The sequence below is a fragment of the Acanthaster planci genome, linkage group LG09 (assembly GCF_054643075.1).
Source record: "Acanthaster planci isolate LZ-2023a linkage group LG09, COTS_SCS, whole genome shotgun sequence".
NCBI lineage: Eukaryota > Metazoa > Echinodermata > Asteroidea > Valvatida > Acanthasteridae > Acanthaster > Acanthaster planci.
Window position 1 is genome coordinate 4,690,373 of NC_141785.1, and position 470,194 is coordinate 5,160,566.

Sequence of the window (470,194 nt, forward strand, 5' to 3'; positions counted from 1 at the left end):
TCTAGAAAGCTATCTTAATGAAATACATGTTTACGGCAGCATATTTGCAACAGAAACTTTGAAGTGGATTTTAAGCATACGGAAGATTCTCGGATTACAATAAAGCTCTGATTAAAAACAAAGTACCTGTCAGCACTGAACTGGATTGTAAATAAATCCTTATTGATTTCCAAAATGTTGAGGGCGTTCTTTAATATCCATAGCAGACGCACATCAATTGAAAAACCTAACAGAAGCATGGCCAATAGTGGGCAAAATTCTTTAATAAAATGATGCAGACATCTGTTTTTAGTCTTCCTATAAAATCTTTGCCTATTGAAAAACTTTTAAAAGAAATATCTCTTGATGCATTCTGCACTTATTCCACAACTTGAGCCCAAAATGTATCTTTGAGATTATACAGTCACAATTTTTTTTAAATATTCAATTTTATAACTTCATAGACTCTCCTTTCCAATAACATGATGTAAACATACCATGACGAAATATAACAATTTAAAATACTCTTTTTATGCAGAAATAAAAATTAACTTCAGAGTCATTACACCTTTTTACACGTGCATATTGCAACTAACAAAAATTGGTGAAGGTTGACGACATAGTCTACTCACATCTGCTGTGTATGTACTGGCCTGACATTGTCAAAGTGGAACGGCAAAAACTTTTGGTCTACGAACTTCAATTGGCGCGGGTCTACTTTGGAAGGGAGGCAGACAGCGGGTTTTTGTTTCTGAGGGAACGAGAGAAAAATAACATTGCCTTCACTTTCTCAAGTTTCAGTTCCAGAACCATTTTTGAAACCTCAGATGGGTCTCAGTTTTCATAAATGTGACCCGCTCCAGGAAAACGTGATGTAAGTCGCACCATGCAACTATGAGCAATGACCCGCTCGACGTTGGATTCAAAAATTCCTTTTTTCCCAGACAAAATCATTGAAAATACTAATTCCTTAGTCCTTGTGCGAATTTTGAAGGTGGTTGTAACACAAGAGCATGTTGGTTGCTAAGTAAGATTTAAATGCCTACAACCCACATCGGAGCCAGATATTTCAAAGCCTGTTTTCTCAGTTTTGCAATTTCAATTGCCTGGAACTGATTAATATGTAAATGTGTCATAACTCTGGAAGGGGAAAGGCTACGGAGCTGTATCATATACCAAATGAAAGCTTACAATGTGGTCTTTCCAGTCATGTATATAACTGGATTTTTTTTTGGGGGGGGGGCAACTTATGTCACCTTTTCCTGGAGCGGGTCACAAACGGTCCGTAATTTTAGAAACTGTGACACAAATGGGTAATTTTCCTCAAAAGAGTCATCTAACCAAACATAAAAACCAAAGACTGGAGCCGTTCCATCAGATCCATACATTTAAGGACTGCAAGTGATTTCGGGAACAAAAATCAATGCCAAACTTGAAGAGACAACCATGATTGGAGAAAGGAGCCGAGTGATGTGCAACTATAGTTTATAAGCTCTGGGCAGGACCAAGAGAGGGCACAATTTTCCCAGCAATGGAGCCTCCTTGGCTGGGAACTGCACGTTGCTGGTTAACAAACGACTATAAAATGCACGTGTTACGGTCACGTCGCTACCGGAAAAATTAACACTCCCCACCAACATGGCTCTTTCCAACAGATGAGGGGGTGCTTCTGCTCATGGCGGATAGACTGGTCCCCGTAGTGTTTTACTGTACTAACCTGGAAAGGTAACCCTGGCCTCCACACCCGGCATACTTCGTCTTAGTACGGTATCTGGTTCTGGTAGTACTGAATCATGTCATAAGTCCGTGTCCTGCAGGCAAAGAAAATTTCGCCAAAGACTATGTAATGTTTTTTTACAAACAAGTGACATGACGTCCACACTCTCATTATCCTGTCTGTTTATCCATTTCTTTCTAATCGATTATCTTAAATTTATTTTCCAGGCCTTTAACTAGTAGGACTGCACTGTGATTGACTCCATCGCAAGTCCCCATAAGTCCTCCACATACCGTACAGTCTTAAGCAAAGTCACAAGCTATTCCAATCAACTCCGCCGCGGGCATTCTTTGTGACTGGACTCGGGGAGACCTAATTTACAGCTTTTAAGACTCACCTTGGACTCAGAGAGGGACCATGAGCAGTGGTGTAGCTAGGATTTTACTAAAGGGGGGGCCACAAGGGGGCACCAGCATCTTATGGGGGGCACCAGCTTTCAGAAATGAGGTTTTTTGGGGCACGTTTTTTGTAAGTTTGTTCAGTATTCATTCGTCCGTGTTTTTTTAAGCGTGGGGGGCACCAGGAATTTGTGGGGGGGGGACGTGTCCCCCAGGCCCCCCTCGATGGCTATGCCCCTGGTCCTGAGGACTTAACACAATGTGAACAGGAGTCTTACTGATGCATCTGGGACAAGACTCAAGACTTACTTCGGGTTAAGACAGAATTCTTAAGGACTAACCTTAGGTTGTGATAGAAGACTTAACGACTTACTAGCATTGGGGAAGAAGTCTCAAACACTTACCAAAGGATATGAGAGATATCTCAAGGACTTAGTAGAGATACGATGGAAGTCTAGGGACCTAATGGGGTTGCGACTGAAGTCTTGAGGATTTACCGGGGACGGTGACCAAGGTCTTTAGGTTTTGGCTAAGGTTGAGGCAGAAATCTTCAGGGCTTACGCAGGGTTTCTCTGAAAGTCTTATGGACATACCTTGTGCTCAGACAGGAGTCTCTGATAACTTTCAGCATGTAGTTGGCTGCTTCCCGCTCTGTTTGGGTTGGACAAAACCGACTCCTGAAACCGACACCAAAGATATTCGCATCAATGGAAAACCAGGGAACAGCAATTCTAAGACTTGTTACAACACAGTGCACACACGTGAACAAAATAAATTTTAAAGGGAACCAGTGAAAATTCTCGAGGCTCACCGGAGCAGCTTGATTGTCTGTCCTCTGAAGCATGGCAAACCGGTATCCAGCATCAGAGCGACCAGTGAAACAATGGCTTCCTGGTAGGGCCGGACGGCGAGGTACGCCTGGACGCACAGCTCCATGAACCACTTAAAGGGCGGGGCGTCCATTCGGCCACCCATAATCATGACCATCTCTTCTGTTAGCTTAATGTCGGGCTCCCAGCCCATGTTGCCGCCGGGCGAGCTCTCGAACATGAAGCCAAAATCTGATGGGAAGAGAAAAAATTTTGGAGTGAGCGGTCCTGGCCTAAAGAGAGATCTTTTAAGACTTTTGAATCTTGCTTATTTATTCACTCGGTTAGACTTTTCATCCCCCCACCGGCAACAGAGAAAATCAGACAAAGAAAAGTAACACCTCACTGCTAATAGAGGTTTTCTTTTTTATGACCTGCAAATACGGGTTCTAAATAAATCTTGTCACTTAATTAGTAGATAGGTCATTTTCCAATACTCGACTTGGGCTCTATCGCAGGCTTCAACTGTTTTTTTTTACTTCCTGACTTTGAGGTTGTAAGTGCAATAGTAAGTCTGCTAGTGGCACAGAACATCAAGTAAGATGCAAAAGAGACATTACAGTACTTCAATTTAAGTTAAACGCTTCAGGCCCACAATCGGGGATTGCTTTCCTACATGAAGCCTGAGACGGAGATGAAGTTGAGTATTGGAAAACGGTCATAGAATGATAGATTCATAATGAAAAGGCCTAATTCCTTGAATGCAAACTGTGAAGAGTAACAAAAAATTTACATCCCAAAATGGTGAGTAGCCATTTCTCAATGCACAGCAAATACTTCGGCTTCTAATTAAAATGTTTTCCAGGCCAGTTATGAAGCCAAAAGCACAGACGACTGCCCAGTTTTCAGAAATGGTCTGGTTCCCCGTCTTCAGAAATGGTCCGGTCCCCCATCTACTCACCTATGTGGACAATGTGGCCGACGCTGTCCAGCATGATGTTGCCGTTGTGTCGGTCCTTGATCTGCAGCAGGAACCCGACCAGGCTGTAGGCAGCCATGCTCTGGATGAAGTTCCGCCGCGCCTTCTGGAAGGCCGGGGTGGTCGTGTCACCGTACTTTGTAAGGAAGTACTCATACATGCCGATGTCTGTCTGCCGGCCCAGCTGGTCGCGCGACTTTGTGTCAGGCACGCACTGGATCACGCCGCACTGAAACACAGGCAGACAAACATCTCATCAACCCAAAAGACTAACAGACAACGTGGAGGAAATCCTAGGTTGTGTGCCTAATGCCCATTACACCCCAGGCTTGGCATATATCAAGATTTTGTATTTTAGTCTCCGGTCTTTTTTTTTTACTGAGGCTTCCATATGAAGCAAGGTATGAGACGGAGAGAACCCCCCCTGCTTTGTGTTGGTCATTGTCTCGCAGGAATCTGGGGAATTCCTTTCAGACATCTTGGGGGGATGTGTTAAGTAACAATAGTCTGGAATGTGTATAGGGATTGGACATGTTGGGGGGGTACCCCTCTGTCTCATTTCTTGCTGGGTATAGAGGTTTCTTACGGTGACAGTTTTATCCACGTTTATTCAAAACCAGTACCTGACCGAGGAAGGCAAGGGGAGTCAAATTTGAGGATGATGCAAAATCCAAAATCTATCCAGCAGGGCGGTTGTGACAAGGACAAAACCATGGGCTTTTCAGCACTTTTAACAGTTAACAAAGAATGAGTTTCTGGCTACAATTTGTCAATCTTGCACTCGGTTTGTTTCATTTTTAAACTTTTTTTTACAAAGTGCATAAAAGTAGAGAGACCTCAATGATTCAACCTCTAAAAATCCACCGATTCAGGGTTGAGAATCCTGAAATCTGGAAAATGACCCTGAGAAATCACTTCCCTATAGCATTTCAGCTAAAAAAAAACCAATCCATGCATTAAAAAAATAAACAAGTAAATTACAAGTTAACCCTAACCCTCCTCGATCCTTAAATCCTTTGGGCAGTTTTGGAGGATGGAGGGTAAACGGCAAAAGTGCACGGTTGATTGCAAAGGATGCCATGAGTGAAGGTCGTGGGTTAGACCTTGTGTTGTTCTTGCTCAGTCACGCATGAATTCAACCCGATATTACTTTTGAATCAACCGCACTGCTCAAGAATGCCATTCGCAATGCCTCAACAAAAAGACAGGAATTGCCGGAAGATTTTGAAGGACTGAGGCAGTAGGCACACCTCCAAGTATAACATTTCAAGAAATTTGGGAGGATTGAAGAGGGTCCCTTGCAAAAAGGGCCTAGGGGGTTAGGGTTAAACCTGAGGGCTTGTTCTAGTGATGTGAGTTTGCCCTCACCCCTGGTGACGTCGCCACTACCCTGTAGGGAAACAAGTAGAGATCCAAGCCAACTTGACGGAAGATGTTCTTGAATAGACCGATGACCTGCAGCGCCAACATGTCCTGAAGAGGGGAAATGCCAAATATACAGCTTTTACATACTTCAATAGTCCACCTGCTATGACTAATTCTAATGGTGCACACCTAAAACTAGTACAATAGCTTGGGCTTCAGCATCGTATAGACCAAACAAGGTAAATTTGTCTAGAAAATAGTATGATTGAGGTATTCTTTTATCAACGCAGCCACTTCAATATGGGCGATTCACAATAGCACGCCATCAAGAGTGTGCAGCACGTTGGCCAATCACAACGCCCGAAATTTGTCGACCCTTTCCGAACGCGCACTGGGTCGACAAATTTTGCACACTGTGATTGGCTAACGCATTGCAAACTCTTGGTGGCGCACTTTTGTGACACAGCCGTATTCTGTATTCCCCTCTCCATAGCGTCACCTTCAATCCCTCCCCGACCCTGTCTGTAATTATGTACGACATCTTTCACTTTGAGGACACAAACTTCAGCCATTGAGATGGCTGGAGTCGCCTGACCAGTTCGAGTCTCATAAAACTATCTCCCGCTTTGGCAGAGCACACTTTGTGGCCCCGTGGTGAGGTCATCGCCGTCCCATCCCTTTCTGACCCTGAAGCCAAATCCTCCCCCACCCCATCTGCTCACCTGTCTGACGTCGTCCCCCACTTTGAAGATGCAGGCTTCCCAGCTGAGCGGCTTCCTGGCGTGGTGCTCTTCCTCCGGATCTCCCCCTCTCAGTCCAATGCCTTCCAGGTCATGCACGCCGCACTTCTTGACTTTGAACTTGGCAAGGAATGGCGCTTTGGCGGCACTGAAGCAAAAACGAAAAACCAGAAACAAACAAGACCATTCAGAAATATCTCCAAATGGAAAATAATTTCAAGGAAAAGCGTGCTCAACTGAGGGGATATCCATAGACACCATGTACTCCGAGACATTGTCTCAACACGTAATCCAAGTAATTTTTCTTCTGCACACTATTTGGTTAAATATAAGAAGTATTACATCAGAACTTTTTAATCATTCCTTTTTCAAGAAACATGTTTCTGCAGTGCAGACGGGAACCTTTTGCTAAAAGTTAGCACGAACGACCTTAAAATTCAATGCTTCAAATGACAGCCACAAGGTTCGCCTCAATTTTCTTACCACTGGTAGTTTGTTGGAGTTTTTTGGAGAGATTCAAAAGTATTTCTCCAGAATCTTCTACTTGAATTCTATCATGTCTAACCACTTGCTGCAGGGGTTTCCGGAACCGGACTCCTTGGGTTTATACACATAGCCGGGCTGCCCGAAATCGGACAAAGAGCTGGGCCTTGTAACAAAAGACTGTACTCCGAACGAAAGACCGCGCTGCTGGGAATTGCCAACATTTTTTCAGTTGTCAATAGCGGAGGAAATCCATCATTGTTTTGAATGGTTATACCACTGTTTGTGGCATTTAGCACACGCAGATTACCACCAGGGGCAAAAGTGCTCCAGTACTCCAGGGATGAGCGATACAATACCGCTGCATGCTAATCTGGTCCGCATTTGAAAAGACGCCAGCAGCGCACTGGGCCAGTTTCAGGAACAAAAGAAAATTACCTAACACCGCACAATCTGGGCTCTCTTTACAAGGGGGCAGGCCTGGCTGAAATAAAGTCAGATTGGAGTAACCACCAGACAGTCCTTCGTGTGGGTATAAACGACCAGTAAAATGAAGTGATGAATTTTGAAGAATTTTGATAATGGAAAATCTCCGGGGTAAACGTCATACAACTTCAAATTAAACCTGGCAGCATATGCTTAAACCAAGAATAACCAAATTTCCCATTTATGACATTTTGGGAGGCCATTCTACCACAAGTTTTAAAAAGATTAAAAAACTGAGATAAAACGGTTTTTTTAAACGTGGTTGCCCAAAAAATTGGACCATACTTGAGAGTGTCTTGTAACTTGAGAGCTCGTTCAATCAAAGAGATTTGTTAGGAGTTGATTCAAACAGAAAAGGAGTTTTCCTAGATACTTGATGCTGGTGCTGTTTTTACCTCTGCATGGGCGTGCCTGATTTGTAGTCTATCTCCATGACGATAGCCTCGGGACTGCTGGGCAGGTAGCAACCAGGCTGGAGTTGGATTTGGCTCAGGGCCTTCAGGCAAGCAGCCTTGCGTTCCTCACCCTTGGGAAATGGTCTGAAAAGAAAAAACTGCACTGTTAACGGCTTTAAGCTGGAAGATGTGCAAACTTGCTGGGATTTTCTGTGTCGTAGCACCAAGGATGCTTGTACTCATTCTGGTGAAATTCTGCGTGCCGATGCAATACCCAGTGACCTCTATACTCGTCCCAAGGTTTGAGTGAATTTCCATTGTGTTTGTATACACACAGAGACTCCAACTCGTCCATTGAGGTAGAGTGTGTGTGGAGCCCTCAAGCGGCCGTGGGTCACGGCCAGTGTCTCAGAGCTTAAAGAAACACGAACATCCGGTAAGGAATGTCAGACAAATCTTGAAAAAAAAATGACCTCAAGTGTCAGCATTTGTAAATCCAACTATGTAATGCACAGTGGTTCTGGCATCTTGTTTTAAAAAGTCAGTATTTTTAGCTGAAAATATTATCATGTCCGGGACAAATTCATAATGGAATAATACCATCGGCAAGTGGTTATAAGGTTAAATTTCTTGGAAAAGAAAAACAGAACTGACGGAGTAGGGAACTGAGTTTTGAGGCGTTTTACCGGATTTCACCCGAGATTGCTGTGATCTTGCCAAAGAAGTCAAATTCCCTCTCGTAGAAGGCCTTAGCTGGTCCTGAGAGATTGCTGAAGATGGTTTCCATGATCGCTTCCAGGTGGTCGGCGATTTCGGCTGCAAGGAGAATGATAAACAACGACCTGTGAGCCAGATTGGTCATGATGAGATGACAGCTACCAAACTTCGCCTTGCCCCTAATTCAGTAGTTTGCTACCTTAAAAAGAAAAGACTGGTTGCTTGCCTACGGTTTTGAGACTCTGCATGTGCCATGTCATTTTCTTCCCATCTGCACAATGTCAGAATTGACATTTGGGCCATTCTATGAATTTGACATCCAAACTTGTGACATTTTATGTCCCTGTTACACCTGACCTGTTTAACTTGACAGGGAAATATCACTGGAATTGATTTCAAGCAATTTCTGTTTATTTTTATCAATTCATCACTCTCGGAAAACTGAGAATGTGTTCTGAATTTACAAAATCTTAAGTCAGACGTGACAGGGACAGAAAACAATTGGACTCCTAATTTATAGAATAACCCATTTGTATTTGAGTATGAACTGGTAAGAGTTAGTGTCACGTCAGTGTTATCTTGCAAAGTTCACCAGAAAAAATGCATCGGCCGTCCACTGAATGTCTGATTAAACAGTGCCGTGGTAGGCGTATAGTGACCATTGACTTCGAAACACAAAAAGCGAAAACGCACAGAACCAACGAAAAAGTTCCAAGACTAAATCCAACGAAATTCCTGAATCAAGGAACTAGCAACAGTGCAAGAAATATTTTCTCGTTTGATGAATTGGCTGATATTGCACGAACTCTAAAAAAAAAAACCATCAAGGTTAACTGTGAAAGAAAATGCACTTTGCGGAGGCAGTTTTAAATTGTCAGTCCCAAGCCTTACCATCTCGGTTCTTTCCGTCTTCATCCGTGAAGATGTTAGTTTTCATGTTCCAAATGAGTTGGTGGGACAGCAGCTGTGATTTCTGGGCCAGGATAGTGATAAGCTCCGTCACATAGCCAAACTGAGGGAACCATACGAGAGTGGAATGTTGGCATGTTAATTGGTTGAAAGAATGCCGGAAACTAATTGGTCAGGGATGGTCACATGGGCATGCTCATATCAGGACAGTCATGCAATTGGAACAGAAGTGCAAGAGATTGAACAGTACAGAAGAGATGGCAAACCCAATAAAAAAATTGGCCCAAGTTCGAATGGAACCCAAGTTAGCATACTTAAAGTAACAGTGAGGCAGGCCTGACACGTGGCAGCTCTCTAGGACAACTGTTTGGTTTTCCAGTGAATTACAAATTGTTTGCTCATTTCAGCACAGGCAGTGCACTGCCCTCTAAGATGGCTACCATGCAACTGGACCATTACCAGAGCAGCAACCAATCATTTTAGTTCCAAAGGTAAGAATCTACAGTTTAACACCAGAAAACATAACTATGACACATCTTGCATCTTGGAAACAAAATGGCCTCATTTGAACCCAAAATCTTTAAAAACCCGAATAATAGTCAACTAACCGTGTCGTATCTGATCGCCTGGACTAGCTGAGGGACGTAGAACAGCAATGCCTCCGGCGGGTAGAACTGCAGCACCTTGGTGGCGTACTGCGCCGTGATTGGGTGCGGCGCGTACTGGTTGGAGAAATACGAGAGCGCCACCACGGGTGCCACCGGTGCCCAGCACAATGCGTAGCTCAGCTGGAGGACAATTGAAAGAGGAGTCGGTAACTGACTGCCTTATTTCTCTTGTATTCAATACTGCAATTCATCTTTGCGTCAGGCCCATCCGTCAAGAATTTGTATGGATTTCTTGCGAGTCATTTGATCCCAATACTACGAATATACTGCTCTTGTCCGACACCAATTTTTCTGAGACAGGGACCAACAAACCTTAACCCTCAACGCATGGGGGTGACTTGAGTGACAGGGGATATAAAACTCTTCAAATATATATTCATGACAAGGTTTTCACACACAACGTTTCACTGAACCGCTGAGATCTGTAAGGAGCGAGGACTGTGAGAACGTCCAAACAACCTGGCACTTTTAAGGCCAAGGGTTCGGTGCAGCACACAAGTGTGATGTGAGAATCACTGTGATAAAGCACACCAGTCAAGAACAACTTGTGTCGATGTTCACGTTGTCAAGGTCACTTTGAAAGTGTATGTGGGTAAAGTGTGAAGCACTCTTTCACCTGCGTTTTAAGTACGCCAAACAAGGGCGAGTTGGAGCGACAACTATAGTTAACCATCGCTCAACTAACACCGCCCAAATGATGGACGGTTCGTGTCTACCTAGTCGACCATTTTGGACCAGGCCGAGGGGTATGGTTGCACCGCTGGTTATCAATAGCTGATTTGACTTATCATTACAGGGGGAACCATTCACATGAAAATAACTGTACAAGATTTCAGCGACCATGTATAAGCTGCAAGATTCTCAGCCAACTGTGAAATGTGAGTACTAAAAACAATAAGATTTTACAAAATAGGCCAACTAGGGTCGTTTGAGTGCATTAAACTCCATTGCACGTGCACACTGTTGAAAAAGCAACTGGCTACTGATCAAAGTCTACATGTGTAGTTAGAGCCTCAAGTTTTTTTTTAAACGGGGTCCTAGTCGTTGATGCCTTGTTTAGAGACTTAGTTACCTCTGGTACATCAGCCTCCACGCTGTGCTCTGTCACCAGGTAGTGTAATGCGTAGGCTTGGTTGTACATGGTGGTCGGTTCCAGGCGAACCAGTCTTGTCACCTCTCGAACCAGGGCTTCCGAATTCTTGAATCTAACGGTTAAAAATCAAACTTCGGTCAAAATGTGCTCATCACATGTTCTTCTGTTGGCGTACCTCTTTGATGTATTTTTGTTTTCGTAAGTTTTTACCAATAAGCATGGATTCTAATGAAATGTACAGGATTGTCATTTGAAACTCTGGACCGGACGGACCCTTCCTGAAAAACTTCTCACAATTTTCCCCTTCCTTACTGTCTTCTAAGACTAATTTTGAGATCTTTACCAAAGTTAATGGTTAAAGATTTCCAAATCTTCATTTCTGGCTACTTTTGAGTGAAGCTGGCATGTACTTAACCACTTCCTGCTGGGGACTCTGGAATCAGAGACGTATGGTTTATATTTTTGTGGCCAAGGTCTCCAAACTCGGACAAAAGATATAGGCCCTGTAACAAAAGACCGTACTCTGAACAAAAGGCCAGGCTGCTGGGCATTATCAACATTTTTCACTCTCAAAAGTAGTGATAATCCAGCCCTGTTTTGAACGGTATACCAGGGTTTGGGGCATTTCGAGCGAGCGGATTACCACCGGGGACAAAAGCACTCCACCACCACAGCGATAAGCCACACAGCACCGCTGCACGCTAATCTGGCCCCTATTGAAAAGAGGTCAGCAGTGCAATGAGCCAGGTTCGTGAACAAAAGAAAGTTACATAACACCGCACAATCTGGGCTCTTTTTACAAGGCTGCAAGCCTGGCTGAAATACTTGGGCTTCAATGAAGATCACCTGTCAACTTAGAGTAGCGCCTAAAGATTACTTCGTGCAGCTATAAATGACCGTTAAATGAAATGATGAATTTTTGAAGGATTTGAAAACGGAAAAAATGATAGTCATGCCAGCCCAGCATCATCAACATTGAAAAATGCCCCGGCATGAAGTGGTTAAATTCCAATCTGTTTTATGAAGGCATTGGATTTGACAATCTTCTATAAGCACTGTCTAGAGCCAGACAAAAAGGACCCAGTTTTCCATTATGTGAATGACGAGAATTGAGAAAAAATTCGGAGACCCCAGCCGCGCATATAAACCATTCAGCTCCTATCCTGGAGTTCCCGGCAGGAAGTGGTTAGAGACTTTCATCCAGTGACTCCAGATATTATTCCATGGGAAAATCTTTCAATTTAGAAATAACCAAAATTTAATAGAGTGTTGCAGTAGCAGTCCTTACAAGACTAGACACAAGACCAGTCACAAGTAACAGGGTGAACACTGACAAAGGAATGCTTTTGGTTTTCATTTATATTGATTGTGACTTGAATTCGGTGAATTCAGACTGGAGGTTTTCTGATGGTCTTATGAGATCTCGACTAGAGCATTTCAGAGGAAGTACTTGAGAATACATGAGTTTTCTTTTCTCGGCCCAGTTTTCTGGTCAGTCTTGTGTTTATATTTTCTGAAAAACAAAACAGACACGAAAGTGACTTTTATCAGATCAAGGAGTGTGGATTTTTTTTACAATACCCATGTTAAACTTTAACAAAGTCACTGAGTGCAGACCAGATTATGAAAGTCATTTTGCCTACCTGCTTGGCAGACAGGAGGCCAGGTTCGGTGACAGGTCCCAGGCCAGCCGCACAAACTCCCGCCAGCTGCGTTCGTTGATCTGCTGCCCTCTCCAGCCTGCCAAGATCTCCTCCGATTGGATCTTCTGCTCGGCGGCGTCCATAGGGTTGTACCAGGTGCACAGTCTCTCAATCTCATTGGACTACAACAGAAAAATTTGATTTTTAAAAGGTTAGACCCAATAATGAGACCAAGTACCAAAAAAGTAAGCACCAAAACCATAATGAGATGATAAGTACGGCTTGCAGTGAATTATGTGGGACCAATCTCTTTGGAGAAGAAATGTGGTTTTGATTAGAACCGGTTCTTTGCCAGAACCACACTTCTTCAAAAAGAAATTCTTTCAACCCGATAGCATTACAAGCCTTTTGTCAATCACACTTCCACCAAGCAAACCCAAAGATTTTGGAGGATTCTCTAGGATTGAGGAAGGTAGAGCTTGATGCCCCTTGAAAGTTAGAGTACAGAGAAGGTGCTGTAGTTTCCACCACAATAGCGTATTTTGAAGAAACTAAAAGTATTTGGCTATAAATTTCTGGGAGATATCCAAAGGTTAGCAATGCCAAATTTATAACTGCTTCAAATCTAACCTTAACCTATACTTTCTTGGATGTAAGGAGAATAATACTAAATATCTGAAGATTTCCGTAAACAAAAAGGTACAGGTTCACTTCGATTGAGTGTTAGGAGTGAGCTAAGCTGACTCACGAGTAATGACAAGATGAGATGTCGCCTCCTCATGTACACCTTGGTGTACTTCAGGCCCATGTCGCCTCCTTTCCGGGCCGCTGATGATCTCTTGGAGATGACGGACATGCTGGTGCCCAGCGGCGTGGTGTTCATCCAGCCCTGGAGCTGCAGACCCTGCCGGCTGGGGATGTCCACGCTGGCGCGTATGTCTGTTGGCAGGACCGACAGGGTCCCGGAATCTGGAGAATCTGGGAAATATTAAGAAAAAAATATTCATGTGCTTATAAACACATGATTTCAACTCTCAGAATAAGGAGGGTAGTGTTGGGATCTAATCCATCAAAATGTGGACAAGTATTATCAGTGGAGAAAGAAGGAATGCCTTTGTCACTGCTCATTAGAATGGCTGGCAACTCGAGTTGAGGATGGGTGACTTTGATTGACATGTGAGGACTTGTGGGGACTTGGGAGGACTTGTGGGAGAATTGGGAGGACATGTGGAGACTTGAGAGGACTTGTGGGAGACTTGGGACAACTTGTGGGGACTTGTGAGGACTTGTGGGGACTTGTGAGGACTTGTGGGGACTTAAGTTGGACTGTGAGAGAGCTTGTGATGGACTTATGAAATTGTTTAAACTATTTTGTCTCAGTCTATCGACTTTACACATGGTCCACTGAGGGCGGTGTAGTCTTCTTTCCACACCCAAGAAGAAGCTCAGGAGCACTTATCGGTTGTTAATGTACACACCTTGGGGCAAGAGGTTGGGCGTCTTCAGGTATTTCTTCTCAGCGAGGACCATGTGGAAGAACTTGAGCAATGTCGAGATGTCATCCTTTAGCAACGGCAAAGCCTGAGTTGGGACCATGGGTAGCATGCTAGGAGGACCAAAAAAGTAATCAACTCAACGAGATGAAGCACTTGACATTTCTGAATTTTTACTTTTCAATTAAAGTCTTGCTGAAGTTGTTACAAAGGCAACGCTAAGATACCTACATCTTTCTCTCCATTTTTAGTCTTTTTTGTTCTAATGTGAGCAAGATTGTGTGAGATCCACTTTCACTTGTGTTCCCAGATGCTGAACTCAATTTGTTCTTGTTAATGCCTACTGAAACAAATTGACTAAAATATGACCTGAAGTCTCATTTTGTGGGATCCACTCAAATATTTCAAGTACCCACAGGTATTGCCAACGGCTGGATTTCAATGCACGTTGATGACTTACCTGAAATAGTCAAAGACGGCAGCGTAGAGCCTCTCCCTGAGTACGTTCTTGGCGGTGCCATTGGACAGCGTGTCCCCTTGCAGCAGTGACAGCCCGATGGAGAGCAGACGGAATCGTGGCCCGATGGCCCCGATGTGACGACACAGGACGCTGTGCTGGGAGCCGGCACGCATGGACAGGGACCGATGCAGCATGGTAGTGAAGATCTCAACCACGCCAATCTGGCTGTACTTGACGCTTTCAATACGCTGAGCAAGGAACTAAGAGATTGATAACATGACCAAAAAAGCTTAGGAAGAACCAATCAGGTGTGAAATTAGTGTCTGAAGACAACAGTTTTGCTGATAAACCAGATATGACCCATTCTCCAGATCTTTCAAGGTCCTCAAACTCCACTGGGATATAATGAAGGATTTTACAGGGTTATAGAAGGCAAATGTTCAGGAAGATAGCGTTAAGATCCTAATGGTACGTAATGTACATCAGAGCTCACATCAGTAGACCTTTCGACTCTTCACCATTACCAAATTTTAAAACGACAAAATATCAAGATGGCAACTCTATATTAGCCACTTCCTGCCGGGGATTCCGGATCCAGACGCGTATGCTTTATATGGGTGGCTGGGGTCTCCGTACTCGGACAAAGGAAACAGGGCCTTGTAACAAAAGACCGTACCCGGAACAAAAGACCAGGCTGCTGGGAATTACTGACATTTTTTCACTCTCAAAAGTGGAGATAATCCTGCCTTGTTTTGAAACAGTATACCACGGTTTGGGGCATTTCGAGCGAGCGGATTACCACCAGGGACAAAAGCGCTCTACCACCACAGCAATGAGCCACACAGCACCACTGCATGCTAATCTGGCCCCGATTGAAAAGAGGTCAGCAGCACACTGTGGCAGGTTCATGAACAAAAGAAAGTTATATAACAATGCACAATCTAGGCTCTTTTTACAAGGCTGCAGGCCTGGCTGAAACAGCTCGGGCGTCAATAGATTTTGTCTGTCAGGCTGAAGGGCCACCAGACAGTCCTTCACGTGATTGTAAGTGTCCAGTAAATGAAGATAGGAATTTTTAAAGAATTTTGAAAACAGAAAGAAGTGATAAATATCCCAGCAACCCATCATCAACATTGATAACTGCCCAGGTAGGAAGTAGTTAAGGATTTACCACTGCTTAACGGATGTAAGCGTATTCTGTCTCTGGAGTTTGGAGCCACTGACAATCTTTGTGAAACTGATGAAGGGCCTGTCAGTAAACTGTGCATTTACAGAAGCCTGGAAATGATCCCCTTTTATCCAATCTGACTGAGCTAGTGAGCAGTGCTGTTAGTCGAGTACTTTTTGAGTACCCAGTCAGGTGTGAACAGACTTGGAGAACACGGTGACTGGATGGTGAATGCACAAGGGTAAGCTTACTAACTAAAATGTGACCCATTCTGTGAAAATGAGTCTAAAGTCGCAAGGGCCACTTTTTGAGTTTTCATTTGTATTGGAAAGAGCAATTTGAGTTTAATATTTTGATGTATCACTCAGTTTGGTATCCTGATAAAAGTGGATACCCCATGGTGAGAAATGCTTTGGTTTCCTATTGATCTCAACTGTGCAAAATTACTCTGATGGACTTTTTACTTCAAAGTGGCTCTGGCGACTTAAGACTCATTTTCAGAGTGGGTCACAAATGATGACTTCCGACCATTGTTGTTTCATACAAATTTACAAACGCAATACTCAAAAAGTATCTGGCCAAGTATTTTTGGAGTAGTTTTCACCTCCAATTTAATTGGACAATCTGACTTTTATACATTTGCCGTCCAATGCCCATATTCTTCAGCGTTGTTCCCGCTTTATCGGACTCGGGCTGGACCAAGAGAGGGCGTTATTTTTCTTAGCAACGACGGCTCCTTTGGTCAGAAATGAACTTTGCCGGCTCACAAATGACTAGGAAATACAAACGTTACGGTTGCATCGCTACCAACAAAATGAGCACACCCAACCAACATAGCTCTTTTCAACCAATGAGGGAGTGCTTCTGCTCAAGGTGGATACAGTTCAATATTTGGCAGTGAACCTAGCACTCGAAAAGTGCTCAATTACAGCACTGCTACTAATAACCAGAATTTGCTAAACACAGAAAATAATGTGCTCAGCGAGAACAGATTACCAGCTAAGTAGTCAATCAATGTATACTGCGAGAGAGAGGTTCGCAGAAATTCACTAAGTAAGATTTTCCAGCCAAGAAACTCTCAGGACTGTGGTTTCTACGGTCCCTGGTTTTTACAAACCTTACAACACATCAAAGTTCTTACCAGTGTCCATATGTCGTGGGGCGTGGCATTGGGTGGGTTCGGGAGGGGCACATCCTCACCGCTGGCTGCGGCTAGGGGGCTGGGCTGGTCGGGATCCGGGGCAAACATGCCTAGCCGACGCTCCACCGTCATCTGCCAGGCAGCTGCCATCTCCCGCATGAACTGCGTTGACAAGAAAGACACGAACAGAAAAGCTTTAATTAACCCTGACCCTGTATGGTATTTTGGCTAGAAACCCTGCCAGACGCTCAGACTGCATCATTTGTCGAAGTGGCTTGCCTGCCCAGTGTAACCAGATCCAACTGGTCAAATGTCCCCGAGGCCAAACAGCCTGGGAGTATGTGGTTGCCAGTCACCATAAGATCCAACAGTGGCATCGTTCAATGGGACTAGCTCTCATTGTCTCCACATGACCAGTTTGTTCGGCTGCTGTTGATTGCCAAATACATCCAAGGGCATCAGTCTTTTTCACCTGATGGACTGCTGCGTAAGGGAGGGTTAGGGTTAAGAGTTGACATTTTGGAGAGTGAGTTTGTAGCAATTCTAGAAACTGCATCCCTGATTAAATTCAATTAACATAACCTTTTTAGAACCTTTGAAAGTCCACCAGATGTAACAGGATTTTGAAAGGCTGAGGAAGGTAGAGTCAGCCACTGTTACTTAAGCTTGATGAATCTCCACAGTTGAAGTAAAAAGAATGTGGCATTGATTTCCTGCACAGTGGAGGATTTTGCAGGATTGAGGAAGGCAGAAATGAACTACGTACATGCATTTCCAGGTCGGGTCGAGCAGCTAGCAGCCACTCCCAGCATGCAACAGCAGTCTCCATGGACTGCAGGGTGAAGACACAGCCAGCCGCCCAGCACAAGTTGTGCAGTAGGTGCCTCTCGAGACCTACAAGTGGATCCAATGTAGAGATCACTGATAAACACCATCCCCCAACACACAAAACACATGTTTACCCTCCCAGATCCTTCAAAATCCATCTACTAGGTTTTTAAGATTTTGCAGGATTGAGGAAGGCACAAGCCAGTCACTCTCACTTTTACATTGATACAGATACCCATAGAAAATCAAAGAACAAAGAATGCGCTGTTGGTTTTTCTATATGCAGCGGGGGACTCTGGATTACATGAGGGGGGTTCGCAGGCAAAGGAATGCCTAGATTTCTGGAGTTAAAGTTCCCTGCGTTAAAGAATGTCTTATTTCATGGGTGCTTTTGTGAACTCCAAGTAAAAACCACAGGCTCACTGAGCAGGAAATTGTCTGTTTCATAAAAAGAAATAAAGCCTAAGTCTTAGGTACTATGTATCACTTGTGCTAGTTCTCCACCCATAATTGTAGGCAAAAGTTTCAACGATGCGCCCTCACAATTTCATGCAGCTCTTTTGCAGAAAAACACTGCTCATCAAGGTTTCCTATTACGCAAAAGTCAACTGGGAACCAGCCATAAACAATAAACATCGCAGGCTGTTTTTTAGCCGTTTTGGTTGCACAAAGCAAAAAGGTTCAGCACCCAGCAATTTTTTTTTTTCATTTTGGAACTGTTTTCTTGAAAAATCTGACTCCGGTCGGAGAGAATTTTCAGCAAATTTTTGTAGCTGGGTTACAAAATACTAATAAAGATACTGGTTTTTCCTTGACTGACCTTCGGACGTTATGAGCAGAGCGCAGACCCGGTACATGCAGCTCGTTACAGATTCTTCCTTCCCCGTCTGACAAGCCTTAATCAGCTGGTCACAAAGGACTTTGGACAGGCTCAGCCCGCCAGGACCGGCATGCATGTAGATGGCTTGCATGCCCGACACCTGGTAGACAAAGGTCACAGGCCAAAGGTCAGAGAGATTCACAGACTGCTCTAACAAGTTCATGAATAATGATTACAAAGTACACAAATGGGGTCAAGAGATATGCAACTTACTTCTCCAGTAAATCTGCTGCGAAGTGTCATGGCGGAGACAAAGTTACTTGAATCTCCTTTCATGCTGTCAGACAACTGAGCACAGAACAACAGAAAAGATTAAGCACTACCTGATTCTCAGGGGATGAACTAATGCTTAATGGCCAGAGGGGTGTCCTGGCATCTTCTGTAGGCCCTACGGGCCATGTGAACACCTCACTTTGTCAAAAAAAGACCACATAAAAGCATAAACCTTGGCAACTTGGACACCCTTGGACAATACTACTATTCAGATCATTTGACAATCGGCAGCATGATGATTTGACGAGCAACACTTACCCCGCCGCCAATCGGCCCCTGGCTGAATCCGGCACACTGGAGGGCGCTCTCCGTGGCGGCTTCCAGCTTGACGCGCTGCGACAGCCCGTCGTTGATGTTCTCAAAGTTGATGAGGTACTGCTGGATGTGGGAGCGTGTGACGGAGGGCGCCCACTTGACGGCCTCCTGGAAGATGCCACCGCATCGCGCCGAGAAGTCGCGCATGATACTCTGGGGATGGACAGAACGGATTGCACTCATCGTGAAAAGGGAATCTTTCTATGAGGCAACTGGATAGGATCGCTGGGCGAATTTTTTCAAATGTTGTATTAATTCCACAAATTTTAAATTGTGGGGCAGAAATCGAGCCTCTGCTTATATCACTTCATGCCAGATGAAGTCAGGGATTTCTGGCCCAACTATCTAGCTGGGCGTCTGAACGCATTAAGCCAATTCTGTATGCAATGTTGGGTGGTATTTTTTTTCAAGGGTGAAAGTGGAGGGAAAGGAAATATCTACGAAATAGTCCCAAGAGATTTTGAGGGCCCCATCAGTGTAGGGTCTACGGCATGCATAAATTTGTGTTGGCCAAAAGGCATCCCTTAGTATTTCATGTGGTCTATAACTCTATATCAACTTTTATCCAAAAAAGCATACTAATGCGAAGCCAATGATATTCCATATTGTCAGAGAGATCGTTTGATGAAGAAATCCTGACAAATCTCATCGCTGCTGTACTCCTGTCTGTGCTTCAGTGACTCCCATTGAGTTTATATACACACACAGGGGCTCAGACTAATCCGGGGGAGTTTTAGCCAATACCAATCCGCGACACAGTCTCAGAGTTTCAACAAGTAACGACCTGGTAAGAAACGTCACCCAATCTTGAACAAATGACCATCAAGGGTCAGCCTTTTATAAAGTCCAAGTTTCTCAAGGAGTGCAGTTGTGGTATTACGTGGTTTTAAAGTGTGGATATTTTCAGCCAAAAATAACATCGCTATTCAATCAGACGTTGATCGTTGTGGATTGACACCATCTTCACGTGGTTGAAACCTACCTCCCTTGCGTCACTGGTGTCCATGACCGTCAGCTTGTAGTTGGTGTTGGGCACCGAGAAGATGTCGGCTTCCTGCTTGTTGTTGGTGACTACAGAGCGAGAGAGGAGCTGGAGAATGTCCAGCATGGTCCACAGGATGCTGCCGTTCCACAACAGGTGGGGAAACCTAGACGAGAAGGTAGGATTCCAGACAGCTGATGAAATGGGTAGGGAGGACTTGCAAAGAGCAAGTTTCACGGTTGTCTATAGAAGGTTTGCATGGGTGCTATCTTGAAGGCCGGTGTTTTTATTCCACAGGGTATGCACAAGGCAGTTTCCCTGTGGAACAAAAGAACTGCCCTGCAGGATGGCTCCCAAACAAAGCCTCTATATGGAAAAATTACACACGTTTTAAAAGTGTACAGCAGTACAATGTTTAACAAATTAGACATACAAAGGGTGTTTTATTTTGGGACAAATTTTTGTGCTGATTTTAAGCTATTTTGCTCAAATTTGACAAGCAGAGTTGAGCAAGACGAAGAGCTGTTGAATTAGACTCATCCGACACGTCAGTGGTCATTTTGGTGCCTATGTTTCCACACGATCTGGTCAGGTGTTTAAATTTCAATTGCCACTTTTCTGCAAAACTTTGACACAATAAACTACTCATGTTGACAGGAACCAAGCATGAAATTTTTACTCGAGAAGTTTTGACGGCAGCCAATTTTCCCCCACCTTAACAGACACTAACATTCAAGAAGTTAATCTACGCTAATCAACCTATTTTGAGAAGTGCTACCAGGTCAGTGGTTACTTTATTACTTACTTGTCCACGAGTTTCGACAGGTACTTGTCCGCTATCTTTCTGATCTGCTTGCGGATGTGGTTGAACTTGACTAGGAGAAACTGGGCGTGGCTGACAAGCTCAGACTCCCTCTCTGGCGTCCTCGGCTAAAGGGATTAAAATTGCAATAAAATTCACTGTCAACTGTACAATGGTTATAATTTGACACAATCTGATCCATTGAGGAGGTTTGGGTTATAGTCCCCTCCAAGTGAATTTGTTCTGTTTCTCACAAGATCTTGAATACATGACACTTGGTTTGGTTTTTGAAAGAACGGGTGCGGTAGGGGATAGGGTGGGATGGAGATGTAGGGGTGGGTAAGGTGGAGATGTAGGGGTGGGGTGGGGATGGTTTTGGGATGGAGATGTAGGCGTGGGTGAAGATGGGGATGGTGTGGAGATGTAGGGGTGGGGTGGGGTGGAGATGTAGGGGTGGCGATGGTGTGCGATGGAGATGTAAGGGTGGGGTGGAGATGGTTTGGGGTGGAGATGTAGGGGTAGGGTGAGGTGGAGATGGGTTGGGGATAGGGGTGGGTATGGTGTGGGGTGGAGATGTAGGGGTGGGGTGATGTGGAAATGTAGGGATCGGGTGGGGATGGTTTGGGATGGAGATGGAGGGGTGGGGATGGTTTGGGATGGAGATGTAGGGATGGGTGGGGATTGGGATGGTGTGGGGTGGAGATGTAGGAGTGGGGTGAGGTGGAGATGTAAGGATGGAGTGGAGATGGAGATGCAAGGGCAGGGGTGGGTTGGGGATGGGGTAGAGATGTAGAGGTGGGGTGAGGATATGTAGGGGTGGGGTGGAGATAGGTTGGGGATACGGGTGGATATGCTCTGGGGTGGATATGTTGGGTTGAGGTGAGGTGGAGATATAAGGGTGGGGATGGGGTGGGGATGGGGGAGGGGATGGTTTGGGGTGGAGATGTAGGGGTGGGGTGGGGGTGGTTTGGGATGGGGTGGAGATGTAGGGGTGGGGTGAAGTGGAGATGTAGGGTGGGGTGGAGATGGGTTGGGGATAGGGGGTGGATTGGTGTAGGGTGGAGACGTTGCATTGAGGTGAGGTGGAGATGTAAGAGTGGGGTGGGGGTGGGGGTGGGGATGAGGATGGTGTGGGGTGGAGATGTAGGGATGCAGTGATGTGGAGATGTAAAGATGGGGTGGAGGTGTAAGGGTGGGGTGGGGAGGGGGGTGGGGAGGGTGGTGGGAATGGTTTGGGGGTGGACATGTAAGGGTGGGGTGATATGGAGATGTAGGCGTGGGGTGGGGATGGTTTTGGGATGGAGATGTAGGGGTGGAGTGATGTGGAGATGTAGGGGTGGGGATAGTTTTGGGATGGAGATGTAGGTGTGGGTGGGTATGGTGTGGAGATGTAGGGGTGGGTGGGGATGTAAGGGTGGGGTGGAGATGTAGGGGTGGGGTGAGGTGGAGATACAGGGTGGGGTGGAGCTGTAAGGGTGGGGTGGGGATGGGTGTGGGAATGGTTTGGGTGTGGGACATGTAAGGGTGGGGTGATATGGAGATGTAGGGGTGGGGTGGGGATGGTTTTGGGATGGAGATGTAGGGGTGGGGTGATGTGGAAATGTAGGGGTCGGGTGGGGATAGTTTTGGGATAGAGATGTAGGTGTGGGTGGGTATGGTGTGGAGATGTAGGGGTGGGTGGGGATGTAAGGGTGGGGTGGAGATGTAGGGGTGGGGTGAGGTGGAGATATAAGGGTGGGGTGGAGATGTAAGGGTGGGGAGGGGATGGGGATGGTGTGGGGTACAGATGTAAAGGTGGGGTGAGGTGGAGATGTGGGGTGGGGTGCAGATGTAAGGGTGGGATAGAGATGTGAGGGGTGGGGATGGGGTGGGTAGGGTTTGGAGTGGAGATGTAAGGGTGGGGTGGGGATGAGGGTGAGATGGTTTGGGGTGGAGATGTAAGAGGGGTGGGGATGGGGGTGAGATGGTTTGGGGTGGAGATGTAAGGGTGGGGTGGGGATGGGGGTGAGATAGTTTGGGGTGGAGATGTGAAAGTGGAGTGATGTAGAGATGTAAGAAGGGATGGGGATGGAGATGTAAGGGTGGGGATTGGATGGGGTGGAGATTTAGGAGTACGGTGAAGTGGAGATGTAGGGGTGGGGTGGACATGGGTTGGGATGGGGTGGATATGGTGTGGGGTGGAGATGTTGGGTTGAGGTGAGGTGGAGATGTAAGGGTCGGGTGGGGGTGGGAATGGGGGTGGGATGGTGTGGGGTGGAGATGAAGGGGTGGGTGATGTGGAGATGTAAAGGTGGGGTGGAGATGTAAATGTGGGGTGCGGATGGGGTGGGGATGGTTTGGATTGGAGATGTAAGAGTGGGGTGGGAATGGGGTGAGATGGTTTGGGGTGGAGATGTAAGGGTGGGGTGGAGATGTAGGGTTGGGGTGAGGTGGAGATATAGAGTGGGGTGGAGATGTAAGGGTGAGGTGGAGATGTAGGGGTGGGGTAATATTGGTTGGGGATAGGGGGTGGATAGTGTTTTTGGAGATGTAAGGGTGAGGTGAGGTGGAGACGTAAAGATTGGTCAGGCATGGGGTGGGGATGGGGACGGTTTGGGGTGGAGATGTAGGAGTAGGGTGGGATGGGGTGAGGTGGAGATGTAGGGGTGGGGTGGAGATTGGGTTGGGACAGGGGGTAGGGTGGAGATGTAGGGGTAAGGTGAGGTAAAGATATAAATGTTGGGTGGGGGTGGTTTAGGTGGAGATGTAAGGGTGGGGGGGTGGGGATGGGGTGGGGATAGTCTGGGGTGGAGATATAGGGGTGGAGGTGGAGATGTAGGGGTGGGGATCAGTTTGGTATGGGGTGGGTAGGGTGTCGGGTGGAGATGTAGGGGTAGGGATGGGGTAGGGATGGTGTGGGGTTGGGGTGATGTAGGGGTGGGGTAAGGTGATGTAAAGGTGGGGATGGGTTGGGTATAGGGGTGGGTATGGTGTCGGGTGGGGATGTCGGGGTGGGGATGGGTTGGGTATAGGGGTGGGTTGGTGTCAGGTGGAGATGAAGGGGTGGGATGATGTGTAAATGTACGGGTGGGGTGGTGATATAGGTGTGGGGTGGGGCGAGTTGGAGATGTAAGGGTGGGGTGGAGATCGAGGTGGGGTGGGGTGGGGATGCGGTAGGGATAGTTTGGGGTGGAGATGTAGGGGTAGGTGAGGTGGAGATGTAGAGTTGGGTGGGGGAGATGTAGGGGTGAGGTTAGGTGGAGATGTAGGGGTGGGGTGATATTAGTTGGGGATAGGGGTGGATATGGTGTGGGGTGGAGATGTAAGGGTGAGGTGAGGTGGAGACATAAGGGTTGGTCAGGGATGGGGTGTGGATGGGGTGGGGATGGTTTGCGGTGGAGATGTAGGAGTGGGGTGAGGTGGAGAAGCTGGGGTGGGGATGGTGTGAGATGATGTAGGGGTGGCGTGAGGTGTAGATGATGTAGGGGTGGGGATGGGGATGTGTTGGGGATGTAGGGTTCGGGTGGAGTTGGGTTGCGGATGGGGGTGGATATGGTGTGGGGTGGAGATTTAGGGGTCAGGTGACGTGAAGTAAATGTTGGGTGGGGATGGTTGGGGTGGAGATGTAAGCATGGGTGGGGATGGGGATGGTGTGGAGATGTAGGGGTGGGGTGGGGATGGGGTGGGGATGGTTTGGGGTGGAGATGTAGGGGTAGGGTGGGGTGGAGATGTAGGAGTGAGGTGAGGTGGAGATGTAGGGGTGGGGTAATATTGGTTGGGGATAGGGGGTGGATATAGTGTTGGGTGGAGATGTAAGGGTGAGGTGGAGACGTAAGGATTGGTTGGGCATGGGGTGGGGATGGGGGGTGGTTTGGGGTGGAGATGTAGGGGTAGGGTGGGGTGAGGTGGAGATGTAGGGGTGGGGTGGAGATTGGGTGGGGACAGGGGGGTGGGTATGGTGCCGGGTGGAAATGTAGGGGTGGGGATAAGTTGGGGATGTAGGGTTGGGGACGAGTCGGGTTGCGGATGGGGGTGGATATGGTATGGCGTGGAGGTTTAGGGGTTAAGTGATGTGGATATGTAAATGTTGGGTGGGGATGGTTGGGGTGAAGATGTAAGCATGGGCGGGGATGGGGATGGTGTGGAGATGTAGGGGTGGGGTGGGGATGGGGATGGTTTGGGATGGAGATGTAGGGGTAGGGTAGGAGATGTAGGGGTGAGGTGAGGTGGAGATGTAGGGGTGGGGTGAAGATTGGTTGGGGATTGGGGGTGGATATGGTGTTGGGTGGAGATGTAAGTGTGAGGTGAGGTAGAGACGTAAGGGTTGGTCGGGGATGGAGTGCGGATGGAGTGGGGATGGGGTGGGGAATGGGATGGTTTGGGGTGGAGATGTAGGGGTTGGGTGGGGTGGAGATGTAGGGGTGGGGTGGAGATGTAGGCGTGGGGTGGAGAATGGTTGGGGACAGGGGTTGAGTATGGTGTCAGTTGGAGATGCAGGAGTGGGGTGAGGTGGAAATGTAGGGGTGGGGATGGTGTGAGATGATGTAGGGGTGGGGTGAGGTGGAGATGTAGGGGTGGGGATGGGTTGGGGTGGAGATGTAGGGGTGGGGATGGGTTGGGGTGGAGATGTAGGGGTGGGGTGGAGAATGGTTGGGGACAGGGGTTGGGTATGGTGTCGGTTGGAGATGCAGGAGTGGGGTGAGGTGGAGATGTAGGGGTGGGGATGGTGTGAGATGATATAGGGGTGGGGTGAGGTGGAGATGTAGGAGTGGGGATGGGTTGGGGTGGAGATGTAGGGGTGGGGTGGGGTGATGTAAGGGTGGGGTGGAAATTGGGTGGGGACAGGGGTTGGGTATGGTGCCGGGTGGAAATGCAGGGGTGGGGTGAGGTGAAGATGTAGGGGTGGGGATAGTTTGGGGATGTAGGGTTGGGGAGGAGTTGGGTTGCGGATGGGGGTGGATATGGTATGGGGTGGAGGTTTAGGGGTTAAGTGACATAGATATGTAAATGTTGGGTGGGGATGGTTGGAGTGGAGATGTAAGCATGGGCGGGGATGGGGATGGTGTGGAGATGTAGGGGTGGGGTGGGGATGGGGATGGTTTGGGATGGAGATGTAGGGGTAGGGTAGGAGATGTAGGGGTGAGGTGGAGATGTAGGGGTGGGGTGAAGATTGGTTGGGGATATGGGGTGGATATGGTGTTGGGTGGAGATGTAAGGGTGAGGTGAGGTGGAGACGTAAGGGTTGGTCAGGGATGGGGTGCGGATGGGGTGGGGAAGGGGTGGGGAATGGGATGGTTTGGGGTGGAGATGTAGGGGTTGGGTGGGGTGGAGATGTAGGGGTGGGGTGGAGATGTAGGCGTGGGTGGAGATGTAGGCGTGGGGTGGAGAATGGTTGGGGACAGGGGTTGGGTATAGTGTCGGTTGGAGATGCAGGAGTGGGGTGAGGTGGAGATGTAGGGGTGGGGATGGTGTGAGATGATATAGAGGTGGGGTGAGGTGGAGATGTAGGGGTGGGGATGGGTTGGGGTGGAGATGTAGGGGTGGGGTGGAGTTACGTTGCGGATGGGGGTGGATATGGTGTGGGGTGGAGATGTAGGGGTTAGGTGAGGTAAAGATGTAAATGTTGGGTGGGGGTGGTTTGGGTGGGGATGTAAGGGTGGGGTGGGGATGGGGTGGGGATGGTCTGGGGTGGAGATATAGGGGTGGAGTGAGGTGGAGATGTAAGGGTGGGGATCGGTTTGGTATGGGGTGGGGTAGGGTTTTGGGTGGAGATGTAGGGGTAGGGATGGTGTGGGGTGGGGTGATGTAGGGGTGGGGTAAGGTGGAGATGTAGGGGTGGGGATGGGTTGGGTATAGGGGTGGGTTGGTGTCGGGTGGAGATGTAGGGGTGGGATGATGTGTAAATGCAGGGGTGGGGTGGAGATATAGGTGTGGGGTGGGGCGAATTGGAGATGTAAGGGTGGGGTGGAGATCGAGGTGGGGTGGGGATGCGGTAGGGATAGTTTGGGGTGGAGATGTAGGGGTAGGGTGGGGTGGAGATGTAGGGGTAGGTGAGGTGGAGATGTAGGGTTGGGTGGGGGGAGATGTAGGGGTGCGGTTAGGTGGAGATGTAGGGGTGGGGTGATATTAGTTGGGGATAGGGGGTGGATATGGTGTGGGGTGGAGATGTAAGGGTGAGGTGAGGTGGAAACGTAAGGGTTGGTCAGGGATGGGGTGGGGATGGGGTGGGGATGGTTTGGGGTGGAGATGTAGGAGTGGGGTGAGGTGGAGAAGTAGGGGTGGGGATGGTGTGAGATGATGTAGGGGTGGCGTGAGGTGGAGATGTAGGGGTGGGGATGGGTTGGGGTGGAGATATAGGGGTGGGGTGGAGTTGGGTTGCGGATGGGGGTGGATATGGTGTGGGGTGGAGATGTAGGGGTTAGGTGAGATGGAGATGTAAATGTTGGGTGGGGATGGTTGGGTCGGAGATGCAAGGGTGGGGTGGGGATGGGGTGGGGATGGTGTGGGGTGGAGATATAGGGGTGGGGTGAGGTGGAGATGTAGGGGTGGGGATGGTGTGGGGTGGAGATGTAGGGGTGGGGTGAGGTGGAAATGAGGGGGTGGAGTTGGAATAGGGTGCATAAAACGATCACTGCAATCGTTTTTTAAACCAACGATTGCACCGCATTCTTTAATTGTTGTTTATCCCACAGTGAAAATATTAACTCTGCAATTTTCTTATTCAAAAGTAACAGCATGATTTTGCCTTTTCCGTTAACGAGTTCCATACTGCAATATACACGCGCTCAGTATGCATGGCCAGATGTGTCAGAGAAGCAAATGGCCAATCTACATTATGTTCATGTAGACTTTAAAATGACTGTTCAGAAAATCCCTGCACACATTTATGAATGTCGTTATCCCATATGCATACTGCACGAACTTTCGTACAAAGAAAATAAGGAAAATATTCCGCCCAAATTTGGCATGTTTGCCTTATTTTCAACACACAAAATGATTTGAATAGCAATGAAAAATTATGGGCATCATAGAGATAGAAATTAATTCAATATTTAAGGGATTTACAGAATAAAATCAATATTTATTTCTACTCTTTTTTTCTAATTCAATTGCCCATCTAAAATTATCAAGTCACCCTAGTTGACCAAAATTACAAATTTTCAATTTTTTCATTAAATTTCAGAAATTTCAGACATGAGACCGCTATTTCTAGGCTGTGTATACACAGCTGAAAACACCCAGAAAGTGCCGTTTCCGGCCATCTGGGGGCTTTTAGATTCCAAAAATTTTCTAGTACGCTCCGCGACAACCGATGGTGGTGCTCCGCTTAGATAGTCCTGCCGGCACTAAAACCATCCTGGGCAGAACCCTGTGGTGGGGATGGTGTGGGGTGGATATGTAGGGGCGGGGATGGTGTGGAGATGTAGGGGTAAGGTGGGGATGGGGTGGGGACTGTTTGGGGTGGAGATGTTGGGTTAAGGTGAGGTGAAGATGGGTTGGGGATAGGGGTTGGTATGGTGTGGGGTGGAGATGTAGAGGTGGGGTGATGTGGAGATGTAGGGGTGGGGTGGGGATGGTTTTGGGATGGAGATGTAGGGGTGGGGTGATGTGGAGATGTAGGGGTGGGGTGGGGATGGTTTTGGGATAGAGATGTAGGTTTGGGTGGGTATGATGTGGAGATGTAGGGGTGGGTGGGGATGTAAGGGTGGGGTGGAGATGTAGGGGTGGGGTGAGGTGGAGATATAAAAGTGGGGTGGAGATGTAAGGGCGGGGAGGGGATGGGGTGGCGATGGTGTGGGGTACAGATGTAGAGGTGGGGTGAAGTGGAGATGTGGGCTGGGGTGGACATGTAAGGATGGGGTGGAGGTGTAAGGGTGGGGTGGGGAGGGGGTGGGAGTGGTTTGGGGGTGGACATGTAAGGGTGGGGTGATATGGAGATGTAGGCGTGGGGTGGGGATGGTTTTGTGATGGATATGCAGGGGTGGGGTGATGTGGAGATGTAGGGGTGGGGATAGTTTTGGGATGGAGATGTAAGTGTGGGGTGGGTATGGTGTGGAGATGTAGGGGTGGGTGGGGATGTAAGGGTGGGGTGGAGATGTAGGAGTGGGGTGAGGTGGAGATATAGGGTGGGGTGGAGATGTAAGGGTGGGGTGGGGATGGGTATGGGAATGGCTTGGGGGTGGACATGTAAGGGTGGGGTGATATGGAGATGTAGGCGTGGGGTGGGGATGGTTTTGGGATGGAGATGTAGAGGTGGAGTGATGTGGATGTAAGAAGGGATGGATATGGCATGTAAAGATGGGGATGGGATGGGGTGGAGATGTAGGAGTAGGGTGAGGTGTAGATGTAGGAGTGGTGTGACATGGGTGGGGGATAGGGGTGGATATGGTGTGGGGTGGAGACGTTAGGTTGAGGTGAGGTCGAGATGTAGGGGTGGGGTGAGGATGGTGGGGATGGAGTGGGGTGGAGATGTAAGGGTAGGGTGGGGGTGGCAATGAGGATGGTGTGGGGTGGAGATGTAGGGATGGGGTGTAGGTGTAAGGGTGGGGTGGGGAGGGGGAATGGTTTGGGTGTGGACATGTAAGGGTGGGGTGATATGGAAATGTACGCGTGGGGTGGGGATGGTTTTGGGATGGAGATGTAGGGGTGGGGTGATGTGGAAATGTAGGGGTGGGGATAGTTTTGGGATGGAGATGTAGGTGTGGGTGGGTATGGTGTGGAGATGTAGGGGTGGGTGGGGATGTAAGGGTGGGGTGGAGATGTAGGGGTGGGGTGAGGTGGAGATACAGGGTGGGGTGGAGCTGTAAGGGTGGGGTGGGGATGGGTGTGGGAATGGTTTGGGGGTGGACATGTAAGGGTGGGGTGATATGGAGATGTAGGCGTGGGGTGGGGATGGTTTTGGGATGGAGATGTAGGGGTGGGGTGATGTGGAGATGTAGGGGTGGGGTGGGGATAGTTTTGGGATAGAGATGTAGGTGTGGGGTGAGGTGGAGATACAGGGTGGGGTGGAGCTGTAAGGGTGGGGTGGGGATGGGTGTGGGAATGGTTTGGGGGTGGACATGTAAGGGTGGGGTGAGGTGGAAATATAAGGGTGGGGTGGAGATGTAAGGGTGGGGAGGGGATAGGGTGGCGATGGTGTGGGGTACAGATGTAAAGGTGGGGTGAGGTGGAGATGTGGGGTGGGGTGCAGATGTAAGGGTGGGATAGAGATGTGAGGGGTGGGGATGGGGTGGGTATGGTTTGGAGTGGAGATGTAAGGGTGGGGTGGGGATGGGGGTGAGATGGTTTGGGGTGGAGATGTAAGAGTGGGGTGGGGATGGGGGTGAGATGGTTTGGGGTGGAGATGTAAGGGTGGGGTGGGGATGGGGGTGAGATGGTTTGGGGTGGAGATGTAAGAGTGGGGTGGGGATGGGGGTGAGATGGTTTGGGGTGGAGATGTAAGGGTGGGGTGGGGATGGGGGTGAGATGGTTTCGGGTGGAGATGTGAAAGTGGAGTGATGTAGAGATGTAAGAAGGGATGGGGATGGAGATGTAAGGGTGGGGATTGGATGGGGTGGAAATTTAGGAGTACGGTGAGGTGGAGATGTAGGGGTGGGGTAAGGATGGGGTGGGAATGGTTTGGGGGTAGACATGTAGGAGTGGGGTGATATGGAGATGTAGGGGTGGGGATGGTTTCAGGATGGAGATGTAGGGGTGGGGTGATGTGGAGATGTAGAGGTGGGGTGGGGATGGTTTTGGGATGGAGATGTAGGGGTGGGGTGATGTGGAGACGTAGAGGTGGGGTGGGGATGTAAGGGTGGGGTGAGATGTAGGGGTGGGGTGAGGTGGAGATATAGAGTGGGTGGAGATGTAAGGGTGAGGTGGAGATGTAGGGATGGGGTAATATTGGTTGGGGATAGGGGGTGGATAGAGTGTTGGTTGGAGATGTAAGGGTGAGGTGAGGTGGAGACGTAAAAATTGGTTAGGCATGGGGTGGGGATGGGGACGGTTTGGGGTGGAGATGTAGGGGTAGGGTGGGGTGAGGTGGAGATGTAGGGGTGGGGTGGAGATTGGGTGGGGACAAGGGGTAGGGTGGAGATGTAGGGTTAGGTGAGGTAAAGATATAAATGTTGGGTGGGGGTGGTTTGGGTGGAGATGTAAGGGTGGGGTGGGGATGGGGTGGGATGGTCTGGGGTGGAGATATAGGGGTGGAGGTGGAGATGTAGGGGTTGGGATCAGTTTGGTATGGGGTGGGTAGGGTGTCGGGTGGAGATGTAGGGGTAGGGATGGGGTAGGGATGGGGTAGGGATGGTGTGGGGTGGGGTGATGTAGGGGTGGGGTAAGGTGATGTAGGGGTGGGGATGGGTTGGGTATGGGGGTGGGTTGGTGTCGGGTGGAGATGAAGGGGTGGGATGATGTGTAAATGTAGGGGTGGGGTGGTGATACAGGTGTGGGGTGGGGCGAGTTGGAGATGTAAGGGTGGGGTGGAGATCGAGGTGGGGTGGGGTGGGGATGCGGTAGGGATAGTTTGGGGTGGAAATGTAGGGGTAGGGTGGGGTGGAGATGTAGGGGTAGGTGAGGTGGAGATGTAGGGTTGGGTGGGGGAGATGTAGGGGTGAGGTTAGGTGGAGATGTAGGGGTGGGGTGATATTAGTTGGGGATAGGGGTGGATATGGTGTGGGGTGGAGATGTAAGGGTGAGGTGAGGTGGAGACATAAGGGTTGGTCAGGGATGGGGTGTGGATGGGGTGGGGATGGTTTGGGGTGGAGATGTAGGAGTGGGGTGAGGTGGAGAAGTAGGGGTGGGGATGGTGTGAGATGATGTAGGGGTGGCGTGAGGTGGAGATGTAGGGGTGGGGATGGGGATGGGTTGGGGATGTAGGGTTCGGGTGGAGTTGGGTTGCGGATGGGGGTGGATATGGTGTGGGGTGGAGATTTAGGAGTCAGGTGACGTGGAAATGTAAATGTTGGGTGGAGATGGTTGGGGTGGAGATGTAAGCATGGGTGGGGATGAGGATGGTGTGGAGATGTAGGGGTGGGGTGGGGATGGGGTGGGGATGGTTTGGGGTGGAGATGTAGGGGTAGGGTGGGGTGGAGATGTAGGAGTGAGGTGAGGTGGAGATGTAGGGGTGGGGTAATATTGGTTGGGGATAGGGGGTGGATATAGTGTTGGGTGGAGATGTAAGGGTGAGGTGAGGTGGAGACATAAGGATTGGTCGGGCATGGGGTGGGGATGGGGGTGGGGACGGTTTGGGGTGATGTAGGGGTAGGGTGGGGTGAGGTGGAGATGTAGGGGTGGGGTGGAGATTGGGTGGGGACAGGGGGTGGGTATGGTGCCGGGTGGAAATGCAGGGGTGGGGTGAGGTGGAGATGTAGGGGTGGGGATAGGTTGGGGATGTAGGGTTGGGGAGGAGTTGGGTTGCGGATAGGGGTGGATATGGTATGGGGTGGAGGTTTAGGGGTTAAGTGACATGGATATGTAAATGTTGGGTGGGGATGGTTGGGGTGGAGATGTAAGCATGGGCGGGGATGGGGATGGTGTGGAGATGTAGGGGTGGGGTGGGGATGGGGATGGTTTGGGATGGAGATGTAGGGGTAGGGTAGGGTGGAGATGTAGGGGTGAGGTGAGGTGGAGATGTAGGGGTGGGGTGGAGATTTAGGCGTGGGGTGGAGAATGGTTGGGGACAGGGGTTGGGTATGGTGTCGGTTGGAGATGCAGGAGTGGGGTGAGGTGGAGATGTAGGGGTGGGGATGGTGTGAGATGATATAGGGGTGGGGTGAGGTGGAGATGTAGGGGTGGGGATGGGTTGGGGTGGAGATGTAGGGGTGGGGTGGAGTTACGTTGCGTATGGGGGTGGATATGGTGTGGGGTGGAGATGTAGGGGTTAGGTGAGGTAAAGATGTAAATGTTGGGTGGGGGTGGTTTGGGTGGAGATGTAAGGGTGGGGTGGGGATGGGGTGGGGATGGTCTGGGGTGGAGATATAGGGGTGGAGTGAGGTGGAGATGTAGGGGTGGGGATGGGTTGGGTATAGGGGTGGGTATGGTGTCGGGTGGAGATGTAGGGGTGGGGATGGGTTGGGTATTGGGGTGGGTTGGTGTCGGGTGGAGATGTAGGGGTGGGATGATGTGTAAATGTAGGGGTGGGGTGGAGATATAGGTGTGGGGTGGGGCGAATTGGAGATGTAAGGGTGGGGTGGAGATGGAGATGTAAGGGTGGGGTTGGGTTGGGGATGGGGTGGAGATGTAAGAGTGGGGTGAGGTGGAGATGTAGGGGTGGGGTGGAGATCGAGGTGGGGTGGGGTGGGGATGCGGTAGGAATAGTTTGGGGTGGAGATGTAGGGGTAGGGTGGGGTGGAGATGTAGGGATAGGTGAGGTGGAGATGTAGGGGTGGGGTGATATTAGTTGGGGATAGGGGGTGGATATGGTGTGGGGTGGAGATGTAAGGGTGAGGTGAGGTGGAAACGTAAGGGTTGGTCAGGGATGGGGTGGGGATGGGGTGGGGATGGGTTGGGGTGGAGATATAGGGGTGGGGTGGAGTTGGGTTGCGGATGGGGGTGGATATGGTGTGGGGTGGAGATGTAGGGGTTAGGTGAGATGGAGATGTAAATGTTGGGTGGGGATTGTTGGGTCGGAGATGCAAGGGTGGGGTGGGGATGGGGTGGGGATGGGGTGGGGTGGAGATATAGGGGTGGGGTGAGGTGGAGATGTAGGGGTGGGGATGGTGTGGGGTGGAGATGTAGGGGTGGGGTGAGGTGGAAATGAGGGGGTGGAGTTGGAAAAGGGTGCATAAAACGATCACTGCAATCGTTTTTTAAACCAACGATCGCACTGCATTCTTTAATTGTTGTTTATCCCACGGTAAAAATATTAACTGTGCAATTTTCTTATTCAAAAGTAACAGCATGATTTTGCCTTTTCCGTTAACGAGTTCCATACTGCAATATACACGCGCTCAGTATGCACGTGACACATGGCCAGATGTGTCAGAGAAGCAAATGGCCAATCTACATTATGTTCATGTAGACTTTAAAATGACTGTTCAGAAAATCCCTGCACACATTTATGAATGTCGTTATCCCATATGCATACTGCACGAACTTTCGTACAAAGAAAATAAGGAAAATATTCCGCCCAAATTTGGCATGTTTGCCTTATTTTCAACACACAAATGATTTGAATAGCAATGAAAAATTATGGGCATCATAGAGATAGAAATTAATTCAATATTTAAGGGATTTACAGAAAATCAATATTTATTTCTACTCTTTTTTCTAATTCAATTGCCCGTCTAAAATTATCACCTCACCCTAGTTGACCAAAATTACAAATTTTCAATTTTTTTATTAAATTTCAGAAATTTCAGACATGAGATCGCTAATTCTAGGCTGAAAACACCCAGAAAGTGCCGTTTCCGGCCATCTGGGGGCTTTTAGATTCCAAAAATTTTCTAGTACGCTCCGCGACAACCGATGGTGGTGCTCCGCTTAGATAGTCCTGCCGGCACTAAAACCATCCCGGGCAGAACCCTGTGGTGGGGATGGTGTGGGGTGGATATGTAGGGGTGGGGATGGTGTGGAGATGTAGGGGTGGGGTGGGGATGGGGTGGGGACTGTTTGGGGTGGAGATGTTGGGTTAAGGTGAGGTGAAGATGGGTTGGGGATAGGGGTTGGTATGGTGTGGGGTGGAGATGTAGGGGTGGGGTGATGTGGAGATGTAGGGGTGGGGTGGTGATGGCTTGGGGTGGAGATGTAGGGGTGAGTGGGGATGGGGATGGTGTGGGGTGGAGATGTAAGGGTGGGGTGATGTGGAGATGTAGGGGTGGGGTGGATGGTTTGGGATGGAGATGGAGGGGTGGGGTGGGGATGGTGTGGGGTGGAGATGTAGGATGGGGCGAGGTGGAAATGAGGGGGTGGGGATAGGGGTGGTTATGGTGTGGGGTGGAGATGGAGGGCTGGGGTGAGGTGGAGATGTAGGCGTGGAGTGGGGATAGATTGGGGATGGATTGAGGTGGAGATGTAAGGGTGGGGTGAGGTGGAGATGTAGGGGTGGGGTGGTGATGGCTTGGGGTGGAGATGTAGGGGTGAGTGGGGATGGGGATGGTGTGGGGTGGAGATGTAAGGGTGGGGTGAGGTGGAGATGTAAGGTTGGGGTGGAGATGGAGATGTAGGGGTGGGGTGGGGATGGGAAGGTTTGGGGTGGGGATGGGGTGGAGATGTGGGGTAGGGTGAGGTGGAGATGTAGGGGTGGGGTGAGGTGGAGATGTAGGGGTGGGGTGGAGATGGGTTGGGATAGGGGTGGATATGGTGTGGGGTGGAGATGTAGGGGTGAGGTGAGGTGGAGATGTAAGGGTGGGGTGGGGATGGGGGTGCGGTGGGGATGGTTTGGGGTGGAGATGTAAGGGTAGGGTGGAGGTGGACATGTAGGGGTGGGGGGATGGGTTGGGGATAGGGGTGGGTATGGTGTGGGGTGGAGATTAAGGGGTGGGGTGAGGTGGAGATGTACGAGTGGGGTGGGGATAGATTTGGGATGGATTGAGGTGGAGATATTGGGGTGGTGATGGTGTGGGGTGGAGATGTAGGGGTGGGGGAGGTGGAGAAATGTAGGGTGGAGTGGGGATAGGGTGGGGATTGGTTGGGGATACAGGGTGGGTATGGTGTGGAGATGTAAGAGTGAGGTGAGGTGGAGATTTAAGGGTGGGGTGGGGGTGGGGATGGGGTGGGGATGGGTTGGAGATAAGTGTGGGGTGGGGATGGGTTGGTGAGATGGGTGTGGATAGGTGTGGGCAACTAGTGAATTTTGGCAGTCGTGGTGACTATCAATAAATCTTCACGACTGTTTGCATTGTTTATTTATCCACTACATGTAAATACCCATGTCCGCGGTTGCATAAGAAAACATGGGGTTCATTTTGGATGATGTCACTGTGCGTTTCACTTTTTTCCATTTGGATGGTTGGACTTTTAGGCTTTTGTGAATGAAATATGATGCTTTATTTAAGATAAAAACTTTTGTCAGAAACGCTTGTGATATTCTTTCTTTGCTTCTCTGCTTTACAACCACTTTTTTGGAAGGAAACCTTTAATAATCATTCCACAATGCGATCAACAACTTTGCAGAGGTAAAAAGCACACAGTGCTTACGTCTGACTGGTGCCCGACCCGCGACACAGTGCTACGATTGCAACAGTGAAGGACAGGGACCTGTTTATGGCTGGACTGCATGCATTTGCGCACTGAATCAGGCTGCGGGCTCCCTTCGGCTGTCAAGTCTGATGTTCGTAAACATGTCCAATAAACATTGATGGAGAAGGGAATTAGAGACAGATTTGATCCACGAACATGATTTCATATTTTCTGTGTATGTATTCAATGTTTTAATGTCTTTATTTCTAGTTTGCACAGCTCTCTCAAGAGACGATACACTCATGTAGAGAAGCGAATTTTCAAGAAGTTTTATGTCCACGTGGTTTTGTGGTTCGTTGCCCGTGCAGACCCGACTCATGCCCAGTCCAGCCACGCTTCTTCTGAACGATACATGCCATCGGGACTTCAGTTTTTGTACAATTTTAAGAATCAACGGCTTCAGATATATTTTTACAAATGATCAACGCAAGTTTGGCACTTTTGAGAGTTTCCATTTCGACAGCTTACTTCCAAACTTCCAAACCACTTCTGTGTTGTTGGCAGTGAGACAAAAATTAAACTGCTTGAAATTTCATATTAAAGGAATTATTCCTACATGTTTCGGCAGACTAGTTTCATGCAGAACACGGATTTATCTTTCCCCAATGCATGCAACAGTACCATCACTTTCATGGTGTTTTACGTACAACACGTACAGTACATGTAAATGTACATTGCATGCTTAAGCAGTGCACATGATAGTTCACCTGAATGCTAATGAGTTTACAATCATGCATGATGCATGTCGACGGGAGAGGTGCGTCCTGGATGGTCAGTCACATTCACATGACTTGGATACTTCCATTTCTTCAAGGGGAGGGATGAAACCCTATTTTTATCTAAACAACATCGGGAAAGCTTATAACGAATAAAATATTTTTATATCACTTTGCACAGAAAGTAATTATTACCATATGCATACAAAACTTTTTTATTTCACAAATGTTTATACATTAAAAATTAAACAACAGAAACAACAAAGGATCACTATGTTGGTCAATGAACTCAACTGGGCACCGTATAGTTTACAAATCAGCCTTTCCATGGCAGAGGAATTATAGGAAAATTTGGAACCGCACATCACAAACATTAAACAGTGATTTGCAAAATAACATTTGTGACAAGTAAAAAAGACTCTATCACGGTGTGCACATTCATCGCCAATCCTTTTTTACTTCACAGACATGCATAAAAATGCAACGATTTTGAGGCTTAATGCACAGATGCATGGCCCCGCTCATGAATAATAATATCTTCAAGCAAGAAGGAATCATGTTTACGCCGTGTCTAGTGCAACCATGTCCAGAGCGGACTCTACTAGTCGCGGCTGTGATGCACTGGCACCAGGCCCACACGACTCAACTAGTTGCAGCTGCACAACTACTGCGACTAGTTGACAATACCATCGAGAAAGGAAACAAGGTATTGTTGGTCACTCACGTCTATCAGGTTATGTAGCGTGTGCGAATCGACTAGCCAAGCTCGGTGTACAAACTTTACATAGGTATGGGCAGCGTGTGGCTGCTCCATGAATACACATGGCGCAGGGCTGCATGCTCTGCACGCTGTGGGGCCTGGCCGGCACTCTATTGCGTAGTTACGGGCACGTACACATACATGTACAGTCGCGGGCGCCGCGGGCTATACGCTATGTATAAGTTCCAGCCACTAGTTGTGGCACAGTCCGACTAGTCGCCGCGTCACAACTAGTCGACTATCTGGAAATTGATAGTCGTGACCACAAACACCTTTTGGTATTGGTGACTAGTCGACTAGTCACACAGGCCCAGTGTGGGAGACGGGTGTGGTGTGGGGTAGAGATGTGGTGGAGGATGAGTGTGAGATGAGGTGGAAATGGGGAAGGGATGAATCTACTTTACAATCTCACCCTGTTGGACATGATGTCCAGGAAATTATTGAAGACCTGGTTGGTGACGGCCAGCAAGCAGTCCCACATCCCGGCCTTGTCCTGGATGATGGCCATATCCTCTAGGTACTCGAACATGGTGCAGAAGCTGGGGGCATCCTCATGGAGGACCCGCAGTGTCTCTAGCTGGTAGACAGAGAGCAGGTAGGTGCACTGGGCAAAGTCCAGCTTGTTGACATAGGGCACGATCTCGGCCGGCGAGCAGAGCAGGGTCAGGATGGTTTGTCGCAACTCGTTCAGATCATTCTGGGGGTGGGGAAAGATTCAGCGAAAACAATGTTTCATGAAAAATTTCTCAAAACTGGAGAGCTTCAATGGAACTTAGTGGTTTGTTCTGAACCAGAGGGTCTCCTAAATACATTGAAAAACAGTGGAGTCTTGGGGAAGGGAAGATTACATTAAACCGAGTGTAACACACAAGAGATGGGTGGACCTTGTACGAAAAAAAGCAAGACAGTATTACAGATATGAACATCTGTGTTGCTATGGAGTTTTCAAAGCAAAAAACAGTATTAGAACAAATTCTGGAGTTCTGGAACATCCTTGACAAGTTCTGAGACAAATTGGACACTGAGCACAGCAGCCTTGAAGTAAATTTACTGTTTTGAAACAAATCCCCAAAACTCATGTTTGATCTGGTCCAGGTAAGCATGGATCAACTTCTGTTCACAAACAACTTACATAAGACACGCTGTCATTCCTCAGAGCGGAGGTGTACTGCAGCTGAGACCGAAGATGCTCTCCTTGGAAGGAGGTGAGAAGTGGTGACTTGACGGCGATGATGCAGACTCCTTCGTACCACTCGCGAGGCCACAAACCTGTCAAGAGAGAACAGAATTTTAGTTAATAAGAATCGCAAACCAAATTAACCGAATGAGTCAAAAGTGGCCAAAGTCACTAATATGAGTTTAACAACCTTTAAAAGAAATTGTGCAGAATGTAAAATGACAGGAACCCCAATATCTTTCCCAACATAATATTCACTTTCACTGGAGCAAAAAATTTAGTGACAAATCAAAATAAAGAGCTCCTTTTGCTGTTTAAATGTCAGCTGACACACAATTACTGCAGAAAAGTGGCTTTAAAGACTCATTTCATGGGATCTGGCCACGATTATGCAACCACAGGCTCCAAAATGGCCAGACTAACACTCTGTGAGAAAAAACAGAGAACCCATTTTCCCCCTCATGAAATGTCACGTATACCCATCCGTGACTGTTTGCCTGTACCTGAGTCTTCAACAGCAAATCCCATTACTACGGTGTAAAGCCAAAAATCTCGGAAGAGCTTTAGAAGTCTTGGCTTCAGGACTCGGATTGGCGGAAGCCTCCTTATCAGCTAGAAAGACAGACAGTACAATATCATATGACTCAATATAATAAAAATGGAAACAACTTCGATGCCGAGTTTATTCAGTAAACTATTTATATTTATGTACATCTCTTCGTCCAACACTGCATTTCAATAGAGCCAATTAAAGGATGAAGTGACAGTTAAGAAGACAATGAAGAAATGTTCAGTTTAAGGGGTGGGAGGAAAACGCCGGATTAATATTCTGGGGAAAACCCACGGAATCCAGCAGGGACTGAAAACCCAATCCACACGCTGACCTACGTGGGAGTCGAACCCAGGTCGCAGAGGTGGAAGGTGAAGAAAGAGCCACTACGCCAAGCTGACTCCCTATTAATTGTTAAAGGTATAAGGAGTGACTTCAAAATGTGCAACATTCTGTAATCCAATGTATCGGTATGTCTGACTATACGTGCCAGAACACTTTACAATGCTGGTCATGTGAATGCAGGTTTTTTGGCAACAGTTTTTTGGGGCTGGTATTTTGTATCCCTGAAACCACCCAAGCTCCCTGGGAGTGTACCGTTCTGCCCATTTTGGGCACACACGGCTAAACACGGTAACCATCTCCGCCCTCAAAGACACCCCTTCATACCCCCTGGGTGGGGAGAGTCACATGGCATTGAGACCTATATCTATGAGACCCAGTCCAACATATTGATTAGAGTATACCTTAGGGAACTCTGGACAACATTCCATTAACCACTTCGTGCCGGGGCATTTTTCAACGTTGAGGATGCTGGGCCAGCATGACTATCATTTTTTCCGTTTTCAAAATCCTTCAACAATTCATCATTCCATTTAACAGTCATTTACAGCCGCACGGAGTAATCTTTAGGCAGTTGACAGGTGACCTTCATTGACGACCGAATATTTCAGCCAGGCCTGCAGCCTTGTAAACAGAGCCCAGATTGTGCGGTGTTATACAACTGTCTTTTGTTCACGAACCTGGCTCAGTGCACTGCTGACCTCTTTTCAATAGGGGCCAGATTAGCATGCAGCGCTGCTCTGTGGCTCATCGCTGCGGTGGTGGAGAGCTTTTGTCCCCGGTGGTAATCCGCTTGCTCTAAATATCCCAGACCCTGGTATACGGTTTCAAAATAATGCTGGATTATCACCACTTTTGAGAGTGAAAAATGCCGGTAATGCCCAGCAGCCTGGTCTTTTGTTCGGAGTACGGTCTTTTGTTACAGGGCCCTGTTTCCTTTGTCCGAGTTCGGAGACCCCGGCCACACATATAAACCATACGGCTCCGATTTCGGAGTCCCCGGCTGGTAGTGGTTAATGATCCAAACACTAATTGCTGAATTTTCATATTGTGCAATTCTCAGCGATTTATTGGTATTATTTTATCTTATGTGGTGTGTAAAATACTTTTCAAACGGGTCTTTTATCAATAATTTTGATTCCCTAATGTAATTCAAGTATTGTAATTAGTGGTTGTTTTTCCATTTCTTTTACTGTAAACCAAACTTTCACATCGTATGACTTCACGTCGGGTACAGTGTGAAAATTTAAATAAACCAGAATGAACGAATGCGCAACTTCCGTTATCAATAAGTGGACCAGAAAGGATTCAAAATTACCACCACAAAGTGATGAAGAGTAAAAGACCGTGACTTACCGTCGCCAACACGGGGATGAGAATGCCCAGGTTACCGGCGCTGCTGGAGGCCTTGATGGCAAAGGACGAGCGCTCGCTGGCCCGCCGGCCCTCCAGACCAAGCTGGACGAAGAGCTCCAATAGACGGACCAGCAGTTCCTGCTGCTCCTGGTCCCCTTGCAAAGAACCGGCTATGTTGGACAGGGCGTTCATGACTGCCAGCGAGCAATGCCTAGGAAGAGATGGGGCGGAGGGCTGGGATCAGAACATGTGAACATGACCCACAGTGTGGCACTGTTTTAGCTCATTCTCGATTGTTTTAATCACATGGTGCCGGGGTTTCTGGAACCAGACTCCTTAGATTTATACACATTGCAGGGCTGCCCAAAATTGGATAAAAGAGCTGGGCCTTGGAACAAAAGACCAAGCTGCTAGGAATTGCCAACATTTTTTTCAGTAGTTAACAGCCGAGGAAATCCATCATTGTTTTGAACGATTATACCACTGTTTGTGGCATTCAGCACGTGCAGATTACCATCGGGGACAAAAGTGCTCCAGCACTCCAGGGATGAGTGATACAATACCGCTGCACGCTAGTCTGGTCTGCATTTGAAAAGACACAAGCAGTGCACTGAGCCAGTTTCAGGAACAAAAGAAAATTACATAACACCACACAGTCTGGGCTCTCTTTGCAAGGCAGCAGGCCTGGCTGAAATAATCGGGCATCAATAGATGTTGTCTGTCGGATTAAAGTAGCCACAGTCATTCATGTGGGTGTAAACGACCAGTAAAGGAAGTTATGAATTTTTGAAGAATTTTGAAAATGGAAAAATCTTGAAAATCCCCCCCCGGGTATACATCATGCAACTTCAAATTAAACCCGGCAGCATATGGTTAATCTCTCTGACCTCTAAACTTGTGATGACAACTTGGAACTAGTTTGGTTTGGACTGAACCAGTCAAACTTGAACATCCCCCCATGAATTTGTTTTCTTCATCTGATGACAGAGCTTACCTGTATCTGTGGGAATTATTGGAGCTGTCTGGGGTATAGGCAGCAGACCCGGCCTCCACACTGATCTGAATAAACATGTTCATCACTTCCAGGTAGATACCGGACTAAAACCAGAAACATAACAACAAAAAAAAGTAAAAAAAACAAGCTTTTAGTACTCAAGTTGCTTTAACATAAAACACAATTAAAAAGAACCACAAAAAACAACATTTCTCTGCTTTTTCAAGATGAATTGGCCCAAAATTGTAATTCTTCCAACTGACATGATCGTTGTAAGACCTTGCTTTCTGTAAATGACCTTTAGTATTGTGTACTATATCATGAAATCAACTAAGCGTTCATCTGCGGTTTGTTGGCGTTCTCGCCGATCAGTCCGTCGTTGTCAAGGAGGGCGGGAATCCGCAGATTGGATGGCGGTGTGCGCTCTTGTATAGCTAAGTTAATGAGCAGGGCAGGCCGTGTGCCTGTCTTCGCAACAATGGATGCAATGAAACATGACCAACCTCATGAATACAGATGGCAGGACGCAGAATGTCCGTCCTTCAAATACAGTATGGCAAAAGTTCTGATACATTATTCGTGCATTTTATTGACAGGAATAGGCATTCTTCGATCAAAATGTATCAGTTTTTGTTCGTTTTGCAAAGTGTGCATGAAAACAAAAACCAGTCATATACAAATCGTCTCGGCCAGAGCTCTTATAAAATGACACAGAGGGCACGAACGCAGGTACCACGCTTCCTGCCGTGATAATATTTTGCTAGCCAAAGATAAAAATTCCTACTTGCAGTTTATCTCCTCTGTAGGTCTGTCCCTTGATTTTTGTTACCCCTTATTATAGTTGCCCTGTGGTTCACATCATTTTGCCATTATTGGATATAAATCAGTCTTTTTAAAGAAATCAGGAAATATTTGAAAGCCATTCACTGAGACACCCAATCGAACAAATGTTGACATGGTGGTACAGTTGCTAAGCGATGTGGCTCCAAAATCAGCACCTTGATTGGTCCACGAAAATGTTGGGGCGGTCCAGACATCGCAAATGACCAATCTACACCTGGAGCAAGACCCAAGACAATATCTCGTTGATCGCCTTTTGTAAATATTTTGTGGTTTCCTCGATCATCGTTTAGTCTTTCTCCAAGACCCCAGTGCTACATGTAAATGGCAAATCGTGCAGAATGGGTCCTCTTTATGGTTAGCACTCTGTTTAGCAAGTCCAAAACCCTGGAAGGGTGCTCAACAAAACTAATCACTGACGCCAGGAATTGAGACTGATATCCTGACAGCTGTGCGCCTGCATGACTTTCCCACGCTTTTTCCTTGACATTGGCCCAAATCTGCCATAAACAACTGTTTGCTGAGTATAGGTTGAACATGTAAAAGGCAAAATGGGGCTAGAAAACTGGTTTTAAAAGTGCTTGATTACGTAATCTTGTCGTGCTCCTCAGTAAAAACTGAACCAAAATAATCAGACATGGCACTTTCAAACCAAACTTGATAAAAAAAGCCTACACACCACGAAAAATAGATAACAAGTTTGACAAATTTGACACAGCAAACCTCGGCACGCGTGCGTGTTTGGACATACGATGGGCCACATCACATGATTATTGTAAAAAAACATGTGGTGAGAATTCACTAATAATTAACAGAGAAGATGCAATGTACGGCATTTCCGCGGCTCAACAATGATATATTCTCACTACATCCGATTATGCTTATGTATATTCAGATAATATCATGTGCGTCAATCTCCAAAAGCTCCGCCTTCATGTTCCACATAAGGCCAATGATGCTTAAATAGCTGTAAAAGAGGATGTTTGATCGGATGCATGTTGATCGTAGGAGGACTCGTGCTCAATCTTGAGGCAACCCCGGAGAGAAGCCGATTTTACCAGGCAGACCAGCGCACACGCAACCAGATTTTGTGAGCGAGGTGGCCTATAAACTTGTCTTTCATTGTACGTATACATTGTGATAGCATTTTCAAGATTCCTAACTAGTAGGTGTTCCAAAATCTCAAATAACAAAATGCCGTTATTCGTAAATCGCCCCTTTGGCAACTTGAATGTACATATGTGCCCATGTTTTTAATGTATGATGGAATTGTTTTATGGCAAAAGAACGAAACTACGAAAGCGTTCGAATCCGAACTAAAATTTAACCATAAACGTACTAATCCAGATGATCACACAATAAATCATATTTTGAAATGTCAGTAACAATTGTAAAACAAACTTCACAAAACTGGGATTGAATTCTGCGCCCGCGTCGTGCCTGCTGTTCGGGAAAAATTGGTGGTTTCGCTGTTGATGGGATACGCTCGCTGACTGTTTTCGGACGACTTTACTATCTGAGGCAATCTAGTGGCAGCGTGAACAAGAATTTTGCATGCTCGTACAAGTTTGCTGACGATCGAATTTTGTTTCGCTGCAGTGACGAGAAACATATTGCTGCTATTAGTTGTTTATGTTTGGTACAAAATTATTAAAGCCATTCCTTCCATGGTCTATTGCAGGCCGAAAGTAGCCTAGTAGCAATTTTTTTCCCGACCTGGGAATCTGCGGAATATAGGGCGTATTCATGAGACTGGTAATTTACTTAAACCTTGCATATTGCGTTCCGTCCGCGGGTGCGCCCAGTTGTCAAGGGGTCTTTTGTTTGGCAGGGACTGGCGTGCTCTCCGTTATCCCGCGGGATGTCCGCGGCGCGGAATAGTTAGTCAATTTCGCGATGCCGCCTAAATGACCCGATCTATTTAGGATGGATTCCCTTACATACATGTACGTACATACCAAGTTTCAACAAGTCGGGTTGGCAAGGTAGTCGGGTTGGCAAGGTAGTTCTTTCCTCGCCTTCCACCTCTGTGGTCCCGGGTTCAATTCCTGGCCCAGTCCACATGTGGATTGGGTTTTCAGTCCCTACCTGACTCCGTGGGTTTTACCCAGAATATTCCTCTGGGGTTTTCCTCCCACCTCTAAAACTGTAACTGCTTCTTACTGTCTCCTCTTTACTGATGTTGGTGAATGTGGGTCATTTGGCAGCTGCCCGAGGAGCCCTTGTATGCCATAGGCTCAACCATGTTTAAATGTATTCATTATTCTACGCTTAATGTCATCATTGTACAGTACATTTAAACATGTCTATATGAAATTTGGGCTTTATAAATGAATAAATTATTATTATTAAAACAAGATTGGTCATTGAACAGCCAAGAATCAACTCCTCTGGCTTTTTTAAATGTCATCACAGAGTTGAAAACTCACATGGTCCAGCTTGGACAAGTTAAAACACTCGCCTCGCCGAGGGATCAGAGGAGATTGACAGACTTACCTGTCCCGTCAGCAGCATGCACCCAAGCATGTCCACGATCACCTCATCCAGCTTGGAGGCCGGGTTGCAGAACTGTTGCTGGAAGATCTGCTGCACACTCTCCATGGTGGGTGGGATGTCCTTCAGCGCTACGGCCACGTGGCCCAGCGTCAGCACGGCGTTGTGGGACTTGAGGGCCAGCTTCTCCGCCCCGGCTTCCGTCAGGTACAGGGTGTTGGAGACCGAGGCCAGAAAGGCCTGCACGCAGTTGGGGTTCTCTTGGAGGCCAGCTTGCAATGACCTGGTGACATATGTTGAAAAATGGTGCAGTAGTTCACTACTTTTTCTTGCAAATGTGACCCAACTTTACAGAATGAGTCACAAGTCACCAGAGCCATTTAGCCATTTCAAGGTTAAAGACATTTAAAAGAATCTTGCAATAGGAACAGACAAATATTTTTTTCAAAATGTGTATTTCCTCAGAGCTCAATTTGCTCTTTCTAACGCAGACTAAAGCAAATTACTTATGACTCGGTTTGTAAGATTGTCACAGCTATCAAATACTGTGCACTGTAACTGCCACGGTGTAGTACTGTACAGAAGGAGGAATGGTTGAACATGTTTGCAAAGTTGAAAACTTAGCATTAAGGGCAAAATCTGGAAGTGGCTCTTCAACATCAAAAACAGCTAATCAAGAAGAACTGAATTTTTAACTTAACCGCTTGTTGCAGGGGACCCATTTTCGAGCACATAGGCTTTATACACAAAGCCGGGGAGCCCAAAACCAGAACAAAAGAGCTAGGCCTTGTGACAAAGACCGTGCATTACCGACATTTTTTCACTCTCAATAGTGGAGATGATCCAGCCTTGTTTTGAAACAGTATACCACGGCAGGCCTCAAATTTCACAACAGCCACGACGGCCATGGCTGTCGTGCCCTCCCATTTGGCCGTGGTGCCTCCCAAAAGTGATTGCGTTTCACTGCCAAGATGGCAGTGCCCTTTTTTTCTCTTGGCCGTCGTGCCCTAAACAAGCATACCGACTGGCCCTGTTCAGCGAGGCACACGGAAAGCGGCATACACATCGTTCCTTGATTGCTCACATTCGACTGGAACACCATGCCCGCCGTGCATGTATTCACTTGCACAAATCATCCCATAATTCTTTGCGAGCTGTCACAGTGGTGAAAACATGTGCGCAAAACTCTATGCATAAAACGAAGCTGCTCTGGTTCCCGCCGCGCCACACCCATGCAAAAGAATGCATCATGCAAATGTAGCAACCAGTACCAGTCTGTACTGTACATGTACTGCATGTACTCTACATAAACACTCTTCATTGGCCGTATGCGTTGTGAATGCAAAAGGCCGGCTGCAGGCCGGAAAGACACCGATGTTATGTTGCAGCATGGTTGCAGGATAGGAGGTTTTATTTATGTCTGTATTTTCTCCGTTCATGAGAAATTTGAGGGTGTTCTGCTCATTTTAGCGCCCGCTGGTGTAGATGAATCACGTCCGCTTACCACGCGATGGCCTACACCATTACCTAATTACTGCATTAGGTCATATACGGACATTGTTGGCTGGTTTGCCGTCGTGATTGTGTGAATTTTTCAAAATTTTCTTGTGTATTGCCATATGTAAAAATTTTTACTTAGATTAAGACAGGTGTTCATCACTTCTTGAGATACTTTTGGAAGCTTTCCTCCCCACTGATGCCATTCAATCAGCACAAAATTGCCCCCAAACAAAAAAATGTTCTAACCTACTGACCCAATTTTTGAGAGGCACATTGCATGCACAGCACAACTACATGTAGGCCTATCACAATGTATGTTCTTTGGCCTAATAAAATACTGCACGTATGCAGTAGGCCTTAGTTAAATCATGGAGGAAAAGAAGCAAATTTATGACACGGCCTGCCCGAAGGGGCAAACTAAAAAACAAAACAAAAAAATTCTCATGGCCTGCTCCCGAACAAGGATTGCTCAATGCGGCTGCGTGTGCGGTTCTGGTAGGACCAGGAAAAAGGTATATTTTGACATCAGACATTGCATGTTACAACTCTAGCTTTTATATAATATGGCAGATCAAAAGATGGTAATAGCAGAACAAAATTGATTGTGTTATTACATTTTGTCCGAGCATTTTTTTGGTCTAATGTGGCGTGCTCTGTCCGTATCCTACTTTTTCTTTACACCTGAAAAATTTTCATACTGATAAGAAAAAATTGGGATGGCATTAATGCCCTCATGTTTGGCATTAATTCCCTTTATTTCAGCCAGTCCAATGCCAAATGACAGTGCCCTAAAAAAAAATGAAATTTGAGGCCTGCCACTGTTTTGGGCATTTAGTGCGAGCCGATTACCACCGGGGACAAAAGCGCTCCACCACCGCAGCAATGAGCCACACAGCACCAATGCACGATAATCTGGCCCCTATTGAAAGAGGTCAGCAGCGCACTGAGCCAGATTCATGAACAAAAAAAAGTTATATACATGTAACACCGCACAATCTGGGCTCTTTTTACAAGGCTGCAGGCCTGGCTAAAATACTCGGGCGTCAATAGATTTTGTCTGGCTACAGTGGCGAACAGACAGTACTTCATGTGGGTGTAAATGTCCATTAACCCTAACCCTCCTCAATCCTTCACCTGTTGGAGGATTGAGGAGGGTTAGGGTTAATTGAAATGATGAATTTTTGAAGATTTTGAAAACTGAAAATCTTGAAATTTGCCCATATGTGTTCACTGCATTTTTCAAACCACCCGGCAGCATGTGTTTAACCCTTAGGTTTAATAGGAACCTTCCCGAATCCTGCAAAATCTTTCACTATATAGGAATCCATAGAACATTCCTTGTAATATTGTTACCAGGTTCGGAGCTGTGAGATGAAAAAGGAAGATTTTCTTTGGACCTTTATTGTTTCACAGAAACTTTGCTCATTGACCTTTAATGACATGTCAAATCAGATTATTAATAATGACTGGAAAATCATGAAAAGGTACAATTAATTTATTTGACCCAACACAGTAGCATCACTTGTACTGTACTTTAGTCCTTGAATAGCCTATAAGTACATGTATCCAATGCCTGCTCTCACAATACACAATTCTTTACTTGGTCATGACTATGAACTGGAATAAAGAATTTCCTCACGACACTTGAGTCTTTGACTTGACAATTGTCCGTCAATAACTGGTCAAATACTCGGAAACAACGATAACCCAATTTCCATGAACATGAACATGCATAACTCTTAAACTTCCATCTCGTGTCTGGTACACACATTATCTTGAACACGTACATGAACACATGTACATCCATTTAAAACAAGCAGTCCTTGTAATTCAAGAAAACTAAAAAAGCACGAGCACCTTCGTTCATCATAGATTCTCATGCATCACATTCTTATGTGGCAACTGAACTTATCTGCCAAATTCTGCATTTCTCACTAAGTGCATGTGCGTATTCAGTCCATTCATCTGGAATTTCCAGATTGTTTCCATACTCTAAACACTACACATTTACAAGTACATCATGCTGTCCAACCCTCAAGATCCATCTAAATAACCGTTCATCAATTCACACCTCTTGTAGGCCTGCACGTGGTTTATCAGTTCTACTTGGCCACAATCAGAGAGGGACACTGGTCTTAAATGAATAGAAATTACTAACATTATCTCTATAGAATCTAAGAAATATCTTATGTCACTCGAGGAATGTGCTTATTTGTCCCCAATGTCTAAGTGCAATACATACAATGTGCTTGTCACATGGTCTGAGAAACAACTTTCACTCCCTTTTCAATCCGTTTCAATCCTTAAATGTCAGACAATCCCCAACACAAATGATGAGCTCTAAATGAACTTGAATATATGAAGATCCCCTATTTGATAACAGAAAATGGAAAGTACATACCTGTGAGATGAAAAAGGAAGATTTTCTTTGGACCTTTATTGTTTCACAGAAACTTTGCTCATTGACTTTTAATGACATGTCAATGAGACAAGATGAAAAGCGCCCTCTATTTTCCAAAAATCACAAGTATACCTAAAAAAAGTTGGGGGGCCTCAATTCTGATATGATTTTGAGAGAATTTGATGTACATTGTTCAAATAAGGCAAAATACATAATTCATAGCACATTTTAGCAAAAAATACATTTACTCAGGAAATGAGAGGCTGGTAAAGGAAATGAGGGGCTGGTAACAATATGAATTTCAGGAGGCATAAAATCCCATGTAGAGTAACACCTTCCTTAGTCCTCCAAATCGTGTAACACTTCTTATTTGATTTTGAAAGATCTGGGAGGACTGTAATAACGTGCAACACCAGTTACACCTTGGGGATCAGTTAAAAGGTTTCAATCCACAAGAGTCGATCTCCATACTGGATCAAGCTTTGCGCTGATCGAAATTAAACCAGCCCTCCAGAATTGCCAGTCGAGGGTGCCGGGTTCACATCCCCGCAACGCCGGCGCTCACCTACACTCACCTGCACAGGTTGTATATCGCTGCGTCCCGGAGCTCGGCGAACGCTGCGCAGGTGGGCTCCGTTTTCCCCCCGCTGTGGTGCCGCTCTCTGCTCTGGCCTCCCCGCGAGGATCTGCTGCCCTCCTTCGGGTAGTACTTGTGCAGCTTGGTGAGAATGCGGGACGGGATGAGAAGGAAGTCGCGGAGGGAGCTGATGGACTGGTGGGCTAAGAGGGGGAACTTCTCTGACAACGTGCCATGTGCCTAGAGAAATAAAACAAAACAACGGCAGACAAATACACGAAACCTAACTCAAGGGTGACTGATCAATATTAGCAAATTTTTTCCAAGGCAAAGCTATGGAAACGAGCTTACCAGCTTCCAATACTAAGAAGAGCTCGTGTTGACTATCTAACCAAAATAAACCTACTGTTTTTCAGTTTACCATACCTCAGACATATGGCATCAACAATCAACAATGATTAACATTTACATACCTGTATGTTGCAATCTTTTCATGCGAATGTTAGTAGCCACATGCATAACGACCACTGGTATTTTGGTGAATATCTTATAAATTTACTGAGTATAGTGCATAACTTGTTATTCTTTTAAATGATTATTTTCAATATTTTAATAATCTGTCATTTCTAAACTTTTTTATTGTAAATATGGTATAAGGATTTTACATCACTTTTTTCCTTTGCCGAAGGAAGAAGAATTTCTATTTTATGGACTAACAGAGAATCAATCAATCAGTGTAGCTAGGGGGCATGGTCACGTATGCGCACTACCCTAAGCGACAATTCCCAAATTCCTTCGTGAAATGCATGCATCACAGAAGTTAAAAACAGAAATATTCTAGACTCTACTCAGAAATAAAAATCTGTCCTACTATAATCTCCAAACACCTTCCCCCCCCCCAACCAAGCCAACCCACCGAAGTGAGAGGAGCAAGATTTTTACCTCAAGACAACAGTGGAGCAGCGGGATGTGGGCCAGGAGGTGGAGGGTTCCTTCCGGGGCTTGCAGTTTTTCGTTCATCCGTCCTAGCAGACTATCGCCTCCTACCAAACAGACAGAAAAGTGAAGCATTTCTCAAAGAAGAGAGTTCACCCATAGACAATGCAATACACCTCTGAACAATCAGTACACTCCAAGATCGTAGAATCCTATGTGGGTGAACTCAAACTCCAAGTCCACACAAGTTGAAAGCGACCATCCCGTGTGGCAGAAATAGTATGTGAGAATAAAATCATACAAAACGGGACTGGGTCCAATTTCATAGAGCTGCTTAAGCACAAAATTTGCTTACGCACCAGAAAACCTTGCTTGACAAATCAGGTTACCAGCCAAAACTCCATGTGATGTATATTGTTTTGGGATCGTATTTAGCTGTCTGTTGGTTAGCAGAACAATCAGATAGAGTTTGAGCTGGTGGCGTTAGTTTTTTTTTATTCACGGTTTTTAAACATAACAGTATCTGCCTTCACAGGTTACCATTGTTTAAGAGAGGCACGTTGGGGTAAAGTGACTTGCCCAACATCGCAACATGCTGCCACCAGCTGGATTCGAACCCCTCCACCCTATGATCAGAAGCTACAAAGCCTGACCACTAGGCCACATGCCCCCTCAGGTTGTATCAAGAGATACCTTGCTCTTCTTTGACAGCCCAGACCAGCATGTCCACGCAGGTGGCATTGGCTTTGATGGCTAGCTCAAACGAGTTGAATCCGCAGCTGGACCTCACGGCCATCTCCAGGTTCCTGTCCTGAATTTTGGTCTGACCGGCCACGTACATCTCGTGGACGAAGGACTGGATGCCGTCAATTAGCACCTCTGGTAATTCTGGGATTGAAATGGAGAAAAATTGGGGGTCAGAGAACAAGCAGAAATCACTCGCGTGAATCAGCAAGGTGGGTGTCATGGAACTGCACCAATAACACAGGAGTCCATGGGATATGGCTGCTTACGGCTTCCACAGCTCCATGTTATTTATCAGCCGTAATCACAGAATAACAGACACTGCTTTTGTATGTGGCTTAGTATGTCATCAGTAGGCTCGTTAGGTTTATACATTTTTTGATTCCATGAGTTTGTAGGATTATTTGGTTGAGATGTACTAAACAATGATCATGAAGTCTTGGCAAGAACTGCAAATTGTATTTTGACCCTAACAGTACCGGGCATAGTTTGGCTTAGAGTACTCAGTACTACAAAATACTAAGTAACACTCTGAGCCTGAAGGACCTAGCGCTACAAATTACTATTTCTGGCTAGGTTTATTCCATTGTTACTCGTACAGAGAACAATGAAACCATGCATTCATAGTGCCACAGCACTGTATGGTACATTGTCTTCTCGATTGTATTTTATGGCTTCAGAGAATAATAATGTCATGTCCTCTTACAAGCGACAGGGCTGAGTGCTACATTTTACTCCTAAGTAGTACTTTGTAGCATTTGGGACTGTTAGGGTTAATTGACTGTACACAAAATTTTTGACTGAATGTGCACAAATTGAATTTCCAAATGAATGCACACGAATAGAATTTTCAATTGGATGTGCACAAATTGTAGCCTTGGATGAGAGGAATGCAGCTGAGCCTAGATGTGTAACATGTAACTCATGAGTCAGTGAACAATTATGCAATGCAGAACAGTAATGGGGTAGATGTGCACAGAATATTTGCTGTCCCTAAGTAGGATGCATTACAACAAGAAAGCTGAACCAACACTCAGTGTCAAAAAGTCAAATGAACGATTAGAAGCACAAAACCAAAACTGTGGCTTTGTTCAGAGACGTATCTGATGTCATCTGTAGCACTGCCGTCTTGTTACCTTCGCTGTACTGTACGAGATGTCTCAGCAGCAGCACCAGCACCAGGCTGATGGTCTCGCTGAAGGACTGATAAGGGAAGTCCCTAGCGCGAGGCAGGGAACAGTACATCTTGGCTGCCTTGTCCAGGTCCCCTAGTGTCTTGTTGTTGATCAAAATTTTAGCCTGTAGAAACAGGATACACAGGGGTCCAATTCACAGTCCAACATACGCATGGACAAGTAGATGTACAGTGTATGTGAGGTTGAATAAAAGACATTTGTGACTGGATCCCACAAAATGGGTCTTACAGCCTGAGCTCTCTGTTTTGGTACATTACTCATTTTCTGATTTGATTTCCTTTGTGCAAGACTCTTTGAAGACCTTTAACTTGAAAGTAGTTCTGATTGTTAGGTTGGGCCATTACAATTCATGCAAGATGCAGCAACAGCCTTATATCTTGAAGCCTTTGGAGATGAAAATTTACCGAGCTGCAAGATGTCAAATTTGGATATTAAAACTTAAAATTGAAAGGTTTTATTGCGATGAAGCAATCACTTTACGATTGCAAGTTGTGTGAAGGATAACCACATTTGATCAGCTTAACAGGTTTCATTACATAAAGGGTCAAGTACTTACCACTTTCAGGATAATCTGCAACTGTTCAGTCCTGAACTCCAATGGATTTTTCCGTCTGTCTGTCAACTGATCCCTCACAGCGGCCGGCAGGAGAAATGACGATGCCACAACGCAGAGCAGCTCCTGGCTGGGATCGAACCCGTACAGCTTCTCACTGTCCGACTCACCCGACCGTTGAACTCTCAGGTTGCTGGGGCCCGTGCCATCCGTCGTGTCCGACGCCCGATGGGACTGACCAGGGTCCCCTCCCACGGTGGGGAAGTAACGCCTCATGGTTGGCGAGATGATAGGACGGAAGGTGCTGTAGGTCGGGGGAGGCGGCTTCTTCTTGCGTTGGTGATCGGCCGCCGGTGTCTGCTTATGAGGCTTGCGAGTGGGCGGGGGGAACAGCTGGCACAGGAGGGGGACATCGGTGTAGCTTGAACGGCCAATGGCGCGGGCCATTCCAAAGAGAGCTGGTACGATAAGGTGGCATGTCGAACCTAAGGGTGCAGATAGTAAAGAAAGCCTAACCAACATTGCAATAAACAAGAGCTTCATTGAAGAAATAAGTGTGAGGGACAGATGTAGATGTTAAAATAAGCAAACTTTTGCCTCTGAACATTAAAGGTGTTAAGAAATGGAAGGAGCTCCCAATACAGAGCCAAGAAGCTGAAGTTGGTAGAGTGCTGTTCCAGACATCGCAGGTATTAATCATGCCTGAACTTTGTTCATCTTTGTACAACTCCTTTGTTTTCATTTGGGAAAAAGGTCCAGTGCCTCATGTTTGAATCCTTGCAAGATCAAAGACAACACAACGAATAATCGGAGCCAAACTGACAAGGACTCAACCCTTTTTATTTTCTTTTCCCTTTGGTTTTGTTTCTTTGTTATTTTTTGATTATTTTTTTGATTTGAACAGATACCATTTTGTGAACGGATCTTGAAAGGGAGGCATTCCGTGGCCAACCAAATGACACAACAGAACAAGTCTGTGCACCGTCTTTGCATGTTAACTACCTTGCGTTGGCTCTCCGAGTTGGTAACATTGTCGCGCTAGGGCTTGGAAGGTGTCCAGCTGGGCTGCAAGAATCTATAACATGGAGTGGAAAGTTTTGATTCAGTGCAGTGTGGCTGAGTGCTGCTCTTAGCCCTTAAATATTCCTAAAGCACTTCAAAAGAAACCTTCCCCAATCCTATAAAATCCTCCAGTGTGTAAGTAACCAATGGCACATTCTTTGTACATGTACTTCAACTTTCAAGGGCCATCAAACCCCATGTAAAGTAACAGTGGCTGGGCTCTACCTTCCCCAATCCTACAAAATCCTTTACTGTGCAGGAAACCAATGGCACATTCTTAGTACTTCAACTCTCAAGGGCCATCAAACCCCATGTAAAGTAACAGTGGCTGGGCTCTACCTTCCACAATCCTACAAAATCCTTTACTGTGCAGGAAGCCAGTGGCACATTCTTTGTACTTCAACCTTCCAGAGCCACCAAGCCCACATAAAGTAATAGTGACTGATGTGTACCTTCCCTAATCCTGCAAAATCCTCTTAAGCCTCCCAGTGGGTTTTGAAGGACCTGACACTGACAGGATTCCAGTTTCACTCTTTGCAGATTACAGCAAAGAGTATAATTTACAGTTAAACATGACAATTTCCACTAACATATATCATGATAGAAATTTACGCCAACAATCACCATGGTTAAACACACAGCGTTTAATAATATATGTGGCCAACTCTGCAAAAAAGGGTATAAAGTCACACGATGCCACAACACATAATATCCTGTTCTATTTGGAGAGGGCAGAATTTCTTCAAAAATGTCATTTTGTGTTTTTTCCTTTAATAACTTCTATAATATTTATATTTTCAGAATTTGTGACTACAAACACGGATACTAATGAATAAAGATGAAAAATTAATAATTCAGTAGGAAATCCTACATACTGTATCACTGTGTTTCCAAGTGCTACACTTTATGAGCTTTTTCTCCAAAAGTGATTTTACTGAATCTGAAAATGTGGATATACAAATGTCTACAGAACACAGTGCACTACAGGGGTCATTTACATTTATATATCAAACTGTAGCTTTTGATGTACAGAATCCAGCCATATCAAAACCTCATAACCTGAGTCTGGTGCCTAAGTACCCATTTTTCTAGAGCCAGTCACATATGTAATGTTCTTGCCTAGTTGTTGTGGAGGAAACAGGCATCATTTGTAGGAATTTTTTTATCGGGTGTGACAATGACTCTGCCGAGTTAACAAGAGATTTCTACGCTTTTGGTTTATGATACATAATTACAAGAAGACTTGCTTCAAAGTTGAAACTATTTTGCAGCATTTTACATATCGTATCTAACAAACAATGATTTATGATAATGCCACTTTGAAGACGCAATGCTATAATGACATGTGTTTGATATTCTTGTTCTATCCCTGATTATTTTTCCAATTCTTACCCGCAAACACTTTAAAAAATCTACACCATTCTTTTTTCAGTCTTGCAGGAAGACAACGCAATCGCTGGGTCCGAGATTTTTACTGATTTTATTTATATCTCTGTTCATCCAAGAGCACATTAATTGCCAATCGCACAATAGAGTGACGATTGTTAAGAGGACATTGAAGAAATGTTCAGTTTTAGAGGTGAGAGGAAAACCCCGGATAAATAATCCTGGGGAAAATGCCACGGAACATTAGAGTCTCTTTAGCCGTGGCTGTCGTGCACGAGCAATTTTATTTCATTAGGCTGTGTGCCGGTATGACCACAGCTGACTGCCTGGTAACTGGTCATGTTTGATTGCTAGAAAGACCATGAAGTGTGACTTAAAACCAGATCTAAACTAGCTGGGTTAATTCCTTTTTGGCCTCTTATATTGCTGAGCAATCTACTGGGGACAAGAATGCTTCCGGCGCAAAAGTCAAATTACCGGTAGAAAGTGCTTTGGTCAGGGACCAGGGATTCATAGGCGGCATTACCAAGTTGTTCAACAACTTAACAAAAAAGTATTTAAAGGACAACAGATTTTTGTAACTGGTAACGTTTGACTTTGACTTTTTAAAAAAAATGCAACAAAAAAAGGGAAAAATTTAAAAAACATCAATTAAATTGAGAGTAAATTAGCACATGTACAAATGACCACATTTCATCAAATATGAAACAATGGAGCAAATTAAATGAATGTTCAGAAAAACACTCTGAAGTTTACCACGCATAAAAATAATTCTACACCCAAAATACAAATTCACACCCATTTACATGTACATACATTTTTGGAAGCCCCTGCATCCTGCATCTTTTTATGTTCCCAAACAGGAAAGCAAGCCTCACATTTTTATCTCTCCCCAACCCCTGAAAAAAAAATTTTCATGGCACAAAATGATTATGTGTGGATCGCGGAATGCAACGTAAATATGTAACTGTATTGATTGGAGGAGCGATTGGCAACCTGGCATGGAGCCAACACAATAAGCCGAATAGTGGTGCACACTGTTCATGGATGCATCCAACCCACGGGCGACCAGACAGGTTAGAATGCACGGTAATAAATCGGCAATCACTCACGCAGGCTGCAATTTAAATCACACGGGCACTGGTTATGTACATGTCTACATGTATGTACAAATACACAGTCAGTCCATGACTCCTGTTTCAAATCAGACTCCTTTTAATCTGCGTTTCTGTAAATGTTTAAACAAACGTTCTGTTTTACAATGTTCCCACCTCAGATATCCATTTTATGCATTGTATAAGTACCACTACATGTACATTGGAATGCAAATTACCAGGCAGGAAATATTTACACATATTTTACAATACCAATACAGAAGCCACAAATATTTATACATTACGTTTCTCATTACACATCACAGTTATAAGTGTTGCTATATTGCATGATGCGAACATGTACATATACTTGCGGGTAAATTTCATATGTCGTTAAATGTACGAATTGTCTTATTCCAATTGGAAGGGATACACGCCAAACAAAAGAATATGAGATCAGATTTTTCACCCCTTGTTTGCCGATATTATGGCATGGAAGAAAAATTACAAGTATACACATATACCTATATTGGTATGGCAAAGATCACAGGGTTAATTTAAGCCATCGTGTCAATTCTATGTAAAACTTGTCCACTTCAAGCATGATGTCTAGGTTTGGTGGTTTAGTTTCAATTCTGTAGAAAAGTGTGCTTTGGATCAGTTGCTCTACCCATTCTGAGTGACAGACCTGCAGCCGATTTCACAAAACGTGGTGCAACTCTGACCAACGCGTAAGCCTTGCTCCACAAATTTATGCCGTGGCTACACAATATATTTACGTTTGATTTCATGAAAGGTTGTGTAGCTGCGCTACGTTTTAACAGGATTAAATTTCTTGGATGAGGAAATAAATGCTTTATACAATGGCTGTTCCTTTCCAATATAGCAACAGTCATCAAACAGTCGTTGAATCTCCTCTGCCTGCCATTTTGAAACAGTTTTCTTTTTTCTCTATGGCAGCTGGACGGAAAATCTCGCAGTCGTCTCGCAGCCAAACAAGTTTTTCATTACGTTCTACAATAAAGCATTGCGTTTTGTCGTACAAGCTTTGTTAAGTTCAGCAATGATGAGGCTTAACGGAACACAATAAGTTTGTCGAAACATTCATTTTCACTTCATTTGGCACAACTAATGCCACCTAAAAGGACTGCATAAGTTACACCACAATTTGTTGCTTAATTCAAAGACTTATGCAGTGCGTAAGTTTCGTGAAATAGGTTTTGTGAAATTTGTTGCCAAAATCACATAATGAAATGTTTTACATGTAAGAAGAATTACGCCACTGCTAAAAGTTTCATGAAATCGGCTGCTGGGGGTTAAGGACTCTTCCACATAAAGTTTTGCTGGAGAGGAGAGAAGTCAGGAGGTGTCTGAGGATTTTTACACGATCCTTGAAAAGGAGGTTCTTGAAAACCAAAATTTTTTTAGAGAGTTACAGTTGAAGTGTACCAGTGTTGCATTCAAGATGATTTTTCTCAAACATTTAAACGGAACCGCCCCTTTCAGAGGTTAGATGTTTTGATTGACGCAACCTGACGTTCATTTTTAGTGTAAATGATGCCTGTAAAACATACCGGTGATCTGATTCTCGGAGCAATTTTCCTTTCCGGCATCCTTTTTTTTTGGGGGGGGGAGGGAAGTGGATTATAAAATAATAAAACTTCTTGTTTTAAATGCCCCAACATCACATCACCATGTACAACAGGATATGAAATCATCAAGGCAGGCAACAGCTAAACGTTTAAATGTTTATTAATGGTATGGGAAAGTTTTCTCAACGTTTTTCAAATTAAACGTAAACAAACGTAAAAACGTAGGACAAGCACATTCCTTTGTCACTGTTTAGCATGCAACTTTGGACTAGTCTTGCGAGGGGATACCCCCAGAACTGGGGGGTCCAACGTCCACCCCGCTCCCACGAACAGAAGCGGGGCGGACGTCAGACCCCACAGTTCTGGGGGTAGCGAAAGGACTTGTTACTGGACTTGTGATGGAACTTGTGATGTACTCGTCCACAACACTGCACACTAAACGCACACAAACTGCTGTGTGTTGGTGTGCATGTTTATGATTTTCCGTTTCAAAAATGGGTGTTTTCTGTTTTGCCAAATCCCCAATTCCACTTAAGAAATTCAAATTCCGTGTCATACCTTAGCATGAAAAGGGGAGCAAGTTTTCAACTATGCATGGAAACCATTTGCCCAACCATACCCCCCCAAAAAAGGAAGAAAAAAGAAAAGAAACAAATATTGTTTGGAAATACTCTGCAACGTTCCCAACTTTTTTTTATATTTCTGTAGGCCAATAAATACGCCATCCCCCATCCCTTGATTTCCCACTGGAAGGATCGTCAAAAACTTACTACGATTAATCAACATACCATTCATATGTCACTCCGCATGTATAAAATCAAATTACATTTAAATACATGTACAGTGTACATGTACAGTGAAGTCATACAGTACATGTATGTCTCCCATGCAGTCCTTAATCACGATATGTTAATGTTGGACATCGATCTGCCATTTTTATTTGCCAATGGTGTGACAAAATTCAGAAAGTGAACAATAAAGCCTTAAACTGCATGTTTGTGACTGAAAACTTTGCTCTTCATCGAACACTTCCAAGGACCCATTTAGTAATTCATGAAAATATGTAATAAGTCTTTCCTTTTGCTGCCGCGGTTTCATCGTTTCGACGTGCAGTACTAGCCTTATCTCAAGGCATTTATGCAGATTCACTGACTGAATTCCCCATGTGTGCAATAAGCATATGTGTGAGTATAAACTTGTTTGTGCCTTGTGTATGTGTACCGTACCGCGCTCATGCCGGCTGCCACTGCACGCTTGAGGCTCATGCATGCCACAGTGCTTGCAAGTATCGGCACCGACGCGGAGCGGACGACCCAATCATGTGGTAGAGTGGTGCAATTTAGCATGTTTCCAGCATAAATCGTTCATTAAAAGCAAGCACTTTAAAAGGGTTTGGAAGGCATTTATTTATGGTTCTTTGCGGAATGTTTTCCTTACTTTAGAAGCCATTCTAAGTGGGAAATTTTGAAAGTTCCGTTTCCAGCAGTGATTTCCGTTGATTCCGCGAATTCCGTCCATTTTCCGCGGTGGCAGAAAATAGCTAGTAATAAACACCAACAAAACAGTTTTTCAATTTTGAACCCACTAACAATGATGGGTTCACCACATTTGCAAATACATAAATGCATGATTTAAAAAGATTCTCAAAGACAAACTTGAACATACAAGGGCAAAATTTCATCCGTGAATACATACCCATAAAATGCCATTTCTACCTACTGTAGCTACGAGAACGCAACCAGCCAAACTTAACTGTGAAATCATTTCATATAACCTGGGACTATTCAATGTCCACAAAACTACCCATGCACAGCTAGACGGACAGGCGGACAAACAAACACGCCTAAATTCTGACCTACCTGTTCTCTGAAAGCCAGTTCCCTGACAGCGATGTCCGACAGCAGCGTGGTCAGGCAGAAAGCGTAGTTCTCGCTCATGGGCAGACCTGTGGGAACAATTAATTTCCAAATTGAACAAAGGGCAAACACAACAGACGAAGCAGAAACAAAGCAGCAATCTGTCCATCAGGCACATATAACTAAGCGGCCAGATCAAATGAAGATGTTACAAAAGCTCTGTTAGATCTTCCACCATTTTTCTTCTCCACAGAGTGATCTAAAAACTGTGGCAAGTCCAGTCGATAAAAGCCCATCTTTTTTTCAGACTGCATCCCCGTTTCTGCAAACTAGGTTTTTCTAACTAACTGTAAAATCTTCTCATTAAAACAAGATTTCTTTTCAGTAAACAGTGCTTCTATTTAGGCCAAACAAAAATTAGTTGTGTTTCTTGTTACACTGAAAAATGAATTAGGGTGGTTGGATGGGTAAAATTCTTTTTTACTCTAAATATTTATAGCCCAAAAAATTAGGGTCAGACGATGGTCTGTATTTCTGGGGAGAGGGTGCGTACATGTACATGTATATTTGTAATAGGTACCGGTACTAAGTCAGTGTCAGATTCATACTGTGCATGTGCACGTCAATATTACATATCAGCACTGTGATTGAGTAGTAAAGCAGCTGGTTATTGAAATACAAACACACAAGAGCCGTCCATCTCATGCAAAAAAAATTAAAATAATTTACAATGTACAGGATGTTGTACACAAAATTAGGCTCGGGGCAAGGCACCATAAGTTTTTATATTGTATTGGTTTGTTGAATACAAAGATGTACCTTCCGCATGATTTTCTAAGTTGGGCCGAGTAACCAGAAACACAGCTATTTTTTTGTTTGGCCATATCTGAATGAGTTTTAAAGCACAGGCTAGTTTCTACATACTTAGACTTTTGCCAAAAAACTTTAACACCTGAAATCTTTCTGCAAGACCTCAAAAATACTTATACTTATATCAAACTCAATCAACAATTGAATTAAAAGGAACATTTAAATATAGCAAGAATAACAAGAATATAACAAGAATATTCAAGGGCTTTGAACTCAATGGTACGTCTGACTACCGACCCGACTTACTTTCTTTCGCTCTGTATCCAGCCTGTTCCTGCCACTGGGCTGATGACAGTCCTCTCATCAGTTCTATCAGATACGGGACAAGTTTGTCCTTGAACTGTGGGCAAAGTTGGAAAAAAAAGAACTGTCAGAACCATTCACAGAAATGACTAAATATACAAAATGGCTGTGTGACAAATAATGAGAAAACAACAAATAAATGAGACCAAGAGGTGAGAAAAGGAGGCAGACAGAGAAAATGGAAATGTGCAAGGAGAAAAAGAAAAATTGTTTTATTTTTTACCGGGGTCTAAAGTGGCTTCTGATCTCCTTTTTTTTTTGGACAAAGACTTTATTTTGCTGTTACACATTTAATGTTATCAATAATTGGCTCAATTCCCCAGTCAAAGTAGGTGACTGCCTGGCAAAAGGTGTTTGGCAAAATGTTTTTTCCTCCTCCCTGAAGTTGCCAAAGGGTTTGAATTATTAACATCTTCAGTTAACTTGCAGGATATCTCACTCTTCTTTTTGTGATCTGAAGGATTTTTCTTCGAGGGCAGAAAGTCCGAAATTGTGATACATGTAGGTCTGAATTCCATCTCCTGACTATGAACTTGCAAGTACAATTGAGCACGGAACCAGACAAAAAAATTTCGGTAACAATTTTTTGGGGGTAAAATTTCTAAGCCGCTAAACTGTTCACTGTGCATGTTCATTTGCTGTGCCAGAAAAAAACAAGCGAGCCTTGTACAATATGTAAATGTAGTTCAGGGTAATGTATCCACTGGTATTTCTTTCCTAAAAGCAAGATGCTGGAATTTTCTTTTTGGGGGGAGGGGGGAAGGAGTGGGGGTCTTGTGTGGCCATCGCATATACCCAGTCCTTGACAGATGCAGTTTGCATGTTGACAAGATTTATTTGGATGGGAAATCATACCTTCATGCCAGACTCCAGGAGAAAGATTCCAAGTGCAGCAACCGCATCTTGGCGTCGGGGGTCGATCCTGAACCCTTTGGTTCCCAAGAACCCAGGTTGAGGGCACATCTGTTGCAGCTGGTGGACCTAGCAGGTGGATGTTATAATAAGCACCAGAAGTTTTGAGGGCCACACAGCAGTGCAGGATCTATGGTTTACAGCTGTGTTTGACTAAATGCACCCTTTAAAATACCAACCTCTTGTTTTCTGATGAGAACTTTTTGAAAGAAATTGTTTGAAAAATCTTCAAAGGCAGGAAAACCCTGATTAAGAAAAATCCTGAAATCAGAACAAATTTCATACCTATCACTGACAGGAAATATACAGAGAAAATACAGCTTCCTGATGCCACTTTGATGGCAGCAAGGAAGTATAGAGGTTTGCGGTTGCACCGTGTAAGGATATCTCTTTCTGAGCATGTGTGGTTCTGAAAAGAGTATCCTCTGGTTCTTTTAAGAACCACACATGCTCAGAAAGAGATTCTTTCCAAGCATGTGTGGTTCTGAAAAGAGTATTCTCTGGTTCTTTTCAGAACCACACATGCTCAGAAAGAGACATCCTTGCGAGGATATCTCTTTGAGTATCCTCCTGTTCTTTTAAGAACCACACATGCTCAGAAAGAGATTCTTTCCGAACGTGTGTGGTTCCGAAAAAAGTATCCTCTGGTTCTTTTCAGAACCACACATGTTCAGAAAGATCCTTGCACTGTGCTACCGCAAACCTCTATACTCATTGACTTCACTCTGTTGGTAGTGTACAAAGTCTATGGAGAGCCAAGTGAATTTTTGAAGCATTTTGAAAGAACATTTGAACTACATGTATTATCCTGTCTGAGACTCGTGTCATGTCAACAACTTACAAACACTGACTGAACGTTCACTGAGATCATAACTGGCGGTGAAAAAAATGTGGATGCAGGACAAGACACTCTTTCTAAATGTACTGTAAGTAATAAATTAGCCTACATGTAGAATAGGGCCATAGCAAAGACAATGCAAATAAAGTCTATAATTGGCTGTGTAACGATTGTACATTTTACAGGCTACACGGCCAGCACTGCACCGATACCCTACAACATTCTGAATTCCACCATGGCATCGAGTGAGTAGGCCCTGTGTGGTTTAGTTTTTGTTGTTTATGCTGGATGGCACTGGCAGACGAGTCATTCATTTTTTTATTTGACTAATTACTAAAAAAACTTTTGGGGCAAAATTACAAATGCACAAGTGGCATTTAGTGCATTGTTGTATATATATGTGACGCTGAGCATTTTATATGCACAAACTTTTGTTTATGCTTTAAAGTGTGGCCTCTCAAGTCATGAACTGTACACCACCTAAAAATGTGAAGTCAGGAACTATTGTTGTGGGGCTGTTCTTTCTAGTTCTTCTGGAACCAGATTTGCTGGATTTGTTCTTCAAAATGTATGAAAAACTGCTCTGGAAACAAACGTGTGTGAAAATGGAAGATGGTGACAGAAAATTACCCTTTTAAAATTATCATTAATTTTGCCATTAGGTCTTAGCACCGTTGTAATTATCATTTTATAAGCTTTCAAATGATACCAAATTTGTCGGGGAATTCTTGAAAATTACAAAAAGTGTCACACTCACTAATTAGGGGGGCCTTGGGCCTACTTCTCCATTGATACTTGATTGGGCCTACTTGTACTTCTTGAAGTTCTAGTAAGCCCTAGGCAGGGTTCCCTCTGGGATTTTTCAAATCTGTGGGGGTTTTCCATTGTGTTTACCAACATTTTGTGAAGTCATGGCGTGGGGTTCCGGAAATTTTTGGACTTTAGATGCTCTCAGCTGCATTTCGGAGCATTTCCTGGGCGTTTCAAGTGTCTTTTCTCAGGAAACAACATAAGAGATTTATTTAGTTTTTTTTTTAATTTTGGATATTTCAAAAACAGGCAACAACATGTAATGGCCGTTTTAATCAACAATTTAAACACCTGTTTATTCAGTTTTAATTTTAATACACGCTTCAACCTCTGGTTTTTGCTGATCAGGCTTTCCTTCGCCAGCGCCTTCCGTGCATGTGCTGCAGGTGGCTGCTTCGTCAGCCTTTGGGTTTCCCTCAGCACAGACTGCTGATGTTATTGGCTTAAAAAGGAGCCTATCTCTGATCGAGTTTCTGCCATTGGGTGCGAGAGACAAAATGCGGTGATATGGCAATAAGAAATATCGTCCCCCTCGTAGATGCCATTAATACGGTTACACAGGGCTACGGCTGCCGCCATGAAAAAAAACGTGTGTGGGGTCGATGTTGTAAGTTCTGCGAATGGTGAAGTATAAAATGTCAACCTTCGTAAATGCAGCCCCACTAGCGTATTGAGCACATGGCACAGAGAAAACACGTGGGTGCATGTACGACGCCCATGACGGAAGTTCAGATTTCATGCGGCACCAGCCACGAGGCACGTTCGGTGCCGATGTACATGTTCGGTGTACAGTGTGGCCGCTGACGCGTGGTGCACAATGCATGTACCATGTAGGCTACCTATAGTATGTACATGTACACGGAAAAATGCAGGACTATTAACTGCTTTTTCGTCTAGATTTTCCGGACATGCAATCTGCATTATGTAAGATAATTCTGAGCCATACTATCATAATTATATTATGCATATCTGGGATGAAAAAATGGGCATTGGCCCGTTTTTACATATCGGGCAGAAATACGCAAGTTTGTGCGTGGGAAGAACCCTGCTACTTGCGAGGCCTACTTTATGCATTATTATGTAGCCTACTTGGCACAGTCACACAATGAAATTTGTCAAAAGTAAAGATGTCTGAATTCCCCCCAAACATACTCACTGCTCATGTTCACTCATGAAGTGGTAAACAAGAAAAAAAACTCACAATATCCACTGCCAAATAAAATAACTTTGCCGAACTTGGCCTATTAACAAGTTACACATGAAAAAGTTGCCCGCCCGCGTGCAGTTGTTGGAAATCTTGATTAGGCCTTCGTGACGCGATAGATGAAATAATATTTCCGCAGCATTAAACCATCGACAAATAACCAAATGGATATCAAGGAATACTCTGTTCATAACTTTTGATAACTGCTCACCTTTTCCCATGGTGGCTCGTCCAAATTTGACAGGGAACGTGCTAAATGTTGAAGAGTACTGGCAAAAACACTCCCACTATCGGGCGCCATGTTTATGCTTGACTATTTGATAAATAGCGCCCTCAATTGAAAGATCAAGCGATCAGCTGTTAAACCGAGGTACAGCACAGCACAAGCAAGCTGTGTCATCTTAGACCTTTCGTCCACAGGGTACATGGTTGTATTGGGAGCTATCGATGGCCAATTTGCTTGAAAATCATATTTGGAATCGATCCCCTACTACGGTTAATCAGTTTGCCGAGCTGCTTGTTTTTTCCCCTGCCCATCCAGAGAGACTTTCCCTCCTTTCTGCCACGTCCACTATGCCCAGTCTGGGGCGGGCCTGGTTAGTTGAATTATTTGAAATGTACCCAATCTACATACATTCCGAAAAGCCACAGTTCATTTTGCGTACTTCTAGTGCCCATGGAAAAAATGTGTTTTTAAAGGAAATTTACTCAGAAATGAAGTCCAGTTATAGCGCCACCGTGGCTGCGTTACCGGCACCATGCACTGTCTCTGACGAGCATTCGCTTCCGCATACGTCGCACTGAGTGATTTGTATAAATGAATTCATATCCCATAATCATGCATGTTGAAAAATGAAAATGGCAATTGCTACGTCGTAAACACCATTCATTCTGTAAATTCATAAGTCGAATGCGGACGTCGGAGCAAGTGAAGATATTATTAGTCATCAAAATAAAACTTAGTCTTAAAAAAAGTTTGTTCGATAAAGTGATGTAACACTGGATTAAAATTCAAGTAATTTATGTAAGTATCGGCCAAATTTTCATATTCATTTTCCCCGACGTATCCACACGGCTAGATTTTCTTGTTTCGAAGGTGGAGTTCCGCAAGGAAATCCTCACGGGCTGATCGGTGCGGCCTCGGCGATATTTAGTGGAGCCCTCTTGTGTCAGTAAAAGCCAGCCAAATCCTGGGAGCAGCTTTAATGGATTCAAATGTCAATTATTATTATTATTAAATCCAAGAGCAAACCTCAGGCATACAAAGTATCAGGCTGAGCATATTTTGACAGGTGTAGTTATGAAGAGTAATTTCCGATGTTTTTGTATTGCTGTGAGAAAAGGATAAAAGGAGAATCTTTCAAGGTTTACATTTCTATGAGTTATGATGAATTGAAAAAGCACCCATAATTATTTGAGTCGATATGCAAGCGTATCCTAGAAGTTATGGAAGGAATTTGGCGTCCTGCATAATTAACATTGACCATAATTCATCTTAAAAAGGAGGTAGCCACTTTTTGGGTCAACTCAGCATATTGCAATAATCTTTATGTTTACATATACTATATAGTTCACTAATGAGACAGAATTCCATTTTTGAAAGGTTTGCCAAGCGAAGAAAAGGCGCTTAAGATTAATGACCAGTGACATTATGCAGCTTACATTGCAGTAATTAAGCTATGTAAATTTGCATCCGCAAAGGGTGATGAAAAAACTTAGGAATTTCTCATTCACAACACGGACAGGTTCGTCCTGAACGCTGTGCGCAGCACGTGGCTTGAAAACTTCAACAGTTTTCGTGTCATGTCAAAAATACATGTCCGATTTTACGATGGCCTAATTTAGAGGAACTGAGCTCAATATTTGTTTGTTTGTTTGTTTGTTTGTTTGTTGGGTTGTTTGTTTGTTTGTTTTGTCTGTAGCTTTTAGGAACAACAAATACTTTCTCATTTCGTTTCATTCTCAGGTGTCGTACAGCAACTGGAGCGTGGCAGTTCTGGCATCTGTTCGAGATTCAGTTAAACCCACAACTCCCGCAAACCACTCTGTCTCAGTTACAAAAAAATAATAAATAAATAATACGCGCAAAATTTGAGTACTAACTGATACGATGACCTCCGGTATAATTTATGTTTTTTCCTACCAGTTTGTGAACAGTTTTCCCTTGGTAGTCGCATGGGACAGGGGCCGCAGACTGTAAATTATCATGAACACGCATTTTCCATCTTCGTGTTTAGTAATTTATTGCCGCCAGTTTGACCGAATGATTGTGCCTGACGTCCCCAAAGACTGAAAGGATCCAAATTGCTACAGTATTAAAATATTTGTCAATTCAGTATGGGTCCTACGAAGATGTGTTTACATAACTACATATCTATATCTAAGTTTATCACCATTGCATAGCTATAGAGGCGAATACATATTTATTCATATCATCATGGTGTGTCAAAGGATGTGTAAAGTAAAATGGAAAAGACAATCCTGTCTGGAAGCCCTCTGTTGACAGTCATGCTACGTTTCTAGTTCCAGGATTCACCGTGGTTCTTCACTTTGCTTACAGCAACCACTAACCAGAAACGTGTATGAGACGTTAAACCAATGAGAAAGTTCATCTTTAAGGTGGCCCACAAAAACGCACAGCCAAAGATGGTTACGTCATCCGACAGAGGCAGACGGCCTTGTTCATTTTCAGTCAATATTCGGCATGCCTCCATAGAGTGCCACTCTCAAGTTTTTAGTTTCATGTTCTCGAAGAAAGTCAGCCCTACCTAGCCTCTCTTGATTCGCTGCCTGAAATTTTGAAATGTAAGCCTACCTTTCGCTTATTTGAGAGTGACAGACTAAAATAGCTGCTTATTTTCCGCCTCTTTAACTGGGCCGGCGCTGGACCATCTCCAACTTTCGGTTCTAGTTTGGTCAGAAATAATGACGTCATACAGGCTCAACCGAAGTTGGGAGAACAGCCAATCAGTGGCCAAAGCTGAAACATAATTCCCAGTAAGAGTCCAGAAAACATGCCCCTGGCCCAACCTTTTAATTATCAGCTTCATTTCACATTTTCAGTTGTAGACTCGCTGCACCGTGATGCGTTCGATCATTAAAAAATACAAAAAGTCCGTAGTGAATTAAATAAGACAACTAGGCCTCGTTGGAGCTAGGGATACTGCTCTGAAGTTCGCTACCGGGTCGCCGCAGATGGCCTACATAAATGGCTGAAGGAATCTGTCATTTCGGCATAGATATTTGTATAGCATAAAAGTCCACTTTTATGAACAGACTGAAGTTAAACCGGAACGGAGTAAATCAGGAAACTTAGCCTATATGGCAGTATGAAAACAGAATTATATACGAAAGATAAAAATACTACATAAAGCATAAAAAGTCGCAATAATCGTGAAAAAATAGATTTAAACAAACATGTACACGAGTTCCATTTCTAATAATCTCTCCTATCGAACATTGCAAGACAACACTTTTCCTCATAATACGTAAGAGCCCTCAAAACTACACAATAATTGTAACTAGAAAAATGCAATCATGAAATAATTGTGTCCTATAGACTAACCCGATTAGACGCCATAACTGTGGTGGCACTGCACTCACACGCACATTTCCCAGCTTGACAAGCGCGTGCATGTGGCAAATCACGACATCCTATTGGTCGAAGAAGCATGTAACGCGCGCGTACCACCTGTCCACGAGCGTTGTGCCACCGCAGTCTAGTAATGGCTTCCAATTCCAGTGGTCGTATTACACTGTTCTTTGCATACAAACGCGACACTGCACTGACAGGGGTGAGATATTCGTATGACTATCTGAAGACGTTTCATTCATCTAATAAACAAACATTTATAGAGCTCTTCATCGACGGTGATATAAGCACATACGGCAAGACTGTTTATGTTGCTTGCCATGTACAAGAGGTTGTAAATGAGACACCAAACCATAAATTATTCACTAGGTTTGCCGAACAAAGAAAAGGGGATTGAGATTAATGACCAGCGACATAATGCATAATACATTGCGCCGTACTGCTGATTAAGCTGCGTAAATTTACGTCGGCAAAAGGGCAGTAAAATTAATCATTGGAAATTTTTCTTCACAGTGCGGACAATTTCCGCCCAAACACTACAGCAGACTGTGCTAACTTATTGAAAAGTTGTGCGCAGCACGTCGTTACTTGTAAGGCCTTGTTAAAAAAGAAAAACTTCTAAAGTTCCAAATTATAACAAATAGCAGGTAAATGTGTTTGGCCTGTATAATGATTTTTTTGGAACAAACAAAATTGTATGTCGATCTTTACAATTAATTAAAGATCGAATTCAGAGGAAGGAAGATATTTTAGGTGGCTCCTATATGGTTAAGGATATGTTTATATACGCACGCTAACGTTCCTTGTATTCTCGTGCATCAGGACACAGATGGAGCATAACTTTTTTTGGCATCTGTTAGGATTAAGTTATTTCAACACCTCTCGAACTGCAATATATTGATAAACTTTCTGTTGGGACAGAAAATACAACCTGTTCTGTAATTATGATGACCTGAGGTGTAACTTATGCTGCTGTTTTCATATCATTTTGGGCAGCGTTTTCCCGAATGTAATCGCTGGAGACACGCGCCATAGACAGTAGATTATCACTAACACGCATTTTCCATTAGCCACAGGATCCCTAGGGATCTTCGTGTCTTGTAATTTATTGCTCATAAACCGCCTCGATGCCCAGCTCGACTCACGTTACGTTGAATATCGTGTCTAGCCTGACGTCCCGAAATGCTGAAACGCTCCTCGTTGAAATTACCAACATTTTTGTGTCAGCATGAGTCGTACTGTGAAACAATTGGTATCTGGTTCTAATCAATCACCGTTGAATAACTATAGACGAGTATATATGTGTTCATCAACTTGTATTTCATTGATATTATTAATATTAAATTAATGTGTTGAGGATATGTCAAGTAAAATGAAAAAAAAAGTCAATGGGTATTGTCACGACGCCCTCTGTTGACAAACAAGCATTATGCGTTTACAGTCACTGATTGTGGTTCGCATTTGACTTGTCGGACCTCGTTTTCACTCGCTGTTTTTTCATTATCATCTAAAAGGTCACCGTGCCGTGAAGTTTTCAATCATTTTAGAAAATCCTATCTGAATTAGATGAGTGGACGAGGACTGCCCCTTTGGAATTATTGTCCTTCAACTATTCTGAAGTTCACCCCCATTAAGACTGAGGCCTACACAGAAATGGTTGAAAGCACAACAAAAATTCGACATAGTGAAGTGCAGGTATATTTTCCTTTCATTCAGGGCAGGTAAAAAACGCGTTGAGGAACACTTCATTAATTTCTTTGTGACTTTTTCGAGCTGGTTGACGATCGTCAATCGCGCGCGAGAGGAGGAATTATTCACCTTGCAGAGAGCCAACTAGTGTTTTTCCCTTCGTCGTTTGGTTAAACCTTCCTCGTCAGCGGCTCAGCAAATATTTACCGTCTGAATGTTCCTACCGGGACTCGACCAGAGATAAGTGCTTTGCCGGCGAGGTAAGCTCGTTCTTCTTAATGACTAATCAATTATGGACAGGCGGATTGTGTAGGATAAACACTGCTCTTGAATGTCGTCATATAATCAACTATACACTAGCTCATTCGATGCAAAACACAACCCTTACTAGCCTTCTGTACATGTCGTCCGCATGCAGTTGGACGTGCGCCGCTGGGATAAGGCTGCAAATTAATCTTTTCCAACTCGTAATTTAGAACTAGAATTTACTTTCACAGAGTTACCTGTATTCAAGAGGGGCTTCTTCAGTTGCACTTTACATTAGTGCGAGTACAACCATGTTTAAATTACTTCATGCTCGGTGGCGTGCATTTGTGCTGGGAACTGAAGATGGGGGGTTATGGGGGATGACCTGCCTGGCTGTGGAAATGTAAAACACAGGAGGCGGTTGTTGACACCGTCATGTAACTGGAGGGATGTTCAAGATACCAATGTACATCTGTAATGAGTATTACATGTACCTTCCTTTTAAATGATGACACTTTTAATTGTTCTCCTTTTTGAGTGCTATTGGGTGGGTTTCGGTTGTATTTGGAAGCCTCAAAAGTTCTTCATAATCCATTTTGGGTTTTTTTCTCACCACGGAAAATGGGGGATGATTTCGGCAGCCCATCCCTCCTTCAAAAAAGTGTAAGGGATATACATCCCCATCACGAGCGATTTACGCCCGGTGTTAATGCTCAAGTGCCGGGTGAAAGTCTTGATCCTTGCCAAGTCAGTCACGGTAGGCCTACCTCAGTAAATGCAATTTCCGACATTAAAAGGAAGAAAACCAGGCTAGAGGAATTTAGATTTAGGCACAGAGATTGCAAGTTTTCAATTTTCCATCAGTGCATCAAGGGTTCTTTTTTAGTGCACTTATTGGCAAAATCTGGGTCGGAACGGTGACCAAACCCCCCCCGGGCAATTTTTGTCTTTGTTTTGAAATGTAAAACATGTTTTTATTTCCGTTTCTTTCCAAAGCGTGTAAAAATCCCGAAAATATAAAAGTAGGGGCCTACTCGTTAGAAAACCCATAAACGGTAACGGCATATCAAGAAACTCCCAAAACTTTGCCCCCCCCCAAAAAAAATGCCTTCTCCATGATTTGGTTTCCGAATTCGCCCTTTCAGCCATACAAGCATCGCATTGCCCCCTGATACACCATGTTGAATGAAAAAATGCGCAGCATTTTTCAAAAAGTTGAAACATAGTCACGACGCAATGGATTATAGAGTGAAGAATCATGGTTAGGTGCGATAACTTTTGCATTCACACTTTTTTCCAAATAAGCATGAATTCCACTGACGTGTGACCCTTCAGCCTTTTCCACAAGACAATCCAAAAAGTGCTCCGAACCCAGTTGGAATTTGCTTGCAAAACAATATGCTGCATTGCAGGTTGTCGTGATTTTGGCAACTTTGTGACGAGAAGTTGTGTTTCCTTTAGTCTGCAAAAATCTTACTTGTTTGTCAACAGTTGTCACCCATTTATATGATACGACTTTTTGACGTTGGGACTAGCTCCTGTCCTCTTGGTTGCCTGTAGACTTGGTGCCAAAGTCTGTAATTAATTCGTATTTGTGCGGGGCCGTTGTTTGCCTCGTTCCCAGTTTGTAGATGATCGTGTAAATGGAAAACGTGGCCATGCAGTTACGTTTACTTACCTTATAATGGAGCCACACTGATGTTCACAGATTAAACACGACTATCTAAAGACTTGTCATCGATTCATGACTCTAGATTACCAATAACTGTTGCAGCTTTTGGATTATTTACAAAATATGGCTCCTTCGATGTTACTAATATATCACATCAATTATTTTAGCCCAAATCCCACACTTAAGTTGAACAAAAAATCTTCACATGTAAAGCAGCTAGGCCTCGACCTTGCGTTCACGCTATTGTGTGTAGGTAATGCACGAGCGTACACATACATTTAAGGGCCTGGGTCTCTTGTTTGTTTACACCAGGCAAGATATGGGACGGAGTTATACCCCCCTTACCTGTCCAATCCCTATACACACTCAAGACTATTGTTACGTAACACATTCCCCCAGAAGTCTGTAAAGAATTCCTAAGATTCCGATCAAACAATGGCCAACACAAAGGCGGGGGGGGGGTTCTCCCCGTCCCATATCTTGCTTCAAATGTGTTTGTTTTGGAATTTTTGTTCGTTTGTTTGTTTTTCATAATTCTTTACAAGTGGTAAACGATGGATGATGTAGCTCAATGTCTAGCTACAAGGTGGTTCTTGCAAGCAGCGATGTATGAGGTTGTGGAAGTAAACCGGCCTAGATGGATAGCGGAGCGCCACTGTACCCGGTCCTGTGCCAATGTCTCCCACGAGTTGGCTGGTATTTGGAAAGCTTGCAAGTCACGCTTAAGGACATCCCGGTAGCGGAGTCTTGGACGGCCGCGGGGGCGAGAAGTGTAAGCCGGCTCCCCATAGAAAATATCGTCAGGCAGGCGACCATCATCTTGTCTGCAGACGTGTCCAGACCAGCGGAGACTGCGAGCTGACAACAATGTGAATATATCGTTAAGCTCCAACATTGCCAGGTTGGAGACACGGTCTTGCCAAGAAATTTCAAGCAGTGAGCGTAGGCAGCGGAATGGAGGGCATTCAGGGGGCGCTCCTGGCGGCGATAGGTTGGCCATGTTTCGCTGCAGTAAAGCAGTAGCCAGTACACTCAGCACACATGACTCGTAGATACGGATCTTAAGCTTGGTAGAGAGTGGCCGGTTGTTCGAGACTCGAGCTTGAAGTTGGCCGAAGGTGGTCGGAGCCCTACCTATTCTTAAGTCTAGTTCTGCATCCACAGAGTTGGTGCTGGTAACCGCAGAGCCCAAATACTGGAATCTGTCGATAAAGCTCAGAACTTTGCCATTGACTGTGATTTCAGGCGGGGATTGAGTCCTTGTGTCCTGAAGCTGATTCTCATTCCGAAGTTCAGGCAAGCTCTGGTAAAGGAATTACAGTGATCTTGAAGTTCGAAGTTCAACCGCAGATTGAGCAACTATGGCTGCGTCAACCCGCATACCAGAGTTCTCGTACAAGGACTAGCCTAATGTCTTGGCACAAAGATGAGACAAACTGAGGAGGTTCCCAGAGCTGCGATTGTGTTTCAGGATATCAGATGGAACAGGAAATGCGCGATATGAACGGGCGGAGAGAAATATGCCCAGGAGCGAGCACACAGCCATGCTTGACGCCTCGACGGATTTCAAACTCAGCAGATCTTAAGCCATTGAACTGGACTGTGGCGTGCATGTCCTTGTGGAAGCTCACTCATCCAGACAGACGGCAATCTATCAGGGCAGCCCCAGTGCTTCAGGATGGCGATGTGAACAAGCCCGAGCGACTCGCATTGTCAAATGCATTTGTTAGATCGAAAAGACGAAAAGCAAAGGTTGGCGCTGTTCGACACACTTCTCCTGAAGTTGTCTCAGGGAGTAGACCATGTCAATAGTAGCCAGGGAAGGACGGAAGCCGCACTGGCTTGCGGGGAGAATCCTGTTGGCGATAACATAAAGCCGTGGTAACAGCACACGCGCAAAAACTCTCCTAGCTGAGCTCAGCAGTGAAATGCCCCTGTAGTTGTCACAACCTGTTGGCTGCCTTTGTTCTTATGAAGGGTAATAATATTGGTATCCTTCAGATCTTTTGGTATTGAGCTAGCATCCCAACAGGTGGAGCTCTGCAGCCAAGATGTTACCGCCCTTTTTAGCACTTCTGACGGAATGCCATCAATGCCAGGCGCTTTGTTGCTTTTTTAGGCACCTGATGGCACGTCTAATCTCTGACAAGGTGATAGGCTCGTCCAATTTGTTCAGGGGCAGGAGCTGAGGTAAGGATGATAATGAAGAGGGCCAGACATCAACACCACTGTTATATCGCATGCTACAGTGTTCAACTCAACGGTCAAGCTGTGCTGTTGGATCTGTGAGAATTGTACCAATGGATGACAGCGAATGAGATGACTTCTTCGGGTATAAGCCCAATTGCTTCCTTGGTGCCCGGATACAAGCCACGTAGATCACCAGACTCAACACAACGTTGGATGCGGTCACTTAAACGGGACCAGTAGGGCTGTCAGGCAACTCATGTTACCCGCTGGACAGTGCTCTTACTAACCTGGAAGGCAGCTTTGGATTACCGTGTTCAGCAGGCGAAACCTATGTCTGGCTGACCGTTAGTCTCAAGGGTTGGGAGAAGTAGATTGGCACTATCCCAAAACCAATCAGGTTGTCTTCGTGATCGGCGGCCGAAGGCAGTCACAGCACTATTATAGACCACTGAACGGAATCTGGACCATGCTTCGTCCGGGTGAGCAGAGAATGAGTGCTGAGCCAAGCTACCAGAAAGGAGCTCCTGGAATCGACCAGCACGGCTTGGGTTGTGAGTTGAAACCAAGTCAACATCAGTCAAAGGTCTGGGTGTTGCACGATGGAACGTCTGAAGTTGTAAGCGGAGCTTGTAGGGAATGAGAGCATGGTCCGTGTTACAATCGACAGAGTGCAAGCTGCGACAATGAATGACGTCACGTAGCTGTCAGTCTGACAATGACGTGGTCCAGTTAATACCACTGGTGTGAGAGGGATGTCTCCAGGTGACCTTGGAGTGAGAGGAGCCTGCAACGTAGGAGTTTGTGGTGCAAAGGTTGTGGGAAGCACACATTCATTCTCCCAACTCCATGTGGGCCAATGACATTCCTCCAGGCACTTGAATCAGATCCGATGCGAGCATTGATGATGCGAGGATGATGCCATGTCCAGGAGGAACAATGTTCAAGAACGCACTGAGCTGAAGACAGAAATCATCTTCACTAGGCTAGAGGCCAGGGTGGGTGCGTAAGCGGCGATTAAGGTGACATAACCAGGGCTGAGACACCATCGAGGAGACATAAGGCGAGGGGACTAGGCAACTGGTTGATGAATACCCGGCAGTAGAGAATTCCGCACTGCAAACCCTGTCCCGTGCATAGGTCTCATATCATCTGGGTAAACACTCCAGTAAAAGGTGAAGTTTTCCTCACGACTAGAGCCATAACCAGTTAGCCAGGTTTCGCTAAGCGCAGCAACACTTCTGCCAAGACGGGAAGGCTCGTAGTCAACAACTTCAGACTTTCTTGGTGAGGAGGAATGGTCATCTGTATAAACACCTAGAGATCGGACATTCCAGCAAGCAAAGGTTTTGTAGGCAGCAGTAGGATGACGACCCAGACGCGCCAGCCTAGAACGCGAACCTTGCCAGGCAGCGGAAGCACCCATGCACAAGGGGTAGCCCCCGCGATGCCGGTGACGGACGGGTTACTCTTGAGAACCATCATGATCTGTAGACACCAAGCGCTGGGGCAGTAGGATTAAGAGAAAGAATCCTTGCCTGGGACAGACACTGTCCTCTGGGCCTATCAGTCATCGAGTCCAAAGAGCATGACAGCGGGGACGAGTGAATTAGGCTGCTCCGCAGTGACAAACTATTAGTGTGTCTGTTGACCAACAGCCGTTGGCTCAAAAGAGTATATCTTCCAGTTAGTCGACTACACTGCACCAGTGTCCAAACAGAAAGATGTGCTGAAAGTGTGGCTGCCAGCCCCTGCTGCCGAGCTGACAGAAGTGGGCTACCTTTTGTCTGACCTCTACCCTTTGTCCTGTCTGGCTTGGGTGGCCCTGCTAGGAATAACAGAACACCTGAGGTGCGCAACTCCTCCACCACGCTAATATAGTACTCCAGAGAAGAGAATAACTACAATTCTGAAAATATTCAACGCAGGGGTACATACATTTACCCACACTGAAAATGGTAGCGTCCGGCAAGTCTGCTTTGCTAACGTCTTGGTCATACAACCGAGGCTAGAAACACCACTTTTCTTTTTATACAATCATGACAGCTCTTTCTTACTGTAATTTGTCATAAAATGCACATGATAAGAATGACAAATACCTTAGCTTTCTAATCATGTAATAATACTTTTTAATGACTTCTGAGTGGGCAAATTTGTCTGACAAATACCGCGGAGAAAAGCCACGTTCTGTTTAGCAAGGGAAAAGCGTCCACCATAGGTTTTAATGGAGAATCCAACAACATCACTGATTGAACCCTTTCCTTTATGGTCTTTTTGACGATGGTAAATTTCGTCCAACTGGCATCAGGTTTATAGAAGAATATTCCTTAGGGTTTACTCCTTAATTTAGCCTAAGAACAAAAAGAATAGCTGAGTTAGCTGTGGACTTATGAATATTCAAAGCCCCCACGAGCGGTTAACATCAAGAAAAAAACATGAGATTCGCACAATAAATTTCGCTGTGGTGTCAACATTCAAGTCAAGTTGAAAGACTCTATTTGGATTTGAACAATATAATTTTTAAAACGCATGAACCAGTCTTTAATATGCTGAAGAAACAAAATTAATACGATGAGCAGCTGAAAAGATGTGAATTAAATTACTGTATGAGAGCCGGGTTATTCGTTGGTTTTCAGACCGTTCTACGCAGTGACTGTGGTCGTTTCCCCCAGGGTTGTTCGAATGTTATGGCTACGAATTCAAATTATAATAACATGACTGTCCATTACCACTTTGCCCTTAATTAAAACCATAGGAAGATTCGTTGTTCTCTAGAGAATAGGCGATTTGTGCTAATTTGTTAATTAATTGTCAGTTTCCTTTGTTGTCATGGATTCTAAGTTGGTCAGTGACGAAACCTTTGTAGCAGATTATGCATCACTATTCCCTATGTATTATGTGCATTATGAATGCATACTCGCGCTGAAGTGAAGTGTTGAATTGAAGGCCATTAGTAATGACTGTATATACTGGACACCAGTTCAAATATGAGTGCAAGTTAAGAACATTAAAATTCCATTACTGTGAATGAAGGTACCAAGGGCTAAAACGTGTACACAGATAGTTTGCTACTTCACTTCAATAGTTCCGGCGGGGCGGGCTGAGCAAAGGCCTGCAATGGGCGCGCACAAAGGCATTCTGCGTTGCCTCGGCAACAGCCGTAATTATTAAAATACATGTAGTCTGATACCAAATTGCTTGGGCCTGGTGTCAACAGACAACTTCCTGGCAAAGACCTTCATAATGCTGGTGTAGCTATGCATACGTTAATTTCCATTTCTCCTCAATTTTTCTGGCCGTTCTTCCAATCTATCCAGAGGTAGTGGTGTAATTGCTCACTCTTGATAGCCATTTTCATATCTGTTACAGTGTTAGGTCTGCCTATTTACAACGTTGCATTCACAAGCTTTGCTCAACGTCGGAAAATCAACTGTCCATTTATCTTCTTCAGAGAGTTATTTACCCACCACGCGTGATGTGCTCTTACAATTCTACAAAGGGATGAGCTTTCATGAACTGGTCGTAGGTCGATCTTTTTCATCCGTGACATCCTTTGATATGCGGGTTTTTATTTTCATCCCGTGTGATATCCTTGGTGCCGCCGGCAGGGCTGTTACGGTACACCGCTGCCCACCGTTAACCCATCTGTTTCTCTGTCCAAAAGAATTGTCCAGATGCCAGCTTTACGGAAATTGATGGGAAAAGCCCTAAGGGATAAAAGGGCAAGAATTTTTCTGTCTCTTAAAGTAGTACACAGCACTCGAGCATGGCCAATCTCAACGGTGATTTTTGCAAGATATAAACGAGCAAAAATTCACCACAGCCTCGCTAATGATACACGCTGCATGTAATCGACGGAATTTGAGATGGAGTTCAAGTCGTCGAGAGTGCACAGAGTAATTTCCCTGAAGGAAAATGAAAGTCAGACAGGCTTTGCACGCACCCCAATCAACACTGTGTATGATCAGCTTCGTTTTGTAAACAAACACGAGGTTTATATTAAAAAAAATCTGAATGTATTCTTTTCTGTAAAGCACTGTTTTCTGAAATTACTGCTTGTAAGGAGAGCGTCAGCGCCCTTCCCATGTTTTGGGTCGGGGTAGGGCAAAATGGGATTCTTTTTCAAACAACGACGAAATCACCTCCAAGAGAATGAAGAGTACCATTTCTTAAGTGTTAGCGCTTTCAAGTTTGTTTCAAAAATTCCCCCCCCCCAAAAAAAAAGAAAATTGGTTCTGGACCCGCCCTTGATCAAGGAAGATCGACTTGCCGCTTTTATTTTGTAGCTTTTTTTCCCCTGATCACATCTATGCCCTGTTATGTGTGACAGCTCGAATAATCTTTAAAGGAATTGACCCGAGACGTATAAGCGAGGGTGCATTCTGGCGTTTCCAGAGTTTGTTGCTCGAAGTAATTAAATTTAAGGAGTTAAGAGGTCGATCATCAGCACATCAATAATAAAAACAGATCTGGAGTCCATTAGGGACGGTAAGAATAGCTGTCTGAAGTCGAGGCTGCAAGCCTATTGTGCTATTGCCTAAAAAGACTGAAGGTAGAATTCATCTTTGGTAGAATGGGGGATATCGACTTTTGGTCGCTGGTTGAACTGGGAGCATTCAACTGCAGTGCGGAAACTGCAAAGGTAAATTTCTGGTCATTAAAAAAAGTATTGTTTACGATGAGCTTACCCATATTTCAGCGGTTAGTGTGTGGCCTTGGGGTCGAAGCGTTGACCCTGTTCGGCCAGCTGGTTGCATTCCACAATTTAATATAGGTAAGACCATCCCTTGGTAAAACAAAAAGGAGCAATATTTTAAATTGGTTTTACTTCACTGACAGGCCTATTACTGTCGTACTTTTTTAATCCACCCTGGTTGCGTTAACTTGATTTGTAAGGTGAAATGAATTTTATATAATTATGTCTCCCTATTATTGGTTGGATGCGCATTTGTTCCTGTCGGTGGTAAACAGTGTCGCAAGTTATGCGTTTCTTTTGTGCCCCAAAATTGAAAAAAAAAACCCGGCCAGTGGCAAATGACCAGTGGCATAGCCACAGGGGGGCCTGGGGGCGTACCCCCTACAAATTCTTGATGCCCCCTAGGTGCCCACACTAGTTAAATCCTATCTATGCCACTGGTCGTGACTCTTACCAAAGGGCCAAGGACGTATGGAAACAAGACATTATGCAAAACAACATCACTCAGTTGGCGCGCTTGCGCGCTAGTTATCGTTCGAATAACCCAACATCATACTGTGGCCGTAAAAAGCAATACAATCATACTTAAAGCACTAAGAGCGGCAGCTACACAAAAGAAAAACCATTTGCTCTACTTTGCTGATTTATAATCGTCAGATTTGCCAAATGTTAGTGGGCAGAAAATCAATTCCGCTTCGTAAATAATTCATCTGCAGACCTGTGCCTTCATTTTGGACAGGTATTACCATAATGTATGCTGCAACTGTTTTTCGTCTGTCCCTTTTTTTCCTCATGTAAAAGGTAAATTGTTTGCCATGTTTTGAGCTACAATCGATTTCTTTGCCGTCTAAAAGCATTCCATCCTTTTGTCAAAATGTATGTCCAGATGTTTTTTCATTTTCCAAAGGTAATTTAATTGTCGGTGTAAAATGCATGAAAATATAATTTAATTAGATATACTTGCTATTCCATTCCCCATGTTAATTCAGCCAATGCAATAGAACCAATGACAGTTGTCCAGTTTTCCCTTGTAAACCACTATGTTAACAAGCCTACCCCTTCGGGCACCATCCAGAAATTTGGCTCCATCATGCCCCCGTGGATATGCATTCCATCTTGATATCTGCAAACCTATTTATTTATTTTTTTGGAACACAATTCCAATCCGCCTTGAGCAGAGGAACCCCATTAACGGTTGAAAAGAGCCATGTTGCTGGTGAGTGTTCATTTTGTTGGCAGCATTTCATATTCGTTTGTGAACCAGCGAAGTGCAGTTTCCACCAAAGAAGGCTCTGTTGCTAGGGAAATTGTGCCCTCTCTTGGTCCTGCTCAGGCAAGACAGTGTATTCGTGCACAATACAGAAAATATCCAATAGTGCGCCTCCAAGAGTTTCCAACGCATTGGCCAATCAGACAGGGCGAAATTTGTCGACCCTCTCCAAACGCACATTGGGTCGACAAATTTCGCGCACTGTGATTGGCCAACGCGTTGCAAACTCTTGGAGGCGCACTATTGTAAAACGCTCATATTGGAACGCTTAACTGCTTTACCGCTGGAGCATGAGGTATGGAACAACTTGGCAAAAATCTCTGCCCAAAAACATATCTGGACTTGATACATGGTGTTGTTGTCAGGACTGTTTTAGATCTTGCAAGAAAATTATTCCGTTTATGAAATGGAACTTTTTTTTCTAAACACAAATTGATTGTGAATGAAAAATTGTTTTCAATGAAATACCGCACCGAGGGAACGAAATGTTATTTCGAGGGGACGAATTTTTAAAACTAAATTTTTGAACTTTTTTTCTCCACTTGTGTTTTGGGGCCTCAGTTCAAATGCTATACAGCGTATTCATTTCAGTTTATCTGAAGTTTTTGTATACCCGAGGGCAATTTTATAATTGAACTGGAATTGTTGCTGAGGCTTGTCGCTTGAGAATTTTTTCTACCTTCGAAAATAATACTGCAATGAATAGTACATGAAAATTAGTGTTGGCCTGCGTGGAACAGATTAGAATGAGAGAATTTTTTCTACGCAAACTGATAAACAACATGTGTAGAGTGAAACCAGACGCCTCAGTCTTTGTGTAACTGGGGGATGTCTGTCACAAGCGCTGTATAGTTATTCAGAAACGGGAAGTGATGTAGTCTATTAAACATTGCAGCGCCTGTTACATTTTGACACACCAGTTGTGAATCTCCATCACTTTGATTAACTGACGAGGGAAGGGAATTGAAGAGAAGAATTTCTCCTGAATTTGTCATTATTTCTTTCTAGGTGATGAGAGGCAAAACAGTGAAAAAACAGATTGTCTCGTGGGGAAAGTAAAATGTGTAATTAGTGTCACGTCCTTCGGAGATTCATGGGAGAACTGTGTGTCGATGTGACTCAATCGTAGCCAGTGACGGGTGTGTAAACACCCAGGTCCATTAGTTTTTTTTTCTGTGGGGGGCGGGATAACGTCAAGATACGCGCGCCGGCTTATTAGCAGTCAGCCGGGAAAAACTACTCCATTTCTCCGTTCGGCCGCTTATTAATGAAACACGGCAGACTCAGAATGTTTGTCTGAATTACCTCCACGCGCGGCTTGGCACGGGGGCAACGAGACGGGCGGCACCTGCTTGCGACACGGCCCCGTGAAAGTGATTACTGCGGACCCCCATCTAAACCTCTCCTTCGATTTACCCCACCTGTGCATCTTGCGTGCTCTCTCATCGACTGGTAAGGAGTCAAGAGGGAATTATCTAACTGGACAGTGTCCGAAACCGATTGGTGATTAACGTATAGACAGGGACGAGATTTGCTTCAAACAGGCACTCAATCTGAAATCTGTCGTTTGGGATCTGCTGTCTGAAACGGGCATCGGTATCTTTATCCTGTACGAAAATTCTGATAAAATGTTGTGCAGTCAAGGGAAAAATGCTTACTCCTTGCAATCAAATTTGTTATATTTGGACCAAATATTTGGATAGGTCCAATCAACTTTGAGTTCTAAATTGATCGACTGAGAAGATACAGAGCTAGGTTTTATGAAGAAGTCTGTGTTTAGGCGAAGGGTAAAGCCCGCTAATATATACTCAGTGTTCTGGTATCTCATAACGCATGCACCTTGTACCTGTCAGGTTGCTGATTTGTTCCTCGCCCGACCGTACTATGCAGGAATCGAGGGCCGGGGGAGTATTTCACACATTGGCGCTCTTATGCGACGGTGTAATTTCACGCCAAACTTGTCGAATCTCGTTAATATACAGGAGTTATCGCGAGGGTTCCCGTTGACGGTTCCCATTCACGATGGCACAGCATCTCCACGGCCCTGCCTCGATATTCCCCCGTGTGGCGTCTGCGCTCCTCGTGGCTTGTCTGTTGCTGCTCAAGGAACCAGGTAGGCCTAAGGATTTTTCGTTTAAAACGTTTGGTTTTAACAATATTGGGAGTGTTTCTGTGCAGTCCTTGGACACAAAACCAGAACTTGTTTTATCCTGCATGGAGATTCATAAAACGAATGAATGAAAAGGTTTCTGATGATCTGTTGCATACTGCAAGTTTCTTTCCTGAAGATTAAGTCATTTCCAAAGCGTATATACATTTTGTGTTCGATAAACACCAGGGGTGGATTGGGGGAGGCCTATAGGACCCCCCCCCAAAAAAAGAGCCTCATTTCCCTTTTTCTTTGAAGAAGGGTGAGTTTTTGGTCTATTTCATTTTTTCTCATCCCAACGTGCAAAACCAACCAAAAAATCCCACCATCTATACCCCTCAGAAAAGCCATAAAAGGTTAATTTTTAAAATTTCCGAAAAGTCAGCCCCCCCCGAAAATTTGGATCTGGATTCGCCCTTACTGTATCACACGGGTGTTACCAGAGCCACAGCGGTGTCAACCTCCATTCATTTTTTGTAAATGAATTTTTTATGAGGTTCAGTCAAATCTTATTGCCGTTCAGTCTGATGTGGCAATATTCACGGGCAACTTGAAGGCGAAACTGACGCATTGCCAGCTTAAGGAACTACACATTTATCCGATAATTCGGGAAGTTCCTGAGAAGATCACACGACTTTAAAAGTTCCGCGTTTTTTGCCTGTAACAAGAGGCCTTTTTTATGGCCTTCGTTTTCTAATCGTCTTCAATCATCCAGCACTCGTTACGGTTGAAAACAACATTGCACACAAAGTACAATGGGTCACGTTTTAACCATTACAGGCAATGTTCCTAAAATAACCTTTTACCAGGAGATATATCATTTGATAGGCCTGACAGGCAGTGCCGGTCATTATTAGAAATAAATAAATTTTATCATTATGGCCTTCAGTATCAGACATGCAGACGCACAGGGGTGATGTTAATTTACAAGTCATGAGATGGAAAAAACATGTTTTCATAAAATCATGTCTTACAGTTAAGCCTTTCAGGCGGAGTACTTTCAGCCCGTTCTATGTTGTGAAACACTTTGAGAATTTTTTCATCAAATAAGGATATGCGTGGAGCTCTTGTGGGGGTTACGTATCTTACGTTCCAGTCGGATCAGCGCCTATCTTCCGGTGTTCAATTACTGAAGCCTGCTTTCACGTGAACAGTTGAAGGCTTAGCACAGACTCCACGCAAGGTTTAGGAATCGACTTCAGGAGAACTGTTCTTGTTGGTTGTCGGCACATGCAAATGAAATAGACTTATGCTTGTTTTCTGTAAAACAGGTCATGGATTTTGAGATAGTAAAGAGAATTGTCATGCAACCATAAAAGACTAATGTGACATTTTGCAGTGTTTAGCACGGGATGATGTGAGAAATTTGTTAACAGAATTTTGTTTGGCGGGAATGGGGTAGAAGATATCTGAAAGACCTGGAAAAATGTGGTGTCATAGTCCAATAGTTACGGCGTCGACAGTATGCGACACGTGCGACAGTATGTGGGGTCGAACCCAACACGGTATCGCAGTATTTACGTCCAAGCAACTCGACTGCAATTTCCTAATCCGGGTAATGTATAAACGGGTGAATTTGGAGTGGGAAAACTATTACAGTGGACCTGCGCTGCTCCCTTACAATTCATCTCGTGGCCCGGTGAACACAGGTGCAAAACACCGCACCGGCTCAGGGAGTCTTGCTCTATTCCCGCCAAGTTGTGCATGTAATTAGTATAAGTCAGGACTTCGATGGGGTTTACTGTTGGACAAGCATGGTAACGCACTTTTTTAATGAGCTGCAATGAACCGTCCTCGTAATTTGGAATCGATTCGTGGAAGGATTGAGAAACAAATCAATGATGTCACAAGGGGTTCCCAAGGGAACCATGCCTCTCACATTTTAGGCATGAATTAGGCACTAATCGATTCGGCAGTAACACAAGGACTCAATCAACTCTTTTCCTCCCTGCCAACCTGTTGGAATAGTCTTTGACATTTTCAAAGCGCCATTATCAGCTTCCGCACACGCCTCCCGTTCCCAGGGGCTTTGTGAGCTACACTCCTGCCAAATGAGATTGAACGAGCCAGCTGGAAAGAATTGCAATTAGTGAGTGTGCGAACGAGCCTGATGCAGAACGGTACCCCAGCCCCTCATCGTTTATGATAATTGTACTAATAATTTGAACACACTCAGACACACAGATTCAAAGGGAATTTTTTATAAAGAAAACGTAACCATTTGTACCTTTGTATCATTGGCAGACCCAGGGGCCAAGAGGGGCCGTGCCTCGGCTTTTGTAGGAAAAAGAGACGGTTCTGTTATGAAAGTTAATAAAAGAAATCTTTTTCCAACTTCATTTCTATCCCGCCATAAAGCATATCAAAAGTCCCCCTCCCAAATTTAACTTCACCCCTGAGACATGGCCAAAAGGTTAAAGAGACTGAAGACATTCGTCGTAATTTTCCCCCTCCTCGGAAAATGTTTGCCCCTCCTCTGAAGAAAATTTTTTCTGGGTCCACCTTCGTTTATTATCCGCATGATTTATATGTAGTGCACCATACTTTCAAAATGTAATGTCAGAGATAACACTGTTAGCATTGCATCTGTTTGTATTCTTCTGAATTCAGTATCGCCATGGCTTGTGGATCGTACAGTAGGAAATTAGCCGTCCTGGTAAAAACAGAATACATTCAGCCAAACTTCGAGGGAAGAACATCCTCTGTCCACAGGCCTTGCAATCTCTACTACCTTAATTTCATTCAAAATGTGATTTGACGGTTGAACGCGTCTTTCCAAGCCAAAGCATTCGCACAGTGCATTTTGTGTTTACAGAATTGCCATTGCATCTACCGTACATGAATAGCGTAGGGACTTGGTGCTTCTGTGGCGTTTTATAACCTCGGGTGCATCTTCGGCGTTTAACAACTCCATTTGGCTAAGAGCTTACTATTTTACACTACAAACACCAAAAGACAGTATTTCTCAAAGGCTCTTTAAGGGTCACAGGTTACACAGCTTGAAAAAGAAAACGAACTGGGCTGTGCTAGACGAATGACGTTGAAATCTTGATTCTGATTGGCTGATAGAGTACAGCTCATTTGCATGCACGTCATAGTCCAACATAAAAAACCCTGACGTTTATAGAAGGGAGTCCTCAAACCTTCTTCTGATAAGCTTTAAAGTTTGCTTCTTTAAGACCATAAGTGGAAACTGATCGCGGTGCACTTCTTTCATAGCTGCATAGATTTATTCATAGAGTGTATTTTTTGTTTGTCATCCAAGTTTCATGTATGATGGTGCAAACTGTGGTGAATTATTTGGGACAGTGTAAAAATGGTGACAATGTGTGCAATCTTTATCCCGCTCGAGTAGCAGAATGGAATCACCTCTATCGTCTTGGTGTATGTTTATAAACTGTGCTCGCTTTAAGGGTGCAATGAAAGACACAAAACTTCAACCATCCCCATGAGGAATTGCCAGTTTTCTTGAGGGAATTTTAGGTGCTGGGATTTTCAGTGTAACAAAAAGTGTCGCGAAAGGGGAATGTAAGAGTACATCGGGGCGGTTCAGATTGTTGCATTGAGATTTGTCTCTCGTCTTAACCATTTTTTTATCCACTAAATTGGTCCTGTGTACCAACAGACAGAACCAAAGAACGTTCCCATTTCTCTACCTGAAATGTGAAAATCAAGTCATAAATATTCCTTTCCTACGTCCATCCCAGGGCGAACCTAGAACAAAATTCTGAAATTTTTGTGGTCGTTTTGAGGGTTAATAATAATAATTGTTATTATTTTAATCTGTCCTTGAATGTGTCAAGTGATTTCAATAGTCTCACAGATTCCAGTAAAGAGTTCCAAAGTTTGGATGCTGCAATTTGAAAGCTTCTCTCCCCCAACAATAATGAGCCATAGTTTCCTTGAGTAGATTGCTTTTGGATGACCGCAAACGCCGATGACCTGGAGCATAGAACTAGAAAAGATCACCCAAATAAGCTGGAGCATCACCCTGTAGGATCTTATAAGATGATGAGACACGGGTTGTACTGGACTCGTTGTTGGATGGGAAGCCAGTGCAGGTCGGCGTGGGAGACGTTTTTGTGATTTTTTACACGTCTTCAGAAGGAATGGGGGAGTATTCCACAGAAATTGCCCGTCTCTCCTTATGTAATTTTCTTAGCTTGAGTCACTTGGCACGATGCCATAATCAGGAAAAAAAATCACATTTTCAATTTTAAACTGATGCTTCAGCATTTTCCGGAAAAATGTTTTGTAAATCATTTTCTGGAGCGACCAGGTTTATTTTGCGTCTTGGACGCATAATGTGATATCCTCCATTTAGAAAATTGTTTATTCTTTTCCCTGCCGGATTGATTAAAAAACGAAGATGGATAATCATGATACGTGATCAGAATGGCCACAAAAGCTAATGCATCGGCCAAGGTCAACATCAGCTGACGTCAAAAGTAATTGACTCAAAAATAATTAATAGGGTGCAACTACTCAGTCATTTCAAGTTGATTACCAAGCGCAAATTCATGTAAAATTTAGGAGAGTTTTTTCAAAGCCCTTTTTTTCCTCTTTGACGCAAGTTGCGCTCATTTCCGATGAGCCGAAATCGAAGGAAGTCAGAGCATGAGCGAAGCGTGTATATAGTGATGGAAAAGTGGACTGGTCGTGACAGCAAGTGGAAAACACATGGAGTAAAAAGGACTAATCAGACAGGTGCTCGAACATGAGTAAATAGACCCGACAGCGGTGAGAACTTCTGGGTCATGGATAAAGCCGGAATGGGAGGATCGATTGTCAAATAAATCACAGCAGGAGTGGTTGAACAAATGAGGCTAAAAAGACCTAAGGCCTCATCTACAATGAACTCGTTCAATTATCCTGCCAAATGTCCTTAAATCTTTCTTTTCAGGCTACTCAGCGGGCTCGTTTGATTTCAGAGACAGAACAGTAAATTTTATTTTATTTTGAAGGCAATTTCCTGTAGGAAAAAAAAACACACTTATACTTTCCTCTCCTGAACATCAGAAAGGAAATTAAAGAATAATAATGGATGCGTTCTTAAATTACAAAAATGCTGTAGATCAAAAATGATCCCAACAAGTTAGGCTTAATTTAGGCTACTGTGTGGTAAGAGGGGAATTCATAGAAAGTATGGCTCCCATTTTTTATAAAACAGTCACGCCCATACTGTGTGGGCTAGGAAAACACCTTCGTCAAGTCCTATCAAAATGTTTGTGAATTTAAGTGCCGGGGGAAAAGATTTCTTATGAAGTCATCCAAGGTTAAAATATTCAAGTCAGAATCCGGTGTCAGTGTCTGCCTACCTTAGAGCAGCTTGCTTGCCAGGTGTGAGGATGTTCAACATCAGCCACGTATGTTCACTCCCATGCCTTAGCTTTGAGCACGACAAGTTGAAAACAAAACCAGGCACCTGATTAGGAGTCGCGTGCGATGGTAGTTTAAGTACTTCCCGCTGTGCCTCAATTTGAAAGATTTCATCTCCTTTGAATGTACTTCAAATGCCCCTTCAAATGGCTTTCATATTTTTGAAGAGGATGCTCTTGACGTCTCATCGACAGCGGACTGTACAGTTTGAAGTGATAGTTTCACCACAGTCAATGAGCTAAAACGTCATTTTTGCCTCATATTTCCATGAATTCAACATCTGTCTGCCCCATCACAGGAGTTATCAAGACAGGGATAAGTAACACCATAAAAATACCCTTATTGTTGTGGGTGGATCAATGTTTGCCACCCACAAGTCTTTTTTGTATATAGACTTATCCGATTAGACGCCATAACTGCGGTGGCACCGCACTCACACGCACATTCCTCAGCTTGACGCGCGCGTACATGTGACATATCTAGACACCCTATTGGTCGAAGAGGCATGTAACGCGCGCGTACCACCTGTCCACGAGCGTTGTGCCACCACGATAATGGCTCCTATTTCTGGTGGTCAAATTACACTATAGATGTTGTAATCAGACAGATTGTACACGGTGTGGTGTAGCTTTGAATGCACTCTGTTCCTTTTTTGTGCTTAGGCTCTGTTCGAATCGCAATAGTTTTGTAACACATAACACTATGTGAATACATAAATACTTCGCTACGGGAGATGGTTTTACTGCCAGTCTGGACGAGGAGACAACCTCCCAATTAGATGATAATATCTTGATACTGGACCTTCCTGTTAGAGTAGTAAAAAACTTTAACGGTTGTAGCATTTATCGTGTCTGCAGTCGGGTTCGAGTTGAACAGCAAAGACCGGAAAAGCGGTTGTTTTCAGAGCTACGCATGAGCGCAAATGTGAGCTGTGGCCCAATTTCAAACTGGCACTTTTGGGCCAAATATCCGTATACGGACGATTCCACCGATCTGTCGTACTCGTATCCCATATGTTAATTTGTGATAAGTGCATGTGGGACGAACAGAGGTTCTAAAACTGGTCCGATTATAGTCCTGCCACCTTGGGTGAGCCTATTAATGACGTAATTGAACCGAATGGCATGGTGTCAAAACTCATTATAGACGGTATTACATCACTTTTCGAACTTTTGCAAGGACGAAATAAATTGGATTTCTGTCTCAGTCTCCCCTCGCTGATGAACCAATCGTTTGGGGGAAAATACTTCATTGAAGGTGACATAGCCTTTATTTCCTTCTTTTCTCCCTCGCGCACAGAAAGAGACATTGATAAAAATAAATGACTTGACACGTTTGAAGGGAAGGAAATGGCAATTGGTTCGTTACTTCTAGGCGTTTTTAATTGGATAATGGCGCGGACGGAGTGTCTCTAAGAAGGTCAAAGTCCGGCTCAAATTGCTAACGGTTACCGGACACTGCCGGACCTTGTACAGCAAAATACATTTTCCGGTCACAGACTGACGGCGGCTGAAGTCAAGTGATTTTGTCGCCGATGATCTGGTTGTTGAGTTTGATTGGTCGGGGAATTCAGACACGTGTCTTGGAGTGTTCATTCACTTGGCTGAAAGTCCAGATTCAGATGAGGCTTATGCATTTCTTCCTCCGTGCTGGAGATAACTTCTTGAGATACCCCTCGTGTTGCCAGGCCAAACTTCATTTCTTTCTTTTTCAGCGTATCTAGTATAAAGAGTGGAGATATCTAATGTTCCTCATGAGAAAAGTGCATTCATTCAGTCGCATTGTTTTTAATTAGTTGTGGCTACGGCGTCCGGTCTTTGCCATTATCATGCCACGGTTAATAAACCGCAACCTGCATCAACGTTGTTCGTATTGCTTGGCTACGGCATACGGTGCAGCTAGTGGTTTGATCCACTTCATAGACGACTGCTGCAAAAGTGTTTATACTTGTAGCTTAGTATAGACATGTTGGTAAATAAATGGTCACATCCTTGTCTGCTATAAATGAACACATTGAGGTGAGGTTAGGAGGTCTCATTGATTTAGTACATTCATTATGAATTAAAATTTATTTAAAATTTGTCATAGCTGTGCATAATTCAGATGTGTGAAGCAAAAGCAAAACTGGCAAAAAAGTACATAGAAACTTGGAAGAAATAAGGCTCAGTTCGGCTTTCAATTACGTGCTCCGTGCTTCTGCGTATTAAGGAGTTTCAGTCATTTTGTGTTTATGAGATGTACTGGCATATACATGTTGCTTGAAAGCTGCCAGGGACCAATTTCATGGAGCTGTTTAAGCACGGAATTTGTTTAAGCTCAATAACCTTGCTTAACAAACAAAGGTCACCAGCTCAAAATCTATGTGATTGTCATGCTAACCAAAAGACAGGTGAATACCAATCCAAACCAATATACATCACATGGAGTTTTGGCTGGAAACCTGATTTGTCAAGCAAGGTTTTCTCGCGCTTTAATAAGCAAATTTTGTGCTTAAGCAGCTCTATGAAATTGGCCCCAGGGTTACAGTGCTTGTGCTTGGCTTGCCAGGACAACTTACACATTTTCAGTTTCCCAAATTTGTTAGTTTCGTACGTGAACGCACGCGCACACAAGCGCAGTATTCGTTTGTTTAAGGTAACATGGGAAATGAGCCTCATGCAACCCCTTTTGTCTTTCTTGAAAACTTGAATTGGCAATGTCAGCACGTGACATTTTCTGCCTAGTGACGTGTATGGCACGCCCTAACTCGCCCGTCCTAAGCTGTCAGAAATGGTGCTTCTCACAAAAATTGTTGCGTGGTTTAAATAATCTATAGTCTAATCTAAACGCTCCGGTGAACAACATAAGATACTAATTAACGCGCCATCGCGATATACCGATTCTAAGGGGCTGTTCAAATCCAGCGCATTAGCTGCCATGCAGACCGCAGGCAATATACAAAGTTAGAGCTCGTAAAATAACCATCCTGATAAGTTTGCCTCACGTCATTGCCACTTCAATTAGTAAGGGCAGTGAGCCGTTATCGACCGTAAACTTTGGAGTAGATTTTATCACTTTTTTTTCAGAGCCACACCTGCCCACTTTGTGGTGCTGCTCCTCACAAGGTTTCCTGAGTAGGCCCACAGCTTAAAATAGAAGATTGAAAGCAATGTGCTTGTGTGAATTGTGCAACGTCCCCTGGATGGATCAAATGAACGAATTATATCAAATCAGTGACTCACCTTGTAACTGTACTGCCCAAGTTTGCCTACTTCGTTGAATACGGGCGGTTCACAATAGTGTGCCTCCCAGATTTTGAAACGTGTTGGCCAATCACAACGCGCGAAATTTGTCGACCCCGTTCCAAACGCGCATTGGGTCGACAGATTTCGCGCATGGTGATTGGCCCACGCGTTGCAAACTCTCGGAGGCGCACTATTTTGAAATGACCGTATTTACGCTAGTTATCAGTTGAAATACAGTGGTGTGCCTATAATTAATTGAAATTATATCCTCTAAATGCGCGGCATGGTCGAGCAAAAACACAAAATCATTAAAACCCACGGAATGTACTGGTATTGGGGCCCGGTAACTTGACTGAAGCTACTCTTTACAAGCAAAGCTACAGAATTCCTTTCCTCGTTTTGTGGTTTTTTTATTTGGCGCTTCCGAGATTGAAAAATTAGTTAGAGAATCGGTTTTCTCGAACGTTTGCAAATAGCACTAGAGAAAAATTAGAAAAGTGGAACCATGTACACCTACTGAAATATAGACATTGAATCTTTTTCCATCTTGATACTCCGGTCATACGAGAGTGGATGCTCTGAATGTGGTCGCAAACAAAATGGCCAAAAAACTCTTCCAAGCGTCGCTTTCGTCGCTGAACTTAAACTCTGTAGAGCGCATAAGCAAAACCGAATGTCACTTCTGTTCTCCCCAAATGTGTGTATCGCACGAGTGGCTACACCTGTGGTGTTCAAGTCTCCCAACATCGTGTGCACTTTTCTGATGTGCCTGACTGCCACCTGACATCTCCTCGCTTACCATTGGAATAGAAATTATGTGGTCACAGTGCTCTGTCTTTCTTCATTCACATTTTCTGGACCTTGAAAATAACGGAGTACTCATATAGTGCAGTGACTGAGATGTCTTAAAAAATTGATAATCAAGGTCAGTTTCTGTGGAGAGAATAATTCATTTCAAGTAATTTTTTTCCTTTCCCTTTGATGTCCTGTACATCATTTCTAATTTCCTCGTGGTTGCCTGGAATGCAGACAAAAAACCCCAAAGGTTGCCTGACTATGTCTCAAAATCATTCTGAGACAGCTTTGACATCTACATTAAGGGACTTAACCAAGCGTTAAATTGCATATTTTGAGAGGCCTAGAAGGCAAGACCATGCGGAGAGTTCGCTGAATGTTTCAAACTCTGGCAGTCTCACACACTGAGAGCATAAAGTTCTGGTTGGAATGATTCAGTGGCAAGTATATTTGAAGCGGGCATGCGCAGTGAGTGCATGTTACAGGCCGCATTGACAATGTTCGCAAGCAAGGGCCGTCTGCATTCGCCCTCGCAGTTCATGCCTGAGGGAAATCGCGGCTGGCGTATCAAACGGCAAAGAAAGCCAGAGCCGACGTTTATTGATTGAAATTGCACGAGAAAGTGGGCGAAATGGATCCGTCGTCTGCAAACGTCCACATGATTTGTGGAGTAGTTACGAAAATGGCGAAATGACATCTGAGCAGTATTGTGTCGGTTATAAAAAAAATTATTGATTCTCGTCGCGCAGTGTGTAAATCTATCAACTGCTCATGTGAATGACTTGGGCCGAGACGTATTGTACAGCATATTCATACTTGCGAGCGCAACCGGCAGCCCTGCACTTTCGGAATTTCTCAGAAATGATTGGGTTATTTGTTCTGATAAACCGAGACAAAGATTTGAATTTATTTCTTATGGAATGAAAAGGATTGTCTTGAGTCTTTGGCCCCATCCTTTTCTGTACTGGGGTGATTCTTCGGTGACCAAATTTAACAACCCACCGAGATTGATAAAGGAGGTTTTTACAGCAAATTGTCAGTAATACATTATCATATTGCACCGGAATTAGCTTAACGTAGGAGCAGTATTGAAGCGTCATGGGCACAGTGGGGGGGGGGGGGTTGTGGGTAACGAAATATTCTGGAAGTCCATGATTTGTGTCCTGGAGACATTTTCTCAATTGTTTTTTTCTCAGATTTGATTATTGGAAAATATGACCTTTTGAAAGATTAACTAATTTCCTGCCCAAAGTGTGAACTATAATGTTTGTTTTATTCGGGGGAAGCGGGCTCATTTCAACACTAGTTGTCGGCCTTGATAGGCCTAGCTTATTAACGTAGCACGTTGTATTACTTAATGCGATAATACAGGGGGAGGCCCTGGGATCCGTGGATATAACGGTGGCGATCGGGAAACATTCATGCTTCCTCCCCATTTGGAATCGCTCAGGTTTGAAGACATGGTTGTGGTTGGTTGGTTTTGGAGTCATTCGGTTCTCCATTCTGAGAAACGGCACGGTCGAGAAATCGACTCCAGTCGTCACACCCTCCCCTGCTGTGGTGATGTAGATTTCATAATTTTGCTTCATCCCGGGGAACTGGACATTGCCTTAGTAGAGTCTGGTTCATCAAATTGCGTCTGGCTACTCGCATTACAAAATAATGATTGTACCATGAATCATTACACGAAGTAGATGGGAGACTTGAAGGCTATTATTTCCACGTGACACTTCCATAAATCTTAATTTCGCCATGATCTGTCCTATACACTTCCGTGTGTTCATTTTGGTGTGCTGGTTGTTACACTGGTTCCCTGAACAATAACGTTCAGTTTGATATTGTATATTCATGTTTATCAATGGTTCCCCGAACGATAACGTACAGTTTGATATTGCTATATTCGTGTATATCAGTCACTTAATGAAACAGATATGTGGATGCTAAACGGAAGATCTGCAACTTGAATGATTGACCTCTTTATATCTAGCGTTAGATAAAAATATGAAAGTATGATTTCAAAGCGAAAATGCCTATTTATTTTGCTATTGTATGTACACTGAAAAACTAAACTGAGTGTAGTATTCTGATAACACCAAAGGTGCAAATATGACACTAATTTTGCGTAACCGCAGTGTTGTGCAGTGTAGCTTGTAAACTGGACTGAGTACTTCCTGATCCCTGCGGTATACTGCATTTTCCTGAAATACCAGTACAAACCCTCAGCGTCAATTTTGGCTATCACCGTTCTGTATTGTGCATCATACCGGCAGACAGGTCCTCTGCTGATGATATGATATATGTACTGAACAGCAACAACCATATGGATATTATTGTGACAAATAAGGAACCAGGCCATGAACCAGCATTTGCTTACTGTCGGGTTTCCGCCATTCATCATCTCTCATTTTAATTCTGTAATATCATTGTTTCTTTATGTTTTAATGGTTAGGTATGGAAGCAAACCAAACTGAACTAAAACCAAACCTGGTGATACGTCTTCTTGCAACTTTGCCGCACGACGAGCGGTAAATAAGTCTTGGCAGGGATGACAGTAGTAAGGATACCCAAACTCTAATAACTTGAATTTCATTCGATATGTGAACAAGCGCTGTCTAGTTAACCCCTACCCTAACTCCCCGCCCACATCCTAGCTGCTTTTCAAAATGCCCGGTCACCGGAAAGTGTCATTTTTTTCTAACCCCAAATAATTTCCCGCAAAGATTTATACAGTTGCATGTCGCCGGACAAGCCTGCCGCCTCGAAATTGATGGAAACCCTGACAAAGAACTATGGACCAGTCACGGTTCGACCGATCTACGACGCGAGCCAACCTACCGGGGTCGCCATTCGAATCTTCGTCACACAGATCATCGAACTGGTAAGGATTTCCTTCACTGTTGACCAATCAGCTTGCATATGGTCGGATCAAGAGCCTAATTTTAGGGGGGAGGCTAAAAATTAGGAAATATTTTTTATAAAACCTTTTATTTTCCTTTCTGAGGGGTGATAAGGTTGTCTGGCCCTTTTACATCTGCTGATGGAAAGGGGAGAAATTGAATAGACCAAACAATCAAATATCTCTCATTTTCCAAATTGTTTGCTCAATTTGGGGCAGTGTTGTATCCGAGTCCATCACAAGTCCCATCACAAGTTCAGTCACAAGTCCAGTCACAAGGCCAGTCATAAGTAACAGGGTTAACAATGACAAAAAAAATACTTTTGTTGCAGCTCATTTGAATTGCTCTGTGAATTGGCTCTGAATGGCTTGTGATGGACTTGCAGGGACTTGCAGGGATGATGGACTCAAATTCAACACTAACGGGGGAATGGCCCTGTTGTGCCACAACCACATCCGCCTTTGATTACAGATCCTCCTTCAGGACACGTAATAAAGCTCTTAGGAATGAATACCAAATCGTATGTTATTACAAATGCTGTGGGCATAATTCTTCTTAATCTTTAATAGCTTTCAAACCAAGATTGTTCCTCTCAGAAAGGCCTCATTTAAAGTTTCCTTCAAGGATGATGTTGCCGCTCAATTCTATTCCAAAGAGTTGAAAGTCATTCTGACTGAAGTAATTTCGAGGTACTAGACGGTGATTTACAACGAGTCTTTTGAACTAAAGATTACCGCGAAGTATAGTTTAATTGGTCGGGTAATCCTTTGCTTAATTTCTTTCAGAACGAGCGAGAACAGTTCGTCCAAATCAGCGGGTTCATGAGACTGGTAAAGTTCCTAAATAACTTTTGTTCGGATCCTTTGGCATTAAACTTTCCTTATATGTAAACCAAGTGTGTCTCTGATAATCAATTTTGGCGCGGTTAACAATGTGCTACCTCAATACGCTCCAGGGTATGCTTGCGTCATGACGAGTTTTGGTCTGCACAATGGAGCCCGCACCTCTCGAGGTGTTCAACATAGATGCCCTTCGGTGTCACTTTAATACCATAGTTTCTGTGTATATCTAGACATTCACATAGCGAAATTGGTATCTCAAGAGCACTGATGTAGTGCTGAATTTCAATGTAAGCAAGTTGAAGCGCCCGGCTGCCTGTCGTCTTAATTAGCTCATGTTCCTTGATGAATGTGTTGCAGTTCCACTGTCGATCGCTCGTGAATACCAAGATATTGCATTCGTTGTTTGATCTGGTTTAGGGCAACGAACACCAGCACGAATGATGAATCGCCGGTAAAAGGAAGTCTGATGTGGCAGACCTTATTTGGGTCACAGACTACTGGCGGCGGGCATGGAGCTAGTGTTGAAGTCATTTAGTCGGTCTAATTCCGACTTTATTTTGATATTGAGAGCTGATTAAGTTAAATGGTCCAAGACTCCCAGATTCTGTCCCAGAATCGGAAAATTGCCGATTCTGGGACATTTTTCTGTCCTTATAATTCCCTCGAAACGACTGCTTTTGATTTAAATTGTCATATACAGTATGTTGGCAACAAATACTCACCTTTATATTTCTGAAGTTATCCAACTAAAGCTCAAATTTTGTCACTTGTATGCCACTAGTACTTTTTTTTATAAGAGGAAAGAAAACGCCCTCCCTCGTTAATGCCTAATCTTGACTACCGGTTGGTATATAAACTGCTCTGTATACTAGTCAGTGATGTACGTGTACATTGTGGCTTGATGCTGAGCCTTGGCCTTAAGGCTTGATTTTAGGGCACTGGCCTTTGCCTTAAGGCTTGAGGTCGAAAGCGTTGGCCGTCACGGTGGCCTAAGCCTCGAGGGATCAATGTTTTGTAATTTAAGAGCCTTGCTCTTCAACTTGCCCTCTGATTTTTTTATTTCCCAGGTAAATTAGTTTGCAAAACTTTCTGCAAACACATATGTACACCCTAGGGTCAGCTTTGAGCTGTCTGTAAAGTCTTCAGTTTTTAAGATAATCATGTTTTGCAATGGAGAAGGGAAAACACGCTAAATACGTTCACGTTATGCCGTGTGTTAGTGTTAAATGGAGTAAACACAGCTGCGTGATTGCTGCGTGTCTTATAAAAGTAGTTGTCTTTTATAATCATCCATACGCATTGCGTCACCGCATTGAACGCTGTCTTCGGTTTTGAATGGACAACATTTTAAGTTTTAACTAGATACTGAAACGACGCTTTCCCCAGTAATTAGTTGGGGGCAAATAAATGTCACTTTGTGCTGCGTTTCTCTGAGGGCAAAGCTGTATAATATTATATTTAAGGACCTTGGCCTTAAGGCCAGAGGGTCCCAGCCTGTGCATTGACCTTTGCTTTGAGGGTCAGAGCCATGGCCTTTAATAGGCTTTGCCTGGAGGATCTAATCCTTTGCCCTAACGCTGATACAAGATCCCAACTCAAATGCTAGGTCAATGCGTTAGATTCACTTCCACATAATGTACGTCTAGTGGGCGTGAACATACAATGGAGAACCTATTTTGAAATGTTGGCTCACTTTGTAGAAGTGGCACGACGCCTTCCTGGCCTGGAACAGAACCAACTATCCCGGCGTGGAGAGGTTATATATCTCCACCAAAGACATCTGGACGCCAGACATCACCATGTACACCAAGTAAGATAGCGGCTTGCTCCTTGCTTTTCACCTTTGCTGTCTACCCATTGACACCATAGTCTGTCATCCCAGTGGTTGCAGACCAGTAAATATTATCCCATGGACAACAGTGCCAAATAGCCTCATTTAAAACAATCGGGAACAAAACTTACAACTTTCTCATATGTCTTGGGTACAAAAACTTGAAACTTTACTTCATCCATTATCTTGTTTTTCTAGTCACTTGTGTTTTATTGCCATCCCTGAAAGTAGTCATGGAAAGCCGGTTGCCATTATGAACAGTTGTGCTGAAACACTCCACTGCAATATTTCCAGACCCTACTCTCTAAAAACGTACGGGTCAGATTGACCCAGAATTGGATCCCATTCGGTATAACCCTTTTCCGGGTCAAATTATGACCCAGAAAGGGTTAAATTTGACCCCAAATGGGGTCATATTTTGACCCAGAAAAGGGTCATACCGAATGGGACCCAATTCTGGGTCAATCTTACCCGGAGGTTTTTAGAGTGTAACCGCAACCAAACTTCACCGGAGATGAGGGCTATTTCGGGCCTATTTACTAGCCTGCAGCCTCCACCTCACCCAACTTCCCCGCTCATTGTAGTCATCTTCTTTGTTTCTAGCGTGGCCAGGAGTAACGGGTATGTTCAGAACAGTCCGGATTTGATTGGACTGCGCACGTGTGAATGAATGAGTCAGTGTTTCTGGGTGATGTCTGTAGGTGTGTTTTTTCCATAATCCACCACTGTAGTCGTGTTACACCCCAGAGTGTTTGGGCGCATGAGTCTGTGTTTATTGTTGGCCTTACCTTCGCTAACTTCTTTTTCCCACATGCTTTCAAAACAGTGATGTGTTATCACGTTGGTTTAAAACTGTGTGATTGTATTACAGGACATGGTTTTTGGATCCAGGGGCCAAAATGGATATTTATATCCCTTAAAATGTTAGTGCTTTCGTGAATATTCTTCCTTGGGTGGTAGTGCTTCTTTCAATCTCTGCAATTTGTCTCCAGCAAGGACAACTTGTTCCCTCTCACTGGATACGTCACTGGGGCATTGCGAGATAGGTCAGACAAAATTTCAAAAAGTGGAGACGGAAATTTGGTCTTGGTTGAGCCGCACGAACTCGATAAGTTACGGCTAAAACAAAACAAAAATTGCAGTTTTGTAAGAAAGTTTTACTATGTCTGAAAGTGGTGGCCTTCGAAAAGAGCAGACAGCGAAATAATATAGGCTTATATATACCACCATAAGTTTCAGTCCCCCCCCCAGAAAAAAATCCTAAAAACTAATGATGTTTGTTTTATGACTGCCGGCTTTGCATACTCTTCATGAATGTGTGCGTCACGAAGTGCATGGTTATCAGGGAGCGCTGGTGATGATTTCCAAGTCGCCTTATTGACGTTGACTTGTTGGCTTGTGTAGTTCATTATGCCTATTGTCTTGATTTTCATTTCGATGATCAACCGAAGGACGATGCATGAATTATCAGTTGTAAGCGTACGGTTTTTGCTTTATACATCATAACCTGTATTAAGAAAGAATGAAATGATTGATTTACTAATTACGTTACTCGGTCAGCCGCTACTTTAGTTAGCGATACGCATGCGCACTGTAGTGATTTGGTCTAGAAGGGTACTGCACTTTTCTTTCCAGTGGAAACTCTCATTCAAAGACAACTTAGTATTTGGTACAAGTGGAGTTTGGGGCTTACGGGAAATTCATTGTGCATGATTACAGTCGCAAGAAAGGAATGGTAGATGATACGATTTCGGAATGTTGCTATACGTCAGTGCATGTTGTTGCTATGGCAAAGGTGAGACACGCTAGTGATGTTTGTGGACAAATTCGAAACAACAAAATCAACTGTTTTTTACCCTGCATCGGCACGTGGGACATGTTCACATTAAATTACACTCCGCAAAAAATTCAACGAGCAAATCAGATCCTTTTGTCAGCGAGTTAATGGTAAAGGGGGCACCTGAATAGGGCCTATCTACTGATGACGTCACACTTTATTTACACGTGCGCTTTCCTATGGAGCTCATTTACATTTCTTGATTTGCGGATGGTCCGTTTTCTGCTCAGTTTACAAAGTCCACTTGGTGGCCCCAGAGGACGAGTGACTTTTCAAACATCAGTTAAATTAGCTTTATCCTGGCTTAAAACAGCATGCACCGAGCCAGTTTCCGGTTACTTACTTGCATGTTACTGAAGATATCAAGACACCTTACCCCTGAGAAAGGCCATAAAAGATTACATGAAAAATTTCAAAGTTGGTTTTGGATCTGTTCTTGCACAGTATAAACAAATAAAAGTACAAACATTTTCTGTCTTTGATTTTGAACAAAGGCAAAAACTGCTCAACAATTGTATCTAAAATGCAAATGTGTAACAGAGCTTTGGACAACATATATAGGATGTTACCAAAATGGCGCACGTCAAAGGTGATAAATGTGAATGTGTCCCGCTCGCGTTGGGTACCAGACCGACGCAGGCCGCGTGACCAGGTCTTCTAACTTGCCCAGTCTCTCCCCGGGCCTCAGCGTTGATGAGTTCTTTGAGCGGACCAAGGACATACCGACCATCGTGACGCCGGACGGCATGGTCTCCTGGAATTTCCCCGCTATCCTCAAGTCCTCATGCCAGATCGACAGCCTGCTCTTCCCGTTCGACATCCAGCGCTGCGACCTGGTCTTCGCCTCATGGGTCTACACCATCTTGGATATTGATCTCTTCAGGGACAACGAGACGGACCAGAATTTCAGTGCCTACTTCGTGCCCAATGGAGTCTGGGAGCTAACGGACGTGGGTATTAATTTCTTGATGGTTATAAGCTAAGGAAGTGTTTAGAAATAGAACAAAACTTAGGATTCCATGCACGTACCACAAGAGTTGAGACAGATGCACGGAGCAAATTCACATACCTATCAAAGAAACTCTTTTGTAAGACTTTGAAGATTTTTTTTTCATTTTGACAAATTTAGAGGACGTCCAAAAGATAGTATTTCTTTTATTTCCAATCCCTATTATCTTGTCAGAGTCACAAATTTGTCAGGCTTGACCAGTTTAATACTCTGGAAACTCAAAACCTTATACATATGAAATGTTCTTGCCTTTGCTAACAATAATGCCCAATAATGTCATCAGAATTTGTATGTTCGTTGCGACTCAATTAAATAAGCAACAGCGTTGTATTGGTTGTTTTGCGATGTAGAACCTCTGAGGGAACAAAGTAGAAAAAACAATATCACGGGCTGGAAGTGTTGCAGCGTCCTTCGTCGCTGGCAAATTACGGCATCCTATAGCTATTGATGAAAGAGTCATAAACGCGCGTACCACCCGTTCACGAGCGCGGTGCCACCGCGGTCTTGGTTTCTCATCCTTGGCTCTGGCTTCAGTCTGTACGTTTTCATTATCCGCCTTAAGCAGAAGAACCCTCCATCTGCCAAAAAAAGCCATGTTGGTGGGCAGTATTTACTTTGTTAGTGGTGACACGATCGTTGTGTATGCACATGTATTTCATGGTCGTGTGGGAACCAGCGAAGTGCCGTTCCTACCAAAGGTAGTTGTTATAGAAAAATGGTGCCCTTTCTTGGTCCCACTCATGCCTCATAGGACTGCTTTATCTCTCTTCTCTCTCTGTATACCAGGTCCTAGTGACCCGGGAAGAGGTCATATATCCGTGCTGTCCCGATACTTTCCCCGTGGTCACCTTCTCTCTGCATCTCACCCGTCGTCCCCTCCACTACATTCTCAGCATCCTCCTTCCCGGCATCCTCCTGGCGATCATCAGTCTCTCCATCTATGTCTTGCCCCCCGATTCGGGGGAGAAGATCTCGCTGGGCGTGACAACCCTACTGGCGCTACTGCTGTTCCAGGAGCTGATCAGCGGGTCGCTGCCGCCTTCCTCCGACGCCACGCCCATCATCGGTAAGCACATTCAGGAGGCCTACGGGGTGTGTTTGTAGCTGCCGAGCAAAACAAGTTTTATAGGATTCGCCTCGCAGTGGGATGCAGTACCAGGCAAAACGCCGTGCTATGTGTTATCCTTAACTGGTTCCCAGCCTACCAGAAAGGTTTGCCATACAGGCAACAGACCAACTTAATAGAGTAGTTGCAGAAGCTTGGCCCTAGTGTGTGATGCGCGTCATAATGCTTGAAACTTTGATACCGCTGACGACAACAGGGTAACTTCATTTGTTACGTCGGTTGTCATTTCAATTCTCTTGATTCTGTAATTTTTTAAAGAATTTCGGGAAGCAAATGACTGGGCAGTCATATATTAATTTACTGTATTCTTTAACTTGCCCACCCAGTGATCATTTTTCTTAAATGGTCTGGGAAGAGCCGAAACTTCGTGTATTATGTTTTACTTGAATATTTTCATGGATTTTATTCTTTTTAGGTTATTTCTTCACTCCGATGGTTGTCATTGGCTGTACATCTGTGCTTAGTAGCGTGTTGATACTCAATATCCATCACCGCGTCATTTACCGACCCGTGCCCCGATGGCTTCGGTACTTGATCCTGAGAGTGCTCGCTCCAATTCTGTGCTACAGGCATGGTCAGGAGACCCTCTACTCCTTCGAGAACTCAGGCCCGACCAGGTCGGCGACCATCATCGAGTCGTGGCCCCGCGCGTCCACCAACAACGTGCGCGAGTCGTCCGCGGAGGGAGTGGGGTACGCCAACGGGCACGAGGGCGGCAGCGACGACCGTGGGCTCGGCGGCGATGCAGACGGTATCCCCATGAACAGCCTCGGCTGCGAGTTGGACCCCAGACGCTGCTGCCACCACCCTTGCTGCCGCGAGCTGCTGAAGACCGTGGAGAGAATGCTGGACACCAGACGGGAGGGTCACAGCGATCCGCCCATTCGCGAATGGCAGGAGGTGGCACTTGTCCTGGACCGCTTCATGTTGCTGGTGTCTGCTCTGACAATGGCTGCGTCGATCACTGTCACCACTGTTATGTTCGTAATTCACAGTCAGTCGCCCACTGTAAAACAGCTTTGAAAGTCTATACGTGGGACCCTCACTAGCTAACTTAAGCCACGCCCACGCCAGCCCTGAAAGCCCCATACCCACGTCAATGAGTACCCGTGCCTACCTGTATTACCTATCAAAGCCGTCCGTTTGCCTACGGACTAACCAATCCCATACACCGCTTATATACATGGAACATTATACAACATTGTGCCTGCACTTGACCTCCCAACCACACATTCGCTGACTATACAAATCTGCCTTACTTTGTCGCGTCAAATTCTGCTTACCATCGATTTTCTTTTGGAAAGAAATCGAAAATAAAGTATATATTCAGGCAAACTAGTAGACATCTAACAATTTTAACCCGCGACCTTCCAACCGTAAATTGGAAAACAATTCCTAGTGCCTATACCAAATATCCGTTTTTCTTTCCCTGAATTTTGCAATGTGGAATCTTGAGAAAAGGAAAGTGTGTGTAAAATGTATGGAGAGATAAGCTTAACTGTATATCCAACCTTCCACTAGAAATCGTAAAAAGGTGCAAAATTCTCTGCGACCTCCCTACCTATTTTGATTTCCTTCGTGTTTTAATGAAGAATTTTAAGAAGCGTTCTATGGAGGGGATGTGTGAATATGGATGGGAAATCATAACCTTCCAACTTTAATTGGTCCGAAATGGGCTTAGTAATCGCCTTATATTCAAGTTTTTAAAATGGCGGCTTTCCTGTATGGATGTCAACGCTGGTGTTTAAGGGCGTGTGGACAGTGGAATGTTAACTACACGTGTGTTTTTTTTATTATTGTCATGTGTATTTCGATCAATAGATTTTCACATTTTCAAAACAATTATTTAAAGGACGGAGTGAAGTTGTGAAAAAATGTCGACCTTCTAATGCAACTCTATAGGTTAGTCTGTCGTTAATCTTTGTGGTTTAACTGGTCCAGTCGTGAGTCGTGAGCACTCTGTAAATGACTGATCAGCCATTGCCTGGTTGATAGGTGCATTTTCAGCAGTGATTTTTAACAGCGGTTTATGTGTTGAGCAGTAGCATATAACTCAAGAGGGCAGGCCTGGGAGGCCCAAGGCCTGCAGTGGCGTGGCCACAGGGGGGGTGGGGCTTGGAGCACGTGCCCCCTACAAATTGCTGGTGCCCCCAGGTGCCCCCCTCAAAAAATGGAATAATGGATATTGAACAAGACTAACAAAAGCTTGCCCCCAAATAACCACACCAATGAAAGCTGGTGCCCCCATAAGATGCTGGTGTCCCACTTGTGTCCCCCTCCCCTTAGTAAAATCCTAGCTACGCCACTAGAGGCCTGACCGCCCCCGTTACTGGGTTTGGACTGAACAGTTTGACATGATCGCTGCCTGCATCGGATCGATTGTTTGGTGTCAATTGATTCTGAGAAACAGAACGTGCCAACGTTATGGAAACAGTGGCGATCCACCGCACTTGCTGTATTACTTTTAATAACGCGGGAACAGTAAACGCTACAGTGAAGTAAAGCTATAGCTTTGACTTATAGGCCTAATTTATTGCGTAAAATAGCAGTTTTGCCTTCTTCAGTTTTCGTTCCGTTTAGAAGCTAACTGCAATGAATCTGTGGTCAACTTGGCTTGTAGGTGCTATGCAAAATACAAAGGTCAACAACGACTTTCGTTGCTGATAAAATCGACGCGTTTTAATATCCTGGATATTTTTGACCGGAGGTCTCAAGCGCTTATGAGCTTCTTGTCGATGCATAAGTATAACTACCCACGGTGACTGAACTAAATTCTATATATTTACTTTGTTTTTCGTAATCTTTATACGATGTTTATCTTTATCGTTATACCTGTTTATCATGGAAAAAAGCTGACGCATTCCAAGGAAGTGGTAAAAGATATTTAATTTGTTTTAAGTTGTATGTATTTATGTATTCGTTATTTTTTGGCGCCATTAAGATCAATATGACGAACAAACCTTTAGCGCACAAGGGGTGTTATCTGCTATTCATTGGAGCCCCGACAAAACACAAATTTAAATGGCAAAATGACTTTTAACACACACATTGTAATTTCAGATTTGTTTCATCTGTGCTTCAAGTAATTGAACAATCAAGTCCTTTGCTTTGCCCGAGTAACGTAAAAGAAATTAACCAGCAAGGGTTTTCATATCTCGTAGACCTATGTCAATCTATTTTCGGCCCTTGTTCGATATCGAATTATTACCATTGTGACGGCCGTCTAGTTTGTGGCTCTGGAAGATTGTCTTCCAAAGGGAATCAGAAATGTCTAAAAATCATTCTATTGAGGACTGAAAAAAGGAACATAAAGAGCCTTTTTTACCTCAAGATTGAGACAGCGTATGCCTCTTCAGTGAGAGATTTCAAGTAAAGGGGCAACCTTTTGACCGCTGCAGGTGGACTTTTTTTCAACTGTACCGTAAAAAAAAGGCGCTCAGAGTTTTAACACGTTTTCCAAAACGCCTTTCATGTACCCAGATTATTTTTAAACATGTTGAGACATTTACGTTGAAATGCGTTCAGGAAAGTGTTTAATTACTAAGCTAAACGTGTCTCACTGAAAAGCGTTTAACATTTCAACACATTCCTAAACGCATTTCAGTAAACATTGCCGGGGGTTAATGCAGTGGCGTAAATCTTTGTTGGAAATTGAGGGGAGGGGTGGGGGATAGGGAAAGATGGGGGGCGATAACTTGCCCGGCCATGGAAATTTGAAAAGTGGGGGAGACACCATATATACTATATAGTGTCTTTATCATGAACATCACCCCCTGTGTTCATGATAAAGATTTACACCTGTAATGTGTATCAAATTCAAGCAGAATCTTACATCAGAATGGTTAATTAATTAATGGTTTTTTAAAATTGCTTTCCCGTTTTTGTGATATTGCAAACATTTTAGTCGGCGAGAAATCCTGTAAATTCTTCACAATCCTGTTGAATTTTTTGCTCATCACAAAAAGTGGGGGATGATTCAATAGCCAATTCCCCTCACCAAAAGTGTACAGGGGGATATACGTGTATACCCCGTCCCCCGGGTTTTAAGCCCATGGTTAAATGCGTTGAAAAAGGGTAGAAAAAGTGTTAGAACTCTAAACGCCGTTTGTAATGCTGTAATATTGGTTTTTACACTCCTTTCTGGATGTGTGTTGGATTTTTAAATGGTGTTTTGTGCATTGTACTTATAAGGAAAAGCATATACGCAGCCTTTAATGTGAGCAGGGAAAAATTAACGCTTAATAATACTTATAGCGGGTTGGGTTAACATTGTGTACATGGGCCAAAAGTTCATGATAGCCAGTACTGAGGGAATTACATGTTCATGAATTTACCGATAAAGCATTTCACGAAAAAATATTAAATCAAATTGTGCTACCAATGCTTAATATTTGTTGTCTACTGTCCCCCCCATGCATAGGTGCATACTGAACATGTGAAAACATGTCTTCTAGGCCAAAATGGCAGATTTTAGCGATATCAATTCCCATTGATATGACAAGACGAGGCATTTTCTGTCACTTCTCTCTCACCTCCATGATTGATTTTCGAAGGGCAGGCTAGCATTGGGCTTCGTCCTATCACACTGGACGCAGCATGTGCCGAGTGGTGACGCGTACTTACGGTCATTTTCAAGCTCTCGGGCACATCTTTTTCTCTCGCAAAAATTGAAATGAAAAAGTAAAACATTTTGAAAAACTCGTTTCCACCCCTTCCGCATCCTGTTCGGACCAAGGCATGAAATATTGCAAAGGTGGAAACTCGTCTCTGGTAACTGAAACGAAATAATTAAACACACCAATAACTAGGCAGAAAAAAAACGAACAAATAAAATAAATGGTCTATTGGTTTCTATCGTAGCAGCGATGTACATGCTTCGTACGATTGGGACCGTGTTGTGATTTGGAAGAACGATGTGTCTGACACGGGCTTACAGAGCCATTACCGCGCTCAAATTGTACCCACTAAAAAATAATGGCAGCCCTGGGGTGGAGGTGTCTTCAAAGTTGCAACTGGCTTCAAGTGTGAGTTATAACCAGGTCAGAGAGATTCTTAGGCTTTGTACAATGTGTGGTTTGCAACAGAGGTACCCTTGTGGAGAAAACTTACCATGGCAACCGTCGAAAAGCTTTTTTTCCTTAACCACACAAATTGCATTTGTTTAAAAGGAATGCGTCTAATTTTTCTTTGACTCACTTCTATGCACCTTTAGGCTTTTCCTTAATGTATGAAAACTGTTTGAAATCCTTTCCGAGTTTAGTGTATTTAAAGTGAACATTTTAAACAGTAAAACCTGTCCAAACGTTTGCGGAGAGTAAAGATTGCTGTTGCTGTGAGGTAAATCAGGGAAGTTTGAACTTATCTTCGCTCTTTGAAAACATTTATGAGAAAAAGTTACTCTCTGGCGTATTGCTATACATTGCCACAAAAATAAGTTTCCAAAGAAATGAAAAGGTACAATGGAAAACTATTTTGAAAAAGTCCAGCAGTTTCGTGCGCACAAATCATTGCAAAATTGGTTCAGTGCCTTCTTTAGTGACGACACAGATTTATCATGAATATTCAAATTACATTAGCATAAAAACCAAAAAGGCTCCGAAATACAGATTAAAATGGCAAAAGTAAAACTGAAACACAAACGTTACAAGTTCGAGAGTTGTGGTAAACCATCAACCGTCACGTTGCCGCATGTTCCCCGATGCGAACATTAAGGAGGAAATGACACTAACACTCTTCTCCAAGTTAGAGTGATGGGCTTGACAACACGCGAAGGTCGGCGCGTGCCTGCCGAAGGAACTTGAAGACGGAGAACAGTTTGCTCTTCGACCTGCGGGTCTTGTCCAACATAATACTGAAGGTCGGGCCCTGGTGCCGTCTGGCGCTCACCGTCCAACGGTGTTTTCGGAGCAGTTTTCGGAGAGATCGTTGCGTACATGCCTATCGCCTGCCAAAAGCAGGTCTTCAAGACGAAACTAATATAAGTTTGCCGGGTGGCAGACAGTGTATTGTCATTGATTAAACAAGATGCAGGTGGTTTTATGAGTGCGTGTGGTAATTATCTGTCGCTATTCTCGTACCTATTGATTGATTTTTCGAATGCCGGCTGGACATTTTGCCTTAGTATATATGCAGGCCGATATGTGCCACGAAAGGTCACTTTCGGGGTCAAAATATTTCTGTTGAAGCTCTGTTCATGGTAGGCCCTTTCTGAGTAGGCCCTTTCTGAATTGATCTGCAGTAGTCTCCATCGGCATAAACACCTTTCCTCTGGTCAGAATATATATAACATTTTCCATCACAAAGAAAAAGAAATGTATAGAAGTCTTCAATTGCCTCTTAAAAGTTTTAATTTCGCCATTTTGTCGTATCATGTGTGCTTTAGGGTGGGACGTTAAAATACTGTTGTGGTTAATTAATCATGACACATTTTCAGCCCCAGATAACAGGTAAACTGCATTTCTGATCGAGGTGCCGTGTAAATATTTCAACTTTTGCAGGTATTTAGTGTTTTCATTCTCATCGATAGTCCATCCACGCTGTCGCCCACATAACAACCAGAATGTAAGCAATACCCAACATGTACCATATAATAGAGCACGGCGATTTAGCCTGTCTACATTATGTCTTGGTACATAAGGCCTGAAAAAATATAAACTTTTTGTTTTTAATAATCCTAGAGAAAAGTTGGGCCAATATAAACAGATTTTGAAAGACAAGCAGAAATTGAGCAATTAGTGTTGACCTTTTTTCTACATTTGAAAATTCCACCTGAAAGAGCTGGTTCCAAGTATAGACATTTTTATTCACTACCAAAATCCGCGCACAATAATTTTGTACGGCTTCTGAATGTAACAAAAAAGAATATGAACACGCACACGTAGCCTATTCATACAGTAATAAAGGAGGAAAGTTTACTTATTAATTTGATCTCTTCGGTGAATTCATTTGCAAGCCCAAAAGGTATAGCATAACTGGATTTTCGAGAATGAAATAAATAAAGTAATTAAATAATCGTTATTTCATGATAAAACTAAACACAATCGTAAGGGTACTTTTCTGTAGCTTGAATTAACACAGACGTACCTGGGTCATTCTATAAAATTTAGGGTCCATTTGGTTTTCTCTCTGTAACATCTGGCGAATCATTTTGTAAGTTTAGAGCGCATTCTTTAATTTCCAAAAATGATTAATGCAAAATGCCTGTCGGACAGATAAAAATAGTTTGAAGTCAACTTCAATGGCACCCAATAGCTCTTGTCAAATTACACAGGTCAGGTGAAACAGGGACAGAAAAATGTCACAAGTCGGACCCCAAAGTTACAGAATGACCCATCTTCTGATCTGGTGAGCTGGGTTGTGAAGATTTTTTTCACCTATATTCGGCGGTTATATTTGACCATGGCTGAGTACATAATATGAACACTTGAGCAACTAGTCACATTTCTGCTGGTTATAATTACAAGCATTGCCTGTGAACTGTATCCATGAGGCAGTAATAACATAGTTTAATTTCCATGGACCATTGGCCATCTGCTGGTATTTTTGCACTTCGATCATGCAGTAATTTCAGCTGAACCGACACATTTGACGTAAATCGTTATGCTGATTGCCCGTCCAAGTGACAATTGAACCGTTTTCGTACCTCTTAGCCTTGATATTAACGGTACCGGCTCAGCGTATTCATCACATTCAAGATTGCACTGTGTTAATTTAAGTGGGTTATTTACTTAAAGTTAGAGGCCATTCTGAAAATGCCAACCTTGAGATGTAATGCGTTTAATTTGCCTGCACTTTTTGCTCTTTCAATGTAATCTTTGGTGGAAAGCTTGCGGTAGCACTATGCAAGGATACGATATCTTTTTTTTAATCTGTATGGTTCTGAAAAGAATTCTTTCCTGGACTGAGAATGGTGCAGATCATGGTAGATGGAATCCAATAATCTTACGGCGGTGCAAACGATCCGACTGACGTGCTTCCTCAACCGTCTTAACAAAACTAATCCTTGTTTATAGCTTCAAGTTATTGACAATCAAATTTTCAACTCTGCTGAAAATATTAACAGCAACAAATTTGAAAATGTTGTACCTGAGTCAACTTCTGAGCCATTTTGGACTGAGGTAAACAATGCTACGGTGGGGTTCTTACAAAAGTCTTCAATATCATCCTTCATGTTATTAGCATTCAATAGGGAGACATCTTACGACAATCGCCGAACGATTTTATTCCCCGCCCAGACATAAAGTCACAGTACACATTTTATTATTTGATTTTTCAAGGGCCAAAATTTTACATAGGCTACCGTAGGCACCTCTGGAAAACTTTGGCCACGCGAGGGCGCACTTTTTCACAACATTGAGAAAATTCTCCAAGATGGTTGTAGAGATCGAGAATTTCTTTGGCTGTTATTTGCTGCTAAATTTAAATCCAGAATTCAAGGGTAGGACCTACATCGGGTTCACGGTCGACCCAAGAAGGAGAATTACTCAGCATAACAAAGGAAGCAAATATGGTGGTGCTAAACGGACGAGCGGAAGAGGACCTTGGTAAGTTCGGTAGGCCCTGGGCCTACTTCGGAAGTTAAGACGACCATCCTGACCATGACATTGTTACGCCCCAGCTATAGCATCAGTCCCAACTATAGTTGGGCCCGTCCCAACTATAGTAGGGCCGTCCCAACTAGAGTGCTACAGTTGGGCCGGCCTAACTACAGCAGAGAGGAGCTGTGTGCATGATGTGCGCAGCATATGCCAAAGTCATATTGTTTACAAATGTCATGTCATTGGTCATAGGGCTAGATGAACAGATGAAGTGCCATATTTCAGATGAATTGTGTCAAGTGTAAGACACATTGACTTGGATAATGTTGAGACATTTTCCACAGACATTGTCTAACAATAGTTGGGCCAGCCCAACTGCAGCTAGCACTACAGTTGGGACTGTCCCAACTATAGTTGGGACTTACGCTATAGTTGGGGCATAACAACATCACCTGGTCATCATCTACCCCCAGAATAGCCCCACTAGTGTGGCACGGATCACGCCCACTCCTGATTTATCCTTATAAATCAGGAGTGGGCGTGATCCGTGCCACACTAGTGGGGCTACCCCCAGAACTGTGGGGTCCGACGTCATAATGCATGACATATGAACTAGCAAGACTAACCTCGGTTTTAGGCTTTCGCCCCAGAAATAACAAAATAAGATGAGTGTTTTTAGATGAACATTTCCAAACACTCCTCGAGACATTTCTCAGGAGAGGCAGGAAAAAGCACAAGATAGGCCTACCACAAGTTAACAAATTTCCTCCCTATAGGCCCAAGGAAAGTCGTTTCACACCATATTTCAACCTTGACATGCTTGAGGAATGTGGTGGGTGGACACAACCCTCCTGGGCCTCTCTGCACTAGCCTAGCCCCTATAGTGTGGCACAGACTATCGCTACTGCTCCATCCCTAGCCACACATCCGTATACGCAATTTGAGCGTCGGTGTAGTGAAAAATTATTGTGGGTGCAATTTCTTTTGCACACAGAAATGATCCTTGACCTCTTCGCTTTCTAAAAACCATTTATTGAATGATTTCACTTACGTTGATCAGGTATTTTCCAGTCTTTTTGCCTATGTAATACATAGACTGAGCGATAAGATACTACATAAATCAGTGGGCTCTTCCAAAACTTGGGCAGCAGTTGTAATATGTCTTGACATGGAACAGCCGTCGAGAAGATCAGGGGTCAATTGGCGTAATGTTCAACGACCTTATTTTAGAGATGGCAACTGTGAGCGCGAGCTTGTGAGATTGAACGGGTGAAGGCAAAAAGACTGGAAAATACCTTAATAACGTGAGTGAAATCATTCAATAAATGGTTTTTGGTAAGCGGAGAGGTCAAGGATCATTTCTGTGTGCAAAAGAAATTGCGCCCGCCCCACGATGATAAGTAGGTGCGCTGAAATTTTTCACTATGCCGACACGCAAATTGCGTGCATGTATACGGATGTGTGGTGAAGGATGGAGTGGTAGGGAGAGTCGGTAGGGTTACACTAGGCCCTACCTGAGTGCTGGTGGTTGGGGGCTCAGAGTTTTAAGAGTAGGGCTCAGTGTCTGGGCCCCATTCATGTTAGTAGTATTCATGTTGATAGTAATCCAAAAGAGCATCGACCTGATCAGCTGTGCAATGTATACTGCACAATTCACCTCGAGCAGAAGCACCCCCCCTATTGTTTGAAAAGAGCCATGTTGGTCAGGAGTGTTCATTTTTGTCAATAGCGAGTTTACTTCCAAAGGAGCCTCCGTTCCTAAGAAAATTGTGTCCTCTCTTGGTCCAGCTCGAGGCTCATAGAGTTACCATTTCTGTTCGAGTGCACAGGCTCAGTCTTACCACTTTGATTAATTCCATTTTTTTTTTCCAAAACTTTTCCAGGGAAATGGTTCTTATTGTGTACGGTTTCCCTAATAAGCCTTCCGCATTAATGGTGAGCATAATTATTTTTTAACAATGCGATTTGATGAGACTTTGCAAAAAATTGAAACAGTTTCTTTTTTGGGATTTCTCTAAAAAAGAGAAAATTGTCCTTTCGTTTTCTATTTTAAACAAGAAGGCAGATTTGTCTTAGATGACGAATAAGTTTTCTCACATCTTGCTGATATGTGTTTGTGTACAAAGGAATCATTAGCCATCATTTATTTTGTTAGAAACAAAGCCATAATATGTTGCATATTTGACAAAAAATTTAAAAATAGAAGCAACCAGGGATGAGAAGCTTGTTTATTTTTCTGGTCGGCCTAACTTTGATTTACTTGAATTTGCCTCAATATTTTTAGATGTTTTTAAAATCATCTGCTTTCCATCCCTTTCTGATAATCCTTCATGAGACTGTGATTTCCTCTAACCATAACAGTTCAGGAAAAAAATAAACTTAAAAGTTCTTTCCCCAGTTTGAGTGGGCTTGGCAACACCCGAGACTCTGCAAACGCCTGAAGCACGTGCCGGCCAAGCGGAAGACAGAGAAGAGATTCCTCTTTGACCTGCGGGTCCTGTCCAACATGCTGAAGGTCGGGCCCTGGTGCCGGCTGCCACTGACCGTCCAGTGGCTGAAGCAAGAGCATATGAGGGAGTTTGAGGATGGGCTGCAGCCGCCGGTCCACATGCCCATCGCCTTCGGTCCGGTCACGTCCATTAAGGTACGGATGCTTGGCATGATTGGTGGATACACGTCTGGTCATCTCAGTCAATTAAATCGTGCTGTCAGTTGACGCAGGACAAAAACTTGCATCCCCATTGCAAACATGTTCCATTAAAGAGCATACACAACCCAACAAAATCCAACAAGTTCATGTACTTGTCTCTGTACTTGTACATGAAGGTCACTACCAAACCTGATAAACTCCAACAGAATCAGCCCGTTGGAGTTAAAGTGATATGGTATGGATTGGTCTCTGCAGTATTGGATGACTTGCACCGAAGCAGGACCAAACCTGACAAAATCAAACATAGTCCAACGCTTGGTATAGCAAGCCAAACACTGCACACAGTGACCCCTGTGTGTCCCAACTCACACAAAATCCAACGTCATCACCCTAGGCCTCTGATACCAAGTCAGTTCGACAAGAAGTCAATCAGGTATGGTACAAAACCTGGCAGAACCTAGCAAAACCCACTGTTGGAGTTTGATGGATACTGGGCAGTTAGGGTTAGAAAAATTCTACAAGGTGATTGATCGATCGCATTAGGTATCATACAGGACCAACCGTAAGTACAACCCAAATGTGTAATGGCACAAATCTTCTGGTCATACCCAACATAGATTATCATATCAATTTTAGTACCTTCAGTTCACCCTCCTTTCTACCCATTCGCAAAGTCTTTCCAACTGAGAACTACCGTAGAAATTTTGTGTTAGTCCAAAGCTGTACCCTATCAGGTATGCATTTTGCTGTCCAACTTACCTGAACGTTGTCAAGAATTTTTTGAAGGCCTCCATGTGTCATGAAACATAACATGCATGTAACATTTTCCTCCCTAACTCAAGTCTCCCCACAGTGTCTCCCCCCACCCTGGGGTATATAGCCCTTCCTTCTTTGTTCCGTCTTCAGGTGCAGTGTCTATTCTAAGCAACATGGAAAACAGAGCACCGCATTTATAGTCGAGTCCTTCATAAGTCCCTCAAATGCCCCAAAATAAGTCAGTACACAGCTGAGCAATGCCAAGATGCCCTTGTGTTATGGTTCATTTGAAAAGCTTTCAGCTTTGACAAGAACCTGTGGATGGATCTGTGAGGACTTGTATTTGACTTGTACCGGACTTGTAAGGTCTTACAGTCGACTTGGAGAACTTGTACAGGAATTGGAATGGACTTGTGAGGACTTGTAATTGACTTATGAGGACTTGTAGTCAGCTCAGTGGACTTGAAATGGACTTGTGATGAATTGTAATGGACTTATGAGGACTTATAATTGACTCAGAGGACTTGCAAAGACTCGTAATAGACTTGTAAGGACTTGTGACTTTTGAGGACTTGCGATACACTTGAGAAAGTCTGGCCAGTTTGTTTGTCTGTACCTGTCGTGTCTTAGAGTGTGTAGGTTCTTTTCATTTGTGGCCACTTTACACCGTAGCTTTTCCATCACTCCACATTAGGGGTGTGATCAAATCTTGTCTCCTATCGTTCCAATCTCACGATCAGATGCACTCAAAGCAGAAAAAGAAACTCGGCACCAAGTCCACCCAGGATGAGGGAGGTAGCTCAGAGGGGACACAGGAGGAGGAAGAAATGGTTGAGATGACTCAGGCGGCCAAGAAACGATGTGCCGTCTGCTTGAAGAGATTGCAGGTATAGAGTCAAGGAGGAAGCCACAACATGGCCACTTGAAAATTATCTGAGCCCCCTTATGGGCGGAGCCAGGAAGGGTGCCTATATCTGTGTGGGGAGGGGTACACAGTACTTTCAGCTACGGGAGCAAACTAGTGTGGGGACCGGTGCCACAGCATTTCCGTAGAACGTAGCAGTTGTTTATATCCCCTTTCTTTATTTCTTTTTGCCTTTTTAAAAAAGGTTCCCCCCCCCGCCCTCTTTGAGATGCCCATTGACTCAGTAATGCAGTTGAGCAGCTGTGTAATTTCTCCAAAGTGCAACTTAGCCGTCTCCGGACCCCAAAACGCAAGACGTGATCCTAACCTCTGTGCAAAATCTTACTGAATCACTCAATATCCAACATTCTGAAGTTGACTAGTTTGTTTCTTTTCCACAGAAACCAGTGCAGAACCTCAGCTTTCATGAAATATGATGAGATTAAAAGGCATAAATAAAGTTGCCCAAAGTTCCATGAAATACATTAGGGGCACTATATCCCAGGTTTTTCCCTTGTGATCCTCAGTCTTTGCACTTTACTGGCACAATTTCGGATCAACACCTCAATTTGCAAATCAAGATGTAAATTTTACAAACTCTTGGCTTCCAGGCCGAATCGACCTTGTCCTGCGTCCATCCCACGTGTTCCATGGAGGCGCACATCCTGTGCTTGGCTGGCAAATTTCTCAGGCACGCCGGCGGAGACTACTTGCTGCCGGTTGACGGGAACTGTCCCGTCTGCAAACAGAACGTGCTGTGGGGAGATCTGATTCGGAAGATGCAAGGTTGTTACTCCAACCTCTCCGCGTCGGAGGTGAGTTTGTCCCCGGTTTTAACCCATGTGACAACTCACCGACTTTGCCCAAGGATTTAGCAGGGAAGAGAGTGGCCTTATGGTTGAGAATCCAGCTGCTGGACCAAGCACGGTCTTGGTCAAGTCACATCGCTTCTGCTTGCCTCCTCGCTCCACTTGGGAGTGTGATTTTAGCTGGGGAGCAACCTGCGATAGACTGGCATCCTATTCATAGGATGCCAGTGATGCGTCATGCCAAGAAAACATCGATAAACTAAATTAGTTTGGACAGAGTTTGCTTCGGCTGGCTAGGTTTTTGTTGTTTTGTGATGGTTTAGTTTTTAAAATTCATTTTGAATAGTCTTGAAGCTACATGTATTTCAGTTGCCTTGAAATTTTGAATGTTAACTCTTTCCTCATAAAAAGTGCAAAGCAGTTTAAGATACATCATGACCAGTGAAACCTTTCTGCCAGCAGCAATTTTATGTATCGTGAATGAAAACCATGGCTACACAGCGCCAACACATTCGGTCATTTTTGACAGTCCTTCCATTTTTGTGTTGATAACTTAAAAATGTTTTCGTCATGAGGCATTGTTGTAATTTGTAGCCTCCCCCACCCCGCAAAAAGAAATAATTTAGGCCTTGAAATTCATAGGAGAACATGTTGTCTGATTTGAGTTGTACCGGGACTTTTGTTCTATCATCCAGGATGACACGGAAGATCACTGGGCAGAGGAATTGCGACTCTGAGCACTTTAATGTCCGACGTCTCACCCCAAAACATCGTCATGTTCTTCGGAGGACATCAGATGATGGTGGTGACATCAAGGACTGCTATCATTACCTTGATTTTCAATCTCAGGTTTTTCCGTCTTGTATGAAGAAACTATATTGGTCAGCACACGAACATGCTATAAATGAATTTTTTTACCTAACTGAAGCATTGCCTGACTAAAACAATATTGCCGTGGTTGTGTGTAAAATCTAGGCACAGTCTGTAGGATAGTGTGCTGAATATTAGGAGCTGGTTTCTGAAATAAGGGAACCAGTGAGAGGTGATTATTTTGTATTGTAAAAATTTAACAATCTATTGAGGCAAACAAGTGCTAACAAGTGTAATAGTTTTTTAACTTTACCTGGACATTGTGTCATTGTTACCATATCAACACCTGAAAGAAATTGATTTTATTGATGTGTCTTCACTTTTCTGGTGTTAGCAGGTTGCATCTTTCTATGAAATGTGACGGCTGAATGTTTTATAAATTAAGTGAATGAAAGTTTGACGGATCGCCGGACAGACAATGTGGGGACAATACTCATTCAATTTGAAACGAACAGCACTATAAATCTTTTCAATTCAACATCCAATCTTATTCTAATTCTTCAAACCAAGCGCACAGAATTGAGCTGTGTGTTGACAAGCGCCAAAGAAAATCTCCGCACACAAATTCAGCTCAAACTGTCCAACGCACAAAAATAATATTTCTATTTTTCCACATGCTCTTCCATTTAAAAAACAAGTAACATGTCTACCAATAAACCTTATTTTGAGATCAGCATCAACCCTTAGTTCAAGTGTTACTTACACGTACCAAACGGTATACATACACATGCACTTGTTATCTTTGTGCAATAAACTTGGTAGGTATTGGTTACTGCTCAAGTGGTTTATATTTCATGAGACAAATTAAAGTGAGGTCAACTGAGGTCAATCGAATTGTAACAGTTCTAACTTCTTGAGTAACTTCAACTTGTACAGGAATTCTAGACTTGGGCAATGAACGAGACCTTACGTGATGGCACACGATGTCAAAAGGTTGATAACTTCGCAAACTTGTTGGTTGTCGTTGCTTTAAACAGCACTGATGCATTCTAAGAATTCTGAACTATTTGCACGCAAGGAAAATTAGGTGGATTCGGCACATGGACAAAAATGATTAAATTACAGGTTGTTGGAAGGAAGAACGACAAATATTTTGACTTTGTACACTCGGTAAAAACCACTTTGTAATAAAATCTGATAATACATGCTGCTGCCTCTGTATGTTTGTTCTGAAATTCCTGTTGAATCCAAAATAAAAAGGGCCTTGATTTTTCCAATTGTGGCCATGTCGAATGAAGTGCAAATGCGTGTCCATGCCGTTTGTGTTCAGCCTCGGAGGTTTTGGGGGTCAAAAGTCAAACGGGGTCACGACAGTGCCCCTCGATGTGTGACCAGACGGAAGTGACCACGTCCTCTTGAACAGTTCAAATTCCAGATTGGAATTGGAACCTTCGTGCTGCATTTGTAACGACGATGAGGGTAACCCTGTGATATCTGTCCATGGTTGAAGGCTGCTGTAACCAGCCCCGGGGAGACCACAGTCGGTGACCCACACGTGAAACTTAACGGGTTTGGAAGGCAGTGACGTCAGCTGACATCTTGAAGTGGAAGCTGCCAGGGTTGCCGAGTGTTGAGAGAGGACCGCGTTGTTGGGGAGGCAATGCAGCATGATTATCAGTTAATTATCGGTGTCGTCATTCATCGTCATCTCCGCCCTCTTGTGATCTCTTCAGGACGTCGCCTTTGATATCTTTCCATTGTTTCTGTCGGTGAAGACAAAAGTCATTCATTATACAAAGATATACTTCCTTCGGTGGACGCAAATCTAGAATTTTCATTTTCGTGGCCATAGACCGGGCCTACATATGATGTAGCCGATATCATGTTAACCTTTCACTAATTTCCAAACATGACCAGATGACAAAATCTTTCACATGCTGCACGTCCTGTTTCTTCTCAAGTTTGATTTAATTTTAATATGGTAAGGACAACTTAAAAACTTAAAAATAACAGCGCAAAAGACCAATATCGATTCGAAATCTCAAATAAATTGGGCGCTTTGGGCGCTTGTTTGGGCGCCGTATGCTTTCAATACTGCACCGTTTGTCTGTGTCGGCAGCTGAACTTGTGTTTGTACAGTTATCAAATGACTTACGCCTCTATTTATGTAGTCGTAGATTGCATCTCCTCCTACATCGAACAGCCGTTCGAAGAAAACGGCCCCTACGACTATGGAGAGAGCAAAAGTTGATGTTCTCCTGAACAACGTGTTATATACCGATCTTACGAGCGACATTTCGACCGGCGTTTCGAGAATTATGTGAGAGCGAATGCAGAAAAATGGACTTCGTGAACCTAATTCACAGGAAAAGACATTTAGGAGCCCGACTACTCCCCCCCCCGCATCTGCGGCAAGCAGCGCCCTCTTTTGACACAGTTTATAATAAATGTTGGGAGAGTGACCCGCTTCCTATTATCATCTGACATTTCTGCTAGAAAGCGGTGTGAAAATGGCCGAAAACATATTTCTGTTCGTTCCAAACCTAATAGGTAAGCAAACTGATTATTCAGTAACAAAAATTAGCCATACCTATTCGTTAAAAATTATTGAAACAGATTTTTGAGGTTGTTTACAATTTCAGTCACATCAGTCTATGTCATCCCCGTCTTGTTGATGATGTAGCCTCCCTTTTCATTGCATTCTACAGTTAAATAAGCCGGTTTTACGCTTTATATGCGCATGCTCAGAAGATTTAACACAGGGGAGAACAAAATCATGACAACAATGTTGTGTAACATTTGGCAAATGGATGCTCACAATTGTTATTTTTGTAGACAATTTGTTCCCCCCATCTGCCTACACTCGAAGAGAGGCGCTAAACTCAACGTGGCCACAGAATGGGAAATTGGCTTATTGTACATGATAACATCAATGTCGCGTCGTGTATGACTTTTAGGGCTGTTTTGTATTTTTATCTCATAGGCCCTAGTAATAAGTATGAGTAATTTTTTTTTGAGTAATTGCAAAATACCCCCCCCCACTCTAAAAAACGACCCCCGGAATGACTGGTTACGTGAATACAAGGTGAAAATCCCTTGAGAAGAGTGTGAAACCTTGACTTGTACCTGGCTATGAGGTTAATCTTGTGGGATGACGGGGTATTCTGCAGTTGGGCCTTTTTTTAATTAAATGGTGGTAGAATTTTTAGTTTAATCGAAGTCATATTTTGATGCAGTGTATTATCTCCTGCCTGTCAGTGTTTGTCCGTATGTGTATCATTGCCAAAAACATGTTCATATCTTGTATTGCCCTATGTTATAATATGTATGTCTGTCAATAGGTTAGGGTACAAAAGCAAATCTGTGCTTCACCCTTTACCTAAATGTTGTTCTTTAATGTGTTAATGTGTGTTAATAATATTCAGTTCAAACAGCACCACTCGGTTTTAGAAGAAATTTAGCTTCAGGGTCACCATGATCGCTGAGGGTGACTTTATGATACTGGTCAGCTTGTTATTTTTCACATGCTTTTGCAGTAAGCCAGTGCAGAATACCAATAGGGCTAACCCCAAATGAAGCATGTTTGATGTCATTTCAGAGCAGCAATGCACATGGCCAAGGTCTCAGCAGTCGTGCTATTCAGTGTCAGCAAGTGTCAACAAAGCATCAACAACTTTCAAATACCCTTTAAAGATTTGAAAGTGGTTTTATCATATTTTAGAGACTCTAACCTATGCCACTATGTAAGAGAAGCAGCAAGATTGCTTGCAGATTCTATCAGGAAAACGAAAATTTTCGCGATGAATGGGGCCGCCATATTTCTTTTCTCTGCTGTCCACGTAAAACAAGATGGCAGCCAGTGGGGCTGCACAAGCAGGCCCGACTCAAAACACCATTATTTGTAGATAATTTGATACGCTGAATATGTTATGTAGGAGCCTAATCAATATTGTAAATATAAAATATTTGCATAAATTTGCCTTGATAACTTGTTGATGCTCATTGACGCTTGTTGACGCTAAGTAGCATGACCCCCATCAGTGCTGTCATATGCCAACTCACGACATGCTTTGACCTTCATTGACTTTGCATTTTGAACATGCTGAAAATAGTGAGTTAGCTCATTGGCAACAATAAACCTACTATCAATGTGAATTGGGTGTAAGTTTTATGTCATTTCAAATTTTATAAAATAATTTCACAGGTAATTTGATTGTCTGCCTCAGGGTATGGCCGTATTGTGCTAGCATTGATTTCATTTTACTACATGCGGACTGACTACGTCACCACGACCTGGTGTTACCTGCTCAGTGGTTTATTGGACGCCTTTGATGGCCATGCAGCAAGGATGCTCAACCAAGGTAGATGCCTCATTTCTTTCTGTCTCTACTGTGTTCTTTCTTTTTTTCAAAGTTCTGTAGAATTTTAGCTTCAGGTTGATTCTGCTTGTTTTTGACAGGGACCAAGTTCGGCGCCATGCTAGACCAGTTGACCGACCGCTGTGCAACAATGTGCCTGCTGGTGGCCTTGTCAGTCTTGTACCCGGACTACATGTTTTGGTTCCAGCTCAGTATGTCAATCGACATTGCTAGCCACTGGCTCCATCTTCATAGGTAATTTGTAATTTTTTTTGTCACTTTGGACAACCAATTTACCAAATGTGCTCCTTGATGTATCCAGGAAGCACAAAGAAGAGATAATGGAACAGAAATATTCAACCCAAACATCAGGAAAATAACCCTAACCCTGTCAGATGCCAGAATTCACCGAGTCAGTGGGATTTCTCTGGATTTGTCCAGGAAGATTATCCTAAACCTGTCAGATGCCAGACGTCACTTAGGGAGTGGAATCTCTCTACTTGTTTGCTCTTCGTATAAAAATAAGCAAGTCTTGCATAATCGTAGGAATTTTTGAAAGGACTCGTGTCTTGCTAGACTTTAAAACCATGAAAAGTCTAAGTATTTTAAAAAATCTTGTTAAAATGTTACAACAACCCCACTGCTGAATTGTTTTAGAATTTCTCTTCATCTCCCAATCTCACCCCTGGCATTGAGGTTTAGGATGAAAGCATCTACAATTTCTCACAGCACAGAAGTGTGTGATGCACTCTAGTTTATGGAATCTAAAATGTCAAATGTGCAAAACAAATATGGCCGTAAAAAAGGTTTATTAAGCCTGAAGTTTTATCTGGACATTTATTTTGTTTTGCTTTTAATCATTTGTTTATTTTTGTTTTGTAGTTCCAGCATGAAAGGAATTGCAAATCACAAACTGATTGACATGTCAGGCAACCCCATCCTGCGTATCTACTACACCTCCAGGGTAAGCTCTACTCAAACTCTTCTCTCTCATCTTGAAAGCCACGTTCTTGCTTGCTTTGTGAAAAAAGACAAAACAGATTTCCTAAAAAGCTGTTTTGCATTCCATTCAAGCTATGTGTTGTAAAATGTCCCAAAGTGTCCAGATATAAATGATTATTAGGAAGCTAAAACAACGTTGGCCTCGTCATTCTTAAAGAGTTCTTCATCATACGCACATTGTTTGTGAAAAGCCAGCAAATAATTTCATATTTTTTGCCCTGTTCACTACGGTTGAACACCACGAAAAACTTTTGATGCGAAAGCCCATTTGATTTGAAAAAATTGAACTATATCTTACCTTGCTTGTATCCTAGCCGGTTCTCTTCACCATGTGTGCTGGAAACGAGCTGTTCTACAGTATGCTGTACCTTCTGTATTTCACTGAGGGACCCCTGAGTAAGTCCATCGACCTCTCCCTGTCCTGACCTGTCAGCCAAAGTGTCACTGTCTCTGTTATCTGATGAATAGTGACAGGCTCCATCATGTGGTATACTCTGTGACTGGCTTTGTCATTGGACACTGTCATGTGTCACACCGTCTCTGGACCTGTCATTCAACACAGTCACAACCAGTTGTCAAGTGCATTGTCACTAGGACTTTTCCAACATTAACGAGCTGTCATTGCATGCAGCATTGTCATCTGATGGATTGTGACTGTCATCGGTCATCAGGCCTACCGTGTCTCATCTGACACACTGTTTGTCATTAACACTATTATTTCACATGCCCTGTCAAATCACAATGCCACCTGACACAATGTTACTGTCACTCTCATCTGACGAACAGTCACTAACACTGAGGTCTGACACAATATCAGTGAATCCACCGCCTTAATGCCGATTCGTACTTTAAGTGAAAGTGAAACGAATTTGATGTCTTGAAGCATTTGCCGCAAACTTTGCTTGAACTAAAATGTGTTCAGTGTCAGTGAATTGGCAGCACAGATATCTGATGTCACAATTTAGCATTCAGATTTGCTTTCATGGCAAGTAGAAAACAGCATTTGGAAGATTAAGTTCTCCAAATTTCCAGAGCTTCAACTCCTCCTTCATCCATACTATTTGTGGCATAGTGCAGAGGGTTCCAAATTGATTTTAATCATGTCCTCATTTTCGCATGCAGTCCCCATTGTGTCTGTCAGCATCTTCCGTCTGATCCTCCTCATCTCGGCTCCGGTTGCCCTGGCAAAGACGGCCATCAGCCTCGTCCATCTCGTCACCGCCTCGCGGAACATGGCCATCATTGACGTCAATGAAAGAGAGCAGAAAGCCACGAGCCAGAAGGACTGAGACAAACGCGGTAAGAGGATTGAAAGGTCGAAGGTCATGAGGTAGTGTATCTCAGTCCCGCCTATGTGATGGATTGCTATTACATAGTCCACGGTCCCTCCCCTCATCTGATGATGAAGACACACCCCTTTTACATCTTATTCAAACAATAGTTGGCACTGGCACCGTAACGTACAACCAGATTCCAATCTTATTGAAGCTCCCATTTACAGTAAATGTCACGTGAAAATATCAGTGTAAATGCCAAGTGTAGAAGTGCATTATAATCTTCTTCAGCTGTCTTGGACAGCCCATTGTTTAAGCTCGTTATAAGCCTTGCCATATTTAACTGCAAGGCTTGAGGTGTTAACCCCTTCCCTACGGATGACTGCTATTACAGCGCCTTCGTGTGAGCATTAGTGCATACCACACATACAGTCTATTCACCATGCAGCTGCTGGTTCAATGGGGTCTGCTGCTGGACAAAGCCCTCCATTCAGGGCATACCACAGCCCAGCAGTTGCGGTCAAAAAAATCTGGCCGTGAAGGGGTTAATAAACATGCATTTAACATGCATTATATGAAAGGTTGTAGTTTCACAGATGGTTGCATCATAAACCCTATGTGGTCTTATGTGACATATGCTAGTTGGTATATTTTGTGTATTAAGTATATATGACACTGGTAGATATATTTTGTGTAATGTAAATCGTATTAATGGGTATAGTTTCTGTTCCGTACATTGCGCATGTAGCTATTTCATGTAATCTACACCCATGTGTCCCCTTGAGTTCAGCGCGTTAATACAGCAGTGCTGGTCGTCTGCGTAGTCGTCATTTTAAGAATGCCTAGTATCGGTACTGGGGTATGTAGGGGGAGGGGTCACCGGGGTAATGCCCATTCATCCCTCCCCCCCCCAAATAAAGAGAGGACACTCATTTCCCGTTAGGGATTAGCCAAGCACCGTGGTTCTTTTAGGATGGGTTTGGGACCATCCTAGCATGAGGATGTGCGGTCAGGTGGGAGAGTTCAGCCCTTTTAGCTGATTTCAGCTTTTTTGTACACCTGGTCTGCACAAAAGTATAGGAACTTTTTACATTTCAGCTTTTTGCTAGCTGTTTTTAGCTTTAATTTCAAGTGGCCACTCACACCCCTGGTGCGGTGGAAAACCTCCGTACTAACCTGACTGCTTCGTCATTGCAGGAGTTGGAAATGTTTATTGTTGCAATCGTTGGCTTTGTTAAAGAAAACAGCATCCTGCTTCATCTTGCTCTGTTTTAAATTATAATGAAAGAATGAATGCAGTCATTAATGGAGTGTTGAACACTCTTTTTTTACTTTAAAAACCTTGACTTAATTTGTGTGTGTGTGTGTATCAGTTTATTTTAAACGGTTTGGAAAATTATTTTACACACTCAGTGCTTTATTCAGTGAATATGCTTGTGTTGTGGTAGGATCACTATCATGTAACATCATTGATATTTGTGCTGCACCATAGCGAAGTAATGCTTGAAACTTCTTTTTTTTGAAAAATGATGTCAAATTGGTGATTATGGATTAATAAACTGATTGTTGATGTTTACTTCACTGAGAAGTGCAAGAAGTTGTCAAATATTGGTTATTTCCTCGATAAATATCAGTGGCATATCTTGCCTTTTTTTTTCAAGGAATTGAACATGCAACTCTTTAGAAGAAATATTTGAACATTTTTGTTTGGGAGGTTGACGATGCTTTTCCAAAAATCACTTGTTTTGCACCGTAGACTCTAAACCAGGAGACGTACCCCTGATACATATTCAGTGTCTGAGGGTGTTGATATTTAAATTTATTTATGTTGCATCACTCAAATGTTGTGAGGTTATATCAGATCAGTTTCGATTTGGTTTATTGATTTTTAACATAGATCGCCACTAAATCAAACTTGAAAACTCCAGAAAAATGCAGCAGTTCAAGTTAATATCTATATGTACCTGTCCTTTAAACTGCGGAGGTACTGTCTCGTTTGAGACTCAAAGGTTGGAAGACAGTTATGCATGTAAGAGAAACAGGACTTGTGTTATTAGTGAATTTGGTTAACTTTAAAAATGTAGTCAATAAATTGTATGTCCTCAGAGACATTGTAAAATTGCACAACACCTGCAAAATGTGACAGAAAAGTAAAATGAAAAGAAGGAAACTGAACATATCATTGCCAGTGTGTCACATGATTGTCATTTGGTGGAGTGAAGGTTTTTTCCGTTATTATTCCAACTGGAGCACTATTGTACGCTAAGACGGAGCCGTGTTCCCACGACGGTGAGAGTCGGCAGAGGGCGTCAGTCAAATTTTACCCTGCACACACGTACATGTACGTACGTGCACGTGATACGCGTATACGGCGCGGTGCGTGCACGCGAAGTAGAGAGGCGTGAACATCTAAACATGGAGAGTTTGTGCAACTTTTCCTGCTGTTTCGACGTGAAGACGGACATTTTGAGCTTTATAACATGTCTCCGACATGACCTGCAGGCGGAGGCTTCAGGCAAGGACAGCAGCGAAGAAAATACAAAGTGTAAGAACTCTCGTTCCAAAAGGGCAAACATTTGGGGGGGGGGCTAACGTAACGCAAGTTAGACCGTAGGCAGGTTAAGGTTGGACGTTGTCTTCATTTTATTACCCTCCGTAACGCGTAGTACGGTCAGGGAGTCCTCCTGGGCTAGTTGGACCATGGAGGAGGGACCGCTGCCTTTTTAATGCAGATTAAGCTAGGAGTGGGGCATGTCATTGAAATCTAAAAGGAACTTGACATGTTGGGGTTTTCGAAATGCTCAAAAACTAATTAAGTCTAGCTTTTATCACGTGCATTAATATTTTGTTCATTTTATTGCTGTTTTTTATTTATTGATGTGACTTTCCTGTGACTGACTGTCTTGTTTAAAATTGAGTTTAGCATTTTAAGCAGTTTTCAGCTAACTCACAGTGTGTAGCAGATGATAGATAATGTTTATAGATCGATTAGTACTGTTCAGCTCAATCTTGAAACTTGCACAAAGTTATTGCACGCCATCCTGAGTTGATTTGATTGAATGAAATCTGTTCATTAGGATAGGCCTGTAACACCTCAACTATGGCATCTGTTGCAACTTTAGTTGGTACAGTAGCGCTGCAGTTGGGCTGGCCCAACTATTGTTTGCCAATCTCTGTGGAAAATTTCTCAACCTTCTCCAAGTTCATGCACTTCACACCTGAAGTGACTTCACCTGAAGTGACTTCACACCTGACATAATTCATCTAAAAAGTTCATGCACTTCACACCTGACATAATTCATCTAAAATACATGAAATATGGCACTTCATCTACATGTATATGAAAATTTCTACAAGCATAAGTTGTTGATGAAAACAAAATGTCTTTGGCACATGCTATGGGACATGCGCACACTGTACCCCTGTGCTGTAGTTGGGTCGGTCCCAACTACAGTTGGGACTGATGCTGTAGATGGGGCGCAATAGGCACCAATCAACTCGGCCTCAGGTCAGGAGGGAGTATGATAAACTTGTGCAAGAGTCATGATTGCACTGAACAGTATCATCTAGACTGGTGGTGTCACTGGTCAGTTATGCTGCACTTTTGGTCCAGTTTTGTACCCTCAGAATTACATGTATGATGTATGAATTTCTTCAGGAGAACCCCAACATCGCATGACCTGCACACTGTCAAATGTCAGACTTCCCCTTCCCTTGTCAAAACAGCCTTTTTTAGTTTTCAGAGGTACAGTGGAATAAAAAAAGGAAAGGATGAATTTCATGTACGGATGCCACTAATTTTTCCCTACTGTTACCCATTAGCCATCTAAAAGCAATAACATGCTAACAAGTCAAAGTTAGCAGTGAAAAATATTGAGGTATTCACTTGGAAAACACTTCAAATTCTTCAGACCAATCTGATAGGGTTTGTGTACATTGTGTCAAGCAAGGTCCACACAAGGAAATCGTACGGAAGTAGAGGTGTCCAAAAGTACGGATTGCTATACCAAAGACCACCCTCACAGCAAGACTAACAATAATGATAATAACAAGCACTTGTAAAACACCCTCTATGTAGCAAACCATTCTGAGGCGCTGTATTATCATTATCCCCGCACATTGGGCTCACACATCGTTTGAACATTCCTGAAACCATCTCAGCTCCCTGGGGAGTATACTAGCCCGGTGCTGCCATTTCAGTGCAAACGGCTAAACATAACCGTGTCTGCCCTCAAAGGTACCCATTTACTCCTGGGTGGAGAGAGGCACATAGGAGTAAAGTGACTTGCCCAAGATCACAACATGCTGCCACCAGCTGGATTCGAACCCCCGACCCTATGATCAGAAGCTACAAACCCTAACCACCAGGCCACATGCCTCCGACAAACAAATTGAACAGCATGACTCATTCAGTCATTGACTCGCTCAGTCACTGACTCATAGTAATTCTTGCTGTTTGATCGCAGGGAAAGATGACAAGCCAAGCCCTGATGTCCGCATCGTTGGGCAAGAACGATTCAATGAAGTGTTGTATGTGTGGAACGACGTGTCCTCATTCTCCAATGAGGCAGTCACCCATGTCGGATTGTATGACCCGGCAAAGCAAAAAAACTCGGTGAGTTTTCAACTATTGTGAGTACTTTCCTTGACCCGGGTTGGAATTCCACCTCTGCCTAACGTTTTCATTTTTTTCTTTCAGTTTCAGCGTTTTTCCAATCCTTTTCTCTCCACAGGTTTCTTCAAGTAGCAAGTTCATTTTGCCTCATGAGCTTTGAGAAATTTTGATTTTTCTTCGATTTGTTTTCAAACCGTCAGTCTGAAGCTTTAAAATCAATTATACATAACTTTCAAAAGAAATTTTTAAGGAAAAGAACCCTAGCAGAAATGCCATAAATTCCCTTGCAATAAGAAAGGTAGCATCAAAGTGGAACTGTTTCTCTTTGTTGCTCAGGTTCTGTTTGTTCATGAGAAGACACTGAACATTGTGAGCTGCACGATGAACCAGGAACGGAGCATGATTGCATACGTGACACTAGAGGGCGCTACTACAGGTGACTCTACCAATGACTCTCAGAAACAGAAGAGTGCAAATGCAAAACTTTCACCGTTTGTAGGTGAGCTATAATTCAAAGTAAATCTTCCATTGTTGCCTCTGCAGATTACTGATTTAATCTTTTCTGATAAACCATTTGAGGGATGATTTTAAGCATCGCAACTCGTGGTGGATGCGAGTCCATCACAGTTCCTTTCACAAGTCCCTCAACAAGTCCCTTCACAAGGCCAGTCATAAGTAACAGGGTGAACAGTGACAGAAGAATGCTTTTGTCACAGCTCATTTAATAGCTTATGAATTGGCTTAAGACTGAATGACTTGTGATAGACTTGTGATGGATTTGCAGAGACTTGTGATGGACTTGAATACAACACTAATCATAACACCACCATAAAAGGGCAAGAACAGAAAACTTGGAGAAGTATCAAAATTATCTTCCATCCACGTTAAGATGTTTGAAGGGACCATGAAATTTTTTTTACCAACTTGTACTAAATCCCTTGAGTCTTGTCCTTTGTCAGTCTACAGAGCGTTTCTTGCTGAGATCTTCCCGCAACACCGCATCTTCGACCTCAACGTGGAGCGGCGGAACCTCCTGCGTGTTCAGTTCCTCTGGAACCGTCAGCCCAAGGACCGAGACGCCGCCTCAAGAGAGTCCAAGCTTCTCTTCCTGCTCCACAAAGAGTGTAAGGTGCTAACTGGCCTCGTGTACATGCACGAGGGCGCTATTGCATGCATGATTGCATGGTGGATTTAGACAGCCTTTCTTTGGATTAAATTGAGATCTTTCCGGGTGATGCTATTAAATGAATGTGCTTACTTGATGGCTTTCATAAAAGCTTAGTTTTGTAACGGAGACAAAAGATCGGATTATACTTCATTTTGAAATTCAATTTCTTTTTCAAACTTGCTTTTTGAAGTAGGATCCTACCGTTAGTTATCATTAAAAAATTTAGGACTTTTAACAAATTCGGGGGTTTGGAGGTTCGTAATCTGGAGTAACTCTTTGGAATTTTTACATGTACTTGAGTGGAAAGGTCACTATGGAATTTTCCAGCCCCACACAGAAATTGCTTCAGGAATTCTCAGCATTTTAGCTCCAACAATTCTGCATAAAATTTGGCTTGCAATACGCAGTTCTACAAAATACTAAGCAGTAGCCTGAGCCTGAAGGACCTAACGCTAGAAATTACTTCTGGCTAGGGCACCTGTATTGTTACTCGTACAGAGAACAATGAAGTCGTGCATTCATAGTGCCACAGCACTGTATGGCACATTGTCTTATCTATTGTATTTTATAGCTTCAGAGAACAATAAGGTCATGTCCTCTTACAAGCGACAGGACTGAATACTGCATGTATAGTTTACTACTAAGTAGTACTTTGTAGAATTCAGGGCTGTTAGGGCTAAAGAACTAACAGTTAAATTTATTTTATTGACACTCTTCAAACTTTTGTCCCTCTAGCGATTGGGCTTTATGTTCTTCCGCTCGCAAGAATGGGAAACAAGGGCGTGGTGAGTTATTCTAATTCGGTGCACATTTAGAAAGGATCAACTGATTTTGCGCGTTGTGATTGGCCAACGGGTTGCTGAGACATTCAGGAGAGCATGACTTGAAAACTTCTACATACGTCCAACCAGTGTGCTTGGTTTGGTTTGGATGCAGAGTAGACTAGAGCCAGGAACCGGTCAGAAGTAATGCACATTATATATTGGATGTTGGCTGGTAACCTGCGCTTTTGCTTAATAGCCAAATACTACTGCACGTGGAAATATGGCATTTCCCAGCCAGCTTCAAGAAGTTAATTTCTCTTTGACTCTGCCAGATGATGAGCGGCCCGCCGGAGACCTTGCAGGTATTGAAGCAATTCATCTGGGCACAGTGGGACGTCGTCAACCAACGGCTCTTTGTCGTCCTGATGAAGATGCGGCCGGGCGAGGAGAAACCGGTACCCATCATGCGGTGCCTTGAGTTCAACAGTAAAACATCCTCGATCACCAAAATAGTGAGCTTCTTGAAATTCATTCCCCAGTTTATTATTTTCTCCTTTCTAGTAGCTAATTCCTTTTTGGAATCCCTTGTGAAACACATTTTTGCTCAATTGATTAGACTTGAAATAGTGCCAAATGATATTTGATGCTTGTCAGGGTATTAGTATTAGTAAGAATTAATTGCCAATATTTTGTGACTTTTCCCTGACAATTATTGCATTTCAAGGAAAAGTTTGAAGAGTGAATTCAGTATTTGTTTATGTTCTTTCCTTTCCAATCCTCAGTTGGAGCTTGTTTTGCCTTTCCCAGTCAAATTGAGCACAGGACAGTAAGTAAAACGTTTAACCGAAGTTCCATTTTATCTGTTTTCAAATCGAGCTTTGTCTTGTACGAGCATCTTTCATGTTGTTGATCAACTCCGTACCTGATGTAGCTGATTTTATTTTCGAAAGCAAGCAGATTGAACCAAATTTGCCTTTCATTCCTTGTAGAATTAAGCAAGCCTCCGTACATATCTCCCTTTCAGCCATGTTGCTCCGAGCTGTTGATATTCAAACTTTATGATCTTTTTCAGGGAGAATTATTCTAATGTAACACCAAGCAGAACGATGTCTGGTAAGTCACATTTTCAAGGGTAAGGTATTTCGTCAGTATACATTACACTGCTGTTAATACAATTAAAAAACTTTGTCATTGTTTTATTTCTTCCATTTCTTCCATAGGAAGTTCTTTCAACATGGAGGTCATAGTTCAAGCCAGCGGCTCCTTTTGCGTCTGTTACCAGCACCCCACTAAGCCAAAGGTCCAGACCCCGCCCATGCACACCTCGCGCCTAAAGATACCCACAGGCCGCAGGACGGAGCCAGGCAGCACCGATAGCGAGACGGACTCCTTTGCAGACAGCACAGAGAAGCTTTCAAGTCCGTCCCCACGGCCAACCACGACAGATTCCCTCGACCCGCCCAACCCTGACCTGAGGCGAAGGGCGATCTCAGACATCTCCGGCGTCTCCAACTCGCCACTTTCTCAGTCCTACGTCCAGGTCTATCTCGGGGGAACCGGGGACCTGGAAATCTCCAGCGATCTGTCCTCACCCGATTCGTCCTCCACGGCTTCCCCCCACCCGTTGCGCCTGGACATCTACCGCACCTCCCATTATGGCACCCGGTCACCCATCCACAGCCCACAGATGCCTGCTACAGCCCTCTCCTCACCCCTGATGTGGGCGGAGAGGGAACTCCCCTCTCCCATCCCTGCTGTAGAGAAGCAAGATCTTGTAGATCTCAACTACTCGGTGCTTATTCTGCATCACATGACCGTCTTACACTGCAGCGTGCCCCAGATACCGCGACTCATGGCCGAAAGCACTAAGCTTTATTTCAGCTGTTTAGGTAAGTTAGCCTAAACTCTGGGTAGTTTAGCCTCCGTACCAAGACTATGTGAAATCCAAGAGGAGATCTCGGAAGATTTTGCAGGATTGGGAGAGGTAGATCCCATCCACTGCTACTCTACGTGGGGCTTGATGCCCCTTGAAAGTTGAAATACGCATGAATGTCCATTGGTTTCCTGCTGAGAGGAGGATTTGGGAGGATTCAGGAAGGCTCCTAGCAGAAATTTCTCATAAGTTAGGCTTAATTATTACATGACTTCTTTTGCTTCTACGATGAATTCCTCAGAGAGCTACATCCTAGTCTACTCACCCGGCCACTTGCTGCATCTCCTCAACGTCAGCCCCGAAGTGATTCCTTGCCTGCACGTGGCCTTCCACGGTCTCTCCGTCCCCATCAGCCCGGTCATAGAGTGCGATGAGGGTGGCCTCGCATTCTGGGACGGCGGCCAGGGGGGTCAGCTCCTGACGCACTTCAACCGTGAGAGAGCGGTCAGCATGAGTGGTGAGTCCATTTGAACTCGTGAGCTTTTTCACCAGGCCACTTCCAAATCTGGGCATCTGTCTCTTTCTTGTCTCTAGTCTTTCATTTCTTGATACCAACAGTCTTCAATTTCCCAACCGGCTGAATTCATACCCGGTCAGATGGGATGACATTCAGTCCCACCGTCATTATTTCCTCTTGGCTCACAGGTGACTGCATCTTCAATGCAGCGACAGGCAAGGCGTTCCGCGTCAGCATCAACAAGGATGCCATTCCCAGCCTCCTCGTCCAGGCCAACTGTCACTCCACCAAGCTAGCCCTGGTACACCTCATCACCGTGCACCTCAGGGACTCGGTGCTGATACAAAAGGTTTGATACTTTGCCCAACCCTCACAGAGGTGCTTAAGTGGAAAAATTTGCTAAGTGTAGAGATATTTTGCTAAGCATAAACAAGCAACCACCTAAAATACCACAGAGTGTATATCGATTGTGACTGGTTCCCTGCTCATTTTTGCTAAACATGTAAAATTGCCAAGCAGTGAGAGACTCTGTGAAATCTAGTTTTGTTGAGAGTGTAAACTTTTGGGGAGGGGGCCTAACAGCTGTTGTTCTCACGGGTTTCGTATTTGCACAAGAGAGAGTGGCATGCTGTCTTCTTACTGATTGAGATTGTGATTGTGGACTTATCTTGTGAATGTGGTGTTCGCCAGGTCATGAAGGAGTTGTCGATGGACGTCACCAACCTAGACCTCTCAGAATTGATGGCGGAACACCTGATAGGGGCCACGTTCAGCGCCATCCGGCGGCAGTTTGACCGCGACACACTGCGCCTGCTGCAGTTCACCAACACCGACATCGCCAGAGGGCAGTTGGTCGAGGTATATAGTCACGAAACCTCTCTCTCCATTTTCTGATCGGATGGTTGCTCCTGTCATTTCTAGTAAACTTTCTGTTTTTTTGTCATCCAGTGTTGCCAAGCATTTTCCAAATCCTCCAATGTTGTCGGCTTTCTGTGTAGGGACCCATTGGCGTATTCTTTGTTCTTCAACTTCCTTTCCTCAGTCCTGGGAAACCTCATAGTGACTCTTGAAGTATCTGGCAGAGTTAGGGTTAATCCCCTGGATGGGCTGGAATGTACTAGGATAACTGTGCCCTCACCCTGTTACTTTGTGATGTTGGAAGAACTGTCTCGGTCAGCACTCGGAACCATCCTAGAGGCAAATCCCTGGTAGAGACAGGCTCAAGATTACCTAGTCCACCACGGGTATACTACAGTTTCACACTTGTTGGTTGGTGTTTATCAAGTGCCGAGGTCTGTTTAGAATGCCGTCTGCAAAATTCAAGTCAGGTAATCCCCACTCTCGGATGTTATCTGTTCCTCTTGCAGACCACGGATGGAGAGAGATTGGTTAGTTTCAGGCACGCTAGCTACAGCATGCAGCCCCACATTAACATCCACAAGGTATGCCCGTGGTCCAGTTGAGCCGCAACATACGGACAAGTAATGAGTCATGACTTTTCATTTAGAGTGAAATAGCAAAACGTGTTTCTAAAACTGAACAACCGAATCTGGCCTCTTTTTTGGGTCACATGACCATTTTCCACCAATCAGAGGGACTGGATGGAACGTCGTCTGACCATGGAGGTCAGCTCCAGCACCCTGTGGGAGACGTTGGAGCAGCGGGTCCGAGCGCACAGCCTGTCTCCCTCCCCCTCCACCGTCGGTAAACCGCTCCAACGGTTCCACCCACGCACAATCGAGATGGATGCCCGCAAGCAGAGAGCCCAGTCGGTGATCGAGGTATGAGGTTGAGTCGGCCCCTCTTGATTCAAGACCGTAAATTTTAAAGCACACTCCCACGTTTGCAGCTGCCCAAGAAGTAACTGATTAAATCAGTGTTGAAAAGCATAGTTTGTTTAAAGATGGTTACCCTCAGTGGAATAATTTATTCAGGCACACTATCATTTTGAAGAAAGCAATGAACGAAGGCCATTGTCAATGCTGTGTCTAAAGATACATTTTTGGTAATTGCCGTTAATAGTTTGTTTTTGATTTGACGAAGTGTGCGGACGCATTCGCACAATGTTAACACGTGTGCAGTTGCTGTAATCCAGTGGTTCAGTGCTTAATTTTGCATTGCCGCAGTCGGCTAAGTGAGAGCGTGTCCCCGACTCTGAATTTGGGTGCATTTCAAAACATGTACAATGCTTTTTTTTCCCCGTCTCCATTGGTTTTCATTTCACCCCAGGGTGGTCTGATGAGGCAAGGTCCGTCCACCCAGCGTGCCTCCTTCCTCAAGAAGATGGCGGCCTCGGCCCGCCGGGTCATGACCCCGTCCAAGAAGCCGGTCATCACGATGCAGCCACAGCGAGACGCCTCCCTGGTGCTGATGGAAGAGGATGCCTTATCACGGCCCGACAGCAGTCAAGATGCCATCCTCAGCCTTGTAAGGCAGCGTCATCCAAGCCAATCTCATATCTTGAAGTTTCTTTCATTATGAATTGTTTTTCATCGTAAAGCTGATCAATAGCCATAAGGAAGCCATAGTTGGTCATATTCCCTGACTCTATCTCCAGTGTGTAATCTGTTGAATGGGATGATGCCAGGCTAGTTTGGGTTCCATGCCCCAGTATCGTTTTCTTCATAATGTTAAATTGTTTGTCACAGTTGATGAGCTAAAATAATAATGAACTGTTACGCTCTGCGAGTAATCATGTCATCAATTGTTAAATGTTGTTCAAATCAACAGAAATTGTTACTGTTTTTGTAATCTCAACCCGTGTATGGCCCCCAGACTTAAACCAGTTGATGGTCTAACTTGCTCTTCATTTGTAGCGCAGAGCAACCTGCCATGTAACCATGGTGACATTTTCTGTCATTTGATGAATTCCAGATTTGAGACCAGTTGATAGCCCAATTTACTTTGTTTTAAGAGCCAAGAGCTCTCTACAGCGTATCCACGGCGACATTTCTACCAATTTATTTGTTTGGGTCCCCCAGACTCAGGACCGGCTGATTGCCCACTTTGCCCGGCACCTGCCCAGCTCGGTCAGCCAGGAGAAGATCCTCAACATGGCGCAGGAGTACCTGACGTGCCAGCTGCAACAAGTGCGGCAGCTGGTCTTGCTGATGCTGCATGCCTGCGGGTACCCTGACCCTCGCACCATACCCCGCAGCACCGTCCGACTGTGAGTACGTAGGACGGACCGTAGTAAACGAGGAGAGATTCTCAATATGGCGCACTCCAACATTTTATCCAGCTTTGTAGGACACTATTGCTAACTTTTACACCTCTGTCTTGATCTCTGTGTTTTATTGGCCAAGAACGATCAAACGAGTGGGCAATAAAAACGCATATTACCCACATCCTTGTTTCTATCACATTGTGATATTGTAGACTAATCCCTGCCCCGCAGTCCTTACCATAATGCAGGGACCCCTAACCAGACTATTTTGTCTTCATCGGTACCTGTGCTACTTTTACCTGCACAGTTGATCAGAATAAACTCCCTTGGGAGCAGTGAGTTGGCATATGATATGGTCAGCTGTGGGAGGGATTACTTCAGACAAGGCGTAAATATCCATCAATTATCGCCGTTTCCTCCTAGTAACAAGAGACCTCCCCCAATGGGCTACCAGCTCTTCCACCTGATCGAGAGGTTCTACATGGCTGTGCAAATTATCTCCTTCCCACTGCCGCCTGGTAAGTTGGGGTTCGTGCAGTATCATAGAGGGCGCTGTGCAAATTAAGTATGACTGCCAAGCGAGAGCATAACATGAACTGATTTTACAGCTGGGGCCAATTCCACAGAGTTGCCCAGTGCAGAAATTTTGCTTAGCGTGGAAAATCTGTGCTTAAAAAAAAATTCAGGTTACCAGCCAAAGAGTTGCAGTAGGCATATTGCTTATGACTGGTACTCTGCTATATTTTGTTTAGCACGAAAGTTTGCTAAGTAAGGTTTTTAAGCCACTCTGTGGAATGGGTTCCTTGTTATTGCACCGCAGTTGGATTGGCAGCCAGATTAGGGGGTTTGCTCATGAAGTGCTCCTGCTTACCTCTTCAGGGCACAGTGAGCAAAAGTACATCTTTCATGATGACATCATCTGAGTTAATCTGCACTCAGTATAGAGTATGTGAAAGACTGAATAATTTACTGAGATGATCATTGTTTGTGTTAAGGGTTCCAGACGTTCTTCACGATACAAGGATTTTGCTGTCTGGAGCCTGCCATGTTCCTTCAGTACGTCGATCACGGCATCTTGCGGCTCACCGAGGAGTTCATGACGCGCCTCATGCAAGAAGTCCCCGATGACACTGAAGACCAAGTCAACATGAAGATCCAGAGTCTGGCCAGACTCCCCAAGGTTGGTGTGTTCCGTTGGGATGGAGGTCAGTCTAGGGACGAAACCAGCAGAAACCAAATGGCCCCCGTCATTGGCAGAAGGCACCGTGATAAGTATTGTTCCATGGCAGTCATTCCAAACAAGACCCAGCATAATGCCTGCCACCGTCGATGGGGGCCATCGGGAGGGGGGGGGGAGAGTTGATCTCCTTGTACAAAATAACAACAAATCTTAGAAGATTTGGTAAGTTGCAGACTCGATGAAAATCTGATCTGCAGGGCACTGTTGGAGTGCATTGGATCAGGTCAGAGTGGTGAGTGGTGAAGAGGTGTCATCTCACCATCCTGACCTAGGTACTGTTTGTCGTGCGTAGGGAACAGCGCAGGTGCTACAACACTGGAATCACCCAATCAGCATGCAGCATCTGGCCCAGCAGTACGTAGCCGACACCCTCAGAGAAGGTGAGTTAGTGAATATTCATGTTGACCCCTGCCCTCCCAATTTTGCCGGAGGGAGCGCACTCTTTGCTCAACAAGTACTTTGGTGTTTTTTGCTTTCTGCAAAGGCTGTACCATCACTCACAGATACAAATCGACACAAATTTTCATTCTTACCAAGAGCAATTTGTGTTTTTAATGAAACACTGAGATATGGTTCACATTACAGATGTAACAGGGGATACTTTTTGGTCCTTTTTTCATCGAAGTAATTGTATTTTGGTGGTTTCAAGTTATTTGTAATTGAATTTTAAATTATTGTACCGGGTAAAGGGGATTTTCATTTGACTTTTTAATTTCACTTTGATGTTGTGTCTATGTGTTTTAGTAGGTATTTAATTAATGAAGGTATTTCATTTTTTTTAACCTTTTTATGTGACTGTAACCCGGAAGTCAAACTTCATGTTTTTATCGATGTGACGAATACTGAATTGAAACAAACTATATAGGGAAACTGACTAGGTGCTTATTAATGATTAATTAGATGAACAAAGAAATTGACTGGAGCGGGATTTGAACCTGCGACCTTTGGAATACCGTACCAGTCCTTGACCAACTGAGCTGTACAGCCCTATGATGGTGGCTCTTGCCATTTGTCAATATCTCTGTTCAGGGGGTGCTAGCCAGAAGCCATTAACCACTTGCTGCCGGATGGATTCTTCTTGAGCAAAACAAGATGTCGGGTCCTTTTCAAGATTTTCCATTTTCAAAATTCTTCAAAAATTCATCATTTCATTTAATGGCTGTTTATAACGAAAGACTCTTTGGGCACTACTCTAAAGCTGACAGGTAAAATTCATTGACTCCTGAATATTTCAGCCAGGCCTGGAACCTTGGAAAAAGAGCCCAGATTGTAAGATTCTTTTGTTCCCGAAACCAGCACAGTGCACTGCTGACCTCTTTTCAACAGGGGCCAGATTAGCGTGCAGCGGTGCTGTGTGGCTCATCACTGCAGTGGTGGAGACCTTTTGTCCCTGGTGGTAATCCCCTTGCTGTTATTGCCTCAAAATGTGGTATACTGTTTCAAAACAAGGCTAGATTGTCTCCACTGTTGAGAGCGAAAAAATGTAGGTAATGCCCAGCAGCTCAGTCTTTTGTGCTGAGCACGGACATTTGTCATAAGGCCCAACTCTTTTGTCCCAGTTTTGGGCTCCCCAGCTCTGCATATAAAGCCTATGTACTCAAAAACGGGTCGCCCGGCAGGGAGTGGTTAAACCTGAAGCACCATATAGCCACGGATCACGCCCCAATAACATGATACAACCTGGGAAGTGGTGAACAGGGATCACTCGGAGAGAATACGGCTTTTTGAACATAAATCATGCAACAAATTATACAGCATCCATGGTGTTTGGCTGTATTTAACTAAACTTGGCCATTGTATCTCACTTTTTTCAAAAGTCAACTATTTCCAGCCCTAATAAAAACCGCTTACAAGGGCTTGAAATTTGAAACCTATGGCATTGAGTTCCTGCACATTGAAAGACTTGTGAAGATTCCACTTCAAAAGACCAGGGGCCAATTTTTTAGAGCTGCTTAAGCACAAAATTTGCTTAAGCGTGAAAAAACTTTGCTTGACAAATCAGGTCACCAGCCAAAACTCCATGTGATTTACATGTATATTGTTTTGGAAGGGTATTCACCCGTCTTTTGGTTAACATGACAATCACATAGATTTTGAGCTGGTAGCCTTTGTTTTTTAAGCAAGGGTTTTTTGCGCTTAAGCAAATTTTGTGCTTAAGCAGTTCTATGAAATTGGCCCCTGGCATTTGATTCAAAGATGGTGGTCACATTTCCTCAGATCTTCTTGCCGGAATTTTGTTTGACTCTCGTGTTCCCTATTTGCTTTGACAGAGGGCGTGCGAGTGAGCGATTATAGGACTCGGCAATCCAGAAGCGCTTCTCAGCTCTCCCAGAGCTCAAGTAAGAAAAGGGACTCTACTCCTCAAAAATCTTAAGACCATGATAATGGATTCAAGATTAATTTTGGACATTCTGATCAAATGTTTAAAGGCTCGTGTATCATACAGGAGCACATATATATTTTGTGTATTCCCCCCCTTGCCGGGAAAATTTTTTTAAATGTGGGGAGCGAAGAAACTGTTCGCCAGATTTGCCAGGGGGAAATTAAGAATGAGTAGCTGAAAGTGGTAAGAAATTTATGAAATACTTGTTTTTCTTAACCCCTTCCCTACGGATGACTGCTACTACCGCACCTTTGTGTGAGCATTAGTGCATACCACACGTACAGTCTATTCACCATGCAGCTGCTGGTTCAATGGGGCCTGCTGCTGGACAGAGCCCCCCATTCAGGGCATACCACAGCCCAGCAGTCGCGGTCAAAATAATCCCGCCGTGAAGGGGTTAATGCAACGTTATTGCTGTTTATCCCTATCAACACTCTTTTAGTATTCGAGTATCCAACGAGTCTATGCCTTTTGGGGTATTTGTGTTCTGCATTTGATATTTCCCCCAGCATGGAATTACATCTCCTGTTTTCTGCACTGTTTATGAATTCAGGCAACTCGGAGGGGAATTTTAGTGTGGCATCCACATTCCCACCACTGTCCACACTGCTGGGGCTCCTGGAAGCCAGAGGTAGGTTTCTTAAGAGTAGAGATGGCCAAAGGTGCCTCCGTTGGGACCGTTCAGACTGAGGGGTGAAAATACTCGTCATTTCTGCTGCTTCATCACCTCCTTGATCTTTGCCACCACTCTAGTGACCATGACCCCCCCCCAAAAGGTAATTTTTTTTAACAAGGTGGATTTTGGCACTGTTGTTTCCCTTTGTTCCCAAAGTGTGCTTTAAGATGTTTCAAAAGTAGCTTTACCCGTCAGAAGGTCTGTGAGGATTATAATTTTTGACCCCTCCCCCCAAAAAATTCGGTGACGGATTCACCCCTTTGAAAGAGGCACGTCCATCACAATTCACACCTGTTGATAAAAGGCTTATGGGAAGACAATTCTGTAATGTGTCATCTGAATGAATACCTGGCATTGCATCCGATGGCTAGCGAGTGATACTTCCAGAGTGCCAATCGCAGAGAGCGATTTTGAGCTAACGGAATCGACCGTTTGCCTTGCATCATTTCAGTTTTGCGTTTTTGAATTTTTTCAGATCCTAAAGTTGGTCCTACCGTCAAGAGTAGCGAGGATGTTGCTCCCAGCCTGCATCACCTCGACCCCAAGCTGGTGGAGAAGGTCGCCCTGAGGCACTCGGTGGAGCAGTATGGCACAGATTTGAGTGCCGTGTCCTTTTAGAAATGGCCGGGTGTCTTCTCCGAGATCGGCAGTGGAGCAGCGGAAAGTGAGCTTGGGCCATTTTCCAAATCGTGGCTTTGTCTCGGGGTGTGGCTCACATCAGGGCCCCAGAACCTTTTTCAAAATTACTGGCGCCATTAAACGAAAATGCTGCGCAGCCTCGATTTCCATAACTTTTCCTCTGACAACAGGATTCTGTGACACCCTATTTCTTTATTCCAAATTTTCCCCCGAGGCTTTTCCCATGACTTTCCCGGAAAAACTTTTTCCAGGATTTCTCCGGCTTTCGCATTACCATGGGAACCGCAATTGATAAATTTAAATCAAACAACACACTTTATTAATCAGAAATAAGAGGAGGTACATAATGTCATTTCAATTCCAGGATGACGTTTATTTTTCCAAGGAACACTTTGGCAGTGTGTCTGAATACAATGATATTGGAGTTATCGTTTTTTTAATGTGGTCAACTTGTGTTGACTTGTGTGAGCACGGTTTCATTCTAACTTGAAAACATTTCAAGTCCACAGAAAGCTAGCACTGTTGTCAAAGCCTTTCTTCATCTATAATTCTTCCATAACTGTTAAGAGATTCAGAAAAATAAAACAAGACTACTTTTTTTGTAACTTGCACAGCTAACTTGAACGAGACAAGATTGCAATATCGTTGAAATGGCTGAATTGTACATATGAAATGGTTTTTTTCATATTGGTCACTATAATATGTGACCCACCATCCCAAAACCAGGCTGAAGTCCGTATTTGTGGTGTTGGACAATTCCTTTCTTTCAGCTTTTTTTACACCTTAAAGTGATCCATGTTCAATCGTAATTCTGTCTGCAGAAAGCTTCTTACGGGTAGAGATAGCTGTAAAACGCCCATGAAAATCTGAAGAGTGGAAGTTCCACCATTTTAGGGTTATGAAGTTACCTACGTCAGCCTGGTTTTGGGGTGGCGGGTCACATATGTATAATGTCTACAGAGGTGTTTAACTTCGAATACAAAGTTTATAAATCTGGATGTCAAAATATATGAGACTACAAAATCTGTTCATGAAATATGTACACACAATTTTATTTTTGATATAAACTAATGCACTAATGGTGCAAAGTGAAATAAAAAGAATATGGTGAAGTTTAAACTATGACAGAATTTTCGGTCAAACAAATCTGTGATTATTTTTAAAAAAAAAATCAGATTTAGTCATTTTTGCAGTCTTTGGCCATTTCTGACGTCTTTGCCGTGGTGCCCACTTCACCCTTGATCTAGTATCATTTTCACTGCCTCAACAGATTAACATTCCAGCAAAGCAGTTACATGTAAAATAGAACCGAGATAAAGGGAATATACTTATACTCTAGGAAGAGGTGAGAAAAGGAATGTATTCTAAGCCTGTCTGTCCCTGAATATGATTCAGTAAGAACTAGTGTGCCCCCTCCAGGAGGGGAGGGCAAGGGGCAAACACTCTCCATTTGGGACACAGAAATGCCAGCTGGGGGTATTTAGAACCTACAAGGGCAGATGATGCTGGAAGATGCTTTTCTTTCATTTTGTTTGCTTTTGGCAATCTAGAGATTCGTCCCGGTAAAATGCAAGGACTTAAAATTTTGTTAAAGCCAGTCTGTAGTCTGCTTGCTGGACCTAATCGAAACAAGAAGACGTACATTTCACATTTACAGTCTGAGATTATCCTGACGGCACTGTGCACTGAAACATGCTGTGGAGTGTACTGAAAAGTGTCACCAACTCGGAATTGAGTGCTTATGCTTGCCGGGACATATCTCTGGATCGCCAAAAGAAAATCGGATGAAATAAAAGCACCATCAGAGAGGAGTGTCTTTTTTTTTAAACCCTGCTAAGTTTGCCAGTTGACATATAATTAAAAGGAACAGTATTTGCCCTCGCCTTTTTGGGGGATCACACTTTGTATTGCTTTTGAGATGACAGTCTGCCTAGTTCCCAGACTCCCCTCTGCTGTTTGGAGGCAGCTGCCCCAAGACTGTCTTCTGTTCTCGCTGCCGCCTCCTTTCTCGCAGTTCCCGCATCCAGGGTATGTCTTGAGGATTGTTTGTCGTCTCGCCTGATGGTTTGCTGGCTGAAAGCTGGAAAAAAACCAAATAACAATAATGGGCATGTATAAATATAGACTATAAATTAATGGAGTTGGTAACAGTCAATCTGTAAGGAAATGCTGGGATTTGAGCTTACAATGACCATTTCGTTATTTTGCTTTTATAAAAGTGACTTCTTGTCTCTGGCAGACTGATGGAAATCTCAAGACTGACAGAGATCACAAGAAGACAAAAAAAGGAATTTTCACAGTTTCATTTAGTGTTATACAACACTTGCACTATGGTAGTTCCTTTCAGAAAGAAGCAATTTATAACAATCGTGAGGCTCGACATTTATCCCCCAATCGATTTCCAATTTGCAGGTTGATGGATGATGGCAGATGTCAGTCACGTCAATTCCAGCCACCAAATGGACAAACAAGTTTGATCGAGGCATGACACTGCAAGACATGGTTTTGAAAGCGTGGACAAAGTATTCAGATGTAGAGCTGTGCATGAATGGAGTCATATGATGTCAACGTAATCCAACAATGCGGGGTGGACTCGCTTGGATTTGCCGCCTCTGCTGACAGTCTGTAAATTGCTTGAATCATAGCATTTAGTTGTTTCCGTTTCAGAATTTCACTCACCTGAAAGGTCACATTTGTCTTGTCAGCATCACAGCTGTTGCTACCGGTGCTTGAAAATCTTTCCCTGCCTTTCCGCCTACTGTCCAGGGTGGAGATGTTCCACTCGAAGGACCTATCAGAGTGCGGGGACTCCACAGGACTGGCACTGCCGCTGCTCTGGCTGTTGAACCTTGCGATCAGGCTCCGAACATTACCTGGTCCCTTCAGACGCTCGTCACTAGAGAGCTTGTCAGATTGGTCCAACGCACCGTCTCGAATGAGAGATGCTTGTAATTTTCTCACTTCTGGCTGCTGCCTGGGTGTGGTGAAATGTTTAACTGACCTCGAGTGGTCTTCCACAAGAACAACTTTGTGCGTGGCATCTTTATCACCAGTGACGTTGACCAATTTGTCTTCAGGAGGAACGTTTTTCCATGGTTGTTCAGAGCAGGTCTTTGATTTTTCAGCATGTTCACTTATCTCTGTGTAATGCTCCCCTGGGCTAGACTCCACAGTTTTTGAGATTTCTGCAACTGCATCTGAACAGGTTGAGTGAGTTGATTTTGAATTCACCGGCTGTTGCTCTGAAGTGCTGAATGGATGTTGGTTTTTGTAGAGTGTCGCTCCTGCCTCTGAATGCAAGGTGTCTTGGTTTGGATCTTGGGAGTCCTCAAATGTTGGTTCTTTGGTCACTGAGTTGCTTGGATCTGTAGAGCATGAAGAGTTGGACTGATGTAGGCAAATGTCTCCTAATTTCTCAGAGTTACCACTTTGCTGTTCTTTGAGATACGCCTGGTTACCTTCATCCAGGACTTCTAATTCCAACCCATCATTATTGGCACATCTGACCTCAACTTCCATCAAACTCTTCAAGTTTTCCTGCCTCGTTTTCTCTTCAATGACGACCTCACTGGTGTCTTCTCCAAGAGAAAATGTCAGAGCAATTTGACTACACGTAGTGTCAGCTGCAGGACCCTCATCATCAACTGTAAGTGAAGACAAGTGCTCGACTGATCCAACAGACTTCTGCTCCTTTGTCTCAACCCAAGCATCTCCAACCTTGCTCTTCACATCACAACCTGCCGCATCTTCAAGACGCTCCTCACTTCTAGCAATCTGCTCTACTGACTCTCTTGAAGCCACCTCGGCTTGAGATGGCGATTCCTGATTGACCCTGTCAATCAAATCATCATCATCCTGCCTCTTCTCTTCAGACCTCTCCACCTTTTTGGTGACCTGTTCTAATGATGCTGACTCTCTTGAAGCTGCTTCAACCAAGTGTTTCTCACTCCAAGATGACAATTCTTGACTGATGCTGTCCATTACATCCTCCTCCCTGCTTTCTTCTGACCTACCTGCCTCCTCGACCTCTTGACCTAGCATCTCGTCAAGGAATGAGGAAACTCGTTCCTGAACATCAGCTGGTACAGACGAAAAGTCAACTCTGTCGATTCTCCTATCCTCCTCAAGCTGCTCCTCTTCATCTTTGCCGTCTCCTTCATTTTCTTCATCATCAGCTTCTTCAACCCGATGACCATCAAGGAACGAGGAAACGCGCTCCTGAACATCAGCTGGTACGGACAAAAAGTCAACTCTGTTGATTCTCCTATCCTCCTCAAGCTGCTCCTCTTCATCTTTGCCGTCTCCTTCATTTTCTTCATCATCAGCTTCTTCAACCCAATGACCGATTTCTCCAGTATCTCCTTCAGCATCTTCCAAACCTCGAGCTGGACTTTCAGGCTGAAACTGCAAGTGCCGCTCCGGGCTTTCGTGTCCTAGAGTTTCTCTTTCTCCTTTCTCACCAATTGCATATGACGTGAAAACAAAATCTTCTGAAATATCTCCTGGTGGTACGACTGGTTCAGAATGTTTTAAATCGCTGGTTAACCTGGTCATATCTCCTTTCCCATCGATAACATCATTATCATCACTGTCACTGTCAATCAGTTCCTCACTAGTACTGTCACTGTCGTCACTGCCATCACTGTCATTGTCATCACAAGACTCTGTCGTAGACGTTCCCCAAGGCTCGATTTGAAGGCCTCTATAATAATCACTGGAAGTGTTTAGAGTGTCTTCATCTTCCACACCCCAGGGAGTGGAGTCAAGAGAAACGACCGGTTGGAGGAGGTCATCCGAGGAGTACGCCGCCAGATCATCATCAATCGGAGGTGCAGCAGCTTCAGTTTGGCTTTCATCGGAGATGTCGGTTCTCTTGATGACATCAACAAACAAGTCCTGCAAAGCAACAAATTGAATTAAAACTTGGAGATTAAAAAATTGCATAGCTTGGAATTAACCCAGTGGTTTGTCTTCATTTCAGCATTAAATCCATTCACTTATACACTGACAATCAGTGAACGTGCTCCATTTTTCGGTCCAACTAATACCAGGAAACACTTGTAATCACTGATGTACTGAGTTATAAAAGTTGATGGTAGAAGAGTGTGTGTTTGTTATACAGCAATGATGATTCTTTGATAGGGACTTGCTTAAGTGTACACAGGTTATATGCATTTTTTTGTGGGTCAACCCAACACACGCTAATTTCTATTTGGATGTATATGTACGCTCTTTAGGTGTGCGCCAGGTGCATGCCAGACTTCATTTGGAAAAATTCCTGCCAAGCTGTCTCTTCTTTTCCAGTGAGGGAGCACTTCAGCTTGGAACTGATGGAGAGATGAGAACACTCATACCACAAGTACTCACCACGGAGGGAGCTCCTCTGACTTTTTTAGCCGATTCGCCTTCAGCGTTGACAACATGCTGCAAGGCTGCCTGGCGAGTCTTTGCCGCATTACGACTCAAAATCTAACACAGTCAAAAGGAACGCATGAAAGCCTGTCAGTAAATAATTATGGATAATCTTCTTTTCAACTTACAGTCTGTTCTAAGTATTTCTTTAAACAGTTAGTCAAAACAGCAACATGTCATTTTAAGTTTCAGATGTCAGCATTTTCTAGCTTTTCCTCTATGGCAACATTTCTACTTAGCCTAGGCCAGGGGCCAAAGTAACATCACTGAATTTAGCTTTGGCCCCCAACCTGAAAACTCTCTAGTCCTGCCAACCAAAATCAAGCCTCTGTCCACTCACTTGAGCTCGTTCTCTGATTTCCCTCAAGAACTGACTGGAGTACTCTTCCCTGTTTCCCTGCTCTTCGTAGTCGTCCGTGGAGGATTCTCCTTGCTGGGCCAGATGGACTGATCCCTTGCTGCTGCCATACTTGCTCAGCAGAGTGTCTAGGGAAGACGTGTCCTCACTTATCCCATCAGACATTTCAGACATCGGGAGATTAGCTTCCTTAGAAGATGCAACATTTAACGCTGCAATCAAGACGGAGAAACACTTTAAAAAAATGGATGGAAACTAAAGGGGTGTGGTAGGACATGCATGTATGCCGCATAATAATTGCTGTCACAGTTGCCATGGTCACCCCACTAGACTTTACAATAACCATGACAAGAATGTAGGCCTAGTAGTAGGGCCTACGTAGAATTACCATGGAAATTGAAAACAGGTGCTTGCAGTTGCACCCCCACGTCCAGTTCCCCTACCTCCCCCAACTCCATTGTGCAAGAGGGCATGTGACCACATACCGTAAATCACACATCGTAACATCATACCTTTATGTTCAACCTCTATCATAGTCTATCATGCATGACCAGTACCATCATATCACCCCAGTCTAAATTACTTAAAGTAATAATATTTAAAATGAATAACAAATATGATGAGGTGTCCCAAAAGAAAGAGTTCCATATGTGGACGCTACTTCAGTGCTTGACACCGTGCACAAACCCTATGAGACAGGTCTGAAAAATTCGAAGAGACTTGGGCTAAGTGTTAAAGCATGCTTGCTACGTAACTTAGGTACACTGACATGACTGAAGTAGGACTAGTACTTAATAAAAGGCCTAGGCTACTAGTACTTAGTAGCCTACTCCCTCCAAATTGAACGTTTCTGGATCGAGACATGTGTTTGCTTTCTGACGGCTAATTCACTGCCGGAAAAAATTACTGGCGTCCGTATCTGGAAGTTGGAACTCTTTCTAAAACGATTTTAATCCATGTACCTTTTCAACGATGGAAAGGCCTGCTTTGTCAGTAAATTACTTAAGTCTTAGTTTTATTCTACGCATCATTTCGATCGCACAAAATATGAGCCCGATTCCCAGACTTCGTAACCTAATTCGCGCCACTTATACGTTGACTTCATGGTTACCAGACGGTTGTACTGCCTTGGGTGAGCCTCTTGGTGGCGTCTTTTACCTAGCATTGCACGTGTGGTGGAAATCAGTGACGTTAGCATTGGTAGGGTAGCAAATCAGTAAATGATCGAATTTATTTTCATATTTTGATCAGTTATAACCACAGTTATTCAATTAATATTTCATTAAGGTTTTTGTGATACCGTAATTCCCAAAATGGGACGAGAAAAAAAGAAGGTAAGTTGGTTTCTTAATCATGCTGTTACTAATACTATACTGTCCCCCAATACAAATATGATGAAATAGTACAATGACCACATGGAAATTGACAGTCTGTCATGTCTGTAGACTGTACAGTCACGGTAGTGAAGCGTACATGTAGGCATGTACATAATGACTAGTCCTTGTCTCTATAGCCTATGCAACTTCGCATGAAAATTGGAAAGGCTGTGTGGAATTTGTTCCTTCATGTCCTTATTTACTTGCAGTCGTGGTGTTGTGGTAATGGTGTCTACAACAAGACCTTCATTAGGCTTTGACTTAGTTTGAGGACGTAAATCCAATTTGTTCGTGTTTACTGATTACCCCCAGAACTGTGGAGTCCGACGTCCGCCCTGCTCCCAGGGCAGACGTCAGACCCCACAGTTCCGGGGGTAATCACTGATCATGTACTGAATGAAACATACACTTTTTAATTTAGTCATGTTACGCCCCAACTACAGCGTCAGTCCCAACTACAGTTGGGACCGGCCCAACTACAGCACAGGGGTACAGTGTGTGCATGTTCTATAGTATGTTCCAAAGTCATTTTGTTTTCATCAACAACTTGCGCTTGCAGAAATGAGTTTTCATGTACATGTAGATGAAGTGCCATATTTTAGATGAATGTCAGGTGTGAAGTGCATAGACTTGGACAAGGTTGAGAAATTTTCTGTATTATAGAGATTAACCAAGAATAGTTGGGCCAACCCGACTGCAGCAGTGTAGTTGGGACTGTCCCAACCGCAGTTGGTATGCTGTGGCTGGGGCGTAACATTCATGTTAATTGAGCGGTACAATTTACTTCAGAAGAATGCAACATGAGAATGGAAATTCTTGTATGATAGTGGTTAAACTTCAGTTGACAAATGAATTTGCTATTAGCTTCAGTATGCCTGTCTTAATTACAGTTTACCAGTGGTGCAGCCACAAATTTCATCACCAGAGCATCTGCAGTCAAGAAGCTACAGCTCTCATTGGTCGATTTCAGGTGAAGTTTTTAAAATTCAACAATGATAATTCATTGATAGTTGTTAGGCACAATAGGTGGGTCGCAGTGATCGGTCAATGGAGCTGAGCTGTCAATCAAATATCTGTGAAATCTCTGCCTCTACACAACTTTTTTCTGAGCTGTGAAAAGAGGATCATTTGATCCTGCTGTCAACAGATACCAACATGATCGACCATCGTGCCCCAAAAATCATGTAGAATATGAAGATAGCATTTATCATCCGAATATCAAAATGCACTGCGGTCATTTTTCAATTTCTTGTCTGCTGTAATTCTGAATCCTTTAATAATTTTGTCTAAACCCCTACAGGCGACTATGCATTCTCAAAGGGATTTACCCAGTCCAACCCAACAACCCGACTAAAGCCAACAAAGGCAAGAAGGCTCCGAGAACGTTCTATCGGAGCAAGGACATCCTTTTTCTCGCCCACGAACCAATCATACATAAATTCAGAGCACACAAGGTCAGTTCCCGATATCAGCTCTGATTTTATACCAGTGTAATTTTGAACTTTGTGGTTTACTGAACGTGTCTAAACTTGGAATGGTTTGAATGTTGCTTTGGAAGTATTGCCTGTCCTCATTTGGGACAAATGCATCATCCCAATCAGGAAACACACAGGCTAATGAGATGTTGCCAATTCGGAACAAGGTATTTTTACTGATTATTTTTAATAATTGAAAGAGGGAACATTGTAAATGTAGGAAGTTTTCAGAGACATAATTTCAAGGCATTTATTAGTCTGATTCAAAACTTTGAATGCTAACCCCAACACTCCTCAGTCCTCCAACAGGTGAAGGATTGAGGAGGGTTAGGGCTAATGTTGTTTATTCATGTCTTGAGATACACAGCAAAGCCCTGATAACATGTCAGAGAGGAAGGGAAATATTTATTTCTGGTGCTTATCTTTTCATAGTTATTTTTTTGGTTGGTTTTGCTTTTCTCCAGATTTTTGCCAGGAAAATCAAGACAGCCAGAAAGAAACGAGAGTGGGGTCGGTTGGACAGATTAGTGGACAATAAACCTGTCTATAACTTGGATCACGTTGTCAAAGAAAGGTGAGTGCCACCATCTGTCTGTCAGTGGAGCTGATTGGCTGTCTTAGCATTGCATATTCACATAGTCCCCAGTTGTCGTTGTTGGTACTTTGTCCCTCTTTACTCCTTGGATAGTGCGTAATCAGGCCATATAATCTCGCTTATCAGCCCTATTCCTTTCAGGTTTCTCAAAATCCACTTTGGCTTTTCGGAGGATTTGTAGGACTGAGGGAGGCAGAGCTGTGACACTGTTACTTTCCATGGAGCTTGATGCCCCTTGAAAGTTGAAGTCCATAGAATGTGCCATTGTTTCCAGGCACAGTGGAGGATTTTGGAGGATCAAGGAAAGTTTGCAGTAAAAGTAACCAGGAATAACAGCAAATAACACGGTTGAAGAGGTTTACAGAGTGAAGGTCGAAATTGTCCTGTCTTTGATTTAGATACCCCACATTTGTGGATGCCTTGCGGGATCTGGACGATCCGCTGACGATGTGCGCGACGTTCGCAGCCATGAAGAAGAACGCCAAGCTGGAGAGCAGACTGATTCCGCTGTGCAGTCGGCTGATGATGGAGTTCATGCATTTCATCATTGCTTCGAGGTCACTCAGGAAGGTATTGGCGCAATGGACACCAAGGAGGATAATCTCTAAATCTTGTTGACCACCTGCCAAAAGTGTTGGCTGAAAAACGGCCTTACTGGAAGACATTTCAAGTCCAGACAAATGCCACAAATACCGACTTGAGTCTTGAAAGTCCTTTGTCCCATATTTGTGTGATATTTCAACTTGAGGATTTGTGAAAACAGGGAGGCCTGTCTTTCAGGGTTGCGGTTGTATTGGCTGATGGACCAAATAAACTAAGGAGATAGGCCAACAGGGGCTGAGTGAATGACCAGTGTTTCAACTCACCAGGTGCCCCTTTGAATACAAATTGCCTAATCATCTTCATGCGACCTCCTGTGCGAACCGGTTGAATAAATTACTCGAGTTATAACTTCACGTTGGATTTGCCTTTGAATGCATAAATACCACAAGGGCTCAGTCCACGTTGACAGAGTCTTAAAACGTTGTGGTGTTTTGCTGTTTTATGATATAAACTGAAAGGGGTGGTGAAAACACTGGCAAAGTCTTGTTTGAAATTTTGTCGCAGGTATTCTTGTCAATCAAAGGCATCTACTACCAGGCTGAGATTCAGGGACAGACGATAACATGGATTGTACCGTACAGTTTCAACTACTCAGTAAGTACAGACATAGATCTGCAAGAAATTGGCTGATTTTTTGAAAAGGAATGTCCCAAGTTTGGTGCCAATCCTTATGTCTATCAAAAGCTAATTCCAAGTTTTGCAGCACTAAGATTTCAAACCATGGTGTGATTTTTTTTTTTCCAGCGTCCCAGAGACATTGATCTGAGAATCATGTCGACGTTTGTCGAGTTCTACAGCACTCTTCTTGGCTTCATCAACTTCAAACTTTATGCATCAATCAACCTCCACTATCCTCCAAAGGTATTTCCATCATTTCATACAAAAGTTTCGTGACAGTCCGTGTCAGAAATGTGTCATTTGATTCACTTTAGAGAAAGTTATGGCCTAGATAGGAATTTCTGTCTGTTATGAAAATTTGTGATTATTTTTTGTTGTTGCTATGACAGTTGTCGTTGATGGAAAAATCACGCTCAGCAAGCCAGCTGGAGAACGAGAGCAGCTTCTGCATGGACAAGGAAGAAGAGGAGGAAAGGGTCGCGGCCATGACCCATGACCTGGCCAAGGTCAGCAAGGAGTCAATTGCAGAGGAGGACGAAGAGGAGAATTTGCAGGATGAGGAGTTGATGGCCGGTGGGGTAAGTTGGAAAACAAACATCTGAAATATTCCCCGCTAAGTCTTAGATGAGGCATCCATGGCAAGATAAACCTGTAAAGGGGTCAACTATGTCATTATCAATAATACACGGTCTTAATCACTTGTGGGAGGGAGTTATTTCACTCTCCGTGGACGATATTGTTTTGGGCCAAAAGTGGCATGAATTTGTCTGAAGTTTTGTTACAACGCTGTTATTTTTACTCTCCGGTTTCCCAAATGTAAAGTCTTACCTTCCGTTCAATTCAAGATGGCCAACAAATGTTGTCTATTGTTCACAAAGTTTGTAAGTTGTTACTGTCTCTTACATCCTCCAGCACAATTAAAGTAATTTCAAGCTTGACGGCAGTCAAGTTTGGTTCTGTCAACTGTACAGTGATTTTGTGATGTGCATTTTGGTTCTTTATTTTTTTTCTCCTTAGAGCCTGGAGAGCGAGGCGATACGAGAAGCCAGAGCGGAGCAGGACAAGGAAGCCAAGTTCAAGAAACTGTTTGAAGGATGCAAGTTCTTCCTGTCTAGGGAGGTGCCGCGAGAGATGCTGACGTTTCTCATCCGGTAGGCCAAGATTTCAGAAACTTTTCAAGCATTGTGGAGTGAGCCTTATGTAGAGATGGCTAGTGCAAGAAACACTCCATAACTGTCGTCCTGGGTTGTTGGTTAATCCCCTCCCATGCCAAGGGCTTTGCTCTGGGTTTGCGGAGTTTCGTCCCTCTCTGAAAATCAGCACTTGCAATCTCTGGCTGTGCTTCGTGTTCAGATATGGGGTGTTTGGCTGCTGCCTTGGGTGCCTAGTATGCCATCAGCTTGACCATGTTGCTTCCACATCCTTTGTAGGTCAGCCTTGCAGACGTGAGCATGATAAGCGAACATTTTACTCTTGCCTTTTAGGTGTTTTGGTGGTCAGGTATCGTGGGACAAGACATTGTTCATCGGAGCCACATACGATGCCAGCGACGAGAGCATCACACACCAGATTGTGGACAGACCCCAACAACGCAAGGAATATCTCTCCAGGTGAGCTGGCGTCATCATCAGTTCACAATCCTTGCCCTGCTAGATCCCTCAAAGCGATTTGACGGTGTTTAGAATTTTGTAGGATTAATGGAGGTAGAGCCCAGTTACTGTTATTTTACGTATTACTTTAAGTACAAGGAATGTGGCATCGGTTTCCTGCTAAGTGGATGATTGTCGATAAGTTGGAAAGGGCCTTGTTGCTCAAGAAAATCTTTGTTGCCCCAAACCCACTAAAATTAAGTTCCTTATCAGACTTTGAAAAAGTTGGTAACCATGCTGACTGGATTTGCAGGATAGGCAAGTCGAAGCTGGTTTTCTTCCAGCTCAAAGTAGCCAGGTGTATTGAATCTAACTGGCATTTTTCAGACTTTCCACAGCACCATGTCCAGAGATTGGGGTTCTTTTTGCTGTTGGTAACATTCACTTGAGCAGCTGTGCTTGTACTTCAGTGGTGCACGGTTCAAACCCCACCATGGGAGCATTTATCATCAGTTCTCGCTGTTGGGTTCCCCCAGGTACTACGTGCAGCCACAGTGGGTGGTGGACAGTGTCAACGCTCGTCTCCTCCTCCCAGTCGAGGAGTACTTCCCAGGGGTGGTTCTACCCCCGCATCTGTCCCCCTTCGTCGAGGAGAAAGAGGGCGACTACATACCGCCGGAGAAGAGAACGTTGCTGGACCGACAAATGGGCATCAACACAGGTCAGTGGTAGAGCCACATGACTTGCATTTTGATGTGCAGCGGTTCGAATCCAGCCACAGGAACGCCATTGTCTGAGGTTGTCGGTAAAGCTGTTGGGCTGCTTTCTTGCTGTGAAGCAGCTTTACTTACATTATGGTATTTGTGGTTCATGCCCCACCTTGGAAATAATTATGCACAGAATTTTTTACTGGAGGGTTTTTCTTTACGTTTTTTTCTAATTTCCCATCATGGTTAAATTTCGTGGCTCTGGGTATTGGAACAGAACAGTATTCACCAATTGTAGAGAAAATTACAGGCAACCGCCTTAAAAAGCAACTTTGTGATCAGAATTTTCGTGGTTGGTACAGCTTTGAAATATTTCCCACTGTAAATTGCCACATGGTCCTTCTGTGTCACCTATTGGCACGAGCTAGGAAATGGATCAATCATTTACTAAATGGAAGAGTCATTTTTATGCAGAGACACCAAGTTTTTCCTCCCAAGAAAAGTGTAACTGGTCAGCATGATGCATGATTTCCTCTGCCCTCCACAGGGAGGAAGACGGAAGAGGACGAGGAGGAAATGGATGGGTCGGAGGATGAGGAAGATGAAGGGGAGGAGGCCAGCGAGGACGAAGAGGAATCTCATCTGGCAGAGGTTGAAGAGAAGCACCTGAGTCAGCTGGAGAGGAAACAAGATCGCAAGGAGCAGAAAGAGGACAAACAGCATAAGGTTTGTAGACATCGTGGTCACCTTCTAGCTGATCTAATGATTTGCATTTTAGGCCGTGTCCGAAACAAGCTTCCAGAGCTACGGCTAGGTCTATTGTCTCCGCGTCTCCGCACATTTCCAAGGGAGGGAAGCCCTAGACCTAGCTCTAGACAGCAGATTCGGATGCAGCCTATGCTTGGTGTAGGTCCAGGATTGTGCAGAAACAGGGAAAGTGTAGACTTGAAGTCTGGATGAGACCAAAACTTGAAAAAAGAGACCCAAAATAACACCACAAGGATGTGAAGACGAAAGTACTTGGTCTCCAACTCAAACTAGGCATTTAATCCATTCATTTACTGAGTACGTCCTCCATACAGTACAGTTGCACACCTTTTCTAACAAGGTTTGGGGGACAAATTTCGTTGTCACAACAGAGACCTTTGTTGTTAGTACTGGAAAACAAAGGATGCAAAGTCTTGATCAAATATTTCTCTTGTTATAAGCAGGATGTTGTGTTTGAATTGATTTCTCTGTCACGTCCAGGCGGCCGACTCGTCCAAGTTGTCCGTGGAGGCAGGCCAGGTGCAGTCCATCAATCCCGTCTACGAGGCGGAGAAGGAGGCGCGGATGGAGCGATCCTTGCAAGAAATGATGATGACCAAGAAACGCAAGCGGCTGTATCAGAAACTCATGAAGAAGCGCAAAATGAAACAGAAGCAGGTAGGTCAGGTCATTTACCTCCGGAGACACTGTTGGAGAAGATGTACTCTCAAAGCATATACCCTCAGCAAGTATCTTAGCAGCCTGCTGATTTTTGCCAGTAGTTTCCAGGCTTTCAACTCAGGCTGCCAAGTTTGAAATTTTACACTGGGTCATTTCACCTTGGCAGTATTGGCCTCAATAGTAAAAGCGGTCAATGAGTGTCTTAAACTCTTTCCAGTTTCCCCCCCCCCAAACAAATCTACCTGAAGATGAATCCGGCGATATTTCACTGATCATTTTGGATGGCCCCCGTTAATGGTGGAATGCATGGTGGTGGGTTTTTCCACAGTGCAGTAATTTCATACCATAGTTATCTCATTTTCAGCCATTGTTGGGGGCTACTACAAAGCTGGTGATAGTGTCACCGTGGTTGCTGGGTTTGTCTATAACCACTACCAGCCGGGGACTCCGAAATCGGAGCCGTATGGTTTATATGCGTGGCCGGGGTCTCCGAACTCGGACAAAGGAAACAGGGCCCTGTAACAAAAGACTGTACTCCGAATAAAAGACCAGGCTGCTGGGCATTACCGGCATTTTTCTTTCTCAAAAGTGGTGATAATCCAGCGTTATTTTGAAACCATATACCAGGGTTTGGGGCATTGAGAGCAAGCGGATTACCACCGGGGACAAAAGCTCTCCACCACCGCAGCGTTGAGCCACACAGCACTGCTGCACGCTAATCTGGCCCCTATTGAAAAGAGGTCAGCAGTGCACTGAGCCAGGTTCGTGAACAAAAGACATTTGTATAACACCGCACAATCTGGGCTCTGTTTACAAGACTGCAGGCCTGGCTGAAATATTCGGGCATCAATGAAGGTCACCAGTCAACTTAGAGTAGTGCCTAAAGATTGCTTTGTGCGGCTACAAACGACCGTTAAATGGAAGGATGAATTTTTGAAGGATTTTGAAAACGGAAAAAATGATAGTCATGCCGGCCCAGCATCATGAACATTGAAAAATGCCCTGGCACGAAGTGGTTAACATGCACAGAAACATGTGAAGAAAAAAACTTTTCCTTGTCAACTCCTCAAGTGATCCTTGAATTCTTCTCTCAGGCTTCCTCTTCCATCAATTTTTGCCAGTTCCCAATAAGTTTAAAATTTAGCATGTTGCGCACACTTCCAGAAGGAAAGAATTTTAAAATATGGAATAAAATGCAGCTGGAAACTTTTCACCAAGTGGAATATCTGTGTGTCCAAATCAACTGGCTATGGCTGAGTAATACAGGAATCTATGGGAAGTGTCTGCAGCCGCTAGACAGTGGCTCCCCATAGGTATACATGCTGCCCTTAGCCACAGCCACATAATATGGCCTGAGCCTTAAAAGTTCATCATTCATTGTGGTGGTCTCCTTGAAGGTTCGGAAGCTGACAAGCCGGAGAGAGCAGTATGAGCAGGAACAGGCGGCCAAGGGACCAAAGGCGAAGACGACTACGACCAAGAAGCAGAAATCGGCCGGGAAATGATCAGAGGAAAACTGGTAAACGTGACTTTGTAACCTGATCTGGATTCTTATCTGGCCAGTGCACTGTCGATTGAATTTGCACTTGTGACTAACACAGGTAATTGAAAGCCAGTATTTCCTCAAAAAATGTTCACATTTTGATGGAAAATTGGTGTAATTACAAAAGTTGACCTCATGACATTTTTTGTTCCTTTGCCACGTGGATTAACCAGCTATTCAGCTTATCTCAGATCAGTCTCCGATAAAAATGATGTAAACTTTGGGAGCTTTGGGACCGTCAACATTCAGCATTGAAATGCTTCAAATAATTAAAAAAAAAAAACAAAATAAAAAATGAAGATTTTAAATCAAGATTTTTTTATGAAACACCACAGCTGTGAGTTTAAAGCAAGAATCAGAAATGGAAACGTACTGCTTGATCATGAATATTAAACGCCTTTCCACCATGTCCGTTGAGAATAAACTTTGGCATCGTATTAATTAGCCAGTGGCAGTTGGTATTTTATCTTGAGAGCACTTGAGAGCCGGTGAACTTGGGGCAGGTCCAGATGTCTTTGGGAATCATCATTTATATTCTGTTTTGCCAATGCTTTCATCTGTTTTATTGCTACCGGGTCTCTGTTTCACGTTTACAATGGCTGACTTTTCTGTGGTCTAAATCCTTCCTTTTGGGCTTTGCTTTGTGACGCATTGCGGAGGGTGGCATTGTTTATAGAGACACAGGTCAACCCAACTTGTTCATTTTACGAGAAAATTATTCAGCTTTTCAAACGAGGAAGAAAGCAGTCAGTAGAGCTTATTTTTAGACGACCTTCAGGTGAATAACTGCAGGTCATAAATCAACCGACCAGGCCTATTTTCCTGAAGTACGGTAGTCATTGATTTGTGGCTAGTTAGGGTTGTGAACTTAAAAATTCAGCAGAAAAGAAGTTGTGCGTACCCCGTAACAGAAAATTGGGGAGGAAAACTGTCCAAATCGCCATGAAATCAACCCTTTCTTCTTAACGGTAAATAAAACCATTCATAGAAATAAACAGCAATACAAGAACAGATTGGATAAACTGCCCTTTATAAGTTCCTGTGAGCCTCAAAATGATATGCAATTTTCCTGACAATGGTTTTACAAATACACAGCAATTGAATCCAATGAACTGTTTAGTACCAAGCACACTGATGCACAAATGCAGGGGGGGAAAATGCAATCAATTACATTAACTTTAACCCTTAATGACACCATTACAAATCAATTAATTAATTTAAAGTGAATTCCAAGCATTCATGTATTTTTAGAATTAAGCATTAATAATTTAGTGACCAATGTCAGCTGCAGCATAACTCAAAAAACATTTAAGCAATGACGTAGCATTACAGAAAGCCTGTTCCAATCATTCTGTCGGCCCACACTGTTGAGCAGTTCTTGTGTAAGACTCGTTTCTCTTACTTTTAACTCTGCGTACAGTTTTCAGGACGTAAGTGTCATCCTGAAGATGCCGCCTTGTGAATGTGGAAACGTTTCTGACAGTTTGCTAACAAAAAAAGCATACTTTGCAATACAGGAAGAAAACTCAAATATATAATTGTGCAAATGAAATGACGAGGAAAGCTCCATACAGAACTGTGCAATGCTGTTTGAAGTTGACTGCCTGTTAGAATGTTTCTAGAGAAACAGTTTACAGAAATTGGACAACACCACCGGGTCTTAGTGAATTTGTTGGCAGGGTAAATCACGCCGGAATTAATCAGTTACTGATCTCCTAATCGGGAAGAGTTGTAGGAGTTTTGAGAAGTGTTGAAAAATGGCATCGCCACCTGCATGTGGTGTGTTTTCAACAGTTCTAAGTGGCACAATGTGCTCCATGCAGCAGACAGTTCTGTGGCAATTTTTGTTTTCTTTTCTAGTTTAACACTCCTTCTGCTGTAACAGTCCAATATTCCTTCCGCTTGATTTCCCCCGGTACACAGACACATAATGGGAAGTTTGACTGATTTTGACTGATATGACAACTGTGTCAAGAATGCATATTTGCATAGGAGGGTTAATATTTGTTTTAGAATGGAAATCCAATATAAGCCCATTTTTCGTTTCAGTCAGAGTACATCATGATTACCGTTGGATATTGGTATTCAAATCTGGCAGTCTCACTCCACCACCATGACCACACACAGACGACAAACAGACAGAATTACCACAAACATTCCCTCTAGACAGTTGCTGAATCATTACCAATTCTGTCATTGATACAGCCGGCAGATTTCCCAAACCTTAAAAAAAAATAAATAAAATTCAAAATACGCAAACTTCCTTACCTGAGAGTGGCATAACCTTAGCCCAAACTGCCTTCATACAAGTGCTTTTGTACAAAACAAAATTCCTAACAAGCCACTGGTAAAACAAAAAACTCTCTAAAAATTGCCTTTTTGAGTTTTGCAAGAAAAGAACTGTATTTAGGTTCAGGTATTGAAGTTAATTGTACAAAATACCACGGGTCTAATAGCATTAGAGTGTGGATAAACCAAAGACTCGTTGCCCAAATACGGGATTATCAGACCTCGCAAGAGCTATCAAATCATACGACGTGCTGGTCGTAGAAACTACAGGACCTCTTCAGGATTGACAGATTCAGTCTTGGTAGGCATTCTGAGTCCAGAGAGTTGTTCTTAAAAATTGAACTTGTGCTTGTGGCATTGCTGGGAAAAGTTTTTTGAGCCGACTCAAGAAGGAGGTTAATCAACTTATCAGCAGTTCATTCATTACACACATCAAGAGTTTCTTCTGGAGCGTAAAACTAGAACCATAAGGATTAAATACTTCTTTCCTGTGAACATGTACTGCACATCCCACAGTGATAGTTGTTGACTTAAAGTTAATGTGTTTAATGTATGTACACGTTTGTAAATAACAGAGTAATTACTGTGAACGAATTGCATAGAATAACATATTTTGTGCTACGTGAGAATACTATGTTCAATGCAGCCTTTATTTGGAACTTTTCCAGTAACCCTGACGGGGATGGGTGGAATACGGCGCAACAAATTCACAACTTTGAACAAAGAGTCCTGAAAACTCAGCATGGCATGTTGATGTCCGAACATTCCAGGCGCATTAGTACATGTAACAAGCTCTCAAAATTCTCTTCTAACCGGCTTGTCGAAGACGTGTTTTCGATTTGTAAAAAAATTACACCTTCCTCTTGACAGACTGGGGTCTGGTTATGGAAAATGGTTTCTCGTTGGCCGAACTTCACGTATGTCATTTTTTAGTCTGTGACAGCCTCAAATTGCATTTTGTAGGGGTGAAACTTCCACTCCAACCCTGCCTGGAAAGGTCTGGTTTGGACAGACCAAGTCACATTGCTGTTGACAACATGCAGTGCCCAGCTGTTGCCATGGAAACAAAATCCCATCCAGGGATCCAATTTCATGGCTCCACTACTTCTAACTAGAGAATTCTGCCAAAAAAGTCTCTCAACATGCAGTCCTTTAGTTGAGATGTACGCATGCACATATAAAGAAAGGCTGTAAGCAAACATTTTCTGCTATGCAGTAAAATGGGTCTTACTGCAACTGTGAGCAGAGATTTCTAGGCACAGTGAAAAAAGCATGCAGACTTCCTAACAGAATTCTCTCAGCTCTCCAAGCCAAAACTGAACTGAATTTCCCACATTTGACCCAACGTTCTGAAATCAGGACAATGTGAATGTTCGCTTAAAATTTCTTCCAAACTTCTTGCAGCTCCTCAAAACGTGACACTGCATGTCTGTCATGCGAGCCAGTGATGCGTGAACACAACCACATCTTCAGTGCTTCGGTGATAATAATAGATACGTACATCTGTTAATTGTGGATGCCACGGCAGTGCCAGTGGGCTATTTCTCTAAAACATTCTTGTCCTTTTTCAGTTTATCCCCTGGTGATAAAAAGTCGCTGACAAGCAAGCGTTTGAAAAGCACCAGGTTGATGACAATCATGATGACCAATCCCCCGGCAGCTATGGTGTAGAGCGTAAGAGGTACCTCGGTTCGATGCGATTGCAGCCAGTAGAACATCCAAAACAGCGTCCCGAACCGAAATATCAGATACGTCGCAATGTTGACCGCGCCGTTCACCCGGTAGATGGGGGCGCTCTTGGGCACGCCCATGATGAGCAAGATTTGTCTGAGATGGAGAAATATGCTGTTTGTTTCTGCCACTAGCGCGACCACGGCGTAACCAATGTAGGCTCGTAGATGGAGACTAATACCGAAGCAGAAACAAATCTAGAGGGGAAAGAAAAACGAGACATTCAGGAGGAACATTAATTGAAGTAATCCAGTGTCATTTTGATAAAGTTGCTTGTAAACTTGTACATGTATGCCAACATGTACAGTATCCACTTCGGCCTTTAACCTTAACCTTGTTCTGTAACAATTTTGGAAAAAAAGAGGAAATAAATTGGCATTTTTAAAAGAAGAGTAAAACAGTATGAGAGATGGGGACTCCAGAATTTGATCAACATTGAAATGGTTTCACATAACTGTGCTCTTTATGTTGAGCATTAACTGTAAAAGTTCAAATAAAAACATTTTGATCAATTTGTAATATAACAGAACTTTGTGATCACCAGGGCTTTAAATATGAGAATGTGAAAATTCCGTAGAAACTGGACACACAACCGATATTGGATCCCCCCTTAGGCCAAGTTTTGGGAGAGTCACAACATGCTCAAGGATCAAGTTCCTTTTTTACTTCTGCCAGTAAAATCAACCACTCCTTTCAAATATTGGATGGAATTATGCTCAAATATTGATTGATGTTGGACTGATGTTGGACATGTATTTTTCACATTTCAACAAGTACAATTTTGACAAAGTACAGTGTAATATTGACATGTTTTTGCAGTGACAGTTTTATTTATCTGTTCTTTGTTCTTTTCCCAAAGACAGATTTCTACTTCTTGGAGTTGTGAAATTCTTAAAAACATCTTTATTCCTCCCTCAACTGTACTGGTGCACAGCCATATCAATTGCCTCGCGCCCACAGTGAAATTTCCAACAGCGCCCCTTGATCAAAATGTTCTCTTCATCAGAACTTGCTGGTATTTTACTTAAAGGGGAGGGCAGAACCTCAATATCAGCTTTACCAGAAGGCAATTAAGGTCGTGACCTGCATGACCTTCTCGTCCCACCCCCACATTCCAGGCCTGTTGCCCACAGCACACACACACAAGGGGTCAAATCCAACTAACATTTCTATTGGGTGATGACGGGAGAGGAAATGGATTGTTGTGGCGAGCTCTAGTGTTGAGTCATGTGACCTTGAAACCACTACTGCACAGACACAAGAGAGGTAGAGTGTTTTTTATGTACAGGGGCAGTACATGATACAGGTAGACTGCAATCGTATCCCACTATTAACCCTAACCCTCCTCAATCCTTCACCTGTTGGAGGGTAACTGTCCTCTAGGTTACCATGGTTACGATGGCAAAAAAGCATACATGTGCGAGTATATGTATGTATAAAATGCACCCCTCTAGGGCTGTGCCGAATATCCAAATAACCGAATATTCAATCGGTTGTCGAATATTCGAATGTTACTTTTCGAATTTGAATATTCAAATGCAAAAGTCATGAAAGGATGGGAAAATTTCTTTTGTTTTAAATGAGGAAAAATTGCACTATGGAGACTTGTTTCAAGCAGATTCAAATGAAAAGCGTCCGAAATCTTACAATGATTTAAAAAACAGACGCAGAAGACGCTCAAATTTGGCACGGTTTAGTTGAAAATAGCGCAGACTTTTTGTGGTGTGTTCTGTGAGCGAATGACCCATCCTAGGGTTCTGAAATTATACTGTAGCATTTTTATGGGGCTCGTTTCGTTTTCAGAATTACGTACAGGAAAGAAAGTAGTGTTCAATTGATGTCTTGAAGTAACTTTCCTGTTCTTGGCTTGTGTTAAACATCCGAGGGGCTTTTTTCCTTGATTCCGTTAGTTTTAGTGGATGCAAAAAAATTCTTCTGAGAACAGGGGGATAAGTGGAAAGAACTAAAAAGGAATTGAGTCGTTGAGGCAAGGCACATGTACTTACGACTACATGGTGGATGGCTAAAGGCCAAGTAGTTCTGATTGGTCGACTGATTAAGATGTCGGCGAGGTCATACACAAAGTAACCTGTGGAAGAGATAAGGAAATTGGCAACTTGTCAAAAAGGGGGAAGGTTTTCAACCTTGGAAATAGCCTCAATGCCTCCATCTCAGCTGTGAGGCAAGTCATTCAAACTTCCTCACTGGTGCACATAAGCTAATGGGCTTTGCATTACGCACGCTCACAACTCAAGCACTCCTACAGAGGAGGTGGAACTGAAACGGTGTGCTTAGCACCATGGGTGCACCTCACAATACTAGTCCCGTTGTTAAAGGACTCAAATTGACGATATTGTGCACTGCATTGATGGAAAGAGTTGACATCGTGCCACTGTTTTTAATATACAAAGTGGTCACACACAGATCTGGATCACTGTGCCTCGTCTGTAGCAAATCTTGTGCGGTCTTCTTGTGAATACATAGGATGGCGCGACCATCCAAGAATTTCTTTGATCTCTCTGGATGCCTGCTATCTCCAAAATTCTGCAGTTTCTGTAGCCAACGTGTTTGGGGGAATATACATTGGGGGGGGGAGAACGATGAACGATGATGAGAGAGAGAACGATGGAGGCACACAACACACTGGTGATTTCATTTACAGCATTCACCTCCTTTGTAGAATCTTTGGAGGTAGAACGCCTGCCTTTGTATTCAATGTCAGGTCAGATTCTCAGTCCGATAAGTTAAATGGCAGGGCTCCAAGCTGTATTGATGAGCGATTGATTGAGTGATGAGGGGTTCAGTGGAGGGAGGACAATGGAAGGAGAAGGAAATTGTTGACTTCCTCAATTCTCTGGAATTATCAAAGCTTCTTGTAAATGTATATATGTAGCGCGAGAAAAGTTCAGCTTTGCCCTTCAGCAGACAACTGCACGATCCATGCACGACCTCTAGGGTGTGGGACATGTATGCGCACTTTGCACTGAGCATTTACATAAAAACAGGCCAAAAGCAAAAATCACATTTGAATTTCATGCGCTTGTTGCCACTGGAAGATATAAAAAAGGTCATAAAGTTGATCTCTTACCTACAGATAATGCCACAAGGACTATGCTGATTGTTGTGACGTGTTGTTTAATGTCTTCCAGTAGCTCTGGGGAAGAGTACAAACTGAAGACCAGGGGAAAAAAAGGGAAAGCAATTCAAAAAATAAACAACAAATAGAGTGTAAAAATGACAATCTTCAAAGTATGAGCCTGACAAATGAACATGGGCAGATCTGGAGAATAGATCTGTCTAAAATATCCAGTAATATATTACCACATACTTGTATAATACATGAACATGTACCGGTATCTTACAGTTTGTAATATTTAGTGTCTTGCACCAGGGTTTTTTTGGACACTGATCTCTTCATAAACCTTTTTGGAAAGGATGTCAGAGTGGTAGTACTGGTTGACACTTTCATGGATTTGGATTATTTGAGGGGTAAGTTCTCTGCCAGTACAAGCTACTGACTTGAACAAACATCAAGGATTTTATTTGCCTTTTATATAACATTGGAAGTTCTGACGAGGAACTAACATTCAATGCAATTGAAACATCCGCTCATAATACTCTAAACCTGTCCTAAAAATTGATTTTGCATAAGAACTTGGACGTGGGTAAAAAATTCCTAATAAGACCACAAATCACTACCGGCAGCATTTGACCTTCTGCACAGCTACATGTACAGCGCTCTCTAACATTGCAGATCACAGAAATCAACAAGGTTCATTAAAAATGAGGAAGCACTTTTATTAAAATGTTCAACAAACTTTTAAATACTTGCAGTTCATGACAACATACATGTACACGTACATGTCCATGTATTCACTTGCAAACTGGCACATGTATGCATGTATATGTACATGTGCTTATCCACTCAACCCATGTGAACAATTGGGGCAAAACGTTTACATACATACATGTACACTTGGTAGAAAAACAGTTTTCCTCTTTGTTTTGCTGGATAGTTTTGCCAACTTTTTCGCAATAAGGTCGGACAAACTGTGTCACAACTTAATGTTCATAGTGTGTACTTCAATTGAAAATATTCACTGACATTCACTATGGTTCAAAATGGTAATATTTCTGAAAAAAATCATTTGGAGAAAATTTACATCAACCCCCTTATTGTTGTTCCAAAAGACTTCAGAAAGGAGTCCACTGCGACTGTGAGATGTGACGAAAAGAAAGTGGCACTAAATATTAAGGTTGGAGTATGTGAAATTTCAATTTTTTTGTAAATATACGAATCATATATGTGTTGCTGGGTGTTTTTATTTGAGGTATACACCATGTACATTAAGTAGAGAGATCCATCTTGTCTGTCCTTATGAAAAGTTGGCAGGAATGAGTGAAGTTGTGAAATTCGAGGAAAACTGTTTTTGTTCTACCAGGTCTATGTAAACTTTTCGCCCCAACTAGGTACTTGTTCACTAAACCCACATGTGTTAAAATCAACCAGGTAACTTTTCCATGTTTACATTTCAATATCGATGCCTTTATGGTCTGGGGCCAATTTCATAGAGCTGCTTAAGCACAAAATTTGCTTAAGCGCAAAAAAACCTTGCTTAATAAACAAAGGTTACCAGCTCAAACTCAATGTGATTGTCATGCTAACCAAAAGACAGGTGAATACCATTCCAGAACAATATACATCACATGGAGTTTTGGCTGGTAACCTGATTTATCAAGCAAGGTTTTTCACGCTTAAGCAAATTTTGTGCTTAAGCAGCTCTATGAAATTGCCCCCCCCCCACTTCTAAGCAGTAAACCTGAACCACAGCAGGTAGTAACCATATCCACAAAGCCACAGTCGCTGAAGAATGACAGGCAGTCTATCGTCCCTGAATGACCCCTGCCCCAACCCTTTTCCACTAAAACGGTTACATTACACAAGCAGGGACGAATCTGACCAACTCCAATCCTTGACAATGAAAGACCCCACTCTAGTTATGGAAGAAACCTGGAACACTTGACATCCATTGAATACAATCGAACTGTGATAAGAGCACTGTGTAACCACTCAGCCTAGTCACTGACAACAATGGTCACAGCTTGTGTGAGCAGACAAGGTTATCTCGATATGTAACTCCATGCAGTACAAAGTACAGAATAACTCCAATGATTTTTTTTCCCCAATCAAGGCTTCTACTGACCTCAACATTAAGTAGAACGGAAACAGACAAAAAAGTTGGAAAAACCTTTCAGCTGTGATTACTGGAGACCGCATTGGTCGTCAAGACAGTGCTAGCCCACAGATAGAAATCATGCATTGAGCAACAGAAATGGTTCATGGGCAACACATGAACCATTTCTGTGACACATAGCTTGCATCCTGTCTGATTAATGTCTTCAGACATGTGTGCAACTGTGCATTATGGGAAGATTGTATCCCTAAGTGCATTCTCTGCAATGTTAGCATCCAAATAGAAGAAACAAGGGAGTAACTCTTTCGCCTCAAGACTGCCACAAGATAAACGTGACAAACGTGAATATTAAATATGATGTTTAAATAATAAAAGTCTATTGTGGGTGTAACTATCAACTGCTGTTGCCAGAATTGTAATAAAAGTTTCCATAACAAAAAACTAATCTAAGTTTCTCAAAAAGCAGTCAGCAAAATCTTTTTCCCACTCAAACTTTGCTTGAAATTGCCCTCTTAAAAAAAAAAAGTGAGTCTAAAGGCAGAGTTTAACGATTTAATTTGTGTTCCGACTTTTGAATGAGTCGTCTCTTGACAGATGGTGTGCCTAATGGGGAGAAGTGGATTATAACAGAATGGGGAAAAATGGAGCTTACGGAACCTCAGACGCGCTTCAGTTGACATACCCTCCCATGTTTGTAACCACCTAGAATTTACAATGAATAGGGGAATTACAGATCACAATGCATGTAGATGAAATGGTCTTTGCAAATAACATGCGGTTGTTCACAACAATGCAACTTTATGACATCCTGAACTGCCTGTTACGTGCTTCATTGTATGTTACTGCATGAACTTGGAGACTCGACCTTCCGTCTGCCCTTGGGGTTTTGGGCCTATGAGTATCTCGTTATAACTCTGCAGTCATGTGACCCCACGCACAATGTTCCTAGGGCTCACTGTTATGCCAGCAAGTAACATCATATACAATACCTGGTGAAACCACAGACTTTTCTCATGAATACGACTGTACATAAATTGTACCAACAAACCTATTCCTGCCTGTGGCCAAAGTGGGCTGACATACCATACATGTTTTCGTATCACCCTTGTTTGGTGCCTTTACATGTATGTCAGATTGTACATTTTGCATCATTAATTTCAAAGAGGATCGTACTTTCATTTATTTTGTAATAGTGTTTAATATTTGGGGCTTTGCTGAATGAGATTTTTTTAGGGAGGGACACTTTCGAAACCGTGTGGGGAATGATTCTTTTTCTTTAGTACTGATGGCAAGCCAACGATTTGCCATTGCCAGCCACTGGTGGGCAAAAATACGACATTCGACATTAAAAGTAGATTCTATTGGTGGCTAAATTTAATACATACGTGAATTCGAATATTCCAATCCAAAATTCATGAAAAGGAGAAACATTGCACTGTGGAGGCTTGTTTCAAGCAGATTCAAATGAAAAGCAACGGAAATCTTACGATTCAAAAAGTAAATTATTCATTAAAAAATTTTACAGGACAAGAAGTATTGTTCATCTCTTAAATCTTGCTAGACAGTGGCTGGAGATACTCCTAGACGTGAGAAGCTATTATAGTGATTATAATGTGCAATTGTGTGCATTACTGCAACTGATTTTGCCGGTCAGTGTGACAGAATATTCAGATATTCGATCAAATTGAAGGTCGAATATTCGAAGGGTGAGTTATTCTAATTGACTCAGCCCTACCGTGAATCTAAATAGAAAAAAAAAACCTGCATGTAGATCTGCAATTCTGTTATGGACGTATCCAAACTTTGTCAGTTTTGCATTTCTACGTCTGTGCAAGTGTGCATTCATGCGGTGTGCACTCATGCGGTATGCACCATGCTTTCAGTAAGCCTTTTGCGAGTTCAATATAAATAAAATATAATACACTGAGGTATCTGACTGCACATTATAAACATAACAATTGGAATTTCCCAGACTAGAGACACTGAACCTCATGATTTGGGGCAAGCTTTTGCATAGCGACTACCATCTCTGGAATGGACTGGTTCCTATGTGTACATGTATGTGCCCTTCTTATCCATTGAAAACGGTGTATTGTTGCAAGGCGTCTCCTATGTAACTTACCAAAAGCTTGCCTCGAATCATGAGGTATAGCAACAGTGTCTTTAGTATAGAGAATTCAAATTGTTATGTTCACAAGAACTCAGTGTACAAGATTTCATTCAAGTTTAACTTGCAAAAGGCTTATTAAGAATTCTGTAGCTTTGAAATGTAAAACTTTTCCAGACTCCAGGTCTATGGGTCTATTCAATACACTGTTTCACGTAATGGCCCAACATATATGTAAATAATAGGATCTGAAGTCACTATAAGTATATGTACACATTTGTAGTTTTATCCATTCTGATCACGAAGTAAGTAGATCCTACAAGTAATTGATTCTGCGGGTTGAAATTCTACAAGAAAAAAAAATTGCCGCAATGACAAACAGATGGTGGCACATTATCATAACACAGCAACGACCAAAGCTCAGTGACCATGATATTTATTTAATCCCTTCAGTCTGTACAATGGGTGCATAGCAAATTACGGGCTTGAATACAATGTACAACCATTCACAGTGTGAAAGAAGGTTTGCTGTGGGATATTATAATATCACACAGAGGGTGAAAATCATGATCAAACATTGGATATTTCTCAAATCTTTCTTTGTCCAAACAAAAGTGGACAGCGCACTGCACAATCACAAGATCTCATCTGATCCGGACAAACGGACAAAAAAACGCTGATAGTATTTTTGTGTTTAAATGACACTCAGGGTCATTGGTTTCTGCGATCCTTTTCTACGGTCAAAATTTAGTTTACTAAGGGTTTATTTGGTTCTGTTTTTGCTAGTTTGGTTTTCAGTGGGAATTTGAACTGTTGCACATTCAACCTCCCTAGCAGTCTAGGTATGCAGGGACTGAAGTTATGGGCAATTGTTTGAGTCTAATGTTTGAAGAGGGGTCATACCTACAATTGTGTACATATTGACTTTAAACATGGGGGCCATTCACAGTGCTGTAGTCTCCACACTCCGTAAGGTAAACACAACATGGAATTTGGAATTTGTGTGTGACACACAATGAAGGCACAAAGGTGACAATGGAAAGTTATGTAACAAGACCATCTAAATTCAGGGTTCGTCAGCTATGACTCACCTGAACAAAATATGAAAAGGATTCTTCTGCATGTGAAAGATTAAACGAGGAAATGTGGTTTGGGAAACGAGGAAAGTTAGACCTCCAACACCCACCAAAGAATCTGCCCGTTTTAAGGTGGGCGTGAAAATATTTCAGCTAAAATAAAGTTTTTCGAAAAGGCACTCTGACCACTGAATATTTTTGGTTTTCAAAGAATGTTCACTACATTTAATTACATGTATTAACAAGTCTTTTATTAATTGTTTATTTTATTCTTTGTTCTTAACATTGTAATGAACATAACACTTGAAATAACGTGAGTATTTCAATTAAAGAGTCATGTTAGGCATGATCGGTCAATCCAATCTGGATGCAGGATTTGTTAGTAATTCCACCATCAGCCAATCTCCTTTTCTGTTTAATTTACAGTTGTGAAAGATTGTTTCAAAAAAGGGGAGTAAACTTGGAGATTTCATCCAGGATAGTGAAATCACTGCAGAGCAAATCGGGTAACTGTGCAGATCGGATGATCACACCCAACATATACGGTATTCAGATTTACACCTCCCCATAGAACTGTCCAACATCCGCCCCACGACCACCAGATCTGTGGGATCCAACATCCGCCCCACGACCACCAGATCTGTGGGGTCCAACATCCGCCTTACGACCACCAGATCTGTGGGGTCCAACATCCGCCCCACGACCACCAGATCTGTGGGGTCCAACATCCGCCCCACGACCACCAGATCTGTGGGGTCTGATGTCCGCCCCGCTGCACATACCACATAGCAGGGTGGACATTGGACCCCACAATTCTGGGGGGTCTGAGGCGGACGTCGTACTGGGCAGATGTCGGACCCCACAGTTCTGGGATTAGACCAACACAGGCAAAGCTTACCCAAGATCTCCGCTTTAAAAAGTTAGTTCTACTGAGCAGAACGTTAATAATAGCAGGCCTACTCCTCGTGTCTGTTAAATAGAGCAAGGAATTACTATGACCGATCAAATACAAAATTAAAAAAGATGAGTATTAGCGCTCCACTCAGTCGGCTTGGAGCTACTTCAAATTAACCAAAATACAGAATACATGTAAGTCTGCATCTAATTTACAATGTAAATTACAAAAAGAAAGAAATAAAATAAAATAGGCCTATTGGTAATAATCTGATAATACAGGGCTGGGTTTTAGTGGATTTATAGAAGATTCAAGTCACTGGGTTAAGTAAGGGAGCATTGTGCCTGGGCCTACACATTGTAGCGTGTCCTGCCTATGGGCTCTGACGCTGACAAGAAACACTCGCCGTTCCGGGCAAAACTGCTCTGTTTATTTCCACGAAAGCCAAAGGGCTGTCTCACACACACAAGCTCCAGACACGAGGTGTCTACCGGGACGGCGCGAGGCGGGAAAGCCGCAGGCCGTTCGCATACCAGCGGGGGCAGCCAGCTAGCTCCATGCGGGTCCGAGCTGGCGCCCCTATCGGCCGAACCCGCCGGCGCTACAATATTACAAATTATTTCATGGCTTCATGAAAACAAAATGAAAAAGTATCAAATCGTACATGTGTTTTGAAGAAAAAAAACTCACCAATAGCATGCTGAAAATCCCGAAATTACAGCATGAATAAATGAAGTCACAATGTTTCTCCACCTAAATCTGATCTCCCTGTCCCGTTTCTCCAGCACCGGAGTAAAATTCAAAGCTACATTTAAACAATGGAAAGCAATGGCTGATCCCACGAGAACCACGATTACGGTAGCGTGCGGGACTAGTGACAGTTGACCGTCAGCATCGCTCAGCGAACCCACGACGAGTCTCGCCCCGTGCTCCATCATGTCCATGATCATGATGATATCTGGACAATAAAATAAAGTCCTAGCAACAACAAACACACGATGTGGCGGTACAACTGATTTGCAAAGCCTTTACAGTGGGTACGTTTTTAGTCTGCTGTCTGACTAGTGAAATTAATCACATTTCATTGGTCCAAAAAGTTCATTCACGAACTTGACCTAGTGAAAGATACGTAATGTATAAAGTTCGTTTACATCAAATTGCGACGAACATTCACCTAGTGGCCCAGTGCAGTAATATCAAATGGCGTGGACCAATACACGAGTCTATGTAAAGTGGCTGAAGCCACCAATCAGTGTTCCAATTGAGACAAGTGTTATTTCCAGCCGCAGCCACGACTTTTGGGTACGGCTGACAGATTGGCTAGAATGAATAGTCCTGTCTCGGGCGTGGTCCGCCTGCAGAAACTGCGTGGATGAAGCGGCCGGCCCCAGACTTCTGCATGTCACGAGAGGTCGCTGTTTCAAAAGCGTGGTCCATCTTTTTGCCTCGGGTTGCACTGCACCAAATACGCGCCCATATAAAACAGTGCAAAATCGGACCGAAATAGCGCCGCCTGTTGACTCTCGTGAAGAGGTCGGCCTTCGTTTTTTCACTGGAAATTCAAGATTATGGCCAGAAGATCACTTTTCGTTTCAATTTCATGGGGGTTAGCCACGAAAATATTTTTTTTTCGCCTTTCAAGGAAGATACCCCCAAAGCCAAAACAGCAGTAAAATTAAGTGCTCATTTCTGAATGTAGCCGCCCGCCTCTATCCAAAATAGGCTCGCAATTTGGGGCTTTTGTGAAACAGATATCCCGAACTGGAAACTATCAGTCCAAAATTCGGGATTTGTTGAAATATTTCTATGATCCCTCCTGATTATGGTCTGTCTTATTGTAAAAATCCCGTGGGATCACAACATTAATGAGCTCGCGCAGAACTACGATTTGGTGGAATGCATCCCGTTGGAGGGGTGGACACGTTGTTAGGGAGTGACGGTGCGCTAAGAAGATAATACAGGATGCATTTTGAATGTATTTTACGCAGTTTTGCATGAACTATATATTTACGAAAAAAGAACAAAAAATTGAGAAATTGCGTCGCTTAAGTTAGGAAAAAAGTGAAACCGAAAACAAGAACCACCTCTTAATTCATTCGCAATATCTGAGAAGTTAGCTTCGGGAGTCTGAGGCGGCACCCAACAAGAAATTTTCTCAACAAATTATGAGAGGTAACGTAAGTTCTCTGGCACAAAATTACATTGAAATTGTTAGCAGTGGTGTAAATACGTGGGAGGTGGAAGGCTGCATGTACCCCCAGCGGATGCCCGTGCCCCTCCCCCCATTTGAAACCTGCAACGTAGCGCCTGCGACTTATTTTCTTACGGTGCCCCTTGAACAAATTGTGTGCACCACACTGGGTGCCCCCAGGCATTTAGCCCCAGTTACTGATTGTTAATTGCTGTTAATCGAAGGTTTTTTCCCCGGTTCCTGACGTTTTTCTACTTTTTAAATTCCGAAGTCATCCATGTTCAGCCCTCATGTCACCGTTGTGTAGTTTTGAATCTGAACCTTAACTAAGTGCTGGTACATGTATAAATCTTTGGTCACAGTCACCTTGCTGGATTCGTTCTTTATCGAGAAGGTGGCATAATTGGTCATGTGGAGTCAGCTAGCCACCACGCACCTGCAACTTAAAATATCCCATAGTGGAGGTTGTTGCAGTACTTAGAATAAGAAGGCCCCTTTTAAAGGTTCAAAATAATTAAAACAACTATATAGGGCCTACAGGCTCCAGTGGCCCACCCAGGATTTGGGGAGGGGAGGCTCAGACCGGAATTTACCTCACATGATGCTCACCCTTCGGTTGCGCGCTAGATTGGGGACAGGCATCTAGGCACCCCCAACCATCGCTGATAGAGTACGCTTCATCACATGTTATTCCAGGCAAATGGTCTTAGCAGGGCAAAAGACAAATTGGCGAGTATGATTCAAACTGGTGACAAATGTTCCAAAACAATTAATTTTTCACAAAGTAACTATTTTTTTTTTTGTGAGATGGTGCAGGCCGGACTCGACAGAGGGCGCCCTATACATCGGCGCGCTAGTTTCGATATCGGATGATCTGCGCGTTGCGCGGTAGCGCGCACATGAAAACCGAGTTTCCGACCCAGATGCATGGCGGCGAACTTGTTGGAAATCGTGTAAAATCAATATTGATAATTTCACCAGCTGTTGATAGAGCATTGATGGAAAGGTCGGCACTGCTTCGTTCAGACGCTGTGCACTGCTCATTGCAGTTGGTTGTGGCGTGATTTATGTGGGGAAAAGTCAAAGGTTTCCTCTGGAGCACGCTACCTTGAGTTGGACAGTTTACCGCACATTGGCCGGAGTGTTTGCCCAGGAGACAGAGTGTGGTGGCAACCGTGGTTCGACACGGGCCGTGTCGTGGTCATGATCGTGTGACAGTTCAGACACAGTATGTTCGTATTTTGTGGCTTATCATTTCCCAAGTTCAGTGTTAGAATAACCATTGCTGTTTTTTGTCTATCAAATTGTAAAAACAGAGTTCTAACTACAAAGTCATAGAATGTTTGATGTGTTTTTACTGTTCTAAATTCATTCATTTAATTGTAAATTTAACTCTTGTTGGGGAATATACGGACAATACTTGATGTACCTGAGCACAAAGCTATGAAACCTGTCTAAAAAAAAGTGTTTTCTTAGTAAATGCTTCAGAATTTTCTTAGCCAAGTTTTTCATTTTAGAACATTTGATCATTTTCTGACAGCGTTGCTGTTGTAACATCTTAGGGAAAAATAGTGTTGTCCATATATTGAAACTCTTTCCCTTGTTGGTAGTCGGCCTGTTCAGATAGGCTAACTTTTGGTACATTGTCAGAGTATTTCAAGAAAGAAATATTTGGAATTAGTTCGCTTAACTTGCATAACTTTTAGTTGTTATGGAATTCCATATCTGCCGTCGTCCGTTGCATTTTGCTTTTTGTTGTGTCCCAATTCTGCCATTTACCAGTTCCAAACATGCCATTTTCCGTCGCTAGTTGTGCGTCGTGCGTCATCCATTGTGCATCGCCCATCAAATGGGTTGCATAGGACCTGCAAAATCCGGGGTTTAACAAATGACAATGTGATAATTCCATTCACTTCTAAGGATCTTTTCCGAATAAGGCAAGTACAAATCCCACCTGCAAAGCATATACATGTACTAGTCCCATAATTAATGCCAATAATGCTAGACTACCCCTCCCCCTTGACCAGAAAATATCGCCTCTCTGAGAATTCAACCAAGTGTTTTTTGGGGAAAAACGTTTTCAGCAAAAACGTTCCGGCCAACTTATCCACAGTGTTATTGTAATTTGCATACTGTAAAAATGTGCCGACTTGTTTTCATCAAATTCCAGAAAGAAATCTGCCAACCGATACAGATATTTCATTTTGTCCTCTCAATTTCACCTTGGAATCCAGAAATACTAGACATGCTGTTGATAACAAACTGTTTATTAAATGTATTGTTGGGGGCAATTACCACTTGGTTTAAGTTTCAGAAAATATGACGCGTTGGTTTTTGTGGGTGTGTATGCCATGGTGGATAGACCAATGAGAACAGGTTGTCCAGCACATCAGCATTATTTATGGGGCTAACAAGTAACGTTACTGTTTAAAAGACTTCTGTGAGCCAACCTGCAACTAAAGTCATGTCTAATTTGGAGTATACAGCAGATTTCATCATAGGTATACCCGCCCTCAAAAAAATGTTGAATCAGTTCGTCTGTTATGAAAACTATTAAGGAATCAAACATTGTAAATAATTTATAATTTACATTCCGTTCTGTGGGATATCGTGCAGGGACAGACAGAAATATCACATAGGCTATAGACCTAAAGTCAGGCTGTTAACTAGTAAAGTTACGTCTAGAGTAACTAAGTTATCGAGAAAAACAATCTACCCTAACAAAAGTCTATTTTGTTAATTAATTTATGTAACCTAAATGGTACTATTTCATATACACGTTACTTAACCAATGTCAGGATATTATTTCTTCTTTCAATTGGAGTTTGCCGCAACTGCAAAAACGAATACATGTACATCTTCTAGTTCTATTGCTAAAATGAGAGTCAGGCATGGTGGATCGATCGAACAAGGACATGTACATGTGAAACGATTAAGAGTCAAAGTTAAAAATACCACTGCGCAGTCGTGGCAAAAAAAAAACACGCATGACGGGCGACGCACGACGACAGATATGGAATTCCATAAGTTGTAGCCTATGTAGGCCAATCATGCCTATAGATGTTAATTTTAAAAATTATTTTCCATTTCAATTTTATTTTAATTCTTATTTACTCAGGAACCCATTTTTCTGATGTAGCTGAGCCTCATGTACATAATGAAGTTGTTGTCCAGTAAGAACTTGTAACATTGATCATTCTTTAAATTTGGAGTCAAAAGGGACTTTTTTCTGTCTCTGTTAACTCTGACATGTTTGACAAGGGAGGTATCACTGAAATTAATTTCAAACTATTTTTATTTGTTTGGAAGGTAATTTGCAATACTTATTCTGTCTTGGAAATTCAACAGTGAGTTCTAAACGTTAAAAATCATATGCCAGACGTAACAGGGACGGAAAAAAATTGGACCCCAAATTTATAGAATGATCCACATACTCTTAAATGCATTGATTGTAATATTTTTTATGATTATCGTTCCACGTACAGCTCATCACATCATCTTATCATTAAATGGATAGCAGTTGAAGAACTTCAAACTGGTTCACGAGCGTGTTTGAAAGTGACTTGAGATATCATCATGAATGGCTTAATCCCTCAGCTAACCACAGAACAACTTCACAAACTCCATCAGGTAAACATTGCTGAGATTTTGACCAAATTAATGTTTGAACTATTTCAGATTTTTGATGTCGTTGCCGAACAAAACATTGAATTCAGTCCCCCCAAAATGGTAGTTTCTTTTTTTTCTTTTTAAATGTATACTGGTATTTGTGGTGGGTGTGATGAGGCGATCTGCATTATAGGGCTGGGTCAATTCGAATAATTCACTTTTCGAATATTCAACTTTCAATTTGATTGAATATTTGAATACTCGGTCGCACCGACCAGCAGGTTGTTGATGAACAATACATGTACAAAATCAGTTGCAATAACACACATAATTGTACATTATGATCAATTTTATAGCTCCTCACATCTAGGAGTATCTCCAGTTATGATTTAGCAAGATTTAAGAGATGAACAAGACTTCTTGCCCTGTTGAAAATTTCAATTCCTTTTAAATTGTTTCATGAATAATTCACTTGTTAGAGATTTCTGATGCTTTTCATTTGAATCTGCTTGAAACAAGTCTCCATAGTACAATTCGTCTCATTTAAAACAAAAAAAGTTGTCCCTTTTCATGACTTTTGCATTTGAATATTCAAATTCAAAAAAGAATAATTGAATATTCGACAATCATCAGATATTCGGTTATTCAGATATTTGGCACAGTCCTCCTGCATTATCGCTCAATCTTTTGTGCAATCGCTCAATCTCATTGCTGGATAATTTGTGGATAATTCCCCCATCGGCAACTTGCCATTCCTTTCATTTTTGTGGGTGTGGAAGTTTGTCTCAAACAAGGAATCAAAGTTAGAGAAACAAGATCGACCAATTATGTATAGCGATCAGGCACGATGAATAATAAATACCAGATTAACTGAGTTATTTTGACTTGAGTGATTATTGCTGATTTCATTTCAGTTTCGTTCAGCCGTGTCTGATATCCTGAAGCCTGAACACGATGACCATTACTTGTTGCGATGGCTCAGAGGTGAGGCGCCAGTCTATTTCTGGGATTTGATCAGTGGGTGGAACTAGTATACCCAGCTAGAAATGAGACCGAGGGGTACCCCCCCAACAAGTCCAATCCCTATACACATTCCAGACTATTGTTACTTAACACATCCCTCCAAGATGTCTGAAAGGAATTCCCCAGATTCCTGCGAGACAATGACCAACACAAAGCAGGGGGGGTTCTCTCCGTCTCATACCTTGCTGCATATGGGAACTAAGGTGGAAAACAGGGGGCGGATACTGCCCAAAGCTCTCGGCTGTGGTCTGTGTCATAATAAGAGTGAAGTTCAAATGATTTTCAGTACCAAACATGACTTCATATCAGATTACAGTTACATGTATTTATTCATTATGTTTCGAGGCTATTGTGTCTATCAGCAGTGTGGGACATTTTTTCATTGACACATTTGGCAACAAACATTACGTTCCACTCCAGCATGATAAAACAGGCATGCAAATTTTCCTCGGATCAGCTGATTTCGTTGTTTTTCACTTCACACTCACGCCATCGAAAATTAAAAAAACACAGCGTCTTGTGAAGATTGGAATTTCCTCTTTTTTTGTCAGAGTCCAAGTTAGAAACAAGTAGGGGATTTTATGGACCAAACTCGGAAGTATTTGTATTCTGTTCCCCGTCGATAAATACAGGCATATGATAAATATTAATTTAAAAAACACAATGCAGTTTGGACAAACTGAGTGCCAAATTGGCAAGGTTTACAAAGGACCACAAAAGAAAGCCTACAAATTCCCCAGAAAAGTTTTCTGCAAATTCATCATTGAAAGGTCAACATTCTTTTTAAACGATCTATCTGAAAACTACCAGCATATTGATACAAACTTACATCACATGCTGGTCTTTATTACACGCATATTAATGCTTTCCTCAGCAATGTCTTTGGCAGTTTTGGCCCAGTACTGATATGTTGGAGAATGTATTATGTTGAAACTGAAGTTTTTTACACTGGTACCTGGTTTGTTGGGTTTTTTATGGCAGACCAAATGACATTAGTTCATCGAGAATTTATACTTGTCTGTTCTGAATGCATGTGTTTAAGGAGTTACTGTAATTTAACGGGAAGAAACAAAATATTGAAATGGAAAGCTTCAATCAGCAAAAACTAGTTTGACAAGAAATATTGCCTGAGAATTTTACTGAAATGCAAAGCAATCAAAGGATAAGCAAACAGATTGTGCATTTTTAATGAGGCAGTTTGTTAACTCAAGTCAGGTCATTTGGGAACAGAACACATGCACGATTACATGCACACTGATATAGGACAGACTAGACCTCGTGCTTCAGGATGGGCAAGTGTTGTTGGAATACTGAACAGGTTCATTATAAGAGGTTCTGATTGGCAACTGTGCACTTATTGTAAAGTTAAATTATTTCTAGATTTATTTATTGGTATCATGACTTTGGGGGAAATTAAGGTACGAGTAATGAATGAATACATGAGGATTTTTATATTGCATTCGAAGATTCTTCTTAAAACATTTCATAAAATGCACTAGTAAAACAACTTCATAAATTTATTCACATTATAAATAATGTGTACATCTTATATCTACAAATCTAAACAGATCTAACTGAAGTTAAGGGTAAACTACATGAATGTCCTTTTTCTGTATTTCTCAATATTTACAGACATTTATGGACATGTGCATTGCCGATATCTCTAATGTCAGTTTTTATTCCCTGCCTGTTATACAGCTCGGAAATTTGATCTCAAGAAATCAGAGAAGATGCTCCGTGATGTGAGTAACAATTGTACAGTACCACAACACCTTTCATCTTTTAGTCCATCGTTTCTCTTGCCTTGATTTCTAACTCATGTGACCTCTGAGCTGTAGATGTTGCATCCCTGTTCCGTTTCCTTCATTCCCCCCTTTTTTTTCTTTTCAAAGAAAAGTGCGGAAGTCACTCATATACCAAGTGTCTGACATTTATAGCGATTGATTTACGCCTTAATGTATGTTTAATTTGCCGTAAAGGTAGACACCCCCCCCTTTTCCAGCCTTAGAATGTGTCAAACTTTAATGACCTTTCCTCATGCTGTCTGGTTGCCGTAATTGCCTGGCGCTGCGAGTTAGTTCATAATTCTTCACCCTTTTGCCGTCTTGCCATTATCTCCAAGGCCGACAGGGGGGGTTGTTAATGTGATTAGCACCATTGATGAAAATTTGACTCGTCTGCCGTGGAAATGATTTGGTCCCAGAGCTTGGGTGCCAGGTTACATGTTCTGTCAAAACCAGACATCTCTTGGCAAAGCTCAAAACACAAATGAAATCAAAATATGACAGTGGGAGATTTTTCAAAAATATTTATTTCCATGTAAATATATCAATATTTTACTGTGTTTTTGCAAATAAATCTGTAATTCTAAATATCGCTGCCTTTAATTCAGTCATCTTTGATGAAATGGTTGCTGAAATTTCTCGAGATTTGACAGTTTTTCCCCGTAAAGATAAATTCTACAGTATCATCTTTTGCAGACCTTGTCAAATGAAAGCCTCAAACTTCAACAGGCAACAGAGATCTGTATTCACCTTTAAGATAAGAAGAATTTAAATGTGGAGAATTTTGCCACGAAAAGTCCATCATTGAAAGGCAAAGCAATCATATAACCTTGTTCCCCAAACTGTCTTTCCCCGAGCCCTGCCCCATTTTGCATTGCTGTGTTTTTTCCATGTTTTTAATTAATTTAGTTATTTTAATTTGTAACATTTATTCATTCTTTTCATGACAATAAATGCGTGTATATAGACTTGTATAAATTTAAGAATCTGCCATATGAGGGCAAAAATTGCAGTAAAAACAAAAATACGGAAAGAGTCAAGAAAGTCCACTTGCCACGTCTTGGAAAAATCTGACAGCTTAAGAAAAAAAAAGACTGCATTTTTAAGTCGGCCTATTAAAACCCTCCTATGCTGAAGTCACTCTTTGGGTCATTTGGTGAACACCTCAAAGAAGCACAGCTGTGTTGTGTCGCGCACTGCACCAACAGTCCCTCACAGGAATATCAGATTGCACTTTTGTGCTGCCCAACAACTGTGCTTCACTGTTTCATGTGCATCAATGTGTAGTAAACCAAATGCAGTGAAGAGGACTGCAAAAAAGACCCTGGGTCATTTTGTGCTGACAACCTACTGTGTACACACTGAACCTGTGTATGTTTGTGTTCCATAGAAACTACATGCTCACCAGTGACTGTGGGCATTTGTGCACATTTGTGCTGTAAAACCAAAGGAGGGTAAGATGTATGACTTCCATACAATGTAGGTGCCCAACACCCATTGCGTACATGCATACAGGGGTGTGTTTTGGCATTCATAACCAAGAACTGGGTCAGTGGTAATTCTTCACAGTTTTTCTGTGGTAATTTTAATTGGGTAAGAATTAACCATGATGATGTAGTACTCAAATCCTCAAAGCGATTAACCCAAGACAAACAACGAAATCAATTTTTGGTTAGGACAACCAAACCACGCCCCAGGTTGGTGGAAAGCTACATGTAATTCATTTTATCAAACCACCAAGGAAGGAAAACATGAATGTACATGTACATATAGCTACATGGCTACATGTAGAGTGGAGATTTTCCATTTCATAAATGAATCCGTTTCCCTGTTTTATTCGATTTGTGGCCTTTTCATGCCACTGAGGTCATGCGTACATGCAGTCTTTGTGAAGAAAGAGGAGGCTTAACATTCATGGTTAAGCTTTGACCTCGAAGTGCAGTGTGATTTGTCTAATACATGTAGGTCAGATTTCGGAAGGAAGATTTCCCTATTAATATGCCCCAGATAACATTGTACACTGTGTGTACCAAAATATGAAACAGGTGTGCAACACTTTTTTGGGGGATCAGATTTACATTTGTTTGTTTTTGCTTCATATGCAGTGCGATATAAAGACTGGATAGGACGTCGCTTCCAAAACGCGTCCTGTGTATGCATATTTTCAGGAGGGTAAATGATGAGCGTTGCGAATTTTGTTGCTTGCACTTTCAAACGGGGATTTTAAAAACTGGTCGAGGTCACTGTACTTCAGTCCTCAGATTTCGAAGAAAAATTGAATTCTCCGCCAGGAATGGATACATTTGGAAAGAAACAATAATGGTTGAGGTGTGCGCAGCAGTGAATTGCCGGAGCTTGATGGTAAACAAAGTTTGGAAGAAGGAGCAGCTTTTGACACGTGAGTCGCACTTTTTAGTTCCAGAAAGTTTCTTGTACTGTATGATGCTTTACTTCAGGTCTAGGCCTATATAGTAAGAAGTTTACGACAGTCTATCTAGCCCATCAGGCTTTGTATTTGAGACTTTACTACTGGTATATCAAAGTTGGGACCGTCTGAAATATTACTTATTGGCAAAAGTGGTTTAGAAAATAAAAGATTAATTTGTCGTTTATTTCCCCCAGATTTTACCGGAAATATCTCCAAGAAAGCCATGATTTGTGTGTTGTCAGATCTGCAGAGGCATTGAACCCATATCGTGTGACAGACGGTGTGATACGAGTGGCAGAATTCTTGTTCAGGGCAGAGATGATACCAAAGTGGGAGGCAGAGAGGCCTGACGCTTCTGTTGAATGAAGTAACAAACAAGGAAATTCAAAGTCAACACAATGACAGAATTTTTCTCTAAATTTTAAAAATTATTCGTTCTCAGTTAAAACTGACTGACTTTTTTCTTTCCGGAAAGTAGTAGTTAAATGTAAATCTTTGGTCAAGTTGTGAATGAACTCATGTAATCTGATTTACAAATGTCTACGGTAAAAACAGCAGTAACTTATAGTTCGGCTGTGCAGTTATAGCTGCGTTTATTTTTGGCTCACAGCTACACTTCTGTATGCCACATGTCGGTTTTCAATAAATGTTGTCAATATATGAATGAATTTCTGCACATTTTTCCTGTGAGTGTATGAAATTAAAAGTAAGACTTTATTTTATTGATGAAGTGTTTCAGTGTTGACCCATCGAAATCAGACGGAAAAATATGTGGACAGTTTGGACCACATGTTTACTGAGAAACCTATCGTCGGTCTTGGTGGAATTTTCAAATTTGTACACACTGAACAAATCACGATTGAACCGACCAAAAGTGAAAATGTTGTCAAAGCAAGACCAAGCCAGACAACAGGTGTGTAAAATGAATTAAAAAAAAACCCACTTACACAAAAACAGGTTACTGGTATTGATTTCAAGTCGGTCATTTAATAAGAAACTGGTCGGTTAATTTTGAAAATGATATTCTTGCATTTCCTGTTCATTTTTTTGCTTGTTTTTGGGAGAGGGGCCAAGGGCTTAGCCACCATCCCACAAGAAAAAGCTTTTGTCCATAAATACACAGCATACAGCATCACGTTACCCCCCCCAAAACGCAACGCGCCGCCATTGTTGGACTGTGCATTTTGTGCACAGACAATGGGTGATGTTGTATCCAGTCTTTATCATGGAGATCAAGGGATCTGAGCCCCATTCCACTTACCTTGTTTCCTGATTTGTATTTCATGCTTGTCCAAACAGTGTTGAGAAGTCAATATGTCAAATTTCCATTTTCCTGAGGAAAATTGTAGACAGGAAACAAAGTGTGATCCAACCTAAGCCATAACAGAATGAGCCGCGGGTCCCCAGAGCCACTTTTGAGTTTTAGGTCTTTAAAAGAATCTTATGCAATGAAAATCAACAAGAACCCTTCACATGTTTCCCACACCCACTTTTACATGTACAGGGGATGCTAAGGACTCTGAACTGAGCGATACATGTACATCGATGCAAAAGAGTTCAGTTCCTTTTTGTGATTCAAACTCAAATCAAATTACTCAAAGAAAATGGCAGTGAGACTCATTTTTTGGTGAGTTCCACTCACAGATGTTGCGGTATAAGATAAGCACTGTTAAATGAAGACAAATTTTCTAATTAGTCAAATTGAGAATGTGATATGTACATGTAGTAAGTATCAACGTTGAAACCCCCAAAATGTCACCAGACAATGCCCCACAGACATGACAGATCAGCCCTGGAATAACCTGCGTCAGACTTGATGAAGCAGTGGTTGTTTGTGCAATGTACCAGTTCATTTTATTTGCTGTAAACTTCCCCTAAATTAATTCCCTTCCTTTTTAAGCTGTGTGTGGCTGGACATAATTTTGGCACCTGTTATTTCATTTCTAGATTCGCTTACTCACTCCCTTCAGGGAAATGTTCATGATCATTTATTTATGAGCTCCCTCGCCAGGATGTTGGGCTATGAGCCATGTTTGGCTCCAGCCATCGTGGCAATAAAAGTCCAATGTTGATACTAATGGACATATTAATGGCAATGCATCAAATGTTCATTACGGGCAAAATGCAGATCGTGACTGTGAAATGGTGGAGCGTGTAATGTGGTACGGTCATGACGGTACGATGGAGGTCCTCAGCGTATAGTAAATGATATAGTGAGCGCGATGTTGCTTTACTACCCCAGAGGAGGGGTTATTGGCAGATGGGGGGAGGGTGGAGGGATCGAGGGCCACGCTCCACCTTCCCCTCCAAAAAACTGAAACAAAGATGGTTTCCAAGGACCAGTTTATTCCCCTTCTTTCCAAAAGCGTACATGTATCAAAGGACCAACATTTCAGCATCAACCCTCAGAAAAGGCAGTAAATTGTCGCATTGAATTTCTGCAAACTTGACTCCCCCCCAAAAAAACAATGGTTCCGGATCCACATTTTTGGAAGTGGGGGGGAGGGCATTTTTCACTAATTTCACCTGAGTACGTGTGAACATCTTCGGTAGAGTTCATTAAACATTCTCCAGTTTCTGAAAATGGGGCATACGTGCCTTTGGCAAGAAAGTCTCTCAAGCGCAATGTTACATGATACTGATCAAGTTTGCCATCGTAAACTCCGATTGCACATTTCAGATGTGTTTTTGTCCGATTGTCCATTTCAATCAAATCATCTCCAACTCTTTCCCGCATCCTTTTCTTCCCTCTGTGCCTGTGTGTTTCTTGCTTTTTATTCTGTCACTTTGCAAATTCTTTGGGGACGGGAGCATGAACCCGGCCGTACTAACTTTTACTATTGGATTTTAAGTAGACAAAAGGTCAAGACAATGATTGTCCAGTTTATTGCTTAAATTTCGATTTCGTCTATTTTGGACTAAAAAATATAAGTTTTTTTTTACTTCTTCCACTAATTTCCTCTCACAGCATTTTGAGTTCCGGAAACGTTGGGATGTGGATTATATCGCCAATCAATGGAAGCCACCTGAGGTAAGGAAGACAGTTGTTGGAATTTCACAGAGGAATTTCTGTCAGCTTTAGGCTGTGGCATAATTTTGCATGGGAAAACTTGCCAACGAAATAATTGAGAAACAAAGTTTCTTATTGTCTGTTTGGGGCTGTGATAACAGTGGGTATTTGAAAACCCAAGACCCGATTGAATACATGGTTCCTAGTTCAGTTTTTATGGTTTTTACAACCCGAAACTTACCTTTGGTCAGATGCTACCCTCACGAAAAGAAGGGATAACCATACGGGTCACCGTTCATCTGATGAATTTTTTACAACAGTAATCAACAATAAGGTGCATGCATTGCACAGAGGAGGCCATAGCGAATGGTGGGCAGTCGTGTAGAGCAGGGCAGGTGGTTGAAAGGAGATTGGTCATTGCAAATTAATGGATGAGAAAGCTTCACCTCCACGTTTGTCAGGTTTGACAAAAATGCTTGCTCTTCAGACGAGAGTAGACGTGCCTGTCTTGCTTACAATGAGAATGACCACAATGTTGGCATGCTTTGTGGCATATATGTGGGGATGTCAACATTTTATTTGCAAGTGGTGGTCCAAGGGCATTGAAGGGAATAGAGTGTTTGAAAGGGCTAGCAGTCTACAGACTTGTATGACTCACGACTAAGACTCAACCCAGGTGACTCGACTCGTACTCAAGAGATATGACTCGGACTTGGACTTGGGTTTGATGTTTCATTACTCAAATACAAGTCTGGCATTCCATAGATTCTGTCGAGCTTGGTAAAACTCATGTGACAAATTGGAAACATTTGCCTACTCAGGACTTTAAAACTGCTTACCTTGGTACAGCAAAATACTCAGGGGAGATTTGTTGGGGTGGGGGGAACTGGGACCATAGCCCCCCCCCAAAAAAAATCAATAGGGATTTTTTTTTAATCAATCAGAGTGAAGATATTAAGTTTCTTAACTGCTTGTAGTTTTGTATGGACAGAGCCAATTTTGTTCAGGAAATTGTTTCTGAGCAACTGCTTAATTATGACTGGCGCCATCAGTTTAATATTGCAAAAGCGCACTGGAGACGCTGCTAATGAAATGTAGGTCCCCCTCACCAACAAAAACAAAATTGGGGTCTCAATCCAGCCTTGTCAGTGTACATGTGTATTTGTTTAAAAAAAAAAGAATCTTGTGTAAATAAAGTGGACCTGTGATTGCTTAGAACAAATATTAACTTCGCGCATAATTAGAATGCATATATGCTAAGTACAGCCAGCAGAAATTTGGAGCATACAGACTGGTCAGTGTTGTATCACACGTTCTGTGCTGTGTGAAAATTAATGAGTTGGAGAACGGAGGAAGCATTCAACTACCCACACGCTGTTCAAAGATATCTACATGTACACTATGGTACCGTACTATGCATTACACACAGAGTACATGTACATGTTGTAAGGCCATGTTAGGCTCAAGGGAGTTGCTGCACACAAATGCGTACATGTACATGTGCTTGTCTACCAAAACATGTCCAATTTCAAGAAGAGGGTTGGTTTCTGCAGCAGGCATAATAGTCAAATGGGACAAGTTACATGTAGGTCAAATTGTAATTTCCTTGATATCAAATCCTCTTTTTTCGTATGTACATGTACACTGGCTACATTTTTATGTGCACCGCTTGACAGTACAGCATACATGTACTATGCAATTCCGTATCCTAAGCAATGATAGTTTCATGTCATTTAGTCGTGCGAAGAAACTGGGGAGTTTTATGTTTTTGAAAGATCTTTTTGTGATGTGCATGTATTCAAACGAGTATTCCACGTTCCTTTTTTTCATTTGAACAACCCTGCCTTTTAAAATTTTGCCATGGGACATTTGGAAATTATTTTATGTACATTGTCAGGTCAAAGGGACTTTAAAATGAAAAATTCAGACGTCTTATTTTTGGAAACAAATTTGAATGCCATACATGTATGTGTATAGTTAATGCTGATGTTGATCTTCCCTGACAACTGATCTTTGAACAGCTGAGGTAATTGACGCTGATGAAGTCCAACCAATCCCTCATCTTTTCCTTTTGTTGGGCTGTACGTTCAGGTCTTAGATAAGTTCTTTGTCGGTGGACTGTTCGGCGAGGACCGGGAGGGCTCCCCCGTTTGGTTTGACCCTTATGGCCACATTGACACCAAGGGCATCGTCATGTCGGTGGCCAGGCAAGACTTCTTGAGGTTCAAGATCTTGGCCTGCGAGAGAATACAGCAGGCACTGAGAGAACAATCCAAGAAGGTTGGTGGATGGAAGGGGCAGGGCATAGACACGGGCAAGGAGGAGACTTCTCAAGGTTCAAGTTCTTGGTGTCTTACGAGACATGATTGGCTCTAATGAGATTGCCCAGTGATTGACTAGGCCACTGAACAGAATAAATATGTTTCTGGCCCCCACTAATCTCTTTTTTGGGGACTTCTGCTCTTTTCCTAAATTTGCAACTTGTTTTTTGCCTTTGCTTCTACGAAAATATGTAGCCATAAATGCAGGCCTTAAAACCTCTTTGAAATGGTGAGAGCTCTTCACAAAATTTTCAGCAAAGGAATCAAGATAATCCATCTTCTAAAAGTCTGCTGCTGGTATCTAAAAAGGCATGCTACCTCCAATTAGAAAAAGCAAGAGAAACTAGTTTTTGTTTTGCTTGGCCATGATGGAGGGGCTTGGCCAGACTTGTAATGAGACAATGCCTAGAGATTAAGCCTAGCCCCCTGGGTTGACTTTGGAAAAAAATCACGAAATTTTGGATTTTGACGACTGTTTGGGTCTAAGATGATTGCCTGAGACAAACTTTCATAGAAGTCCAGGAAAAACTTGAAAATCGCTGATGATTCTCTCTGTCCATGAAAAAAAAATCACAGTGCTGAAGTATTGGACTTGGAACTGTCTTACTTGAATATTAAAGTCACTAGCCGTCTCAACATTCGTCATTTAATATATGGAATTAAACCTTTAAAAAAAATTGGGGAAAAAAAGGAGACAAATGTGGTTTGGTAGCCATTGAGTTGTCACCAAAACACAACCTTTTCAGGATACACTAAAAAAAGTGAGATAAATGCTGGTAGAGTTGAACATGTCTCGTCTGCACCACTTCAACCTGCATTTTTTTCCCGTCTGGAAATTTCTGTCCGCCATGATCATTACAAAATTCTCTCCATTTCACCAACTTCCAGAATGACTCCTTGGTGTTTGTTTGTTTGTTTTTTTTGCAGCATGGCCGGCGGATTGAGATGTATACATTGGTCTTCGATCTGGACAGAGTCAACTTCTCCCATCTGTGGCGGCCGTTTGTCAATCTCTACAACGAGGTGATCAAAATCTGGGAAGCGAACTACCCGGAAAGCTTGAAAGTTGTTCTGGTTATCAACAGTAAGTCAATGGTAGAGCCCAACCTTCAATTTCTGAAATCATTTGTACAGACCTTATCTATTCATATCGTCAGCGAAAAGTCGACAATTTTAACTTCTCTAATTCTCTTTTCTGCATTCAGTTGTTCAATGGTCTTTTCTCATCTTAACCACTCCCTGCCGGGCGACCCGTTTTCGAGTACATAGGCTTTATATGCAGAGCCGGGAGCCCAGAACTGGGACAAAAGAGTTGGGCCTTACAACAAAAGACTGTGCTCAGCACAAAAGACTGAGCTGCTGGGCATTACTGACAAATATTCGTTCGTACTGACCGGCAAATTGTTGATGAACAATCTGTATACAAAATCAGTTGCAATAATGCACAAAATTGTACATTTTAATCACTGTAATAGCTTCTCACATCTGGGAGTATCTCCAGACATGATTTAGCAAGATTTAGAGACTTCAGTCCTTTGACATTTTGTAATGTATAAATTAATTTTTGAATCGTAAGATTTCTGTCGCTTTTCATTTGAATCTGCTTGAAATAAGCCTCAACAGTGCAATTTTTTGCATTTAAATCAAAAGAAAATTCTCCCATTTCATGAATTTTTCATTGGAATATTCAAATTCGGAAAATAATATGCAATATTTGGATATTCAGATATTTGGCACAGCCCTATTTTAGACTGGCCCAGCGCATAGTTATTCCAATTCATAAATATCTTTTTGAGTCACAAAGTCCAAACAATTGAATGAACTTTTGACCAATGGGAAATGCTAAACTGTCGTTGGTATTTATGAATGAAAATTATTGGTGTCAAATGTTGGAATTTCATTTCTGCATTTGTCTTTAATCATGTTGAATTCTCAGTGTAGTCGCTGTAATGGAACTTGATGCACTGACATAAATATGCGCCAGTGTTCAGTGTTTATTTTGCTCCACATATTTTTCACACATTTTTGTAATGTTTCCATTTGGAGACAGATTTCATGGGGTGAGATACTTGAAAGTTAATCATTAATACAAAAGTAAACCAGACTGTTTGTTGTGCAGTTGTCTGCTGACAAACGAATACGTAATGCACAGTCATGTCATCTTATTACAGACTTCAAAGGTCAAAAGGGTTTCCTCTTTTAAATGAGAAATCTTTACTCCCATGGGCTGAGGATTAAAAATAAATCATAAAGTAAACAGAACAATGAGTCAGTTGAGATTTTAAAAAAGAGCTGGATATATTTTTATCCCTTCAAAGATAAATCTGCAGCTCAAATGTTTGAGACCAGGCACTTGGGTGAAAAAATTGAAAATCTGAGTTTTAGTGTGTATGCAAAATCGATAAAATATCAGCTTTTTTCAGATGACTTTTGAAGGAAGCCGTTGATGTGATTGTGATGAGTGCATTGCTTTGCAGAATTGCTAGATATTTCTTCAAGGCTTCAGCTTCATGTGTAAAACTTTCTGAAAAAATGATTACAGAAAAAAACGGAATAACAAAGTGCACTTGTTCAGCAAAAAAGACTTCAATTTTTCTCTAAATAAAGCACGACTGTGTTCACTACACAGTCACCTTACCCTCACCATAACAAAGTTACCGTACTTGGACTGGCCAATTTTATACGTTATGAAAGAAGGAATTCCATGGCCTTGCTGACCTCACAGTTCCCATCATAACAGGATTTTGCTATAATGAAGCGCTCTTTATATTGAGCGTCTGTAGTGTCCATATAGCACAATACATGTCCTTTTCCAGTTCGCTTTCAACCCTGTAGGTCCACAAGGTCAGTGTTTGACCTTTTGGCCAGCCAGAGCATGACCAAAAATGCTGAGGAGATTCAGTTTTTTATCCAGAGATCTCAGTTAGCATTGAAATGGATCCCTAAAAAGTCAACAAACTGCCCGTTGCATGAGCCTAATTAAGCGGAATTAAAATTTATCCTTTGGAATTAGCGCAAGATCTAGAATCTGTTAGGTGCATCTTAAAGTCGGTGTACTATTTCTTTTTTCCTTACAGCTCCGAAGATGTTTTCCGTAGGCTTCAATTTGATCAAACCATTTCTGAGCGAAGAGACAGCTGCCAAGGCTGTCATTGTCGATAGTGAGTAGGAATTTTGAAGATTGACAGTTTGCCAGGAAACATCATTAATGCCAGAACCAAGTGGTTCTATTTAGGAGACAATGAGTGATACTACTCTCGTTGAAAAAAATGTAAGATTCCAGCTTGAAACTGGAGAAAAAACTCACACTTTGAACGCTCCTTTGACTTGATTATGGGATCATGATTTCCTTGACTACTTCTCCTCATGTTGTGATAGAATGCCCAAGTTAAACCCCCAAACGTCTGTAAAAAGGTTTTTGGGGCTTTTGCTAGACCTTTGCAAGTCCACAGAATGTTTTGTTTCCTTGCCCTGCGTGGACTGCTTCTGTAGATGCCTCAAAATGGTAATTGCTCTAATCTTATCAAAGCAACATGGAAGAAAAAAGGTCATATTTCATGTATATGGGAAATGTAGACTAACTCCAATGTATGACACAAATAAAGCTGACCACATGTGCCAACATGTATGTTCCAATGTATTACTCTCGTAGAATTCTGTGGACTTTGTGCACATTCAATTGAAAAGTAATCCCATGCACAAAGCAGTGAACATACCCGATGTGTGGTTTCTTGACCCTCATAATACATGTACATGTATGTGAGCCGCACAGTTCCAGCCAAAGCAAGTCTGGTCCGAGCAAATGTGGCTCATCAGGCTGGTGTTTATTTCCGGTTTCCTGGGCATGAAACGACTGAGAATATTTCCCACCCCTTGGATGGGATGCCAGTCCATCGCAGGCCACATTCCCAGCTAATGCCGGTACGGATTTATACTCCTGGATGGAGAGAGGCAAGCAGGCGGTGTGAAGTGGCTTGCTAAGAGCCACAGCATACTGCTAGCAGCTGGATTCGAACCTCCAACCCTATGATTGGAAGCCACAGACCTGAACCACTTGGCCACATGCCTCCCCATTTCCAGCAACGAATCCATAAAATTATCAAGCAGAAATGTTGGCACATTAAAATTCATTCTTGAATGTTTATAAATCAAGTTGACCCCTCCTTTGCAGGCCATTACCACGAGGCTTTGTTCAACATGATTTCAAAGGAGAACGTTCCCATACATTACGGAGGGACGGCGGTTGACAGTGACAATGACCCAAAGTGTCGCTCTAAGGTAATGCAAAGGTTCGGCTTATTTTTCCCGAACAAGTTTGAGCCAGTCGTCCTAAACTTTTAACCAGTTTTCCAGAACCATTTTGACCCACTTTCCCTGTACCAGTTTGAACCAGTCGTCCTACGCTGGTATGAACCGTATTCCTGGTTCACACGTGATCAGGTTTGAGCCAGTTGTCCTAAACTTTGAATCATTTTTCCTGAATCAGTTTGAACCATTTGTCCTAAACTATTGTGAACCTGTTGGCCTGAACCAGTTTGAACCTGTTGTCGTAAACCATTGTGAACCTGTTGGCCTGAACCAGCTTGAACCAGTTGTCCTAGACTGGCATGAACCTGTTGGCCTGAACCAGTTTGAACCATTTACCCGTAAACCCAGGATCATCTCTAGTTCCTTGGCAGTATTTACCTATAGCCTCTGCTTTCTTGCTTGAATAGATTTGTTTTGGCGGTAAAGTTCCGAAGTCCTACTATCTCAACGATCAGTTCAACTTTGACAACATGAGCCAGGTGTGGGTTCCAAGTGGGACTGTGTGGGACCTGAAGTACCAAGTCACTGTGCCGGGCTCGGTGTTAAAGTAAGCCGACAAACAAGTTTGTGGAAAACAGTTGTGGATAATTTTACATCTTTGCTAAATAGCAAAATGCATTCAGTTGTTAGCACACATGGCTGATAACAGGCACCCACTTCCAATACACATTAAATGTAGATAATTATCACATTACACATTTGATTGGCTCACCTTTTTTTGTAGATTGCTTGACTTGAATGTATGATTGTCTCTTTTCATGCATTGAACACATTTCTACAAGCTTAGCTTGCAACAAGCGACTAAGGAGAGTCCCATTTCTGTACTTTCTCAAGCTTTCTTTGAATTAAAACCTCCCCCTCCATTTGTGCCACAGGTGGGAGTTTAAAACTGAAAAGTGCAATATTGGTTACGGAGTGTTCCTGCAAGTCGCTTCCCGTCCAAAGCAAGATGATCACAAGAGAGGGCATGGCAAAGCCAGGAACCATTCCTCGTCTTCGACATCGTCTGCCTCGTCGTCATCGTCGTCGTCGAGTAGGGATGGTTGCTACGACTTGATAGAGATGAGGCCGCTGGAGAAAGTGCATAGCGAGATGGTACCTGAGGCTGGGGGACTGAGATGTGAGGAACCTGGAACCTGTAAGTAGTAGTTTTTTTTTTAATCTTGAACTTGTTTGTATTAGGTTTGACAATTGAAAATCAAGATGTAAGGACATAAAGGAGCCTGTGACTTGTTGAAACAACTTATCTTGAACTTGATTTTGATAGAGGATCCAAATGCAAAGAATCTGGAACATTTTTGTAGCTTTCATAATGTGGAACTTGGTTATATTAGTCCTAATGGAGGATCAATATGTGAAGAACCTGCAACTTGTGAAGGGTACTCATTTTCTTGAGTTAGTTTTTATTAGTTTTGATGAAAGAGGATCAGTTTTCCACGTCAAGTCCTTCAGATAATCCTTTCATAGGCTTCAGTCTTTGATGCAAGGCCATATCTGAGGCTTGCACTGTAACCTCTGTTTTACTGTTCTCCCTTTGAACTGATTGATCTTTCAACGGCACAGATATTCTGAGGTTTGACAATACGTACAGCTGGCTGCGAGGCAAGCGGGTCTTCTACTCAGTGGAAGTCATGCTGCCTGCCGAGGAGTTAACCATCGACAAGAACCCGCCCTGATTCAGCCTGGAACCTTTTGGGGTCTGTACAAATCATGTCAACCTTGAATAAACAAATGTTGCACCCCCCCTTCCCATAAGTAGCACATTTTCATGGGCAGGTATTGGAAAATTCAGATCAAAAGTCCTGAATATATTGATCCATGAGTTTACACGAATCGTGTTTCTTGGAAACTCAGTGTTCCAATTTTTTCTGATTCTATACCGGAGTACAGGTCTCTGGAATTAACATTTTAGAATTTCCTTTTACATTTTGAAAGGAATCAAACGTTATTACCAATATGACTGATTTCTATTCTAGTCTTGTCACGGTACGCTCGGCGTTACCCAGAATCTGAATTCTCTGCCGAATTTCAACTCTACCGTAAACACAGCATGCCCTATTCCTCATGTACATGTATACTTTGTATCTGGAATACAAGTTTTCTGAGAATTTTTTGTTCTGGTCTTTCCGTTTTGCATTGTGAAAGGAAAAAGAGTTGTCAGTGCAAATTACTTTTAGGTATGCCATCAGGTTGTGGTCAGTCTTTGCCTCAAATTTTCAGTTTTCTGGAACTGTTGGAGTTCTTGTACTCCGTATGATTCACATTTGCAAATTTGGTTAAATTTCCAGCCCCTACGCGTTGCATACAATCACAGGCTGTCATTTGGTTCGGCCCAGAAAACCAAGTATCAAGTGACTAGGCCCTAATTATCTTGTCGGAAATGGAAGTCTTTTCCTGTGGATTTCAGATCTGAAAGTAAAATGTTTTCTTAATTTTTTTCAAACACGTTATTTCTAAAATACTCGCAGTGACTGCATGCTGGGATTAACAGCAGACCCTTGGCTTTGAAATCAAAACAGATTTTTAAAAACTGTAGCAAAGCAATAAACTTTAACCACTTGCTGCCGGGCGGTTTGAAAAATGCAGTGCACATAATCAGGACTTTTTCATGAATTTCAGTTTTCCAAATTCTTCAAAAATTCATTATTTCAATTAATGGATGTTTACACCCACACGAATGTGGTAATCCGCTCGCACTAAATGCCCCAATCCGTGGTATACTGTTTCAAAACAAGACTACGTTTTCTCCACTATTGAGAGTGAAAAAATGTCGGTAATGCCCAGCAGCCTGGTTGGTCTTTTGTGACAAGGCCCAGTGCCCTTTGTCCAATTTTAGAGACCCCAGCCACGCGTATAAACACACGGTGCCCGAGACCGGGTTCCTCGGCAGGAAATGGTTAAGTTAAAAAAAGATATGGAGGCTCAAATTTATAATTTGTAGGAATGACAAGACTGTGACCCTACAACAAGCAATATTTTCGGTGTGAGTGATTCCTCAGCAGTTCTGAGGTTAGAATAAGAGTTGTTGGCATTCCTGGTGGGTAAATTTTTTTCTCTTTTTGGCAGAAGTTATTGGCATTTGTTATCTTCTTGCCATAAAGGCATGAAGTTTGTCTGGTTGAACTTTAGTTCTGAAGGTCAAAAGGTCATCTTAAACCTCAGGGCCCTGGTTCCCCACTTTGCTTTGTTAATATGTGCATCTCTCGGCAACCAGTGATACAACTAACCTCATTTGGCTGGTACCGAATCGTTGACTAGTCTAGTCTAACCTTAAGCAGCTAGTGTGTCAGGCACGATTGTCAGTCAGACTTGTTTCAGATGTGATTGTGGGAGGAATCTAGTAGATGTACAAAGGTCAAACAAGGCCCCCCCCAAAAAAGAAAAAATTCACACAAAGCAAAATTTGGAATGGATCTGTTCTGGCCGTAGCAGTAAGGTACTGAGTACATGCATTTCAGTTTATAACAAAAGTTTTCACTGTTTTTTTCTCACTTTGGACCAGCTGCGGACAGGCAAACTTGCTCTTCCTTGGAAATCGATTCCAGTCGCTGCTACTTTGTAGTTGCGACGAATGCCATGCAATATCCACGAAAACTTCTTGTCGACTGGACTTTTGTACCAATCTATTTCTTGGTTTAAGATACAATAATTGTATACTGCACTATTTTCTAGAAATCTATGAAAAAGAATGTCTTTCACTCTTAAATTATTATGGAAAACTACATGTTGAAATATACAAAGTATTTTTCAGACAGCAGGTTATTTGAAAAGTTATAGCTCTATTGTAGATTTGGTCTATTGAAACAGGTATATATATGTATATGAACAATTTTATAATATATTATGATAAGGAAATGTTCCGAAGTTGAAATTATGAATTGAAACTGTTGCTTGGTTATATGAATCTCGGCTTAGATTTGGACAAGATCATAGTTCATGCCAGTTTCGGCCAGTCAACAGAGAGCGCATTCCAACTTATTAATATGCACACTGAACAGAAGTCAACCTATGTACATGTACACTAGCGTTGTGGTACCTGATTGTTTTTTTCGCTCACTGTCAATATTGCTTGTTACATGTACATTAGTTTATTAATTATATACATTTTTTTGCCACAAAAGGTGATGCTGATATGAAAGTTATATTAAGGCCAATGCTGGAATGATTCCTACATAATTATGTAGCAATCAAAAACATCATTCTTTGCTTTAGCATACACGGCATAATACAAGTAATTATACATTTAAAAAAGGGTTTTACTCCGACCAGATACCACATAAAGCATATTACTTCTACATTTAGAAATGCCAATTATCCTTCGTTTAATAGACCAATTGCACCTGCTGAGTCCCGTGACCTATAGTGGGTACATGTATATAAAATATAAAAAAAAATGGCATCCTCCCATAGCAATATGGTTTTAAGTGGTGTTTCCACCAAACAAAGCTGATTTCGTCAGTAGTCTGAGTACTGGACCGTCCGTCGGCTTTATTTTTTTTGTAAGTGACACTTATGATGACACACTTTGTTGTGGGGGACAGCCATGTTTGTTGACATTCAATATCCACTGTGGGTCACGTGACTTATTGGGCGCAAGCGGTCTATTCACTTGTAAGTTTTGTCTTTTGACTACTGTTACATTGCTTGTGTTCCTTGGATGCCACAGAAATTACACTTGAGTATTTGAAGCCAGTAAAATGACTGTGGATTTTTGGAAGACTGGTAGTATTTTGGACTGGACAAACGAATGTTTGAATAATATTTGGTGATCTTGGTTTTGCAACAAATGGCTCTGACAAACAGGTACACATGCCGGAAAAATAGGAATTGGAAATGAGTTAACCTTGGATTGTAAATTGAATTTGGTTAAAATATGAATTTTTCTTTAAAACCGTCAAATTGTTTAGAGGAGAAAATTTTCATCTTCTCTTGAGCTGAAAGCGGTTAGGCCTTCTATTTGTACTAAATTTAGGTGAAAAAGACATTTCTCCTAAACACTGGAGCAATAAGTGTTTTGCAAGTTAAATTTGAATAAAATCTGGTACACTGTGTTTTCTGATTGCGCATTAACATAACAATTTAAATTCCCCAGACTAGAGACACTGTTGCTATACCTCATGATTTGGGGCAACTTTTGCATAGCGACCACCATCTCTGGAATGGACTGGTCCCCTCTGTGCCTTTCTTATCCATTTCAAACAGTGTATTGGTGCAAGGCGTCTCTTATGTAACTAAGGAAAGGCTTGCCCCGAATCATGAGGTATAGCAACAGTGTCTATATTATGGAGAATTCAAATTGTTATGTTGACGTGAATTTTAAATGTTACTCACAAATGCCTTTTGTAAAGGGTTAACCTTACTATTTTGTTTAATTCCAATTTTCTCCAAATCATTCAGACAGCTTTATGTGGCAGATTTTTTTTATGTTTCTAGAAAGAAATACAGCAACATAGCTTTTGGAGAGAAATAAAACAGCGAGAGGTTAACCTCGTATTTCCTTTTAAGAAATGGATGATATTTGAGGTTAATCCCTGAGCCACTATGAGCTCCTAAGAACCTGCCATCTCAAACTCAGATTTTGGCCGAAAATATTCTAAGTCCAAACAGTGGAAGGTTTAACACTTGGAAACGAGCACACTTTTTTCAGGAAAGGGCCATGGCATAGTGGTTAGGGAGACTGACTGCTATGCACAAGGACCTGGGTTCAAATCCAGGTGGGCATGCACAATTTTGCTAAAAAACTTTTATATGTATCATTAAAAAAAAAAAACCTCCTTTTCCAGGGACGCCTGGCAGTCAGCAAGCTTGCCCACAAGGCCAAAGGTTTCTTAGAAAAATAGAGCTCGGAACTTATATTTAAAGGTTAGATTGCGCAATTTCAAACAGAGAACACTTCCTAGACCAAACTATTTACATGCATTTAAATAACAAAAGCAGACAAACTACTATGTAAACAGTAACAAGTGTACAAATAGACATTTCGAGAGACAAAAAAAAGGTTCAAGTTGCATACAAAAAATGGCCAATATTTGAGCTCGCAGAAATGCCATTTGAAAGAAATAAAATGGCAATAGGTTAACCTTGCATTTCTTCTCAATGCCAGTATTTTTGACATTTGTTTTTCAGAAAGACACACTAAGGGGTTAGCCTGGCTTTTCTTATAAATATGAATTTTGTCGAAACACAAACATCAACAGGAAAAAAATGAAGGGTTATTCTTCAATTTCATATTTACATGGAGATCTAAATATAAATATACAGGGTTTTCATCTCTCAGAAATGAGATTAAGTCTCTCAGAAATGATTTCTAAAGGTAAATACTCATCAGAAAATGGCAAGTTGTAGCCAACTATTTTGTTAAATTTGGTCAAAATTTGAAATTTTACCTTTGACTGTTTTATTCATCGATCTCCTTGGACTGACTTTTTAAAATAACAGTTGTAAAAAAAGTTTTGGGGCTAAACTATAGTTATCTGCTCAGAAAAAAACCCTAAAAAATAGCGCCAAAAATTTGGGATTTTGTTATAAAGCAGTCTGAAACCATGTTTGAAAAACAAAATTAGCTTGGGGGTAAACCTTTCATTTCTTTTCTAATAAAAAAAAATGGCCAAGCATCCCTTTCTACCAAAAATGCAAAACAAACGAGACAATTTAGACAATGTTTATACGTTTTAAGTAGTGTAACATCAAAGAAGGAAACTACGTGAGCGAGGCTTCTAGTTGCATCCAAAAACCATGCCTTGCCTAGCATTACAAACCAGTAATGCGCAATATCTAGAATGTAAATATATCTCTTTATTGTAACAAAAACTCTGATGCTTATCATGAAATGATATACTTCCACACCGGCAAATTGGCAATTTGGAAGCTGGCAAATGAGTCTGCCCGAGATTTACCCCGAACAGAGAAAAAAAGAAATTAATTGTGTGTGGCCAGAAGATTATGATATCAACGACAGATTGCAATGGAAAAAAGGAGGCATTTTGGAGAACTCAAAAGAAAGGCGCTGCGCAAAGATGAGTTAGTAAGTAATGTACTTCTGATTGTGTTTCGGCAAACAATTAATTTGCGTTATACTTAAAGCTTTGTGGAATTTTCATCTTCAGTTTTGCTTTTCTGCATTTTTTTTTACATGAGAACATAACGGTCTTCCACGCTGTTTGTCCCTTCAAAATATCCACAAAACACGCACAAAGTTAAACAGCGCGCATGTCCAAATATACACGCAAATAACCACAGCATAAACGGTGCAGAAAAGAGCTCATGCGATATAAATGAAAGCGAGGCGCATTCCAGAAAAGCAAATATCTCGGCTAGCGAACTTCAAGCACCAATAGTTTGAAGTAGAAAAATGGTACTTCCGTGTACATTCATATATTACTACAAATACCTGACATAATTATTACATATGATACAAAATATAGTGTCGATAAGATATTCCAAACTCCACCCAAAATTATTTTCTCCAAAGGAAAAGGTATAACCATGCAAATTGGATTGTTCTTGGAGGTTGCGCTCTGGAAATAGTTTCTGGTTTTGAATTCTGAATTCAGCAGAATGCCGTCAACACTCGAAGCCAAAGACTGCAATAATCCTCAATTATAGTGGGAAACCCACAAATCCTGTGTCACTGCTTTTTTGGGTTTTAACTTTATATCAACCAAACAAAACTGAGATGTGGCAAACATGAGGGTGCGTTTAAACTGTGGTTTGGGCTTGTGGTTTCACTGTGAAGTATCACGTTTCCGGGAAACCGACTATCCCTGCTCATATTTTTGGAACTTAAAACCTTGTGGTAAGCCATAATTAATGTTGTGGTAGGAACACACCCCCCACCCTTACCATGTGCAGGACTAAACAAAAAAAAAGATACTTCTCATGGAAATGGTTGTAGACATGATACACAATTGATCAGCATGATGACAATTTTAGGTACTGATTTTGGAAAATTACTTGACGGCATGCCGTTTGTTAATTTTGTTTTGGCAACAGGAAAGCTCAAAATCATTTCACCTAAGACACTGGGTACCTACAAACCTGATAAGAATTATAAATCAAGATGTGTATAGGTCCATGTACTTGGACGGGCAAACTTGTTATCACTTTGGCCCAAGAGGTAGGCACATCTTCTACACTCTCCAAAATCAGATTTGTTTTGGTTACAAGCGAAAGATCCTGAATGGCTTTTGTGTACGCTGGAATAAACATAGATGTACATGTACAAACTGGTCTAAACAGTTGGCAGATGAATGGCAAAATACTGAACTCAAGGAATTTTAGAGCTTGGAATTAGTAGATATAATTACGGAGAATAAAATGTTCTGTTGCAAGGTGTTCTGCTGGTTACGTGCTACTTCAAGACTTCAACACATTCTTTGGGATTATGCTGATTGCTTATCAAAGCTAGTTCTAGCAATATATCATTTATCAATACCCAAGAAATGAAAACTGGCCTGTAGTTTATATATAATCATAGATTACACTCTAATTGGCTGAATTAAAAAAACAAAATGATAAAGTACCTCCTGGAATCGGTTGGACTTGCATTTCTTGAGCATTATTGGCCAAGTTTGAACAGTAACCAAATACGATTGGCTGGAGTAAATCCTCGCAAGAAGTTTCATCCACTCTGATTGGCTGGTCTCCACTTTACTGGTCAGGGATTGGCAAATCCAAGAACCCCTCTGCATTGGGATCCTTGACGGAGGAAAATGTGTACGACAGAAAGTAAACTTATTGAAAAGATACAGTTAAGTGTACATTTGCGATAGGCCGATGTACTGATGACGTCACACTTTGTTACCATGCACACTTCCCTTTGGAGCTAACTAGGGAAGAACTATGCATTTGTGATATTTTCATAACAGTATGTGGACACAGACCTCCAAATATACAGACAAAAGAGAGACAAGCGTTCCATCGCACTGATTTCCCTGATATTCCAAACAATATGAAATTTTCTGACTAAAAACCCACTTTGTCACTTCCCAATGGATTCTAACAATAAATCCTGAACTAAATTTACTTTATTTATTTATTTGGGCTCAAGAGTCCATTTTTCCCCCCATGAACAAAATGACTTGAGGGTTATAGCACTGGTGAACTCTGTAAGCACATATAGGCAAGTTGTGGATGTAGCTCGTGTTTGAACATACATGAAATGGAAGGGCAGTTGGATCTGAAATGCAAAGCACTTCTCAAACCCTTGATTACTTATCCTACCGGGAAGCTTAGAAAAAATTCTTTGAAACACTGCCCATTTTCAACTTGGCATTGGTAGATTTTCAGAAATTGGAGACAGTTTGCTGACTTTCAGTTTGAACTTTCTGGAGTTACCACACAACTTGCAATATCCGAAACATCTATCAATTTTGTTTTTTTTTCTGGTAATATGTTGTACCTACCTGTGGTGTTAGGGACTAGCTATGTGCAATGTTCTATGCGGCAGGCATGGTCCGGAGAAAAAAAGAAGCAAGATATAAGCAAGCAATGGTTAGTCATCGTCAGTCAACAACGAAACAATAATCCAGTAACCAACACAACACAAGCTTTTCAAACGAATAAAACACAGGAAAATGCAAGTGACAAAAACACTGGACATGTTAAGCAGTCTGCTAGAGTTATGATAGAATTGAAATGATTGTCAGATTTCATTGGTATCCATGATTGATTGGATTCAGGTTCAGGAACTTTCCTGTTGCAATGTAAAATTCACATCCATTTTATTCTTGAATAACAATCAGAACTATCATTTCTAGTTTGCAGGTTGTTTTTAAAAGAAATCTTGTCATGCCAATAAAGGAGACTAGAGACTAACAATGACATGCAAACAGAAAAATCCAGGATCAGTCATGCATTTGTATTAAACTCGAACTCAAATGTTACAAACATGACGGACAGGAAAAGGCTACATTTTTGCAAACACTACCCATCTAACAAGAGCACAGGAATTTTTCTGTATTAAAACAATGAAGGCAAGCAGAGGGCTCTAGATATAAAATTTGAAAGTGTAGCATCCCAAAAGAGAGAAACCACGCTGCGAATCAAAGACATTTTCCTTTTGCAGAAGGAGCCAAACACTTCGATTCAATTTCCCAGAAAGTATGCTTTTTGCAGAATAACCAATAAAAGCAATCTAAGACTCAAGAACAACACCACTATTAAATGCAGTCAAAGAAAGCGATGGGTGCAATGTTCCTCTTCCAGAAAAGCGATGGAATCTTTCTCACTGAGGTGAGGGGGCACCAAATGGCATTGAAAGTTGCAGAGAATTTGCAGAAACGGGCTAATATTGCCGTGCAACTCAGAGCTTTTTTTTTTAATGAGATGACATGAACCAACTGAAAAGCTGATTGGAATGATTGCAGATGAAAATAACTCGGTGAGGAGCAGTTCAGGCAACTTTGTAAAAGTAAAGTATTTCCTATCATTGTGTAAAGTTAACGAAATAAAAGAGTCCAGTTTCTTTGAGCGCGGCCCATTACTTGTTTGGCCTGAGCAGAATAGGCACTTCACACTTTCTTTGTGGTTTCTCTCAAAGACAAGGAACTAAAACGGCTAGCTATGAACAACCTATTCTTGGTATATACAGAAGAATAAAGGCCACGTCTGTGGTCGAACTGCAAAGCCTTTTTGACACAGCTGTGCTGCTGTGACCCTAAAATTTGTTCAGGTGAATACTTCAACTGGTTGGATTCTATGCTTTCACTCATACTATTTCTACAATTCAAACTGCTCAGAGGCAAGGACTGTCAACCCATCTAGCTAGAGCTTGCTTGATTCTACAGCTCTGATCTAGACACCCTCCTACCTCCATCATCAACCTTCCAATGTCTACTCATCTAGCCACAGCTTGCTTGATTCTACAGCTCTGATCTAGACACCCTCCTACCTCCATCATCAACCTTCCAATGTCTACTCATCTAGCCACAGCTTGCTTGATTCTACAGCTCTGATCCAGACACCCTCCTACCTCCATCATCAACCTTCCAATGTCTACTCATCTAGCCACAGCTTGTTTGATTCTACAGCTCTGATCTAGACACCCTCCTACCTCCATCATCAACCTTCCAATGTCTACTCATCTAGCCACAGCTTGCTTGATTCTACAGCTCTGATCTAGACACCCTCCTACCTCCATCATCAACCTTCCAATGTCTACTCATCTAGCCACAGCTTGTTTGATTCTACAGCTCTAATCTAGACACCCTCCTACCTCCATCATCAACCTTCCAATGTCTACTCATCTAGCCACAGCTTGCTTGATTCTACAGCTCTGATCTAGACACCCTCCTACCTCCATCATCAACCTTCCAATGTCTACTCATCTAGCCACAGCTTGCTTGATTCTACAGCTCTGATCCAGACACCTCCTACCTCCATCATCAACCTTCCAATGTCTACTCATCTAGCCACAGCTTGTTTGATTCTACAGCTCTGATCCAGACACCCTCCTACCTCCATCATCAACCTTCCAATGTCTACTCATCTAGCCACAGCTTGCTTGATTCTACAGCTCTGATCTAGACACCCTCCTACCTCCATCATCAACCTTCCAATGTCTACTCATCTAGCCACAGCTTGCTTGATTCTACAGCTCTGATCTAGACACCCTCCTACCTCCATCATCAACCTTCCAATGTCTACTCATCTAGCCACAGCTTGTTTGATTCTACAGCTCTTTATCCAGACACCCTCCTACCTCCATCATCAACCTTCCAATGTCTACTCATCTAGCCACAGCTTGCTTGATTCTACAGCTCTGATCTAGACACCCTCCTACCTCCATCATCAACCTTCCAATGTCTACTCATCTAGCCACAGCTTGCTTGATTCTACAGCTCTGATCCAGACACCTCCTACCTCCATCATCAACCTTCCAATGTCTACTCATCTAGCCACAGCTTGCTTGATTCTACAGCTCTGATCTAGACACCCTCCTACCTCCATCATCAACCTTCCAATGTCTACTCATCTAGCCACAGCTTGTTTGATTCTACAGCTCTGATCTAGACACCCTCCTACCTCCATCATCAACCTTCCAATGTCTACTCATCTAGCCACAGCTTGTTTGATTCGACAGCTCTGATCTAGACACCCTCCTACCTCCATCATCAACCTTCCAATGTCTACTCATCTAGCCACAGCTTGTTTGATTCTACAGCTCTTTATCCAGACACCCTCCTACCTCCATCATCAACCTTCCAATGTCTACTCATCTAGCCACAGCTTGTTTGATTCGACAGCTCTGATCTAGACACCCTCCTACCTCCATCATCAACCTTCCAATGTCTACTCATCTAGCCACAGCTTGCTTGATTCTACAGCTCTGATCCAGACACCTCCTACCTCCATCATCAACCTTCCAATGTCTACTCATCTAGCCACAGCTTGCTTGATTCTACAGCTCTGATCTAGACACCCTCCTACCTCCATCATCAACCTTCCAATGTCTACTCATCTAGCCACAGCTTGCTTGATTCTACAGCTCTGATCTAGACACCCTCCTACCTCCATCATCAACCTTCCAATGTCTACTCATCTAGCCACAGCTTGTTTGATTCTACAGCTCTGATCCAGACACCCTCCTACCTCCATCATCAACCTTCCAATGTCTACTCATCTAGCCACAGCTTGCTTGATTCTACAGCTCTGATCTAGACACCTCCTACCTCCATCATCAACCTTCCAATGTCTACTCATCTAGCCACAGCTTGTTTGATTCTACAGCTCTGATCTAGACACCCTCCTACCTCCATCATCAACCTTCCAATGTCTACTCATCTAGCCACAGCTTGCTTGATTCTACAGCTCTGATCTAGACACCCTCCTACCTCCATCATCAACCTTCCAATGTCTACTCATCTAGCCACAGCTTGTTTGATTCTACAGCTCTTTATCCAGACACCCTCCTACCTCCATCATCAACCTTCCAATGTCTACTCATCTAGCCACAGCTTGCTTGATTCTACAGCTCTGATCTAGACACCCTCCTACCTCCATCATCAACCTTCCAATGTCTACTCATCTAGCCACAGCTTGCTTGATTCTACAGCTCTTATCTAGACACCCTCCTACCTCCATCATCAACCTTCCAATGTCTACTCATCTAGCCACAGCTTGCTTGATTCTACAGCTCTGATCCAGACACCTCCTACCTCCATCATCAACCTTCCAATGTCTACTCATCTAGCCACAGCTTGCTTGATTCTACAGCTCTGATCTAGACACCCTCCTACCTCCATCATCAACCTTCCAATGTCTACTCATCTAGCCACAGCTTGCTTGATTCTACAGCTCTGATCTAGACACCCTCCTACCTCCATCATCAACCTTCCAATGTCTACTCATCTAGCCACAGCTTGTTTGATTCTACAGCTCTGATCCAGACACCCTCCTACCTCCATCATCAACCTTCCAATGTCTACTCATCTAGCCACAGCTTGCTTGATTCTACAGCTCTGATCCAGACACCTCCTACCTCCATCATCAACCTTCCAATGTCTACTCATCTAGCCACAGCTTGTTTGATTCTACAGCTCTGATCTAGACACCCTCCTACCTCCATCATCAACCTTCCAATGTCTACTCATCTAGCCACAGCTTGCTTGATTCTACAGCTCTGATCTAGACACCCTCCTACCTCCATCATCAACCTTCCAATGTCTACTCATCTAGCCACAGCTTGTTTGATTCTACAGCTCTGATCTAGACACCCTCCTACCTCCATCATCAACCTTCCAATGTCTACTCATCTAGCCACAGCTTGTTTGATTCTACAGCTCTGATCTAGACACCCTCCTACCTCCATCATCAACCTTCCAATGTCTACTCATCTAGCCACAGCTTGCTTGATTCTACAGCTCTGATCTAGACACCCTCCTACCTCCATCATCAACCTTCCAATGTCTACTCATCTAGCCACAGCTTGCTTGATTCTACAGCTATGATCCAGACACCCTCCTACCTCCATCATCAACCTTCCAATGTCTACTCATCTAGCCACAGCTTGCTTGATTCTACAGCTCTGATCTAGACACCCTCCTACCTCCATCATCAACCTTCCAATGTCTACTCATCTAGCCACAGCTTGCTTGATTCTACAGCTCTGATCTAGACACCCTCCTACCTCCATCATCAACCTTCCAATGTCTACTCATCTAGCCACAGCTTGCTTGATTCTACAGCTCTTATCTAGACACCCTCCTACCTCCATCATCAACCTTCCAATGTCTACTCATCTAGCCACAGCTTGCTTGATTCTACAGCTCTGATCCAGACACCTCCTACCTCCATCATCAATCTCTTACCTCATCGTCCCATCCTTCTGAAGCTCCTGCCAGCTGGTAGTGCCGTTTCCTCAATTCAGCCAGCTTGACTCGTTCCTTCTCTAGTTTACTCTCCAGTTCCAAGACGGCGACCTGCGCATCCATCTCGTAGCGTTTCGTCTGAGTCAGCGACAGTTTGGTGAAATCATTGACGTCTGTACCAAAAGAAGAAAAAGCTTTTGCGAATTTCACCGGAAAGTATGCTTTAGAAAGCACTGTTGACAAAGAAATAGTTTCTTCAGGAAATGTGGTGGAAATATGAAGCCGAAAATCAGAACTGTCATTGGTTCCATGGAATCTTTATTAGCACAGAGACAGCAGCATTAAAAGATAGGCGGGTCATTCTAGGAATTTGGGGTCCAATTTTTCACTTTTGAATGAAGTACTTCAAATTGCCTGCCAAACAAATAGAAATAATTTGAAATCAGTTTAAGCGATATATCACTTGCCAAAGTATATACATGTCAGGTGCAACAGGGACAGAAATGTGTCACATGTTGGACGCCAAATTTACAGAATGACCCAGAAATGACTTCAAGACCCCAAATTTTCTGATTTGTGGTAATACTGCAGGAGTACATTTTACAGAAGACATAAACATTACTCCCGGAAAGACAGTTTTTTTAGAATGTTTCAGTGACATGCAAAATATGTAAACTCAAAACAGACTAAGTAACACAAACATAGAAAAAACTGTTCGGAGCTATTTAGTGGAAGACATTGCTAGTAAGTGGTAACAATGATTGAAGTGATCAATTCACCAACCTCCTTCTTCGATGAGCTGCGCTCCTGTCTTGGCCGATGCGACCACAGCGGCCGTCGACGACGCCACCTCCCGCGAGGCTCCCTGCAGTCCCTTCAGGTTCTCGCTCTCCCGGTTGGCCTTGACCTTGCTGGCTGCCACCAGCTGGGCCGTGCAGGCGGCTATCTCGTGGGAGCAGACCTCCAACTCCTCAAACTTGCCCTTGCCTTGCATCAACTTGTCTGAAGCATCCCTGGTGACAGAACAAAAGAATGTGTGGATGGTGACTGATACAAAGAAGGTATAGACAGACAGGTGGCTATGGTAGAGGCAGTAAATATGAATTCTTCACATTTACAATAAATGAAGAACTTCTGTTGAATTCTCTGAGGTTCTGATTTTTATTTCCAAAATGTAAGTCCTATTTTCTTTGTCGAGGTCATTTGCGACCACTCAAAAGAGCAGTCAAGAGACCAGTCGAGTGACCAGTTACAAGACCAGACTCACAACCAGTCAAAGAGACCAGTCAAGAGACCAATCACAAGACCACGGCCAGTCTCAAGACCAGTCAGAAGGTCAGTCACAAGACCTGTCACAAGACCATGACCAGTCTCAAGACCAGTCACAAAGCCAGTCACAAGACCAGTCTCAAGGCCAGTCACAAGATTAGTCTTAAGACCAGTCAAGAGACCAGTCTCAAGACCAATCAAGAGAAAAGTCAAGAGACCAGTCACAAGACCAATCACAAGACCACAACCAGTTTCAAAACCAGTCACAAGACCAGACTCAAAACCTGTCACAAGACCAGACTCAAGACCAGTCAAGAGACCAGTCACAAGACCATAACCAGTCCCAAGTCCAGTCATAAGACAAGTCTCAAGACTGGTCATAAGACAAGTCACAAGACCAGTCAAAAAAAAGGAAACTCAATGCCACAATTGGCTTCTATGTTGTTTTGAAAAGTTCAAAGCATACACAGAAATATTTTAACAAGTTGGTCTTCTAAAACTCTGCATTACAGTAAGTAGTACATGAGTAATTCCAACAAAGTGGCAATAAATGCGCAGGAAAAAGCATTCTTATTTTAGCGCATGACCTACCATAATAAATGGATGAAAGTGAATAATGAACATTGATTCCACTTACACCAGATGGGTGGCACCAACACCCACAAGCTTGGCAGCAGAGATTAAGCCTTCTGTCCACCTGTGATGTCTCTTGTAGAACTCCCCAGCAGAGGCCGTGCCCTGCAAGCCAACAACACAGATATCAATCCAAACACGCAAAGAACTTGCCGATTCTCAGACTTTGAAAAGCTTTAATTTCACAAGCGTTAGTGTGAGCAGAGCAACAAGTTTCGAGCTTACGGTTTTTGCAAGCTTGTCTTCACAAAATGCCCCAAGCCACAGCACACACTAACAACGGCACGTGCTCAGTGCATCAGCCCATACTGTTGCTAGGAAATAGAGCGCCCTCTTTCGCTCTGTACAAAGCCATTGGGAACGAACAACTACATATTTACATTTTTCCTCTGTCGTTTTTGGAATTCTTAATCAGCCCTTTTATATTTGGAGCTCTTTCATACAGTGACGAGGGAAAATCATAGAGGTGTATCACATATTCTCCTTCACTCAGCATGTATTTTCCTTGTGGTGACTTGCATTTTAGTAATTTTAACAACTGAGGTATTCTTTAGAGACCACAAAATAGCACAGGGGAATATTTTTGGGGAATACATTGTATATTCCCCTTCACTACTATTTCCCTCTGCAGTGACTTGCAATTCTTGTTTCTTAATAACCAAGAAATTCTCCATGGGGACTAGAGAATACAAGAGGGTATATCACACTCAAACTTTCTTCACCAACTATTTCCCTCTATTTTTTTCCTGACATTCTTTCCAGAGACCAGAGAATAGTAGAGGGGTATACTGTATACCCACCCTTCCTTTGGATACTATTTCCCCCTCCACTTTCTTGGCAAACTTTTTTTGAATTACAGGCAATAGTAGAGGGGTATAATGTATACTCACCCTCCCTTTGGCTACTATTTCCCTCTACTATTTCTTGGCACTCTTTTCAGACTACAGGCAACAGTAGAGGGGTATATTGTATATTCACCCTTCCTTCAGCTACTATTTCTCTTTGTAATGACTTGGACTTCTCAATCAACATCTTAATGCTGCTCATCAGATCGTTACAAGAATCCAGAATCTTCTCGTTCACTTCCAGCTTGATCCCGGTATCTGCCTGGCGAGATTTCTTCAGCATTTCCTACAAAGATAAAATTTTAGACATATGATCATCCTTTATATCCTTTATGTCGTTGTTTATTGGGCATAACTTGTGACATTGAATTTGATGACTTGTGAAGAGTTGTAATGGCTGGTGAGAACCTGTAATGGACTTTGAGGACCTGAGGGCATTTGAGAACTTGACCACAACACTGGCCAAAAGAAGCACCTGGCACTTACTGGAGTGTAAGCCCAGAAAATAAGTTGACGTTTCACACAAGTTGAAAAATTCACAGACGCTGAATGGGAATAAATAAAACAAATAAATAAAACATCCTCTTCAGCCATTTTGGTTTTGAAAACACGTAGAGCATCCAAGAGAGTTTGAAGAATTTTAGCAACAAAAGAAAAACACCGAAATTCAAAGAATGACAAACAGCAAAAAACACCAAAAGACTGACCAACAGACAGACAGCTTACCGCAATCCTGGCTGCTGCCTTGTCCACGGCATCTGTCGTTGCCTGCATCTCTTGGTCCACCAGATCACCAAATTCTTCCTGATTGTCGGATTCTTGAGGTAACAATTCCTGTTGGGACGGCAGAAATTGGACATGTTATTGTACAACACTCCAGCTCAGAGTTACAAATGAAGAAAATACACATCCTTGCCAACCTTTACGATGCATTTATACCAAATACCTTCCCATAAATCTTGAACGCAAGAGATACATATATATTGTGAGTCTGCAAATACATAAATGGTTTTGAAGTTTTCTGAAACTCTGAAGAAAAATGATAAGGTAAATATTTCTTGTGTTTGGTCGCTGACAGATTCTTGCCATGTTCTGTTTAAGGGCTAGAACACCTTTCCTGAGAGAATCTCGAGTAAAAAGTGTTCAACCCTCACCATCAAGGATTTGCTAGGAACCTTCTGCAATCCTCTAAAATCCTCCACTGTGCAGGCTACAAATGGAGCATTCTTTGTACCTCAACTTTCAAGGGGCATCAAGCCCCATGTTAAGTAACAGTTGTTGGGCTCTACTCTCCTCAATCCTACAAAATCCTACACAGACCTCGCAATGGATTTTGAATGACCTGGGAGTATTTGGGTTCTAAACACTTTTAAAATGACCAAACACTGAGAACAACCTGTGGTGATTAAGCTCAGAATTGGAGCCTCCTACCTTGGCAATTCTTATGATCTCCTTCAAGGCCTCCTCCAAGCTTTGTTTACTTTTGTTCATTCCATCAGTCTGTGAGTCGTCCTTCAACGTCTCGAGGAGAGCCAGTGATCTCTCACCGGCTGACTTGCAGGCACTCGAGAGCCCTAAAGAGTAAATGATGAAACGACAACACAAATGGCTGGTCATATGAAGGAATCATGACAAACTTACAAACTTATCGAAGAAGTTTATCAAATTTGCGCTACTTATAATTGATGTTTTTTATTTGCTTATTTTGCTAACTAGCTACAGGCTTTGTAAATAAATTAATGACAAAGATATTTGAAACATCAGACTACATGAGGAACTACATTATAGCGTTTCTTTCCTCGCCTTCCACCTCTGTGGTCTCGGGTTCGTATCCCGGCCCAGTCCACATGAAGATTGGGTTTTTCAGTCCCTACCAGATTCCGTGGGTTTTACCCAGAATCTTCCTCTGGGGTTTTCCTCCCACCTCTTAAACCTGTAACTGCTTCTCATTGTATCCTCTCAACAGGTTTCTCCAGGCTTGCAAGCTGCAGTGCCTGGGGTGCTTTTGAGGAATTCTTGGTGTCATTACCAGAAATGCTTAATAGTAATTACAACTACTACTATACATATGACAAGCAACCACGGCAAAGTAATTCTAGTACGGTTAGCGGCAAAATAAAAGAAGAAAACGAAGACAGTGAATCTCAAATAACGAAGAAAAAGAAGAGACTTACACAAAAGAGAATCAAAAGAAACCAAAAGAAAGTGGAAAGTTACCTTCGCTGAAATTGAGCGGAGCCATGTTGGATGTCGCTTTGCCTTGCAATATGTACTCTCCCAGGGTGTAGGAGAAAGATGAGATGTGACGAATTAACAGATTCAATTCTGGGCAAGACAAAAGTAACCGAAGGGTCTGAATCAATCTCTGCATGCCCTGTGGTCAGATTTCCAGTTAGACTTCAGTCTAAAGTCTGGTCCAAAGTCCTGTTCGACAAGTTCACATCATGCCAGTGAAGGGCACAAATCTGGGGTATTGTCTGTATTGACCGGAGGCTTTCCAATTTAGAGATCCAAACTAGACTACTTCGGGGCTCCAGCACTGCTAAGAAAGGAGATCCATTTGGAGATTACGAATTCACAGTTCAACGGCCCCTTCTCGTCAGTCAATACCAACAGATCTGCCACATTTGTACTATCTTCAGCAAGCCCTACACATGAAGGTCATCGGTTGTCCATCTCTTTATCATCATATAAGAGTGTGACAAGAATGCATGGGAGGCCTACACTTACCACTGTCTTTGTTCTGTATGTACCCTTGGAAGTTCTTCTGAAGCTTATTCAGAGACTGGTCCACGTTATCTGACCGTGTCAGCAAATATTCTGAGCAGAGAACGAGTCAAATCGTGGTTGGCAACAGACACAAACTATTCCATTCCAAGAAGGGGTTGGTACAAGATCATAAGGTGGCTTGACGAGACTGTGCATTATTCTCAAAGGAGTCAAGGGGGATCCAGAAATGTCTGCCAATCAGGGGTAGCCAATGTTATGCAAAGCACCTCCATCCTCCTCTATAACTGCAAACTCATTCATATTTTGTCACCACATGCATGATGATGCCATTCAATTACACAATATAATAATCTGTTGCTGAAAAATCATCTTACCTGCCGTACATGTAGCTGTGGAGTATGCTGGATCATCTATCTGTGTCAACACTTGTCTGATCATCTGCTCAGCTTCCTCAATAGCCCCCACTGAAAAACCAATCAATTAGCATTATGTAACAGGTGTTTACATAATGAGGGCAATTTACAACATTACAAGTAGAGGATTACGAAACCTGTGTACTTTGAATCAATTTTATGGCAGCAGAAACTGACTTTAGGGTTAGAAATTTTCAGGAAAAAGTTCAAGCCCTTTCATCCGTAACTCTGATAAACCTACTGACGAATTTTAGCTGATCTTCTGTCACGCTGTCCTGGCTCCATGCAATATGCTCTGTAACACACACAGTTACTGGTTACCAGGCATGTACACTGCTCGGTAGACTGGTACCTAAATTAGCGACAAAATTGGTCCAACCATCACAGGCTAGTGTGTTTACCAATAATTGCTCGAACTATCAACAACCATAGTTCTGGACTGAATTGCTCTGAGCACAAATGTTAACTTTTCTGGAGCTGGTTTACACAACTTCACACAAAGCAAAAAGCAAAAAAACAGGTTACCAGCTAAAAATGTCACACGATGCTTATTACCACTAACGTTCCCTGATTCTTCTCACTCGGTGTGTAAGTTAGATTAGAAGACTTGCAGCAGACGCTTCCTGTCACTTACCCAGTATCAACTTTTGCTTGGCGGCCATTTTGCCCTTGAGTCTGTCTTCTGCTGCCGACTTCTCTTCCACGGATTGTTGCAACTGCTCGACGAACTTCTCGGCGTTCAGCTTGGCTAGCTGTGACTCCTCCGTCGTCTTCATCACAGTGTTGAGCTGTTTAGTGACATCTGCATTCTGTAAAATTTCAAAACATGAAATTCAAATATCAAGAAATATATATCAAATGTAAAGAAATTACCCCTGCTCATCAGGCCTACAAAAATTTTTCAGCATATCTAAGCTCCTTTTAGAAACATACGGCTCAATGCTGTCGGCTGGAGCAGAGGTTCTATGTGCACACCACGAACTGTGCCATGCAGCTACCCAACACAAGCACCATGGTTCGGAATCCTCCCTGTAAACCATGTGAACTAGGTTTGTCGGCCCAGCTCTAACACATGGGCTTCTGTACTCCCTTCTCCGAGCCATTTCTCACACAAGCCTTCAATGAAATCTCTAACAGTATTTATCAGACTACAGAGAAGGAAATTTACGCTCAAGGGATTTTCGGTCATTACCGCCAGAAAATAAAAAAATCAAGACCCACTTTGGTAAAGGAAAGATCTCTAGGAAGGATCTCTACTCACCGATCTAAGTAACGTAACATGCTCTTCTCTGAGTTTGCCGTACACATCTTTCATCTTCCTGAATTTATCTTCATTCACTCTGGCTCTCTCTAACAAAACAAAAGCAAGGATTCCAAAGATTACTTGAATCAAAGAATTAATTGTTGCCCATTTCTAAAGAACAGTTTTGTAAAACACAAGTTCTAAAGAACTTTTGTTAAAAAATGATAGAACAATTAGAAATAGGAACTGGAAAGACATATCATACTTTCTGCTTCTTCAAGTTGATCCGTCAAAGCTGCCGAGGCGACAAGATTTTCTGCTTTCACCGATTCCTCCTTTAGCTTGGTCTGCAAGTCCTCGTTCTCCTAACGGGCACAGAAGAAAGGTCAACAAATGAAATTTCAACCTGGAGCGGTATCAACTCTCTTCATTTTACACCCTAAAGGGAAACTTCATGGGAGAGGAAGGGAACCTTCTGACTGTTTGGGGCAGGATTCATACCCTGTGATCTTGGCTCACCCCACATTTAATCTTGAAACTTGGCATGCATGAACCGGTGACAGCATCCACTACGAACATACCTGCGAGGTTGCAACCCATCTTGACAAAACATTTTTACATTTGCAGTTCACGCTTCCTGCGAATGACAGCCAGTGCATTGAGCACATCAGGAAGGAAAGTTCACATTTTAGCCAACCTGTCTTGGAGAAGTAGCCATTTCGTGATAATGGAAACCCCACTGACTGCAACACATCAGCTAAAATCTCCTGAATGCTCTTAGTAACTGCAATAAAACTCACAGATAAAAAAAATGTACAGCGTCCAATGCTCCCCCCCTTTAGGGTTGATACACAGAAGAACATTTTTGTTGACCACACCTGATAACTGTTCTCGATGAGCCGTCGGTGCTCGTGAAGTTCCTCTTCAAGATGCAGTATCCGTTTCTTGAGATCGTTGATGATCCGTTGATCCTCGCGCTGGATTCGGTCCAGCTCAAACTTCAGCTCCTCGATTTCTTGCTGCAACTGCTCAATCAGAAAATCCCTGCCAAAAAGAAAGAGACAAATCAAAGAATGAGGACCATTGACTCCCACAGAGACGGCAATTTCGCTGAACCAATTGTGCAGCCCTGTCAAAAACAGATTGCAGTACCAACAGTTATGAAACACTAACCAACTTTGCTTGAAATAAAGTTCTGTACTTACTTTAATTCTTTGGGGGCCTTTACCAAAGAACCGTTTTGCATAAACACTGCTCAACAATATTACTTACTTGGCAAAAAACTGGCTGGGAACCAGTGACCAGCACATATTGCAACGTTAGACATTTTGGTTGGTAACCCAATTTTACTAAGCAAAACAGTGATCTGCTTATCAAATTTACGTACTCAATAGTTTAAAACTGGCCAAGGTACGCATCTGCGTAGTTATTACTACTACTGCCATGTACTTAATAATTTAAAGCGTAGTTAGCACAAAAAAGGCAACTGTAAGCACGATTTGATGGTAAGCAAGGAAATGGTTAGGTAAGCGCATTTGAATCTTACCTCTCATCTCTCTGGGGTGTCGGGGGCTGGGGCGATGATGTCTGTCCGTTCTGCTGTGGTGAGGAGAAGTCCAGGAGCATGGCCGTGCTTGACAAGGGCTCCTCTTGTCGCGGGGGGAAATCCTCAAATATCGGCTCTGAGAAAACCTGCAAAATGAGAAGTTTGGGTTAAATAAAAACATGTGGTTTGATCAGAATCTGAACATGCATTACATCTGTGCAAGTGGTTTGAGGGGACAGGACTGACATTCTCGCTCTCTCCTCAAAAAACCAAAATTCCCAAGAGCTACGTATTGGCTTACACGTTGAGAAAGTGATACAAATTGCCAACAGCGACACCTTTCAATTATCAATAGTAGCGTGATTTTCGTGACCACTGTCTTTTTGGGGGGGGGACTTTTAGCTAAATTGTCCAACTAAGTAAACTATGATTAATTTTTCAGAGTGACCTACGCAACAATTTTTTTGGGGGTGCTAATCAGAAGCCATAACAACCATTCGCCGTTTTTTCAAACCTTAAAATGCAACAACTTGATGACTACAGCGACTTGAAATGTACAAATCTGTAAAGTGAGGGCACGTGACATTTTGATCCCAGCAGAAGCTTTCTAAAAGGCTTTGAGGCTTCTTTAAATTTTTTAGACTTTTTTTCTGAAATGGCAAAAAAAGCAAGTCTGTTGCGATCCTTTTGGCTCATCAAGTCAGTGTCTATCTCCGGTTTCCTCGGCATGACACGACTGAGAATATGTCTGTTCCTCCTTGGACAGGATGCCAGTCTATGCTCAGCCTGGGTGGAGAGAGGCAAACATGGGGTGCGACTAATTTGAGGAGTAGGGAATATCCAAAGAAGACACTGACGCTCGGTGGAGGGCTGTCTTTGATGGAACCGTCTGTTGATGATTCCATGGTCTGTAGGATGATCGCGGGATCGATGTACGTGTCGCTCTGCTTGGCTGCCAAGAAGAAATTTGGTGGTTCCTGCGGAAGGGAAATATTTGAAAAAGGACAAGATAAATTGCTAAGAGGAGTGCAAAAGTGTGAGACAAGATGATTAACCCTAACCCTGCCAGATGTAGCACAGTGCATCAGATGAAAAAGATGGATGCCCTTTGATGCACTTGGCAATCAACAGCAGCCGAGCAAAGTGGTCATGTGGAGACAATGAGAGCTAGTCTCATTGTACAATGCCACTGTTGGATCTTGCGGTGACTGGCAACCACAGACTCCCAGGCCGTTAGGCCTTGGGGAGAGTTGACCTGTTGGATCTTGCGGTGACTGGCAACCACAGACTCCCAGGCTGTTTGGCCTTGAAGAGAGTTGACCTGTTGGATCTTGTTACACTGGGCAGGCTACCCACTTTGACAAATGATGCAGTTTGATGCGTCTGGCAGGGTGTCCAGCTAAAATACGTTGGAAAGTTAGGATTAAACTACAAAACTGCAAAAACTGGACCAAAAAATGGGTGACCAAATTGAAGGCTGGAAGGATATGATACAATGGGTAGCTGATTAATATGCACAGAAATTGTAACTTGGATGGAATGAGAGGGAAGTTACCAGAACCACTATGGAAGGAAAACTTTGAACAGACTTCAAGAAGAATCTTCCACAATGTGAAATGAACAGAAATGCTCAACATTTTTCAACCGCACAAAGTCCATTTTTGTCTGGATGCCAAACTCAGCGATAAATCAAACCACAGAGCTCCTCATGCAAACTAACACATACTGAAAAGTATGGCCTTCAATCTCATTTTGATGGGTTTCTACAAGTTCACATGTGGAAGATTCCACAGAAAATGGAGAAATCGCTCACGTCAGGGAGGCTGGGCACTTGGATGAGGTTGCGGAAGTAGATGAGGTTGCTGGAGGTCTGAAAGAAAGTCTTGAGAGTTCGGAACTGCTTCAAGAATCGAGTCCTGTGACCCTCCAGCGTGTCGGCGGGCAGACCTGGAGAGAGAAATGGAAACTCGTACACTGCAATTTGGATTTCTCAACTGGTCAAATCCACCTTCAAATCCTCCAGAACTCTGTGCTGGATTTTGAAGCAGATGGGAAGGGTCGGTATGAAGGACTTACATGCATGGAGTTTGAAGAGTAGTCGGACGCTGTAGTCATACAAGAGTCCTGAGTCTAAGATGACTTGGATGAGTGGAGCCAGACGACACTGACCATTGGGGGCAACCGACAAGCTCCGGGCCAAGTTGAAGGTACTGAAAACTGGGAAAGAGATCTAAAGTCTCTGCAATTGGATTCTTCAAACAAAATTTTTTACACAGTTTTTTTTTTTTGGGCTCATGACATGTTCGAAACTAGGGTTTCTGAAATACGAGTACACCACCGAAATGAATGACCTGTCCAATTCTACACCGGCAGTCTTCTTATATGTCAGTGTCTTTATTTAACAGCATTTAGGCAGAGGGAATGAAACACGATACGTGCCATGGGCATGGAATCAGGTGCCTAAAGACTCTAGCGCCATTAGCAGCGCTGCGAACTCAATTAATGGCATTCCAATCTGCAGATTCCCGACAACTGGTGCATGTTAAACTAGGACGTCCAGGCTATTCGGAGAACTGATGTGCTCTGGTGAGCATGACTGGTTGTAATATGCATTGTGGAGGCTTTCGATGACAGACACTACGCACATTGCTCACCGTTTATATGGGTGACAAACGTTTGTAGAAAAATTCACCCTAGGTGGCAGATTTAGCCTCAAAATTCGCACTGTTCACCTTACGTTCAGGCTTCTTCAGCTGATTTTTATAGTATCTATCAGCTGGTGTATTCAGTGCAATTTTCTTCAATAAATAGTGAATAACTCTTTCTCTTTCGTACCAATGGCCAGCCACGGTTTGGTTACAGATAGCACTCAAAACTACCACTGTGCAAGGACAGAGAGGCCTTTCCAAGTTTTGACTTACCAGCTTCCTCCAGTGCTATCAGGGCATCCATGTGATCAAAGATCTCAACAGACATCTGAAAACTGCAGAGAGAGCGAAAAAACAAGAGCTTTGTGGGTGACTGAACCAAACACCTTTTGTTAACCATCCCTGATCTTTGCCCTCACGGACGCATACTTTTATCCCTGAAAAAAGGATTTACTCCTAGGCATGTTTCAGTGCACAGCGCTGTCTCCTCCTCTGAAATCAAATTGCGAAGGTGACATCAGGTCTCATGGTCAAACGAGAAAGTGGCATGAACTCAATTTTCATTGCTAGTGTTTTTACCGGGGTATATCTCTGGATTGCCGCAAGCAAGTTAGACGAAATAAAAAGCACCACCGAAATACCAGGGTCCTCTTTTGAACCGTGTTAGTTCTACGCACCGCCAGCTGACATTTCATGTCAAAAACGGAGGGTATTTTCTTGCGCCGTCTTGGGAAGGGGGAAGGGGACACACCCCACGCAAAAAGCCAGCTGGGTGTTCCTTGAAACCTGACCAAACTTTCAACATCATGGCTCCGAGTGCAGGGGCTGTGAATTTACTGAAGTGGGGTTTGGCAGAACTGGGGTAGGGGAGGGGGAACTGAAGACGAGGGGCTACACCGGAGAATTCACACCCAGAGCGTTCAATTCTTGAAAGGGGTTTGTTTTATTTGTTTAAGATTGGTGTATGGCTTACAATGCGTTGATGTCATTCTGTGCCATTTTTTCCAAGTCTGCCTCTGGAGAGGCTAGTTTCAGGTCGCCGGGGAACAGAGGGTGCTGAAAAAAAGAAGAAGCAGAAAACAATGTCAAGATTTGAACAGTATAAAAGGAACTGGAGAACTTGTGCAAAACATAAAGTATTGGTCCAGACCATTTAATTAAAAAAGAGGTTAGGAAATATCATATTAGGGAAAAATATCTATCAATTGTAAACTGTGAAAGTCAAATATTTAGTTCTAAATGGGACCAATATTCTAGACTCTTTCAAGAGTGAGGAAAATGCGACTTATTAATTTTGGCGATTTTTTGTCTCGTGAATGTGAACCGAGGAAAGAGAAATACAGAAGTTATTTGGGAAAAAAAGAAATAAAAAGGAATGGTCCAGACACAATAGGAGAGATCAAATCAAATTGGGCTAGAAAATTTACATCACTGGTATTTCAACTCACAAAACTGGTACATGTATTAATACACGTAAAGTTATCTCTGATCAAAATCTTATAAAAACAGATCAAGAATCCAAAATTCACTGGAGAGGAGAAGGGATCCATACTGGTACTTCCTTACGATGATACAAAATGGACTCAGTTTGTACGTATATGTGAATGTCACTTCAAATTTCCCAGATAGGAGTTCTGGGGAAACTGTCTGTTCACCGCTACCTTTTTGTGAAACTCCAGTCGATTGGTGAGCAGTTGACAATATTTCCCCACCAATCGTCCGTAGCCATCTGGGTGGTGACTCTGGAATGTGCAGACAAAATGTCAGAAGAATTAGAGCAAAATTGAACAGAAACAAACATGAAGCACAATTCAGAGAAGCAGCTCTGTAGTAGGTCACTGATCATGTAAAAGGTATGCTATATGACATTCAGAAGTTTTAAGAGGCCAAAGCAATAATTCTTGTGAATACTCCTCTGCGTCCTACGGTATTTAACTCGCTTTCCAAGTTTTGTTGTGCATGTTAGGGGCATTTTGGTACCTTTCTAATTTTTATGCTGATGCGAATTTGCTTATTAATGAGCTAGAGTGTTATCCCAGGCAGAAATAACCTCAGTGTGAGAGTTATGGCTGCCCAATTTTTGTTGTTGTTGTTGTTGTTGAATGTCCAACATTTTGTTTACTTTGGTGGTTTGTTGTTGTCTTGGTTTACAACATTGGGCCAGTGAGCAAAGTCTTTTCAAGTTGGTGATATCAAGTTAGCTTTGGACTGGACCAAACTGAGAATTCAGCGTGAAACTACACGTAGAATGACAAAACCTAGTATGAAATTCTGCATCCATAACTTGAACAGATATCCCCCAAAGTGAACATCATAGCAACAGCTCCCCCACTTGTTGGGATAAGCCTGACATTTTAAAGACTTATAAAGTGCACCTTTCATGGACATGACAGAGTTTTCTTACGCTCAATAGTAGAATGGAAGACTGGAAACTCTTCAATAACCAATTCTTTTTGGTTAAAATGATAGAAGTCATGGTGCAGAGGCAAGTCCTGGATCTTCATAAAAAACAATGCAATGTCCACCTCTTATCCTTGATGGGCCTTCAAAATCAACCGGTTTTGGGGAGACTTGAAAAGGGTACTAGACTCAAACTTTACATGGACAGGTGTCTACAGGTGGTAACTTCACACAAACAGGTGTCTATTGGAAAGGGGAATAGTAATTGTACTTGCAAAAAGTGTTGAGAGTGACAATTATGAGAGTGACAAAACTGATCTTTCGAAAATCTTGCTCAGTAATTCTTGTTTATACGGTTTCAAGAAAACAGACCCTTCATGAACTCCATCAGAAAATTACAAACAACATTATCATAAATTACAGACAATATCTGCAAATAACAAGTGACCATATACATGCGTGGCAAATATTTGTAAAGCAAAACCCTCACGTCTTGACGACCAGCAGAGCATGAATCACTCTAGAAATATCCAACATCGTCAACTGGACTTGAATGAATGCAAACAAGGTCATAAACAGGAACTTTAACTCTGTGAGCCTTGACCAAGATTTGTCAAAAGAGGGCAACCTCGAACTACCCGTGGGAAGTTCTAAATATAGCCAATTGGTTGCCGACAAAAGAAACGCAGCACTCTGGTCCGCTGGCTTTCAGGGAAACCCCACTGTGAACAAGTTGGACCCCCACACTGAAATATTTGGACAGCTTTGGCTAAAAAGTACATGTACGTACATGTATGCGAGGCCCACAAGTACACTTGGAAACTACTTTTCAAAGTAGAAATATGACAGCTATTTCCAAAACTAGATATTGTTCAGACTTTTTTTTTTTTTTGACATGACAAAAGTAAAAGAAAATAATGCATGTTTAGTTTTGGTTTTAATGTTGATTTAAGAGGTTTGGAATGGTCAGTGTGTGACTTTCTGATTACCAGGTAGAGTTAATCTCTACATGCTTTTCACAATCTTGGACAGGTCAAATTAAAGTGCAGATGAATAAAAGACATTTTTATATGAAAATTCTAAAATTCAGTCACACCTACAGTAATTGCACTGCATTTTTGACAACTTTAAAAGTTAGCAAGATGTCAGTAAACAAACATGTACCTAGTACATGTCCCCTGTATCATTACCTCTTCCGTCACGTGCTCACTTCAATAACTGAGATCCAGTCCATCAGGTGCCCGACAAACCGTCATTAGGGTGACAAATAGGTCAAAAGGTCAAATTTAGGTTGTTTGGGAAATTGATAGAGCACTGAAATACTGTATCTTTCATTTGGTATGTTTTTTTAATGTACCTGTTGACTCAAGGGGCGACGTCATTCTGACGTGATCACCAGAATGAAAAGAGCGACAGGTGGGTTTTCATTACTTTTGCCTGGAATAAGTAACCAAGTAATACTAATGTAGCAAAACATGCGCTTGCGTCCCACTGAAGTGTACATGTAGACGCAGTCAAAGACTATTCCAAGCAAAAGGTCGTTAGGATTGTTACATGCTGCTTTAGTGCACATTTTAGGCATAAGGAGTTCCTGGCAAAAGGTCGTTAGCATAAAATGTAAATTACAGTCCATGAAATGTTAGATCTTATTTCTATCATCAACAAACCTTCGTCTCTCTAAAATTCAGACTTGTGTGATTTGTATTTACAAATGGGAACCCCAAAACTTTAAAAATTGATTATCTGCTAACATCCTTTATCTTGGCACATGACAACTTGTACATGTACATTTCACGTACCGGTCCCCTGTATATATTTATGACTTATATTTACAACATACATACAACACATGTACAGTGCATGATGTACAGCATTTGCATGTGTACATGTATGTTCCTAGCTTATGATCAGATGTACATATACACCTGCTCAACTACATGTACATGTATGTGAACTTATACCAGGCTAGCCCAAATGACCAAATCGGTTGTGGAAATAAACTGAAGGGGCGGTTGAGCCATAAGTACATACATTGTAGTACATGTACCTGGATCCAAATTACTTGCGAATCATTCCAGAAATTAGGGGTCCAATTTTTCCGTGTCCCTGTCACATCTGACATATGATTTTGTAAGTTCAGAACACATTTTCTAATTTCCAAGAGTGATGAATTAATGCAAATTACCTGCAAAACAAATGGTAATAACTTGAAATCAATTCCGTTGATATTCCCATGTCAACTAACAAAGGCCAGATGTAACAGGGGCATAAAAAGTGACACTTTTGGACCCCTGATTACTGGAATGACCAGTGCACAGGTGCAACCCCAGGAATGATATTACAATGTACAATGTCTTTGTGTTTACTACAACCACCTGCTTTGTGAATTCAAACATCCTTTAATCACTCGGCCGGTGAATTATACAGTGCTAGCTGCAGTTTAGAGTATTGGATGTAACTATCATCCGACCTCAATACTGTACTTTTTTTATATTAGCAAAAACATACTGGCACCTAAAACGGCTTTTGCCCTAGTTTTTTTCGACATTGTGTAAGAAATGGTTAAGTTTTTGTTTGGCATTGCTCGGAGTAATCGATGCGCTAAAACATACACATCATGATAAATCATTGATCTATTGAAACAAGCCCACTGAGGGACTGATGCAAGTCTGATAGACCGACACACATCTATTCCGTTTTTGCAGATGAGTCACCGCATCACCGCAGTCCAGACCGGATCTCTAGTTGAGCACGACCTTTGAACCCTCACCTCTAGCATATTTGAGTGGAATATTAAACTGGGAGCCTGACGCCCTGTCAATGTTTCATTCACCCTCATGTGTACTGTATCAATCTCCATCACAGTGTGACAAAAATTCAATCATATCTGCACTTTTCAATGGAGTTAATATTTCTGGACACGTCATTTACCGATTAAACCTTTGTCAAAGAATACTTGTAACTGATGCTACCATCTGACCTTAGTACATGTGTCCAATTTATCACCGAAATGCTTACATATTTAAAACGAGAAGTAGGTTGTTACATATATTCCTTCCTGATAAGGGTGTCGCAAGACAAACTTGGCACTTTGCCAAGATCATGAAATCATTTATTGAGTTTGTTTTCAAGAGGGAGTTGAACAATGGTCATCGCTGTTGCTGTTTGTGACAGTAAACTGTGACCAAAGACGGAAAGGAAAGAAGGACACATTCCCACGGAGTAATTCCCAACAGAATAATTTATCTTCAATTTGTGAACTGCTCCACGGGAGGATGCTGATTGCACAATCCGAGTTCAACTTTTGGTCCTGGAAAATGAAATGAGGTTTGCTTGGCACGTTCTGCCTGAATTGTTGAAACTTTCAGCTTTCTGGTTCAACAAAACTGGTTGGCTTGACTTCATTTCCAGGCGGCTGCCACTGGGACTGGGTCATCACTGGCCCACAGATATGAGGGTGGCACATCACCATGCTTACCGCAGCGCCTCGTAGGACAGAATGGGTGTCATCGGTGCATACATATGACTCATTCCAGAAATTAGGGGTCTATTTGTTTTCGCGTCCCTGTCACATCTGACGTATGATTTTGTACATGTAAGTTCAGAACACATTTTCTAATTTCCAGGAGTGATGAATTAATGCAAATTACCTGCCAAGCAAATAGTAATATTTTGACTTCAGTTCCGGTGATATTTCCATGCCAAGTTACAAAGGTCAGATGTAGCAGGGACCCAAAAATGTCACACTTTTGGACCCCTGATTTCTGGAATGACCCATATATCACCATGCTCTGATAGATGATAAGCATATATGAAGGAAAACGATTGCCTTTGAGAAGACACTTGTTTGAATTCAACACCAGTAAAGTGTGTGAGTTTGTGGCATTGGGTACTGGTACATGTAGCTTACTATCTGGTGTTTAATTTTGTGTGATTGGGTACTGTGAGCCTGCACATACCCTTTTGAATTTGGACTGAATGGGTGCTGTGGCCCTCTCACTTTATCCCAGCCACTGGGGATGGATATGCAGCATGATGGCGTGTGAGTTTGTTTGAATAGGTACTGCCTGTCCATACTCTTTGTACTGTGCAATAGGCCTGCTGTACCCAATCAAACAAAATCACACTGGTAAAGCCCTGTTGGAATTTGTGGGATTAAGTACTCTTGCAACAGGAGTACTGTTGAAGTCTGTGGGATTGGGGAAGGTTAGGTCCAGCAACCCTTGGGCGGTTAGGGTTAACCATAGTTTTAAATCTTCTGGGAATTATCTCCTTCAACCAGAAATGGTAAGAGTTTAATACAGACTGTGCCTCTCACTTGCTTGGGATGGAATACAACTCACATGTACACATGTATTTAAGTCTGTAATTTTCCATAATCATGTAGACCGCATCAATGATCCCCCCATTCTATCCCAGCATGCACTGTGGTAAACACCTCCATGCGTCATCAGTGCTTCAGGGTATTGACAGATACATAGGGAAAGACGCTGAGAGTGATAGACACAAAGAAATGGAAGGAAATTGACCAAAAAATAGGGTTCTTGACAGGCCAAAAAGTATTTGAAAAATACTTTTAAGATGGACATTTTTCCTGTTTCACTGCAATGACTGTTGTAGATAAGTCTTGAAGGTTTGCATGGTGAGGAGGTATAATAGAAAGTAGGCTTGCGGTAGCACCATGGACGTATCTCTTCTGTGAGTATTTGCGGTTCTGAAAAGAACCAGTGGTACTCGACGTTTCGAGCAGTAACTCTGTTGGTTTGCCTTCTCAGACTTTGTTTAACCCTAACCCTCCCAAATCCTTTTCTGTAAAGTGGAGAAATTTGGAGGATTCAGGGTGTATGGTAAAAGTGCATGGCCGATTGCGAAGGATGCCATACATGAAGGTCATGGATTAGACCTTGTGTTGTTTTTGGTTAGTCAAGCACAAATTTAGCCCCATATTTATTTTGAATCAACTACACAGCTCAAGCAGGCCCTTCGCACAGCCTCAACATAATGACAGGAATTTACAGAGGATTTTGAAGGATTCAGGCAGTTAGGTACATGTACACCTCCAAATGACATTTTCAAAAAAATTTGGAGGTTTTGGGAGGATTTGGGCTAAATGCAATTTTTTCATGTTGGAAATCGGACTATCTCCGAGGATTCAGGATGGTTCTTAGTGAAATGGCCTGGGGGTTAGGGTTAAAAGTTCAGTGGAAGACGCCAGAAAGGGTCCATAATACAGTACATGTATCAAATGACAACTTATTTTGAGGCTGTTTTAGTCATTTCCTGTGGTAACTCATAAATCGGGAAGAGTTTGATATACGGACGCCAGTAATTATTCCCTACAGTGGCCTACATGTATAAGCGGTCAGAAGGCAAAAACATGTCAAGAAACGTATACATAGAAAACACATTTTTCAGACCAATCTCATGGCATTCGTGCACGGGGTGTCAAGTGGAATCCCTTTTGCACAAAGGCCGACTGCATACATGTATGATGTAACCTCCAATTGTCTGTCACTTAGAGGAATGGAAGTGTAAACTGGGTGGGGGTGTCAATATTTCTGCAAACCAGGCAAAAATTGAGAGAACTGACAAAACCATTCTATCTTTGAGATGCAGCACTTCAACCAGTCTGTCAATCTGCACTGTAGCTTGCTTTCTTCTCGATAAACTGGCTTACTGTCTCAACTTTGGAACACAAACAACACACATGTACATATATATTTTTCAACTGGTGGTGGCACATTTGGGGGGGGGATTTACGGTTGAAAAGGAAAACTGAATTGGGACCCAACGAGGACACAGATATTGGCCTCCAAATCCGAAATTGAACCAAGCACCACGTCACTTTAAGTAAAATGGACCAGTCATCAGAGCTAAAATCTTGACAATGACCGAAGGACGGCATCCAGAATAACACTCTACATGTTCCAGCAAGGCCAAAAATAACCCAAATGATTTTGTGCTTTTTTCACCGCCAGCTCTGATGACCGTAACAGAGATCCACATCAAAGAACTTGTGTGACCTTGTCATCACCCGGCACAGAATGAAAATCACTAGTTTCAATGGGTCAGTAGCAGTAGGCTATAGTTGGACATCCAACCAAATGGGACGGGACTGATGTATCACGAAACTACTTCGGTACTGGATATGAACATTTCCTGGAGCAATTAATGCGCTATGCTGTCAATATATGAATATTCATCATCTATGCAGATCCAGGTACAAGTTCAGACTTCCCCAATTAAGTATTTCCACCATCTCGCAGACTTGTATTTGAGTCCAAGTCTGAGTCACACCTTTTGAGTATAAGTTATTCAGGTCAAGTCCGAGTAATTTGTCAAAGTGACTTGAGTCCCAGTCTGTCATGAGTCATACAAGACAGTCTCTTCCTTGTCATGAATAGTAACTTTGTTCCAAAATCAGCAGCAAAAATCATGAGAAAATGAAGCCTCAAAAACAAGTTTGAAAAGGTGGTCTTTGAGGAGAATAGTAAATTAAATTACATGCTAGTCTTTTCTCAAGCTGCATGCATGCTATGCATGGATGGACTAAAATCCAACCACTGCAGCAAGTGCCTCGGATCAAGGATTAGCAGCCGCAAACAACTGGGTCCAAGAAATTTGGGTAGCTGACACAATGACAGGTGTCTATATAGACAACACTCCCTGACCCACAGTCCAAGCAGGTGCTAAGTGTAAATGCCTGCATGCAGGTCAATGTCTTGGTCGGATCCATCAACGGTACTCACCCAGCTGGTTCCTAGTCTCCCAATGTATTCCGCATGTGGCTGACAATCCTTCATAACCTAAAATGACAAGAATAGACAGAAATCTTCTTCTCAATTATTACTTGAAAAATGCTGCATAATCTTTTCCAACATTTTCTCACACTTTCCATTTAAGTTTTAGAACTTCAGAAATTTCAGTGTAGCAACTTCTAAAAGAATGAAATTCCACACAACATCCCTGGGTCTATGTCCTTCAGGTCTTCCAGACTCACAAAAAGGCAAACCAACCCAAACCATTTTTAGTGTGTGTAAAAGAAGTGGGTTATAACTTATGGCATGTCAATATGTGTAACCCGACTATGTTTCTTGAAAAAGGTGCCTTGGCATAAAACAGTGTGAACTCATCTTTATTTATGAGCTGAAGTGGGAGGAGCATAGTGCCTGCTCACTGCCTTTAGACTGGTTCATGAACAAGTAGCCACACTCCTCCTGGGTCATCAATATTCATTACTCAACAACTCCCTCTAATAAGGGTTAACAGAAAACACTTGTTATGCCAGGCTACACTTGGATAAGGTTAAGAAAATTCCCGGTTGACAGTTTGTATATGACTCATTCCCTCCCGCTGAAAAAAAGGTCTTGGAGCTAAATACCTACACCAACTCACCAGATATCAATTCTTAATCGGTCAGGCTCTTAAATTCAGACTGGATCTCACAAAATGAGTCTCAAGGACATTCATGTCACTGCTTAATTTTGTCCATACACAGCAGGATCCGTTCTCCATTTTGATGTAGCAAACAAAGTTATGACATCTTATGATCCTGTTAAATGTGGCTGTCACATACATGTATGTACAGCGGCATGTGGGTGGAATTTTAAGTGGTTACTGTATGGGCAGGGTAGTTCCCGCATATTTCCAGTCGGCAAGACTTGTTCAGAGGCATGTAACTCAACAGTGGCTCCGGAGACTACAGAAACTTAAAGTGCAATTTCGATGTCAAAATTCAAGTGAATATGCATGTAATACACGTACATACCAGTCGTTCCAACATATACATTGTACATTCTGCAAGTTCACATACAACTACCGTGCAACACAACGGGCCTTGATGTCACAATTTGGGGGAACGCAGAAAAAAAATTGGGTCTCAGGTTTGAACAACAATCTCATGGATTCACTGTTCGTGTTTGCACAATAAGCCTTTTGCAAGATAAATCTGAATAAATTCTGGTATCCCGGTACACTAAGTTATCTGATTGCACATTAACATAACATTTTGAATTCTCCAGACTAAAGACACTGTTGCTATACCTCATGATTCGGGGGGCAAGCTTTTGCATAGCAACCACCATCTTTGGAATGGACTGGTTCCTTTGTGCACTTCTTTTCCATTGAAAACAGCGTATTGAGGCAAGGCGTCTCTTATGTAACTAAGCAAAATCTTGCCCCAAATCACAAGGTATAGTAACAGTGTCTTTAGTATGGCGAATTCAAATTGTCATGTTCACGTGAATTTAAAGAACTCAGTGTACCAGGTTTTATTCAAATTATATTTTTCTACAAATTCACTTTATGATTTGATGTCTGCTCATAGGACAGCAGGTTTTACGTCCAGCACTGATTATGAAGTTGCTAGATTTTAAACACCTATAAGACATTAAGAGGCAATTCGAAAGGCACTGCAGGGTGTACATGGTTGGGGACACAGGTTAGAGAGCGCCCTCTAGCACACACTACATGTACTACTCATTCAAGCAGCAGGATGCCTACATACAGTGTACATGTAGGTAGGGTCAGGTCATCGGAGGTCAGCGGGACACACCCATGGCATTACCACTCCAGGCAGGAAAAGGGTCAAGGACTTTTAACAACATGATATTGTGGGGAAAATACCAGAAATTGGAAACAAAAACCTCCTACTGGCTCGGCGAAATTCCCTCCCCCCCCAAAAAAAAAAAAAATTAGCCAAGGTCAATACCTGTGGTTGTAAATTATTCTCATGGATATACATGTCGAGGACTTTGCTTGCCAGTAATTACATGTACATACATGGCCAAACAAAAAGTAACTTACGGGCTCTCCGATTGGCACCATCCTTTTGGGGGTTAATATTTTGGACTGAAAAAATTGTAGGTTGTGCATGATTTTCTAGGTTGGGACTCAGGCTGGCAATCAGAAACATAGTTCTAACCTTTTGCTTGGCTTCAGTGTACCATTGAGTGCAAGGGAAGTGCTTGATGCCACTGAGCTTGGCAAAAATGAACTTCAGTTTTTGGATGCTTCCAAGAAACCACTACCCTCAATCCTGCAAAATCCTTGGAGGATTAGAAATAAAGAGATTCAAAAATGCACGCGCCTCCACAGACATGGTACGCTTCCTGAAATGCCTTTGCCCATCGCGTTATGTCACGTGGAAAGCCTCTACAATGTGCAAACACATCTTTGGCAAATGAGGGAAAAATTGATGCAGTTTGCCCTAAAATCCTGATGAAACGTTTTACTTTTGTACAGTGCCAGGTGATACACGCTTAGAAACAGAAAGACCTGAAGTCTATGAAGGGTCCTACAAACACATGCATAGGTGCAGGGGAAAGTGAGTCTATTTATGCAGACGCTAACAGTCATGCTGGCCTAGCCTACACATGTACTTGTCTTCATCACGATCCAATATTGAGCCCGAGAACCCGCAGTCCACGGGGGAATCACCATGGAAAACACATACATGTAACAGCAAAGTGTGTTCACCCAGTTCGGGTCTTGTTTGCACGAGATTCCGGAGTGCGGCGGAGACGTGGTACGGAGTTAATTATTACACGCTGCCAGTTCTGGCATCTCTGAGGTTAGCACCTATACAGCACAGTCTGGAAACTGAAAGACTGCATCCCAACCACGGCTGATGTACATATAAACATTCCACAGTGCTTCAGTCAGACATCTTGCAGTTGTTATGGTACAAGCAATGAAATGGAAAATGATGAATGAAACAAGGATATTAATTCATTTGGCTTTAGTCTTTACTTGCAGGGGATGCTACATGTAGTTTTGATACTAGACTTTACCCTGACTGTTACATATTCCCACTGTACTCTCAGTGAGGCCCAAGAGTTCCATAAAATTACAAGCTGGCTAGGCAATGAGCCTTTTGCGAGTTAAATTTAAATAAAATCTGGTACACCGAGTTCTTTAAATTAACGTGAAGATAACAACTTGAATTCTCCATACTAAAACCACTGTTGCTATACCTCGTGATTTGGGGCAAGCTTTTGCTTAGTTACATAAGAGACCCCTTGCAACAATACACTCTTCTCAATGGATAAGAATGGCACATGGAAACTAGTCCATTCCAGGGATGGTGGTCGCTATGCAAAAGCTTGCCCCGGATCATGAGGTATAGCAACAGTGTCTTTAGTCTGGGGAATTCAAATTGTTACGTTTCTTTGCAATCAGATAACACAGTGTACCAGATTTTATTCAAATTTAACTCGCAAGTGCTTTATTGCTGGACATCTTCACTTGTAAGCAAGAAATTCTAGAATCGAATCCCATCTGGGCAAGCTTGTGTTTTTGTTTATTTTGCAATTCCCAGACCATGCTGAGAACATAGAGACTTAACATGTACATGTATGGTACACTATACACGTTTGAAGGCAAAAGGGCAAAACCAAGGACATATGCATGGATAAGGCATATTTGCATACATCTGCATACATTTAAATATTTTGATCTTTGTCCCAATTACACGTAGGCCCAGCATACACCGTAATCTGCACAGCAATTACACAAATCATCAGGAGTGTTCACGATTCACGATGCACTTTCCTTTATTATTACCAATCTAACGTGTACCGGTACTCGTACATGGACACATCATGGAGGAAGATGTACAGCCATTTTATCACCTATTATGTAAATGTGTATGTCACACATGTATGTAAATAAGTGGCATACATTCATGAAGTTTGAGAAGAAAATTGGGCTTTCTGAAGTCTATTTGAGAATACCCCAAAATCTGTAAGGGTAGACTGTCGCACTTTTAATGTTTTAATTCATTCTTTAGTTCAATTCTGACATAGCACAAGTTGGCCAACAGTGTACACTGACAAAAAGTCATTATGTTTTTGTTATTTGTTCTAAACAAATTATTTCCAAAGAACAACAATAGGACGTTAAATTAAAATCATCTGCCAATGACAGATGGCAAATGTCTCATCACAGAGCAAGGACACATGGGTATGTATGCAAACCTGGCACCATTCATTTCTGTGATGGTACATGTAAGTACATGTACGCGTAGCCTGCATCACAGCAGTGTTGAATTACCTTACTCAAGGTACAGTTTCCTGCCACAATGACATGGAGTTTGGCCAGGTCTGGAAAGCCACACAAAGGCTCTCTCTCTCTCTCTCTCTCTCTGAAATCTGAAGGATTGTACACGTACAGCTAAAACCCTTGTGCATTCACACCCCCCCCTTCCCCACTGACAAATTCTGCTGAACTGGACAAGGAAACACTCCGATATTTTAGAAGGTGACACTCTCTGGGGATCCCCACTGGTAGGAAGGAAAATTAAAAAAAAAAAAGCCTTTCTATTGGTTCCAGACTTTTCTATTCTCTTCGCTTGATATTAAAACGGTCTATAGAATAATTGGACTGGATTGCCAACCTGCAGTGCCGTGGGTCGCAACAGAATCCTAACATCTTTTGTGAAAATTAAAAGTGTGTTTCCCTCACTGCAATGCATGGACCACTGGTCCACTTCAGGCTTACTTCTCCGATAAAAATTCTCCACTAAAATTCTCAAAAAAGGTCAACCTGGTGCACGTTTGTTCGGTACCTTGGTAAAAAGCCTATTAACTTGTTCATCTTGTTTGTTCTTTGAGTTGCCTCTGCATGAAATCAAATAATTACAATTCATTATCAATGATATTAAAAAATTGTAAACTATTACTGGCAGGGACATCTAGGGTACATGTACATGTGTAATAAACCTAGATGTATGCATAAATATGTAATTAAGCAACAATGGAACAACATCCGCACACATGGAAATTTACAGATTAAAAAACTACATCAGAAATACTAAGGTGAACTTCACTTAACAATTCCAACCATCTGCATGTACATTGAGCACGGCAATGCCATTACCTTGACATGGGAGAAACTGTAGCGTGGGGACCACAGTTAGCGTGAGGACTGTGGAAATCAACAGGGCCTATACAAATACTGGTTTGTTGATATTCAAACCATACGGTGAATCATCTACCAGATCCACAAACAGTTGTTGTAGGGACACATTGTTTATATTTGCATTGTATCCCAATAGGGTTTGCAAACATACATGTATAGGGCAGCCTACAATCATGTACATGTTCATGTACAATGCATTTACAGGATGTATTGTACATGTAGACGTACTGCTTTCATCAATTTACACTTTTCAGTGGTTTTCCCAGATATATGCATACAGGTGTGAAACCACTTTGTGACCAAAATGACATATAAGTTGCTCAAGCCACTTTTGAGATTAAAGGCTCTTGGAAAAATCCTGCACCACGGACATCAATGGAAACTTTCACCATTTCTAACCTAGATGCCATCCATTTTGCATCCATCAGGATGCCAAACTGAGTGGCACATCAAAGCCAAGAGCTCAATATAACAAAACTACAAACAAGAATAGGCTTTCACATTTGTTTTGTGGGACCCTGGACACAATTGGAAAAACACGATCAAGCATCACGTCTGTTTATTTTACTACTACCAATTTTTTTTTTCGGCGACTGGAAAAAAATCAGAATTGCTCTGATGAGCATGAACGCTTTGAGAGTAAGAGTTCTGATTAACCCTAACTGCCCAAAACCTGCCATACTCCAACAGCAGGTTTTGTGAGGTTTTGGCAGTTTTGAGGAACTCAGTACCTGAGGAACTTCTTGTTGAATTTTGTGAGACTTGGGATGAAAGGCCCAGAGAGATGGTGTTGGATTCTGTGTGAGTTGGGACACACACGGGTCACCGTGTGCAGTGTCTGGCTTGCTGTACCAATTATTGGACTATGCTTGATTTTGTCAAGTTTGGTATGTTTGGTGCAAGTCATCCTATAGTGCATAGACCCATCCATACCATATCACTCAAACTCCAACGGGCTCATTCTGTTGGAGTTTATCAGGGTTTGGTACAGTAACCTGCATGTACCAGTACATTGACAAGTACATGAACCTGTTGGATTTTGTGAGGTTCAGTATGCTTTCTAGTGCAGTCCCACTGTGTTCATTTTCAATAGACTCTGGCAAAATTATGTGGGAAATCGGGATACAGCTGCTAGGCATAATCAGTCAATTAGCATATCAAGTGATCGCATTACACTAGCAGTTAATCCAGTAGAAAATCTGTGACTTATCTTCCCCTTAAAAATCTTTCACAAAACCCAACTAGAAATTGACTGATGGCTGAGGGACCAACAGATCTCAGCACAAGATCTACTGGCTGAGCGAATGATCAATCCAACAATTTACACCAAGCAGACCTCTTCCAAGTCTAAAATATCCCAGTGTTACATTTTTATAATTACAGCATGATGCATCCTTTGCTATTTCATTTCAGTTCAGGAAAGTTCCATATAGACCTTTATCATGACGCCGCCATGTTACTCTTGTTCCCTGAAGACCCACTGGAAAAAGGAATATGACTTCACATATTGTTAAAAGGAACCAGACTATTTGCCCTTCCAACCTCAGTTTGGTTACATTGCTTTGAATCTCGAGAAAAGCAAGATGGCTGCCTCGTGATAAAGGTCGGTTGCCTAGATTTCATATCCTGCAATGCTACTCACATTTTGATGGCCATCGCGAATCACTTTATGTAACGTATGGCAAAACTTCCAGCACATAATCGACGTCGTCTGAAGCGGGAGACGAAGAACGGCTGCCCAGAAGACTGTCAAGCCTTTGTCGGTAAACGATCCAATGATAATGCCTGGCGCAAACAGTTATGGAAAGATACCTCAAGGATTCCCCCACATTCACATATAAATGGATTCATTAATTCAGTTAATGGCATCGTTGCCATGTCAACAGTTGTTTTCTGCTTGAATGGGCAATTTAAAGGAATGAATTTTTAACATGATGGACTTCATTTTTATAATTAGTGCAATGTATTGTAAAGTAACTCAAAATTTTTTGAAATATCTTACTGAAATGTAAGGGGTATTCACTTAATCGTGGATGCATGAACATGTAACATTCTGCATGAAAAGTAAAATTAAGCGAAACCCATCACTCCAAATGACCAACGGAAAGGGTGCCATATCTTGACAACACTTGACACCCTGTTCACAAACACTGTGAGACTAGTTTTAACAATTATGAGTGTTTTCTAGGTAGATGTTTCAATACATTCCCTGCTGAATTTGAAACCACTGCAAGGGAAAATAAGTAACGTCCGTACACGGAACTCTTACCTGACCAACAATTACACAATAATTGTTTAGCAATTATGGTGTATGAATTACCAGACATGAAACTTGGACGGAAGAAAAAAAGATGAACTTCCAAATCTTGACAAGCCTTTCTTACAGCGTTGTTTGTTTTTTATGGCACGAGTGTGAAGTGAAACACGAGGAAATCAACTGATCCAAGGAAAAGTTGCAAGCCTTAATTACTAGAATAATCATGCCAATTGCGAACTTCAGGCTTCTATTTCAACATACAAAATCAAATTTGTGTTGATATAATTTGATTTGAAATAATGAGTAGGGATAAGCAGCCGTGAAATTTGAACTCAGCATGAAATGCAACAGATTTTAACCTCCCGATTATAAAAATACCCAAACATAAACAAAGTATTGATTGTAAAAGTAAACAAAAACTAGACAATGTTGAGCAACAAAGGATACTCCTGGCATGTTTCTCTTTGACCGGGACCTCCACGGCATTAATGGCCTTGGATACACTGATAGTCTGTAATTGGAAACAAAATGTATTGATTAATCAGTAACTGGGTGAACATGTCAGATATGGAGCAGGGTTGACGATCAGGAATTCAAACGGAAATGAAACATGGAATAAGAGAGAACTAACTGGATTCATCTGCAAACGGGATCTGATGACAATCCTTACTGGAGGGGGAATCTCTCCTTGCTTGTTTTACTAACAATTTCAGCTTCTTACACTTTCTGTAGTACTTAACGAGCTCAATTGCAGAATACCCCGCCAACCTGAATGATCCACCTCATAGCCAGGTACAGGTCAAAGTGTCACACTCTTCTCAAGGGATGTTCACCTTGTACCCACGTAACCCGTCATTCTAGCATACAGTGCTTATTAATATACGTTGGGTAAGGGCAAAACCTGTTATATATAATTAACATCTCCCCAACGCAAAAATACATCTTGAAAATAGTTCGCGATACCCGCTGCTTCATTTGATTCGGACCGGCCGGCCGACCCCGGCGGGCTCGGTGGTCGAGTGGTCATCTGCACTGGTGGGCAGGAGGTCGTGGGTTCGAGTCCCACTCAAGTAAGCTTGTGAGGTTTTTTTCACAAGCTCTCGGACAAGCACTGAGCATACAGTGCTTATTAATATACGTTGGGTAAGGGCAAAACCTGTTATATATAATTCTAGGGGTCGTTTTTTAGAGTGGCGGGGTATTTTGCAATTATTTCGTTTAACTAACACGTATTTCCAATCTAATTTGTGTATTATTGTGTGCAATCTTCGTTTCTCACATTGACATAGCCCCACTAGTGTGGCACGGACCGCTCCCGCTCCATCCTTAGCCACACATCCGTATGTGCAATTTAATGTCGGCATGGTCAAATCTTTGGCACATTATTTGAATGATTTCACTCACGTTGTTCTGGTACATGTATTTTCCAGTCTTTTTGCCTTTACCTATTTAATCTCATGGTCTCATTCTCACACGCCATCTTTAAATTAAAATGAGTCTGTTGAGTGAAATCATTCAAATAATGTGTCATTAGAAAGCGGAGAGACTAAGGAACATTTGTGTATGCAAAACAAATTGCGCCTATGATTATAAGAGGGTGCGCCAAAGATTTGACCACAACGACAACAAATGGCATACATGGATGTGTGGCTAAAGATGGAACGGGAGTGAGGGTCCATGCCACACTAGTGGGGCTAACATCAATTGGCGCTGTTCTTTGTTGAAGACAGTGAAAGAAAACATATAATTCTACCATTTGCCAACTGAAGAGCGCCACTTCTAGAACCTAATAATAGAAAGTGTGTCCTGAAAGAAAAGAATGCTGAGCCAACGATGTGTACATAGGTATATATCAGCCTTGAATAACGAAGTCTTAAGCCTGGCCCCAAAAAACAAACAAAAAACTGACAAAACAAAACTGTCCAATTTCACACAAATTTCAAACATGTCAAAAGAGCCACATCATGCACAACCTTGAATTTGATATCCTGCCCAAAACTGACATTATATAATTTGGACAATTCAATTTCAAAACACACTTTTAAATTCCCATGCATTACTGTACCCTTTCTTTCGGGTTTTTTGGACGTATTCGATACCCACAATGCATGCTCACTATATTATTGCACTGTGCGCGCAATGCATTGCAAACATGGTGAATCACTATCGAAAACTTATAACATGTATGAAAGGCCCGTAGAAAACAGTCGAATTTACCTGCTGTTTGATAAAGTTCTGGCGCTCAGCCTCCAAACTATCTCCACTCCGTCTTGTGGACAATCTTCCAGCCATGTTCGTTTAGAGTTAGTCCACTCTTAAATGTCAAAAAAATGCAGCGAACTCGGAGAATTCTCGCGCCGGGAATCCACGGTTGTGGCACACACCGGAACTACTTACCCTTGAGCAACAGAGGGCAGTATAATATATAACGGGGCGCATTATTTTGTGCATTATCCTCTCTCGAAACTCCCGTTCGAAATTCTTTTAGGAACGCCAAAGGGGGATTTCAAAGAAATGTCGCAAAGTATTGGTGAAAAAGGATGAAGATGTATTTATGATATGTCTGACACTGAAAAATGTACATAGGCCTATGTGACAATAATTGGATCCAGCACATGTTCCTGATTTTCCTCTGAGCCCAGTTAGAAATAAATCATCTCAAGAGCGACCAGCAAGAAATAGTCCAACTGATTTTTTTTTCTCTCACTTGGTCACATTTATTTTACTATACATCGGCTGTCATGTTGCTAAGGAAAAATAAACTTGTTTAATGTACAGAAATTTACATTCAGTTGTTAAATTATGTGCTGATTTTATCCATATTCTGTAGTCTTTTTTAAGGTTTATCAGGTGACCTGTAAGTCTCATGTACACATTTCTCATTTGGTCACATCCTACTAAAGGGATCAGGTCAACTCGGACCCAAACCAACTCGGACCCATTCCAACTCGGACCCATGCCAACTCGGATCCAGGACCAACTCGGACCCACGCCAACTCGGACCCAATACTAACTCGGACCCACGACCATCTCGGACCCACAACCAACTCGGACCCACGCCAACTCGGACCCACGCCGTTTCGGACCCACCACGAGTCAACTCGGACCCACTGAATCTTACGCGCCCGTAGACCGAAATAGCGCTGACTCTTGAACCTCGCGAAGAGGTTAGCCTTCATTTTTTCGTTGGAAATTCAAGATTATGGACAGATCGATCACTTTTCATTTCAATTTTATGAACTTTTTTATTCGTCTTTTCCCGAAGATACCCCCTAATAGTAGTAAAACTATGCGCTCATATGAATGTAGCCGCCTTCCTCTATCCAAAATAGGCCCGCGTTGTGGGGCTTTTTGTGAAAGAAATACTCTGAACCGGAAACTATCAATCCCAAATTCGGGATTTATATAAATAATTCTATGATCCCTCGTGATTATGGCACGTCTTATTGTAGAAAATAACAAACCGTGGGATCACAAAATATTAATAATGAGCTCGCGAGCAGACATACGACGCTTCAAAACCGTCTCCAAGTTTAAGCCAATAGGAAATATTCCACATTTTTATTTTAAAATGATTTGATTTGTGTTGTTCGAAATTACCAACCTATTTGCGTTATTTGGACAGTCAGTTAAGGCCTGTATGGATGAATTCCTCCATCTTGCCGGTATTGGGGGTGGGGAGAGAATGGGGCAAGGTGGAGGTGTAAGACTTGCCAGGCCAAAAAAAAATTGAAAAGTGGGGTGGAGGATAACACCATTAGACACTGTAAAGGTCCAATGTTCGTGACATTGATGTGTATCTGCAGTATCTGTTGTACGTATGCAGCATCTCTTATGTACATCAGAAGGGCCTATCTGTGGCATTTTATTGCAACAAAAACTTTGGGGGTTGTTTGGTGAAAGTTCATTCGATTTCTGCTAGTGATCTGGATCTGGAAAACGGAGAGATTCTGGGAAGCCTGTGCCACTGTCTCCCTGCATAACGTGTAGAGAGGACGTTACAGCTTGGCAGCATGCAGTGCAAAAGTGTCATTTACCAAATGCTAAAATGTAAAAGTGGACAAAATAAAAATTTTCAACCAGTTAATCACGCTCCTGGGGTTGGGTCCGAGTTGACTCAGGGTGGGTCCGAGTTGGTCGTGGGTCCGAGTTAGTTTTGGGTCCGAGTTGGTTGTGGGTCCGAGTTGGTCGTGGGTCCGGGTTAGTATTGTGGCCGACTTGACATGGGTCCGAGTTGGTCGTGGGTCCGAGTTGGCATGGGTCCGAGTTGGCATGGGTCCGAGTTGGTTTGGGTCCGAGTTGACTCGAAACCCTACTAAATCACTGGAGTACTCATCAAAGTGACAAAAATTAACTGGAAAGAGCCACAAATGTTACATTTTTAACAGGATGGACAAACCACACTTCAACCTGTTGACAAAGAAATACAAGGAAGTCTGTAAACCAGTCCTGCAACACACACATCAACTAACAATCAATAATTGGCCATAAAAAAGAATACCAATGGGAAGTCCCCCCCCTCTCTTTTTTGATATTTCAGGTCACTCTGAGGTCTAATCTCATGGCGATAAGAATAGCAAACGCAGACAATTATTTACTTGGCCAAAATTAGGTTAGCAACCGAAAAACCACATGACCAGTACTGCCCTGATTAGTTTCAAGCTTAATTTTGCTTAGCTTAGAAACTCTTTTTAAGCAATTATTTTTTTTTTTCCTGCAAAGCACTGTCTATGAAATTGGGTCCCTTTGGCAAACAGTTCACAGCAACCTATAACAGCTTCCATTTCTAATCTTTAAACTGGGTAACCAACAAAGTTGTTCTCCAAAAAAAATCTGCAAGACAAAATTTACACATTCCCATTGTATGTAACCCTTCCTCAACATCACAGAATCTCTCAGCAATCCTGCCTTCACATTCTTACACTTTACAGAAAACGATTTCTACAGTGTACACATTCGTACATGTATATGCCTGTTTAAATCACAACTTTACCAGTGTTCTGTAGGCCCTGCACACCAGTGTTCCCCAGACCTTAAGCACGAGTGTTCCTTAGGCCACACTCCAGCCAAGGCACTGGTACCAATCTCAGAGTGCTGGTAAGTGCTGGAGGTTCACATTTCATATTGATGCCAAGTTGGACTTGCACGTATGATGTACTTTCTAGCTTTTGCAACACTGAAAATTCTCAGAGAAAGCACACTATGGTTTCTTTACAGGCCCACCCATTTTAGTAGGCCATCAAATTTTTTGTAGGCCTTAGGAACTGTACTTGCTGTACATATTGGACAATACCGCCCTATGCAGCAAGGCACTTGCAAATGGAGTGCACAGCAGGACATGAGAACAGTTGGCCATATAGTGCAGCCATTTGGACTTCGATAATTTGGCATCGATCGTTGTCATGCCAACGGCGTGTAGCGGCCCATGACTTCCTGGTGACCCTCCTCCAGGTCAAAGATGGTGTCAAAGTCCTGCAGGTGGAACTTCATGATCTGGTGCTGGGTCATGACCCGGAGGGCCAAGAAGCCGAAGACCAGTTCCAGGACGATGAAGGTTAGCTGGACCAGGTGGACGGCCCGCTCAACAGGGACGGGCATGGCCCGCTCAACGGCCAGGAGGAAGATGATGAGGGGGAACTGGAGGATGAGGGTCAGGAGCCAGGACCCAGCCAGCTCGGGAACCTGAGGGGGGTGTGTGTCAAAATTTGGGTGCCTGGACACTAAATCGGGAACTACACACGGGTGCTCATCATCTTAGCAAAGCAGTTCAGACACGGCCTTCATGAAGGTCATTCCTAAAATTTCCGCTTAAATATTTAAACCAAACGAAAGGACTCCAAACTCTAGATAACTGTCTTGAATTGAGCAAGTCACTTGAATGAAAAGGGGTTTAAATTCACTAAACTGGAGCCTCAAGCCAAATAGGGTTAGGGTGTTGACTGGTCTACCACTCACCACTCACCACAGGTGAGACTGCTTAATAGGAAAGGTAACAGTTTTCTAAAAGCCACATCTAAATTGTCTGCTTGTGGCTACCACTTTGCATTTTGCGACTAACATGCTACAGTAAACATCCACAGCCACAAATGTCCATTTTAAGTAAGGTCTGACAATAAGGATATGTTTCAGTGATGATAATGTCTAGACCACCAATCCATTGTCCCCGGTAACCTATGCACACAGTACATCCTGAATACCAGGTACAACGGAAGAGCAGTTTACAAGTGGTGCCTGCTCAAACTTGCCCCTGACTGAAGTAGGCTAGCTTAGCTCCTATTTCCTCTGCTTTACTATGGATGGAATGGGCGGAAACCAGTCTGGAAGTGAGAGCCACGTATGGTCGCTTGTTTTTCTTACCCTTTCTTGTAAATTTCCCAGATATCCAAGATACAATCTCATGATCTCTGTGCCTCCCATCACGACATAGATGGTCACACACACAAACCGAAATATCTCATCCAAGTGGTAAAACTGAAAGCACAAAAACGATATTAAATGACTCACAGATATCCAGATATTATATCTTGCTTCTTTTCAACTGTGACAGACATTGAATGGTACTGCGATGCCTGTTTAACGTAAAGATTCACATTGGAGTTCTTCTGCGCATAAAGTGCATTTTTTCTTCATTGAAACCTGATAACCTGATCTCAAAGTTTGGTAGTTTAGGAAAGGTCATTTATAATCCTGCCCTACAACTGTTGCTATGATAAAAAGAGCAAACAGGCTTTTCTTCGGGATTTGATGTGTGATACTGCTTTGATTGAATGCAGCAAAGAATACCTTTAGTTCCAAGAGTACAATGGAGCAGACAAGCCAAAATGGGAAGAAGAAAACGTTGAAGTACAAAGCCATCTGGAGAGGCAAGTTGGAAACCAGCTCATTCCCTGAAACAAAGGAGAAAACTTAATAAGTGAAGCTGTGGTATTCAGAATCGACAGTTTTAAACTATCAGAAGCCATTTTTAACACACAAGTTTTATACATTTGAGATTTTCTCCATCTTCCTATTAGCTTTTGTGAGGCCAAATGTGTAGGCATACTGCTTAAGCATAAATCACTCCTGAATAAAAACCTTGTAATTTTCAATGAAGACATTTCTGCAACAACAATGCAACATGCAGTACACTCTGAATTTTGACAACCCAAAACTAACATAAAATGATTGAAAAAAAAAATAGAAATAGTTTAGTGAGTTCACAGGAGAGAGTCCTCTTCATCAGCACACATATAGACTAGACAGTTTCTGTTCGCTTGAGAAATTAGGGCTTGCAACTACGACCACGCGAAATATTGTGGGGCAAAGTAGTGCGTGGGCAAAGTGGCAAATGGGGAAGAGTTCCATACCCAGATGCCAGTAATTATTCCCCACTGTGACCCATTAGCCATCAGAAAGCAAAAACTGTCCAGAAAAGTTCAATTTAGGAGAGAAAAAACAGGTCATATACTTAGAAAACACTTAGAATTTTTCAGACTAGCCTCATAGCGTTTGTGCACAGGGTGTCAAGTGGAATCCGTATACTATATGGAACTTCTTCCTGGCAGATGGTTGAAGAGACAAATGGGCAAAGTGGTAAATGGGCAAAGTGACTGTAGGCCTAAAATGTTCTGCCAACAATTCTTGGCATTTGTTGGTTTTTAACCACTTCGGACCGGGGCATTTTTCAACGTTGAGGATGCTGGGCCGGCATGACTATCATTTTTTCCGTTTTCAAAATCCTTCAACAATTCATCATTCCATTTAACAGTCGTTTATAGCCGCACGGAGTAATATTCAGGTACTACTCTAAGTTGACAGGTGACCTTCATTGACGCCCGAATATTTCAGCCAGGCCTGCAGCCTTTGTAAACAGAGCCCAGATTGTGCGATGTTATACAGCTGTCTTTTGTTCACGAACCTGGCTCAGTGCACTACTGACCTCTTTTCAATAGGGGCCAGATTAGCATGCAGCGGTGCTGTGTGGCTCATCGCTGCAGTGGTGGAAAGCTTTTGTCCCCGGTGGTAATCCGCTTGCTCTAAATACCCCAAACCCTGGTATACGGTTTCAAAATAACGCTGGATTATCACCACTTTTGAGAGCGAAAAATGCCGGTCATGCCCAGCAGCCTGGTCTTTTGTTCGGAGTACGGTCTTTTGTTACAGGGCCCTGTTTCCTTTGTCCGAGTTCGGAGACCCCGGCCACACATATAAACCATACGGCTCCGATCCCGGAGTCCCCGGCTGGTAGTGGTTAAAACAATCACACGCCCTTTACTATCAGGGTTACTAAACATTGAAAGACTGGGGTGACACTCTTCAAACATGTCAGATAATGAGAATTTTAGGCATGTAACCTTGCACAATCGTGACAATAAACCTTTTCGGCGTTTGCAATGCATTATGGGTTTGGATGACAAACAAGCGATGCATTTTTATGCACAACGCTACGGGAGAAGTGAATCAGTCAGAAGTCAATTTGCAGTTTTCCACCAAATATTTATATATCTGCTCATCAACTCTCTTTGAAGTTTTCAAATATTTGTAAGAAGAAGAAATCACCCTTAATTTGTCTTTTTTAAGGGCACCAGTCACTCTACAGGCTGAAAATGAATGTGACTGGTCAACACGGGATGAATGAGCTGCAAGTCATGATTTTGATTGGACAATACTAGAACATTAATATTCACAAATTAGTCAAAGCACGGTCCGTGACAGAAAGTGGTGTTGTTGGAAAGAATTCTCGAATTTTCCTTCTCTGCTAAGCTTTAAACTTTGAAGTTTGTGAAGATCTTCGTCCCAAATCAATAATCCAACACTTTGTCAGAAGGGGGTGGCTTGAATTGGAGTATGAAATAAAATAGAAAGAGATTAACATTTTGCAGGTACACTGCTCTCATAGGGTTGTGCATACAATGCATTGCATGTATGTCATCCAAACACATAATGCATTGTGAACTTCGAAAAGGTTTATTTGAGTAGGTAGGCCCTATTAAATAAAATGGAAACAGATAAACGTTTTGCAGGTATACTGCAAATAGGGTTGTGCACAATGCATTGCATTTGCATGTACTGTATGTCATCCGAACGCATAATGCACTGCGAACGTCGAAAAAGTTTATTGGAGTAGGTAGGCCCTGTGAAATAAAATGGAAACAGATTAACGTTTTGCAGGTACACTTCTTCCTAATATCTACGTTACGTATCCCCTCTGTGAAGGATACAAACACACAAAAAATGTTCAGAAATAACTACAAGAGTTACCCGGTCTTATGGCGTGATGTTGGCGGTTGTCTCGCAACGCCCTACCGGGAAAAACTGCCTCCGAAAATGAAGTCAGTTTCTGCCGCATGTAATCTGCCGCCATGTTGTTTATAATTACCAATGGAAAGGGCGCCCTCTTCAGGTTAACAAAAAGCAGGGGCCGCGGAAGGACACAGGTTGCACTACTATGGTGTACTATTTACGACAAACATTTTTCTCTCTCGTGCCTCCCTCCAGGCGATGCAACCAGACGACGCGACGGCACGACGGCTCCCTTGCGTCTCAGATATTTTCCATGTTTCATTTTTTTCCTGCCTTAATGTCGCCCCTTCCGTCGCCCGTCGCGTCGTACGTCGTGTCGTGCATCGCATCGCGTCGCGTCGCCTATTACGTCGCCTGAAGCACGACGCGACGCACGACACGACGCACGACGCGACGCGTCGTGTGCTGTCGCCCTTTACTTCATGGTGTTTATAGAGGGCGCTTTTACTGTTTTCTTTCATTTCTGTCCCCCGAGCTGGCAAAGTACATGCTATTTACTCTTTGGTGTTGATTTGTTCTTGTTTTTATCTCATCCATCCCTCGATTAAGATAAATTTCTGTCATATTTTATTTAAAAAGAAAAAAAGAGCAAGAAGACAATAGGCATATGTAGGAACTGCTCTCTCATAATATGCGGAAGCCCAGAATTCGTCACTCTTTAAACCCAGCCAATGATTTCTTTTTAATACCGTCGATGCACTTCCCATTTGTGGTAGATTTGTAATCCTATAGATACCGGTATTTCTCCGTGGTCCATCCCGGTAATTTCTAAGTAGTACTCCCAATTCCCCAGGAAATTTGTCTACAATTGTATCACCGCAAATTTGACCACGGGTTTAGGAAGTTGCCACCGAGCCTGCTCTATAAAACCCTCAGAATATTCCGTCTTAGTCTTCCTTCAGGTCAGTCTTCCTCGTTACCTTCATCAGCACCACATTTTCAATGATAGTAGTCCGTGTTTCTGAATAAAACATTAAACAGACGCTAATATCATTGTGGCCGTGTCTTTTTTTCCGACTCTGTTTGGCCGCACACATGTATAATTTCTCCTCTGATCCGCATCTTACATTAGGAAGCACAATATAATGATTGATGTATTGTATCTCAGAATAAATTTAGAAATATTGTAGCGGACATAATATGAGAATTATGACACCTGCTTACATTATTTATTTGCTTACGAGTTTACGCCTTTTAATATCAGCTAACTAGTGAGAATAAATTCGTTTCCGGCTAATATAGTGAAAGGTTTTCGCACGATTTACGAAAATACAAATACCCTCACGTTAGAGAAAGCATCTTTTTAATAATGAGAAAAAACAGGGATTCTATTTAACAAAAAACCTTATGAATTAGCAAAGAAAATAAATAAAGGGCCTAGATTGAAGACGATCTATTGCTGAAGTTGGGGATGACTTGGCTTGTCTTGACTTGGCAAGTAGCTGTAGAGTTTGCAGTGGAAAGAGCAAAGACCAAAAAAAAAATGTCTAGGGTGCATGCATTTCACTATTCAAGTAAGAATTTCTGCTCAGCTCATTAGCATTAAAGTAGAAGCCCAGCATTTTTCTGAAAAAAGGAGATTTTTTGGCCCCCGAAACGGTGAGGTTGTGTAAATCGTTGCCAGAATCAACTGCGTGGGTCTTTGAGCTATCCTATGAAAAATAGGATAGTGAAAAATGGTCCTAAGTGCCCAAGAAGGTTGAGGGTTGCCACTTGAAAAATGGCTGCAATCAGACTTTATAAAAATAACTTTTTGGGGAGTTATTTTGTTTTGTGGGAATAATTTAAAATGTAATTGGTTAGCCCACAATATATAAATTGAACCAGACCGGACAATAATTTTATTTGTGTTTCAGCAATCTCAAGGATGTTTGTAAGCATGTTATTGGCCCTGAACAGTGCCGATTTTACACTGTTTTCAATGGGGCTTGAATTAGTGGACCGGGGCGGAAATGAAAAAAATCAGTAAAGGCGCCCTCTATCAACACCAAGAAACAAGTGCGACAGCACGCGACGCGTCGCGTCGAGCGTCGTGTCGTGCGTCGCGTCGTGCTTCAGGCGACGTAATAGGCGACGCGACGCACAACACGACGTACGACGCGACGGGCGACGCCGGGCACGACGCGACGCGTCGTGTGTGTACAAATGTAATGGCAAGAAGGCAACGGTTCGATCCGATGGCACGACGCAAGGGAGCCGTTGTGCCGTCGCGTCGTCTGGTTGCGTCGCCTGGAAGGAGGCAAGAGAGAGAGAGAGAGAGAGAAATGTTTGTCGTAAATACTACACTATACTACACCAATTTCGCGCCCATAGAAAGCAGTGCAAAATCGGACCGAAATAGTGCCGCCTGTTGACGCTCGTGAAGAGGTTGGCCTCCGTTTTTTTACTTGAAATTCAAGATAATGGATTACTTTTCGTTTCAATTTCATGGGGGTTAGCCGCAAAAATCTTTTTTATTCGCCTTTCAGGGAAGATACTCCCAAAATAGCAGTAAAACTAAGCGCTCATCTCTGAATGTAGCCGCCCGCCTCTATCTAAAATAGGCCCGCAATTTGGGGTTTTTTGTGAAAGAAATACACCGAACTGGAAACTATAAGTCGCAAATTCGGGATTTATAGAAATATTTCTATGATGCCTCCTGATTATGGCATGTCTTGTTGTGAAAACCTCGTGGGATCACAAAATATTTATGTGCTCGAGTGCAGAAATAAATTCATTTGGTGGAATGCACCCTTAAATATCACCTCGGGGGCCGGTTTTGCAGTAAAAATGGATCAAATCGAAGAAAATCCATCCTATCTAAACCAATCTGAAAAACTGAATACGTTTCCTTGTTTTTCTGAAGAAGGATAATACAGTTTGTATGTTGCCACAGAATGCAGCACTGTTTTGTGCGCAATGACAATCTTGAACAAACGGAGAAATCGAACATCTTTTGCAAAACTGCGGGACACAGAAAAGAAAAACTAACAGAAAGAGGACGAGCAGACGGAATTGTTGATTGAATTACCTTCCTAATTTCTGTTTCCCCGGAGTCCGGGACAGTTTTTTCGGGGAAGAAAAAACTGGGGGAATTTCAGGCCCTTTTCCAGTTATTATAGGACATTATAGTCAATAAGCCCCTCTGAGAGACACGGTGTACATTCCTCCGATCATTGGCTATAATCGTAACTGTTTTGACAACATCCAAAGACAAAACTGCTCATTTCTCCGCCCGTCAATAAAAAAGCACGAAAAAAAGAACAGGGCGCCCCCTTTTGGTCTGTAGCCAAGGGCGCCGCCATCTTGTCTTTACTGGTTGCATGCACTACAGCAAATACGTGCCCATAGAAAACAGTGCAAAATCTGAATGTAGCCGCTCGCCTCTATCCAAAATAGGCCTAGGATTTTTGTGGAAGAGAACTGGAAACTATCAGTCCCAAATTCGGGATTTATAGAAATAGTTCTATGATGCCTCCTGATTATGGCATGTCTTATTGTAAAAACTTCGTGGGATCACAAAATATTAATGAGCTCGCGCGCAGAAATACAACCATTTGGTGGAGTGCTCCCATAGGGGCGTGGTCATTGCCGGAAGATTGAAAAGTTTGTGATGGAGGTACAGGGAGGGGGTCCCCCGTTTCGACACCAAGTCTAATCAAAATTAAATAAAAACTCTCCATCCATAATACTTTTTGCCCGCTGATGTACAACCGGGGGAGGGGTAATGAAAAGTCTACTTTTTGTCACGCTTATGAAAATGTCCGGCCCTTTGCCCAATCCAGTTCAGAAGTGACTTCGTCACAAAGGCAGACGCACTCCCATTAGACAATCGCTGAAATTGCATGGTTCCATGTAAAGGGTGATCAATGCACGTAACTCTTTGTGCAGCGCATGCGCAATAGGCGTGGTTTAAGTGAAATGACGTCACACTTACGAACCGGAAGCCCTGCCCCATTGTGTTATTTATGACCAATCACAGCCGCGATTTGTGCCCGACAAGCGTGCCCAGAAGTCGGACATGTGTGCACGCGCGTATGATGCGCGCAGCTGGACCAAGCAGTGCGGCACTGGTGGAGCGGCTGCCCACGTGCGCAGTGGTCGGGTCTTACTGGATCAGCCATTAGGGTAACAATATTCCACAGCTAATTTGACCAACTATCCTTGCAGAAAACATTTTTTAAAAAATGCTTACGCTGGATGTCCGAAAATTTCTTGGCTACATCTTTAATATAAATTCAGTCGTCAAAAAACAAAAAGAATTCCAAGTTAATCGTGATGAGCCTCCGCTGGAAACTTTTCATATCGGATCATTAACGGAGAAGTAGCCAATTCAAACAAACGTCAAGAAAGCAAAGAGAACTCATCAATCCAAGTTTATTGTACTGCAAATTTATTATCAATATAGTTCACTTTGATATTAATTTTTCAATTAATTTTATTTAAATACATGTTTAAATACACAAACTAATTGATATACACAAAGCTGTTTCTGAGTGCAATGAAAACTTCGGTGACTCTGCATATATACAAATCAAATATTGGTTAAGAAAAGAAAAATCTATGCCAAATTTAAAATTGTGAAATCAAAGATGCGGCAATTTTATATGACCTTTCCGTTATTTCTTAAGCTTTAAGTGTCGACCCATTATTAATTAACTGGGTTTTAATCTAATCATATTTATGTATGTTTCGGTGTTTGGTTAAGTCTTTTCTATTGTATGGACATATTGTCAAGCAGCTTTACCCTGCATGTGGTTTCAATTCCAGTTTTAAAAATAATTTTAGAAGTCTTTCTCTGTCATACAAATGTTAATTTATTATTATTAGCCAGCTTTCAATATAATCATTGACTGTTGAACACCAGTTTATTAAAAACCTGTCTCGGGCTCAATTTAAACTACTTTTTTTCGCTGAGCAAGAACTAGACGGTACCACTTATGAGCAACAAACAATGCATAAAAGTTTAACGGGGGACCCTTTTCTGCTAAGAGAGTATTTTTTTTGGTGGTACATTATTTTTATTTTTGGTATGGTGTTAGTGCGTAGAAGGGTGCTTTGGACAAGTTTTTTCCCGACAGTTGCAATCAGCTAATTTTATTATTAATTTTATTGGCACCATGGTTATTGCAAGGTATTTAAACTAAATGCATCAAGTAAACAGTTTGACAAGAAACAGTGTTTAAAAGTTAGATCTTTTCAAGACTGTTTCAGTCTACTACAAGGGGCCCATCTGGTCCACAGTACGTTTTCTTGGCTGGGACTTGTATCAGCTGTTTCTCTCCTGTCAGGAAGATACCTGTTAGCCGTCGGCCATAGACGCAGCCGGTATCCAGGCCTGTTGCATATTCATAACGCTGCAGTCCCCTGACTGCGTCGTGGCCGAAGTACACATGGTCTGGTCCCGGCCACAGACTGGCCCAGGGTTCGCCCCGGATCGGCAACTTAAACGGTATGTACCGCGGAGGATTACCCCCACTACTAGATGTCCCCCCCACATTTTGCTTGATGAGATTCCGCATGACCATTAAGTGGGCAACATCTTGAGACACAAGTGGGATTCCGGGAACCAGACAAGCGTGTACCACTATTGACTGCAGCGATGGTAAACTGATTGTATACGGCAGCTCCACTAAGTGTCTGTAGTCCTCGTCAGTCAGGGTACCTAACCATTTATATTTGTCTTCAACCCTTCCGCCTTGTCGCATGAACATCATCTTACTAACGCATTTCTGGTCATGATTTCCACGGACTGAATAAGCTCCCAAGCGACGCACCAGAGCCAGGACCTCTCCATTCTTAGGCCCCTTATTGATGAGGTCTCCAACGAAGACGACGATGACGTTAGGATTGACGGTTCCAATTCCTGCCTTATCCAGCAGTTCTTGGAGTTCGTCGTAGCAACCGTGGACATCTCCAATAACAAAGACTTGTTTGCTGCCAATCATCTCCTTATTGAGCACTACATGGGGAACTGTGGGGCAAGGGTCTCGTAGAGCACTGTTCGGACCAAGCATTGGTGGGACGTCGTCATTCTTGCAACTGTTTGCCATTGCAGGTGAAACAACCTGCGTAAGAAAGGCAAAAACAGTCTGTCCTTTGAGCAGACGGGTACGAGAGATAGTTTATCAAATACATCCCTCCCCCAGTTCACTGTTTGGGTACAACATTCATGTTGGTGAACAAACCTTTGACCTTTTTTACAGATATGATATCAAAAGACAACCGTAGTCCGACTGGCGCCACTCCTAGCCTTTTGATCCTGATGTAAGTGTACAATTATAGGCCGTAAGGACCAAGTATCATTTATTTGGAAAGATTTCCACATACCAACAACAATAATTTTCCCTTCAATGTTATGACAGCCATCAGAAAGTGATAACATGTAACAAAAAAGAAATTTAGCTGAAAAAAGTCCCAAACATTTACTATGAAAATTCTTGGCTTTTTCAGGTAAGTCTAAGAGCTTTGTACACAGAGGTATCAAGCATTGTCCATATATGGAACTCTTTCCATTTATTTTATTCTGTAGACCTTAAACTGTAATGAACAAACCTTCAATGAAACTATTGGAGTCGATGAAAAGGGTAGACTAGGCCTACGTCGACAAACAGATTTGATAGTTTGTACTGGAGTAAACCGGAAGCGATCTTTTATTTCCAGGTAGCAATACTTTTTCATTGAGCGACTGTCTGGGGAAACACCCTGTACGTTCCAATGGGAAAGTGGTTTTAGGAAGCCTACTGCTCGTCTTGAGAGGAGACTAACGTTAATCATTGTGCCAGGTACAAGGTCAAAGTTCCCCCAATCATGCCTATCGAAATGTCCGACTCTCCTTTCAAGAAACCCTCTCGCAGCTGCGATTCTAGCTTCTATTCAAGCCTGTTCAAACGAATTCGTTGCCCCCTTCCGGCTGCGATGTTGCCTACCTGCATAGTGACGCCTAGGCCTAGCCTGATCATATCGTATATGTACATCACACAACGAACTCGCAATCAATCAGAAGTTATAGTTTCTGACCGTGCTGACAGCAGGAACCAGTCTATATCCATAAATAGGTGAAGGCGCCCTCTCTTGGCATTGGAGAAACGTGGGACGAATTTTTTTCCCCCAAAAGCACTACACTATGCACTTCCGAGTTTTTATCAAGAATTCTTTACAGAATTTGTAACTGCATAAAGATGTTCAATCAAGATCAAAATTTGTGCGAAACAAAGAAAAAAAAAATGCTGAAACTCTTATCGGTACACAAAACTCATAATTATTTGCTTTTCCTTCACATTCAATTTATTTGAGATCACGAAACATAAAAATTCATTAATATTTTGGATTTCATTTTACATAATTTGACAGTCCATAAATACAGCACCCATTATCATACAATTACCTCTGAAGTAAAATTTTTATATCGTGCACAAGCAGAAAGGTAAAACAGTAGACACATATTAAAAACTCATATACCCGGAAGAGTCAATAGAAATACATGTCAACATTGACGTTGATGCAGTCAACTTTCTCTATCGAGAAACTGAGACAGGGATTTTTTTACTGGTCACATTGTTGTCACTCTCCACTTTTTTACACTTTTCATCAAAACTTTTAAAAACAATTAATTAAAAAAAAAAATTGTTGCGAGTTGGCACTGAAAGGTGTCTTGTGCAAACTTTGTACTTCTGTTTGTCTGTGCTGAAACCTCGTTTGGTATCGACAAATAAAAGAAAAAGAGCTAGGGAAAGAAAAGGTTTCAGAAAATTGGCAGTGTAAACCAATTGCTCCTTGATAACTAACATCCCCCCAAAATAAATGCATAGTATTTCCAGACTGTATCGCTGCATGTGCCGGAATCTACCATTAGGGGTTGGGTAGGGTGGAATGGTGGTGTTGAGTGGGTGGGAGAAACGGTACATATGAAGAGGTGTCACCAATGGCTAGCTTCAGTGAATGATCTTTCTCTTGTCCTCTTTCTGACTTGCTTGCAAAGCTTCTCTCCTTCAGCAAACATTTGTAACTCATAATTCAGAATTTGAACTATTTATTTAGTCAACAGCTTATTCACAACTTTAGTTCTGGAGTAGGAGAGGCATTGTGTGGGGGCGGGGCTTAGGACGAGGGGTGGGAGTGGGGCCGCAACTTGCTTGGTATATCAAAATAGCCTGTTTCCTTAAACACAATCAAGGCATTAGTGACAAATCAGATGTACACGTACTTATAAACCTTGACCACACATGGAAGAAATTAATTAAAAAGTGATTGCAAAATTACAAAATTTATAAAATACTTTTACTTCGAATTTACAAAATGCTGTTTTAAAGAAGTGATCATTGCTCTCACAAGTGTGGTTAACTTGTCAAAAATGACTGAGGTGGAAGAGAGAAAAACCCTTTTTAAGTCTTTAAGATCAGTGCTGTAGTTGAGACCTCTTAAGACCATCACATGACCCAAAAAGACCATCACAAGACCAGCACAAGACCAACACAAGACCAATGCAAGACCATCACAAGACCAACACAAGACCAACACAAGACCACCACAAGTCCAACACAAGACCAACACAAAATCAACACAAGTCCAACACAAGACCGTCACAAGACCAATACATCACCAACATAAGATCTTCAGTCTGAATTCAGGTCACAAGCTATTCAAATGAACTGCAACAAAAGCATTCCTTTCAACAAAAGCATTCCTTTGTCACTGTGCACCCTGTCAATTGTGACTGGTCTTGTGGATGGTCTTGTGATGGTCTCAACTACAACACTGTCCAAGATACGTCACATGTACATGCTAGATTTAGTGAGCAATTGATCAAGAATAATCACGGGATATTCTGAGGTCAATGTCTGATTAAAAAAAGGCAGAGAAAGTGGCTGTCAAATACAATGAAGGAGGGGAAATCATACAGAGGCTTTGCGTGGGCACCATCTTGCAGGGCAGCTGTTGTGTTCCACAGGGACACCTCCTGTGCGCATACCCTGAGGAATAAAAACACTGACCTGCAAGATGGCCACCATGCAAACCCTCTATTGTAGAGCTCTGCACTATTCCATGTTAACAGTTACTGCATTTGACACTCGACTCCAAAAATGCACCGTGATTCAGAGTAATACCCTGTACGTTCTAACAAAAGAGACAGTTGTATACCCTGTTCATATTATGTCTCTAAAACTGTTCATTAATACGCCACAAATATGTAACACTGGCATTTGAAGGATTAAACAACAATAAGCATGCCCCTATTACATCTCAGTTGACAGGAGGATAATTCAAACTAGCATGTCAAATATTTTATTTGTCTGCACGTACAAGTAGCTTGTAAAAAAGAGAACGTACACTTGTCTAAAATGAACTATGGACTTTCGAGAATGGATTGTAAAAGTGGAACACATCACTTCAATTTTTAATTCTTCAGGAGAGACTTCAAAGTGTGAAATATTTTGGGACTGTTTGAGCCAAAAAAATAAAATTGTAATCGTCCATAATTTTGGAGGACTGGGCGTGACTGAAATAAAGAACGACATGTATTTGGAGTTTGGGCATTTTACAGGCCTTGTCATTGTATATCCAGATAAATGTTTGTTGGTTTATTTACTCCACAAATAAATATGTCTGACACTAAAACATTGACTTTTTATACTTCACAGTGTTATGCTAGTTAAATTTAATGCCTCACGCAACATTATTTAAATAGTATAGTACTTTATAAAATATGCATAAAAATAAAATGCAATATATATTTTCTTTCGTTTTAATGAGTACAGAACAATCAGTGATTACATGTTTACTTCAGTTAAATTAATATAAAACAATTGAATTTTAGGTAATTTTGGCACAGCAGGGCCACAGAAGTGCACTGTAAATAACTTATTCGCATAGATTTACAAGAGAATTTCAGAATTTGTCAGGGGTGTCACATGGTCAGGGTCATACACTACCATCCACAGTACAATAAAGTTTTGAAGAGAGTGAAGAGTCACTGATCTTCACACAAAGCATCCGGACAAATTTCAACTCTTTCAAACAAATTTGGAGAAAGCAATGTGCAACCAGCCAGACACATGTATAACGAGCACTCTTTCTGGTAATAAAACGATGGAATTTTCATGCCAGCATGATGCTAAAATCCGGCCAAAATCTGCCTCGGTGACAAGGTTTTACTATCCAACAGACTTTGTGGCCAAAAAAAAACCAAAACACACTTTGTGGGATACAACAATGCCGTAAACAACTGTACATGTGCGTTTAATGAATCCAGTTCTGACAGGTATTGAAGTTCTCGTTTCTCCCCTGGATTCATACATATCAAAGTGCACTTTACGAAGGTGTACTAAAACACAAGGACAATAGGGAAAATATCTCATGGACAGTGCTAACAGAGTATAAAAGATGACACCAAAGACTAAGTCAGCAACCAAACTTGAAGCCATGGCTGCAGCAATACGCACTCACGAAGAGGGCCTAATTTAACGGTGCTGCTAAGCACACAATCTTAATATGATAACAGAGGCTCTGGTTATTTAATGGAGACCATACGCAGTACACACAGCAAATCGCACAACCACTTCAGAGGAACAATTTGCTTAACATTGTGACAAAACAAGGGAAATCTCTGTGCTGGCAACGGCAAGCACAATCTGGCCAAGCCCTGCCATGGAATAGTGCTTACGGTAAGCAAATTTTTCTGTTATAGTGAGCATGACTTTTGTGCTAACTGTTGAACAGCTATGTGAAACTGGGCCTACATGTTGGTCATTACGCACCTGAAATGCTTTAACAAAAAAGGTGTTCACAATTTACAGAAGTACGCACATGCAATACGCCCATAATTGTGGTGCCAACGGCAGTTATGGCGTCTTCTTGGATAACGCAACTGATGAGCAAATACATGTACTCTGTAATTGCTATTTTGATCAGTATCGTAAAATGCGTAAAAAAAGGCATCGATGGAGGCAATGTGTCCGCTTTGAACATCTGGCGGCCGCTTCCAACATTGATCAGCTCTGGAGAGAAGCAGCTCTGATGAAAATAGAAAATATATTACAGAGTGTTCGGTGTCGTCTGCCATCTAAACTATCTCCTCCAGAACTTGCTGGTTGCCATGGTGAACTGGAATTGTAACCACGGCTCCTGTTGATGGGACAAGACAAGAGCAGGACAGGAACTAATTAGAGTAATGATGCTGCGCGGATAACATTTCGCTCACGTAGTCAAACAATACCTCCGTCACCATGACAACTGATCTTTTTCAATTACGGATTTCATGACAGTTGACGGTGTATGCTGCAAAATTAAAATGAGGAAATCCATCAGAAATTTCTAAGCACAATCTGCCCAACACTTGAGTATGCCACTGCCATCGGCACCTTGCCCGACCTATGCTGATGAAAAAGATTTTACTTCATAATTTTGAATTTTCATATTTGTAAATTTTGTGATAATATTGTTGCTAGTTTCTTTTGATTCAGTAACACCTTTCAAGCCCATGAAAATGCTGATTCAGAATGTAAAGACATATTTTTCTTTTCTTGAATGCAGCATATGCAGTAGCGAGATACCAAGACACAACAGCTCTCTCTCTCATAGGACAACATCTTTGTCGGAAAATTACAACTGGGCATTCGAAATCCAAACGTGTATGAGCATGCAGTGTGAACAAATGGTCTGTATTAGTGCATGTTGATCCAAACATTTTCGAAACAAGGCATGGCCAAAATTTGATTGTCCAAAACTGCCGATGCATGTGGTAATTTGTAGGAAGTGATGTCATATGACAGAGATGCATAAAATGCACAGGACAAGTACTAGTACATAAACGTTGTGTGTGAATCAGTGGCTATGGCTTAGTGTAAGGCGCACACCTGTGGGAAGCCGTGGCCTACCTTGTCCGTTCTTGAGAGCTGCTAGCGACTGTAGTGGTAACCTTAGATGACCTCTGTACATCTGTAACGACCCCCGACCCTGTCTCCTGCTGTGCCTTGCTCCTCTCTCGGGAGACCTCGACCTTTCTGGTGACCTTGACCTCTCAGTCGACCTCGCTGGCCTCTCAGAGTTCTTTGCGGGATTTTCTAAGTTCCTTACGCAGCTTTCCCACACTATTTTTCCTGAGCAACATGGACAAGGCGATTTCCGTTTGGATGGTGGTTGCGTCGGCCATATTGGCCTTGCCTTAGCAACGGCTTTCTTGGAGTCCTTCATTTTGTTAGACTGGTGTCCTTTATGGTGACTATGCGAATGGGAACATCTTCCATTGGTAGAAGTTCTGTTTGATGTTTTTGAATGATGATGTATACTTTTGTGTCTTGTTGCATTGGAATTTGATGGAACTGAGGATTTCTGGGATACATTCACCTGCATAGAGAAGTTGGTCGTTTCGCTTGTTGTCGTGTCACTGTTGTTCTTGGCCTCGTCAGTGTCTGAGATGCTGATTGGTCGTATCCCTTGGTTCATCCTGTGAACACACGTTGGAGTTAGCTGGGTTGCCTCTGTCGAGTCAAAGAGCTGCTCGACTTGTCCCGGATGCGCGTAAGCATAGGCGTCGGTCGTGCTGGGCTCACTCCGGAACGTTGATGAGCTGCCGAAGACGCTCTGATTGCTGTCAAAATTGCCATGGCTGCTGACCGTGCTGTCGCTGCACTCGCAGTCCGCATGGAAAGCCGACAGGCTGAGACTGCTCCCTGACGACAACTCCCTGAGATTGCTGGCATTGCAGTTAGACGCTGCCGAGACTGGCGGCGGTAGATTCTCGAGGTGGACACGGACGGGCACCAGATGACCGCAGTAATGTCTTGTGTCATGTGCCACGAGTTTCCCTGGGTATTTCAAGCTGCATAAATTGTCGTAGTTCCCAGCTTCCCGACCCTGAACAGGCGACAGATTCACAATGTAGTGATTCTCGAATGATGTCAGGCCGAGACGCCTTCTCTCATCTCTACGGCAACGACCAGCTCGGGAGCTGTTTCCCGCCAGCTGCCGTTGGCAGTGGGAGCAGATGTTCCCACACTGCTCGCACCCACGCGGGAACATTATAACACCCTGTCCACTACTCTCCGTCCGGGAACCACAACTCGTCCGCCTCAGGTCTCGGGCGTCCCCTAAAACGTGGACGTTACCAACCTGGGCACCGTCAACCGAGTTGCGGTGGAAACGGCGGCCGGTCCTCTTGCAGTGATTGGCTCCGCGGGGGCAGCCACGCAACCCAAAGGAGTGAGTTCTCAGGCCTGTGTAAGGGATGCTGTAGGTCGTAGGTGGAAAGGACCAGCTCTCGGGCATGAAGTCGGGTGATGCGGGAGTCCCTGGCAGGCTAACTCTGAGAGGGGTGGGGGGATTGGCTGTGGCAGGAGGTAACGCTGGCCTTGATTGTTGCTCAGGTCCACAACCTGTACAGCCAAAAATTGGAAGGTTTCTCATTTTACTGTTTGTCAGTTTCAAGTTGGAAGGCAAGATTGGTTTAAAGCAAAATGCCAGATATTTCCCTGGCCTGTGAATGTTTCATTTAAACACAAACAAAATGCAAATGAATGTTTGTTCAACTGATAAATTGAGGAGCAATCTGGCGGGAATATGTTGTTAAATTCCTGCAATTTCATCATCAAAATGGGGAATGGAAATTGTGCTTTTACTATCCACTATCCACTGATGTTAATCTTTCCTCTGTGAAATTTGCTGACTACATTGTAATTCCAATCAATAATTTTTTTCATAACTACCGTATGTAAAACAACCTTCACAATATGCCCAGGACAGCACTTTTAAATATCACCACTAATTTGTTGGGCCGGTATTTTCGCTTCAATTCAGACAGACAACATGTGGAATAACATGAAATGGGGGCGATATCCAGCTGAATTGATAATCGGTTTCAGAATGAAACTTTTCACGTACTGGACAAGCTTGAAGGTACAGAGATTGTAAGCTCTGTGCCTAAGTTTAACCCTGTGAAGACAATATTTATTTAAATGTTGTTAAGAAATGTGTTCATCCATGATTAATGGATGGCAATCACATGACACAGAAGATAAAAATAAAATGGATTTTTCCCATGCCAATTTCAACGGTAAAAAACACAAATGGAAAAAGAGCTTAAAGTACAAAAGTACCAGTTTCAGGTATTTTGTTAGGCTTGGGAGCTTTAAATCTCCCCCCCCCCATGAAGGCTTCCTTTGTTACTTACAACACTTAAGGGGAACCAGTGTGCCGTGACGTTGGCACCCATTTACAAATTGTGTGAAAAGGAGGATGGCACGGTCTAGTACCCGGGGACGCTCGACAGTGATTTTGTACACAAAAGAAAATTAATTGGAACAGGCTCCAAGCCACCCCAGTGGACACCACGCCAGAGGCAAAAAGAAAAAGCACAGAGGAGGCGTTGGGAATTTGCAATTTTGGGGAATGCTGCTACCAAGAAAAAAAATTATAATAATAATACAAAAAGACTAACTTCTTGCACGTTCCTATTATACGGTTATCAATTATTGACTGCTTGGGTGTACTTTCAGGTGTTCTTTGCAATTTAAGGTTGACGACACCCCCCCCTCCCCAGCAAAAGTGCCATTTGTCCCTTGGGGTATTAAAAATTCATGAACTGTGTCTGCATGGTACACAACTGTTTTGTTATATCAAGCTTTTTAAAGGGCAAAATTGTGAAAACTGTGTACCCCAACAAAATTGCACACGACCCCCTTTTTTATCCTTTCCATTGTCCAGCTGCTTGTACATGTACCTGGGGTTGTCTAGGGTCAATTTTTTTGCGACGTTGCAAAAGTTTATGGAACTGGGTTAACAATTTGCACAACTCTGTTAGCTTTGGTGACTGGATTGTTGATATTTTTCATAATCTTCGGTGACAAGATACTGGCAGCCACCTGGCTTGACTGAAGGGGAAAAAAAGTCGGCACAGCCCAGATTGTGTGCCCGATTCAGTGCGAGTGCTCAACTGATCGAGTCACCAGAAGTAATCAAATAAAAAATTTACTTTTTCCTCTCCTTTTTTTGGGTTAAAATGTCTGGAATAGGAGTGGTTGTTTGGGAAACCTGAATTTTCAGCTGCTTACCGATTATGTTATACATGCATAAAGGGCACGTCCTGTTAGACAGGAGCCATGGATCCACACAGTGACGGTGGAATTCGTGCGAACAGGGCACCACTCTCAATTCCTGCAGGAAAAATTTTAAAAACAACTGGAAAATACGTTTTAAACCCTCACAAAAATGTGAGATAATACAGCTATAGTAGGAATGTATATGTGTTATTTAAGGAAACACAGTGTTTTCCTGTTTTTAAAAAAGTTAGTCTTCCATTAATGACAAATCAACATTTTGGCAACAATTTATCTTCCCAAAAGGTTGCAGGAATTTCAGAGACAATGGCAAACAAGGAAAGAAATGAAATCTTAGGTTGAAATGAAAACAACTTTAATAAATGGGTTCAAGAACATGGGATAAAAATGGGTTAAAGTATAAGTATGAGAAACAGATGTACGGCTGTCAAAAATACAAGTAACGACTGTAACATCAGCAAGCCACGGAGACTGGCTCTCGACAAAGTGGAAGGCAGAGAATGATTGAACTTGGCAATGGGTTGTCGCTGAGTAATTCTCCATGATCCCGTGAATGTGACTACTGCAACACTATCCAACGCTCCACAGGAGTCAAGGTTGCCCGTAATCCGCATTTAATCCCAGTTCATCTCTTGCTTAATTCCGTCGGCCTGAACTAGCGCCTTTGCTTCTAACCACCCCCCTTCAAAATTCTCTTTGCAATACGCCACAGACGTGGTCTGCTATTTGCATTAGTTGGGTCTCCATCTCTGGGGACCACTGCTCATTTCCATATTTACATGTATCACAGCTTCGTTCACCCTGGGCTGGGAGACAGACAAAACATGAACTGACAGAATGGAATCTTCTCTTCTGATGAGCAGAAAGAATTGCCAACATTACTTTTAAGCATTATCATTATTTGTTCCTTTTGACACAGCATCCACAGGAAAATTAAGCTTTTATCTCTCGCTAGTTAAATAAAGTCCTTTTTCACAAGTTAATAAAAGAAATGGTAATCTCACTGGGCTTTGTTGTACCTGTTTTTGGATAAGCAGTGTGCCATCCAATTTCCAAAACAGTGTTAGATTTTTAATATTTGTGAAAACTCCTGGCAGAGATGCAAGGAGCATTGTGAACCATTTTAGCCAGCCTGCATTTTAAAAGTTGCTCTGGACAACGTACATGTAGTCCAGACTGTTGATAAAATACAGAATCACTTTCGTCAACTTTCGTGATGCATGACGATACTGCTGAATTGACGCAACACCTGCGTTTGGCCCGCCCTGGAATTCACTTCAATGATCTCATGAAGATCCCTGAATATCTACTTTAAGCCGACACTCACTACTCACCTCGCCGTCTCGGAACTCCTCCAGACAGATTGCACAGATGATCCCCTCAGATGCGATGCTGAGCGTAGTTGCCGCCCACCTGTCATCCTGGGACGACTTGCGGATCTGGTGATGCTCGGTGTAGTGTTCATCCTGCGACGACTTGCGCAACTGGTGATGCTCCGAGTAGTGTTTGTACTTGCGGATCTCCATCTTTGACAGGGCGTCCATCGCCATGCGAACCTGTGAGGTCTAAGAACAACATAAAATAAGGTTGGAAAACCTCACAAATCAGAACAACGGGTACTTGTACTGTAATGACAACAATGACAAGAAAACACTGCAACTTTTCAGAGCTTTCATTAGCTAACAAGGCAAAACATCTCTTGAAAATGGCCATTATAAGCCTTTTGCAAGTTAAATTTGAATAAAATGTGGTACACTGAGGTCTTAAAATTCATGTGACCATAACGATGAATTTCCATACTAAATACACTGTTGCTATACCTTCGCAGCAAGTTTTAGCCTAGTTAGGTAAGAGACGCCTTGCATCAATAAACTGTTTTCAAGGGGACAGCCTATGCAGAAGCTTGTCCCAAATCACGAGGTATAGTAACAGTGTCTTTAGCCTGGGGAATTCAAATTGTTTTGTTTATGTGCAATCAGATAACTCGACGTACCAGATTTTACTCAAATTTAACTCGCAAAAGGCTTATAATCAAGAATCTTGCAATTTGTACACACTGTAAAAAGTAGCAAAACTTGAGTGCCTAAGACTTTAAAAGAAACCACAATTTTGGGATCAAACATGCTGAAATCTGGAAAACAAATTCTTGAGAATTTACACCACGACTTCTACCCTCAATCAATATAACTCTGATGTTCTTACTCATCAGTCACAATTGCAAATGAATGGTTTTCAGACGTGGGACTGGAGTAACTCCTGAAATGTTTCCAAAGCCATCTGAAATCCGGACAAGTGTTGGGCTTCGCTCTCACCTGCTTCCTCTTCTGTCTCCATCTCAACTTGAGGAGAAGCAGCAGGCAGATGATGGCAATCAGAACAAAGAACGCCACAAAGATTCCCATGTCGAAAAACTCGTTGGAAGTCTTCTGCAATTGAAATGGTTAAAAGTGCACTTCTGACTAATAAGAGAATTTTATACCGCCATGACTGTACCTAGTACAGGAAATAATGATTAAGTATGGTGACAACAGTATCAGATCAAGAATGGCAAATCCTTGCACAAAATGAGGAAAGAAATAAGCAACTGAATTACCATACAACAATAAGAGCATTAGTGAAGCGCCGGTATCCACCACAAAGGCGCTCATATCCTCATTATCCCTAAACACTGGGCTCATACATCATTCGTACATTCCTCAAACCATCTCAGCTCTCTGGGGAGTATACTAGCCCGGTGCTACCATTTCGGCGCAAACGGCTAAACATAACCATGTCTGCCCTCACAGGTACCCATTTACTCCTGGGTGGAGAGAGGCACATAGGAGTGAAGTGACTTGACCAGGATCACAACATGCTACCACCAGCTGGATTCGAACCCCTGACCCTATGATCAGAAGTCCTAACCACTAGGCCACATGCCACAAATGGACGCGCATAACAACAAACAAAGAAAGCAAAGAAATGAAGAAGAATGAGAACAAACATTCAGAAAACAAATTATGTTGTAAAAATCTTGGAAAGAACTAGTTATTCATCCAGGTACATGTTAATGTAATTTGTGAGAATAACACTTCCCACACTGAAAGACCCACAGAAAATTTCACGAGGCTGGTAACAACTGAGCTTGCTTAGCACGGAAGGGCTTGGCTCAGCAAGAACTGGTTCCCAACCAAACGTCAAGCGAAGCAAACAGCTTGTGGCTGGCTCCCTCAAATCTCCACTTAGCAGGGAAAATGTGCTAAGCAAAAATCCCTGCAAAAATTCTGGATCCAGTCACTGCTGTCCAAGAACACCCACGCCAGTAAGCCGATATGCTTCCGCATTATGTGATTAAGTTTCCAATCAAATGATGCATCCCTAAAACAAACACTGAGCTGTTTGGATTACGTCTGGTCTCCAGAGAAGTTGAGAAAATGTCTTAAGAATCACTCCGGCACAGGACAAGTCTTTCACAGAAAAACTTGTTTCCAAACAAAAGCAGATGGATGAGACGCACACTGCTTGAAGAGTGACTTCTTGATGGGTAATCTGGTCTGATCCCCCTGATTGGATTTTTTCGGAATCAGCTGCCAGCTTGATTTTCCGGCATAAATCTTGAGTTGTGGAAAGTTATGAGGCAATGACTCTTTCTCCCTCCCCCAAGACCAGCATTCTAGATTTCCCCCTTGTATGGTGCTGGAGCCAGATAGACCCAGATTTTGTCTGAGACCCCCCATCCCCAGTGGATGAGCTTTCCAAACGATGTTTCTCCGAGAGCCTGCCTCGACCAAGCCTAGCTTTTCATCGGCTGAACTCAGCTACACTGCATGTCAAAGGTCATCTCTTGCAAACTGCTTCAGGTTTGTGTTCAATTTTTGTGTTCCCCAACAGCTGTATGCCGTGAATTTGCTCTATCTCCAGTAGTTTCTTTGGTAACATCTTTGACCCTCGGAACGAACATGAAAAGCATTTACAAGGCAATCTACTTCCCGGCCGATCCCATATTAAACCATTTCTTGGGCGAGTCAGTGCTTAAGCAATTGTACCTGAAGGCTCCCTGAAAGCCAGCCTGTTTATCCCTCTAATTCTAGCCCTTAGGCGGGCGGGCTAAGACTTCTGGAGACAGACAGATGCTATCGGGGACTGTATTACCACCGAAAAGGCAAACAAGAGGTCGTGCTACACCCCCAGGGTGCAAGTTTTTTAGAATCCCTGACTATACTAGAGAAAGTGTACATGTATGTACAGAGATTACGGTCTTGCATCAATTTTGACTTATTCGCATGCCATTTTTGGGGGGGAGTAGGGTCCTAGACAAACAATGGAACAGTATGAAATCCTTTTGAGTTGTGAAACCCCTTGGATCATTGATTCATGAGTCACTGGGCCAATTCACACTTTTTAGAAAGGGGGGGGGGTGATTTGGTAAGGCTATAAAGACCGATATCTTAGAACCGTATGGGGTCTGAAAAATTTTCCAAACTTGTAAAAAAAAACACAGACACTGTGAGATGGCACTTTCTTTGGCACAGTATTTCCAGTCAATTCTGCTGAGTGCTTTGAAGAGAGGGCAGAAATTCTCGTTGGTTTTTTCCTCCTTTCCTTTTCATGGGCTCTTACGCGTGAGGGAAGTAGCTGGATTCCAGTGAGAGCAGTGATGCATGCTGAACAGCCTTCATTTCCATCCTGCCTTCGAATCTTTGCCAATGGACCAAATCAAAACCTTGAATTTCTGTCAAAAGTAGGTTTTAAAACAAGAAGAGAAAGGAGAACAAACCCATGGAAGCCATGGAAGCGTTAAGAATACTCTAAGTCAAGGGAAAAAAAAAAGGACAGATGTGCCGATGTTCCGTCTGATTGCACCAGGAAGAGGGCGGAATGAAGCAGTCAGGCATGGTGTGATCGACGGACAGCTGAGGGAGGCATGCCGTCTCGCAGTCGGGGTAGATGGACAGCACAGCCATCGATTTGTCTCTGACAGCTTCATTTTGGGGTAATCATTTGGCCTGACGTGGGCTCCACTTCAGCCAATCATTCCGATTAATGTCATGATTCCAACTTAAAGAACCATTACGACTAGGCTTAACCGATGTCAAGGCTCTTGCCCAATGGAAAGGAAAAAAATCAACAGTTCGCCAAAATTGAACTGAATTGGCTAAATTGAACATGGTTCTTTTCAGAGCAGAGACGCAGTTCATTTTTCTCTATCTGCATGTTACATTGTGCAGAATTTGATCACAAACCATAATTTTTATCTAGAAACTGAAGAATAAAACTCACATACATGTACATTTCATATAATTTTTCAACGTGATTAAAAATTTCCCCACGTTATTTCCCAAAGCACATCGAGTAAGAGTGTTAAAGCTACCAACTATTAATGCCAATTTATTTTTTCAGTATCTGAACGAAGGAATTTCTCTTTGCCTTATCTATCTGGAGTGGCCTAAGTCATTTCTTGACTAACAAGTGTGCTTACCTGTGGGGGCTGGGCAGGTGGTGACATGATACGAGCTCTGGCCTCCGTTTGCCGGTTGACAATCTTCATCAGCTCCCGCGCGTCGGATCCTCGCAAGATGACAATCGGACGCTCCAGGGAGGCTGACTGCTCGCTGCGCAGCTGTCGTAAAAACAACAACCCCCCCCAAAAAAAAGTTCTTTACTTGACACTTGTCATGCTAGTAAAAACTGGTAAGAAGAAAATTACCTCAAAATTCTTTTGCTTGTTGAAAAAAAAAAGAGATGCCATCGAGTATTTAACAACTTTTGTTTGGTCTTTAAGCAGCAATAAAAAATTGTTTAACAAGCTTACATTGGGAACCAGTCAGGAGCAACAGAATCTGCATGACGTTTTAGCTGATGCCCTGACTTAACCATTAAAAAAGCAAGGCTTAGAAAATTTCTGTACTCAGAAACTAAAATAGATGACTCGTTGTTGCTCAGACAGCAATGCAAGCTCTGTGCCTGATGAAAGTAACAAACAGGCTTCCCACAGATATCTGAGGACCAAATTCAATGACTTTTCCAGGACTTTCCACGACTAAAACATGACAAATTTCGAAGACATTTAATGCCATTTTGCAGAGAAAAAGTCGTTTGGTATACATGTATGTATCATGAACTGGAAAACTACAGAGCGACAAGGACATCGTCTGCAAATCAATCATTATTCATTTATCACATCAACACAGACCATCCAGAAAAAGAAAACAACTTGCTTGATTCCAATGACTTTTCCAGGACTTGATTAACCTCACAGGCAACAGGATTCTACTGCACACTTTTTTCCACTCAATTGTCCATGACTTTTCCACGACTTTCCATTACAACTGTGTTTTTTCCCCCAGGACTGAACATGACTATGGCAAGCCTGAACACCAAATCAATGTAGGAATTGACAAGTAAGGCAAGCTCTTGTGGCTAGCCCAATTGGAAAATGATCCCATCCTCAATCTGACCCACGTTTGTGAAAGTTCCACAAAACTCTCAGTCAGTTCTCATGGGTGTATATTAGGGTTACAAATAAAATGGGTTTATGGACTCCACAGAGCCTTTAATTACAGAAGTAGGCCAAGTCAAGATTCTTCAATAACCTGTGAACCATGTGTATATTGGTAAACGTAAACATCGTAACCCAACTTTCTGGTGGTGTGGTTACATGCCTGGGACATGAAACTCAAAGACTGGGTGCAGTAAAAGACCTGGGAACTGAAGGTATCGTCTGGCATGTTCGAATAACATCAATACCTTTTTCCTTCTCCAATAAGGATCAAACTTCAAAGCAGTATTTCAAATTGGCAACGGGAATCCTTTGGGGATGATGTGTGAAACATTATCAGACTGGGTCTGTTGACTGTACAATTGGGACGCAAGGATACACCCATTTATATCGCCCTGAAATTGTCCCCCCCCCAACTAAACATAAAGACAAAAGATTCTTGTTTCTCACTGAGGAACATCCCCCACAGGCGGCCCTGTTTTATATTCACGCCATTAAAATACTTGACCACTCCACTGGGTACGGCTTCCGGGTTGAACTGGGTATCGGTTACCGGCTGTTTCACGGAGTACCAACACATGCGATGGAGGAGAACTAATCAAAATATTGCGGGTTAATCTAAGCACCTGCTCCTGACACGTTCAAGTGTCAAATGTGGTTTGACTATCTGTTCCCTAAGGCTGAAAATGACACTTGGATATCTAGGACAGTAACCTAGAACTACATGTACATGTACAGTCTGCTGATACCAAGACTACTTGTTCATGTACATTGTACGTGTACATAAATGTACCGTTGCATGCATGTTTCTATATTCAGCCAATATGATCATGCACAAGATGACACCCGTGTTAGCCCCATCTCAAATAGGATTTTTATGATTTGCATACATGTAGGAAAGTTATGATTTCCTTCCTCCTTTGTGGCAGTACAAGTGAGAAACTTCAACATTTTGGTCTTTTCCATATTCTTGAGCTATTGCGTGATGTCATCCCAGGCAGAAGGATAGTAGCTCCAGAGCTTTTGCACAAATATTACACTTGTCTACATTTTCTTGGGGTAATTTTCACTTTTCTGTTGTTTAATCATGCTACTTCAGCTTGATTGGATGACAGTAATGCTACATATTTCTTCAAAACTTTTTGGAGGGTAAATGAGAAGGATGGACACCCATATTACCCAACATCATGCATGTCGTCTTCATGAGTGGCACTTTCTGTTTTGGTACTTGCTCATCTAATAATTTACAGGTATTTCTGCACAAGAAACGCTTTGATTTTAGGAAATACATTCCATCAATAAACAACAGCCTTTAAAACTGCGAGTACATAGAAAAGCAATATTTGTATACACGTAAACGAGTTCCCTGTCTTTGTTTTTGAAATAAACTTCAACTAAACACAAAACCATGAAAACAATTAAACCTTGCACAAACTCATGGGAAATAAAAACTGATGATTTTAACTTGAAGATAATACCAAAACCTGCGAAAAGTGGGCCCAACTTTTTGGGTAACAATCTTTACTGCAGCTCCTCGAGTGAGAGACAATACTGTACGTATTTTGCAACATTATCGTCGCTGCAATTTTCCGACAGATAAAAACTGCCCCAAGGAAAAAGAAGTGTAATTGAGAATCTATCTCAAATGTGTAGTTCCGGGCAAAGACCCCCCAAAAAATATATGTATAAAAAAATCCATATTCTCACAGCACCAAAACCTTTAAAATGTCACCAATGTTGATACAAGTCCTTTATCATATCATTTCAGCCCAGAGCACAGAGTAACAACCGACTCTCCGGAAAAGGCACAAGAGCTACGGGCTGTTCCCACAGTAACGGACATGTGACTCTCTTCGACGACAGCGGGGATGGTGCAGCCACGGCAATGGGGAAGGCAGGTGAAACGATTGCGCGCCTCGAGCGTTTTTTGTTATGACCAAAAAAAAAAATCCTCAGGAGAAATTGTCTCTACAATCTTTCCGATCCTGGGGTTTTCCTCTCTCTGATGCATTTCTCCGCCTTCGGCTTTTCCTCCTCCGAATCTTTGCCGCAATTCTCCTCTTCCTCAAGTTCTTCCCCGCCGATCCGTCATCCCTGATGAAGCCATTCTCTCTTCTCATTTATTTTCTTCCCTGCTACAATCTGCACCTCTTTTCCCTTCCTCTGCCTCATCTTGGCCTATTAATCCTGTCTGCCTTCTCTATTAATCTTGATTTCCTTCTATCTCAGGCAAAAAAAAAAAATTCTGGAGATTTAGCACTGCTGTGTTCCGATTCATCCATCCTGGACAAACTGCTTCAAGTATATTTCCTTTAAATTTGCGCCTAGACATGAAAGCTACTGATATTTTGTTGACAATATCATCTCCACTTTTGTTGTTTAAAGGTGAAAAGCATACCCTGTACTTTATCCAAAAGGTTGACTTACAAATATATTGTACCCTAAGTACCAGAATGAAAGATAAAGTTGAGTTTGAAGAAAATGCCAAGCACACTGGCAAGTATAATGTACAGTATGTAAGGCGATGGTGAACTATTCAGATCTACTGGTATTTTGAAAATTGAATATTTGGAGGTGAAAATTAATAAAATGAAAAAAGGGAAATATCCAACCATTTGGTTTAAAATGTTGCATTCTAAAAGCATATTTCAAGTTGTTTTGAGGAAATGTGAAGGCAGCTGAGTGCCTACCAGTTCACCTAACAATAAGATCAAAAGGTTCTTTTCAAATATTTGAACATTCATTTTTTAAAAACTGTCTCCTTATCATACATTATGTACTCTTTTCAGAACCACACATACTCAGAATTCAGAAAAGTGATATCCCTGCATGGTGCTGTGCAAACTCCTACCACTTAGACTGTACATGTTTACCATGTGATCCTCCCAACATACGCCAGACAAACCTCAGAGAACAAGTACAGACATCAGCTCGAAAAGACACGCATGTACTGACTAATGTCTTCTTCTGTTGACTCTAAGGAAATTTGATCGTGTGTCCCTCCTTTTTATCTAGTCTGTGTACATGTATGTGCCCAGGTCTGCGACGCGCCCTTAATTCATTTCAGTTCTGAGTGGACAGAATATCTTATCTGAGCTGGCTCCTCCAGAGAAACTGCAGATGAATACAAGATGACATGTCAAGGATGCAGAGTGATGCCCTGAGAACTGCAAGCAATGAACCCGATCGATTTCCCCTTCCACTAGAAAAAACAAAAATCAGAGAGAGGCTTTTTCCTAATATCAATTTACTCACCGAAATATCCAGTGAAATCCAAGGTTAATGGTCTCCATAGCCACGGCAAGTTGGACCAGATGCGACAATATTAGACTAAATTGCAAGGGAAATTGGATATGGCTGGCAAACTGGCTTGTCAAGGGATCAGGCTAAGTGGGCTGGGAGGAAAGTGACAGGAGGAACATTTTTGTAGATGAGGGGTGACTTCGGTCTTATTATCAGCTACTTTTCTCCCCCAAGAGATCAAAGATTTGGCTGAGATGGAATCTGATTGTGTGCACAACTGGCAAAGGATTTGAAAGCTTATTAACCATGAAAAATCAAGCATTAAGTCTTCAGCAGGTTTGCTGGATATCACGAGTTTAAGTACACACTGTACATTTACTCTACATTGCCAGACCTTTATACATGTAGCTGAAGTATAAACAGGAGACTTACGCTAACAACTTTTCCACTAAAGGACAGGTTAATCAACTTCAACGGCGTCTAAAAATCTTCAATGGGAAGATCACTGCAAACTTCACGTGTGCTGATAACAAACCATTTCTGACATTTACAACCAACAAAAAGTGCATTTTACTGTACATTTACATGAACAGTGATACATAATGCATACCGTATACAATGTACATCAAGGTGATGTACACCGTACATGTACATGTATGTGAAAATGTACTTACCAAAACGGCGTTAAGTTCTACAAATAACATCTTTCCTAAGTTCCAACAGGAAGAAAACACTGCAATATTTCTTTGCCATCAAAAACACAAGCTGAGGCAGTATGTAAACGAAGGCTGTATGGTACATTGACACATAACGGTACCAGTTCATGCGTGTTATTGGAAAGTGAGACATATTTTCCAATGTACGCATGAACAATTCAAATTCTGCAATTTCCATCGACGGTACCGGTAACTATCACAGCTTTCTGCAGAGAGTGTTTGCTTTACTTCAATTAATTTCACTTGGTAGTGTGAAATTGAAACAGGTTGGGAGAGGCATTGTCTAGCATCAAAACTTCCTCCACTACGTGTAACATACACATATACATGTACATTGTGTGTCAGACTGGTATTGGGTGTCACAAATAATTTGTTGACAGGGCAAGTATTCATGAATAGGAGTATCTTTGCCAGTGCCGCCACACACACTTGTGAAAAGTAACGACAATGCCGCATAAATTTTCACACTTTTCAAATACGCCACAGGAACAGTGGCATCTGTTAAGAAAGCTGTGAACAGGCATGTGGGGGGGTACAGTTTTTCTTACTTTGTTCATCGGTAAAGCGCCCATGCGATGTTAATGCATTGTGACAGCTGAAATCCTTTGAAAGAACTAGTGATGTGCCGGGAATAAGGAATGGTGAATCAAAATCGTTCACTCTCACATATTGCACAGGGATTTAAACCAGGCACATTCATGTACAGACTAAAGAATGTTTTTTCAATTCAAATCGTAAAGTCTAAGGAATCGTTCTCATCTCACAATTTTACAGGTCAGTGAAACTCTCCACATAGCACTTTCTTAATACATACATTGTTTGAAATCACTTTCCTTTAATTCATCATGGAGGTAGAAATCTATTTCTCTCCATGATTTAATGTAGTTATCTCACTCCTTCGTATCCCTGGCCTGGAAGTCATCTTGTGGAGATTCCAGATCCAATTCCACATTTTCTAATGACTGTAGGCACAGGCCCAGGACATAGTACAAATAAGTCAGAATTATACATGTATGTACATGTCGCACGTGTGTGAGATTTCTTTCAATGCGGTAAGCCTGGCCAGGTCTAGATCTACCTCCATGGCACAGGTAAACCTGCTGTAAACTTCCCAGCAGAGTCCAACCAGTTAATCCTTGGCCTACATCTGAGGTCAAAGCCATTCACCCCAGGGAAGACATTCCACTCTGGCTGACCCTTGACCTCGTACCAGGTGACCAGGCTGACCAATTAAGCTAGCCTGTGGTTGTGTGTGTGGGACTTCAAGGGCAGTGCAAAGTGATGGCCCCTCTCTCTTTCCAGAGTTTTTCTTTTTCACTGTAAGCTTGGGGCCAGTGCATGCCCACATGAACACAGCTACAATGTACACACACTCTTGCTGACCAATTACTGAAGGCCATACATTATTCACTGGCTGGGGACACAGAACCCTCCAGGCAATTCAACTGGCAGTCCAGGGGAATTGACCAATTAAACCTACTCTGTGGCATGGCTGCAGTCGATTCCGGGAAGGTTCCCACAGGCCGATCTGGGCCCAAAGAAGCTTGGAGCCTCTCTTTTTTATTTCCCGTTAGAGGAAAAACCAGACCGAGACAAGGAAAATGAAGGGATGCTGGCATTATGCTTTAAATCAAAACCCTTTTAGTGAGGCTCCTTTTGCTGTTATTTGATTAATAAAACAGGCGTCGGAAACTGTTGGAAAAATGGTGCATAAACTTGGGAAAAATAATTCCATGCAGTGCTGGCCTGGCCACACAGGATGAGTTAGCTGGAAGGAAGACGTACTGGAATTGAAATTCATCACATCTGTTATCCTTGTGCCCAAGAAGCCTACATTTTTTCAGCCAAACTGGAAAATATTCATAGGGATTGCCTGATTGGCTGTTCCCTTGGTCTGTTTTATAACCACGATGGATGTTACTGCAAAAAGTGCAAATTAAATTTGAAATTATGAAACATGAGGAGTGTTTGAAATCCACAGTGAAATGTTTAAGGTTTCGAGATTTTAATGTCACCACTCGCAGAACAAAGTCTTCCAATGTCTGTAGAGAGTGCAGACTGAGGCTCATAAATTCTAATCATTTTGTTCAAAACTTTTTGATTCCGAGAAAATTCTAACGCTGTACACCAATTTTCTTCCAAAGGAACAAACCGGTATGGTGTTGAGAATAAAACTACGTACCCTGGAATAAATGACCAATGTCTTGAAAATTGCAAAACTATTCCATTCAGTAAACCAAGTTATTTTTCTCATCAAGGCAAGACAAGTGCTCACCGAGAGGTGAATTTTACCAGTTCACAACTGAGAAGAACGACCTCAACCAAACTTGCCTAACAGGTTACCACTTTGTTGTATGCAAGACATGATTTTACAGTGATAAGGTAAATTTACAATCCGATCCAAGGTACATGTACATGTAACTTTAAGAAGAGCAAGGCCCAGTTTGTGTAATTTCTGACCGAGTACAAGACTGCGTGTTTACCGTGCCGATCACTGGTAAATGGCTTGGACATTCAAATAGAAGGAGGGAATCGTTTTAAGGCTGTGTTACTGACCCCTAAGTAGGCATCCTTATTGCCATTGGATTAATCTCCTCTAGATGGATGGGAGCTTGCTAGCTGTGCGATGGCTCCAATTTATCTAACAGACTGTGGCCCCTAAAACAGCCCCAACCCTGGGGGATCATTCAACATGGAAGGGAAATCAGCACTGGCTGTTCACCCCGATTCTGGTCTCTTCTCTGGCGGGGAGGGGAGCCTGTTCAGGCAAAACTGGGCAAGCTGTTCCAATCTGCAGCGCTCAATAAAGCCCAATTACTAACTCAATCACTACGGGTCCCAGGACATATGTGTGCAACGTTGTGAACTCTCCACGAGAAAACCTGTTTTGCAACATGGACGAAAAAGAGGTCAACCAACTGGAGAATTTATCACTGCTAAATTGCCTTACACGGTACCTCGCCGACCACAACCCAATCACATAGCTACTTATAGCATCCATGCTTTTTATTCTTTGTCATTACCTTTTACATCTCTCAACTAGTTTTGGAAAATTACATTTCCTATCTTCCTGGCAAGTGAATGGTTGTTCACTACGTACATTTACAGGAACATAAAAATAGATTGGAACATGAACATTTGATCAATGTGGAGTTATGTGACTCACGGGCAGCTGCAAACATGCTTGCTAGAGAGTACCGTCTCTTACAGGTAAAGGCAGTTCACAAGCAAAGAGTTTAAAAAAAAGGTAAATGTGGTGAAAAAACCTTGAAGTCCCTGATGCGATCTTCATTCTGAGCCAGGAACGTGCAACCTTACCTCTTGGATGGCGTCTGTGTTATGCGTCACGTCAAAGATGACTGCGGTCGCACCTAGCTGAACGGCACGCTTGGCCTGCGACACAAGAGAGAACCAACAGGGAGAGACCAAAAAAAGGAATACATTATCCAACTATTAAGGAAGGACGACACCAAAACAAGATCATTACCAGGGAAGAAAATGCAAGGAGGTAGGCAAGCATTTACACAGGCATCAAAGCTCAACATACCGGTGCATGTACATGTACATCTAAACTCCAAACTGCAAAGATACCAATACTAATGTTAACTTTTCAAGGGCTATTCTCATAAAAATCACCCTCTTATAAATATTGATGTATACACATGTACGTACATGCATGCACAATTTTTACTGCAATGAATAAAACCTGGGTGAATATTTTAATTTTATTCCTAAAGGAAATGCCTAACGTACATGTATATACATTGTATCTTTTGTGAAGGATGAGCAATTCTGAAACCAATATTTCCCACTGAATAAAAGAATAAAATGAATTTGCAACTGTCTGATGATTCAATTTACTTGGATTCATGACCTGACTTACGGGATTAATTCCAGAGAGAGATATAAGAGTAAGATACCAATGACAGTACATCATTGCTCCCCAAATTGTCAAAGATTTATGATTGTTCATGTACTACAACTCAACCTTTGTCTGTTTTGCTGTTTTGATAATTAGGGCCTACTTTACAACTTCAATGAAATGCACTTCCGCCAAAATGCTGAAAAAAAACCCACTCAATTTACCTTATTTGAAGCTTACTGAACAAAAAAGAATCAAAGAAAACATACAAAAAGAGCTTCCTTTTATGTTTTGATAAAAATACAATTGTACTTAAATGCACAAAGGGTAGGAAACAGGATTTTGTGAACACAATGTTCCACATTATTAGCAAGCACAGACGTATAAATTTAAAAGGAAAAGGCCACAATCTACAGGTGCTTGTACATGTACATGTATTTATGGTGTATAATAATATAAACTAAGTTAGAATAGATTGTTGGGTTATCTTTAAAAACTTTGCAGGCTCCAGTGACTTGACCTAAAGGTGAAGGGGAGGACAGGCTGTTTGCGACACTGTCCAGAATGGATCAATGCGGCAAGAGAAAAGCTGGTTAACGCTGGTCAGGCTTCAGTACTCATGCAAACGGAGCGTGACACGGATTAGACAGCCTCGTTCCACAGCTGGGAGAGAGAGAGGGGTATGCATGAGTAGGAAGTAGGTTGAGTTGGGGGAGGGAATGGTAAAACCCTGCGTGGCAGAGTGAAGGATGGAATCAGTTGCACCTGCCAATTATGGAAAATGGTCGTTCATTCCCCTGTTTTTCGTACTGAATGGTCCCATTCACATTTCGGGAAGTTGACTTGTGCACATACAAAAAAAAAGATTTAATAACGGACTAACCTTCAAGTACACGTATCTCCCCCTCCCAACTGTTTGTGGTCAGAGCAGTTTCATGCAAATTACTAAGTCAAACATTCACTCTAGAGCCACATACACACAGAAATGCACATGTATACATTTTGAAAAACTTGTGCTACCGGTAGGATGAATTTCTCCTGAACATTTTTAGGTAAAAGCACAGAAAGCTGGAATGTACAAACACAGTCTCCATTGACTATACTGTACAAGCATGTATACCGAGGCAAGAAAATGCTGCAGCCATGACAACACAAATGTAGCTTTTTGTCCCCAAACAAAGCTTGAGTACATGTACATGCAGAAAAATTGGGTTTTTCAGAATTTCTGCTCTATCATAAATATCAGCGGGCCATTTCAGGCCCTAAAGGAGATCCATAAATACAAGATGTACTTTGTTTTGAACAGAAGTCTTTGGCATTCCCTCTGGGCTATATTTGCTCTAGTGTGAAGCACCTTGGCTCTGTTTGAAGATGACGAATCACTTGCTGATCATCACCATTAAGGTCTGTATTATAAGGGACTTGAGTATGGTGTTGCAGGGTGTGGCATAAGAATTTACACATTCAGGGACTGAACAGGTTTGGTGGGCTACAGAGTTCATGGACCTTTGGCTACCAGTAGCTACAGGGCTGTAGACACTGACAAAAGGAAGATTAGGTTAGCTTGAGTCTTGAGAACCAGCGGATCAATTTCACCAGACAAGATAGGGGAGGGGGGAGATGAGGCTGTCCAAAGGTAGCTTTGTTAATCCCTTAGCAGTCTTGTCAATAACTTGGGGTCCTGTGAAGGCGAAGTGGTGGAAGTCAACAGAACAAAAGTAACCCTTGCAGGAATTACCAGTCGCTGAAGCAACATGCGTGTAATGCCAGCCCATCCGGTTTGTGGATGTGAATTTTGTGGCATTGCAAACTGTACTGATTACAGAGGCAATTCCCCCCCCCCCATCGAAAATTAACTACTTTAATTTCAGAGGGGGGGTTTAATATATATGTGACTTTATGAGAATGTAATTGAAATTCAGGCAGTGAAGTGGAACAGGGATAAAAAGTAAAGGTTTTATCCAGTCAGGGCTACTGAGTGGATTAGAATAACAATGGTCCGTCGGTACTTTGCAAAGACAGTCGGTGCCCACAAAGTCGGCCATTGATTCCTTTCACAGTCACAAGAGCTGTCATAGCCATTTAGGAAAGATCAAAACCGTACCGACTCGCTTTTCTGACTCCGGACGGCAATCCGTCATCTGATAGGCCGAGCAATCCGCAAGACTACGAGTCAGTGAGGTAGCAAGTGAGTGTGTGTGAATCAAGAGGGTTCGTACGTCACAAGGCTGTGAGGCGCAGACCAGATTCCATTTTCTCACCCAGTGTGCTTGGCGGAGTGAATGAACTATTGATGAGGTTACCAACCAACCCGTGGATACAACTGAACCGGCCGAGCGATAACACACCTACATGTAGACCTGAACCCAGTCCTCATGATTTGATTATAATTATTCCCGTTTCAGGAATCTGCAGTTTCCTGAGCCAGTTTCAAAATTATATATGAAAAAGAAAGAAAAAGAATTTTCTCCACTGCTTCTGCACAAGTTTGTTCATCTGCAGCAATATTTCCTTTGTGGTCAACATACATTGTAGTCAAGTGGATACAAACAACAGGGAGGACCACAGTGTTTACAACTGAGCATCTCAAAACTCTCCCGTTAATGAGCTTTCTTTTCAGACTCCATTTGTCCATCAGTTACAAGTCACATTTCTACAGAAGAAGCAAACATAAACATTTCCATTCGAAAATTTATCAAACGCGCAAGGCTGACAACACAATCCGATCCCCCCCAGATCAATGAAATTCTCATCAATGATACCTGATTGTGATTACAGTTCTTGAACAAATACTGGTCCGTGCACGTGCAAGCAAGGGTCCAGATGTTGAAACCTTGCCTTTAATTCTATTAAAGCAATCGGCAAGCTAATTTGGATTGGGCGCTGTACAAAAAATCAAGAGGCTGCAGCAATGAACGATTAACTTGGTTGGGAAGGGGCAGGCAGACACATGTACATGTATTTCAACCATATGGTACCCCTTAACATGAAAACCTACATGTACCGTACATTTCTGTAACTTCCAAGTACCTGTACCTACATGTACATATATGGTTATGGTATTAGAAAGTCTTGTCGGTACATGTACATTGTATGAATGAATCCGTTTATGGGGGAACTGATGACCGCTCATTTGACCTGTAAACTTTTGTTTGTTAAGGACTTAGGGAACTCGGAAACGTTAGAAATGGTGTGGATGTGGGATGCATGCGGCTTGGAAAAATTGGGCAGTTGCATCGCTGTTTTGTGCAGTTACTCTAAAAATTGATAGATGAACAAAATGGGTGCTAAACTAACCATGCAAAGTCGTGATTGAAACACCCAATTTTTCCGAGCCGCCTAGGCCTACATGTGCATACATGTATCTCACATGTGTACCAGTACTATCTCTAATGGTCCCAGATTCCCCACATACATGGACATGTACCGGTATATATATATTTTGATTTAATGGAATTCACATGGCCATCCAAGTTCAAGATTGCCCGGTACTGAGAGACCTTGCAATCAACCATGTAATGGAAACGCAATGCCAGTATATCTACGTGTACAATGTATGGTTGTTCTAGGCCTAGACCCCAGCAGCGTAAACTGGCCGTCCATTGGGGATGACCATTAAAAAAAAGGAAAAATAATAACTCCCGGGGCCTGGGCAATTTTATGGCCTCTCTTCATTCCTCCAGATCCATATTTTCTGGCGGACATCCGCGATATCCTTTCATTTCACTGCCGACCCGCGTAAACTGAGAAGCTTAACGTTGAACCGGTAGGAACAGAGCTGGAGGGGAGGAAGTGGAACAAAATATGCCAGCAGATCTATCATCCCAGATTACCGGTCGCTGTCAGCGCTGACTTTTTTTTTCTCTCCATCCATCTAGACAAGTTTGCTGATTCTCGGAGATAGGACCCCTGCTGGCTGGCATGCTCATTGTGTAATCCTTGAGTAAACAACACTTTACTGGCAGTACAGAAAAAAAAAACAGTTGCACGGAAGGGGGGCCTTTAAGAGTGTGTGCTTGGGGGGGGGAGAAAAATGTAATAGTAATCCATCAAAAATTGTTTCCTGTTATTTGGACTGCGGAGGAGTTCTGCACGGGCGTTATGACAGGAGTGTGGGATTAGAAAGGTTGAGATGTATCAACAGAGACTGGGGTTTTTGAAGTAGTCGGCAAACGATGAAAGGACTGGAGGGAGAATTAGTGGAGAACGGTGGAGAGTCCTTGATCCAGTTTACTGCACTCACGCACAGTGGGCAGTGAACCAGTGGGGCTTTTTTTGAAATCAATGTGCACGTTCATGTACATACTTGAACCCTACAACCCAGAATGCACATGAATGGAGTGAGAGCACCAACTCAATCTTTGAAAAAGACTACTACCAACATTTAAACGCCATGGGGCCATCCCAGCTGGTTCGCTAATTTAGAACAAATTTCATTAAGGTACACCAACAACTCAGAACCTGGCCAGATTTCATAGTGCTGCTTACCAGCCGACTTTTATGCCAACAGAACCTCCATCTGTTTCACAGAGAACGCAAAGCGACAAACACAGCAAAAAGTTGCTTAAATTGACGGCATAACAATAGGGATCTTGCTGCAAGTCTAACTCTCAGTTCATTCAAGCTGGCTGTGAAATGCATATAGTACTTAACCTGCTACAGAAAGCACGACTGCATGACATTCGCGGTAACTGACACAGAGCAGCATTATGGAATTGGGCCCTTATGCTAAGTGATTTTTTATCCATTTTTGGCCGACAAAGATTAAATTCTGGTCTCATAAATTTGTGTTATTAACTCCAACCATCCCAAATCCTTCAAACTCCACTGCTAGGGTTATTCAGCACAGATGCACTAAGCAGTAACAGGTTACCAGCCAGAGTGCCATGAAACGTGAAATACTGGAGACTGGTTCCCTGCTCAATTTTGCTTAATAATCAAAATCTGTTTTCTGAAGACAGAGCAACTTTCCTTAAGTGCAAGTCAGCCATGCTGAATTAAGAGTGAGTTTAAGTCTTATTTTTGGAACCTAAAGAACAAAAATGGCATTAGGGGAAACGTTCATTACAAATTAAAACAACTTATGATATAAAATTCAAAATTTAAGGTAATTAGAACCCAAAGCAGTCCAGAACCATCAAATTTTATACAGACAGTACTAAATAACATAGATTCAGGAAAGACAGTCAAAGATACATGTACATGTTGCTGTCCTGAGAATAAGGTCTCGAGGCACGATTGAGAAAGGTCAAACCTGACCACTTTTTTGTATATTTCCTCTGAGAGATACAACCCAGTTTAATACTACACAGGGAGGGTGGTTGGTCACAGGAATTGAAAAGAAATAGATTTACCTTCTGGTAGATGGTTAGGCACGGCTTAGGGTTATCAAGAGGCGAGGCCAGTTGGACCACGCCCACCCAGCCATAATCAAATGGTTCGTCATCCTCGTTAGAATTGCACAGGCCCAAGGGATGCATCTGTAATTAGGTGACAGAAAAAAAAGAGGCAAATGAACTGAAATTTAGAAACTGCAGTGGTCCGACAATGACCAAATTTCGACGGAATTGACATAACCTGTAACATCTGCACATGCTGGGAATGCACCTGGCTATTCTTCTTAGCAGTAATCTTGCTTAGCAGATTGATATGCTTTGCAAAAAATTAGTGGTGTACTAGTCACAAGCAATACACGTACATGCAACATTTCTGTTGGTAACCCCGGTTTTGTTAAGCAAATATATCTCCACTAACAAATTTCTGAGCTACATGTATGCAGCTCTATGCCTGCAGACCCTGAAGTGTGGACAAATGACAGAAATGGTGTTAAACTGTATATTAATTTTGTATTGTGCTAACGGACTTGTATGTAGTTTGCATGGAGTCCAAAGTCAACTATTTTTGCCACAAAAAAGGACGAGACCATGAGGAACAGATAGAGAAGTGGCCACCCACGAAATATCATCAAATCCAGCAAATGATGAAAACATAAAGGTGAACAAGGACTGAGGATTTTACACCAACCATATGCTTGTCATTCATCCACTATTTATTTGTAGGTCCCCTTTTAAACACGGCAGACATCTGGTTTTGTTTTGGGGCCCTGGAAAAAAAAAGTCTGGGGATCTGTCCCCTGGTAACTTTGGTGGGTCCAGGTTTATTATCGCCTCCCAATACCCAACGGAATCCCTGCTTTGCCAGTACCCAGTCAGTAGTTTCTGGAGGCCATGGTTGAATTTACAATTCAGCCAAGGAAAAGTGGAAGGGAGTGTTTTAAACTGGGCACGCACAAGATTTTTTCCGAGTCCGTCCGAGACACCGCAAAGATCTGGGAAAAGCATCCAAATTAGATTTGCATTGAAAAGTACATGAGTACGCTCCACATCAAAGGCCAGAGCCGAATTCTGCCGTGATTGAAATGTCAGGTCACCTATTTCGGGTCACAGCAGTCAACTGTACTGAAGCAGTCTGCAGCAGTTATACTATTTTGCATTTCTGCGAAATACATCAGTGCAAGTTGCAAGTTGAAACAGTTTTCAGATCTCCAGTTCAAAACGTACATGTACATTTCATCAATAAAAACTACCCGTACACATATTTCCAGCTTTTCTCCGGTTGCCGGTACCTTTCAGAAACGGCGGTGTTTGTATATGTTTATGAAGCTAGGGTGGTTAAAAAATAAGAACAAATAGTATCTGTTAATAATAAACACAAAGATCAAATGACGGGTAGTGTACACGTGTGGAACATCAGAGAACAAGTTTCATCGGAAAAGCTACTTGGGCTTACGTTACTTGTGGACCTACGTGTACGTGTACCGTTCATGTAATTCAGGAACTATTTTTGCTTGCTTGACACACCCCCCATGCATGAGCCAAGAGTCCGAGATGTGATGTTGCTGCAGTGCAGTGCTGTTATTTCTGTCCTCGTTGGACTCCCTGCGTCTCTGTTCTGTTTTTCTTACTCTTGTCTAATATTGATCTCTCGGGCACAAGAAGGCCACTAAATCTTGGGTTTCGATTCGCCAAGATGCTACACGAACTGTCAACAAGTCAACCGTGCTGTTTTCTCTCCTGTCCATTTTCGGCATCACTGACGACGTCTCTCAATTCAAATCGCTTCCAGACAGCAACTTACACTCTCATCCAAACAGCGTCTTGGCTTCTCAAATGCACACTTACTTTAGACCCTTAATGATGTTTGCGCAGAGTGCCGCTGGCTCTCGGAAGTTTAAGAGCACCAATGAGAAGGGTGGGAGTCTGGTACTGAAAGTTTCTGACTTTGAAGGGGGACATCTAAAAAGCAAGAAATGCTGAAGAAATATTTGCCTGATTTTCCCTCATTTGGGCGAATTTCCTGGCACTTCAAAAGATCATTAGTGGTGAAAGGAAGAGGACAGTGGGCAAACTAGAAGACAGGATGGAGAGACTGGAAAGAAGAAAAAAACAAGAATGGAGGTTTGAGGAAAGATTAAAAAGATGACAAGAAAGATTAACAGATGGTGGAAGGTGGACAGAAAATAGGAAAATAAAGAAGGAAAAAAAACAACGGGGGAGATTAAATGATGGAAACAGGATTGGCAGATACGTCAAAATAACAGAGGATGGAATGAAAGAAAAATGAAAAAAGATTTAGGAAACAAAGACAGTGAGGAGATTGAATAATGGAAATTTCTTACAGCATACTGCAAGAAATGAAACTCTGAATAAATGTAAAGGATTGTTAAAAACAGATCTTAATGTCCTACAAACAAAAAGGTAATGGCAAACAAAAATGATGGAAAACAAGATGGGTTTCTAATGGCAACTGAGGAAAATTAGATGAAGATACCATAGACATGGAAAACACTTCACTTTTTATTAAATTCTAGCTATTCCGATGATGAAAATTCTTCCACATGATACTCCTGTAATGCTAGCCTGTTAAGAAATCATAAGGTAAGCAGAATGAAAACTCTTGAATGCACCAGGAATAATATTTTGGAGTGTTGACCTTAGGTATTCTAGAGACAACAGCCTGGCGTCAGCCTGGCGTGAATAGATTATAAGTGCAATATGGATTTGTGGTGTCAACATCCAAAGATGGGATGGCCTACGATAACACTGCAGTATTTACCATAAAAACAGTTCCGGACAGCAGGGTTTATTTCCAAGTAGTTTTGGAAAGAAAAATCAATGAATTCCCTACATCCAGACTATTGGCAACCAGAGTGGAAAAACCAGAGAATGTTTTATTTATCTTTTTAACTGACATTTTATTCCCTCACAAAAAATGAAAGATTTTCGCTCATTAAAAAGGGAAAGAAAAAATAAGAAAAATACGATATCATCACACATGCATTCTTTCACACTGATGAACATGTACATATATGTACATGTACATGGGGGTCTACTGAAATATCTTCAAAATAAAATTCCTCACTGCAGTTAGATACATGTTTCTTACAAATGACAAGGATTAAAACTGCAACAACAGTGCACATGACCTTTATACAGGACTTGAAGGGTTTCCAATCACTTGGAAAGGAGCCTTAGAAATGAAGACAAAAATAACACTGATGCTAACCGGAAAATCCCACAGGGAGTTAGCAGATCCTGATAATTGAGAATAAAGAGTCAGCCCCAAAACTGTATTTTTTCCCATTGTCTATTCAATTGTTAATTAATTCTGTAGCAACATCTGCAGAGTCCAATCATCTATTGTCCAAGCAAGCTTTTGCACTTTTCCTGAGCTCTAGCCTATTCTTCTGAGCTACTCCGCACTATTTAGCAAACCTTACTTTTTTTCTTATTCACTGAAGTGCAAGATTAGCAACATACATTTTCGTGGTTTATGAGATACATGTACGCTGTATTTTGTCAATGATTTCAAGTTTTTTATTCATGCCTTTCCAGAATACACACAGGTACTTGTAATTAACTATGTACATACACCCAAGTCCCTTACCCTTTTAAATTTTTCCTTTCATAGAGTTGGAGGTTGTTTCAAAACAGAGCTTACACAAATTAAATTATTTTCCTCTCAACAATAAAGATTCCTACAAGTACGGGTACAGTACATCATCACAGAAAAAGAAATCTTGTTCTATAAGACTCATCTGAAAGCACATGTTGAACCCATGAACTTTTACAATCACAGTCCTCTTTTTTAAGGGTGTTTTGATCATAAATTTCATTGATGAGCATGGCCATGATATGAACGGAAGGATGTCACATAATTTTTTGCACTATAAAGGCCACTGTAGCAATCAATCCTGAATCAAGAAAGTAAACTCTATCTGTTCCTCTGCCAACTGAAGGAAACAGAGAATGGAATGCCCCAATACTGTCGATATCACCAAGAAAAAAGGGCGTCTGTACTTTGTGCAGTTGACCCGCTCCGATAAAGTTAATTTAGGATTAATTTCGCAAAGGGGAAGAGGTTAAACTGGCATTTCTTTTGGCGGCTAATAAAACATCGGAAGCTCAGACAGCCCCCTGGAGGAGATAAGGACGACTGGCCGATCATGAAGAAAGACTGATAAAAAAGGAGGGTGGACTTTTGTGAGAGAGAAGGTTGGTTGTACCAGGTTTGTAGCTCTTTGGTTGTACCGGCAATGGGATCAGGAAAGCAGTACATGTAGGAGTTGCGAATGGGGTGGCATGCCATAGGATTAGGATTACCACTGAACAGAATGATGGATCGGAGCGGACAGAGATGACTGTAGACCCAGGCACGATTCTCATATATCTTCATTACTTGCATGCTTCTGAATCTTACATAAAAAGTTTTTCCGATGCATAGATGCAAACAGCTGCCAGTTGAGACAGAACGATGGAAGAATTTTCTTAAAACTAACAATGGAAGAAGACTTCAGGTTCGGAAGCCAAGTTTTTACATGTTCCAGTATACATGTATACATTATTTTTCACTGTTGTACCTGTACAAGTACCCTACCGGTGCAGTGAGCGAGCGTGACTACACTCACAAGGACAAAATGAAGATTGATTTTTTTTTACCCTCCCATATTTTGCTGCTGTTCAATTGAGGCTAATTTCTTCACGTCACAGGTCAATTCAGCAGCGCTGCAAAGCATACATGCCTGCTGAGTGGAGCAAACCTTCACTGCCAAAAAAGAAGTAAAATATCTGCACATGAATGCCATGCATGCTGACTGAATCTCAAAATCTCTTCGCTCTCTCCGTGAGCCATAAATACATACACAAGCTGACGCGATGTCTGCCTTTTTACCGACTAGCTAAAAGCAGTACAATTTGGTACATGTAAACTCCTCCATTATCACACCTGACTTCTTCCTCAGAAATAGAGCATATAGGAGAATCTTATTTACTTGTGAACTAAACCTTTCAGAATCTTCAAATGAAGTGTCACTTTGCACTTGATTCCTTCCTAATGTCTCCCTCTAAATCTGCTGCTTGGAAGCAGTTACAGACTTGTAACCAATCTTTACAACTTCAATCTTACAAAGCATGCAATGGATTTGGGGGGGGGGGGGAAATTGGGATGGCAATGTTTAATGTGAAATCGTCTACTGTTTCTTTTCTAGACGGGGCATAGAGGGCAAATGACTTTACACTGCGCAATGAAAATACACAGCTAAATTTAGACTTCTTCCGACAAGAAAAAAAGGCTGTTTAAACTAAGGATCAGTGGTGGGATGCACGGGGGAAGTGACAACCACTGAAGTGTGCAAAGCATACTTTTTCCAGCTCAGATATTTGAAAAAAGGTGCACATCGACCTTGCTCCATTCTACAAATCCTCTCCACAAGGCCATACTTTCACACCTTCTTTGTTCACAAAGAGGACTTCACTTTGCAGAACAAATACACGTGTACATTATTGTCTCCTTGCTTGCCAACGACTGGTAGCGGGATGCTATTACATAAAATTTCTTTTTTTGTTTCTGCATGTCGGAAGCGGATCCAAATCAGCCCGAGAGAGATGGCAGTTGCTGTTCAGGTTTGAGAAGTTGCCTTGAAATGTGCAATTCAATAGTCATACTGGTACGTGTACATTCAAGATGTGAGGAGGACCAGCAAGAGGAAGTAGGAAAACAAACTGGGACCTCCAGTAATGCAAAAACTCACTGATTATGTGACGGTTTTCTCTAGCGGCCCACCAAGTTTTACTTCCCTCTAAACATGTTTAAAAAGTGACCATCAAGCTTTGAAATCTGGCCACCAAGTTTTCCATGTTCTGTTTACCGGTACGTTCTGGACAAGTTCGTCTACTTTCTTACAGGACATAACCTTCATGAAAATGCTGTCTAAGAATGTTTAAACTTGCTTAATTTAAAGTTTTATTGAATTTAATACTTGTTTTCAAGACGCAAAGAAGTTCACTTCGACCGACTTCAAAAAAAAGGAGGGGACCCGAGGGGAGGCTTTGATTCCTTAACGGCAGACTGAGGTCTGCCCCTCTCCCACTAGAGTATATTTTGAGCAGTCCCCACATACATGTTGTTCAATATTTAGACCTAGAGGGGATCTACATACACACATACATGTACATGAAACATCTTGAGCAGAAGCACCTTCAAAATTTATCACTTGATTGCAAAGATCTGTAGACCAATGTGTATCACAACCACATGGTCCAACAAGTACAGGAAATCCAATCCAAGCCCACTCATCATTCACACAGTATAGCCTGCCCGTTGTTCATGCAGGATTCACCAGAAGAAGTCTGAGCTACCGGTTCACACAATCACAATGTGCTATGCTTTTAAAAAGCTGGCATTCTTAAATTTTTTTCTGTCTCTCTGGGTATTTTTTATTTTTTTTTTAACATTACATCATGCGCATCCCGGGTTAATAGGAGGTGACTTCCATGCTGTATTCATCACTACTGTCTAACAAAGAAACCCTGCGGACTTATCTAGAATTCTACGGCATGTAGCTCGGCTCCTTTGAAAAACCTCTTCACGAGGCCCCCATTGCATAACTTGTCCCCAACAGAGAGCCCCAGAATGCTTTTTGTTTGGCGGACTGATTACGACGACTTGCATGAAAGGCCCTCATCCGACCCTCACAATGAGACCTTCTCAATCCCCGCCCCCCCACGTCTGTTTGTTCAGTTTTCTCAGTGTGCAAACGTCCCTGTGTGCACAGCGGGGGGCGGGGAAAACATTGATCACAGGAAAGTCTTCCCAGTTCCGACTAACGATGAGCACCGACTATAAATTTACATGTATGATTTCCCAAGGATGAGGCACGCATAGGAAAATCCCCATGCGTATGCACAGCACACAAACTATGGGCAGGACTTAGTGTGCATAGAAAAATTACAAGAATTAGTGAATAGTGATGCAAGATTTCAGAAAATGACTCTTTTAACATAGAGATGCGGGTTCACAAGTGTTTTACAAATTACATGTAAGAAAATCCACAAGTCTTTACACTGTGAAAACAAATGCTAATTTTTAACGCCTTTTAAACGCCTTCCGAGTTGTGGTGTTCTTAATCAAGAGCTGGACATGTTGTGGTGTTTATTTTTGAAACAAAATACATGTTAGAGTGTTAATAAATTTAGAGGCAATGACACACTAGGGTGTAAATAACAAGACACAAAATCATCTTCGTCGGGGATAACACTTTCTGAACAGTGAACACACATTTGTTTCCAAAAAGGTGTTTAATATCAAATGGTTACATGTTTACAATTAACGTAAAGATGCGTTTATGATGAACATTGGTTTTTACAGTGTAATAATTAAAAGATTATGGCCAAGTGAATCACTCACAGCATAAAGAATGTACATGTATGTGTAAATTCTGTCAATGACAAACAGCTTGAACAGAATTCCCGTAATTATCAAAATAAGCAATTCAGCAGACCAACCAAAGTCTGATGGTATTGAAAGCTGCAATGCTCCGAAAACTGTCCAATTGATTTCAAAGAGGATGGAGTAATTACTGCTAATAGGTCTGCCGCCATGGTTATAGGAGAAAAGCAAAAGCGGCCAACTGTGAGCAGATAGCCCTTCCGTTATTATTAGGATCTACAACCTTCCAGATACATGCACATGTATAATCAACCCCCCCCCAACTTTAAATGGGATTAGTCCGTTCAGCTTTTCAACATGAGGCACGGTAATTGGAATTACGCGAAATTACTGTCGAGTAAAACAACATTTGCTGGGGAATGCTGGGAAAAGCAGATGTAGCCTTGGCCGGATCAAAAGGAGTTTGCCGCTGTCCTGGTGTTATTGGATTTGCATGCAGGGAGTCTGATGATATTCAACGCAGGCAAGGGAAGATTGGGGAACGTGCTTTCACTGTGGAAAAACCCGTGGAAATACGTGCCTCACTGGTTATTAAAACTAGGATTCCTCTAGCACCTTTTTTCTCTGCTTAAAAATAGTCAATCTGGATAATTTAACTCAGAGGGCCGAAGGTTATGCGCATGTACACATTCACCCATACCAACATCTTGAATTTCTTTCCTGCCCAGCCTCTACAGATTTACCAGCTGGCATCTCAGAGGACAGTTTGACATCGATGCACCCAAATTTGGATTGATTTTCACCGAATGTCACACTTCAACTGTGGGTGGTAACCGTGGTTATTTAGGTGTTCACTATTTGCTTTTACTTCAGAAATTTGCAAATCTGCAGAGCAGGAAATTTTGCTTATTGGAAACTCTGATTTACACATGGAGTTCATTACAAAATCCTTCTGTCCAGTTTCGGTCAATTCAGTGGATGTACTAAGCACAGATGTCTATATGCATACCAAGTTTCAACATAATCAGCGGTGGATGTGGCAGAAGGGTCAGTGGAATTCACTCTACCCACAGCAATGAAAAAGAGGACATTTGTAGCTCTTTGGAAGTTAAAATTATTAGAATTTCAGATTTCTGATTTTTCCAAGTCGTAGTCCTTAAATCATGTTAGCTGTTAATTTTAAAAGTAAAAGTCTGCAGTTGCACCATGCAAAAGATCTCTTTGGTGAGAATGTGTGATTCTGAAAAGAATGGAAAGGTTCTCAAATGTTGGACAGAACGCTCTGGCTATCGTCAGGAGACTGCTGGTTAAGTTTGAATACTTCTGAACAGAGATGGGCTTCTCACCACAGTTAATGGTCACGTATTACTGGCTTTCTCCTCCATTTCCCATGCATCAGGGTGGCAGGGAGATAACAGGGGCAGAAAAACCCCGACTCGTCATATGTGGTGACAAAAAGAGAGTTAGTTCCTACAAACTTTCAGGGTTGCCTGCCCTTTTCGAGCTCGTCAGAGATGAATGCTTAGAAGATTTTCAATTTACAACATATGTATACATGTACATGTACCTCCTGAAAGGCTTTTACATCGTGAACTAAAACTGGTCTTCGGTCTTTGTCACTCTTTGACAATGTACATGTGCATGCAGCTGTTGTGTGCCCATTGTTCAGAATAATTCAACCTGTTGAACAGGGGACTCAGAACATTGAAGAAGGTTTTGACTGGAAAATCTAACTGAATAATTAGTTACAGCTCAACTCTTCCACGGTACATACATGTACAGTGCACCGGTGATTATCTACAGTATGTGTACAGTGTATCAGTTGAACAGGGTGCTGGTATTTATGGCTTGCTTGATAATACAGGATTATTTTCCCCCCCTCCCCGGTTCAATTTTCTCCTCATTGCAATCGGAGACAAATTGATGGGCAAGTTTGATTTTGTGACTCAACCTTGGAGCTCGATGGCTTTTTCACGCCTCGTCACTTGTTGAGGGGAAAGACAGATGAGTAGCAATCGCTCAGAATCACTCACCAGAGTGTCCGAGGTGAGAAGGGGACAGGCTTGTATTCCTGGATTGAGGGGGACATTGCTTCGCTTCGGCGACCACGGGGGGCAATGCCCCCTTCCTTTACGAGGACAATTATCGGGGGGGGGAGACTGATCGGGCCCCATCATGCTCAAGCAAATCCTGGAGGGGCATCTTTCAAGGAAGGATGAGTGCTTAATGTTAAAAGACATCTTCCTCCCGTCTGTCTCCCCCTTTGGCAACGACTAATCTGACAAGCCTGTGAATGATGGAATCTCTAGGGTGAAATTAGCCGGAAATGCAAGAATTAGACAGGTGTGGGAAAAGCAACCCCCCCAAAAAAACACAAACTGTGGAAATAAAGCCTCCCTTGTCAGAAAGATATTGTCATCCACATCACAATCATTCAGAAGTGACTAGCTGTCAAGGAAGAGACTTGAGTAAAATCTTCATTAAGGAAACAAACAACAATATTTGACTGTCTTTAAACTTGTATTCTTCAAGAAAGGTCACACTAAAATGTTATGCATGTCACTCGATCCAACAAAAAAAATGCTACGAGCCACTTTTTCAGTTGTCAGTACATTCTGGTAAATTTGTTTATTTTGCAGTACATGCTCTTTGTTCTAATAGAATTATTCAGTTTGGCATCCTTGTGAACATCAGCATTATTTTGGCAGGAACTGTCAAAGGTTCCTTCAACTTTCTCAAAAGTATGTAGCTCTGGAAACTCATGACTCATTTTGCTATGTACTGGTAGGTTGTGGACGAACACTGTGGGCCCTAATCATCAACAGCTCATCTTTAATCATTCTGAATGAGGGCTTGAGAGCTGGGTATTGGAATTCACTCTTGCATGCTGAGACTGTTTGTAAGCTGACTGTATCGATACAGGAAAGCATAGCAGTCATGACACAGAGACGCCATCCAGTCTAAAATCGGTGAGGGGATTTATGCGATGCATATTTCCACATTACCCGCCCGCGAGAAATTGAACTCCCAGGTAAGGTACATGCGGTGTCGAATTACCCAGCCGTTGGGGTGTCCGAGGGGGAATGGAGTCAATTCTAGTTGGTGCGACGACGACGGAAACGTGACTCCCGGTATCCCGTCCCCGCATTCCGACCATCAATAAATGAGCATCAAACTCAACATTCATTCCGCATTCACTGAGTATCGCATTTTGTCTCTTTGAAACGATCAAATGAACCAGACATTAACTCCTTGAGCCAGGCATGTCAAGCAATCAGTTTCGGTTTTATCTGATGTCTAACAGACAACGGTCGTATCTTCCGCTCAATGTACGTGTAAAGAGCCCAGGACACTCAATTTATTGAGCATCAGTATCACTTACAGCAACTTTTTTTTCCCCTTCTAGTAGCAAAGGGTGCATCTGCGGCTGGAGAAATAGCTTCCTACAAATTCATAGAAGCTGCGTGTTAAAAAAGAACCACTGTGCACACGTACATTTGTACATGGGTAATTCCAGAAATTAGGGGTCCAAAAGTGAGACATTTTTGTGTCTCTGTTACATCTGACCTTTGTAATTTGACATAGAATACATGTATCACTTGAATTGATTTCAAACTATTTCTATTTGCATTCGTTCATCACTCTTGGAAATTATAAAATGTGTTCTGAACTTACAAAATCATATGTCAAATGTGACAGGGAAAAGAAAAAAATTCTGGAATTACCCACGTCAGGATTGATCAACCTTCTCACTTTTAAAATTACCCTACATGTACATGATGGTGACCAGCACTCACAATTTGCCAATCAATGCCTAGCCAGAAAGCTCATCACTTTAACACCAGGAAAAAAAGCGAGTGAATTTGAACCTTTGTCTTTAGGGAAGGGCATGCCTAAGAGCACAACGAGTAGTTTGAAATCCTCGGAAACAAATTAGAAGATTTGGGGAGATTTCTGCCGATAAAATCTGAAATGAGGCTCTGCAAGCCAGGTAAATTAACAATTCGGCTCAAAGTGGTTTTTCTCATTAATCCGACCTACAAATGCTGCATGACAAAGAAAATAGCCAAAAAGTATCTGCCTTGAGCAGAAGCACCTCCTCATCAGTTGAAAAAGAGCCATGTTGGTTGGGAGTTTCATTTCCGTTGGTAGCTACACAAATGCAGTCCATAGTTCGTACCAAAAGAACCTCCGTTGGTAAGAAAATTACACAAGGGACTTATTGGCAGGAATGTCATATTTTTTTAGGGCAACCGCTGCCACTCACCACTGTCACAAAAGTTCACGAGCTGCAATCCTGAGCAATATGCCGTAACCTTGAGCAATTGAGCGTAGAAAAAAAACATTTCTGTAAACATACATGTAGCACAAGTACAGAGGCTGAAAAAAAAGTGTGTTTAGCTTCAGAAAGCTTAGACCATCGTTTGCAAGCTGGAACGCTGTGTTAGAATCCATGCTGATGGTAACGCACCGATGATCAAGGCAACATGCTTTCTGAAAGAAGGAAACCGACACACGTGAACGAGCAAACGTGACCAGATCCTACAAAGTGAGTCTTTGGACCATTTCTCTGGCGATTTCACTGCATCATGGATGAGAAAGCCAACTGTGCTCTTGGTTTTGATGTGTACCACTCAGTCTGGCAACGTGTTGAAAAACAAATACGTGGGTGAAGAATTCTGAGGATTCCTACTGATTTGCATTGCGCAAAGATTCTATTAAAGGCCTTCAATTAAAAAAAAGGGCTCTGGCAACTTCTGACTCAGTTTGTCTGGCTGGGTCACAAATGGTAATCTTCTGCAGGTAAGCGTGACTAACTGTAAACCTCATTTGAATAAAAAAGAGCAAAATTTCAAATGTACAGTTACAGGTATTGCAATATGTGATTTGAATTCAGCAACATGACAAAAGGTTGCATTTAAATTTGTCGGACTTCAACAGGTAGGAATTGTATCCAGTACAGTCAAACTTTTGTCAAATTCATGCTATTTGGAATGGTACATAAGACTGTATATACATACATGTACTTATGTCAGTCTAAGTTGTATACAATGTACATGCATGTTCAACGCCTGCTCAGGACAAACCACTATGGCCAATGTGTACTGTTCGCCCGTTTTTGGTTTATATTAGGGCTGTTGGTGTGTTCATGCCCAAGCCCATGACATCGTGGACACTTGAGACACAGGGATTATCTCCAGTTTGTCATTTTCCCTGGACTTTGTCCTCCGGGGAGCTATCATCATTGTCTGTCGTCTTGGGTTGCCCTGATAAAAAACCAACGCGACTGAGGCCAGTTGCTATAGTAATAGATGTCCTGAGCGATGTGCCCTTCTTAATTTCAGGGTTTGGGTCTGCTGCACACTTGTCAATGAGCCATGGCAACCTGGTGCTGAGTCTTGCATTTTACAATGATTGTACGAAATTTGTGAATCTATCCAAGAAAAATCAAGTCATCATGAAGAAGATACATGCGCTTTTTGTATCTCCTGCCATTCCTGGACTGGCCCCTCATTTTGGGGGTCGACTTGTCAAATCAGATCAAGGCTGACACATGTGCTGGTTACCATGGTGTATGTAAATGTACAGACACACCCTGAATACAGGATTCACAAAGTCTGTATTTCCAGTTTCACAAAAAACTACAGCGAATGGTTTTCAATTCATGATTTTTTCTATCCCTCTCAGGAAAGGATACAGGCCACATTTCCTCAAATTTGTTATTTTATGGTACCAAACCAATGCAAATGCCGTTAGTCCCACAGCACTGAAAAGCCTGACTTGTGTACACATGCCAAACATACCGGTACCAGCAGTGAAAAACAAAAATTGACAACTTTACACCAGAACTCCCAATTAATTTTTTTAGTGTTACAAAATAGGTGTTTCTTTTCCTCCGGGGTTGTTTAAACTGATTTGTGGTTGAGATATTCCCACTGTCAAGCTAGGGGGGGGGTTGGATAAGAGGGGCCTTATCTAAACATTTTTCCTTTTTATTAGAAATTTGGGCTTCTCGGGGCCCATTACAGTCCAGTAACCTTTGAACGCATAAAACCCACCGATAAAACACTCAGCTGGGGTAGCCTAAGAACTGTCTAAATCCCAATCTGTGCACAAACAAAACTATAAAGACTCCTGTGCATTTTTTTCTCCTTTTTTACGAGCAAACATTTGCTACTGCAGTCATTAAGTGCACAGTGTAATGATCCGGATTGGGATCTGTCTTCTAGTTTTTATGAACCGGTGGTCGAGTTAGGGCAGCCTGTTCTTGACACAGGTTTCTGGTTCTCACACTCAAACGTTGGGAACATGACTCAAGAACACTGTTCCTGGAACAGGATCACACACCACCTCCTTGTCAGGGTTTGCAGGAACACACGGAAAAACTCGTGAGATTTGGATTTTTGAACAGTAGTAAAAAATATACAGATGGCTTACAAAGCCGGAGACAATAAGAAGTTTTGCAAAATTTACATTAATTGCTTTCCATAACACAGAAATGAATGTTCCTGTTTAAACAGAAAAGAATTCAGCCCATTTATCCAAACTCTCAAATAACGTACATGTACACGAACGCCGCCATGTTGCATGTTGTTTCTCACTAACTACCAGCAATAACCAGTTGTAGGTCTCCAGCGTTCGAGTGGCCGACCCACGAACAACAAATCGAGCTGTTCGTGAACAAAGAAGAACAAGCCACCCGAACTCAGCCAGAGTTACAATTTCAATTTCATAAAGAGGAGAGTCTTTTAAAAAATACTCTCTTGGACACTTTGCCCCTCAAAAAATCTTGAAATATGCCCGAATCTAGAGCAGGGCCCAACTGTACTAAACAAGGGCAGATCTATCCAGAATTCCTTTGAGAGGGGGGCAAGGGGAAGACCCCCCCGAATTGCATTTTTTTTATAATCTTTAAATGGCCATTCTGAGGGATGAGGCTATATTTTGGAACTTTTGTACAACTTTTTGGAAGATGGAAAATAAAAATACATATAGGCTGAACATCCCAAAAAACTCTTTTTGGGATCCTGGAGAGGGTAAGCCACCCATGCCCCCCCCATCTGTCCTTGAACAGGAAAAGGTTACCCTTTAGAAATAAACATTGGTATAGGGAATCTGAGGAAATTCTAACCCCAACAATTCAAGACAAATGGGAAATATCCTTTCAAATTGGCATAAATTTGTGTTTCACCTAGATGTACGTGTACCAAATCCTTGCGCAATATGCCTTCACTCACAGTATGAAGAATGTCTTGTGAAACCTGATCCATGCAAGCCAAAAATTTATTTAAAAATTTCTCATCAAACCTTTCTTTTTCTGTTACAAGAAAAGTTGTTCAGTATATTTAAAATGACGTTACCTATTTTCATGATTTGGAACTACATGTACATGCAGTTCTTGGCACCAATGGGCCTGCAAGAACACAGAGCCCCATTACCAATGCTCACCCCTAAAATATAATAGAACTCCCTGTCTAACAGTGACTGCTCAACAGTCTAAAATTCATCCACTGTCGCTGCAATACTTGACTTGAGGGATTTGAGGTACAGTGTATTTAGAATGAACAGCTCGTCCATTTTTTCCCTCCACATTAAAAAAAAGCCTAACCAAGGTTTCTAACCTTGCAAGAAATTGTTTCATCCGAGATGTGACCTTCACATCTGAAGTACAGTGCACCCTGTAAACCTTTGCCATACAGATTTACAAATCGTTTTCCAGTCAACAATTGCTATTAACTGTGCAAATCTATTATTTTTTTTTTTTTTTTTGACTCGGCACAGATGCCATTCAATGTTATGAAAACATCCGGGCCAGTGTACTTGTACGAATAAAAGCCAAGACCTCGAACGGCCCAGTGAATAGGACACCCCCCTCAAAAAATAATGTCCACAAGTAGGTTCTTTGCAAGGTTCCAACTAGGGGATAAAAATGGGGGCAGTCGTACACTATTTCACACTGAAGTGACCCCCAACAGTCCAATTTGTGTGCGTGCAGGAGCCCACAGTTTGAATGGACCATATAGGATTAAGGTTCTGGAGTGCCCACACGTACCCCGCACCCTACTGTTTTTCTTTTTTTTTTCACCCCAGGATTGCTACATGAAGTTGCTTAGCTTAACCCCAGCATGTAATACACTGCTCTTACCAGCAAGTAATAAAAACATAGAGTTGTACTGGCTGCCAAAGATCTGGTGCTGCATTAAAGGTGTTTTCGTGACAGGCGTCTTTTAGAAAAGTGGACAGGCAAATTGCACTGTGGTACATGTACAAGTACATGTACACACTACATGTACATGTAGGACCAAGGGTTTCTTGTTTGAATGGTAACACAGATGAATCTAGTCTTCTCAAAATCCTTCATTTTGGTAGCAGAACACAGACGCCGTGCATGAAGCATACATAACCAACTGAGAGGCCAAGCTAACACTAAGCTCCACACTAGATAAGTATTTTAAAGTGCATATATGTAAATAAAACCATGTACATGTACATCATGTAGATACACATACAGGTACATGTACATGAATGAAAGTGGGTCTGGCATCCTTGAATACTTTGCCTCAACTTGGACAAAATCCCTGTCCACAAAAATGGATTGGCCACTGAAGTTACTCTTTGCTGTACGACAAACCCGTAAATTGACAAGACTTGATGCTTTTTCACATGGATATTATAGGCCAACTGTGCACATTAAGTTTATCTCCTGATGGCCTACATTCTCATTCTTCAATGAAAGACAACTTCGCCCTGACCAAAGTCTGCAAAGGATTGTGTTTTGAAGGTGGACAATTTTTCGGTCACCAAGAGCAGTGGTTCAGCCTGCTGGTATTTGTGTAACAAAAGCAAGATATTCCTGCTAAGCACTTAGAAATCAAACCAGACTTTTTTTGACCAGACGAGCAAAGGAATTTACAGGCACTCAAGAGAAGATAAATCCAAAAGGTGAATTCCGGTAGGCCCCGGGTTTGATGTTGGCCCACCGAAGGGTCAACAATATCCACGGCAGCACTCTCATGTTACATGCTCCCCGACTGAGCACGGCAAACAGTCCACATGGTAAACCCTCCACCGATACCACGGCAACGGAGCCATTTACACTTCTGTCAATATGCGGAGCCCTGCTGTGGACACAGTTTAGGGGCTTGATGCTGTATACCATGAAATTGATCGGGAGTAACACCACTGTTGCTGATAAATGGTAACTACATGGACGTGTACACACGCAGATGAATGGAACAAACTGTGCACACACTACATAGTTTCTACTTGTGCAACTAGAGCTCCACATGTACCGCACTATACATGTACACTACACACTGCCAAGCATGAAAACTTGATCAAATTAAAATGTACTGAAGTGATGGAAATTTAATTTGAATGTGAATATTATTTGGGGAAACCAATGCTTTCAAAGATGCCTTGTTCTGATGTACATACATGTACCGGTACATGCCAGATGAAGGTACGCGGGCATTCTAAAACAATGACTAATTACATGTAACTGCAATTGCTAAAAATCAAGCTCACCCATCCACCCACAGGCGAGCTCATGCCCTGTGACAATGTTGGGCACTCAACTGACTCAACTTCCAATATATTGTTATATTTAAATGTGTTTGTGGATTCTTTCATCAGCTGCACACGTGCATTATTTTGCGAATTAATCAATGACTTTTTAGCAATTTTAAAAGGGGTAAATATTTACGGAGATGAGTCAACAGAAATTTGCTGCTGCCAAATTGAGCAGTAAGGTTGGGACATGAATACGGACGACAGGCCCAGCTAATATTTATTTGTTGCCGATACTAATTAGTTATTAGTTGATACAAACAAATGATTTTACTTCCATACAGTCAATTGGGGGTTCATCCACTTTCCAAATAAGCCAAGCTTTCAAGTAACATGATATTAACAAGAAAAACCCTTGAATCACTGGCTATGATGTAGCATTGGATGGGAGTCACTCCGGAAAGAAATCCAAATCGAGTACCCGGTTGGTGGCTATGTGGCTATGATGTCGAAAGAGTTCTTTTTGAGAATGATGCAACACAAAATGAATGGAGATGGTGGAATAAAATATGTAAGTCCAAACCGAGTGGCCCTGTATTCTATGGTTGTACCACGAGATGAAATATTCCGTTCTCTCTGACTCTCAATTTTCAAGCACATAGGCCTAGCTTACAAGCACAGCTCGTCCTGAAAATTCCCAAAACTACTTAAAAATGTTCAAGTAGGAGACCTCAAATTTTCTTTGGCTATCTTGATCTAAAATTAAACATCATTTTCTTGGGGTGTATTGCTTTTGATAGTTTGTTACAAGAAAAAAATTGTAGTACAGAAACATGGACCAAAAAATCTGTGCACAGCTCGCTAGTGGATACAGTAATTTTTTTCTCCAAGATTCACATCACTTTAATAAACGGGAAAGATCCCAGCTTTTCAGGAGAGAATGACTAAAACTTAGTCATGGCCTTGGACTTAATAATTATGGCAAGTAGTAGGCCGAGGCATGTAGGGCCTACTTTTTTGGATGACAGCAGATTTGTCTTACTTTTTCGCTGTACTAGGCCTAAGCTGTTTTATTTCTGCTGTAAGCAACATGAGCATACCTGTTTAATTTCACCTTCGGCGCTGATGGTAACCCCAGCGGGTGAGAAAGTTCCCGTCAATTTGAGTGTCCGGGTGGTGTAATCGCCATTGAGGTTGCTGTCATACAGTACCACTTCCACCACGGCACGGCTGCCCGTGAGACCCGGGCTACCGGCCGCTCCGTTGCCCGGTCCGTCCCCGCTACCAGAATCCACCGCACTCTCTCCGGCCTGGCACATCACCGGCCCGGCCAAAAGCAACAAACTCAGGAGGATCATCTTGGAGGCATTTCTGGGGATAGCTTGGTCCGATTCTCGCTACTAGAGCGCACGGGCAAACAGGTATTCTCGGCCAGTTTTTCTTTGGGAAGGATGGCAGTCACGTTTTGTGCGTGCAAGTTCCCATCGTAAATACACACACACTGCAGCGCGGTCCTAGTCATCACAGAGCATATGCATTATGCATTTGGCGCGGCACCCTTTGATGTGTAGTCACGTGTCTATGAAGCGACCTCAACACAAGTGGATCACAACATTAATCGTTTAGGGGTGAGTAGGTTTTACGCAATATTTTAATGACATTGGTGAATTCAATGATAAATTTAATTACATATTATAGCCTTATCAATGTAATTCATGATACAAAATTGAGCACAGTTGGCTAGTGAATCAGTCTGAATCCTGACTTGATAACATTCAACTACATGTACATTAACTATTGTTCTCCCCTATATTTGACCAAGTGGGCGGGTCTGCCGTATCTGGCCTTGTACAATGTACTTGTACATGTGCTTCAATAATGATACTTGTGTCGGCTTTTGTGGTACACTTCAAAGCGATTGCACTTTCGCCTCGGGCAATATCTATGTACCCCCCACACACACACCACCACCACACACGCACGCAAATATTCAACCGAAAAAAAGAGAAGAGTAAAGGAGATAAAATATCATCTCTGTAAAATTTGATGTACACCTATGAATTCTGATGTCGCATATGAGCAGCCATAAGTTATTAATGGTAAGTCGTCGGGAAAACAAAACAAATTGGTTCGCTATTAAATAACCATGGAAAAACCATAAAAGTGATGCACCCTGAACTGGTTCGCGGAAAACCACAAGCGAGTAACCCCTGACCTAAATAAATGTACATGTAGGCCTGGTTGTATTTATTTCTGTACTTTTTTCACTGAAATTCACCGAAATAAACGTTCGTGTAGTGAGAATGCAGTGAGTTAGTCTGGTTCCCTCCCCAAAAATTCCCAGACGAGTCATAATAAAAAAAAAATTTATTATCCAGACTAGCAGTGGGTGCACGTACCCAATCCATGGAGGAAGGATGCCCAATCTAAATTCCATCAATTGACGAAATAAAACTGCTGTATTGAGGGCGCTGTTTCCGTTTAACGAGGACGGATAAACTAACTACTCATTCGATGGAAGACCTCCTAATGGAAGGTTAAATTATTGATGTGCGTTCACTCTTTGCCGTGGGCAAAGCGATCTACTGGCAAAGGAAAACACCTGCTAAATGGGGAGCTGAGGACATCAGAGAATCGATTAATTTTCCCTCGTCTTTTTCTTTTGCATTTTTCATTTCCTCTAAGGCCACCTACTTCAGGCCAGACACATGCAGGCAAGCTAAAAAGTGAGGGTTAAAATTTCTGTGAGGTTAGATATGGGGAGTACGGAAGCGTATACAAAAGCGTATCATTGAAGAGCCACTTGCAAGAGAATAAATTTCGAGTTATCATCTCACCGCAGCGAGTTACTATATCGCCGCGGTGAGTTGTCGTTGAATGTGTGTCTCGCTGCGGCGAGTTATAATTAGATCTTGCCGCAGCGTCAAATTGATGTCTCGCCGAAGGAAATATTTCAATACGTAAGTCCTATTCGGCGCGCCGTTTTCAAATGTATGTTTAGGATGAAGTGCATTGGGATTTGGTTTTAGATTTCTCATTGGAGCAAAAGGGGATGTTACATTTCAGTCAAGCTTGAGTTCCGACACAAAAGAAAACGAAAAAAATCTCTTTTGGGGGTATGAATTTTCGTATCTGGAAGTGGAGTAGACAAGACTCCCTGGTAGACTGCCTGTTGAAAGGATTACGGTGCCTTTTCATTTATATTTTAATTAAATAATCTTATTTACATAAGCGCCTCGAGGGGACCGCGAGAAGAGCGAAAATAAAAACGAAAACAGCCAAAGAAATGAAAACTAAAAATGAAATAGAACATGATGAATTGCTTGAGAGAACAAAAAAGAAAATTGAACCTCTTCCCGCTGTTAAACTAGACAGTTTGCCTCCCTTCCCCTAAAAAAATTCTGCCGACACCCATGCATATTTTTAGCCAATATGTGTTGCCATTTAGGACCAAACCTTGATGTTGATATCACTCTAACATTAAAATCAACTAAGATTTAGGAGACTTCAGCAGGCAAAAAGAAAATGAAGTGATGGTGAAAGGAAAACCAACACGCAATTTTTCGTCAACTGGATTGAAATCCCCGGGCTCTTTGACCTCACATCCATGCGTTCACTCGTCACAAACCACCCAGAAGGGCAAATACATTTGTCAAGAACGTATTCGATGGAGCTTCTATATTAATCTGAACACTGGGTAGCCACTTCCGGCTGGGTGCGCAATTCAGTGCACTGTTTTAAAATGTATCTTTAGGAGGAAAGGTATCGAGATTTGGTTTTACATTGCTAATTGAAACAAAAAATGGATGTTACATTTCAACAATGCTTGTTTTCCAAGACAGACAACGAAATCTTATTTTGTGGTGTGAATTTCCAGATTCAGATGAGGGGTAAAGTGTTTTTACTTTCTTCCTACATTTTCCAAGTGCCAAACAGAAGCAAGCGGACTTGAAAGTCACATTTGAACTTTCATCAGTCGACGTTTATTAATTTACAGTACTTAAAATGCAAAAATTGTGATCAAAAACAGTACTTCTACAAACACGACGCTTGAAAGACCTCACAGCTTTGGACATTCAAAGCATTTTTGGTTACTTAGTGCCCTAATCTCCAAGGTATAGTATAAGTTCACGCGTGGATTTATGAATTATTCGCTGCGGCGGGATATCAATTTGAAGCCGCGGCAAGATCTTATAACTCGCCGCGGCGAGATACTATCTCTCCTCGGCTAGATAGTGTCTCGAAATTGTTTTTTTTTTTTGGCAAGTGGCCCTTGTACGCTTGCGTACGTTTTGACTGTACATTTTCCCAAAGAATAGGCTGAGTTAGTCAGATAGAACTCAAAACGTAGCACTTCGTGACTGACTGAAGTTCAAGCCAATGTCGGTTTTCTGCTCAACTTCAAAAGGATCAGCCACATTGTTTTTTTTTATTGTTTGTGTTTTTTGTTCCCTAAACTACCCCAAATTTTATTATTCTCCCATTCAACAGCCCACCTCCGTGCAAAATAGGCCCACAAGTTGGAGGTTTTTGTGAGCCAAATATCCCGAGTTGGGAGCTAGAATATTTTTCAAATTTGTGATTTATATGATTATTTTTATGATCTGTCGCGATTATGGCAGCTCGTTTGTAAACAATCCCCCAGAGTCCACAAAATAGTGAGCTGGAGCGTAGAAATCTTAGTAGACATCTTAGGCGTGTGACGTGTGCACTCCTTAATCTCCATTAACATTACGCGCCCATAGAAAACAGTGCAAACTCGGACCGAAATAGTACCTCCTGTTGACTCTCACGACGAGGTTGGCCTCCGTTTTTTCTCTGGAAATTCGAGGTTATGGCCAGAAGATTACTTTTCGTTTCAATTTCATGGGGATTAGCCACGAATTTTCGTTATTCGCCTTTCAACGAAGTTCCCCCATCGAATAGTAGTAAAACTAAGCGCTCATTTCTGAATGTAGCCGCCCGCCTCTATCCAAAATAGGCCCGCAATTTGGGGCTATTGTGAAAGAAATACCATGAACTGAAAACCATCAGTCCCAAATTCGGAATTTATAAAAATGTTTTTATGATGCCCCTGATTATGGCCTGTCTTATTGTAAAAATCCTGTGGGATCACAAAATGTTAATGAGCTCACGCGCAGAAATACAACCATTTGGTGGAACGCGCCCCCAATGCGTGCAATCGTATCAGATACAGGGGGCGCCGTAACTGCCATTGCTTAAAATTCGCGCGCGTGCCCTATGCCCACGTGTGTGCCAAGTAGAGCAAGCAAACGAAAGGTAACTTAATTTTGGGTGTTTAATAAGAAGACATTTCATTCAGAATTTGTGCCCAGTGTTTGTTCAGTGCATGAGAGATTATTGTTAGTTTTAGCATGTCATTTTGTGTTCGGTATTTTTTTTCTGAACGTGCAAGTTAATTCGAACTAGACCAGGCCTACTTCGACATGTTCGACTGAACTCAAGTCAAAGTCAATAGTACTAGTTGTAGGCTTACTCCGTGTTGCAACATGTTCAGGGGTTTTGAAAAGTGCCCTGCCAGGGTCAGGTAGTTGAACTTGTACCTGAAACCCCCCCTTTGCGCTTTATGGAGCAAATCAACCCCAATGAACTTCTATCCATATTGAACATCTGGGCTCGCATGATTTTTGTAGGATTTAACCTATATTATTGTCAAAAAATGAGGTTTCTTTTCTACCATTCTCACTTCTCATCCCGCACAATCCGCACACATCTGCATTCTCTTATGGCTGTACATTATGTGACAAATCCAGCATATTCACATAACAAACGTTTATGTTGCTTTGGATACCAGTCCAGATAATTCCGACAACTCTCGTTTAGATTATGTATAGAGGAGATATAAATGCAATCACACGTATGAAACCTAACCACCGAGGTAGTGTATGTATTGCACATGTCCATAATTTTATTAGCCTTGTGTTGCAGCCGTTCATCGGTATTACAAATACATCAATAGTAAAAACATCAGGAACTTGTTTGAACTGCGATAGTCAAGCGGTTACACAGCATAATAGTTTGTGGGGTGTGGGTTCGAATCTTGTGTGGAAGTTGTGGACGGAAGGGAAAATAAAGCCTGAATGTTATATACTGGGAATAGGAGCCTACAGTTTTTTTATGGTTGGTTGAGCCACATCCATATGTGCATGGTTGTGAACGGTGGTTTGGCTTCATACATGTATGTGTGATTGCGTAGGCCTATGTAGCTCGTGTAGAGACGTCTTGGAAATCTGTGGTCAGGGAACCACACTACTCACATACTGGCTCGACCATTTTGTAATAGATAAATCCCCAAATTACATGGAAAACAGACACTTTATTAGTTCCACCCGTTCACAACTGTTTCTTTTCAAAATATAATCACTCCCTGAAGTACACATTTCTCAATATTTTAAATGTATCTGCGTAAACAGCCAGCTTGACAACGCAGTGTGTATCGGGGCCCTGACATTGCCACCTCCCCCACTTCAGAAATGGATGAGCCAACATATGATTAGTGTGGTGCCCTGACCACAGATTTCCCAGACGTCTCTATACATAATCTTAACGAGAGTAGTCAGAATTATCGGGGCAGGTATCCAATACGCTTGGGTGGTTCCACCGTTTGCAGAACCGGTTCCAGTTCTGCATAAATACCCAGTTCCGAGTCACACCCAGTTCCTGGTAATTCAAAGAAAAACATAACAAAGTTAAGGTCAAAGGTCTTTATATGTCTGCCATTATTGTGTCCATGTAAAATCATTGAATTTGCAAAGTTGGCAATAAAATGTGTTTGTCTTTGTCTAGTTGCATGAACTTCGCGAAACTTATCTGACTCATGGAGGAATAAGAGCTCATGTCTGACTTCAGGAGTTAAAATTTGCGCAGGCTCTTGGTACACGTGCGTACTGTATGTTGTACATGTATGCTGTACACCTCATGTACATGTATCATATACGTATCGATAGCGCCGTTGTGCAGCCAGCGCAGCCATATAGCCCAGCCCATTGAAAGCCAAAACAAAGCATGCATCTTGCACTTGCCACTCTAGACTTGCCTCAACACGTTATATCTCTTCATAATTGGCTGCGGTCCGGATTCGCGTGCCGCAGCCCCACGTGAAAGCTGCAAACCCCAAATGAAGCGTTGTTTTCCTTCTACACTTAAGAGACTTGTAATAAAGTCTAGTCTAGTCAAGTGGGCAACGTGTGCATTAGTCCCGCTTGTTGATTTCACCAAATAAACACCATCCCCCACTTTCTATATAAGACAAGCCAATGAAAAAGTGAATCCCCAGATGGAGTGTATGTGGTATCGTCATTGGCTGATTATTTTAGTCCCCTTGATTGACGCGGCGCACCTTGTTTACAGCTATCCATGTTGGGGCTACCGAAACTAACAAGCTCAAGGCAGTGTTATCGGGGGCTGCCAATCGGCACATGACAAGGCAAGGTTTTTATTCAACCCTTAAATAAAAATCACAAAACACAGTTGTCTTTTTTCAACAATGAAAACATACTGGTAATTTGAAGCCTCGTAGTTCCTTGCTTCCTTACTCAGTATAGACCCGTCATCGATGACGTCACGGTTTTGTTTATCGGCCATCTTGGATTACATACACGAGCACGTCACCACCGTTACTTGTCAGCTGTGTATACAACTCCATACGCGCAGGAAGATTTGAACTGTAGTGTGTTTGTACTGTAGTTTGTTGAAAATGGTCAACTTTTGTGCTGTGTTTGGCTGGGGAAACGGGGGGATCGTGATAAGAAATCTTTTTAGTGTTTACCTGCTGTACTGACAAGAGAAGGTAAGGCAACTTGCATACTTTCACTAAAAAGAAAAGACGGACGGAATGGTTGTCACGGGTTACCAGAAACATCAGTGACAGAAACTTACAGTACACGCGAATATGCTCCAATCACTTCATATCTGGTAAGTAGCAATGCACGTAACTTTGTATAAATTAACAAAATTTCAGTGCACTTTGAAAATTTGTGTATATCCAAATTGGTTTACTAAATTAACTCGATATCACCCCGTAATAGAATACGTCCCCAATTCCTGATAGTGCCTGTACATGTAGGCCTTCAAGGCTACATCACTCAGACATGTCAGAGCAAGGAGTTGGCCATGCTTATTCCTGACACTGCTTTCCAAGTCATCCAGCTACATTCTTTCATATTCGCCGTGGATCCTGGAAAATATGAAAAGGCCCCAATGCAATGTAATGAGGAAAAAACACCCAGAAATAACTTTTTTCCAGTCGAAAATATGCCATCGGGGAAGCAATTCAGATGCAATCAATGGTCAGTTGACCATGGTTGACCGTGAAATTTTGCACTGGAGAATTTCAAAACAACTGTTCTAAGGAAACTCATTTTTTGAGACCAGTCCCATTTTATATGTCAAGTGTGTAAACAGATGACTGTGTATTTCTTTCCCTCGAAATTAATAGGTATATCCAATTTGTTACTGTGTTTATGTTGGCCATATTTTATGAGCTCTACTCAGTTTTTTCCATATTATTTGACGCCACAGGAAAGCCATCAACACTCTATGATACTCTAATCCTGATTGGGCACCCAGCTTTAAGCTTGGACACAACAAGGTAGAAAGTTGCTCAGTCGCTCGAGACTCAGAGAGGTATGCAAGAAATGTGAAGAGACAAGCCCAGAAACGCAAACATGATGCTCTCTTACAGCTCTGGTCAAACCACGAGACACAACCAGTGGACGGTGAAAGTAAGCTTTCTAAAGCAGCTTGCCAAACTGACCTTGAAGGTAAATGTTCTGTCAGCATCACAAAAAGAACTCCAGTGACTTTTGGCAGAAAACAGAACACCGAAAGGGCAGCTTGCCAACACCAACAAGTTTGACAAGGGATTCTTCAAAGACAACGATGAAAATGTTAGGCAAGACACAGGACTTCCAAGTTTTGCTGTACTTGTTGCACTTTTTAATTTTCTCGAAGTGTATATTCCACACACATTCTTGAACTAAACTAAATTTCAGCAACTGGTTCTCACTCAAATGAGACTTTGGCTAGATCTTTCCCATACGGACCTTGGAAACCAGTTTCATGTACATAAGTCGACATCATCCAAACTGTTTTTGAATATGATTGATATCATGTACGTGAGGTTAAAGCCACTAATATATTGGCCAGCTCGTCGACAGTTGATGGAAACCATGCCCATGTCATTTAGAACACACTTCGGTCAAAAATAACCGTGATTATTGACTGTTTTGAGGTATTCCTAGAAAGGCCATCAAATCTTGCAGCACGATCATCAACATGGTCTTCTTATAAATCAACAATACAATCAAATATTTGATAGGTATAACATCACAGGGTGTAATATCCTACATCGGAGGGGTGGGGTGGCAGGGCAAGTGACAAATATGTCGTTGAACACAGTAGCTTTCTGTACAAATTGTGTGTTGGTGATGTGGTCATGGCAGACAGGGGATTTGATGTTTCTGACAGCATTGGAATGATGGGGGCTTAACTTCTTATTCCTACAATTAGACGTGACAGACCTCGTCTTACAGGAGAAGAAGTGGAGAAAACATGGCGTATTGCCGACTCAAGAATTCATGTAGAGCGAGTCATTGGGCTACTTCGTCTAGAATGTACTATTCTTCATAGCACAATTCCCATAGACTATGTTAAAGCATGTGACAGTAAAGTCACAGTATTCGACAAAATTACAGTTATATGTTGTGCGTTGACCAACATGTGTCCATCTGTCATTCCATTTGATTAGGTGAAGTCTATTGATTGTGTTGAAACCAAATCATAGGATTCAAGATGATTCTTGTGTCAAAAGTTTCTGAGTTGAATCAATACTTTCCTGTCATTTTTTATGTAGTATCAATTTTTTTCTTCAAGTCAACACCCCTGTATAATGGCACTTTCATACTAAATTCAACTTGTAGTATAAAGAATACTTAGTTTTTGTTGCTTTCCCGTAAATTCCAGTCTTAAAAAATGTTGATAATTACATTTGTATGACAAAGGAAATAATTGGGGATTTGGGTTCATCATGTATTTTACAAGCAACAGGAAAACACTTTGGTTTAGAATGTACACTGACAGGGATGGTGAACTTCTGCATTACACCAAAGCATTCATGTGGAGAGAGATTGTGTGTATGTGCCTGTCTTATTTTGGCATCTCCTTACATGTACAGGTTTTTACGGCACTCTGGGCCGGGCCACTTCCCTTTTGGAAGCTGCCTTATCTGGAGACAGCTCCGATGAAACCATTTAATCCTGCATGTGTCATTGTGACATGCAACCATGCTATCATTCTCACTTTGTGGTTTGCCGCAGTAACAGTGATTCATTGACATAGTACTAGAGGCCACACGTGAAGTGGATGGTGTTGTATAAAATTTCCCAAGCAGTTCTGGTAGTACCGCCTTTATGAAAAAAAGTGACTCTTCTTTCAAATCTCCTCCCATATCTCTTGATTTGGTTCGATTCGCTCTATGTGCAAGTCAGCAGAAGTCCACACAATAAAATCAGCATACTCTGCTTTGCAGGTGTGTATCTGTGTTTGTACTTGGTAATAATAATCATGATCTTGAAGTAGACAGATATTTCCGTCTTCGTCAGAGCAAAGGCATGTTCTTGGCAGTGAGGCATATTCTTCTATTTGGCTGTCACAAGCACAATATGGGCATTTCACTTCAGTTACACCTTCCCCACAACATTCGCAGGAAACACGCCCATCTGGTGAACCCCCGTGTTTATGACAAAGCCCGACTGCTTGATCGCAAAATTGTGATGAGTGAGCTCCATTTTCTTCTCATGCTCGCCGGGCATCTTCCTCATGGGTGCACCCCCATTTTGTTGCTGTTGTAGAAATTTTAGTGGTTTCAGGGTATCTGCCTCATTCAGTTCTTTGAACAGTGAGAATTGCAGACTTTGTATCTGCCTCATCATTCACTTCTTTGTAGAGCAAGTCAAATTTGCCTTTTGTTGGGGCTGGTACCTGAGCTTTTTGTTTGACATCACCACCATCAGTTGTGTTGACAGATCCATTTACAAGTATGTCTAACTACTGCTTCTTAGTTTTGGCCGAAGTAAAGTCTATTTTACACGCAGGGAGATAGGCAGCTTCTTTTACTGATGCTGGTAACTTCCAATAAGCTGGCTCTTGGGTCACTCTTTTTGACTCTCTGATGCGGACTTTTGTGTCAATGTAGAACACCAATGCACTGATGTGTACACGTCTCCCCAATGCCTGCTATACAGTCACAGTGTGCTGCCAATACCTTGCTACTCCTTTCTGCAATTATCCATGGCTTCAGGGGACTTTCCTGAAGTCGTTGAGAATGCATCACCTGTAAATCGACCAATATGGATGAAGTCAATCAATAATACAAATAATGAAATAATGGAATTCCTAGAAAACACACCCTTCAATAATAAGTGCCAGGTAGTTGATACAACAGTCGTGCTTGGTTACGTTTGTGTGCTACTGAAATTTAAGCAAATCTTTTAATTTAAAAGCAATAATAGACCAAAACAACTTAAGGCCTATTAGGTGTTTCAACTGTGGAAACATCTCGATTTTTACTTCAAACATTCATGTTCGTTCAATTGTGTTGTCATGGTTTGTTGGTTGTTTGCCACTGAAAGCTGTAACTTACTTAAGGGTCTCCATGTATTCCAACATGTAAAAGTTCAAATAGTTATTGCTATTGAGACGTTTATTTGTACAATACATGCTGGAGCTGGATTAAGAAATCATGACTCATCACTTGAGGCACTGTGTCCAAGTCGGAACAAGAACAACGGCACTTCAAAGTTGTTAGAATGCAAAACTCGAACTTGTAGACTGAAGAAAATTGGGCTCCTTCATGCACTGTTAAACCACTTACTTAATTTCCAAAGTGGCTCAACAGATCATGCAGGATTTTTATACAGCTAACATCTTGCAAACTCAACTGTCAACACCCGGCGAACCCTGCAAAAAAGCAAAGGCAGAAACAAAACAAAACCACTTGAAAACAGAGGCAGGCCTAAGCCTATAACAAAAATAAAAAGTAGGCCTAACAGTAAAATAAAAGTTCACAAAACCTTCAACACTAGACCGTGTAGACTATAGCCTCCTAGAGTCCTAGGCCTCTGCAGCTTACATGTACATGTGGTTTGCCGTGTGAACCCAGTGTCTAGGTTACATTCATTGGCGGGGGCTGGGTTATATATAGTCCAAGTAACTAGGACCCTAAAACTGATGATTTTTCAATCACTTTAAAAAATGACATGTCTATCTCTGATTACAAAATTGTCAGTTTTGATTTTTCAATCAGAGGTGGACATGTCAGTTTAAAAACTGGCAGTGACAAGTCCACCTGAGATTGAAAAATCTTCAGTTTTAGGGTCTTAGTTACGATTCCCGTAGTTACTTGTTAGACTAGGGCCTGGTCTATCAGCAACACCAGCACAAGTAGGCATAGGGGGCCTAGGCTACATGAAGTAACAGTAACAAACAATGAAACTATGTGCCCAACTAATGTTAGGATATGGGCCTAGCGTACTCTTACTCATGAAGGTCAAAATATATCCTTCCAAAGTTTGTCTTACCATAGAGCTACAAACCCTAGTCTATGGTCTTACATGTACCTTGGCAGAAATCACATAACAATCATTAATTAATAACAGTCGCCACAACATCCCGCACCCATCCGCTGACAAACTGGTTGTAGGCTTCAAGTCCCTTGTAGCATTTCAAATCCTCTAGCGTGTATGGGCTCGGGGAATGCACTAGGAAATTAACGGTGTCTGGATACGCCAATGATGGCAACCAAGTAGCATCTGCACTCCATGATCGCGGGTTAATCGTGTAGGGATCAATGCCAGCAATAAAGCCAAGCATTTCATCATATCGGGCCTTGGAATTCCCATCGAGAGAACTGTAATACTCGGACTGTGCAGCATTTGAACTCGCTATGATAATGAGGGTTAAAAAAACGTGTGAGCTAAAGCGCAGCCTACGTGTAAACAAGTACGGCTGTAATCCAAGATGGCGGATCACGCTGTCTCTAGTAGCAATGTGACGTCACTAAGACGGGTCTATATACAAGCCATGATACAAGTTAAGCTGAATAAAAAAAGACAACCTTCTGACATTCAGGCCAACGCAGGCGAACCATGCATGCATTTCAAATCAGAACTACACTGTACATACAGATCCCTCACTCACGGCATGCATGTCTATGATGTCTAACAGGTCAACCGTGTGTGATGTCTGAAAAAAAAGAAAATCAAACGCGCCCATATTTTTTTGGAATTTTGTTGGTAAAACCATACACTTTAAGCAAGTTAAACTGAGTTTGGGGTGTAACCAGGCATAAGACAAAACTTGGTTTCCTCGCGTAAAGTCGGTACTTGAACCCAGCCTTTAAATTTGGTACCGGAACCGAGCCTTTAGTGAGGCTTTGTTTTCAACACTCTACTGCGGGTTACTGGCAGGAATCAGTAACCACTCAGAACTGACTCCTCTATGGGTACCCGCTTCTGAAAAATATTGATACCCGGTGCCGGTACTCGATGTTGGAACCGGGTAGAACTGGGTACCCACCACCGGAACCGCCCAAGCTTAGTATTATCACCATGTTACAATAGCACATGTTGTATTGCTACCTAAGTTCAATGCACGGATTGACCTTCAACAGTAGAACCACTTTCCAAGTAATGAGCCTCACTTAAGGAATGACTAGTTGAACCACAAGGCCCTTGGGGAGGAAAGCAGGGCTGGACCGGATGGGTCATGAGGCAGCCCACTGGCCTTATAAGGAAAAGTCAGTGTTCATTAATTTGACTAACCCTACCCTCAAATCCAAATGAACCAAACATATTCATGCACGCTGTATTAATATTCAAAGAATAGTAGCTAATACCTAATAAGGCAAGGAAACTTGTATGATGGATGAAAAATGGAATGTCCAGCAAATGTATAAAACCCCTATGAGTTCTGGCAATTGGGCAGAGAGCCGCACATCCAGCCAGCCGAATAAACCACATCAACTACAGTACAACTTTGTCTCAAGTCATCCTCTTGTGTCGATTCATATAACCTGTCGGGTTATAGTATCCAAAGCAAGATAAACGTTTGTTACGCGAATACACTACGTCTGTTTTGTCATGTGACGTACAGCCATGAGAGAATGCAATTGTGTGCGGATCGTTGAGGGATGCGATGTAAGGATGGTAGAATAAAACCTCACTTTGACAGTAATATGGGCTAAATTCTACAAAATACACAAGAACCTGGATGTTCTATACAGGTAGAATTTCATTAAGAGGTAGATTGGCTCCAGAAAGAGCAAATGGAGGTTTTCTCAGGTACAACTACATGACCATGGCAAAGCACTTTTCCAAACCCCATAGCCTTACGACACCATGTAAACCAAGTGTGCTCCAAGTCACACGAAGTAGTGACTTGGAGTTCTCAAAGTAGCTGTACCCTACCCTAACATGGCACACTTTGATTTTTTGCCTGTTGCCTCACTAACTTAGGGGAGTTTTTTACCTCAATTTCTCAAATTTCACAATATCTGAGATTTCATCACAACCTTCCAATAGCCCATAGGCCTACATGTACATTCTTGCATTTGGGACGACATTGTTACGCCCCAACTATAGCATCAGTCCCAACTGGAGTGCTATAGGGGTGTACCCACATATATAGCTATAGGCCAGAAATATGTCCCCTTAGGTCATTAATAAAAGTTATACACTCAAAATATTCAATAAAAGTATCATTATTAGAGGGTCCTGAGGAATTGATAATATGGCACTGAACCTCAGACCTGGACTCGGGGCCTCCAATTCTGAGCAATTGGGATGCAATCAGGTCTGAAATTGGCACTATTTTTTACAGAGGGATGTAAATGTATTTTCAAAATGGCTACTTTTCCAGGCGGTGAAATTTCCTTCATTTTAGGGGTGGTGTGCTTGGGGTGAGAATTTTTCAAAAATTCATTGGTCAACCCACTAAAAATTGAAATGAAAATGAAAGAAGACATGTGGAACATCATTTTTCTGTGCAGCCTGAACACCTGTGAGAGTTGTTGGTATTTTAAATATTTGTGAAGTATGGGCATTTATCACTGCCGTAAATGGGAATTTATCTGCTGCGGTGTACCCATAGTTGGGCCAGCCGAAGTACAGCACAGAGGTCCAGTGTGCATACGCCCAGGTTGTGCCAAAGTCATATTGTTTCCAATGTCATGTCATAGACGAAGTGCCTTATTTTAGATGAATCGTGTCAAGTGCGAAATGCATAAATTTGGATATTAAAGGTTGAGAAATTGTCTACAGAAATTGGTCAACAATAGTTGGGCCAGCCCAACTGCAGCACTACAATTGGGACAGACGCCGGGGTTGGGGCATAACAACATCACTGAGTCTTGATTCTTCTCTCTAATTGGTCAAGTGGTGGCTGTTCTATATTTCACACGTGGAAACTCAAAGGGGCAACAGCACATGTACTGTTACGGTCTGTGGGAAAATTCTGAATTTTTGACGAAACTTGCAGCCTTTCCATCCAGCATTCTTGAAATTCCACTATTTGTGTGTGTCATGAAGCCAGCTCTTTAAATTGTCTTTATTTTACTGAGTGACATGTGTAAGTTATTTTTGCACAACTGAGTTGGTCATAGTCATTGGTCCAGTGGTCACGATCACAAAAAAAGGGTCTCAGAGGTGTGCCATGGCAGTAAAATTGTGAATTGGTTTTCTGGTCCTGGGGGTTTCTGGGATTGTTGTTATCGTCTCGTGGGTCGATTGTTTCATAGGTGCATTGCAGATTGCTGCTGCATAGGGCAGAGCGTTATTGCTCTGATACAGAGCATTGGCTGTTTGGGGCATAGCCGAGATATTGCTTTTCAAAGCTAGGCCGATCCTTTGCAGCCGTAATTTGCTGTGATGGCTTGAACCAATTTCTTGGTCCATCGTGCTGTTGCAAAAGCTGCATATTCTGTAATTTGTATGCGTTCAGCCCGTAAGCAGTCACCCGAAGTGACGAGACGACTGTAGGTAATTATATTTCATTTACTGAATTATTGTACAGATTTGCATTTCCTGAATGATAACATTATCGTTGAAAATTCATTGTGAATAATTGGTTGAATTTGTATGAGCATATTGAATTGTGTCCCCGATCTTATTTTGATGATGGAAACTGAGTTGAACAAGATACATGTACAGTATGCTATTGCCTTGTAGCTCTAGAAGAGTTTACGAGTCCGTCATTTGTATAGCAAATGAACAAGGAACAGAGTTGGATAAATGTCATAGATTGCGAATTTGATCATTGTAATTCTTTCTATCGACAACTTGAAACAAACGTATGTGAAACTTGTAACAATTATTTGTGCATTTCTCAACGTAGAATTGAATCGGACACTAAAATGTGAAATAATGATTTACATAGATGGCGAACTGATGAGAGTCAAAGTCACCAGCGGTTGGTTCCCTAGCCCGCACTTGCAGTGGAAGACTAGACGAGTCTAGGAATGCCCTTGTTTTGGCTTGTTGCAGTGAGCTAAGACACTCAGAGACCACGCCTTGTTAAAGGCCACTACGGCTTTGTGACTTGCGTTAGGCTTCCCCGAGAATGTGTTTCAGGCAGGTGACAGGTGGGAGAGATAGGAACTAAACTGTGTGATGCATACTGTGCTCACGTGCTGAATGCTAAGAAGGAATGGTGACAGGTGGGAGAGATAGGAACTAAACTGTGTGATGCATACTGTGCACACGTGCTGAATGCTAAGAAGGAATGGCGACAGGTGGGAGAGATAGGAACTAAACTGTGCGATGCATACTGTGCACACATGCTGAATGCTAAGAAGGAATGGTGACAGGTTGGAGAGATAGGAACTAAACTGTGTGATGCATACTGTGCTCACGTGCTGAATGCTAAGAAGGAATGGCGACAGGTGGGAGAGATAGGAACTAAACTGTGCGATGCATACTGTGCACACGTGCTGAATGCTAAGGAGGAATGGCGACAGGTTGGAGAGATAGGAACTAAACTGTGTGAGGAATACTGTGCACACGTGCTGAATGCTAAGAAGGAATGGCGACAGGTTGGAGAGATAGGAACTAAACTGTGTGATGCATACTGTGCTCACGTGCTGAATGCTAAGAAGGAATGGCGACAGGTGGGAGAGATAGGAACTAAACTGTGTGATGCATACTGTGCACACGTGCTGAATGCTAAGAAGGAATGGTGACAGGTTGGAGAGATAGGAACTAAACAGTGCGATGCATACTGTGCTCACGTGCTGAATGCTAAGAAGGAATGGCAACAGGTGGGAGAGATAGGAACTAAACTGTGCGATGCATACTGTGCACACGTGCTGAATGCTAAGAAGGAATGGCGACAGGTGGGAGAGATAGGAACTAAACTGTGTGATGCATACTGTGCACACGTGCTGAATGCTAAGAAGGAATGGCGACAGGTTGGAGAGATAGGAACTAAACTGTGTGAGGAATACTGTGCTCACCTGCTGAATGCTAAGAAGGAATGGCGACAGGTGGGAGAGATAGGAACTAAACTGTGCGATGCATACTGTGCTCACGTGCTGAATGCTAAGAAGGAATGGCGACAGGTGGAAGATAGGAACTAAACTGTGCGATGCATACTGTGCACACGTGCTGAATGCTAAGAAGGAATGGTGACAGGTTGGAGAGATAGGAACTAAACTGTGCGATGCATACTGTGCACACGTGCTGAATGCTAAGAAGGAATGGCGACAGGTGGGAGAGATAGGAACTAAACTGTGTGATGCATACTGTGCACACGTGCTGAATGCTAAGAAGGAATGGTGACAGGTTGGAGAGATAGGAACTAAACTGTGTGATGCATACTGTGCACACGTGCTGAATGCTAAGAAGGAATGGTGACAGGTTGGAGAGATAGGAACTAAACTGTGTGATGCATACTGTGCACACGTGCTGAATGCTAAGAAGGAATGGTGACAGGTTGGAGAGATAGGAACTAAACTGTGTGATGCATACTGTGCACACGTGCTGAATGCTAAGGAGGAATGGCGACAGGTGGGAGAGATAGGAACTAAACTGTGCGATGCATACTGTGCACACGTGCTGAATGCTAAGAAGGAATGGCGACAGGTGGGAGAGATAGGAACTAAACTGTGTGATGCATACTGTGCACACGTGCTGAATGCTAAGAAGGAATGGTGACAGGTTGGAGAGATAGGAACTAAACTGTGTGATGCATACTGTGCACACGTGCTGAATGCTAAGAAGGAATGGCAACAGGTGGGAGAGATAGGAACTAAACTGTGTGATGCATACTGTGCACACGTGCTGAATGCTAAGAAGGAATGGTGACAGGTTGGAGAGATAGGAACTAAACTGTGCGATGCATACTGTGCACACGTGCTGAATGCTAAGAAGGAATGGTGACAGGTTGGAGAGATAGGAACTAAACTGTGTGATGCATACTGTGCACACGTGCTGAATGCTAAGAAGGAATGGTGACAGGTTGGAGAGATAGGAACTAAACTGTGTGATGCATACTGTGCACACGTGCTGAATGCTAAGGAGGAATGGCGACAGGTGGGAGAGATAGGAACTAAACTGTGCGATGCATACTGTGCACACGTGCTGAATGCTAAGAAGGAATGGCGACAGGTGGGAGAGATAGGAACTAAACTGTGTGATGCATACTGTGCACACGTGCTGAATGCTAAGAAGGAATGGTGACAGGTTGGAGAGATAGGAACTAAACTGTGTGATGCATACTGTGCACACGTGCTGAATGCTAAGAAGGAATGGCAACAGGTGGGAGAGATAGGAACTAAACTGTGTGATGCATACTGTGCACACGTGCTGAATGCTAAGAAGGAATGGTGACAGGTTGGAGAGATAGGAACTAAACTGTGCGATGCATACTGTGCACACGTGCTGAATGCTAAGAAGGAATGGTGACAGGTTGGAGAGATAGGAACTAAACTGTGTGATGCATACTGTGCACACGTGCTGAATGCTAAGAAGGAATGGCGACAGGTGGGAGAGATAGGAACTAAACCGTGCGGTCCGCCCTGCCAAAACAGCCTGTGGAGAGCACTGCTTGAGGTCATATGCATTGGGCTGCCGGATATTCTATCTGTCAAATTCCGCCTTTCAGCCGGAGCTTGGGTTTGTTGAAGTCTGCCTGACAGCCAGCCCAACTGGCTGCTAAGGTGATGGGTGTTGCTTGTGCTATTTGATCCATTGCCAGGTTGGTCGGTTTGAGATCAGAGTTACCTTCTATGTAGGATGCCTTCCATGGCTAACAGGCCCTATCTATCCGGGGTTGGAATCAGAGCTTTCCTTCTTCTAGGTGAGCTGCCTTCCATGGCTGATGAGCCCCACCTACCCGGAGCAATCTGGTTTTAAGGCACCAGAATCTCGCCTTTCACACCTCTGACACCAGTTTTAACAGGGGCCGGTGCAAGAAGCCAAGCAATAGGAGTTTGGTTAGGAGAGATTTTAGAGACGCTGACCATGGGACATATTTGGTGGTTGAGGGGAGGCTCTTTCCCCCCAACCATCCCAGTCATCCTAACCCTTTGACCGCCAGAGTAATATGTCCAGTAAAGGAGTCCCTCTAGGCTCCCATACATTTAGCCGTGCACTCTTTTTCAGACGACATCATTTCTGTGTGATACATTTCCGTCTGGGAACCACACAAACGAGACGGTGATCTTATGTCCTGTGTACATCTACAAGCTGGAAATGCTTTTAAGCAGTAAGTAGTGAGGGGGCCAGTCTATTTCAGTGTTGGTAGTGGCAGTACCTATGCATGCAGTCACAATTCGTGCTTTTTCATACATCATTTCTAGGAAAAACAAGTGAGGGCCAGAAAAGGTGTTGCCCCACCACTTTTGGAGCCCGGAGTCCCTGACCAGAAACTGGAGACTTTTCTCTTTTTGGCCTTAACATGCATATTTTACAGCATTGAATATCCACAAGACAAATGTCAGGAAACAAATTGAAGGTTTTTATGGGATATTACTTGGACCATTTACCCAGGGATGTGCAACTTTAACTCAGGCCAGCACAGTATCAAAAGCAGAAATTAAACTGGATTATCTCTAATGATAAAACATATATTCCTGTCTACCACTTTGTTTTCTTGTAATATTTTAAGTCAGGGTACACCCTTTCTAAAAATTTGTTGCTCAAGATATTTCATCTGTAGATTCTGAGAAAAGTGTACTATAAATTGGGGAATTTTGCCTCATTAAAATTTCATGTCTGCTTGAAATCGATAAATAAAGATGATTTATTCGTCGAAACGAATAGATTTAAGCACCTCGTTGGCGCGTCGTCTCGGCATAACCATGGCTGCACTATACATGCTGCATCCTGCAACGCATGTCATGTGGTCGCAAGTTTTTTCGAGAAAGTGGAGCGGGGGTCATAATTATCCGTAACACGCATGGAACCAAGGTCGTGCATGTGTTTGCACTGGGGCTGCTCGTGGTTGCACATCCCTGGGTAAATGGTCCGTGCTTGAACCTAATGACTTTCAAATATGACAACAGTCATAGGTGTGTCGTTAAGACTCTGTGTTTATTTTTTTAACATTGAAATAAAGTTGACTGAATGATGGCATTGATTGGTTTCCCATAGCAACCCTGGCAGGAAAAATTTCCCGTGTGTTTCCTTGCCCAGAAACTGAAGAAGAGGTGTACATGGAGCTCATCCCAGGCTGATGATACAGTCGACCTGAGAACAAGGCTGTGTAGGAACCACCCCAGGGGCTACAGAATCAGCCGTGCACAGAATACTGTATAACTAGGGTCTGCCAACACCGGTACAGTGGTACGTCATTCTCTTTGTAGGCGTTTACAGATTGCCAGAATTGATGATGTATTCGTCAGAGATGCCACTTTTCCGATTTTATCGGGATTTCCCTTTTTTTTTTAAACAGACCTCTGAAATTCAGATTTTCCCTTCTGACTCGAAAGGAAAGGCTGGAAAAGAAAACGCAAACGGGAACGCATTGATTTTCACCTCTGTAAATTCCACTTCAATGACGGTCACGCAAAGGATGCGTGTGTACAGCTCCTTTCCCGTAGTAGCCTTAAAAACAAGGCTGCATGCTTTTGTATGATCGTCAAAACGACCAGATCCAGCAGCACCACGCGTACCAAGTACTGCACGGCACAGTGAACTGTCTGAACACACACCTTCTGTGGGTGTGTGAATCGATTTGTGCTTGCTTCACTGCATCGCCCTGTGCACCTTTTGTGGGCGTTTAGCACATTCATCACACAGCCTTGAATTCAAGTCTGTCATGTCAGTCAGTGGTTCCCGATTGCAGTGGTTGTATGAATAGGAATATTGTACATAAGTCGGGAACCAACTACTCCACGGTCATTCATGTGTTTTTGCAGGACGCACAGGGCTGTTGATCAATGTCTACAACCATGCTGCAATGTAACCGTGCATGTTTTGGTGTTAAAACTTTCATGATACACGTGTGCTTCATGCAGCAAATGTTGTCATAAGATGGAAATATGTAGAATTTTAGACTTGAAATCCCCCCCTGGGTATTATGCAACTTCAAATTAAACCTGGTAGCATATGGTTAAAAGTTCCAAAAACTTCTTTCATGGTTTCACTTGAGTTAGGAAGCGGGTGGAACATCCGAAAGTTACATTGTCTTCAACTCTTAACTTTCACCTCATATTTCCTGAGCTTTGTTGATGACAGAGTACAAAATGTCCCATGGGTCTACCTTGATGGAGCCGATCCAATTCATCTCTCCAACAACCACCCTTCGCTGTTCTGACCACCAGGATGTTAACCTCTCCGACATCAAGGAGCTCCATCCAAGTCAGTTCACGCCAAGCCGCAGGCAAGCTTGTCTTTCCTTTATTTCTGGCCCAATATCGTTTTAACGTGTGAAAAAAAAAAGCAATTACAAAATATGGAGTGCTTGATGCTTCAATCCTAGCAGACTCTTTTGCCTTTGAGAAAGATTCTGCTAGAATCAAAACGTCAGGCCCTCCATATTTTGTGATTTGTATTTTTGGTCCCTATAGTCAGCAAGCAGTTTCCGGCAGTTTTGTATTACATATCTCTGAAAAAAAAAGTTAAATTACTATTTTCAAAGAGACTGGAATTCTTTTTATCGGTCTTTGAACATTCAGTCTAATTTCATTTTTCTCAAATCTTTCATTTTGTGACCTTCTTTGCCGCTCAGGACAGTGTGAAGTCATTCCATATATGCCTCAGACTGGGGTTATTCATTTTCCTTCTCAAATTTTTGTTAATTTTTTTCACGTGAGGTGGCAGCATTGGCCAAAAAATTAACTGCTTACATGTATACTGGTAAGTGCATGGTCATTAAAAGACAAATGAGATTGGATGGTTTACATTTGAATGGGCAGGGGAAGCCCTGCACTAAATCACATCTTTCTCCTCACCAGTCCTCTAGCGGCAGGTGCAGTATGTACATATATGTGGGAATTTGTAGAGCACCACCATTGTTCTTCATCTTCACTGATGCAAGTGTAGTGCTACACGTAGTTCATGTACCAACCATGCTTCTAATTGTGCAATTCGGTGTCTTCTTTTTGGCCGCAGACAATGGTGACCCCTTCAGTTGGAATGTCAGGCCAAAGAACGTCCACTATATCTGTGGTTGAAATCCGCCAAAAGTTGAAACAGCGTATCCCTGTCATTTTCTGGGAACCCTTGAAGAAACAGTTTTGCAAAAGAAGGCAGCGCCATCTCTGGAATTCTTGAGGGCACTGTTTCAAATCTTCAAATCTAACGTAAGGAATTTCTTCACCTTGTCATTTGTTCAACAGAGAGACCATCCCCAAAGCAAACCATGGGACGTATTACCATCCTTTGTGACAAACTTACACAAACACTCCAAGATGTTTACAGTTAACAACAAAATTATTCGTACCCCTTATAAATTTTTGGTTTTGTGTTTTTCTAAAGAATGAAAGGTCGGTACATAATATTTGGGGCATAGTTAAAAACTTTTAGCTGTCAGGTTTTAATGACTAAAGGCTTTGGTTCCACCTCATTTGCATAACAAAGAAAATACTACATTAATTAAATTCTGACATGCTCAGAATTATTCATATATACCCTTTATCAATAAGAGTTAATATCACCGTTAATATTCAATCGCAAAGCAGTTGTTCTTGATTACAGCATCTAGGCAGTTTGTGTAGCTGTTCACAAGTGTTTGGCACTGTTCCACAGGAATCTGGGCCCACTCTTCCTTGGGGAAGACCTCTAGCTCTTTCGGGTTGGAGGGCCTGCGGGGTTGCACCTTGGTGTTGAGGGTTTTCCACAGGTTTTCAATGGGATTCGGGTCTGGGCTTTGGCTTGATCAGGGTAGCACATCCACACTGTTATCCTTGTCCTATTGGTATGCCCAGTTGGGGCCGAGATGGAGATTTTCCTGCAGAATCTTGATGTACTGCGCCTTCTTCATAATTCCTCTTTTACGAGATTGCCAGACCCACTTTTAGAGAAACAACCCCACAGCATAATGCTGCCACCTCCGAACTTCACAGTCGACACAGTGGTCTTTGGGTTGAATGCTGATGTGTTTGATCGTTCTGTTCAGTAAACGTTAATGTCCACATGTTGAATTTTTTGTTACGTTCACAGCACCGATGCCCGACTGTGGTGTGACACGATTGAGTATCCTGACTTGTCTACCTCTCTGCTTGCAGTACTCGTGAATGTCCTGACGCTGACACCATACGGCACCTGTTGGAATCACAACGCATCACTGAAATGCACTCTGCAAGTTGAGGGTAACAGCTAGGGTGAGAATTTTCATGTTTACTTACTGGTGTAGGTGGGGTTAACTTTGCGGGGGGGGGCACTTTGGATGCCCTCATTTTCCAGAGGAGAACATTCAGCGGGGTTTTGTCATAGTGAGCACTGACCAAATCTAAGATGGACTATTATGCACCCTTTTTTTTCTCCTTTCTCGATAACTTGGGGGGGGGGGTTGTAGTAATGCCTCTGTTCTCGGTAACTAATTTACTTTGCTATTGCATTCACCTGAAGTAGATGACGTGGCCTTTGGGTTATCAAAAGACCACGTCTGCACCAACCCTAGCTTGCTCTCTTCTCACGCACTCTACTAAGGACTAAGAGCAAAAATGAGTCTTGGGTCAGGGAATATCCGATTCTTGGATGTCAACCACTGCACTGCCTCATGTTTTATGATTTTATTTTTTGGAGGCCTCTTCAGATTGCACCAACATCTTGTACATGGACAGACATTGTCTTTGGTGTGTTTGATGGATCTGTGCGATTGTTCCATCCTGCTCTGCTATCAGTTGATTGATCCTATATAAAAATCTGTTTATCCTATTGCTGTCACTAGTAAAAATATTATATCCTGATGTTTTCTTTTCCTATTCAGGGTTATGGAAAACTTTTGGAAGGGGCATCGAAGTCTTGGATTTCATACGCAGATCAGTCCATCGACTAGATGTTCCGAACCATCCATCGTTCAGGTGATGTTAATTAAACTATCATTAACCAAAGTCCTCACTCCACCTTGTCCTAAGTGTACCCACCTTAGCCTATCTTTAAACCATTAGGAAGTTAGGTATGCATTTCAGATCTTAAACTGGTTTATTTGAGAGTGTAAGAAAGGTTGGCAACATTAAAACATTTTGACCTCATTGAATTCAAAACCAGAGAGATACTGACATGTTTCAGTCAAAGAAGAAAACAAGCTCAATCTTTCACTGCTGAAGTTGTATTTCAATATTACTGGCACATTTTATCCGGTTGTTTTAGGCGTGAGGTCAAAATACAAACGCTTTTGAAAGCGTTCAATGCTTTGTAAACGGTAAGCCTCACGGACGGTCAACATCGAACATTGAACAGACGAACGCTTCAGCAAGGCTGGCCAAACCGTTGCGGTCGAGTACACCTTGCACTGTGCAGCTTCCAGCAAACAATGGACAGCTCATCGCATTACGGCATCATAGACTTCTGCGGTCTGGTGGATTAGTCATAACAATAGCTCTTTACTTTACGGGAAAACGTACAAAAATGCAAGAAAACTTAATAAAAAACAAACACAACGAAAAATGGATAGTGAGGCGTACGGCATGCTCCACACGTGCGTAAACATACTGAAACTTACAATGGCCGGCATCATGAGATGGTTGTAAAAAGCATATGGTGAGAATCACTCAGAAATCAACCAAGAACACGCAACGTACGGCATTGTCGCTGCATAACATTTTTAAAATTCTCACTACATCCAATCGTGCTCATATATATTCAGATTTATTAGTTTATTTGCCAATCTCCGATAGTCACGCCCTTACGTTCCATATTAAGGTAATGACGTTCCATATTAGGCCTATGGTCTCATAAATGGAGTGCAAAACGAATTTTGGTGGGATGCTGATCACAGTCGCACTCGCGCTCGATCCAAGGCATCCCCGCATGAAATTTTTGCCAAGCGGTTCGCTTATGCTGTGCTTTAGTGCAGCGTGCGAGGAGATTTTTGTTCGCGCGGTGGCCTAACTTGCCTTTCATTTGACCATGAAGGGTTTGATCTTAATGCGAATGTGTTGTAATGGAATTTTCCAGATCTGAAATAACAAAATGCTGTTTTCCATTCAAAAGAGGCTGATGGAAAATCACTCCTTTGGTCACGTGCACGCCGTCCCTGGAAAGGTTCCCCCTCAGATATGCAACGAAAGCCATTTTCATAGTTTTCAAAAGCCATCTATTTCGCAAAAATAACCAAATACAATTTGCTCGAAATTTGATTTTAATCTTGTATTTTGTACTGGAGGAAAGTCCTAATTGAGAATCCGTTTTTTTTCTATTTGCACAAATCTTACGATGGTTTTGTTGAGTCAAGTGTGGTCCGAACACAACCGCTTCTGGTCGGCAAAACACGGTCGGAAACTAACACACCCTCGACGATAACTTTATATAGAATGTACTCATAAACAAACTCTTGGGGAAAACGTTTATAAAAAAGGTATTCAAATCAAAGTTGCTTGCAGATCAAAAGAGATAGCAGATTCATAATTTTATACGTAGAAAAAATTTATAGGCCTTTCGATGTCTCAATGTGCATTGTACTTGTACATGTGTGTACATGTCTGAACCCCAACCGATCCGAAGTTCGGCAAAAAATGTCCAAGCCCTGTCTGAACCGAACACATACTTGCAGCACTATTTGATGCGGAGTTGGACATTTATTTTTATTACCTTCAAAGAATATGGTACACGTGACAGAAGTTCCAAATAAATTCATATTGCGTGTATGTGAATATTTCCTTTCATAGACGATAGATTAGGTGTTAAAATGAGGCAACCATGTTTGGCATTTCCCGTCACTCCCATATAAACGCATTTATTTTCCAGTCTAAAAAATGCTTAAACACGAACAATTATCTTGGGGCGATGCCTTTTTGTCATGAAATACCCACTCAAAACGTATCTAAAGCTAGATAAATGTCTGTAGCCTAGAATGCAGTTGATTTTGCGTCTCTATCACAAGGTGTTAACCACTAATCCTCACGGCCAGCCCAGGAAGGCTGACCGGAGCCAGTGAAGTTCTCCTTGAATAGGATCTTTTGTTCACAACTATGGCTGTGTAAGCCACAAACTCCATTGTTGTCAGGGTTGCTCGTGAAGCTAGACAGTCCAGGACAGACGGTTCTTTTCAAACCGTTGAACTGTCCAACACCAAAAGACGAACGGAATGAAGGGGGATTAACACCAACCGTTGAACTGTTTCTAAACCGTCTGTATTTTGACCTCATGCCTTACAGCAAAGTGTTGTATTCCACATTCGTCTTCCTGAACCAGGGTTCACTGTTGTTGCTTTTTGACGTTCTGTTTTTTATTTCAAGTTATCATGAATCTCTGAATAGAAGAGTGATCATCTACATTGTACATGTACACTGTATGTTACATTTCTGTTAGTATTGCAGTAAAAAGCCCCATCCATTTCACTTTCAATACAAGCTTGGATTGAGGCAATATTGTTCATGGATCCAATGTGAACCAGTGGGTGGACGTGAGCGTTGAACCTTAACCACATGCTGCCGGGTGCTTTTAAAAAATGCAGTCCATACTTAAGGGCGATTTTCAAGTTTTTCAGTGTTCTTCAAAAATTCATCATTTCATTTAATGGACGTTTACACCCACACGAATGACTGTGTGGTGGCTACTCTAAGCTGACAGGTGACCTTCATTGACTCCTGAATATTTCAGCCAGGCCTGCCGCCCTGTAAAGAGAGCCCAGAATTTGTGAGGTGTTGTGTAATTTCCTTTGTTCTCAGTGAATGCGAGTGGCATCTTTTCAAACGAGGTTGGATTAGCATGCAGCGGTGCTGTGTTGCTTATCAGTGGGGCACTGGAGCACTTTTGTCCCCGCTGATAATCCGCGGGTGCGCTATGCCCCAAAACAGTGGTATACTGTTTCAAAACAGTGACTGATTACCTTCAAAATTGCAAGCCGAAAAATGATGGCCGTTCCCAGCAGCAGGTCTTTTGTTCTGAGTACGGTCTTTTGTTACACCGATCAGCTCTTTTGTCCCATTTTCGGCACTCCTTCTCTGCATATAAACCCATGGTGCTCGAAACAGGGTTTCCGGCAGCAAGTGGTTAAAGGCCTATGTGTTAGTCTGAGCAACTTAAACCAGCTGATTGACATGAGAGTATAACCATCATAGCTCTAATCTCAGTAATGGCTGGATTTCAGCCTCACACAATTCAGACTTGAGTGACCAGTCCAAGCTCTTGAGTCGCTTACAAGACTTGAGTGAATTTGAGCCTCAAACAATACTGAGTTTAATAACTGATATGCTTGGCAAATTTTGTGCATAGTAGTCATGTGATTATTGGACCCTAGCTAGAACTTGTTTTCTCTTGGCTTATCATGTGAGCACGAACACTGAACTGTTCAAGTTCTGATTCATTTCTTGACTTCATTTATACCTGCTGACAAGTCAGAAGCTGGGGCACTATTCAAGTGACCAACCCTAGCTTTAGTCTCAGCAACATGAACCAGCAGGTGGACTTGAGCTGCAAACCGTCCAGGATTGAGTGACCAACTCTAGCTCTAATTTCAGAAACGGCTGGACTTCATCCTCAGACCGTTCAGGCTTAATTGACTAACCTGGGTCTTCTCTCAGAAATATGAACCAGCCGGTGGCTGGACTTGGGCCTCAAACCTGCCAGGATTGAGTGACCAATCCTTGGTCTGAGCTTGTCAGCATGAACCAGTTGATGGACTTGAGCTTCAAAACATCCAGGCTTGAGTATAGCTCTTCAGCCTCAAACTAGGCTAGAGTAACTGTGGCTTCAAACCAACCAGACTGGAGTAACCAATCCTTGCTTTGGTCTCAGCAACAAGAACCAGCAACTGAACGTGAGCATCTAACCAAACAGGCTTGAGTGACCAATTCTAGTTCCGGCTTTAGCAACAAAAGAAGCAGGTAGACATGAACCTGACACCTCCCAGGATTGAGTAGCCAATTCTTGCTCTGGTCTAATCAACATGAACAAGCAGGTGGACTTGAGCCTCAAACCATCCAGGCTTGAGTGACCAGACCAAGCTTGTGAGCCTCTTTAGGTGTAAGCCTTAAAGAGCCTCTTACCAGGTGGAACTTGCTCATCGAGCCAGACACCATCCAGGCTTGAGTGACCAGTCCTAGTTCTTGAGCCTCTTACTAGGGTTGAGTTTATCTTGAGCCTGACACCATCCAGGCTTAAGTGACCAGTCCTGGCTCTTGAGCTTCTTACCAGGCTTGAGTTTATCTTGAGCCTGACACCGTCCAGGGTTAATTGACCAGTCATAGTTCTTGAGCCTCTTACTAGGCTTGAGTTTATCTTGAGCCTGACGCCATCCTGGCTTGAGTAACCAGTCCGAGCTGTTGAGCCTCTTACTGCGGTTGAGTTTATCTTGAGCCTGACATCATCAGGGCTTGAGTGACCAGTCCGAGGTCTTGAGCCTCTTACCAGGCTTGAGTTTATCTTGAGCCTGACACCATCCAGGCTTGAGTGACCAGTCCTAGTTCTTGATACTCTTAGTAGGCTTGAGTTTATCTTGAGCCTGACACCATCCTGGCTTGAGTGACCAGTCCTAGCTGTTGAGCCTCTTACTAGGGTTGAGTTTATCTTGAGCCTGACACCATCCAGGCTTGAGTGACCAGTCCGAGGTCTTGAGCCTCTTACCAGGCTTGAGTTTATCTTGAGCCTGACACCGTCCAGGCTTGTGTGAGCGGTCCTAGCTGTTGAGCCTCTTTCTAGGGTTGAGTTAAACTTGAGCCTGACACCATCAGGGCTTGAGTGACCAGTCCGAGGTCTTGAGCCTCTTACCAGGCTTGAGTTTATCTTGAGCCTGTCGCCATCCAGGCTTGAGTGACCAGTCCTAGCTGTTGAGCCTCTTACTAGGGTTGAGTTTATCTTGAGCCTGACACCATCCAGGCTTGAGTGACCAGTCCTAGTTCTTGAGCCTCTTATGAGGCTTGAGTTTATCTTGAGCCTGACACCGTCCTGGCTTGAGTGACCAGTCCTAGCTGTTGAGCCTCTTACTAGGGTTGAGTTTATCTTGAGCCTGACACCATCCTGGCTTGAGTGACCGGTCCTAGCTGTTGAGCCTCTTACTAGGCTTGAGTTTATCTTGAGCCTGATACCATCAGGGCTTGAGTGACCAGTCCTAGTTGTTGAGCCTCATACCAGGCTTGAGTTTATCTCGAGCCTGACACCGTCCAGGCTTGAGTGACCAGTCCTAGTTCTTTAGCCTCTTACTAGGGTTGAGTTTATCTTGAGCCTGACACCATCCAGGCTTAAGTGACCAGTCCTGGCTCTTGAGCTTCTTACCAGGCTTGAGTTTATCTTGAGCCTGATACCGTCTAGGCTTAAGTGACCAGTCCTAGTTCTTGAGCCTCTTTCCAGGGTTGATTTAAACTTGAGCCTGACACCGTCCTGGCTTGAGTGACCAGTCCGAGGTCTTGAGCTTCTTACCAGGGTTGAGTTTATCTTGAGCCTGTCACCATCCAGGCATGAGTGACCAGTCCTAGCTGTTGAGCCTCTTAGTAGGGTTGAGTTTATCTTGAGCCTGTCACCATCAGGGCTTGAGTGACCAGTCTGAAGTCTTGAGCCTCTTATGAGGCTTGAGTTTATCTTGAGCCTGACATCGTCCTGGCTTGAGTGACCAGTCCTAGTTGTTGAGCCTCTTACTAGGGTTGAGTTTATCTTGAGCCTGACACCATCCTGACTTGAGTGACCGGTCCTAGTTGTTGAGCCTTTTACTAGGGTTGAGTTTATCTTTAGCCTGACACCATCAGGGCTTGAGTGACCAGTCTGAAGTCTTGAGCCTCTTACCAGGCTTCAGTTTATCTCGAGCCTGACACCGTCCAGGCTTGAGTGACCGGTCCTAGCTGTTGAGCCTCTTACTAGGGTTGAGTTTATCTCGAGCCTCACACCATCCAGGCTTGAGTGACCAGTCCTAGTTGTTGATCCTCTTACTAGGCTTGAGTTTATCTTGAGCCTGACACCATCCTGGCTTGAGTGACCGGTCCTAGCTGTTGAGCCTCTTACTAGGGTTGAGTTTATCTCGAGCCTGACACCATCCAGGCTTGAGTGACCAGTCCTAGTTGTTGAGCCTCGTACCAGGCTTGAGTTTATCTTGAGCCCGACACCATCAGGGCTTAAGTGACCAATCCTATCTCTGGCTTTATCAACAAAAGAAGCAGGTGGGCATGAGCCTGCCACCATCCAGGCTTGAGTGACCAGTCCTAGCTGTTGAGCCTCTTACTAGGGTTGAGTTTATCTTGAGCCTGACACCATCCAGGCTTGAGTGACCAGTCCGAGGTCTTGAGCCTCTTACCAGGCTTGAGTTTATCTTGAGCCTGACACCGTCCAGGCTTGTGTGAGCGGTCCTAGCTGTTGAGCCTCTTTCTAGGGTTGAGTTAAACTTGAGCCTGACACCATCAGGGCTTGAGTGACCAGTCCGAGGTCTTGAGCCTCTTACCAGGCTTGAGTTTATCTTGAGCCTGTCGCCATCCAGGCTTGAGTGACCAGTCCTGGCTCTTGAGCTTCTTACCAGGCTTGAGTTTATCTTGAGCCTGACACCATCAGAGCTTGAGTGACCAGTCCTAGTTGTTGAGCCTCTTACCAGGCTTGAGTTTATCTCGAGCCTGACACCGTCCAGGCTTGAGTGACCAGTCCTAGTTCTTGAGCCTCTTACTAGGGTTGAGTTTATCTTGAGCCTGACACCATCCTGACTTGAGTGACCGGTCCTAGTTGTTGAGCCTTTTACTAGGGTTGAGTTTATCTTGAGCCTGACACCATCAGGGCTTAAGTGACCAATCCTATCTCTGGCTTTATCAACAAAAGAAGCAGGTGGGCATGAGCCTGCCACCATCCAGGCTTGAGTGACCAATCCTAGCTCTGGCTTTAGTTACAAAAGAAGCAGGTAGACGTGAGCCTGACACCATCCAAGATGGAGAGACCAATCCTAACTCCTAGTCTCAGTAATATCATGCATGGTAGTCACACATGGCAGGGTAAATTGGAAGATGTTTGTGTGAGCCATGTGTCTTGTTTCTGGAGTTACTTACAAACATCAAATCATTGCACCAAATTGCTGAAGATTTAACAAAATTTGTTATTCCCTTCTTTCAGTGCTGCAATCACAATGATCTGCCATCCTGAAGAGTCAATTTTCTTGATGAAGATGTGTGGGTAAGTAGTGATTGATTCTTTCTCAAACCTCGGGGATATATCAGAAGTAAGGAACATACATGTATTTTACATGTATGTTGGCACTGTTATGTTGGTTTTTTATTTCTTCTGATGTGTTTAGAGAAATGAGCAACACTGAATTCATAGGCAAAGGTGCTGTAAGAATATCTTTTGAAAAATTTGGCAATTGAAAAAATTATTTAGCCATAAAATAGCTGTTTTTCCCCAGACAATTTAACAGAACATTGTTTCAGACCATTTCATCCCCACTCCCCATTTTAAACTCGGCTTTCTATGCCCGATCTTTCTTAGACTTGACATGCATGTAGACATGTTCATTATGATCAGAACAGAGGTATGGCTTTATTGTTGCTGTCATTTTAAGGCCATGTTTGTTTCGGCTTGCATTCACATCATTTGGAAAAGTTGGCATTTTGGGCCGATGAGCTCTTTTGAAAAAATAGGTGTAGCACACGAAAGGAACATGTCTGATATTCACCAAATTGGGATCAAAATGACTGAAACTTATTACTAGAAAATTTCCTTAAGGTTTGGTGTTTTAAAAATTGCACTGTGAGGATATTGGAAGATAAGGAGGGGCAGATTCTAACCGCCCCCCCCGGAGCTGTTTGGGTTCAGACAAATTAGTCTGACCTCGGTCATGAGAACACAGTCAATACAACATTCGTCTTTAATATAACAAGGGTTAGGTCCCCATCCTTTTTTCTCCTGATAATACAAGGTAATCGGCCAAGTCCCAAGGACCTCTTTTAAAATGCGTAGCTGGGATGAATTTTTCTTAAACACAAATTTTCTTCACCTTTGTATCTTCTTTAACCACTACCAGCCGGGGACTCCGAAATCGGACCCGTATGGTTTATATGCGTGGCCGAGGTCTCCGAACTCGGACAAAGGAAACAGGGCCCTGTAACAAAAGACCGTACTCCGAACAAAAGACCAGGCTGCTGGGCATTACGGGCATTTTTCACTCTCAAACGGGGTGATAATCCAGCATTGTTTTGAAACCGTATACCAGGGTTTAGGGCATTTAGAGCAAGCGGATTACCACCAGGGACAAAAGCTCTCCACCGCAGCGATGAGCCACACAGCACCGCTGCACGTTAATCTGGCCCCTATTGAAAAGAGGTCATCTGTGCACTGAGCCAGGTTCATGAACAAAAGACAGTTGTATAACACCGCACAATCTGGGCTCTGTTTACAAGGCTGCAGGCCTGACTGAAATACTCAGGCGTCAATGAAGGTCACCTGTCAACTTGTAGTAGTGTCTAAAGATTACTTTGTGCGGCTATAAACGACCGTTAAATGGAATGATGAATTTTTGAAGGATTTTGAAAACGGAACAAATGATAGTCATGCCGGGCCCAGCATCATCAACGTTGAAAAATGCCCCGGCATGAAGTGGTTAATTGTAGGAAAACCCTTCTGCAATTCTATTTATCAAATATATTAAAAACAACTTGTTTTTAAAGATAGCCGTCAGCTGAACCCTTAAATTCTTTCATTTCATTCCAGCAACTGCGGGAATATATTTTCTGAACAGAATTGAGTGCACAAATAACTAGAGATGACAAATGTAAAGGTTCTCCACATGTTATCCTGCAGTTTTTTAAAAAATTTGGGTTGAAAGAGCAAACTTTTTAACTGTTGGGGAAGCTCTTTGTGCGAAATTCGCCACATTTAAAAATTGTTCGTGAATGATGTAATCATTCACCACGTGATGCAAATTTTCCAATCCAAGACTGGAATGAAGTTCATAGGTTGTGACACAAAGCAGTAAACATGGAGACGTCCCGCGATGATTGTCTCTAACAAAAGGGGCCTCAGAAACTTAATTGCATTATGAGTACATTGAGTGAAGTTCCGACGTGCATGTATTTCCCCTGCTGTCAGCAATTAATTACGTTTTCATCTCCATGTTGGATAGCATAGCCCACCGGTATCTGTATTGTACAAAACTAACTCTCCTTTGGCATTTCATTTTTTTATTCTAGTAAGCCAGGGCTGTTTTCCAATACTCAACTTCAGCTCCGTCTCTTGCTTCAACTGTTTTTTTTACTACCTGACTTTGAAGCTGTAAGCACACTCATTAGTCTAATAGTGCCACAAAACACTATAAGATCCAAGAGAGCAATAACTTATAATCCAATTTGATTTAAACGCTTCAGGCTCACAATCGGGGATTGGTTTCAGGGACAAAGACTGAGACGGAGACGAAGTTGGGTATTGGAAAACGGCCCAGATCATGAAATACTTTGAGACCAGAAGAACAATGGTGTTGTCTACCAGATCAAAAATGTCACCTGACAAAAATCATGAGCTGTCTTTTCTTAATTTGTCGCATATATTCATAATACAAATCAAAATTTATAACATTGAAGGATTGACATAATTGCAGTTCTCTAATTTTGAAGTTGGAAGTGCCCAAACAAAGCCTTAGAAGCGTATATTGTGCAGTCTCCTGTGTTCACATAACCCTGTCCAGCTTACATATCCAAATTTTCCATGTGCCTATTACAATTCGCTGAAAAGACTTGATTATGCATGCTGCCCCCTGACCCACCACAATGCAATGGGGTCCCGCTGCCATGTTCATCCTTCTTTTCTCAGCGCCTATAGTTTATGGATGTGTCTTTTATGACTCCTCAAATTCTCAAGTTCCGTACCTTTCGTGCTATTGATTTGACTTGATACCTTTTACGAAATGAAGTGTTTTCTTGTCTATTAGTAAGAGTGCTTATTTCATTTCTTGCATGCTATGTTTTCTGGTGGTTCTTTTCTGCCCCTTTTTTTTCTATACATCATATAGGGCCCTTTGCTCACTATGTGGTGCTCGCGTTCGAATAATAATGGCCCAACGCAGTTCAGGTGTGGCCGCTGAGCAGGGCTTAGTGAGCCGCCCACTCCCCTGTGGTGCGGTTTTGCGTTTACTGATTAATGGCCTTGACCAGGAGAGATCCGAGTAGGCCAGGGCAGAGGCATCCCGGGCCTGGATTGTCATGATCAGGCAGACGGGAGTACCACAATACCTGATCGGATACCCTCCTTGACTAGAGAGAACCAGAGTACTGAAACTCCTAGATCAAAACAGCCTCTATAGATCAGGCGGACCGAAGTACCGCTAAGCCTTTGATCTCTGATGACCACTACCAGGATTGATCAGGCTGAGGGTGTGGTTCCTTAATAAAGCCCTTGATCACTGATGACTACCACCCACCACCGAGACAAGCCTGCTGGACTTCTGTCGTCGTCTTCAATGCCCACTCCCGGCGGCTGTGGGCAGCCCAGCAGTCAATGGGCCTGAGGTGGTGGGCCCCGAGGCTACACCTATTCATCGGGTTGAACGGATTTTCTGCATCAATGCCTTTGATCACTATCGTTGGGAGTAATGAGCTGTCCCTTCCTGTTATGCTGAAGGTTCCGGGCATGCCTACCGCATCCCCGGATGGCCCTACTGACTGATGGCTCCTTAGGGCCTGCGAGGACGGTCCGCCGTCTGCCCCAGCCCCTGTTCGCCGGGTGACATCCGCTCGGAAGTCGGGCCAGTCTACTCCCTCCAGGTGGACAGCGGGCTCCACAGGGGGATCGCCATGCTCCACCGCTTCAGTCACGGGTGAGCCTACAACCCTGTATGCTTTTAAGCCTCCCATTGCCTCGGACGATGGTGCCCCTTCTGTACTGTTACATCACCGGGGTTTCCGTCAGCTCATTTGCAGCTCCAACCTGCCGGTGGATTCCGGTCATGAGCCTACTAATCTTGATCTCAGACGTTCTTCGCTAGAGACGACCAACCTTTCGGGGGATCCTTGCCCGGCCCTTCCTCCGCCTGTGCTGGCCTCCAGTCCCCCGCTTCGACAAAGTCCAAGAAGTGCAAAGCCAAGTGATCCTCCTCGGCTTCTTCCTCATCCAAGACCAAGAAGAGACGCCATTCCCAGCCGGATCAGCCTCCATGGATGGCGACTCTCCAGTCTCTTTCGGAGGCCTTCTCGTTGCTCGCCAGCAAGATAGACTCTAAGCCGCAGCCAGTGGTGACGGGGCCTGATCCGGATCCTCTCCCGGCCGTTCCGCCTCCTACTCACGGGCGTCCTTCTGAGTCCGGTGTGACTTCTGTTCGTCCAGATCTATCTCCCCAATAAGTTCCAGTGCCAGACCAAGCCCGACTCAAGGTGATCCGCCTCCCTCTGAACTTGGCCTTCAACCCCACTCTTCTGAGGATGGTGACAACAGAACATGAACAGAGCAGAGATCAAGTGCCACCCTGTACGCCATGAGTCAGCTGAGCCCGTCTTTCCAGATATTCCCCTGGACTGTTCTTGTGTGGAAATGATGAATGCCCTGGTGAAGGATAAACACTGGCATGCATTCCTGCCCAGAGCTTCATCTTATTACCGGTTTCCTCGGACGGATGTTTCTCGCTTCCTGTTAACCCCAGATATTTCTAACGCTGCCAGAGACAAGATCTCATTTGAGTCTGGCTAGGCGAAAACCTTCCGGGATAAGGACAAAGCTACGCTTGACCTGTATCCCTCCGTCGCATTGATACGGCATCCCGCTTTGGCTTCCGATGTTTGGGCTTTCTTGTCCTTCTATCTGAGTGTATTGCCCGGGCCTGTAAAGAAGACTCTCCGGTCTCTCCAGACTTTTCGGCCCTATCTTTACGAAGCCTTGATGAGGGACTTGAATGATCTTTGAACAGTTCACTTGCATTTCCATTCTGGCCGCTTGTACCTGCAGATCCAACGTGGTAGACACCATGGATATCCCCTATGGGTCCGTCAAGAATAGGCTTATGAGCCTCCACCTTCTGGGGGTGATCTCTTTGCTGAGAAGTGCACTGAAGTCCTCGAGTCGGAGATAAAACGTTTGGAGACTGCTAAGAAAATATCAATTTGTGAACCTGCACCTCCACACCGTCAGCCTCCACCATGGCTGAGAAGACGAGTGAACCAGGCACCACCGGTTGCTCGCCCCTTTAACCGTCCAGTCCGGGTGGCTATTCAGTCATTGGCCCAGCAGCGAGCTCCTCCTACATCGGCTCCAAGAAGTTTTCAGCCGTTCTCTCCCGGCCATGGTTCTTCATGCCATGCCCCCGGTCCTATGGGGGACGGCGTCGGTGAATACTTCCTTTTGCCTTTGGCGGCCGCCGATCCCGAACCCGTCAGCGGTCGCCTGGGCAACTTCATCAGGTTCTGACGGGAAATCACCCCGGACAGCTGGGTCCTCTCTACCATTGCTCACAACTACTTCCTTGAGTTCACAAGCTCCCCGCCGTCCAGGATGGTCTTCCACTCCACACCTCCTCCATGTGACAAACTCAAGTGCCTGGCTCTGGAGGAGGAGATTGCAGCATTGTTACACAAATGAGCCATCCACTGGCTTCCTTTTGTCTTTTTTTCTCGCACCCAAAAAAGACCCGGGAAAATGGCAACCAATAATCAATCTGAAACTGCTCAACAAGTTCGTCAGGCCGAGGCAGTTTCGAATGGAGACTCTGAGCATGGTCCTACTCTCTCTACCTGTTCTGTGCTGGGCCACTTTGAAGATCTACAGGATGCATATCTTCGAATATCCTGATACACAAGCAACACCGCAAGTAACTCCCGTTCGAGTACTGTGACTGGACCTTTCAGTTTCGGGCCTTTCTTTCGGTCTCTCAACATCACCAAGGGTCTTCACCAGGATCGTCAAGACTCTTGCCGCCTACTTACGACAGCACGACATCCTTATTTTTTAATATCTAGACTACTGGTTGATCGTCGGCCGCTGCCCTGACGAAGCAAATTCTACCACTTCTCTCACCCTCGATGTCACGACATGCCTAGGGTTCCTCATCAATTATGACAAGTCGGTCCTTGATCCATCACAACGGCTGACCTACCTGGGGGCAGCTCTTGATTTTCTCAAAGGTGTTGTGACGCTGTCACCTTAACGCATCCTCAGTCTGCAACAATGCACCGTTTTGTTCCTGCTCTCCAAGGCTCCTCTGGCGCTGGCCTGGCTCTACCTTCTTGGATTTATGGCCAGCCTCCTTCCTTCAACTACACCTCCTGTCTCGGTATGGCCCCAAGAGTGATCCGATTTCTACCTTGGTTCCTCTTCTACCAGATGTTTGCAACCACCTCCGGTGGTGGACCATCATCAGCGGGCTCCCCTCATTCCGATTTCTACCTTGGTTCCTCTCCTACCAGATGTTTGCAACCACATCCGGTGGTGGACCATCATCAGCGGGCTCCCCTCATTCCGATTTCTACCTTGGTTCCTCTTCTACCAGATGTTTGCAACCACCTCTGGTGGTGGACCATCATCAGCGGGCTCCCCTCATTCCGATTTCTACCTTGGTTCCTCTTCTACCAGATGTTTGCAACCACCTCCGGTGGTGGACCATCATCAGCGGGCTCCCCTCATTCCGATTTCTACCTTGGTTCCTCTCCTACCAGATGTTTGCAACCACCTCCGGTGGTGGACCATCATCAGCGGGCTCCCCTCATTCCGATTTCTACCTTGGTTCCTCTTCTACCAGATGTTTGCAACCACCTCCGGTGGTGGACCATCATCAGCGGGCTCCCCTCATTCCAATTTCTACCTTGGTTCCTCTTCTACCAGATGTTTGCAACCACCTCCGGTGGTGGACCATCATCAGCGGGCTCCCCTCATTCCTCCGAAGCCAAACATCACGATGACAACAGATGCGTCGCTATTCGGATGGGGGGCCCCATTCCTTCGCTTCATGCATCCAGAGTTTGGGACTCTTCCTTCCGCAACAAAGACATGAACCTGCCGGAACTTCAAGCAGTGTTCAATGCCCTTTGCCACTTTCAGCAGTACTTAGTGGGTCTCTCGGTTTGAATCCAGAGCAACAACTCCACAGTGAGTAGCGTACATAAACCACAGTACCGGCGGTACTCGATCCCCCCCAGCTATGCATCCTTTATGTGGGTGATCGATCACAGGATCACTCTCCAGGCCGTTCACATACTGGGAATGTCCAACAACATTGCAGACGCTCTCTTGGGGCTCCGTCCACCCTACGGAGTTGAGTCTACATCCGAGTCTGGTCACCCAAATCTTCGCAGAGATCAAGTGCCCCCATGTCAACCTCTTCGCATCGGCTGACAATACCCATCTTACGACGTTTGCTCCAGGTTTTCACACCCACAAGCTTGGGCGACGGATGCTCTTCAGGTGAACTGGTCCGGCCTTCTGGCGTACGCTTTTCCTCCAATATCCCTACTTCCCTAAGTCTTATCCAAGATAGAACAAGAACCATACCGGATTCTCCTCATCTCCCCGTTCTGGCCTTGACAACCGTGGTTCCCGAGACCCGCAAGGCTCCTGGTTCGTCGACCACTGATCCTTCCGCACAGGCAGGATATTCTTTGTTAACCCAGGTTAGGAATCCTCCATCCAGCCCCGAATGATCTTCACTTGACGTGTTGTCCAATGATCGCTCAGAGTGTCAGGCCTTACTGCAGATGCTGCATCCATGGCGGCACGGGGCCGACGACTCTCAACGCGCAAAATTTACACCAGTTGAATACACCATTTTGCTAGATGGTGTGACGACCACGATGTTTCTCCGACTGAAGCTTCTGTGATTTAGTTGCAGACTTTTTCATGTATCTCTTTGATTCGGGGCCTGCAGATCTACTACTATCCGCAACTACCGGTCGGCCCTGGCAGCTGTTTATTCAGGGTTCAACGATGGATCAACAGTTTATCACTGCCATCCTCCATCTACTTCGGGGAATGTTTGTCGAGCGTCTTCACGTCAAACGCCTTGTTCTTTCCTGGGACCTTGGCAACGTTTTGCCCGTCCTCGAACCGCTGTCCGATGCATCTGATCTTCATCTTTGCATCCAGCTGGCATTCCTCCTGGTGGTCGTTACCTCCAGACGTGGCAGTGAACTGTATGCCCTGTCAACTGCTGAAAGTAACATACACTGGGAGCCGCACGGAGTTCGTCTTATCCCAGCCATCGAATTCCTGACAAAGAACCAGACGCCTGTCTTCTGGCCTCCGGACATTTTCGTCCCTGACATAACCTCTCTTTCGGCAGATAGCTCCAACAAGAAATGGTGTCTGGTTCGTACCCTCAAATGGTATCTCGCGAGGACCAAACGTTCCCGTGAGACTGGTTCCAGACTTTTCATCACAACCACAAAACCCTTTGATCCAGCGGCGAAGGACACCATAGTCACATCATCTTTGCCAATCAAGACTGGCCGATTCGACATGACGAGACGACTCGATTTCACATCAGAGCCCATGATGTTCGGGCCACCTCTGCGTCCTGGTCGTTCTTCAGAGGTGTCTCCTTGGTGGACATTTGCAAGGCGGCTTGTTGGAAATCTCCTTCCACCTTCACCGAGTGCTACCTGAAGGATGTCCTGCGGAGTGAGACGACTCACGGTGCAACTCTATGCTCAGTGTGAGGGACAGCATCCAGTGCTGTCCCTCACCGAACAAAGAATTCCTCATCGTAGATGTTGTTACTTTGCTCTAGAATAGTGAGTGTTCCCTTGAGTAGCGCCCGCCTATGTTTTCTTGTAATTACTCTCCCATTGCTGACCCTCCTCAGGGTACGGTGCTACTCTGCGTATGTAGGCTGGACAGGGGTGTGTGAACGTAGGAGACTCCTCCCCTACATAAGTGTGGGTCAGGTCTCCTAGTGATACTTGCCCTGTCCAGCCGCTCTCGCCCATCCTTCCCCACTTTGGCTCCGGGGAACTTCTCCACTTTGAAAAGAAGGATAAACATGGCGGCAGGACCACATTGCATTGTGGTGGGTAAGGGGCAGCATGCATAATCAAGTCATTTCAGCAAATTGTAATAGGCACATGGGAAATTGTCACTAGGTAACTATCACTAGGAGACCCGACCCACACTTATGTGGGGGAGGATTTTAGCATACATGCACAAGACTATGGCAAACTTTGAGATGGAATTACTAAAAAAAACTGCAGGATTTATTTGGAGAACTTTTAAATAACGTTTGGGATGTACAGAACCTCGCATTTATGCATTCAGAAAGTATTCCCAGCATTGCTGAAACGGAACCCATTTTTACAGCCTGTTCCTAAGTCTCAGCTGACGGCCTAATGGTTGAAGTTATTCATGTTTCCCTCGACAACTGAGGGTGCTGTTGCTTGAAGTCATCTACGGAACACATGCTTCAGTGCATACATGTAGGTGTTTCAAACTGTGAATGCAGAGTTTACCCACTGAAAACGTTCTGAGGGGAGAGGATTTATACTTCCTTGTTGCTATGCACATAAACAATAAATTGACAAAGAAAGGAAAACTGAGTCCAGTAACATCTACAAAATTGCAGGATTTGTGTATAAAGCATTGAGGTTTTCGTCCTGCGATGACATCACAGTTCTGCTCATTAATATGGAGATACTCATCATTAGCATAAAAAACCAAAATAGGTCGTAAAATACCCTGTGAAATAGTAAAATTAAAAGAAAAAATTGAAAAGAAGATTAACTGAGCCACAAAGGTGCATTCAAAGAAATTGATTGCAGCTACCTTTAATGAGGTGGGAGCACTTTATTGAAAAACATTTAAGCTATTCCTTAATCTTGTCATTCAGTTTTCTCAATAATCTAATGTAATGACAGTGGAATGTAGCCGTTGGCAAATGTTACTAAAGTAATTTTGCTGGACACGTGCACAGTATCTTTATTTCCCCGACACAAAAGTTCATACTTTGACTGGGTCTGCGCGAACAAAATCATTGTGAGTTCTCATAATTTCAGTTTTCTTTCCCTTTAATAAAAAAACGTTTCCAGAGCTACAAAAAATAACACGAAAAAGTAACACTCTTCTGAAATATTAGAGTCAATTTAGAAATAACCAAAAACATTCTTTATTTTCTGGGATGAGAAAGGATGACAGCTTTGGATTGCACTCAGCCAGCTGGGAGTGTATGTTGTGGTTTTAGATGTGCACGCTGTTCACCAGACTACCAAACATAGTTTGAATTTTGTGATAATCTGAGAATTTTTATGGGCTTAATTACGTAGGACAGAGGGCGCTGTCTACTCGTAGCCTGCTTAATACTGTTAGTTTCATTTGCCGATGACTAAACATCCACCGGCCTACATGTATGTAATATAATGTCCTGAAACACTCTTGCTTTTTTTTTCTTGTTCCTGTAGGCAAAAATCAGAAGCGAGGCCGAAGTGGTTCCCGTCTGCTGTGGTATTAGCCAGGGCTTCCCTCGACAAACCTAGACAGCACAGACCAGATGCTACAACGCTCAAAGATTAGATTTTCAGAAAAAAAGTGTAGAGATTATCTTCGGATGGTACACAGTTTCAGCCTTTTTGACGTGTTTGGAACAGTTTTAGGCTTTTTGGAGCAGGGAATACGAGTAAATTTTTTTTGCACTACAAACCCATATTTTAGAACTACTTTACAGGGTGTGTTTTTGTCTAGACAGAAAGAAATCAAGCATATTTTAAGTTACTTTTTCTTAATGTCATATCTGAGTAAATAAAAATTACAAAGCATTAGACAACTTGTTCGCTCAAGTGGAGCAATTGAAAATGTCCATCATACGTACTGTTCGTAATTGCAAAAAGTAATCGCTAATATCCCTTTAATTAAGACGTGAAATAGGACTCATAAATTCTTGAGAACCCTGGAGAAATTAACTGATTTTTTACCATTTTATTGCTTTTTAATTTTTCCTGAATTTTCAAGATTTTAGGCATAATTTTCATCGGATTGTAGGAACTTCTTATTCAAAATAAGCAGGTACTTGTAATGCCCATCATGTTCCTAGAAAGTATCGAGCAAGATAGACTTGGAGGCTTGCTACCACCCTGAAATTTCAGTCATAGCAGAATCTCAAATAGTTCAAATTTGTTGTGAAAACCATAATTTACCTGTAGAAATGGATTTTTTGAAGGGGTTTGAATATAGGAAGGCTTCTAAATATATTATGAATCTACTACTGATACTGATGAATATGCAGATCCTGAATAGTTTGTGTATTCTGTCTTTTGGCATATTCAAATATTCTGCTTTTGTTATTCAAATACATGCAAATGAGCTGTTCCCTCTGACCTTTTTTTGAAATTGCGCAATCCTAACCTTTAAATATAAGTTCCGAAATTATTTCTATCAAGAGGTGTACGGCCTGGTGGTTAGCGAGCTGGCTGCCAGGCCAGGGGATCCCGGTTCAAATCCCGGGGTCCCCGGAAAAGGAGGTTTTTTTTTTTTTTTTTTTTTTATATACTAAGTTTTTTAACAAAATTGTGCATGCCCACCTGGGATTGAACCCAGGTCCTTGTGCATTGCAGTTAGTGTCCTTAACCGCTATGCCACGGCACTTTCTTGAAGAAATGTGTTCGTTTCTAAATGTTAAACCTTTCATTGTTTGGACTTAGAATATTTTTCAGCCAAACTCTGTACTGGAGATAGGCAAGGGTGGAAGGCCTAGGGGCTGGAAGTCTGAGAGCTGATAGGAAGGGTAGAGTAGATGGCTGAGGGCATGGGACTATCAGTATTAAAGCTCCAAGGATCTCATAGGGTTGATGAAGGACATAGCTTCTTAATGTTCCATATTGCCAGTTGGTTTATTGTAGCCCTTGTGGGACTAAGACTAAAAGGCTCTAAGGGGGAACTTTATAAGGAGCTTGGAAGATGTTTAAGACTGGCAGGGCTTAGGATGAGGCTGTAATGTAAAATCTAAAGATGGGAAACAGATGTAACTCTGGCAGTGTGAGATGGTTAAGACTGGGGAATGACTAAGTGGCAAAGCAATACATTTCTCAAACAGATTATACAAACAACTTGTTCTGTTAGTTTAAATAAATAAACATTTATTTCACTTGCAAATAGAAATTAAGTGGTTACAGCAGTAAGTGGTGACTATTTCACATACAAAGGCATTTTTGGAAGGCAATATTTTCAAACGAAACAAATTTTGTGTCAGTGCTGAAAGGTACTTGGTGAAAAATACTGTTGTAAACATCAATTTGAGAATGAAATTTGGTTGAAATTTATATATGTCAGCTGTAAGAAAAACTAGTTTTATGACTAAAAGTTAAATGTTTGTTTCATTAAAAGATTTTTTCATGCCGAGAATAAGACTTTTTTCAAAAATTACAGTTTTTCATTAATGACCTATTAGCACTGAGCCAACAATTTGTCACTTGCTATTTTGTGATAATTTTTAGTCAGACTTTTTTCTATTTTCTATATTTCTTTTTTCTAATGCTCTGGCTATGTGCAACTCTGGCTATGTTCAAAGCATGCAAGAGGTACAAACTTTCATGCGAGTCCTGTCTATCAAATGTCTACAGTTTTTCAAAATGGTAATAACGTCTTCATACAAATACATTATTGGAATTTTTGGAGTGGAGTATCTTGAAAACCTACGTACACATGAATATTTAAATGTGGGTAAATATGAAAGTAGATGCATTATGATAAGTTATATAAACTAATTTGTGAACAGTAGGTTTTGTTTCAAAGCAATCTGATCGACTGTGTCTGACCGAACTGAATGTACAAAAGTACCCCTGATGTCATGAATACAGTACAATGTCACTATGCTGAACAATTGGACATACAAAACAGGGCCCTTGGCTCCCAAATTTTCCATGCACTTTTACTTGCTTTAAAATTAAAGAAGCAAATTTAAGACTGATGGTAAAGACTCGAAAGCTAAGATTCAACACTGAAAATTCAAAAATCAGAACTACTATTTTACGACATAGCAAAGAGTGCCGTCTTGCAAGAATTTTTTTCTCCTTTTCAAAAAAAATTGTTCAATTTTTAGGCCTTTGAAATATTACGCAATTAAATTGGAACAGTTGGGGAGGTATGCTACACCAAACATTGTGTATTGACCCTGCCTTGTTCATTATAGCGGCATTGTACTGCTTACCAACATACTACTCAAAAAAATAAAAAGATCAGATATTTTTTGTCTCTGAAAGTTTCAGCCAGGTGTTTACTTCATTAATACAACGAGAGATAATGCATGATGTTTCAGAGTCCACTGAGCCCCAAGCTTGACCAAGAGAGGGCGCAATTTTCTTGGCAACAGAGGGTCCTTTGGTCAGAAATGAACTTTGCTGATGCACAAACTAGGAAATATATCAGTTGTTATTTTTGTAAGTAATTAAAAAATGTTTTATACATTTATATGTGGTATGGATGTATGCATTGGTTTTCTAAAGGTCGAAACGTTTATTTTTTCACATAGCGATGCATATCTTATCTTGGAAGTGCTTCATTTCTCAGCTGTTATAATTTCCGAATCAAAAATAGCACCCCCACATGAGCAGAATATTATTCTAAATCATAAATAGCGCCCCCACATTATCAGGATATCATTTTGAATCATAAATAGCGCCCTCAAGTTAGCAGGATGTGGTTCTGAATCATAAATAGCGCCCTCACGTTAGCAAGATGTGGTTCTGAATCATAAATAGCGCCCTCACGTTATCAGGATGTGGTTCTGAATCATAAATAGCGCCCTCAAGTTAGCAGGATGTGGTTCTGAATCATAAATAGCGCCCTCACGTTAGCAGGATGTGGTTCTGAATCATAAATAGCGCCCTCACGTTAGCAGGATGTGGTTCTGAATCATAAATAGCGCCCTCAAGAAAGTAGGATGTGGTTCTAAATCCTAAATAGCGCCCTCAAGTTAGCAGGATGTGGTTCTGAATCATAAATAGCGCCCTCACACGAGCAGGATGTGGTTCTGAATCATAAATAGCGCCCTCAAGAGAGCAGGATGTGGTTCTAAATCCTAAATAGCGCCCTCAAGTTAGCAGGATGTGGTTCTGAATCATATATAGCGCCCTCAAGTTAGCAGGATGTGGTTCTGAATCATAAATAGCGCCCTCAAGTTAGCAAGATGGGGTTCTGAATCATAAATAGCGCCCTCACACGAGCAGGATGTGGTTCTGAATCATAAATAGCGCCCTCAAGAGAGCAGGATGTGGTTCTAAATCCTAAATAGCGCCCTCAAGTTAGCAGGATGTGGTTCTGAATCATATATAGCGCCCTCAAGTTAGCAGGATGTGGTTCTGAATCATAAATAGCGCCCTCAAGTTAGCAAGATGGGGTTCTGAATCATAAATAGCGCCCTCACGTTAGCAGGATGTGGTTCTGAATCATAAATAGCGCCCTCACACGAGCAGGATGTGGTTCTGAATCATAAATCCTAATTCTCCAAAAACTCCACTTTTATCATTTTTAGGGCTGTGTAGGAGACCTCGATAAGGTGCTGACCAAGTGTGTTTTAATGTCATAGGACTTCAGTTCTCTGTAAAGAAAATTTGCATTGAACTTTTGTTGCCAGAACATAACCACATTAAATGACACTCATATTTGTTAAAATGCGAATCCTTTTTGTAAAAATCTGATCCTTTGATCCTTTTGAGTAGTGTACAAATGCAGACAGACTTGCTCCATCAAGAAGGTGGAAGCAAAGAACTACATTTCTGACATGTCTGAGAAGATCGAGTCCTTTCCTTGCCTTTTTGTGAATCAATGCCTAGGATTCTGACGAAGATCCCTCACGCAGTCTCAGAAAACTCTTCCTCCTCACTGAGGCGAGGACTGGCATCTATCCTCTCCTTGACATGCTTGTGGATCATCTCTAGGAAGTCCTATTGGATCTTGTCGTCCATCTTGCTTCTCTCCTTATTGAGTGAGGCGAGGGCGCTCTTCTCATCGGCATTGTAGATATAGTTCTAACGCACAGCTGCCATGTCAACAATGTCTGAGATGAAATTAAACACAGAAGAATGAGTTACAGCAAAACACTGAGACAATTCTGACAAACATTCAAGGATCTTTGTCCAATCCTTCATTTTACACCTTATTTCATACAAAACAGTCTGCATTGTAATTGGATTTGACACTAAGGCTGAGTTCAGTTGGCTTGCACTCATATGCTCACAAACAGCTTGATTTGTTGTTCGTGGGTCGGCTGGTCAAACGCCAGAAACATACAACCGATTATCACTGGTAGTTAGTGGCAAGCAACATGCAATATGGCGGCGTCCATGTCCGTTCTCCAAGAGTTACTGTTTGGATAACTGTGCTGAATTCTTTTCTATTCAAAAAGAAACATTCATTTCTGTGTTATGGAAATTTTGTAATGTTAATTTTGCAAAACTTCCCATGTCTCCGGCATTGTAAGCCATCTCGCTATTTTGTGCAGTTGTGCAAAAATCAACATCTCAGGAGGCAGGGTTGGGAATATTTTTATTTCAAGCAGATTTTTTTAAAATTTAAATCAGATTTTTTTATTTAAAAAAAAATTGGAGACATGTTAGCTGCATGTGAATTAATTTTCATTCATTTATCTCTTTTGCTATAAAATTAACCAAATTTGGATTTGAATTAAGAAATCTAATTGAAATCAAGTAACTGACTAAATTCACAGATCATCTTGAATACATGTATTGACTAAACCTAATGCAATGCATAGTAGCACCTAGCACTACATGCACATGTACACTACCTGCTGAAGACACTTCCTTCAGAGACATGTGCAGTACATGCACCAAGGATAAAATGCCTACCAGGTTGTCACAGAACTTCTAAGTTTTGACTAAACTGGAGTCCACAAGAACAGGGTCCTTCTATGTGTATCAAATAACTAATGAGTGAAAAACACGCCATCAACCACATGTACTGTACATGTGCATGTACTTATCTTACATGATATACGTGTATGTATGTACATGTAGACCTGTACAACATGCTGGTACATGTACATGTCGACCTGTACAACATGCTGGTACATGTACATGTCGACCTGTACAACATGCTGGTACATGTACATGTCGACCTGTACAACATGCTGGTACATGTACATGTCGACCTGTACAACATGCTGGTACATGTACATGTCGACCTGTACAACATGCTGGTACATGTACATGTCGACCTGTACAACATGCTGGTACATGTACATGTCGACCTGTACAACATGCTGGTACATGTACGTTACCTTGCTCTTCTTTGCACAAAAAAAAGTAGTCTTGTTTTGTTTCTGATCCAGGTCCTTTGTGATTAAAAGAGCAATGACTTAGGCTTGATTAAAATCACTTTATTAACCCAAACCCCCTAGGGACGAATCGAAATACAGTTACAAATGCTAAACAGATGTTTTTAGTCATCCAAACTGCTAAAATATATGCTTAACTAAATTTGTATTTCTCAGGTGGAAAAAAATGCCAGCACTTCTATTAATTCAATTTAGAGAAGCAAATCGGGTCTACTTCAGTCTCTTCAGAGGAAATTTCCACACCACCTTCCAGAATATTTCATTATCACACAAAGAATGAAGCATTTTGGTCATAACACGTGTTACCAAAACAAGAATTTTTCTCATTCTGAATAAATTAGGAGAGGTAATTTGTTGGCTTTGATAATTTTCTAAACTTATCAGACCTTGATTCTGTAAACAAGATATTTGCCAAAATAAACAGTGTCTTCAGTTTAAAAAATGTCATCAAACATGTCAAAAAGTGTAATGCAAATTACGTCACCATGTAATGCGAGTTACCAACTACAAATGCAAGGTTCTACCAGTATGAGCAGTGTTACACCCTCAACTGGGCTGGGGTGCTTAACACAATCAGATGCAATGTGATGCAGACTGTGAGGCACTGAAACAAGAGGGCAGCCTAAATGAACTCTGCCTGGTTAGACCCTTAACTGGGCTGGGGTGTGCTGAACACAATCAGATGCAATGTGATGCAGACTGAGGCACTGAAACAAGAGGGCAGCCTAAATGAACTCTGCCTGGTTAGACCCTTAACTGGGCTGGGGGTGTGCTGAACACAATCAGATGCAATGTGATGCAGACTGAGGCACTGAAACAAGAGGGCAGCCTAAATGAACTCTGCTTGGTTAGACCCTTAACTGGGCTGGGGTGTACTGAACACAATCAGATGCAATGTGATGCAGACTGTGAGGCACTGAAACAAGAGGGCAGCCTAAATGAACTCTGCCTGGTTAGACCCTTAACTGGGCTGGGGTGTGCTGAACACAATCAGATGCAATGTGATGCAGACTGTGAGGCACTGGAACAAGAGGGCAGCCTAAATGAACTCTGCTTGGTGAGACTCTTAACTGGGCTGGGGTGTGCTGAACACAATCAGATGCAATGTCATGCAGACTGTGTGGCACTGAAACAAGAGGACAGCCTAAATGAACTCTGCCTGGTTAGACCCTTAACTGGGCTAGGGTGTACTGAACACAATCAGATGCAATGTCATGCAGACTGTGAGGCACTGAAACAAGAGGGCAGCCTAAATGAACTCTGCCTGGTTAGACCCTTAACTGGGCTAGGGTGTACTGAACACAATCAGATGCAATGTCATGCAGACTGTGAGGCACTGAAACAAGAGGGCAGCCTAAATGAACTCTGCTTGTTGCAGAATATCTGCATGAGCACATGCCACATTCTCTAGGCATTCACTTTCAGTTTTTGTCCATCCAATAAAATCAAAAGTTTATCGTCTGAATTACTGTTTCAGCATCAAGATGCAAGTGTAAAAGAGAGTACACTGTATGTGACTTTACATGTATACGTCCCCAACCCCCTGGGGTCCATTGAAATCCTGCATAACTTTGTTGGGTTCAGCATGGTGTGAGTAACTGTGAGTAACACATGTGCATTTATAATTTTAATCAATAATGGGAACTGAAAGGCTCACAGAGGGAGGGATTTATTTTTTAAAATGTGCTAAACCTGCATAAAGAAAACAATCAGTTGAAAAGAATTTACAAACTGAAACATTTTTGCCTTAAAAAAATAAACGTTGATTTAAATTAGTGATTTTTAAAAAAAAATCACTCAATTTAATTGCACTTAAACTTGGTGATTTAAAACAAGGTGATTTAAATCAGCCAACCCTATGAAGTGGTGGTGTATGATCCTGTTCTGAGAACAGTATTCTTGGGTCCCGTTCCTGCCATTTGAGCATGAGGACAAGAACAGGCTGCCTGGTACTAAGAGTAGGCCGCCCGAACTCGACCTAAGTTCCTCTAAGTCTATCATTTTTTTCAACCATTTTCTAGTCAGAAAATGAACCATGAAGCAAAGACTCTGTTACTCATAAGACTTCTGACGGACTAAACTAACACTGCACATCGTAATTTTGAAAATTTTAACTTTGTTTTTGGATGAAGTGAATTAAAAAGTGACACCATGCCTTTCTGGACAACTGAGGGCGCTGTAACCTCAATCTTTTGGCAATTCGTTATGCCAACTGGGAAGATGCTTCTTTTATGAGTTTTTCTATCAAAACTCTGAAACCCAAATTTACTCCTTGAACATGTCTCAGGAAATGTTGACCATTGATGTTTGGTAATTTGTAATGAAACAGCAAGGAAAAGGAAACTTAGGCCAGGAAATGAGAACAATTCCAGTCCAGTTGGTGCATTCAATGAGCTTGCCCTGGTTACAAGAGTTGAATCTTTATCTTGACCCTTTGCTTGTCACTCAGCACCTGAACAGGGCGCTGGGAAGGGCTCAGGGCCTTGCACAGATTTGAGTGAAGGAAATATGTCACACGGGATCACAGCTAACAACATGTAGAGCATTGTGGGTTATCAGTTCAATTTTTTTTTCTTTTTTTCCTCACTGCTGAAAATATTTTCACTACACTTTATTCGTTCATCCAAAATTGATCAAGATAACGATTTGAAAAATATTGCCAAAGGACACGTGATCAGTGATACTTCAATACCATACTGTGATTGTACAAAGGCCTTGTTTTTATCATATACAGTAGCTGACACTTTTGCCCGAACCAAAAAATTTAATGCTTCAATAACAGGAAGTGATAACCTTGTGGTCACAGGTCATGCACAATGTAGCCTATCACAGTGCAAAGCAATGAGCCCTTCCCAGCGTCGTTTGGGCACTGGGTGACGAGCGAATCTCGTCCCCACCGTCTTGCTAGCATACACAGCCATCCCAAGGTCAGGGTTGCCCCGTGTAAGAATTGTTTTTTGCTAACCAAAAGCCAAAGGGATCCTGGACCCAAATTTCAGAGAGGGGAGTGGATTTGTTTTGCTTTTGAATTTTTTTGATGGGTTTGGCAACATGTAGGGCTATTTGAAAGGAAACTTCATTACCTCTTGACTGCCTTTGGGGGGGGGGCATAGATACAACCTTTTGAAAGCCATCATATGCAACACATGACTCTTACCTGTGCTACTGATGACATAACTTATGTCTGCAGCTATGCATCACTGGTCCTTCAACTCACACCATGATGCGGGATACGTTAACCGGTCTCAACGTAGGCAGCTATTGAACCACCTTCAACTGGCGACAAGGTCTTCCCAAATCCAAGAAGGAAAAAATGACAAAAAATAACGAGAAAAGGTATCTTTAGGTTTTTAATCAAAGAGTATGTTTTGTTAAAGTTAGCAAATCATCCAGATCTCAGTCCATTACCAACTGTACTCTCAGTAAGATAATATCTGTGACCCATTCTGCACAAAAAGGCTACATTTATGCCTCTATATTAATCACTTTATTAACCCAAACCCCCTAGAGACCATTGAAATACAGTTATAAACGCTAAACAGATGTTTTTAGTCATCTAAACTGCTAAAATATATGCTTAACTAAATTTGTATTTCTCAGGTAGAAAAAAAAAACCCAGCACTTTTATTAATTCAATTTAGAGAAGCAAATCGGGTCTGCATGTACTTCAGTCTCTTCAGAGGAAATTTCCACACCACCTTCCAAAACAATTCATCTTCACACAAAGAATTAAGCATTTTCGTCATAACGCGTGTTACCAAAACAACAAATTTTTCTCATGCTGAATAAATTATGAGAGGTAATTTGTTGGCTTTGATAATTTTCTAAACTTATCAGACCTTGATTCTGTAAACAAGATATTTGCCAAAATAAACAGTGTCTTCAGTTTAAAAAATGTCATCAAACATGTCAAAAAGTGTAATGCAAATTACGTCACCATGTAATGCGAGTTACCAACTACAAATGCAAGGTTCTACCAGTATGAGCAGTGTTACACCCTCAACTGGGCTGGGGTGTACTGAACACAATCAGATGCAATGTGATGCAGACTGTGAGGCACTGAAACAAGAGGGCAGCCTAAATGAACTCTGCCTGGTTAGACCCTTAACTGGGCTGGGGTGTGCTGAACACAATCAGATGTAATGTTATGCAGACTGTGAGGCACTGAAACAAGAGGGCAGCCTAAATGAACTCTGCCTGGTTAGACCCTTAACTGGGCTGGGGTGTACTGAACACAATCAGATGCAATGTCATGCAGACTGTGAGGCACTGAAACAAGAGGGCAGCCTAAATGAACTCTGCCTGGTTAGACCCTCAACTGGGCTGGGGTGTACTGAACACAATCAGATGCAATGTGATGCAGACTGAGGCACTGAAACAAGAGGGCAGCCTAAATGAACTCTGCTTGGTGAGACTCTTAACTGGGCTGGGGTGTACTGAACACAATCAGATGCAATGTGATGCAGACTGTGAGGCACTGAAACAAGAGGGCAGCCTAAATGAACTCTGCCTGGTTAGACCCTTAACTGGGCTGGGGTGTACTGAACACAATCAGATGCAATGTGATGCAGACTGTGAGGCACTGAAACAAGAGGGCAGCCTAAATGAACTCTGCCTGGTTAGACCCTTAACTGGGCTGGGGTGTACTGAACACAATCAGATGCAATGTGATGCAGACTGTGAGGCACTGAAACAAGAGGGCAGCCTAAATGAACTCTGCCTGGTTAGACCCTCAACTGGGCTGGGGTGTACTGAACACAATCAGATGCAATGTGATGCAGACTGTGAGGCACTGAAACAAGAGGGCAGCCTAAATGAACTCTGCTTGTTGCATAATATCAGCATGAGCACATGCCACATTCTCTAGGCATTCACTTTCAGTTTTTGTCCATCCAATAAAACCTAAACTTTATCGTCTGAATTACTGTTTCAGCATCAATACACATGTGTAAAAGGGAGTAAGTGTATTTTACATGTATACAAGTAAGTTCCAAACCCCCTCAGCACCATTGAAATCCTGCATAACCTTGTTGGGGTCAGCATGGTTAAACCCCTAGGGACCATTGAAATCCTGCATAACCTTGTTGGCTTCAGCATGGTTAAACCCCTAGGGACCATTGAAATCCTGCATAACCTTGTTGGCTTCAGCATGGCTAACCCCCGTAGGGTCCATTGAAATCCTACATAACCTTGTTGGCTTGAGCATGGCTAACCCCCGTAGGGACCATTGAAATCCTGCATAACCTTGTTGGGTTCAGCATGGTTAAACCCCTAGGGACCATTGAAATCCTGCATAACCTTGTTGGGTTCAGCATGGCTAACGCCTGGGGACCATTGAAATCCTGCATAACCTTGTTGGGGTCAGCATGGTTAAACCCCTAGGGACCATTGAAATCCTGCATAACCTTGTTGGGTTCAGCATGGTTAAACCCCTAGGGACCATTGAAATCCTGCATAACCTTGTTGGCTTCAGCATGGCTAACCCCCGTAGGGTCCATTGAAATCCTACATAACCTTGTTGGCTTGAGCATGGCTAACCCCCGTAGGGTCCATTGAAATCCTACATAACCTTGTTGGGTTCGATCAGCATGGTTAACCCCCTAGGGACCATTGAAATCCTGCATAACCTTGTTGGGTTCAGCATGGTTAACCCCCTAGGGACCATTGAAATCCGGCATAACCTTGTTGGCTTTAGCATGGTTAACCCCCTAGGGACCATTGAAATCCTGCATAACCTTGTTGGCTTCAGCATGGTGTGAGTAACTGTGAGTAACACATGTGCATTCATAACTTTTATCAATAATGGGAACTGAAAGGCTCACAGAGGGAGGGATTTATTTTTTAAAATGTGCTAAACCTGCATAAAGAAACCAATCAGTTGAAAAGAATTTACAAACTGAAACATTTCTGCCTTAAAAAAATTAAACATGTTGATTTAAATTAGTGATTAAAAAAATTATTCAATTTAATTGCACTTAAACTTGGTGATTTAAACCAAGGTGATTTAAATCAGCCAACCCTACGAAGTGGTGGTGTATGATCCTGTTCTGAGAACAGTATTCTTGGGTCCCGTTCCTGCCGTTTGAGCACGAGGACAAGAACAGGCTGCCTGGTATTAAGAGTAGGCCGCCCGAACTCGACCTAAGTTCCTCTATGTCTATCATTTTTTCCAACCATTTCTAGTCAGAAAATGAACCATGAAGCAAAGACTCTGTTACTCATAAGACTTCTGACGGACTAAACTAACACTGCACATCGTAATTTTGAAAATTTTAACTTTGCTTTTGGATGAAGTGAATTAAAAAGTGACACCATGCTTTTCTGGACAACTGAGGGCGCTGTAACCTCAATCTTTTGGCAATTCATTCTGCCAACAGGGAAGATGCTTCTTTTATGAGTTTTTCTATCAAAACTCTGAAACCCAAATTTACTCCTTGAACATGTCTCAGGAAATGTTGACCATTGATGTTTGGTAATTTGCAATGAAACAGCAAGGAAAAGGAAACTTAGGCCAGGAAATGAGAACAATTCCAGTCCAGTTGGTGCATTCAATGAGCTTGCCCTGGTTACAAGAGTTGAATCTTTATCTTGACCCTTTGCTTGTCACTCAGCACCTGAACAGGGCGCTGGGAAGGGCTCAGGGCCTTGCACAGATTTGAGTGAAGGAAATATGTCACACGGGATCACAGCTAACAACATGCAGAGCATTGTGGGTAGATTTCTGCCAGGCGCATTGAAATACAACCGACAGTTGTCAGTTCAATATTTTTTTCTTTTTTTCCTCACTGCTGAAAATATTTTCACTACACTTTATTCGTTCATCCAAAATTGATCAAGATAACGATTTGAAAAATATTGCCAAAGGACACGTGATCAGTGATACTTCAATACCATACTGTGATTGTACAAAGGCCTTGTTTTTATCATATACAGTAGCTGACACTTTTGCCCGAACCAAAAAATTTAATGCTTCAATAACAGGAAGTGATAACCTTGTGGTCACAGGTCATGCACAATGTAGCCTATCACAGTGCAAAGCAATGAGCCCTTCCCAGCGTCGTTTGGGCACTGGGTGACGAGCGAATCTCGTCCCCACCGTCTTGCTAGCATACACAGCCATCCCAAGGTCAGGGTTGCCCCGTGTAAGAATTGTTTTTTGCTAACCAAAAGCCAAAGGGATCCTGGACCCAAATTTCAGAGAGGGGAGTGGATTTGTTTTGCTTTTGAATTTTTTTGATGGGTTTGGCAACATGTAGGGCTACTTGAAAGGAAACTTCATTACCTCTTGACTGCCTTTTTTTTGGGAGGGGCATAGCCCCCTTTCCCAGATACAACCTTTTGAAAGCCATCATATGCAACACATGACTCTTACCTGTGCTACTGATGACATAACTTATGTCTGCAGCTATGCATCACTGGTCCTTCAACTCACACCATGATGCAGGATACGTTAACCGCTCTCAACGTAGGCAGCTATTGCACCACCTTCAACTGGCGACAAGGTCTTCCCAAATCTAAGAAGGAAAAAATGACAAAAAATAACAAGAAAAGGTATCTTTAGGTTTTTAATCAAAGAGTATGTTTTGTTAAAGTTAGCAAATCATCCAGATCTCAGTCCATTACCAACTGTACTCTCAGTAAGATAATATCTGTGACCCATTCTGCACAAAAAGGCTACATTTATGCCTCTATATTAATCACTTTATTAACCCAAACCCCCTAGAGACCATTGAAATACAGTTATAAACGCTAAACAGATGTTTTTAGTCATCTAAACTGCTAAAATATATGCTTAACTAAATTTGTATTTCTCAGGTAGAAAAAAAAACCCAGCACTTTTATTAATTCAATTTAGAGAAGCAAATCGGGTCTGCATGTACTTCAGTCTCTTCAGAGGAAATTTCCACACCACCTTCCAAAACATTTCATCTTCACACAAAGAATTAAGCATTTTCGTCATAACGCGTGTTACCAAAACAACAAATTTTTCTCATGCTGAATAAATTATGAGAGGTAATTTGTTGGATTTGATAATTTTCTAAACTTATCAGACCTTGATTCTGTAAACAAGATATTTGCCAAAATAAGCAGTGTCTTCAGTTTAAAAAATGTCATCAAACATGTCAAAAAGTGTAATGCAAATTATGTCACCATGTAATGCGAGTTACCAACTACAAATGCAAGGTTCTACCAGTATGAGCAGTGTTACACCCTCATCTCGGCTAGGGTGTGCTGAACACAATCAGATGCAATGTTATGCAGACTGTGAGGCACTGAAACAAGAGGGCAGCCTAAATGAACTCTGCCTGGTTAGACCCTTAACTGGGCTAGGGTGTACTGAACACAATCAGATGCAATGTCATGCAGACTGTGAGGCACTGAAACAAGAGGGCAGCCTAAATGAACTCTGCCTGGTTAGACCCTTAACTGGGCTGGGGTGTACTGAACACAATCAGATGCAATGTGATGCAGACTGTGAGGCACTGAAACAAGAGGACAGCCTAAATGAACTCTGCTTCTTGCATAATATCAGCATGAGCACATGCCACATTCTCTAGACATTCACTTTCAGTTTTTGTCCATCCAATAAAACCCAAACTGTATCGTCTGAATTACTGTTTCAGCATCAATACACATGTGTAAAAGGGAGTAAGTGTATTTTACATGTATACATGTAAGTTCCAAACCCCCTCGGCACCATTGAAATCCTGCATAACCTTGTTGGGGTCAGCATGGTTAAACCCCTAGGGACCATTGAAATCCTGCATAACCTTGTTGGGTTCAGCATGGTTAAACCCCTAGGGACCATTGAAATCCTGCATAACCTTGTTGGCTTCAGCATGGCTAACCCCCGTAGGGTCCATTGAAATCCTACATAACCTTGTTGGGTTCGATCAGCATGGTTAACCCCCTAGGGTCCATTGAAATCCTGCATAACCTTGTTGGCTTCAGCATGGTTAACCCCCTAGGGACCATTGAAATCCTGCATAACCTTGTTGGCTTCAGCATGGTTAACCCCCTAGGGACCATTGAAATCCGGCATAACCTTGTTGGCTTCAGCATGGTTAACCCCCTAGGGACCATTGAAATCTGGCATAACCTTGTTGGGTTCAGCATGGTTAACCCCCTAGGGACCATTGAAATCCGGCATAACCTTGTTGGCTTCAGCATGGTTAACCCCCTGGGGTCCATTGAAATCCGGCATAACCTTGTTGGCTTCAGCATGGTTAACCCCCTGGGGTCCATTGAAATCCGGCATAACCTTGTTGGGTTCAGCATGGTGTGAGTAACTGTGAGTAACACATGTGCATTCATAACTTTTATCAATAATGGGAACTGAAAGGCTCACAGAGGGAGGGATTTATTTTTTAAAATGTGCTAAACCTGCATAAAGAAACCAATCAGTTGAAAAGAATTTACAAACTGAAACATTTCTGCCTTAAAAAAATTAAACATGTTGATTTAAATTAGTGATTAAAAAAATCATTCAATTTAATTGCACTTAAAATTAGTGATTTAAAACAAGGTGATTTAAATCAGCCAACCCTATGAAGTGGTGGTGTATGATCCTGTTCTGAGAACAGTATTCTTGGGTCCCGTTCCTGCCGTTTGAGCACGAGGAAGAGAACAGGCTGCCTGGTATTAAGAGTAGGCCGCCCGAACTCGACCTAAGTTCCTCTAAGTCTATCATTTTTTTCAACCATTTTCTAGTTAGAAAATGAACCATGAAGCAAAGACTCTGTTACTCAAAAGACTTCTGACGGACTAAACTAACACTGCACATCGTAATTTTGAAAATTTTAACATTGCTTTTGGATGAAGTGAATTAAAAAGTGACAACATGCTTTTCTGGACAACTGAGGGCGCTGTAACCTCAATCTTTTGGCAATTCGTTATGCCAACTGGGAAGATGCTTCTTTTATGAGTTTTTCTATCAAAACTCTGAAACCCAAATTTACTCCTTGAACATGTCTCAGGAAATGTTGACCATTGATGTTTGGTAATTTGCAATGAAACAGCAAGGAAAAGGAAACTTAGGCCAGGAAATGAGAACAATCCAGTCCGGTTGGTGCATTCAATGAGCTTGCCCTGGTTACAAGAGTTGAATCTTTATCTTGACCCTTTGCTTGTCACTCAGCACCTGAACAGGGCGCTGGGAAGGGCTCAGGGCCTTGCACAGATTTGAGTGAAGGAAATAGGTCACACGGGGTCACAGCTAACAACATGCAGAGCATTGTGGGTAGATTTCTGCCAGGCGCATTGAAATACAAGCGACATTATCAGTTCAATTTTTTGTTCTTTTTTTCCTCACTGCTGAAAATATTTTCACTACACTTTATTCGTTCATCCAAAATTGATCAAGATAACGATTTGAAAAATATTGCCAAAGGACACGTGATCAGTGATACTTCAATACCATACTGTGATTGTACAAAGGCCTTGTTTTTATCATATACAGTAGCTGACACTTTTGCCCGAACCAAAAAATTTAATGCTTCAATAACAGGAAGTGATAACCTTGTGGTCACAGGTCATGCACAATGTAGCCTATCACAGTGCAAAGCAATGAGCCCTTCCCAGCGTCGTTTGGGCACTGGGTGACGAGCGAATACACAGCCATCCCAAGGTAAGGGTTGCCCCGTGTAAGAATTGTTTTTTGCTAACCAAAAGCCAAAGGGATCCTGGACCCAAATTTCAGAGAGGGGAGTGGATTTGTTTTGCTTTTGATTTTTTTTTGATGGGTTTGGCAACATATCGGGCTATTTGAAACTTCATTACCTCTTGACTGCCTTTTTTGGGGGGGGGGGCATAGCCCCCTTTCCCAGATACAACCTTTTGAAAGCCATCATATGCAACATGTGACTCTTACCTGTGCTATTTATGACATAACTTTTGTCTGCAGCTATGCATCACTGGTCCTTCAACTCACACCATGATGCGGGATGCGTTAACCGGTCTCAACGTAGGCAGCTATTGAACCACCTTCAACTGGCGACAAGGTCTTCCCAAATCTAAGAAGGAAAAAATGACAAAAAATAACGAGAACAGGTTATCTTTCAGGTTTTTTAATCACAGAGTATGTTTTGTCAAAGTTAGCAAATCATCCAGATCTCAGTCTATTAACAACTGTACTCTCAGTAAGATAATATTTGTGACCCATTCTGCACAAAAAGGCTACACGTATGCCTCTATATGTAACACTAATGACCGACTCGCCCCTTACCAACTCGCCCCCTGACCAACTTGCCCCCTGACTGACTCGCCCCCTGACCGACTCGCCTCCTAGAACCGTCCAATGGGTAAAAAAAACCCTGAATGGTTCTAACGACCGACGCGACAAGAATGACTCACAGACGGTGATGGATATTTGGACATCACCACTAATCACTTATTTATTCAAACGTCTTAGCGCTTCCCACATCCACTGTCTGATTAAGTTATTTGTACATCCAACATACCCTCAGGATCAACAACTTCGAACCCTCCGTCCCATTAATATTTGGGTATGTGACTGAGGTCCGCAGAAGGGACACAGCTGGGCAGTTCATGGCAGATAGAAACAGTGGCGTATCTATGGGGGGGGGCATGAGCCCCGGGTGCCACATTTTGGGGCGCCAAAAGAAGAGGGGGCCAAAAAAAAAAGAAAAAAAAAAAAGGCAAAATCGAAAACCAACATTACACCTGTTGTTTCATATCATGGCAACATGGGGCCCATTTGGGGCCGTGTTTTCATATATGGTTTTATTTTACCCTTTAACACGCCACAGATTACTCCACTCAATATTCCCTGCAGGGGTGCAAATAAGCGCCAATAGCACGCGCAGAATTAGGTTAATGCAGGGTGAAATAGGATGATGGCACATTAACCCTAACCCTCCTCAATCCTCCAACAGGTGAAGGATTGAGGAGGGTTAGGGTTAATGTGTGATTTTTGATGCGCTTTTCAACTCAGCGAGGCTTTTCCACAAGGCTTTACCGAATCTGTCACTCTTCGCTTATTGAAAACAATGCATAATGGGGGATTAAACATAGTGACACAATGCAGCCGGCTTCTTCAGTCGGCTTCCTCAGTCGGCCTCCCTTGTTTGGTTCGCCACGCGGTAAAATCAAGCGGTAAAACGTAATGAACCGTCCCAATCAATGAATTGGCGGTGAATCAATAGAATGGGTAACAAAACCAACAAGGTTCAACTATTTTTGGAAGACCGTGGATTTGCTTGCCGGTGTTGAATGTTACCTATAGTAACCTTTCTCAATCCCCCAATTTTAATATGAATTTACTCACACCCAAGGGGGTTATGATTAGGCCTATAGACATTCTGAGAAAAGTTTGACCATTATCTTCTTGGTTCAAGGCAGGGTTTTTGATTGCATGCTTTTGGTTGTTAAAATAAAGTACTTATAAAATACTGATGTAGAGTCATGTCTTTCTGGGAATGGAATCCACCAAGACTGTTACGCTTGGATCAGTTCAAGTCACGTCGCCTTTTTCTCTCTGCCTCTTCTGGATTGAATTGAATGACTGATTGATTCATGAATGAAAAGTACAACTGGCGCAAATAGCGCCTGATCTGCAAAACACCATTAGTTGGACACCATACATGTACATGGATGTGCCGATGATAAAATAGACCTCTCGCTGGGAATTCGTCGGAAATTCGTGTGATTTCGATAATCTGGAAGAGGCAGGAGGAAATTGGAGTACATGTATCTTGGCCAAATTCATGAATAAATAATCTACTTCCGCGCTCTTTGGTACGAGTTTTACTTTAACATCAGATATTCATTCATATAACAAGAAGTGTTTCAAGGAATAATCTGTATGTCTGTCCTAATAGAATTTCAATGTTAAAAAAACAGCCTCGTTCACCAGGGTGTCTGCTTCTGGAATCGCTTGAGTTAACCAATCAAAATATCTCTGATTTTATCCTTATTTGTCAAAAAGCTGAAAACCAAATTGATCGCCTCTTGTAACATTTGATGGGTAAATAAATATCTTACTCCTGCTTGTAAGTTGTAGTTCGTCCTAATATTGTAGTTACTTCCTTTTGTTAAACGTCTTAGTCCACAGGTTGGGGATCAAAAGCTCTGCTTCACCCCATACCTAATGTTGCATATATGTGTACAGATGTATTTCTTTTTTACTTAAATCATATTTGTGTCTAATATTTGTGATTGTATTACAAAATCTGCCAGTATTATGTGAAGAAATAGTGTTGAGTAAACAAAATACAACAGTAAAATAATGAAAAGCCTTCCAATTTCAAGATGACTTTTTTGTCTTTTCACGATACATGTTTTTCATTTCACCTGCTTTTCAATCTTGGCAGGCTTTTCCAGAATACAAAACAGAATCTGTCCTTCACCCCATGGATCATTCTTCAGACCAACTGGGGTTTAAAATAGGGTAACCATGATGGGCGACTTTGCTAACCTGTCGGCTTCCCTTGATCAGTTGTTGATAACAGCACCCATCAAAGCACTGACAGCATGAATGACATGAAGTTTGCCATCTCCCAAAAAAGTCACCAAGAGAAGCGGCAACTCTTGTGAAATGCTTCACGACTTTGAGGTTAACGGCAGCTTGAGAAATCTCTCATAATTATGACTTGCCCCTTTGTCATAAACCATGTCTCCTTAACGCTTCTGTAGGTTTGCGTCGCCGGACATTATAATGCCTAATACCATTTTGTATCTGGAATAGTCCGCAAAGTTAATATGGTAGAAGGTTGGTGTTGTGGCGCACAAGAATGTAGGTCAACTCGCCCCCTGGCCGACTCGCCCCCTGACCTACTCGCCCCCAGCCGACTCGCCCCCAGCTGACTCGCTCCTTACCAACTTGCCCCCTAGCCAGCTCGCCCCCTTACCGACTCGCCCCCTGACCGACTCACCTCCTGACTGACTCGCCCCCTAGCCAACTCGCCCCCTAAGTTTGCCAAGCACGAATGGCCGGGCCATTCACCATTTAATAAAAAATACAATCAGTCAGAGATGGAATCGGTGATTGTTGCCCTTAAGAATAGGTTCTGGGGTTTGCAACGGGTACTCAAAGTTGAGTTTGTTTAAAGCTTGGTGGATATTCCCTTTCTGTGGAATTTGGGGGGTAACAATATTTTTTTGATATTGGTAAAACTAATTCAGTATTATCGTGTGTATGGGCCATGGCGCAGCATTTCCTGTGTATTGTCTGTGGGATTTTTATGCGCCACAACACCAACACTCTACCATATTAATTAACTTTGCGGACTATTTCGGATAAAAAATGGTACATATTAGGCATAATGTCCGGCGACACAAACCTACGGAAGTGTAAGGAGACATGATTTATGACAAAGGATGTAACGGTCGCTACACACTTTCAGGTTCCAATAACTTCACAGGATGCAATTATTAGTTCACAATTAACACTAAATACTGATTAATTCGGCAAGTACAGTCATCAAGGATCACACTGTTGATCGGCCATATTGAATTATATCCCAGCATGCACTGTCGGTGTCATGGCGTCATGGAAAAACAGTCATGTCATCTGGTGCCCGTTACTAGTAAACAAGTTAAAAACACTCTCCAAGATATTTATTTCCAAAAAAGGGAGAAAACTTACGCAAATAAAAAAAATTAATAATGGGACGTTAAAAATTGACATTAGTGTACAATGTACCACTATGACTTTATACATGTACATCACACAAAAAGCGTATATCCAAGAACCTAAATCAATTTTCGCAGTATATGTGAGGTCCCAGTCGAGTGAATTAGCAACAGAACACTATAACTAACTAACTAACTGGATATCGGGTCACTACAAGAAGACACAGTCACATACCCAAATATTAATGGGACGGAGGGTTCGAAGTTGTTGATCCTGAGGGTATGTTGGATGTACAAATAACCTAATCAGACAGTGGACGTAGGAAGCGTTTGAATAAATAAGTGATTAGTGGTGATGTCCAAATATGCATCACCGTCCGTGAGTCGTTCGTGTCGCGTCGTTGGTCAGAACCATTGGGTTTTTTTTTTAATACATTGGGCCGGCCATATTTGCTTGACATTCCTAGGGGGCGAGTCGGTCAGGGGGCGAGTCGGTCAGGGGGCGAGTCGGCCAGGAGGCGAGTTGGTAAGAGGCGAGTCGGTCAGGGGGTGAGTTGGTAAGAGGCGAGTCGGCCAGGGGGTGAGTTGGTAAGAGGTGAGTCGGTCAGGGGGCGAGTCGGTCAGGGGGCGAGTCGGCCAGGAGGCGAGTTGGTAAGAGGCGAGTCGGTCAGGGGGTGAGTTTACGAGGGGGCGAGTTGGTAAGGGGCGAGTTGTCTTGACACCGCGCACAAGATCCCACAGACAATACACAGGAAATGCTGCACCATGGCCCATAGACACGATAATATTGAATTAGTTTTACCAATATGAAAAAAAATATTTTTACCCCAAGTTCCATTGACATGACAGAAAGGGAACATCCACCAAGTTTTAAACATTTTAACTATCATAATTCTCAACTTTGAGTGCCCGTTGCAAACCCCAGAACCTATTTTTATGGGCAGCAATCACCAATGCCATCTCAGACTGATTGTTTTTTATTAAATGGTGAATGGGCCGGCCATAACTGCTTGGCAAACTTAGGGGGAAAGTTTGCCAGGGGGGCGAGTCGGTCAGGGGGTGAGTTGGCTAAGGGGCGAGTTGGCTAAGGGGCGAGTTGGCTAAGGGGCGAGTTGGCTAAGGGGCGAGTCGGCCAGGGGGTGCGTCGGTCAGGGGGCGAGTTGGTAAGGGGGCAGCTGGTAACGGGCGAGTCGGCCAGGGGGCAAGTTGACCTACATGTACCGGTACAACCCTACTTCTACCGGAGATCAATTCTAAATTTTACTTGGGAACAGAATGTGCGACAGAGGTCAAAAACACACAAATTCTATTCTATTCTATTCTATCTATTGGCATCACTTGAAATCAATGTCACCGGTGTCAGGTCAACTCGCCCCCTGACCGACTAGCCCCTTTCCAACTCGCCCCTTCGTAAACTCGCCCCCTCGTAAACTCGCCCCTTTCCAACTCGCCCCCTCATAAACTCACCCCCTGACCGACTCACCTCTTACCAACTCGCCTCCTGGCCGACTCGCCCCCTGACCGACTCGCCCCCCTCCAGGAACGTCAAGCAAATATGGCCGGCCCAATGTATTGAAAAAAAAATGGTTCTAACCAACGACGCGACACGAACGACTCACGGACGGTGATGGATATTTGGACATCACCACTAATCACTTATTTATTCAAACGCTTCCTATTTCCACTGTCTGATTAGGTTATTTGTACATCCAACATACCCTCAGGACCAACAACTTCGAACCCTCCGTCCCATTAATATTTGGGTATGTGACTGAGCTGAGGTCCGCAGACAGGACGCAGCTGGGCAGATCATGGCAGATAGAAATAGTGGCGTATGTATGGGGGTAGCAAGGGGGGACATGAACCCCAGGTGCCACATTTGGGGGCGCCAAAAAGAAGAGGGGAGAAAAAGAAGAAAAAAAAATGATTTAGGTTCTTGGATATACACTTTTTGTGTGATGTATTGAGTCATAGTGGTACATTGTACACTTATGTCATTTTTTAACGTCCCATTATTAATTTTTTTTATTTGCGTAATTTTTCTTCCTTTTTTGGAATTGAATATCTTTGAGAGTGTTTTTAATTTGTTTACTAGTAACGTAATGTATATTCTTCCGGTAGCTTTTTAATTAAGCGATGTGATGTAGTTGAGAAGACGTGTGTTGTGGCGCACAAAATCCCATAGACAATACACAGGAAATGCTGCGCCATAGCCCATACACACGATATTACTGAATTAGTTTTACCAATATCAAAAAAATATTGTTACCCCCTAAATTCCACAGAAAGGGAATAACCACCAAGCTTTAAACATTTTATCTATCATAATTCTCAACTTTGAGTGCCCGCTGCAAACCCCAGAACCTATTTTTAAGGGCAGCAATCACCGATTCCATCTTTGACTGATTGTGTTTTTTATTAAATAGTGAATGGGCCAGCCATACGTGCTTGGATAACTTAGGGGGGCGAGTTGGCCGGGGGGGCGAGTTAGTCAGGGGGTGAGTTGGCTGGGGGGGGGGAGTTGGTAAGGGGCGAGTCGGCTAGGAGGCGAGCTGGTAAGGGGCGAGTCGGCCAGGGGGCGAGTTGACCCACGATCATGTCACCATACATGTAAGCCCGAGGGCCATTTTTGCAGAGCCAGTCACATCTGGTCACTAATAAAACCATACAGAGCTTGGCAGTGCAGGAACAGTGGGTCTGATTGGCACAAGAAGGGTTCCCATAGAAATCAGAAAACAAAATTCAGTAATCTTACTTAAATTCAGTATTCCTCTCCAGGACTAGAATATGACAATTTCCATGACATTTCATGCCATTTTGCTGAGAAAAAGTTGGTTGGTAGTATGAACGACTACCATAACCACAACTACGGACTGACAAGGATAGCCTATAAATTCCGGAAACCCATCAAAATTAACAAAAGGTTGCATTTTCCTGATTTCCATGACTGATTTCAGGACTTTCTGGGCCAACTTTTTTCCAGGAATCCGGGACTGTTTATGTACAAGAATAAATGTATAGGAACAAATGGGTTCAGCAAATCTATGTGAGCACCAAAATCATGTTTCGTATAATTCTGCTGAGAAAGAGACAGCTTACCGTACAGGGCAGTGATGCCAGATGAGCCCACGCCGCGCCGGACTAGCCCACATTGGACGCGACTGCGAATCCTCACACAAATGCGAATTTTTTCAACGTTATTTTCTCACTTTTTTTTCAGGCGAAGACAGCTCGAATGTCGTTCACAAGTGCCTTGTATCCCAAACTCCATAAATGCTGCTGAAATTACAAAATACGACAACGTATTTTGCAGGAAATTTTGAGAAACTCCACGCTTTCTGTCGCGATCCATGAACGATCTCCGTTCGTCCAGCTACTAAGTACGCATTTGCACATGCGCGAAATTGATGAAAAAGTGTGTTCCTAAATTTCCCTTCACCTTCACTTTATTTTTCTCTTTTTGCCTGATTTTGCCCCCTAAATCATAGCAAATGTTAATGTTACAGTGATATAAACGTCGAGGTTTGGTCCAAAATGGCAACACATATTGTCTAAAGATATGCATGGGCGTCGCCAGAGTTTTTTTTTCGGTGGGAGGGGAGCAAACCGTCTACTTAAAACAATAACCTTTAATTGGAGGGTGGATCGATTTTCTTGTTTTTCTCAAGAAAATCATGCATTTGCTATTTTCTATTTTATTTTCACTTATTAATTTTTCATTAATTTGGCTTTTTTTCCCCGCTCTTTTCAGGATTCCTCCTCGCGGCGCTAATGTGAATAGAATAATTTGTTCCAGTATAAATGAAAAGCCACCCTAACAGGGAGTCTACCCGGGAATCAAAGTAGTATACCCCACTTATTATGGAAATTCACACCCCCAAAAGAGATTTCCTTTGTTTTCTGTTGAGTTGGAAATCAAGCTTGGTTGAATCAAACTTTGCAACGCAATTTCACTGCATTCCACCCTAATTGTACAGTAGTATGACGACACCCTAAAGATTTATGAAATTCGTCCGCGGCGAGATAGTATTAACTCGCTGCGGCGAGTTAGCAACCAGAACAATTTTTTTGCACTTGGCCCTTATATGCTCCCGTACATTTGCCTGGAATGGTATTTTGTAAAAAACATCTCTTGAAAATTACTCGACATGAAAAACATTGCCAACAGCATTTGCAATGCATATACTGTACATCACCTGTGGAAATTAAGAGGACTGAAGCTACAATCCTTGAGACTATTTCTCTGAAGCAAAAATCAGGCTCTTAAATTTCCATACTAACAAAACAATTCGACCAAATCTTGAGGAACAGAGTGTATTACTCTAGAATGATATTAGTTGTAAAATAATGGCTTCTGGCTAGCACCCCCCTACCGAACAGAGATATTGACAAATGGGAAGAGCCACCAATATAGGGCTGGGTGACGCAGTTGGTAGAGCACTGGTACGGTGTTCCAGAGGCCGCAGATTCAAATCCCGCTCCAGTCAGTTTAATTTCTTTGTTCATATTTGTAAGCAAAATAATGTAGAAATATAGATGTACAAAATGTAAGTTTGTGCATCAAATTGATTGGGAACAATGGTTACTATTCAGGTGTACAATTTTTATATTGTATTCAGCGGGTTTTACAATTTTGTTAAACATTGCCAGCTAACATTTCCAATATATGTTTGTAAAATGTATGCAACAAAATCACAATAATACCCTGTCACTCATAACAGACCTCACAATAATACACTGTCACTCATAACTGACCTCACAAGCCAGGAGATCTAACTGAATGCTCGCTTGCATAACATGCTACTTTTTCAACCTTTTATGCCATCTTTCCCGAGCTTCCCTAGTTGTTGACTTCACTTTAGAAGAAAAAATAAAGTAACTTTGTGGAAACCTGCTGAGAGAAAGTGACACCTGCGTAACTGCAGGACTACAAGAACAATCAAAAAGCAAGTAATTTAATGCTGACAGAACTGAGCATGGTCACTTGGTCTGTCCTTAATGACCTTAATTTAAGATAAATGGAGAAATATTCAAACTTTACTTTTACACTGTTTCCCCCCCCCAGTTTTCCTTATCATTGTCTAAATATTAAATGTAGCGCATGCTCTGTGTTTTCTAAGAACTAGTGAAAAAAAAAACCAACTTGACAAGTTTAGGGCCGAGTCAATTCGATTAATTCACTATTAGAATATTCAACCTACAATTCCATCGAATATCCGGATATTCGGTCGTACCGACCAGCAGATTGTTGATGAACAAACCATGTACGAAATGGGTTGCAACAACACACACAACTGTACATTTATGATCAATGTAATAGCTTCTCACATCAAGGAGCATCTCCAACCATGATTCAGCTAGATTTAAGAAATGAACAAGACTTCTTCCCCTGTTGAAAATTTCTATCCCTTTTAAATTGTTTAATGAATAATTTACTTTTTAAATCGTACGATTTCTGACAAGTTTCCTTTGAAACTGCTTCAACCAATCCTCGAGTGCAATTTTTCTCATTAAAAACAAAAGAAAAATTTCCCTTACGTTCCATGAATTTGGCATTTGAATTCTCAAATTTGAAAAGTAAATATTTGAATATTCGACAATCGATGGAATATTTGGTTATTTGGATATTCGACACAGCTCTAGACAAGCTTGTTTGGGTGGGATTTGCACCCTCGACCTCTTGCTCACCGATTCTGGTAAGCTTGCCGAGGTCAGGTAGCTGGCTCCTAATTGAAGAAGACCATTTTGGAATAATTTGGCTGAGACTAAAAAAATCACACATCAGTTTCATAATGCGGATTCCAAAGATGTGGCCGAGAAATCTGGAAGTAGATTTCAGTGCATGCTGTAATCGGGAACTTTTGACAGATTTTCATTGAGGGAAGGTAAATGCATTTTATCTCTTTTCCAAAATAAAGCAAACCCAAAAAAGAAAAGAAAAAGTAAATTGTGTCTTTTTATGGAACTAAAATTAACATAACTTAAATTTTATCATACCTTTTACCGTAACTCAATCAGAAGTTACTCACGAGGGAAACTTTATCGACGTTTGTGCATTGAGCGAGTTAGATATTTTAAAGAGACGAGGTCACTGGAGAACAAAACGTGTGGGAGTCAATGCACAGCGGTGCTGATAAGGCAGATCTCGCACACCTGTACTGCTTTCCCTTTAGTGACCTCAACCATGCTTCATTTCAGGTATGTACTGTTAAAATACCAAACTGGATCACTGCCAAATGGTACCCTGCCCTCCTCCTTGTGATGCATGGGTTTTACGACAGGCCAGCCTTTTGCTTGAACTGCTGGGCCAGTCTGTAGGTGCGTCGTTGCAGGGTCCTGTCGCTTGCGTCGATGTCTAGCGCTGTCAGGTAGCAGCTCAACGCTTTCTTTATTTTTCCATTTTCTTCGTGAAGTCTGGGAAACAAAATGAGTTTTTAAAGAACTGAAAATTAAATTCTTAATTTGAAAGAAATCTTTCAGAGTTAATTTCAATCCAATTACAGCTTAAAGCATGATGTTGCCAAGCAACCTTGATCATATGGTGTACAAAAAAGTCACAAAGAACACTTTTAAATGAACCTTTAACAACAAAGAAATCAATTTTTACTCTTGAATGCTAGGTAAAATATACATCACTGATTCACTTGCGCGTCCGGCATACACTATGTTCAACCATTTTCAACGGAATGGGTACAAACTCCTCAGTGGAATGATCTCAAGTAAATGCCGAAATGGTACAGAGGAGCATTCATTACCGTCACTAACCAAAGGCATGCTTGTTCCACTGATGGGAAATATCGTTAATTTTATTTACAACAGGAGAACTTGAATCTTTCCTGATCAAATTTGTTAACGAGGACACGAGAGTACAGGAAAACTTTACCTTCCTCTGCCCACGAGATCCTGATATCTTTGAATTTCTTCTTGACTCAGTGTCACTTCTTCATCCTCCCCCTCTTTGCCATTAAGCTCCGCCTCTTCACACTCCTCCTCACTGCTTTCATACTCTTCTTCACTGTCAGCGCTCACTTCTGTTGACGAGGGCACAAATCATATGAGGCCAGTAGAAACAATTCTCTTTCTCTCACAATTGTACTTTAACCACTTCCTGCCGGGGAGCCGGGTACCGGAGACCTTGGCCGTGTATGCAACTTTCTTTGACAAAAGACCTAACTGTTGGGACTTGCCAATCACAGTTCATAAGCTGTCAGCGCAAAGTGCTGGCATTAGCGGAGGTAGTCCGCCATTGTTTTGAAAAAGTACCATTGTTTGCGGCTGCCAGTGCTGTGGATTATCAGCGGGGACAAAAGCGCTCCAGCACTTATCCAGTGATATGCTTTACAACACTGCTGCAAGCTCATGGAATCTGGCCACTTTAGTTAAGAAAATGCAACTGTGCAGTGTTCATTATGCCCGTGTGGTTGATGAATGGTCCATGTGCTGTTTGACCGTCGGCCGCTCTGCATAGCAACACTGAAATCCAGCATAGCAAAGAGGAAATTACACAACATCGCACAATGGGGGCTCTTTACTGGGCAGCAGGCGTGGCTGCAATACTCTGCAATACTCACTTCAAGTATTTGCTCAACGCAATTTTCAGATTGGGTTATTGGGATGACTTACCATCACTGTGCTCCTGGTCATCGATGAAGCTGTCCTCGTATTCATCGCCATCGTCCTCAAGATCCTCTTCTAGGTCACTTTGAACATCTTCCCCTTCGGGTTCCTCAACCTCTTGCTCTTCCTCAACTGCTGCATCGTCAACGCCACCATCACTCTCGGCAACATCTTTCCCTTCTTCTCCATCTCGATGCCCCCGGTCCTCTTCATCTGGGTCAGGAGACTGTTGAAGGAGTGACCCGTCCATCTCGTCTCGGACGGACTCATCCGCCTCTTCCTCGCTCTCTTCAATGACCCGTCTTCTCCTGGACACCGGCACAGCAATGTCATCTTCAGATTCCTCCTCCTCCTTGTTGCCATGGTTACCATATCCAGGAAGCTCATCTCCAGATGCCGTGCTCATGACAGTCATGCTCTGTTCAAGTTCCGACATCCGTTTCTCTTCCTGTGGATCCTTTTCGTCATCGGACTGTTCCATAGTCCATTCCACGGTTCCTTCAAGTCTTGGCTCCGGCGTCTGATCCTCATCATTTGTTCTTTCGGCAACTGTGGTTTCATCAAAGGAGAGCTTATGGGTTACGTTAATGACCCTCTCGCGTACTTCATCTTCTCTGAAAATACTCATCCAGTTGTTGTGAATGTTTTCATTTTCCGAGTTGTAATGGAAGACTTTGCCTCTGGTAATTTCACTGCCGTTGCTGGTTTTACTTTGTTCCGTACAATCGTCTCTGCCTCTAGCAGTCGGCTCCGAGGTTGCTGCCCTGACGGAGGTATTCTCAGGGGAGTTTTCTGGTGAAGATTTGTAATGGACTGCTGGTGACAAGGCTACACTCCTCTGCTCAATTTCCGGGGACACATAGACGGATTCTTCAAGGGCTGAGCCTGGTCTTGGATCAGGTGATTTGAGGCTTGTTGGTGCCTTTTGGTTTTCAGGAAACAAGTTGGAGTAATCCTTTTTGAAGTCTTCATCTTCCTCGGATTCCATGTAATAATCTGAATCAAGATTTTTCTCCAGTTCGCCGACATCGGTTGCCGTGGAAATGGGTCTTGGGGGACTGTCAGTTGACAATGATTGCCGGCTGTCAGCTAGAGGCGAGGTGGCAATGGTTCTGTGTTCGATCTCCTCAAAGCTTTTTGACATATCAGCCTCAGACTCAACTGCATCAGAATCTGTCAGATCGATGATGGGACTCGGTGTGGGAGCTATCTCCTGGATGCTGTCTCCTTCCGCATCAGGAGAGTTGTCAAGGCAACCAGGCGATCTTGTCTCGCTCTGAGGAGTAAGGGAGAAGCGACTCTTTTTCTCGAGAGACTCTTTTGGAGTTGTGGCCAGCCGTTTCAGCCGAGCTTTTTCTGACTCTGTCGACTGATCAAGACTTGACGCCTCTTCTTCCATAGTCAGACACAGGTCTTGAGCAGGACCATTCCAATGTTCTTGCATCTTGACCTCACCTTTGACGTCAGATTTGCCATCCCCAAGTGGAGAAGCGAAAGACTCCTCATGAATCTCCTGTTCGTTTGCGAAGTGCTCAGAGGTCTCTGAGGAATTAACCTCTGACTTAACCTTCGGTGAAGTCATGACCTCTGAATCAGAGTCCTCAATGACGCCCAGGTCAGACTCATTTCGCCTGACGATGTCTGTCGCAGACTCGTTCCCGTCGTCATCATCAGAATCTTCAATGCAGATGACACTGGTACTCGGAACAGCGTTGGATGACGGGGGTCTGTCCGACAGAAGGTTGACAGTGCGTTGACCCTGAGGAAAAGTGTGTTTAAAAAAGTTACAACCACAAAAACCTACAGGGAGGTACTGATGTTGCCAGGAGAAACTGATGGTTTCCGTGGCAATAAGTGGCTGCAAACACTTCAAACTTGACAACAGGGCAAAAGTAAGAATGAAATTTAAGTGTACACCGGAGTTCTGAAGTATCACTTGTATATTACCCAATAAAGAGACTTAACACTTTAAACAAGGTAAGATGCAGTTACCTTTTTATATCTTTCAAATTGTTTAATGAATAATGTACTGTTTAAATCGATGTCAAATTTGTGACGCTTTTCATTTGAATCTGCTTGAAACAAGCCCCCACAGTGCAGTGTTTCTCATTTGAAACAAAAGAAAATTTCCCCTTCCATTTCATGAATTTTGCATTCAAATATTCAAATTCAAAAAATAATATTCAAATATTCAACAATCGATCGAATATTTGGTTATTTGGCACAGCCCTCTTAACCTGGGGAGGCGGGGCAATGTCTCTGTCTAAGGTCATGTTGGCCATGGACATGTTCAACTCTTCTTGCTCTTCTTCCCACTGCTCCTCGTCTCCTGACTGTTCCTCCTCTGAGACACCTAGAGTGACGGATGACAAAAAGACTTGAAGTGATTTACTGAAGATGTCTCAGTTTTGTACCACAGACCTGAACATGTATGCTCCTCTAGAAGCCTTTGAATTGTTTAAATGTTGATACTGTCACAGTTTGACACCTGCTGAATTGAATACACTCCATGAGGTAGAACAAAGAAGGGCTTTCTGTTTGATAATAATGATGTATTCATTTATAAAGCGAAAATGTCAAATAGATATGTTCAAATGCGCTGTACAATGAAGACATTAAGCGTGGAATAATGAATACATTTAAACATGGTTGAGCCGATGGCATACAAGGGTGCCTCGGGCAGCCGCCAAACGACCCACATTTACCAACTTCAGGAAAGAGGAGACAGTAAGAAGCAGTTACAGTTTTAGAGGTGGGAGGAAAACCCCAGAGGAGTAGTCTGGGTAAAACCCACGGAGTCAGGTAGGGACTGAAAACCCAATCCACATGTGGACCGTGCCGGGAATCAAACCCGGAACCAAAGAGGTGGAAGGCGAGGAAAGAACTACCTTGCCAACCCAACTCTTGCGCAGATTAAAAAGTCAAATACAACTGCCAGTGACATACTGGTGGATTATTAGCCTGGTTAAGGATATTTCTAGCACTCTGAAACAACTTGTAAACAAACAGCAATGTTCCCTTTACTTGGTGATCTATTTTTCCTCTCGTAGTCGTCGCGTCGTTTATTGAAGGCTGGTACATTGACTTCTCGCCCCAGCTTCGCTGCGTGGTCCAGCAGCGTTTGCCGGTCGGCGTATTGGCGATGGTGTCGCTGCATGCTGCCCGGTTCCTCTGTGTCTTGGAGGACTTGGTCTCTCAGCTTCTGAGACAAGTCGGACTCCGCCGAGACGAGCTCTTTTGCGCGGGTTACCTGTGACAACAACCGAAACAAAAGGAGCTCGGTACCAGTGTTGTAGTTGAGTTCCTTCCCAAGTCCAGTAATAAGTCCTTTCGTAAGACCGGTCATATCAAAGTAAAGGGGTGAACAGAGAGAAACACGTGCCAGTTTATCAAAGTTTGCTTGAATAGTTCGTGACTTGGCTATAAACTGGATGACTAACAATGAACTTGTGATGGACATTCAGGGGCTTTAGATAGACTTGACTTCAACTCGCTTCGAACAGAGGAATTCATAAAGACAGGCATGCTAAGAAATGAAGTTTGTGGAAGAACGGAACTTGATAACTTATTCCAAAGAAGAATATTAGTACCAGTGGAGCTTGTGGTGAGAAAGTTTTTACTTGACGTTTGACAGTAAACAACTCATAGTAAGGACACTTTGTTAAATTCTCAGTACAGATTGCGATACATGGGGACGTTAATGGTCAGTTCTGAATAGCGCCCTCTTTTGTCTCACCCTGTGCTGTACGTATTCAGCCGCTTGTTCTTGATCTTCGGTATTTTCCGTGTCAGCCTCTTGGGAGAACATCAAGTCGTGATCGCTCAGACCGAACATGTCTAGGAATAACCAGAATTGAGAAGCATCCGTGTGGATGAGTGACTAACACTAGCTTTGTTCAAGACTCACTGCAGTTGCCTTGGTTTAAAGCAGTGAAATGCCGTTTCAGTATCTAATTAAGTTGAGAAGGTGACGTGTTGAGCGAACCGAGTCTATGATTAGTTTTGTTCATGAGTTTACTGGCTCTTTTGCACTGAGATGCGATTTGAGAGGTCATTTTGAGTACAGTGTAAGTTTTACCTTATTTATGCATTTTTTTGAGTTAGCTAGGATAACGAGTTGCTGATTTAGCATACAATATGTAAGAAGCTGAGAAGGTCACTGCGTTTCAAGCAAACAGATATGGAGTGTTTAGCTTGTGAGTACAGGAATATCATGCCTTCAATGTGCCGTTGGTTGTCACGACATAGTTTGGTGAGAGGGTTTAATTGACTCAGTGAGGTGCAATCTGAGTGTTCACCTAGTGAGTACAGGAACGCGATGTGCTCATCGAGCTGTGTGTCTGTCTTTCGCTGGGCTGCATGCATCTCTTCGAGCGCTTGCTGGGTGGTCGATACCCGGGGATTGTCCAAAATGAAAAGGTCTCTCAGCTCTTGTCGAGAGAAATAACTACGAAAAATGACAGATCAAATGAAAACACAAATAAATTCCTTCAAACCAAAACATAAAACTTTCGATATAAATTTCACACGGTCAAAAATCTTGAACCTAATATGACGTGATAAACTCAAAGTTTGCGTAACTGTGTTAATCTTCCGACAGCCAACATTAGTTGATGCCATGAAGTTACTGTACACTTCATCTTAGACCAATTCTTGCAATCACAATGAAACTGCAGCATCAGCATCATTTACAAGTGACAAAATAATTAAGACATGGAGGTAGTCGGTGTCTTGTTTACCGGTAGGGGTTCTTGGATGTGCCGGTAGTCTGTTTCGTCAGGGAATCTTTGAAGATCTGTCGTCGGTATATCTTTTCCTCCACGGTGCCGCAGGTGATGAGGCGGTAGATCACTACTGACCGGGTCTGACCAATGCGATAGACTCGATCCACGGCCTGGCTGTCGGTCGCTGGGTTCCAGCTTGGATCAACTGCAAGACAAAATAAACGGGTGGCATATCGATACGCATGACACTGAATTCTGTTTAAAAGATAACAATGTGTTTGCTGACCTTGATCAAAATCTCCCCCTAAAATGCAAAATTTGAATTACAATAAGGATATATTTATAGATACGGCTTTAACGCAAAGATTTCTAACATCTTTGAAATGTCCATTGTGATATATCATTAAAGTGGTAATTAACCCTAACAGTCCAAAATCCTCCAATTTCAATACGATTTTACATACACCCGTGGGAGTTGGGGTTAAAGAAAAAAAGAAAATTTTAAGTGCATAATTCATTGAGTGGAATCATAACTGTTATGGAAAACAACAGGTTGGTAAAACCGGTTAAATCATTCAAAAGTTCACTAGAAGCGGAAAACTTGAAGTTCTATGATCGAATGCTCAAAACCAAGAGCAGTCAAAGGGAATGCTAAGGAACTCACAGATGACGACCCGATCTGCCCCTGTCAGTGTGAGGCCGACTCCTCCCACTTGAGTGGTCAGCAGAAAGACCGACAGCTCGTTGTTGCACTGGAACGACGAGATTCGTTTCTCCCGGTCGTCCAGCTTGGTGATGGTTCCGTCGAGCCGCATGACTTGGAAGTTCTGAATGCAAGATCATTTCTCAATCAATGCCTGTGAGGTTTAACTTTCATATCTAAATTTTGCATAAAGTTACTGTTTTCAAAATGGTTATTGGTTGTGAAATATTACAAAGATGGGTTACCAACTAAAATGTCACGGTATGCACACTGACTATAACCGGTGCCCTGCTACTTTAGGCCACAATTTTGTTTGGTACGATTTTCTGCTAGGCAGGTTACAAGCTTGGGTACAGTTCTGAGGAGGTTGCACACTGCCTTTGGCCGATCATAAACACACACAAAATGAGGCAATATAAAACACCTTCGCAAGTTCCCATTATCCAACTAAGGAGTCGTCCACTACAAAATAGAGTATTCTAATACACACTGTGTGGTGAATAGAACGTTCCAATACACCCCACAAAAAGAAATTCCAGAAGAACTCTTTGGTGATACAGGTATTTATTTGGGCAGGATTTACTCAGGTGTTTTGAAAAAATCTACTGAATGTTCAACAGTTTGAAAATCCATTCCATCTGTCAACTGATGACATTCTTTTATACGTATTTGTTACTTCTGCCCCCACCTGGTTCTTGAGAACCTTCTCGATGATGTCCAGCATCTTGCGTGACTGGCTGAAGACCAGCGTCCGGTGGCCCTCCCGCCGGAGGTTGACCAGTAGGCTGACCAGGAACTGGAGCTTGCAGGATTCGGTCAGCAGGACCTCGTCCGCCATGGCCTGCAGGGCGGGGTTGGAGGTCCGGTTCTTGGATCTGGCTGCGTCAGAATCATCGTCGTCTTCATCCGCCCTGGAGAGGGAACGATGACAGAGATTGATTTATTTTCAAGTTGGTGAATGGAGCTTATTCAGAATCTCCGGTAAGAAAAAATGGAGAATCTCTGCTTTACGTTGACACAGTAAGCATATTTCACAGGTAAGCAAGGGATTTTAGCTCATTCCAACTCCGATGCTTACAGAGTCAATTTAAGACTTAGAAATAGCCTGGTACCTTATCTCACCAGACTTGTCACCAGCCACACATAAATTTGATCTTGTCAGTCCATTTAGCCCCTTTTTGTTTTAGATTTTTTTTCTTGGTTTATTAGTGTAATTACACCATGATCTCACCAAGCGTCGTCGGCCGTCTCTAAGCCCAGCTGGATGCAAGCTCGGGCCGGCAACAGACGGGGATGGTCACAGAGTTTCTTCAGTATGGTCAACTCCACCAATGGCGAGCGGCTCGTCATCAGAAGCTGTGCGGATCACGAGAAGACGCCAAAATCATTAGGTTTGCAGCTTTTCCCAAACTGATAACATTACCAAAAAGACAGTAACACAAACAGGAAAAACCTGCGTAAGGAGGAAGACAAGGCATCGCGAGACGACCGATCGTTTCGAGATTATAAGTGATCAATATGGTCCTTAATGAATTTCTAGACTTCTAGACTTGAGATAACTCCATACTTTAAAAGACCCCTGAATGCCGAGTCGGGAATCCTTACAATGCAGAGTCTGTGTAATTTCCTCGACTACACGACCTGGGAAACCTTTTATCCGATGTGTTTTTACATGACGAAACTGACTTGCCCACCTCTTTGACTTGGTCCAGTGAGATGAAATCTTGGTAGATTTTGATCTGGGCATCCGTCAGGGACAGCCAAATCACAAAGTCGTTCTTCCTGGTCAGGGTTGGAAATTCAGGTACTCTAAAGGAAAAAAAAGCCAGAAAATATCTAAAACCTGCTTGGAAATGTGTCTTGGGCTGCAGTTGGGTCTGTCCAGAGTTGATCAAAGGCTAGTCGAATGAACCATGACAAATGCTTTGCTTGCTTGACTGGGCTGTGAAACAACTCGTGAACTCGGCTATAGCCCATACTGTGTTTTCCATTTAAGTATTTCTGAAACCAAGGATTTTTCCAAAGAGCTCCTGGGCACTGTTGCTTGCAGAAACCTGTTGGAAGGAGACAGTGAAGAAGCAGTTACAGTTTTAGAGGTGGGAGGAAAAACCACAGAGGAATAGTCTGGGTAAAACCCACGGAATCAGGTAGGGACTGAAAACCCAATCTACATGTGGACTTGGCCAGGAATTGGTCCTGGGTAACAGAGGTGGAAGGCGAGGACAGAAGGACCATGATAAACCTGACTCCAAAAACTGTCACATGAATGTGAAATCAAAGAGCGCCCTCTGCAGTTCAGGCACAAGTCGGATATAATTCTCACCTGTCTTCTTCCTCTGCTTCCTCTTCCTCCTGGGGATTCTGGGAGCTTTCCTCCCGCCGCTTGACTACGTCAGCCTTTGTCCGCCTCAGGAAGTACGGAGCGATCAGCTCACGGAGGCTCTCTGCCATCTGGTTGCCAAGGCAACGCTCACCGCCCGTCGCATCCTTTTCTCTTGCCTTGACAACCAAAAATTAGTGGAAAAGTCATGATGGTGCAAATTCGTATTTTCAAGTTAGTTTGGTGAGAAATTGAATGAACTAAAACCGCTTCACATTACGTTTTGTTTCCAATTCACATCTGTTTTGGTTTAATATCACCATGAATTTAGCAACAATGTGGATTCTTTTAGAAAATATAATAATTAAAAAGTTAATAAAATCTTATATGTGACCCGCTCCAGGAAAAGGTGATATAAGTCGCACCATGTATTTACTAGCAATGACCCGCTCAACGTTGGATTCAAAAATTCCTTTTTTTCCGACAAAATCATTGAAAATACTAATTCCTTAGTCCTTGTGCGAATTTTGAAGGTGGTTGTAACACAAGAGCATGTTGGTTGCTAAGTAAGATTTAAATGCCTACAACCCACATTGGAGCTAGATATTTCAAAGCCTGTTTTCTCAGTTTGGCAATTTCAATTACCTGGAACTAATTAATATGCAAATGTGTCATAACTCCGGAATGGGAAAGGCTACGGAGCTCTTTCATATACCAAATGAAAGCTTACAACGAGGGCTTTCCAGTCATGTATATAACTGGATTTTTTTCTTTTTTGCAACTTATATCACCTTTTCCTGGACAGGGTCACATTTCAAGATTATCACAAAGTTTGGTTAAGAGAAATTTGAGGGAGTTAGAGGAGAAGCAACTTACCCGAGTGATTGGGTTTGCGTACTCCGAGTTGAATGTCTGTAGCGTTCCGAGTAACGTTCCTTGAGTGACAAAATCAAACAGAGCCCACAACTCCTGCACAGAAAACAAAAACGAAACAGTTGAACGTTAAGTTCAAAGCAGGTTGTCTCCATGTTACACCCATATTATTTCATCACCAGAGAACAGCCAAACACTGCTTCTGGAAGACGGCAGAATACACGAACAGCTTGACCAAATTCACCTGCTCACTGTTGGAATACGCAAATCAGCACAACACAAAGTGAAATTCGAGTCAAAAGTCGGGCTGTCTGAAAGTCGATTCCTCTTGTCAGATAAATAATGTATCTTGCATTCCAATCATGCAGACTTAGGTTTTAAAAGGTGTGATGGTCCAGTGCATTTTGCTGCACCGAGCAATCAACAGCAGGCGAACAAACCGGTCATGTTGAGACAATGGGAGCTAGTCCCATGGAAAAATGCCACTGTTGGATCTTGTGGTGACTGGCAACCACAGACTCCCAGGCCGTTAGGCCTTGGGGAGAGTTGATTTTTTTGGATCTTGTGGTGACTGGCAACCTCAGACTCCCAGGCCGTTTGGCCTTCGGAATCGTTGGATCTTGTTACACTGGTGAGGCAAGGCACTTTGACAAAGGATGCAGATTGATGCCTCTGGCAGGGTTTCTAGCCAAACTACCAGGGGGGAGGATATTAATGGCTCTTGAGCTGGACCAAGAGAGGGCGCTACACATCCTTGGCAATGGAGGCTCCTTTGGTAGTAGCTGCACATCGCTGGTTCACAAACGACTAGGAAATGAAGGCGTAGCAATCGCATCACCACCAACAAAACTAACACTTCTGACCGACATGGCTCTTTTCAGCCCATGAGGGGGTGCTTCTGCTCGAGGCAAATATGGACTTAATTTACTGTTTGGCATTTTCTAGATGCATTTTAATCCACTCTGAGGCCTAACTGTTTACCTTAAGATTATTCTGAATTGGTGTTCCCGTCAGAATGAGCCTGTGCGTCGCTGGTATTCTATGTATTGCCTTGGTGGTCTTACTGGGGTTCTTGATCTTGTGTCCTTCGTCGAGAATCACATAGTCCTAAATAGTAGAATGATTCAAGGAGGAAGTAGGTTTACAAAGGAAATAATGGATACAGGATAGAGGAGACTCACTATGTAAAACATGTGGTGTCAGAGGTCAATATCTAAATTGGCAGAAGTCAATACACCTCACACTAATTAAACTTCAGAAGGTAAACTTCAAAATATTGACTCGAGAGATGATCAAATGGCGCAAATACTCAACAACAATTTCTCTTTGTGACAAATTACTTTTTTAATTAAAAAGTCTTCCGAAAAGGTCTTTTGCTATTTGCTGGCTTCAGTGGCGTCACATTTCCGAAGGTCCTCACCCAGGTGAAGGGGTTACCGTGCCGATGGGACAGCAGCTCTGCATTGGTCAGCACCAGGCCGTAGCTGGTCAGCAAGACACCGCCCCGTCTCTGGACCTTGGCCAACGCTCGCTCACGTTCGCGCTTGCTGCTGCTGTGGTAGGACTCAACAAAAATCCCTGGGGACCTGAATGAAATAGATAAATAAATTCGTGAACCAACAGGGCAGAGTGCTCTAAAACCGTGCGACAACAAGATGCAGTCATTTCATTCAGTTATTCAAGAGACAGCGTGCCAAAATGAAAGGCTGTAATTTTTTCTCGAGAGTGTAATCTTATGTGCAAGATGTTCAAGTTGACTCTGTGTCATATTTGGGTATTTTGACCCCAAAAGTTTAACTGCTTATTTTTCTTGAGTGTTTAAGGGACTTTCTTGACACCATTTTTGTCTAACAAAGCTCTTATTTTTGGAAAGGGGGAAGTTGGTGGGTAATGAAACCAACAAGCCCACAAAAGTGCCTGAGGTAATGAAGCACAGGTGGCTCACAAAAGCTTCCAAGGTGAAGAAGAAATGTTACGTTTTAAGCGGTGAAGGAAAGCCTATGGTAGACATTCCAGTCCAAATGCTGGCCTGGGTGGGATTGGAACTTCAGTCACTGTGTTGGAAGGTCGGAAAAGATCTGCTCTGCTATTAACCAGTTCCACTTGAAAGCATGCAAACATGATTTCCTTGAGCTTTTCTAGAGCAGGTGGCATCTCTTACCATTTGTCAAACTCCTTTTCCCAATTGATGATGAGTGCTACCGGCAGTACGATGAGAACCGTCTTGACTTGATCCAAGTAGAACAGGCCGCTCAGGAAGGAGATGACTTGGATGGTCTTGCCCAGGCTGCGATCAATCAAAAAAATATACAGTATAGGACTTAAAACGGAATTTCTTCTTTTGTCTGGCCACCCTCACCACCTGTTCTTTGTCCTTTACTTTCCGCCCATGCTTGGTTGATTTCCAGCTTGTTTGCTCCTGTCTCCACATCATCCTGCAAATTGAAAAAAGGTTTTCCCAGCTTCCCAAGACTGATATGCCCAGCCTTTATTTCTTTGATTCGTGTATTTCGGCAAGCAGTTTGAAGTACAGCATTCGTATTTTGCATTTCCGAAAGTAAGCAGTAATCTCACAAATTACATACTCATTTGGACGTGAATACAACATTTGACCACTTTACTGAGCAAACGACGACACAGAAAAATGGTACACATGCTAGTACCATTTTTGAGGGGAAAATATCCAACCACCCATGACGACTTACCCACAGGGGGCCCTAGAATAGATTCTTAATGCTAATCATCCGTTACCTGCTTGAATGAAAATCTAAGAGATGACTTTCTTCCTTTCCTTAATCTTTCCTCAACACTTTTCAGCTCACCCCATATCTTTCCTCACCACTTTTCAGCTCACCCCATATCTTTCCTCACCACTTTTCAGCTCACCCCATATCTTTCCCCAACACTTTTCAGCTCACCCCATATCTTTCCCCAACACTTTTCAGCTCACCCCATATCTTTCCTCACCACTTTTCAGCTCACCCCATATCTTTCCCCAACACTTTTCAGCTCACCCCATATCTTTCCCCAACACTTTTCAGCTCACCCCATATCTTTCCCCAACACTTTTCAGCTCACCCCATATCCTTCCCCAACACTTTTCAGCTCACCCCATATCTTTCCCCAACACTTTTCAGCTCACCCCATATCTTTCCTCACCACTTTTCAGCTCACCCCATATCTTTCCTCACCACTTTTCAGCTCACCCCATATCTTTCCCCAACACTTTTCAGCTCACCCCATATCTTTCCCCACCACTTTTCAGCTCACCCAATATCTTTCCCCAACACTTTTCAGCTCACCCCATATCTTTCCCCAACACTTTTCAGCTCACCCCATATCTTTCCCCAACACTTTTCAGCTCACCCCATATCTTTCCCCAACACTTTTCAGCTCACCCCATATCTTCCCTCACCCCTTTTCAGCTCACCCCATATCTTTCCCCAACACTTTTCAGCTCACCCCATATCTTTCCCCAACACTTTTCAGCTCACCCCATATCTTTCCCCAACACTTTTCAGCTCACCCCATATCTTTCCCCAACACTTTTCAGCTCACCCCATATCTTTCCCCAACACTTTTCAGCTCACCCCATATCTTTCCCCACCACTTTTCAGCTCACCCCATATCTTTCCCCAACACTTTTCAGCTCACCCCATATCTTTCCCCAACACTTTTCAGCTCACCCCATATCTTTCCCCAACACTTTTCAGCTCACCCCATATCTTTCCCCAACACTTTTCAGCTCACCCCATATCTTTCCCCAACACTTTTCAGCTCACCCCATATCTTTCCTCAACACTTTTCAGCTCACCCCATATCTTTCCTCAACACTTTTCAGCTCACCCCATATCTTTCCCCAACACTTTTCAGCTCACCCCATATCATCGCCCAGTATCCCACCCTTGTTTTTACGGTGCAACCTCCAGAACCACATCAGGGCTTCCCTCTGATAGGAGTAGAGCTTGCTGTACAGGTCCACATGAAGGTAGAACCCCTTGCCGATGTGTTGCATGCCGCTGTCTTCGTCAGATTCTGACTCTGATCCATTCTCCCTCAAGTATTCCTGATTAAGCAGCGACGGTAAAGATAACTCAATCAACAGATTAATGTTACTTAGATTATTATGTATTTAAAGGGTACAAATACAAAACTCTATAGAGGTCTGGCAATGCAATTGGGAAGCAACGAAAACCTATGAAACACCAGGATAGAAGGTATGAAATAAAAAGATAAATACTGAGTTTTTTTTTAGGATTTTCAATAATCAGTAAAGACTAGGTACTTCTCCAATAGTTATGATTAAATAAATCTTGAATTTGTTTATTTTCTGAAGTGAAAAGCAGCAAAGTCTTTATGATTAATCTTCCAAAAATTACATACAATTTTTGGCTCAAAAAACCTATAATCTAGGAAAAATTCTAATAAATCAAATCTCTGCCGAATCTAATAGATTAGGAACAATTCATTTATCTAAATCTCAAGTCCTAAGGCATATTGGTAGCAACTGATAATCTTAACATTCTTGATAATTCTTAATGTTTAAAAATTCTCCAATGTACTTCAATCTACCGGGCAATTCCTCAATCCTACAAAATCCTGTAAAATCTCCTGGTGGATTTTGTAGGATCTGGGAGGCTTCTTAGCTACTCAGAGCTACTCAGATAATAACTTTCATGTACCTCAATTCTGGTGATTCTCTTAAGAACTTTCTCTGTCTTGACAATCTTGGATGCCCGGATGAGGAACTGCAGCGATTCCCGGGGGTGGCCCTCCTCTGCTGCTTTGCGGGCTTGCTTCATCAGTTGAGTGTATTGCTGTTGGTCCTCGATACTTGGTTTGGGTTGGCTCCCCCGATCCGGAGTGTTGGTTATTTCTAGTTTTTGGACAAATTTAATTTGGTAGTCATTTTCCAAAAGTCTTATTTCTAACCTCGTCCTCCGTAAATTTTCAAAAATCAACATTGGTTTTGGGTTGACAAAAGAATTCACTACTTAGATATATTTCTTAAATCGTCATATTCTTAAATCGTCATAAATAAGGGATTGAAATTTGAGGTTTTGTGGGCAAGAATTGCATGAAGTTGAGGCATCCAAAGCAGAGAAGAGTTTTGCTTTGAGCTTCAACATACCTCTGAGAGGAGTGTGTCTTCTTTCTATGTCTGTGTTATCCATTTTTGCAAGGTAGGCTCACAGACTCAATATCTAAATAAGAAATGAAACAATATGTTATGCTTGCAATATTAGATTTACAGTGATATGATGTCATGTTAATTCATGTATATGCACAACTTTGGGTTACATAAATTATTGAATAGGCCTACTTCTTACTTGCAAAACCTCTTCTTTTGAAAACAATCTTCCTCACTGTGAACACTGGTGTACATGTTGAACAATCAGAAATTAACCATAACCCCCTGGGGTGTATGTAATTTCATGCCATGATTCGATATAGCAACGATCCTAACAATCACGACAATAAACCTTTTTGACGTTCGCAACACATAATCGGCTTCAATGACAAACAAGCAATCTATTTTTTGCACAACCCAACGGGAGAAGTGTATCTGCAAACAGTTAATCTGCTTCCATTTTATTACATATTCCAAGTCAAGCCATCTTTTTCTCAAAGAATGTTACATTATCCACCCTGAGCTGAACTGCACCCTCCCCGGCCAAAGAAAGACAGGTGGTACTGAAGTTTTCCATCCGGGTTCTTGTATGCGATCGGCGTGCACACGAAGACCATACATTCCAGACTAAATTTGTTGTGCATACTCAGAGTGCTCAGCGTCAAAAGCGCATAAACTCACGCCTAGGCGGGGAGTGCGTACCAAAGGACGGTCAATTTCATTTCAAAACACACCTTCTTTTGCTTCTGCTCGGAGCGGATAGATTTGGGATAAAGATTTGGGGAATCTCTTCCAACAACACTGGCGTTTGTCATGGACCGTGCTTTGACTAAGATCGTGAATATTAATGTGCTAGTATTGGCCAATCAAAATCATGACTTGTAGCTCATTCATACCGGATTGCCCAATCATTTCAAAGATGGATCTGTGCCGGGGAGATGTGAATTAATTTTGGATTTTTGCCCTGCCCGATGTGTATTTTAACACTGTATGCCCAGTGTATGCCCAGCAAGCTCGGTGGCTACATCTGATTCGAACCAGCCAGCCGACACCAGCAAGCTCGGTGGTCGAGTGGTTAAGACGTCTGCACTAGTGAGTAGGAGGTCGTGGGTTCGAGTCCCATCCGAGTATACTTGTGGTTTATCCACCATAAAGTACACGTCAGGTAGGGCAAAAAAATCCAAAATTATTGTCCTCTTTCATATCAGAAAGAAAACTGGGAAGGGCTTTGGTTTTTGAGGGAACTTATGGGGTAAAACGGCAGCATAAAATGACGCGACGAAGAGCTGCGAACAAAGAGGAATGTGCACATGTACTCTGGTTCCTTGATCTGGAACCATAAAAGTTTCACAATAGCCGGGTCGGGTAATCAGATGTGAAATGCGGTCATCTTTCGCCAAACTCAGGTAAAAAATTCGGAGTAATTGCAGAATACCCCACCAATCTAAAAAAGTGACCCTCGGAATGACTGGTTACTTGGGTACAAGCCGGAAGCCTTGAAGGTGAAAATTCATTGAGCATATTGAGAGGAGTGTGACACTTTGACCTGTACATGTACCTGGCTAGTAATGACTATGAGGTTGATCGTGCAGAGTGGCGGGGTATTCTGCAATTGAGCTAAAAGTTTCAAGCTTCTGGTTTTCTTGCTAAAAAAAGTTAAATATTGTCTCAATTAAATTAGCTCAATTGCATAATACCCCACCACCCCACACCATCAACCTCATAATACTATAGCCAGGTAGGCCTACAGGTCAAACTGTGTCAACACTCTTCTCAGGGGGCACAGACATGACAGAGGGATTTTCACTTTGTGGTACCCACGTGGGTCGTTTTTTAGAGTGGCGAGGTATTCTGCAACTGATCACTCCTCAAACATGTCAAGATGTACCGAAACTAGAGCTACTAGGATTAAGGAATCGTTCCTCAAAATCTGGATATCAGTGGGTTAGTTTGAAAAAGTGGACTTCGTTTTGCTCATGAACGCCTGACCATGGCCTGACCGCGACCGACATGTGGCCAATGCAACTTGCAAGTTCACAAACGTGGCCCAGCGATTCTAAAAAGTTAAGGAAAATAATACTATTATGTACCACAGAATCATAAATACGTTTTCAATTAATTGGAAATTTTACTTTACCAAAATTCTTCTGTTTCTGCCAGTTTCGGCTCTTAATTTGCGAACGCAATTTTGCACGGGATGACGTTCAAAAAACCCACCATAACCATAATTTAAGTATTTGAATTCGCCGCGCATGGCTCAGGAGCCTGACTTTAACTGGTATCCAGCCATTGCTTAGATATAGCCTTTTTTTAGGAAACGGTGTAATTGGGTCTAGCTCCCAGACGCAAGGCGTCATGTTTATTCAATGTGTCAAAGTTCAATAAGTTCTGCACGAACCTCAGTCTGTGATCAACAATGCAGCGAGATTTAGCAAGTTTTCCTTTACCGCCTGCCATTAGGGTTAAATTTAAGGATAATGGTTTCAGTGTTGTGGAAGATGTCATTGAAATGAAGCCCAGCGAACTCAGCAGAGGTAGCTAGTAAGAGTAGAAGAAAACTTCACAAATGTACCAAAATTTTGCATTGTAATTCGTATTGACCAGTTACAATATTACTTTCAAGATTGCTCAATGCATGGTATGCTATTCGACGTCTTCAGTTGTTATTTCTGTTATGCTTGTTTGTTTGTTTTATTTAATACTTTTTTGCTTTTTGGCATTACATCTTAACCATGTTAACATATCTCAAAAATTTCAAAATCCTTAATTGTTTTGAAATCATATTTAGCATTTCTTGTTCGGCCTAGGTCTAGAACATGTATGTAGGCCTAGAACATTTCTTAGAATTGGTCTCCTGAGAGAGGAGATTTTTTTGTACATTTCTGAATGTTTCTTCCATGAGTCATCAGCTGTAACTAGTTCTAAATTACTAGAATCAGAATTAAACCTGAAAACATCCCCAAACCAACTTCAACTTAGGCCTATATTGAACTTTGCAAGCTAAATTCAAACTCTTTCATTTCTTTTAATAAATAATTGTTTCTGCATTGATTCATTTCTTGGCAGAGATTGGCATTTCTAAAGAGGAATCTTTAGAAATTTTAAAGATGCTCAGGGAGGCTACCTCCTCTTTGTTGCCATGCCAACCCAAGCTCCCTAGCAACACTGCATCCACATCATCTGGGCGACAGCCACAACTCTCAGAAAGCAATAAGAGGACGGTTACCGCCCTGGAGATGCTGCGCGACGAGAAGTCATCGCCCGCCATTGTCACCTTCTGTGAAGACTTGGATGAGATGCTTGGGGGCGGCGTTCCCCTCTGCAAGATCACAGAGCTGTGCGGAGCACCAGGGGTCGGCAAAACGCAGACCTGGTCAGTCCTCGCCCCCTGTTGTCTTTGCAAACTCATGCTCCTTCTTTTTATGTCTTTATTCCTTTCATGTCTTACCCTAAACTCCCCACATGGTGATAGTGTCACTGTAAATTTCTCCTTATGAACTGTTACGTTTGTAAAATATGGGTGTGGTAATTTTTTCGGGGGAAGGCTCATAGGAGAACTCTGTGGATGTCTGTATGTACATTTATGGGTGTGGTCATTTCTTTGAATTGGAGGGAAGGATTTAGCGGAATTTCTGCTACATCTTTTGAGGCTGTGACAGTACTGTAATTTCATCGTGTAACATGTTTTCTTTGATTTTTTTAAGTCAGTATTGAAGATTTCCGTCAGATATGAAACTTCTGTCCCAATCAGCAAGGTTTTTCTTGTTTTTTGTAAATCCCCCGTGTTTCTGCAGTATTCAGCTCGCTGTTGATGTACAAATCCCACAGTGCTTCGGAGGCGTTGACGGTGAAGCCATATACATCGACACCGAGGGCAGTTTCCTACCACAGAGGGCGGCAGACATGGCCCTGGCGATGGTTGCGCATTGTCGACAGATCGTCGACACAAATGACACAGGTAGTAAGTTTCTTGTTTGGATTCATCAAAGTTGTTTGTTGCAAGGTTACCTATTACAACGATCTTGAATCTCAAAATTGTCAATTCCTATCTAATCTCAGAGCAACAGACAGTGCTGGCAGATTTTTCAGTGGAGAAGCTCTTGTCAGGTATCCATTTCTTCCGTTGCCATGACTACACCGAGCTCCTCGCTTTGGTCAATCTGCTTCCGGAAATTCTCGAAAAGCACAAAAAGGTACATATAAATGAACAAGCGACAACAGGAATTGGGTAAATTTGTTCCACAAGTATTTGAGAAGAGCTTTTTTGTATAAATCGCTTCATACCACATCAAGTTCTGAAGTAATATCCTCGTGTTCCCGTTTGACAGGTGAAATTAGTCGTGATTGACAGCATTGCGTTTCACTTCCGTCATGATTTTGACGATCTGTCTTTGCGGACGCGACTTCTCAATGGCTTGGCACAGAGTCTCATTAAAATCGCTTCCGAGCACAGACTGGCTGTAAGTTTTTGAGGGAAATCATTGTATTGTGAAAAATGTTTGCCAAAAACAGATTTAGTCTGTAAAAATGTATTTATGGTAATTATTGTTTCAAAAATCTAGCAGACTTTATGAATATAAGGTTGTGTGGTTGATTTTTAGTTTTCTGGTGTGAAGATTTTGTACAGTACATTACTGTCTGAACAGATCTGTGAAAAGTTTGCCCAAAAACAGAAATTTTACTTCAAATGCTTGACAAGACAGTTTTTAGCATTGTCGATGGTTGATTCCTTGTTTTGTGCCTGAACGTTTTTAGATCTTTTTGTTTTTGCCTGGGCAGGTTGTGTTGACCAATCAGATGACGACTCATGTTGGTGACGGGCCGTCCCATCTCATCCCAGCACTGGGAGAAAGCTGGGGGCACGCATGCACCGTCAGACTCGTCCTGTTCTGGAAAGACAGCCAAAGGTTAATTGGCCTTGAAACACTGAAATTTGATTTGCCAATTTCTTACTCCATTTGAATTCTCTTGTCAGTGGCTCATACAGCATACTTTCTATTCAACTTATCTTATGTTCGGTATTCCTACAAAGTCCATGCCGAGACAGGTTTTTTAGTTGTTGTAATTAATGTAACAAAAAGTGCAAGTAATTATGGACCCATTGAAACTTTGCCTGCCGTACTCTGGGGCAGATCGACCAAGGACCATGGTTAACAATAGTTCGCCTAACTCTGATCAAACGCACCCTAGTCAACGACGGTTGGACTAGTCTAGTCAACCATTCATGACCAGTCTATTGAGGTTGGTCGCATTGTTGGTTGCCATAAACTGTTTTTAAGAGCACAGTGCAGAGTGGACCAGTTTAAAGAAAAATGCTGGAAAAACGGTATGTCATTTAAGTAAATGACCACTTTCACTTTTGCTATTTTGCTCTTCCTGTAGCCACCTTTTCTCCCCTTTGGAATAATGCCCTGATAACAGTTGACTAGGGTCGTTCAATTTTTAACTTCCCTGCACATGTGCTAGGTACATCATAAACCAACCACTAGATAAATAGTGGCCCTTGATCAAGCTTGCCCTGGTTGAAATGACGACTTCCCTGGTTGAAATGAGGACTTCCCTGGTTGAAATGAGGACTTCCCTGGTTGAAATGAGGACTTCCCTGGTTATCAGTTTATTGAAAAAAATCTCCTAACTCACTGCTGTGATGTACATTTTTACTGTTGTAGGTACGCCAACCTGTATAAGTCCCCTAACAAGCAAGAAATGACTGTGCCATACCAGATTACGGTAGGTATCACAACACTGGCTCAAATGAAAAAAAAACCCACATTTGTCTCTAAATCTGTGGCAAGCCACTGTACTTGTAGGATTTTGTTTTTTCTGACCGACTACAGATGGACGGTTTGAGGAGTGTTCCGAGATCAGAGGATGAACTACAATCAAGATTGTCACTCAGATGCAAAGATGCTCCAGCCGGACATGACGATGGACACTCAAACCCTTCCAAGAGACCCAGACCGAATGAGAATCAAAGATGACACTCTCTGTCGGTATGGTAACCAATGGTTCCAAGGTTAGCATTCAGAATCGGTCATAGGAGACAGAAGCACACCTTTGAACTCACAGAACCTTAAAAGTCTTCGCCAGTCTGTGTGAATTTGACATTGGTGGAAAATGTGTTAAAGTGTAGCAAAGGAAACCATTTCAGTGGGAAGGTGCCGTCACGTTCACAAGCGTGATCTGTCCCTCAGGAGCAAGAAATCTACTGATGTTTGCCAATCTCCTCAGGTAATTCTAACCAGAGCAAAATCACCGTACACATTGTTGAATTAAACTAACATTCATAGCATCTACACTGTACTTCCAAGTTGCCGATGCACAAATCTTTTTCCTACTCCCGTGTGGAAGGAAGCATGGAGACATGCCAGCAAGTAGACACAGCATGATCCAGTTTTGTCAGAAAATAGAGGTCTTTGTTCTGTTTGATTAAGCAAAGCAAGATGCTAAGAGTGGACCTCGTAGGGATGAGGTTGTCCAGAATGTTTGTTTGTAAAACTGTACACAAGATATGGACCATGTGACCTGTGTTACCATGCCAACGGCCAACGATGTGACAACTTAAACCTTCTGCAAGGTTATTTTTCCTTACGTTATTTGTGAGAGACATTACATATGTATGCAACGCAGAAGAGAACGTTTGCCGAAAGTTGGCATCACGGGATCACAACATCCAAGTTTGGAAACAGATAACTTTTATACTCTGTGAAGCATTCTCCAGAGCTGTCTCTAAACACTGGCCAAAAAATCAAACAAACATCAAGTGTTCAAAACCACGTAGATGAAAATTGGTACAGAAAAGGAGAGATCTTTCAATATTTCGACAACACCAAAATTATCGTGAGCTCAAAACGTACATATTTATTAAACCTATTTACAAGTGCTTACATGAAAGAGTGTATCGTTCATTCATTGGTGTTTATAAAGCATTGCGTGCCAAATAAATTAGCAAAGAGGACGGATTTGTTTATTTAACAAATGGCATTTGAGCAAAAGATCAATGTGGTATTTAAACTACTGCAGGCTCAGTGTTAAAAATTGTTATCTGCATTTGCAACTTTTTGAAATGTACATTTGAAGACACACAACTTGGTCAGAAATTGTCGCTATTCATGACTTTTGTGGGGAAACTTTTTTGGGGTCAGGCAACATTTTACTCCTGTGCAGTAACCAACTCTGTAAAACAATTGACATTTCTGCCAATGCCGCATTCTTGCTACATAGAGAAAAATTGGTAACATTTATGCATGAAGAATAGTTTGTTTACTCAGATGTTCAGACTTGATATTGTACACAGGAATCATTGCATAGCCTCCTGTGGAGTCGTGTGCAGTGTACCTTGGTGAAAAGGCTATGCATGAATTTGGGGGCTTAGATACGATTTAGATTTTTGAAAGTGAGGCTAGACTGGCATAACATCATGTACAACCAAGAGAGGCAGGTAGTCGGGTACCTCTTGAAGACAGCCATTTCTGCACTTTTGATTCCTGAGTGGAAAGGTCACCAGATTCCAACTGCTCGATGTGGTTCCTACTTTTTCTTTCCCTTGCTTGATCCCCTCCCACTCTTGGTTCCGCCTACCCCGTCGACACTGGCGAGCTTCTTCTGCAGGACTTCGTCGTTGAGCTGAATCTGTTCGTCTAACGACAGTCGCAACCTTGATATCTCCTCGTTCAGTTGAGAGGTGATCAACTTTCGTAACTCCTTCTGTGCAGGTGTTTCTTCTGAGGAGAGTCAAATTTAACGTGCATGTTACTTTAATTGATTCGCTAACCCTCCTATGCTGAAGTCACTCTTTGGGTCAACACCTCAAAGAAGCACAGCTGTGTTGTGTTGTGCACTGCACTAACTGTCCCTCACAGGAATATCAGATTGCACTTTTGTGCTGCCCAAGAACTGTTTCATGTGCATCATTGTGCAGTAAACCAAATGCAGTGAAGAGGACTGCACAAAAGACCCTGGATCATTTTGTACTGGCAGCCAACTGTGTACACACTGAACCTGTGCATGTTTGGGCTCCATATAGAAAATACATGCAAGAGAGTGACTGGGGGCACTCATGCATATTTGTGATGTAAAACCAAGCAGGGTTAGGGAGCCACCAACACCTGTTTGAGTAACTTCCACAAAAACTTATTACAATTTACAGCATCTTAAGTATAACCTCAGTTAACCAAGCAGGTCGGGAACTAAATTTTTAGTTCACTTGGCGAGCCTTTGAGTGTTTTCAAAACGAGTGGATTCGGCTTAGATTTTGGTTTCGCTGGTTTCGACCATTTTGAAGCAGCGCTCCAAACTACATGTTCAAGCTCTGACTAGAACCAGCGACACCACAGTTTCAGCCAAATCCACTTGTTTCGAAAATGCTATGTCACAACTTACTGAAGAACTCGCAAGTGCTTTTCAATAAAACAGAGATTCTGCCCTTTGGAATGGGAACTGCCAAACGAGACTGCCTGAAAGTAAGACAGTAACCAAATCTGCTGGCTGTGGCTGGGAGTGACAAAGAAGTCTATGGGATGTGGCTACAGCTGCTAATGAGTGGCTTCTATAACCGCACATGCTAGTTTAGCCACAGCCTTAACTTTTGAACATGACTTCCAGCGTACCTTGAGGAGGCTCTTCCATTGGCTGTTCATCCTCTGTTGCTGGCTGTTCGTCCTTCTGTTCTTCCATCTGCTGGTCAACATTTTCATCCCCAGCTACAAGGAACAAAATTCACAATCAACCCACTGAAAAGGAGCGGGGGACCATTAAAGTGGAGGGGGGGCTGACTGGATGTTGGCCATATGCATAATTGTCATCACATCAATTGCTGGGGCGACTGGGGGGGGTGACGATTTTTCATGTGGGGCATGTGTCCCCTCACTTAGCCATGCGAGCACCATTTTGTGTATCACTGGTCAATTATTTCCCCTGGTAACCTGTGCACATCATATATCCTGGGTACCAGGCAAAATGGCTGATTTGGTGCCAAATGGTTCATGCTCTAACTTGCACTTGGTTAAATGTGACGCAAGACATTCTGGGAGGATACACATGTAAATTATAACATCTATTATTCGTTTACCAACTTTTTTTTCATTGATTTCCTAACAAGTTTGAACCAAGAGACAAAATCCTTTGAAAAGTAGTAAAACATCAAATTTCTTTTTGATGCTAGAAATAAATTTGAGAAAAATTCACCCTCTGAGGGGACAGGTGTCTCGGGCATCCCCGCATAGGAAATGGACAAGTCCAACCTGACCATTGGGGTGAAGACATATTTGTAGAGCTTGTAATGTCGGAAGTAGGTGTTGAGGACGTAGTCGGTGATCTGATGGACTTGATCTGGGCTGAAGAGGTTAATGCTCCATGGTGGGCGCTGTGAAAAGATTGAAAATCGTCTCTTGAATCCTTTGGGATGTCATTCAAATGAGTATCATCAACTCCCACATTTGCAGCCATCCATAAGAGAGCAATCTACAAGGGGGCCTGAGGGTTTTGCGCGGTAAACCTCGAGGTTTTCTGAAGTTCGGCTGCATGAATGGCTCTTGAATGTACATGTACATGCATAATCCTTGAGCTGCAGGTCAACTTCACACGCATGAATGGTCGCAGGATGAAGATTTCGGCGTGGGGAGCGACAGAGCTACAGCAGACAATGAGGGATGGTGGCTGCTGTTAGGGATTAAAGGAGTTTATCATCTTGGGAAGGCAGGTATCTAATTACATGTAGGATTACTAGGAGATTATCTTAAGTCTTAAATTATTCTTTTAATTGTCCGTGCGTTGGGGTCGTCTGCGTGGCGGTTAATCAAAAGTGTTCCTCTACCGAGGCTGCCCGATGTGCGCTGACCTGTGGATAATGAGTTCATTATAGTACGATGAGAGAAACCTTGAAAAACCCAGCGGCCCCGCGAGGTTTACCGTGCAAAACTTCCGGGGCCCCTTCTGGATCGCTCCCTAAAATAAGTGACACAAAGCTCCCTGTGGAATAATTCTTTCCAGCTTACTGTCATTTTTAAGACAGCAATGAAGGAAGACCATCGTCAACGGTTTGTTTGAAGACACATGTTTGGAAACTGCTGGCGGTTGTTTTTTTTTATTCAGGCAAGTACAGACAAGCATGGACGCAGTGCACACATGAGGGCCGTTTCTATAACTCATTGGTTCAGTTCAGAAAGAAACAGCAACATTAGAAAGCTGCAATCGGTTGATGAGAGCGCGTCAAAGATGCTGAATTTGGACACAATTCAAAACATGACTCTGCAGCTATTCATTTCAAATCAAGATCCCAGAATGTTTTGTTCCTCAGACTATTCCGCATTGACTGAACTCAGACATAAAGGTTAACTGTAAACTACCCTTTTGATTTTGAGCACATTTTGTCGCCTCAAATGGCCAAAATGCACAAATGGGTAATTCCAGAAATTAGGGGTCCATTTTTATGCATGTCTGTCACATCTGACGTACGATTTTGTAAATTCAGAATACATTTTCTAATTTCCAAAGAGTGATGAATTAATGCAAATTACCTGCCAAACAAATAGTAATAGTTTGAAATCAATTCAGGTGATATTTCTACATCAAATAACAAAGGTCAGATGTAACAGGGACACAAAAATGTCACACTTTTGGATCCCTGATTTCTGGAATTACTCAAATGACATATGACAGACCGTACCTTAACCTACATAAATGTACACTCTTGTCAACCGGCTAATCGAACAACCACAGTTGTCACCAGATGCCACAAACTCCAGGCTCATTCTTCAGTAATTTTGGTTAATTTCCACAAAGAGAGCATGGAGCAAATGTAACAGAGTCGACACAAAGCCCAAAGGCTTCTTGAATTTGAGATACCCTACTTTTGGTGAACTTTGTACAAGGAATAAAGAACGTGGGTGTAAGGTAACTGTTGTCGTTACTTTTGATTGTTGAATTCAAATTGGTTACCTTGACAGCATGACACAGAACAAGTTCTTTGAAGTAGTTGTACGTCTGCTCCAAGTTCCCAAAGGGTGTTTCTGTCAAAGGAAAAGAGACAATTATATAGTGGGACTGAGATTTAATACATGAACTTTCATCAAAATCATTACACTTGTCAGAGAGCTTCCAACATGGAAGGCTCAACTGAATTGATGGACACCACCCTAGAAAAAGTAAAGGGAAAAATTTCAAGTGTTTTTTATCAATGACGGAAAATATTGGATCTAAAATCAAATTTCAAAGCTCGACCTACAGAAGCTGACAAGTACAATCGACATTAATTTATAACAACATTACCCAGATGTAAAGAAATTTTATGAGCTGTGAAAAAAAATCAGTTGGATGCTGGATCAATATTAAATCCTGACTTAGAATTCGACTGAGATTACACATTTCCACTTGGCCGATATAAAACACAGAGGTAGACTACAAGCGTCACTGGCACGTCTGGTCTTCGCAAAAGGGATATCCAATGAGATGAGAACTCACCGCTGCAAACTTCATGAGTCTTCTTGACGATAGAGAAGAAAGCACTGAGCTGTTCCTTGTTGAACCCGTGGTCCAGTGCAAACTGGATGGTATAGTAGTAGAGATCTAGCAAGACAGCCGATGACGAATTGGACTCGTCATCGCTGAGCTTGAATTGATCAGCTAGGAGGCTAGAAAGCAGTTCAAGAGAGCGAGCTTTATGCTACCTGTAGGTACAATTACTGTACAAAGAACTGTCTTAACCATTTCCTGCCTGGTGCTTTTAAAAATGGAGTGCCTACACACGGGCAATTTTCAAGATTTCCCTTTTTCAACGTTCTCTGCAAATTCGTAATTTCATTTAATGGACGTTTACACCCACAAGAATGACTGTCTGGTGACTACTCTAATCTGACAGGCAACTTCCACTGACGCCCGAGTATCTTAGCCAGGCCTGTCACCCAGTAAACAGAGCCCAGGATTGTGAGGTGCTGCATAATTTCCTTTGTTCCCAGTGAATACCAGTGCCATCTTTTCAAACGAGGCTGGATTAGAATGCAGCGGTAATGTATTGCTCATCGATGGGGAGCTGGAGCACGTTTGTCCGCGGTGATAATTTGCAAACGCGCTATGCCGAAAACAGTGGTATTCTGTTTTAAAACAATGATAGATTACCTCAGATAAATTCAAGCTGAAAAATGATGGCAATTCCCAGCAGCGGGTCTTGTGTTCTGAGTATGGTCTTTTATAACAAGGCCCAGCTCTTGTTCGATTTTGGGCTCCCTGGCTATGCGAACAAACCAAATCTACCTGAAACCGGGTTCCCCGGCAGTACATGGTTAAGATATGATATTAATGAGATATGAACTTATTTAAGTGATTTCCACTTTCATATTTCCACTTTCTTTTGTGTCAGTCTGCACTGCAGCAAACTCAACCCTTCATTCAAACACGGACCATTTACCCAGGGATGTGCAACTTAAGCTCAGAGCTGTTTCAGTGTGCGTTACAGCCAGCACAATATCACAGCAGAAATTGAGTTGGATTATGTAACACTTTCTCTGATAATAAAACATATATTCCTGTCTACCACTTTGTTTTCTTGTAATATTTCAAGTCAGGGTACACCCTTTCTAAAAATATGCTGCTCAAGATATTTCATCCTATACATTCTGAGAAAAGTGTACCACAAAATTGAGGAATTTCGCCTCACTAAAACTTCATTTTTCCTTGAAATCGATAAATGAAGAAGATTTTTTCGTCAAAACGAATAGATTTAAGCACCGCGTCAGTGCGTCGTCTCAGCATAACCATAGCTGCACTGTACATGCTGCAAGCTACAACGCACGTCATGCGGTCGCGAGTTTTTTCGAGAAAGTCGAGAGCGCCTGCGGGGGTAATAACAATCCGTAACACGCATGGAACCAAGGTGGCACATGTGTTTGCACTGGGGCCGCTCGCGGTTGCCCATCCCTGGGTAAATGGTCCGTGATTCAAACGTCGCACTTAGTTTGGCATCTTGATAAAAATGAACGTTATCTGAAGGGGAAAAAAGTTTAGGGTTCCTCATGACTGATATCCTGCTCTGGTTCAATTTCAGGAAGAAACAAACAAATCAGCCGACTGTTACTTCACTTGGGGCTTGATTCCCGGGAAGGTTAAAACACAAAGAATGTATCAAAGTTGAGAATTCTAAAAGATTGAGAAGGTCTTCTATTAAGTTCCCCTTGGAGTTTTATGTAGAGGGAGAGTCTCTAATTTCCAACTTTGCTATTCCACCAGGGACCCCACAAGTTGGAAGAAACCATTAACCCAAGAAATCATTGTCCAAGATAATCATTTTTATCCTGGTGATTGGCACGACTGCTCACCTGCGGACTTCCTCCAGGGAGCCTGCATTGATGATAGCCTCGGCTTGGAAGGCATCGAGATCAGCCCTGTAAAAAAGACGAACAAATTACACATGAGTGTTTTCCAACTATTCAAGACTGCCAGAGAATGATTTTTTTAGGAAATGTGTAACAAAGGGCAACTCACAAGATCACATTAACAACTTTAAGCTTCTTTATCTCAACATTATAGCTACATTTTGTTTGACGATGACTGCAAACTACTTGCACTATACAAGGGCCTACTCATCTGCTTCAAATAAAGAAAATCGGTACAAACATTTCCTATAACTTATAATACTTACCAGATAGCCACTTGAGCCTTGTGTTCTCTTGGCTGTGAAACCAAAATATTTTTAAAAACCTTGTTACTGCAATACAGGGACCCGGGCTAGGCCTAACAAAACCATCAAAACGTGGACATAGAGTAGGTACCTAAAGAAAATATGGATGCAGCTTGACACCCTGTGCACAAAGCCTATGAGACTGGTCTGAAAAATTTAAGTGTTTTCTCAGTAAATGACTTGGTGTTTTCCTCCCTAAATTGAACTTTTCTGGACATGTTTTTGCTTTCTGATGGCTAATGGGTCACTGTGAGGAATAATTACTGGAGTCTGTATATGGAACTCTTCCCAACCTAAATTCCAAAAAATATTTAATTTGTAATATGATTTATATTGATAATAATAATTAATAATGATTATTATTACCGAAAATGGGTCACTTGGGAGACATTCCCATAGGAACGTGCACAAAATTTTTCAAACTTTACCGTCCCATAATTCAATATTCCCTAATCCGATCTTAACCAAACTTTGCATGTTTTCCTTTCAGACCCTAATCTATCATCTCTCAAAATGTGGACTAAAAATTTTCCTCCATTTGGTAGTTGGAGCATTAGGGAGACATTGAAATGTCTCCCTAATGACCGATGTCTCCCTAATGTTGAAAAGTTTACCACAAAATGTCTCCCAAGTGACCTATTTGAAAATATTACAACATTTGAGGTGCGCTCTCCACAACGTTTCAAAACACCATTATTATCCCTGCACATTGGGCTCACACATCATACCAACATTCCTCAAACCATCTCAGCTCCCTGGGGAGTATACTAGCCTGGTGCTGCCATTTCGACACAAACGGCTAAACATAACCGTGTCTGCCCTCACAGGTACCCATTTACTCCTGGGTGGAGAGAGGCACATAGGAGTAAAGTGACTTGACCAAGATCACAACATGCTGCCACCAGCTGGATTCGAACCCCTAACCACTAGGCCACATGCATCCTCCTCTCTCAAATCTTATTTTTGTCATCCTTTTTTCATTACATTGTGCGATAATTAAAAGCCCCCTAGGGGTTGAACACAGGAGAAGAAATCTCACAGACACATTTCTCTCCAAATAAATGACAACCAGCGTGCACCACATTCAAACACAAAATATAGGCTAGCCTACATGTACATCTAGGCCTACATGACATACAACCCGGTAGTCCGGGTTTGAAGGGGAAATTTCTCTTTTCTTCTAAAAGCTCAATTGCAGAATACCCCGCCAACCCGCATTATCAACCTCATAGCCAGGTACAAGTCAAAGTGTCACATTCTTCTTAAGAGCATTTCACCTTGTACCCAGATAATCAGTCATTCTAGGGGTCGTGTTTTAGAGTGGCAGGGTATTCTGCAATTACTCTGGTAATTAGACTCTGCTATCGCCCGACCATGCCCAAATGTTTAAAAAGGCGATTTAAAGGGTCCACGTTACTCGCACTAGGCCTACGGCATTTCACAGGCTGATGGCGCCGGCGATTTGACTGCAAGCCTGAGAGTGAGAGCAGGCCTACTTCATCTGTCATAGCCCCATTAATGTGGCCTACGATACGCTGTGCTCCCCTACAGCCACATGCCCATATACCAAATTTTTGTTGACTTTTTCAAGCCCTTCGAAATGAATGCATTTTCACGATTGGAGTTGCTCGATGTACGCCATACCCTTTCTGCTTCCAAATCAATGCTTCACTGCGTAATCTTACCTCCTACTTTTTGAGAAATTTGCAGCTAATTTTTGAACTTCATACGTTCGTGCACATTGACGTACAGCTTGAATCATCATGGGGTCAAGTTTGTGACCACTAAACCGTGACCTACATTATGCAAATACAGCTCCAGGGGTTCAGATGCGACGGCTAATTCCTGTTTACCCACGCATGGGCTGGCAGTCATGGCAGTGAGCAGTTCATGCCTATGGGCATGTGGCTGTAGGGGAGCGCAGCGTATCGTAGGCCACAATTAGGCCTGTGGTATGGGGCTAGGCCTACATCTGTCGCTGACGAAAAATTGGGGAAAGAGCGAGTTCTAATCACTAACCTGTGGTATTTTCGGCACAACTCCCGGCATAGTAGATTCTTTTTCCATCGACAATGCTTAGTTCCTTGCTTTGAAATGCTTGGATTATCATTTACGCACAAATTCCATGGCAAATATCCCCACGGACAAGTTGGACGGATCTCGCGCAGTTTGTGGTCACCATGGGAAACTAATGCGAAACTCTTGAGGGCGCTATACGAACTTGGCTGTTGAAAAAAGATTTATGTGAAATGGGGTGGCCGGAGGCACGCTTTTTTCAAGGAGGTGTGAATAAAGGTTGTGTAAATCTCATGAATTTAACACTTTAAAGGGGTAGACACTCCTCAGTAGCGTATCCAGGGGAGGTACGGGGCAATTGCCCCTAGACAAGTTCCCATTTTTAAAAGGAATTGAAAAAAAAACCTGAAAACGCTACACTTCAGAGTTAATGGCATCGTTATTCTTTAGGAGCATATTCTTTTAGTAGGAATGAGGCAGACCATCGTCACTGTTCTGGGAAAAGAAATTTTGTCACTACCCGGGGGGCTCAGATATCCGCATTATCTACCCTTGTTATTCATAGCCTGTATCTATCTGTTCGTCGGTCATTTCGGATGTGACCGACAGAATCGGCTTTTATTCTTGTGATTACATTATGTAGCAGGCTGTCACCTTGAACTTCAGACAGAATTGAAGAGATAAGTGCCAATGGGATCGTGTTTGCGCACCTCTCAGAAACACAATCATCCTCCAAGAAGTGGCCACGAGAAAAATTATTATTCATATAATCAAAATATGTGAAACTAATAAAACCATCAATTTATAGATAATATTTTGTTTTTTTGTGTGCCTCTCCTTTTATTATCACAAAGAACTGATTTTATAACTGCATCATGTTTTATAGAAAGATTACTTTAAGAGGAGAGCGTTTTGACATCGAGCCACGCTGAGGGGGCTATTTTTCTTTTACGTTAGGGTGGGCCGATTTTGCGGATGATTTTATAATTTGTTTGTCTAAATTTTCTGAAACTTTGAACACAAGCAAAGTACATTCCACTGAGGCTCAGTGAGAAAACAAACCAGTTGCAAGAACATTTCTGAAATGCAGTCTGGCCTCGGAAGTATTTCCCTTCAGGATTTTTGGTTCATCTTCTGGCAAGCGACTACCAAAAAGCGAGTCCAGTGTCAAATATGTTTCGAGATCACAATTCAATTTATTATTTTGAAATTGAATCAGTTATCCATTTTTAAAATTAACCACAATAAGCAAAACAGGTTATAGTAACAGTAAATCTTACAACATCACATCGAATGATAGTAGTTGAAAGCAAAAATAGCGAAAACTTTCATCACAATTCTGGACCATTCCAAATGTCCACAGTTTCGTAGTTTGATATGAGGCAAACAATCAAAGTAATCATAAAGTACAATCATTTTTAGGAATTCAGATAGGAGTTTGATATCATTTCGTAATATTCGAAGTGATCATGCGGTTTTATTCTTTCATTTACCACGGGCCTTTGTTTAGTTTCCAATCTTCGTGGAGCAGGTAACGTGACCACATACGTCATTCATGACGTCATTATTCTGAGGGCGAGCTCATAATCCTGCATCACTGATTTACTATAACATTTGACAACAGCTACCAAACCAACTTATCGAATCAGTGTTTTCAGACGCCAATTTCAACATTTAAACGGCAATGTTACCTTAGAATGAACCAAAAATTCAAAATAGAGGTAGGCCAATATCTTTGTTTTAGGTCACACAAATGGAAAAATTTGACATCGACTCCACAAACATGCAACCTTGAAGACACGGCAGACGACTATATCATTTTTTAGAAAGATATTAAAGTCAATTATAAACTTTCTCTTTTGTAACATCCATATTGCCAAAAACACGTATATTACTCCCGGTTACACGTAAGGCTAGCGGGTTTAATTGAAGAAATCGTATACACGGACTAAAATGATGCTGGTTTGCACGCATCGACATAAAGGCATATTAAATAGAAATAGAAATATACTACTACTGTTATTGAAATACTTAGCATATTGATTATAAGTTTTGAAACCATGTTTATCATATGATGTACTGCTGCTTATCATTTATTCTACTTTTAAATTTCTACTATCATTTATCGATAAAAGGGAAAATTGAGAGCAAAATACTTAGTCACATGAAAAATTGAAGTAACAAGAATAAACAAAAATTAAATAATACAGATACCTTATTCCCGGAATACTTCTGGGATAATTCATCTAATAGCTAGCAACAATAGCGCACAAATGACACTTGACTTGTGCGCTGTAATGTTCACTCTCTACAGTAATCAACGTGTACCAGCGTGCACAAGGCAAGATGACGGGTTCATAAATCCTCCGAAATCGGCGCTTTTTGCAAGTTTCACAGTTGGCAGACCATGTACTCCAAGCTAATTAGGGAACTGCCCTTCAAAGTGATATACATGAATGAGTAGTGATATAATATTGCTCTACACGAATCTAACAATAAAACTTAAAGTATCTCCATCCAACTGGAGTAGGCCTACTATGTAGACATGTATGACGTCATCGCTGCGATTTTGCAACCAGTTCCATGATGAAATCACACTTTCTGCCCTTTTTATTTTCGCACTTTGCAATCCAATGACATACTTCTATTTGAATGAAACTTCGTTAAGTTCACGGTTCTTCTGAAATACGACACAGCATTGAAGTTAGCTGCAAATTTAACATTTGTTATATATAATTGTTTCATCGTGAATGCCATATAAGCAAATTATTTGATACAAATAGATACAGTCTGAATAATATTTGTGAAATCATAATGTACAAACAGCACTTTTTATGCGTTATTATGTACAAATTTTAACAGAAACATCTTGAAAATATAATTATGCAAAAGCGTCTTTAGTTTGTTCGTTCTGTAGAAGAGATTTGAAGTAGTAAAAGAAGTAATATGTAACCGTCTGTTACTAATAAAAGAAGTTGTGGAAGAAGGGGTGGTCAGGGGGGAAGGAAACAGATCTATAGCCCCCAATGATCGTTTTACATAATCATTCATGAACTAAACGGGGTGAAATCAGTCTCAATATGAGAGTGATAAATCATGCAAACACCCTTGCAAAACTTGCCAGTGATATCTTACGATCAACGAGGCCACAATGAGCCCAGTCACTCACGAGGTATAAATGACACGATTCGGAAATGCGTTTCCTGACAATCTTCACAAGATGAAGGGGAAAAATATGGAAAACATACTCTCTTACTGAAAAGTTCGTGCCGCGAATATTGCAAATTTCACGCGAGAATGGCTTTCCAGAAAAAGAAGATGTAACAAAGGAGTGCCCAGTGTTTTCATTTCAGAATAACGCCCACGGTTGAGGTCGCCGGAAAGTAAACCTACATCTATGAGGCCAACACATTAAAATATCCCACTTTTGGCGCAAAATTAAGGCATAACTAATGCAGAAGTAATAAGCACGGTTTAACAAGTAATTCAAGTTTTCACTGAAAAAAAATCTATCTAAAAGTTTCTACCCTACATGAAATCTTGTAAATTTTTCATTCAAGCAATTATTCAGAATTTTGTAATATTTACCATGAAGGAATGTTAGAGATGGAAAAGGTTTAAAAACATTGATATATTTTGATTTTCTTTACAAATCCGTTATAAAAAGGATAACAAGTTATATCTTTATACGACGGTCACCACACGCCGAAAACTTAAAACGTGGTAGCATTCAAATAAATCAATAAAAATCGATAATGAATTTTTGAATGTTTAATGGCAAAACATGTTGGATGACTGTTTATAATGACTAAAACATGACAGTTGATGAAATGGGTTAGCTTAAAGGTTATTCAATTGATCTAAATGTGTCGCGAATTAGTATTATAAGAAAAACATCCGCGCGCTACTTAGAAATTTGTGAATTTACTTAACCTCACCCACGAAAAGAAAGTCGAGTATAATGGAGCAGATGAAGTCAGGGTTCCAACCCTGGCCAACTCGGCTTAGATTCACGTGCTTCAGCCACGAGATGCCGATTGTATAGTTACCGATGAACACCACGGGAATAGCACACCCCTCCTCGATCGATTACTTCTTTTTTCCTTCACTTTTTTCCTTCAGGGTGGCCATTGATACTGTGGAGTAAGACAAGTAGAAACCAATGAAGCCATTATTCTTAACCGCGCTTTGCTCCTAATCTAAGTAAAGCTCCTAGGTCAGGTGAATGAAGTCCACATTATTTTCTATACATTTGGAGAAGGTGAGTTTTGACAACGGATATCTACGCTCTTTTATTCTGAGCAGGAAAAACATTCATCTCTTCCCATTTTACGAAACGAAGATCCTGAAACTGTTTTGCCTTATTGCAACCGTTGGCATTTTTCGATCGGTTAGAAATGGCTTCGCGTCACTGCGCTGTATTGAAAAGACAGTGAAACATCATGAAATGTGCCAGTGTGGGATGTGAGCAGACAGTACATGGATCAGTATCCACCTTTAGAGAGATTGAAGGATATATGCTCCAAAAATATTCGATAAATGCGCCCATCCACCATCAGGGACGAATCCAGAACCAAATTTTCGAGGGGGGGGGTGTTTCAGGAGCAAAGGTTCCGCATTTCCTTAATATGAGACGTTTCACGAGTTTTCAAAAGGGGGTCTAAATTTGGGGACTTTTTCGACGCTTTGGGTAGAAAGGAAAATGAAACATTCCAAAGAGAATTGCCTGTCATTCTTTTTCCAAAATGGAGCCGTGGCTCCGTTGGCCCCTACCGATGTCGACTGCAGTATATATTTCCACGAAGTACCTCAAAATTCGACCACTTTTTGACCTTTCAGTGTGGTACTCACGCGTTGGAGCGAGCGTTCTGCTCAGCGTCGAAGGTTCGGTTTAGCTCTTTAAGTTCCTCGTCGCTCATCAGGACCGTGGCCGTGATGGAACGACGGCCGATCCGGGGCTGCTTCATCTGCATCAGCTCGGTAGTCGGGGACGGGGGACGGTTGAGGTCCATATCCTACCGATTTGGATTCAAGAAAAAAAATCAGCTACTATCAAACTGGGAATACTCAACTGTGAACTATGGAATGTTAGTTCAATCTCAACTATAGCACGGCTTGTGAGTGTACCAAAACAAATGAACCGGAACGGAGCCAGTTTGGTATTTCAAAAAAAGGGTAAGGTCATTCGAGAGCAAAGCACGCGGGCGAGTCGGCGCATTGCCGCGATGATAATAGTTGCTATCTCAAATGACCTCGGGCGCGCTTAATTTTGAGCATGCGCTGTTTGGAATATCAAACTGGCTTGTTGTAAGTCATTCTGAAAGGTTCGAGCGAATGTGTGAATTATAACAACTATATGATGTGATGTTTCCTGCACCATTGGGATTGAACCACGCGATGCCACAGCATCGCATGGAAACGCCTTTGTAAGCTAAGAAAAGAAAGTCACCCGTGCATATTGTGGACTGAATCGTGCAATCATGCGAAGAGGAAACTTGGCATCGCAAGCAAATTCGTTTGAAATCCCCCATGCATAACATTTCCATGTGCAAAATATACAGAACCTGGGTTGAATATTTTTGAACTCTTGAAAAACATTATGTGCGTGTGCAGCTCGAGAAATAAGACGAAGAATCTTGCGAGTTGCAGATTAGTTTGACAGATACTAACAGTACTAACAACCCCGAAACGATTTGCCATGGTTTTTCTTCTTCTATAAATAAACTCTTTCATTTAAATTCCCAGTTCCAAAGCTGGATGAGCAAGTGTGTCGTTGACACTTTCAGAGTGTAAAGATTTTGTTAAGAGAAATAAGAATGGAACTTGACAAGGTTAGTGATATGTGAATGTGGATAAAAAAAGAGTGATTAACGAGCGTCTCGGAAAGCTCTATCTTCATTCTCCTTCGTTCCGGCTACGCCAATAGCTGTAATGAAACAAACAACATCTGCACTCGCTTTGGTGCTTCAGGAATCGATCAATCTACGTGACGTGACTCTATTCTATCAATTAGTGTGAGAATCGATAATCAACCATAAACGTTTCAACTACCCTTCGAGGTTTCAGGAGAATCAACTTAGAGAATGGCCTCCGGATAATGAGATCCAAATCCTGAGGTAAGGAATAAAAGTATCACTCGAGAGAAGTAAATTGCAAACCATTCAGTCATATAAAACATTCGAAGCCGTCTCAAAATTTGGCAGCTTTTAACGACATGTGAATATTGAAGAAAAGAAATTTTGCAAGCAGTATCGATGAATCGTTGACTGAGAGAGTGAATGGAAACACCATAAATCTGTGCCATCCATTATTTTGTCAGAATTACTGAACTGAATTGAAATCATTGAATAATTTAATAGAAGCCTTATGGAACCTATGTAACATCTGAAAGCATAATTGTTCTGTGAAAGGCACGAGTGCACATATTACACCGTCATTGTTATTTCAACTGTTTCACAAAACATGGCCGCTGGTAGAAATGGCTAGTGTTTCAGTTTTTCTGAGTGGCTAAACTCACCGTCTTATTTCTCACGTCTTCCATGGACTTGGTATGCACGGAGTTCCTGCCTCCCACCACTCCGTTGTCGTTCATCTTGATGGCGGGCGTCAACTTGCTGTCGGCCCCCGTGATGTAGACCTGAGCCCGCCGCATGGCCGATCGTACCTTGTTCTTGACCTCCTCTGTCCGGAGGGTGACGCCGAAGATGTCCTCGTGGTAGCGATTCTGGTCCTGCGAAGGAAGATCGAAATTGGAGAATTTTGAATTGTTCTAAAAAAATATAATTCAGCCCGCAGAAGGCCAAGAGCGGTCACTCGAGTTATAAACGGCTTCAGAAACAGAATTTGAATAAATCATATTCATCATAGTTGAAACAATGTCCCTACCTTATCGTTTAATTAATGGAGCAACTCAAAAGAAATATTGTTGGGCAAAGGGTGGGTCCAGAACCCAATTTTCGGGGGTGGGGGTGGGGTGGTGGCCAAACTTTGGTTAGGGGTAGGGCAAAAAAGAGGATTCCTTCATGAAAATAGTATTGCCTCTCTGAGGAGTAAGGCAAATTTGGGGGCTTTCTACAGGTTTCTGGGAAGAAGAAAATAAAACAGTCCCCCTGCCTTTCTCACATTTTTAAAACGCCTCCTTTTATTTTGGAGGGGTGTCCCCAGTGTGTTTGCCAAATTTATGTGCTGCACAAAAATAGCACGGGAACCAGTAACAGATACATGTAATATAATACATGTACATGTATATGACGTTTGGCTAGTGACCAGCTTTTGCTAAGCGAATATAAGCCAAGCGAAAATGGAATGGAACGAGAATCGGTACACATAATGCAATACACGTATATGACTTTTTAGCTGGTAACCAGCTTTTACTAAGCGAATATTAGCCACGTTTTATTGTCAGAGAGATTAATATGAAATACACAGCAACTTTACTCCTGTACCTACCCTCATACTAATGACGTAATTCTTGGCTTCTTCAGCAGTCATGTTACCGTGCTCGGAAGCAATCTGCTCTAAGGTATTGCAGACATCAGCTGCCATGGACACGTCTCCACAGACGTAAAAATGTCCCTTGTTCTCACTGATTAGTTTGAAAACCTCTTTGCCTCGCTCCTTGAGGATGTGCTGGACGTAGGTCTGAGAAAAGAGATGACAAGATATCAAATAAGGCAAGTAGGAAACTCTACAAATGCAGAGTTCACATGAAAAGCCGACTGATTGGACAATTAAGTTAACGATAAATTAGTTGAGACAATTTTTAGTAAAAATGTCAAACTGACAATTCCCAAATTCAACGATACGTTTTAATGACTTTTTGAGAAATAAATAATCTACCTTCGGTTTTCCCTTTTCTCTTGAAAGAGCTGTCAAGACCTCTTTCAGCGCACCTTCCTTGACGACTTCGCTGGTCTCAGACCTGTAGAGATCGTCCAGCGTGGACTGTCTGCAACCGAACACCAAGGTCATAGCGCCAAAGTTGTCCCTCCCAACATCCTTTGCCATGCGCATGTCTATTTGGCGTTGTTGCCAGAAGCTGCGGAAGGGGGCTATGCCTGTTCCAGGGCCAACCATGATGAGCGGGTCGGAACGCTCTTCGGGCAGGTGGAAATTGGGCGCCCTGGCACAAGCACAGAAATTATGTGTCATTATAGTCACTATACAAAACGTACCAGAAGTTCTGAAAATTTTCATTAATTTATTAATACAAAACGTACCAGAAGTTCTGAAAATCTTCATTAATTTATTAATTTTATTCAAGGTTTTCCGCGGGAAGTTATCGACAGCGGCCAGAGGAATTATTTCAGTTCGGGAACAGATCTCACGTTCTGATAAAAGCTGGAATCTCCCTCCCAATCTTGATGGTGTTCAGCCAGGAGGAACAGACACCATGATGCAACGGGCCATCTCCACCTATATGTCCAAACCAATCAATTAACACATATAACAACAGCAGGTGCACAGAGAAAAATGATCTCTACATTCCAAAAAAATCTGTTTTAGGATTTACCATTTTTTCTTGTAAATTCTGTTCAGTTAAAAATCAATTCAATATAAATTCTTAATGTCAATCTCAGTTATCGGTCAAGTGATTGGAAAATGGAAATACTTTATAAGTATTTGTTGATTAATACGGCGTTTCACAAAAGTGCGCCTTCATGAGTTTGAAACGCGTCGGCCAATCACAATGCACCAAATCTGTCGACCCAATGCGTGTTTGGAAAAGGTCGAAAGATTTCGCGCGTTGTGATTGGCCGACGAGTTGCAAACTCATGGAGGCGCACTCTTGCGAATCTACAGTATTGCAAAGTGAAATGGTAAGTCTGGGGAGATGTGGAGCTGCAAAGGACAGGGTTATTATGTTCGGTTAATTCGGATGGATCCTAAACAAAACAGATAACTATCGATACTGTAATATTCGTATATTTTGATGAACCTCAAAGCATGACTCCTCGGTTACCTCGTGTTCGATAATTGACCACGGCCACCGTGGCGTGGATCTCGCCAGGGTACATGCGGGTGCTGGAACTGATGGAGTAAAAGCGGGGCTTAAGCAGCGGCAGCTCGGTCAGGAGGAAGGAGGCAGGCGGCCTGGCGGACGGAAACTCCTCCAGCACCTCGGCCAGGTTGGGGCTCAGGTCGAACTTCCACTCTTCGTAACTGCGCGTGTCCTGTTGGGACAGAAGATCACCAGGGTGTTTTGTGAGCCATTTTGTGCACGGTATTGATCATTGGTGTCGCCAGGATTTTTCTCCGTTTTTCGGGGGGAGGGGTAGATTTCCAGAGGGCCAAAACCATCATCAACTAAAAAAGACAGATCTATTTTTATAGATGAAATTGGTATTCGGAAAAAGGACTTCGACGTGGCAGTTTCTCTATTGTCAATTTTCAATTTGCAGTCCAATTCATATTTGTATGTGTATAAATTTGTCAGCATTTCACATTTGGATAACTTTCATTACTTTGCTGAGCAACTCCAGGGTGGTCTTTTCTTTCTGTGCGGTTGCCATGGCAGCCAGCTGACGCAGAAAGTTGGGAGAGGGCGCTATGGTGATGTCCAGGTACTGCTCCAGGGCACCTCGTAGCGAGCAGAGCGGAATCCGATCGGTGGGAATCCAGGCCTTCATTATGCCTGTTTGAAATCAACCATTATATCAATGAATCGATAATTTATTGATGAATGTCGATTCACTCACTCCTGTTCACACTTCATTAAAACAAGTCTGAGTAGACAATTTCTTAACTTACAAACAAACTCAACACTTCATTTGCACTCGAATCAAACGTGAATAATATTTAGTGCTATTTACTGATTCAGGTTATTCAAGACATGACTTCTAATCTTTAGGAATAGAGTTAAGGAATGTTGGTGGGATACGGTAAAAGATTGGACAATGATGTTCGACACTTACCTAGAGGCGTTTGTTTGACATGCATAAACTCCACTTTGATGACATCATCCGGTGACCGCTCCCCAAGGTCGACTCGTTTGATGATACGGTCGACCAGGTCTTTCTCGTTGCTGGGACAAATGGCCACGTGATCGCCCGGGTCATACAGCAGCTCAGATGCGCCCTGGGTGTCCATGTGCACGAGGATGGTAGAACGACTGATGGGGGGGGGTACAAAATGAGAAAAAAATGTAGCAGTCATGAAAAATCTAAGAGGAAATTGTGTATTGTCTCAAAGACATATGACATCACAACATAGAAGAAGCAGATTTGACTTTTCGTACTTGCATCAATTTCAGTAACTTGGTGTGTTTTCTTTTCGAATTTGGCTTTAGGTTGTTCTTGACGTTGAAAATCAGTTGGAAAAGATCCCCAAAGTTTGTCGATGTATGTTAACTAAATTGTATACTCCTATATTACTTTCGATAGGACATTGTTTCATTATATCAAGTTCATTTATTCTGCTCAATGCCAATTATTTCAAGGTGGAATTCATTTCTTCTCTATTTCTCCAGCATTAAAGTATACCTGGAAAAGCCTGTGGTACTGCATTAGCAGCGTGTAATCTCACATTGAATCAAGTTTTAGTAAAGTGTCTTTACCAGACGGTGTTAATTTCACACTGACAGTGTTTTTTTTTCAGTCTTTACACTACCTTGATTCAGGCGCCTGTAGGTTCTTCCTAGCCAGCAGGATGCAAGGCAACACCTTCTTGCCGTGGAGTTTGGACAGCCCCTCGCACCTCTCTACCGCCGGATGGGTGTCCTCCAGGCCGATGCGGAACTTGTCGGCCGTCCACGACTGGTCGTTTTCCATCAGCGAGGCGTTGGCCTCGTTCATGTTGATGCCCTCGCCCACGCAGAAGGTATCACACGCTTGCTGAGAAAAAGGTTGAACAGAAGGGAAAGACCGACTTGAGAATACCAAGCCTTCTTGTGGGAAAGGTAAACCTTGAATTTCAAACGAGCACTGGTACTCTACACACACTGACAAAAACGTGCAAGGTTGAATGAACGCCAAAGTATTTAGATTAAAAATCTATTTCAGTAAACTTCTTCACATGTACATAACACACAGTGGTGACTTGACATCAAAAGTCTTGAAATATGTACTAATCATTCCTCTTAACTTGGCACCAGCCGTTACATCAGGTCTGAAGAAGCACGTCAGCCTCAACGAGCTGGAAAGGCGTGTATCTTTTTGTTGTGTTTAGATAACTCTCTTTTAGTACGCAGTGCAACCAATATAATAATTAAAAATGACACCTGTGGTGAGATGTGTAATCCAATTTAGATTTGTCAACATTGATTTCATCTCGGTGCGGGGAGTCATTATCTAAGATACCATCTTTAATTCCATCCGCTTCATAGCCGCATCAGCCTCGAGCGGCTTGTGAGGATAACTAGTTTTTACCTTGAAAACCTCCTGAGCCCATTTTCGGTAAGATTCCTCCTGGCCGCTCAGCTCGTCTCCTTCACCCATGTCTAAGATTCTCTCGCCTCCAAGATTTCCCAATAGGGTGTCCACGGCGCGGGCGTAAGCACAGAAATTGGGGTAAGCTGTCGAGCCCAGACCAAAGACGGCGAACCTGGGAAGAAATTGAGAGGAATTACCATTGATTTTTATTTATTTTTTTGCAGATTGCTTGCTGACTTGAAATTTACAAATCAAAAACGTTAGAGTGTCAGACGTGTCGAACCTAGCAAAATTTCCTCAAGTTTTTTCTAGTGTCAAGTAAAATAAGAACTGTAAATTTTCTTTGTGCGAAGCCAAGGGCGACGCCGTTTTCATTTTTTTCAACAAGAGTAAGTCTGAATGCAAAAGATGAGTGAAAGTTTGTACTCACTCTCTACTGAGTGATGAGTAAGAGTACAATCATTTCTCAGTAGCTTGCTCATTTTGATCGTTAGAAAACAACGCTTTTCAAAGATCCTATTTTTTTTCCTTATCTTCGAGACGTAGCGAGTGCACAGTTTTTAAACACGTCTTTTTGTTTCCGCCAAAAATATTCCAATGAATCCCCCGAATTCAAGCCTTCCAAAGACAACCAAACGAGTGAGGCGTATCTCCATACCTTACGTTGGCCAGAACGCCCGAACTCTCGCTTAAGTTGGACAGTCCAGCAGCTTTCTGGCTTGGCGTTGAGGGCGCTGCAAAGTATTTATCGAAGCGGAGGGCACGGCTACCAGGGGAAAAGGTGTAATTTTTCGTTTAATTTTGGAGGAAAACACGACGTACAATAGAAAAACAGGAAAGGAAATGTCTGAACCGCGATTTTTAAAAAGAATTATCAAACTTCTACGGTCAAGGAATTACAAATATAAATGCATTTACCTCTCTGGTTGGTCGTCGCTTGAATCGCGGGCAAGATCCATTAGATAACGCCCAAATTCCTACAAGAAAACAAGCATGAGGATTTTGTTCTTGGAATAACCAAAACTTTACAGAAAGAGATTCAGATTATTCTAAAGGTATAAAAGGTTTCACGACTATTACTAAACCGCTTCAGGGTCTCAGTGACGTCAATTAATCAATGTTTTCTCTCGTAGTTTGATTCCTTGATCGATCCATCAACTCCAGCGGGCCTCCCTGACCTACCTCCCCGTTCTCTGGTGGGTCGCCGTTACCGAACGTGCTGGTGACAATCAGCAGTAGCGTCTCGTGCTCAAGATGGACCACGTCGTACTCCTCCATACACATCACCTTTAAAGTGACCAGAACATCAACAGTGCATAAAGGCTGATTACTACCGATGAATTCAAATTGGACGTACGCTGGTTATCTTTCAGTCAATGAAGACGGATGATCCGAGCTCCATCTCAAGAAAAACTGGTTAGATTGTGAGAAATAGGTCACAACCTGTTTCCAGATAAGACTCAAAGACACGACCTCCAGCATGCAAGTGAAGTGGTGTCATCTTCATCGACAAGATTTAAAAAAAAAATGACGGGAACATTTATGTAGTGACAATGATAGAATTTGCAGTTTCATCATGAAATTGCGTATTTGAAAGACATCTACAAAAGGTCAGAAATTCACATTCAACTTACCTTAGCATCGAACGCGTGCTTGAAGATCTCGCACAATGACTTGGCGTATTTCTCTGATCGTCCGGTCTCCGTGGCGTACAGGATGGTGGCTTTGAAGCGCTTGGCCAGCGCTTTGCCCATTAGTTTGGCTGAGAACTTCACGGCCCTGATGGCCAAGAAAAAGAGATTTGAAATTACCTCAATTATTGGTTATGTATTATCTTTTATCGGTTTATTATCGGTTTATGTATTGACACGACTTGAAAGTCAAATGGAATATAGGATACCGGACGACTGGATACCGGCCTTGATTGGCTGGTTTAGCCCTGTTGAGTACTTGAAAGACACGGCTTACTTGGCAACCTCCTTGAAGGTTCGTCTGCGTCTTCGAGTCTTCTGAGCGTCAGCTGCTTCGTCCTTGGCTTTCCATACGTGAGTTGCCCATGGTGCATCCTTGCATGAATGAAGGAAAACGGTAATCAAACAACAGATCACTGCCACAAATATGCCCGAGTGTTTGAGATAGTTGTCAGAGCCCTACAATTATGAAACGTTTAATAGCACGTTCTTTGTTTAAAGGTTTTGCATGTTCCCTTTGTCTTTTAAACTGGTTGACAGAGTTTAGAAAAGCCATTCAGCAAACAACGAATGTAATAAATAAAATGAGACTGAATGGTGTTAGCGGCTACACTGTTAGGTAATCCTGAATTTCGGTTTTCATTTTCTGTATTTGAAAGTAATCTTCAAAATGTTTGTTTTCAAAAGATTTCCATAAAAAGACGTAGATCATCAGAAAAGGCGGTCCTTTAAATTTCACGGTCGTAATTCAGATTCCAAACGAAATTTGCAACTGAAATGCTGCTAAACCGTAATACGACTAACCAAATCAAGGGCAATTTATTTCTGGTTGATGAATGAGAAATTGCACGGTGCATCCTCATCAGGGTAAGTCTTTCTCTGTTGCTTTGTGACATGTACGAGTGAATCCTTTGTGCTTTAATTAGCATTGTCAGAGAATTTACATTACAAAAACTGCTCTTAGTGAGGGCGCACGACAGTCCGAAATATACGCAAATTTCTTTTCTTGATATAATTCTATTCCTCTGGGTAGAATCTTACCTGATACTCGTAGGATGGCTTGAGTTGGTAGTTCAGCATCTCCTGGTGGAACACAGGGGTGATACTGCCCGAGATGGGCGGGACGACCCACACCCAGTCGGCGGGGCAGCCCCCGCGCAGGCGCTGTTCGTTCTCCATGTGCTTCAGGAACGACTCTGCGGCCGAGTGGTGGTCGGTGATGGTCACATTGTTTTTCTGCAAGTCGGCAGGGGGGAAATGGCGATGACTTCAACAATTGAGGAAAGCCCTGTTTATTCGCTTGGGGAATGCGATAAGACGCTGATACAACGACACGTCATCCACGAAGAGGGGTTTAATGTAAGATGTGAAAAGAGAGTCAACAGAAGTACCAACAATTACGTGAAATTTATGACAGAGCTATTTGGTTTGTGGAGATCTTGAAGGAGTAGAAGCCAAGAGGGTTAATTTAAGGACAGTTTTGTAATTATACTGATTTCAAGGCCATAATATAATGGGGCGTGTGATCTATCGGTAGACGTTTGTAACCCCGACGATACGAATGTTCGAGTCGAACAGCTAGTCAAATGCTGTGCCCTTAAGCAAGCCACTTTACTCTAACTTCAATTGCCTCTCCCCACCTGGATGTATAAATGAGTGCCCCCTTGCCAAAGACCGCTGGTGAGCTGAAATCGACGCCGAATCTTGCCTGACAACTCGTTGGTGGGATGGAATGCGCGAAATATGAGCATAATTGTTTGATACAAAGTATTTTACCTGGTAGCTGTGAATGACAGCTACGTTGGCTTCCACTAAGGCCTGATCCTTCCAAAGCGAGGCGTTGCTATTGGTATCCAGCCCCATTTTCTTACCAATAGTCTGATGGAAGTAAAAGAAAGAAGACCAAAAAAAAAAGAAAAAACAGGAAAATGTTAAATTAATTTGAGCGAAAAGGGGAAGTATACGACTACGAATGAAAAACCGGAACACCTGTTTTGATTAAAATTTGACGTAACCACCTCAATTATGACAATACAGGTGAAACAAAATTTCATTAACTTGGTCCCATCATCTCTTAACAATGTTACAAGGGTCAAAAAAGTCAATAATCCGGTTAAAAGGCTGGTGGTTATCACTAACCCGGTGAGGGTGCCCCAAATTGTAATTAACTTTGTTATAAAGGTCAAAACTGTTATTAACTTAGTTCCAATGGTCAATGTGTCACTAAAATGACTACTGTGCACAAAACTGTCATTAAATAACAGGGTTACTGGTGAATACAAAAGGTCACGATAGTGACGTCACATTATTGAGTTTATCACTTCCTGCTTTCAACGATATAAGTGGTTGAGAATCAGACTGATTCTTTGAAGATGGAATTTATTTTTACCTCCAGGAGATTGAGTCTGTTGGGATCACAGATGTCTCTTGCTCCAATCTCGGTCACCATGTACCAGCCGTTGAAGGGGCAGGCCGTGAATTCTAAACCCCCCAGGTCCAGCATCAATGCCGAGACAGCGGGGAGAGCATACCACTTCAGCCCCAAATCAGCAAACCAATCATACCTACGGAAAGAAAAGTAAAACGCTTGTTCACTTAAATCTTGAAACGACCTCAATGAATGGGTATCTAAAATCAACTCAAGGGTAATTATGCATTGTAACACGATGCTCTAATTAAGACAAATAACAGCACTTTACCAAAGTAATTGCTTCTCAGCACGTTCAGCGCGTAGTAATTACTAACAGGCACTTCACGTAACTCGAGAATCCACGCGCCCACGCTTTTCAGTTTGTCCTTGTCTGACTGAAGCAAAACTTTCTGCGTAATTCCAGTAGCAAAAATCGGTTGGTCTCTCTCCCGGCTAATGAGCCCGAGCGGGACCAAGGGAGGGCGCAAATTTCCAAGCGACAGAGGCTCATTATGGGAACTGCCCTTCGCTGGTATACACAAACATTTATGAAATGCATTCGTTATGCGGTCTCGTCGATGCCAACTAATAAACACGCTCTTCGAGATGGCTCTTTTCAACCGATGAGGGGGTGCTTCTGCTCAAGGCGGATAGACCTTTGTACTTCACTGATGGTAAATTTTGTTCATATGTGTGCTTTCCTATGGAGCTCAAGGGCGGACGTGGGGGGGGGGTTACAGGGGAACAATGGGGGAGGCGAGTTTGAAAAGTATGGAAACGCGTCGACGTGTGATCAATAGATCTTTTCAGTAATAAATTCATAATCATGCAGACATGCGCACAAATGGCCTTGGCGGCAAGAAGTGTGAGCGGGTCATTGAAAACGTAATGGGTGCAATATTGACTATTTTCTCTCAGTTTTTGTTTTTATTCAGGTTTTTTTCCCCCGAAAATCCCATTAAATCCAGAAAAAAACTGAGTGAAAATGATCAAAATCGCACCACTGTACATTTTCAATGGCCCGCTCACACTTCTGGCCGCCAAGGCTATCGGTGCACATGCGTGCATAATTATGATTTTTATTAGTGAAAAGGTCTACAGCTATTCCTTAGAATCGATGGAGAATGGCAACATGCTTCAGAGGAGAGGATGACAAGATGAATCTATCATCTCCAGAATGACTAAGAATGAATCATCAAGGCTAAAATTAATCAATCAAAAAATGACGAGCAGTCTGACAACAGGTGTAAGCTTAGTTGTTTAAAGTGATCACTGTCATTCAATACGACTTGGCCTAAAATGTGAAGAACACCTTACAAAATACCTCTAATTTGCCAAAGCTAAAGAACGGGAAAGGAGAATAAAAAATACGATAAACTGCGGTGTTTTCTTAACCGACCATTAATTTACTGGTTAAATATTTCCGGCGCTATTTAATTACTTTGTCGTTGGATGGGTACACGGTGCTTGTTCAGCGGGCACTAGTTTGTCAGTAGCACACTAGGGTAGGGTTTGTGGACATGGAAGTTCGAACATAACTTTAATTTTAACAAATATGGATTTCTGAGAGAATGCAATTTATTTGTTCCTATTGAGGGGTGTTTTCTTTCATTTGGACGAGCGAGCTACCGATGTAAATGGGTTAGGACAAATGTTATCCAACAACCTGTGTCTTTGATGAAATTCTCTTCGAAAGGCTTGACCCTGCAGAGTGACTGAGAGTGTCCATTGTTAATAATCGCCCGTGGAGACTCCCTATACGTTCTTCCCACTGCGCTGATTGAATAGTCGAGAACAGACATTTTCAATGCCGTGGTAGATTATTTTTTTAATTAAAGTTCGTGCGGCGTTTCTCTCCCGCCTCTCCAAGCCAAGCTGGGTAAATTGAGGACAGCAGCGCCGGCTACGAGCCTGCGATCAAATCGGCCAAAAGCACTCCAGCCAGCGAACTGACACGAACCGGAACAACATTTCTCAAAAGCATCACTCACGTGAGAAAAAAAAAAGTTTGTAGGTAGTTGTTATGGTAACAGCACAAACTGGAATTGGCGGGACAGCCGGGGGATTTCCTTGTCAAAACAAATTTTGAGCTATAAACTAGTGATGGCTGCAACATTTACGCAGTATGGCACCTTGTGTGTAAACAATACCACCCTGTTAATTTATAAAATTGAAACTCAGAAAATGGTGTCAACGTGTCGTTGATAAAAAAGACTCGAATCAAATGCACAAATGAATTTGATTGGAAATTAAATACAACTTCATCCGTTTAGTTTAGATTTTGAACATTTAAGACCGGAAAGCAAGGTTAGAGAGGCGACACCAACAGGGAAACCTTTTGCACATTTTGGCTTAGCTTAAGCAGATCCAGTATTAAAAGGCCAACATACAGACGCGAAATCAGTCTCTCACAAGGCTGGTGTGAACATAACGGCCAAAATGAGGTGGATTTGATGAAGGGCCAAGAACTGACACTATAAAGGCCAACGTGAACACAGCGATGGCAAGCAGTACAAGCTAGAATGGATGTGATACAAGTCGGTATGTGCATGTTCAATGTGTAGATGCCGATATCCAAGGGCAGATGCAAGGGGGAGGTTCAATTTGGGGGGGGGGCGATAACCACCAAAAAGAGCTAAAAAACAGTGTTTGAAAAGAAATAAGAGGAAGGCGTTTTTTGGCTTGTTGACATCGCCAATATCATGACTGTCATCCAACAAATTTATTGCGGTTTTCGATTTCCTGACGAAACACCGACAGCAAGTTCAAGTACAGTTGGATTCAAATATCAGTGTACCAGAATCAAACTTGCCCAGCATGCAACGCGGTGAGCGCACCGTGACGTCATCACGCTTCCGACCTTTCAGAAGTGCGCTTACTTGGCACGCGGTAAGCGAAACGTGGCGTCATCACGTCCCGGGCCAATTGGTAGGGCACTTACTTTGGATGGTGAAGCTGTACTTCCAGGACCAGATCCGGCGGGATGTTGAAGAGTTCTGGGTCTTCACCGTTCGCTTGGAGAACCAACGGGAGCACATCAAACCGTCCTTGCTTGTCGGGATGCCAGCCCAACTTCTGCATGCAGATCTGAAAAATTAGAGAACACCATTACGTGGGGCCTTTGTAAGTTCTGCTTTCAGTAAACATACCTTGTCTGAAACCCTGCTTACAAGCGAAACCGATTTCCTTCAAACAGTATAACCCACTGTTTACCATGACAGTTTGCACAAGACCTTTTCTACCCTTGATTTAAGCACCTGGGGGAGTTTTGATTAAGTCATGAACTTTAAGAAAAGATCTACGCAAACGGTCCGTCCAAAAGAGGCAAGTTACAATTTTCTACCTCTCGAAGGCCAGAGGTCTGGTCAGAAATGAATCAATTTTTGTTTTTTTTTTAAGAGAAACTAACTTTCAGACTCATCATTGCACTCTTTTCCGACCTCCCCTGGTACTTCCTGGTATATCCCTGGTGATGCATCAATCCATTTTCGATTCCATCATACCTCTGTGAATTCGACGTTGGCCGGGTCGCCAATGATGGAACCGTCGGGCTGCTTGTAGCCAGCATACGAGATGAGCTGGGTGTTCCAGACTCGAAAGTCATGCTGGCCGTCAGTGCGATGGGGGAAGATGGTGATGGCCGATCTGTTGACACGGAAACAAAATTTAGATTTAAGGATTAAAATATCTCGGCGACACGAAAAATTCTTTAAGAGTGCAGTATGGTTGAGTACACAAGATTGGAAAGCTGAACAAGAGTTGTGCCAGGGTAGTTATTTTAGCAAGGGGTCCAGTTGCTGAGACCTAGACGCATGGTGGTTGAAAAAAGAAATAAAAAGCAGAAATATTGAGCAAGGTAGTTCACAAAGCAACCGATTCTTGGTATTTGGTTTTTTTTCTGCATGCTGTCGCGCATAATCCGATCATTTCTCTTCAGAGGAAAATCGTGCTTCCGTAAAATATAGCGACCGCATACCTGGATGAATGTAACAGGAAACTAAGAGGAAACTTCTTTTGGACACTTTTTTTCACTAAGAAGGTTTTAAAAGTTCTTCGATCTGGGTTGGGAAGTGATGGTTGGTAAAGGGTCTAAGACGCACCTGAGATTGCCTTTATTCGTGGCGTAGTTCATGTGGTTACAGATGGCGTCGAACATCTGGTGGGTGCTGGTCGTGTTACGAGCATCAAAGACCTGACGAATCCGTGCCAATGACAAGGGTTACTTAGAGCTCAGAATTACAAGAGTTTTACATATGATCCACAGTATATGAAAGAAAATTAGATCAATTTTAAACAGATAGGAAACTGATATGTCTCAATGGATAATTGGCATGGAATTTAAAATGATTCGGGTATAATTTTGGCCAATGTTGGAAATAATCTTCTGAGAACTGGCATTTTAGCGTTTTTTTTGTCAACAAGGAGCATATATTAGTAACGGCAGTATTAAAATGTTGGTTTTTTTTATATTCATGGACAGCTGAGCCACCTGTAGTTTTGTCCACTGTATTCTCCCGATGCAGCGTGGAGCGTTACGCCACGCCGTCTTGGCACCAAGGATCAGCTCGGTCTCGGTCAGGTCGTAAGTGCCTTTCTTCTCAATGGATTCCACCACCACCTGCAGGCGCTTCTTGTGGGCCGGGGTGTCGAACCTATTGGTTTGCAATCGAGGAGGGGTTACAAACATCAGTTTGTGGCGACAATGTCAATGGCGCCCTCTTGTCTTCAGAAGTCACGATATGGGGGGATGTTGCAACGAAATGGCTTTTGGGTATGGAATTATGACAATGGAACAGATTCCGCAATAAAACGTCAAATAAATAATAAAAAGGTTTAGGAAAGACACGGCTTTTGTTGCAGTTTTAACTCGCTACACTGCCAAAACAATGGCGTTAATCTAACACGTTCGGTGTTATTAGAGGACTACACCAGACTGGCTGAAGTCTTCTGATACACCACAGTTTTTGCAGTGTAAGAATTTCCACTGCTCATCAAAACGATTAAAGATTAGTCTGGATGGAATTTAGATTGTGTTGGGGTACGATCGGGTACGGCTTCGATAAGTTCTAGGGTATGGTTCGTGATAAGTGTTGGTGTTTTTCGTGTGAGGTTTGGGCCGGTTGGCATACATAGTGTGGACCTCCTCACAAAAGAAGTCCACATAATATTAGGTTATAAGACGCGTGGACGTCCACGCAGTGTTTTCGGCTTTCTGAAAAACAGGCTCAGTGGTATTTTCGGGTAAGGGTTTCCCTTGCCAAAAGGAAGAGGAACAGTGCAGGAAATCCTCGCCAAAAATCCCGCTCGAAAGAGTTTACCGGGATCCTTGCAGGATATAAGTGTGAATTTTCTCCCCGAGTCTTCTTTACCACGGGATAACAAGGGAATGTCCACGCTGGGTATGGGAACAAGCCATGACCGTGCTTAGGGGAGGTTTTGGTGTGGTTCAGTAAAGGCGTGGGTATAATTCGAACGCAACGGGGGCCTTTGAGACGCTTGGTGGCGACAAACAAACCAGTCCTTTTACTCAGTCCTGAGCATGCGTGCATAGTTCTGAGCACGCGCAATACCTTGAAAAAGGACTGGTAGGACTGTTGCCATCAGCGTGTCAAAGTCTCCCATTGGGTATACTCCGACGAGGATTGGCCGTGTTACGTATGTGACATGCATCTGGTGGGGGCGTGGCCGTTGGTCGCGTAAACTCGTACCTCTTGATGTGGGTGTAGTATTGGTTGATGAAGTCTGTGGCATGCTCGATAATGGTTTCCTTGCTGCGGGATCCAGCCTTGCGAGGAGGGAACATGATCGAACCCATGCAACGAGATTCGCTACATTGTAGCGGCTGAAAGGATAAGAAACAACAAGGGAAGAGAGCTTAGATAAAAAAGGTGGAGGCGAATAATTTTGAAAGATTGTTTAATTCATTTGTACTTTAGCTGTTCAACCATAAAATGTGTGCGATAATACGGGCTATTCACAATACTGCGCCTCCAAGAGTGTGCAACGAGTTGGCCAATCACAACGCTCAAAATTTGTTGACCCTTTCCAGACGCGCATTGGGTCGACAATTTTCGCGCATTGTGATTGGCTAACGCATTGCACACTCTGGAAGGCGCACTACCGTGAAACGCCCGTATTGTGTGAACCCGGTCTTTAAGACCGGGTCCCAACAGTACAAAGAATGAAAACAATAACACTAAAAAGAATTGAAGTCAAGGTAAATCTGTTGACCAAGGATTATCTTCAGTTCTAGAGAAAGAATTTAAACAATTTGGTCGTCAAGAAGAATTATTAAACGATCATCTTTGAGATGCAATTTGTCATTCTTACGGCGTTGAATAAACCCGAGGTTAACAGCGATCGAACAGGCCAACTGATTTTTGAAAATACTGGCGTGAACCGGGGTTTGCATTCAAAGCAAACACGGTCTTACGAGGTATGCCTCCAGCGGAGCTGGGAGCGGTTTTTGGCGCACTCGGTTTTTTTTTTCGGCGCACACGCCGTGTCAGATCCGAATGAAAACAGTTTGTCACTTTTGGCCGTGGGGGCCGGATGGCGCGGCGGTGGGATTAATGTACGAATGATTGCAACGGTCTGGTGTGGACCTTTCGCTGCTCAGGCTTTGTAGAAATCCGGAGGCATTCTTGGAGACTCGGAGAATCAGGTTTGATCAAAATGTTAGTGATTGGGATTCTGAGATGCCGCAATTATAAACAGAGCGTGTAGACTGGGAATGCAAGCTGCAACCCGCAGCACCTATCCTTGGTAAAAACCATCGTTCATCTGCGGTCATACCAAATTTACAGCCAGATACAGTATTTCTGAATTTTAGAAGGCTTGATTTTCAGTTGTAAACTCAATTAAACGGATTTATTCTGCCAGTTTTTGATGTCCTATGATTTATTACGGGGGGGTCGGGAGAGTTGCTGGACCTATGTACCGTCTGCGGTTGGCTTTCGGTTGGAGGCAGTCGGCGCCAAAAGAATAAGAAAATAGGCCAGGCGTGAGTAAAGCTGTACAAGAGCCTGCCGAAGGGGGAGGGTTTCGGTCCCTTACATTGGAGGGGGCAAACTATTGCGTGTTTGGCCCCAGTTCAATCAAACACAAATGGCATCAAACTCACTTGCTCAGCAATCTCAACTGACGACCGAAATTACGCGGGAAAGGAGCGTGATGTGATTTTCGCTGTGGACGCGCGCGCTGTTGCCCGCGGCAACATAATCAGGCAATGTCATTGGAGTCTCACAGCGGTCAGCAATAAGCAAAGGAATAAGACCGCTTGTGGTTACAGCCAATATGGGTCAAGATTTTCGTCAGCATTTCGGGGCATTCTGTCAGTGTTGCTTTCAGAAACTCAAAGACTTACAGCATTTGACTCTTTCCAAAAATCTTTCCGGTGCTGTTTTTCTCCAATGTGTGACAAATCGCAAATTTTTGAAAACTTGTCACGATTATGGAATATAATACGACATTATGATACGACATCTTCCACATACGCGTTTCACTTTTCTTGGTGACATGTTTAAACTGATTTTCAAAGCTTAAATCGTAACACACCTTAGTTCTTTACAGTGTGACCTCTTTACAGTGTGACCACACTTACAGTGTGGCCTACTTTAATCTTCTGGGAACAGATTATCCCAAATCAGCTCTCATTTTTTGACATTATTAATGCTACCCTTAAAAGGAAGTTAGGAGTTTGAGAAAATAAAGTTCATTTTCAAGAACCTTTCCAGTTAATAAAGTCCAGTGACGCATTGTTTATTTTGGAACTCTATAATCTGGATAACCGCAGATGGCTTTGAGATTTTCAATACACCTTTTTGTAGTAATATATACAGAATGATACGGTTTCGGCGCTGTGTTTCAACTGATCGCGTCAACGCCGTTCTCAGTTAATAGTCACTTTAGCGCTCCCTAGTTGGGCATGTACAGTGCAGACTCTAAGATTCCGTGTCGAGTTAACGAAACTCTATCAGCCAGCGGTAGTACAGCACGAGTCGTCATGGTCGTGTGCTATCCCTCATTACCGATAAACAACGACGTGGCGGGAAAGCTGATATACTTCATATTTGGCCGATCGCTCGTCGAGCGAGTAAACAGAGTCCCCCTATAATGTCACTGGGCTCGCGTCGCCTGGGAGCGAGAGGTGACGGTGTTTATGCGATCAAGTGGCATTAAAAAAACCCACAGAGCACGACCCAAATGTCACCAAATGGCACGTGGCCTTTTAAATCAAAGGCTTGCCAGATAAATTTCTTTGAAGGAAAAATATACCTCCGTGACGTCGCGGGTTAACTATAAACGCCCGGTCGGAGGGCGTTTGAAAGCACTGAATGAGCTTAGCTCTTCGCCAACTGATTATGAAAGGACGAATGTAACTGTAATATACATTTTCAGGTTGTGTTTTCACAGTGAAAACGGGAACCTATATTTTCAACTCTAAAGTTAAGACTGAGTGCAAAACGTTTGTCGATTGAAGTAAAGGTTACGTTTTCATCTTTCAAATTATAACTAATTAATTTGCTCTTAATTCTTTCTTCAGTGCCAAAGGTAGTCGTTCTTGGTACTTCCTCAAGTTCAATTTCACGAGGTGAACATTAATCTGAAATTTGTGACTAAAAAAACTACTAGACTTGTATATTTTTGCTCCTTATGGGTCTGTAATTTCACTCATTATGTTGAGGTTTGGTATAAGTATTCACTGGCGCTCTGTGGTGTCGAATGAACACTATTTCATATCTAGGCTGAATACTGATTCTCGTTAGTGTAAATACACAAAGTGTTACTTTAACACCAAGGTTTTCTACAGCGTAAAGATTATTCAGTTCTCGGTTCCGAAGGAAAGAACCCTTTGACTCCTACATTTACACAACTCATTAACTTTACTGGAATTACACCGCAAATTTCAAGCGATAAACTTCGACCAACTTTGGGACTGGATGTGCCCTAATTTATGGTCAGTATATTAGGCAAACATCAACTTGTTGAGCATTAATTGCTTGAATTTTTGTATAATGTGTACTTTGAGATTTGTGTTCTTTTTATGATGTAACATCACTTAGGAGGCAAAAGTAACATTTCGGTTTATACTTGAGTTTTCGGTCATTTTGCATATTTATTTAAATTGGATTAAGGGGAATAGTGAATAGTGCTGTGTGCATATCAAACTTTGTGCGATCCATGGCAGCCTATTTTCACGATTATATTCGATGAGAAATTCCAATATGTTTTGTTGAACCTATTTCATGATGAAAAGTTATATTTCATATGTAATAGTCTGGTAACGGTACTTACGGCTATAGACTTCTGGTGCAATGTGTCTGTTGTCTGTTTCCCATCCAAGAGGTTTTTCAGACGAACAAATTTCGGTTTGTTGGCCCCGTTGGAACCCTTGTTGGTGCCGTTCTTGCTCGACTGATTCTCGCCGATCTGTGAGCCCATGAGGTCGGTCTGGATCTCGATCTCGGCAGTGCAGACCTTGGCCGGCTTGACGGCGTTGTTGTTAACTTCGGTGGGTATGATCTCTCCCTGGTAGGCCGCCGGGCGGACTTCTTTGGAGGGTAGGGTCGGGCTATTCTTCTGGGGCGGGGGTGCTCGCAAGATGCTGGTGGTGGACATGGCTGCGTCTCCGTGGTTAGACTCCTCGGTTGTGATCTGTGTGGCGGAGTCCTGCCGCCCTATATGCGGCCGGGGCTCGCTGGCGGTGACTTTCACGCTGAGGTCAACCCCATTCACGGCTCCCACCGACGGCCTCTTCTGTGACGAAGGCGAAGTGCCTTGCACAACAATGACGCGCTCGGGCCATTGTGTGCCGACCGATTCAAAGGGCCTTTCCGGGGAGCCATCCACTTGCGGGAGACAATTCTTCGCCGGTAAGCGATCGCCGTCGCATTCGTAGTCGACAGAGGGCCGAGGGCTGTCGAAGTTGTACAAGTCCTCGATGCCAAGCCGGAACTGGTAGACATCCCTTGGGAAGGTGCCGTTCCACGCTAGCACATTCTGGTAATCGGTCCCGCTGGCATGCTGGTGCCTGCTAGACACGCAGCAGCAGGCGGACGGGTCTCGGTAGGAGTAGCCCCTGACGGGGCTACCGGGTAAGCTGCTGCGGGCAGGGGAGCGGCTGGATTCACGTCTGGTCCTGCTGGAGCTACGTATAGGGCTAGCATAGCGATAAGAACTTCCCTCCACCGCTCTGCCCCGGGTTCCGGGGTAAGTAGACCCAGAACCGTACGCGGTCCCCCCAACTGCGTCATAGGTTGGATGGTTGCGCTGCCAGCACGGTACAGGATTCCCCACCGGTGGGGGGCTATTTCCTGCATCTCTATGACCCTTACTCTTCTTCCTTCCCGACCCTTTGTCGCGCGACAGGGAATCTGTATTGATCTCCTCGGTGACGCGCACCACTTTGACCGCCCCGTCCGGGGTCAGAATGCTCTCCAGCCGCGTTCTGTAGCCGTCTGGGCCCCGCATGACCAGGACCGTGGGCGAGTCCATGGGGACGCTCCTCAGGACCTCCAGGGCCGTGGAGTAAGGGACATCGGTAAGCTGGACGCCATTGACCGCCAGGAGAATGTCCCCGACCTGGATCAGGCCCGACTGGTCCGCCACGCCGTCGGGGATCAAGTCGGATATGATGACCGGAGGGTTAGTTTTGCGCTTGCGCACGAGGAAACCCAGTCCGTGTGGTGGTCTTTTGAACAGTCGCACCGTAAACGTGTTCGGCTCGTTTTCCATGGTGAAGTCTCAAACTTACGCCTCCAAGAGCATGGGCAGACGATCTGGGGACCAAAGGGATGTTTTGGCTGTGTTAGACGTCTGTTTTGATAACCTCCGTTGTAAAAAACCAGGTGTTTTGTCCCTCAGCGAGACGATCAAGTTATCTTTTCGCACATGAATTGTAAAGCACAGGGTAGGGCATTCAGTCCATCAAGCAAGCGCCCCAAAACGGCCAGACTCTAGCAAAACATCAGAAGTCAAGAACCGTGCACTAATTGGGACGTTCCTCAAAGTGCAGATGACACGCGGTTCGTTCTGTCGCTAATAGTTCAACACGAGGTCCGGTTTAGTTGTAGGAGACCCGTTCACAGCACGTGACACCAATTACACTTTGCCAAACTGCCCTCGTATGTGAGGGACGAGGGGTTGATGGGAGTTCACGTGACCTTTAGCTGACGCCACCGGGGCGGCTGACAGGCGCTGACCAGTTAATAAGGTCCAGTTGGCGGGAACTCAATTCCAGACGGAGAAGATCGGGTGAGGTCTCGAAAGAATAGCGTTTACTCAAAAAACCTGACAGAAACAAAGCAAGAAACATCGTAAATTAGAAAAAAAAAGATCACCACGAAAATATGAAATTATTCGTTAATAGTCATTCACATTCTTAAATATTTGAGGCTTTAACAGTCTCTGGCGTTTTGTGAGATAAAATATAACCCTAACCACTAGGTGAAGTGTGCGGTTTGCTAATTGTCTTGCTTGGTTTAGCATGGTTGAAGCAAATCTTGACCTTGAATCGAAAAAGGTTGATTCAAGCTTGGAACCACAGACAGCTTTTAAGACATGTTCAAAATTATTCCCCAACCACAGTATGAAAAAAAAATCCATTTTGCCTAACATCTCACAAGCTTCTGAATAACACCTTGTTACATTTAAACTTAACGGTCTGCTGTATATATTCTAGGCAATTGTCTTTCTGTCAAGTCCGGAAAATTCAATATTCGTGGAAAAAGCAAATAGTAGGTCTCAACACTGAGTGATCACAACACCAGGAGCGAAAATTGAGGCTTTTTTTTCATTTGCAATGTTGCTGTGACTTGCGTAGAAAGTAGAAAGAAGAATATATTGACCCAAGTTTGTTTGACTTCTGGTGACATGATGTTGCGCATGACCGACTTTCGAGTGCTAGAAGAAAGTGTACCGAGCAACGTCGAGAAAGTATCAAAGCCACAGGGCTCAAAATATTGTTGCATTACGGGCGGACGGATCAAATGTTAAGGTATGATGAAACGCAGCGCCCGCGGATGATGACACCCAAATGGGCCACAAAGACGTGGTAAGGGTTATCTTATGAATGACAATTTCTTAAACGTGTCGTCATCACTGGACTGGTACAAGACACTGAAAGTAGTTAACCAAAGAGTGAGGTAAGAAATGCTTCGGCCTAATCTGATCACAATTTCAGTATCCTTAGGGCTAATGTCTTTACCGATGATATTGGTATCTCTTTCAATGCATACATTACACCTTAACACAAGATCAAGAACCCTTTTACAATCCCAAATCACCCCCTCCCCCCAAAAAATGGTGATGTCGAGTTAACTCAGCATTTTATTCGAGACGAATGGTTCGATGTGATCTCTGCAGTTTCCTCAAAGTCTAAAGGGGGACCGTTGCAGTAAAGCGGCTTGCTCGTGAACATGAGCAGACCCGGATCACACAGGCGAACGGCGCAGCACGCCTATGGCAGTGTTGGCAGGAGGAGCTGCAAAGACTCGTCATCACTATAAGCTGCGTGGTTGTTGACTGATGACCTTACCTTGTCACCTCATGAGATCTGAGGATACAATCCCTCATGCAACATGACTGTAATTTGATTAAAGGGGGGAACGGCAACATGAAAAATGAATGCTAACTGAAGATGTAGTAATGTTTATCCCAGCCGAAGTTGAAACTTGTTCTTGAGATATTTTTATCACACTGTCAAAGCAATTAAATTTAAGAGTAAAATCAGCAAAGTTTTACCTGTTGGTAACGCAACTCTTAGATAGACGTCTATCGTGATCTTTTTATAAGAGCAATTTCATACAACTATACATTATCGATTGTGAAATTACTCAATTACATTCGATCAACATACACTCTACGCCCTAAGGCTACAGGTTAAGTGTTCACACTACTTCATCGTTTACTTCAGCAATAAAGGAGGGTGAACATTACACGATATAGTGCCAAACATGGGCGGACAACCCGTGGGATGGGGATATATCCCCCACTTGTTGACCTGGGGATTACCAATAAAATCATGCACCCCCCGCTTTTCAAGTCACTGACTTTATGCGCACCCCTACATTATAGCTCGCACCGCCGACTCTGCACTTGCTGAAGTCACGATCTCACCTGGGAAGGAGGCCGTGCTGAGCTTGATGGATGAAAACAAATCACCCCCACATGTGACAAGAAATCTCCGCCCATGGTGTCAATCCAAATGTGAGTTATGCAAGGTTGCGTTATTTATGTTAAGTATATTAGTAACCGCAAATCGACGCAATACGTAGTCCTGTTTCCAAAATTTAATTCAGTCCTTAATTAATAACTCCTCTGGCAACATAGATCAACATCGATCGAACAAACCAAAAACAAGGATAGCGACCAACTGCACTCTTAAGGAAACTTCCTGGAAGTGCGACTATAAGCACGAAGCTTGCCAAGCGTCGAACGTCGCATGAGCCAGCACGGCTTGCCAGCAAAGATACCATTCGGAGTGCGTATAACGGGTTTCCAGTCGTGTTTCCTGGCTTACAACTTCAGCTTTCTACCGCTTTAATGGCGGCTTCCTGAAATCGGGCCCAAAACACACAAAGCCACTATGTTTTCGTAAGAGTATGGTTCTGCTGTGAATGCAATGTCTAGTGACCGTTAGGGGATAATGTATCCTAAACCTACAGCTCACAATAACATGCATGAATCAAACATATGATATATTAGGTCCCTGTTAGCTTGAACTGAAAAAAAGAAGATTAAGTAAACCTACCAACGCAAGTACCGGCGTTACACGTCAACTGTGGTCCAGTGTATCAGACACACAGTAGACATCACTATCGTGAAATTAAGACTTAGTATTCAGCCGTTAATGAAATCTGGGAAAGTGTGCGGGGAAGGTGTTTCGTCGTCGTCAGGTAGCCTTGGAACGTGTCGTGTATGATACGCGGCCCGCAAAATCTCAGCAGGACAAAATTATCACAAGTCTGTGCTGCCTTGGTCGAAGCTGCCCTGGTCCGGTACAGACAGAGCGCGATTTCCCATTGGAACCTAGAGAGCAATCTTACCTGGAGGAGAGCACATCATTCGCCATTCATATGTAATCCGAAAATAATGAACTGGAAATGCATCTTTACTGTTCGTAATTTTTTTTTACCTATTTTGTTTTATCCATTGTAAATTTGACCGGCGAAATAATAATTGAAATGAAATCTTAAACTGTGCCCTAGATCTCTAGCCTGACATTGTTCATGGCGCCCACTCATTCCAGTGTCCAAACGTCCTCGTTCAAGATCCTTTCCATGGTCTGCTGACCGTAGTAAGTGACTACTTACACCCTTGCTCCTTTTGGGTCACGCCCACGCTCCTCGCACCCTCCTTCACTGTCAGACGGGTTGTTGAAAGCGTGAGAACACGGGGATTCGGGGGTACCCGCGTCTCCGTTTTCAGTTCTAATCTCAAATAAGCCTCACGAACAGAAGGTCTTCGTCAAACGACCGGCCGACTGTCTTCATCCGACCGTGATCTTAATCCGCCCCCGTCTCCCTCTGCTCTGAGAGTCTGATTTGGCCCCTCCAGCCTCGGCCACCGCGGCATCAAGGAGACACTTTTCACTCACTTTGTTCATTAAACGTCTCGAGTCAAGACATCATTGAAAGATTTATGGTCTAGCTAAAGTACAATACACCCTCTGGGTTGGAGAAAAAAATCACTACAAAAAAAAATTCTACATCCGCCACCCTGTGTTTTTAGTAACGTTTACTTTTTCGCCAGAAATCGCCAGAAACTACTTGTCTGATCCCGAACCCAAAAGGTTGAATTTCAAGGCCGTATCGTCATTATTAAGTTTTCAGCTCGCCGCAGGTGCAAATGACAAAGACATTTGACGCTAGACCCAGGCCTCGTCCTAATCTCAGCGATTCCTGTAATTTCTCCCGGGATTTAGGTCGGCTGATATTTACCTTAGAGCGATCCAAATAAAAGCCACGGTTAAAATTTAGATTTGCCGAACTGATATTTGTAAAAAACCCCTGGGATGGAAGTTGTCAACTGTGATTTTTTCTTTTCAACAGCTTGGTTTTGGAGACAGAAATGCTCGGGAAGTCCGCAAACACCATTACAAATCAACGAAATAAATGACAGCGACAAATCCGGAAAGCAAGGGCGCTTCCGCAACCCAGCCAATTATTCGGGGGGGCTTCCCGTAACCTTTTTTTACCTTTTGAGGGTGAAGTTACATTTTGGGGCTTTAATACGCTTAGAAAGGAAGGGAAAATAGGAAAATCCCCAAATCGCTTTCTCTCACTGTTTAAACAAAAATGACATTTTGGGGAGTGTCTTTCACCCCCCCTTGTGCCTCCGCCCGGATTGCCCTTGCCCGAAAGTTTGCCTGTTTGTTTGGCTGTCGTTTGCTTGCAAGTTGACCGGAACATTCCGGCGGGACACTTCATTAATAGTTCATCAGGATTGATAGAATAGTTCCGTACTCTCTCGAAACTCCACAAAAAAGATAGCGAAATAAAATCTTACTCGCCCGAGGCAATGAACTTATGTTACATTTCTGGGTGAATGGATAATTGGACAAAAACTCCCTTTCCATCTTAAATTTTATCTCCTTTCAATACAAATTTTTCGCATTTTTTGGCCAAACCTCTAAAGGAAATAAAAATGTGCCAGATTCTAACCGCAAACTTCCAGCACAAAAGTAAATTCTTTCCTCGACCTTTCAAACGAAGAATATCTAGCCGGTCAAAAAAAGTCCAGAGCGAAGAAGGAACTTTATGTCTCGTGGAAATGGCATTGTCGCGAAGGGACATTTTGGAGTCGTGAAAAAAGGCCCACCTCAATCAACGACGGATTGAAACGAGACAAGACAACAGCTGAGGCGAGGGTCCGATTCAGCCACGGGCCCTGAATATCACGCGTGGGCCGCACCCTTTCAAATTTGCGGTTTGACACTTTTTGTGTATAGTTCCCTTCCAGTCGGAGGAAGTCTGCCGGAGTTTCGAGGGCGGTCTTCTTCGACACGAGATGCTCGGGAACTTTTCCTCACCTTGATTCGCCTCCATCACGACTGCACCGCAAAAACCTATAGACACAGAGTTTAATCTATGGTCGCACGACATCTGCGTTTAGCAACATTTACATTGCGTGTTTTTCTAACCACTTCTTGTTTAAAACGTTTGACGAGTTTGAGCTAAATACTTGGCAAAATAGATTTTCAGAAATATACACAATGAAGTAGTTGCCAAATGGACAAAAATCTCCTAAACTGCCGGTTACTCATTTCAAATGAAAAACTGTTTCAAAAATCTCTGCTAATAGATATCAATCATAGTTTTAAGGCGGACGGGGGCTCTTTAGCAGTTAAAGTTCGTTACTTACCTCATTCTTGTCCAATTTCTTTAGAACTACCCGCAAAGTGGAGTAAGGAAACAAGACAAGCAAGACTTGGAACACTGATAAATCGATGTCTGCTAGCACTACGGGATTACCCCGACCAACCAGCCCAGCAATCAAAGCCGGAGTCAACGGCAGCAAGACGGTGTCTCGATCTGCCTATTGAGCGATCGTCCCCCCTTACGGTCTAGACATCAAACAGTCTTGCGCAAAAGCACGCCCGTGTAATCAGCGCGGACTGGCTCGTCCAACAGCGAGCCCCAAATAATGATAATAATAAAAAAGAGAGTCGTGTAATAAACATACATCACAGAGGTTAAAAAAAATCAAGTGGGTGCGTGAGCTTCCCTGAATATTAAAATTCGGGAGTTTGTGATCATTGCTCCGAGCGTGTGTCGGCACAAATCACCTCAGCCATTCCCCTGTCTTTCTGTCAAATGTCGCTGGTGTGCACAGCAAGCACACACACACACAAATGCCTATCACACTTAGAAATGACTGTTGGGGGGGTAGCGGTTCGGGGGGTCGGGGCGAATGATAAGACTACCTGCAGAACTCATCTCAGGCAAACCCCCAATTTTCCTCTTTGATAGATTTGGACAACTGCTGGCAGGATTAGACAATGTTGTAGATCGATTTGTGAGCACTTTTGCGAGAAGCAAGTAACTTCCGAGTTGTTTTGTTTTAATGGAAGCAAACAGGCATATTAATTTTGAGAACGTAAAGAAGGCGGTAAATTTGAAAGAACAAAAAGTATGTTTTTCACACAGTCAAATATGTCAAATTCCTTGGGAGTGCACTTCAAATATTCGGGCATATAATGCCAAAGAGGTCAGCCCATTCACTGGACGTGTGAAAATATCATAAAACCTACATCCGTTTCAAGACCAGCCTGGTATTTGAGATGTTAGACTTGCCAAGCCTTAAAATTTCTTTGCATGATGATTTTGTCCACACTCAGTACAGAAATGTTGAGGGTCAAACATAAATATCGAAAACAGGTGCTAAGGTTGAATACATGTAGTTAGAGCTCTCAGAATAACACTCAACCAAACGGCAATAATTTTTACCGCTCAAATTAACTTGACCCCATTTTTGATTCAGCCACGACAAATTAATGACGTTTGAATGACGTTTACTCCCTAAAATAATAGTCCCTCGCACACATATTTATGCATAATTGGAAACAAAATATCCCTTCAGGCTTTCCGAGCTATAAATTCAATTACTTAGACCGACCTACTCTGAAATTGTCGTGGCCCATAAAAACATTTCATGAAAATTTTCTTCTCACTGACTTTCCACTAACGTCGACTCGAATTTCATTACCAAATCTTCACCTTTTATCGTTCGGTTTCCCCGTTTTTGTTAATTCCAGGAATGAAATATCTGCTTATCTTAGAGATCTTTGCACTGCGGATGATAAGAAAGACACCTGTAGAAATATCGAACTAAAACCAACGTTAACGTTTTCCTGTTCCAAGACACACTTTATAAAAATATACTTAAGCAACAATTTTTTCATCTTTTTCCCTGTAGATGATTACCTGGCACGCTGAACAATTTCGCCTGATATTTTGTGCCGGTCCGCTCTTTTCAGCCGAACAAGGATTTTCTCAGTAATTTGCCAGCTTGGGTTCCGTGGAAGTGACACACGATCCCATGGCCTGCTCGTTCCTTTCAAAAGGTTCATTGGACGCCAAGAAAACGGGCGAAATTTAGCAACACAAACATCCTCCGATGTCCTTCCGTATTTTCACACTGACTGAAAAGCGAGAAGACACCTGGGTATTTTAGTTTGCTTGGTTTTTGACTCGATAGACACCAAAAGTTTCAGGAGGTTCTGCTTTAGAATACGATTACCCAACACCTCCCTGCGGAAGTGCAAAGTTTCAAAGAGAAATCTCAAAATTCTCTGACTGAATAAACACCGAAGCGCACATTTGAACAAAATTGCCATCCAACTACGGTACTCTTGTCTTGGAAAAAAACAAAAAACCCGACTTCTTTTCTTACTCTGTCCCACAGTTTTCTGCTGCCTAACCATTAACCCTCTTCATCGTTTCTCATTACTGCATTAACAGTCAGTAAATTGTGAAAATGTGGAAATATGCCCTGTTAAAACAGTCCTTTTCGACAAGCTAAAAATCAGTGTCGCCGATACAAAACCAAAGGATAATCCCTACGGTATTAAAAGAAACCCTGCACCCATAATCATGAAAATATGACCCTCTATAGAGGAGATGGGTCGTGGGTACATTTGCGGCCAAACCTGACACTAATCAAGGGTAATATTTCGGCAAAATTTGACCGCCCGATACGAATGGTATGCAATGTGGGGTTAGACCTATTCGTTGCATGGTAATTAGCTCGGTCGAAGGTTGTCTCCTCCCACTTAAAAGGGGTGCGTCCTGGCTTCGACCGTACCATAGCCGTATGTAGGGAGAGTACGGCACCCACTTCAGACTTTGGAACCAAAATGGCTGTTCATCATATGCCCACAGAGCGTTTGTATGGTACCTCCCTATGCGCACTGACGTTTAATCCACCATTTTGGTGCCAACAATTGAGACGCGTATGTCGCAACTCTTTCTAAAAAAGCACTGGACAGTAACAAACTTTATAAAGTACACTCTACAGACTAGGATGATTTGTCAACTCCCAAACCCCCGAACCCTCGCCTCCTCATACACCAGTATATCATAAATTCAGGATCCCCCTGATTCCAATCAGCTTCTTCTCGTCTGCTCAGACAGGTGATTTTCGTCATTTCATGTTCGGATCAAGGCTAGCAACCGGACTATGCCCCGGATTACACCTGACCACCTGCTGATGACTATCACACTCGTAATATTTCAATAGCTATCTGTGGAAGGACTAGAAAAAAAGGCCACGCCAAGTCCCGTAGACGGACAAATATTAGGCTTCGGGTTTTTGTCAAACAGTACAAAAATGTGATGCAATAAACTTTTTCTCTCTCTCTCTAGGAGGTGAGAAAAGTGCACGCAGATGCATCAAATACGCATAGGTATAGCGTGAGAATGCTCTGTCAAGGTGCAACGCCAAATCGTCTGGATTTGGTTTTGAAGAGAGCAGTTTTTGTTGGTGTTATCTGATGAAACGCATTCACTGAAACGAAAAAATCGTCAAATAAACCTGAGTCCCATCACCACAATATTTATCGACGCTCACAGCCAGATGAGACCATTTCTCGTATACACGTGCCCGTTGGTCGTTGTGGCGTACCCTGTTGACACAGCACAGGTATTAATTTTGTCTAGTCTAAATTGAACGTCGTAGACGCGGGGCAAGCAGTAATTGCAGTTTTGAGCAATCGCTGTGGGATGCCGTAGGGACAACGTATAGAGAACTGATCAATTGCCTACGCCGGCGACTTCCCTTCGTACACTTTGCCCGGTCCGTCTTCATCATTTTTGCATTTCTTGAATCGCTATACGTGCCGGAGCATTGGAGTTTGGTGTTTTCGCCACGGAATGACAACCAATCCAAGGTATCTAGAACATTCAAACAAGTCCAATTAATCCAATAAAAACAAATGGGATTCTGCTTGTTACTGTCAACTTCCCTTGAGGAGATTAAGGGGAGGAAGTGATCGTAAAGCAATGTGACATACGATGGATAAACTCATTACCAAGTTATGGATGGTTGTGTCTTGTCGGACACCGACCGCGCGACGTAAGGAGTGACAAATCACCAATGAGAATGGTGCAAACAACACTTGTGTAGACTCTGGTGTTGCATCGACACAAAACCAATCGAGAGACGCGGTTTAATTCAGACACTAATGAATGGAGTTAATTTGACACTCTGGTTATAGCGTGTGAATGATGTTGAGGATGTGACACTATGTTGAAACGGGATGCCAAAGTTTGCTCACCCATCTGATAAGCGGCCCTTTCACGGTTACTGAGACCAGACCAGAAATTATAAGCTTTACAGTTAAAATACGTATTTGATGTTGTATACTCAATAATTCACTGAAATGTTGGCCTGGTTTGATATTAACCCAAGGAGTGTGAAAACTGCATCCACCCCAAAATCGGGTTGTGTCAACCCAATGTTGGTAGTTGAAATTAATTCTGATTTGTTTCAACCAAAAATGCGTAGCATTACTCCACTTTGTGGATGCAAAATGAACCAGAAATAATTCCCATCCCTAAAAATTGGTTTGACTCAACCAGTTTTATTGATGGGTTTCTTTAAAAATTAATTATGAAATTACTTTCTGGTTGTTTTAACCGAAATGGTTAATAACAACCCACTTTGTCTTTGAAAAAGGAACCAGAAATTAAAAATTGAGTTGACACCATCCATTTGGGGATAGTTGGGGTTTTCACCCTCCTTTGGTTTAAAATCTTATAACCAAGGCTTTTTTTTCACAGTAAGGAAGACAAGCATGTTGGAAATCATGTGGGAAGTTGAGCTTGAACAATACAGATATTGGAAGGAATAATTTCTGTCGATTACAAGACGAATAGCAACATCACGCAAAGCCAACCGCAGACCACAATCACAGCCTGACCGTCTGTGGCTTTCCTAATTTTCAAGCGTATTTTCATTGTAAAAGTCGTTTTCTAGTTTCTTATCAGAATTCACTCGGGGACAGATTGAAATGGCGAGCCACAATTTAAAGAGCACCTCTAAGGAAAACATGTTTCCTTTGATTTTACCTGTTCAAATAAATATGGAAGCATCCAAATCAAACTCAGTGTCATTTTTCTTCAGAGCTCAACTATAACAACCTAAAAAGGGCTTTTTTTCTGTTCATGCCAAGAGGCAAATTCTGAATGTAGATTGCGTCATTCGGAGAAAACGAGGGAACCCTCACCCCGTGTTCGTAGTGGATAAACCCCTGTGCATGCCAAGCAATAGCAATGTTATAGTTGAGCTCTCAAGACAAATGACACTGCGTTGGATTTATTTGCTTCCATATTTTTGTGAACAGATAAACTCAGAGGAAACATGCTTTCCTGCTCTTTAACCACAGAACAGCCGTCGTGTAGATCATTCACACACCACACTCGAACAATTTACCTTGACAACTCGCGCGTAAAAATACACGCCAGTGATTAAATAAATCTCCCGTTGTGCAAGTGATTTTAATTAAAAATTGATTGTCATAATTTCTCGTTATTAAGACACCCTGTGACTGCAGCGACACTCCGAATACATTACAGCGCAGGTTTTTACAGCAAATATAAGACGACGTATTCCCGCATAGACCTATATCATTGACAGCCATCTTGTTTCTCCTACATTAAAAGCAATGTAACCCAACGGAGGCTTGCAGAAAAAAACCAGTCTGTTTCCTTGTATCAATATGCCAAATTGTATAGCTTTCCTCATTTGGTATACAGGGGCAAGACGAAAATGGCAGCATACCTTATCTTGAAATGCTTTCAGCCGACATGAAATAAAAACAAAAACTCCCTCACGTGGTGGCCAATATCAAAAACATACTAACGGAATAGTTTGATGCATAAATTAATCTAACCAGACGTTCAAATATACCGATAAAATGAACAAGTGACGTTTTACACCCTTCTGAATATCCCCTTCAAAATGTCAATGCGTTGCTAATGTTGTTTAGTCGACTGTCATTCAAGGGAACCTCCAAAAGAGGGTTCATTTTTCAGTGACATTTCCAAATCGTGTGAGACTAGGCACAAGTAATTTTCCTTGGTATCCATAGGATAACAGTTTGGCGCTGGCCTAGGTATGTACGGATACCAAGTGGCCCTATGTCAGCTAAACACAAATTCAATACCCCAGTTTCGCAGTGAAATTCACAAACAGTCATGTAAATGACATGTGAATGTCCTTTTACATTTTAACACTGCCGAGGTGAGGCCCCTACCCACTTTACCAAAACCATAGCTCCGCCCCTTTCTGTCTAATGCCTCATGCACAGTGAACAACGGTTTCCTCAGGTTCAAGACTTGCAATAATCCTACTATGAAGATTACATACTGGATCTTATCTATATTATTTCAAACAATATTTATATAGTATTAAGGATATTTCTTTCGAAATTCACTGCAAGAAATTCCTAATGGAAGAAAAACATAGTGGTTGGAATAAAATCCAACCGCAAATGAACTTTATCAACAAAGAAGTAAAAGGAATCTTACAATCAAACTAGTCGTTTCCGTTTAGGATAATTTAATAGAGTGTTGTAATAAACTGACAAAACGTCATACAACCTTAGCAATGAAATGTCATCAGATGCAAGAACAAATCGACAAAACTGTGAAAGGGTCGTTTAACAGTAGCGAAAATAATGGGAATTAGCGACGTCATTCGTCGGAAAAATAACACTCAAAAGAAGAAAAACTATCCATTCTGTTGAAGTGAAAATAAGAGGAAAGACGCATTATCGGTATTCAAATATCAAAAAATATTGCATTCAGAACACAAAGTCTCGCTCCCGAACAGCGACGACCCTTTCTCTGGAGACGCCAGTACACCGTGTGACGTCATCACTATCGATGGGGATTTCAGTGGGGCCCGGGCAAGACTTAGTCTGCGCAGTGACGTGTTGACGATAATAGCTCGCCTCGTTCCAACGCAAATGTAGACGCGCGGATCTCGTCAGAGTGGGTCCCCCCTTCACGAACTTGTATTGTTCGAAAGGCCATGACATCAAACCAGACGTTTGGGATTAAAAGAAAAAAACAGGCGCTAAAATATTGTTTTTCCACATTTCCCTCTCGACACTAGACTAGGGTGGATCCTTACTGAAGAACTCTCAAATTATTGGTGTTATAAAGGTAACTATTAAAATGCACACGTCATAAGTCGGATACCGACTAGATGGAATAGAAAATCAAAACAAAACTGTTTACGGATCCGAACTATTATATGTTAAGTGCAAAACGTAGCTTCAAATGGAAAGAAATCCATTTCATAAGACACAAACGTCACTAAGAGAGCAAAATCTCTCCAAAGATAATTCGCTGAGACCGAACAATAAGAAACAACACCGAACTTTAAAAGTTTGTGATATCAAATTTGACCTCTTGATACTAGACATGGATAGGGTCTACCTAAAGGAACGTTACACAGCGAACGAATTCCGAAATGGCAAGGACATTAGGTAGTCTCTTCTCCACCAGTACACCCTCATTTCCTGATCAATTCATAAACTTTTTTTCTATAAAGATGTGGTAAAATCTAACAAATTGTAACAACTGTAAACTCCTTGAACTTCGATCTTTCCACTATAACCGCTTCCCACTAGACCCCTCCATCCTCAGCCCATTAAGGTCTTAAGTAAGAACTGTGTTCGGGTTGCACAAAATCGGTGGCTCAACCTTATCAGTTAGCCTCTTCGTTCACCTTTGAGGCAAAGGCTATGATATTTCGATCTATCGGTAACTGTAATAACAAATCCACAATGTTGAAGAAAAAGCTTTATTTAGCTTTGAGATCCCCTACCACGTTGCCATGACAACACGCGCGACCTGACTAAAGGTCAGCCTCACTCCATCTCCTTAGCAACATGTCAAACTCGAGACTGAATCCTTTTCCCTTTCTCCTAGCCTTTTCCCCCCTTCAGTATTCCCCGAGGATCGTGGACAAACGGATTCCCATTTTCTTCCTCAATTATACGCCGCCATTGTCATCCACGGACGGAGCGCCCATTTGGCGAACTATATTTGGGAAACCCTATTCACGATGCGGTGTCACATATTCCCCCACAGAGAAATGCTACTCGGTCGTACCATCGGGATCGTTTTACGCGATGCTTTGTGAGTTTCTATGTCTCTCTGATTTCACATGACCTTTCAAAATCAAAATGTCTTTAATTGATACTTTGATAATTAAAGGGAACTGCGTAAAGCTGAGTTTAAAGGGTTTTTATACCAATTCATTCGGAAGTTGCACAGTAAGTCTTACGTATACTGATGAAAACTGGAACCGAGTTTAACCTTAATTTCACAGGGCTGCAGAATATAAAGCTTGGCCAAATTATTTTCTACGCATAATCTAAGCATGACCCTTGGGATGATCACCCCTTTTTGAATGAGAAAAAATATCTTTGGTTTGAAAAATTTATGAGTCCGGAACTGAAAACTACACTACTATTGTAAAACTTGTCAGGTGATCTAGAAGCATCGTTTGCACTACAAGAAAAAAATGAACAGACAAAGGATTATGGGGGCGTTAAATGCTCCACAGTGGCAACATTCTCTTATTCCTTTTGACCCTTGAAACTTTTACATTATGAAAACGAAATCCAAATGTCATTCACAAAGGAAAGGTAAATATGATAAATTCTATCGAATATGTGGATTTGATTTAAACCACGAAAATATTTAAAAGAAACGCCTAATACCGTTCACTGATTAAAATTTCCTATCGCTAGAGGCACGTAATTTAATTGAGCAGATGTGAGTTTCATGAGCGTATAGAAGTTATCTTCATTCCTTGGTAACTTGATCAAAAATGAATGATACAACGAACGGTACTTGGTACAAATGAATGTTTATGGGTACAGTGTTGAAATTAATTTCATGAGTTGACAGATGAACTGTTCGAATTCTACAAGGCCAAGCCAAGTGGAATAGATTTTCCTCTGTCCCCGATTGAAATTAGTTTTACCATTGCACGAATGTGAAGCATCCATTATTTGTTTTATACAATACTTGCCCAGATCCGTGCCCGAAGCGCCACCTACTGGTAGTGCCATGCAATGTTATAATAGTTTCCGTCTCTGCATTATTGTCCTCTTTCTAACTGGGAAATAAGAAATGTGGACGGGAACCAGTCAATTGAAATGAAGTTCTAATCAACGGGTACCGCTGAATAGAACGAATAATAAAATGACATGTGATCAACGATCCACCAATTAGATGACGGGGATTTATGCAGGTATTACATGATACAAACTAATTGTCGACCAGAATTACATGGCATGACTGTGGTGGCAGCACGTTGAACAGAGGGGGTACGAGCTCGTTAAATGCCCCTTCGACCAATCAGGTGTGGTGACTTGCCTGTGATGCACGCTCGCGTCAAGTTTGAGAACGCGCGCGTAAACGTGCCACCAGTAGCACTGACGTCTCCTTGAAATCTATAAACGTCTGGGTCACCCATGTGTACAAGCATGGTGGAATTTGATATTCTTGTACAACAAATTTTCTGTACAACAATGAAATTGTACGGATATCAAAGCAGTTCATGGGTTGCAAATCTTAGCCCATGGCAGGACAGACCACGAAGCCGGTACTCACGGGAGTCGTTGTCGGCAACACGTCGACAAAAAACACCAACCTACGTCTTAAGTCTCTGATTTCTACCAAATGAGACAGGTAAACACAAGCTCATGGGTTAAATTATGCACGTTTCACAAAATGAAGGACTAACCTATTGACTCTTTGAATGAGTCCACGTTCATGGCTTGATCGGTTGCACAGTGCGAGAGACCCAACCGATGTGCAGTTGTTAGGCTCGTGGGCGGCGATGCCTTGCATGTACCCGTACTAGCTGAGGCGAGTCAACCCCCCCCCTGTCAAGGTTTGGATCTATTTAAGGTGCAATACAATAGAGCACCATTACTCATTGGCAGGGATTTCACGTTGTTTGTGTGTAAACTAACGCAAACCTCTTCAAAAGTTGGCACTTCTAAGAGAAAAAAGTAATTACGTGTACACAAGTTGCGTAACACGTAAATTTGAATTCTTGGGTTCCAAGTAAATAAGCGAAATCGAGAGCACTAGAATGCAGTATTTATGTCTTCCTGTCACTGAATAAGAAGGATTTCTCTATAAATTCAAATGCCTAAATACAACTCGCTCAACAATATACCTGAAGGATATCCGAAAACAGAACTGATATGGACGGGTTGATCAAACTGTCTTCTGAGTTTATGACTTGTTGACAAACTAATCCACACAAGATTAAAACTTTCAAAATGATCATAGACTCTTTATTTCAAAGGCCGTTAGTTTGGCCGATGTACGCAGAATGAACCGCGCCGCACAATCGCTCGCCCACGCGAGGCCGTCGGCAGGATAGCCTAACCTTTTCAAGTCCGAAAAGATTACTGTCTCGTCAGCAAACTCCGAGTCATCCAAACAGAGTCCAGAATGACGGGGAAACCCTATCCTAAATGCTACCCGGGATGTGACTGTAGCCCAGAAAATGTCATCTTTTGGGAACACTTAAAATAAACACGTCTCCTCATTTCGAGGGGTTACGATTCGTCGTGGTAAAAATTCTCTCGGAGCTAGTAATGTTGATTGCGTCTTCTGATGGAGCACAGTCCGATCCAGGCACTTTGAAATAATAACTTTTTTGCAAACAGAAAAAAAGAGCTCTTGCAGTGTATTAGTCAGCCAAAGGTCAGAGTACGAATGACCGCCATGAACCTTTTGTACGCTTGGAATGAAATCGAGGCTAGACTTGCAACCACCGGCGTCTCGAATGTGCTTTTACATGACCGCTCGGCAACCCAAATAGGCTGCGTTTATGCAGGCCAAAGTTACCAGCAATCATAGTATTTCCGTGCGTATCCAGCTGGCAAATAGCGCAGGGAGAAATCAGGAAACGTTTCATGGGGAATCTTTACAGGCAGAATTTTCCCCGAAACTCGTGAATAGAAGAAATTTCAATAAACTGAGGGCTGAACATTTTTCAGTACCAGAAACGCCGTTTATTGTATCTTGTGTTCATCATAAATAAGTACATTTTAGCTGTCTTCGGACAATCCTGCTTACTGGAAATTTGAAATCAATTAAATATGCGAGTACAGGTTCATCATTTTCTTCTCCCTTTTGTCACTGGAGAAGTCGAACGTCACTATATTTTATACTGCTAATATAGGATGTGTTTCAAAAACGTTGGCTACGTTTGTTTGCGTAGAACGCATGAGCATAGGGGAGTCTTTTTCCAGCTCCGCTTCGTTTTCGTTGCAATATGGCGAGTCCGTGGAAAAAGCGATTGCCATCAAACTGAGCAGTACATTTCAAAGTCATTGTGGTGAGTGCAGGCAAGGTTTACCTGCAAAATGTCACTTAACACATAGTCCAACGTTGGTCAAAAAATCGAACTGCCGCTGAAGTCTTCCGAGATATTTCTCTGAGAAATTTGAGAAATCTCTTTTCGAAAATGGGCGATTCTCTTTTCGAATACGGGCGATTCATAATAGTGCGCCTCCAAGAGCTTGCAACGCGTTGACCAATCACAGTGCGCGAAATCTGTCGACCCAATGCGTGTTTGGAAAGGGTTGACCGATTTCGCGCACTGTGATTGGTCAACGCGTTGCAAACTCTTGGAGGTGCACTATTGTGAAATGCCGGTATTGACCAACAAGGGACTAGAGGTAATTTCACATGAATTATCGATGGTCCTTACCCTATCCAACATTAACACCAACATTAACGTCGGGTCTAAACGAAAATAAGTTCAAGAAACTGCACGCAAAACCAATGTTGGTGGACATTTTTTACACGATCTTGCTGATATGTAGCTCGGATATACTTCCATTTCTGGGTTAAATGTCGATTTTTTTTCCAGGAGGGATCGATTTTAATATCGGGAAGGTGGTAAGTTCTGACGGTCAGATTGAAGTTATCATCGGGCTGAGATCCACTTGTCACGGTCAGATTTAAAACACCTGCTGAGGTCATGAGCGGTCTCATCTTCGACTTAAGTCACCCATCACAACCAGACGGAGATATTACCCAGACACTGCAAAATTTTGGCGAAGGGTTCGGTTCGGCATAAACTCAGTTTCCTATCAACGACATTTAGAAATCGGTAGTAAAATATAAGAAGACATGTTATCAGATCGATCAAAGAACACTTAAAGCATCATTCAAAAACCCTAGCGCAAAACATCGAACAGGCAAATAGAATTGCGTAACGTTAATTAAAGGCTGAAATGTTTACTGTAAATCTTGTGTCGTATTAGGAGGTTATGATTTCCCCAATCACTAATTTGTCATTGGCGCAGAAGGCTTTCTCCATTATGAAATTAATCACTTGCTGCTAAAAATTACTTGATATTAGAGCATTTTATAAAACTCAGCCCGGGGAGGAACATAGATACGCCCTTTTAAATTAAGAAAATCAGTTGTACTTTTTAAAAAAATCACTAGGCTACTGTTTTACTGAAGAAAATTTGCGTTTGGTTACATTATTTAAAAATGTCAAAGTACATTGGAAAACATAACTGAAAAACAAATTAGAAGAGAAAACTACGTTGGAAATAATCGACTTTGATTATCCCTTTAAGTTAACGTCTATACATCGAACACCGCTGTGCTTTTTTGTTTACGAAAAACAGTTTCATAATTTGTTTATTGCAGGTAGACGGCTGAAGAAGTCAGTTTTTACGAAAAAATCTTGGGATACTTGACGCAGGACGATACACAATGACTTTTTCCCCTTTCTCCCAGTCATTACTATCGTTCAGTGGAGAGCTAGCCTTTGTTCGAGGAGAGTCTTTGTTACTTGACTGTAAGCGTGCACGGCATCAGTTTACTCCTTGTCTTCAGTTGGCATTATCGGTCACCCAGTAATTGGCACGGCAGCTGATCCTCAATATCCACTGGCATTGAGTCTCGTCCTTTGGGGAGAATGTAAGCCGATCTTCCAGCGCAGGTAGGTTCCTTGTACAGGCTGACAATGGACGCTGAAGGCGTCGACAATGGCACTTTCAGACGGAACCCTCGAAGTTCCGGTGGCGCGAGGATAAACTTACGGATTCGAAAAAAAAGGTCTGTCTTTTTTTTCGCTTTCTTCTTCTTTCTCAACAGGCGGGGCACCAGTTGATGAGAAAAATGCATTTGTGTTGTGTTAAACTATTTTAATACCATCAAAGGACATTTTTCGCTGGTGATGATTTTTTTTCTCTGACGTCCGTGTGAGCGGTTAGTTCGAGAGGAGTGACATATCATTACTGACATGGAAGACACACATTCTTGTTTTAGCCGTGCGAATGTAATGGGGGTAACTCTGTGGTGCAATGGGACCGATCGCATTTCGCTTGCACTCTGGGTTGATAAGAATAAGGCGTGACATACCATTTCATGCGAGTCATGCGCGGCCCGGCCGTGAGGTGTATCAGATTCTTGCGCGTGCGCGCTTCAATCGAGAAACATACTGGAAATTATGACAGAATAAACGAGGGCGCCCCTTAATTACTGCTATCCAGTCGCTAAGCGATAGGTTGGTTTCTTTGTATTCTTTCCTCGGTGAACTCCAGCGGGCAGTCGACTTCATTTGAATATTTGGCACAGGCATGCATAATTATGTGCAAGTCGACCAAATGGATTACAGAGAGCAGAAAAAAAAATCGTCATGGCGCATATCGACCAATGAGATACTACATACAAGCGGGAAAGTGACTACCGGAGAGCTTTCCTCATAAAAGTGGCCACTTTTCCAGTCTAGGGTCAATTATTATACAGTTCGACGGATTGATGCATTATATGCTTTCAAGTCGACATTTACCATGTAGTTTTGGTACAATCCCATAGGCCTATATCGACACAAATTCCTTTTGCGTATTTTGCTTGGAAAATGTCTGTTTTTTTCTTTTGATACTTCTGAAACAAATCGCGATCTAAGCACAGACAGTAACACAAGCTCATTAACATAAAATATCACTAGCGCTAACGTGTGCCGTTGCTTTGAAGTACCGATAATTTCTCAACTCGCTGTTAGGAACGATTTTTATCGCACTCTTGAGAAAAAAACACACACCGGCCAGTCAAACTCAGTCATGCGTGCTTCGATTATTCAGAACGAAGTTCCGTTTTCTTGCCGACTGGTCCCCCGCCGACTGCTGGCGTTTAGGGAACGAGGAGACAGGGAGACCAGCGCTGTTCTGGTTCCGCTACCAGAGGCTCTGACGCTTCCTACTACGGACTAGCAACGAGGCAAATTAATCACATTGCCCGTTGGGACTATTTGGTGACCCCTTTCTTTTGTTGGAGATCTCAGCATCGTGGGATTGCTCAAAATTAATACAAAATAATCGTGTCTCAAAACGTAAAGAAGGGATTTCAATTCATTTGTGAAGAAAAAACGTGTTCATTAGAATTGTGATACATTTATGGTTCCAGAAGATGTCAGTCCAAAATAAAACTAAAAATGTGAGAATAGGTTTCCATCAGTTACATTAATTAACACGCAGTCGGAATACATTAAGTAACTATCCAGAATAGTGAACCTTTTAAAAATAAACACAAAAAAAAGTCATTGAGCAAAACGATGTATTGTTAAAAGTCGAAACTGTTTGCTCGTCAGTCTAGATTAATACAAAAATACTCTGAAGTTACGAAACACTTATTTTCAAGGTCTACCGTCCAAACCAACGTAGTTGTCAGCGTAAGGTCATTTACAATTAATGAATGACACTTCAAGCAACGATTGAAATTACTTTTAATGTTCAGGGTGCGTTTGTCATTGAAAATATATAATAGGTTAAGTGACACAGTGTGAGCGAGTGCTTCGTCTTTTCACGAAAATGAAATGCAACCTTGAGATATCAAAATGAATTCAATCGATTTTGAAGTTTCTCTTCTGTGTCACGGCTCGAATTTCACCATTTTCTATTCGAGAGAAACAGCAAAGCAAGCAGCTGGCATAATTATGAAACACAGTTTTCCGAGATGCATTTTCCAAGTCTCGTGTAATGATACGTTTCAAGCCATACGTGTCTAATTTAACCGGACATTATGACTGTAATTCCGAAGGCTAATTTTACAACTCTTGGAACCAATTCGGAGGGGAAAACGTGTGTAGGGTTTTCCTCCGGCAGAGCGTCTCGTGGGAGCCGCGGTAGATTCCCCCAAGGTAGAAGCATTTAAGCAAGCTCTCGTTTCAAATAATCGTAAACCAAGACAGAGATATAAAATACAGAAATGTACGAACATCGAAAGGCTGGTTTCATGCCGCATTCATACGACTGGATAATGAAAGCTCTTCTCGGCCTCGTTTTTTCCCTCGTCTTGTGATTCACGAGGAGGAAAAGTTTCAGATATCAATTTGTACAGCGTCTTTCGTCATGCACTCATCATCACCGATTTCTGCCAATTAGAAAGGCACCACTGCAAAAAGGTCACTCTCGTCGAAGGTAGGCTGTAAATCTCAACGGAAGGGACCGGATCGTGGACTTTACAGGAGGGTGATTAAGAAGAACCATGGAAGAACGAAGGGTGACAAGAGTCGGAGATATAAAGAACAGTAAACACGAGTAAAGGGGTGCAGAAGAAATTAAGAAAACAAACTTAAGGAGGAGAGACCTGTAAAGACCTGTTTGGATGACAGAAAAAGGTGTGGAAATAAGGTGAAATGAAAACAAGGCATATGGAACTGTAAACGCATTGTAGATTAAGAAGAAAAAATTGAAAAGCAAAACATGGGGTTTGAATTTAGTCTGAATGTCAGAGAAAGAATGGAAAGGAAACAAGTGATAAAAACTGGTGACAAAGCATAGATAAACAAGGAACGTGTGCAAACAGTGACAAAATAAAACAAGATAAAGACATTGCAATCAGCATACGAAGATTTGCATGGAAACATACCATAGATAAGACAGTCATGTCGACCAAAACACTTCGACTGATGTTGAAACGCCGATAACTGGAAAACACCTAAAGATAAAACGACGGACGAACAGACTTGAAGTAACGGATAGAAAGATAACAAGATTTCTTTATGCGAACCGCAGAGATGTTTCGATATTTCTCCTTTTATGCCAATTCACACTGAAGACGAACGCGAATCTGAGGTCACGGAACATTTTACACCGAACTTCGTTCGAATTGAAGTGAGTTCAACCTTTGCAAATTCGCAGGACGAATATCTGACTTAAGATCATAGTTTCGTTTCGTTTTGTTTGCTTTTGCGCCAAGTATTAACTACCTGAACTCGGGTGAGTTGGTAAAATCCAAAGATTGAGTCACCTATGTTGAAAGACCTGCCTGTATTTGTCCATATACTGGACATATTACTTCACAAGGTTATTATTAATTAATACACTAGCAACGCAACTTCTAAATATTCACTTTTTAGTGGCTTCACCTAGAGGACCAAGATGGCTATTCCACTACATTTCATTCGTGACAAATGACACAAGATAAGTTTTCAAAATATGAAAACCTTATTTTCTTTCAATTCGAAAACCTTCCCGCAGATTAACGGCCGAGAAAGACTTACACAAATCTTGTTTTTAAATATTTGCATGTCAATGCAATCTGGCTTTTTTTGTGAAGGCACTGGTCGGCTTGGAATTCACATGTCGAGATATGGACCGCAGCAACCCCGGATTGGTTTGCTATATCGACCAGAAAAAATAAACAAATGAAAGGATGAAGGTAAGAATGGTATACCGACCGAGGTGATCACTGATTGACACATTTCAAACAAATAGGTTATATTCAAACCAATATTTTGAAGCCACAAATACATAACTAGCCACCCGAGGCTCACCCGTCCATCTTTGTTGTGTCTTGTGGAAAGCGATAAGTCAGTTTTACGGGATTTTGTTGTGTCTGTTGGGCTGTATTGATGATATACAGACATTCATCTGTTACCAGTAATTCTTGGAATATCAGCCTTCGCCCATGACTAACCTCATGAACGTCACAGTATAAAATTGTCGTTACATTTCAAAGGTTTGCTAACGCACAAGGGCAATCGTAGATTACCAGCTAAAAGACGTAAATTTCAAGTCAAAGTACATGTTGCAGTTCTTGAAAAGTTGCGCTGACATTCGATTGGGCCTTTAAGGACAAAGCCAGACTGTCCTGACTGATGATGACGCCACGGCTCACCAGGAGCTGAAAGGCCCACACAAACTTGCACGAACGACCGCAAACCAAAAACAAACGACAGTCCGCGCCGTCGGCCGATCTCCGAGGACTTGCTGATATGCATCCACGATTCGAGATTATTTCCCAAATCTAGCTGAAGAGAGACGTTGGCGTAGCTAGGATTTCACTAGGGGTGGGGCACAAGGGGCACCGGCATCCTATGGGGGGAGGCACCAGCTCTCAGTAGTGTGTTTTTGGGGGGCCAAGTTTTTGGTCACCTTGTTCAATATCCGTTCATCCGTTTTTTTTTCAGTGGGGGGCACCTTGGGCACTAGGAATTTTGGGGGCACGTGCCCCCCCCGTCGCTACGCCACTGAAGAGAGAAAGACTAAAGTCCCGTTTAAAGATCCGAAAAAATGACTGGTGTACAATTAATCCAAAGGCCGCTCGTGTTCTGGAGAGAAACAGTCCCACGTATACCACTGGCTACACGTGAATACTTCATTCAATCATGCTTGCGTAAGAGGACCAGCTGAAGGCTTGTTCGACGACCAAACTAACAATTTTCCAATAAAAAAAATGAGCTTGAGCTATTGAAGACGGGGATGCAAAATAAACAGAGCCAATAAAGATTGGTTGTGGATGATGAGAGCTTGAGGCAGATGGGACATGACCGCAGTAAGTGATGAATTTGAAAAAGAATGCCTACATTCTTAAGTTTGGATTGACTTTCATGCACGACTTAAGGAGGGCTATGAAGATTGTCGTTGGCTGTCTGTCTGTGAAAAGTCCTCCTGAACGCTGATTTATCGCGTGTAAAATAACGACCCTTTAGGTGAGCGAGACATCCACGATTTATTTCGGTGCAATCGTAAATTCATCACGGTATGTTTTGGTTCTGCGCCGCTGCCGGCAAAGTTTTCGTAATACATGAAGTGGCGTTAAGACTGGCTAATGTATCTTAAATCATGTACGCGCGCACCTAAGTTCGATTGTCCGAGCTAAGAGGGACTACTTAACAAGACAAATTACGGAAATGTGATTCGGCTCCAACCTTAAAATAGCCGAACACGAGAGAGGTTGTTCCCAAACTGTGGTGAGCCCTTTCAAATTATGATACTTTATGATAATTCGAAGCAATTGAAAGGTTAGGTATACAGTAGTGTTGATACAATGCTGCCCTGACATGCTATCGCTCATTCCTTGAAAGAAAGAGCTGGTTGATTCCGCTCTATATATCACAATGAACTAGATAAACCCTGCATGATATCTCCTCGTCCAGGGTAATTCTTCGGGTCTTTAAACGGGTAAGAAAGGCACAGCTAATGGAGATGCAATTTAATTCGATACCCCTTGCAAGGTATGCTTTTAAAATGTTTGTTGACGTACGAGTTGATGGTGCGAGGCCAGAAGGAAATAATGTGTCCGTCACTTTTAGGAAATGCGCCATATTTTGGCTTTCAAATGATACGTTGAAACTTGCAACAAAACCCGGTTGCTTGTATCGGATTACCAATTAATATAAGGCCGGTTGGAGGTTATATTTCATCGATTTTTGATCGTGGTACAAATACGGGCAAAATGCGCTTTCCAGAGGAAACTAAATATGGTCAACTTGCGGGCATTTGATCATGTTCTTAAGAATAAACATGAATTTTCTTTGTCACAGTTTTGTATTCATGAATGGCTTCAAAGGGTTAATCAAGATGCCATTTTAAGTTGCGATTTAAGCAGCCAAGTGATTTTGACATTAAAAGACTCGAAACACTGACTTTAAAAATGCTAAAAACTAGGGTGGGTTTGGAAATGAGACACGCACTTCCGCCTGACGGGATTGAATGGTCTTGGAAGTCGACTCAGTTCAAGGAAACATCACGGTTGACACACGAGATATCGGATCGCTCGTTTTCCCGAGCGATATTTACAGAGAAAACCCGTTTGTCCGGTTTCCGTATATTTACCTTCTACACCTTAGGGGAGGAGAATTTCTTTCCCTCCGAGCTACAAGTCTTGCCGAATGCAAACAATCGCCCACTTCCGTTTCCACAGATTCGGACAGTTATCTCCGAAAAAAGACCGATTTTTTTTTTAAACCGGAAGATAATTATCTAAACTTAAAAATCACCGGTGAAGTTCTCGAATTCACTGTCCGGTATATCTTTAAGTCAATTCACCGGGAAGTTTTCTCTCTGCCTTGCTCTTACGCAAGAGGCCTCGTCATATATCTGAGATGGATTCACGTTTCAAGTCTTTTCCCGAATTCTATTCTGATGCACAAGGGAATAGGATGCCCAACTGCGACATGGGAGTACAAATAGTCCAGAGCTACAGACTACGGGCGCCCGGCTCACAGTCAAATTATGGCGCTCAAACCAGGCTTTCCAGTCGTATATTCCGAAGGCAACACATCTCCATGTTTGTTCGCTAGCCCAACAACGGCCTCCATGTCGACCAGATTGAATTTCGGCGGGCCATTGTTCGTCGCTTTACGCTCTCTAAAAAAATTATGGCTCCGCCACAATTGAACGCATAATAATCCGATGGCATGGATTTTTCCCCCCATTTTTTTAATTTATGGCGCTAGCTGCACGGTGATAAATGTAGCCCGGCTACCACTGTTGATACTGAAGTTATTTTTATCTGCGCCTGGGTATGATAATTGTCTGACTTTTACAGAACGGGACAGTTGTGTTTACAAATCAATTCCGATTTGCAAATATTAGACATGAGCGTACCCTGATGAAATTAATATCATGGAAAATACTGCGAAACGGGAATATCATGGATTATTTCAGATGTTGAAAATATTAGAGAGTAGATGCCTAGTTATTGTACGACTTTATTGACTAAAACCTTTGCCATGTACATTTGATCAAATATGGAAGAAGACTTGTGTGCTTTAAATTACAATAGTCATTAAAATCAAATTTGAACAAACTATTTATGATAAATAAACACAGCGTATATGCATTATTATAGGAAAAAATGTTAATTGCTTCGTAGTATGCACAAGTTTTGGATGTCTCTTTCTATCTTGTATGTAGTACAAAAAACTACGTGTCGGCAAACAACCTAACTACCACGCTCATACAATGATTGACATAGAAAGGTGGTAATAGGCCCACATTGTAGACGGTCTTAAGTCTTTAACTGTTCCGAAGTCGACCCTTGAAACTTATCGAAACCACCAGGCCATATTGCACACACACTTTGCTCGCACACTGCACCTGACAAAAAAGCTGATTTATATACTGGTCGATTATTTATGGGCAGACTTCTATCCCGTCAAATTAATCCTAGACTCCATGGTAATTCAAAACCGTTTACCTGTAGCCTTTGCGTGAAAAGTGCATGTAAGACAAACTACGAATCATTCTGCCTACCTTAACAGTTTTTTCCCCAACTGTCTTCCTCGGCTGTTGTTCCAAGAAGGACACAAAAGACCACGCAATTCCCGAATGAGCGAGTAAAACACACCACCCTGTAGATGCTGGATTTTGTCCTCCTAGGGAGGTGTGATGCCACAGTTAGCCGTGGTGCCCGAAGTTGGCGTGCCCTCGTTAACTTCACTCGACGACCGACTGCATCGCGCACTCTACATGAGAGAAGCGGCATCGTGTCTAAGCGATCAGACGGGCGACACGGACAAAGACTATACCAGCCGTATCGCGAGCGGTAGGCACGACCCCCCCCCCGAGCTGGCTCTAGAGTTCGAGTCGGGGGTAAACTTTTGGCAAGGGCCGGTGAGGGCGTTTTTCCTTGCCCGCCATCGATAGAGTGATATACAGAGCGAGACCGCTGTGTGACGAAATTAGAAAATTGCAGTCACGTGATCGAGTGGGTGGACGATGGGACGGAATTTAAAAATATTCCAAGTCCCTGCAGATATCTCCAAATTCTAGCAAAGAGTATATTGATCCGTAAGTAAGCTGAGACTTGGCCGATATCCACCCTCAGTCTTTATGCTTTATTGGGAGTTCACGGTGGTAAATTATATTACAGATTTCAAGGAGAAATTCTTAATACGCAGCGTGCATTTTCATCAACTTAGAATTCACATGACATTCAATTAAATTTTGTTTTCAAACCCATCAGCAGGTGCACTTTTTGTAGAAAATTATTTTTGTCCGTGACCCTTCGGCTTAATTTCGCAGTGATCCAAGATTTAATCACCTTTTTTTCCCTCGTTTTTTTTAATTTGAACTTCTGGGGACATATCTGAAAGGCGAGGGGATCTTGTCGCCTCGACAGGTACCGGGGTGTAAAGGGTGTGAACCCCCACGAAGTATAGGCGTGAAACTGCCGGTGGAAAGTAGCCCCCGAAAGATCATCGAATTCGCCCGGTTGGGCGAGCTATGAATGATTGGTGTTCAGACAGAGTGTGTCCTGAAGACGTGCACGAATGCTTAAAGTGTTTTTAACTAATAGCCACCGGCAGGGCTTGACAACAAGCAAGACTTCTCAATCCTTGAACAACACGGATCTACATGCTTAATAATTGTCAATTACATTTGTAAATATAATCTGTTATAATTCATCTTTACAATCACTCATTCCAAGTTGTCGCGCCGACGAAAATGCGCGGCACAGTTTCTGAGACGGATTTAGACCTAACCTTTCCAGTTTTTTTTCCTCACAATTGTAAACGTGTATAAAAAAGATGGTCGTTTATCCCCTTTACGAAAACAGCTTTAGCGAGTCGTCTTTTGAGGCGTGGTAGTCTTCAGTCCGAATGACATTTACCGACGCGATTTGTGAAGAAGATAGTCTTTTCTGTTTATTCTTTAAGACCGAGTCATTTGGGGGCCTATACAGGCAGCTCTTTGGGGCAGTGTTTGCAACCGCAGGGTCTCGGTTTTCAAACTAAATAAGGCACAAGGGAGTATTATTACGCTACTGAGTACATTACGAATGCCTGGGGTGAACCGATCGAGCGAGTAACGTTGGGACGAGTTTTGGTGTATTTACAACTAGTCTACGTAAATGTGTGGTAAGGTTTTCCAATGTTGCTAGCCTCGCCGCGCTATGCATGAACGGACTAAAATTGACTGTGTCTTATGCGCGGTACCACGAGAGTTGGTCTGCACCTCCGTCTGGAGAATATGAACAGCTCACCGGGGCACGTGTGAATTATATTATGGCACATATTTGAAAGGCTTAAAATGGCAAGAGTGACAGTGACTTGAGCATGGCGAAGACACTAGACAGAGACAGTGGCGTTGCAATCAGCAAGGTCTAAAACAATCTAAAACAATTAGCATTGGTGTCAAAGTCAGTGTAAAATTGAATTTCCAAACTATGACAGATATAGTTTTGAAACAGTTTTGCATTAAGGACTGAGTTATGAAAGAACCGCAGTAATATACATTTGTACCAAAGATTTGGACGCTCGACATCAACTACAACGCTCATAATACAAAATGTGACAGCGCTTATAAAAAACGCGGCACAGCTGGTTCCCTGCACGAATGCACGTTTGCAAAAAATGCAAGTCACCAATGTTGCTCGGAGAGCTTCCAGAGAATTCCGGAATCTGACAGATTGGCGATAAATCAATGGCTTTCATATGCAATCCTCTTCTTGAATTACACACTCATTTCCTGCAGTTCATCAAAGAGATTTTTCTCTTCTTTTCTCTCATTCGTTTTTTTTTTCAGTTGGGGATAAGAAGCAAAAAGTGCGGCAGAGCCTTCTCAGGGTTTTTTGTCAGGATAAAAGCAGAGCATCGCAATATCATTGTAAAGAAGAAAATTATTGGTAAATTATTAAATGCGGAACCATACTCGTTGACGAAATGAAATCTGATTATATCTCGCTTCTCGATCTAGGCGATAAGCACATGAATTCGTGTTTAGGGGACGAGCGCTGGTGAAAGAAAAAAAATGGAATGAATTATAAAATCATTTGATCAGTAAAGGGCGCGATGCAATCGGTCCTGGTTCTGCTGTCGTCTTCCTACTGGCTAAAATGACTCCCCATACTGTCTGTCTATTCCCACCCCCCCAACCATCATCCCCGGGGGGAGAGGTTTTTTCAGGCTGCTTCAGCGCGTCTGATCCCCTCCGCTCGACATGGTCTTGATTCTACGTCGCGAGCACACACACACACACGACTCTTGCGCAGTAAAACAATATCCGGCACTTGTTAATTCAAGCGAGGTTTGGCGGAGGTTATGTGCGTATTAAGCTTCCACTTCGACCAACGCCCACGGCATTTCAGCCTACCTTTTCCCGCTTTTTCCCCTTCTTTATCGACACCATTTCTCCCCAACGATGTGACTCAACAGTCTCAAAGCCTTTATGCTACCTATTAGTTTTGTTCATCCTAAATCTGTATTGATGTTTGTATTAATGCAATTTGACCGTTTTTGTCACATTTGGCGCAGGTAAAAAACAAAAAACAAAAACAAAACAAAAGTAGAAAATATATACAAAATATACAACTCCCCCATTAATCCCTTCTGATTTGCCACAAAGTTTCCGGATTAATGAAAATGTACAATGTAATTGACCAAAAATTTCCTATTTACAATAGGTCTAGCTATTTATTTTTTTAACGATGAAGTTGTAGTATTAAGCGACAAATTATAAGCATGTCTTTCGATCAAGCCTTTCTGAAAATATTGAAATAAGCGGGCTCCCCTAAACATTAATCAAAAATAGAGGCGATCATGTCAATGAATACCTCTGCATTTCATGTTTTCTGTCCAGTGGTTTTGTTTTATTTGCTGACATTCACCATCGGCCAAATGCCGCTAAATGAAAAAGGTTCGATGGCCAATCACAGATCGTCTTCCGTTTGTATTTACAATCTAAACAACAGGTGTTATGATTGGTCGAGCCAGAGACCTCTCTCCAGCGCAAAACTAGTAATTGGAAAAAGAGAGAAAGAAGACGAAGAAAAAAAGCAGCAATAATCAATGTTAGCCACAGAGCGCAGATTTGTCGGTACTTAATATCGCTCTGAGCCATAATTTAGACTTGATGACACCACGGAATGAATCCACGAGGCTTTCCTGGGATCTTTTTCAAGTTCTGTCTGTCTCCCTTTTCACTCGTCTTTGAAATGCAGGCAAACTCTTTGTTCTTGATTAGACTTTAGACGTGATTGATGGTTAGCTGACCTCAAGTACCAATGCAAAAGGCACCATTTCAACCATCCTACAAAAAACGTCCCAAATTTGAATGATAATAATAATAACCCATAGCTGTGAGACGTGGCTAATTAATTCCGGAGAGTAAGGGGTCGCCTTTAATATCACAGGAAGTTCTGTCCGTAGGCGCTCAATGAATTGTCAAAAATATAGGGGGAAATATCAGGCTCCACTCCGGTGATTTTTTTTTTTTTTGGTGAGTTAGGTCCTGGGAACGTTGACGAAGTCCACATTTCAGTTCCATACGTGCATGGGTTTAAAGAAGATGGCTCTGAAGGATCGGATCGACCAGTCACATATCAATGTTTATCGAAGAATTTTTCTACCGCATTCATTTAATTTCGTTGGAGTTTAAATTAGTGATTAGGGCCTATCCAAAATATTGCCAATGTCAAAACAGTTGAATTTATTTCTTTTTCATGATCAAATTCAAGTTTCAAGTCGTGCTGATACAACCGTACTCTCGTGAATATGAAAACCTTGACAAAACTGGGAAATTTAGTACCATTTCTAAAAGTGATTCTGTAAATTTCAAGCATTTTTAGATATTTCATTCTGCTGTCATTTCTCGAGTGAAATTTCGATGTGTGAAATGGAAATTGGGTTCAATTTGAGAAAGGGCAGTGCTGCGTCCACTGCGTCACTCGACAGCGTACGCCGAAGACTTAAAGGTAAATAATTTGAAAGCGTCTTTTCAATTTTCGAGATAAATCCTTCAATTACGCTCAAAAGGCCGAGAACGGATGGGGCCACTCCTGCCTCAAGTGGAGACTCAGAAAGGTTTTTAATCAGAGGATGTTACGGGGTAGAACTGGAGAGCTTGCCATCAATAAAGGTGTTGCTGAATTCGAGAAGGGAAAAAAATCGCTTTGTGAGCAGAACAGTCTCCAAACGGTTGGCGTCTTACGCATTACATCAACACGAGCTTCCGTCTATTTGTGCAATTCTCAATCAGTCAAGAATTGACGATTGGCGCTTTGCTCCGGGCAACGAGTTCAGATCAACTGTCTTTACCCGCTCTTTCTTGCCCCATCCAGCCTGTACCATTAAAGTACCGTTTAACCGAATGATCGAGTGATCAGTTTAACCACAATTGAATAAAAGCCAATGTGTTTACGAGAATTTCTAAAGCATGCACTCTGATTTTTTTATGAAATCTGCGTGGAAGCAGCATCCTTTGATTTCTGTAGAACCGGTTTATGATTTTTATGTTCGCATTGAAAGCGCCCAATTCTGAAATAAAACAAAAATTGGGGTCAAGACAATGTAATACAGAATGGAAACAATTGTATGTTTTTTCCAGAAAGGTAACAGACCCGAGTCAACCAATCTTATTATGCATTTCACCATCTGCAGTAAATATAATTTATGTCTACTATTTTTACACCTGTTAAAATCCCTCTTGGCCACATTCTACGAATTGTCAGCGACATGAAAAAAAAAGAAAATTCATGGAGAAAAATTGACAGAAGAGGACTTTTTGAGTGGAGCAGGGATGCTGTCGTTGGTCAGAGTTCTCGCAGTTTCTGGGAAAATGAGTTGAATAAATGTATTGTGGACTGACACCGAGACCGTATCTTCGAGGTCGGCCAAATTAGGCCATCTCACCAGAGGTGGTGCATGAGAGAGATGGTGCCTTGAACACGTCTTTGAATAAGATGCTATCTCTTTATTGTTCAACGTCGTATAGCAACCCTTATTTGAACAGATCAACTAATTTATACGGTGACATAAAATTGTCCCTATTGTAGCTTCAATCTGACATGAGTCCGAACAATGGGTTAAAGAATATCATTTCACTCCGCAAGAAATCTTGCTGAAGTACATCGGGGGCGGGGTCTTTGCCCTGTCTGACGACCCCTGAAACTCCTTTTGATTGAATTAGTAGTAATTATTTTTTTCAAATTATAAATTCCACATCACGCACAAGGTCGCGAGCGTATATCCTGTCGGCCTGCGTACCATTAATCGATCTCTAAAAGCTACAACCTTAGGGGTCAAGGGGTGGCACTGTGCACCCCTAAGGCCATGGAAATAGATCGACTTTACATCCTCGCCGATTCTCCTCTTTCTCGAACATACAAAAGCGATTTCAAAAGGTTTGGAAGATTTCTTCGAATTTAAGTGTATGGATGTTTCTATTTGTTTCTCGACCGATGCAGAGATGTAGAATCTCGAAACACTTCAAACTGTTTTCCAAGATGTATTTTTGCGTTTGGAGATGTTAATTATAACAGTGGTTAAGAGATCTGCACTAGTAAGCAGGAGGTCGTGGGTTCGAGTCCCACCGAGTAAGCTTGTGAATTTTTTCGCAAGCTCTCGGACAAGCACTGAGCATACAGTGCTTATTAATATACGTTGGGTACGGGCAAAACCCGTTATATATAACTTGAAACTGTGTTGAGAAATTGTCTCGAGGGGTAAGAGGAAATAAAATGGAGAAAGGTAAGCAAAGGGGCGGAACCACACCTCAGCCAGTTAAAAGCAGTTATCAGTCACACCAGCCAGGGCGGTCACTTCAAAGAAATCCGGTGCTGCACGAGAAAAGACCACTGCTCCTGCTCCTAATTGGCAACCCATAAAAAAAATCCAAGAACCCTGAACAAGATTTACAAGAACCGGTCCTTGTTGATATGAGCTAATCCTGCCGAAACACGCATCGCTCGAAATGAGGTTTTACGACTTGAAGTTCTTGCGACTTCGGATCCTTACACCGATCCATCAAATGTTGGCATGATTACCATGACCCAGCCTGATTTCAATGACATGCTATTAAAGCTCAAGTATTCCTCTATTGAATAACTAATTAATGAAGGTTTTAAAGCAACGGGTATCAAATGTAAGCATGTGCCGTTTCACAAAACATCTAGCGTTACATGAGAGACTTAGCATTCAGTGCCTTGAGCTAAGCTTTATCATAATCTCTAGGACTGCAATCACCTCTGGTCGCACTTTTGGGCAAGCTGTCAACGCCTTAGCCTTGATCCTCTAAAAAGACCGTTCTTCCGAGACCTCCGGCTAAATGTTACCTCGCTGGTTGTTGCTTCCCACCTGAAGACGGAAACAATCCTGTCGATGCACGTCACTTCAACTTGAAGCCACAACTTCAGGACGACAGACATTTCTAACAATCTCTTCACAGCTTGAAGTGCACGAGAGCATGTGTCCGTAGTTTATCCGCACATGTTGAAAACGTTCGGCATTTTGGAAGGAATTAACACTCATCCAATAATCCAATAATAAGTTTATTGAAACTGGACCAACTCAAGAGACATTTGTCCAACGCTGTATGTAGTGGACATTTTGGCCAATAAGGAGCAAGCCATCCATTTGTTGGGCACCAGTATAGCCTATGATCTGATGACGTCACACTTTGTCTGCACGTGCACTTTCCTACGGAGCCAGCGATGGCCAACAGTCCACTGGGCACCATAGGAAAGCACGCGTATAAAAAGTGTGGCGTCATGAGTAGGGTGGTCTTTTGTATAAGAAAAGGTGCATGACTTGACTCTTTCTCGAGTCACAATTTATAAAAGGATGCAACATTAATAAACTCACTACAGAAAAACAAAGAAATTTGTTAAAGTCTAACCAGTATTGATAATATATCTTGAACAGGATTTGCAATATCCAGATATAAACTAGTACTTTGAAAATAGTAAATATCACCTAACAACAGGATGTCTCAAATTCGGACTCTACTTTTCATCATTACACATTTTGGAATGTGATTAAATACCCCTATCACTCCCAAGATGTTGAGCACTCCAATGTGTTTTCCTTCCGCTACTTAGACGAGGAAAGCTATTCAAATATTAGGCGTCCATGTTTGTTGATACTTAGCTGTAGCAGTTATAGCTAACAGTCTACTTGTACGGTTGGCCTTCCGTGAATTGACACACAGAAATGACTGCTTGTTAGCATAAAATGAAAATGTGGTTTATAGTCTACCTATTTTGAACATCTCGGTCGAGTGGGCGCGAAACTGTTAACACGCGGTACGACGTGGTGTCTATAGTGAAACGTTCTGTAAAGTGGTTACCATTTTGTTGTTATTAAATAACACGGGCCATTGTCTGTGATATCACACGCTGTTTAATCGAGTACTTTACCACATAGGGTGCAACCTGTGATATCTAGTTTTCGGTGGTTAATTAAGTGGTTTTCGCATGGTGTTAATGTTACACCACATGATATCAATACTGGACCATCGATTAACACCACGCAAGTGGTTATCTCAATTTAACCACTTAAATCAATGGAAGGTTAATCTGTCCAATTATACAGATTTTGTAGATGGGTCTTAATTTGTGTCTTTGGCGCAGTAAAAAAATCCTGGTCCTGCACCATAACAACCTCGTTTGATGTCATTGGGCTTAAGGTGCCTTTCCATATGCGCATCAACACTTGCGCCACACGTTGCGTATCCGTCAAAATCGCTTCCGGAGCGTTTTTGACGGCAGAACGCAACGCACACGTGTGCTACGTTAATAGGGGTCGATTTTTGTGTCCGTGAAAGTGGAATGCATGAACGCATCGTGTACGCAACGTACCCCCCAAAAAACGTACATAGGCTTACGGAAAGCCGCCTAGCTCCCGTACGTCAAATGCACTACTACAGGGAACACTAAGACTGCATTTGAAATCCCAGTGTATAAAGCCTACGTACAGTTGACAATCTTTATGAAGATAGACAAACCTAATTTAGATAGTCAGACTTAGTGTAGATAGTCAGAACTGGTGTAGATAGACAGACTTAGTGTAGATAGACAGACCTAGTGTAGATAGTCAGACTTAATGTAGATAGACAGAACTGGTGTAGATAGACAGACCTAGTGTAGATAGTCAGACTTAGTGTAGATAGACAGACCTAGTGTAGATAGACAGACCTAGTGTAGATAGACAGACTTAGTGTAGATAGTCAGACTTAATGTAGATAGACAGACCTAGTGTAGATAGACAGAACTGGTATAGATAGACAGACCTAGTGTAGATAGACAGACTTAGTGTAGATAGACAGACCTTGTGCGTTAGCTGGACAAGTTTTTAAAAAGGAATTTTTCAAGGTATGGTGGTTAGGTAGCGTTTTTAAAAGGAAGTTATTTTGAAGAGAAGAAGCAAAGTTACCGATTCAATGTAATTGGTCAGTCGTATGCATAGTCTTGACAAAGCCTTTGTCAAATCGATCAATTATATTTTAGAGGCAACATTACTTCTGTGATTTGAGGCGACGCAGCTAGTCAAACTCTATTAAAATGACTGAAAATTAATTTGTAGTGTTCGTCCAACTTCATGGACGAACGTTGTGTGTTTAGCTGATGTTCTTTAAACAGACTTGCCAGGCATATCGTGGAATGATTAACTGACCACCAAAGGAATACATCTGTGGAATTGTTGGAACTATTTAGAGACCGATCGGCCAACTGAAGCAGACGCATTTCGGGGATGGGTGCAACGCTATCGATTGAAGTGGCAGTTTTTCCAACGCAGACTCCAATTATTTTGGGTCAGTAGTAAACCGGCCTTTTGTCGGGCCACGGGAACAAAACGCCAAAGATTTTCATTAATATTTCCTGATATCCAGTCCAGCAAAAATTGCTGTTTCCCTTGACTGAATCGCCAGGGGAGACCATGATTTAATCAACGGGACTTCCACACTCCGAAAAAGCACTCGAAAGCATCAAAGTAGATTAATGTCGGGGTGTCAAAGATTTCCCGAGGCATGCGATGTTGCCAGGTTCCACCATGTTTACTTGCTTTACAAAGTGTTTCCATTTCCCCATGGGTTTAAATGTCGTCTGGCCATCTGGTGGTGGGAGAATGCAAGGCGAACACAACGCACGACAGTCAGAAGACGCCTATCGAACCTCCTCCTATCTCTTATGATTTATGTTAAGATGATTTTTTGCTTGTAATGCCGGCGCCAACCAGACTGCCCGGCCATGGCAGGTCGGCATGGTGTTTACCACCTCCCCTCCTCCCAAAAATCTACATGAAATTAGAACTTTTCCCACCAAAAATGACACAAATGATTTCCGGCAAAGTGCACTGGTCTGAAGTCGAGCCGAGAGCATTGGAAATACTGCTCCATAAGGCATTTGCAGAGGAAACGGTCAAAGCCCTCGCATCACGGCTAACAATGCAAGCTGCGCTGCCTCACACCGTGATGAGCAAATTTGGTTTAATAAATGAAGCCTCGAGGTTTCTTTGCTTTAAATCGAAGCGAACCCCCCCCCAAAAAAGAAAAAAAACCTAACCAGTTTGGCTTGTTCAACCACTGACAGCCGAGGGCTGACGTTCAGTCTTATCACAAATCCTGTATCCATACGATGCTGCATTTGAAATCTTTAGACGCGCACACAGTATTCCAAATATACTGCTTTAATCATTACGATGGTCCCGCGAGACATTGTTTAATGTGCACCCTCTATTAGATTCTTTGCAATGCTAATTTTCATACATAGCTTTAAGGGCCTTGTAGAAAAGCTTCTTGTTTTATTGAATCTTTGTATTTCGAAACGACCTTGTAATACGGATATAACGATTGACTATAGCGTTGGAAGGAATATTTCGGCCCCTCACTTATCATGAAAACAGAACCGTCAGTTGGGAGCTCGTTAACACAGTGTGAACCTGGCTATTGAAACAAGCATTTTATAGACACGAGCGTCTTTCAACTGCGCTGCCGTCCGGATTTAGAATGTCAGTTTAAAATCTCATGTTTTTCTTGCATTTCTCGAAGGATTTCGCGAGCCCTTGTCTGTTTTGATAAACATGGCACGATGGAGATCTCCTGGAATGACAACCACCGTAAATTCATAAACTGGGTATTTCGTTCGGTGGTAAAAAAGAAAACAAGCTTTGCGTCGTTATTGCCAAAATCTAAAGATGGTCGTCCCCTACGGGGCGGCGTGCCGGGACCAGCATCCATGCGCCGTGGTTTGATCAACATCGACGGCCGGAAACCGTGGCATCAGCGGAAACGAGCAGCCCGACACGTTCGGCACGGGACGATAAACCTACTAACCCAGCACCAACCCAATTGCGAATGGCAGACGACTGTTCCGTGTTTATGGGGGGAGGTTTTGTGTAGAATGAACATTCTGTACAAGTTGGTATCAAGACATCATGAGACCCCTAACAATTTTAAAATCTTTACCCTAACACAACAGGTGAAGGATTGAGGACTGTTAGGGTTAAGATTGCTAATATATTAGGGCTCAAAGTGACAAATGTATGATTTCAAACACTAACCTTCTAGAAATGTGAAAGATAAAATTGTGTTCGAGTTCTAGTTTGGCCCAAAAAGGAGACGAATAGAATGCTAAGCATTAATTGAGCTTCGAAATGTTTTGTGTGTCTTTGTGCAAAAGGTACAGAGGCAAAAGATCGGCAAATGCCCAATCTTGAATTTCATTCACCAAATGTTGAAAGCTAGATACACGACTTCCTCTGTGGTATGCAAACGTAATAGGCGGGGGGGGGTCGAACACGGTCACATGACCATACATCCTTTCAGACTGAGAGGCCACTCAAATTTCACACATGAAAAAGCTACCCACTGAACCAATAACTCAACATATCCTGCGAGGGATAGAGGGAGACAAAATCTCAAAGATGTCGAATCAATTTCCAAAAAGATCAATGCGATACACACGGGTCCATAACGTTTACCCAAGACTCCCAGTGGAATAACTTACGGGGTGTTATAGGGGACATGTAATTCCGCATTCTGGTCAACACGACTATCATGACGTCATCAAACAATGTCTTGATAAGTAGGTCTTTTGGAGGAAACGTCAATGAGAATGAGTTAGGGTGTACATTCTATTAAACAGCCTAATAATTCTTAGGTTTGCTCATTCAAACGTTCGTCATTATGCTCAAGTCTGCTAACACTAGAAAACTAAGGTATTCCTGTGAAAACTGCAGTAAGTTCTCACAAAGGCCGCCTCCTACCATACGCATTTCGTTATCTAAGTCATAAAGTGTGTCAGACCACTGTTCCATTCGTCCAATACTGACTTATAGCTGAGACAAGTGTCCAAGATTCTGGACACAACATGGATCCTTTGGGTACTAATGCAAACAGCCTTGAACTTAACACTGCACGCTACAATGAAAATGTCGACGCCATTCTGTGTCCGTTAGAGGACAGTTGTCGCAACTCTCCATGCAGCGCTGGCATTTTGCTGGGAAACAGTGACCCAACACGACATGACCGGATGCCAGCATAAGATGGAATGGTTATGCAACATCTCAAATGAATGTTTTGTCTTTCATTCTGATCTTTCGGCCCTGAGGACAAATTTACCTTCCAATGTCTTTCAACATCGTGGTCAAATTTTAACCAACCACTGGCTGGTAAAATTCTGTGGCTGGTCGTCAGCACAAACGCAAAAGAATACTTCATTAAGCGTTCAAAATCTCACTCAGCAAAAATACAGTCTGAGGGACAATCTGACAGCGACAAAGGGGCGAGAATTCTGCAAACTCTAATCGCCCCTACCAATACATGTATAGTGTTCAGGATACAGGCGTTTCACAATAGTGCGCCTCCAAGAGTTTGCAATGCGTTGGCCAATCACACTGCGTGAAATCTTTCAACCCAATGTGCGTGTGGAAATGGTCGACAAACTTCGCGCGTTGTGATTGGCCAACGCGTTGCGAACTCTTGGGGTGCACTATTGTGAATCGCCTGTATTACTTTCGAAATCCCAACATTTCTGCAGGGAGTTGATTCAGTCCAAGACAAGAATCAACAATTCTGTTCAGAATATATGTGGCAATATGCCCTGGGTTTTGAAACTTACAATTTAACCGGCAGTCTTTCACAAATCAACAAAGCGTTAACAACTACAATCGATTTTTTTGTTCATATTAGAAGAAAGGCTGCGAGATGAGATATCAGCAAACAGCCGTCGGGAAGAAATCAGCCCCTGTCATTTTTGACGATTCCCCGTTTGTCAATCGGCAGGTGTTTTTCAAGTTTCTGTCTCTGGCCTCTTCCGCTCAGTGACCGTAACACTGTGTAACGTGCTGAGCCATGTAATGATGACACAGAAAACAATCTGTCACACTGCTTACGAATGCCAGTTATAATGAACGGTGGGGCGGACCCAACTACATGAACACCATGTATTGTCATCATAGTAAAGAAAAAAACCGCCCTGCATAAAGCACAATGCAGTCCTGGCGTATCCAAGAATTCCAATCACCAAGAAACAAGTGAATAAAATGGAACATAAATGTACTGTGTCTGCAATGTTCAGAAAATTATTTATCTAATGGGGGGCATTGGCCATGGGATTTCTAAATGAGATTACGGTACTTGTTATGAAATACCAAAAACAATGATCGCATCGTTTCCCCCATCTCGCGCGACGAAAGTCCTTGGAGGCTCAGACAGTGTAAATGTCATCTGTCTGTTTCTGGTCATCACTAATGAGTCTGTAAACAATTGGATGCTAAACGCCCGAAACTGGTGGCAGGATGGGAGCTTTTGAAGTAAATTGTGACTTAGATGGAGCAAGGAGCCAAAATGAGACGAAAAGAGCAGAAACAAAACCAAGGGATCAACGTTTATACACATTACATTAAATTGCCTACATCCCTTTGAAAGATACATTATTCCATATTCCAACACATCAAACCGTTAAAGACAGGTCCAGTCTTGTTTAAGTCGTAGAGGTATACACATTTTTGTGCTAAAAACACGCATTCATATCATGCGTTGAAAGACGAAGTATCGTTTATCTGATTGTGCCTTTAACATTCTCCCCTGGACCAAAGATGGAACCACGTACAATCGAAGACTTTTCAGCGAGGGCTTTTCTCCGAGGACGCAATTTGTCTTTGTGCACGTGGTTTCTGTGCGGTTCTGTCCTCAGTCAGAACCAGAACACTGTGTTTCCTTTTGTGCTTTGGACAACGTCGCATAGACTAAACACAATGACATGTAGGTTCGCGGACGATTTTCAAACGAAGGCCTGCCTCCGAGGACAACAGTTCATCTTTTGCAGTTTCTGTGCGATTCTGTCCCGGTCTAAACGCACAATTGATAGAAGGAAGCGCGTCGTTATACAGCCCGACCCTTGCATGGCAGTGGACTTCCCCGATCTCAGACAATGACTCGCCGACAGCCAGACCAAAATGTACGTCGACGCCATGCCAAACTAGAGGTCTCCATCGGGACAGATGATGAGTTTCCGTTGGAGAAATTATCCACTACTCACATTACATCCTAAATCAGCAATCTTAGCTCCCTGGACGCGGCATTTACAATTCAGAGTGAAACTAAAGATCTTATTTATTTTTGGACTCGCTTAAAGACATCTTTTTTTGTGCAATTTGATATTTTTTACTGAAAACATTGCAACTCAAGTTTGGTAAAAGCATGAGAGTAATTTTAACGCGCACCAGAGATCAGAAGGTTAATTTGTATACACGCTACAAGGCATTCACAAGATGAATACAAACTATTGGTTAAATACATAGTAACGCAATCACTTTAAAAATGTGCACGAATTGCCTCTAGAGAAAAACGTAAACTCATTCAAAAATAAGTTATATTCAAAACATGGTGTATGGATTTCAATATCGAAAAGTGTTTCTGTGCTTCAGCGAAGAAGCCGTCCGAAATTGAAAAAAATGCCTTGTTTTAGAACGAAGTGCCAAGAAAAAGGCTTAATAATTTCAAAAACGAAGAAGTTAGTGTCAACTATAAAAACTGACACCAGGTCATAAATTGATCAGCTGGTAAAGTTCAGAGGAATATGAAAGATGCAGGTGGGCCTCTACTGAATGGTGGATTTACAGAACATGGGGGCTCGGTATCAGCGTCCATAGTAAATGTCCGGAGGGCAATGCCCTTTGTCGACAAGGTCATCATAGCCGAAGGAGCATGCACGCAATGCTTCAAAATGACCGCCCTTAATTAATTTCAAATTAATTAAGAAGCTTTTAAATGGTGCCCCCAGCTGGTGCCTCTCACGCGGGGTCGTAGCACTGCACGTGTCGGCAAGCTGACGGGCAAAGCAAGCGCTCCTTCTCGCTACCAAGTGCCAAAGAAATGGCGGTTAATTTACCCTGAGACTCCAAAGAATAATAAATCTATAATTTCGCACCTTCTTTCAAGGCCCTCCCCCCCGATTGACCAGTGGCTAAATGCTGACCTTAGATTCACCGCAATTGCAATTCGATTATGAAATGATTTTGTTCGCGAAGAATTATCTAATATGCAAATGCAGCGGTGGGGCAAATACAATTTTGTCAACGGCAGTGCTGACGTGGCCGTTATGCGCCCACGATGTAAACAGCGTTTTGTGGTCGGTCGGAACAATCAATTATCTTGGAATTGACTTTGTTAATTCACAAAAAGAAGATGTCGCAATGGCTCAAGCACTGAGCAGACGAAATGGAAGGGAGAGGGGCATGCAAAAGGGATTGGAAGGTAAGGGGGGAGGTGGGAGAAGAGGTCAAAGGGGACCACAGAAGCTGGAGAGGCATCGAAGTTCATCGCCAACTCCCTTTTTTTTTTAATATTGTCCACACACAATGTACTGATTGTACCCAGGCCTGTCATTGTAATATCATACTTGGTGGAGTTCCTCCACCTGCCTCTTCAAGACTCTCGAGAATTTCCCTCCAACTTGTCTCTCTAATAAGTGACCGTCAAGCAACGACATCGAGTGCTCGCTAACTCAATTAAGAAACGTCCGATCCCCTGTGTTCCGTTTGATCGCGCGGCAGTCGGCTTTGTTCTGGTCTTTTAGAGATGAAAATTGCCTCTGTCTTGTCATGTGACGATGAATCTTCCTCGCTTGCTCCTTCACGTTTATAATGAATTTCAGAATGCTCGGCGGTGCCACATTGGCGAAGTAAGTCAACTTTCCTGGGAGATTACAAAGGCACATTCACCACACCCTCACTTCGACAGAACCCTTTCATACTTGAACGTAATGACCTGAACAGTCATACAATAGAATCCATAAATGTCAAATTTCACAGTGATTGAGATCTGAACAAGAAAGGATCCCGACTTCATCAGATTTAAACATAATTGACAATGTTAAATCTTCGGAAAGAAAGTCAAGGTTGTATAATTGTGGCAGAATCTCTTTCAAACACAAAAGAACCTGTGAATTGGATCCAGCGATCGAATGAGACACAGGAAACTTTTATAGACATAATCAAAAGAAGTAAAAAGACAACGTAGTTGAAAAGGGGGAAAAACGCAAAAGATGGCTTATTATGACAGCTGTCCTTACACAATTGGGGCCGTCGACGAGCGGAAATAAGCGGGTCGAGAGAAGATATAACGGGATTCACAGCCCAGAATACATCGCCGACATACTGGGGAATTAAAAAGACTAGAGCTCCTTCATAAAAGATACTGTGTGATATCATCGGAACATTTTGCCGTGGGGAGAAAACGGGAAAGCGAAGTGATTATACAGTTGGGTGTGAATTACAAGTAAGACAATTAAGCGTCTGCGTGTAGCGGACGGCCCACGGCGGTTGATAATGTTCCACCTCAGCCACATCGGAAATAATTCGAGGTGACCAGGGAGTAGCTGGTAAAAATGATTAAGTTGGACTGTGGCGAAGATTAGGCTGATCACTGCTAGTGATAACCATTCAGAGAAGTCCAGATATAATGTCTAAATTGAAATAAGCAGTTCGTCACGAATCCACACTTCACTTTTTAAGAGATATATCAGCAGAGAAATCCAACTCAAATTACAGTGCCTTAAACTAAAACACCTGACAGTCACCCTCAATAAAAGGGGGCAAAGGGACTTGCCCCATGAACACAGCCAACCATTGAAGAACTTGAGCGTTAATAACAGAACATGTCCTCAAGTTTCATACCAACAAATATCACTCACAGCCTCAGTGAGACTTACACTAGATGAGTTGTCAAAATTATTGATCACTATTTTTAAGTGAGCAGCGCACACGAGACTGGGGAATTAAGCTATGATTCATTCGATTCCAACCGCGACTCTTCGTCACACGACTCTTGTCCCCCCTGCCAACCCTGGTCGAGAATCTCTGCCATCGTCCACAATAATGTCGTCTCACTACAAGTCGAGGTTTTTCTAGTCTCGATCAGCTGTCCTTCGGGCGTTGTAACATCACTCACTTGATGCATTATACACCAACCTCCTCGATAATTTCCACACCGTTAATGCATGCTCACGCATGTCTGGCTGATGTTTGCGAGATCGGGGCCATTCCGCGCTGACATAGTTCTCTGAGAGCGGGGCCTGTACTGTAGTCCCCTCCCCCCAACTTTCCAGCCGACCCTCCGGGTATACCTAGCGGGACTAGGCCTTCAAACACGATAAATACACAACATAGTGACTAACAAACGCGTAGTTTTTACCTTACACATCTAATATTATACCTCATCTTTGAATCTTTCTCAACTGGATCTCACACAAGAAATGTTCAACCCTTTTATCTGTATTCAGCTTTCCTGTCGCCTCGCTCTGGCAGAAAAAAACGCACCCCCAGTGGCTCTTGCTCAATTTAAAAATAACAGAAGTAAAATTTAAGGGCAATTTAGCTGCGTCATCGATTTGTCAAACCGAGTCCGTAGAATCACTTAATAGCCTTCCATTTTCCGAATTCGACATGCACAAACTGGATTTTCTTTTCAATAGGTAAAAAACTTTACAAAACAGCCATTGCCGAGTTCCTAGGCCATTGTCGAGTTCCTATAAATAAACTTTTTTTGTTGTTATACAACTTTTCAACTACAATCACACGATAACATCACATACGATGGACCATTTCAGGGCTAACATTCCCGAGAGCGATCTAATTAAATTGCATCTTCCTCGTCAGACTAACATTTTTTCCAAGGCTGCGCACAATAGTAATAATGAAACTAAACAATACTATACAATGATGTAGATATCATGGGTCTTGACTTCATTTCAATGGTCATGCAGTGAAATGAATAAGGATATGCTCCACAACCGTGACTCATATTTATATTGCTGCAGATGGAAGAAAATTATGTCGAACGACAACGGTTCGCTTCATGATGAGATACCGATTCAATTTCCTTTGGAAATAGACTCGAAATTGGACTTCAAGTAGGCACGCGAGCTCGCCTGTTTCAAACAGTTTGACGGCTGTTATCGAATAAGATTTAACATCTCCGGATGAAGTCGACAATATAGTCGACAAAACGACAACAGATTGCCTATATATTAGGCTTTTTCCTCAGCCATGCCCTTTGATAGAAGATTCCCGAACTTTTTCTCATCCTGGTGAATGTATTTGATGTATCCTCCAAGTTCCATAACTCAAAAAGAACGTATACATTTACTTTCATATCGCGCCCAAGAATGTCGGAACAAACGACAGTTGGCAAAAGTTTATTGCGTGAAAAGCGCAAGCAAGAATTGGTATGCGACTTGGACTACTGTGTTACGCACGCGTGCTTAACCGCAAGTCACGTCGAAGTAATTCTGGGAAAGAATGCCTTTGATCCGCCGCTTTCTTGGGCTTGAACAAAGTCCACAGGTATGGTGGACATTCCGGAGGTATTTCAAAGAAACAAAGTTTGACACATTGTCTCAATTCCTAACATTTTTGCATTGAACCAGTGGCGTTCGGACACTGCATTCTTTTCAACTGTTTCAGAGAGATGAAGTGAAAAATGTTACCTTTTCGGCTGGCAGCTCAGCTCTGGGGAAGGGAGTGGTCGTTATTATAGCTTCTCTGCCGTTTTGGTGTGGTGCTAGCTCTCCAAGGACGAGTCCCTTTGTAACTTGTCCAAACGCAGTGCCCGGGAATTTGAAATAAAATATCAAGTCCTCGGTGTCTAGGCCGTGAAAGAACAACGCCGACCGTGCTCAGGTTGGAGTAGGAAGTGGGAATGACGAGGAAGGGGTGGCTGGTAGTGGACTTACAGGGCGTAAACTGGAGTTGGGTATAGAGCTGACGACGCTGCCAAGTCCCGGAGTGTTCTCTTGACGAACTCCCCAAATGACTTTTGCACCAAGCTAGGCCATGGGCGTATCAGCAGCGCACGCATGGGTGACCGTTCACACTGGATCGGTGACCGGTAGTGAATTGGTTGCGATACGCACTGCTTGCCTCGAACAGCGAGTTGCGTGTTCTCCAGCCTCGCACACACTCACTAAAAAAACCTACATACCAATCGCTATGGGGGAATGCGCTTCGTCCATGTACGGGGGCTCCGTCACTGCCACTGTCAATCGATGGGACATGATGTAATTGTTCACGCTATCTACCACGGACTGCAGGCTGATCACGCTATCATCCGTGAACCACAAGGTGGTTTCCGAACCACGATTGTGACTCGATACAAGGACATTTTGGGCTTGACAGGCAATTTTGGGATTTTTCTAAATTCAAGTTTCAAATTACAGAATTCATTTTTTAAAATTTGTATGTAACATGCATATCGTTATTACTCAAAGTTTAAATGTACCTATATTTTACCGAAGTTCCAACCTTGTTCACAACAGAGGGTTCCGAGAACTGATGAAGTCAGTGTAAGAAATGGCTGGAATGTTTACTTAAAACATTCGGAGGCCAATTCAGCATTTATACAACTTCAGTTTGAAAGCTTCATTAAGAATCTTACCACGTGATCAGTTTAGTAAGACCAGTTTTTCAGTCTTTTACAAAACAGTGGAGCTATGCGCTGGTTCCCGTCTTTCCATTGGCACGTGTGGAGGGAACCTATCTCAGCCACAAATCTATAGAGTTCGTGGAGTGCATGCAGCGGTAATAATAGGAAACATATACACAGACATTACACTTCTATCAATTGCCTTTCCGTAGTGTCTGTCCCTGGAGATCGCTGCGCTAGTTACCGTACAAAATGGCGGTTAATATTAATCTGAATATCAGCTACAGGCAAGTTCGGGCGCGAACTATAGTTGCTTTTCAAGTTACTTTTCAACAATGCGCATGGGCAATCCTGTTACACTCGAACGACCCTAGTCAGTCAATTTTTTTTTTAATCTCTTTCACTCACATTTCACTGTTGGCTGCGATTCTTGCAGCGTACATGGTCTTTGAAATCCCATACAGTTATTTCATGTGATAAATAAAACCGGCCATTGATAACCAGCGATGCGACCCGACACCCAAAGGCAAAGCCACTGTTCTTCGCCGCGTTCAAAGTCGGTGTGAACCTAGGAAGTTCAGTTCCGACCAAAGGAGTCTCTGTTGCTAAAGAAAATTGCGCCCTCTCTTGGCCCAGCTCGAGGCTCATTGGGGAGTGGGAGGGAGTCTTCAACACAGGGTTGACATCATGCCTCTGATTGCGATATTTTGTCAGAAGGTCTCGTCTTGGGTTTGCCGAAAGTTTAACTCCCGATTTCCCCTGACAATTTTAGGGAGTTGAAAAAAATGACGATCTCATAATTACGCAATTAAGGGCATTTATAGCAAATACCAAATACCAAATTCACTGGAAATTTAAAATTATGAAATACAAAAATTGGGAAAATTGCAACAAATTTCAAGAGATGTTAAATATGCAATTTATGTACAATCACGCCCACTTTAAAAGTATGAACGACACTCCCTTGATCAGTGGTAAGCATTACGTTATGGGTTCCTTGTCGCGTCACTTTCCACAAAGATATCCCTGCAGGGTAACGGCTGGATTTTCAGGAGGGGGGAGGCATTTAACATTTCATTTAATTAACCGAAGTGTACATGTATGTCATGACTGACACAGCGTCACTCAAATCGAAACTGAAACAGCCGTCGGGGGTTGGTCAATTCAGGAGTGTTGAGGTAGGCGCAGGAAGAATGATGCGTTCTCATATTACAATTAACGCAGGGGATTGAGAGTCGATCGGGAGTACTCTTCACAGAGAGAGAGTGAACACAGATTGTTTCTTCTCTAGATTTTTTCCCCTTTTTATTATGAGGTGCCTGTACCAGTAGTTACTCCTGGAGATACCGTTATTTAGGAGCCTTGACGAGGCTTTAAAATGGGCACTGACCGCTGATTAACACGCCGTGTCTCGTTACTCATGTTGCCTCGTGGCCTCGTTTACCAGTCGCCTCAATTATTTTCCCAACCAACTGGTCGACTGGAACGGCACACGAAAAATACGAGGTTGGTTAATTTGTGACAGTCTTGCGCAAACAAAATCGTCACTCCTACTTGGCGGTACGATTCGATTTTCATTAATCAGACTCAGAAGGTCATCTACTGAGAAAGGTGTATTTTGAGCCGCCCAACTTTGGTTAAAATTCAGCACTTTTTTTAAAAGGACCTTCTGTGTGAGACCGACCATACAGGGGCAGCGACCGAGCTGCGGCCCACGGTCGCTCGTCCGCGTTTCCGGCCTTATATCCGTCAGCAATCAAACGCACGACTGAATTTTAAGAGGAAAACATCGGCTCCAAGTAGCCTACAGAAGCTTTGCGTGTATGGTAGCCATGTTAAAGGGCAGTTTTTTTTTGCTCCACAGGGGAACCTCATTGTGCACAATCTATGGAACTGGCCTGCAAGATGGCAGCCGTGCAGACCCTCCATTGGATCCGCGCCGCCTGACCGTCACTAACAGGTCAAATTTCACCTTCGTGATCATGTTGTTCTTCGGATCCGATGAGCGATTTTCCCAACCGAATCGCATACAGCGTATTATTCCTACATTAGCGTCGGGCGTGGCGCATGAACAGCAAACGAAATGGTGAAAATTAAGATCGGTGTTTGTACGACTCGAAGCCGACTGGAAAATGACTGTTTATTTACGCGTGTGCGTTCTTCTGGCATACGCTGTAAGAAATTGGCAACGTTTCAACAACCGAAAGTTGAGGTGTTATTTGACAAGGGTGTTGGTTTATGCCAAAATGTATCCAAGTGTTAAGATGCAAGTGACATTTATTTGGGGTGTGTTGTTGCTCAGCGGTATATACAAACCAAAACATCCATTTTTTCACACTAATTGATTGTAGTTTGTTCAGGGACCGTGGAATGATTATGTGGTTCTAGACGAAAGGTCACGTGCCGTGGGAGTAATTTCGCGCGCTTTGTGAAGAATTGTGATTATGTTCCGAATCGCGTCGTGTATCTGACAACGCCTTCGCGATTGGTTACCGCATGGGTATGCAATAGTAGGCGAGGTCTGGAGCCACGCATCACTGTACCTCATTACCGTGACTACAAAGTCACGTTGCCACGTCAACGATGGAAATCAATTCTATTTTAACGACTCCTTGCGAAATTTTCTGTGATTGACCCACATCTCCCACGTCTTCTTGACGCTAAAAATCACGTAAACAGGCCAAATTGATGCGCGCGCGAGAAGCTCCATTCTTGTTGTTGGCTCCGTCGCCATGGTGAAATGACAAAAAACACATTTGCCATTTCGCAAACAAAGAAAACGTCTGTCGCATTAATCAAGACGGAAGCTGGGGGCGCATTAAATGCCGTTTACCGCGCTTACTAATTGACCCTACAGTAATGACGTCTAGTTCTGAACGCAACAAACGGCACGTGAGAACGGATTCAATTATGCTGTGGCGTCGAACGCAAAGCTTCGCGCTCTGGTAAACATTTTCTCCTTTGACCTTTGGTAAACCTTTCGTCCAAACGGTCGAGGAAGAAAAAAGAAATCACCTAAAATCGCGAGTGGGCTAAACACATGGCTCAGCCGCAACCACATCAATAATTTACTGGTTGGCTTCTTGCCCGGTTCAATATATCACATATATTTAATGATAACTTAATAACAGTTCTCGTGCGCGCGCGGCGTTTTGCAAGAGACCGACGAGAGTGCTTAAGAAAAACCCCAGCGTGCCTCGCGGCAACGGGGAGGTTACTGCCGCTCACATGGAATAATACAATGATCCGCTTGGCTGTGTTCCGTCACCGAAACCTCCGCCATCGTGTGTGCCCGAGTCTCATCAGTCATTCCAGGTTATTTTTCTCGTATTTTCACAGATATTTATCATCAAAACTGCTGCCCCTCAGCTCTTTCCAGAGCAGAAAAAAATTCTCAATGTTCCATGATAAGGGCAGCACTGGCATGATTTTCTTTTGTAATCAAGTGAAAGTTGACGACAAAAATTAAGTTTTCTGACTCGGGCAGATGCTGAAAAAAAGAAACCGCGGAAGAATATGAAACCCTTTACCTTGGCAACTGACTGACTCAATGTTGAATCTGCCCGTGACGCAAAGCCTTCCCATAAACAGAGCAATCGACAAAAATCAGTATCCCCCAAAAGGGAAATAATTTTATTGTCAATTTTTCTTTTACTCAATTCTGAATGTTCAATGTGGGACGACTGACGAACGATCAATGGCGCGTTTTGGTTATTCAGCCCCTCCCATTCGGCCAAATCAACCGGGCTTGATTAGTCGGAGCCACGGACGAATTTCCTTCATGCACGGTGAAAGAAAATGAAAAGAAAGCAAGTAAAAAAAAAGCAATTAAAGCTCTGTTCGGCAATTTTTGGACCAGGACTTTTTCTTGTTTTCTTTTTCCCGGGTGGTCGTTATACCAGCGACACGGTCGTGTTGCTCATAAACCCCAGACCACAAGACATCAATCCGAATGTCTCGGCCGTGCCCTCGGATCAAATCAAGACGGAATGTGGGTCGCGATTGCCAGGCTGATAACTGCAGAAAAATGACTTGTACCTGTGGGCATGTTCAACTAGCCTTCTTGAATAGATCGAACAGCAGTCGGCCGAAGCGCAAACAACCATAACTGGAACATTTATTCTCGTCACCAATTGCAATCTCTTACACTCACGCGCTGCAGAAAGGGTGAAAATGATTTCAACACGGTGTTACACCAAATCTGTCGTGTTGTTTTTTTTACCAGTGTAAATTTAACGCTAAACTTTCTACTGGTCCACTAATTATCAAGTTTTAACGGTTACGAGCTTCGCTATTTTCCTTCACAGGGTCTAAAGTGATAGAAAATATACTTCAGTACTGCCCTAGATCACATGCAGCAAAAGGTGTCGTGTTGACCCAACACCATAAGACATTTCTTTGAATAAGTGCTTCAAAAGAGACGCCACACGGTGTTAAGCCAACACCATATGCCGGTGTGAAGTGATACCGTATTTAAAAGAATATTTCGGTGTCGTTTCTGGTTCCTGTGTTAGTTTTTGGCATACATCACGCTGGAAATCCAAGCTGATTTTAAATCTTACTTTATAGCCATTCACGGTGGAACGAAAACATTATGAGAACACAGTGATTTAAGTCTACATAGTGAAACAAACCAGGGATCTCAACTGTGATTCTCGGCTCAAAGCACTTTTTCCCCCGTGATTTACGACCATCAGAACCCGCGCCTCATATTATTTCAGGTGTTACGAACATTTAACACTCGCCAATGTCTACAATACCCGGCCACCCAATATTTCTCTGTCTCTCTTTCATTTTAGAGGCGCGGTATCCCGGCAGAATTTTCGCACTCATTTCAAACAGAAAAAAAATTGACGACGGTGTGATTTACCGGTGCCGGTTCTGAAGACGGGGCCGTACGTGCCGTCTCGACCGGGGCCCTGTGTTTTTCCAACGCCGCTGGACCGTTTCTCCCGCCCGGTGATTCGTGTGCTCTCATCCCTCCCTGTACCCGTCGATATTTCCGCTCTTTCTTTATCAATTAAAACTTGGGCACCCAGAGGGCAGATTGGGTCTGAAAAATTCCCGATTAGTCTGTGCTAATGTCAACAGGGCTGATAGATGTAGGGTGGTGTGAACACTGTTGGGCCTATCACACCAAGAAATTGTAATGTGAAAACAATTACTTAAACCGAAAGAATCGGGATTTTTGTTTTAACGGTGACTTGAAAGAACCCGTTATTCCTTGATATAACTGAAGATGAAACTTCGATTACTTGGAAGTCGGATTATTTTTGTCAATTAAAGTGTGATGACTTTACGATATTAAAAAAATGAATGATTCCATGGTCAGAAACTGCAATATTTTCCCATTAATTACGCTCATTTGGAAATTCAATATGATTTTTGCTTTACTTTAAGCCTTTTTAATCTCTTTGAACACTCTAAAAACTCCCAGGTCAGATTGACCCAGAATTGGGTCCCACTCGGCATGAACCTTTTCCGGGTCAAATTGTGACCCATGAAGGGTCAAATATGACCCAAAAGGGACCGCATCATATCTGCATTCTTAAATGTTCATTTCATTGCAATCGCATCCCTCCAGTACAGTCATAGCAACTGACCATTACTGGCGTCGACAAGGGGTAACTTGACTGGGGTCGTAATTCAAACAAACGGGTTAATAACGAAGGTGTCAAAAAAAAAACCCATCTTCGGTTAAGAGAAAGAAGTTTCCAAGCATGCCGACGTTAGATTTAAACACCTTGACACGAAGTCACCGTAATGGCTCAAAGCAACGCCTTAATAACTTGGATACGGAAGGGGAAACGGTATCTCGACACTTCGTATCACCTCGGGAGACTTTTCGTTTGGATTCTAGAGAGGAATAGTGTGGAGGAGTTCGTGTAACTCTGGCTGAGAAATGAAAGAAAACCGACAGTAATGGATCCTATCACTAGAAAGTGTCCAGGGTCGGACTGGGCACGGGACATTAGTCGTCTTTCTGCACGAAGACGTACCACGACCGCCGTGACAGATCGCGCGACCGTCTCGCCGACCTTTTTTTTTTAACGCGATCGGTACGAAATTTCATCGTTCGCGCTATGAGGGCAGGTCGGGCGTGTTTTCGCAGTCAAGTTTTATCGAGGTATTTCACGCGGTTGGCTAGTTTCGAGTTACACTTTAACCAATCCCGCGCGGGTCCTGCAATGTTCAGCTTCTACACTGACAGGGTAAAGAAATTTATTATTTCTTTAAGACTAGTGCTTTTAGCATTTAACATCCTTGATGCAGCATTTATCGCGGACTTATAAATGAAAACTGTTCCTTCCGACCCAGATTGGGTCTGCATTAATCAAAACTGGCAATAATTCGAGACTACTGTAACATTCTATCGCCCGCCATCTAAAAGGTATATTCACAAACCTGAGTAGGCATGGTTTTTTTGGTCGCCGCGCTCATTATAAACAGAAAAGACACTTCGGCCTTGCCAGAAAAGAAATCATTTCCTGGAATTATGACAACATAAGTCGTGGTGCCCTGTCGGACAGGTTAAAGCGTTCCGTAGGGCAAAAGCACCAATATCTCAGAGCGCTGGTAGGCGCTAGCTATTCGCTGGTTTCATGCTGATGCTAAAATGAGCTAAACTATGCACTAGCTTGCTGGAAGCTTTTCGAACACGAAAAGACCCAGTTTTTAAGAAATGTACCACTTCCTGAGCCTGCAATTTCGTCGTAGGTCCCGACCCTGGTAGCCCAAGATCCCATTAACATCTCGCCAGATTTGAAATCAATATCCACGCTCTGTTGGAGAGACTTCATAAACGAACCAGTTATCTTGTCGACACGTACAGCATAAACAGCGACGGCGACGCTTTTACGGTGTAAATATTGACAATGTGCGCTACCGGAAAAAAAAATCTCGAGTAAGGTCTAGTTGTAAAATGTCTCCCAATTCCGAACACTTGAAGTGTAATCATTTTTTTTGCAAAGCAAAATTGGTGGAGCCAACACGAACTTCTCAGTCAATTATGAACCTCATTCAAGAACGGGCCGATCCGATGGCAAGAGGCCGAAATACAGACGCGGC

At 42.7% G+C, this 470,194-nt stretch overlaps 17 protein-coding genes, 1 long non-coding RNA gene and 2 pseudogenes across 31 annotated transcripts; 8 read left to right on the plus strand and 12 right to left on the minus strand.

The window, feature by feature from the left end:
- Window positions 1-1,696: 1,696 nt before the first annotated feature.
- Window positions 1,697-65,231, minus strand: LOC110989424 (phosphatidylinositol 4-kinase alpha-like). The gene is made up of 38 exons (XM_087140967.1): window positions 65,138-65,231; window positions 62,018-62,143; window positions 61,106-61,199; window positions 59,993-60,078; window positions 54,002-54,074; window positions 53,003-53,484; window positions 52,387-52,549; window positions 51,200-51,394; window positions 50,513-50,613; window positions 49,569-49,810; window positions 45,096-45,375; window positions 41,760-41,863; window positions 40,766-40,976; window positions 39,021-39,129; window positions 38,473-38,609; window positions 37,753-38,037; window positions 20,727-20,851; window positions 19,922-20,087; window positions 18,883-19,092; window positions 18,565-18,639; window positions 18,292-18,451; window positions 17,410-17,537; window positions 16,644-16,805; window positions 14,335-14,594; window positions 13,860-13,987; window positions 13,130-13,359; window positions 12,382-12,563; window positions 10,718-10,850; window positions 9,586-9,765; window positions 8,960-9,080; window positions 8,038-8,167; window positions 7,352-7,495; window positions 5,970-6,135; window positions 5,251-5,355; window positions 3,865-4,111; window positions 2,906-3,155; window positions 2,688-2,771; window positions 1,697-1,790 (listed from the first exon to the last, which is right to left on the minus strand). The coding sequence occupies exons 1-38, from the start codon at window positions 65,225-65,227 to the stop codon at window positions 1,739-1,741; spliced, it is 6,216 nt and encodes a 2,071-aa protein (XP_086997093.1). The 5' UTR covers window positions 65,228-65,231; the 3' UTR covers window positions 1,697-1,738.
- Window positions 65,232-68,630: 3,399 nt separating this feature from the next.
- Window positions 68,631-105,736, plus strand: LOC110989419 (neuronal acetylcholine receptor subunit alpha-10-like). 3 transcript variants are annotated; one of them, XM_022253790.2, is made up of 8 exons: window positions 68,631-70,467; window positions 82,261-82,391; window positions 94,546-94,703; window positions 95,508-95,552; window positions 97,265-97,374; window positions 99,903-100,182; window positions 101,028-101,307; window positions 101,783-105,736. In XM_022253790.2, exons 2-8 carry the CDS (start codon window positions 82,301-82,303, stop codon window positions 102,388-102,390), a joined length of 1,572 nt encoding a protein of 523 aa, XP_022109482.1. In that variant the 5' UTR covers window positions 68,631-70,467; window positions 82,261-82,300; the 3' UTR covers window positions 102,391-105,736. The 3 variants fall into 3 exon arrangements, with proteins under 3 accessions (XP_022109482.1, XP_022109486.1, XP_022109485.1); XM_022253794.2 differs by having other exon boundaries at window positions 68,638-70,467; window positions 99,921-100,182; XM_022253793.2 differs by lacking the exon at window positions 68,631-70,467 and adding an exon at window positions 81,233-81,730.
- A 3,973-nt stretch (window positions 105,737-109,709) lies between these two features.
- slx1a (SLX1 homolog A, structure-specific endonuclease subunit) lies at window positions 109,710-117,137 on the plus strand. Its single transcript, XM_022253795.2, has 6 exons — window positions 109,710-109,910; window positions 111,788-111,839; window positions 112,303-112,548; window positions 114,051-114,197; window positions 114,826-115,029; window positions 115,719-117,137. The coding sequence occupies exons 1-6, from the start codon at window positions 109,738-109,740 to the stop codon at window positions 115,758-115,760; spliced, it is 864 nt and encodes a 287-aa protein (XP_022109487.2). The 5' UTR covers window positions 109,710-109,737; the 3' UTR covers window positions 115,761-117,137.
- An 832-nt stretch (window positions 117,138-117,969) lies between these two features.
- cdipt (CDP-diacylglycerol--inositol 3-phosphatidyltransferase) lies at window positions 117,970-124,642 on the plus strand. The gene is made up of 6 exons (XM_022253796.2): window positions 117,970-118,383; window positions 120,060-120,194; window positions 120,293-120,446; window positions 121,074-121,155; window positions 121,508-121,589; window positions 122,316-124,642. Exons 1-6 carry the CDS (start codon window positions 118,344-118,346, stop codon window positions 122,480-122,482), a joined length of 660 nt encoding a protein of 219 aa, XP_022109488.2. The 5' UTR covers window positions 117,970-118,343; the 3' UTR covers window positions 122,483-124,642.
- Window positions 124,643-124,820: 178 nt separating this feature from the next.
- gsap (gamma-secretase activating protein) lies at window positions 124,821-140,630 on the plus strand. Its single transcript, XM_022253814.2, has 22 exons — window positions 124,821-125,012; window positions 126,934-127,082; window positions 127,419-127,581; window positions 128,042-128,206; window positions 128,986-129,035; window positions 129,347-129,526; window positions 129,797-129,840; window positions 130,087-130,127; window positions 130,235-130,903; window positions 131,189-131,404; window positions 131,593-131,753; window positions 132,095-132,262; window positions 132,772-132,846; window positions 132,997-133,185; window positions 133,634-133,831; window positions 134,386-134,573; window positions 134,994-135,088; window positions 135,566-135,750; window positions 136,103-136,190; window positions 138,081-138,149; window positions 138,747-138,824; window positions 139,345-140,630. The coding sequence occupies exons 1-22, from the start codon at window positions 124,883-124,885 to the stop codon at window positions 139,485-139,487; spliced, it is 3,444 nt and encodes a 1,147-aa protein (XP_022109506.2). The 5' UTR covers window positions 124,821-124,882; the 3' UTR covers window positions 139,488-140,630.
- On the minus strand, window positions 139,858-146,374 carry LOC110989434 (uncharacterized). 2 transcript variants are annotated; one of them, XM_022253809.2, is made up of 6 exons: window positions 146,241-146,323; window positions 146,109-146,210; window positions 145,261-145,490; window positions 144,876-144,977; window positions 142,188-144,404; window positions 139,858-141,588 (listed from the first exon to the last, which is right to left on the minus strand). In XM_022253809.2, the coding sequence occupies exons 2-6, from the start codon at window positions 146,140-146,142 to the stop codon at window positions 141,439-141,441; spliced, it is 2,733 nt and encodes a 910-aa protein (XP_022109501.2). In that variant the 5' UTR covers window positions 146,143-146,210; window positions 146,241-146,323; the 3' UTR covers window positions 139,858-141,438. The 2 variants fall into 2 exon arrangements, with proteins under 2 accessions (XP_022109501.2, XP_022109502.2); XM_022253810.2 differs by lacking the exon at window positions 146,109-146,210 and having other exon boundaries at window positions 146,241-146,374.
- Window positions 146,375-146,442: 68 nt separating this feature from the next.
- On the plus strand, window positions 146,443-169,166 carry LOC110989435 (pescadillo homolog). 2 transcript variants are annotated; one of them, XM_022253812.2, is made up of 15 exons: window positions 146,443-146,612; window positions 147,545-147,624; window positions 147,955-148,108; window positions 148,594-148,703; window positions 149,123-149,294; window positions 149,832-149,921; window positions 150,072-150,188; window positions 150,335-150,523; window positions 150,963-151,096; window positions 151,430-151,555; window positions 152,071-152,255; window positions 152,789-152,967; window positions 153,490-153,666; window positions 155,067-155,188; window positions 168,037-169,166. In XM_022253812.2, the coding sequence occupies exons 1-14, from the start codon at window positions 146,592-146,594 to the stop codon at window positions 155,172-155,174; spliced, it is 1,842 nt and encodes a 613-aa protein (XP_022109504.2). In that variant the 5' UTR covers window positions 146,443-146,591; the 3' UTR covers window positions 155,175-155,188; window positions 168,037-169,166. The 2 variants fall into 2 exon arrangements, with proteins under 2 accessions (XP_022109504.2, XP_022109503.2); XM_022253811.2 differs by lacking the exon at window positions 168,037-169,166 and having other exon boundaries at window positions 155,067-155,656.
- LOC110989437 (TLC domain-containing protein 2-like) lies at window positions 156,226-169,702 on the minus strand. The gene is made up of 4 exons (XM_022253813.2): window positions 169,196-169,702; window positions 162,321-162,403; window positions 161,239-161,321; window positions 156,226-159,429 (listed from the first exon to the last, which is right to left on the minus strand). Exons 1-4 carry the CDS (start codon window positions 169,453-169,455, stop codon window positions 159,040-159,042), a joined length of 816 nt encoding a protein of 271 aa, XP_022109505.1. The 5' UTR covers window positions 169,456-169,702; the 3' UTR covers window positions 156,226-159,039.
- Window positions 169,703-171,577: 1,875 nt separating this feature from the next.
- LOC110989429 (SEC14-like protein 2) lies at window positions 171,578-223,900 on the plus strand. 2 transcript variants are annotated; one of them, XM_087141318.1, is made up of 13 exons: window positions 171,578-171,924; window positions 174,182-174,326; window positions 175,220-175,289; window positions 177,027-177,070; window positions 182,509-182,571; window positions 184,642-184,830; window positions 185,799-185,955; window positions 187,949-188,032; window positions 189,043-189,149; window positions 189,587-189,726; window positions 190,055-190,317; window positions 190,743-190,876; window positions 223,194-223,900. In XM_087141318.1, the coding sequence occupies exons 2-12, from the start codon at window positions 174,273-174,275 to the stop codon at window positions 190,853-190,855; spliced, it is 1,284 nt and encodes a 427-aa protein (XP_086997444.1). In that variant the 5' UTR covers window positions 171,578-171,924; window positions 174,182-174,272; the 3' UTR covers window positions 190,856-190,876; window positions 223,194-223,900. The 2 variants fall into 2 exon arrangements, with proteins under 2 accessions (XP_086997444.1, XP_022109496.1); XM_022253804.2 differs by lacking the exon at window positions 223,194-223,900 and having other exon boundaries at window positions 190,743-194,672.
- On the minus strand, window positions 193,415-233,798 carry LOC110989426 (huntingtin-interacting protein 1-like). Of its 2 annotated transcripts, XM_022253801.2 has the most exons (26): window positions 233,609-233,798; window positions 231,839-231,902; window positions 230,777-230,919; window positions 223,965-224,021; window positions 216,477-216,557; window positions 215,789-215,871; window positions 215,089-215,150; window positions 214,244-214,384; window positions 213,981-214,114; window positions 213,025-213,144; window positions 212,168-212,313; window positions 211,500-211,665; window positions 210,887-210,986; window positions 210,640-210,728; window positions 210,013-210,187; window positions 209,340-209,429; window positions 208,966-209,055; window positions 208,453-208,560; window positions 207,667-207,809; window positions 206,962-207,069; window positions 206,369-206,521; window positions 205,395-205,495; window positions 204,272-204,501; window positions 203,489-203,661; window positions 198,584-198,616; window positions 193,415-197,876 (listed from the first exon to the last, which is right to left on the minus strand). In XM_022253801.2, exons 1-25 carry the CDS (start codon window positions 233,681-233,683, stop codon window positions 198,599-198,601), a joined length of 2,850 nt encoding a protein of 949 aa, XP_022109493.2. In that variant the 5' UTR covers window positions 233,684-233,798; the 3' UTR covers window positions 193,415-197,876; window positions 198,584-198,598. The 2 variants fall into 2 exon arrangements, with proteins under 2 accessions (XP_022109493.2, XP_022109492.2); XM_022253800.2 differs by lacking the exon at window positions 198,584-198,616.
- Window positions 233,799-234,033: 235 nt separating this feature from the next.
- On the minus strand, window positions 234,034-240,957 carry LOC110989427 (transmembrane protein 17B-like). Its single transcript, XM_022253802.2, has 4 exons — window positions 240,632-240,957; window positions 238,175-238,278; window positions 237,749-237,862; window positions 234,034-237,073 (listed from the first exon to the last, which is right to left on the minus strand). The coding sequence occupies exons 1-4, from the start codon at window positions 240,732-240,734 to the stop codon at window positions 236,792-236,794; spliced, it is 603 nt and encodes a 200-aa protein (XP_022109494.1). The 5' UTR covers window positions 240,735-240,957; the 3' UTR covers window positions 234,034-236,791.
- A 4,065-nt stretch (window positions 240,958-245,022) lies between these two features.
- On the minus strand, window positions 245,023-247,686 carry LOC110989433 (uncharacterized). 2 transcript variants are annotated; one of them, XM_022253808.2, is made up of 2 exons: window positions 247,582-247,686; window positions 245,023-246,720 (listed from the first exon to the last, which is right to left on the minus strand). In XM_022253808.2, exons 1-2 carry the CDS (start codon window positions 247,627-247,629, stop codon window positions 245,863-245,865), a joined length of 906 nt encoding a protein of 301 aa, XP_022109500.1. In that variant the 5' UTR covers window positions 247,630-247,686; the 3' UTR covers window positions 245,023-245,862. The 2 variants fall into 2 exon arrangements, with proteins under 2 accessions (XP_022109500.1, XP_022109499.1); XM_022253807.2 differs by having other exon boundaries at window positions 247,208-247,639.
- A 227-nt stretch (window positions 247,687-247,913) lies between these two features.
- LOC110989428 (uncharacterized) lies at window positions 247,914-293,755 on the minus strand. Its single transcript, XM_022253803.2, has 9 exons — window positions 293,341-293,755; window positions 275,359-275,484; window positions 269,461-269,535; window positions 261,164-261,304; window positions 258,018-258,131; window positions 257,040-257,270; window positions 255,700-255,802; window positions 252,529-254,025; window positions 247,914-251,776 (listed from the first exon to the last, which is right to left on the minus strand). The coding sequence occupies exons 1-9, from the start codon at window positions 293,596-293,598 to the stop codon at window positions 251,715-251,717; spliced, it is 2,607 nt and encodes an 868-aa protein (XP_022109495.2). The 5' UTR covers window positions 293,599-293,755; the 3' UTR covers window positions 247,914-251,714.
- Window positions 293,756-298,838: 5,083 nt separating this feature from the next.
- On the plus strand, window positions 298,839-334,850 carry LOC110989431 (uncharacterized; annotated as a pseudogene). Its single transcript, XR_015426299.1, has 8 exons — window positions 298,839-300,175; window positions 300,782-312,019; window positions 312,907-314,137; window positions 314,869-315,059; window positions 315,919-316,079; window positions 316,688-316,781; window positions 323,941-324,000; window positions 334,182-334,850. The product of XR_015426299.1 is annotated as an uncharacterized LOC110989431 (transcript).
- LOC147798039 (uncharacterized) lies at window positions 302,424-303,916 on the minus strand (annotated as a pseudogene).
- Window positions 334,851-335,823: 973 nt separating the features above from the next.
- On the minus strand, window positions 335,824-344,162 carry LOC110977013 (uncharacterized). The gene is made up of 2 exons (XR_015426300.1): window positions 343,224-344,162; window positions 335,824-338,770 (listed from the first exon to the last, which is right to left on the minus strand). It is a non-coding gene; the product is annotated as an uncharacterized LOC110977013 (long non-coding RNA).
- Window positions 344,163-359,125: 14,963 nt separating this feature from the next.
- LOC110976987 (uncharacterized) lies at window positions 359,126-378,270 on the minus strand. Its single transcript, XM_087140674.1, has 21 exons — window positions 378,164-378,270; window positions 376,027-376,099; window positions 375,578-375,771; window positions 374,774-374,961; window positions 373,057-373,182; window positions 372,316-372,481; window positions 371,877-372,002; window positions 370,899-370,991; window positions 370,026-370,201; window positions 369,397-369,511; window positions 368,934-369,058; window positions 368,391-368,613; window positions 367,664-367,826; window positions 367,015-367,204; window positions 366,574-366,722; window positions 366,012-366,112; window positions 365,300-365,525; window positions 364,513-364,628; window positions 362,282-364,034; window positions 361,542-361,689; window positions 359,126-361,072 (listed from the first exon to the last, which is right to left on the minus strand). Exons 2-21 carry the CDS (start codon window positions 376,067-376,069, stop codon window positions 360,931-360,933), a joined length of 4,563 nt encoding a protein of 1,520 aa, XP_086996800.1. The 5' UTR covers window positions 376,070-376,099; window positions 378,164-378,270; the 3' UTR covers window positions 359,126-360,930.
- Window positions 378,271-378,382: 112 nt separating this feature from the next.
- rad51c (RAD51 paralog C) lies at window positions 378,383-382,971 on the plus strand. Of its 2 annotated transcripts, none has more exons than XM_087140675.1 (8): window positions 378,383-378,560; window positions 379,093-379,399; window positions 379,821-379,984; window positions 380,086-380,219; window positions 380,355-380,486; window positions 380,806-380,933; window positions 381,696-381,756; window positions 381,837-382,971. In XM_087140675.1, the coding sequence occupies exons 1-8, from the start codon at window positions 378,443-378,445 to the stop codon at window positions 382,005-382,007; spliced, it is 1,215 nt and encodes a 404-aa protein (XP_086996801.1). In that variant the 5' UTR covers window positions 378,383-378,442; the 3' UTR covers window positions 382,008-382,971. The 2 variants fall into 2 exon arrangements, with proteins under 2 accessions (XP_086996801.1, XP_086996803.1); XM_087140677.1 differs by having other exon boundaries at window positions 378,385-378,560; window positions 381,864-382,971.
- On the minus strand, window positions 382,862-391,885 carry ccdc189 (coiled-coil domain containing 189). The gene is made up of 8 exons (XM_022230709.2): window positions 391,718-391,885; window positions 389,660-389,691; window positions 389,337-389,402; window positions 387,487-387,656; window positions 386,965-387,035; window positions 385,213-385,390; window positions 384,636-384,728; window positions 382,862-383,750 (listed from the first exon to the last, which is right to left on the minus strand). The coding sequence occupies exons 1-8, from the start codon at window positions 391,763-391,765 to the stop codon at window positions 383,557-383,559; spliced, it is 852 nt and encodes a 283-aa protein (XP_022086401.2). The 5' UTR covers window positions 391,766-391,885; the 3' UTR covers window positions 382,862-383,556.
- A 1,005-nt stretch (window positions 391,886-392,890) lies between these two features.
- Window positions 392,891-462,931, minus strand: nos1 (nitric oxide synthase 1). 5 transcript variants are annotated; one of them, XM_022230572.2, is made up of 27 exons: window positions 462,192-462,931; window positions 416,482-418,476; window positions 412,893-413,026; window positions 411,674-411,836; window positions 411,285-411,376; window positions 410,688-410,829; window positions 410,126-410,271; window positions 407,164-407,338; window positions 406,551-406,652; window positions 405,816-406,010; window positions 405,052-405,149; window positions 404,718-404,862; window positions 404,266-404,370; window positions 404,002-404,060; window positions 403,742-403,849; window positions 403,081-403,255; window positions 402,323-402,546; window positions 401,629-401,825; window positions 401,179-401,348; window positions 400,677-400,887; window positions 400,042-400,129; window positions 399,554-399,836; window positions 399,164-399,355; window positions 398,232-398,444; window positions 397,766-397,825; window positions 396,566-396,729; window positions 392,891-395,850 (listed from the first exon to the last, which is right to left on the minus strand). In XM_022230572.2, the coding sequence occupies exons 2-27, from the start codon at window positions 417,919-417,921 to the stop codon at window positions 395,820-395,822; spliced, it is 5,112 nt and encodes a 1,703-aa protein (XP_022086264.1). In that variant the 5' UTR covers window positions 417,922-418,476; window positions 462,192-462,931; the 3' UTR covers window positions 392,891-395,819. The 5 variants fall into 5 exon arrangements, with proteins under 5 accessions (XP_022086264.1, XP_022086263.1, XP_022086262.1 ...); XM_022230571.2 differs by lacking the exon at window positions 462,192-462,931 and adding an exon at window positions 443,738-444,007; XM_022230570.2 differs by lacking the exon at window positions 462,192-462,931 and adding an exon at window positions 423,550-423,727.
- Between the last annotated feature and the right edge of the window lie 7,263 nt (window positions 462,932-470,194).

Bases quoted from the DNA above. Each gene is read 5' to 3' on its own strand.
- rad51c (XM_087140675.1), top strand. From the start codon at position 378,443: ATGCAGCGAGATTTAGCAAGTTTTCCTTTACCGCCTGCCATTAGGGTT. The intron at 379,985-380,085 runs GTAGTAAGTTTC...ATCTAATCTCAG, and splicing joins CGTCGACACAAATGACACAG to AGCAACAGACAGTGCTGGCA. The intron at 380,487-380,805 runs GTAAGTTTTTGA...TTGCCTGGGCAG, and splicing joins CTTCCGAGCACAGACTGGCT to GTTGTGTTGACCAATCAGAT.
- LOC110989437 (XM_022253813.2), bottom strand. From the start codon at position 169,455: ATGATCATGGACATGATGGAGCACGGGGCGAGACTCGTCGTGGGTTCG. The intron at 162,404-169,195 runs GTGAGTTTTTTT...CCTGGTCTTCAG, and splicing joins GGATTTTCAGCATGCTATTG to TTTGTACTCTTCCCCAGAGC. The intron at 161,322-162,320 runs GTAAGAGATCAA...TCTCTTCCACAG, and splicing joins CCTTGTGGCATTATCTGTAG to GTTACTTTGTGTATGACCTC.
- LOC110989433 (XM_022253807.2), bottom strand. From the start codon at position 247,429: ATGATTAACGTTAGTCTCCTCTCAAGACGAGCAGTAGGCTTCCTAAAA. The intron at 246,721-247,207 runs GTTTGTTCATTA...TTTCTTACGCAG, and splicing joins CTCCAATAGTTTCATTGAAG to GTTGTTTCACCTGCAATGGC.
- gsap (XM_022253814.2), top strand. From the start codon at position 124,883: ATGGAGAGTTTGTGCAACTTTTCCTGCTGTTTCGACGTGAAGACGGAC. The intron at 131,405-131,592 runs GTGAGTCCATTT...CTTGGCTCACAG, and splicing joins GAGAGCGGTCAGCATGAGTG to GTGACTGCATCTTCAATGCA. The intron at 133,832-134,385 runs GTAAGGCAGCGT...TGGGTCCCCCAG, and splicing joins AAGATGCCATCCTCAGCCTT to ACTCAGGACCGGCTGATTGC.
- LOC110989434 (XM_022253809.2), bottom strand. From the start codon at position 146,142: ATGTCTCGATCCAGAAACGTTCAATTTGGAGGGA. The intron at 144,978-145,260 runs GTGAGTGGACAG...TGACTGTGTTAG, and splicing joins AAATCAGAGAACGAGCTCAA to ATTTTGAGTCGTAATGCGGC. The intron at 141,589-142,187 runs GTGAGTGAAATT...GTTTTTTTCCAG, and splicing joins AGACAAATGTGACCTTTCAG to CTTTCAGCCAGCAAACCATC.
- LOC110989429 (XM_087141318.1), top strand. From the start codon at position 174,273: ATGAATGGCTTAATCCCTCAGCTAACCACAGAACAACTTCACAAACTC. The intron at 182,572-184,641 runs GTAAGGAAGACA...CTGTACGTTCAG, and splicing joins ATCAATGGAAGCCACCTGAG to GTCTTAGATAAGTTCTTTGT. The intron at 188,033-189,042 runs GTGAGTAGGAAT...CCTCCTTTGCAG, and splicing joins CAAGGCTGTCATTGTCGATA to GCCATTACCACGAGGCTTTG.
- LOC110989428 (XM_022253803.2), bottom strand. From the start codon at position 293,598: ATGATCCTCCTGAGTTTGTTGCTTTTGGCCGGGCCGGTGATGTGCCAG. The intron at 257,271-258,017 runs GTGAGAGCGAAG...TGTTGTTCTTAG, and splicing joins GGAGACAGAAGAGGAAGCAG to ACCTCACAGGTTCGCATGGC. The intron at 254,026-255,699 runs GTAAGCAGCTGA...TTGGCTGTACAG, and splicing joins ATGCATGTATAACATAATCG to GTTGTGGACCTGAGCAACAA.
- LOC110989427 (XM_022253802.2), bottom strand. From the start codon at position 240,734: ATGGCGGCAGATTACATGCGGCAGAAACTGACTTCATTTTCGGAGGCA. The intron at 238,279-240,631 runs GTAACTCTTGTA...CCTTTGTTTCAG, and splicing joins ACATCACGCCATAAGACCGG to GGAATGAGCTGGTTTCCAAC. The intron at 237,863-238,174 runs GTATTCTTTGCT...TTGTGCTTTCAG, and splicing joins TTGTACTCTTGGAACTAAAG to TTTTACCACTTGGATGAGAT.
- LOC110989419 (XM_022253790.2), top strand. From the start codon at position 82,301: ATGGCACAGCATCTCCACGGCCCTGCCTCGATATTCCCCCGTGTGGCG. The intron at 97,375-99,902 runs GTAAGATAGCGG...TAACTTGCCCAG, and splicing joins GACATCACCATGTACACCAA to TCTCTCCCCGGGCCTCAGCG. The intron at 101,308-101,782 runs GTAAGCACATTC...TATTCTTTTTAG, and splicing joins CGACGCCACGCCCATCATCG to GTTATTTCTTCACTCCGATG.
- LOC110989426 (XM_022253800.2), bottom strand. From the start codon at position 233,683: ATGGCTGGAAGATTGTCCACAAGACGGAGTGGAGATAGTTTGGAGGCT. The intron at 212,314-213,024 runs GTCAGTGTCTTC...CTCATTTTGCAG, and splicing joins AAGACAGCCCTCCACCGAGC to GTTTTCTCAGAGCCGATATT. The intron at 197,877-203,488 runs GTAAGAGATTGA...TCCTCCGTCAAG, and splicing joins CAGAAGGATGGGACGATGAG to GATCCCAATGCAGAGGGGTT.
- ccdc189 (XM_022230709.2), bottom strand. From the start codon at position 391,765: ATGGAAAAAGAATCTACTATGCCGGGAGTTGTGCCGAAAATACCACAG. The intron at 389,692-391,717 runs GTTAGTGATTAG...TTGGTTTCACAG, and splicing joins TTGTGCCGAAAATACCACAG to CCAAGAGAACACAAGGCTCA. The intron at 383,751-384,635 runs GTACGCTGGAAG...GACTCTCCTCAG, and splicing joins AATGGAAGAGCCTCCTCAAG to AAGAAACACCTGCACAGAAG.
- LOC110989435 (XM_022253812.2), top strand. From the start codon at position 146,592: ATGGGACGAGAAAAAAAGAAG. The intron at 148,109-148,593 runs GTCAGTTCCCGA...GCTTTTCTCCAG, and splicing joins ATAAATTCAGAGCACACAAG to ATTTTTGCCAGGAAAATCAA. The intron at 149,295-149,831 runs GTATTGGCGCAA...ATTTTGTCGCAG, and splicing joins CTTCGAGGTCACTCAGGAAG to GTATTCTTGTCAATCAAAGG.
- LOC110976987 (XM_087140674.1), bottom strand. From the start codon at position 376,069: ATGGATAACACAGACATAGAAAGAAGACACACTCCTCTCAGAG. The intron at 374,962-375,577 runs GTACATGAAAGT...CTGCTTAATCAG, and splicing joins AGAGAATCACCAGAATTGAG to GAATACTTGAGGGAGAATGG. The intron at 370,992-371,876 runs GTAAACAGTTAG...TTTTCTGTGCAG, and splicing joins CAATTCAGAATAATCTTAAG to GAGTTGTGGGCTCTGTTTGA.
- nos1 (XM_022230572.2), bottom strand. From the start codon at position 417,921: ATGGAAAACGAGCCGAACACGTTTACGGTGCGACTGTTCAAAAGACCA. The intron at 406,011-406,550 runs GTAAAATACTTT...GCCGACTTGCAG, and splicing joins CTGTCATTCACAGCTACCAG to AAAAACAATGTGACCATCAC. The intron at 399,837-400,041 runs GTGAGATCTGTT...TGCTTGTGCCAG, and splicing joins ATTCCAGCTTTTATCAGAAC to GGCGCCCAATTTCCACCTGC.
- slx1a (XM_022253795.2), top strand. From the start codon at position 109,738: ATGGTTGTAGAGATCGAGAATTTCTTTGGCTGTTATTTGCTGCTAAAT. The intron at 109,911-111,787 runs GTAAGTTCGGTA...AAACTTTTCCAG, and splicing joins ACGAGCGGAAGAGGACCTTG to GGAAATGGTTCTTATTGTGT. The intron at 111,840-112,302 runs GTGAGCATAATT...TTCTTTCCCCAG, and splicing joins ATAAGCCTTCCGCATTAATG to TTTGAGTGGGCTTGGCAACA.
- LOC110989424 (XM_087140967.1), bottom strand. From the start codon at position 65,227: ATGGCGCCCGATAGTGGGAGTGTTTTTGCCAGTACTCTTCAACATTTA. The intron at 19,093-19,921 runs GTAGGTTTCAAC...GTCCATCCCCAG, and splicing joins ACACCAGTGACGCAAGGGAG to AGTATCATGCGCGACTTCTC. The intron at 4,112-5,250 runs GTGAGGGCAAAC...CCTGTGTTTCAG, and splicing joins TAGTGGCGACGTCACCAGGG to TGCGGCGTGATCCAGTGCGT.
- cdipt (XM_022253796.2), top strand. From the start codon at position 118,344: ATGGCCGAAAACATATTTCTGTTCGTTCCAAACCTAATAG. The intron at 121,156-121,507 runs GTAAGCTCTACT...CTTGTATCCTAG, and splicing joins GTATCTACTACACCTCCAGG to CCGGTTCTCTTCACCATGTG. The intron at 121,590-122,315 runs GTAAGTCCATCG...TTTCGCATGCAG, and splicing joins TTTCACTGAGGGACCCCTGA to TCCCCATTGTGTCTGTCAGC.